The following is a 576716-nucleotide window of genomic DNA, read 5'->3' on the forward strand; positions in this document are numbered from 1 at the left end:
ACAGGCGCTTTCAATTTGGAAGATACTCTGGCGTCCTGAGTGCGGAGCCCACTCTTCTGGGGACCTCAAGTCCCACTGGTTCTTCAAAAACCGACTCGCTTTTGTCAGCTGAGCCGTCAGAAGAAGTAGGGCCTCCAAACTTTGATAGTTGGGGCCAGAGCCAACTCGGGCTGCAGTGTACATTGATCTGATGTTGCAATTCTCCGAAGATGGAGACCCGAGGGACCGGCCCAATCATCCTGAGAAAGAGATGACTCTGTAGATGATGATGTCCTGCTTGCCTCTGAGAGGTTTGGAGGGCTGCAGAGAACACAATCACAGACTGACATCGCATCAGACATCGCCCGAAGGAGCTGAGAACAGAGAGGCCTAACACGCAGCACCTACTGTGTGATCCCCTGAAGAGGTGTCTTTCGTGGTCCTGTGCCAACCCCTGCTGGAAACTGGCGAGTCTGGGGAGTAAGCAGAGTTAATGGCAGAATTGAAACTCTCCTGACATTTGGCTGGATGCGGGATCTGTTGAGAGACGGGAAAGAGTTATTTGACGCCTGTGCTCCTTTGCGAAGCTGAGGAAGAACAAAACTTCTTGGCTCCAGAAACTTCCCCCAGGGAAAGTTCTGGCGTCAGGGAGAGGGGGGCAGAAAGACAGTTACTATACTGCTCGGTCCACAGCGATGATCAGCGCGGCTATGATCCAGACGGCTGGGCTCATCCGCTCCTCAGACCAGTGACGGCGTTCCACCCCTGGCGCCGGCTGTGTGTGGAGGAGGCGCCGCACGGCTCGAGCGGCGGACTTATGCTCTGCCGAGAGACACATACTCTGATGCTGGGCATGTGCAGCGTTGCAGAACCGACCCCCCCGCGGTTGGCAGTGGCCGGGGTTATACGGAGCAGCACACCGAAGGACTGTTGAATCTCCAAAATCTCTCAAGGCAGTGAGAGAGGTTCTGCGATGGATGAGCCCGTCCACGGAGCTCATAAAGAGCGCGATGATGTTCGCAAGCGCTATGAGCTGCTTGCCGCTGGCGGAGACGCCATTACACTGCGCGATAGTCGCTCTGACAGCGCCGGGTGGGAGCTCCTGGGGCGAGCGCATCACGGACTCAACTCACAGGATAAATAGTTTGATCACAATGCATTTAACTGTTGCATTAATTGATTACCACAAAGTGGCGCTAACTGACAAGACTCAAAGAAAATATAAATATTGTTTCAAGTACTCTAGGTTTCGTGTACAAATGATTGGCGATGACAGATTACATATCTTCGAAAATTACTTCAAGCACACGACCGCGGAGTTGATGAATTGATGACAGTTCAGAAAGACTTGGACACAAGTCGTCGTGCATAACTGCAAATCGAGTCGCTTACTGAGGACAGACCGCGGGCACTTGGTGTCCTGCATTTGGCCACTGATCCGGACCAACAGGTCGTCCAACTAGCGGCGGTTCCACCTGAAGTACAGCTCGAAATGACCGTATCCCGGTGACACTGCTGGAGGAGGAAGTTAAATTCACCAGTGTGAGCGGCTCTGACGAATGCTACGAAATGAGACGACATTTTCATTTAATAAGTAGCGATAGTCGAGCACCATCTTCAATCCACCGTCCACAACAACTTGAGACCACGCCCCACAGCGACTGACTACTTTGGCGACGTGTTCGAACTGGGCAGGTGACAACTAATCACTACCTGAGCAAGCTACCTGCTACTGATGACTGGCGCTACCGCGACTAAAAAGTCACGTTCGGTGTGAACGTACCTTTATACCGCCCTCCCTCGAGCTGCACTGGGACTCTCTGACCACTTGATGGTTCATCTTGTTCCCACATACAAGCAGAAGCTGAAGCTTGCAAAGCTTGTTGTGAGGAGGATGGAGATCTGGAGAAGTGAAGCTAAAGAGGAGCTGCAGGCTTGTATAGAGACCACAGACTGGGAGGTGTTTAGGAGAGTCAGGAGAGTCACAATTTCTCTGTCCCTTCTCACGTTGGCTGGTTTACTCATTCATATTGTGGACTCCTTCTGCTTCGTAGGAACCACCATCAAACAACAAGAGCCTCAAATGGGATCTGAACATCAGGTCCCTCATCAGGAAGGCCCAGCAGAGAATGTTCTTCTTGAGGCAGCGATGAAAACTACGACTGCCGATGACGTTGCTGGTGGAGTTCTACACAGCCATCATCCAGTCCATCCTCACCTCCTCTATCCATCACCGTCTGGTACAACAGCGCCACCTCCAGGACAAGAGCAGACTGCAGCACATTGTACGTTCTGCTGAGAAGGTGATCGGTTGCTCGGGATCGGGAGCTTTCTAACACGCGTCCTACTCCATTGGTGGCCAAGCCTGCCGCCCATGCCGGCCGATCTTTGATTTAGAAGCTACTGTAGATGATATACCATTTTGGAAAGAGTGTGTGTTCTTCTAGAGACACCACACCTAGTTTTAGAGAGCAATGCAATGTACTGTTTTCCTTACACCAAGTGTGATTTTTTTTTTCTTCTGGTGAAACACCTTGCCCAATATCAATTCTGATCTCACATATTATGCAAGTACAAATAATGTCCACACAAAGAACCCGAGAACAAACCTTTTGAATTAACTAATATCACAATTCATAGACCCCAGTATTCTAACCCAACCTCCTACATTCAGTTAGATCAATGAAATAGGAGCAGATTTTGCTGGAGTGTGTCGCATTGTTTATGCTGCAGTCTTATGATTATCACTGAATGCATGAGGGTTCCAGCACTCTCCAGGTAGAAGAGGAAGAATAGGAATGGAAATCCATTGGTTGCATGCTGAATAAAAGGTTTGAGGATATGGATATGTATAAGTGCCTACTGTGGAAACTATTGTGATTTCTTGCGCGAGATTAAAGAAAAACAAAGCTCTGTTCATGTCAGCCAATCATGATGCTTTGTTCCGCAGACTGCGGAGAAGAACACAGATATAAAGTTTGTAAACGATTTGATGACAAACATCGTATTTTGTGGAAATAAATGCTACGCATGTGGTAGAAATTGCCTTGAAATCCCTTATTTCAATTTACTCTGGCTCATTAATACATAAAAAAAAGATAGCGTAAATGCCGGATGTGACGTCATCATTCTGCGGCAGGTAGGACACATTTGGTAAGTGGACACATTTGGTACCTACACCGCCATTTAACTCTTACCGAGTCGCGCAATGAGTAAAGGCGCACTATTTGATGGCGGAGGAGGTGCGCACGGTGGGTCATTCAATATTTGTTACATTTCACATTACACTTCTGAAAGAAAAACGGCGAAAATAATTTATATTTTTGAATTAGTGTGTCTGTGTCGCCCGGCTTTTCACATAGCTTCTACCATACATGGCGCCACCATATTGCGAGATGAAACTTCACAGAAGTCAGCCTCACGTTGAAAAATGTCAGGGTGCTTTCAAAATGCACAATAAAGAACTTCTAGTGAAGTTTACGAAGTATTTAGGTGATCTGTACAAGTGATTAAATGTCATTTAAATGATACAAGTAAATATGTACGAAAGCATACTGGCCACGTAATTCATTTAAATGCATTAATAAAATATGTAAACACATGTACATATATTTGAAGAACTGAAAAAAATTACAATGTAGAAATTATGACAGTACATTGAGTAAATTTTACAACACCCAAAAGTTTTTTTCAGTGTCGAGTAAACAACAAGCGAGTTGGCGGGAAGATGTACAGGCGGTCCATGGGCCAGAGAGTCGACAACTAATGGCAGGGTTTTGGACCTGCGACAGACTCGACAGACAGACAGACTCCAGATCCACCTCATGGCAGTGCCTGGTGTTGTTCTCGTCATATTGGTCCCAAGGCTTGGAAGCAGTAGATGTGGAACGGTTTGGCCGCCTATCTGCCAGTCGCAGTTCCCTGCTGGCCCAAACAACAGAAGCATAACTGGTGGAGGTCAAAATCAGGTATGATACTCCCACAGAAATGGCCTCACAGACTGGTGGCTGGAGGTGCAGCAGTTGGTGTACAGGGAGAAGAGCCATGGAGACAGAACACAGCCTTGAGGAGACCCAATGTTGAGGGTCTGAGTGTTGGAGACAGTCGTCCCCAGCCGCACGCACTGACTCCAGCTGGTCAAGGAGTCTGTTATCCACCTGCAGAGGGAGTTAGGCACGTTGAGCTGGCGATGCTTGTCTTCAAGCAGAGCAGGGAGAATTGTGTTCAAAGCAGAGCTGAAGTCCACAAACAGGATCCTGGCATAGGTTCCTGGGGAGTCCAGATGCTCCAGAATGAAATGAAGGGCCTGGTTCAGTGCATCGTCCACAGGTCTGCTGCTCTGTAGGCAAACTACATTGAGTCCAGGAGAGGAACGGTCTGTCTCAGCGCTGTCTCATTGTTCGTGACATTGTTTGTCTTAGATGTGTCACTAAGAGACAGCTTAGTCCTTTGCTGCAAAGTCAAAGAGGAGGCTCACAGAGGTGTTGGGGCAAAATGGCTGCTCGAAGCGACAGTAAAAGTTGTTCAAGTCCTGAGCAAGAGCAAGAGAGTTTGTGACCACCTTGAGCCCTCTCCACACTGCAACCGAGTCATTGGCTGAGAACTGCTGCCTAAGTAAGTCACTGGAAGAAAATGTAAATGTCAAATAATAATTTCAACAGTAACAAGCAATAATGAGAAGTGCAATTCAAAGTTTCACATCCCTCATAGAACCCTGTCATGTTCGAAGCCAAACAGAAACGAATAACAATATGCATAATATGAATAATAATTCATGTTATATTCTTGAATATATATTATTTTCACAATTCTCTCTCCCAATGATTGATGATTTAACAAATTGAATTTGAATGAGAATTGGTTGATGTGAACCCTATTCCAGGATGCAGCAGAGACCTCAGATGATGACACGGATGGCCATCGAATGTCCAATATCCAACTGTTTTCATGGCTGTACATTTGTTCTTTTTGGCCATTTGTTGTACTTCTACTTTTCTTATTTTCACGTTTAATATACCTGCAAGCATGTTGAATTGGTGGGTGTGTTCAAGTAAAATATACATTTCCAACTGATCTGGCCTATTGTGAATCTATAAGGATGAGAGCTATCTTTATACTCTTGGGAGCTCATTTAGAGAAAAAGAGCCTCAAAGGGGCTTCACAATTGGATATTTCTCTGCACTGGATTGAAGTGAAAGCAATGACTGGCCAGGAAACCTCCTGGGAAAACCTTCCTGTCAGCTGAACCTTTGGCTGTGTGCCTGCACTGCGTTGTGGATCTTACTGCCAAGAAGCCAGATTAGATTAACACCCTGGAGTCCAACCATTTCCTCTCTTTGAGAGCACGTCCAGATCCAGAACCTCCCCTACTCCACCCTTTAGCTGGAGCAAAGTGTCTGTTACTTGTGGGATGGCGTCTTTGAAATTGGTTCACCAGCTAATTGAATCAGCAAATAAGTTGTCCATACTGATGGGAGTCCAGAACCATCTCTCTTGTTGGAGAGCCACCATTCTTAGGTCAGGATATCAGAGATGTCCAACTGACAGCAATGATGGCCTTAAGAATGGGCCAAACAATGCTGTCTCAGGGGGCAGATTCAGGAATACTGCTGAATCAACATGGACAGATGTGGTTGGAGTCGACCTCCATCTCTGCTGGTGATATGAAGACACCTTCATTATAACAGCTTTTAGCCCACAGAGCGGTGGCAGTTAAAACAGAAAGCATGTTCATCTCTGGGAAGCCCCTGCTTATTGTTGCAACACCTCTGGGTCTTTCGCTGGGTCAATACTTTGCTCCGCATCCATGGGGTGATGCCATATCCTTAGGCAACGCCAGGGAGGTTGTCACCAGGGCTCCTCTGGGTCTTCTAAGTTAAATGAAGCCAGTGCCAGCTGCTTATACGGCCCCACTCATGGCACAAGGAAGGAGAGAAAGTTTGAGTTTTTCTGTGAACTCGAATAAGAAATGTTGCGCAGTTGGTGAGACTTTTTCTTCTTCTTCTGAGTGGAACTGCATGGAAAGAGTAGGGAGAAAGAGTGACCGTTTGAGTAGGGGAGTTTACAGGGCTAACCAGGAAGCACAGAGTCAAGGTGGGCGCCGGCAATCGAGCACGGCATTGTTAGATCAGCCACCCGTGTGAATGGGGCAGTGGTGTTGTTTATTTCACGGGTGGGTTTGGTGAATGGGTTGGTGGAGGAGGGATCGTGATCAGTGAGGTCCTGGTACAGGTCATGCCACTTGTTACCCGGATCACACTGTCAAACGTCCCCCCATTCATCAGCGATGAATTTCTAGTGTGTGAGTTTTCCAGACATGGAAGAGTTGTCTCTCCCATTAAAAAGAACACGTCTGGATGTAAGTCTTCACTATTGTAGCATGTTGTGTGGAACAGGTGACATGATTTTCAATTAAATGTGTGCAGAAATGTGGTTTTATCTTCTTATGCAGATGATGTTTTAGTGAAAGATCAGCAAGATATAAATGCACATGCCACTTATTCGCACACACCACTTTATCAGTGAACATCTCAACATTGTCTTCTGCTAGAGTGAACTGGGGGAAAAGTGAAGCATTAGGAATCACCGTTTGGAATAACAGTGTCCCGGTTCTACCCCAAAGTCTTGTAAGGAGTAGTGATTGACTGAAATACCTAGATGTTTTCGTTGACAATCAAAATTTCACAAAAAAGAACAGGGAAATTTTTCATGAAAAAATAGAAAACAAGATGAACAAATGGAAGTGGATACACAAACAAATGTCTTGTTGCCTCACTGCTGTGGCACCAACTTGCTGTTTTAGATCCACTCATGGCCTGCTCACGGACAATCAGGCAAAATTGGTTGATGTTGTTAGGAATTGTTTTCATTGGGTCTCATAGTCAGTCCTGTTTTTACCTTGGGGTGAAGGGGGCCAAGGCCGAGTCCAGCTGGCAAGCCGAACGGCCACGTTTAGACTTCAGTTTGTACAGAATTATTTGACAAGTCCCGCAGGCTAGGTGTGGAGAGATGAGACAGGGTGTATCTGAAGCAGTTCTGGTTTTAACTGATTTTAGTCTTCGAAAGTTACACAATTTACCATCTTTTTATCAAGGAGTGTTTAAGTCATGTGCACTTTTCAAGGGTCACCCGGAACACTGTGGCATTTTTTATTGCTGGATAATAAGGTCGTAAAGCCGGAGGGGCTCTCATGGGTTTTGGCATTAACCATTTACAACTCTTGTATCTTTGTGGAAGCAATCGTTACATATGGAAGAACAAAAGAGGAGACGAGAAAGAATTTTGAAACAAATTGAAGACCTACAACTTGAATTAGAAACTTCAACACAGTGAAAAAATGAATCAAGCAACGAGAAATGTCCCTTGCATGGCATTTTATGGCTTACCTAATCTAGAAAATAGCTGGACAAATTGGAGAACCAGGACATAAGAGTTCTCAGGTTAAGTAAGGCAAATAGAACATAGTCTGTCAAGGGGCAAAGAAATGACAGGAGACTCAAACAGAGGAAGTATGAGAGACTAGGCAGTAAAGAGACAAACACAACGTTTAATAAACAAAAATGGCAGAGCCAACACAAATGGGATGTGACCCAAAGTCAATAAGGAGAACAAAAGGAGTCAAGAAAACAAAGTCAGGATTAAACTAAACTAAAAGAGTGCAGCGCCACATCATCTTCTACTCCTTAAGAAGCTGAGGTGCATGAGATATTGAAATGTATGTTTCTCAGAAAAAAAGAAAGGTTGATGTCAAGAACGCACCCCACTAGACCGTCATGCAAGCAAGATTACATTTTTACATGTGAATCGGAATGTTTAAGTGAATGGTTCATTGTCATATTGTGATGACTCTCCCTTGTGTGTTAGAATGGTCATGTTTAGTCTAGTCCCAAAATCTTAAATTGAGATGGGAAAGTTTGACTGATTGTGAGCAAATCCATACATCAGTGAATGTTTTATTGTTGATTAAAACTCTAAGTAGTTTGGATCACATTCCTCAAGCCCAAAGCGGACTTACACTTTCCGCCACTGGACACTGGGAGGGAGCGCAGCTCGGATGACCAAGCAAAAGATCAACAAGCACAGAGGCACTCAATCAAGGAAATGTCCGCCCCGACTTCCGGGCAGGTTGGAAAGGGACTGGTCTCTCTTCTCTATGCTTTTTGTCTTCTCTAAATTCTATACCCTACGCTCTTCAGGACTCTTTGACAGCATCACGCCTCAGTTGTCAAGCCACGTTCTCTTGCAACCTTTTTGCAGACTGGTGCAACTTTGCAGCGTCTGGACGCCGTTTCTTGGTGCTCACTGTTCAGTGATACAAGGAGCCTCTCGCACCCGAGGTTTGCAAAGGACCGTCCTACAAAAAAGGTACGGCAGCCGAGGGCACAAAGCTTGCCGGTATTAGTCCTTCGCTGTGTGAAGCCAGTGACCACCCAGCAAACAGTGAGTGAGTGCACAAGACAGATTCAACAACCTACTGAACGTCATCTGGCAACGGCTCCTCAGGTTGTTACAGACCGGTGACCATCTGAACTGAGTAAACGTACGTTTTCGGTTGGTTACGCCGACTCGTTCAGCAATTGTCACTTCCCGTCTGCAACAAAGGATCTCGGCAGCCCGGCGACACCCCACGGACGCCACATCCACCTGCCAGCGTGTCCTACTTGAGAGCCAGGACATCGCCTCCAAAAGCTGCTCGCCTCCTCATCATCTCCATTTCATCGCATTGCTTGTTTTTTCCTGTTCTATCTGTTCTGCTTTTCTTTAATAAAATCAATGACAATTAAGTAGTGACTTCAGATAAATAGATTGATTACGTTATTTTATTAATTAATTTGCAATAATTATCTTTATAGTTTCCTGAGAACTTTATCTCAGGTGGTGCCCCAAATTTCGAGGGTATATTATTCTTATAATCTCCACGTCACAGACGCCCACAGGCGACCGTGATACGTATTTTCCTATTTACACTACGAAGCTACTTGAAGGGGAAAAAAAAGAATCTGACTTGTATTAACAGCTCACTTCCATGGTCCAAGACATCAAGGAAACACCACAAATTGCTCTCTTGACCCGAGGCAGAAGATACTGTTTGCTTCACAAGAAGCTGAGTTTGGTCTGAAAAATAATTCAGAATTAGAACTGAATATGTTCCTGTATACATTGTTCAGAGGACTACACAATGACAACATAAAGCAAGATCTACAGCCATTCCTTGAACAGGCAGACATCACAACCTCTTCTGCTGACGTCACCGCCCAACCCAACTCGCCACATCCACACCTGCCTCCAATCTCCTGAAGGTATAAATATCGGACCAACCTGCTAGTCTTCGCCTGTTCGTCAACCCTTCATGGTTTGTCTCTTAGCTAGAAGTTCCGCTGTTTGCCTCTGCCTGCTGATTCTATTATCTGAGTTCTTTCAGTAGATCTTTTCTGACCCAGAACTTCAGCCTGCTTGCACGTCCTGCACCCCAACTCCACAGCCTGCACCTCCTGCACTGCCACTGCACAGCCAGCTGGACTCCTGGATCCTCACCAGCCACTTGTCTGGGATCTCCACCACAGCACCAGAAGACTCTTCCTTTTCTGCACAATTAAATATCCATTTCCTGATTCCCAATCTGCGTTTGAGTCTCCTGCCTCAATCAACGTCACAGATGAACAGTTACAGGAGAGAATGAATATTGCAAGTGACTATGAAAAAGAGACAAAAAAGAAAAATGTTAACACAACAATGACCCATAATGGTGGATTCTGCACAAGTTCTCTCTGAAGAAAAAAATAAGAAACCATCAGCTCAATTAAAAGGAAGTAAAATGCACCCGATGGTACTCAGCCAGCTAGAGAAAATGAAATCTGAGTACAAGGACAAAGACATTTTGGCTGTGAACTTTTAAATGACGACAGGTTGTGCGTGAGGGACAGGGAGTGACCAGTTACTCCTCAGGGTCCCAACAATGTGAATATTGCAGTCATCAAGGAGACTGCATTAGACATTAACTTTCTTAATGCAAAACTGTGCATTACTGGTCCAGAGCATGTCTACTAGATGACTGTGTTGCCCACAAAGACAAACGTGAGAGATACGGAAAGAAAAGGAAAATCAACCAAAGTGCCCTCCCTTGTGAGAAGAAAATACCTGATTGAGTTTTTCATCCACACACACACACACACACACACCTCTCCGTGAACGCCGGACAGAAGACGACCGGCGTCAGTTTGTTGCTTTTGCTCGCCCTGGTATGACCCTCCGTGCCCGTACTCATATTGTGCGTGATTCTTCTCCTAACCGTGCACATTTTTCCACACTTCCATGTGCTCCAACATCCAAGAGAAAGACATGCCCCCAAAGGTTTTCACATATGAACCGTTAGGGGAAGAAAAAAACTAAGTGCAGAACAAAATAACTGTACTCCAAAATGTGAATGGAGAAAGAATGATTGTCGTTAGGAAGGTAGTTGAGGCAAAGAATGTGAAAGATTTGTCTGGAAACTCTCCAAACTAGAATCAAATAATGCAAAAGAGATTGTGATGAATTTGAAACAGTTATTTAAAGTAAGTGAGTAAATAAATCACGTGATATTTTGCCATGTTGCCCAACCCATTTTGGAGCTATTTTTAAACAAATACATCTTCTACAATTTGTTTCCTCAAATAGCATGCAAAAAAAAGACAAAAAAGAACTGTCAGTAGCTAAGTTTTTTTTTTTTACATATTAAAAGGAGTTTTTTCTAAAACTTTCGATGAAGCACAATTGCACTTTGGCCAAAGTACCTTGGTGGTGTGCCTCAGGACTTTTTCAATGATGTGTGCTGTAGCTTAAAAAGGTTGAAAAACACAGCATAAAAGAAAAATTGACACTTAAAATGTTCATGTAGTGAAAACCTTTTCTAGAAATCATAGCTAGAACACCCACGGAATGTTAGCCAATGCTTTGGGAATGTGGGATTGCCTCTCAGCCAAAAGGTTCAGGGTTTGAATCAGGTGGCAGAGACACAATACGTATTGCATCTTACTTAAAAACTGAAAAAATCAGACAAATGTAATGAAGCGTCAGCTATTTGTGCGCATTAATAAATCAAAACAGGAATATGATTTTACATTTATTCACATGACTGCCATCATAGAAAGGTCAGTGAATTCCTTGTACCAACTTAAAAATTCGGTTCAAGTATACTTCTGACAACTTTTGAAAACAGGGTTCAGCATTGAGACTACTGAGGCAAACTAACTCAGAGCATTAAGGGTTTTTTTTTTTTTTTTTAACCCTAAAGTGCTCAAATAGCACATTTCACACCGCAAATTAAACGCTTATTTGTAAATGAAACATCTGTTATTTCATTGGTCTGACGTGACGAAGCTCGATCTTGGTGACATAAAGCTGGTTTGCCGGTAAATTTCCTATTTTACTGATCAACCATTCGTTGAGTGGGCTGCACAGCATCATGGGAACTGTTCAGTCAGTCAGAGTGATGGCAACTCTGTTTACAGTTGAAGTCAGTCATGTCAAAAGCACTGAAACATGCAAATCTAACTGGCCTTGCCCCTTTCTTTTACCATTCCTCCCTATAATCTTCCGAGAAAATTTGGGCTTTTGTGGGAGGGTGCTGGATCATTTGCTCGCAGTACTGCTTCTCTTGGCTCACCACAGCTGGCTGTGGGTACATTAATCCCCTACTAGCTTCACTTCTGGGAGATAGACAGTGTTGAAGCCCCTTAGAGCACTGTGACACTGCTGTGATACACCACCCACGAAATGTTCCTTTTGAAAAATGAAACGAAAAATTCGATATTCGAAAAAATTTAAGTTCATATCCCTTGGAAAATGAGAAAAAAAAATCCAACAAAGGAAGTTGCCAGAAATTATCGTGGCGCAGCCAGAAATCCAAAAGAAAAAGGTTCATGCATCCAGTTTCTTGTGTGCAGTACAGATTTGATTATTTAATCCAGCAATCAAATCTTCCAGAGATCAGATATCACATGCCGACCTCAGCTGGCCACAGGTGACATTTTACTCCAGACTGACTCATCATTTAGCCCATTAAAAAAAAAAAAAAAAAAAAAAAAAAAAAAAACGTGCGTATAACTATATAACAATTGGCTTTCCAGATTCAGATAAAATAAACCGAATTGCCTATAACACATTATCTAACGTGTACATGGACCTCAAAGGCTTTGTCACCAAACAGGCACTCAGTGCAGAAGGCACTGGAGGCGAGTACCTCATGGGTGCTGCCACCTGCTCGTTGGTGAGTACACTGCTTGCTATTTATTGTGCACAAAATGTTACATTAGGGTTACATTCGGTAACTCTTGCATGCTCACTCGCATTGCGCCAAGTGGACGTAAAAGGATGGGTTTGTTAAAGTATGCCGAATTGATTTAAGAGGCCTTTGTGTCCAACATTTTTCCTGGAAGTAAGGAAAGTGGACACAAATTAGATGACAAGCAAGTTTTTAAAAAATAAGGCAGAGCCATCAGAAACAGGACACTGCCCGGAGTTCAAACCCGTAAAAAGAAGAGTCTCCAATGGAGAATATGCGATAAGTCCAGTGCAGAAAAATGGCTTTCATGATGACACAAGCACAACCGGGGTCAGAGGTTGATCATCCCCATACAGTCCGGATACTGGTCAGCTGTGTGGAGGTATTTCAGGGAAAGGCAGATAAATAGCAGTATGTAGGTAGTGTATTGCTGAAATTACGAGAGCATGTGTATGTCAAATGAACCAGACTGACCTGAAAACGGATGAGCCGTGAAGAACTCCAATTCATTGCTGTCAATATTATTTGTCTTCATAGATCATTGCCATGTAAAAGGTGTGTCTTCCAATCAACCTCTTAACTATGGCCTCTGATGCTGAACTTCCAATGTTTGTGGAACAGATTACATTATGTTTTGAGATAGTAACCGCTCTTACGTATCCTCACTTTTAATTCAGTTTGTGTTGATGCCGATTGCTATCAGCTATCAGCCGTCCCTTATCACAATGATGAAATGGTTGGTGGAAAGGTGATTCTGCAGGAGCCAATCTGTCATCGTCTGCGGAAAACCTTATCAGTCATCAACTGCGTCTTTTTCCGTTTTTTTTTTTCTTAATTTTGTAGATTTTATGCACATGCGAATGAATAAGCAGCACCCCATACTCCCCTTGCTTATCCTTCCACAAATTATATGAAACATGTTGACGAAACACTCATTTTTCTCTCTTTCATTTTTAAAAACATTGTTCAACACCAAACTGCCATCGTATCACCACAATTTGTTTGAAGAAGTTTGTTTTGCAGTGTAGCAACTGACTTTGTCATTCACATATGTTTAGAAGAATGCCACAAATCACTAGTGGTTAAAAATGAAAGATAAAAATTCAGATTAAGATAACTCATGTCAGATATTACAAGGCTTGCCACATCTCAGGTTGAACACAAAGTCGAAACAACGTAGAGTAGCCCTACAAAGGTAATGACGACAGTGTGTTTTCATGTGTATTTTACGCACAGAAATTAGCAGAGATGCTGCACATACTATATACAGTTCATTTATCCATGTTGCTCTAGCAAGGTGAAGAAAGTGAGTGCAGTTCAGCTGGGCAATGTGATTAGAGGGCATTGTACACATTCGTAGAACCAGGGTTACATCCTGTAACTTTGGGTTTTCGACTTCATTTGTGCTCTGTCCTCTGACATGTGCTGTGGGTAAAACATGTTGATAAATGTAGTCCTGGCTGACTACAGATATGAAGTAATCTTGGGGCGCACAACTTTCACATCGAGCCTTTTCCAGGGTGCCGGTCTGATTAAGTCAAGTGTCTAATGCGGCAAGTGCCAGTGGTCCAGATGTCATGTCAAGGGGAAAAAAAACGACAAAGATCACCATGGACAACCAGCGATCGGCTGCGCAACTCCTTGGCAGAGAGAGCCCTACAGATGCTGCCTTGCTGTGGGTCAAAGTACCACAAAGACCCACTGGAGGGATTTGACCGGAGACAAACATACAAAAAGTCTGTCTGCCAGTATGATCCTGATAAATCTCTTCAAGTTGCAGGTGAGTGCAAGGAGGAGAAGGGCACTGTTGGAGAGGAGGTTAGAGACAGACAAAATGTGACTATTGATACCTCAAGTCCAACAGCAAGGCAATTGGTGATAAGGTTCTAGATGCGGGGCAGGACCCAAGTGCCCAAGACCCAAACTAATCCAGAGCGTCACCAAAACTGGGAAGAGTCCACAATGGAATGAGTCCAAACCAAAGGTGTCACCGAACCGGGAGAAACAATGCAAGAAGAGTCTGTAACAGGAGAGCAAATGAAGCAAACGATCTGGCACACATTGCTGGAGTCCAGGTGTTCTTAAGCTAGGGTGATTAAAGGTTGATTGGCTCCAGCCGTGTGCCACAGGAACAGGAAGACAGGAGGGAGAAAACAAAACAGGACTCACGTGACCAAAATGCAGAATCATGACAATTGGAGCTGATCAAGGGTGTGCACCTCTCACCAACCTGCATGACGCATTATACAGTATGTATAATGGGACCTGCGTAAACAGCTTGAAGTTGCAAGAGCCTTCAGAAACCTTTGGGAGTCTTAATAAGGACCCAACAACCTTTGCAGCAGAGTCTCCATGCTCCATACAATGGGTGAATGACCCAAAACCAAGTAATGCTCTGTCCGAGACTCGACTCATCCCTGTCCGAGCTCAAGCCAAAAACAGGACATCAAACCCTGGAGTGCGCACTCCAGCCTCGGAGGTGTCAAGAGCGAGCACCTCCCCTCTGACACTGGACCACGGTCCAGTGCGGAGACAGGAAAGTTTTCAGTAAATGTAGCTAACGGGACACGTCTGCATACAGAGGCTGCGTTATACACAATAACAAAGCACACCGTGGGTCAGCTGATCGGTCCGTGCGCGTTATGTTTTTTTCCGGCTTATTTCGGGGGTGTTCGAGTTCTGAATTGTCGTTCGAAATCCGAAGCAAAAAAATCTAGAAATTTTTGTTCGAATTCCGAGACGGTCGAAAACCGAGGCACCGCTGTACCATGGGGAAAAGAACCATAAGGGGTTCTTCAGAACGCTGCAATTCTGCACCCATTGTTGCTGGGGTGACGAAAAGAAATCCTTTCACATCTGCAAAGGTCATGTTTGTCATGACTCAGTATGTCCCACGGAGGTCTTAAAACCTGTAACCCGTTCATACTGTCACAGAACTTGTAGATTGCCTTCCTGTCTAGTGAGGCATAAAGAGACAGGAGCTAATGGATCATGTTTCTGCAGTAGAAAAAAATGATCATCCACAGCCGAGGCGCACCAATGCGATTTACAGCCCCTAGCCAGGAAGACGGAACATCCTGATGTGGTGTTTTATGGTAAATGGCAATGGTAAACCTGTTCCTTTTTTAGTGTGTGTGAAAATGCAGATAGGGGGTGAACGGGTGTTTTATGACTGTGTTAAAATGTTTCTACTACACTTCAGGAAGGATCAGTTTAGAGGTTGTGTCTTCGTTGTGCATAATGTGTAGGGGTTTGATAGCGTCATAGTTTTGAGAGCCATGCTTGATGTGGGGCTAATACCTCAGAGGATAATCATGACGGGTAATAAAATACTACGTCTCGAGGACCCTCACAATAAACTGAAAGTAATCGACTCTCCTTCGTTCCTGACCATGCGTCTCAGCTCCCAGCTTAAAGCTCTAGGTTTCAGCGACCAGAGCAAGTGGCATTTTCCTCACAGGTTCAGCTCCAGAGACCGATGTACATAGGGGCCTATCCGCCATCCTCAGATTATGGTGATGATGTCAGACTCTGATCAGAGAGAATTTCACATGGTATGATTCTGAATGTCACGGCACCTTTGATTTCAAGGCAGAGTGTATTATATTCAGAGAATTCTTCAAAGAAACAGGTGTTGATGCACACTCGTCCATAACAATAGCCTCTGCTTGTATGACTGTATGTCAGACCAACTTATCTCCAGACACCCTAGCCATACCATGTCCTAACAATTATAAACAAGGATGCTACAGATTCTCAGAGCCCTCCATTCAGTGTTTATTTGTATGTACCTGCCTTACCTTACAGGAGGCAGAGTGGCAAATTACACTTCCCATTGTGCAGCACCTACTCAAACTGTTATGCTCAACACGGCGAATGTTTGCATGATGATAAACCCAGAGCACTGACAGGGGTGTGGGTTACGGTGGAGTTCAACAAGGCTCTGGACGAAGGATACAGAGTTTCTGGGTACATTCGGACATTTCTAAAGGGTAAACAGGAAGCCTCTAGTTACCCGGCCGGTTATGCGGTCGATCGGGAAAGCCGTGAGAAATACATACAGGATTATCACACTCATTAGGGGATTTTCCTGAGCCCCGACAAGATTCAACACAACCCCGCCAAAAAACAGCTGGCTAAGGTGGCTTAATACTTTCTGGGGAAAAATGAATCGGAACATGTGACACGTTGCCATAGTGTCTGAACTCACAGAGTTCTTCAGTTTCCTTTATCAGGAAAATATGACGTTACCCATTTTAATCTGGTGGAGATCTGGTGGAGGCGTACATGTATAATTCTTCCGGCGGGGTGCTCGAGACACGTCAGCATAACATTGGTAGAGATTGTTTGAGACATTGTTGATGTCCTTTTACAAAGTTCTACACCACAAGGTTGTTTTTTCAGGCATCATTACAGTATAGACGTAGTACTTTTTCAAAAGATAACTCTCTAGAATGATGACAGAGGTAGAAGATGCAATGATGACCGCATACAAATGATAGAGGGTGCTGTAGTTGACCATTGTGGTATTTGATGTCTTGTGATCGTTTCTCAAGAGACTTTAAAATATTTTGAGGGTAATGAGAAAAGTAGGGCCCAATTCCAAATGAGTCACAGAAAGTTGTGCCGTCATCTTCTTCGAGAGTTAAAGCCAACCACTGCTCTCCTGGTTTATTCACAGGACGTGCATTGATGATGAAATATGCAGGCAGTCTAGGGAGTCGCTCCAATTGTGGTAACGTATCTGTCGGCGATACGCCGTAAAATGTATCTCCCAAGAGACCGCTCAGGAGCCTCTGTAACTGAAGACTGTCCATTTCTTTCAATAATAGTCCACCAGCACTTGTCTTTCTGCATCAATCTCCACAATAGAATCATAACACGGGTACACAATCAAGGTTACGGTGTTTGGTAAGGGTCATCTCCAGTCTTAAATTCCCGTTTGAGACAGGGGAGAGAGCGTCGTTGTTGTCGCCAGGATTCAGATTAAATGCGAACAACGAATGACCGGCGTTAAAACCTTCACGGTCAATACTCAGAGGTAGATCCTTCAAATGTCTTCCTCTAGCTAGAATCATATTATAAAACTCTCTGACGGCCATACCATTATTAAACTGAGGTTGAAAAGCTTTAGCGGCAATCTGTCGGCCATCCTGTCAGAGCGCTAGATATTCAGTGTTGTTGTGGTGAAAATTGAACGGGGAGAGATCTCATCTTCCGGTAAAAGTCTTGTGATGCACCATCCCAAAAACCACATATTTTGGGATTGAACATGTTTATTAAGACCGGCGTTGGGTCCGTTCACAGTGACGATTGAGTCAACAGCCCCTGGGCTGTCTTGGTAAAAAGACCCCCACTGTACTGCGTTTTAAGAGTATCGGCCGCAAAGTTGAGAAGTGTTTCAATCATAGCTCGGTACGGGTGGCTGGAACTGGACTGCAAAATCATTGGATCACCCAGAACCACGTCGCACTGATCGAAGATTGTGCTTAGAGGATAATTGATGAGACCGACTGCGGCGTCGTTAGTTAGCGGTGTGCCGTTGGCGGAATTCTCGCACATACGTGTAGTGTAGAATGGTGTCATTTAGGTCTAGATACTTTTCACCGTCTCCTGGTATAAAAAAACTCAATCGGTCCTCCCTTGCTAATAGCGCTATTGATTCATTTTCAGTGTCTTGTGTCTTGTTTGCTTCAGTCAACTGACTTCTTTCTTTTTTGTTTGTATGTCCATTAGATGTGACACGACGTCCAGGAGGACATCTCTTTGTCCTTCGTGATAAAGACTGCTATACCTCCTGACCCTTCCTGTCGCTGTTGATCACTCAGCCCTCTCACGGTCCGAGTGAACCTATCTGAGGCTATGTTACCCACCGCTGATTTGAGATGGGGTTTAGCTATTGCTATACCTCTCTTCAACAGGGGTGATGCAAATCGAAACATTTTTGAGAAGAGGGATACGATGCCCCGTCCATACATCACAGGAGCACCGTAGAAACCCGGTGGATCTCCTCCAACCTGATTTTCACAATATTGTACAAATATTGTACACCCATCGTGTCCATTTATGACAAGATCTGCTGAGTTGGGTTATCTCTCTGGTAGTCGGCGTTGAATGATTTTCCAGATGTTGACACAGGGTTTATATAATCTCTCAAGTAACAGGTCTAAAGTGTAGAGTCACCACCACCTTTCTGAAGGTGAAATTGACCGGCTTGTTCAGATCTGATTTAATCTGTATCTGAATATTTTCAATGTGTTTTTTGGCACAGTAAGCAGGGTTAAAATGCTGTGTGATTATGTCGGCGTCCACTGTCCTTGCTGCGTATGCATCTCCTACTAACTGCGCTCTTACGATGTCACTGTAGCAGCAAAGATGGTAAAATCCTGCTTTTAAATCAACCGGGTGTGGCGCTCTGAACTGACAAAAATCGATCCAATTACCGGGCTCTACTGCTAGTATGTTAGCCAATGGTGTGTTAAAGAGCACTAGGCTCTAATCATCGCTTTGGAGCTCAATTGTTTTCCGCATGCTGTCAAACAGAAAGCGTATATTGGTTTTTTTTTTTTAAAGGTCTGCTCCAATTCGGTGGTAATCTGGTGAATGGAACTGTAATACCCTCCCTTGAACCTTTGTTTGGAAATATCAGTACCAGCGGTTTTAAAGTGTCGGTTGCCTCCTCATGATTCTTTCCAGTAAATGGATGCGTCGTCCTCAGGTATATTATGCCACATGTGCGGATATGTAATCTCGGTCAGGGCTACTTCCCATCTTCCTTCTAAATCGATATGCTGTGCCAAATCGACGCAGAAAGTACAGATCGAGTTATCTTTAAAAACAGGACTCGCATTTGATGGTAAAGTCACGGAGAAGCCAGCGTCCTTCAAACCGTACATGATGATATGGTGTTCGATGTAAAAACGGGGTGCCTTATATATTTTTTAAATCCGAAGCCTTCACCCAGATTTTGAACTTTTCAGGCCAGTTCTTCCACTGAACAAAACCTTGCTTCTCACCGTTAATGATACGATTCTTGAGAATCTTTTCAATGTGAAATATTTTTTCTTTTACGACTTGTACTATTTGTAATTCTTGTTCATAAAACGTTCCGCATATGGGTTCGCCGTCAAAATCCTTCAATTTATACACAGGTGGGTTGCGGGGTACATTTTCTGTTAGTGTAAATATCTCATCTGTAAAACTATGCTCCAACTTTATGTCAAGCACACCACACAGTTTCGATATCCTGACTTGATCTCCTTGCTAAAATTTCGGTCTTTGACTACCTTTCAGAGATTTACTGTGAAGATTGTCTCTATTAACCTCCATTGGAGTCATTTTTATACTACTATGGTAGCTGTGATTATAACTCTTTACAAGATTCTTCTTTCCCGCTATCCGTCTGTAGCTTCACCAGTGTCTGACTCTGACACAGATGTCTCTCCCTGAACACTCTATCATCCGTTTCAGCTACGATGGAATCTGAGACATCTTTGAAGGAGGTCGCAGGTCTGGATCTGGAGGTTATATCGCCATGAGGACAGTCGCACTCGAGATCACCGTCCTCCATAGGAAGCAGAGGAGCCATTGCAGAGTCACTCATTCCGTACTTGGGGTCGCCTATATCGGCACCCAGGAATACGGTGGCAATAGGTCCAGGAATGCCTTTAGCTCTCATGGTGCAGGTTGATGATGGTTCAACTGGCTTGTCTGAAACTACTCTTCTTTATCGAGGCGTTCTTACTGGTGGAATGTCTGAGAGGCGAAGTCTAGAAAGTTAAAGCTCTTTTCACCACTAGGGCATCATTCCACATTCTACTGTGGTAAAAGAGGTCATCTATATTCTGAGAAATGTCCTTTATTTTCTTATTCCAGGCATCCAGAGGTATAAACAGTAGGGTACCGAATACACCACAGTCAGAGTTAAAATACTCTAGGACAAAGTCTTCTTTGTCCACGGTTCCTAACCGGCCGCTGTTCTTCAGATGCCGGAAGATTTCCAGGTCTCGCTGCTCTCAGCACACCCCAGTCGCCATCTCCACCACAGGGCTCAGGATTTCGCCGTCATCCAGTTGATAAAGACATAGTTCGGCAGTATCGTACTTAAACGTGTATCCCTAGCTCCCTCCCCATTTGTAGGACAGAAGAGACCACTCTTCCCGCAGAGATTCCGTTGGTGGTGCCTGTGTATAATATATAATAAATATTGTTACTGGGCACTTCAGGGTCCTACGTAATATCATAGCTGTTCCAAGGACTGCACTCTTCAGGAGTGAGATGTCTGATGTTTCTCCAGGGATCTGTTGGAGCCACTTCGCCAGTGTGGTGTCACTGCCCCTAGTGCTCCGATCACCACAGGCACAACTGTCGACTTCACCTTCCAGGATTTCTCTAGCTCTTTTTTGAGCCTCTGATATTTCTCTAGTTTCACATGCTCATTTTTCTTGATGTTCCCATCGCTCGGGATGGCTACATCTACCACAACGGCTTTCCTCTGCTGTTTATCTATGATTAGAATGTCTGGTTGGTTGGCCATTACCATCTTATCGGTCTGTATCTGGAGGTCCCACAGGATCTTGGCTCGGTCATTCTCCATCACCTTGGGAGGTGTTTCCCATCTTGACCTTGGGGTCTCCAGTTTGTACTTTGCACAGATGTTTCGGTACACTATAACGGTTATATATACCGATACTGGTTATGGCGTTCCATGTACGCTTTTCCTGCCAGCATCTTATACCCTGCTGTGAGGTGCTGGACTGTTTCAGGGCCCTCTTTGCACAGCCTGCAACTGGGATCTTGCCTGGTGTGGTAGATCTGAGCCTCTATTGCTATGGTGCTCAAGGCCGTTCCTGTGCCGCCACGATGAGTGACTGCGTCTCGCTGTCTTCGCTCCTGCCACTGCGAGTCCACCGACTCCCATAGCCACATCTCCATGTCCAGGTACTCCGGTTCCTCATTAGTTGCCCTACTTTTCATGAATTCACGTCTCTCCAGCTCTCTGTTCACCTCTGATGCACTATTATATGTGCCTGTCCCAATGAATCCTCATCCTAGTAAAGGGAGTATGGAAGCAAATACCTCTCTTTTTCAGATTCTTTCGGCGTTGTTATATTCCTTTTTCCTCTGGACGATTTCCAAAGTGTAGTGATGGTCGAACGATAATGATCGGTTCCCAACTTGAATTTTCTTCCTTCGTGCCTTTTGTACAATCCTTTCCTTGACAGGGATGTCCAGGAAATTCACAATGATGGGTCTGGGCTGAACTTCATTTGTGGGTTTCTCAAGTAGTGCTCTATGCGCTCGCTGAATGTTAAATTCAACAGTTTCACCGGGGAAAAGTTGACATTTCAGCAATTTCTCCACAAACTTGGGTATAGATTCGCCTTCGGCTCTGTCCGGTACGCCAAAGATGTGAATGTTGTTCCTTTGTAACCAGGTCCGTGAGTTTGTCTTGTTTCTTTTGCTGTGTCAGCGACATTACGAGCGAGTCATTCGCCACTTGAGCCCAATTCTCCAACATTTCCACCCGGGACTCGTCAGTTCTCTTATTCTGACTTTGCAGCTCGGTGGCTAGGGTTGCTAACCGCTGATGCATATCCTATTTGAACGTGTCCAGTTCTTCCTTCATGTCATTTCTCAGATTTTCTTGACGTACTTTAAGATACTCTTTGTTTTCCATCCTGATGTTTTTAATCTCCCGGCTTATGTTTTGCAAGGCTGAGATGATTTCTTCATTTAGTCGGACGGGTGTTCATCACGTTTGTTGTCAGCAGTATCACAAGTTCCCTCTTTTCCATCATTTTTAGTCGGGTTTCCTCAAGTCTTTGCACCTTTTTGTCTTTTATCCTCATTCACTTCTGCGTTTCGACGCTTCAGCTTGTAAATTTCTGAGTTTTATCAGATTTCCTCTCGGGAGCCCATGTGTTGCACTGTCTATGCCGCCATTACATCCCGGAACTCTTCAATGATGTGTTTCAACCCAACATTGTTTCAATTATTTACAGAGCACCAAAGGAAGCAGAGGGCCCCCTGGATGATGATAGTGAGCTCACACATTTCAATGGACTCCTCACCAAACCCAGCTAAGAAGATGAGACTGTTATCACGGTCCTGGTTCCTATACTGCAGAAATAGTTACAATTATGAGTATAATGAATTAATGATTTCATTGTTGCAAATAGAAAAGGTTTGAGTATAAACACTTGATGTTGTAGATCATGGTTTCAGAGAAAAGGACTGTCAAAGTCTGTTCAAATGAGTGGAACTTAAAAGACTCCCTATAGTTGGATAGCTTCATTGCTATGGTCACTTGCTGCAACTCAGTCCACACCTGGAAGTGGCTTCTGTACGTAGAACGGCATGGTCTCCTCCAATACTCATTTAAAAATGTAAAAAATAAAGTCAAAAACTTCAGCACTGACCTCAAGCATGCCCATAGTTACTGTACGCACAAGGTACAGTAAATAAAAAGTAGCCGGTTGTGTGAGCCATACAAGGTACACTTGGCTGATGCAGAATTTTTCCAGCAACCACTTTCCGATAAGGTCCACAATTCTGTACCCTACCTTTCCATATGATTCTTTGCATTACACTGGAAACACATTTACAAAAAAAGAAATGTACTAACTCTGAAACACATTTACAGACTCCTGAAGCAAACAACTGAGTATTTTTCAAATGCTGTAAATGTGTTTTGCAATTTGATCCAAGAGTTAAATTTGTTTAAACTATTTTCAAACGTGTTTTACATGATCACTGTATCCAGCATTTACGATTTCTGATTTTCGTCAAGCATAGACTCAAAGGCCTTCATCCTCTCGTTGGCTGTATTTCTTTTGAGACAACATTTATGACTGCCAACAAATAATTCGTGTCTTGGTGCAAAGACCATGTTTCTTGCAATCTTCACTGTCCCCTATTCCAAAAAAAAAAACCCTGTGTGAAGAGGATTGTAATATGCCCCTTTAAAGATATGTTTTACTGACGTGAATGGAAAAATGAACAAGTAATAGATAGTTATGGTTATTTTACAATTTTATGACACATCATAAAACAAGTTTTTTATGGCAATATGATCGCTTTACATCGCCCATTGGATTTGGAACATCAACTTCCATACAGCCCTTGCCATTGAGTAATGATGTTGTAGTCCAGGCTGACAGAGTTATTTGTAGGTTGATCTTTTAATGTTTGATGCATAATAATATAATTTTATTTCTTCATTAAATCTTTAACGTATAGCCAACGAATGAAACCCTCAGATATGTCATGGCTTGAAAGAGGTGGTCTGGCTAGCAGTCAGGAAAAGGCTTGAGTTTTGTTTGACTTGTTGTGGTGTTTTAGCACACAACAAATAAAAACTTAGATTCTTTGTTCCAGACTGAGTCTGCTAATTCACACACCATTAGAGCATAGTGAATTGGGCAAAGAAGGAAAAAACAATATACAAAGGAGAAGCAGAAGTTTAAGATTAATAGCCTGTCACTTCAAGTGGAAGCTAATAACATGGGTCACTGAAATCAGACGTTAAAGGGGTTTTGTTTCAATGTGGAATAAATATGTTCAACTGAGCTGAGCAGGCCAAATGATTTGGGACTGTTGCCAATGCAAACTGATGGTTTTAAAGATTTTGTTGAGCGGTAGATTAGAGCGTGATTGTGCATGAGAGTGTGGCTTTTTGGGATGCAGAAAAAAAAACAGGTTGGAACAGCCTAGTTTTCAGGCTGAATCAGGGAAGCACCTCCACACTGTGTGAGTGACTCTGCCAGTGCTTTCGAGTGCAGCGATTTCCCAGCTAAAATAAATGAGGAAATATAGATAATGGGAAAAATAGCTACAAAAGCTGCAACATCGCTGTTATATTATACATTGATCTTCTAGAGTTGAAAAAGGAGAAATGAATCGAAAAGGCTCTCACTAAATGCAACCAAAACAATCTTGACGATTAATCTTGCTGAGCTCAGTGTTCAACACCTCAGCTGATGGTTTGTTCATAACAGTGATAATGATGTGTTTGTTTTCGATGAGGATGAGTATTTGAACTCCACATGAGGCACAAGCAACCACCACTCTGCCAATGAAGCCCAGACCCCATCCAGCAACAGGCAACATCTAAGAAGAAAATGGACTGACGAAAGCCCCTAATTCTGTGTCCCAAATACTGTCAGTAAAAGGAGGGAGAAACCTTTGATAGAGAGTTTATAATCTCTTAAAATGTATAAAAGTGGGCACAAAAAGAAAAAATATAAATGTGATTATATACTGTATAACTACAGGCCTGAGAGATAGAGGTCAAAAAACAACCTGTCATGTCCAGGAGACAATTCACAATAGAACGACTTGTGAAAGAAATAGAATGCCTAACAAAACAATGGAAGAAGGTGTTGGGACAAGGGAAATTAAGCAATTGTGGTGCCACAGATGAACATCTACAGCACCCAGCACCAGTGTACAGGCTCTACAGGAATACCCCAGACATATTGCAGTACCAAAGGAGGCAAACTCCTCGGCCATACACCAATTCCTCCAGATCAACTTGCTTAATGGAGAAGGTAAAGATTTCTTTAATATAGGAGACTAAACACTCAGCCTTCCTGTTGAAGAACCCAGTCCCCTTCCCATGGAGATTTTAATGCATTTCCTTCTCTCTTTCTTTTAGGGACAGATAGAGAGGAGCCGGTCTTCTGGAACCATGAAACCACCAAATGGACACTATGGTGCGATTACTACCCTGCTAGCAGGATTATATGAATGGTGCTGGAGATTTGTCATCCGATGTTCAGAACATTTTCGTGAGCTAACTCCACCCCTCTCTCCCCATATTTACCCCCAGGGGAATGAGGCTCACAGCTGACTTCAAATGAAGTGGGATGGTGATTTGTTGATCGATTCCTAGGGTACTTTGCGAACTACCTCACCTACTGTTTATATATAGCATTCACCCACTGTGATGTTCATCGTGTTATAGGAAAGCAGTCGTGGAGGAGAAAGTTTCTGGTCAGCTGGCTACCAAGAAGTGGGAATTTGAGTCCCTAAGTTATCAACTTGATCATGTTGGCTACATAACCAGTCCAGTCAGACCTCATCAGGCCAGCCAGTATTAGTTGTGTCTTTTAATGGGGCTGAGCCAACACAAATGTTAATGGTAAGTTTAGAGGAGCAAAAATTGAATTGACCAATACATTTTTTCTTAAAATACAGCAGCATATCATAAGGCATATGAAGGTCTCTAAACACAGTTGTGATGTGACCTCAACATTCATTTATGTATTTTTCCTGTCTTACTCAAGGCTATCGTCGAACCACCCACGGGGCAGCCCAGTCCCTCATCATCCATCGCCCCAACCACATCCCCACCGACTGTGTCATCTACGCCAGCAGCCTCGCTGCCAGGTCCTTCTGGTTCTGCCGCACCTGGTGCTCAAACTCCCACCGGCCCATCTCCAAGAATAATGGGCAGGGAAAGTGATTGCTTTTTTAAAGCAACAACCTGCCAAAGAACAAAAAAGGCACGTGGAAACAGACCGAGACAGAGAGGTTCCTCTACCTTTTTGAAAAGCTAGTGGACAAAATGCCATTACGGTGAGCTGTGTTTCTGTTTTTATGTGAGAGTTGGTGAGAAATATCTGTATTTTTTTTTATTTTCTAATTGTTTTGTTGAGTTTTACCTGTTTAGAAATATTGTTTCATATATATATATATATATATATATATATATATATATATATATATATATATATATATATATATATATATATATATATATATATATATATATATATATACTTTCCTATACATTGTTTTTGTTCTGTCAAGTTATTTTTCTTAATACAATATTTAAATCAAAATTCTTGGCTGCTGTTTTTAGACCAAGCATCATACCAATTATTCCAAGGTGTTGAACAATATCTAGAAGTTTAATACAAAGTAGAAATGTGTATCAGAACAATATACAACAACAGTAACTATCAACACATTTATATAAAACATGTCAAATATGTGCACAAACTGAACTGCTTGGCTGAGATAATTTTTTCTATGAATGGCTGTGATATCACATTAGGTCAGCGAGTCTGTCCTTTGTGGCACTCCCTGGAGTTTTATTTGTATCACAGAGTTGCAAAGGCAGTTCTGCATCCTTGTTGTCCTGTGCCACGTCCTGATCAGGTTCCAAAATGTCTCCATTTTCCAGACACACATGATGAAGAAAGGGACAAGATGGTATTACTTGTGGTGCAAATGCTGGTCTGACTTCCAGAGCCTTGAAAAGTGTGGACATCCATCATGTTTCCATCATGCCAAAAGCTCTTTCTATAATTGAACGCCCCTTTGACAGGTGGAAGTTGAACTTGGCTTGCACTCTGCCATTCATTGGTTCTCTGTGGGGAGTGATGAGGCAGACGGGGTCTTCGAAACAGGGGTGTCCTCTATCACCCAGAATGAAGTACCCACTTGGAGAGCTGCACTTTAAAATATGAGTGTCGTGTACAGACCCTGGATAGCCCACAAAAATATCTAGAAACTTTCTGCATGTTGATGCAATAGAAACCTTTGGAGTTTAAGTAGTCCAATATGTGGCGCGATGAGGGTTTTATCCGTATGTGGCAACCTTAAGTCGCACCAACAGCTTTATTGAATATGTGGGACCCAGAAAGCTGTCCATGACCAACAGTGTTGCCGGGTTTGGAAAGGATATTGCTTTGTTCAAATTGTTCCAAATTTACTGTGCTACCTTGTGTACAATTCTATGGACAGTGGACTTGGAACCATTAACAAAACTGTGACTCCACATGGTGGGAGAGTCCATGGGCGAGTCAGTAAACATATATCAGGATTCCATCCATGATCCTGTTCTCTCCTCAGTAGATGCTCCAGGCCATGCATGGACTTCCTCAGCCTGAAGTTCTGAATGAGTTCCAACTCCATGTCAAACCACAAGCGCAGGAAAGGCACTTTCCTGTTTAATGTACAGTAAGTCAGCGAATGGCCAGACTGGAAAACCAACAAATCAGCCTTGAGACGTTAACACACACTGAGATGTGCTGGCTCTGAGAGTGATGGAAACGCTTCGGCCAGGTGGAGGTGGCTTAATAGGAATGTCTTCCGAGGTCTGTCGAGGGTCCTACATTGCAGATGGGAAGTGACTGAACGAGTCAGTGTCATCAACCAAAAATGTAACTTTAGTCAGTTCAGGTGGTCACTGGTCCGAACAACCGGAGGAGCCATCGCCAGATGACGGTCTGTAATCAGCACGTAGTACTAGAACTGTCAAAACGTTTCCATCTGAATATAAGATTCCAAACAAGACTAAACATGACCATTCTAACACACTGGGAAGCATAATGACAATATGACAAGGAACCATTCACTTAAAATTTCAGACTCATGTGAATGGGATCGTGGGTTCTTGGCATCAGCCTTTCTTTGTCAAAGAAATATATATTTAAACACATCCACATACAAATCTGAGGCCTGTGGGAGCATGAGTGAAGGTAAAGCACATGTCAGGCCTGCAAACTTATCTTCTGCAAAGTTCTCCGAACAATTGGGACTTTATGGCGACTCTGGCGACCCCACAAATCTCTGAAGCTGGATAGTGATGTTGTAAAGCCAGATGAGCTGTCATGGATTTTGAGGTTAACCATTCATACAACTTCACTCTTGTATCATTACTTTAGTAACAAGGACTACGCTTCCATTTGTTTACTTTCTCCTTGTGGCACACGTTAGTGACCTATAGAGTCATGTCCGAAAAAATTACTAATGCATTTTTACATGCATAGAACATTAATGTGCATGTTGTTATTTCCTCACTGCAAACAACAGTCAGTTAGCATTCAGGCTAACATTAACGTCAGCATACCTCAGCTGTATCACCACAAAAAATGAGCCCATTTCTCCTCCACTGGTTCATCAAATGAAGTAAGCTCCTCAGCGCCGACGCAAGAGGTAGAAAAAAATGCAAGAGCTCACATTTCCAAAATGTTTCGAACACTTGATGCGCAGTAAAGAAAAAAACACGGTTACGTTGTCTTTATATCAAGTGTGAAGCGTCATGAAGTGCTGTCGCAATTCTTAGGGAACTCAATCACTCACTTTGTTGTTGGAGGGCACTTCATAGTGAAGGGCACTTGAAAGCTAGTGCTAGTGTTTAGGGTGAGAAATGGGACACAGCCCAACACTTTTCTGGTCTCCACCTCTCCACAGTATCCAGGGATAAGCAGAGTAAGGAGACAGTGCCAGTTAGTCCAGTCTCTGTGGCTGCGGAACTGACTGTCTCGAGGTCACCGGGAAGGTGAAGCTTCATGCCTTTTTGGCGTACTTCTCTTGCTAGTGGCGGCTAGCTAGGAGTACATTTTTCCCCTTGCTCTGTTCATTCTTAAACATGCTTAATGTTGTCAAAATTACAGGCGTTTTATTGACAATTAAGTGCTGAAGTGCACTGTTTCTGTCTAAATGTATTCTGACTTCTATTTTCCCACTTCCTTCCTGTGGATGCAGAGCCAGATTGTAGTGACCAACCTCTGTGATTGGTTGGTGATTGGAACTGTTCAAATGGTTCAAGTCACCGAAAGTGAAAAGTTCGGACCAGGCTGACCATGCTTGTCAACTAAACATTGTTGAATGTGAACTATTGCAATGTGCCTGTCATTATTACAGCACTTTCATCTCTGCCATGCCAACACTTACTCACTCCTCATGGCATTATATATTGACGTTCGCAAAGTGGACTTTTGCATCCTATGCTGATGCCTAAGGCAGTCTTGAACCTTGCATATTGACGCATTAGGTTTTCAGTTGAATATGTTCCACCTTCCATAGCATTTCCTGATGCAGCAGCACGTCGCATACAATAAAGACAGAAGTTAGGTTTAGGTAAGCCACGAGACCGTGTGCCCTTTGTTTTACAAGTAGCAACTTGTCAAATGCTGTTTATTAAAGCCCCTCCAACAGCCATGCATTTCTGTCTGGAGGAGAGTCATGTAAGAGATTATTAACAGCAAGTTAAATCCAATGTCAGTCAGTGAAAAAAACTATATTACCCACGTTGACAGGTTTCCTTTCTACTGCCCCTTTTCCCCTTTTCATACCAACTTTTCCCCCTTTAATATAATTTTGAAATCAAATTGATATATTGATATATTGATATCAAGTGATATGAAGTTCTTAAAACAATGTGAATATGAAAATGATAACGAGTGATACCAATTGAAAACAAGACATCATCAAAGTGCATGAGGTCAAGCTGCATGTGCCTGTATGCACTGTGGAGGGGTGTCTTTGTGTGTGTGAGTGTGTGTGTGTTTGTGACGGGGTGCATTAGAACAAGAGTGTTTTTATTAATGAAGACAGAAACATTGAAATAAAATTTTTTTTAAAAACTTCATTGTGGTGTGAGATCAACTGCCGTATGACTTCATGTGAGGCCCTTTTAATATCATGTTGATATCAAGTGGCTATAAAGTTTATGTCAAAAACAGATGAATGACAGGATATGGTTGAGGTCTGGCAGCATGTGTCTGTGTGCACTATGGAGTGGGAGAAATGGTCTGTGTCTTTGTGACGAGGTGCATTAGAACAAGAGTCTTGTTCATGAAGACAGTAACATTGAAATAAAAAAAGTTCATTGTGGTGTGAGGCCATATGTGTAAATCTACACTGTAACGGGCGCCTGTCTTCATAGAAGGACTCCTTATGGAAGAGTCTGCGAGGTTGTGTGTGTAAAAAAGAATCAACAACATTTGATTGTTGAAGACTCACACTTAACAATAGGCAGGATAAGGTAAATCAGGTATCTGAAGGGTAACTGGTTCCTGTCTTCATACGAGAAGACGAGAGTCCTTACGGAAGAGTCTGTGAGGTCTTGTCTATGTCTGCAGGGGTTTGGGCGGTCACAAAAAGGTTAAGTGTCACCAGTAGCAGTACCGGGGAGGATGAAATCACATCTCTACAGGGGATTTCACGTCTCTACAGAGTAATATTTGTCTTGACACATGGACTCAAAAGGTTAGGCATCAGTAGATGCGACGCCAGGCAGCATGAGGTGTAAATCTTGTATCTGTTAGTTGGCAAAACGCCGATATAAGTCAGGGGAATTCTTTGCATCGATCATCATTGGCGCGCACCTACCAGTCACCGTCAATCCGTGTGAACTTTTCCAACAAAAAGCCTGCAACCAGCTCTAGGTCAATGCTTACACTCGGACAGCTCTGAAAGACTGAGGAGCTTTTCCGTCCCGTCGGTGTCCTTCACATGAATGACGTCTAACTGTTGGTCTGCCGCTAGTTCACGTGAAGATGACATTTTATCGGCGGGGGGAGATGACACAGTGTGAGTGTATGCACGCATGTGTGTTGCATGAAACAGCTATTTTTTAATTTTTATTTTTTGTTACAGAAAGATCAGTACACATTTAAGCGCCGAGGCATGGTCTGAACCAGAGAATGATATTTTCCCTTTAAACATGCTCAACAAACCTGCAGACGTTTCAGATGAAACTTCGGAGGCTTCAGATCATAACGAAAATGAACTTTCCTCACTAGTACAACACGGTGCAGGGAGGGTTCAAGAGACCTCTGAGCGTGTAGATGTTGATTTGAAGTTGTACGTCTGAGACGCAAATTCCTCGGCAGCATCAATTACCTGACATGGCTGAACTCCAGAAACATACTGGTACAGCTTCATGACATGGCTGATGAAGTAAGAGAGCTGGCAGGATAGAGATCAAATTTAGATTGTAGCAGGTCATCCGCACTAGTGATGGGTCTTTCTTTGAATGATTCATTCATTTGAACGACTCTTCAAATGAACTGAGAACTACGAGTCATCTCACAGAGTGATTAGTTCACTTTTGCGCATAAACATCATGAAAGCAGCTGTGTTCAACTTACTTGCTCGGTGGCTGAGTTTTAGCTCATTTAGTGAACGACGTCACTGAAGTGGTCTGCCTGGTGCTATCTACATAGATATGTAGATAGATACGATTGTTGCTGAATGGGTCATAAACTTGAACGGTGAACTACAAATATGAACATACAAATCTGTCTTTAAGGCAGGTTGGCATTTACAAAAACAAGTTGGCTGACCCTTGATGGACTCAGCCTGTTCCTCCGGTCAGAGATGATCTGCCCAGTCTTGGAAAAGATTCTCTCTGATGGTACAGATGTGGCCACGATGCACAACCAGGCCTTCAACACCACAGAAAGCCGTTTATAAACTGGGCAACATCTCTTTGACCATGAGGGTGGGTCCAACGTGCGAGGTAGGTGTTCCTCAGCTAAGTAACCCGTCATCTCCATTATGAGGTCTGATGTAGTTGATGTTGTTCCAGGCCTCCTACATTCTCTACATATTCTCATTCTCTCATCAAAGTCCTTCCAAAACATTGCACTTGTGCCGACTGCAGCACCTGATGCCACCTCTGACCTTCGACAGCAGTCCTTGGACCTCCTTCAGTGCAGCCTTTACTAGAGATTCAACTCGTGGGCAAAACAAGGTATATGAATGAGTGCCTGCATTCTTCCCTCAGTGGTAATATTGTGCTGACGTTTTACTTGTTCATATGGTGTCAAACACCAGGCCAACTCTTCAAGATGGTTTAGACTATGCATCATGATTAATATTGTTGTTATGCATAAGTCTAACTCATTAAGGCATCAGAGGCTCTGAGGTTGGACATTTATACCATGCAATGATGTCCAACCACTTCTTCATTCAAGCAGTAAATTGCATACAGTATGACAGCAAACAGAAAAAATTGCAAAATTTGTTAAAAATTGTTTAACAGCATGCCATGTTTGACACTTTGTTCTATTTGTAATATGTTGTTAAGTCAATTAAATTGACGTTTAAATCCAACTGCAATTACAATTAAATCACAGTACTAGTACTTGGTGGTGAAACTAAGAACTGTGAGACTAGAAAAAATATTTGTTCTTTTTACTCAACATTGTGATGGTAGAAATTGAACAGAGATCTGTTTTTCCTGTGAAGGCGTCATGATGCACCATTCCCAAAACCAAATACTTGCAAAATGTTACCCAGAAAGACATTTTCCTGATTACAAATCCTGGAGCACTCTGGGATGGAGTAGGTTTTCACATTAATGCGTGAAAGCCGATAGAGTGCATTTCCTGGCCGAGTCTCACAGCTGGGGAGACAGTGTTTTTTCACAAAGAGAGAAGCATTTGATTGTCACGTCCACGGAATTCAGTAACAATCTCTCGCAGAAAAATATGTCCCCGTGTAGTGGTCTGAGAAGTTCCACTTCTCTCGATTGGGCCGATTAAACCGAGCCCGCTTATTGTGCCCTGTGTTTGGTCTGTTTGTCACATCGATCGAATAAATATTACCGGGTGTGTCCTTGCTGAGAACTGTGATTTGAGTGTGTCTTCTGAGAAATCGAGACGTTGCTCAATCATGGCTCTTTATGGATAAGTTGCGCAGGATTGTGAAATTAATCTTTCACCCAGAACAATGTTGCATTGATCAAAAATGGTGTCGAGAGGGTAGTTGATGAGGCCGACGGGGCGTCGTTGGTCAGTGTTCCGCCGTCAACGTTGGTAATCTTAAACTGCACGTACAGCAGGGACCCAGATACTTTTCAACACCTCCCGGTATGAATTCGATGGGTCCTCCGTCACTGATGGCTGACAGGGGCACGGGTTCTGTGCCCACTTTATCTTTGATAGACCACCGAGTCATTGGTGCGGAGAATATGTCTAATTCTGGTAGAGTGCATTCTGGAGATTTTTGATGTAAGAGGGCCATGTTTTTTTTCTCAAAATATATCAGAAGCTCCTGCAGACTTCCTCTTCCTACTGGCTCTTCCCTTCACTGATTTTTTTCTTTTCACTCTTGCGCGGTTAAGAGTAGAGGAGCTTGTTTCTGGAGGCCGTCCTCTTGCTCTACGAGATAACACCATGATACCCCCCGATCCATCCTGCTTCTGCTGCTGCTCGGTCCAACCTCTCCCGCAGTTTTGAGATGCTGTTTAGCGAATGCCAGCCCTTTCTTTATCATCGGTGATACAAAACAGAAGCGTGCTGAAAAAATGTAGCCTATTCCTCAACCGTACATCACACATGATCCAGCTAGTTTCCCTCCTACTGTCTCATAATATTGAACAAATCTATGAGGGCCCTCTCTAAATTGTTTTAGAGCCATTTTCTGTATTTAACAGTGATGCAACTTGAAGCAAGCTTTGTTGTTTGTAGTATAATTTTTCCCAAATGTATCGAGAGATTGGCAGGTCTCAAATGAAGTGTCACGATAGTTCTGTTCAGTTTGCTCGGGTTTGACTTGATCTGATGTGGATGTTTTCGATGTGATTTTTTTGCCACAGGTAAGTAATGGGCTGGATTAGATCGTTCTGTGACCACGTCTACGTAGTCTCCCTTGATGTCCACCGTTCTTAAAAAAGGAGTGTACGCATCTCCTACTAACTGAGGTCTGATAAAAGAGGTGATAAAAACCGGCTCTCAAATCAACATTATTGGGTATTACTTTCTGGTCAAACTTGATCCATTCATAGGGGGTTAAGCCTAACAGGTACGCCAGACGCCTGTTAAAGAGAGGTTAAGTTTGTCCTCTGGCTTGGAATTCATATTTCCGCAAAACTCCATCATATCAAATGGTGATATCCATGTTATTTTTTTTCTAAATTGTCGGTTGAGCTTGTCTTTGAGCTGAGACACTGCGCTGTAATATCCGGGTTTAATCTTCTGCGCAGCCACTTTACTCTCAATTTTAGTCTCTACGCCAGTGTCAGCAGGTTTAGGCCTCCAATAAAAGAAAGAGTCACTGGGAGGTAAATTGTACCAGGTGAGGAGGTAGGCAATCTCCGTCATGGCGACTTCCCATGATTCTTCTAAATCAATATGTTGAGCCAAGTCTACGCGATAGCCTCCGATTGTGTTGTCTTTGAAAACATTTGCACTTGAGTTTGAGCCATTACCACGCAAACTCCAAACACTGCAACAAACTGCACCAAGGAGATGGTGGGAGACCAGAGAATTAGACACAAACTCCTACTCCAAGTACTGTAATAGCCAAATTACTGAAATTATTCCGGGTCCCGCACGGCTTCCGTAATACATCTTAACTTTAAGTGAGGTCTACTAGGAGAGGGAACAGAGTTAGCTCATAGAACACGCACTGTGATGCTGGAGGGTCCTAATGGGGAGGCCATCCCTCGGTAGAGTCCCAGGATGGCGCCTGTAATGGAGAGTGGAGTGAAAATAGGTGTCACGGTCGCCAACATCTATGATGTGGATATTATAAGAATAATATCTCCTCGAATTCTGAGATAAAGTTCTCAGGAAACTATTAAGATAATGAGTCATAGCAAATTAATTAATAATATAGTGTAAACAGTCTCTGAAGTCACTTCCTAACTGTCGTGATTTAATGTCCTATACCAATACTAGGCTCTAGGATTGATTATAATACATTCCAAAGTGACAGATGTACGACCATGGTAATATTATAAGTTTATTAAAGAAAAGCAGTACAGATATAACAGGGAAGAATAAACATCTTGCTTGTGAGACGTCATCCACTGCTACCGCAGGCGACGTTGTTCCTCTATCTGTGGCCAGCTAGTTTTGAGCCTGTGATTAGCTTTTTTTGTTTCTTCATCGTGCTAAGCATAACCTCCGTTTTACCCCGTCTCTAACAAGTTTCTCACTGACTCCAAACTTTCTCTCTGCTGCTCGATTATTGTTTTCAGATGCAAATTTCACTACATGCAGCTTGTAGTCTGCAGAATATGATTTTCTTTTGGGGAGCATTTCATTCAGTAGGCTATGGATTTTTTTTTTTTTTTTGTTTGTAGCTATTGGTCAGTCACTATTGGTCTGTCATTATTTCTTCAGCCTCTCTGTCTCCTTCTGTTCCAATCTATAAAGGCCTGAAGAGATGACCCCTCTAATTAGACGAATGTTAAAATGTATACGTTTTTAAAGAAAAAAAAAACAAAACAAAAAGAGTAATCAAATGCTAAGGCTGTACCTAAGAGATATGATCCACTCCACTGCTCTGATGTCGTTCACGTTGCTGAATATTTGCTGCCCATGGTTTTCACTCCGATGGCATGTAGCTGGCTTATGTCAGACTTGTAACAAAAACTGTCAGTGTGAGTATAGACTCTGGGGAAGTGGACGAGTGGGTAAGACTAATCCTCGCTTGAGTAAATGCTGCTGTCTCCTTTCATTATATCTGCTCTGTTAACAAGATGAAAGAGTAGCTCAACACTTGCCATATTCAAGAGGTTTGCTCTCACTTCACAGGTTGTACTTGGTATAGGCCAACATGGACCATGATGATACAATGATGCTCAGTCAGATCATCGACAGACTCGTCTTTTGTGATAAGCAGTGCACACTTCTCGCCTCGATTGTTGTCATGCTCTTTTACTTGGTTTAGGACAAGTCACATAGTCCACACTAATAAGACACACACCTGGTAGTCAGATTGGTCGAGTGTATCATTACACTTGCCGACTGTTCCAGTACTACTTAGCTCCGAGTGACTTCGGCAAGTGCGTACATGCAGGGTTCAAACTTTTATGCAGAAAATGCATCAGCTCCAAGACTTATTTGGATAATTGGCTCATATTGTCCAGATCAACACAAAATTCACAAGCACATACCAGGATGGTGAGGGATTGACATCACGAAATATGTGGCCATATTACAGAGTGGTTGAGATGGCATGTTTCGGAAGAGGTATTCACCTAGCTTATTACAGAACAGCATTCAAGGCGGAATTGTCAGAAGATTGCGAAGCCCTCAAAGGAAATTTTGCCACCCAACAGCTGCCTCCGTGCAGAAGAAAAATGGAGGTCAAATCTCTCTCTCTCTCTCTCTTTATATATATATATATATATATATATATATATATATATATATATATATATATATATATATATATATATATATGTGTGTGTGTGTGTGTGTATATACATACACAATATACATGTGTGTGTGTGTATTCCCTGGTTGTGATCTCTGACACTGTTGGATTTTTTTATTCCTATTTCTGGCATTTTGAAACCATATTCTTAATTTTCTGCACTGATGTTTTTTGTCAGCTTGCAGGTTTTAAATAAAGCACAACAACCTCCACACGAACGAGGTCACACGTGAAGAAGCAGTTTCAGATATGGAAATGTATACCAGCGATAATGAATCGCTGAGAAAAGAACAGACACGGAGATTGAGCGAAGCACCTTCTGGGAACAGAAGATAAACTCCGCCCCTGAATTCCGTCTGATATTCAAGAAAGCCACTCAAGATATGAGGAGTTAGCCAGGAGCAGGGATGAGAAGCGCTTAAGAGATATCCTTCATTTTCAAATTTTTCTGAGACATGCCCTTTTGCGATGACAGTTGTGGGCTGCTGCATTTCTCAACTGTGTTAAGAGAGGGGCAATACACATCACAACCATAACTATAACTATAATATATATATATATATATACATATATATATATATATATGTATATATATTTGCTTATATTTGCTTTCCATGAAGAAACAAATCTCACATAGCTCAAAACATCTGCACCATTCCCTGGCTTAGCCTCTGTGTGATGGAGAGAGTCACCGTACTCAAATCTAATTCGCCAACAAATGCCTTGATCTGACTCATTGACTGAGTGATTTAAACCTTGACGTGATGAAGACGAAGTTCACTGCTCGGGTTATAGTGCCCATTACACGTTCCATTTTCATGGATTTGCCGCACAGCGACTGCTGATGTGTGATGCAGTGAAACTGTTAGCTCACCTGTGGAGTTTTCCTCCTGCATCCTCTCACACATCCTCGCCACTGATCCACCCCTGTGCCCGCACATCGCGGGTGAGCCGTCCGTTGTCAATGCCACAAGTTTTTCCCAAGGCAGTAACAACGGACAACTGTGCAGTGTCAGATGTGTCGGTACTCTCATCCACAGGCAGCGAAGAAGTAATCTTTTCCCCGTCCCACAAGCTGTTCTTTTAGGTTTGTGGAAAGCCAATCAACACGTTCTGCAACTGTGTTTCTGCTCAGGTTCACGCTGGGAAACGGGGCACACTGCATCACAAACTTTAAGCATATAGTTTTTGATAAACTCTCCCTCTGTAAATGGTCGGGCGGATTTTGCGATCTCTTGTGTTCTGACTTTTGTGAACACAGCGTGCCGGGAATTAGATTGTTTTAACTCTTTCACTTTCCACCCTTTGTTCTGTCTTTCATATTCTTGTTTTTGTCTTTGTGAGACATTTGATGGTGCCTTCTTAGATTATATTATTTTATGACAGCCAAACCTTCTCCACACAGAAGACACACTGACCAGCTGTTCAGGTGAGCCTTACAGCCTTACATATTTGTAGGATGTGGCTCTTTTCAGAAACACAGTAAAACAATGTGGCTCTTAGCCTCTGACTGGTTGGCAACCCGTGCGATATATCCTTAAAGAGAATGCTACGCTTTGCACAGGACAATCATCCAAAACACACATGCTGCTGGAGCATGCATGGCATCCGAAGCGATGTCAAAAGTCCACAGGGGTCATTCACTGGCTCCTCTAGTAACCTATTCCTGTGACATGGGACTCTTTACTGAGTGGAGGGATGATGTGTGGAGCCCTAATCACACTCTGGAGTTGTCTCAAAACACAACCGAAGTTGGTGTCAGACCAGCTTTCACTAGTCACTCTGGGCTTTGTGTATGAAGAGAAAACAAGCCTTCAGTTCGCACCTTATAGCGCAATGAGTGGGTGGAGTTTACATTATTCAAAGACACTTCCTCAAGAAGAAGGGGGTCTCTCCAGCAGCTGGAGGCGTGCTGGAACTCTGCTGGGAGTTGGCTGGAACTCTGCTGGGTGTCATTTGGAAGTATGCTGGAACTCTGTTGGGAGTCGGCTGGGACTGTCCTGGGAGGGGAACAATTGAACTGCTCCTTCTGTAAATATGGTTATTGATCACAGATGAAATCAAGAGAAAATGATCAGTTCTATTACTTGAATGGGCCCGGGACCCATTTGTTTGGGGAAAGGTGGGCCCAAGATCAAATAGGTTAAGAACCCCAGCTTTAAGTCATGTTTCATGTTGACTTGCCCACATGGACTGCAACTACATTAAATGACATTAACAAACCGTCTTTGTAATTCTGCTTTTAATGTCCATTAGGATTCGGCCTTTCTCTCTGTTAAGCACTTACTGTGACGTTCATCTGGCTTGATCTACATGTCAGAAGATGAATCGGAAAAGACGCCTTGGTGGAAATCAATTAATTATGATGGACGATTGAAGTGGTCCAGGTCATGTCCTCAGTTGCCGACAGATGAGTATGGAAGTTTTCATTCAACATGTAAATTCAACATCTTCTGAGCGTGAGAAGCACTTAATGAGAACTTCCAGACTGACCGCTTCCGTCACTACTCTCGCTGATCATCCAGAGAGTTGTCGACATCGCACAATCTCTGTTCTGCTCAAGTCTCTGTGCTCATCATCAGACAGCCAGAAACCCGGACAGAAGCAGACAAATATATATGTTTTGTGCCCTGAAATCCCTCTTTTGACATTTTTCCTGTGTTCTGGTGCCACATGGCAGCCTGGACACATTCGATTCCATGTGCTTATTTATTCATTGATACATTACATTTTTTCCAGATTGTGAGGGTAGAATTTAAGCAAAATGATGATACTGTCAATGAATCCTGAGCAGAAAAAAAGAGTAAATGGATGACTATTGATCTTGCTGGGAGCTTTTATTGGCATTTCATAAACAATTTTTTTGAAGAAAGCCTTTTTATCTATCTGACGTTTCAAAGTTTTGAAAAGAACTAAATGATTTAAGGCATCACCTTATTAATCGCCTTATTCTCTGCTTTGCATTTTTCATTTAGGTGCTCCATCCCCTAAGAGACAGGCCTTTGTTTGATTGCCTTGCGAAAATCCTCTGATAAAGTGTCTGCTGATCAAGAGATGTCCACTTCGTAATCTCTAAATCCACAGGTAATTATGGTGCAAACCACTGATAATCTAATCTATTATCTCCACCATGTGAGACCCAGTGCTGTGGAAAAGGAGGCGAGAAAAGCTATTTTCAAGCAGGATGGAGAGAGAGAGCGGAGAGATGTCCATCATTCTGTCAAATATTGCCAAACATTGAACATATGGTACAGACGTTAAGTGTCTGACACTTGTATGGCAGGAAAATTGTGGAGTTAAATTATCGCAGACTCCAGTATCTTGTGACAAAGATTACAAAGTAATGTGGCAACAAAAGGAAACCATTAAAGCATTGAGATTAAGTAATAATTAGTTTACAATGCTACTACTACTAATAATAATGCTAATAATAAGAATAATAATAACAATAAATTTGATAATGAAATACCATAAAATATCCATTCATACATTCATTCAACCTACAATCTTCTAGTTGTTAACCACTTAACTTCTATGCACCAAAAGTACAATTTGTACCAAATAATATGCATATGAATGATGAATATACATGTATTTAATATAATAATATTCCACTTTTCCACGTTTCCTAAATTCATCAACTTTCCCCTGCGTTTTCATGAGTTAATATTTTCTCAGCAGTTGCAGCTGTGGAGTACACAAACAGTCCATGGCATGCTTTATTTCTTAAGATTAAATGTACTTCCTTTGTCATTTTCATGCTCCGTTTAGAAAATGTGTAAAACACATCTTGATGATTGTGTAATGAGGAAATACTCGTGGGCTTAAATTTCCATATTAATGAAGGCATCAAGAAGAGCTTTTTACTAAACACGAGTGCACACTTTCCCTCGGCGACTCAGACTAAGCTTGATCTTGTACCTATAAAAGCTGCTTCTCATGTGAAGCCATTTGCTGCTCCTCGCTTGTTCAAATGAGCACCCTGATGATTATCATCAGCGTTCGAGTGATTGAGTCGAGTGAATAGAAGGTGGGGAAACTTTTGTGGCAATATGGAGGGAATGAGGCGAGCAGATTGAAAAGAAATAAAGATGGGACTATAAAAGAGAACATGGATGGAAAGTGTCCTGCTAGTATTACAAGTTGATCGCAATGCTGCCAACAGTATTGGGTCTTCATGTGTTTCTTCCATACATATGGAGCTGAATATTCACTTCCATTTTAAGATTGTGTGAAATAGCAACATGTTTTTAAGTCATTAATCAATAAATTGTAATTTTATTTTATTTATTTGTATCACTGAAGCTCAGATATATTGATTGATTGAGTAATTTATTGTCAAGTGTCTCACGTCTGTAAAATAAAAATAAAAAAAAAATCAAATGTTATCTTAAATGAATGTCAGAAATAAGACGCTGGATCAGTTGATGAATGGATTACCATACTGTCTTTTATTTTGACACCTGAAATGGCAACAATGTAAATTGTGCCAGTGTTGGACAAAACTGACAGAACAGAAGAAGAGAGGCAGAAAATGAAGAGACAATTTGTTCATGTAAAAGTATGGACATTGAATGTAGGGAGCATGAAAGGTACTGCATCTGTAATGACGTGCGAAGGAAACTAAAACCGAAGCCATTCGATCGGTACCTGTTTCAAGGAAAGAATTTCTGCTACTGCTTCACTGTTACGGAATCCATTCATAACTTCATGGCAAGAATAACTTTTACACACTTTTGATAGGGCCTGCCCTTTTATTACTCTTTCGCTTGTTGATGACGTGTAGGTCGGATGAATGTGAAATGGTCATTTATACTGCAGTCGTATCTGATACAATCTGATTGAGGCCTCACAGATTCAACCCATCCTGAGCCTTCAAGGCACCTGTAGATGGGAATAGCACATCCATGCCCCTTGGGATTCTCAGAAGACTTCTTCTGCCAGTTGAGCCAGGACTGGTAACCAGAGAGCATTGGCGCACACTGAAATGACCACTATCTCTAATGCCTCAGCCTCTGAGTCAGACTAAGCAACAAGCACCCCAGAGTGAGAGCTTAGAGGAGACCCTCAGGGCCTGCACCAAAGAGCCATAAATTCCATCCCTAATATGAACATACTTTAGAAGCTCTTCTTGGGCTGGGTAGTCAAGTAGGAGAGGTCCAGATGTTATTCTAACATCGGTCCTTTCTGCTGTGTCAGGAAACAGCTGTGTTTTAAATGACTGTGACATTGTAACTGCACTTAGTGTGTTTACTCTGTCTCCAGAGGTTGTAGAAACAGGTTTAAATACATCTTAAATAAAGTCAAAGGAAAGTGGCCCCATGGCTGTTTCTTCAACATTACGTGATAATTGAACCTGTCAGCTCCATCACTCCATCGCTTTCACTCAGGGCCAAAGTAAAGAGGTTGTGCATAAAACATGATCATGCAAACACAATATCCTCTAAAATCAGGATATGAGCGGTGAGTTGTGTGGACAAAAAAATGCTGAGGTCTGCTGAAATGTTGCGGTGACATTGAGTTGAGGGAAATGTGATTTGAAAGGGCTACGCTGAGTGGAAATGAGCAGTGATGTGGCATCATTCACCAAGCTGAAAAATGCATTTCTATTTGTGATTGAAAACATGGACAAGTACAAGCATTTAAATATTTTAAAATCTGGTGTTGGCATTGTCCACGTGCCCTTCTGAATAGACATGGTCTCTGTCACATCATCGTAAGAGTTGAAGTGAATCAAAGAGATGAAACCGAAAACATTGGTTAAGTTTAGAAGTTTTGAATTTTACTAAATTCGTCTTTCATTCATTTCTAGTAATTTCTTTTTAACTGATCTCTGTATCATTGCTCAAGATGTGAGAAGTACTTAATAGAATTAATAGAAGTCAGTAAGTAATTAAATAATACCCCAACCCAAACCAAAATTCATAAACAAATACATTTTCTATTTTACTCTTTATCCTTCCACCATTTGTTTCTTCCACCCTTTCTCCTTTCTTTCCATTTTTCTTTCCTCTCAATCAGTAAAATCCCTCTTTTTCCTGTCAGCTCCCCAAACTCATGCTCATCACTGATTTGTTCAAATCTTACATTCCCCTCCCACTTCTTCAACTCTTTGGATCCAAATTGTCATCTGGATCAATCCAAACGTCTCCATTACATTTGAGTTATTTTGAAAACAGAAAGACAATCCAATACTGTTGAAAACATAACCCCCTTGGCGAAGGGAACTATAACATTGGTTATAGAGAACATTTGCTGGTGGTCCTTCAAGAGTGGAGGCATTGGCTGGAGGGCTTGGAGGTACTCCATTCACGTTCCAAGCAGGAACCAATTTACCTCAAGCAGACTAGGTAGGTGAACTTGCCCACTGTGTGTTGTTTGTAGGTGGAATCCATTTCTACCTTACATATTGTCCTGGCAGCAAAAATACCAAGCCAGACACTCGGTTAGACTCCTGGTTAAGGTTAGCCATTTGTTTTGGATGGTTAAGATAAGGATGAGAGGCTGGGGAAAGGGTTATGGTAAGGAACTATTGTTTGATACTTTAACTCTTCAATCCACATTTGTGTTTAGTGTTAGCAATTGATTTATCCTCAAATATCGGATGCAGACAAGGGGGCACAATGAGCTCCTCTGCACAGAATGGACTCTTGCTTACTGTTGCATGGCTAGAGTGTGGCCTGGGCGGTCTGGCCAAACTCTCAATTATTTACTGTGCAATTAAAATTTCAAGCAAATATGCAAGAGCCTGTCAGTAAAGCAAGGCATGGCCACAGCAGTGCTGTTCACACAAACCGTCTTCTTGGAGGTTAGGCAGAAAAAGGACAGTATAATTGAGAAATTAAGGTTTGAATAATTGAATATATGTGATTGTGGAGTAATAAAACATTGAAATATAATTCCTTTCCCTCCTCTCTTATATACTTTGGGGCATTGTAGTGGTCCCCTATTCTCCTTGTGGAACCCTGTTGCTGTTGAGTCTTGCCTGCACATCACTTTGCTGATGTTGCTCTATGGTACATTTGCAATTAATTTTAATGGCATCACGATGTTATCTCGACTAAGTGCAGATAATTACAGCTTCACTGGACTAATTCCATTTGGTTTCATTTTGTTTCTAGTCGTCCCTCTGGAGCACTCAGATCTGTTTACCTCCTCTTGTGTACATTAAGCTGCCAGTCTTGATTTCATATTCAATTCAAAGGAACCCCCTCTGCTCAAGTAAAGCCACGAGGTCCATTTGGAATTGGTAAATTAACTGAAATGACCCAGTTTTGCAGGAAAAGCTGTTGCGGAGTATTATTAAGTACTATTCTAGCATTTCTCAGATGACAGTGAAGCATTTCAAACACATCTATTCATTGGTGGTAATCCCATACAATCTTATGTGGCATTTCTTTTCTTTTTGTGCTGTGCCTCTGTCATGTTCTGAATATCATCCAAAAGTGATTTTGCTATTTTACTGTTTTAATATAAAAGAATAAAAATCATCATACCTGAAATGCGCTGTGAATTATGCATATTGAAAGTGCAAGTGGAAAGCTGTCTTTTTTTTGTGTAGTCTAAAGGCCATGCTTACTGGATCTTTCTGTTTCTGTCCATGTAAAAAACAAAACGCATTTGTAAGAAATTATTTAGATCTTTGTCGAATATACGAGTAACCATGCCCCGGTAACGATGGATCCTAGTGGTTTAAATGTTGAGGAGGCAGGGATGTTGCCCCACGGTCGGCAGGCGTCGATGACTGTGTAGGCACTAGTGGAGCAGCCTGCATGTGATTAGTGTTTCACAGAACTGACCTACACACTCTTGCAGTATGCTCAACCCGACCACATCTATTACACACTACCTCTCTGCTCCGAAGTGCTTGACCACAAGGCTGTGATGGTGTTGGAGAGGGCAGAGCAGCAGAGGGCTGTATCTTGGATTCTAATCGGAACATCTTTTCCATCTGCTCTTCCTGATTCAAGGCCACTTTCTTCAGCATCTAAGTTAACTCTGTTAACTATGTGGACTCCTCAGTTCCCTTTACGTGAGCCAGATGTTCTCCAGCCACTTGAACTTGAGAAAACGTCTTTTTCAGACCGTGTCTGGACTGAAACGTTTCAGTCTCTGGACTCAGGGTTCTCAGCTCTTCCTGCAGCTCTCTGAAAGTCATCTATCTGGGCTTCATAGGTGAGATTAGCAAATACACTTCCTCATCCACTAGTCCTATTAGAAACTGTCTGGTCAGCTTGTTGTCTCTATCAGGAAAAGGATGGGCACCTCTTTGTTCCTCTTCAACAGCACACAGTGTAGCCTCAAGACTTATTGCATATGAACATGATGATTTATTTGATACAGATATCAGCCAGTGGATCCAGGGAACTTTGTGCCTCACTGTAGTCGGCCCTCAACTCCTCACAGACACTGGCTGGATTCTGCTCATGCAATGGTAGATTCAAAACCAACTTCCTGGCCTCCCCGCTCAGGTGTCAGGTGTTGGGAAGCGCAAATATGAGGGAAGTTCGATAGCGTCCAGAAGATATTGCATATCTTTGATCCAGTCCTCCAACAGAATCCGACTGTCAGCGTTGCCATTGAGCACTTGCACATTTTTCACCCGATGAGTCTGCAAAAAACCGCCGTATGCAATTTGGGGATTGGCCACCCTGGAGGGCTGTGGTGCAATCGTCTCTGTGTGTCCAGGATGATGCTGGAGGGGAGAATGGCTGAGCTTGAGGCCAGGGAGCAGGATGGTTGTAATCAAGTGATACTAGATGAGTGAGTTGCATCCAGGTGACTGTAGTGTTGCGAGAGGTCTGGACGTTGCAGACTTGACTGCTGAGGAGCCAGTTGAGGAGTGTCCTGAGGCGTTGGGTGGAATTCAGGAATCCTGAGGGGTGGATAATAAGGCCTGGGCCGTACCACTGGCTCTGGATGGGCACTTTGAGTTGGTTTGCTGTTTTCCCTCATCCCCCGTGTTTCTTGTAGGAACAGTTGACCAGGGATGTCCACTACGTATAAGTGTTCTGTTTCCTGATTTCCCCGATGTTATGTGCTATTTTATACGATAAATGTGTTCCCAACATTTTTCAAAAATACTAACCCTTTATCAGTATAACAACCAAATTTACAGTTAAGTTGTCAAAATTTGGCACATCTCACTACTCATCAATGTCAACAACAGATGGAAAAGAGAGAAGTCTTGAAAGTTTGTCTCACAACATCCACCATCAAGGGGTCAACGATGTAGCCCAAACTTCTACGCTGCTCTGCCGAAAGTTCGGAAGTTGTGGATGGATTTCTTATTTCTTTTCAACACACAAAACACGACTGGCGGGTTATTCACCCAAAATCGATCAAGTGCTGCCCCCATGTGGGGGAGCTATGACATACTCTACATTGACATAACATGACAACGCACAAACTGGACACAACCCGCGCATTCTTACTTTAACACCTGATGATGATCACAAGTCAAAGGCTGAGTGGAACAAAGGGAAACAGACAAGGGCGTAGTGTGCGGTATCTACCTGGGCAGAGAGCCAAACAATCAAAGTCACAGGCAGAGTCCATTGCCGCAAGGTGGATTAGCTATTAGCGAAGGCCGTTCGAGTTCAGAGCACATATGTCATAGAAGACTCTGGTCCCTATATATTCAAGTATTACCTTAGGGACAATTAGCAGAGATCTACCTCAAGATCCAAAGGTTGTCGGGGATCAGCTACCACTGGAGTGATGAGATATCATTTACAACTTTGTTTTTGTTCCACAAGTGGATGTGTGCGTGCATAACTGCACAACTGCAGATCATGCTGTCTCTGTGTGAGTCTTAATGTCACAAGGTATTGTTTTCTCTCAATACTCAGACGCTATCTGTCAGAGGGACAGAGAGTCAGGAGGTGACCATTACTATGTGCTTCCTATATGATTAACTGTTTACACATTCATTACATCTATTGAAGATATATTTTGTCAAATACATCACAAATACATAACGTGGCAGGAAATTCCAAACATTTTGGTGTGTGTCTGAGATTGTCGGAGCGCTATTACACAGACTGAAGTTTACAGTGTGGACGAGAAGTCTCTCAGAACTTTGACAGTGGCGGCAAACCGTTATGTCTACTGTGTTACTCTGTGTTACTCTACTATAAATGTGCCGTGAGCAAAAGGTTGAAATACACTGTTGCCTCCACAGGCAGATTTGTCAAACCCTTTGTCATAAACAAATGCACATGGCGGTAGAGTGTTCACCAAACAGCTGGAGAGTGACCGGACTAGCAGGTTTATACACGCTTCAGCATCAACTACAGTCATACTATTTACTGAACATGCTTACCAGAGGGTGCACTTCAGGATGACTCGACTGTAAATGTGTTTTATTTTGCTGTACTTGTACTCATCAAATACTGGTTCATTACAGTGCCCAAGGATTTCTTTTAACAAATGATAATTGTTTCAAACGTTCAAGAAATTGCTTAATAACGGCAGAAGTAGTTTGATGATCTGCAAACTTCGGGTAAAATGATCCACGTATGTGGAGATTACGTTTATGTATTTGGCGCTATTGTGTTTTTTTTTTATTTATTTATTTATTTTTTTTTTTTTTTTGCATTGATCTAATTGCCCCATTTAGGGACACATCTTGTAGTACTACAACAACATTAAAGACATTTCAGTGAAGTTAACTAACTTAGCTCACGCAACACTAGTTCCTGGAAGAAAACAGCTTTGAAAATTATATTTAGATTTTGAGAATGAATTCATTGTCCATACAAGCACAATAAAGTCACCGGCTTAATATCAGAAGAGAGTTAGCATCCAGCGTTTCTCTGGAAGAAGGCCAACAAATCTGCAATAGTGCCGACTGACGGACCTTGACTCAAACAGGCAGTAAAGGTGCACCACTTCACAGAGAAGGCTTAGAAAGTCCTCGGGAGCTTTAAATGGCACAGACAAAATGCTGAAACCAGGTACTGTTGAGTTCATAATATATTGAAATATGCATGCTGTTGGTGAACCCTCCGCGTCATGTTGTGCTTATGTCTACTCTAGAAGCATGTGCCAGTGTCATCTAATATTGTTGTGCAAGTATCAGCCTGACCTTTTTTTTTTTTTCTTTTTTTGCAATTTGGGGTAGGAATTACCCACAAGGAGTAATGACTCAACCTTGTCTAGTAATGAACGTTGTTGTTGCATCTATTGACAGCCCTCCTCAATGTTCATAAGATTTCTACAATAACTAAAATGGGTCAGATTCCCATGTCGTATTGAGCTGGAGACATTATTGTATATATTGTCCGGATTCTTTCTCAGAATCTGAATGGAATTTTCTATACCCTTCTGTTTTCTTTTGGGATTGGTTGCACGAGTCTTGTGTGTTTGTAAGTGCTTAGGTTTTGTTTTTGTTTTTTTATCACTGAAATGGCTTTCTTGTTGCATCACTACAAGATGGTGTGGATAGTGTCCCCAACCGTGACAAGTACTGTAGATAAACATGATGGGAGATGTGTGTATATAATTACTAGAAAGGCACTGATGCAGCACATACCACTAGATAGATTGGTGTGTTGGGGTTCTTATTAATGTGAGGTTGACAGTTAGACTAGAAAGTCACAACTTTCCTGTCAGGTTTACGCACGTCTGAAATAAATTACGTCTCCCACATCGATATTGACGGGATCATCTCCACTTCATATCATTGCTTATTCTTCCCTGTTCTATCTGTTCTGCTTCTGCGTCCATGATACAGTGTTTCCTATTTTCACTCCACCTGTGTCAGGGAATAAATACTATGGATTTTACTTGATAGTCTCTTGGTTTTCCTACTACAAGTAACATGCAGAAACCTCCTAGAGGGTGTTTGTGTCCCCAACAGTTCCTTTTTGGTAGGATCAGACGTGTTCCCACGAAGCTGTGCACATGCGCAATTGCGCACTGCTGATACGTTCTCAGCGCACAAAAATATCTTCACTGTGCAATCCAAATTCATCCTCAAGTGAATATAAATGAGCGCGATTTCTGGACGATGGGGCTTCTTGCCGTCAAGACATAAAGACTTGTGACTTTAGACCAATAAAATGAAGCACTCACTGCGCTGTTTGACCGTGTGTATCCTTCCTGCCGGGCAGTCTCCACCATTTTTGTGGTGCAGCGGTGCTTAAGATCACTGTCCGCCAAGTTACATCGCTACATACACAATGGAACAAACAGCAGCCACAAGAATCGGCTACTTGAAGTGAACTATTGGCTGGCAGATGTTTAAAAGCTGATTTCTCATAAAGTCGCTCGTGGTTGGTCAAAATGTGCATATGCACTGAGCCAATTTGGGCAGCGGAGTTATGCAAAGGAGAGAGAGAAACGAGAGAGAGGATCGTTGCAGTGCAGGTTTCAGAGATTACACGCTAGTTAGGTGAGGAACATTCACTCCGTCTTTATTATTCTACAGCAACGTAAAGGATGATGGAGCACCGCCACTGCTTAAATGAGAGCCAATAAGATGAACATGAAGGTTTTCAGCATGTTTTTCATGGAAGAATCCCGTAAGAAACATCACAAGGACTGATGTCTGTTGCTTGCGAAACTGTAGTGCATTCCATAGTGCATTCCAGCCGGACATGTGAAGGAGACGGACCCTGATGACAGCTGAATCTTACAGATTTATTTCTCATAACTGAAAGATAGAGGTTTGTTGTCACCTAATCAGTAAATGTTCAAACATTTCCCTTTGCTTCATTCTGAAACGTGCAGTTGGAATAAAGTTTTATTGTCTGGGTCCATCAGTCTTGCAGCTGCTTCTGCCTGTTGTTGGATCCTGCCTCTCTTCACTGGCTGTGTGATGGAGTTCCATCTCTGATGTTGAATGACAGATGCTTCTTGAGTTGCCTTTGCAAGTATAAGCTGGACAGTGTTGTCTATATTGTCATCTGTGATGACATTTTTCGCTGTTTCGCCGCAGTCTTTCAAACGTAGAAACAAAGGTGGGATAGAGGCACTCATTTACACCCATTTACCTGTTGCACCACCAAAACCAAATATTCTCATCTTACCCACAGCAGCTTTAAGTCAAACAAATATGTAAAGAATCTATACAATTCAAAGACTTTTATTTCTACATTTTTATTTTTAAATTCCACACATTTCCACTCATTGTGAATCATACGATGGAAAATTCCCATCTCTGTTTTAAACGCTTATAAACTATTACAGCAGTCAACACAACAGACAACGACCAACGACAGTGGTCCAAGTGACCGCTCAGAGAGTTTCTGTGTTTGCTCAGACACATGAAAAATTAGAGGGAACATTACTTGTCAGTCAGTTGGGACCCAAAATGCATGAATGTTGATAAAATTAATAAATGCACAACATACTGAATGCAGACTGGGAATGTTCACTCACTGACAGCCTATTACGGGAAATGTTCTCCCCTATTTCCACTCGACTATATTTAATGTGACAATAGCACTGTACTGAAGATACATACAAATGGTCCCAGGGGAAGTGCAGCTTATCCTCATCTGATGATATGATGTAGAAAAGTCCTGTGCCTTTTTTTTCAGTCATGCACAAACTAGGTCACACAATTTCTGAAGTGCAGATTACCATTTCCACATTCAGTCCCATTAATCAATGCTTCCACCACCGAGTCCCACCAGAGAAAACAATGAAAAAGAGCATGTTGCTTTGGAATTAATCTATTAATCAAGTGGTGCATGAAGAAACTGTCTGTGAAACTGCATCAGCAGTGGGGGAAGAATTCAGGGTTTCACTAATGAGCAAGCTATAGATCCTCCATCTGTCTGAGTCACTGGTGATGCTATACTTTTTAGTGCATAGTTTTTTGTGTATATATATATATATATATATATATATATATATATATATATATATATATATATATATATATATATATATATATATATAGATAGATAGATAGATAGATAGATAGATAGATAGATAGATAGATAGATATATGAGGATATGGCTGCAGCACAATCTCTTCAGAGATGAGGCACTGAACAAGCTTACTCTCGGCTCCTTACCTGACAGGACAGACTTGAGTGCGCAACTAGCTCACTGAAACAGATGTTGTGGGTTGCAGGAAACGAGATGAACCACAAGGTACCAGCGTACATTGGGGACTGGATGTGGAAGCACCAAGGGGCTTCAGCAGCTTGGAAGCATGAGCGGGTGCCGGAGAGGGTTGCACTGGAATTCAGGCAGGAGCAGCAAGAAGGGAGCAAGATGAAGACTTACTTTGCTTGAATCAGCAAGACTCGAAAACCCCATACTTGGTTTTAAACCAACGGGAGGTTATATTGACTTTGGGAACTTTTACTTTGGAGTCCTATACTGGCGACAAAGTCAGCCTTCAGCGTTGTTGACACATTATGCTTTCAATTGAACCACGCAAACCGCCGTCCGTGGCAGCGCGACATGACAGGTTGGTGTGGGAGCGCTCCTTTCATTCTATGTTTAGCGCCTGATGTTGGGGTTAGGTAATGCATGGTATGGTGCTCCTCTCATTCCATGTGTAACAACGTGTGCATTACTATTTCTAGCTGGTCAAATGACTAGTTGAAGTTGAAAAAACAGTGTGCTCTTACTAGAAGTTTCTGGGCCACCATCAGACGTGTTTTACTCAGTGATATGGGGTGAGAAATGTCAATCTAATATGAAGCAGATGGGGTCAATCTGCTCACACATGGCTGTCACCTGCCATTGCTTGACTATGACATTGCTTCATGTGTGTTTCTCTACTCTCTACGCCCCTGCCTGATGTCACTGCCAAAGAAAAGCAGTCAAAAATGCCCTATTGTTAAACCAATTGGAGTTATAATAATAGCCATGGTGAACAGCAGAAATAAAAACTGGGCCCTAATAAAATATAAATGGTAAGATTCTGGCCTCTATGCTACCATTTTTCCTGTGCTCTATCTTTCTTGATTTTTTTTGGCTGAGTGTATTTATTTGCATTTAATTTATTTCTTTGCAAGTGAAAAGCATGTGGCGCCACACTCTCCTATTCTATCTCACCCTATCCTTGGAGGATATGGCTGCAGCACAATCTCTTCAGAGACTTTCAGCCAGGAGTGCAACTGTAATGGGAACGGTCAGACCAGAGACAAGACATGCACACCAGTGAGCGCGCTTGTGTGTGCTCATACTAATCCTGCCATACAGTTGTATAAATATATCTCTCCACAGGGAATGAAAAAATGACTTTGCTCATTTTTGTGAGGAATTGTTCTCTGAGGCGTCCTCAGGCTGCATTCTGAGACATCAAATACTTCCTGAGAAATGTCAAAACAGGCAAGAGCAAGATATTTTGGGAACATTAGCGTAACATTAACACTAATGACATCTGAATGTTGATACTTATAGCCATCAAGCCTCCTTTCCAAATGGTTCCTTGTCTTCTTTTGCAGAGGGCAGCAAGGATATTTCAGTATTCTCCATTGATATCTTATTTCCGCCCAAGAAGCTTCTTCTATCTTCGATCCCACTGGTCTGATTTGAGTGCAGTTAAGTTAAGAAATAATAATAATGATTGAAGTAATTAGAATATTAATGCTGCTGACTCTGATCACTGAATAGTGATCCAATCAACTACTTTTGACAAAAGCGAGTCCAACATAAATTTGTATATAAAATTGACATTTCTGTTCAAGACCGAGCTGCTGCCTTCACGGTGTCACAAACTGAGTGACCACACAACGGCAGATGGAGAAAACTTTAACTTTTTCAGAGTCTAGCTTTTCTTGAGTTTTGATTTTTGAAAACTGGTATAAGAATTGCAGACACCATGATAGGTGAACTTTTTCTTGAATGGAAATTGTTTTTGCAAAGAAGAATGACCTTGTTTTTGTTGAATAATTGTTAACAATGCTGTTATTATGATACTTGTATTTGCTACGTTTAATAAAAATGTAACATTCCCTTATCATGAAACTGGACAATTTACTGTGCGTGTTATATGTACACTGGATTCATTCCGAAAATCTGAATTGTTTTTTTTTTTTATCTTGTTCTGTTTTCTTCTGGGAGTTATTGTACAAGCCTTGTGCGTTTGTATGTGCTTATGTTCCTTCCAACTTTTTTCTCAGGCTATTGTCCACCATTTTCATTAATGCGTTTGTGGAAGACAAAACTTGCGGAAGCAGGGCCCCCTATCACTCGTTTTTGGCCCGAACACTCAGTTTTGCATGTTCACATCTAAGTGTAGTGTGTCTCAATACATTTAAGACCGAGGGCACTCACTGTTCATGGTTTGAAATGATCCTTTCAAACTGAGAGGACTCCTGAGCTAACTTGAAATGAAGTGAGAAGATGAAGTGCGGCAGATTCCCAGGATAACAACGTGTGAATTGAATAGCATTACTTAAAAAAAACAATGGGGGATAGGACAACACGGACAGTTTAGTAACGAGGACTACTCTTCTGTTTGTTTACTTTCTCCTCGTCTCAGAGGTTAGTGACCTAAAAGGTCTACCGTGTACAACATTAATGAATCTGTTGTGTTTAACAAACACTTGGCTAACAATCAGGCCAACGTTAACATTGACATACCACTAACACAGAGGTGCAGCTGGCTCGCAGACAAATAAAAAAAATGTTTTCTTTATACTCTGGCACGAGAAGAACTGGCCAATTCACAATAATTTCAGTGGAAAAGTGATAAATATACATGTCGTTGTGTCTATATCTATTTATCTATCAATCGTTTTTGCTGCACAGATGACGTAGAGACACTTTTCAAGGGGGGTTGCTGTGAAAACAGCGGCCGACGTGTGCATGTGTAATACAGCCCTCACAGCGGCTTGTCGTGAGATCAATTTTAATCGCGTTGTCAGCTAACTATCAATGTGTCTAATATGCACTGATAAAATTACATCTATGAAAAAGTCAAATATAAAGCGGTAATTCAACACATGCCATCCTACATAAAATTAAAAGCATAAAAGACATGCCTCTGTTGGCAAGAACCGATCGTACCATCATGACGTCAAATTAAATTGAGGCAACACAAGTGAAGGACATAAATGTCCTTCACAGTTCAGCGTGAACTGGGATACATTGGTTTTGGTGTGCAATGATGCACATGCTCTGTGCATGGTGGGGAAAGATTCATAGTTCTTCTTGGTCTGCACGAAAAGAGACACATCTTAAGTTTTTTCACTGCATCATACATCAGGAGGCGCTTTACATGATCGCCAGTTTAAAACACTGAAGTTGGCGCAGAAGTCATTTTCCTGGGCTCCTTCTGCACAGTAACTTCTGTTGGTTGTCAAAGGGGAAGGTGCTCAGCCATTTTGCGGCTAGTCTGAGCGAAATTCCGACTCTTTTTGAAATGAAAAATGACGAGCGTTCCAAGTTAGCTGACATTTAGTGGCTGCTGACATTGTACTATCTCATGGATATGACTGAACATCTACTCCAGCTCAATGTGAGAATGCAAGGTGTTGGAAATACAGTCTTATCCCTGCAACAAGCAGTGTTTGTATTTGAAAACAAGCTAGAACTCTTCATTGCCGACATTGAAACTGGTTGTTTACTACATTTTGAAAAACTGGGAGAGTTTAAAGATGCATGCAGACCAAGTGATGCTACTCTAGTGATCTTCAGCGGCAAGCAGACTTCACATCTAATCTCATGCAGTCATTCAAAGTGAAGAGTTTTGTGAGCACGTTCATCCAACCCGAAGACAGCTGATTGTCAAAACTTGGAAACGGGTTACATACCACACACTACAGCGTGTGGGTATTGCTGTACTGACAATGTTTGGCTCTACGTATGCATGTGAGTAGTCTTTCTCACATCTGAAGAACATTAAGATCAACCTACAATCACGTTTAATGTACAGAAGTTTCAATGCCTGCATGAAGCTTGACCTCACCAAGTATCAACCGGACTGCAAAGCCATCAGGAAAACCATGCAATACCAGAAGTCACATTGCTGGTTAGAAATATTCATCATTAATTAGCAGCAGCATAACAATGTTGTTAAAAATAATTCAGAGAGTCATTGTACTTTATTGTACTATGAATCCTGGGAAGCTGTTTGCAGAACAACCGATGCCACAGAAAGAAGTTTGCTTTCCACTGGAAGCGTTTAAGCTGAAAGGAGAAGAAAGCTGAAAGGAAAAAAATCACAAACATTCCAAACAACTCTGTTGATGGAGTCCAACATATTTTGTGTCCACCATGAGCCTCTGTTGCCACCATCCACCAAGAGCTGATAACCTGGATGTTTGACCCACACAGGTTCAGGATGTGTACTTTCAAAGGAGGTCCACTGTAACTGTTTTCCACACAGCCACTTCATCAGTAAGGAATGCCACCTCTCACTCTCTACAGCTGTAAAAGCACAGAAAAAACAGATGTTAGAGTGCTGATCACATCAGACAGGGAAGGGTTCATGCTGTCACGAACATTTCATCTATTACATTGTGCATGGGGGCACGAAAAACGAAAATGTCTTTAACTGTGGCGCGTTCACATGCTAATACACATGCAATTACATTGTACTGCTGCAATTTATTTGAGCTTCTCCAACCCCTGTTACAACATTACAATCACACGAGTCACTAATTTCACCACCTGGGTTTGATTTTGGTTCTTTAATAAGACTCCCGTTCCCGAGTGCTCTCCGCTATTCAATGGATAAGCAACAACACAGACTGGAAAAAAAAACTTCAGCATTTTTGTGCATGGATGTTTCCTGACAACTTCACAGAGCAAAATTAGTGCAGTTACCAACTGTCCTTTTACATCGATGCAACCGCAACATTCCACTTCAGAAAACTATTTAATACTTGATGTGCAGTTATTAATCATGATACAGCACTTGTTAGCCTCTTTCTAATTCTGACCTAGAGTGGTCACCAAAACTCAAAACAGCACCATAATTACAGACAATTGACACTAAATAAACAAATTATGAGTTTATTACTTGTTAATGGTTAATATTTGTGCTACTGCATTAACGTCTGCCAATTTGATATACCAACTGCTTTTGGCATACAACTTGTGTTCCAGAGACTGACGGCACAAATCCATAAAATTGAACTTATTAAGCAACTATTTTAATAGATGAACAAAGAGAGGACCATCAATGCATCCACGTGAAATCTTCAATATTCACAAAACCTGACGGATATTGACAGCTAAACCTCAGTTTGTATGGTAAGTGTAAATGTTAAGCTTGAGTATATACCTATATGACATCTGTATCCTCAGAGATTGTTGCTAACATGCAGCTTTGCGGCTACTATTACGTCCCAATACCTATAATCAAGGACTCTGTGGGAAAGGCAATGAAACAAATCAAAATAAGTCTTTCCAAAGAACCTTGAATCTGCGTGCAACTTCACTGTATTTGACTTTAGCTTTTGAAGAGATTTTCTGTCAAATATATTTTTATTAAAAGACATTTACAATAAATGAAAGGACAGATTGTTTGGCAGCAACATTTTCAGAACAGTCAATAACCGTCATCTTTTTTTTCCCAATACATTTTGCTTCATTAAGCTTTGTAGACTTTTCATCGGGCCCACGAGTCGTTGTCAGTGGCAGTTTTTCAAGCTGATATGCTGAAGGTTAATTACTTTCACTTCAGAGAATGTGATCCTGAAGGTAAATCAACAAGTCCTACAGTAAAGGTTCTATGGGCAAGTGAGGAGATTTGGGACCGGCTCCGATGTGTGGGCTTCTTGGCAGAGTCAAGGTTAGATTTCACAGAACTGTCTCCCCCAGAGAAGACAAGTACCGCTGGAGTTTGTCCAAAGTAGCATCTCTGCCATCTGGTCACAGCCGTCTGACAATGATTATGAACACGCACCAAAAATGAATTCTGCTCCACTGAGGCTCATTTAGAAACCAAAAACAGTGGTAGATTTACAGAGTCACTTTAATCAAACACCTACTGTGGTAATACAATAGTTGTGTTCTTGAAATCAACAACAATCAAACAATAACCATGAAGAAAGGGTCTCTAGCCAGAGATACCAACTAAATACAGTAGCAGACTTGAATGAGTTGAAAACAAATTAATGTGACATTAGTACATGAATTAACCCAAAATACTTAAATAGACCATGAAATTAAAGTTCAACACAATAAAAAGAAACAACATAATCGTACCCAACATGATGTCGCCCATGTGGAAACACTCTGCCAAATACATGAAGAGTTGACTCTCTGGCCATAGTGTACTTGACCAACCACAATGTGGAGTGGATGGGCTGGAAGAAGTGAGTACCCAACCTTGGCGAGTCAAGGGGTCTTTGCCCGAATCCATCCTGTTTCCCATTGATCTCAACAAAGCATACTCCGCCTGAGGAGTGAGACCAGCTGCCAGCAACTCAACTTGCAGATACGATTAGGGCCCGAACCAATAATGTGTAGTTATTGGTCGATCACCTTCCTTTTGAGAAGAAGCATTTGTAATTTCTGCAATTGATGAATGAAGTATCAATATTGATGAATGAAGTACCTCCTTCTTTCTTGAGTAAATGGCCTAAAGACAAACATCAATTACAAAAAAAACATATTGGTTAAAGTGATGAAAATGGTGCTCCAGACAAAGTCTATCAAAAGATAGAAAAAGAAAACAGGCAAATGCAGTATTGTAATATTCATGAATTATTTTGTATGTGGCAGGTATTAAATGTAGACAGCAATACAACATATGTACCTGGAGGTGTATGGTATTTGAATGTTGAAAATTTTGTCTTTTTATTGAAAGAAAAAAAAAAACTAAAAAAGATTATTTCAGAGTTTGGGCCCTCAAACAGTTGAAGAAACTGACAGACTGACCGAAACAATGATAACAAGGCTTCATTTTTATGACATGTTTTAGAACTCCATTTACATACTGTATATTGGAGCTTATAAATAACAACTGACATCAAATGTAATTCACTGAAGAGAGCTTCCGAATGTCTCCTACCTCTCACTTGGTCTCGCTCCCTCCAAGTTTTGGTGTGGCCTCGGTATTGACATTGGCTTTGACTTTAACTTTGGTCTTGGTCTTGTCTCGCTCTCGGGTCAGAGCTGGTCTTGACTACAACTCTAGGTCAAACAGATGGATGACGTTTGAGTGTCATAGTGAGAGCAACAGCCATGTGGAAATGCAACTCAGTGGACAGATTTTGTTAGTGGTAAAAAGTGTGAAGAAGAGACACGACACCTGAGGCACAAAGTATTGACTGAGGACAGACTAATTGCCTGTTTGATTTTAATGAATCATGCGGGTAATCAAAATGGGCTTGATATTTGTTGCTTAAGGCAGACTTTGGTGACAAATGTTAAGTTTTATTGATCGACAACCTTTGCTGATGGAGGCTGGGGGATCGACCTTTCAGTCAAGCTGCCAAATGAATATTGTTTCTCATCTTCTATGGACAAACGCCTACATTTGGCCATGTCAGTCAGGTAAACACATCACATCCTACAATGACAGACGTTGCAGCTTGTTTTGTTCAGTCGGGATGCATGTCGCCATGCTGCACAAGCTGCACAGGCATCAGCTTAAAAGTTGCAACCATGGCAGCTGTAATACAACTGCATAGGTTTGAAGCAGAGATTAACACAAGTGGGGGGGGCAGATTTTCAGATGTTCTATGTTCTAAACCTCCCGCATAGGTTTGAACACACGTAAGGATCAGGTTTGCTGGAATTTCTATTTTTGAAGTATTTAGCCTGAGATGATCGAAATGCTTGTATTGTTTAAAGGATTAATTCTTGACAAACCTTCCTTTCCAGTTGAAGCAATATGCACAGATATACTCATGAACTTAAATAGTTGAACTGAGTTTTTAAGACATTGTTCTGTGTGCGTGATATCCTCTGTACTTCAGTGACACTAAACGTGAGAACGAAAAATCATGATAAACAAACCACAACATGGACTCCATTTCTTTCTCTGTCTGTCGTACCTGACATTAAAATTAGTGAGGTAGTTTCAGAAATGATGATCTCTTGTACCGTGAGATTACAGTAGCTTGTGATCTGTGTGCGTAGTGGTTACAATCTGCAAGACTGACATTGAAGAGAGGAAATTTGTTGATATAGTAAAAAAAAAATGATTTAACAAATATAAGTTTAAATGTTTGTGATCTATTAAAAATATATTTAATCTTGGGTAATCTTCACATGTATGTTAGTATACTGATACTAGAGCATATTGACATGAAACCCAAATTGGATGTCAGAGGACTTGAAGCAGCTTCTATAAATTCATATCCATATCCTCAAAGCTAATGATTCCCTCCTGGGATTTTGACACTTACTTTATGTCCAACTCTGGCCACCATAGTCAAACAGGTGGATCAGTGTGTGCTGAAGACAAAAATAAACAAGGAATATGTTTCTTTAACACATAACCCTGTTGTCCTTTTCTCATGTCTTTCACCTGACCAGTGTGCTGCATGTGACCTGTGAAACCGAGGTGCTATGCTCCGTCACCCTTTCATTTCTCTCGCCTGTGGATGCACCTCGGGCAGCCTTCCCTTCCGATTCCCCTCAACATATTTTAACCAATCACAAATAGTTTTATTTCAGGATGAAGCCACTGTTTTTTTTTTGGTATTATTTAGATTGGTCACATTTCTCTGAGCATTGGTCTCCCCTGCTACATTTTTAAAATGGTTGTGTCGGATCTTTTTTCTGTTTTGTATTGATTCAGCAGGTCTCATTCAGGAACTCTGGCTTTTTATGACCATCTGGTTTGGTGCCATGTTCATGGTTAATGCAAAAAAAAAGTTTACAGTATGAGTATTGAAGTAATATTTACAGAAAAAGTTGCAAAGGTCTGTCATAACTGACAGGTCCATATGATGCTTTTCTCTGCAAGACCAAGTATATTTCTGTGTTGTTGTGTGTTATTTTTATGACTACTAACACCTCCCTATCCTTCTCGAAAACAGCGCTTCTTTGCTTGCTAGACTGTGGCTTCGCCCATGGGATAATCAGGATTTAAAGGCATGGACGTGAGTGCAGCTAAGACAGTGTCATTTAATGGTAATTTCCTCATGTTTGTTAGCTGCGTTTTTAAGTAAATAAGATGCGATGGCTGAAGTAAATGAAAATCCTGGGTTTTTTCAGCCCACTAAATCTGATGTCTAGGTGACTGCTGATGGAGTTTCTTGCTTTTCTCTGTGCTGTACCTCATTTCTTCCCTGCAGCTGTCAGATTTACTTCCAATTAACGTATATCTGTTCCAGTCCAACGGCTCGACACACCACTGCTTCTCCCAACCCCTCAAAGTTTCCACTGTTGCTATGGCATCTGCCTTCTGTCTCTGATGGGCTGAAAGCTTGAATTTACTTTTGCAGCACTTTGTTGGCAAATAAAGTGTGCTTCATTTCCTGAGTTGGATCATTTGGCCTTTTATGAAAAACTTTCCCTGGGTGGAATTAAATGCATTTTTAAATGTTTTTGACTTTGGATTTGTGTACAATTCCACTTAATCAAAATCATTTGTGACATTCCTTCCTTCCCTGCTGCAATTGGGTGACGCTAGACATACATCCATTCCAATATCCTGCCATTAATGTGTAGTCACTACTGATCAACTCGCAGTTCATATTGTTTGATCAATGACTATGCAACACATCGCTGTTTTCCTGTCGGTGGCAGCTGGAAGTCCCATGTTCAACCTGAAGAGCCCTCGCCGATATCTCATATATGCGATTGGCTGTGCCTGTTGTCATTCCATCTGCTTGTGAAAGATACTTGCAATTTGTCAGATTGGCAGGAGGAAATGCATGGTTTTGTTTGTATTTACAATATGAGCTTGTGCTTGGTGTGAGCTTGTCAACCTCACATTCGATGTGTGTTTTGAGGTGTACACCCAGATCTGTTTTGTCTCATTTGGCATGAAAATATCATTATACAAATACATGTTATTATTATTATTATTATTATTATTATTATTATTATTATTATTATTATAGAATTACAGTATGAATGAGATTTTAAAAAAAGAAACAAAAGAAAGTATAATAAATAAAGTTCATAGTGTGCATTTAAGTGAAAAGCTTAAATTGAGAGTAAGTGCTAATGATAATTCTAGCAAAAAGGAAAGCGAGGTTCTCCGGGCAGCATGACAGGCAAGAAACGTTCCAGTCAATGATCCTCTTCACTGCAACGCAGAGAGTTCAGTTCCAGGATGGTGAAGAGGAAATCTACCAAACCCCATGGGAGGCAATCGATGCCAACTGCCACATTTCCAAAGAAAGATAAACAAGAATGAGGGGTAATCGCTGAGAGTTACTTGTTTAGAAACATTCTGAAGTCATTAAATAATGGATAAAAACTTTATTGACAGTCAAAAAGATTGATTCACTCATATTGTAAAAGTGATCAGCATTTGTGCTATTGTTGTATCTAACAACACTTGACTTTACTTCCAGGAATTTGGAAATCAAAATGGACTTCATCAAGTAACTACATGGCTGGAATCTGTCTTGGAAAAGAAAATTACAAAAGGGCAGGTCATTAAACCTCTTTGCACCGTTCCAATGCCTCACATTGAATTGCGATGAGACTGTTGTTGTACATTTAATGGAATGGAATTGGGATTGAAATAAAATGTTTCTAAATACCAATAAATGTCAGTGAAGAGGCTTATTGCACCCATTAGAAAGTCAAGGGATAAATGGAATCATTACGGATAACTAGGTGTTATTTGTTCACATCTTTTTTCTTTTCACAGCTTATTAATCCAAATGTATTTTTGTTTATTTTTGTTAAATCTCTTTTATCTATCTTTTTTCTGGATTTTTGTCAGTAGTATGTATTATTATTATTATTATTTATTTATTTTAATTTTTATTGAATTTTTGGGTTTGTATCACAATCTCATTGGTGGACTTTTGGAAAGCTGCATTCCAAACCTGGTTTGCCACAGTACATTCATTGCCTTTGGTAATAAAAACAGAATGTGCTTGAAAATGTAAATCAAATCTGCTGAACAATCCAATTCTAAGTGACAAACTATTAACTTGAAGTTCAAAATCAATATGAATCTTTGACCTGAGCCAAGTATCTGCCGTAAAACAATATTAGAGGGAGACGTTGGGGCAGGATTTGAAGAATATCTATTTTCCAGGTTCATCATTCTTATACATTCTCCTCGTGGATAGTGTCCAGGGTTTCTACTGTGTGAGGCATTTAGTGGTGTTTGCAATGACAGTTGTATCCAAATTAATATAATGCGACTCCAGTCATTGGATCCGGCTTTGTATAACGTTCTCTGAGACATTCAGTCCAAATTATTATAAATCACCCAATGTGAGACAGTGGACTCTCTCTCTGAGAAGAATCAGAGAGAAGTGTTCATGGTGAGAAAGCTTGCACTGTTTACAAGAACATTTTAATAAAAACACCTTAATAATTGTGGATAGATGTTTCTTGGCATCATGGCTTTTTAGATTCTGCATTCTATTTATGTGGAAACTTAAGTTGTTGCTGATCATTAAAAGAAACTGATCGTATGACAGTGTAAAAATATCTACATCTTATGATATAAGCTAGAACAAATTATTGGCTATATCTCATTGTCAGGTTGACAGCGTTGATATTCAACCACTCACTACAAAAGATGACATGAGAGAAGTTTAAGAGTGTAAGGGTCTTCTGTAAGCTCAATGGCCACGCCTTCTCTTTGTACTTTAGCTGGTTTGGTTCGGAGTTTTACCTTCTATTGGACTACCTCAACACGTATTATCCACATGCCTTTAATTACATGCTGAAGATGGAACAAAATGATCAATGATGTGTAGGAAAAAAACACGTCTCCTCATTCTCCAGTTTCCAGCACAGACTCACCAGGAATCCAATTGAGTTTGAGACCCTGATACACGTTATTACCAAAAGTATTTGCTCACCTGCCTTGACTCACACATGAACTTAAGTGCCATCCCATTCCCAACCCATAGGGTTCAATATGATGTCGGTCCACCTTTTGCAACTATTATAGCTTCACCTCTTCTAGGAAGACTGTCCACAAGGTTGAAGAGTATGTTTATAGGAATTCTTGACCGTTTTTCCAAAAGCGCATTGGTGAGGTCACACGCTGATGTTGGTGAAGAAGGCCTGGCTCTTAGTCTCCGCTCTGATTCATCCCAAAAGTGTTCTGTCGGGTTGAGTCAGAACTCTGTGCAGGCCAGTCAAGTTCATGAACCAGACTGTCATCCATGTCTTTATGGACCTTGTTTTGTGCACTGGTGCACAGTCATGTTGGAAGAGGAAGGGGTCTGCTCCAAACTGTTCCCACAAGATTGGGAGAATGGAATTGTCCAAAAGCTTTTGGTTTCCCGAAGCATTCGTAGTTCCTTTCACTCGAACCAAGGGGCCTAGACCAACTGCTGAAAAACAACCCCCACACCATAATCCTGCTCCCAATTTCAAACTTGGCTAAATGCAATCTGAAATATGCGTTCTCCTGGCAACTTCCAAACCCAGAATCGTCCATCAGATTGCCAGATGAAGCGTGATTCGTCATTCCAGAGAAGGCGTCTCCACTGCTCTATAATCCAGTGGCAGCGTGTTTTACACCACTGCATCCAGCATGTTACATTGCACTTGGTGATGTATGGCTTGAATGCAGCTGCTCGGCCATGGAAACCCATTCCATGAAGCTCTCTGCGTACTGCACCTGGGCTAATCTGAAGGCCACATGAAGTCTGGAGCTCTGTAGCTCTTGACTGTGCAAAAAGTCGGTGATCTCTCAGCACTATGCGCCACCCTGACCATTGACAACTAGATGCTGATGCCGATCTGGAAAAAACAAAGCCTGCATCCAGCTGCTGCTGTGGTTCTTCGTGCTTCTGTTCTCTGCCTACTCTCTTCACACCCCGAGTGTAGAACCTGCTGGCAAGACAACAGAGCGAGGAAATTTCACGACTGGATTTGTTGCACATCCAATGACAGTTCCACTCTGGAATTCACTGAGCTCCTCAGAGCTGCCCATTCTTTCTGTCCCAGGGCAGGTGCAGCTTCAGCCGATCAAACCATTGGTGGCGTTCCCTCATGTGCAGCAGACACAGCAGAACTACTGTGTGGGCTGCTGCATAAACCCCAGGAAGGACATCACGGTGGCTGCTGACGTCCAGCAACCGTGAAGTCATGTGGTGAATGGGCTTGATGCACGCATCTGTCAAGCGTGCACACCTTGTCCTGTAGCTCCCCCAGATACACGGCGGACTGACTGAGACTCACTGAGCTCTTGCTGTGATTCACCGCGAACCACAGTTGGGTCACCTCCTTAAAGATCGGTACATGGAAGTATGCATTGTTCAGGTTTATAGAGGTAATCCAGTCTCCCTGCCTGACTCAGTTTTTTGACGGTCAACATGCAAAATGGACAAGTGATAATTCACTGATTCTGATGACTGGGATCCAGTATGGGCCTCCACCGCCTGGTCTTGGGCACCAGGAAGTAGGGGGAGGATAAACCATTGAGCATCAGTACATTGAACATGCACTTCATTCCATAAGCACCCGCAATGCTCTCCTGACCTCAGCTGTGTCCAACAATGGAAAACGGCGGGGGAACAGACAAACACCAGAGCCCGACCTGAGAATCTCCAGCCATCTTAAATGGGGAATGCGCTGGTTCTTCCAAGCTGCTTGATGAAGAGGACGAGACACCTGCTGACATCCGTAATGTGCACAGGGCCTTACGTGTGACCGGCCAGGGATACGGAAGCAAATCTGATTACTCCATGGTCTACACCGAGTCTTCCATTCTCCCTGCTGTGCAGAACCTCTGGACTGAGGGGTGACCTGCAATGACGTGGAGGAATCGGACCTGACGCATCCTTGGTGCGCCGATCAGTAACATTGGGGCGGGGTCACCGGTGTTCCTGGATGCAAATGCTCTCAGAGTGTCACCAAGGCGTTTTTGACAGCTATGTGCCGTGCAGCCAGTTCCAGCTCCGGGCGAACATTGATTCTCCTGACAGAGAGGTCACCAACACGTACTTCTTATCCACTTCCGGCATTGAAGACAGTGCCAACAATAGATGCTGGTGCCCAACTTGTGTCCTGTACCTGTTCAATTTATGTTCACTCAAAATGAGAAAATCCATCGCCCCGCATAGGAACGCCATGTTGTTCACCAGGGCAATAATCTGGCTGGATCCCAAGTAGGTTATATTAAACAACATGGCTGTCGTCCGGTTGCTCTGCCAAGGGAGCACAACTCGACAACCTGGGCAGAAGTGAATTCCTGGTGTCAAAGTGGCACACATAGCATTGGATGGATGTGGACACCTCGCTCGTTCAACTCTGTCTACCAAACAGTAAGGACTGTAGAGGACTACAGAGGGGCCAATCACGGGGGGATGATTCCCCAACTTGAGGCTCTCTATAAATGAAGCCTGAGGTCCAGGTGAGGGAGGGAGCAGCTCGCCTCATGGGAGATGATGAAAAAATTAACGTAATAATCACTTAAACGTAACGTCAAACAAACTCACAGTCCAGTGGCTGAGAGGACTAAGAGGACGGGGCACAGGTGTGCTCACCTTTTATAGGTAGAGACACACCCCTGCTGGGTGGTTCGCTGGCCAACTATACCATGATTGAAAGTCCTGGTAGAGAGTGGAGCACGCTTTCTCACCACTCTGACGATCTTAAGGTCTCATCTGCTTGTCTTCAGAGGGTGGTGACCCCCGATGAGGCATCTGGTCATTATCTCCACTCCAATTATGTTCATATGACTTGTGGAGAATCCTCGCCGCCGGTCTTGAAATCCAGGAGCTGGTGTAGATAAATTATTTTGTGAAGAACCTGGTATTTCCGCCAACGACTGATGAGGTCTGATGTGTTTATTCATTTTCATATATATTTCATTTCCAGTTATAAAATGGCAGAACCCATCTGTTGCAACTCACCATTTATGTCTTTGTAATAAAACATTTGCTCATGTTGTGCTGTTTCTCTAGTGGTGTCACCGAAAAAGACATACATACACACCTGTGCCCATTACTAAATTAAAAAAAAAGTTATTTATGTTTATGTTTTTATTGAATTATCAGTATGTTTATCTGTTATATCCTGTGTTGTATTTAATGTTCTGACGTTTGCACTATTTTTTTCCCCCTCATTTTTAGTTGATAAAAGACTTTCAAAACATTTGAGCTCTCATTTTGTGTCTAAAAGCATAAATTACAGTCATCACTTGCACTGGATTTAAGTCAACAAACTACTCGCACAAGTTTTCTTTGTTGGCAGCAAGTTCAAGACATTTCAGAGCTTGGAAAAACAAAGAACACTTCTGTGAGTGTATTTTTCTGGGCTTCACTTCACAGCCCGACTCAGCATCTGTGTTTGAGTGGGTGGGACTATCATCCGTGAACTCTCTGCTGTCATGTTGGGATAGAAAATATCATAAGGTAAGATGACAACTTTTTCAGTGATCACAATAACTGGTATTATTTTTCTTCATATATGACTTGAGGACGAATATTCTTCGGAAATAAAAACACTGGAAGGCCACTGCTACTTTTATGCACAGTAAGTTTTTTAAAGGTTTGTCTTCATTTTCACCAGCACCTGACATGTCCACACTTTGTCCGTTCGGTGTTGTTTTCCTCCGTGAATTGTCTCGTGCTTTTATTTTGTTACCCTCGGTTGTTCACATTTTTCTGTTGCCTCCTTCTCTCCAGCTTCACAGGCAACACAGCTGGCGTTCATTTGTGATTAAGCCTCCCATGGATATGAACCGATCAACGCCAGCTCCTGTTGCCAGATGGTTGCCACGCATTCTGCTCCGGTAAACTCTCTCAAGACTCCCGAGCTCTCGTTTTCACTCCCTGACCTTTCTAAATTTCTCTGCGCGCTTGAATCTCTATTCAGCCGCATCCTAAGTTCCTTGTTTTTCCTCGCACCGCTTCTGTTGCTACCCTTCGCTATTCAGCCCGCGTGTGAGCAGTTTTCCAGTCTCACTTTTCATTTTCTCCCGACTTAGTTATTTCCTCGTGTGTATGTGTGTTCTCCACCACGAGCACTTTCTGTTTACTCCGCCTCATGAGCTTAACTCCAAGTGCATTTTGTGTTCTCCCAGTTATCTCAGGCTTGAATTCTAATTTGCCTTTCTTGTGTATCCAGATTCTTCCCCAGTGTTTTTTGTTCACGCTATTTGTTTGTCTGATTCATTGTTTCATTCATCAATTAAACTGTAATTTAATCTCGTCTCCAGTGCCTTCTGTCGACCAGCACTTGGGTCCCTCCTTCCGAAACCATGGCAGCACCACACTCAATCAAAGACTTCAGTGTGTTGTTTTGTTTTTTTTCAAATCATATGCAATGTGAAGTGCTCTTTATAATTGACGTGTGTTCTGGAGTGCCTGCATTAATATGTATCGATCTTAAGCTCAAGTTGTCATATTCGAATTATTTCAAAACTCATTTTGATCAACACGGACAAATGTCTCGCCCAAACTTCATACCACCATCACATTCCTACAGATCTGCCTCTGATGGATGCACCTCGTAACATGCAAACAACATGTGTGCAATCTCTTCACACACTCACACCTGTGCAGGCAGTGCATCACCCTGTCCTTAGAGAATAAAGCCATCGTTGAAGCTCATCTATGATGGATTTCGTTTTAGCTCCACCACAGTGCGCACCAGAGCTGGGACTTTAATATGTAGATTTATCATTCCGCTCTGCTACATGCCTATTAATTAGCTGTCAGAACACCAACTGTAGTAGGAGCACTTCCAAATGTAGGCAAATCATGAACATCTAAAGACATCTGCAGAATTCATGATGCTATAGATGGATACTACAGTATCTTAAGTGATTGCAATGCACTGATTTTTGTCATAGCCATCAATATAATGGTACTAGTTAGTACTAACGTTAGTGCCAATGGCGGGAAAACAAGAAATTATCTTCCTTAATGGAGGGGACACATCTCATGTATCTCTTGTATCTCACCTTGTACTCAGATTGTTTTTCCGGGTTACACCAGCGTTTGAAAAGTACACACATGAAGACACATTATACAGTAAGCCTCTCACACTGGCTGGAGGAGACAAAGACACAAGAACAGTATTTTTAATCCAATGCAAATTTGTCATTAATTTTATTGTCATTCTCTGGTGAAGAGGTTTTACCTGACATCCCAAAGAATAACTGCACTAATGGTTATAGAATAGTGCCATAGTGTGGCCTTTTTTCACTGGACAGAGATGACAGTGTCTGCTGGCAGAACAAAAAAGCCCCCTTATTCCTCCTGTGTGCCTTTAATTGTACACTTTTAATTTTAACATTTTAAGATGTTTTACATTGTCATCAATGTGTGTATGCGTTTATGCTGCATCAGTTTGATTGCAACCCCTTACTTCTGATTTTCTTCAAATCCCCCGTTTGATAGTATCTTAGTTGCATTATGTATCAACCACTGTTCAACCCAACGCGCTTAAAATGGTGGAAGTTGTCATGAGTTTTCTAAATGATTTGTTTTGCCAACATCTGAAAGTCCAAAATAAGAATAAACCCTAACCTTAAATGGGAAGGCACTGGCACAGTGCATTTATCAAAAAAAAAAAAAAAAAAAATTCACATTCGCTTCAGCATCTTGTCCAACTTCACAGTAATGTGACAAATTGTTCTGTGCTTTGTATTGTTAAAGATGTCAGTCTGGTAGTGCAGTATCAACATGTGTGACTGGTCCTTTGAACAGCTGCACCTTTATTATTATTATTATCATTATTATTATTATTATTATTATTATTATTATTATTGTTAAGTCTCCAACTCGGGTGGACAAATCCACAAAGGGTTGAAGTGAACACCAGTCATTTCTTTCAGTCTCTTATCACCTGCCTCACCTGGAACATCATTAATTGTGCGTGCTATATAGATTGGAACAAAAACTTGCACCTCTCCAACCCTTTGAGGATCAGTTGTCCCTATACTGATCTAAATGGTGATGAAAAATACGTCCCATTTGGAATAATCAAAATGAAAATGTTTTATGCATGACAGCGCACAAGATTAAATAAATTAAAGTTAATAAATAAATAAACAAGTTATAATATAAATAAGGGACTGCGGTTTATTAAAATAGTGCAATAGTGAGAATCTTTGGTCGACATAACATGTTGAAAATCCAGTGACAATGAGGAATGAAGCCCCAGTGAGGCTGGGAGACCAGATGTGACACTTATAATAATCTTGCACTTGAGGCATCCAAATCATAATTGACAGCCCGACTGCTGTATTATGTCGCATCTGCCTCTCCTTACACTGAGAATAGGATTTTAATGACAACACAAATACGTCAGGAGTTGGGAACAAACCCACTATCAACTGATCTATTTTGCCCCACTAACAAGGCTGAATACTACCATAAACAAGAATAAGGTATTGAGAAACAAAAGTCAAAACTACGTTGTATCTGTTGCAGATTATGTGCCGCACCCCCAAATTCTCCCCAGTAAGTGGCTGTGAAAACCACTAAAAAGTTAAGCATGGGATGGTACAGGGCCTTAATTCCCATGCAGACCTCTTAGGAAGAGGCTCGTCTTCGCATTGTGACTGTGAGTCAGACCGATGAACACCACCTGGTTCATCATAGCCTGCATCCTCCACCATGTTGTTACTCTCCTCTATTTCTGTTTGATCTGAGCATGCTTCAACATTTAACTGAGGACTCTGTACTGGGTATTCCTGTTCATGTGTCTTGTTGGCCTCCTGTCGTGGCTGAAATTCTGGAGCTTCAATAGTACGGCCATTCTGCTGCTCTGATTGGGATCCCCCTGAGAAAACATTTTTCCAAATACCCAACTGTATGAGCCGGAGACAGTAGCTGTCCAGTTCCCCATCCTCATTCTCATTGTCCCGATCTACGTCCTCAGTAGTGGTGTCTTCTCATGATGAGGTCCTGACACCTTGCTGGTTCCACAGGCAAATCATTGACAAGTAGTAAAAGGTTTTGGTGCAACACAAGAATACTCTGACCCCCTGACTCTGTTGGGGGTACCGTTGTTCACGGTAAACTGGACCCTCACCCATCTTCTCTCTGAGGACAATTTAGCTGTTACTGCTTAACACACCAACACTTGCTTCGATGTCCTCTTGCATAAATGGCCAGAAAAAGCTTTCTCGGGCTAGATGAATGACTTTATCCGCACCCACAATTCCCTTGTCATCGTGCAAGTGCTTCAGAACAGTAGGCCTCAGCGTTTTAGGGACAACTAACTGTTTCCTTTGTCCTGCTTGGCGGCTCTTAGTATGAGTGAACCAGGCAAACATTCAGGTCGGCATGCTAAACTGTGGTAAATAAATTATTATGCAGGTCAAGTAACTTGATGAACACGTGTGTTCATGTGCTAATTTGTCTGGATGGGTGTGTGTATTGTGTGATATGAGGTCATTTACAATTCCAATATTAGCATAAGAATCATGAGGTCACACCAAGTCAGGGGCACGTTTGTTTTGGGTTACCTGAGAGCCCCTTACACATGAACAGATAAAAGTAGATGAGAACAGATAGATGGAGCACGTTCAATGCCGATGTGAGTCGCGGTCCTAAGACTTTAACTGTCATCAGATCCACGATCAACAACATTCACATGACTTAGTTCCACGTTTCACTCCGTCATTCCCTAAACTAAACGTATGGCATGTGTTTCACCTATTATTCATTGTTGATGGTGGTGAAGTCCGAAGATGAGATGCTCCAGTCTGCAGCGTCGCTCACACATAGACCGGGGCCACGTTATTGGTGGCATGAGCTGCGTACAAAATAAAATCTCTCTCTCTCTCTCTCTCTCTCTCTCTCTCTCTCTCTCTCTCTCTCTCTCTCTCTCTATCTATCTATCTATCTATCTATCTATCTATCTATCTATCTATCTATCTATCTATCTATCTATCTATCTATCTATCTATCTATCTATCTATCTATCTATCTATCTATCTATATATATATATATATATATATATCCGTAAGCAATAACACAGAGTTGGTTCCCTTTCTGTTGGTACAGCACAGCATCCAAACCTTTGTTAGATGTGTCGGAAACCCATCGGAACTTTCAATGAGCTGAAACAAGGGTTTAGCTATCCTTGAAAAGTCCTGAATGGAGGTTCGATAGTAACCAAGAAGTGATCTAACCTCACCAACATCCCGGGGCTCCCTGTTCCGCAGCTGCTGCACTGCCTCCAAATCAACGGATCAATCTTGACTCCTTCACTTGTCACATGGCGACCAACATATCGAACCTGCTTCTTGAACAATTCACATTTCTTAGGATGTAATTTAACACCATGCTCTCTTCAGCGACAAAACACATACCTCAAATCATCAACATGTTCTTGAAATGTCTTTGAAAAACGAAGGACATCGTCCAAATAGGGAGAACAACTCTCACCCCGCAAACTATCCTGCTGGGGCATTCATCAAGCTGGAGGGAAGGCGTATCCATTCGTATAAACCCCACTGTGTGCTGAACATTGTCATGTGTCGGGAGCTCTCGTCCACAAACCCCTGATGATGAGCACTTCCTTGCTCAAGAATGGAGAACCAAGAGTAACCTCCCAGACTGTCCAACAAGTCTTGAATGCGTGGTAAGGGGTGACGGTCAGGGACCGTCTTCCTGTTCAAAGCTCGAAAATCAACACAAAGACTTTGGTCTTTTTTTCTGACACAGACTGCAGGGGAAGAATACGATGAAGTGGACTTTCTGATCCAGCCATTATCGAGTAATTTGCAGACCTATGTCTGCACTACTACTATATTAAATGCAAATTACTATTTAAATGTAAATAATCAAATATCAAATTGTTATTAATTATAATAATTAAACTATTAAATAAGTAATGAGATTAAATTATTATTAAACAATATTAAATAGTATATATATATATATATATATATATATATATATATATATATATATATATATATATATATATATATATATATATATATATATATATATATATACATGGGTATGGAGCTGTAAACTGGGGATACAACCAATATCTGAGTCATCTCTCGCAAATACATCCGACTTTTCATACAACATGTCTCGCACCAGCTTCTGTTGCTCCTCTTTCAGATGTGACACATCAACAGGGGAAAGACATTTCCATGTGTCACTGAAAGCAATGGACATGAGCGCACATGTGGCAGTAGATGTGTTTACAGACAAATCTTACTTTCTGTTCCCACATGTTAGTATAAGTTTCTAAACTTCCAAACATGCCCAACACTGACCTCTTTGGGAGGTAAAACGTCTGCTCACATTCTGGACTGGGAGCCGAGAGTGGCTCTATACTATCAGGACACTCTCAGGATTGGGTTGGAATACAATTGTGGCCCCTCTTGGATAGCCTCTAATTGTACACTTAATAACTTTGTCCTGGCATCAGCGGGTGGCCTTGTTCTGGACTTAGAAGTTTACCAAGGTTCAAAGTCAAAGCTGCACAGGTTCCAAGCGCAGAAGGATTGTGGACGGGAGCCCTGGTCCTACTAAGGCTGGAAAAAACAGTGTATCTGGTACAAAGTTGACCCACAAGGGTGACCCACATGCAGCAGGGAAGAGACAGAGACCGAAGGTCGAGTCCAACAATTTAATTACAAAATAAACCTGATCGCTCAACTTCAGCACTGGAAGGAGGCTAGTAAAAAAAAAGAACAAAATCAGATGCATCAATACTGCTAATGCAATTAAATTGGCCGATAAAATGTAAATAATAAAATGACTATAGCAAATTTGTTGGCATTACAGCTCAAGTCACAAGAGGATTCTTCCCAAAAGCTAATCCTTCAAGGATGTGGAAATACAGCCATATCACAACCCATCAAATACCCATTTGACATACCAGAAATATGTTGCAACTCAAATCAATATATGTACTATTTGTCGTTTTTAGATTACTGCGTTGAGCTGTTGCTTTTAGATTCTGCTAAATCTGTTGAGCGGGACCCAAGATCAGAGTAGTAAAATAGTATTTAATCTTCACAAAGAGTCACCGAACCAGGAGAATTAAGCAAACGAAAATGAGTCCAACCAAAATCTGAAAATACAAAAACACGATAATCAGAAAAAAACACGAACACGGTCGTCGAACTCACCAGGGATAAAGACTAAATCAGAGGAAACAGGAAACATGAGAAGATTGGAACAAACTCGGATTAGAAACAACACTAACTCAGGCACCAGGGGAAAAACCAAATGATCACAAAACACAAGAGACGAGCGGACGAGGTGAAAGATAAGCGGAAGCCAATTACCTGAGAAGGAATAGATTGGATCTGGCACACATTGCTGGATCCGAAGTGCTTAAGAAAGAGCGGTGGATGAAGCTCCAACAAAACAGGGATGAGGAAGGAGACAAAAACGGAAGTAATACAAAATAAAAGCAAATCATGACAATTTTGATGTACAGTCATCAGTAGAAGAAGGCAACGATAGGGGTTTTTGATGAGGAGTGAGTTCTGTTCTAGAAATGAATCTACCAACATTTTAAATACAATGTTGAATAATGAGTTGAGCTAGGACTAATGCAGAAGTATAAATATTGTCCATGACTGAAATAGACTTTGGCATGATATTTAAGTGTTAATAAATGAAAATGGTTGTCAACTTCCTCTGGCACATTCATGTCACAGTCAGTCAAGTGTAAATCACACAGCCTTTTCTTATTTTACATTGGCAAGTAGGAAAATGATGCAGCAAGTCATTTCTGTGACAAGGAGCTCAAGATAGAGATAGAGATGGGTGAAGATCTCATTAATCAAGCTATATGAGAATGAATATTTGATTTTACTTAAGATAACCTCAGACGCCCTTGTTAAGGATCAAGTGTCTCTTTCAGGATAAAGCGGGCGCTAATAGTGCATGGCTCAGCTGCCAGAACCAAGGTGAGCAGGAATGACCTTGACAGTGTGAAGTCATTTTCATTCTATAAAAGCACACTCCCTCTTTATCTAACCCTTGGGCCATAAACCCAGTTGAGAGAATGTTGCACTCTATTTGCATACATTTACTCTAATGCTTTTCCCATTAAGACAAAAGTCTCATAGGCATAATAAAATGGCTCTTGTGGGAGGAAGACAGTCACATCACCATCACAGATTGACTAGAATACCAGGACTGACTCTGATTCCCATGAAGAAATGATAGAAGAGATGAGATATTCTCCACATTCCCATAATACAGTTAAAGCATTGAGTCCAGTATGTACTGCCTGTGGACTCACGGCAAAAGCAGAGCCACACTCTGTCATGCTATACGAGATAAATATTCCTCTACAGAATCTCAGTCAGTCAAATATGCTCTCTTGCTCGCTGTTCACTGTATAACAACAGCCTCCCTCGTCTCCTCGACTGTGGGCAGTTTGCGAACTTTATAAACACCACAACTTAGCTAGAAAAAGGACCACAAATGTTGCTTAGATTGAAGTGAAGGGTGTCCACCATCTGCATGTGTAAAGTATTGAGTACCCCAGACTTCACTTTTGCATCTTATCTTCTCGAAATGACGCAAGTTTTGCAACTTTGGTCATTCGCTGATCATTCTCGTGACTCAAGTTGGCCGGGAATACTGGCTGGGTACCTAACATTTACACACAAATCACAGAGTTGCCAGTCCACCTTCACCAAAGAAACTAAAAAGAAATTATTATTAATTAATCAAACACTTAATTTTCTTGCACATAGTTTGTAAGCTTTCTAAGATAATCAAATACAGAGCAATATTAAAAAGACAACAGAAGATAACATGATTATCAACACACTTGCATAGCGCAACAAGCATGTAGTGGTCTTATTCAGACACAGCTGAGCATGGTGAACAAAGGATGAAACAGAAAGTGTGCGGCAGTCGAACTCAAGGATACTATGATAAAAAGTTCAAGAACCAGAAAATGGATCACAATGGGACAATCTGACATACACCTTAGGAAGAGCAGGTGTGTTGACTTTATTTTATTTTATTTTATTTTATTTTATTTTATTTTATTTTATTTTATTTTATTTTATTTTATTTTATTTTATTTATTTTTTGTCAGCACTTTATTCCAAAGCACTTTCCCAGTTGGTGGGATCGCCACTGACCATGGCAATAAATTTGATTTTGATTGTGATTCTATTGTGTCCCATACTGATGACAATGGCAGCCTTCACTGTTGCATGTTGACACATACCGTATGTATAGGCTTCTCATTGGACTAAAACTGGGGTCGGCAACTCAAGATGTTCAAAGAGCCATATTGGACCAAAGAATCCAAAAACAAATCTGTCTGAAGCTGCAAAAAAATGAAAAGCATTATATAAGCCGTATATGAAAGAAACACAGACTGTAAGCGTTTATCAGCTTGCCTTAGAGCTGGGTATCAACCAAAATCAAAATTGATATCCTCACTTCGATACCTTCCTCTCTTTGTTTGATTGTGGAAAATGATGTATACTTTTATTTACTCTTAATAAATAAATCCCAACCTCTGTTTTTTGACCGGGTTTTATGACCGGGTGCCCAGGGATCGGTTGTGGGAGGTGCTTTGGGAGTATGGGGTGAGTGGTTCTCTACTGAGGGCTGCTCCGGGAACCTCTGTATTCCCGGAGCGGGAGTTGTGTTCGTATGCTTGGATTAAAGTCTGATGTATTCCCAGTGAGGGTTGGTCTCCGTCAGGGTGGTGTTTTGTCACCAATCCTGTTCTTGGTCTACATGGACAGTATTTCAAGGCGTAGCTCTGGTGAGGAGGGTTTGCAGTTTGGTGGCCTGAGGATCCAGTCTCTACTCTTTGCAGATGATTTGGTTCTGATGGCTTCATCATCGCGTGACCTACAGCTCATGCTGGATCAGTTTGCGTCTGAGTGTGAAGCGGCTGGGATGAGGATCAGCACCTCTAAGTCCGAGACCATGGTTCTCAACCGGAAACGGATGGATTGCTCTCTCCAGGTTGGGACTGAGATCTTGCCTCAAGTGGAGAAGTTTAAGTCTCTCGGGGTGTTGTTCTCATGTGAGGGGATTAGGGCTTTGGAGAATGGTCGGCGAATTGGGGCAGCAGGGGCGGTATTGCAATCCCTTCGCCGCACTGTTTTCCATAAGAGAGTCTGAGCCAGAAGACAAAGCTCTCTATATACTGATCAATCTTCATCCTGACCCTCACCTACGGTAATGACCTTTGGGTCATGACCGTCATCAGACATCATACATACACAACTATGGCAGAGTTGTCAGAGAACTTCTGAAGGTGGCAAGTCTCCGGCCAATAGCAGATGTCTGTAGTGTAAATGAAGTGGAGGAATGGAGAGAGAACAGTTCCCTGCGGTGCCCCAGTATTACTAAATACTGTGTCCGACACACAGCCCTGCAGGCGCACATACTGTGGTCTACCCGTCAGGTACTCCATAATCCAGGACACAGAGGGGGCATCGACATTACATTACAATAAACATTACATCAAAGAGATGTAATATGTATTAAGATCCACAATCACATTGTGACTGTTGTGGGAACTCGGTATCAACTTTATTGGCTGCCAAGACCGCTTTTGCACGCAGAGTATTACCAGCATGTAATAACGGCAAATAAAATAAATGTTTTGCAGATGCACTCGCTTGTATTTTCATTTGTCTTTCTCAGAAATACCTCCATGCCACAGATCTGTTGGCTGTATCCAGACTACCACACACAGGTGTGATTCATGAAGTGATTCATATGAGTTCCTGGTGCACGGTGATGGGGTGACGTGGCTTCATGAAGCAGTGTCCCTATTTTCAGAGTCCACTAAATAGCACTATAAATAGCGCAACCATTTGAATGAAACTTCCCATAATTTGTAAAACAATAGTGTGATTTACTGATCTCTGAAAATGAGGACACTGTTTCATGAAACTCCATCTGCCTATTGCTTGCCTTGCAGCAGCTTACAGTCAACACAGCAGATTTCAGATCCACACACCTTGCTTCATACCCCAGCATATGGTTGTTTTTAAGCAATGTAAATTACAAGTATTGCCCACTCATGCAGTGGTTGTGTAACGACTTCGTGGACATTTATTTGAGAATTTATTTCTAAAAGGAAAAGATTATCCTTTACAGAGAGAGATCCATCCATAGGCTCAGACTTGTTATTTACTGCAGCACAGCTAACTGGATTATGAGAGAGTGGAAAATGTAGGTTGTTACTAAATGTGTCAGGGATGTTTCTTTTCTTCTGTGGGGCTAAATGAGTGTTCCTGACATCAGTCAGCCTTGAAATTAACAATTCCTCCCTTAAATCATGAAGCTATACTTCAAAATTGCCTCAGAAATCAATGAAAATTAAAACAAAGTATTATTAAAGCTCTGCCAACATCCTTATTTAAGTGGGAGGGCAACTGTAAAATCCCAAATAAATGCTTTCACAGTTTGTGGCTTTGTGGAATGAGCTGGGATCAATTCATCTCAACAGCATGTCTGAAAACTTCTCAACAGCTTCTCAAAAACCAAACATGAACTACTATGAATGTACATCCAGGCAGTGATGTGATTCATCTTAAATTCAGATAACAACACGGGGGATGAAAACAGAAGAAGTATAGTACTAATTCATTCATGTAAAATTCTTTTTTTTTCCCATCACCACTGACCTGCAGAGGACTAGAAGGGAAATTGCTCAGCCAACTGTGACTGGATCCCAGCAACTGTTGTATTATCCTCCTGGGTCAAAGAGGCCTGATTTGTGTATGATAAATGAGGTTCAAATGCCAAACCTCCTCCATATGACTAAGAACCTGTGATATAAGTCAGGTCTTCATCATGCTCTTCTGGAATTAGATGTGGTACTGTAAATTCAGGGCCACTTCTGTTCAATTTTGCAGCTTGATCTGTGTGACATTAGACAAAGAACGGATCAATTTTTGACAAAACGCTACACTTCACAATGTCCGCACCAGGATAGAAGTAAAAGTGTGTGTGTGTGTGTGTGTGTGTGTGTGTGTGTGTGTGTGTGTGTGTGTGTGTGTGTGTGTGTGTGTGTGTGTGTGTGTGTGTGTGTGTGTGTACCTTAAATAACTGTACTTGTGGGGACAAATTTTTGAAAACACACCTTGTAATGGCTTTTTGCCTTTGTGGCCATTCTCCACTAATTCGCGCCTCAATTTGAGGCTGAAGATGTCAGAATACCGGGTCATGTTAACAAAGTTTGAGTTTATATATTGAATTTATATATGTGGTCTTTGAGCTCTGATGACGTTTTACAGAAAGAAAAAAAATTAAAGTAAAAAAAAAGCTCATCTGTCAGCTGTCATGATTTCAGAGCAATGGACCCAAGTGCAGGAAGTGCTGGCCGACAGAAGGCACAGGAGACAAGATTCAATTACAAAGATTTAATCAATGAATAAACAATAAGTAGACAGACAAATAACGATAACTAAAGGCGACGGAACCAAAACGCGGACTGGGAAAAACACGCAGGGACTGGGGAAGAATCTGAAAACAAAGGAGAGGCGAATTAGAATTCAAAGCCAAAAACTGGGAGAACACAAAACACACTCAGAGTTAAGGTCACGAGGGAGCAATTATTATAAACTATGTCGGAGATATAAATGAAAAGTGAGACTGTAAAACAGCTCACGCATGGACTGAATGGCGTAAAGGAGAAACGAAAGCGGAGCAAGGAAGAACTCCAGAGGAACACAGGATACGGCTGAATAGGAATTCAAGCGCACAGGAACAATTTCGAAAAGGTCAAGGAGGAAAACGAGAGCATAGAAGTCTTGTAAGAGTTTACCGTAACAGAATGAGAAGCAACCATCAGGCAACTCGAGCTGGCGTTGATGGGTAGATATCAATGGAAGGATTGATGAGGAGATGAACGCCAGCTGAGTTACTTTTCAAACTGTTTCACAGAGAGTGTAGCTGTCTACTCTCTTGGTTGAGCAAGTCCAAACATTGTTCACTGCTCTCCCTGTAAAGAACCTTGTAAACAGCGATATGAAAAGTGCTATACCTGTATAAATTAAGCTTTATTATTGTTATTTATTCTTGTCTTACAGATGGGATTTTTTTTGTCAAATCCTTGAGAAAAAAAACGTTTTGAAATAATGCAAAGCCAGCATTAGTAACAGCACTTAGAATGATGCATCCAAATGTGTCTGCATGTGGAATGTATTGTGGAATATGAATTCATACCCCACAGTTGCGATCTCTTCTTTTAAACTTCTCAATGAGCTAGTGAAACCTCAACTGAAGGATATGATGGGATTTCTTAACTACATGTCAACAAGACGACATTTGTCAAGCAGGTCTGTTACACTTCCTGGTCTGACCATGAACACATCAGTTTAGACTATTAAGTACTTCAGAAAATACATGTATTCATTCTAAAATGTGTGTCATGAGATTTTCACCCTTATGGAATCTGTCTAGGCTACTTGCTGTTCGAGCAACATATGGGGCATAATTGTGCATTAAGAAGTTGATCCTTGTTTCTGTGGAATGCAAATAAAATTAAGAGACTGTACGTGTGAGACAATCATGATGCATTTCTCTTCTCACCAGGAAGTAGAAAACATCTGCTTGCCACACCTTCTTGACACACGCTGTCTTTTGTAAAAATGCTATCAAATCCTTCATTGGCTATTTCCTTTGCTTGTGAAATAGTTTTGGTTTTTTTTGTCTGGTTTCAGGATGCAACATCATCAATCAAGTGGACACATTTGGCGCCTACACCAGTTCAGTCATTTGAGGAAGCACTGAATGCTCAAGACAGTTAGTTTGTCAACCATGAAAGAAAGGCATGTTCAGAGGTGAGAATGATGGTGGAGTAGGTGGTACTCAAAGGAGACTTGTCACTCTAAGTGACAGATGCTGAGCACTTTCAGGACTCCACAAGGGTCCATGCAATATTAAGGCCATCTTAGTAAGCAACATAAAAAATACAGCTGTAGCCAGGTCCAACAGGCATACGGGTCTCATAAGGAGGTCAGTGCAGGGAGAGACGACGACTTCTGGCAGAGAGTGCAATGTCGGCATTAATGGATTTCCATTATTATTTTATATAAGTAGACTTTTTTTTCCATAAGCCTGACTATTGAGCTGAGATTGAGGTAAATTTAATCAATAATTGTGATGAATCAGAACTTGGAAATTGGGATGAATTAATTCAAGCAAATTCCAGCTGTGTCTGCTGAACAAAGCACAATCCTACAATGATGACAAACAAAACATGACAATGTCTGTCCCATTCATCGATTCTCCTCTTTAAATATATGAGTGACATTGTACACAACATCGAGGTTCACAACAGAAATATCTAGTAAGCTACGTTCAGTGATCTATGACGTTTCAATATGAAATTGATCATCATCGTAAAGATGGAAAACTATTTTTTCCCGTCAAAATGTTATCTTTAATATCTGGGGACTCACGCAAAATAAGTACATAGTGCAAGTGGACTTTTGCATCCAAGAGTGATGCCAAATGCTGCCTTCAGCGTTCCATTTTGACACGATGAGGCTTTCCACCCGGTACAGTATATAAGTGACATTGTGGGCAGAAAGACCATGGTTGGGGTTTGGGCTACATCATGAACCGGCCTTCTACACTTCAAGGTAATTGATGACCATGACCATACACTTTAGTTGCGGTACCAGTCAGCAATCTATACCAGGTAGTGCTGTCACAATATCAGATTTTCTCTAAACATTTATCAGTTATTATTATTAAATAATAATAGTGCAATCATTCAAATGAATCTTGAGCTTCATTTATTTTGTGCATGTTCTCTCAGGTCCTTATTAGTGCCTGTGTGTGTTTATTTATACACGGTCTAGTTCTGGGGTTCTTAACCTTTTTGATCTCGGCGCCCCCTTTTCCTAGAACAAATGGGACCGGGACCATTTCAAGTAATCAAACTGATTCATTACTCTTAATTTAATTTGTGATCAATAACCATTTATTTAATCTACTTACACGTAAGCAAATGAAATGACATGAAACCATGTGATCATTGCAAATATATTTGTCATAGAAAACTCCAACACGGCAGCAGGACCAGGTGCAAGTAAAAAAAAATAAAAAAAAGAAAAATACTCTTGATGCAAACTGTTGAGAAAATTGGAAAAACTGAATAAAATTCTGAATCAAATAAATATAATAAAACCATGACCAAATGAAAGTAACATCATAAAATGTTCTAATTCATTTTGAAAACTGCTTCAACAGGTGCTTACATGACCAGTTTTCACTGTTGCGGGGGTGGCATCACTTTTTTTTAGGAACTTCTCCATTGTTAACAATCACAGATTTGAGGCTGTCAAGTCAATTCAGTGAAGCACTGCAACCATACATGGCTAATGTATTAAAACTGAGCACCTTGCGGTGTAAAACAAACAGGTGTAAAACAAAAATACTTTTAGCGGCCCTCTAGGAGGCACTCGCAGCTCAACCATGGGCCTCAGCCCTATGGTTAAGAATCACTGGTCTAGTTGAAGCACCTTTCTGTAACTGATGCAAACTTTGTGTGGTCTTTGTAGTTCAAGAGGAAGCTTCTCAGAGTTCCTAAGAGAAAAAACATGCAAGGGCCAGACAGTGGTGAGGTATGCAGCAGGAGTGCAGCAGAGGGAAGGTTTCAAGATGACACCGGGAATTATGTGGTGAGAGGAGAAGTTGTGGAAGTACGAGCTGGAAAGGAGAGGAATGAAGCTCCGTAGATGCAGAACAATAAATGTGTGTACATACCATACCATACCATACTAATTTTACATGAGAGAGAGAGAGGCAGGAGGACTGGTGAAGGTGAGGGAGTAGAAGAAGTGAAACATTAAGGTTTTAGAGACCAGTCATAGAGATTGATGGACATATTCAAAGAGGTAAAAAGGAAAGTACAGGCAGGTTGGACCAGGTGATCTGTGATTAAGAGTACTTTTTAGATATTCATTTGCAGCAGTTGGACAGAATCAGAATCAAATTTATTGCCATAGTCAGTGGGGATCCCACCAACTAGGAATGTGTTTTGGAATAAAATAAAATAAAATAAAATAAAATAAAATAAACAACAAAGGCTGTTCACGAATTCAACAGTCTGACAGTCGAGGAGAAGAGATCTGCTGTTTGTCATCCCAGAGTGTAAATCAGGGATTTTCTTATCTGGTCTTTTGAGATAAAATCATGAATTAGAAAATTCAGGAAAAGTCTTATTGAGGGGCAGGAATGATGAGAACTGTTCTTCTCCCTGCTCCTTTTCCATTTCTGAGAAACGTAAGTTTGAAGAAACACTGGCTGAATTGTAAGCAATGTAACGAGAATGAAGCCATGTTATGTAATGGCCTTACAAATTGTCCTGTCAGGCATTTACAATGTGTTGGAGGAGATTGAGATGAACATTCACTCCTTTGAGATTAAATTTCATGAAAACAGACCAAGTTGTTCATTACTAGTTATTACCGCACATCTTTCAGTTTTGTACATCAATAGTGTGCTCATGTATTTTTGTTTCACTCCTCTCGACCGTGTCTTGAATCTGTCTCCCGTCAATCATGTTTCTATGGTTCCACCGTGTTTCGTTCGTGAACCATCTATCCCTATTCCCCCACAGTATACCGGCCAAGTAGGACAATGTTCTCGGTTTCTACTCCAGTGTAATCTTGTGTTTGGCCTACAGCCGCTCTCTTTTTTTCTGGCGGTGTCAAAGTAGCATTGTTATTAACCTCCATTGGGGGAAGGCTAGTGACTGGGCTACCTCGCTTTGGAAGTCGGACTCTTTTAAGACCTTTTCTGACGAGAGGACTCTAGTTTTTGACATGCCATTCCTGGACACTGCCTCTGCCTCGTCCAGTCTGTTGATCCTTTGCCAGGGTGAGCTCTTGGTTTCCCAATTTAGTATTCGTTTTCGGATACTCAGAGTCGCGTTGGAATGAGGCTGCTCTGAGAGCTAGCTCTCCACACAAACCAGAGAACTTGGAAGAGCGAATCAAACTCGCTTTTGAATTGACAACAGGTTTCGTGAACGTCAATGCGAGTCCCAGTTTGGAAGAGGTTTTACCACTAAGAGACTGCTCCACCTCTCTGACCCCGACCCTGACCCAGTTATTCTTAAAGAGCCGGAGGAATAGGTGGGAAGAACATGCCTCTCACGTCTCATGGGTTATGTTTATATTGTAGTGTAGCTGGTCACTTTCTTAGAACCTGGCCTGTACGTTCCAAGAACCCTTGTGACTCGTACCTAGGTTGGATTTACTTCACTCTCTCTGTGCGGTAGACTGTAGTGCATTTCCTCAGGTCACTCACCACACTGCACCGCTCAGACTACAGACATAGTACGATGCTCATTTCAGGTTTGTTTTATATTTACAGCAGGGATTGATAAAGTCCGAGGATGTTACCCACACAGTTATGCTTCTCAATTGTATATAGTCTTATTAGACTGTCTTCACGTCTGAGGAGCTGTTTGTGTACTTCCACTGTGTAGCTGAAGCTCGTGCTGCTGCACATCACGCAGTCTGATCATACTCGAGCTACTCGGCTACATGCCAGCTAAGTTGCGGTTTAGTAAGTCTCTGATGTGCACATGCCAGGATAGCTGATGGACTGATGGACACTTGTGGAAACTGAACATCTGCTTAGACGTATTTCTAAGGCATAGTGCGTTCCCCATTCATTTCACACTTGATACATATGAACTTTGGCATGAAAAATTCTGTACGCCACATCTCTGTGAGTACACTCTTGATTCATGAGGCCCATTGTGTCACGGAAATAAATGGGATGAGTTTGCAGCATAGCTTTAATTTCCTTCTACACTGTGATCGCAGTGAATATTAACAGCAGAGCAGAAAGGTGCGAACATCTATGTTTTGTTTTTCTTTTGAATTCAATTTTTTAAAAACCTTGAATTGATTATATTGGGTTTTCAGTTTGTGGAAAAGCAAATAATCCAGATGGACCCCACAAAAAAAACAGAAAACCAAAAAAGTAAACTGCCAAAATCTTCAATCCAATCCAAAGATTTGTCTAACCATTGATTTGAAAGATGAAACTGTGCGTTTGGCTGTGAGGAAGAAGGACACCTAAGGATCTTTGTCTTTCAAGATGCTGACGACAGCACTATGCAGTTGCGTTTACTGAGTTGACCAGTTTCATTTTCACAGACAAGGCCTTTATTGCAAGTTTTGCAGAAAACCACTCAATGAAGGAGTTTTTTCAAAGACTCTTTCCTGATCCAAACCCTTATGTCCCGTCAGAATCTGTGACCTTTCGCTCAATTGGGAGCTGGTGGTGAAGTGAAGCGAAGACAATGTTTTTGCCACAGACTGACACACACATACACAACTGTATGTAACAAATTAAACTGTGAACTATATGTATATGAACTATATGTTCACAGCAAGATTGAGAACATGGTGTGGAACTATGGAAGGGAGAGTTACAGTGCTTTCAAATCAGTGCCATTTCACGTGGTTTTGTTGCAATAATACTGATATGCAGCAACTAGTGAATGCAAATAAAAAGAGTCACGGGCACGACACATTTATTTTTGTAGTGCCTGTCACTCTTCCAATGAAAAACTGTGTTTTGAAAACTACTGTTTCCAGCAAGGAACCATTTGTGAACTTTGATTAGACATTTTGCAAATCCAATCATTTTAAATTATGTCTTGATTCAAAGCTACTATATCAGTATGAGGGATTGGATTCATGACGCAAAAATTGAAAAAACAGAAGAAAACAGAGAAGATAAAAATGGAGGCAAAAAAATATAGAAAATGTGAAAAAATGTGTGATTTTTTCCTGCTCTCTTATTATGTCAGCCTATTTATTGACAGAATAAATAAATTAAATAAATAAAAAGTACAGGAAACAATGCGGAAGCAGGAGGACTCTGCATCTGCATCCACCTTGTAGATAAAGGTAAGAGGCAGTGACAGGCACGATAACTCTCATAACTTTGATCATGCATTATGAATTCTGGATGTTTTATTCATACGTGCAGAGAAGCACGGCTTGGGGATAAGGCCTTTTTTCATCTCACCTGACTGCTCATTCATGTATTCTTGAGAAGGAAACAGAACCGTCATCTCGATGATGAACCTGCAGCTCCTTGTCTCTGTTTCACCCAACGTAAAGAACTGATGCTGTCTGACGCCATCTCTGTTCAGAGGCTGCGACTCATCACAACCATCTCAACATATCTTGCTTTCTGAGTCAAGAACACACTGTCTAGAGATACCACATTTGATTGGTCTAGACCAAAGGAAAACATTAAATATCTCAACAAATTAGATAATTCTTTAACATTTCCACTGTAGATTAATAGGAACCCCAAACACAACACTCAATCTATGCAAAAGTCCACTCGAGTTCTTGGTGGCAGGAATGAAGGCGTCCTGAAGTCACTCAGCAGGGACCAGATAGAGATGACATCACTGTGAAGGTGCTGGCCTCCTGGCCTGCAAGTTGTCTGGTGCTTACGGGGAGTGATTGTTTTGGCGCAACCGACCCAAGCCAGCCACTGACTCGCTGTGTTGCACAGACTGCACAGGCCCACCTATTCCATCGCATTGCATTTTCTTATTGACGTACAGGGTGTTGAAAGCATGTCATCAGCACTCACATGTTCATATTCCACACAATAACTAGGCCAACAGGACAAAGTTGTGAGTAGCTTTTATTTTCTTTAAACTTAATCATCTACCTCACATTATGAAGTGTGCGCACGGATTTCACAATTAGTGGTGTTGTTTATTTTTTTAATTTTATTTATTTTAATACATATATTGCAATTTAATAACCATTTAAACACAATTGCTTGTCACACAGGTCAAACGTTCTATCATAGTTCGGGCTTGTCCAAATCCAAATCTATAGTGATAGAATAGTTTTGTAATTCAATCTGCGCCATAGAGGTGGAAGTGCACCATGCTCTCTTGGGATTAAAAGTGTGTGTATGCTTGCATGTCCAGCCTGTTGAAATGCCCCACCTGCCTCTTAACACACACTCAATGGTGCAGTTTGGCTTAATTAAAAACAGTTACAAAATGCATTTAATCTTGTACAAAACAAGTTTTTCATAGAAATTGCATTTTCAGAAGGAAATGTGAAGGCTTGCAGTCAAAGAACGAAGCACAGTGAAGTACAAAATCGAACTAGATACGAAGCCTTAAGGAAAAAGAACGTTACAAGTGCACCCAGAGTAGAGTGGGGTGTGGTACTGTGGAAAAACTGTCTGTTGAAATATAAATAAGGAGCCTTATAAATAAAACAATAAATACTTTGAATAAATAGATGATGCATTTGGAGTGATTGGTGTGAATCAGGATAGAGCTTATAACCTCACTTAGCTGTGTAAAAATTTTGTCTGGGGGCGGCTCTGGTCATCAACAGCCCTCCATCCCCAAACCCTGCATTTGTCCTCTTCCACCTCCCCCACCGTTTCCCTCTAGATAAAACGAAATGGAAAAAAATAAATAAGTGTTAGTACTCTACAACACAAATAAATGGTTTTTACTTATTGCCTGATGGATGGTATACAGTATATTCATTATTTATGGTGTTCTTCATAATACGTGATGAAGCAAAACTTCTTGCTGTACAATGAGAGATCAGGTGTGCTCACTGCCGTCTTTGGAGGGGCATTCTATATGAGTCCCAAGTCATTCACAGCTTCTGTGAAGCAAAGACCAGTGAAAGAAAGGTTTCCTTCTGCTTAGCATCTTTTTGGATCTGATGTTGTCTGTGCTCCTCTGAGAGTGCCAATACAGCAACATTTACTAAGTCCAATACTGTATTTCCAAGAGCTTTGTCTCTCAGTCTTGCTGAGGTGGTCAGAGTAATGAGGTAACTTGCTGAAATTTCATCCAAGCTATTTCCACAGGAAATATTGTTGATTTTTTTTTTTATCTCAAGTTCATAGTAAAGAAGTGAGAACAGCATCTGCCACAATGCACATCATCTTTGCCTCAAAACCCAATTTCCACTCCACTTTATTACCATCTACCCCCATCCTGACCATCCTTGTTGTCCCTGCAGGAGCATGGCAGAGAGAGCAACTCCCCTTTCATGCCATGGTCTCTTTTCCAGGCAGTCTTCGGTCGTTGAACGTGTGCATGTTGATAACCTCCTCCGTCTTCACCATGACAGGTGGCTGAGGCTTGTGATTGAGCCGGCGTTGGCACTTGAGTGATACCCTCAGCTCGCCCACCATGGCACTGCAGAAGGACCTCTGCAGACATAGAAGGAGGAAAAGGGTTGTGTGTCAGATCGCCTGCACTGTCGAAAAGCTATGAGTCTATTCCAATTCACCACATATTATCTTCAATACCCACAACATCAGATATCCTCACCAACTTGAAGAGTAGAGTATTCATGCATGTGAGAAGCAAGGGATGGTAATGTTGGTTGGGAAAATGAATGGGAAGGGTGAAGGCTCAGTGAAACATGATCACCAGTGAAAAAAGATAAACCCCTGAACACTAATCCTCATTCAGAATGTAATGGTTAGCTGGCCGAAAGTTTTTTTTTTTTTTTTTTAGGTTACGCAAAAGGACATCCAAACTATAGCCATTATGGTGAAACAATATGAAATGTTATGGCACTAACTCAAAACTTTCAATGACTGGTTTTACCATGACTCAGTTGCAAAGATTCAGTGGTCGACATTTCTGAACCAGCCCGGAGATAATGAACTTTAGCTTAGATCAAAGCCTACAACTACTGGGCAAACTTTGCCAAAGTCTGTTTCCCAAGTCTTGCAAAATGCTTTTCCAAATATTATTCCTTTTAAGAGATATGTGTTGTCGTTTGCCTGACTTTGAAAGACTGGTCCATCTCAAAGGCCATGGAGGCTTCACCCTGGGTTTGGTCAATTCTATTTCCATGACCAAGTTAAATGGTTCATGTATTTCGCCAGCGCATCGTCCTCTTTGACTTCTGGTGCCACAGGAGTTCTGGAGATTCATACATGCCTTGGGTAACAATTTTAAGTTTAGTTCTGACTGTTTCAGTTTGACTTTTAAAGCAGAGTAAGCCTAGAATCTTTTAGAAGCCTTTAAAACCAGGTCTAGTCGGAAATCAACCAGTAAATACTGAATTGACAAAGCCACTTGAACATTGAAAGGTCCTCAAATATACTTGATAGGCTGGTATTCAAAGTAGGATTATGCAAGTGCAATGAGGGGAAAAAGCGCAAATGCAAAAAAACGAATAAAAAACACAAGCACGATTCACAAAAAGTAGATTTATGTGAAAATATTACATTTCCTCGCAGAACTTATTTGTTTCTTTGTTTGTTTTTCTGCTAAACTTACTTGTAACCCTTTTTAATCCATTAAATGAAGTAAAATGAATGTTCTGAATGGGCCTAAAACATTTTAAATGGCACGGTCCAGACTACATTGTGAATATTAAGATGCTGGAACGTCAAGTAATTTGAGATAAGGGAATCGGAGCATTTCACCATGCTCTACTTTAATACTAGCAGTAGGACTTTCAATCCCCTCACTATTCTAACATCTTGCCAGTGCCATCTGGTCAATAGAGGGTGCTGGGTTTCCATTTACGATACGCAAAGTACAAGGTTAAGCTTTTCCCTCATAACTGAAGTATGTTTTTCACCAAGAGCACTATCAAACATGAAAGAGAAGCAGCAGAAAAATGGAAATCCTCCGTCTCAAACGTATTTAAGACTTGTTTCATTAAAGCGCTACCATTTGATAAGTAAGGGCATAGAAAGTAGTAGCTCACCCAATCCCTAACAATGGGCGGTCGCACTGGTACAGAGTACCAAACGATTAACATGTGGAAATCTAGTGTCTAAGGAGCGGTGCTTTGTAGCACCCCTGGTTGGGTTGTCTGTAGATGGGCGCAATATGTCAAACACGACAGGCAGATAGTGGATAAAGAGTATCAGCCCTTCAAAGAGTCAGTAAAACTATTCATCAACATTCATTTGCAAAACTTAAATAACTGGAGAAAAAAAAATCCCAGTGATCATTATCATTATCTTTTCAGAACTATTGTTTGTCCAGCATGTTGGTCATGTTTTATGCATACAAATACCTGCGGTATGGAGCTCTACTATCCTGTGATTGAAGTAAATCTTACTGGACACAAACATACAAATCATATCTATATTGTGTGCATATGTAACCTTTTGTGGTGAGTCAACTTTGCTTATTATGCACTGATCCATCCGGAATGTGGTGTGGATTTAATAATTGGCCCTGCCCGACAAAGGCTTTTTTTTAACCAGTGGGTGTAATGGTATTTGCACTGACAGATCAAGTGCATTCTCAGGAGAAGGTAAAACGTATGGCTTGTACTACTTGAAAGCAAGTTGTTTGAAAGCATGTTTTTGTTTTGGTGCTTTGTTTTAGTGTAAAATAATGGCAATCATAATGTTTGTCTGATTGTTTTTTATTCCTCTGGGTGCAGAGTCACTGCGGCAGTGAGAGCATCCTCAAGCATGCATAGTGAGTGCATTTTGTTTGTGCTGGCAGGATGGAATGGGGTCCTCACACACAGCTGGTGGTCCCTGCCCCCAGCAGCCTGGTTTAGTCTGTGGCAGCCTCAGGAGCAGGCAGGTAGAGGGGCAACAGCAGCAGTAGCAGGAGGAGTGGGAAGAGAAGGAGCGGGAAAATGAAGCAGAGAAAAAGCTGAAAAGGGAAAAGGAAAAGTCCAACCAAAAAGGAGGAAGAGTAAAAGGAGGGAAATTGTCGAAATCTTTTAAGGAGATGGCATACAAATGTTTCTCTGAAAGAATGATGCAACATCATTGGCCAAAATGCAATTACTTCAACCAGGAACAATTTTCCTGTGACCTTTTAAAGGAAATTTAAACATTCTGAGAAGAAATGAGAAAAATAAATAAATGAACAAAAGCTGCTTCTCCCTTCAAGGGTCGCCACAACAGATCATCTTCCTCCATCTCACCCTGTCCTCTGCTTCCTGTTCTTTCAAACCTACAAACTTCATGTCCTCCTTCACCACATCCATAAATCTCTCTTTGGCCTTCCTCTCCAGCTTCTGCCTGGCAGTTCCAAACTCAACATCTTCCTACCAATGTACTGGCTATGTCCAAACTATCTCAATCTGGCCTCTCTGACTTTGTGTCCTAAACACCTGACATGTGCCCTCTGATATATTGGTCCGTCCTGGTCACTCCCAGAGAGAATCTCAGCTCTGCTACCTCCAGCTCTGCCTCCTGGCTTTCCCTCAGTGGCACCGACCACCGTTTTGTACACTTTCCCTTTCATCCTTGCCGTCGCCATCCCACACACTGTCCTTCACCCTGGACAGTCGAGCCTAAGTATGTCCCCCACTGTTATTATCTCTGCATCCTGTAACTTCACCTGTCCTCTTGGGTCTCTCTCATTCACACACATGTATTCCGTCTTACTGCGACTTACTTTCATTCCTCTCCTTTCTAAGGCATACCTCCACCTCTCTAGCTTATCTTCCACTAGCTCCCTGCTCTCACCACAGATCACAATGTCACCTGCTAAAATCATTGTCTTCTTGTCTAACCTCATTTGTCAACTTCCTATCACCATCACAAACAAGAAGGGGCTCAAAAGTGAATAATTTCTTCGTTGTTCCATTTTATATATTTCCCAAACATTTCTTCAAAACCATCATAACTTTTAGATCAAATAATATAATATAATATAATATAATATAATATAATATAATATATTGACTTCTGGGACCACTTTTTTATTTGTATTTTTGTTTGTATTTATTTATTTATATTTATATTCCTGATGGAATATAAAACTGAAGCAGTCCATCAATATCCATAAAATTTATGAAATTTCAGACCAAGAACTGACACTGACATGAAAGAGAAGTAGCAGTTGTGTTGAACTTTCTGTTTCTGTTTACCAGGTAGAGGCAGGAGTAAAATGGGGAAACCTCCATCTCTCATACATTTAAGAATTGTTTCACTAAAATAAAAAATAATAAATTAGTAAAATAAAAAAGATAAGTATGGGCATAGAAAATTGGTCGCAAACGCAAGATGCAATTGAGCAAGCAGTATGTTAATCATGTAAGCATGAAATTACTCATGACATTTTTAATAGGTTTCATGAAGCTTATCTTAAGAGGAAGCAGTTGCCCTTATGCATTTGTAGGTAATCATAAAAAAGGCTTCAGCTCGAAGCTGTTATACAGTTAAAGAGTGATAGAGTTGAAATATCAGGCTCATTCCTTTTCAACAACAAAAAGACTTCTCTCAAACAGAACAGACTGCAGTAATTATTTAAAACAAATGATGAAGTGTTTGCAGTCAGGCATATTAAAAACAACAAAGAGATGTTTTGCGCCATATTTTTCAAGAGAGACACAAAATTTAGACTGCATATTTCCTTCGTGATGAGCGAGATGCATTAATTCTGGATGCTACTCTAATACTGGACCACTTTGTGCTATGAATCGTCGCATGTGACTGAGCAGCAGGTCGTAACCTGACGCTATGACAGGACGCTGAGTGAAGGTGAGCAGCAAGGACTTCGTGGAAACACACACACAGTGTGAGGCAGCATTGTTCTTTCCCCAGATACTTGAGCAGGGGAAAGGGATGCTTGGGAAAAGCACACAATATACATTTCTAAGTTTATTATTTAGGGTGAAAACCCTAGTTAGAGTCAGTCATGAGGTTACTGTCACCTTGTCAACATTGTATTTACTTATCTTGCGTTAATTTAAGTAAGATATATTTTGCTTTTGTAAATGGACTGTACTATTGTATTATTGTTGTTTTTGCCTTTCAATCTTTGTTGCAGCATTCACTAGCATTCACTAGCTATATGGCGATTCACCTTCTGCGGCTTCAGCGCATCATAGATTTTTGCAAGGCTGCCAACTTTCACACAAATGAGGCATATCAAAGGCTTTAATGCCACACTTTGCTTTCCTCATGTGATCAATATATACCACATAGTGACAGTCCTCTGCTCAGTTTCTGGTAGAAATTGAAAGCTCCACGTTACTCTGCCTCCACCCCTCCATCTGCTCAGCGTAGAAATCCAGGGTTATGGTAGTGCTATTTCGCGGATTTCAACTGTCATGTGGCAGTCCCGGAATACAACCCCTGTGATAAACAACGGAACACTGTGCATGTGCATTTATGTTTTTTTCAAGAAGGATAGTCACATTTTAAGAGGATGGAAGGGGTACTTTTTGCAGAGAAGTTTCCTGAGGATAAAGCCAGGTGAGGTGTCTTTCAACCAAGTAAAAAAATGTAAGGACTGGATTTAAGGACTAGACAACTAGAAGTTTTTATGTGACAAGTGCTGTTTAGGAGTTTTTTCTACTTTGAATATCTACTACATAAAGACTCTTTTGAAGAATGTTGAGTCATTTGTGTTCAATAATAAACGTGTGTATTATTTTTATGGATTGAAAGTTTAGGTTTGAGTCGTCAATTTGCTCAAGACCTCAATGTGGAGCATGATGTGTGTTTCTCTTTCTAGTGTGGAAAGTAATGTTACAGTTGTCCATGTCTAAGCGGATTGAAATGTTTCATTTCCCCCAATTTGTTTATTCAATATCACATGTTTCTTGCCTTGGTCATCTTAGTTTCCAGGTCTGTGTCATACTATGGAGCTGAATTACAAATGAAGTGCATGTGCTGAACACATGTAAACCAAGCTCACTCTGAAAATGTACAAAGCAATTTATTAAGACTGCAAGCAGTGGTCTTTCCATCTTTCAATGGTCCAACATGGCATATGTACTGCTGTACTGACTTGACTCCCTCGTGTTTTTTTTTTGGTTGTTGTTTTTTCACTTCATTTGCTTTTAGTCCCTCATCATGATGATGCTCCTTTTTGAATTATTGTTTTGTGAGTTGTTTCCCAATCATGATGAAGGAGCGATCACGAGAGTGAAGTCCATTGTAATGTTACTGTTATGTGCCTCCTTTTTTAGACTGTGCCGTGGCAGAGATGTCACTGCTTTACATTTCGTCAGAGATGTTACGCGTGATTCAAGTTATTAGTTCAGCGTTTCACCGCGTTATGATGCAATGTGCATGTGAACAACACACTCGAATTTATAGTTTATGCCAAGGGAGTCCTACATCACTTTGAAAGACACTCAAATCAGTGTAGAAATTAGTTGTGATAAAAAACAAACAAACAAACAGAAAAGTCTTGCAAATATTCCAAAACACATTGGATACTTTCTCATATGTACCATTCACAAGCATGGTATTTTTAATTCTTGAACGAAACCACTCAACATTGTCACCACTAATATTTGCGACTACGATCTTCCCCATGAGCTGCAGGGTGCATTAGCGTCGTTTAAATGACTACTTCATCCAGCTGCTCATTATTACACCACATTCAGTGGGAATTGAGTCGTACATTTAAACAACTTAACAGCACAACAGGGAGCTCTTATTTATCACCACAGGATTTTCGGGCCCAGTTAAAGTACTGTGCCATAAATATTGTAATTGGTCCAGAATGTGTCTCATCCAGAGGAAGAGCTCCCTCAACTCACCGTCCCATGAGATCTTGTTAGCTTTCATCAGAAGGAGCCAGGACAGAGGGCTTTTCTTTGCTACTGACAGATAATTGCTGATTTGGTAAATGACCTAAATATTTTACCCCACAATTCATACTAACAAGGTTGGTCACTTTAAATGTGAGAAAAACTAATCAAAACCATCATAACTAAGTAGGCAGGCGGAGTGGTAAATTGTCATTGAGTCATTGCTGTGACATTCTTTCTTGTATTTACTGTCACAGAATATAAAAAAAAAAAACAGCTGGGGAAAAAAAGTGGTAAAATCCTATAGGATCAACTGAACAAGATTAACATCTACTATTTTTGTGCGATTATGTGAGGCTTTTTATGGTTATAACACAGGTGTGTCATTTATGTTGTAACTTTTTCAAAATGACTTTGTGTTCTGCATGACAGTGAATTTCTGCTGCAACTGATATCAATGAGCCCGCAAGTCACTTTTGTGCTTTCTTCTAGCATATCTATGAATACCAGTCGTCCTTGTATGAATACAAGGTCCTTGACTGATACCTAAATTGAAAAAAGTGATGCACAGAAATGAGTATCAGATGTTTCCAAATTTTAATAATTAATTAACAACCTTTTTCAATCACGATAATTTAATTTAAGACTTGAATGAAGTATTTAGCATATCAAAGAATGATACTTCATGATTTGATAACTGCCATCATGTTACAAGGTACAAGATTGATCAAAACAGCCAGTGTAAGGGACAGGGAACAGTACATCTGCATGTTGGAAATGCAAGTACTGTAAGCTTTACTATTACCGTACTTTCCGGACTATAAGCCGCGACTTTTTTCTCACTCTTTGAGCCCTGCGGCTTATCCGACGATGCGGTTTATGTATAGATTTTTACGGCGTGCTTCATACGTGCGACTATACGTTTTTGCCTGGTCGCAGCGGACCAATGAAATTACCGAACAGATCACAGTGGACCAATCAAACGTATCAAATTGGCGCGCGATAAATTCTTCCGGTCCGTTATTTTGCGCTTCATGCACATACCCTAATCATGGAGAATCAACGCAGACATGCATACGACGCAGTTTTTAAGTTAAAAGCAGCTGTCGGAGAAGGAAATAGAGCTGCTGCACGTAAGCTTGGCATAAACGAATTGATGGTGAGACGTTGGAGGCGACAGCGCAAAGAACTGACTCAATGCAAAAAGACGACAAAAGCTCTCAGAGGTAATAAATGCAAATGGCCCGAACTTGAAAACATTCTTGAAGACTGGGTACTTTTACAGCGAGCAGACGGCCGAGGCGTTTCCACCGTGCAGATCAGAATGAAAGCTAAAACAATCGCCACTGAAAAGAAGATCGAAGGTTTTAAAGGTGGACCAACGTGGTGTTTCAGATTTATGAGGCGAAAAGGCTTGTCTATCAGGGCACGGACGAGTTTGTGTCAGCAAGTCCCCCCCGACTACGAGGAAAAACTTAGCAACTTCCACAAATTCATTCAAACAAAGATAGCGGAGAATTCCATCGGACCAGGTGACATCATAAATATGGACGAAGTACCTTTGACGTTCGACCTGCCTCTCACTCGGACTGTTAACAAGAAAGGTGAATCATCCGTCACGCTGAAAACAACCGGTCATGAGCGAACGCACTTCACTTGTGTTCTGTGCATCCGGACTAAAGCTTCCACCCATGGTGATTTTTAAGCGGATGACGATGCCAAAAGAAAAACTCGCTGTGAAAGTCAACAAGAAAGGGTGGATTACAGAAAGTCTGATGACGGAATGGCTGACGGAGTGCTACACCAAGCGGCCGGGAGGATTTTTTCACAGAAAAAAAGCAGTGCTCGTTTTGGACAGCATGAGCGGCCATATAACAGATTTTGTTAAAGCGGCCATCAAAAGGACAAACTCAATTCCTGCTGTGATTCCTGGGGGCACAACGAAGTTTTTGCAGCCGCTGGACATTTGTGTGAATCGTGCGAAGAGCAACTTTTGCTGAAGTCTGCCAGTGGATCCTGACAGCATGGAGTAGCGTCAAAAAATCCACGATTACCAATGGGTTTCGAAAGGCTGGACTGCTGCTTGGTGAAGAGGACAACACGAGCACAAGTGCAAATTTGCCTCAAGATGAAAGCGGTGTTGAAAGCGACAGCGAAAGAGAGTCTGACAACGAGTGCGACAAACACATTCTGAGACTGTTCAATTCCGACACAGAAGACGACAACTTCAGCGGATTTAGTGCGCAGGAGGAAGGTGAAGATGATGATCACTGACTTTTAATAAACCACATTACTGCTGTGTTACTGCACTGTGAATGACGCGTTACTGCACTATTACTGTTGCTTATTGCACTGTTTGAAAAGAAAGCATTTATTTAATAAAAAGTTTAGAAAAAATCTGTGTAAATGTCTCTTGTTACAACATGGACACCTGCGGCTTATAGTCGGGTGCGGCTTATATAAGTACAAAACTTTTTTTCTTCTTAAATTTAGTGGGTGCGGCTTGTAGTCAGGTGCGCTCCATAGTCCGGAAATTACGGTACACATTGAGAGGTCCTATTGGCTGATGCAATGATTCAAAACATTGCATTCAGACTCAGACCTTTCACAGTTTTCAAACACTATATTACCAAAAGTATTTGCTCACCTGCCTTGACTCACATATGAACTTACAGATGAAGCGATTCAAAATGTCCTAGCTTTCCATGATGGCTCCATGAAAGGTCCGTGAAAGGTCTGTGACTGGTTCATGACCGCTCCTTCATGGACGCCTGCAGCTTCGCAGCAGTAATTTAATCCTCCTCGATGACATAGTCAGCAGGGAACGTCCTTAAACAGCCCGAGGTGCAATGCTTCGTTTATCCACGAGGGGCAAGTGGATACATTTGGCGATTTCAGTAGTTGAACTGTACCTTTCTGCAGATCGCTTACCAAACAAAATAACGTGCGAGTAGCCATATGGATTTGGCAGACATGCATAGCAAAACTGGCCTCCTCAATGCACGGAGCCTGTGTGCTTTGCACTGCTGAGCCCAAACGGCGCTTGGACAAAACAGCATGGACTCTGGAGCACTGATCAAAGAATGGTGCCACTAATAGCGAGACAACTGTTATAAGCAGCCAAGATACATCACTATTACTTGAACGTCCTGGCACTGACATCAACGCTTCCGTGAATCGCCATTCAAACAAACCAGCGCAGCGAGGCAGGTTTCTTCTTACGTTTATTCTTATGCCGGTCCCGGATAAAGGCAAAGGGTTGTGTCAGGAAGGGCAACCGACGTAAAAACTTGACAAAGTAAAAAATGCGTATCAGACAAATGAATCTCATATCGGATCGGTCGAGGGCCGGTTGAACAACGGCTGCCATCAGTGCTGTTAACCAGCAGGGTGCTGATGGAAATTGGACTACTGTAGGTCGAAGACAGAAAAGCAGAGGGGGGAGGCGTGCCAATAGACAGAGGTAGAAGATGACAGACAAGCGAATAGGATTGAGAGTAGGGACTCTGAATGTGAGAACTATGACAGGGAAAGCTAGAGAGTTGACATGATGCAGAGGAGGAAGGTGGAAATTCTAAGGTAAAAGGTAGCAAGGCTAGAAGCTTAGGAGGTGGTTTTAAATTGTTTTATCAGGGTGTAGATAGGAATAGGAATGGAGTGGGAGTCATCTTGAAAGAAGAAGTTTGTCAGGAATGTTCTAGAAGTAAGAGGATCAGACAGGGTGATCAGGCTCAAGTTAGAAATTCAGGGAGTCATCTTCAATGTAGCTAGTGCTTATGCCCCACAGGTGGGGTGTGACCTTAAGGAGAAGGAGACCTTCTGAAGTGAATTAGATGAACTGCAGGAGAGTATTCCCAGAGGTGAGCGAGTGGCCATTGGGGCAGACTTCAATCGACATGTTGGTGCAGGTGAAAGAGGTGACAAGTTAATAAAAGTAAACCCTTTGGAAAGTTTGGTATCCAGGAAAGGAACACTGAAGGTCAGATAGTTGTAGACTTTGCAAAAAGGATGGGAATGGCTGTGGTCAATACTTTCTTCCAGAAGAGAGATGGTCATAGGGTGACTTACAAAAGTGGAGTCTTCTGTATACGAAGGATTTGGAACAGACTTGAAGGAGATTAGTGATTGTAAAGTAGTAGTGGGTGACAGTGCGGCCAGACAACATAGGATGGTGGAGTGCAGGATGACCATGGTGGTGAGGAAGGTGAAGAGGCCAAAGGCAGAGAAGAAGACAAAGTGGTGGAAGCTGAAAGAGGAAGAGTCTTGTGTTGCTTTCAGGGAGGGATTGAAGCATGCTTTGGGTGGCCAAGAAGGACTTTGAGATGACTGGACAACTATGACTGAGGTGATCAGGGAGACAGGTAGAAGAGTTCTTGGTGTGTCATCTGGAAGAAAAGTGGATAAGGCGACTTGGTGATGGAACAAAGAAGTGCAGGAGTGTGTATAAAGGAAGAGGTTAGCTAAGAAAAAGTGGTATGTTGAGAGAACAGAAGAGACTAAACAGGAGTACAGGAAGGCCCAGCAAAAGACAACGGTAGTGGTGTGAATGGCCAAACAGAACAGCAGGTTAGGGTGATCAAGGATAGAGAGGGAAATGTTTTGACTGATAACCAAAGTGTGAGCCAATATAGAGGGATAAAGTTGATGAGCCATACGTTTAAGCTGTAGGAAAGAGTAGTGTAAAGTAGACTAAGGGCAGAAGTTAGCATATGTGAGCAACAGTTTGGCTTCATGCCAAAAATGAGCACCACAGATGCAGTGTTTGCTTTGAGGATGTTCATGGAGAAGTACAGAGAAGGTCAGAAGGAGCTCCATTGTGTCTTCCTGGACCTGGAGAAAGCATACGACAGAGTGCCAAGAGAAGAGTAGTGGCATTGTATGCGGAAGTCTGGAGTGGCAGAGAAGTATATTGGAGTGGTGCAGGACATGTATGCTAGGTGTAAGGTGGTGGTGAGGTGTGCTGCAGGTGTAACAGAGGAGTTCAAGGTGGGACTGTACCAAGGCTCAGCTCTGAGCCCCTTCTGGTTTGTGATGGTGATGGACAGGTTGACAGATGAGGTTAGACAAGAAGCTCCTTGGACAATGATGTTTGCAGATGACATTGTGATCTGTGGTGAGAGCAGGGAGCAAGTGGCAGATAAGCAAGAGAGGTGGAAGTGTGCCTTAGAAAGGAGAGGAATGAAGGTTAGCTGCAGTAAGACGGAATACATGTGTGTGATTGAGAGGGACCAAGTGGACAGGTGAAGTTACAGGATGCAGAGATAAAGAAGGTGGGGGACTTTAAGTACATGGGCTCAACTGCCCAGGGCAATGGAGAGAGGTGAAGAAGCAGGTACAAGCAGGATGGAATAATTGGAGAAAAGTGTCAGGTGTGATGTGTGACAAAAGGGTGTCGGCAAGGATGAAAGGAAAAGTGCACAAAATGGTGGACAGGCCAGCAATGTTGTATGGTTTGGAAACATTAGCACTGAGGAAAAGACAGCAGGCAGATCTGGAGGTAGCAGAGATGAAGATGCTGAGGTTCTCTCTGGGAGTGAGCAGGATGGATAGGAGCAGGAAGCAGTATATCAGAGGGACAGCACGTGTGGTCAGGTGTTTAGGAGACAAAGTCAGAGAGTCGAGATTGAGATGGTTTGGACATGTACAGAGGAGAGATAGCCAGTACATTGGTAGGAAGATGTTGAGGTTGGAACAGCCAGGCAGACGGTGGAGAGGAAGGCCAAAGAGGAGATGCAGTGTTTTCTTTGGAAGGACATGGTGAAGGACACCATGAGGTTTGAGAGAAGAGGAAGCAGAGGACAGGGTGAGAAGGAGGAATCTGATCCTCTCATATTTCTTCCGGCTTCAGGGAGAAGCCGGACGAAAAAGAAGAAGATTGCGGTGAAATCATTATATCCAGTGGAACATATTCAATATCCTCCAGTCAGACCGCATAAAGCCACATGCACTATTTACCCAAATGGACAATCAACATGTGAATAGAGAGCTTGTTGTGATTGACAACGACAATGAACCATCAATAAAGGAGCCCCCCCTCACCCCTTCCTCCCTTCACACCTGAGACCCAACACCACAACTTTGAGTCAACATTTAACATTTGCTATCTGTATGCGCACTTTGCCTTTTTACCTGCCCATTTTTTAAATAAATAAATAAACAGTATAAAATCAGATGTTAATTTTGCTGCAGAGTCCAAAACACAATGTGTTGTTTAGACAGCACACTTTTGACTGATTCAACAATATAGACTCTTAGACAAAATTCATGAGATTTCCAGGGAGATGTTGGATTTTCATGATGTCAGACTGTACTTTAGTTCCACTGGTCTGTCAGCACTAAGCCACACACACTCACTAATTCTGTTGGATGTGACAGACTCATTGAGACAGTTGTGTGTCAAAATAATTGACTAGCCACAAATTTGCTTGATAAAATCAAAAAGTAATGTTGTATGGTACAAATATGTACCATCTACTTGGATCTGTTCATGAGCAAGGCGCTCTCTGGTAACTCAAAACAAAAGTGTCCTTGACTTGGTGGGACCTCGTGATTCTTATGTTAATATTTTATCCACCCATCCAGACTAATTCGCACACACACAACATACCGGTCCATCAAGTTAACTGACCTGGATCATCGCTCATTTGCACTGCACAAAAACTGCAGTTTTTGCCAGTTTAGCATGCTGACATGGGTGTTTGCCTGGTTCACCCATACCTAGAACCGCCTAGTGTTGGTCACTTTAGCATAAAGGAGGAGTTAGTTACAGTTACAAATGACTTCTCTCTCCATTCACCCTGCACAGAAACACTGCTCCTCACAATCCTGGAATCTCATCAACATCATTCAATGATGAGCATGTGAATAGTGAGCTTGTTGGAACAGACAGCAGTGAAAGGCCTAGAACAAAAGACCTTCCCAAGCCCCGCCTTACGCCTGAGCCTCAAGAAAGACCAGAACATTTCCCATTACACTGTATGGCAACCTGGTAGCACATTATTAAAGGGAGTATAGAGTTATTTTTGATTTTGTTTACTTAAAGCACTCAATAATTAAGGCGCACGCCGTACATAAGAAAACATTTTGGATCAGACCATCGCTTTGTCCAAGACAATGATCCAAAACACACTGCTGCTGGAGCATCCATGGCATCCAAAGGGATCAACTGGGTCAAAACTCCACCAGAGTCACCAGACTTTAATGAGTGGATCTAATAAAATAAAATAAATAAATAAATAAAATTAAATTAAAAAAACAGATACAACGGCAAACCACCATTTTTGAAATTTAAGAATGGGAATAGCATGAGGAAGTCATCTCATGAAAGCTTGCCACTGACAGGCTCCTCAAGTAACCTATTCCTGTGACATGGGACTCTTTACTGAGTGGAGGGATGATGTGTGGAGCCCTAATCACACTCTGGAGTTGTCTCAAAACACAACTGAAGTTGGTGTGAGACCAGCTTTCACTAGTCTCTCTGGGCTTTGTGTATGAAAAACGCCACCTTCAGTTCACACCTCGTAGTGCAATGAGTAGGTGTATTTACGTTATTCGAATTTTTGACAATTTTTCCCAAAGTTCATTGGTGAAGTCATACATTGATGTTGGTCAAGAAGGCCTGGCTCTAATTCATCCCAAAGGTCTTTATCGGGTTGCAGTCAGGACTCTGTGCAGGCCAGTCAAGTTCATCCGCACCAGACTCTGTCATCAATGTCTTTATGGACCTTGCTATGTGCACCAGCGCACAGTCATGCTAGAAGAAGATGCTAGAAGAAATGTATCGTTCTCCTGGCATCCTCCAAACCATCAGATTACCAGATGGAAAAACGGGATTCATCACTCCAGAGAACGTGCCTCCAATGCTTTATAGTCCAGTGGCAGTGTGCTTTACACCACTGCATCCAGCGCTTTGCATTGCAATTGGTGATGCATGTCTTGAATGCAGCTACTCAGTCATGGAAAACCCATTCCATGAAGCTCTTTGCGTACTGTACTTGGACTAATCTGAAGGCCACATGAAGTTTGGAGCTCTGTACCTATTGGCTGTGCAGAAAGTCGGCGACCTCTTCACCTGCTGATCCCTCTCCGTCAGTTTACAAGGCCTACCACTTCATGGCTGAGTTGCTGTTGATCCCAAACTCTTCCATTTGCTAATAATAAAGCTGATACTTGACAGTGGAATATCTAGGAGCGAGGACATTTCATGACTGGAATGGTTGCACAGGTGGCATCCAATGACAGTTCCATGCTGGAATTCACTGAGCTCATGAGAGCGGCCCATTCTTTCACAAATGTTTGTCAAAACAGACTTGATTTTATATACCTGTGTCCAAGCCAAGTGACAGGGACACCTTATTCTCATCATTTGAATGGGTGAGCAAATACTTTGGGTAATATAGTGGAGGTGTACACAGGTTTAAACATTCTCAGACAGACACTGTTGTGTTTCTGACAGATGTGCAAACAAATAGCTGTCAGATCTTCCTATGCACGGACACAGGAAGGGCTGACAAGAACCACGCAATTCGGAAGTATACTTCCGAAGACTTTGACTCGTGTTCATCATAAATATTAACACATTTTAAGTTTGTGCTTCTCCTTGTTCTCCTTGCTTCTCCTTGTTGTTTGTAACTCAATGAAAGGTGCTCAATGCAGGCATATCCAGTTCCCACCACTAACTGCCAAAAAGCTTGCAGTGGTATTGCAGTCTTGTGCAACTTTTTTCCTGAATTATTGCTCAAGCGTTTATCGTGATAATGCACACATGTGAGGTGTTAGGAATGTTTTGGGTGAACATGAGTATGGGGAGGGGGATGAGGGTGGGATTGTTGGAGTTGGTGGAAGTATATGAATCAGTGGACAGTGCAGGCAGTGAGCCATGCAGCAGAGCAAACGTGTATGCGATGAATGATGCTGCCAACACATCTTCACTCCTATGGCGTAATATATTGATGTTGGGAAAGTGGACTTTTGTGTCCTGTACCGACGCAGAAGTCAGCCTTTAATATAGCATATTTGATGCATTTGGCTTTCAATTGAAGCACATGTTCTGCCATCCGCATAGTCTGAGCAGTACATCATGTAAAAAAAAGACTGAGGTTAGGGTTACGATTAGCCGTGAGGTGGTGCCCCTTTAGCTCTGCATGTGGTAATGTATCACAGGGTATACAAAGTGTCACAAACAATGGTGTGTTTCAGTCATGGTGGATATGACGGACTTCGACTTTGTAGTCAGTAAGGGGGAAGTGTCCCTCCCTCAATAACATTGCCTGGGGAAGGATGACGCTTTTACTCCTGACTGTGGTGTCAGCACTCAACACTAAAGTCCAATTTCAAACGTCAACCTCTTACGACATGGAGTGAGAATGGGTTGATACCGCCAACACCCACGCTTTAATAGTATTGTTACCCTCCTCCAAAAATACACAAGACTCAAAACACCCCCAGTGACAGCAACAAACATGCTTTTTAAATGCTTTGGATTGTGTCAGATTATAAAAAGAAATTGTGTCACAAGTGTCTCTTGATGTCATTTGGGACGGTGGTTAAAGTCTAGCTTGGATCCATGGTGACAGCAGAATTCCTCACGTTTCTTATCTCGTTCTCGCCATTGGGCCTAAATGAATAAATGCAAAAAAAAAAAAACCAACCCTTATCTTACTGCAGAGAAAACAGCAGTTACTTTAATTGTGTCACAAATACAAGTAGCATTGAACTGGCGTTAGCTTCTATGTTTTGACATAGTACCAATATGTTTTTGTCATTGCACGTACAGTAAGAAATTCTGCTATCGCTGTTCAAAAATACATTGCCAAAATTAATGCAGATGTCATCTCTTACCTTTTCAAGTTCTGCATTTTGCTTGGACTTGTAGAGAAACTCTCCCATGGCCACAAACACAGAGAGGACAAGTCCTGCAGCCAAGACAATGAAGATCCCGCCAATGTTCTGCACTCCAAGGGCATTAGCTTCTTTGCTCTCCTCCTCTGGACATCCATTTCCTCGCCACCACTTCTCCTTCATCATGTGGAGCTTGCCTTCCTCCTGAAGCTGGAGGATGGCAATGGTTATCTTGTCTCTGTAAGGAGAGCCTGGGCCAGAAATACAAAGGGAATGGAATGAATGAGTGAATGAATCGCGTAAACCTGCTGCAGGTCCACAGTGCAAAGCTTGCTGACGTACTGAATAATAGCGTGGTATGCCGTAAGCACGGCTAAGGACAGAAACCCTCTGAATGGGGTCATAAGGTCAGTACAGAAGGTCATGCTGCCCCCTGCCTTCTCTGGAGGACATTGCAAACTCTCCGGGGTTAAAGATGGCAATGAGCAACTAACCCTGGTCACCCTTCACCCCCTGCCGTAGGAAAGGAAATTTTTGGTTCTTCGGAGCCGAAACAAAATGGCTCAGAGATACGTTTCCCCCTCCGCAATAACATTCTTAAACAAGCAAATTACTATTTTGATATGTATGTATGTGTTTTTACTATGTCTCTATTTTCACATCATTTTTAAAATTATTTGTGTCTCATATTGCACTGTGGGGAGTGACGACAAACTTTCATTGTAACACATTCAGTGACAATAAAGGAAATCAAACTATCGAAATAAACGAATAAAGTCTGTCAGTGAATGGATACAAATGCACTGTGTTTGTTGCAAAGAGCTTACGTTTTGAGGCTGATGCCCATTGGTCGGCAGAAATCCTACCTCAATGACTGTATGTCAGCACTTTATTTATTGCTACTGTATGCCTAATAGTGGCGTGCCGCAAGGCAGCAGCAAGGCCTACCATGACCAGAAATCATGAGCATATTCACTATATGACGAAAGTGAATTTCATTTTTTATGTATTTTCCCCAAATACATTTTATATAGTTTATATAATAATCATATTCATGTCATATTATATCCCAGTGTTGTTTGTCTAGGTTAAAGTTTTTATCCAATCAGAATACAGGTAACTTGTGGTGTCAGGTTGGATCAGGCTTGGCCTTCACAATCAAGAGTGCAGGCACAGGTGCCGTCAAGTTGAAATAATAGGGACATTGAGGCAATCCAGCTGGCCTCATGTTGAACATGACTTGTACGCATCCTGTGATTGAGCACTCGTGTCATTTCCTAACCTGTACTCCTTTCTCGCTCTCGGAAACCTGTGGCTTAAACATATACAGATTTTTTGGGGAAAACTAGTTTCAGAGCCATGAAACCACAGATGTGACATTCCAGCACGTGGCGCAGCTGTGTGCCTCTACTCTGACATGTTTCTTGTGCTGCTGTTGGCAAGCTGTGGCCTTCTTGTTGAAGTCTTTCTGATACGAAACTGAGACTTAACAACTAAGTGTACGACCAGGCTTCCACCACATATGAATGAATCAACAGGGATTGTAAAACAGAATAGCACAAAGACGAGGACAACAATGAATTAATGTTGATGAACTGAAATTTAAGGATTGTTTCATAAAGCAAAAAAAGTTTATCTGCTTTAACCAGCCCCCATTTCCTCAGAGTAACCCTTTTAAAAGAATCCAAGTTACAATATCATGTTGAGAGTGATGGTCATACAACGTGGCAGGATTAAAGATTGTCAGGTTTTCATTGGGAGTGACTGAGGACCAGAATATCAGAGGGGCGTCTCATTGAGAAGTTTGGAAACATAAATGAGATAAAAGAAGCACTTGAAGAGGAGAGGTGTGGCTAGGTGAAGGTGAAAAGCAAAAGCAGAAAAAGAAGTGGGTAACGTATGAAAAAGTCAGGAGCATAAGACTGGAATGTGACGAATGCGTAGGACATGTATGAAGACAGTGAAGCGGTGGCAATGAGATTCACAGTGGGAAAAGGTTTGCATCACTCTTAGCACCTTGTTTTGATGACCATTCTGACAGGATTGGATGAGATTGCCTTGCAGAGGCATTGTATGATGGTCATACAGGCATGTGGATGGGAAACAAACTAATGAGTCTCATCTTGACAGTCTACCTCTATAGAGCGTGATGTTTCTTCTGTGATTTTTCCATGAATAACATGCACGATTTTGAAACCACACCACCATGGAATTAGGACTTGATTTCATTTGTCAATGTTTTTTTTTTTTATTATTATTTTTATTTATACATTAATTAATAAAAAATAAAATAAATTAAATGTCAGGTGGACCAGCACCAACAGAGATAGGTATTGTGGAATGGACATAGTCATTTTACATCCCTTCTGGATGAAGGTGTTGATTAAAACCAAAGCTATTACTAACCACTACGAAGCTGCACTTACAGATCACTTTTGCTTGTTTCAAATGTCATTGAAAGGTGAGACACGGCATCGCAGACAGTAAATCACCCTCACATTGGAGAACAGTGGAGTGATCTCTCTGCGCGCCCTGAGGGCCTCCAAGTCTCACGCATTCAGCGTGTGACACGCATTTTGCCATTTCACAGTGATGAATGCAAGACGGACAATTTCTCACCCATTAAAATATTATTTGGTGCCATTGCAAATGGAGGCTAATGAACAATGGTAACCGACACAAGTACCGTATTTTCCGGACTACAGAGCGCACCGGAATATTAGCCGCACCCACCAAATCTAAGAAGGAAAATGGATTTTTTTCATACATAAGCCGCACCAGTCTATAAGCCGCGGGTGCACCGTTGCTGTCTGCGCCACAGAAAATGCATGAGAATCACTTCTAGCGATCCTCTAATAGTAGTTTTGAATACGGGGTCCAGTGTCGAGACTGACTCATGAAACAATCTTGCCAATGTTCTGAACTCCAGTCATGAACTCCTCACATCTTATTTACATTTAAAGTGTTCAGAAAGCGCTGTTTTCACCCTCCAGTAGATCTAGAATAGATAGGTCTCTGTTAGCAGAGCTGCGGACACGCGGGCGAAAACAGTGCAATTTGAGCGCTTTAAAGGTAAATAAAACGCCCGCGATGTCATCGGTTTGATGTGACGAAGCTCAATATTTTTGCCAGCAAAGAGCACGCTCATTAAACTGTAAAAACTCGGGATGCTCCAAGAGACAGGGAGAGCACTCAGCTGAAGCAGCTGTCTTCAACCTCTTTCATGAAAGTTCTCACTCTGGACGGTTGCAAACGTTTCAGATTCAGGTGGTGGACCGCGAACGCTGCATCTGACACACACAACCGTCTTAAAACCACACCTGAGAAAGGCTGCTCATCTGCCGCGGTGAAATTAATGATTATTTATCGGGAAATATGCTTCGCGTTCTGAACGTCACGCTCAGACCGGCGAGTGTCGCGAGTGACCGCTGGTTCCTGCAGTTTCACTTTCATGAGCACCAGAAAACTCTCTGTGCTCCGTCAAGCACTGGTGTTTTAAATATCGTATTGAATTCATGGCGTTGACGCCTTTTAACGTGCATGTGCTGCAGGACGCAAACTTGACATGACAGACTGAAAAAAGCTTCCGCATTAGACACGCCGTTGCCAAGCGAGTGGCGAGTCAGCAGGGAGGAGCGGACGCATCACAAACCACGGGCGGTGCCTCATCAGAACGGCTGCTGTCACATGTGATCGGATTTTGTGACCGGCAATGACAGGCAGTGGTCGGCATTCACAGATCACAACGAGTTCAGCCTTTCATAATCGGTGGCCGATTGATTGGAATATCCATGTAAAAATCCATATATTAGCCGCATCGTTTTATAAGCCGCAGGGTTCAGACCGCGAGAAAAAAGTAGCGGCTTATAGTCCGGAAATGACGGTACAGGGTGTGCATTCTTTCTTTTTCCTGTAAAAGTTATTCTTGTTTAGTCAAAATGTACATCTACACTGAGCAAAATAGAGAGGGAGGGCTGTCTGATACCCGCGACCAAGGAGGGAAATGAAAGCAGAGATTGCACGCTGGTCAGGTGAAGAACTGTGAAGAAAATGGTTACAGTGTTCCATGTTGGAGCAATGTATTTCTCATTTATTTTAGCCTGATCATCACAAGGAGGAAGCGCAAGTCTGATGCATCAGTGTTCTTAGGCTACAGTGATTCTGTTATAGAGTAGAAGATGGAAAAAGATTACAGTAATATTTAATGTCCTATATAGGACACCAAGTCTGAGGCATTGTTTATTGAGGCATGTTGATGGTAGTTGTTTCAGTCTAAGTCGAGCAAAAATAAAAATGAAACCACAAGTTACATGTGTCAGCGCTACAGTGAGTTGTGCCAGTTATGGTCCTTAGGTGGTCTAGTGTCCACCACATTGTTATTCAGCCTGGTAAAAGTCACCGACAAAGCAATGTAATGGAATTTTGTACTAAGGGAGAACTGGAAACTTGATTCAATGACATCACAAGAGCCAATTCCTGTTAACACATTCATTAGTTGCAGGTAAACACGCTCTTCAAGTGTTGCATCGGGTGACGACTGACTGTTTTCCCTTCCCTAAAAGATCTCTATCTACCAGAAGTCTCAGACTCAATGGATCTGGGGGGCACCTGGGGCAAAGTCTTGGTTAGGCTGTGCTCCAAACCACAGGGAGTGAGGGGTCTTGTGGTTTTTGTAACACATTATACATCATTTGTTTTGTACAAAATCACAGCCATTTAGACAATTAACAGTGAGTGATATATTTATTTATGTTAGAAATGCAGTTATTTGGAAATCAACTTATATGGGAATTCACTGCGCGTTGACTGTTGTCAGACTTTAACTAACACTGCAGTGTCACACCGTTCATCCTCTGACAAGCAACAGTCACTTCTAGTAGTTGAGATGAGTTTGACCCAGTCATGATGAACGTGGTTTTCAGTTGGCGTGCTAAGCCTTGTGATCACACACCAGTGTTTGGTGACTGTACCTGTCTCACTGCATTTCCACTGGGTACTCCAGCTTCAGCAAATAAAACAAAATGTCCAGGAGAGCAATGACCTCTTCCAGTGCCAGTGCAAAAGAAATGCACCGAACATTGGTTCGGTCCAGTCCAGAGGTTCTTTCATCGGACAAAGGACAGCTTCCCTCCACAGGCTGTCAAAAGATGAAATGGTGGAGGGCTAGAAAGAAGTCAACCGTAATGATGTTTTTATTTCTTTCTGTCCGTTCAATTTAACTGGGACTGTCACAGTTTTAATTATAATGTCTGATGATAGTTAATGGGAGGGCCATAAGGGTGAGTGTGTGTACAGAGCTAATATTACAGCTATTAGCCTCTTTTAGTGTTCTCTGAACTGTAGGTCATGCTCTTAAACGTATTTATTTTTTACGAAATTGAATTCTCATTGCAAGTATGTGCATACTGTACATGCTGTATATCAACACTTGCTCCCACTTTACATGAGCTGTACTCAAAGATCGAAGGTGTTTTCTATAAACACAAAAGGCTCAGTCCTCTCAAACAGTGACAGTCAGTGTCCGTACCAGAGAGGACTTTTCTAAGGATGGATGTATGAAGTCTGTAGTGAACTCACTCTTCAGTTAGCAGTTAGGGGATTTGCATTGTAAAAGCTGAACAGCTGTAGGGTATTCTTATATCAACACACCACAACACAGACAGAGACAAAACAATTAGTATAATACAAGCTTTTTTTTCTGAAAGCAAGAATACTGAAATATATTATTTTTCTGAACACAAAGACACTCAAATGTGCTTTCTGTGGTTAATTAGCCTTTTGCTAGTAAGAGGCGAAACTAAGTGATTGAGTAAGAAAGCAATTACAAATATTTATTTAAAAAAAACAACAATTTTTATACTCATAAGAAGTACCAGCGTAACTTATTAATGAGGCACTTTACTGATTTACTCACACAGAAGATGATATTTTGGACAGTAGCAGCGATTAATGACATCAATGCTACGTGAATGTGTCTAATATAATAGCTGTTACAGTCATCAAAGCTACTGAAGCAGAAGTGTGACAGTCCGTCTGATTTGTGTTTATAGTTAAGGTTTGGATGCAACCAAACAAGACTGCTTTAAGAGCAACTAATGATGTGCTGTATCTCCCAGCAGGATAGTATTTTCTCCTGAGGGCATCCCACAGAGAAAGTGGCAGCAGGCTGATGAGGAGATTTGCTTCACAGAACTGATGGATCACAGCAGTTTGAATTCAGATTCAAATTAGAACGGGCTGCTCTGTGTGGTAAATATTTTGTAGGAATATGCAAGAAAAACAAATGTAACAAAGTCCACTGTGAAAGACGCTGAGAACATAGGGATTTAGCAGAGTGACATTTCTGAATGTTGACAACAGCAGTTAGAGTTCTGGCTGCTGCTTCCTCATGTGCTGCAGTTATGGGAAGCTCCATCTCATCCAAGTTAGATCAGATGAATGGCATGATTGACTGAATACGATGGATTCCAAAAATGTATGCCTTCATCTGCTTTTCTATTTTATTGGCTCTCTCATGCTCTCACAGAGTGCACATAGAATGCTTATTGAAGAAAACCATGGCTTGAAAAATCAGTTGCAGGCTGAGTTGAACCACCAAGTTGGCACCGTTGGACCATCAAATGGATTGATGCATTTTATTTGGATAACTATGGGTGATTATAGCTCATATTTACACATTTGCACATGGTACACTTTCAACACACTGCATAATTCATTCCTGCTTTGCATACATACCGTGACCAACGTTTTGTACGCTTTCCCTTTCATCCTTGCCGACAGCCTTTTGTCACACATCACACCTGACAATTCTCCAATTATTCCATCCTGCCTGCACCCGCTTCTTCACCTCTTTATCACACTCTCCATCGCCCTGGACAGTTGAACGTAAGTACTTAAAATCCCCCACCTTCTTTACCTCCGCATCCTGTAACTTCACCTGTCCACTTGGGTCCCTCTCATTCATACACATGTATTCCATCTTACTACGGCTTACTTTCATTCCTCTCCTTTCCTCTCCTCCTTTGCAAACAACAAGGGGCTCAGAGCTGAGCCTTGGTGCACTCCTAACTCCACCTTGAACTCCTGTGTTACACCTGCAGCACACCTCACCACGGTCTTCCACCTGGCATACATGTCCTGCACCACTGGAACATCTGCCACTCCAGACTTCCTCACACAACACCACAACTCTTCTCTTGGCACTCTGTCGTCGTACGCTTTCTCCGGGTCCACAAAAACACAATGGAGCTCCTTCTGACCTTATCTGTACTTCTCCATGAACATCCTCAAAGCAAACATTGCATCTGTGGTGCTCATTTTTGGCATGAAGCCAAACTGTTGCTCACTGTCCAACCTCACATACAAGTCCTTGTAGGCCCTCTGTTTGGACACTGACAACACTACGTTTGTCTTTTGCTGGACCTCTCTGTACTCCTGTCTTCTCTCTTCTGTTCGCACCACTTTTTCTTAGCTAACCTCTTCCTTTGTACACACTCCTGTACCTCTTCATTCCACCAAGTATCCTTATCCACTTTCCTTCCAGATGACGCACCAAGAACTCTTCTACCTGTCTCCCTGATCACCTCAGTCGTAGTTGTCCAGCCATCTCAAAGTCCTTCTTGGCCACCCAAAGCATGCTTCAATCCCTCCCTGAAAGCAACACAAGACTCTTCCTCTTACAGTTTCTTCCACTTTGTCTTGTTCTCTGCCTTTGGCCTCTTCACCTTCCTCACCACCATGGTCATCCTGCACACCACCATCCTATGTTGTCTGGCCACACTGTCACCCACTACTACTTTATAATCACTAATCTCCTTCAAGTGACATCGTATACACAAGATGTAATCCACCTGTGTGCTCCTACCTCCACTTTTGTGAGTCATCCTATGCTCCTCTCTCTTCTGGAAGAAAGTATTGACAATAGCAATTTCCATCCTTTTTGCATAGTCTCCAGTGTTCCTATCCTGGGGACCAAATTTCCCATTACTTCCTCGTCACCTCTGTTTCCTGCATGTCCAATGGAGTCTGCCCCAATGACCACTCTCTCATCTCTGGGAAAACAAGATCGTCAAGATCGTACCCCACCTGTGGGGCATGAGCACCAACTACATTGAAGATGACCCGTTCAATTTCTAACTTGAGACTGATCGCTCTTTTTGATACTCTTTTCACTTCTAGAACATTCCTGACAAACTCCTCCTTCAAGATGACTCCCACTCCATTCCTCTTCCCGTCTACACCACGATAAAACAGTTTGAACCCTGCTCCTAAGCTTCTAGACTCGCTACCTTTCCACTTGGTCTCCTGAACACATAGAACATCCACCTTCCTCCTCTGCATCATCCCAGCCAACTCTCTAGCTTTCCCTGTCACAGTTCCCACATTCAGAGTCCCTACTCTCAATCCTGTTCTCTTGTCTTTCGTCTTCTCTCTCTGTCTATTGACACGCCTCCCGCCTCTCCTCGGATGCCCTTCCTGACACAACCCTCTGCATTTGTCTGCTGCCCTCACGGCTGCATTACAAGTTGTTTCTTAATATTGAGGAGCTACTTTTACAGGTATGTCTAATCACCCTTTGCTTCATGGATAAACAGGCAGGTGTAAATACATTTTGTATGTACATTGCTTAGCCGTGTCTCTCCAGACAAATGGTGAAAGTGCAGGGTTACAGCAGAATGCAGCTTCCGCACATCAGCAGAGTATGACATTGCTGACATTCACCATGAATCGATGAAGTCATTTTGTATTGATGCTTTTAATAATCAGTTTTATTGATTTTTTTGTATCATCTTACCTTGGTGAGATAATCAAAGTGTTCCTAAAAACACTGGAAGGGTTAGACTTGAGGGAACAGTCCTCTTTTTTGCTAAGTATTCTTAGTCAGTGACTTGGGATTCAGATTTGTCCCCAGGGTCTGCAGTGATATGATCAAATAAAATCAGATTGAAAGGTAGGTTGATGCAGAGAGTCATGCCTGTCTGTTGCACTCTTGTTCTTGTCATATTTAAATGGCCGTCCAAAACCAGACAAGACAGATTTTACAACAACAATTGTCATAAAATTAATGTAGTCAACCCTTCTCTGGTGAGCTTTCAATATTTAGGCATCGATGTTTAGGTTCCCAAAGATGAGTGTGTTTAGCTGCAAATCCTGATTACGGCACAGTTGACTGCCTGTATGCTGACTCAGCAAGAGTCATGGCGGTGTCTTAAGGAAGTTGACAGTATGGTCCTCAGTGGCACAGTGATTGGTACAGAATGAGAAGAAGTAAGGTGAGTGCACATGCTGATGGCCAATGAGCTGGATTTGATTTTAACCTACAAGTTTGAGAACAATGAGCTGCAGCTGTTGCTTCAACATTTGCTTTTGCATTTGCATGCGTTTGTTTTTGTCTTTTTAAATGTGTCTTCAATATTGTGGCATTACAAATCTCATGTATTTGAGTGAACAGAAGACGCACACCGCCTCCCACTTCCACACATAAAACCGCTTTGAGTGTGAGCCACCGCATGGTGTGACACCATGCAGAGCTGCTACAAACTGTGACTGCTTTTGGTGTGAATTTTGGGTAAGGTGCTTTTTGCGTCACAGCTTTCCTCCGAAACCAGAAGTGCTGGCACCAGCACCGTCTGGCCACGAGAGGATTGCATGGTACTTACGCTATATTGTGCAAATAATGGATTTATTATAGACTGGTCACTCTATGGGTTTTGTCCATGTGTGATAGCAGGTCTGCGTGTGTGCTAGAGCTGCCAAGAATAGTCGACGCGTGATGTCAACGATAATGTAAAGTTGTTTTTCTCTCCAAACAGGTGCTGCACTGGCAGCTGTCTTTTCTGCCTTCAAAGAACAATTAATGTCTAAATCCAACTTTCTATGTTGATGTCCTCCGCTCCATGATGCAGTAAGTCCCTCATCATGATGATTCTACATTATGAAGTTATTGCTTCATAAAGTTCTCCCCTGTCTGAAATCGGCTATGAGACTCCGCTTGTTTTATTATGCCACAAAAAAAAATCGGCCTGTTCATTTTGATGGACTCTCTATCACAGGATTAGTTCCTCATTGGGTCCTTGTCAAACAAGCACAATGGTGATAATCAGAGTTACTCAGTTACGTATGATTTTTTTCAGTGGCGATGTGACCTCTATGCGATGTCACAGTCACCCGGGCAACTAACACAATTTGATCTTGGAAGGAGATTACATTGATGCAGTGCCATTGTAGTACATTTTTGAGTCACCAGTGCCAGTGTTTTTCCAGATGAATAATGAAGCTGATGCTCCTCAGCGCTGCTGAACGTGTTGTTGCAGATTTACCTCATTGTTTCGCTTGAAGCTGAATACAGTGCAAATAAAGTCTTTTCAAAATTGTAAGTACACGAAGAGAAGAATGATTAATGTGCGTGAGACAGTGTGTGCGAGATAGCAAATCAATGATAAAGATTTGTCGGGAAACTGCACAACACAGAAATAAAATGATGCAGATGAAGGTTAAGTAAAAGTAAAATACTAAAACTAACTAGACAAAGTGAGAGAAAGGAGAGAGGCAGTGCAACTTATAACCCCCCTGGCTGCGATGCAGTCTCCTCAGCTCTACTCCAGTTGTTTCTGGGCTCCGACAGTGTATTCCAGATTGATGAGGACACAGAGCAGTCAATAGAAGTGATTCATATATTTAGTCTGGGAGAAATGGGCTCATTTGCGCTAATTGAAGTGGATCTGCTGTCGTGGCACAGTGCCTCCACTGTCCATGGAAACCAAGGGTGAGCATCTTCCGCATTACATGTTGATGCATCGGTGTTATGTAGTCAAATGTTTCCTGTACCTCACGACATTCAATAGAGGGCATTCAGGTTGGTACACAGAAGATGGGGGTGCCGCTCTACCAACTGTCTTTCTTTTGCGTGAAGCACGACCTATGGCGTCAAGAAGAGGTCAAGTTTCTGTAATATTCTGATGCCATGTTTCCACCAAGCAGTCCGGGTCAAGGTATGTACATTTAAAAAACATCCACAAATACACCTTTGTAATGAAAACCATGGACATCTGGGTAAAATGATAGCATTTATACTTCTCACCAGAGGGGTTTGTTACATTAGCTCGACTCGTGCAATTGTGCGCTCATAATATGAGACGTGTTCCCTCCTCCCATTTTCAGCGGGGCAATGTGGCTTAATGCGGACAGACAGTGGGTCTAATTCATTTGAGAATACATACCACAACTTTACAATTTTACATACCATAACTCTAAGTTAGTTGGAAACTAAAAAGCCTGTGTTTTGATGGATTGTTGCGCTCGACAGATGTTGCGTGCAAAGCTGTATCTGCTGCAAATATCTTGCAGACATTGCTGTGGAAATTTGATATGATGTTGAACCCAATTATGATGCAGCTCTTACATGAGGATCTTCTGTCTTGTCACTTCAGATCCACAGGAGTAGTGTGTGGCTGGATGTGGACAGACTGTTGGATTCATCTAATATATTGGTTAATGAATACAATCTTACAAGGCCTTGTGGTCACTACTCAGAACACATGGAGCCCTGAGTTGCCAACACATGCGTGAGAGAAAAGGGCACACAAAAAATGAAATATATGACGTTGAAACAATAGAAAGTCACCTCTGTTTATTCGCGTCTGGAAAAAAATAGGAAGTAAGGAGAGCACTCCTAAGTATAGGGTAATTTTCCAGTTCCTTCATAAATCCTCAACCTCAGTCCCCAACCTCAGGAAGTTAAGTTGAGGAGCGAGTTGAGCAAAGTATTTTCCTCAATTTTGCGTTTCGCTGGCACTTACCTGAGGATTGAGGAATAACCAGATGTCTTTGCACATTTTCAGCCAATAAAAAAGGCGTCCAAAGCAGTTAAGAAAGTGAACTACAAATGCATTTTCTTTGTTAAAATATTATGAAAACCACTGTATTATCTCAGTTTACACAAAATTCATTGATTATTAACCTCATTGTTGCATAACATTTATTTTTATTTTACAATGTTTTGACAATAGCGACTGGTGCTTGTGTTCATAACTGGTTGTGTTAGTATATCATATAATCAAATGAACAACGCTATGTAACAGAATCTATTTTTAATATACAAAAATGTGCCGCAGAGGTGAAAGGAGCCCTACACTCAACACCACTGACTTCTGCTGTCTGCCCGGTTGGCTGGTGACTGAACGGTACCAGTTCAACACAAATCAAAATTATTTTTTCAACCTATGTCTCACACATTTCATTTTGATCATTTGATAATTTGTATGTTGTCCATGGTCTCTAGTATCAAGCGCAGCCGGCTCCGATGGTCATCATGGCGACTCCTCAGTGCAAAGTGCGATTTACTGAAACCCACTTTTGTACAGTCCAATGCCCACACAGACTGAGGGCATATCAGCTTTTACATGGTGCCTCAATTCTAAGTCACACATAGCCTTCCACACTAGGTTTTGAGGGGTAAAGTTGAGGCCTAAAATGGAGGATTGATCTTGAGGATTGAGGCATTGGAATTCACCCATGGTTTCATTAACATGTGATCTTGTGATTGTCTCCTGCAAACTTGCACATGTCCAGAGTGTGTGTACATTTTGTTGTCCTGCACAGTAATCATTATACACAGGCCACACTGGAATTCCATTAACTCTCCAGTTGAAAGAATTAATGAGACAGAGCAATGTCATCATGACACTGCCCACATCTCTGCCCACTAAAACCTGGTGGCGACACAAAGCTGTCCCGTGGGAAACGCTGTCCCCTGACCTTTTATGCAACATTCTATGGTGTTTGTTCCCTGTGATTGGGCTATATCATTAATGGTGTAGCATGTTGTCAGGTTAGAGTTAGTTTCAGAAACTTAACTTTAAAATCATCACTCATGTCATGTTGTGAATGACAATGAAAACAACAACTGCACTTCTATCTCCTCACTCACTGTTGTTGTGCAGCTCCCAGCAACGTACGGGTGATAACATAGGTCCCTCTCTTCAGTCTGTGTGAATGCATACTCTGTGGAGAGGATGGTTCTTGGAATAAAATAGTTCCAAAGAACTAAAACACTGACTACATTGCAAGGCGCAGCTACATTGATGCAGACAATCTATCCTCCAGCTCTAATGTCCCACTGAACCAGCCAGCTGTATACATTTCATGGCTGTAAGCACTCCATTAGATAGAACATTGGCTAAACAGCAGTGAGGTGAGAGAAGTCACTGCATTACTGACTGAGAAAGGTGCCAAGAGGACCAAGCACTGAGCTATGGTTCTATCAAGGCTCAGGCACTAATTTGGCACAACACCTATTCTGCTCACGTTAATAAGATATATGCTGAATGGCCTAGCTATATAGAAACACTAACCTCTGATGGCTAAAGGGGCTAAAGGGATAGGATTAGCAACTGGAATACTTTGTCCGGACTGCATGTACATGGGCCTCCTGCATTGAATGATGCCAACATAAAGCCACATACTACGCCATTCACTGACAATCTGTGAATGGCGCAGACATCTAGAGGGCCGTAGCATAGATTTATTTCCCTTTCTCATATGCTTCCTACTGAAAAACAAAATGTGATCAGATGTATAAAATGTACAAATGTAGTGAAGTCAACCAAAACCAGCAGTACCAGTACAAAACAGTTCCATTACAGTTCTCCAGCAGAGCATACTGAAACAGCCAATCACCATGTGAGCACTTTTCAAGGTATGCATATCGTTGGTCGAGGTAAGGTTTTTGATTTCAATATCCATTATGAGAGCTTTATAAGCTAGTTTGATTAAAAATATGACAGAGAATTTCAACACAAGGTTGAAACTCAAGGTGTCTCACCTTTATAAAAAGATGATAGGGCAGTGGTCTGTCCATTGTATGGCCCTTCTTATACATATTACCCATTCAGGCCACCAAGTATGTACACCATGCTGTGATCACCTTTTTCTAAGGCACCTCACTGTCTGTCAAAGCTCTAAGCTTGGTCCAAAACTTCATTTAGACAACTAAAGGATTTGGCTTTCATTTGCCAATTATTACATGAAAGACCACGAGATTTTCACAGCCTTTCTGCCTCAGGCTTTTATTTTGCTCAGTCTCTTCTGGGTTCTTTCTCACGCACCTTGACCGTGTTGGACATAGTCAGCATCTGCTGGCAATCCACCGCTGCTTGCCCCCTGCTGCACTGATCAAGGCATCTGAAGCAGAGTGTCACTGCTTGCTTCTATTGGTAATTCTATTTTTTTTCCCAGAAGCCTGTTTCAAGGAGCCGTTTAACCAAAGCCATTGAGAAAATTGGACATGTAAGTTGTCCAACTCAGATCTGCGAAACTTTGTTTTTGGTCTGATGCTTGACTTTAAACACCCAATGCTCAATTTTTGTATCTGGTGCTCAGCCTAATAATGATGTGATGTGATTCAACTTGAGCTTAAGAAGTGAAAAGCTGAGAAATAAATTCCTCATCGACCCAATTTGGGGGAATAGACAAACAACTCAGGTATTGAATAATTTGCCACAGACCATAACAAATCATCTATTTGGATAAGCTGTGACACCTTCTTATATCAACAAAATATTGCTACAGTTTAGAATTCTAGCACCTAGCAAAGATCTTCCTTCATACATGTGTTTCCTGTAGAAAAACGATATCACCTTTTGATTCCTGCAGGTGAGAGATTATTTTACTCATTTTTGGAGACTTATGTGCCCCATTAACATTCCATGATAATAAATTTTTTAAAAAAGTTGCACATTGTGTAAAACAGGACACAACTGAGAATGTTTAACTGTTATGTGTAATGTTCTGGACCATGGAGTTACCAAAAATAAATAAATAAATAAATAGTAAAAGAGTTTGCAGATGACCCAATATAAATGCAGTCACCATTCATGACAGCCTCATACACTCAAGAGAAAAGGGGATTAAAGTAACATAAAAAAAAATAAAGTCATCATAAATCATCATAAATTTATACTAAAAAAAACAAAAATAAACCAAAAATAAATAAAACACCAAAATTGCAGAGGACTGCCCGTACTTCCCAAACATGAAGGCAAGCCCAAACAAATCCCTCATTGAGCAAATCTTTGAAAAATAAGAAACCCAGTAGTCAAATAGCCAGAAAACAGTACTGTCTCACACCACAGATGTGTGCACCGAGCCTACTAACAGCAAAACAAGAGCATATTCATTTCCGATGTCCAACACAAACACACCAGACAATGAGCATTCCATATTTTAAGAACGACAACATAACTCGTGAACTTCCCTTACGACAGTAGGTCCCAGACCCGGCACATTCTCGGTACCTGTCCTCTATGTCAAAAGATCACTTAATAGCGCCATTATTATTTTAGCCAACATTGTGTTACTGATGTTGGTAGAAAAGGCCTGTTTTTTGTTGAGGTTTTACGAGCTTTTGATGACATGTCAGTGGGCCGGTCTATTTTATTTTGAAAAATATGGGTGAGAAAAGACTCATAACACTAACACAATTTAAAAAAGTTCTTATTAAAAAGACTTCTTATTAAAAGTTTTTTAGTACAAATGTTTGTAAGTCACAGTTCAGATGCGCTTTGGACTATTATTATTGAACTCAGGACACAGGTCTCACATTTTCTCGCTCTGGTGTTTCATATTTTGGAGGTGCCCTGTTTGTTTGTTTACGCCTAGGATTTCTGTGAAACCGTTTTTTTTTCTTCATATTCTTTTTATGCCTCCCTGCCAGCTGCTCTTGTCTCATGCCATAATCTGTTCATCAGATACATATCTTGATGTAAAGGTACTGCTCTTTCTTCTTCAGCAACGTATACACAGAAATGGCCCGAACGATCAAGAAGATGCAGCCTTTTTCGGGCTGTGTTGTCATGATTCACTTTTCATTTTTGACTTACAGTCGCGTTTATATGAGTCAGACCAAGCCAAGATTGCTTTTGTGATTAGGGCGGCTGAGTGGGCAGCATCTTTGTAGGAAGACCATTCACAGGTTCATGCCATTCATGATGCTCCGTACAAAAGCGGATCTAGTTCCTCCCATTGCTTGCTGGATCTCCAGCAGAGTTCCAGTCCTGTGTCTGAATTCTCTCCATTTCTGGGTCACTGCTGCTGACAGTGGTTGGAATGAACCTGCTCTTAAGTCCGCTTTTTCTAGAGGTTTGCGTAGCCATATCCAGGACAAGCCTGAGTTGTTCACGGACCTGATCACGTCAGTTATAAAGGTTGACAATCATATTCATGACCGCCTCTGGAAGACACCGCCCAGTCTCCTCATGCTACCCCGGCTCCATCCGCTGGACAAGTCCCTGCGACACACCCAGTTAGATTTGAAGAACCAGAGGAACCCATGCAGGTGGGAAGAACATGCCTCACACCTGAGGAGCCATAGTACCGGTTAGCTCAAGGGTTGTGCTTATACTTTTGTGTCAACATTGGACCCAAATGCCACTAGAAGACAATCAATACACGACTGTGATGGCTTGGAAGTGAGAATGCGACGGTCGTACACAGCTTCTCATTCACTATTGCTTTTACTCCTCTGTCACTCATCACCCATCAGTTGTCCAACATTCATTCATCATCTGTTTTAATAACCCTGTACTTTCTATATCTTCACCTTCTCTGTAGATTGTGGTACTTACCCATTGGAGTTCCGACACCATATGCCCTGGAATCGATCAGACCTCCAATCTGTGTGAGGTTGCAGTTTCGTTGTGTGACAAACTCAATGGTGGTAGACTCCATCAGAAAAGCATAGTCAGATGTTAGCACACGATGAATGCCATCTTCAATGTTTTTCACCATGACTGAGTGGCGGCGACTGCTCATGAATTCCCACATTTTATCGTATGTAGAGATCTTGGTTTTCTGGAAAACAGGAAATACATGTATGTGTGTCAGTAGCGTTAAGAAAAATGGGCAAAATCATCGGGGTGTACATATTTTTCAAGATTTGCATCTGTGGATATGTTTGGAGAAGGAGCCTCTTCCATGCAGCCAGTCATAGAGATTGTTTTACATAGTTGATTCAGAGAGTTCACTGTTCTCTCTCCTAAACATTTCCACATTGTCTTCTGAGAAACCCTCATTTCCACTTAGTTTAAAGTTCTCATATACCTGATCAACCATCCCATCTCTATGCAACCTACTCAGCCTCCCTCATTCATCCATTCATTATTCCCTGCCCAACCCATCAACCAAACTTGCTGCTTATCCATTCCTACTCTCTCTCTCTCTCTCTCTGAAATCCATATTCCGTGCCATCCCCGTGATCCAGTTTGTAATTCTTCAAATTTCCCACCCCTAACAACACTTAGGATAGAACATCCACTGACATTAGTAACATATTCCACAGACTAAACATGTTTAGCATCATGACAAAAAATTGTCGAAGTAACTAAAAGACGTAATAACATGGTAAAGCAATAGAGAAACATGGCATGGAACAACAAAACCTGGGTCAGCAGTCTGATTAAGGTAGTTCAAAGTTTACCAAGATGAAACATCACCTTTGCATGAACGGAATTGTTTCCAAGTAATTTACTGCAATTCTAAAACTAACAATATGGCATCTACACAAAATACTCACCTGTTCTTTTAGCCTACAGATTTCATTAAGTTATTACTCCTGAAGTCACAGTTCACGTAGCCCACATATTGAGGTTGATGATGCAGCACACCATATAAACTGACATACTTCATTTAACCAAGGCAACTATTGGCATGAAAGTTGAAGAAGTGTGTTTTGCGGCTGTAAGCCACAGGGTTGTGTGTTTGCCTTTCTCAAAGAGCCCGCAATAAAGGCTCAGTGGATTTGATTTTTGTTTTGTGTTCTCAACATGTATTTCAGCTACAAATTTTTCACTCTTTCAATGTAACAAACTGGCTGGCTTGCTCATAAAGTTTGTAAACTGTAACTCAATATACAGTAGAATTGACAATACAAATGTAAAGTCACTCGATATGTTATTTCTAAAGAAATATAACTAAATAAACAGGGTATATAAATTGGGTATTTCAAGCATTTTAATAGTCAGCCCCTCGACATAGACCCCCCGAGGAGTTTTGGTTTAATACACAGCACAGCACACAATGCTCATTATTTATCATTCACTTGAAATGACCAGCACGGTCGAAGATAACAATAATAAAAGCATATTTCAATCCCACATCAAAAATACGACTCTTCCATCTCATGGTGATCTTGGGGATCAAAAAGCTGCCAAGAGAAGATTAAATCTTATCCTGTGATTACTGCCACTAGTGTATTCTCCTTTCCCAGACAGACACCAAGTAAGTAAGTGCAAAGGTGCACTTTTATAATATGAGTGGATCATTTGGGATTTCACCATGTCATTCAGCTTCCTTGTGTTCCTGTATGAGTCATTACTTCTCATTCTTGTTCGCCATCCTGGGACTGAATTCTCATCTTTTCAAAGAAGATGTGTGTCTCTGCCTTCAATTCCAGGAATTACTTTGTCATTGCCACTCAGTTCTATTTGTCTCTCAGAAGTGTCTGAGTTTATCAGCTCCCTTGTCTTCTGGCAACTAATACACCATTATTTGCTCTTGCTTTGGCTTCCATGTCGGCGATTCACTTCTCAGAGTGGCCAGATGAGTCTGTTACGTCATCAACAAGAACTTCCATTATTTTGTTGTCTTTTGTTGTCAGTCCTTGAACTTTATAATTCAGTGACAAGATCCCCACTGCGTTTTTTCTTCCATTTTTCCTCCTATATTATTTTTTATTTTATTTTTCTCCCTTTGTTACTTCTTTGACTCTTGACATTGATATGACAGTGCAGCCATCTTTTCCACCTTATTCCCATTTTCCACATCTTCTATTATTTCTGATTCAATCAGCTCATTATGGGACTGAATTAAATTCTACAAACATTTCGTTTTCTCTCAAATAAACATCATTATTAAACTTGACCAAACACCTTCTCACTGACTTACTTCTGGGTGATCAGAACCTTCCAGAGGTGATTAAACATCTAAAGCATCTGACTGCTATAAGGTGAGCACGCCAGCTGTGAAATGCGCCTTAATGGGCATTCTCTCCAACGCTATCAAAAAGAACATCAAGTCCTATTCATATAAAATTCACAGTAAGGGCATGTATTCCCCAAACTGGCCATTGACATAGTGAGAAAAGAAAAAAAAAAATTACGATCTGCAGTCATTTGTAACATAAAATTCCTCAGCTTTTCCTCAGCAACCTGCAAATAATCCTGACAGCAACGATACGAAGCTCACAATGGACTACATGAGTCCCAGGAACTACTTAGTCAGCTCATAAGTTCCTTATACTTTTTGGTAAATCCTCCTCTTTACTTTGGGTTGCACCAGTATTGATGTACTTGTGGGGCATCCCCTTTGGGCACAACACCTGTTCCGAAGTGACATTTCAATCAGGAAGGAAGTGAACCGGCAAATTAGTTCCAGAAACTTTGCCAGCTCTCTCAAGTGCCTATAATCCACTGATGTAGTTAAATTGCAGGAACCAAAGATTAGCTTTCACTTCATTGATCTCACTTTATGAGTGGACTTTTTTTGCACCTTGTAATAAAGATCCTGCAGGAAGAAAATGTTTCAAGCCAAAAAAATTTGGCCAATGGGTGCCTCTTCTGTGCCCGAATACTGCACCACAATGATGGACCTTTTTCCACAGAAATGTTGAATAAAGCTGTTTCAATTTACTGTCGCCACTGAAATATTGCATTGTTGCTTTCCTTATATATATATATATATATATATATATATATATATATATATATATATATATATATATATATATATATATATATATATATATATATATATATATATATATATCACCTTATTTAAACTAAAGCTCTTTTTATGTCTTGAAAATATTTGTATAAGAATTTGAATTTTATAAGAATTTCAAGTACATTCAGAGTAGTGGAAACCCTGGCCATTGTGTAGTGAAAAACATCCCCTTTTTTTTTTTTTTTTTTTTCCATGAGCACACATTGGAAATGACAGTGACTAAACTGTAGATAAGGGTGAGAAAACAATCTAAACAACAATTTATAAGCAGAAAATGAAAACAGAGAAGGACAAAATGCAAAGATGGACGTGTTCAGCGGGAGGTGAGATTTTTTTCCCCAAGGCAACTGAGTGCTAGATGCTAGAAAGAACATAAGCAGCACAACTACGCACAAAACAGTGCAGCAGCGCTCTTCATCAGAAAAACTGTGAAGAGGAAGAAAGACTGATGCTATTGTCAACAAAGTAAATGAAGACTACCAGACATTAAACTTCTGGTTTTATGGTGAATTGATAAAAACGGTTTGTTTTTCTTGAAACACTTCTTCGTAGGTCATCAATCAGCTGTCCAGCCCATAAAGCTAAGTAGAAAAAAAGGACGGTGAATTAGTGGTGAGAGCCTTTACAGCAGGGGCTATCTATGTAGCCCCAAGTCTGTAGTGTGAAAGCCCCATCATAATCGAGTATGTTTGATTGCTTTACAAAAACTAGCTTCAATAATTTAAAAACTGGTAAGAAAATTAATTGGCACTAGAGAGAGTATAATGTTTATTTTTCTTTTGTCTGTTATCTTTACTTCTAGGTGAAACAGTGCTCTGCTGGGTTCCAATATCAATGAAACACGTTCAGCTTGCTTGAGAAAGCAAGGACACAGCTAAATCCCAGTACAATAAGAAGCAAATAGCCGTCTGATGGGTCCAAACTGTCAATTACTCTTACTACACCAACAATTTGCCACGAGTTATAATTTGAATGGGTCAGGGAGTTTGTGGATGTTTCAATGAGTTCAAATCAATAAAGATGAAATGCAAAATTCAGGCAGAATGAAATGTAGTTCTATCAACCTGGGCGGGGGATCTGACACCAAATCAGGTGTCATTGTCATAATGACCTATTGTCACAACATAAAAAGATGATTTTAGTCATTGTGTCACTGTGGACATTTTTTTAAAGTCTACAATTAATTATAGTAGTCTAAGATAATACTGATAGTCTAAGATAATACTCATAGATATTGATCCAGAGATTTTCAGAAAACACAGTTGTTGGGGATTTTCATTGTCTGATTCCATTCTGGTCATCCATTGATGCTACTGACAACAGTCTCATTCAGACTGATCTTACTGGCTCAGATTCACCTCCACTGAGTCATGCCAAGGACAAACCATTAACTACAGGGAATGGACAAAATAATGGAAACACCATCACGCTTTTTTTAGCTTTAAGGTGTTTCCATTATTTTGTCCATTCCCTGTATGTCTGTTGCAAAATGTGTATATGGTCCAATTTTGAAAAACAATGTAGGACATATTTCTGTACATCATCAACAGAACCTCAAAATTGTCAAATAAAATAGTACATATCTAACTTGAGAATATGAGAGCTGCATTTTAGGCCAATAGTCTCGAGGCTGTGTAACTTACCTTGAAGAAGGTCATTGTGGAGCCATCCTCAACGACTCCGTACTCTATTTTGGTCTGCTTTGCCAAGTCGTCAGCTGAGTCGATAGGTGACTCCATCCTCTCCACAGTGAGAAAAGCAGCCAAGTTAGCCGTGTATGAAGATATGATGATGAGGGTAAAAAACCACCAGATTCCGCCTACAATTCTGGTAGACAGAGCTTTTGGCATGAGCTCAGATCCTAGATGAGAGGGACAGAAATATAGTCACAAGACCTGCTACCATACTAGGTGAGAGGACCAAGCAATAAAGGCACCTGCTGCTGGGATCACATATTTGGCAAACATAGACCATGAGACAAAGGCGAGAAATCCCAAATTTGGATTCGAAATACTAACCAGATTATAGGAGGGTCAAGTCTCCAACTCAAATAAACCTTTAGAAGCTGCAATTTGGCAGCAATTTGAAATCAGAGAGCCCAATATCCACAGTCTATGCTGCCCATTAAGATGTAGAGAGAGCAGAGTCATATGCCACTGACATAAAGCAGGGGATCTTTGCCCAATCTCCTACCTTTTTACTGAATAATGCTTCTGTCCCGCTCCCCAATTTTTCAAGAGTGCCAATGCATTTGCATATATTCCAATAAACTCAACTATATAAAGCAAATCAAACATCCAAACATGTATTTATGTTTGTATGTGTGTGTGTGAGACGGTGTCACCTATAGCTGCCAGCAGTCTGCAGAGACCTGGGGCCTGATGCGCCAAGGTTGCGTACGCAACTCACTCTGTCAAGTGCATGGTGGGGGAAAAACCTGGCAACACCTCTTCATGTTTTAAGGAAGTCTACTCAAGCTGCAACACTGGGGTTGGACTTGTTGGTTCCCACTACTACACTATTCTCACCTCAAATTACAATTGTGAGACAATGTTGCTCCATGTGCATTTCCTCATCAAGATCAGGGGAGAACTTACTTATCTCCAAACATTCAAGGGAAAAGTGAGTGAGTGGATCTTCTGAGAGAAGACATGCATAGGAGATAGTTTATCTCAGTTGACCCTTCGGATCTTGAGCAACTCCAGCAGGCTACGCAATAACAGAGAGAATAGTTGATCTCACTCATGGGTTAGTTTATGAACATTTTCAGTGATTCAAAAACTGCTATACTGTCGGTAAATGCACTCTCATTAAACATCACATTGAGAGTGCAGATGAAAACCTATTCGGCAGAGGGCTAAAGGGCATCTCTTGATACAACTGATCCTCACTTCCATGGCGTTGGGAAAGACAGACAGGTGGTTGCTCTGTTAAAGGAATAGGTAATCGAGGAGAGTTGGAGCCCATGGGCTTCGTCAGTTGAGTTGAAAAAAAAAAAGGCACATGATGATCTTGTGTGGACTACCATAGACGAAATGGAGTGAGAATGAAAGAGTCCCTTCCATTACCCAGGATTGATGATACTTTATGAGTCAATGATGCATTGGCGGTCCTCTAATGGTTCAGTACACTGGTATTGTCCCATGGACATTTTTCTTGTTCTCTGCCTTCTTTTCATGAATGATGGAGATAGTTCTCGGCAGACCTCCCTGGCAAGAGCACCGGTTCCTAAACATTTGGCACCTATAGGTGGCTCACAATCCATTAAGACAGTGTTTGTCGCGGCAAACAACCAAAGGAACCTCAGCCAAGCCGCAATTATCAGCATAATTGCGGCTTGGCTGAGGTTCCTTTGGTTGAACGTTTTGTCGAAAATCCCTTTTAATTTGTGAAAATTAACAGACATTCTGCTGTTTTCAGCATAGATCTTAAGTCTGGCTTCATGACCCTGCAGTGGGAAAAATGAAAACTGGTGCCCCATTGGAAAGGGCCTTTTCAGGTGGTAAATGTTTTTGACATTTATGAGGACATGACACACAGCATCAGTGATACTAATGAGCACCAACAGGTGGTGCACTATGACAGACTTTTCTCCCTATGTCTGAGGTGCAGGAGGAGCTCTCCAGCTCTTCTCTTCCTTTTTCCTTTTTCCTGGCTGCTGGCTGAGGAGTATATGGGTGAAGGTGATAGTGTTTTCAGTCCATTGGTGGGTAACAAATCACAGTCATTGGTTTTTAAGGGGTGGTTATTCGTGCGCTGTTCATTTATTGTAGTCTGTCTGTTAAACTTGATGGAAACGTGCTGGTATTAACTGCCACACTTCCCACCATGGCTTTGGAAAAACATTGGTTTGCGATGGTCCCGTTGAATTACTGGAGAAAGAGCCAAGGACTCCGGTCCAGGAAGTAACAGTGATGCGCCATACAGCCTGGATAACAGCAGCAAGACTTGTGTTGCTGTTTTATGAGTAATGCCACTCGCATGGCAGATGACAGTAGAAAACGCGAAAGCCAGTGCAGTTTCATGTACCTCACGGGCAGGTGTCTTACAAGCTGGAGCGTGACTGTGGTACGTCGATGCTAAGATTAGATTCCAAGCGAACAAGCTTGCTGGGATACGCTTGTGAACAGGAAATACAGATTTTAAATTTGAACTAATAATGCTGGATAATCACTGTGTGTTGTAATAAAATATTGATATTCAAGACCACTGTATCGATTATTTATTGCGACAGAGAGCACAACAGTATATTGCAAGATCTTTTTTTTCCCTCCACCAACTATAAAGCTGATATTGCTGGGATCCTGCTTTTGCTGGTGTTTTATTTTGAAAACAGTTGGAAAGGATGTGACAGTCACTCCTCAAATGTGTTACAGTTGGCTGTGGCTGGTAGAAAATGAAGGCATGTGAATGAACAGCTCCTCCTTCTTTTACATAATCCACAGAGATTACCCAGATCGATTACAATATTTACGCTTTGGCAGGGCTGAGTCACGTTATCTCGCACTAGTGATGCATCTTTACGTGTGGGTGAACTATCCCTCTGTAGCACTCACTATTAGATAAACAAGGTCCCTGGTGTGAAGTGGTCCCTCCCCCGTCACAATGCTGAGGCAAGCTACACACAGCTACATGCAGTGGTCATACGAGCAGAGATTGTGCTGGTTAATGGGTGCCATGAAACCTTATATATAGTCTAACCCTACTTACGCACCCTAACCCGAATCTGACCTGAGACGTAAGATCAAAACGTCAGTAGTGATGGGCTGATGAGGCTTTAATGGCGGTATGCGGCGCTCGCGGTTTAAAAATTATTAAGTTTCATTCAAATTGTTGTTGAAATCAAAAGTTTGTAGTACATAGGGCGCTATCCAATAGGCTCTGAAAATAAGGACACTGCTTCAAGCAGCCTCACAACCCATCATTATATGTCAGCTGTTAAGAACTTTGATGCAAATCTGCATCTCAATGTAAGAAGGCTTAAACATGATGAAATTAGCGCACTGTTTAAGAACATGCACTTGACAGAGTGAGTTTTTGATGCTCACAGTTTTTGTATTTTTCTTTCTCATTAAAGGGTCAATATAAACGTCCATCCATCCATCCTCATCCGCTTATCCATTGGCGGGTCGCAAGGGCAGCAGCTTTAGAATGCAGCGCCAAACGTCCTCCTGAGCAACATCTACCAGATCCAACAGGGGGATCCTGAGACGCTCCTAGGCCAGCGTAGAGATATAACCCCTCCACCCAGTCCTGGGTCGACCCCTCTGTCTCCTCCCAGCTGGTCGTGCCTGAAACACCTCTAAATGAAGATGTCCATGTGGCATCCTCATGAGATGCCCAAACCACCTCAATTGACTCTCAACGCAGAAAAGCAGCGGCTCTACTCAGAGTCTCTCCCGAGTGACAGCACTTCTCACCCTATCTCTAAGGGAGACGCCCGCAATCCGTCGAAGAAAACTAATTTCAGCCACTTGTATTCAGCATCTCATTCATGACCCACAGCTCATGAGCATAGGTGAGAGTTGGGATGTAGATTGATCAGTAAAGAGAGAACTTTGCCTTTTGGCTCAGCTCTATCTTACACACAACAGTGCGGTAGAGCGACTGCAATACCGGCCCTGCTGCGCTGATTCACAGAGCAATCTCCGACACCCCCACTCCAGAACAAGACCCCAAGACACTTAAACTTCTCCACTTGAGACAGGGACTCATTCCATCATTTTCCGGTTGAGAACCATGGGCTCTGACGTAGGGGCTTTTCACACAGCGGGTTCTGTCTCGGGTGGCCTGAGTTCGATTCACCCCCTGCTGTGTAGCCTCTGCGCCTCAGATGATGTCCCTTTTTTCCTCCTCAGCTGGCGGCGCTCTGCTCAAAATAGCTGGTTTGTGACCCATGATGAAGCATGTCTAAAAGGAAGTTGTCATGAGCCGTGCAACAACCTATTTACCACCATCGGGTTGACCTCCTTATTTCTGTAAATTCTGAGTAGAACGAGTTGTCCCAACCTCCGATATTGACTGATGACGGATGTGGCGTTTCACAGCCAAAACTAAACATGAAAGAGTTTTGTCATGTTTAATTTACAAGCAGCAAAAACAAGCGGCGTAATACCGAGCGTCTTGATTGATCCACGCTGCTCTCACAACACCTTGAACAAAGTGAGAGAGGTTACTGACGATCAAGAAGGTTTTAATCATTGAAGTACAAATCCAGACGTCGGAAATGATCAATGAAGTCTGGTGATCTTCAGTAACGTGGGAAAAATTAGCCTCCTCCTCCTTGCTGTTCTCCTCATTGAGACAGCTGCACTGCTGCCACATCACTGCAGTGAAAACAGTTACTGTAAAGTGTGGCATTATTCATTTCAGCAAATCTGTCTGTCAATAAAATCAGATGTTTATCAGCCTAATAAAGGCAAAAACATGTGAGTAAACATCCTGTCTCGAGACAGAACCTGCAGCGTAAAAGCGCCCTTAGCAGTGCTGATTGCAGCCACTTCACATGCACACCGATCCAGCAAGAGTTGAAGGTTGCACCGTGATAAAGCCATGAGAACCAAATCATCTGTAAATAGCATTGTCTGGATCCTCAGGCCACCACACCGCAAACCCTCCCCACCAGTGCGGCGCCTTGAAATCATGTCCATGTAAGCCAAAAACAGGATTGGAGACAACGCACAACCCTGATGGAGAGCAACCCCCACCGGAAACACATTGGACTTGCACGAAACAATCCGGACAAAACACCCACTCCCGGAATACAGAGATTTAATGGCCCTCAATAGGCAGCCTCGCACCCCATAATGCCGAAGCACCTCCCACAAATTGTCCCTAGGCACCCGGTCATACGCCTTCTCGAAGTCCACAAGTCCACCTTAGAGGACCTTACCAGGGGGGCTGACAAGAGTGATTCCTCTGTAGTTGGAACACACCTCTTTCCCCCTTTAAATAGGGAAACCACCACCCCAGTCTGCCACTCATTCGGTACTGACCCAGACATCCACGCAATGATGAAGAGTGTCAGTGTCAGCCAAGACGGCTGTTTATCTAAATTTTAGTGATCCTTTTTTCCACATCATGCACTTAGTAGCATTCATCATAACTAAGTTTAATCATGAATTATCTAATCCATGTGATCAGTATTGGCCATCAGCACCAGTGACCACACTTCAGCTTAACAGTATCGGTGATGGGCAAACCTGATCCTGTCCTGTAAAATTACACCTGAGCAGTTTTTTGTTCTTCCCCATAGTTCATAGCGAAACTGGACTTGACACTTTCAACAGTGACACAGATGTCAGCAACAATGGAGCTACACTAGGAGAGAGACGCGTGTGTTCTGAGTGGAAATACAGTCACTATTTTGAGACTGTATCTGCTAAAAATAACCCTTCATGATCCAGAGACACACAGAAATGATAAAAGGCAGCTTTGGACAGTGTCTATTTGTGTTGCGAGCGCTGACTATTGTGATGTTTTAGTTAAAGCTGCAAACAGACAACATGGATGGCAAACAATGATGCACACCTTAAATCCCAGGGCAATTTTCTCCATGTTATTTTTTTCATTATAGTTAAGCAAAATGGCTCTTTAAACAAATTTGAGAATTTCTGCACATTTTGTGACGTTAATCTCTCTCTGAATATCCATCGCTGATCTTTCACAGTCAGACACTTTATCATCATCTGTGCACGGCATAGTTTCCAGAACAACTGTAGCATGAACCTGCACCTTTCGCCCCAAACTAGTCACAATTCGGTCAAATCTTTATTGATATTACACTCAACGTACTCCCCTAAGGTGCACTTAGCCATTCAGACTTTCAGAGTTGGTTCCTCTCATCCCGTCACAAGATGGCACCAGTGTTTGACCCAGCTACAACAAATACCATAACACCTGTCGCGTCACAATTCAATTAACGGTGGTACTTGGAAACGAAATATTTTAGATAGCTTTTCTCCATTTTGTCATTTTACCCATTTGAATAGAATCATCACTGATGATTCGTGTGGAATGGAAATGGTGAACATGTGACTGCACTGGCGAAGCAGATTTGGGTGAATAAAAAAAGATGGAAGGCAGATGGAATGAAGAAGTTTCTTGTCCAGGTCAAACAAATTCTATTCCAGTTTGAACCATCAAAAGCTGGGAACATTCATTGGCAGCAAAAGACAAGATGAGACAGAGCAGGTTAAGGATTCTGTGCCACACTCCCTTTATGAGATACTCAACCTACACTCTGCAGAAAGTTCTCTTCCTTTCTCACAGTGTCAAGTGATCACCACTGGCTGCAGCCATGTGCCCAAGGCTGCAGCAGGGAGTATCACCTGAGTGCAGCAAAACCTGGCACCATCAATGACTCTTCAAATGTTGAAAGTGTTTGGTTGAAAGTGACTCACTAAACTGGCCAACAGTGATCAATGACATTTTTCCATGAAAATGAGGGTGCAATCAATGGCCAAGATGACTGTGACTTTAATGTGGTGGTGCTTGCCGTTATTAACATGCAGTTGGAATCTTTCTCAGCATTGCATACAATACTGAACAGACATGCTGCAGCAATAAAATGAACAGTGAATCAGTCACAGTAACAATCTTTTGGTGCTACAGAGCATGTATTCAGAGGAGTGGGCTGGATTGCTAGGAGTAACCTGCTGCAGTGAAATGCATTCAGTATATATGATTTGAGTTGGAGTGACACAAGAAATCAGGCTCAGTCATGAAAATGATCCTCGCCACCTGTTAATTTATGCTGTGAATGACTCTGTTCTATCTGCATATGATCCAAAGTTTTAAGCAACAGGTGATCCTTCTTACCCTGTTGAAATCCCAACAGAACAAACAGGTATGAACCCAAACAGAACCTGGTTGGGGCTGACTGTCATGTATCCAAGGTAACGTCAGGACCAAGAGTAACACATCCCACATTCTTCAGGGGGTAGGGCCGTCCACCAGATAGAGGGGCCTCTTTACAGTGTAGTACAGCAGTGTGCTGAGCACTATGCTCAGCCATAAGCCACATATTTCAATCTGGTGGCCAGTTTTTCAGCAGGATTTTTTCCTCTTTTTTTATATCCAAATGTCTTAATGTTGTATGAAAAGCTGATGGTCACACGTTTCATCGGGACACGTGCACAATAGTGCACAGTGTGCGTTTGATCTATATGGTTCAGCATTTGGATGTAATTTTCTTGGCTGGACCTATCTAATTTCTAGTGATGTGGGAGACAATTGTATTAAACTCTTACAACACGCAAATATGGATTTGGACTTACTGTGGAGATTTTCACAGACAAGACCATATCATGTCAGCATAGGAAAATAACCACCTCTTAGTCCTGTTCACGGTTGCGGGGAGTGCTGGAGCCTATCCCAGTGGTCACTGGGTGAGAGGCAGGAATACACCACCATCACAGCGCACACACACACACACACACACGCACACCTAAGGGCAATTTTAGAGTGTCCAATTAACCTGTGAGCATGTCTTTGGGAAAAAACGGAGTACCTGGAGAACACCCACACGCACACGGGGAGAACATGCAAACTGCATGCAGAGAAGCCACTGGTCCCACCCGGGAATTGAATCCACGTTCTTGATGTAAGGCGAGTGTACTAACCACAGGCCATCGTGTGGCGCACTAGGAAACTAATGTTTGTAATTTATTTCTTTTCCTGATATTTCTTTAAAGGAAAATGATTAAAGACAAAAGAATAAATACCAATTAAAACAAAACCTATTCTATTGGTTGAATACAACACACACATGCTTCCTGTGTTTTAGCCCTTTGAATGTGCATGTAAAAAGCTGAAGACTACATAAAACCTTCATTGTTTTTCCACAATGACTGAGTTTTTCCTTTATTAGATGCCAACCAGATGAGAAGATGAGGCGTCGAACCAACCTCTATCACTGGCTTTAATTAACTCTGTCCTAGATCTCATGTATTCATAGTGGATGCACTTACCTTGTTGTGGAGGCGAAAGAACATGCATAAACATTCATATACAATATCTGTCAAACTAGTAACCTGCACTTCACTTGTCCTGATGGACAGTGAGGCTTTTCTGCTACATGCACAGAGGCCCCCATGCATGGTCTCGGGCTTGGTTCAAAAGCCAAAATCACCCCCAGCAAAAACGTGGGAGCTGTGCCAGAAAAACAAAAAGAAGGGGACAGGCAGAGGCGTATACCTTGCTGCATGAGAGCTCCAACTCCGAACCAGAAACTATTTAGCAGGGTGAAATTGTTTTCGACCATATCCGATTCAGGATTGCAAGGGTGAGGGTTATACCACTCATAGGGACTAAACCTGTGACAGGTAAAACATAAAACATATATATATTTATTTTAAAACAAGCACACAAATGGAGTTCAAATGAAGCTGACAATTTACAGGACACCCGTGTCTGTTCTGCCTGTGGAGACAGGGGAGAGAAAAATGTTAGATATCATTGGATTCAGAATACAACATTGTGAAAGGTTGATACAGTGTTTGATTAAAGGAGGCCTTTTCTGCTGGATACACCATTTCTAATTGATACTTCCATTTAAATAACAGTCACAGGTTGGCAAACTGCCTTATGCAGAAGTGGCTCCTTGTGTGGGCATGTTCATGTTAAAATCAACCCTGCCAGCTATTAAATTGATGTGCCCTGGAAATAACTTCACTGTCAGTGAGGAGAAAAGCAGCTAACAATCAGTTCCAATTTTGACAAGGATTAATATTCAGCAGACCAAACAGTTCATGGCCACCATGCCCACGCCAGCACCCGAAACCACCCAGCCTTCAGAGCAAGCAGAGAGATTTTTCATTTCATGATAAATAAAAGTGACATTGCATTGAGGTTGATGAAGGTTGATGGGTCCACGATGAAGCATGCTGGCCTGATCCAGAGCCCAAGTGTTGTGTTGAACTGGAGGCTCTGCAGTGTCACAACTTGAGTAATACACGCACACGCACTAATGATATTTCAATGCTTTGTCCAACGCGAATTGAACTATAATTACAAGCCCAAATACAGGCCTTTTCTAGATGTACAAATGGAAAGGGTAACAACACTGAGAATTTAGAACAAAACCCCAGAAAAAAACTGACTTTTGGGGTTTTTTTTTGCGTGATTTGATTCTTCTAACATTGTATGAAGAATGTATGAGACAATATAGGACACGCGTCAATTATGTCAAAGAGTGTCAAACTATCTTAGATAGTATACTCCGCAACACATCCGTAATTTCAGTTCAATTTAAAAATGTAGACACAAGACTGGATAGTGGGGCTCACCGATACAGACAAAATTTCACATCTCTATATAGCATGCCAGATATCTCTATATCGAGTCGATACAGGACTGCCGAGTTCAGCTGACACATGGTTAGACATCGACAAGCAAAAAGTGTAAAGTGCGGATTTAATCCAAGTTTCGTTTTTTTAGTTTTAGAATTTCCGCCGCACCGTCCATTGTCTTATCTGCCTTTCAGTCCTTGACCCACATGCGCAGTACCGGTAATCAAGGTCTGTCACGTCTGATACCGGAGGATCTGACCAGTCTGCAAAGTAGCAGGCGTACGAGCCACCCTCACTAATATAATCTGTCACAAAGGCATTATTTTGTGATTTACATCAGGGACAAGCCAGGGAAGATTTAATATTGTTATTTTTGTGATGTTACTATCATGAATGATAGACATTTTTTTTAACTCAATATAGATACGATAACAATATACCATTCAGCCCAACTGGATAAACTCTGACACCTGATACACAGTAGATGGTTGGAGTCAAGTGTCCTGTTGAAATTAGAATAGTATATATATGCTGTGATGCATACCATTCTAGTATACTCTGAGGTCTTATATTACACTATTTTCACCAACCGTTTTACCATTGGTAGTTCTTTTCACATCTATCACACTGCAGAAGGACAGAGGAGTATGGCTCAAAGACCCCAGAATAGCTCATCCTCAATCCTCAAATCTATGACTTCCCCTCACTTCATTTACTCACATATTTTCTGCCACGTTCATTTGCAACATCTTTTCACTTCAAAGGTGGCACATGATGACCATCATCAGGATCTTGCATCCAACCGTGACACAGAAGTCAGCCTTCTGTGTTGTTAGTTTGGCTTTTAATTGAAATCCATTTTCATTTTTCACACTGCACAGTCTCGCGGAGGGTTGCTAATCCTTTCAGTCCCTTGAAATGCAGTGTCGCGACACGGAAGTCTGACTTCAGCGACGACATTGGACACCAAAGTTTACTCGTCAGTTGTCAGTAGGTGCTACCTTAGGAGTGAGAAGATGTTGCAATTTGCTTCAGTGGCTCTTTTGTTTGAAGACCAGTCAAACATACAAAGGTCGTCTTCAATCTCCTCAAAGAAAGCCAAAGAAGTGTCAGCCAGGGAGTCTGGCAAAGGGTCAGAGATTAAAAATAGTTCAGAGGAGACAACACAATTTAACCAGTCTCACTGCTTGGACAGTCAGTTGGAAACGATTGCACCACCCTCCCATTATCGCAAGTACTTTCAAGATAAAAATCAAAGAAGACCAAATTTGTTGGGAAAATTAGATTTTCAATGGGATTCTACTTTATTTATTTTCTTTTTGGCAAATAAAATGTGTTGATGTGTGATGCTCACCTAACAAAGCATGATGAAGTCATCCAATAATTAAAATCCAAAAATAAAACTGAATAACAGCTGAGCCCTTCCAGCCTGATCAAGACAGCTGCTCTTTTTTCAACTGACAGGCATGGTCTCATATTGAGAGGGTCTGTTTCATCACTGTTACTTATTCACATAGTGTGAATCATTGGATTGAAAATTGGGTTGGGGAAGGAGAACGCTTAATTGCAGGGAAACCACACGTTGCACCAAAAAAACAAGACCGACACAATCTTGAAATTTATGTGTACTTAACCCTTTGGGAGCCATTGTTAAAAAAAATGCTAAGGGTGTATTACTACTTTTAAACAAGCGCCACGCTGGATGTAGCTAGTGTTTTACACAAGCAGATGGCGGACACCTGTGTGTTTCTGTCACAGTTTTGAACCTTGGTGGTGTTGCATAGAAGGTAAATTTGGCGGTCTGAAATTGTGAAGAGAATATTTATCCTCTGATGAAGATTTTCACTCGTGGACCAGATAAACATCCGTAAAAGTTATGTGCAGTAATACACGATGGTTGCCGCAGGTGACATCATAACAGAGAGAATATATTAGACACTATGTCTTCATGTCTAGCCATTTCAAGCTACAACATTTTGAAATAATGATAAATGTGGATAAAAAAAAAAAACAGAAGAAAAAAAACGGCTATTGGTGATCCATACAATACACAGGCTGCGCATCTATGCACAGAGAAATGAACAGCTCAAACATGAATAAAGAACTTCAGTGCACTAAGACTGGAGACTACTTGAATTATCATACACTTCAGTCCATTTTTCTTCTCCACTCAGGAGGAAATGTACTTTAATAACTTCCTGTCTTCCTCCTTTCGAATGCTGGAGCTTTAATCAACAACATGACGTGATCCAATTTATTCAGGTTATGACGTTCTTGAATATACGTTTTTTCCAGATTCTTCTTTCACTTTAACTTCACTGCAGCACTTATACTTGGATATGAGTCTGCCGCTTTTATTACTGAAAATGCCCTTTTAATCCCTTCATCAACTGAAACCCAAACAAACAAAGCGGTAGGAATTTTCAATCAAACGGCGATATCACTGGTGATACAGCTTGAGGACAAAGTCTGTCCCCGAGTCAGAGATTCAAACACCGACCCAGACATGTTCTTAATAAAACATGGATTTGAGTTACATGCATATTCTGAGCCAACTTAGATGACAGTTGCAGTGTCTTCTTAAAACTCTCTTGTAACATCATATTGCCAGTAACACTGTTGAGTTAACTATAAGACTATTGAGACGTGACCAGACCTGTCTCATCCAACAGTTCTAGACTGAGAAGGCTTCTTTCTTTTTACGTCATGTACTTGCTAACCCTATGAAGCATACATTCTGTGTGCCAATATTTTTACTCTGGCTATCATGTGCCATTGTCTTAACAAAACACATTAATTCAAGCCTGTGTCATGGAAGTGTGTGCTCAGTCCTGAGGAAACAAAGCCCCAAAAAAACACCTCAAAAGTTCACAAAATGAACGATTTAATCGTTTGTCTTCTGTCCCCACCTATGTTGTCTGATGTGTAAATGCAGCACGGGGCATAGTTTGTGTCTGTAGATACATCTAGTTGTGAATGACATGCTTTGACTGCTTCAGTATATATGTGCTTCAATTGAAAGCCAAATTTGTTGGCATGGAATAGGAACGACTTCAGCATCATTCTGGGATGCAGAAGTCCACTTGAAAATAGTCAATTTGACACATTGTGAGCAAGAATGAGAACCTTTTACTTTTTTCTCTGTAGAAAAAAATAAAATAATCTTATGACTGGAAAAAAAACCCAAAAAACATTTTTTATCTTATAATCTGACAGAGAAAAACAGCATAGAAGAGAGCAGGAAAGTTTGTAAGACAGTGACGGCTACCTCTGACACAAAGACAGAGCTAGAAGTGGCAGAGTTGAAGATGCTCTTTTTTGAGAATGACTAGCAAGGACAAGATTAGGAACAAATATATCAGAGAGTATGGGAGGCCTGGCATGGAGAGTGGAGGCGGGGAACATTACAGACAAACAATGTTAGAGATAGAGATTAAAGGTGACAGGAGAAGAGGAAGACAACCAGTCAGGATCATGGATGTGTTGGGTTGGCATGGCTGGGGAGGATCTGCAGGATAGGTTTAGGTGGAAATTGACTGCTAATGGAAAATTCTAAAAGATGAGAAAGGATATGATCGTGATGGATTGTTATGTATTGCATTACAATTCCATTGCCACTTTGTGGAACTTTGTGACCAGCGTTTCTAGGTTTCAATTATATGAGTTTTGTCGCAAGATACTGAATGGCAAATTCTGCTTTCCAAGTATGCAATTCTGTTCTGCTGCTTGTATCAGCAACAGTCATTTTAATTCACAGTAGCAAAGTTAGCTTTGCATTCTCATTTCTGACACCCAATTTCTTGCAACTCTTGTGTTGTGCATTATATCAGATGCAGGTCAAAGAAATGAAGACAAGAAAAAAGACACTCAGGACTTGCAGCCTCGACATGTACTACTATGTACGCTACATGCCAGGAGACACACACACACACAGAGACACATGACATGTTTTATGTTTTGAAGTGGCCTTTCATTGACTTTCATGCTTTCCTCTACGTCTCACCCAAAACATAGCCATCCCAAAAAAAATTTGAATCCTCAAATTAATCCACAGGCTTGACCTTGTAAGGACTGGCAAAAAGTCCATAGAGGTGTGTTTCCAAGAATTAGTCCCCTCAGGTGGAGCGATAGAAGTTTGCACATAACACATACACACAAACGTTTGTAATCCTATTTTGTGGGGACCACTCATTAGCTGAATGCTTCCCCAGCCTCTCACCCTAAACATAAGCATTCAAAGCAAATTGTCAACCTTAACAACGACTCCAAATAAAATTTAAACCCAATTAAAATTGAGTCTTGTGGTGACTAGCCTCACAAGTAGGTGTGTTTCCAAGATTTGGTGTCAAAAAAATAGCTATAGAAGGCGTGTGCGCACACACACACACACAGAGACACACACAACCGCCCACACGCACACTTGCAGTTATATCCTTGTGGGGACATTGTGGGGTTTCTCGTTGCCACTACTGGCGTTTTAACCCGTTTGGCAACATGTCCAATTGCACCCACGAACACAACACAACCCTGAAAACAATCACAGCCAGGTGCCACTTAATACAGGAGTCCAGTCGCCTGTAAATTACTTTGCATTGCAAAGTATCCCATGTTGTTATTCAGCAAATACATGATTGGTCACATGGAAAATGTCAGCACAAAATGATAAGCTTTCTGTCATTGAAATCTAGCAAACCCAAGATATATTTTCAGCAATTATAGCGATGAGTGGCTTGCTAACAACGTGGCAAAGCAAATGACTAACTGTGTGTGAAGCATGTTACCTGGCAATGACAAACAGCACACAACTGACACCCAAGTAAGCCAGCAGAATATACATCCAGATATCTGGCGAAAGCGGGTTCAGGAAGGAGAAGACCCCAGGGTTGGTCCCGTTGGGCTTGTGGTAGAGTATACCTATACCCAGCGTCATGAAGGGCTTGGAGAAATCAATAACCTTCTCACGCACGTATGTGATGGCGAGGGGAGCCACTGCCAGATCAGCTCTCTGTCAACATCAAACATAAAGAGGGAGAGAAACAGGCAGTAAGTCACCAGCATAAGATGGATTTAGAGGAAATCAAATTCAGGAATCAGGGTATTTGTGTGTGTATATATATATATATATATATATATATATATATATATATATATATATATATATATATATATATATATATATATATATACATATATATTTATTTATTTTTTCACTTTCCTCATCTTTCATCATGTTTTTCTTTGTTTCAAGTAATTGCTGATAATCGAAATGAGTTAGCTTAATAAGACTGATCATTTCTCTGAGACCAAATGTAAAGTTTTCTTTCATTTCATTTTGTGATAATGCAACATTATCAGGGATTGAATCTGCTGAATTCTCATAACAGACTGAAACAGTTGTTTCTCATCAGTTGTGCTTCCTCCCCCTCATTGGATCAAGCTCATTTCACTAAAAATCTTTGACAAGACACTTTCCACATTACAGCATTTTCCTCAGTGATCTCCGCCGCATCGGCTGAAATATCCATCTGTCTCAGTCCTGCTCTGCCTCTTTGCAAGGAAAATAAACATATCAGTGTAGCTCTGCAACTCTCTTTTTTTTCCTTCTACACTGTGTAAAATCATTAACAAAAAAAATAAATAAAAAAAATGTCAGTCACCGAGCTTGTTCAGTTCAACCCCGTCGGCCAATGTTTTGATTTAAAAAAAAAAAAAAAAACTTTTCATTTTTATTAGCATTCGTCCAGGAAGATCTAAGTTGTTATACTGCCAATCAAAGAGTTTTGAGCTTGTTTCGGTTTCTGCTCAACATCGCAGCGTCTCTAATTCTGGCTTTGATGCAAATTCATTTCATCACAAATGACCTTGGTCAATATCAACCAGATGTCACGAAATGAAAATTAAGTCCTTTGTGCTCAGCTGAATTTAAGGGCCCTGTCACTTCCTGACGGTTTAAGCAGCGTATGCCGATATATGAAAGGTCTCAGATGTCACTGGCATATGCCAAACTTTCAGCATATTGCATGCACTTTTCAATATGCATGTGCTGATATTTACAAAGCTATACAGTGTCTGATTGGATGGTGTGCAAGTGCAGACAGGAGGGAGCGTGCCAAGCTGACAAGTTGAATGCACGTTGCACAAGAGGTGGACTGGCCCTGCTTCTGCTCCAAGCAGTGGGGGGCACTTTGGTAAAAGCCCGAAAAAGTCTGAAAGACATCTCGATGTGGTCATGTGCAACCTGGACTTCAGGCAAGGAGCTCCAAAGATTTCAGGTAAAGTGTGCCTGAGGAAATAATCTCAACATCATTCACTATTTTAAAATCTATTCTACATTTGCAATGTGCACACATCAATTTGTTTCCCGGACTACATGACTGTAATGAGTGGGAAAATGAATAATGGATAAAAAGAGTAATACACTTTGTGTTTTTGCAAGTATGCACACAATATGTGCAGACATAACTCATAAGACAAAACTATTTATACCTTGCTTATACTATAGATGCCTCTTTATCTGCTTATGATGAACCCTTACACTCACATGTTCCATGAGCTCCTTCACCATGCCATTCCACTGGCCTGTGATCTCATCCTGGGCTCCATATTTTCCATCCTCCACAAGACGGACCTCGTAGGTGAAGCCTAGAATGTTGGCGAGCTCTCTAAGCAGGTCTATGCAGTAGCCCTCGAAGCGCTCGTTCCCATACAGGGGTTGGTCAGACTTCTTGGACATCACATATGGCTCCTCCTGTCAGGTGAAATCCAAGAAAGGGGTTGAGATGAGCCAGACTCATCGGCTCGCAGTTAAGTGAAATGAACTGCACTCCTGGTGGTGTGATGGTTTGACGTGACTGTAATACCAGATAATCCTTGTAGCGTATATTGGAGCATCAGTGTCTGTGATGTAGTTGACACATGTTTATGGCATGCTTTGTCTGTCAGAAAAGTGTTGCAAATAGACATGAAAGGAGCTACCAAAGTTGTCAGTTAAACGAAAAAAACACTGTTGGCCCCACAATGAACAATATACTGTAAAAGATTGCTGGTAAGACAAAATACAAACAAACAAAAACTTAGTGAAAGAAATAGAGGCTTTTAAATGTATTTTTTAAATGCAAAAAAGAGGGTTTCTACAACATAGATGCATATGGTCGACAGAAAAACTCACCAAAAAAGGCAAGTAATAAGCAGTATAAGTGATTGATAGTTACACATTCAAAAACATTCTGAAGTCATAAAGAATGGTCATAGAAGTGTAACTACACAGTCGAAAAGATTCATGATTCACGCACATGTTTAAGTGATCAGCTGTTATTACAGCTTGTGTTATTACAGCATCTATCAAGCTACACTCAAGTTTACTTGCAGGACCCTGGAAATCAAAACGGACTGCTATATGAGACTAAACCTGTATAGGAAAAGAAAAAAAAGGAGGAGAAAATTATTAGAACTGTTCTTCTCTCTGCTTTCTTTTGATTCCTGAGCTCAGAATAATTTTTACGTATTTGTTGTTGCATGGATGAAATAAATATTCATTCAAAACAAGGGATGTAAATGAATACTTAATTTAGGTACTTGGCGAGCATTGAAAAGAAGCTCATGTACAGTAACTGAACTGAAAGACTAAAAGAGGAGCATTAATTTGTGAGGATTGTGAGGAACTACATTAAGAAGATGTGTCATTCACTGTGCTGTATTCCCTTTTGTCTCCACAGGCACACACACTCACAGCTGAGGTCCAGTCTATATGTGGCATGAGAAGCTACCTTGATTTATAGGCGCAGGGCACAGGGATGGACTCACATATAAACATCACTGGAACATTTTATTCGTAATTAGGTTTGTTTAATGGACTGATAAAATACACTTTTCATTAATGCTTCATTGTGCCGTGTATTTTCTGAAGTGTTTGAAGTCAATTAAAACAAAGCAACAGGAATATGAAACACCAGGAGGAGCGGGACCAGGTGGAACCATCTGCGTGTTCAGTCCCAGACTTTGGGTCAGATGTTTTTCATTGGTATTCTGTGTCTGAGGTCGGCCAGGCATTACTCCAAAATGAGTATTCTCTTCCTGCTGGATCATGGTGGAGTGATCTCTTGTCGCATTCACTTTTTTGTCATGTTGCCAAAAATTCTTCTGCTTGAATGGCCATCCCTTAAAACGAAAACCAAATATCTTAGTATTTCACGATTTGATTTGCATCTCAGCTCATCTTCATGTTAACTAGTGGGGCAATTGTTCTGCATGGTGTCGGACTCTGAAGTGCTGTTGTCAACCCATTTGCAGCTTTTGACCTCTCACTTCCTGTCATCTGCGAAAGACTAATTATCATAAATAGTCACAGAGCATATTAACAGAGAGCACGCACGTCTCGCTCTAGAAGACTACCCCTCTCAGAAAGGCGTCTGATTGCGATGACTATAGCAAGCCGCTACACAACCAGCAGAGCAATAAAACAATGGGAACCGTCATGCTGTGCCCTGAGGATTCTATGTCATCAAGAAGGTGAATACAACCACTGGATGACACGCAGCAAATGGCCTTAATGGCCTCATGAAAGACAATATGAAAATATTGTTATTATTATTGTTCATTGAAAAAAAAAGTTTTTTTCAAAAAACCACAAGTTGCACTCTTACGTCTCCAAAAAGCTCAGTTTAGTTCTTGACATCATGCTTAAGTTTGATTTAGGCCACCATGAACTTCATTGACAAAACACTGACACTGTACTTTCTTGGCTCAGATGATCTCAGAACATAAAAATGTTAATTGATCACTTTGAATCAACATCTGCAAGCTTCTGCATGAGTGGTCTATATGGTAACGTGTCCAAGGTGTCCCCTGCTATTATTCACCCCCACACGACCCCAGATCATGGGAAAACCAGGAAAATGCAAGCTTATAAAGTAGGTTTTTTACATCCTCTGTTTTAGCTGTTAACATTAACATTAACAGAATGAACGCAGTATATACAGCCAAAGGCATTTCACTCATGCTCTCAAACTGTGAACAGGCTGTCTCTTCAGTGTGGCAGCTTTCTGGGAAAGATTTACAAATGGTAAATGATTTCCTGTTCCCTTTCCATACATTTCCAGCACCCAAGGCTCATTCCACTGAGTTCAACTCACATTCAATGATGGCTCGAGACTCCGGCAGTTGAACCATTCAGAGTTTGGCTTAAACTGACAACAGACATAGTGCACTCACTCCACTGTCAGAAAGATGTTATTTTCCAAAGTTCTAAACTGTTGTTCCCCCAAGATCTTGACTGTTTCAACACATTCTATTTCCATGGCATTGCATGCTGACACACTAGGCTTTCGATTGTTGCACGTTATGCCTTTCCCCAGCAGCGCAACACGTAAAAAAAAAAAAAGATTGGCTATAGGCAAGTGATGGGCTAGCACTCTTTTAATTGCTATGCTAAGCAATGGAGGTTGGAGTCAGGTTGCATGGGATAGTCCTCCATTCATTCTGTGGAACATGTAAGTTGCTATTTAAAGTCGATTAAATGGCAGTGAGAAAATGCACAGGTTTCGATACCATACCTGTCAACCTCTGCCAATTACTCCCCTTCTAAAGCGGTGCAATTCCCCTTATAAATAGCAAAGAAACCTTACAAACACAATCGCGGCACATTTAAATATTTTATTATAGCTATTTACTTCACAGCAAGACAGGCAATGTACTGGAAAATGATAACATAGATAACATATATAAAAGCTCTTGCATTACATTTACCATGTGCAGTATGTTTTAAAATAAATACTTCTTCCATAGTGTCTTTCAATCAAAAAATCATAGAAGTAAGCATGGAAGAATCGGAATCTTCTATGCTTACTTCTATGATTTTTCTCTGAATGATTCCTCTTGCAACACAATTCAAAACAACGGATGTGGGCCAAAGTGCAACGTCCATGCGCACACAACACTCCTATCGTCAAAGCCGAAAGCAACAAGAAAAATAAATGTGGGATTGTGGATAACGTTTGCAAGTATGATGCACCGAGTCGTCAGCTACCAGCGAGACGAGACGATCCGTTTTGGATCCGAAATTGGCGAGTCGATATCGATCTGGCCAGTGACGTGCAGTCAGCCCTGACTGCACGTCTAAATATAGCTATATTTATCCCGATATACACGATGAATGCTTTTTTTTTATTTCACCAGTTTAAGGTTTTTATTCAAAATCGCTGAATTTTCACATTTAGTGTTCAAATACTGAGAAGAGAAGTGTGGTGAGACATCCTCTTGCTGAGCCTCACCATAGATGGCGCAATGACTCGACCTAACCGTGCTGGCATGCAGTGTGAGCGTATTGCTGTCTCTCTGTATGTCGCTATTAAAATGTTCAAACACTTTTGCTGTCATATAGCTGATGGATATCAGCTATACAATAGTGTTAACAACTGTATGTGTGTTACTAGTTTCTTGCTCTGAGCGATCATAAAACAGCCGCGAAAAGCCACAAAGTGAGGCACGCAGTTGTCCTGCCTCATGGTAGAGGCCTCTTGTGATCCCAGGGTGTCATGGCTCCGCTTCCAGGCTCCAAATCCTGGTTTTGGTTTTTTCCCCTCTGTTCCTTTGGCACACGGCTGGAGCCGATTAGCCTCTAATGACTGGTCTTCAAAAACACCTGGGCTCCAGCAACGTGTGCCAGATCGTTGTCTTTGTTTCCTGCCACTTCTCCTAGTCCCTGTGTGTTTCCACGTTCCCTGTGATGATTCCTGTGATTTTGGACTCCTCTCGTTCCCCTGTGGTAACTCCTGGTTCTCGTGTCACTCCCTGTGTTCGGCTTCTTTTGTTCTGTTTGCTAGCTCTTGTAACTCCTGGTTCTCGTGTTCCTTCCTGTGTTCGGCTTTTTGTTCTGTTTTGTTCTGTGTGCTAGTTAGCTCGTTTAACTCCTGGTTCTCGTATCGCTCCCTCTCTGTTCAGCTTTTTGTTTTGTGTGCAGTTAGCTCGTTTAACTCCTGGTTCTCGTGTCTCTCCCTGTGTTCGGCTTCTCCTGTTCTGTTAGCTAGCTTTTTTTGGATTTCTCTGTGTTGAACTGAAGTGCCTGAGTTAGTGTTTTCTTCCTGTTTTTTCCGTGTGCTCCCTGGTTTCTTTTGTAGTTTTCTCCCGGTTCGGTGATGCTTTCTGTTTTGACTTTTTACTCATGTTTGTGCACTTCTCTTAGTTTCGTTACTGTTTTTACATTCTAAGTTTGCTCTGTTTCTTCCCGGTTCGGTGACGCTTTCTGTTCTATTTTAGTTTGTTTAATTATTAAATATTATTTATAATTCCCTCCTGCCTCCTGTGCGTTTCACCACTCGCACTTGGGTCTTGGTCACGTCCACTAAACGTGACCTTCAGTTCCCACGTTCCAAGACGTGGCTTTAGCTCCCTCGTCCCTTCGTCTCCTGACACAGGGATTCTTCTTGTGACAACAGAAAAAATGACAACGACAGCGACATTGATTGAGACCACAGCAGTGAAAACAGTTACTGTAGAGCGCGGCATTATTCATTTTCATTTCCATTCACAGATCTGTCAGTAAAATCAGATGTTTATCAGCCTAACAAAGGCGAAAACACGTGAGTCATCAAACATCCACACAAACATCCTGCCCTGCGCAGCGCTTCGGAGCGCAATTTTCCTGCAGCCCCAGGTGCACACCTCAGTGTTCTGGGAGTTTGAGAAGTTGTTTTTGAACGACGTTGTACGCCCAGACAGCGATCAGACCCTTTACTGCCCAGCATCTATTATGTTTGTGTGGAGTCGCGCTGTACACGTAGTTTCCGACGTCTAGCGTGAAGTCACCTGAGGTGAGAAGCTCACCACCCGCTCACCAAACAGCATAACAGTTAAGAGCATAATAATGTTTTTAGTTTTGTTTTTGTGTCCTTTTTTTGTATACTACAGTTTGTATGTCAAAAAGCTGATATGGAATTTTTAACATGCTGCCAATCAAATGGTGAATAATCCACTCTGTAGTGGATTATTATGTGTTTGTAAATCTGATTGTTATGAAGTCAGTGCCTCACCAGCCATAAACCTCACCACACGTCACCGGGCGTGAAACGTCAGTGGGAATTTTTTTGTTCTATAGTTTATTTTTCCCCAAATAAAAGACGTTATACGGCAAACTTGATTTGAAATTGTAAAAAAAAATATATATATATATAATACGTGAAAAGGTATAAGTTGACAGGTATGCGATACGTCCATACGTCTAACCGTTACTCATGCATCCCCCCAGGCTCCTTTGCTTCATATTCGTCGTCCCTGCCATTAATGCTATACAGGCAGTTAAACTTTTTTTTTTCAGGAGTGAGAATGGCTTGTAAGTTGTATTGTAGACAGTCTCAAGGAAAATGATGTGGCAGTTAATTGAGGTGTACCTCAATTAAATGTAACAAACCAAAATACTGTCAATTCTCTACATCTCTTTGTCACAACTCATTTCTGACACAGCAGTTATATGCTTGGTTTCTGAAAATAACAACAATGATCTCAGTTCCCGGCACACTTTTCAACAGAGCATTATACAATAAATAACCAATTGCCAAAACATTGTGCACCAATTTATTAATTTCCATTCATCTGAGTTAATCTGTCCCTAAATACACTGTGTTCCAAATTATTATGCAAATGGTGTTTTTGTTTGATTTTCCAAAATACTTGATGCAAATAACGATCAACATAATTCAAGTCATTAGCAGTCGAAATTTATTTCAAATGTTATTGAACAAAACTCCTAATGAAAACAGTATTAAAAAAATAAATTTAAACTTAAAACACATTGTTCCAAATTATTATGCACAACATAGTTTCAAGACATTTTCTAGTTTGTAAAGAACTGAAAATGGTAATTTGTTGAATTTACAGCAATATAATGTCATGTTTACTAAAATAAAAAGCTATTATAATCCAAAACATCTTAACAGGTCAAGTTACATGTTAACATAGGACCCCTTGTTTGATAGCAGCTTCACAATTCTTGCATCCATAGAACTTCAAAACAAACGGACTGTTCTGACATCCTGCAAAGACATTCAAGCAGAAACTGTTCATAAACTCACAAGTTCTATGGATGCAAGAACTGTGAAGCTGCTATCAAACAAGGGGTCCTATGTTAACATGTAACTTGACCTGTTAAGATGTTTTGGATTGTACCGTATTTTCCGGACTACAGAGCGCACCGAAATATTAGCTGCACCCACCAAATCTAAGAAGGAAAATTGATCTTTTTCATGCATAAGCCGCACCAGTCTATAAGCCGCGGGTGCACTATTGCTGTCTGTGCCACAGAAAATGCATGAGAATCACTTCTAGCGATCCTCTAGTACTCATTTTGAAAACGGGGTCCAGTGTCGAGACTGACTCATGAAAAAATCTTGCCAATGTTCTGAACTCCAGTCATGAACTCCTCACATCTTATTTACATTTAAAGTGTTCAGAAAGCGCCGTTTTCACCCTCCGGTAGATCGTCTATGTTAGCAGAGCTGCGGACACGCGGGCGAAAACAGCGCAATTTGAGCGCTTTAAAGGTAAATAAAACGCCTGTGATGTCATCGGTTTGATGTGACGAAGCTCAATAATTTTGCCAGCAAAGAGCATGCTCATTAGGCTGTAAAACCTAGGGATGCTCTGAAAGACAGGGAGAGCACTCAGCTGAAGCAGCGGTCTTCAACCTCTTTCATGAAATTTCTCACTCTGGACGGTTGCAAACGTTTCGGATTCAGGTGGTGGACCGCGAACGCTGCATCTGACACACACAAGACAGCAACGGATTCGGCCGCGGTTGATTCCGTCTTAAAACAACACCTGAGAAAGGCTGCTCATCTGGCGCGGTGAAATTAATGATTATTTCTTGGGCAATATGCTTCGCGTTCTGAATGTCACGCTCAGACCGGCGAGTGTCGCGAGTGACCGCTGGTTCCTGCAGTTTCACTTTCATGAGCACCAGAAAACTCACTGTGCTCTGTCAAGTGCTGTTGTTTTAAATATAGTACTGAATTTGTGGCGTTGTCGCCTTTTAACGTGCATGTGCTGAAGGATGCAAACTTGACATGACAGACTGAAAAAAGCTTCCGCATTAGACACGCCGTTACCAAGCGAGTGGCGAGTCGGGAGGGAGGAGCGGACGCATCACAAACCGCGGGCGGCCTCATCAGAACGGCTGCTGTCACATGTGATCGGATTTTGTGACCGGCAATGACAGGCAGTGGTCGGCATTCACAGATCACAACGAGTTCAGCCTTTCATAATCGGTGGCCGATTGATTGGAATATCCCTGTAAAAATCCATATATTAGCCGCATCGTTTTATAAGCCGCAGGGTTCAGACCGCGAGAAAAAAGTAGCGGCTTATAGTCCGGAAAATAAGGTAATAGCTTTTTATTTTAGTAAACATGATCTTATATTGCTGTAAATTCAACAAATTACTATTTTCAGTTCTTTACAAACTAGAAAATGTCTTGAAACTATGTTGTGCATAATAATTTGGAACAGTGCGTTTTAAGTTTTTTATTTATTTTTTAAATACTGTTTTCATTAGGAGTTTTGTTCGATAACATTTGAAATAAATTTTGACAGCTAATGATTTGAAAATTATGTTGATCCTTATTTGCATAAAGTATTTTGGAAAACCAAACAAAAACATCATTTGCATAATAATTTGGAACGCAGTGTATGTGTGTTTATTTCATATTCAATATAATTGTAACATTAAAATAAAAAACGTTTTTTTCATTTCCATTAATGAAAAACAATTTTACTAACAGTTTTACTACAATAATAACTGGATAAAGACACAATAAGTAATTGAAACATATGTAGTAACTGGCGAGTAGATTAAAAATAGGGATGAATGGACGTAAACTAAATTGTAAACTAAACAAAGAAGTTGTGGCCTGTGTTTAGCTTCAAAACACACACAAATATAAATTGTACAGAGAAGATATATATGATGAAAGTGTAAGAGAAAACAAGTTAAATCATCACATTGCCCCTTTCTCTGACATTTTTTTCAGAATTGGTCCCTTGCGCATTGGTAAAACCCACTGTCTATTTAAGATTGTGCCGCTTGAGGGTTCTATAGCTCATTTAAGAGAACTTTGCAGAGAAACTGCTGAAAGGAAAGGGCAGCTCAGGCAAAGCACAAACGGATATATATCAAGTGGAGAAAGCTTAAAAATAATGACATCTTCCAAGGGAGTTTGTTATGGCTGAGAGCTGTTCCAGGCTTCTATAATTGCTCCCACATAAAGCACCATTACAATTCCATTTGGCTATAAAGAGACAGTAAAAGCTGCTGTATTTAATTCACACAGTGTGGGCATGAAATGGCAGAGAAAAGTACCAGCACCCTCCACTCTCACCGAGGAATCTTGGTATTGAGTTTCATTGATGCTGACCAAGTAGGTCAAATATTTCTCGTAAAGGAGCTGATTAGTTATCTGTATAACAATAATAGCAGCAGTGACATAAACATTTCATAAGTCATTGTTAAAACTGTCACAGTTGGCACACACCAGCTTGAACATTTATATATAATTGATTTATTCCACATTGCCCCGCCAAGGCTGTTCTCTGCCACAAGTGATAAAGTGCCAGTGATGAAAAGAAACAAAAACAATAAATGCACAAGGAAGAGACTAATGTGAATTTGCCAATCTCAACTTTGCTTTAACTGCTGTCATAGTCCATTGTTCTTTTTTTTTTTTTATCTACTATCCACATTTCGGGAAACTGCCTGCACCATCTTGATTCGTGATACAACAACATCAGAGCCATTGTAGTGACAAAAAAGCTAGAAGGGATGCAAGCACAAACCAACACACTAGACTCATGCAACAAGTCAGAACAGGATAGAAATGTCATAATGCCAATTGAACAGACCCAAGTGCACCTAGTGATGTTTACAGAGGACACGGACAACAAGATTAAATTAAAGAATTTAATCGAATGAAAAAACAATATAAATATATATACACAAACAAGTAATGAGAACTAAGGGCGCCGGAAGCGAAAAACGCGGACCGGGAAGAACACACAAGGAATGGGTAGAAAATCTGCAAAACAAAAGAGAAGTGGATTAGGAAATCAACAACCTACTCTAAACTGGGAGAAGATAAAAGCACACCCGGAGTTAAGCTCAACGCGGTGGCGACAAACTGAAAGCGCTCGGTGGTGGTGACTACACACACGCACACCAGGGTTAAACTTTACAGATAAACTAAGGAGTGAGATTCCTAAAATATCTCACACGCGGAATGAATGGAGAGAGAGAGAGGAGAGCGAAAGAGAGACTAGGAAGAGCGAGGAGCGAAAGCTACGCTGAATAAGAATTCGAGTGCGCACAGAATTTAGATAATCACAGGGTTTGGAGGGCAAGAGCTTGGAAGTCTTGAGAGAGTTTTTACCTGAAGGAACAAAGCACTACAATCCGGCACACGTATCTGGCATCGGAATTAGTTTAGGAAGGGAATTAGTGGAATGAGCGCCCGCTGCGTATGCCTGTGAAGGTGGAGGAAAGGCAGGAAATGAGAGAGGATAACAAAATAAAAGCACATGAAAAGAACGCGGAGAGAAATACAATATATAACAACAGACAGTCAAGTACAAACATGACAGTACTCACCAGGCAGCTGCAGGTCATGGGTGGAAATGGGTGGAAAGCCACACTCCCCAGGCTGGTAGCTAGGGGCTGGAATTCGGCTGCGGTCGGCGAGCCTCTTGTTGGTCTCGGCAGTGTGGGAGAGAGCCGTCCTGGCACGGGACCACGTCTCCCTGCAGCGGCGAAGGTGCTGGTTGACGGACTGGACTGCCATTTCAACCTCCTGGTTTGGGAACAAAGGAGGTTGATACCCATAAGCCACCATGAAAGGAGACATGCCAGTTGCAGATGAAGTTAAAGTGTTGTGTGCATATTCCACCCATGGCAGATGTGATGACCAGGCAGAAGGGTTCTGAGCAGAGACGCAGCGGACTGCGGATTCCAGGTCCTGATTGGCCCTTTCGGTCTGGCTGTTGGACTGCAGGTGATAGCCTGAGGAGAGGCTAGGAGACCACATTGCTCGGGGGTCGGTGGAGACAGAAGACGTGGTGGACCAGAAGTTCTGCGGTCTCAAGGGCTGAAGGGAGTTTATGCAGTGGAATGAAATGAACCATCTTGGAAAAGCGGTCCACTACCGTCATGATGGTTGTATGTCCAGATGATGGGGGCAGACCAGTGACAAAATTGACAGCGATGTGGGACCAAGGGCGGCCGGGGATGGGAAGAGGCTGTAGGAGTCCGACGGGAGGACTGTGAGATGCCTTGGCCCTGTTGCAGGTTGTGCAGGTCTTGCAGAACTCCTTGATGTTCTTGGTTAGGCCTGGCCACCAGAAACGTTGCTTGATTAGAGACAAGGTGCGGAACGTACAGGGGTGGCAGGCGAGTTTTGAGTAGTGACCCTACTGGAGCGTCTGGTCGACTCTGGAACTAAGAGACGGTTCGGAGGACCGGAACTGGGAGCTGGGTGTTGCTTCTGGTCGTCCAAGACGGCCTTCTCGATGTCCCAGCACGCATCACGAACCACGCCAGAGGCAGGGATGATGGTCTTGGAACTGGAGGCGGAGGAGGCAGGTTCATGGAGCCAGGAGAGATGTCCGGCTTTGTGTTCTGGCTTCCTGGATGGTAGGTAATAGAAAAATTAAAACGACCAAGGAACAGGGCCCAGCGAGCTTGGCAAGAGTTCAGGCGCTTGAAAGGAGTCTCGGTGCCCTCCAACTAATGACGCCACTCCTGGAGAGCAGCCACCATCGCCAGGAGTTTGCGGTTTGCCACGTCGTAATTGCGCTCAGCTGGGGTCAGTCGCCTAGAGAAGAAGGCACAAGGGTGTACCATCTGGTCCACGGGCTCTCTTTGGGAGAGGACGGCTCCCAATCCTGACTCGGAGGCGTCTACCTCGACGATGAACTGGAGTTGGGGGTCAGGGTGAGGCAAGATTGAAGCAGAAGAGAAGAAGCTTTGGAGTTTGGAGAACGCTTGGTCTGCTTCTGGGCCCCAGGAGAATTCCTTCTTGGAAGAAGTGAGAGTAGTAAGAGGAGCAGCGATCTTGCTGCAATTGCGAATGAAGCGTCTGTAGAAATTTGAGAATCCCAGAAACTGTTGGAGCTGTTTACGACTGTCTGGAGTCTTCCAGTTGACCACAGACTCTATTTTAGCAGCTCGGTGGTGGTGACTACACACACGCAAATGAGGGTTAAACTTTACGGACAAACTAAGGAGTGAGACTCCTAAAATATCTCACAAGCGGAATGAATGGAGAGTGAGAGAGGAGAACGAAAGAGAGACTAGGAAGAGCCAAGAGCGAAAGCTACGGCTGAATAAGAATTCGAGCGCGCACGGAATTTAGATAATCACAGGGTTTTGAGAGCAAGAGCATGGAAGTCTCAAGAGAGTTTTTACCTGACGGACCGAAACGCGACAATGCGGCACACGTAACTGGCGTCGGGAAGAATATATCGACAACGAAGGGAATTAGCGGAATGAGTGCCAGCTGCGTATGACTGTAAAGATGGAGGAAAGGCAGGAAACAGAAACGAGAGAGGATAACAAAATAAAAGCACATGAAAAGAACGCAGAGAGAAATACAATATATAAGAACAGACAGACAAGTACAAACATGACAAGAAAATTCCTTTCAGATTTTGAGAATGAATCCTGTGTAAATACAAAATGTACAATAAAGTTTCCAGCGGCATATGACAAGGTGATGTATTTTAGTAATAGTAGCATTATTATTACTCCTTCCAGGTAATTCCTATCACAAATTGCAAGAAGCAAAACTCAAGAAAAGCGCAACAGTCGATTCATGCAACAAAAAACTTGAAAATGCCAAATCTACCCATTTACTGTATAGTCTAGTGGAGCCTTCGCCCCACTTTCTCATGCAGTGGTACATTGACACTTGCAGACCAAGCACGGTTGAGTGGGAAAGAATTGTGATGAAAAACAGAATGCCGTGGATCGATAACATAGGGCCTGACAATCTATCGATATTTTGGAACACCCCAGTACACAGCATGTGAGAAGTGGAGCAGTGTTTTGACGTGAAAACTCAGCACACCATTTGACAGCTAATCATCATCAATGAAAAACAATCACAATTTCCTGGACTTTCACACACTTTCTCAGAAATTCAAGCGCTTGACCAACCTTGAAATTAAATCATCAAAATTCCAGTACTTACAAGGATTTCAATCACCCAAACAAACCCTGTAAAGTATGCTGCCAGACCACAGTCAATCATATTTTTGTTATGTGCCACTGTGGTGTCAAAGCTGGAGACAAGAGGATTGTTCATTTTGGAAATGAGATATTACTAGTAAAGTACCTCAAATGAATTTTCAAAATTGAACACTATTTGATTCTCCTCTGGAAGGAACGCCACCTCTCACTCTCAACATCACATATCACATTAGATAGTGAAGAAGAAAACATGGAGATGGTGTATTGAATTACAGCACAAACCGTGTTGCTCCTCCTCGTCTTTCAGGACCATCATCATGTGTCTTTAAAGTCCATCGAACAAACCTAAATAGGTTTCTTCGCAGGCTAGAGAAAACGGTTCAGTGAATAATTAAGTGAACAATGAGGGGTAAACATTAAACAAAATTTAATATAGTTTGAAAAGTAGATGAAAATGTCACTCACCTACAATGGTCTACGACATTGAATGACGTTGCTTAAATATAATATAATAATATAGAATTCAGCAAAGTTCACTTACCATCTAACAGTCACTACATACGTTCTGCAGCAGCTATAAATGATTAAAACGAAGAACAAAGACTTGCGTGGACGCGAGAAAACAGCTGAAGACGCTGCGCGAGTTCCAAGACTCCACTGACGGAAGATCATCACGGGTTTCTTCAGTAATCCGCTTTCGGCGTTTACACGGTCAACAACGATAACAAAATTAGTTTTGAGATACTGCGCTCACATGGCACTGTCAGACATGTGCCTTACATCAATATCAAAACGAAGAACTGCACGCTACGAGTACGATGGACGTAAAAGTGCTGGTTCAAAATAAAAGTATGCAACCAATGACGTAGTGCTGATTAAACTGCCAAAATGCACTCAATGTGCAATCCTCAAGCATTACTTGCTGCAGCGCCTTTGCAAAAGAATCGCTGTTGGTTGTTGAACTCCGTGGTCCGAGTGACTGAACTCACTGCAGAATTACTGTGGGAATACAATATAGTTGTACTACATATATAGAGGAGTCACACTTTTAAGTGTCTAGTCAATAATTCAGCCAAGTAAAGTGATATTGAACAATATTGATATTGAATGTACACACTCCACCACAACTAGTACTCCCTCAACTAAATAATCTTAAATATCACAATATTAGTAAATATTAGAATATTAGTATTCAGAAGAAGTTTCCAGTTCAACTATATGTTTACAGTTTTTCCATGATTCTTAATGATGAGATGATGATGAGCTTTCGAGTTTATTCAATTTTATTTCATTTTATCTCTCTTTGGAGAGGGCTACATGTGGAGGGGCATATGACAAGGTAACACCCACTGTGGGAGAGTTTTGGGTTGAGTTCAACCCCCTATCTGCAACTCAGCAAATAGAACTGGAATAAACCACTCCCATAAACTCTGGTTAATGCCCCTTTTCATGCAGTGTGTTCTCTGAGATACGCAGGTATACAGAGTATGTCCAGTCGGACAGGGCCGTGATTTGTGAATATTGTCTTTAAAAAAATGAATGAATTGAATTGATGATGAAAGCGTCACCCTTTGCATTAACCCGAATCCCAACCACTTTACTTGAAGCGCTGCCTACGGAATGTGCCACAGGAGGGGAAATATGTAATTAAAGTAAAAGCCTAATGAGTCAACATGCAACGGACGATACTGAGCTCGCTTGTCACTTTGAGAAGCAAACGTCAGAGTGAGAATGAGTTGGTGGGCACATTCTATTCAGGGTGAGTGCATAATCAAAGTAACACTAAATGCACATGATGTGGCTTTTATAGACCAAAAATGTGAGCGGTTCTTTGCAATATATACTGTTGTGTTTTCATCTAATAATCAGATTTTTTGTCCAGTTTGATTATATAAAGCCCACAATGTGTCTGTAAAGTAAATGTTTTCTGTCAAATGTATGCCCTTTTTTGTAGATTCATTAATTCTGTATATAGTATAAATACTTTTTTTATGAGGGCTGTAGGCTTAAGCTTTGAACCACAAAATATGGCATATAATGAAAAAATGGAACAATTACAAAATACCAGTATTGTTGTAATCACAAGGGATCGATTTGACAGAGAGTCTGAGATGTTTGTTGTCCTCCCTCTCTGGTTCTCAGTCATGTTCAGGCCACTTGCAGGGTCCCAAGTTCCAATCTAAGCAAGAAAGAAAATATAGATGGTTATTTGAATTCAAACGTGCATATTAATTCATCTCAGGCACAAATGATTATCGCGGCGTCTACTGAGACAGAGAAAACAAGCAGAAAACATTTCGCTTCATCCTTTTTAACATTAATTCAATGGGCCGAAGTCTCTTGAATTTGAATCTAGGGTCCAATAGTGAACAATGCCGGAGCCCTGAGGACAGGTGTCTAAACCATCATCCACCAGTCCGGGGCTGGTGAAAATCCTTGATGATGTCACACAAACTTCGCATCCTGTTTTCTTATCTACACTCCTATCATTCACCAGCCTGCCTGAAATTCATTGGACTAACAACCAGAGCATCACTTGAGGGACAGCAAACACTCCAAACCACGTCAGCCGCACTCCACCCGGAGCTCTGATCCTAGCCTGGGTGACAGCTCCAGATAGGTTTGTAATTGCAAATCAACTTTTTAATTCAGACTTCATGAGTCTTTAGGGCCTCTGAACGGGGTTTTGTTAATGGAATAAATAATTCATGGAGGTGCAAGCACATACAGTTCAGGGTCAGGAGCTGCAGAGAGGCAGGCTTCACCAATGAAGTGTTTACAGTTTACATGTGTATCAGCTGCTTTAGCATGTCCTCACTCCAGTGATGAGCTCATGAATGTTAAATTGACTGCAGAAACCTGCCGAGACCTGTTTGCGGGAAAATAAGTCACAGAGACACATGCTGAGGCATATGTTGAGATTGGCACGAAAATGTTGTACCTCGTGTTCCAGTATGCATGTGGCCATCAGGCTGATTTTAAAGCAATATGATAACAAATCATGCAGTCTACATAAAGATAACAGATGGAACAGTGGTCTATTGGAAACTGGTTTGAAATTCAATGTTCAGATTCCCTAAAGCTGCTTCACTGAAGATGCTGCGCTGGGCACTGAATGACACATAATGAGGGAGGAACTAACGACAATCTTTGCTGCATGCTATTTATGTATTTAATTTAAAACAGAGGTGGTCAATATTTAAATATTTTTCTTCTTTTTCTTCTGAGGGGAAGTGCGTGGATGGAGCACAGAGAACAAGTGAGCGCTTGAGCGTTTATGTAGTTGTTTTAAGCGTTGGTGTTGTGGCTTTAATTCAGTTTCAGGGCTTGTTTAGTTGTATTTGCCGGTCAACGCTGTGTGGTCGGCAGGTAGTGTCACAATGGTGGTAGCAGGGGAGTTCACAGGGCTAACTAGGAAGCATGGCGTCAAGTTGGACGCCGGCTCCCGGTTAGCAGTGGAGGAGGCTGGTGATGGGTGAAAGAATCGGATGAATCGGGTGAACATGTTGGTGAATGGGGAGAGGAAAAGTCAGGTGAGCAGCACAGTGGGTGAGGAGAGAGAGACAGGAGGGACATAGATGAGTAAGGGAGATGAAGGAGAGGCGGGTGAAACACAGGGGGGTGAGACCGATGAATTGGTGAGGGAGATAGGCGGAGTGAATGAGAAATTGGGGGAGCCGATTGAGAGACAGGTGGGGGAAACAGGTGAAGAAAAGAAAAGTGTGAGTCAGACAGTTGACATGAGTGACTGGGTAAAGGAAGTTGCTGAGGAGAAAAGAGGCGAAGGGAGTGAGGAGGCTAAAGAACGAACAGGTGAAACTGAGGAGGAGGAGATGGATCAGGAGGCGGTCAGAGTCACAAAATTAAAAAGGAGAATCAGGGCAAACCCGACAGCAAAGTATCAGGTGACAAACAGTCTAATAGTAAAAATGAACAAACAGACAAGTGCTCAAAAAACAGAACAGTCAGACAGCACAGGCTGATTTTTCATTTAAAGAAATTTTAAGACATTGATACATAAAGTTAGAACCGAATTGACTTAAAATTATTCAACCCTTAATTGGATTTTAATTAAATTATACTTTTTTTTGCACCGTTTGAAACTTCTTACTTTTTATGCAGGGTTTTAAAGTGGGAAGTTTAAATGTATGAAGGGCGCGAGAAGACAAAAAGAGGGGATTTATCTTTGACACCGCAAGAAAGACACACATTGATGTTCTATTTTTACAAGAAACACAGTGAGACAATGAGACGAATGGGCGAGAGAGAGGGATTTTTTTTGAGTCACGGCACAAATTTTAATTCAGAAGTGCTTTTTATTTTCAAGAGCTTCTACCCCAAACTCACTGAGAAAATCCGGATGCCCCCTGCGCCTCGGGATCCCCCAGGAGGAGCTGGGGGACGTTTGTGCGGACCGGGAAGTTTGGGCTTCCCTGCTCCGAATGCTGCCTCCGCGACCCGACCCCAGATAAGCGGTAGAAGAAGGTGAAGGTGAAGAAGGTGAAAAGCTTCTACCCCAAACTCACTGAGAGTGGAGCATGTCATCCCTGGCCGGTGCTTATTAGCTGGAGCTGCTTTTAATTCCTTCTCTGTTGTTTTTAATAATGTCTGTTATCAATAAAAGATTGAATGATTGTAGCTCCACAGATGACTTATTTTTAGGTGGTGAGTTCAATTGTAATGTTTATGTTTTAGATCGAAACCACACAGAGCCTCACCCAGCTTCCCAGCTGGCTCTGAAACACCCGGTCTCATCCCATAGCCTGGTGCATGTTTGGAGAAGTTGAGCACGGCTTACTGTGGAACGTCATGGGTAAGTTTAGGATCAGCAAGAGTCTCATCGCCAAGATCCAGGTACTGTAGCAATAGAAAATATCTATTCATTTGTGAAAAACTGTAGCTACTGACACTCTGTTGTTATTTTGCCATGCTTTTTGCAGAAACAAATTGCAGAAAATGTATTTGTTTCAAATGTGTCCAGAAAGGGGTGGGCAATATGGCGAATTATATCGTGATTTATTTATTTATTTACTTACTTTCTTTAAATAACTCTTTCAATTTTATCACTTCTCTTTTGCATTGCAGTTTTGAGTTTCCAGACAAATCCTTAGCATTCTTTGCCTAACCTTGCTAGATAAAAACAATGATTCTTTCTCTCTTTACATTTTGGAGCAGATTTATTTTGTTGTGCATTTAGTTTTTCGTCAACTTTTGCACCACAGCAGCGCTGCTTTGACTGACTGACATATCTGCACATCAACACACTGTAGCTCTACAGTATAGTGTATAGAAAGAATGTCAGCAAATCCATGTGATCTCCTCAGTTGGTTCCTCGTCAACATGAACTTGAAGTTGGATCATTTTCCCACGGCACACCTGACAGTCTCTCACAGTACACTAAGTGTTCCGCAGCACCCGGGTTGAAAACGTCAAAACTACTAAAACAAGACAAGTGACAGAATGGCTGACTGATCGAAAGTTGTGTGTGCACTTTGTACGTGGAGTTTTACTGTAGCAGTTCTTCATTAAACTACCATCTGAATGTGACACATCCAACAGAGACAGACACACACAACAGACACACTGACTGTCCGCCAGCAACACTGCACAAATACAGAGGACACACGAATATCAATACATAGGAACTCGGATTATACAATTCACCATGGCAACACGTCAAACAGATTTTTTTTTTTTGAGCGCATCCTACACCCACAAAACAGACCTGCCAGCAAATGAAGCTGATTCATCTTAATTTGATTAGAAAACTATATTAAGGCACTATTAAAGTTCATCCTTTTTCTTTTTCCTTTCGGCTTCTCCCTTCAGAGGTCACCACAGCGGACCATCCAGTCCTTTGCTTCCTCTTCTCTCAAACCTACAAACTTCATGTCCTCCTTCACTTTGGCCTTCCTCTCTACCTTCTGCCTGGCAGTTCCAACCTCAACATCTTCCTACCAACGTACTGGCTATCTGTCCTGTGTACATGTCCAAACCATCTCAATCTAGCCTCTCTGGCTTTGTCTCCTAAACACCTGGCATGTGCTGTCCCTCTGATATACTATCCATCCTTCTCACTCCCAGAGAGAACCTCAGCATCTTCAGCTCTGCTACCTCCAGCTCTGCCTCCTGGCTTTTCCTCAGTGCCACTGTTTCCAAACCATACAACATTGCTGGCCTGACCGCCGTTTTGTTCCCGTTCATCCTTGCTGACACCTTACACATCACACCTGACACTTCTCTCCAATTATTCCATCCTGCCTGCACCCACTTCTTTGCATCTTTGTCACACTACTTAAAATTGTCCACCTTGTTTATCTTTGCATCCTGTAACTTCACCTGTCCACTTAGGTCCCTCCCATTCACACACATGTATTCCATCTTACTGCGGTTAGCCTTCATTCGCTCTCTCTGTCTTCGACCTACAGTAGTCCAATTTCCATCAGCACTCTGCTGGTTAACAGCACTGATGGCGGTCGTTGTTGATCCGGGCCTCGACCGATGCGGTATCAGATACATTTGTCTGATCCGCATCTTTAGCTTAGCAAGGGCCCATGGTTTGGCCGTAAGCTCCCTCTAGCGGACCGCTTAATTTTTTTTTGTTTTACACATCTGGGCCGTGAGGGCCGCAAGACGCTCAGCACTAATACACTTATCACATATGGTGGCAGTAGTGTGTCATTGAATTGACTTGACAGCTGCAAATTTGTGATAGTTACAAACTATGGAGAACTTCTTAAAAAGAAAACACGATAAAGGACGTGATGGCGCCGCAACAGCAAAATCAGTACATGAAAGCATCTGTTGGAGCAGTTCTTAAAATTATTTATTTAGAACATTTTATACTGATACGTTCATTTACACTTTACTAATCTTCTTTACCGTATGAAAAATAAAACATTTTATGATATTTAGTCATTTTATTATATTTCTTTTATTCATGACGTACAGTTTTTCCAATTTTCTCAACAGTTTGCATTTGTTTGATTTGATTGATTTGATGAACGTGACTTGCACCTGGTTCTGGCTAGACTTTTTCCATGACAAATACCTTATTGCTGACCATATGGTTTTTTTATGTCATTTCACAAGGTTTTGGTTTGTTTTCATGTATAGTTCTGGAACACAAATTAAATGAATAAATTCTGAAATCAGTAATCACAGTAATGAATCAGTTCTATTTCTTGAATGGGCCCCGGACCATTTGTTCTGGAAAAGGCGGGCCGCAAGATCAGATGCCAATCGCTATAATGCCGATATAATTTGGATTTATGTGTTTTGATGGATTGGTTGCATCATCTCTGTTTTGTTCATCTCTTAACAGAATTTATTAATTAAAAACTTACAAATCACCTCTGACTGGCAAATTAATTTCTTTGAAAGCAGATAGCTCTCTGAATAGTCTAATACACAGGCTGGTTACTCAGCAACACTTCGTAAACAGATTGAGTCATTCCAAGAAAAAATGTATCTCTTTTTTGTGAGGTTTATTAGTTATTTTTTATTTTTAATCTGTTGACAACTGCAACATAATTATAGCCGTAATTCCAATTTTACTCCATGTGGCTCCTATTTAATCGTTCTAAAAATATGATCTAATGGTCCAATTGTATGTGAATTGTAGAGAAAATTTCATATTATTTTCGATGAGACTTAAAAACATATTGAATGATTTGCAAAAGCTGTACAGCAGTATTCACACCAGCAATGGCTTGGGTCAGTATAACCTGAAAATGAGTGAGCGTATCTAAATGGTGAGCATGCGTCCCCGGCAGTCAATCTGCTTCTCTTATTGCACAGAGGCAGGAATATGTAGCTATAATTCCGATGTTTGTCATTTTATGCTCCTCAATGCCAGCTTGAGCACCCACCTTCTCAAGACCCTCCTCCCTCAGACTGATGACATCCAGATCAAAGTCTGTCCTCAATCCATTCGTGCTGTTGAAAGTGATTCTTCCAGTCAGGCCATCCCAATGAGCCTTCACGATAAAGAAAAGACAAGAGCACCATGGTTAAGTCCAAACTGTAGTCATTTATGACATCAAATAATTCTGAAAGGCTTCATCCTTTCCCCTACTTAGCAAATCAGTCTTTTCTGAATGAGAGCTGTATTTGCAGGCCACAGGTCCATCTTCTCAGGCACTTAGAGGTGTGACAGTATATACTGTGGTAAGAATGTGACTGGCCACTATGACAGAAATTGAGAGTACGATAGGGTGGCTAAACTTGGAGACTATTCTATGTTTTTCATTGTAATTACCAAGTTACATCTACCTTAAGTGAACCAAACTTACATTGAAAGTGTGAGAATGGCTAACGGGCCGCGCATGTGTTTGACACTATTCCTGTTTAAACTGATCAAGGGTTTTAAGCAATCAAAATACAGTAGGGCACCTTTAACATATATACAGGGTTATATACAGCTGTTGAAGCTTATTAAGCTGCAACATTGTCACTGTTGCTAGCGTGACAGATGAATGAAGATTATTTTGACATATTAAATGCATTTGAATGATTATTTTATTTCTCATGTTGTTTTTTACTTTTGTGACACCCATTTCTTTCCTAGATTGACATAAAACAAAAAAAGTTTTCTTTTTGAAACCCAAACAGCCTCTACAAAGCTTATTTATCCACTTCTTTCAAATATCCAGGACACATTTGATCTTTTTAACAATTAGAAATAAATTAATGTGAAACACACAGTGAAGCAGGTGAGGCTTAAATCAGATTTCATCAACATTTCATCAATTTGATCTCAATTCATCTTGCTTATTCCTTTTCAATTTCCAATAGCTTTTGTGATGAGTGAACAATTGAGGGCAGGTTCTCTGTCCTGTAGTAGTGTGTAGGACATGTTGGGAAGGTGATGAGTCTGGGACAGAAATTCTGAGGGACTGAGTGGATGTGATACCTCTGTTGTGAACACAAAAGAGACAGGATACAGAGTAAGAAGAGAAGAGCATACAGGGAGATTACATAATGTAAAGAACAACTGATCTGGAGGATGAGATTAGTGACCAGGAAGTGTTGACAATGAGAAGTTGACAAAGAAACTTTATGGACCAAAATATTAGATGACTATGAAGGTACAGTTGTTGGGGGATACTGCAAGGAAGAGGAAGAGAATAAGTACTGTACATGGTGCACCATGTACATTTCCGGAACATCACAGACAATAAAGAAGGAAAGGACCCGGAGATAGAATGATGAAATTCCTTGGAACACGTTTGGCAGACACTTGAAAGTGAGATGAAGTAAAGCAGAAAGCAGAGCAAAAGCATGTAAGATGTGTCACTCTCACAACTGTCACATATTGCGTTGATTGTTCCAGTGTGCGAACCTAAGTCCCCCATGACTTCCTGGACAACTATGAAAAAAAATTACAATTTTCACAAAAGAATGTGAATTTGGTAAACAGCTTGTAATTATTTGTTGACTGATCTTTGTACTGCCAAACAAACATGTTGGGGTGGGAGAAAATGAGATCAAGCAGAAGCTACCTCTTTGATGAGGGCCATGAATCGGTTCCCGAAGCGCCAGGGCTTGTGTCTGTTGCACTGTAATGAGCTGACGGTGATCTGCTGAGACTGCTGCACAGCCACGGCCACCACGTGCACGGCATCGTACATCAACGCAGCTTCCGTCTGCAAGAGAAAAGACAATAGGATAGAAACTGTGAAATGCCTGAGATCACACTTGTGGCAGAGACCAGCTCAAAAACTAAGAACCACCAACATGAGCCACTGATGGACATTGACACCATTCACGTCATTCATCAGCCCTGCATATGCACACATTAGACTTTCCAACTGGATCGAACTTGGCAGTTGCCATACTTTGGCCCCAGGGGAAAATGTAAAATAAGTGTTTTCTTTGCCAATACCTGTACCCACCCTCAATACCTTGAAATGTGGTACCTCCCATTGTCCCTGACACAACGACGAGGTCAGAGCTGGGTCATTATTGTAATATTATGTTATATTGGTTTGTTCTGCTGAGTTAATTAAAAGAAACTGAAAAAGAAGCGCACTGAACTTTGGATTTATTTATTGGCGTCAATACCTGGACGACCAGGTATTGATGGCAGTTAACATTGTTACCAAACCTGGTATTGAGAGACAATGATACACTCTTTTCAGATGTGTTTTTGGATTGTTGCTTGGTTGAAAACACACTAAATGGCACTGTCATTTAGTTTGATATTTCAAACTGTTTTATGGTAAAATGTGTTAAATACGTAAAAGTAAATGCACAAGAGACATACACCAATCTTTGCCATGAGTCCTGCTTGCCTAACCTTAACTTATTCTAAACTGACGCGTCTGGGTGGCGGTTAAGATGAGGTATCTTAGATATACTTCCCAGGTGATGTTGCTCTTTATGTACTGTATAACACCATAATCCTGATGTGCTGCCATATTTGAGCCATCATGGTTGCGTGAGGTACTATATTTAGCAACCAAAGTGATATCAAATCGTCCTGTGCCATCTGAACCTTAAGGAAAACCATCAAAACCATTCTTTTTAAACATGTACACAGTACAATGAAGTGCTACCTACGGCAGCCGGAAATTCTGGCAGCTGCCCTCAGAGGGAAAAGTCCACTTCACAACTGTCAAAATGTGATGAAAATTGAGAACATGCTGCCCCAGCTGCCTGAAATCCACCAGTAAGAAAAAAATCTGTCAGAATGATTACAGACTTGTGGCTGTCACTTAAACTGTGATGTCGTGCTTCAAAGGGTTTTTGCTGAAGCACCTGCTTTGGCACAAATTTGCATACAGAGCCAAAAGGTCAACGGGTGATTCAATTACCAAATATTTGGACTAACCCGGGACTGATGCTAGGATGATGTTTTTAGTAGACTTCAGTTTTGGTGTTTTTTTTCACATGGTAATTCCAAGTAGATGTACGTCCAGCCAAGTTTGGATGACACTGTTGTGGAGGGTCTGACTCACGACAATCAAACAGTTTACAGGAATGAAACACGTCATCTCAGATACCCAGAATAAGAATCATGAGGCTTTCATGCCAATGTCAGCGAGGATCCCACCAACTGGGAAAGAGCTTTGGTACATTTTGCAAAAATGAACAAAATACACATATAATAATAGTAATGATAAAAAATAACTTTTAAAATAAAATGATGAATGAATAAAAATAAGCAATAATGATTGAAGTTATTAATAAATAAATAAACAACAAACAGCAGGGCTGTTTGAGGCCGAGGGGAAAAAGCTCTCTTGTGACGGAAGGGTCAGGTCTGGCTTGATGATATCCTGCCAGAAAAGAGGAACAAACAAAAACAAAAACAAAGTCCATGACCAGGGTGGGAAGCGTCTGCACTGATCCAACCTGCACGTCTCTGGGTCCTGGAGACGTACAAGTCATGAAGAGGTGGCAGTCTGCAACCGATAACTTTCTCAGCAGAATGCACAATGTGCTGCAATGTGCCCTTGTCCCTGGATTTGTCACTTTTGTATTACACTGTGATTGAGAACTTGAGGGTAGACTGATGATGGCTGCATACAACTGCACCAGCATCTTAGTTGGCAGTTGTGATATCCTCAGCTGCCACAAGAAGAACATTCTCTGCAGAGCCTTCATTTGAGGTCCTTAGTGATGATGGTCCCAGGAAGTGGAAGTACTCCACAATGGAAATGGTTGACTCAGCCATCATGAGGGGGGATGGAGAACAGACACTGTGACTTCATGGATCAGCTACTCTGAAGAGTGCATTCCAATGGGCACTAAGGAGTTATGCAAATGACAAGCCTTCATAGCAAAGCTCAGCCAGATTAAACGGGAGAAGGAAGGCAGCTCGCAAGATTGGGGACAGGAAAAGCTACAAAGAGCTGAAGTATTAGTTTCGGAGGGAGCTGAAGAAAGATAAGACTGTATATTCAGATAAACTTAGGCAACAGTTCTCGACCAATGACTCGACTGCAGTGTGGAGAGGGCTCAAGGTAGTCACAAACTACAGGCCACATGCAACCCCCACTCTGAACAACCTCGCTCTTGCACAGGACTTGAACAGTATCAGTCGTTTTGAGCAGCCCCCCAACACCTGTGTGGACTAGCAAGCCCACGCTGCCACTTTATAGCAAAGGACTGTGATGTCTCTTGACACAACAAAGACAAACACAGTCATTGACGAGCCACCACCTCCTCTCCCCCCTCTTCCTCTTGACATCCTGGAGCAGGCCATGCTCACTCAGTTCAGAAAGCTGAATCTTGGGACAGAATCAATCATCGGGACAGAGTTTCCCCTGCCATCCTGAAGCATCGTGCCACTGAGCTGGCTCCTGTGTTCACGAACATCTTCAATGCATCCTTGAATTCCTGTCATGCTCCAGCCTGCTTTAAATCCTCCACTATTGTTCCTGTCCCAACGAAACCGATGTTCACAGGACTGAATGACTACATGCCGGTGGCACTGACATCTGTGGTCATGAAGTCCTTTGAGAACCTGGTTCTACCTGGTCCTACCTGAAATCTATCACTGCTCCCATCCTGGACTCAATGTACTCTTGTTGCGTACCATAATAAAATATATATATGTCATAATTATTGGGATATTAATATATATGGTTAAATGGTCTTCATACACCATTTATTCATTTATTTATATCTGAAATAACATTGTACAAATGAATGTTACCGTTAATTAAATCTTTCATTAAATCGGCATTCCATCGCAGGGCACTTTCACAAACAGGTGCACTGGGGCAATTTTAGAATGTCCGTTTAATGTACTGAGCCAGAGGAAACCAAAGAAAAGACATGCACACACGGTTAGAGCATGCAAGCTCCATGCAGAAAGGCCACCAGTCCCACATATACCTCAACAGTATATCTTTTCACTGCATTACAAGAGTGGGCCATCCTCTGATATAAACATCACCTCCTAACAATAAACAGCTGACTGGAGCTGAAGCTATCAGCAAAGTGTCAGTCATCCTCGCATCATCAAAGAAGCCTACAATTTAGCAGTTCCTATAATATGATTGAAGAAAAAAATCTAATTAGTGTTTGTCTCGCTTGAGTGAAAAGCAATCACAACAGTTTGGCACGGCAGCTGCATAGAAATCCTGCCCTCGGGCGCTGTGGAAAGCATTGTCCTGCAGGGACACAAGCCACCACCGCTGCAGTGGTTTGTCGTGTTTGATGTTGATGGAGGATTATTGGACATTCTGGCACTGCCTCATTGTGTGGATACTCAAGTCCTCTTGACAGCAAAACACAAAGATTTAAAAGATTTAGTGCAACAAGTTACAATCTGAAAGGACTGTCTATCTGTAAGGAGTAGGAGCACTGGAGAGCATTTCAAAGCATTGTAACCACGTGTATGTATATATATATATATATATATATATATATATATGTGTGTATATACCATCAGAGTTGCAACTTTGTTTTCAGGATATCATTTTAGTGTTGTCAGGATTTCATGTTTTTCTGACTTCACTCTGTGGTTTTACACTGGCCTCTCGTTGCCTTCTCTACTTAATTCACAATCAACAATAACGTAAAAAAAAAAACAGCAAACTCAGCTCTGGTATCAGATTGGAGGCATGTCTATATCAGCCCTCCAAATTCAAGTATCGGAATTGGACTGGAAAGTTACAAATGTGGATTGTGCATTCCTCGCACACACCCTACAATCACTGCTCCCTGCGCCAGCGTGCACATGACTTTCACCCAGGTGAGGACCCAGGGGAAGGCAACGGGTCCAGACAGCATCAGTTCCAGGCTTCAGAAATGGAAGAGATCATGCCTGGTTCTGCTGTCAAAGAACACCCAGACGTAGATTTATACAATTTACTTGTATAATTGATAATTATCGATGTCATGTATTAATTATTAACTACATATTATTCAATTGTTCATTCATTTCATCATGATATACAGGTATGTTTATATATTAATAGTATTTATTCATAAGTCTATTTTTAATACTGATTCTTTATGGATTTTTGCTGTGTATCTTTAATGTGTGTCAGGCATGTGTCAGCATCTTTGTTGTCATAAGGCAGTGTTTTTCAACCTCACCACCAAAGGAACCTTGGCCAAAGTGCACTTGTGCTTTAAGTCCTATAGAAAATATATATATTAATTTGTGAAAAACTGTAGCTACTGACGCTGTTGTTATTTTGCCATGTTATTCGCAGAAACAAATAGCAGAAAATGTATTTGTTTCAAATGTGTCCAGAACGGGGTGGGCAATATGCCGAAATACATCATGTTTTATTTATTTATTTACTCACTTAAAAACACTGTTCCGATTTTATCACTTTTCTTTTGCATGATTTTATTGCAGCTTTGAGTTTCCAGACCAATCCTTAGTATTCTTTGCCTTAACTTGCTTCGTGAAAATTGTTTCACAATTATTCTTTCTCTCTTCTTCTAAACCACAAAGCAAACTTTGACAGTCGATAAGTATCAACAAAGTGAGGCGTCACGTTAGCCTTTAGCTCTGTTACCTCTGTTAGCACTGTGGTGCAGACAGTCTTTGGCGTCGCGGTTCAGTCAAGGATCACTCCCTCCATCGTTCTGTTGTGAAAGCGCGTGGTCAAATGAGTGGCGCATCAGGTTTAAAAACAGCCGGAAGTATTGCATGTGACCGGCTTCTTTGCTGTGTGTGTGAGAAGAGGAGCACTGCGCACCACGGCAGTGCTGCTTTGACTGACTGACATATCCCAGTTGAAAAACGCTGTCGTAATCTCCTGTGACACATAGAATTTCCCCACTGTGGGACAAATAAAGGCCATATATATATATATATATATATATATATATATTTTTTTTTTTCATTACATTACAGCCATGACTCCATAAGACCACGACAGCCAGAGCATACATACATTCAGCTTTTTTGTCAGGGCTTGCCAAGTAAGTTTCTTGCGCATCCTCGTAAGTCAATCCTTCCATTTTAATGTACTCCATTGCAATATCCATGAACATGCACCCCTCTTTTGAACGGAACCTCAATTTATAAAATATAATAAAAACATATATAGAATATGACGATGTGTGGAGAGGGATCAAACAACAGGTTATCATGCTCGCAGCATAAGTTAAGAAACAAATTCTTGAATCAAATGTGCTTTTAATTAAAACAAGCAGTCAAATGTATTTTGCTGGAGGCATGAGCGTATGAAGATGAGCTTGCTGAGAGGAGTTCTGGCAGCAGCGATTTTGTGTGCCTCTCTGCTTCTCCCCAGTGTCATCCTCGCAAGTACCCGTCAGGCAGCCTCACAAATGATTTAGCAACACTGGCACTTCACTCCATAAACATCTCATTAAAATCAATTATGTCACTCCTGAATGAAATTAAAGCTAAACGCTCTAAAAGCTTCTCTCCCTGGTGTCAGCCAGTGGGAACTGACGCCGAGTATTTCTCCACTCAGCTGTCGCCTCCTCTTCCTCCTCTCACTAGTCTACCAGCCAGAGTGAGAGATTTATTAAATCTTTCAAGCGCAGCACGATTTCGACAGTTTTAAGAATGACTTAAATGTTCAGGTTCCACTCAACCCCTTTAGCCTCAGCCATGCCAGCTTATCAACGTCGTCATGGAAACAAAGCTCTAATGGATGCGTCTCCTCTTGACCGGGAAAGACACATTCACTTCAGGAGAATGGAAGAAATTAATGGGGCTGAATTGCGGCACATCTTCTATCTGCAAGTATAAAAGTACTGCTTCAATTTTAATATAAATATTTGTGCGTCTCCGACCATTGTTATAACATCACAGTTACTAATTTCACCACATGGGTTTGATTTTGGCTCTCAGCAACAACACTGACTGGAAAAACAAACTTTGCATTTTTTGCGAGAACGTTTCCTTATAACTTCACAATGCAAAACAAGCGCAGACTAATTCTATGTATATTTTTTTAAAATAATTAAAATAATTTATAATAACATTGGGGCCCCACAACTTACCTGGTTAGAAGTCTGTCCACTCATCTAGGTAATCACCATCGCTGTCTGTCCCAGAAATATTAATATCTGCACTGGGAGTGATCCCATTCTCTCACATATGTGCAGTCCTTCAGTTCTCTTATGTCTTCGATATTGCTGAGGTATTTTTTTTCCAAATCCTATACTGTGCCCACCTCACAGGACCCTAGTTTGGGAGTTGCTTTTTACTCCCTCCCCTCTTTTTCTCATCTTTTCAATGAATGCGCCCCCCCCTATGTTTCGTTGTTGTCTGCGCTCATTTTGCTGTGAAGTTGTCAGCAAACATCCTCACACAAAATTTGTTTCCAGTCTGTCGGTTGGAGAGAATTAGTAACTCGTGTGGTGGTAATGTTGTAACAGGGGCCAGAGAAGCACAAATAAATTGCAGCAGTATGATGTAATTGCATGTGAATGCACTACAATCGGAGCAACATTCATTTTTTTTCATTCTCCCCAGAACGAAAAAAAAGGCGTTTTTCATAACCCCATGCACGATGCAACATATTTGTGTCAGTATGATCAAATTTCCTTGAAGACCAGCTTAAAAAACGTTATATCTTTTTGCAAGTGAAAACAGTTGCACCATGACATTAGGGTTGCAATGGTACTCAGTATAATACAAAAACATTCAGTACACCCAGCATGGGAAAAAACACTCTTTGGAGTTTTGCTTTTGCAATTGACATTGCGCTGGTGCTTCACAGGAGGGAGTGTAAGTGCCAGTCCAGGCCCCAGCAGGTAAGCGCCCAGTCACTGTTATGCTTCAACCCACACAGATCTCTCACCAGAGCCTGTAGAAGCTCACACACAGAGAGAGCGTTGTGCTATGATGACAAATGCCAGTGAGGTTAGGAGAGACGGAAGTTTGAAGCAGCACAGGCGCCAGCTGCAAACCAGTATAACGCTTCAATTACAATGTTAACTGTCTCCATTAGGTGTTTAAACTAAGTTTGCATTCAGACTGCAGGGCCTAATGCTCAATTCATGTTTTCCCAAGAAATCAATTTTTTTTGCAAATTTGTTCACATTTCGTCGACTGAGCGTGAGTCCTGACGCTGCAGACAGCCAGAGAAATGACTAAAAACAGAGCAAACACATGACACATGGGTTGGACAGTTCAGAACCGATCTAATGGACTGCATGAAGAAACGAGGAGAGCACGCTCTTGAGTGTCTAGACACTATCATGTCCACACACAGAAGAAAGACGATCTCACTTCACACCATCAACAATAAAGAAAGGAACTCAGTGCAACTCAGTGCAGCGGCGACTGGTTGTGGGAGCTGGTTGCACACAAGCACACGCAATACGGCAATTCTAATGCTTAAGATCACCATCTGCCGATACACAAAATGAAAAGACCAGCAACTGGAAGAGCTGGTTATATGAAGTGAAGTATTAGAGCTGGCTGATGTTTAAGAGCTGATGGTTATGAATTGCTTGTGTTTGGTCAAAATGTACGTATGCACTGAGCCAATTGGGAGGGAGAGATGATTCATGCAGCCGAGTTCCGTACAGGAGAAACAGAAACGAGAGGGAGAAGAGCAAGGCAGTGAAGGTTTCAGGGACGACACACTATTCAGGTGAAGAAATTGAGAATGAAAGTAACAGTGAATTTTCTTTTTTTAATTTCTATATACTACATTATTATTACGTTCAACAAATATATAATGAGCTATACATATCAAATACAATTGATAGGCTTTTATTTCTACATTTCTACTTTTGAATTATCCATGAACATTTTCCATTCCTCAATGCGAATTATGCAAATTGTTTTTTACAGCAGTCACTACAGCTGACGAAAATCGATTGTACATAGTCCAAAGGACTGCTCAGAGAGCTTGCCTGTTTGCTCAGACACTTGAAAAATTAGAGGGAACATTGTTCCACCATGAACCTATTAGCACCTCAAATAAAGGGAAACTGCTTTTAAATGATAGAAACAAATGCCTACATATGATTTAAGGACACAAAACATTCTGATAGTGTATTTCAGGGGTGGCCAACCAGTCAGAGGCTAAGAGCCACATTGTTTTACTTTGTTGCTGAAAAGAGCCACATCCTACAAATATGTAAGGACAATGAATAACAGGTGAAACACATGCCATACGTTTAGTTTAGGGAATGACAAAGTTTGGTGAAGAGCCGCATGAAACTGGGAAAAGAGCCGCATGTGGCTCGGGAGCCACAGGTAGGCCAGGCCTGGTGTACTTGGTAGATTTTCCATGTGAACATTTGCAAAAAAAAAAAAAAAAGCTTTTGAAAAAGTGATGAACGTGAGCCATTTTTATTCTTATACCTGAAGTATTTTGCAGAACCGGACATAGTCTGGCGCAAGTGGTTTCGTTCTTTTTACGTAGACTGAGGAAAACATAAAAACGGACTTCATATTCATGCATCCATGCAGGAATGCACGAATGTTTATTTCAATATGCAGAAATAGATTGTCATTACATTTCACATTAGAATGGCTTACACTTCCCTGCACTATATAATACGCTCCCAAAACATTATTCATAGTGGACTCTTCTTCTTCTGGTTACTGCATGAAAGACCGTTATTTAATTTATATTATATATAAATTAAATAACGTATTATATTATTGAGTAATGTGCAGCGTGACTTGCGCTTAAAAAGTGTAGTATACACTGAAAGTACACCTATTTCATGATGAGACTACAGCTGCAGTGTTATTTTTATTTTATTTTTATCTCACTAATGTGTGAAACTCAAGAGATGAAAAGCAACCAATTCCGCTGCCACCCTGCTACCACTCGCCCCTTAGTCTCATCCCCTCAAGGAGGGTCCCACCCCCTCAAAGTCTGCGTGTCACTCTATATACAATAATCGGATAAAGCTACTTACACCTGCGAACCTGCGAAATCCTCTGTAAATTTCCCTCAGTAAATGAAAAAATATGTGTTCTTCTGTTAAGTCAGGTTTTGAAAAAACTATTCATTTATTTTCCAAATTCATTTTTAGAACATTGAAATGAATGAATGCTATGCTAGTCCCGTTATGCTCTCTGGTCATATGATTATCTTCTCATTTTAATGTTCACATGCATTAATGAAGTCCTCTTATGGCTGAGCCCAAAATCAACGCAGACAGCGGATAGATAAAAGAGTGGCTCACTTATTCTCTCCATTGGCGTCATTATCATGGGAGGGAGAGGCAGATTTAGACTGCAGCGGCTTGGATTATGATGTGATTTGGCAGGCGTATTTGTTATTTCAGGCGCAGCCATTTTGGCGTCTCAGTTGATACCATGTGAAAATGTGATGATGTGATGCCCCAGCCCTTCAGGGACTCATTCTGCTGTTGCTACCAGCCCCTCTGAGTAGAATCTAGTCTTACCAGCCAAATCTGAAAGCCCTCTAATCCCACCCTCAGTGTGAACCTTTCACTTCCCATCTATGTTTTTACAGAGCGGTGAACTTGACATGTTCACTTCTGACCACAACACAGACTGAATTCCAAACTGAAGCAGTGTGATGCACAATGCCACGATCTATTTCATACCAGATCATGAAGCTCTGAGTTACGGAGAATGCTTAACTTTCCTCATAGCTACTTTAGCTTCAGCCGAAATGGAACATTCCTGAGTCGGCTTGGCAGACATGATTTCAGAAAATTGAGCAATATAATTATTAAATAAGAAAAAAAAACTTTGATTCTTTGAAAAGTGTGATGGTGTCATAACAAACCACATAAAGACACATACAGCTACACAGCCAACAAACAAAAACAAAAACACACCAAATATTACACACAAAAAAGCGTTGCTGATTTTCTGGAAAATCCCTGCTGACCCATTTACCAATGGAGTTCAGCTCAGGGTGCTTTCACACTAGGGGTTCTGTCTCAAGACAAAGCTCTTTCGTCTCTGAAGTCCCAGATGCGAACACAAGCGAGTCGGGTTTTGGTCGCAGACCTGATCCCCGCTGGAGACCTGCACTTTGTCTCGTGAAACTCTCAGCGGGTTGCTTAGTGGGTGGTGAGCTTCACACCTCAGCCGACTCGGCGCTAGATGCCCGAAACTATGTGTACAGCGTGACTCCACACAAACCTGATAAATGCTGGGCAGTAAAGGGTCTGATCGCTGTCTGGGCAGACAACATCATTCAAAAACAACTTCTCAGACTCCCAGAAAACTGAGGTGTGCAGCAGGGAGCTGCAGGAAAATTGCGCTCTGCAGCGCAGTGCAGCAGCCTAGGACTCGATGTGTGCGAGTGTTAGATAAGTTGCGTGTTTTCGCCTTTATTAGGCTGATAAACATCTGATTTTATTGACAGACAGATTTGCTTAAATGAATAATGCCGAGCTCCTCAGAAACTATTTTCAGTGCTCATCTCAACGCAGCGCAGCGGTCTGCATGAGGACAGCGACGAGGCAAGACGCTGATTTTCCCCAAGTTACTGAAGATCACCAGACTATGCACTGATCATTTCTGAAGTCAGGATCTGAACTTGGCCAAGCTCAGGCTCTTTTCTCTTTTCTAGTCGGGCTCTCCTCCACGCACAGCCTGGGCTCTGGAACCCAACTCCTCGAGAAAGGCTGGACCCTCTACTTTTCTGGAGTGGTCCGCGGGGAGAGGCGGCGGGCTGGCGTAGGCTTGCTCATAGCCCCGCAGCTCTGCAGCTTCGTGTTGGGGTTTACCCCGGTGAACGAGAGGGCCGCGTCCCTACGCCTACGGGTTGGGGACAGGTCTCACGGTGGTCGCGGCCTACGGGCCGAACAGCAGTGCAGACTACCCGGCTTTCTTGGAGTCACTGGGAGGGGTACTTGACAGTGCCCCAACTGGGGACTCCATTGTTCTACTGGGAGACTTCAACGCCCACGTAGGCAATGACAGCAAGACTTGGAGAGGCGTGATTGGGAAGAACGGCCTACCCGATCTGAACCTGAGCGGTGTTCTACTACTGGATTTCTGTGCCACCCACAGTTTGTCCATAACGAACACCATGTTTGAGCACAAAGGTGTCCATAAGTGCTCATGGCACCAGGACACCCTTGGCCGGAGGTCTATGATAGACTTTGTGATCGTGTCATCTGACCTTCGGCCACGTGTCTCGGACACTCTGGTGAAAAGAGGGGCAGAGCTGTCAACCGATCACCACCTAGTGGTGAGTGTGATCCGCTGGCAGGGGAGGATGTTCTCCTCCTCCATTGTCAGTGCGGCTGTACGTAGTTGCGGTCGCAAGGTCTCCGGTGCCTGTCGTGGCGGCAATCCCCGAACCTGGTGGTGGACACCGAAAGTAAGGGATGCCGTCAGGCTGAAGAAGGAGTCCTATCGGGTCTTGATGGCCTGTGGGACTCCTGAGGCAGCTGACGTGTACCGGCAGGCCAAGCGTGCGGCTTCCCGTGCAGTCTTGGAGGCAAAAACTTGGGTCTGGGAGGAGTTCGGAGAGGCCATGGAGGAGGACTATTGGTCAGCCTCGAATAAATTGGGAAGGGGGGAAGCAGTGCCTCACCAGTACTGTTTACAGTGCGGGGGAGAGACTGCTGACCTCGACTGGTGATGTTGTCGGGCGGTGGAAAGAATACTTCGGGGTCTCCTCAATCCCGCCGTCACGTCTTCCATTCAGGAAGCGGGGACTGAGGACTCGGACGACTCTCTCATCACCCGGGCCGAAGTCACAAAGGTTGTTCGTAAGCTCCTCGGTGGTAGGGCCCCCCGGGGTGGATGAGATCCGTCCTGAGTATCTGAAATCCCTGGATGTTGTAGGGCTGTCGTGGCTGACACGTCTCTGCAACATCGCGTGGCAGTCGAGGACAGTGCCTCTGGACTGGCAGACCGGGGTGGTGGCCCCCTGTTTAAGAAGGGGGACCGGAGGGTGTGTTCCAACTGCAGGGGGATCACACTTCTCAGCCTCCCTGGAAAGGTCTATTCCAGGGTACGAGAGAGGAGACTTCGGCCAATAGTCGAACCTCGGATCCAGGAGGAACAGTGTGGTTTTCGCCCCTGTCGTGGAACATTGGACCAGCTCTATACCCTGCATCGGGTGCTCGAGGGTTCATGGGAGTTCGCCCAACCAGTCCACATGTGCTTTGTGGATTTGGAGAAGGCGTTCGACTGTGTCCCTCGCAATGTCCTGTGGGGGGTGCTCCGGGAATATGGGGTGCGGGACCCTCTGCTAGGGGCTGTCCGCTCCTTGTATGACCGGAGCAGGAGCATGGTTTGCATTGCCGGCAGTAAATCAGACTTGTTCCCGGTGCATGTCGGTCTCCGCCAGAGCTGTCCTTTGTCACCGGTTCTGTTCATTACTTTTATGGACAGAATTTCTAGCCGTAGCCAGAGGTCGGAGGGGATCCGGTTCGGGAAGCACAGAATTACATCTCTGCTATTTGCGGACGATGTTGTTGTGCTGGCCTCATCGGACCGGGACCTTCAGCATGCGCTGGGGCGGTTTGCAGCCGAGTGTGAAGCAGCCGGGATGAGGATCAGCACCTCCAAGTCTGAGGCCCTGGTTCTCGACCGGCATAAGGTGACTTGCTCTCTCCAGGTGGGTGGAGAGTTCTTGCCCCAAGTGGTGGAGTATCTTGGGGTCTTGTTCTCGAGTGAGGGAAAAGGGGAGCGTGAGATTGATCGATGGGTTGGTGCAGCGGCAGCAGTGATGCGGTCGCTGTATCGGGCCGTCGTGGTGAAGAGGGAGCTGAGTCACAAGACGAAGCTCTCGCTTTACCAATCGATCTACGTTCCCACCCTCACCTATGGTCACGAGCTTTGGGTCATGACGGAAAGGATGAGATCGCGGATACAAGCGGCTGAGATGAGTTTCCTCCGCAGGGTGGCTGGGCGCACCCTTAGAGATAGGGTGAGGAGTTCGGTCATCCGGGAGGAGCTCGGGGTGGAGCCGCTGCTCCTCCACATCGAGAGGAACCAGCTGAGGTGGCTCGGGCATCTGATCCGGATGCCCCCTGGACACCTCCCTGGGGAGGTGTTCCCGGCATGTCCTACCGGGACCCAGGACTCGCTGGAGAGATTATGTCTCCGGTGTGGCCTGGGAACGCCTCGGGATCCCACGGGAGTAGCTGGAGGAGGTTTGTGCGGACCGGGAAGTTTGGGCTTCCCTGCTTCGAATGCTGCCTCTGCGACCCGACCCCGGATAAGCGGAAGAAGAAGGTGAAGGTGAAGGGATCTGAACTTCACTCATTAAAACCTTCTCGATCGTCAGTAATCTCTCTCGCTGTGTTCAACGTGTTGCGAGAGCAGCGTGGATCAATCCGCGGCGCTCCCGTTCCCGAGCGTTTTCCTGCAGCTCCCGGCTGCATGCCGTAGTGTTCTGGGAGTTTGAGAAGTTGCTTTTGAACGATGTTGTCCGCCCAGACAGCGATCAGACCCTTTACTGGCCGGTTTGGATCATGAACTGTGCCGTCGCATTGCTGATGACGCATTCACATGAACAAAGCGTCTTCCGGTATTTGCTGCCCAAATACCGTGTGGGTGAAGTTAGAAGTGAAAAGGCGCAGCAAGGCAGAGGTGTGAAGAATCTCAACCGGGGGTGATTCAGATGCCATCTTGGTTAAAAGTGTATGTAAGGTATGGATTTGCCACTCGACTCTTTCTCTTACAGTAGACATTTGCTGAGTAATTACCATAGGATCAAACAGAATGTAGATATGTTTACGACTAAGACCATTAAAATCCTGGTTTGTTTTAAAACTCCTTGAACATTTAAACACGTTAAAGAAAACAATGCCTTCATCCTGGCGAACCAAGGAAATATCCAGGAGGATGAAAAGCTGCTTGTCAACACATTGGGCAAGAAAATAAAGGTGTGTGAATTACATTTTAGCGACTGCAGTTAAGGCTCGCAAGTGAATCAAGTGAGTTGCCATTGGATGTTCCGTGTACAAAAGTGAACAGGTCAAAAGAAGATAACATCAGTCTGTACGAAGACAAACAATTTTTTTTAAAAGAACAAAATAATTGGCCACAGGGCACAGCCAGAATGTCTGGGGACAGTGAAGTCTGAAATTCTTTCCTGATGATGGTGCAACCTGGCAACGCAGCTGACGGTCAGGAGTTGTGTAGCATCTGGGATTCTAAATCCAGATTTTGCATCTACAAGTGCCTTGACTATCCTCCCGCATTTGAGGTTGATTCTCTCCAGCAAAACCTTAAAATATCACTAACTTGGCAGACCATCAGACACACACATATAAATCGCTCTGAAATGAAGAGGGTAACAAGAAAGTCAGTAGTCAGTAGTTTGCCTTCTGGCATCTGTTTAATCTCCTACCATGCCTTTGGCAAGTATTTTTGATGCATTTGATGATATTCCACAATGGCACAAATACTACATTTGCTTTTTTTTATTTCAAGCACAATAACCTCATAAATTCCTTTAAGCACAGATATGCTGTTTTTCCCAAGTTTGAGGCCACATGAAAGTGAAATGACGTGTGCTGGACGGCTGGAAAGTTACTGTGATGAGGGGAGGAAAACAGACAGAAAGCAGCCACTGTCATAATGCAAATCAAAAGGCAGACGTAAAGTAAAGCATTATATCGGGCCTGTTTTCTGCCACAGATCTTTTGTCATTGCTGTTCTCGCTCTGCCTCTGCTGCACTGCACACTCAGTCAATTTATGAAGGTTTGATAATTAATCATAACCCTAATATTTTAATGGGATCACTAAATACTGTAAAAACATGGTCCTGCATCAATCTAAGCGGCCACAGGCAGAGAAGAGCCACTAATCTGCCCCACCATGCTCACTTAAGTTGTGTGGGAGTCGTTTGATGTGGTTTTCTCACAGCTAGAGAACAAGCAACCTATCATAAAATCATGCTCACACAATACATCACCTCTCACACTCTTTGATTTTCAGGCAAGAAAGTACGAGTCTTTATGCATGGTTGAACACCATCAGGCCAGAGTCCGAGTCATCCGCGCAATTTGACCTGGCCCTCGATGATCCAGCATGTGAGTAATAATGAGCACCAGCTCAGTGGTGACTGATGCTCTTGGTTTAAACATGTGGTTCAAATCCAAAGATTCTGTGTCCCAGACAGTATAGTGGGCTCAGAGATAAAGACACTGTTTCATGACCCTCTTCGGCTCATCATTACTGACCGCCTTCATGGAGGTCCCATATAGGTAACATTGGCTTTCAAGATTACATGCTGAACCATAGAGCACCCTGGCTCTAAAATGGGAGGAGAAAAACCCACCATAGCATGAAGCAACTCGCTAGTAGCACAAGCATTGATATGATCCCATCCCTAATCCCATGACATTATATATTGACGTTGTGAAAGTGGACTTTTGGATCCTATTGTGTCATCTCTTTGTCAGACCCTCGTGAATCAGGGTTGGGTGACCCTGTTCATTGTTGCTCCAATGTAATGGTTTCCTCCAGTTACTTGTCACCTTTCGTTGGTCTGGGAGCCAGAAGATGCTTTGCAGCCTCCATTTTTTTGATGTGGGATCCACAAAAGAGACTTTCATTTTTGAAAGATAGTGTGACAGCGCAGACAATGAGGTGAACCCAAGGACAGGAAGTATAGAAAGGCTGACCCAAGTCCAAAACAAATAACTAAGAGAGACTCCAACAGAGCAAGCTCAACCGAAATCCAGGGAGCAATCAACACACACTGACAACAGGTCGGGCACCAGTGACGAGGAACTAAGAAACAAGAAATCCAGGAAGTAAAAAGATGAAGTAAAGTCCGAAAAGTTCGGGAGTCCAAAAGCATATCACGGTGTGGAAACATTCACGATCTGGCACTGCATCAATCTCCAGCTTCTCCTTAAGAGGTGGAGGTTCATCATTGGACATTGATAACAGGTGCCGATCGCGCCCCACACAGGAGCAAGAAGTATGTAACAAAATAAAAAGCATGGCAGAAGAGCTGAGTATTTTTTCTTTTTCTTTTTTTAACAATGTATGTAAACTTCCTCTTACAACTGTTAACAATACATGCACACTTGCAGATCATAAGCCAGACATGTTACTAAGTTGCACATCTGCAAGTCTCAAGTCCTAAGTTTTTCATGTATTTTTTAGTACTTCATGAGACACGTGTCCACTGTTTGACATCACAGAGGAAGCTATTTCAACCAAATTGGGCAACTGTTATTGTCCCTTCATCTGACATGTTGATATCTGAAATCAGAGGGCTTGTTTAAGGTAAGCAAAGGAGGCACGGTGACTGACTGATTCAATCATGAGCCCATTCTCCCCCCTGGTTTCCATACATTTGCAAGACATTTATTGAATATCAAATCATAGACTATGGAGTCGCTAATATCTGAGTGTCTTCGCAGCTAACATCTGACTGAGGCAAAGCTGCAGTACGGAGCGTGCCATGTTTACTCAAAACTTCGCTGAATTAAAATGACTGGCCCGAGACCATTAGCTGCTTCCGCTCTGTAGAAACCTCTTTAGTTCTAGGAACCATTTCACAGATGAACTCGGATTACGTCTTCGCACAGCTGGAAACGGGATAAAATCAACCATTTTAGTGCCATTTCCAGAGCCAGGTCTTTTTGCTAGTTCTTGTGGACAAATCCCCACACCTGACGCGAAAAAGGAGTCTGGAGGACTTTCCTTCATGTAACTCGCAATAATGACATTAACAGCGACAGGGAGGGGGCAGTGTCAGATTTATGTGATGCAGGTGGTGTGTTGTGGTCCGCAGACCCATTATCAGTTCCATCAAAACAGTTTAAAGATACTTACTTCAGTGTTTTACGTTGTTCTGACCTAAGATAAACGTGTGTCATGTATTATTTCATCACTGATAGCCCACTGTGAAGTTATTTTAATTTTGCGGAATGGAAAGTCAACTGACACTTCAGACCGCAGCATTGCCTCAATAACAACAAACCGCTGCAGACATGTAAATAAAAGTATCATGGGTCCATGGTATTTCACCATAACTCACTATTTATACAATAGTTGTGTGTGTGTCTCTGCGAACTTGGAACGCAGCACCTATCCTCAAGTCCTCCCTCTAAGGTCCGTGCAAACATTAGAAGGGGAGAAGTGGTTTCTCCAAATCATTCGCTGTCCCAACTTATGTCATTATAAAGAGTTCCAAGTATTAAAAACATGTTTAAAACAGTGCTCTTGAATGAAAGTCCGCCAGACTTTGGTGGTGTTGGTGAATGTTTAATATTAATATGTAAGGTTCTAAGGACTCAGAATCTGGATAACAAGAAGTACCAAAACCATTGCCATTGCCCATTGCCAACAAATCTGCCTTGCAAATTTATGGACAGCCTTGAACAGACTGTAGACAAAACTGTAAGCAGAGCATTGCCATGTTGCTTTAGAAGCAGAGTGCGTGAATAAGAAACAGTGTCAGGGGGACGAATAGACTTAACACTCAAGTGAATCCAATGAGTTTTTTTGCAGCAAGCAAATAATGAGGAGGGAATCCACTCATAAGAGGTTTGTGGTGGTGCTTTGAAACTTAACTATGTGAGTAGAATCACAACAGACCCTATTACGCGAAGAGTTTTTTTACGGCAATCCATGAAGGGAAATAAAGTGTACTTCAAGTGAAAAAATATCTATGACCTTTTATGCATCTCTACCATGATTCTGCAATGATGCAGCTATAGACGGCATTCAAGCCATTTAACATGGAAAAAAAGATTTTTATTTTGTGTGTTTTTGTAGTAGTGTGTTTTGTCATTGTTTTCATTTCACACATACAACCCAATCAATTAGAGTTTCATCGCCTACAAATCGACAGGTCTGCAGTCGAAGCAGGTGTGTCATGATCTGACATGCTGGCTCCAGTCAGTCAGGAATCCATAATCGAGTGATAGATGGAGATGTTGATGCCCAGATCTCACCAGAACCACCAGACCACCAGAAGCTTGGTTGTTAACCTGGAGGGCATGACAGTCTTGAATGCTGAGATGAAGTCAACAAAGAATATATGTGCGTATGTCTTATGAGTGCAGTGCCATGGAGAGTTGCATCCTACTATATGTGCTCCTGTTGCTGCGGTGGGTATGAGTGCGTGTCATGGGTGATGGTCTGCAGGGGGTCTAGTGAAGGTCACAGTTTTCTGGTTGCCTCTATCAAACGAGCATGAACATGAAGCTCATTCAGGTACAAGACATCTGTGATTTTGTGGGTGGAGTTGCAGGACTTATAGTCACAGACATTTGGGTTGGCTTTCCACTATAGCATTATAGCAGTGCTTGGCCCCTCTTGAGGTTGGCCCTGAATCAGCTGCAGGCTTGTGCATGACCTGATCTAAATGAGATGCTGTGGGCCCTCAATATGAGTCACACCTCCTTGTTCAGCCATGGTTTCTGTGATGGTAGGGTTAGTATAATCCAGTACACAGGGAGTAGATGTCAATGTATGTGTCAGGGCCACAGGTAAACTTAGCAGCAAAATTACTCCAGTCTGTAGGTTGGAACTTTTCCTGGAGAATAGAGTGTGTTTCCACTGGCCACACACTGATTATCCACACTGTGGGCTTCACATATTGAATGATAAAACATACTTTGATGTGTAGACATAATCCAAGACTGTTTTTCATAATCCAACATCCAACACTGTATTGCAGAACAGACAGTGGGGAGAAGAAGGAGAAGCAGTATTTGATACACTGCTGATTTTTGAAGGTTTTCCACTTACAACACTTAAGTCTGACAAGGTTGTAAGTTTTATCAAAGGTGCTCTTCAGCCAGGCTTACATGTGAGCATGTGAAATGGTCAGAATGCATGTGTCACACGGTCAATACATGAGACATAAGAACCATGTACAGGGGCCTAAACTTCACCATGGCAAACCATGGGTGGGCTAAGCTGGTGCTAAATCGCTTGGTCATATTAATACTTACTTTTTGGGCAATTTGCTTTACCAATGTTGCTAAGTGTTAGAGGCGCTCACAGCCTGCTGCTGAGGAACCAGTGGTCTCTCTTGCATGAGCCCCAAAAATTGTCTGTGCTCCGTCAAACAATGGTGCTTGAAGTAGTATGTTTAATTAGTGGTGTTGAAGCCTTTTAACATGCTTCTGTGCAAAGCATTTTGCATGTGCTGTAGGATGCCAACTCCACATGAGACATAGAAAAAACCTCCACAGCAAACATGCTGCAGCAGAGTGAGCAGCGAGTTGGGATCAAGGGAGGTGCAGATGCATCACAACCCGTGGGGCTTTATCAGATTGCCTACTGTCACACGTGGTCAGTTGTTGTGATTGGCAGTGACAGGTAGTGATTGGCATTCACTGATCACGCTGAAATCAGCCAATCATGATCGGTAGCCGATTGATCGGCACATCCCTACTCTAAACAATAAACTCACTTACGGTGACTATGGACCTCATGCTACCATGATTGAGCCTTGTCACATCCAGCCAACGACATTACAGGTGTATTGACATAGAAGTTTCCAATGTGCTGTTTTCGCCCCAGCCACTCCTCCAGTGGTCCCTCAGTCCAGCACTGACTCCGGTGGAGAAATGAAGTCAACAAAATTGTTTTACGTCTACGTACTTTGTGTCATACAAAACATACAAAAAAAACATACAAAAAATATTTTGTGTAACACCAACTCATAGCATTTTAAATGATATAATCAAATGCACCAAATGGTATTAAAGTGTGTCGCTAATAAGGGCTATAATCTTTTTTTTGGAGTGATAAAATGGAAAGAAAGACACTCACATTTGCATCAGCTCGCACAAGGGATAGACATTGAAATTGAACGTGAATTTGAGGTGCAGCCGAGGAGAGCAGCACTGCTTTGTGTGTGCAGTTCTCCTGATCTCATTTTCTATGAACTCAAGCCCTGGTTGACCATGCTCTGAGTGTGTCACCAGAAGGATAACGCGACTGTTGTTTGTTCGAACTAAATCTAGTTGTGGCGCATGACATCCTCAGGACAGACAGACAGTTATATGAGGAGCAAGTTGTGCTTCTGCAGCTCATTGTCTGGCACAGCTGACGCTCGCCAGGTTCTGGCACACTACACTGCCAGCTGCAGGAATTACATCCCACACAAGCGCTGCATCCAAATTTCTTCCACAGTATGAGGAACACACTGGCGCCATATGTTCAAAAAGAGAGGATTTGATGCACATAAAAGTGGAAATTATTTCCACTGAGACGAGTCTCAATATCAACATCTAATGTCAATGTTAAAGCGAAACTAGAGAACAATAAACTTCTTATAGTTCTTTTAAAATAGTTGAATATAGATATAGATCAATATCAGGTCAATATCAGGCATGACACATTTTGAAAATGATGGATACGACTTAAAAAATGTGTTGGTTGTAAGTGCATTATATCATATATTTGACAGACTGACCAGTAAAAAACATCAAATCACGACATTGATTTCCAGGGTGACAGGCAAAAATCAACCTTCCATGGAGCCAGTTAACACATTAGGATCTTCACGTATTAGGCTCTCTAGGCAGCAGCAGATGGTGAAAAGGCAATGTGGTGGCACTCTCTGTTTCTGAAATGATTTCATATTACTTGCTACATATATTGCATGTGATCGAAGGCTGATCGTGTGCCAGAGTGTTTTAGCCTTGGAAAATCCCTGCAAGAAGTGGGGATGTGGAACCTAACCCAAGATATTCAGATGTGCTCGTTCTGTTTGCCACATTTCCATTATGGTTTCACTCTGCCATCTAACAGGCTCACGGAGGAGATGTTTATCTTCACTGTCTTGTATTCAGGACTGATATAAGGACATAGTCATGAGGTGGGCAAGCATCATTACTGAAGACAATGTGGCTCCAAACTTTGGATCTAAATCAGTGAGTGGTTCTGTTTTCTAAAGCAATACAGTGCTTATTCTCAGAAAACTGAGCAGGGTTAGTCACATACATAAATTTTGGCCTATAGCATCCACTTTGTTTTTTGACTGACATACAATACAAAAACAAGTGGGATGTCAAAATTATAATTGTTTAAGTAAATGCATATAAATTACAAATACATGAATAAATAAAGACATTTCGCATATGTATAAATCCACTTCAAAATCTGGTATTCATTTAGGATTTTATGCCTACATTTATTTGTTTCAGTAATCATCATGTAATTTATTTGTTATTATGTCATTTTTTTGTCACTCATAATATATAACAACTGCATTAAAGACGTCTCAAATTAATGAAACTCACGGTCATGAAGCCGTCCAGTAGACCAGAGTCAGGTTTGGGAGGAGCCTGCAGTCGTTCCATGGACCATTTCTCAATGATAGATGTCACTTGGCTATTCTCTGTGTTGAGGATCCTGAAGCCTGTCATGTTCACACCACTGTACCGGTAAGGCTCCACATCCAGAGCGAACAGATCCTATCAACAGAAAAACAATTGTAACAAATTATAAAGAGACTTGTAGCACCAGCAGTGTAGTAATAGTATGTTCTAAGTAGTGTCCCGTGGTCATGGCTAATTGAGATAATATGATTGTGCTTCCTCAATACACACGTGAGTGAAAGATAGGTCACAGGATACAGCCATGAACATTGACACGTTGACACAAAACAGCTCAGAACAGCTTCTAACCACAGAGCAGAAAAGGTGAGAAATGAAAGTAGAAATAGCAAAGAAGTTGGTTTTAAACCACAGCACAATAAGGCGAGACATTATTATCGTGCGTCGCCATGATGTAGTCCTTGTGAAACTGTCTCATGAAAACAAATTCTGACTCTGCTTGTGAGACAAAATCAGAACTCAAGGTGCACAGAACACAGAGATCAGGGACATTAACTAGTAAATGTGCTCTTACAGTAATAGACACCAAGGTCTATTTTAGGCAGAGCTGCAGACAGGTCGTGCCACATGGAGGCAACTTAACCTCTCATCTGTCTCTTGATTCATGTTCAGAATTATGATTCTGCTTTGCTGGCGTTTGATAGTATTTTCCTGTGCACTGGTGTTGACTGCTGTTCTCCCTCGCTCTCAGCAGACTGTGTGTTCTGACCTCCTCAAGTTTGTTTATTGGTCTTATTTCTTTCCCAGGAATGTGTTCTTCCTCACTACTGTCTCTTCTATTTTATTATATCTTGTATCTTCCGTGCGCTACTATTGGCCACTGTGTGTATTTTGTTCCCAGTTTTTTTCTCCAATGGTTTTCATTGTTGATACATCTCCATGGTAAGTAAAGACCTTGGTTCTTCTTTTTTCTTTTTCTTTTTTTCTTAAAGTGCTAACTGTCAAATTGTTGATTCGACTCTGTTTGCCCACCAGCAAGTCCATAGACCTGGGCTCTGTTTCAGTTGGATTGTTACAGGATGTTTTGTAAATCATACGTCTACAACATCAATTTCATTTCAACAAAAGACTAGCGTCCATTTAGTTTCAAAAGGCATGCATGACAGTGTGCAGCATGGACTACTGCCTCTCTACTTACCAGTGTGGTGAAGATATAGTGATAATACTCAGTCATCATCCCCATTGCCAGAGCCTGGAAGCCAGGGGAAAGAGAGGAGGGATTGAAGGAAGAAGAGAGCAGAAATACATGTCTTCATCTTTTGCAGAGTCCCATGTACTTGGCATCAGCTATAGCATATAATGTGAAGAGGCAGATATTCAGCTGTAGCCATGGGCTTCCAGAAACACACGGCAGAGAAAAAAAAGAACAAATGCCAGCAGCAGAGCTAATCTCTCTATACATTTATTTAGAAGAGGAATGGTGTAAAAATGAGACATCTAGGTCACGACGGCTTATATTTTCTGCTTCAGCATGTGTCACGTTGAGATAGAATATGAAAGTAAACCTGTTTCCATGTCATGACTAGTCGTGGCAATCGCATCCGAGTTCAAGGCCTTGTGTAAGTACTCATTTTTATTCAAGTTAACTATATTTATGATCAAGTAATTGTATTATTCATTTATTTATATTCTTTGTAAAACCTCTCTTCCACAGCTTAATTCATGTTGTACATATTCGCTCATCCCAGATTCTTCCAAAAGACCAGATGAGAGACATCTTTCTGCGTGCCTCTTCTTTAAGATGCCGTTTTGTTTTTTGTTTTTTGTTAGCGCAACTCTCTGAACGCTGATGAGGCTTCAGCTTCTCGTGTTGATAATGTTCTGTTAGAACTACAATAAGAGGTTGCAAATGTGCACTTCAGTAACTACTTAAAGAAAGCATTAATAATAGTAAAGTCCACAACATTCAAGTCACTGCAACTTTGGTTATCAACTTCACCCTCATTTTCAAAGTAAAAAGGTGTTGATCTTGAGAAGACAAAATGGTGGGACATTCTGTGACGCTAAGAAGTTTCATCACAAAAGAGTTGCCAGGCTTGTTTGTGTCGTTTTATTTATTTATCCATGGCATCACTAATGGCCACCTGATTTAAAGCTAGTTTTGTGTTTCACCACTGTCTCCTGTATGAGAAGATAAATCTTACCCCTCTCTAGTCAAAGCTTAACAGTCAATCAATACACACATCTTAAAACCAAAAAAAATGAATTAAAGAGTCGACGGAGACTTCAAACAGGAAGAAAAATAATTTTGAATTTTCAATAGAGAACCTAAATAATTCTTTACAATCAGGAAAACATGTTTATTTTTAATGTGTATTGATTAATTCTGATGTTTCCACATTTTTGACATCAATAATATTCTTCAATATTCTATATTATTCTTCAATAAAAAGGACTGCTACAAAGGACGCAGGCGAAAATGGATCTCCACTCGACATCTCATCGCACATAGTTTTGCATCATACCATTATTTAACTGAACTAATTAATATGTTTGTTACGTACATATGTTTTCTTTAACAGTCTGTTTGTCATGAAATAAAATATTTCGTCAGTATTACTAACCAACTTCACAACGAATTGTTAGTTTAACAAGCAATAGCTATTTTTCATCAGGGTACAGTCCATTGTTTTGGGAACAGTATGTTAGTGGTATAGAAGTGTATTTTCTTTTCTGTATTTTTTTATCCTTCATATTCACAATTATTACTGTGTAGTTTGAATCAGTCAGAATAGTGCCACTCACAAGTTGTCCAATGTAAAAGAAAATGAGTCTTTCACGTGTTTGTATGAGATGAGTATCTACAAGTGGCACAAGACAATATGGAATGTGCAGTCCCTACCTTGGACTGACAAAAGTGTACAGCACAACAGCGCCTTTGTCTGCACCATCTTAGTCCTGCCTCAGCGACCAAAATTGGTTTATCAGTAGTATCAGGGCTGCCAGGATAATTGTTTTATTTATTTAAGCTGTTCACGAGCATAGATGTGATTCACCGAGTCGTCTACTTCAATCACATTCACACACAAACAGAATGCAAATACAGTGGTACCTCGGTTCTCGACCACCATCCGTTCCAGACGGCCGTTCAAGAAGCGATTTGTTCGAAATCTGAATCTATTTTTCCCATTACAATTAATGGAAAAAGAAATAATGTGTGTCCAGCTCTGAATGTGCAGTTCTGTGCAGTTTGGCTGTGACAAAGTAATAAACCAAGTAACACTCTGTCCGGGACTCGCCTCATCCCTGTCCGAGCTCCAGCTGACAACAGGACATCAAACCCTGGAGTGCGCGCTCCAGCCTCGGAGGTGTGGAGAGCGAGCGGAGACAGGAAAGGTTTTACACCACAATATGAAGAAAAAACAGTCAGTAAACGGGACACGTCTGCTTACAGAGGCTGCGTTATACACAATAACAAATTCGTGGGTCAGCTGATCAGTCTGCTCACGTTATGTTTTTTCTGGCTTTTTTCGGGGGCGTTCAAGTTGTGGATTTTCGTTCGAAATCCATCAGAAGCAAAAAAATCTCGAATTTTTGTTCGAACTCCGATTTGCTCGAATTCCAAGATGTTCGAAAACCGAGGTACCACTGTAATACCTTAACCGAGGGTACACTGACACACCCAACTTGTAAACATGCACACCTGCTTCAGTATTCCAGCAGCCATCTCATGGCTACAGTCAAAGATGATGTGGAACTCCTTCCCCCTCTTCATCTCCTTTAGCAATGGTTTGGCATCCTTGGTGTCCACAGGAAGCTGCCGGATCTTTAGACGAATGTTGTACTTTGAAGGGGCTTTGATGAGCTCTTGCAACCGAATCAAACCTGGACACAGCAATAGGACACAAGAAAGGACAATGAATCCATAAAAAGACAACTGTTGCTTTATAGAATATATGCGTTTGCCTTTATGACTAATGCTTTTCTTGGTCCTTGGTCTTGTTCTCTGTACGCACGGGTCTCAAACGCGGTCTTGACAATAGCATTAAATATCACTGTCATTATGCTACTGGAAAAAATGTTATTCAGTCACACTAAAGTGCTTTACCACACCTGAGGGGTAATCCTGTGCTGCACATTATGGTTAGAGTGTGTGGAAGAGGGACTTCCGTTTCCGCTTGACATGAGCTAGAGGCAATTCTCACCTGCTCCTGTACTTTTTTCACTAAAACTCAACATGAAGGAACCAGCCCCACAAAGTTTATGGCAGAATTCATATTCGGGCTATTCGGAGAGAATAACTTCACTCCACCTGTGCTCATCGACAACGCACACCGGGCGCTTGTGCCGAAACTGAGTTCAGGACAACGTCCCCGAGCGATGATTGTGTGCTTTCACTACTATGCTCAATGGGAGAAGATCCTTGGACTTTCCAGAGGGATGGAGTCTCTTAATTTCCAAGGATCATGAGTCCACATTTTACCTGACCTTCCAGTTGATGTGAGTAAACTTAGGTTGTATACAGCTTTAACTACCCGGCCACACTGTCTATCACTTTCAATGGAGTATGCCACACTTTCGACTCTCCTGACACTGCGGAAGATTTCTATCGCACCAACTTACAGCCTACGCAAGGAGAGTGAAGACAAGACGGCCCCGATCTTTTGATCTCTCATGAAAAATTGTCAGATGGGATTTACTGAACGCAAGTGAGGACTGCGTTTACAAGTTGCATACAGTTGTGATTTCTCAGTTTATGTCTATATATATATATATATATATATATATATATATATACATATATATTGTTCTGATACTCTGATAGCTTAACACGTGCAAGTTTAAGTTAAGCTACTTCGGTGTTAAATCACCACGTGTGTCTTTGACTGGGGAGGTTCTGCTCAGCCTATCAGTTCCAGATGGGTGTGAGGGGTGGGGGGAGTTCATTGACATTATAAAACAAAGCTTTTTCTTTCATTGTTTTTTGGTTGTTTGTTTAATATTTTGTATTCAAATAATTATCCTCCCCAAAACCCTGAAGTACAGCTTTTACTGGATGCTAAAAAGGCATTTGATAGGAATGGGATTTTCTGTTTTCCACCATGAAAAGGTTTGGTTTCGGAGAAAAATTCAGAGATACTGTACATGTCCCCTCAAGCCCCATACAGGCCCAATTTGATTTGAAGTATTTTACACTCCACCAGACAGCGCTGTCCACTCTCCCCCCAGTTGTTTGCAATGGCTATTGAACCCTTGGCAATTGCAATACGTTGTTTAAGGAGCTACAGGGGTATTAGGAGGGGAGGAGAAGAAAATAAAGTTTCTCTTGATGCAGACGATTTATTATTGTATAGAGTGCCTATCATAAGTATTCACCCCCTTGGATGTTTTACCCTTTTAGAGCTTTCATAAATCAATTATGGTCAATAAAATTTGGCTTTTTTAACACAAAAATTTATTGGAAAAAACTCTTTAATGTCAAAGTGAAAACAGATTTCTACAAAGTAATGTCAATGAAATAAAAATATTTTAAGACATATAATTGTTTGCATAATTAATCACCCCCTTTTTAAGTTAATGGTCTAATTCAATAGAGGTCCAACAAATTCTTGCCAATAGTCTCACAGTTAGTGAAATGAAGATCACTTGAGTGGTGTGGGTGTGCTTCAAGTGACTGAGGTATAAAACACCTGTGTCCCAATGGTCCAGACTGGTGGATCAGTATTCTTGGCGACAATTACACCATGAAGACAGAAGAACACTCCAAGCAACTCAGGGAAAGGGCGAGTGAGAAGTACAATTCAGGGGATGGATACAAAAAAAATTCCAAAGCATTAAACATCCCCCGGAGTTCAGTGAAATCCATTATCAAGAAATGGAAGGAATATGGCACTCGTGTGAATCTGCCTAGAGCAGGATGCCCCTGTAAACTAAGTGACCGTGCAAGTAGGAGACTAGTGAGAGAGGCAACCAAGACCCCTACGACTACTCTGAAGGCGTTACAAGCTTCAGCTGCTGAGATGGGAGAGACTGTGCATATAGCAACTGCTGGCCGGGTTCTTCACCGGTCATAGCTTTATGGGAGAGTGGCAATGAGAATGCCACTGTTGAAGAAAAGTCATATTCGAGCTCGACGAGAGTTTGCCAAAGAGCACGTGGAAGACTCCATGGTCAAGTGGAAGAAGATTCTTTGGTCTGATGAGACCAAAATCGAGCTTTTTGGCCATCAGACAAGACGTCATGTTTGGTGGACACCAAACACTGCACATCACCAAAAACACACCATCCCCACTGTTAAGCATGATGATGGTAGCATCATGCTGTGGCAATGTTTCTCAGCAGCCGGACCTGGAAGGCTTGTAAAGATAGAGGGCAGAATGAATGCTGCAAAATGCACTGAAATCCTGGTGGACAATCTTATTCAGTCTGCAAGAGAACTACGGTTGGGAGAAGATTTCTTTTCCAGCAAGACAATGATCTGAAGCATACTGCAAAAGCTACACAGGAATGGTTAAAAAAGAACCAGGTAAATGTTCTGGAGTGGCCGAGTCAAAGCCCAGACCTCAATCCTATAGAGAATTTGTGGCTGGACTTACAAAGGGCCGTTCATGCCCGATACCCACGCAACCTGACAGAGCTTGAGCGGTTTTGCAAGGAAGAATGGAGCAAGCTGTACAAGACATATCGAGACTTATCCACACAGACTCACTGCTGTGATTGCATCCAAAGGTGCATCTACAAAATACTGACTGGAAGGGGGTGATTAATTATGAAAACAATTATATTTCTTTATATGTTTTTATTTCATTGACATTACTTTGTAGAAATCTGTTTTCACTTTGACATTAAAGAGTTTTTTCCAATAATTTTTTGTGTTAAAAAGCCACATTTTATTGGCCATGATTGATTTATGAAAGCACTAAAAGGGTAAACATCCAAGGGGTGAATACTTATGATAGGCACTGTATATCAGACCCATGGAAATCATTGTCAAATATTCTGCCATATTCCTCTCTTGGACGAATATGGCAGGGTGTCTGGATACAAATTTAATTTATCTAAAAATGAGTTATACCCCATAAATTCAAGAGCCAATAATTTATCTTTTGCTCATCTACCCTTTAAACTTGTTGATAATTCATTTAAATATTTGGGAATTACTGTTACCCAGCACATTTCGGAATTATTTAAACAGAATTTTAAATTGGTCTAATTTCCCCATGTCATTAGCAGGGAGAATAAACACAGTGAAAATTAACACTTCCCAAATTTTTATTTTTGTTCCAATGTATTCCCATTTATATCAAGAAAACCTTTTTTTAAAGATTTCGATAAAGCAATAACTGGATTTATTTGGAACAAAAAAATGTGAGCATACTAAAGGAATTCTTGCAAAGGAGCAAATCTTTAGCTGGAATTTTAAACTTTATTATTGGGCCTGTAATATCTGTGCTTTGTCCTTTTGGATTCATAATTCTGAATTTGAAAACACTCTATCCTTAAATATGGAGCAAGATTCTTGTAACCCAACCTCATTAGCAGCTTTAGTCTTTTCCCCACTCCCATTGTCATTATACTACTCAAAGCATAATTCTGTTGCAACACAATTGAAAATATGGTCTCGAGTTAGAAAACAATATGGGTGGCACAGAATGTCTTATTTAGCACCGATAAACTCTAATCATTGTTTCCTACCGTCGCTATTAGAGTCTTCATTTGAAATCTGGAGAAACAAAGGCATAAAGAATATAAAATCCTGTTATATAGATTGTATATTTTCTTCCTCTGAACAACTTTGTGGCAGGTTTAATCTTCCCCACAGTCATTTTTTTTCTCAATATCTACAATTCAGACATTTTATTAAGTCAAATTCAGCTTGTTTTCCAAATCTACCAGAGGACTCACCGATGGACTTAATTCTCTCTTCAGATCCATCAGCCAGGAGAGTAATTTCTTCTATGTACACCACTTTGATGACTCAACAGAGAACAGCTCTAGATCATTTAAAGTCTGCCTGGGAGGGTGATTTGGGTCCCTCCCTCACTGACGATGAATGGGAGGAAGCATTAGGAAACATACACCAGACTTCAATATGTGTGAGACATGGACTCATTCAATTCAAAATATAACATCGTCTTCATTATTCAAAAGTGAAACTTGCCTCAATATACCCAAACGTGGATCATCTTTGTGACCGATACAGACAACATCCAGCATCTCTTGGACACATGTTTTGGCTTTGCCCAAATTTATTTAACTTTTGGTCCCAGATTTTTACTACTTTGTCAGAAATGACAGGGCATGTAATCAGACCTGATCCCAAACTCGCCCTATTTGGGATCCACAGCAATAACTGCCCACTTTAAGGTATTAAATACAGAATGACAGTGTTTACTCTGATCATTTCCCCATAGACTCATATTGCTAAACTGTAAAAATTCTTGTCTTCCTAGTTATAAATGGTGGCAATGAGATGTTATTCAACATTTGAAATTGGAAATACCTCGTTTTCTTTTAAAAAGTTCCACTGACAAGTTTGATAAGATGTGGCTCCCCTTTATCACTCTCGCTGCAACCAGACTGTAATCTCCCCTCATATGATATTGTTATGTTTCACAATGTCTTATACAAGACTAGGGTTGTCACGCAGTATAAGTGATTTTTTTGTGTGTGTTTGACTGTTTTTTTTTCTTAATTTATCCATCTATTTTTATAATTTCTTTGGGAATAGAGAAAAGAAGATATTGATCATTGAGATGTATATTTTTGCTGTAATGTGTCAATAAAAATATTGTCAAAAAAAAAAGTGTGTGGAAGAGTCTAACCGGCCAACAATGTTAAAAGAATGGAGGTGGAGTATGGAACATTTCACAACTACTAAATTGGGATGCTTAAAAAAAAAACAAAAAAAAAACATTGTTTTGGTTGAAGACTTCTGCTGGTATCAATGGTGATGATATCCCAATATTGACGTGGTCTATATTTTCAACTGTAATATCTTTAAAAAAAACGGGATATGATAATATCATGTGACTACCACTGCCAAGACGCTGGCAACAGTCATCGCCGTCCACCATGGGGCTGGCAGTACTTAGTAGTATCCATTGGGGTTGCCCTCCATATCCGTAGTTTCTGAGTGCAAAAAGGAGGAAAGGTGACAATAGTGGACTCTATAATTTCCTGCTGGGGAGAGAGTGCCAAGTACGACTCAGAGGTGATGAGATCATGCCTTGAACAGTGTAAACCACTAATCATCCCAGTTAGAGGGAATAGCAAGGACAGTATGTCACTGACTTGTCACAAACAATCACAGCGTACTGAATTTGTACACTTTGCATTTCTTTTCCTTTTATAACCAACGGAAATTTCTCCTTGTAAAGACTGTGATGAAAGGTGTGAGACAAGCTTGTCCAGAATCTGCACACTTGAGTGTAAACGAATTAGTTTTCGCCACATCACCTGACGCCAACAGTGGCTGTCAATGCAACAATTACCTGACATCCATCATCCATCATCGGAAACATTGATTTTTTTTTTTTTGCCATGTATTGATCGGTCCATTCCTGCCAGCTGCTCATTGTGGCAAATACAATATTAGAGGAGTTAGATGAGGAACCTTGCAGAGGAAATTGATTCAGACTCCAGACCCAGCAGAGGTATTTCAATTTGACAGATCAACTTTCACTGAGCTGTTCAATAAGCCCTTATCTTCTGTGTGGTCCATCAGTCATTCCAGTTTGAAAACAACTAAATATGAAGAGAAAACATTTAATAGATCCAATTGAATATAAATACTGCATATAGTGTTTTTGGTTCTTTTCAAGTGTTGGGGAGTGAAAATAGAATTGCAGTGTTCAATAATTGCTCAACGATCTACAACCTTCTGTTTACATGATCAGCTCATAAATAATGAAATTTTTTGTTACATTTTTATCATTATTATTATTATTACCTGAAAATCAGTCTGAAATGTAAAGAAAAAATGCATGTTTTTTGTTTGCGTTATTATTTGTTACATATGTAGTTTGTCTCTACTGTTTCTCTACTGTCTTCACTGCCTCAGTTGCCTCTCCTGACCAAGATCTAAAATTGAATCTTATCAGACATCCCCGACCTTGTTACCAGATATGCACCATATATGACGTAAAGAGTAAACTCACAGTGGGTGGTGAATCTTAACATGTCTTTATAGTATTGCCCTTACTGGTTAACTCTTACTGTCTTTTTTTTGTCTACAAATTATTATTGCCATGCACAACCATGAACAATGTCGGAGGATATGTATAAGGAGGATGCCTGTGGATGAGAGAGAGGATAGTTGGCTGTGTCCCATTTCTTACCCTAACACTCGTTTTTGACTCTGACACTCGGTTTTGCGCGTTCACGTGTAAGTATAGTGTGTCCCAATACTAATCCTAAACCTCTTGATCTAATCTAATCATCTAATGTAACAATTTCTTGAAAGTTATGCCAATATCGGGCATCAGACATCCTGTATAAATACCTGACTTGAGCGTCTGTCAAAGACACTGTCTACGCTAAGGCCTGTTACTCTCTTACAGTATGTGAAGCCGGTTCTGCAGCTGTTAAAGAGTGATTTTCGAGACTACTTGAAGGAAAAATATGGTGACTCAGCATTCCAGGAGTTGTAGAATATGGTGTCTCATTGATAGATGCCAGGTTCAGACGCATGTCCTGAAGGACAATATTTAGAAACTGTCTACCGTTACCACCGAGGTAGATCTATGAACTGTCCACCACTAGTTTTCAATAACACATGTGCACGGCTTCAAATGTCATCTTCATCACTGAAATATGTCTGTAATCAAAGAAGAATGATTTTGTGTTTAATAGTAGGTAAATAGTTCTTCATACCTACAAAGCTTGTGTAATTTTGGAAACAATTTTGCAGATCAACCTGCTTCAGTATGGACAGCAGGAAGAATCAAATAGTCCTCTGAACCTTTCCAGCTCCAAGACTGGAGAAGGGTCTTTACATTAGTTTTTACAGGAACCTTTTTCTCAGGTCCGCCAAATACAAAGCTGTGTAAGCATAAGCAGAACACTGTATAGAGAGATGGCAGGATTATGTCTATTTGTAATGTGTGAATAAACACTAAAACATTAATGTCTAGATAAATCGAAACAATTATTTAAAATAAATAAATCTTCCGCAAATAGCATGCTAAGATCTCCCAAGTGTCAGTCGCTATATTTTCACCTATTAAAAAGGATTTTCTGCAGGACCTTCGACACAAGCACAGTTGCGCAGTTGAAATATATTGGTTTAGATGAAATGAACACTGATTCCCACACACAGGAGAATGATTCCAGTATTGAACAGTACTGCTAACTGTTTGTGTATCAGCGTTTCAATGAATTTCAAAGATGAGGCCACCAATCGACAGCTGGGAGGTTAGTTCTTGGGATGCATGTTTTTTGTTTGCGTTATTATTTGTTACATATGTAGTTTGTCTCTACTCTTGTCTTAGTTGCCTCTCCTGACCAAGATCTACAACGGAATCTTATCAGACATCCCCCACCTTGTTACCAGATATGCACCATATATGACGTACAGAGTGCAAGCTCACAATGGGTGGTGAATCTTAACATGTCTTTATAGTATTGCCCTTACTGGTTAACTCTTACTGTCCTTTTTTGTCTACAAATTATTGTTGCCATGCACAACCATGAATTATGTCGGAGGAGGTGTATAAGGAGGATGCCTGTGGATGAGAGAGAGGATAGTTGGCTGTGTCCCATTTCTTACCCTAACACTCGTTTTTGAGTATGACACTCGGTTTTCCGCGTTCACGTGTAAGTATAGTGTGTCCCAATATTAAGACAGAGGGCACTCGCTGTTCACCACTTAAAATGAACCCTTCAAACCAAGGAAGCTCTGGAGCTGACTTGAACCAAAGTGGGAATATGAAGTGTGGATAGATTTCCAGGATACCACAGTACTTTATTTAAAAACATTGTTGGAAAGGACAGAGGGACATTTTAGTAATGAGGACTACTCCTCCATTTGTTTGCTTTGTCTCTTATCACACGTTAGCAACCAAAATAGTCTATTGTGTTTGAGAACATTAACAATACAACACGTATGTAAAACATTATGTTTTTATTTCTTCTTAACAAACAACAGTCGGCTAGGATCCAGGCTAACATTAACATGTTCGTACTTTTAATAGGTCTATCACCGCAACATAGCAGCAAAGCCGACTTCGGGTGTCCATTTCTTCTGTTGGTTCAACAAACCAAGTGAGATTGTCAGCGCAGATGCAAGAGGTTGCAAAAACGTTGGAGCCGGGATGTCCAAAACGTCTCTAACACTCGATATGCAGAAAAAGAAACACAGCACGACAGTCAATGACACGTTCACTTAGGGACGTCAATCACTTCATTTCGTCGTCGGAGGGCACTTCATAGTGTTGGACACTCAATAACCAAGTGCTAGTGTTAACTGCGAGTGTTAGGGTGAGAAATGGGACGCAGCCTTAGACACTTCATAGTGCACTCTGGAAGTGACTAAAACAAGATGTTTCATAAATGTAGCGATGCAGTGATATAATGTAACCCAACAACTCAATTCAATTCAAGCAGTTATATTACGATCTGCATTCATGTCAACCACTATTCTTTCAATTTGGTTTAATTTCATTAAAGGCACCAGTCACGATTAGCCTTTATGAGACTAGCAAAAATATAAACCTGCTTTAAATTCAGTAAAGGTGACATTTTCTCTCGCTTACTCTTCCCCTTACTGATCCCCCTTTAAGCAAAGAAATTACTCTGTTCATTGAACTCACTAGTGAGATGTGCAGAGGGTGTTGACTTTGCACACTGATACAGACAATATGTTCTCTGTGCAGGTCAGCAGTGATATTGAACACCGCCAGGATGTCTTCCAGACTAATCTGATTTCTGTTTGCCCTCACGGCCCAGCTTTTCTGGGCACACAGTGTCACCTGTGTAAACCATGTGGCAATGCTGTGCTCAGGTCCAAGCATAATCTCATTTCCTATCGGACAGGCAGAAAATCAAGGCACTATTAACCTCTTCCTGAACCAGCGCAACTTAATTGAGAGAGGTGGCAGGATCAGGAGAGATCAATTCCTTCCCAAAGCTCCCTGTGAGACCTTTAGAAATACGAAGTCACAAACGCACAGACACCCACACAAGAACATGCATGCACGAACACACAAACATTGCAGTTGACACAATAGCGAAATTGTGGTTAGATGAAATTTGCAGGTGTATTTGCAGAAAAAAAAATCGACAATTTCATGGATTTCAGATGTTTCCACCCACACAAAGACAAGTGGTCATTTATAACCTGACACTGTGTTCTTCATCTCAGATCAGTGTTCGTCTTTTTCAAGATTTGTAACGACATTTTAAACACTGTTTCTTTTATTACAGTAGTACTTTGTAGTCTGATTGATATTACTTTTATTATTTATTATTCATATTTTAGTATTTTTTCCACAAAAAAAAACACAACCTGAAAGCAAAATCCTGTGCATAAGTTCATGTCTGAGGACAAGGACAGTTCTGATCCCAGTTCTGGAGGATCTAATTAGCATGACACTGCAAAACATGGGAGTTTCGTTGACCTGAATACTAAACACAATGGACACACACACTGCAGCCCTGTAATCCAGGCCAAAGTTGCCACAGTGTGCCTGTTGGAAGAAGCTCCAGGAGGCCTGGCAGCTGTCCCGTGATTGGCACAAACTGTCAGCATATGGTGCATGTACCCAGCCTGTTGCCTTATTTGTTCCACAGTGTCCCAGACTGCAGTAAGATTTGAAACTGAATATTGTTCTCTCTTTAGCTTCAATTACAACTGTCTGATGTCAAACTGTCAAAGCACTGCCGTTCGCTTTTTGCTCATTTGAATAGAAGTGTGAGAGTTTGACCGTTGATCATGTTTTGGGATACAAAAAATAGAAAATATAAAAACATAAGAGACATCTGTAAAACCCAATCCACACCATACAGGGAAATTCCTATCTATCTACCCCTCATTCTTAGTACCCCTCAAAACCAAGTGTTAATCTGGTGACCTAAAAATGGGACACCCTTTCAATGTCAAAAGGGACCAGCTGGCTGCATTAATATTTGGCCAGGGCCAAGAGGGCCCACAGAAATAATTGTTGTCTGTGATCCTGAAAAATGCAAACTACTGTATACAGTTTGCAGTATTTTATGTATGATGTACTGTATATACTGTGGTATAAGTTTTGTATGATACTATTGAAAGCTTTAAATAGTTTTTACTGTTGAAAACATTTAACATGATGGCAGTTTTTAATTTTTAAGTTATGGATACGCAATGTTTGTTATATTTTTTAACATATTCATCAAAATAAATATGTTACATATACATTTTGCAGTATTTTTTTCCAATAGTTTGTTTTGTAACATTGCAACTCACTATGTGAGATAATCTAGTATAATTTCATAAGAACGTTACATATGAATTAGGCAAATTACATGAGAATGAATCACACAGTCTGAATAGTTTTTAATGACAATAGAATATACATTTACAGCAATAGAACACTCTGCAAAAACGGTTGGAGAGTCAAAACATCAAAAGAAAAAAAAAGGAAACCAAATCCAACCTGAACATTTTATCAAGCCTGTTAGCTCTTCCAAACCCCCTGCAGTCCCTGAAATTACACATTATTTTATGATTACTTTTGAATATTTACACCATTAACCCAGCCTATTGAAAAACCTGCACTCATTACGGCCCTTCGCGGAACTAATTGCCCATCCTTGCCATGTCTGATAGTGGACAGCTGATCGCAACCTAAACACAAAGTAGTGCCGATTCTGCTTGAGTTGTTTGTCTTACAGTAGATATTAACTCAAAATCTGCAATACAGCCATTCTTCCATCATAATGAGTCGCAAACAATTGTGAATATAGAAAATGTAATCCATGCAAAAACGAAGTATAATATCTATTACAATTGGCTCCTGATATGCTTTGCTTTCCTCAGATAAAATAATGCAGAATTGAAACTTGATTTGGACTCTTGACCAAAGACCAAAAACCTTGGACTTGTGACTAAAAACTAGAGACCTGACTTGAAAATGTAAAAAATGACTTAGTGTCACTATCTGTGAGCCTCTTCAAGATGAAGACTAAATGTTTATTCTTCTTGCAAACGATATACTGTGACAATAACACAGAATCCAGAACACATATCGTTGAAAATATAATACATTCACAGAGACCGCAAAATGATTTGTCAGTTGTTATTAACGATGATGAGAATTGTGCAACGTTGTTCAGGTGTTGGGCACTCATATGATAAAGGAGGAACCAAGCCTGTTTCGAGACCAATGCCTTTTCATGCCTTCAAACCCCCAACCATAGGTCGCATCCTATTATTCTGCAAAGCCTTGTAATCATACAATTTTCTTACAATTGTGTTGCAAGAGTTGCTTCACAAAATAGGCAATCAAGGAAGAGAGACAGGTTTATAGCAATTGTCAGTTTTTTAAGGGGTCAAAAAGTCAGATCAGGTTAGATGCCATTCGAAACATAGCTTTATAACAGCTTGGATCGCAGTTTGCTATGTCACACAAACTACAAGGACATTTGCAAGACTGTAATTTAGAGTTCGAAGTGCCAAGTGGATTTAACATCAATAAAACAGGAATGTGTTTTATTGATTTTGCATGCTTCCAAAATCAGAAATCAAATAATATAATCCAATAATATAATCCATTTAGATTTTTTATGGACTGGTACATTAAGATTTATTTTTATAAAACGTTCTATTCAACAATTTTTATTTTCCTTGCATAGTTATTTCGAGGATGTGATACATATGCTCCACTCTTTCCTTCAGCAGCATGTCTGCTGTGTTTTTTTTTTTTATCTGTCGTGTAAAGTTTGCATCCTGCAGCATATGCATGGGAAAATGCTCCGCAGGGAAGCGCATTAGAAGGCTTCAACGCCGCAAACTTAATAGGCCATCTAAAGCACCAGCACTTGATGGAGCATGGAGAGTTTTCAGGGCTTAATGAAAGTGAGACCGCCGGTTCCTCAGCAGCAGGCAGTTAGCACAGCAACACCCGCAGGTCCGAGCATGACATTTGGAAAGCTAAACAAATTGCCCCAAAAAGGTGTTGTTTACGTGGAGACAGAAACGACCAAATCTGTCGCTGTTTTGTGTCAGATGCGGAGTTCATTTGCCACCTCAAGCTGAAACTTTTGAAAACGTCTAGTGAGGGAATAAATGCAGCAATGGAAGACGAGTGCTCTCTCTCTCTCTCTGTCTCTCTCTTTCTCTCTGAGCCCGGCTACAAGCGGCCAATATGAAAATATTTCATGGACATAGCAAAGTCAGCTAGTGCTTGACTAAACTGTGTAGTCTCACATTGAATTTAGTGTATTTTTTCAGTTGCCCTTTCGATAGTGTAATTGCTGCATTCTGCAAGGTTTTTGCTTCTGTTTTTTTTCTCCTTGAAGTGGGATATAAAAAATGTGTGTGATAAAATGATTTAATGGGTAACTACATCTTGATTGAAAGTTGATCCTCAATCCATGTGATCAGTATTGGAGATCTCTGGTGTTCTGTTAGTTGAAAAAGAGACACACATTGAGATTCATATTCTAATTCCAATTTTTGTTACCATTATTTTTTTAATTCAGATCCAATTCAGTCACCAGAAATTAGTTACTCATAGTGCAGAGATCCAAAACGATCTGACCACACTAGGCTTTTCTATTGATCTGGAGGCACTGTCCAGGACTTGATCGTGCTGACGGAGTAGGGAGTGGAATGTATCTAGACACGGTCAGCCAGCGGTCAATTTGGCTCAAAATTCAGATCATCGTCACAATCTAACTGAAACCTGTGAGATGTATTTAGTGTATTATTCATTAGTGATTGCGGTGAAATCATTAAATCCAGTGAAACATATTCAATATCCTCCAGTCATAAAACCACACGCACTATTTACCCAAATGGACAATCAACATGTGAATAGAGAGCTTGTTGTGACTGACAACAACAATGAACCAATAAAGGAGCCCCCCCTAACCCCTTCCTCCCTTCACACCTGAGACCCAACACCACAACTTTGAGTCAACATTTTACAGTAGCCATCTGTCTGCACACCTTGCCTTTCTACTTGCCCATTTTAAAGCTAAATAAATAAATAGTATAAAACAAGTTAATAAGTTAAGTTAACTTTCCAGTGGTCATCTTAACATAAAAAAGTAGTTCGTTACAGTTACAAATTACTTCTCTCTCCATTCACCCTGCAACACTGATCCTCACAATTCATTCAGGAATCAGCATGAGAATAGTGAGTTTGTTGGGACAGACAGCAGTGAAAGGCCCAGAAAAAGAGCTCTCCAACCCTTGCTTCACATCTGAGCCTCAAGAAAGACCAGAACTTTTAAGATTACACTGTATGGCAACCTGGTAGCACATTATTAAAGGGAGTATTGGGGTTTTTTTTAACTTAAAGCACGAAATGATTCAGGAGCATGCTGTCTCATACATAAGAAAACATTTTGGATCAGACCATCGCTTTGTTCAAGACAATGATCCAAAACACACAGCTGCTGGAGCATGCATGGCATCCAAATGGATCAACTGGGTGAAAACTCCACAGGGGTCACCAGACTTTAATGAGTGGATCTATTAAAAGAAAATAAAACAACAGCGTGTTAAGCTTTTTAATTCTAATTAAAAGCTACAGATACAACGGCAAACCACCATTTATAAAATGTAAGAATGGGAATAGCATGAAGAACTCATCTCATGAACCCGAGCTTGCCACAGATGACCTCCTCAAGTAACCTATTCCTGAGACATGGTACTCTTTACTAAGTGGAGGGATGATATGTGGAGCGCTAATCACACTCTGGACTTGTCTCAAAACACAACCGAAGTTGGTGTGAGACTAGCTTTCAATAGTCACTCTGGGCTTTGTGTATGGACAGAAAGCGCCACCATCAGTTCAACAAAAGGGGGGGCTGGAACTCTGCTGGAAGTCGGCTGGTACTGTGCTGGGAGGGGAACTTTAGAACTACTCCTACTGTAAGTCCCTGACATTCTAACGTCTCACTGTCCATACTCTGGCACACATAGAGGGGGCAGCATGGGCAGAGAGTTTGGTCTTCCTTCCTGATAGTAGCAGATTGACAAGGCTGTTTGAGGTGTGTGTAGCATCTTGCATTATCCTGATGGCTTCCTGGGTGTCCACACAGTTATGGTGCTGGTCAGGATGCTCTCTATAGCCACTGTGTAGGATGGGCACATGATGGAATCAGGGAACTGGCTCTTCTCAGCTTGCGGAGAAAGTAGAGCATGTTTCCATCATGATCAATGTTTAGCAGATGGACTTCAACAAATGAACAGTGCAGAGAGCCGGCGATGTTGTTGTAAACAAACTTTCCTATAATCCACCGCAGTTATACCGCTATGACGTCACCCTTCCAAGTCCAATTGTTATCTGGGTAAAATTACGTGGACGGCATCTTGGCTTCTGGAAATGTGAAGACTTACATAGCTGTTAGACCTTCTTTGACCTGCACGGCACACGAGAGTTGACTGCAATATATGCACGCAACACTACGTAAGAGAACCATTTTTTGTCATGTTATTAATGTTCATGCACATAACTTGTCCAGCTGTGCATTGCTTATATTTAGATTGGAGGAAGTGAGGCAATATGCAAATGCGTCTTTCTTTGAGTTCTTTGTACATTGTACATTTTTTCTGTTTCAGTCACATATATCGTGATATATTGTTGATGAAATTTCTCGCAATATATCACACATCGCAGATCATATATCATGATATTACCATCACTGTGGGCCAAATACTGGCATGGTATTGAATCGTAAACTATTAAATTTTTTGAGAATGATGAAATTATGGAGCCATTGTACTTATGCACTTATCCACTTCCAAGTAATCTTTGGTTTTCAGAACATCTCCAACAAGCAGTTGTAACTCAGAATGCTGCATGTCGAGTTTCAGTCGAACAGAAACATTGTGTAAATGTTCACTGTAAGAGAGCTGGCTAATTTTACCCGTGAATTGCCGTTAAAGGCTCGCAAGAGAGAGAAGGGCAAATAAGGTCGACATCACAGGCAGAAGTTTCAAAAGCAACATTTTCATCAGTAAATCAGTCAAACGTATAACAAAATAACAGAAACACGATTAACATTTGAACAAGTCAAGAAATTCTATTAACATATGTGAACTTGTGATTGTCGTCGTGTAAATGTTTATTTTTTAATTTTTTTAATCCAAAGCATTCATTTGTATCATTTTTTTCAGAATCTGATCTGAAAAAGAAATGTGTATGTGCCTGTTTGAACAAGAGTCCACTTTTGACCTAAACATTGCCTTCGTCATCTTCAACATAATCAAAGTGAAAGGTAGAGAGATTTTCCAGGGGAGTTTGCAAACTGTCAGAGAAAAATGACAATCTTACCTGTGCTGTCGTCATAAACCACAGTGACTGTCTTCCACTTGAAAAAATTAACCAGGTCCAGGATGGCACGACTGAGGGATGAGAAGTCTGGGTACAGGCTCACATAGAAGGCATCCTTGTTGTCGGACACTTGGTGCTTCCACTTGGTCTGAATGTGTGGTACTCCCAGTGCATTGCAGATGGACTGAACAGCGTTGGCTGAAGAACTGTGAGAGGGTCCAAAGATAGCTGCCACCCCCAAAGATAGCTGGTCGCAGGCTGGAGTGAGAAAAACATTCTGTTATAATGACTGGAGTGACTGCACTTGATATGGTTCACACACTTTCTTTTGTCTCAAATGATCAGATACCGCACAACATGTCGCACAACAACAACATAATATTAAGATGATGATGGAAACATTTATTTAAGTCTTTTTTTTCTGACCAAATCTTACTAAACATGGCCCTTTGATGACAATGACATGACAGTAATGTCGGCGACTTTTTGTTGATGAGACAAGTTTAAAATGTCTGTATATGGTCTGTCAGACAGTCAAAATACATAGAATGTCTGCACATGTAACACATGAAACACCCATGTTCGGACACATCCACAACTCTGGTCTCTGGCACCACATTCATTGATGTTGATATAGTTACTTAAGGGTATGGCGGTGCAATGAATCCATTTATTGTTAAATCTAAATCGGGATTTTTGATTTGTACGATGTGGAAAAAAAAATCAATATTAAAATGAAATGAAATTATTTCACACTTGCCCATAATAAAAGTCCGTATCACTCTAAAGACGTACGATCCCATCACTGAAGGTGAATTATCTTGTGTCCATGCATTATTATCTTATGATCTTTTCTTATCTTATAGAAGCCCTAAAGTATTTTTATTTTATTTTTTCCCAAATGTCACCAGAGGGAATCCGCAGAAAGATATGGTATCAAATATAATTGCTTTATAAAGACCTAGGCTGACTCCTTGCAACTTAGATATTGCAGGGGCTTTGAGGAAATTTTTTTTTTAAGCACAGTTGTCACGATCGACTAATTTATGAATCAAATTCCTTAGTGGGCGATGGAATTTCCCTTTTCCCCATTTTCTGATGTGTTTTCATCAGTATGTAAATTATGAATGGTTCATGAATGTCACATCTAATGCAACAAAATGAACACAGCTAAAATGACCCTGCACGTCACAAGCTCATGGACACATAGGGTACAATACACTATGGATCCAGGTGTATCAGATGTGTAGTGACAATGGCCACTTTGTCAAGTCTCATCTAAATCCCTACTGTTTATTTCTTCTATATTTGCTGTATATATACACTATATTCCCAAAAGTATTTGTTCATCTGCCTTGACTAAGACATATGATGATATGAAGTGCCATCCACTGTTAAAACACTTCTAAAAACACACTTTACTCTTTGGCTTTTATACAGCCGCACAAAAATGTTTTGGTATCCTGAACAGTGTTAGGACTAACGCGTTATTAAGTAATGCGTTATAGGAACTACGTTATCTTTTGTAACAACGAGTGCCATAACGCATTCCTTTGCCAAAGTTACCAACGCGTTTATCATTATTGTGATTTAAACATGCACGTTACTCGTTACTTCACATTCACAACTCTTTAAAAAGAAGTGCCCATAATACGCATTAAAAGCTTCCATGGCGAACGTGAAGCCTGCATTAGTCACGTGACGCAGCGCCGGGCATGTGAAAAAAATAATGGCTGCAATCGATGACGGTCCAGGTGTGGGATTCCCATTGCACATATTTTCTCATTATTTTTCCTTTTTAGGTAGCGGAGGCTCGAAAACACTATGCTTGTGCATCTTCAAGAAAGTGCACGCGTCGACTGACCAAGCTCGTGGGGAAAGAGTCCGACGAAGTCGCTGCAAAGTTTCGCTGGTCTGACGCCACAGGAGAAACCACTGCAGCCAAACAGCAGTAGCTTGACTTCGCAGAGCCTGTTTCACAGCTGTTATCTCAGAAGCAGTTGAACACACTAGTAGCAGCGAGGTGTGTTGTGGAAGTCATGCTACCTATCGCAGCTATGGAGTTGTCACTGCAATTCATGCTTCCAGTTGCTATAGATGTGTTGCTGTTGAGATGATCGTCAGCTTCGGTTTTGCACTATTGTTTGTCCCTGCTACTACTGAGTGTTCTGTAAAAAGAGTTTTTGAACTGCTAAAAGTATAGTTAAATTAAATGATTACAATAAATATGCCCATCATAAGTTTCAATATTGTCATTTGTTCTCTTGCACTCACACTGCCATTGCACCTTTAGGACAGTAAGTGGCGACTTTGTAATAGGATTGCACTTGAAGTGGGTTAGGGCTTATAGATCATCTAAAGCCTTTATTATCTGACTAACAAATTTAGCAGGCCACACAAACAATAGTAATGGGTCCGATTCTGTCCCAATGTTGCTGGTTCCTGACCCAACCTGGTGACCGTGACTGTTCTAAGATGATTATGTTTGAGCTCCACTACAATATACAGTTTATAAAAAGTTACTTTTGCCTCTAACTAGTTACTTTGAAAGTAAAGAGTAACTGGAAGTAACAAAGTCACTTTTCAACGATGTAACTAGTAACTGTAACTAAGTTACTAATTTAAAGTAACTTAAGCATTCAAAGTTCCTTTCACTGGAATGCCCGAAATGTACCATTCATTCTCACTGCAACCCCCAAACCCAGACTCCATCAGATTGAAGGCGTCTCCACGGCTCTATAGTCCAGTGGCAGCGTGCTTTACACCACTGCATCCAGCGCTTTGCATTGCCTTGCATGGCTTGGATGCAGCTGCTCGGCCATGGAAACCCATTCCATGAAGCTCTCTGCATACTGTGCTTGGGCTAATCTGTTGGCAACATGAAGTTTGGAGTCCCCTTGCAGTTGACTGTGCAGAAAGTTGGCGACCTCTTTGCACTCTGCGCCTCAGAATCCGCTGACCCCTATCCGTCACACATTATTATTTTGCTTTACTTTTTTATGAACAGTGACTCCAGCATCTCCATCTTATAAAACAGGTTCTCAATGACTACCAAGAATGAATACCATGAATGAGGTTTTCACAAATTAAAACTGCAATATTGAACCAAAGTCAGTCCGATTTTCTGATAGCATCCCACCATAAGCAGAGGGGAAATACCTTTTCTAGAAGCCTCAAAGCTGTCGTAGATGTTTATCCTTTGGATGTCATAGGTGAGCGTCGTGTTTGGCAGCAAGGTTCTGTTCCTGTTGATGGTGTTCAGGGCAAATTTAAAGGCTAGTTCCTCTGCACCTGATGGACCACTCTCAATGGACTCAAAAATCCCACCTGCCAATGAAAGAGAAACAAGTCATTAGCTCATCGAGTTACACAGCTAACACACAGTTCAAGATATTTTACTGCATTCTGGCTCTTCCTACTCTTATATGTAGATTTCCTAAACTATCCGTAAAAAAATCTGTCTTCTGATAAAGTGGGATTACGATGGAGATGGACCTGTTGAAATCAGACATGCATGTTCCTTAAATTTCAGTACGATGAGTTCAGAGAGGGACATGTGAAGCTTTCCAGTAGAACAGAGAACATTAACAAAACAACATTTTTTTGAGCGACAAAAATAATAAATTGGAACACAAAAACAGGCATACATAAAAACATCCATATTTACTTTCTCAGTACAGAGCATGCTGCAGTATACAGTATGCAGTATATCGGTTTGTACCTGCAAAAGCTTGATAATTCAGATTGCAGGTGGTAAATATATTTATTCTGCATTTCTTTCTCTGTGCAAACATTCAGATGCATGCTAACACCCCAATCTGCATGACCAATCATGCTTTTACAACTTTCAGTAAACGCAAACCAAATAGGCTGGGCATCTTATGTGTCTATGTCGTGAAAAACCTGGTTGGTGTAGGTACAGTCCTCATCTTTGACCTCTCTGAAGTCCTGCAGAAGTGTCTTAAGCTGGTCCATTTGCTCCTAGTCCAAGTCTCTGAGCTCCTCTCAAGAAGATCATTCATGACTCCCTCACTCTACACGACCAGCAGCAGGAGTGTGAGCGGGGTGTTGCTGCCGCCATTGCTGAAGTGGTTGTCGCTGAAGCTTGGCTTGGGGCGTCATAGTCACTGGACTTGTGGAGGACCAAGATGGTCATCCATGGGTTTGACCCAAACGTCCAACACATGGTGCACAGGAGTTGGAGGTTGAAACAGTTCACCTGTCTAGTTTAATGGCAGCAATGATGGCTGGCTCCTTGCTGATGGAGCAGGGCAGGCTGGAGCACGTTGGCCATAGCTGTGCCTCTCAATCTGTCTGGTGGTCTTCAAACACCAATGTAATGTTGTGAATAAGCAGTCATTTATTCAGCCCCTTGAACCAGTTAAACAGAGTGAGAGTCATTTATATCATACGTCCTTTCACTCGTGGTTCAAACATTTACATTGTTGTAACCCTAAATAAACATTCAAATTAACCAACCTACATTAAAACACTAATATTGACACAGGAGTGCCCAACCTTTTGCAACACAATACACCCAGGTCGCTGCAATACAAAATTTTGTAGTCTGAATAAAAGAGAACACTTCCACCTAGAAGCTGTGTGAATGTGTTTAAAAGCGTGGGCCTCGACAGCTAGAAGTCTCCTGTGAATTCTTCTGACAGCCTTCAGATGAATGGAAAACGAGAAAGCCTGAGGACTAGGGAGTACGCGAGGCAGGTTGGCTTTTAAGATCTATGAGGACTGATTGGCCAGTGACTCAGTCAATCAGGTCTTTGGGGAGATGTGGAGAGCAGGCGTGAAAGATTGAAATGTTTTGTTGAGGTGAGACCGGTGGCCTACCCTGCTGGCTTAATGTCAGTCAGACGCTGCCCACACTCTGGAGTGTATTCATTGAAACTAAAAGCTCCTGCCTGTAGACTGCTTGTCAAGACATGATTCATTTACTAAGCTGCAGATCACTCAGATGAAGGCCATGATTTTGATATCATTATTTTACCCCCGGGAGAACAGAATGTGAGAGTTCAGCCATTGTTCTTTGCAAGCTAGTGATGAGTTCCACTCAGACCACTTCAAGAGGACCTATCGTGTTTCATGCCAGGTGGATGAATTAGGATGGATTAGCTCAATAATAAAACATTAGTAAGAATCATATAAATGTTTATTATTAACACTAGCACTTTGAAATGTAGATTTCAAATGATGTACAGCCTATTGAAAGATTGTAAAAAAAAAAAAAGGATCCTCATAAATGTGCATTGAAGCCACATACATTTGAGTTTGATTATTCGAATTGCTACAACAACAGCATTTCAGGTGCAAAAATATTTTCTCTGGAGGCCAAAAACACAAAAACAACTGTTGGAGAATAACTTGATATGTCTCATTAGAAACATGCGCAACAGTGAAAGTATGATCTGTTTCCTAATGCCAATGGAATGTTGAACCATTGTCCATGTTGGACTCGGCCAGTTTGATGATAACAGTCGCTTTTGCAAACTCGGAATGTCCAGCCAAGTTTCCAAACAATCCAGATCTGGTCTCCTTAGAAAGTATACAGGGACATCTTTCGTCTGTAATGTCAGGTCATGATGGCCCGGCCTAGTGTCCTGAATTTGGGGAAAGCATGGAACACTTCCAGTAACCAAACAGCCTACAATATGTAATATGGTCGTGTGTTTGTGCGATATTGTGTATTGGATGGTGTAAAGGGTTCGAGGAATGCCCTTAGTCGAGTCTCTATTTAATGTGTGCTACTTTGTCTACTTTGACGTCTTTGATTCTGACCAATGACAACAATGCTGTAATGCTGATGCTGATCTGGAATAAACTGAAGTCTTCATCCCACTGCTTCTGGACACAACACAACAAAATGCAAAAAATTGTCACATTGGATGTTGACTGTGCATATCAGACATAAAGGGTACAGAGAGAGACCAGTCAAGTGTGCCTTTCTGTGCTACATAGCATAGCCCATTAAAGGGCTTGGCACATAGGAATAGAACAGAAGTTACATTCAGGTAACTATTTATCTGCTTTCATGTGCACTGATCTATTCCTGCATCCAATTAAGGACTTATATTATACTTGTATTATGACACAGACCACGTACAGATGATCTGGATATTTCTCAGTGAAACATGTTTTTGACACAGCTACTGAAGAAGACAACAACTGAATGTTCTCTATTACGACCCACTGTATGCAGCCAAGACTCAATTTTGCGCACACAGTACTGTTAACTTTGGTCACCCGTTTTTCAATTTAGTCATAGACTTATGCCAAAGTTAATTCTTTGTCTTAGTCACATTTAGTCATTCATCTATCATTTTTGTCATGTTTTAGTCCACTAAAAGTGACAACAATTTAGTCTACTTTTAGTCAAAAACCACGTATTTTAAGTTCAAGTTGTAGTTAAAAAAAAAGAAGCATTTTATTCATTTTTTTCAGTCCAGTAATACTTTTTTTTCCAGCTGACTGATCTCGAATTATAAGCATCTTGAACGAACTACTTCGCTGCTAGTGTTTCAATTGTTGACTCAATATGTATTTACAAATGACACACTTGTTTTATGTATATTAGATACACCGGCAAAATGAAAAAAAAAATGTGTTAAACGATATTAACTTCAGAACTAGACTTTGTAGTTTGTAGTATCAATAGTTTTAAACAAAGTACAAACTTAAAATGCAGGGGTTTCCACCCTCCTACAATAAAACTGAAATGGAAAGCAGCTAATCAAGATGTTTCTTGGAAAATACAAGTTTTTAATAATGAAAAGTAAACCTTTCCCCTCTCTTCCAAGGGGAGAGGACACATCAGTTTAGTTCAGTGAGCTGCGGACACATTCCTGTCATTTAGTTGAAATTTCATCTTTAATAAAGGGGTTATCATTATTTCGAAGGCATGGCAGCTGTCATTCCAGATGTGGCGCTACGCCACGATAGTTTCCATGTGGCAGAATCCTTGAAATGGCTGATCTACTACATATGCCAGCATAAACCTGTGATGTTAGGATTTATGTAGAAACAAAGAGAGGAGGGATGGTTTGTTTATTTTCATTTACTTCTTGCAAAACATTTTAGCCTCATTTTAGTTTGCCAACTATATCACACTAGCACACAAGCACACAGGCTTTCAAGTAATAAATGTGAGTAGTCAGTCGAGTACTCAAATTAATCTTTTCAACTGTGGGCGGAAACCAGCGAGCCTATAAGACAACCATACAAGCACACAAATATATACAATACTCTGAGTATGACTAGCTGGATCTTGTGGGTTCCATTCAGCAAGACGCCCTACAAGTTCAAATTCATTTCAATCGGACACACATAATTTCGTTTTGTCAGGCACAAGTACCATACATAGCACACTAATAATTGTTTACCTTAATATTCATATCATGAGAAATTAGAGGGAAAATTGTCACTGTGTATGCTTGAGATTTCAGGATCCACACTGAAGTGTGCCATCTTCTTAAGTCTCTGACAGCTCTGTGTACCATTGCGTGGTGAAACAGTGAAAAATGTAATCACAGATGGCAATATACACAACACTGTCCAGCGTATACTTGCATAGGCAACTCTAGGAGCATCTATCATTCAACATTAGAGATCGACCTGCATCATGCAGCTCGTGATGAGAGGCAGGATCCAGCGAGTGGTAGAAGCAGCTGCAAGACCAACGGACCAAGATGAGAAAATTTTGTTTCAACTGCACGTTTCAGAATGAAGTAAAGGGGAAAGTTTGAACATTTGTTCATTGATTAGGTGACAACAAACAACAAATCTTTTAGTTAGAACAAATAAATCTGTAAGATGCAGCCCTGATCAGGTCTCCTACACATGTCCGGCTGGAATGCATGGAATGCACTACAGTTCCGCGAGCAAAGGACAGTCAGTCATTGTGATGTTTCTGACGGGATTCTTCCATGAAAAACATGTAGAAAACCTTCATGATCATCTCATCGACTCACATTTAAGCCGTGGCGGTGCACGACCATTGTCTACAGCGCTGTCGAATAATAAAGAAGAAGGTGCAGCCATTTTCATTGTTACATCATGACTTTCATGTGTTTCAATATGGAACAGACAAACAGCGATCACAGCATGAGCATCAAAACGTCCGTTCACACTTTTATTTCGAATTGACTGTGGACAAAGACCTCAGAGTTAGAAACTATCTCTCACCAGCTCCGAGCAGGTCTGCAGATCAGAGGACGCAAAGGCAGCAGCTACAGAAAGAACATGAGATATGGCATGTTACACTTGTCCAAACCAAACACCGCTAATGACTATGACTGCATCGACTATTTCTGTCTTGATGAATGCTAGCGGACGTTAGCTGCTAGCGGATAATGTGGGAGCTAATCCGTTTTGCTGGCCATATCACCATACTGTGATAAACACAATACAATGAGTAACAGACACTTACACATTTGTTATCATCTCAAAAATAAGTTCCCCACATTTGATAACACACCAAGACCCGCGGAAAGCACAAATAATGCCTTACAAGTCCTACAGAGAGCTGGAGAGTCTGACTCTGGGATTTTGGACTGTTGAAATCTGTCATCTCAGGAAATATGAAAATAATCTATTTATGTCTCGTTGCTACACATTGTTGATTCAACCTCATTTACATCATTAAATTTATAAGGCAACAACTTTTCGGTTGAAATGAAAAACATCTAGTTTGATGACAGAGCACAATATCAGGTGGAGCTCTGGCAGGGCTAGATCAGTGAACTATGTACATACCGGTAGCACGTAGTAAGGCTCTGAGGCAGCAGTTGGCAGATGCTGCTGTCTTCATATTGAATACGATATTGATGAATGACAGATGTATGCTTCACATCATCAGCAATGGTCTTTGCCGAGTAGATTCCCATGCAATATGATCATACGTTCTCATGTGAGCGGTTTTGGAGGTGGTCAGCTGTTAAAAAATAAATCTTTTTTCCTTAGATTTGGATTTTTTATTACTTTTGGCTGCAACAATTTTCTTCAATAACTGTCTAATGTGCAAGCAGCACATCGCTGGTGCAGAGATGAAATTACAAGATGGAATTCTTTTCATGACGCTGTGGCCAGGATTGTTCAAATTCCTATGACTGATCGTTTAACAACATGGAAAGAAGAATGGTAGGAGGGTGGTAGGAGGCCAGATGGAGGCAGATAACCAAATGAGACAGAGAGATATAAAAGGAAAAGAGCATTTGATTCTGAACAAACTATTGTAATGAAGTTTGAAGCCCCTTCTACAATGTTAACAATTTAATTTTCTTGCCTGGAGAAGCCAGAACCCAAAACAAATATGACTATTTCTCATTGAACAGTTTTTTAGACCCTTTGGTCTAAAAAAAAAATTCTGAAGGTTTCACAGCATTTGAAATGTATTCAATCCGAGACAGACATACGTAGAAAGTGAATGGATACAAGACCCCATAAATCATTTTTAAAAGGTGACAAGTGACGAAGGACAGACATCCAACACACTGCGTTTGCTAATTAAAACTACCAATGCGCTGTTTGTTGACATGCCGCGACGCCTGGTTTAAATGTCTCAACTGACTCATGAATACAGCACATCGCAGAACTGAAGCAAGGGAGTTTTATCTCCGGTGCATTCTGCTTAAATGCTTGCATGCTCAGCCGAAGTCTCAGATCGCACAGTTTGCAGTGAACTGGTAGAGCAGCTGACTTTGAAGAGATTTCAGCTGAAAACATTAAGTTCAGACTGGACTCTTGGTTCAGTCATCATCTTGGCAATTCCCGATCCGTCAAAAACGTAGATATTGGAGCCCAATAACGATACTTGATGGGATCAGTCCCATCCCTAATTTAAAGGCTGTCACCACCTGTGTTCATTGGATCCAATATGGAGCTTTTGGATCACAATGCTTGACGCAAGAGAAGTGGGGCACTGCAAATTCCATCACCATGCAAACAAATATTGCATTGTTCGTTTATGTGCTGATGAGAGTCAGCTAAATTCCACAAAGCAGACATGCTCGGACGAAAACCTTTCATCCCGAGGGCCGCTAACTAAATCCGTGCTGGGTGTGCTCACAAGCTATCGGCGTCCACCAGAGGCAGCAGACTCAAGCATGCAGGTGTACGTACCATTGACTGTATTAGTTCAGAGTCATGGAACACAGGTGCTCAATGATGTCATTATTTTGCCTCAGTGAAGTTCACGGATGAGAGAACAGTCTTTGGTTTGAAAGAGCACCACAAGCAGAAGATTGAAAGTTTGGGCATAGGATTCAGAGACACCTGACTGCAGCATGTTCAGGCAGAACTCTAGCAAAGCAATATATAAAGTCTTCTATTTCATTCCAACTCATGATCAGTGGCTTTCGAAACGAAACACGATTTTACACTTCATTGCTTGACATTTATGAACAAATATTTGTGCACTGTAGAGACACTGGACTGGATTTCCGATTTTGATAAAATGTTGTAATCTGTGCTGTAGCTAAAATGAAATGTGTTATTTAACTTGTCATTATAAGTACATCAGTACCTTCATAAGGCATCATAATGCATTATAAGACGGATGACGTTATGATTGCTCATACTCATGTTACATAAGACAAGCTTAATTACTTATTGCAATTTTAAATACTCAAGAACCTTATTCACACAGTATGATGTTGTACAAATCGCACTATTCTCTCAAATTACCACACTTTATAAACCATTATAATCTGTCATTCATGAATGTCTTGCATTACAATGTCTCATGACTGTACTAAATTAATCACGCATCATAGAGGAGACCTGTATAGCACAACCATAAAGTATTGGTGTTATGCACATCACATACTAAAATAATAATAATAATACAATTTTTAAAAGTCCTGCAACTGACACCTCATCACAGACAAATAAAGAACTCATAAAATACTTGTGCAGTTGTGTCACAATGATAGTCTTAAAGCAGCTATGTCTAACATTTAGACACAAATACATTATTTTGATATTTCAGTATGAACAGTCATAAATCCCAGAGTCAGACTTTCCATCTCTCTTTTAAACCCTCCCTTGGACTATGTAACTTTCTCTGGGCGAGCTGCCTGGGGCGTTCTGAGAGTTGCGTCACAGCCCCAACTCCAGCCCCACCGCAATACTTTACAGCAGAACAGCAGAGTGACCTCAGCAGCGAGTTCCTTTACATCATGGCAGGAGCAAGGGTTCATGGAGAGGAGTCCAAGAACAGAAAGTGTGTTCCAACAGGAACCCTGCCCCTCGCAACAGAGAGGAACTGGTCACGGCCCTGGAGGAGGAGTGGGTCAATATACCCAAGGACAACCTTAGATGGCTTGTGCGCTCCATGAGAAGGCGAGTAACAGCCTGTGTGAACGCTGACGGAGGTCATACTCCGTATTGAACTATACATCTTAATAATGTGAGTTATGCATTTTGTTCTGCAAAACTGAGTTTAATTCTGTTGGTTATTGTGTGCAAAGGGTGCATTTGTTAGATCACGGACTACATGGCTTGAGGAAGGAGAACAAAATTCACATTATTTTTTCAGTCAAGAAAGGCAACACGCAAAACTAAAATCTATCAGCAAGTTGATGACTGATGGTTCACTTGTGGAAGATGATATACAAATCTCCTGTGGTGTTCTGTGGTGATTTTTACTACTTGCTCCAACTTTTGTCCTGCAGCGACAACCAGCCTTTAGAATTCAGTTACTGTGAAACCGCTTCATGAGGCTCAGGTCCAGGCATAAAGCCATTATAAAGCCATCACCTCATATGAAGTATAGAATGCTATTCTAAATCTGAAAAAAAAAAAATCACCTCACAGATGGTCTTACCGCTGAATTTTCTAAAACATTTAGTTCTGAATTGGTCCCATTGTTATTTGAAGTCTTTATTGAAATCTTAGAAAAAGGATGTCTTCTGATGACTATAACTCAAGTTGTGACTACTTTGATTTCAAAGTTGAGAAAAGATACATTATTTATTGATGATTGGCGACCAATCTGTCACTCAATAATGACCATAAAATATTGGTTTTAATATTTGCTAAAAGAATAAAGCCTGTTCTAGATTCAAATATCGATGAGACTCAATCCGGTTTTATGTCGAAGAGACATTACAAACAACATCAGACTAGTTTTGGCTATCATTGATTACCCAGAGCTGGTTGACAGTCACGGTTGTATTTCCTTTCTTGTATTTCCTTCTTTATAACGTGGTTGAGCATCAATTTATTTTTCTCTCAGCAAATTCAGTTTTGGAGGTTACTTATCATCTGTTGTAGAAACACTGTATAAGAATGCAAATAGTTGTATTAAGTTGATGAATGGTACTTCGTCATGCTTTCACTTGTCAAGAAAAATTTGACAGGGTTGTCCAGCATCCCCAAGCCACATAAAAAGCAGTCATATACAATATACGTATTTCAATAAATGGAAAAGAACTGATTATAACTCAACTAGCAGATGATAGTGGCCCGGGGAATCGAACCAACCTTCTTGCTGCAAGGCCAGTGCTTACCACTAGGTCACCGTGTCGCCCCTCTTTCTGAACCGTGCAGTCGAAATAAAGTTGTATTATTTGGGTCGGTCAGTCTTGCAGCTGTTTCAGCCTCTTGCTGGATCCTGGCTCTCCTCACTGGCTGAATCACGGGCTCCTGATGTGGAATGATTTCTAGAGTTCCCTTTGCAAGGGAAAGGGAATTCCCCTTGAATGAACATGAACATGAAGATGTTTTCAGCATGTTTTTTTCACAGAAGAATCCCGCATGAAACATCACAATGACTGAGGTCCATTGCTTGTGGAACTTAAGTTGTGCATTCCAGCCGGACATGTGAAGGAGAAGGACCCGTGATGATGGCTGCATCTTACAGATTTATTTCTAATCACTAAAAGATAGCGGTTTGTTGTCACCAATTCAGTAAATGTCAAAAATGTCCCTGAAACGTGCAGTCGAAATAAAGTTTTATCTGGGTCAGTCTTGCAGCCTCTTCAGCCTCTTGCTCTCTCAAGTTTCCTTTGCAAGTATAAGCTGGACAGTGTATATTGCCATCTGTGATGACATTTTTCACTGTTTCACCACAGTTGCAATTACAATACATGTTTAATACTTGGTATGTTATACTGCATGTAATCCCGATCAAGAGGGGCAGTCCCACATGACAACACACTGCCTGTGGTTTGATCTTGATCATTGATATTATAAACAGTGGTTTTGAACTTGATTTTGGCTATTTTGGCAATGATGCCACATTGAGAATGAGAAATGAAAATATGAAAATAGCAGCTATGACAGGTTGGGGATGCACTCCTCCGGCTGCAGTGCCATTTGACCCCTCACCTCAGCTCTTGCAGAATAGGACTTCATCAGTTCCAGACAGTGGTAGTTTCTTTGCTTTCACTTTTTCATCCCACCACTGACCATTTACATCCAAGTGAGTAACAATAAGTCCAAGAGATGTTTCTCTCTGTAGCCAATTAAAAAAATAAAACTGAGAGTTCTAATCCTTCATCAAATTCAATTCGAGTTCAACAGTCACATCACTTGATACACTGCATTTTTTTTGCAAATTCAAATTATCTCACTAAAATGCAGGGGTGGGGGATTTCATTATTTTCAGGTAGTTTATTTGTTATCCTCCTCTGGTGAAATTGCAGAGACAAGCAATGTGCAATGAGTGAGATGTCTGGTGTGTTTAAAGAGGGTGAGAAATCAGAAAGGTGCTCAAAATCAAACGCACAGAAATGATCCCTTCTTTTCCCCAGGAACAGCTCTGTCAAGTGTGGGCTGAATTATAATGTTTCTAGTGAGAGAGCGCCATGTGCTGTGCTGATAGCACCGCGAGTGAGGGTTTTTAAGCAAGTCTCACAGCTGCATCGTTTATGTGGCGCTCAGGGTCACACAGCAGAGGCATTCAGGAGAGACAGTATGTGTGTGTGAGCCAAACTCAGATCTGTGCGATGCCCTGACCACAGGTGTGTTGTATTCACATACAGTTATGTATGGTGCTTACCACTCTCTTAATGCAGTTCAGTTAGAAAGCCAACTGCCATACTAATGTCTTGGTTTTTAATGGTTTGTGTTCAACCACGTCACTCGGGTCATTCGATAATTAGCTCTCACAAGAAGGTTAGAGGAGGTGACTTGTTGGTTTGAGGACAACATGCAAAACCTCTGAAATTATATTCAGAATTTTTATCTAATCTAGTTTAATCTAGAAGCATGTCAAATGAAGCTGTCTGATCATCATCATCATGATGCTTCTATGGTTCTGGAGCTAGTCATCAATCAGAGTGGTCACTGTATACATACAGAGTCCATTTAAGGTGTCCGTGAACACCGGAGCCAGCTCAGTGGCACAATGCTTCAGGATGTTGGGGCAAAATGGCTGCTTCGAAGCGAAAGTAAAAATTGTTCAAGTCATGTGCAAAAGCGAGGTTGTTCAGAGAGTGGGGGGGCACGTGGCATGTAGTTTGTGACCACCCTCAGTCCTCTCCACACTGCAGCCAAGTCATTAGGACTATGCACTCTTCACAGTAGCTGATCCATGAAGTCACAGTGTCTGTATACTCGTCCAGATTATTGGTAGCAGCCCTGAACACCTCACAGTCTGTGGTCTCCATGCAAGTCTGCAGCATCACTCCTCCAGATCTCCATGCTCCTCACAAGAGGCAAGCTTCAATCTCTGCTTGTATGTTGGAACAAGATGAACCATCAAGTAATGAGAGAGTGCCAGAGGAGCTCAAGAGACTGCGAGGAACGTCAGCGTACCACGTACCTCGGGGGTACGTGCACGGCGAGGTTGCATGACATTAGTGCTGTTACAGAAACATGGAGATAGACTGTGTCCTGGGCCCTATTTTTCTAAGCAGTTAGATCTTGTACGAGCGCTTCCACTCTCAGAGCTGTGGCAGCGGCTGAGCAGGCAGTGCTATCAACATGTGAATTTGTTGAATATGCTCCTCTAACGTTGTTTGTTCCTCATTCTGTAGCTCAATTTTTGCAAGATCATGACGTATATTGCTTGTCATCATCTTGCTGGTTAAGATAATCCACTAATTTGTCGGGACTTCCGAAAGTGAAGTGTTACACTTTGAATCCTGCAACTGTGTTACCACTCATCATGATGAAATCCTCATTGTTGTTTGTCTGAGCTTGAACAAGTGTGTTCACCTTGACCCGACTTGTCAGATTCTCCTCTTTTAAATCAAGACCTTGTGTTTTATGTAGATGATTCTGCTTTCAGAGACCCTTTTTTGGGTCATTCATATTCTGGATTTGCTATTGCACATGACAACTGTGTCATTTACTCAGCTCCTTTGCCTCCCTCATTTTTGGCACAAGCAGCTGAACTTGTTGCCCTTACAGAGGCATTCAAATTAGCTGAGGGTAAATCTGTTAACATTTACACAGATTCTCAGAATGCCTTTGGTGCATGATTTTGGTGAGCTTTGGAAACATAAATCTGATGGTAAACCTATCCTCCATCATGATGAGTTTCTGTTTAACACAATGATGTTGCCATCTATCATGTCAGTTTGCAAATGTGCTTCTCATTCATCTACCTCTGACCCTGTTTCTTGTGGAAATGCTACAGCAGCTGCTAAAGCTGCTGCTTGCCTGCCACTGATCATTTCCTGTGTCCACTCCCCTCCTACCTTACTCACAGACCTCTGCTCACTTTCTACTCCTGCAGAGCAAAAACTTTGGTCTTCTTGTGGTGCTGTGTTTTGTGATGGCATTTGCATGGGTCCTAATGATAAGCCCTGCTTGCTCAGGAGCTTATTTGATTGCTTTGCAAAAGTAACCATCCCTCAAAGGCAGGGATGGTTACTGCAGTCCGGCAAAACTGGTTCACCAAGGTTTTGTAAAAACTGTTTGATTTGTGCACAAAAGGATCCAGGTCGACCAAAACCTTGGAGCAGCCAAGCTGCTCGTCCTTTTCCAATCAGACCATTTGCTCATGTCATGATGGACGTCAGTGAATTAAGTCTGAGTGAAAACAAAGAATAACAAACTGCATCATCTGTGGCAAAAGCTCTACTGACAGTAAGTAATTCCTAGAAGGGGAATTCCAGAGAGAATTCCAGACAATGGCTCACACTTTGTTAACAATGTCATCTTTTAACTTTCTTACAGGATTGGATTCGATATCAAGACTCACTGCAGTTATCATCCACAGTCAGGAAGTGCAGTATTAAGGGAAAACAACACTCCAAAATCAAACCTTATTAAATGTTGATGATACAGGTCTTAACTGGGTGAAATGTCTCATTCTGGTTTTGATGTACATGAGGATGTGTTTAGGTTAGGGTGAGGGTTTTGAAGTACTGTTTGCAGCTCCCACTAATATATGTATAGGACCAGTGAGACCTCCAGTGGACACAACGTGATGAATTATTGTATTGGACAAACAAAACTGTTTACAAACAAAATGAAGCAAGTGTCCACTGGCCTGCCAGTGTCAGCTGATATGCCTCAGGACAGCATCCATCTCTGTAATTTTGCGCTAATAAAAACACTTCACACTGCAAGGTGATCGCATCTGCGAAACCACAAGACGACATCTCTGACATGTTACCACCTCAGGACGGCTCAGCAACCAATCAGAAAGTTCCCACTCCGGACACTTGCAAAAGTTTTGAATGGTTAGGTTTAGGGTAAGAGGCTGGGGGAAGCATTATGTCAATGAGAAACCTCACAATGTCCCCACAGGAATAGCAGTACAAACGTGTATGAGTGCGTGTGCCAGTGTAAAAGTGTCTGGGAACCATGGCTTCCATTATGACTGGCTAATATATTAAGAGACATTTCAAACTGCTAGGTACAGAGCAACTTCAGCTCCGGGCTGGCACAAGCATCTGTTTTGACAACACAACCAGATCTCAGCACTCCCTTGATGAATTAGGAGTCACAGCCGATCTCACACATATCGCTCTCACCACCTCCAAGACGGCTGGTAGCTTTTACTCTTCCAGTTGCTTTTCAGTGATCGTCATCAACCGCATTTTTTTTTTCTTCATACCCACAAGAATTTCTACCACGATCCTGCAAAACAACACATTAGAATGACCACACTAATGTAGTAGTAATGCTCTCATTCGGGAAGTTCAAAACAAGCCCTGGGAGTAAACTGTAGGCTTATCTAAATATGAAACACACAGAGGTGACTATTCAGGCACACCACTTTTAAACGCCCCATCAGACAGAAAGTGTGAAGGGAACTTGGAAAAGCAAGATATCCATCCACTGCTCCTGACAAAGCATCCTAACATGTGAGATTGCAAATGGCAACAGGGACGTCTCGTGAAAATCCATGCAAGCCTTTTAAATGTGTCTTCATTTTGCCCTTCGTGCATAATACAGACTACACACTATCATGGATTTGGAGGAGATTATCCCCACCTTCACGGTTCTTGTATTCCTAACTGCAATCGGAAAGTCTGCTGCCAGGCAAATGAGGTGTGTGTGAGAGTGGTGCTCCAGGTTAACAGATTGGCCAACAAAGGTAGAAAATGTCAAGGCACTTTACAACATTTGCCTGACACAATTCCTGACACTGTTTAAAAGAAAAATATATTTAAAAATATATATATATATGAAGTTTCATCTAAAGTAATTAAAAATCACAGAGTAGCTTCACTTGTGTTGTTATGAATATTTTTAATTACCAGTTGATAACAAGTTCGCTCAAAACACTCCATTTACACTGAACGACCAACCAAGACATGAAACAATTACAAATGTGGGCGATGAACAGTGCCCCTTCCTGCTTCAACTGATCAAAAATGTGAAAAAACATTTAACTCAGCTTAAATAAAGCACCTTCCTTTTTTTTTTTTAATAACAGCAAAACCCAGTCATATCTTATCTTGGCAAGACGGGATTGCTGCATTTCAACACACAAGTTAGAGCAATATAAAGTGAAGTCCATGAGTGGCACTGTTTACAGCATATTCACCATTAGTTAAGGTGACATTTCATCATGCTAACACTGTAGATATCTCTTACTGTAAACACAGTAACGATTGGAAACCCCTCAAAAAAGAAAAACTGACATGTCATTTGGACTGAATTTGTGAAGACAGACAGCCCTTTATAAAAAAAAAAAGTTTTGCAGTCTCAACTTCATTAAACTCAAGTCAACTTGCAATCCGTGATGCTGCTAAAAGATTCTTTCATTTCAATAAAAAGCACTTATTTTTTTCGTTGCTTTTCTTTTTCTTTTTTGTTGATTTTGAGTCTAAGCTGGCAGCACTCTAATTTGAAAAAAAGAAGAGTGCAACACCTATTGCACCGTTTCATAGACCACCAAAACACCTATAACCTTGCATTTCCTCACTTCCTGCTGGAATTTCACCAATATGGGCTGTGGTAACACATTCTTCTCCCACTTTCTCCTTGGTTTCTCTCTGAAGAGCCTGAGATAATCATCTCCTATGCCTTCTGGCACTGAGTAAATCATCATGTTCTTGGAGGGGACTCTCTCCTCTGCCTGATCCAATTCTTCAGCGTTTCAATGGTTTGTTTCTCCGTAACCCTGAACAGGACTAAGCAGAGATTCATTGAAGATAGAGATAATAATAATAACAACAACAACAGCAATAATAATAATAATAATAAAATAATAATAATAACAACAACAATAACAAACAATGATATTTATTTTTATTGTTGTTGTTGTTGTTGTTGTTGTTGTTGTTGTTATTATTATTATGACGGCTGGCCTAGTGGATAGCAGTCTCGCCTTGCAGCAAGAGAGGCCTTTCATACTGTCAAGGGTTTGGTTCTGGAAGCGCTGACGTTCTGTATTCTGAGAACCTTGGCGCTTTCAATCAAATGAGCCTGAATCCATACAAGTTGAAGGACTTGTATGAACTTAAGTGGGAGGGTGCCATAAAAGTGGATGTAAACAACACATGGGTTCAAGGGTTTATGTTCAGGAAACAGAACTCACCTTGAATCCTTCCATCACTCTTCCTACACATATTCCACCGTCCTCTTTTGAGAAAGAAGAGATTGTCTAAAGCTATTCAATTTAGACACACTCAATGCCAAATTGCGACAGACAGCGTTGCAACATTTAGACAAGTCAATCTGCAAATGCCTGACGTAGTCTACTACTATACAAGCAAATGGATGACATTAACTTCAGTCTGCTCACTATCTGTGAGCATCTTCAGTGTTTTGGAGTAAAAAAAGGGACCGCTGTCATATAAGAATATAATAACTATAAGTGTGCATGTTCAGTCACGGAAACACGTCATGTGACACGTGATGAAGGCGTGTGATTGTACGAACACACATGCATCCCAAATAAAGTGGTCAATAACAAGCAAGCCTCCTTTGCCATCATTTACATGGTGTCAGAATTGACCTCAAAAACAAAGATAGAGAAATGGCAAAGTTTAATCCGCCATCGAATTTCCCTTTCGACAAACTGGGTGAGTGGCCGGAATGGAAGCAGCGTTTCATAAGATTCAGAACAAGGAAGATGGCACCGTCCAAGTTAGCAGTTTAATCTACGCCATGGGAAACGAGGCAGAAAACATCAACAGGTCATTTATCTTCGCAGATGAAGGACATGGAAACGATTTTGACCGAATGATCGCCAAGCTTGACAAGTACATTGAAGTTACACTTAAGCACAAGTATCCAAATCGTGACCCACGTAACCCACTCACGGGTTACGTTGTTGGCGGACACACTGTCATTAACTTGCTCAGCAGACCAATGTCGGTGCAAATGAATCTAGTGAAGACAGTGAATGAAGCAGGGCAGAACAGAGGGCACATGGCCATGTACAGCGAACATGGAACACTAAAGACCGGACCAGTCAAAATAGTAGTGAAAGAAAACGCACAGCCTTATGCAGTACACACGCCACGGCGGGTCCCACTCTCCATGCTGCAGAAAGTTAAGAAAAAGCTGTGGAGGATGGAGCTAAATGGCATCATAAAGAAGGTGACGCAGCCGACTGACTGGTGTGCGGTAATGGTTCCCGTGCTAAAGAAACCTTCAGGTAAAGCACGTATATATGTAGCTCTAAAGAGGCTGAATGAGGCTGTGAAAAGAGAGAAGTATATACTCCCGCTGCTCATTCAAGCAGAAACGTTTGACAATTTTGGGACACTTAATAGACAGCTCTGGGTGTTAAACCTGATCCGGGAAAGGTGGAGGCAATACGGCGACTGCCGCCTCCCTCAGACCTGCAGGAGCTGAAAAGGACCATCGGAATGATCACCTACCTTGGGAAGTACATTCCTAATTTATCTACATTCGGACAGCCACTGTACGAACTGTTAAAGATAACGACTGAGTGAACATGAGGTCACACACAACAAAAAGCTTTCGATTTAATCAAGGAACTACTGTCAACAGCGGCCATACTCGCCTACTATGACATCAAGAATCCGACAGCCGATGCGAGCAGTTACGGGCTAGGCATCGTGACATATTGCTCCCGATGACTCAGTGAAGCAGAATCTTGATATGCTCAGATCGAGAAGAAGACCCTGGCAGGGGTGTGGGCCTGGGAGCTGGAGCAGTTCAGGTTATTGACAGACCAGAAACCTTTGGTCCCGCTCATTAACAACCGCAGCCAAGACAACATACCCCTTCGCAGTCAGAGGTTACTCATGAGACTGACGAGGTTCAACCCAGTTGCGGAATATGCTTCAGCGAAGACTCTGTTTGTCGCAGACACCTCGCAGACAAAAAGTCCACCTCTTAACTCAGACACTGATACAGACACATAGAGTGATGTGGCTTGAGACAGGACAACCCTGTAATGGCTCTAATGAGCAACAGGTCTATGTCATGCATCACCACTGGCAGCTGAGCTATTGATGGGATGTAAAATTAGGACCACTCTTCCAACTTTAGGGAAAACCTGAGTCCCAAATGGCTGCATGCAGAAGAAGCATCTGTTAGTGAAAACAGTTCCACACTGAGTCAAGCTACTCAAACGGTGACCAGATCAGGGCGAGTCTGTAAACCAGTGTGAACAAATGGTCTTCGTGGAGGGGTTAAGAGAAGAAAATGGAGAAAGTTGTTTGAAATGTTTCAAATGTCTGATGAGTAAATTGTTCTGTTGTTCAATTAATACAACAAACACTTAGTGACATAGTTGCTGATCCATGTTATATATACGACAGTTCGTTATACTGTCATATAACAATATAACGACTATAAGTGTGCATGTACAGTCATTATGGAAACACGTCATGTGACACGTGATGAAGGCGTGTCATTGTATGAACACAGATGCCACCCGAATAAAGTGGTCAACGACAAGCAAGCCTCCTTCGCCATCATTTCCAGTGGTTTAAGTTTAAGTTACTGAGTTGGAGCAAAACAGAGCAAGAGACTCAATTAGATAGTTCACAATCAGAAGACTAATATTCACGCTCTGACAAAGGTCATACAGTAGGGCAGAAAGTGACGCCAGTGGTCGACTGTGCTAAATGCACAAAGATGAGAGTCATTTAATTATTTATAGAATTATATTTCATTATGTAACAGCAGTAGCATGTTCCTTTCCTTAACAGGAAAGCTCTCATATTGTCATGAACCCCCTCCGTCTGGTCTATTTGTTTTGGACATCTTCCTGCTCCCGTTTTTCTTCCAATCAGTAACTGTGCTACTTGAACACCGGCCAGAAGACAACCAACGTCAGTTTGTTTCTTTTCGTCCTGTTATTACCCTCCGTGCCTGTGACCATTTCGTGAATTGCTCTTTTCCTCACCATGGACGTTTTTACCCATGTGCTCTATTGTGAGTGTGATTGACTGATTATACAGTGTGTCTGTACCTGGCCTTCGTTGTTCCTCTGCCCCAATCCTGTGGATTTATTCTGTGATCTGGACTCTGGTGTCTTCCCTTCCGTTTGTGCTTATGGACGCTTGTTTCTGTTCCTGGACTGTTTAATTTTACACTGTGTTTCCCGCTGGTGTTCAGGTTTAGTATTGTTTGTTTTTCCTGCCTCCTTCTAGTGTAGACGTCGAGTGTAATTCTGTTCATTTATAGTTATTTGGTTCTTTTGTTATCCTGCCTCCTTGTAGTGTAGAAGTTGAGTGTAATTCTGTTAATGTTCTTTATTAGATTAGACTTCATTCTGGTCTTAGTCTCCTTCCTGCTGCACATGGGTTCCCCAGTCTTAAAACTGTCACACATATCTTTATATATCTCCTCTTAGCATGACATCAACAACCCAACCTCAACTTTATATCTTTCTCTCCTTCCTTCTAATCGTGTCTCATGTGACTCCACTGCAAGCCCTCATTTTATCTCCCCTTGTCCTGTGTCTACTCCAGGGGTCTTCAACACAGTCCTTAGAGGGCCGAAGTGGTGCAATATTTTGTTCCAACCAGTCAAGCATCCTAAAGTTAATGAATCAGGTTTCAGCTGAAACATGCAGCACCTGACTAACAGTCAACTGATTACAGCCCTCAGACACCTGATTGGTTTTACTGTGTACCTGCACCACCCTGGCAATTTTAGGAGTATGGTAAATCCCTGGTCTACACCCAATGTACGCAAGTCTTCTGTCATCATCACTACAGATTCACATTTTCATTCACATCCATAACTGTGTTAGAACACGAGCAAGTCATTTTTACTGGCAATCATGTCATTGAAAAACTATTTTCACCATACACTATGTATATATGTCGTCTCAAGAAATCTGAAAATAATCTATGTCTAAATATAACACATTGCTGTTTTAATACATGTTTGTTGATATCCAAATTTCATTTTACACCCAAAAATTGGAAGTCCGATGTGCCAGGTCCGTGTTCTACTTCCAAAAATAAATACTGGTCTATTGGGTTTAAAAAATGTATAAAAATCTAAATCGATAGTTAGATGACAGTCAACATGGCCACAAAGTGAAGACAGAAAGAGAAATTGACGTCTTTTTTCAACAACAATGAGCTCCCATGAGATTGAAGAGGAAATAAGTAGGACAAGACAAAGCTATAAATAACAAAGGCAGATATGATCGACTGAAGAATAGGTGACAGCAATCAGACATCAGTACGGTTTTACTTTTATTGCACGGATTTTCCAGTTCTTCTCTGAAAAAAAGTTATTATTCAACTTGTTATTTAATTTGACCACAATGAAATAAAAATTCACAGATAAAATGGTTTCAACACTTGAAACAAGAGGGGAAGATAGTGTGTAGGGAGAAGATGAAGCGGCAGCTGCAGCAGAACAATGTAAAAGCAGTCTGCAAGGGCCTAAAGACCATCTCAGGCTTCAAAGAGACGAAGGCTGAGGTGGGGTCTTCTTCTGTTTTGACCAGTTCCAGTACCTCCACCACCACAAAGTCCTCCATGCCCCAGCTCCAAGTCCTACAGAGGCCACACCCTCCAGCATCCCTCCTCGCTCTACCAAAGAAAGCAACTCGTCCAGATGGTATCAGCTTCTGAATTCCTCTGCAGACCAGCAGTGGGGAATTGTCCAGCACATGTTCAACCTGTGCTTGAGGCTGGGCATAACTCCACGGCTGTCAAAGACTGCTGTGGAGACTGAGGTACTTTGAGCTGCAGAAAACACTCCTGTGCACCTTCTATGACACTATGGTGGCATCAACCAGTTTGTATGGAGTTGTCTGCTGGTCTAGGAGTATTCGACAGGGGGAGGCTGGGCAGAATGGTTAAGAGGGCCAGATCTGTTCTGGGTTGCACTCTTGTCTCAGTGGAGGAGGACAGGAGGACTGTGGCCAAGCTGTCATCCACGATGGCCAACCTGTCTCAGCCCTCCATGACACTCTAGGACACAGATAACATAGTGAATTCTGGTGGGACTCATTGTTCGTTGCACACATTTATTTACTTCCCAATGTAAGGTGTGGGGCTATATGTTCATTGCACTGCAATATATTGTGGTGAAGATTCTTTTTAGGCTGGATGGTCTGCATCCAAACAGTGTGACGAGGCATGTACTGGTGATGATTCACCCAGACCCAGTTTTACTGTAAATTACCGTCCCTCATCATCACCAAAACATCCCAGTTAAACAGACCAGTGGCATCGTCTGTTACAACTGCGCCCGTCTTATACCTCTAGCATCATATTCCGACTCCTACACACTTTCCTGAACATATAAATTCTTCTTACGTCATAAATTCATCATCTCAGAAAGGTCTGATTTCCTTCCTTATCACTGATACTTGCTAACTCAAGAAGACTCCCCATTCATAGAAGCGACACCACCTGACTTTACTAACATGCATAGACCCAGATTATCGGGTAGGGCAGGTAGTGTACTCCCATCCTCCCACACTCCCTCATCAGGCCCTAGCAAATTACAATCCACCAAACCCGAGGGGGGGGACAACCTGCTGCATTCAAAGCAGGACTCCCTAAATGTCATCTTATTAGTGCCTGTATAATGCCCTACTCGTAGTGTCATCACACTGGTTTCCATGAAAAAAAGAGTTTCTGCATGATAATTTCGCCGAATATGATCAAAATTCACAGATTCTCAATTCTTTTACAGCTGTAGCTTGGCTATTTGTTCTTGCTCTTACACACTTAGAGTCGTGACAGTCGTGGCATGGAAACGCACTGTTATTGATAGGATGTCTGAGGCTGATGACAGGAGGAAACTGCAGATAAGTTCCAAACAATTTTTAACAATTGTTTACAAAACCAATGTATAGATTTTTAAATGTAGGAGGTTTCTTTTGGCACTAAGCCCACTACTCCCACTCCCAAGTAGTTTTTTTGTAAATAGATGTTTACAGTTTATTTTTAACAAAGCAACTTATTATTCCATGAGCAGAACAAACGGAGGGAAAAAGGCACAATTGTCACACAAGTGTCAAGTCCTTCAAACAAACAAGCGGTCCAAATGCATTAAAGCAGAGAAACCCACAACAAACAAATTCTTCTCCTTTCGGTACAAGTTAGCTAAGCCACCGTGCATAGGCTACTACTCTACACAAAAAATAATATAGTTTGGTTGACTCATTGTAAACTGCAATTTTATTCTCACAATCGAAAAAGTTCAACACTATGTGCAGATATTCAATCATACTTTGCACTGAAACTTTGCTGTCACCGCTGAAGTGTTGGATTGCGTTGCCAGGTTTCTACAACGGCACCTCGGAAACTGTGTAGTGGGTTGCCAGAATTTCATCAGCGGTCTCACAGAGCTAGTTTCACTTCTGTGGCACATTTTTGTATTTGAAAAGAGCATTCTATTACGTAGCATTGTCTAGTTGAAGTGAAAATCATTGATCACACTGTCTTGGCACGGAGTTTGATTGTGTGCATCACATGTCACAGAAGCTGAATGCTGTTTTTTTTGCACTACTCATGCGAAAATATTAACTGTCACCATCATTATGACATTGATGACTGGGGTTGACCAGAGCGGTGCAGGAGTCTGGGACACATGCGCATTGGCCACCTGTGCCAGCTCAGGCTTGCCAATTGAATGTGAATGGTAAACATGTAAAGCATGATGTGAAAGTAAAAAAGTTTCAGTTTAGCCATAAAACTGGCCACCAGTGGGAGCAAATTAAAATGCAGTTTGAATGCCTGATTTCTCATTTTATTTACCAGTCAATAAACACAACTTCAATGTGAAAATAAAATGAATTTCTCACAATGCTATATCGTTTTAGAATTTGACAATTCAAATTTACTGCGGTAGCTTTCCTTGTCATATGTGCAACACAATAAACCATTCAAGACATTTAGAAGTATATAACTTGATTTCACTCTTCAGAAAACTGACGATCCTGACAAACTCGTTTCAGTAAGTAGAATCATAAATGGAATTTTGAAAATCTAAATGGTGCCAAAAAAAATGTAATCTATTCTTTTGTTCCTATTGAGACTTGATAAGAGAAGAAGAAGTGGCTTTTCACACTGTGGCCTCCGTCTCGTGACACACAAAAGCGAACCAGGTTTTGGCCACAGACTTGATCCCGCCTGGAGAGCTGCACCTTCTCCCAGGGAGCTCTACGCGGGGTGTGAACTTCTTGCCTCAGGTGACTCAGCACTAGATGCGTCGATGCGAAGCTACGTGCACAACGCGACTCCACGCAAACATGATAAATGCTGAGCAGTACAGCGTCTGACTGCTGTTTGGCCAGACAGCATTGTTCAAAAACAACTTCACAAACTCCCAGAAGACTGAGATCTGCACCCGGCGCAGCAGCAGACAGGTGCTGGGGAACTGGAGCACAGCAGTTTTGCAGTGTGTGCGGGTGTTTGATAACTTTACATAACATTATACAAACTGTCAGTCCTTTGTCTTGTGTGATGAAGAAACCTTTTCACAAATCTCTCTCCTAAATTGTTGTTTTTCACTGCCTTAATGAAGATTTCACTCATACTTTAGTGAAACTACCGTTTTAGAATTTGTTGACAGTCCCTAATTGATGCTGCATGTGAGAGTGTGATCAGTAAACCCTAATCGGGAACGCAGCAGATGTCCATCCAATATCCAAGTATTTCACCACCGTGTTTTGCCGAAGCGCCAGCGCAGCAGGAGACCTGCATGTGTTGATGTGAACCAAGGCAAATACTCAAGGATCAGAAAACCTATTAGGACCACTCAAACATACTCAGTTCTATTGCAACTGCCATGTTTCAAACTTTTTAACAAATGCCCGTGCAACTCACAAGCACTGCAAATCCTGAGTGGACAAAACTCTCCCATTGTGGGGCCCAGATTCCTGTGCCAACACAGCTGAGAGGAGGAAAGGGGGTGGTCCTTGCCAAATATGAGCAAATCAGACGCCAAACAAAGTGAAACAGAAGCAGCTCTCAGACAGCCTTTTTCTGATCACTAATATGACAAATCTGGGGTGTATTTTAAACTGACATTCATGTCTACAGACTAGGACCATGCAAGGTACTCACAAAATGCAGGTCAAAACAGCCATAATAAATTAAATTTAAATTAAATTACCTTACAAACATGTCCATGTCAAAAATACTAGTGCCGTTAATCACTATCGTAAACGTGTTTTTAAATCTTGCCATTTTCCATTGAAAACAAAATGCCAGAAAGACATGATGCTCCATTAAGTCAGGTGAATAAACGCAACACATGCTGGATAGAGACAAACACAAATGATGTTCAATCAATACTGCCATCAATACTCTCCACCTGTCCATGCACCAACTTTGCACCGCACAACACTCTCATTGTATGTGTGTGACAATATTTCAAAGGAAGACCTTAATGGGCTGGCTAGTTGAAGCACTCAATTGATTTCATTTTTGTCAATTTCTCATGTCTGCAGCCAGTTTAATTGGGTCTGCACTCACAGAACGCCAAGATCAGAGAAAAAGCTAACAGCAACATCCAAAACAATGTAGTAAGTAACAGTCTCGAAAATAATTTTCTTGGCATCTAATTTTTGTTTTTGCAAACATTCTCTCAATGATCACGGTTCAAAACTCTACTTTGGGTATGTGGTAAAATATTGAGGGCAGGGATCACATCAAAATCAGTAGCTTCGAGGAAGTCCCCACAAGAAAGGATAATAATACAACCAAGAAGGGAATAATACAGTATCTCTGATGGATATATGATAAGTGAAGAGAAGGACCGGGTGAGGACGACAGCAAACGGGAGTGAGATTAATTTCTCATGATGAAAAACGTCTGTTATTGTTGTCACGAATTCAATAAATGTCAAAATGTTGATTCACTTCCTGATGGGCTGCTCTCCATGTCGGTTTTATTTATTTATTTATGGGGTTTCAATAGATGCTGGTGGAAGCCCTGCATTTTAAGTTGATATTTTCTTTAAACCTATTGATGCCCAACTACAAAAATATATCTTTAAAGTGTATATCACTTAACACCATTTTAAAATTGCATTTTGTTCGTGTTTCTAATAAATATAAAACTGGAAGTGTATCATATCTCAATATTGAGTCAACAAACTAAACACTAACAGCAAAGTTGCATTGAGGATTTCTCCATTCAGTTTATTCAAGATGCTTATTATGAATTTAAAATGATTTTTAGTTAATATTACAACAGTCGAACATAAGTCAACTGGGGGAAAAAAGTATTTCTGGAATGAAAAGAATGACTAAAATGTTTTGACTATAACTTGAGTAAAATACATTGAGTTTTTGTTCAACTAAAGCTAGACTAAACTGTCATGTGAATGACTAAATGTGACAAAAAAAATGCTGGCAAAAGAATAAGACAAGGACTAAATTAACAAATGGGCGACAATTACATTTTTTTGTTATTTTTGTTCAAACCTTTGGACATAATATGCCACAGGGTTTGCAATCAAAGTCCAAAAACTATATACAGTAAATCAGAAAGACTGAACTCAGAGACACAAGAATATGATGAAGAACCAAGCCCCAAAAGCAAAGGCACCATGCACTAAAATAGAGAAGAGACAGCTATTCCAAGACATTCTTTGTTGTTGGTGTGAGTGGTGCTAGAAGGGAACTGAGTCACACTCCGGTCCACACAGCATCTGAACATAATTGGCCAGAACAGACTTAGTAGGGAGACTGTATGAAAACAATGTTCTTCAAGATGAATTCATAATTCTCTGTCCAGTGAGAAGCAGTTAAAATTGAGACCGATTTAGCAACCTATCAGCCATTGCCAGAGGCAGACGCTGACACTGATCCACTTCAGATGTTGAAGAGCCATGAATCCAACTTCTCAAGTTTTACTTCCCTGTACCTGCCCCTGTCTAAACAATCAACAGACAACATTGATGAGCAGTGGAACACACAAACCTGTGCATCAAATGTGTGATGTGGATGTAGCAGAAATTAGGCTTATCTTTACATGGGTGTTTTTGTTCAAAGTGTCCTGGAAAGGTTGATGTGGTCCAAATGGTCTCCATCAAGCTAATTTTGCAACACCGCAAAATTGCAATACTGGATTTAGCAACGCTTTTACTTGATTGTTGTTCAGATAAAAAACAAAAAAAACAATTTGGTGGTCTGTGTGAACTGAATAACACTGGATTTTGCTAAGATGGTGTACGTCAGGGCAGAGATGGGGTCAGCCACAGAAGGATAATGCTGCTCAGACCAGTGTTTTTCAACCTGTGCTTGAGAGAATGTCAGTTGTGCCGTGGGAAATGATCCAGTTTCCCCTCATTTGTCTAGAGATAGAGGTAGGCAATAAGATGTCATTCAATAATAAACAATTCAAACCTGTTGACGAGCAACCAAGGTGAGGAGGTAACACAGATTCAGCCACATTCTTTCTATACACTGTACATCTATGCTGATGCTACTAGTTCATCAATCGCAGCGTGCAGTGTTGCGTGCAAAGCTCCTCTTCCCACACACTCACAGCAAAGAACGCAGTCAAAACCGCAACTTCGAGTTGTTTTTACACCTGATGTGCCTCCAGAGTGATCACATACCTTCACGACAGAATGATGGATTGTTCCTTAGTGAATCCACGACGATTAACACTGCACCACAGAGCCGACACAGCTAGAGCTAACTCCCTTTAATACTTTATTGATACTTATAAACTATCAAAGTTTGCTTCGTGGTTTTAAGATGAGCTAAATACTTGATGCAGAACCAAATAAATCTGCTCCAAAATGGGAGAAAGAATCATTGCTGTAATGAAAGGAGCTATGCCTGGAAATTCCCCAAACTAGAATAAAATCAAAAATCAAAACAATGACATATTGCCCTCCCCTTTCTGGATTTTTTTTTAAACTAATACATTTTCTGCAATTTGTTACTGCAAATAGTATGCAAAATTGCCGAATGTCAGTGTCAGTTGCTACAATTTTACACAAATTAAAGGGGATTTTCTACAGGACTTTCGACGAAGCATGTGCTTTGGCCGAGGATCCTTGTGTGCCACAGGATTTCTTCAATGAGCATGCCGTGGTTTGAAAAAGGTTGAAAAACACTTACCTAAACAACAAACTTCCATGATCTTGGCAAGACAGAGACCAAGAAAAATTGGATTCAAGACACAGATCAGTCGCAAGAACTGCAAGTCTAGCCCAAACTATGTTGGTCTAGCCTCCAAAACAGGTTCACAGGTTTCGCTGTCCCATCTGTAAAAGTTGGTGGCATCATAATGTCGAAAACAGGTGACTGAATTTGGGCTGAACAATTGTTACTGTGTCTTTGTCACGATATGACATGACAGACCTTGATCACTGCTACTACGCATGTGGGTCTAGGATTGAAAGGCAGACAAGACAGCGCACAGTGCGGCGGCAGTTCTCAGAGGAAAACTAAAATTAAAATAAATTAAATCTGTCGTCGACACTTTTGTTTGTCAACGGCATCACCACGTGCCAACTAATCTTGGCGGTCCTATATCGTCTCAATATCAAGATATCTGGCATGCAACATAGAGATGTGAAATTTTGTCCATATCGTTCAGCCCTAGACTGAATCCATCCCAAACTTTGTATATTGAATATGGCAACAACAACACAGACACTGACTGACAACCCAAAACCAAAAAAGAAGATGGAGCTTTTGCATTGTTCCAGGGAGTCCTGTGTGCTGGTAAATTATTGTTATTGTTCAGACTAATGGAAAGTTGACAGGTGAAGGCTACCTCATTGTTTTTTGGTTGTACCATTTCTCCTTGTTTTCAGAACTTGTTTGTTATCTTTAATGGTGTCGTCTATCCCTCCGTCCAATGGATTGAAGTGTATGCTCGCTGAACGTGTCAACTTCATACTGTGAAATACTTGTATTCTCACTCTCCAACAAATTTTCAATAAATATTCATAAATGACAATTTTGAAAGCTTTATTGTAGTCAGAAAAATCCACAACACCTGGGGTGATAAAATTCATCATTAACTACCATATCAGGTCAGCACTAATTCACAACAACTGAGGATATTGTTTGTAGAGTTCTGATTGTACACAATAATGCCAAATATACTGTAGATTTACTGTCGAGACCTGGGATTATCAAGAACAAGACTGTGTCTGCTGTGTCTTTAAAAAAAAGGTCTTCGCAGTGAATACACAAGACTATTTTCTGTTGTAGCACAACTATCTATAGCTCTGTGTGAAGAACAACAAAAGCACACTGATTGTTACCAGATATGAAGTCAAAACAAATGTTGTTTGGTGGCCATTTTGCCCAATCCATTGAAGAGAACGTCGGAAATTCAACCAACTTAATTTAGCAAACTCTTCTCTTCAATGCGAAGAGCACAATCACCTGGTCCACAGGTAAGATTACTTTATTGCAGCAAACGAGCACATTCTCTAAGTCGCATAATGGAATGCAATGGAGGCACCACAGTCTCAACAGTCATAACTTTTGTATGTCACTCCTAGAATGGAGGACATTCCAGCTGTGAAATTAAAAGAAAAATCTGTGTCCCAATGGGCAGCATCACAGCATGTACTCCAGCTGTAAATATGAGGCACCTGTAACTTCAATCTGAACATTTGTGGGCACATTCCTATCTCAGGTTTGGAGTACACTTATATCTCATGGAAGGAATTTTACTGTCTCAGATTCTGAAGAGGTTTATACATGATGGTTTTTATTTAACTACAGTACGACCAAGAGTGATGCTGCTTGTGTAGTGACAGTGCATATGTTAGCCATTTTACATGGAACCTTTGCACAAGGAACTACTTGTAACATATGCATTCAAAAACATAATATTGAACCAAAGTGAACTATAGTCACAATAGGGTTATTGCAGAGTAAAACACTGGGAATATTACAGATACATCATATGTCACACAGTTTAAACATCAGAAAATAAAATGTGACAAATTTAATGGAAGTAATATGTTTGTGAAGTTGACCAGATCGTGGCATGTTCCAGGAATTTCCAGAATGTCACAGCTCCTGGCTTGATAAATCAAACATTCTTATTTCTTCTTTTTGTATGCTTCTAATCACCATGTATTTTCTGTTCATGTGTGTTCCTTTGGTGACGAACTTGGTTCTAACTGTGTTATATTGTGTCTTTCTTGTTTGTCAAAATGGCCTGTTATTCAATGACACTTACTCTGTCTTTGGGTGTAAATCATTGCTGAAGTGCTTACCTCGACAACAAAACACCTCAGGGATGTTTGGTCAACAATAGAAGTGCTCTTATATTACCAAAAGCCCACAGTGACTGTTTCTATAGCAACATATGGGCAGTGACAGACACAACTGTAACAAACATATCTCAGAAATATCCAGTGGGATCCTGTGAAAATATTCCAGTGTATAAATTGTCTTCAGGACTCCAGACTGAGTTTGATGGAACTACAGTACTTCAAAGAACTGGTGACATGATTAGTCATGGAAAAAATCATTCTCATTGAAATCTGTGATATTTTTTCCAAACATGCCTGAATAGCAAAGTGACTGTTATTTATAGACAAAAAATGCAGCATATGGGTGCCAAGAAGCTTGACCCAGAAATGACTAAAATGCCAGATCCGCTGTTTAGGGATGGACGATAATTTATCGTACACGATATACTGCCAAGCACAATCTCCACGATGACAATTTTGCATCTCACGATAAATTCGATAAACACGTGACGCACTCGCTGCATTGGACTTGTACACTTGTACAAGTTTTTTACTTATTTTTAATAAAGGTAACCTTTGATGATGACATTGGTCGACTCTGAGTCTCTGGATCTGTGTTTATCTTGTTAAATGGAGTGGTCCTCATAGGTCCTCATTTGACGCGGTCGTCTGCCCTGGTTCATATCAACACATGCAGGTTTCCCACTACGCTGGCGCCTCTGCGAAATAGTTGGATATTGGACAGAACTCCACTCCTGAATTGGCAGCGGTGTCCTCTTCCGCGTCCCCCTCCCTTCCTTTTCTTTTGTTACTCCCTCTCGTTTCCGTTTCCTCTTTTACTATCCCACTTTAGAGGCAAACGCAGCTGTCATTCATCATCTCATCATTCCTCCCATGGATATATTCCTCCCGACGCCAGCTACGTTTGCCATATGGTAGACTTCGACTCTCCACTCAGGTCCCTCTTCCAAGACTTCCATGATCTTGCTTTAAACGCTTTCTAAATTCCTCCCGCGCTGAATCCCTACTCTGTTGCAGCTCTTTGTTCTCCCGTTCTTCCTCGCTACTGCTTCGTTTGCTTTCCAATCATCTATTCATCCCGCATGTGAGCAGTTTTAGGTCTCTCTTTTTAGTTTAAATAGATTGGCTTAGTTACCCTTCGTGTGTCCGAGTGTGAATAGCCACCGCCACTGAGCGCTTTCACAACTTCGAGTGTGTTTTCTGCTCTCCCAGTTTTATGGCTTGTGAATTCTAATTCGACTTTTTGTGTTCCAGATTCTTCCCAGTTCCCTGTGTGTTCTTACCGGTCCGCCTTTTGGTTCCCGGCACCCTTCATTTCATCGTTACTTGTCTGTGTATTATTTGCTTGTATTAATCGATTAAAATGTGAAATTTAATCTAGTTTCAGTGTCATCTGTCGACCAGTTCCAACTGCACTTGGGTCCATCCTTCCATTAATCATGTCACATTATATCATTATATTTAGACATAACCAAATAATCCACTCCAGTAATAATTCTCATCATGAAATATTTTCAAGAGAGACTGTAGTGTGTACAACACATGGAATAGTGATGGGAATTACGGCGCTTTTTAGAGAACCGGCTCTTTCGGCTCGGCTCACTAAAAAGAGCCGGCTCTCTCGGCTTCTAAACGGCTCTTCAGATTTTTTTATTGCATTAATTGATATATTACCAACAATAATGTAGCATTATGCATAGTGCTGTGCTTAAAAAATCGATTTTCTGATTCCGAATCGATTCGTACATTAATTCCATAAAATCGATTCGTAGGTCCAAAGATCGGATTAATTAATTTACGTTTTAACACATATTCTCCGGGTGAAGTCCAACCCCTTTGACGCAGGCGCGCACATGGGACACCAAAGTCAAAACAACATGCCTCCTCACAGTGGCAACACTAGCAACGTGCCGGGTTTGAAAACACCTGAAACGCTCATAGCAATGGTCTGGCACCATTTTGGGTTCAGACGCGACCAAACCAAGTGCGCTCAACAAAAGCAAAACAATTGGCATGTTATGCCTAATGGAGGTATTGGAAGTGTTGCAGTATTGCGGAAATATGACCCACCTCACGAATCACGTGACGCGACATCACCGAGAGCTCCTTTCCAAGCCATCCACCGGGCCACAATAAATGAAACTCGAGCGAACTTTACCACTACCGGGTAATTCTGCACGCTCTGTCAAAATAACTGAGGCGATTCAGGGTTCATTTGCAAAGATATGCGCTTGTCTTCCGTCGTTGAAAACGAGGGCTTCAGGCGGCTCATGAAAGTAACAGAGCCACACTACACTATGGAGTCACATCTGCGTTCTGTGTCTGGATCTTTATTATCATTTACTATGAATCCTTCATTAATTTCCTGTTGAATGTCAATATGATACTAGTATTAATACGTTGCGTAACTTGTCATGTGATTATGGCAACAGCTCAGAAAATGGTTTAAATTCCAACCTGAATCGAGATTGGATCGAATCGAATCAATTCTTGAAATTAGAATCGATACCCTGCCCTAATTATGCATAAAATGAATTAATAATAAATAAAAAATGTATGCCTTTATTTTTTCACTCTTCAGTGAACTTTTAACTAATGTAAACTTTCTCAGAATCCCTGAAAAACACGACACAACAAAATGTAAATTAAAAATATTTACTTTTCAGTGCAAAAACAAATAAACTATGAAATACAAGAGAATAAACTTTTAGCTTTTTTATACGTAACAAATTTAAAGTGAAACGCAGGATTCCTAAAAAAAAACCACACAAAATATAAATTAAAATAAAAATAAAAACAGATCAACAAAAAATAAATTATAAAATACAAAACTATTTTAGCTTTTTATACACTCAACAAATTTAAAGTCAAACAACAACACAGAATCACTGAAAAAAAGCGAAACAACAAAATATAAATTAAAAATATTAACTCTTCAGTACTATGAATAAACTATAAAATACAAGAACTTTTAACTATTTACAATTCAACTTTTAACCAATTTAGACTTACAGATGACTCACTGGCACCTTCATTAATACCAGGTTCAACTGGACAGTTCTCAGGTGCCTGTGGAGGTTGTTGGTTGAGTCGGCTCTATATGAAATTTTGGTCTTGCAGAAAATGCACTCTGCTTTGGAGCCATCAATATAATTAAAATGAGTCCAAATTCGGCTCCTTTTCCTGCTTTGACTCATTTCTTTTTTACTTACTCTCTTTCTTTTTGTCCTCGTATTGCACTCTCCTCTCTTGAACGTTCCTGTGCTTACTGTGCTCCTGTGTGTGTGTGGACCAGGCTGCCGCACCTCCCCCCTCTGCTCAGCGTACGAAGCAGCGCAGACACAGAAAAGACGCCTCGCATATTGACCAATCACGTGCACCTTCAAGAGAAAAAAAAGCACGATAGAGAAAAAAAGCGTCTCGAAAGGAGCCGGCTCTTTGAAGTGAACGACACATCACTAACATGGAATAGTATGAAAATGGATTTATCATGATAATTATCGTTATCGCAGAAATGACTGCATTTATTGTGATAACTTTTTTTGTCCATATCGCTCAACCCTACCACCAACCCTACTTTGTTGCGATCGTTTCCATCCGCTCTACTCAGCGGACAGCCAAAAGCTGTTTTCTTGTTTGAATGAAAGGTGGGTGGAAGGCGCACCAAGGCCAAGGTAGAGTATGACAGCTACAGAGGCTTATGATGCTCCATCAAGTTTTCCTGTGATTTATTAAACATATTCAGAAAACATGTTTAATTCCATATGAGACTCCTTTATGGTGAGCATGTCAGAATATGAATTTCGAGCGAGACAGTACCATGTTTCGTTTCTCTTGTGCTTCTATTTTGTTATTTCCTGTGTGTCATTTCATATACCTTCCCTCTCTTCAGCTTCACAGCAGCGCAGCTGGATCCCATTCCACTGATCATACTCCACTGATTTCTACACCTGGGTTCCAGTCTGCGCTTCCAGATGGTTGCTTTGCGTCCTTACAGCAAACTCTCTCTCAACCCTCCATTCTCTTGTGTTCCTGTTACATATTTCCAAATTCCGTGCGTGCTTGATCTTCTTTCTGCCGCCTCCTTAGTTTGTTCTCTTCGCTCAGCTTTCTGTATCTCTGTGAGTTCTTTGTATAACTCACCTTTTGTTTTCCTCTCGTCAGTTATTTCCATGTCTGTGTGTAGAACCACCACAGAGCGCTTTAACTTATTTTGGCCGTGAGTTAATTTCCGAGTGCGTTTGCGTTCTCCCCGTTAGTTAGGCCGCCCCTTTTCTGTTTCAGGTTTTTCCACTGCCCTTGAGTGTATTTCCCGTTCCAAGGCGTCAAATGGCATCAACTATGGTGTTGAGACAACAAAAGCAACTGGCTACCAACCAGAGTGTCATGACGGCTGATGGACCCAAGAGCAGGAAGTGTTGGTCGGCAGAAGGCACGGGAGACGAGGTTAAATTAAAGATTTATTCGTTGGAACAAATAAATACAGACAAATGACTAGAAACTAAGGACGCTGGGAACCAAAACGCGGACCGGGAACAACACACAGGGAACGGGGTGAATCTGGAAAACAAGAGAGGCGAAGAAGAATCAACGACCTACAATATAAATGGGAGAGCAGAAAACACACACCCGGAGTTAAGCTCAACGTGGTGGTGGCACTAAACTGAAAACAGTCGGTGGCGGCGGCTAATCACACTCGCACACACGAGGGGTAAACTGACGGATCTATAACTAAAAAGTGAGGCTTAGATAAACAGCTCACACCCGGACTGAATTGAGAGTAGGGAAGTCAACACAGGAGTAGCAAGGAACAAAAAGGAACAAAAGGCGGCAACAGAATAGGAATTCAGCACGGAGGAAAAATCTGGACAAGGTCAGGGAGTAAAGCAAACACACAAGACTCTTGTAAGAGTTTTACCTTGACGAGGCGAGAAACAACAATCTGGCAAACAGGACTGTAAAGTGCAGACATGACACAGAGCCCACATTCACAATGTGATTTGTGTGTCCACAGAGACAATTCTACTGTCATCAATGTTTTTTTATAAAATAGCAACGGACATCATTCAGTGTCTTCCCGTCTCCCTGTGCTTGGGCATTCCTGCACCAAGTTCCGTGCTGCTCGTCTCGTGCATTCGCTCACCTCCGTGTGTTGCTCCTTGTGCTCCACACAGCGAGATCCACATCCGTGGCTGGACATATATGGAAGTAAAGTTTTTTTTTTTCTCTCTCTCACCGCGTGATGCTTCTTGCAGCACTGCACAACACACAATCCACCCGCTCGTTCAGTCCACTGAAACACTTATGCGTGACATTTTATGTTGAAGGCTGCCTTTTTTGTCAGTATAGTCCACAAAAGGCCACTTTCCCAATGTCAATATATTACTCCATGGGAGTGACGCCTTCAAAGAAGATCTATGATGACAGTGAACTTGTTTGACCACCAGGAACGAGGCAAACATCTTCACAAGGTTTAATACTAGCAAAGCCACAGTTTTCTCACCCTGTCACCACGCCCAGAATACAGCCAAAAGGCTGCCAGGTTTGAAATTAACATTTCAATGGTCAAAATGAGCCCCCTTTCATTTGTAAACACAGCCATTACCTGCCAGATTAGCTGTTCAAGCATGCTTGTTAGGGGGAGGAGTGTGCTTGAAAAGACTCTTGTAGGGACCCATTATTTGCTTTCAAATGTGCTGTATTGTTTCAGTCACCACAAATGGCCTATTTGCTCTTGACCATTTCTCACATTTTTATGAGATATTCACATTCCTTTGACCTGGGAACAAAAAAGCAAAATCAAAACTGGTTTCACCACATTTCTGTGAGTAAAAGTACATTTTCATTTGATGATGTTTTATTTTGATATGATTTTATTTGATTTATTTTGAAGTGTTGTAAAACCATACTCTTATGTTTTCATTGATAGAACTATGTTTATTTGTGTGTTGTCACGAACCCCTCCGTCTAGTCTTTTTGTTTTGGACTACTTTCTGTGGAAATCCTGTGGATTTACTCCGTTCCTTGGACTCTGACTGCGCTCATGGACGCTCGTTTTGTTTGTGAACTTTTATTCCGGACTCTGTCTCCCTTTGGTGTTGAGATTTTTTTGGTACTGTTTTGTTTCTCCTGCCTCCTTGTTTGGAAGTTGAGTATGCTGTTATGTATTGTTAGCCTCCTTCTAGTGTTGAAGTACAGTGTAGTTCTGTTATTGTATTGTATTTTAGTCGGCCTCCTAGCTTTGAAGTAGAGTAGCGTATTGCATTTTAGTTTCGTATAGCATTTTGTTCTTTGTTTACTGGCCTCCTTCTTGTGCAGAAGTAGAGTGTATTTTGGTTAGATTTATTATTACATTTGTTGTACTCAACCTATAGTCTCTGTCTCCTCCCTGCTGCATGTGAGTCACCCATCTGAAATCGTTACATGTGTGTTGCATGTATAAGTTTTCAGAACCATGAAACTAATCGTGCAACTGTGATGCAATTTCGCAATGTAAAAGACTTCCTCTGTCACAAGCTCTCCACATGTCTCATGTTTGCTATATCCACTTTCAAAACCAATGGATCACATATTACAACTGTTCATTCACATTCCTCGTAACCAGTGGTATTTACATTCAGCAGAGATATTTTACTTACTTTTAATCCATAATGACTTGAACATTCCAATGATGATTTTTGTTCAAGGGGCCACATTTAAACATTACGTAACAAAAAAAAACACAACACAACTACTGTTAACACTCATTGTACCTTAAACACAGCAAAAATATTTTGGAGTTTGGGTTAACTTAACTGGAATGACAGTATATCATCCTTGAATCTGCCTTGTTTGTTTTGCCAAATGATTGTCTGTCTGTCTGCCCAACCAACTGAGTTGGTGCACCTGGATTGCCACATTACCAAAATGTCTTACATTGTCTGCAGTAATGAATTATAATGACTTTGACGATGAAGCGTACACAAAATACATGACACAAGTTGCGATCATAATAATAGCAAACACTCACGGGGAGACAGCCATAACTGAGAATGGCTCGAGAATGACTCTGTCCCCCAATTTCCACCAGGAGCTACAGTGTACTTTTGATGTACTCTAGGAGTGGAGCGCAGCGGGCCGGGGGTTCTCCACCCGGTCACTGCAGAATTGTCAATCACAGGGTGACTCGCAAATTGAGAGCGGATCCCCTGCCTGTGTGGACTTGGGCAGTTACATGAACTAGTCTGAAAAACATGTCATCAATAAAAACATTCCCAACACACCAGACGCATCCTTTCCGCTTCATCATCAAAACTTGTTGCATGCTTTATATTTATACAGGGCTGCCAACTATTCCAATCTGTGAGACTTCATGTGAATTCATTGTGAGTACCAAGTCTTGACAAGCCACGTTCTTGTGAGGACATTTTGTCCTGTGCTCACTAGGTTTAGAGGGTAAAAATATCAGTAAATGTAATTTATTATGAGTGGGCTTAAGTTTGGTTCAGAGTCCTGGTTAAGGTTAGTGATTTGTTTAGGATGGTTAAGGGTGAGTGGCTAGGGAATGCATTATTTCAATGAGAGGTCCTTGCAAGTATAGTTGGTGACCTATAAGGGGGCTCACTCGCATTGGTGCTGAATCTTCTCACAACACCCTCAGTGTGGTTTTGGCTTTTGTCCACACCGTTGTTTGCTTGTTTCTCCCGAAGCCATTTCACAGCAGTGACAGCTGGAATAACATCCGCTACTATAGCTGTTGATGTGCTGATCTCTTTTGTGAATTTCTCAACTGGTGCAAGCATGGTCAGCACCATCTCCATCAGCTCCCCCTGGTGTGGAGTGAGTGTAGCTGATAACTCATGCTAAAATACATTTATTGTGGTTTGAAATTGAAAATTTTTATTTTTAATAGTGTATCATACAGTATATTAGTATATTAACAACAGCCAAACATTTTAAGCCCCTACAAAAGTAACTTCAACAAGTAAGTTAGTTAAGACAATTAAGTTTTTGTGAACTGCTCCTTCTTGAGAGAGCCACTAAGGACCAAATCCAAATTTCCTGACTGACGCATATGTCTCTTCTGTTGAAGTCCTCCCCTCCAAAATGCAGTAATTCCCTCATCATGACAATGATTGATTTTTATTGCTGTATAAGTTCTCCCTGTCTGAATTCTCAGGGATGCTATGCATGATTCAAGGTAGTAAATTCAGCGTTTCATATTGTTCTTATCTTAATTAACATGTCATGTGTGGGCAACAACACACTCTTCTGTAGGTGAAATGATGTCTGATTTGGAGTCTGTGTCTCTCATCAAGGACAAATGCAGAAGTGTGGGCGTGAGACACAGAATTGGGCCACGTCTCAATTAGGGATGCACCGATCATGATCGGACGATATCAGCATGATCTGTGAATGGCGATCATTTCCTGTCATTGCCGATCACAACTGATCACGTGTGACAGCCAGCACTGCTATGAAGCCCCGCTGGTTGTGATGCGTCTACTCCTCCCTTGAGCTGCAAAACTGCGCTGTATCTAGAGTTTGTATTCTGCAGCTCATGCACGGGAAAATGCTGTGGAGAGAAGCGCCTTCAAATTAAATACGCCATTCAAAGCACCAGCACTTGAGCACAGAGAGTTTTCCAGCCTCATGAAAGTGAGACCGCTGTTTCCTCAGTAGCAGGCTGCGCTTAGCAACACCCATCAGTCCTAGCATGAAATTTGGAACGCCAAGCGAATTGCGCAATAAGTAATTAATTTCACCGAGCTAGATGGCCAGCCTTTCTCAGGTGTCGTTTACGCTGAGACAGAAACGATCAGATCTGTCATCGTTTTGGAGTTAGGTGCAGCGTTCGTCAGCCTGAATCTGAAACAGTTGAAAAAGTCTGGAGTGGAAACTTTCATAAATGCAGTGCTCTCTGTCTCAGAGTCCCGCTACAAGCGGCCAGTATGTAAATATTTCACAGACATACCAGAGTCTCAAGAGATTCACCAAACTGCAACATCTCACATCGAATTAAATGTTTTTCAGTTGTCCTTTTGACAGCAAGGTTTTTCTATAGTTTGCTTGAAAAGGTTTCTCAAAACATGTCTGAATTAAAGTGATTTAAAGTTCATTTTTTCACATCATGTACACAGAAGGTCTCATGATATTGATTACAAATTCATTGACAATCCATGTGATCGGTATGCGTGATCGGTGGTGATCGGCACTCTGGCTGATCGGTATCGGCGATCGACACTAAAAATCCAGATTGGAGCATCCCTAGTCTCAATCAATTAAGCATTATTAAACAATAAATAGGGCAAATAAATAGTGTGCCACAAGTAACACTTTTCTTAAGTCCCTCCACAATTAATCTCAACCTTACGCAAGTTGCAAATGGGGATTCTCAGCTCTTGCGTTTTGACCTTGTAATGGCGCCACACAGACGGCATGTTTGCTGGAGCATGTAGCAGGCGATTGTGGTCATATGCATATGCAAATGCAAGTTGTTGGGCAGCCTGTCAGTCAGTCATCTTTAACGGCTGGACAGAAAGGACAGGATTAGTAGATAGAAGAGGCAAGGCAAATGCCCAGGACAATGCTCTAAGAATGGAAAGACAACACCTGCTCACTCCATCATAAGCACACATATAATTTGGCAAAACACATCAACCAGTACTGGTGTGTTCTCAACAATGGTGGGTTAACATCACAATATTACGCCAGATCTTCCACCAAGTCCTGTCACCCACACTCCAGCCAAAGAGGCGCTTGGATGTGCAATCATCTCATGGATGTGCTCTCCTTCTAATTCAGTGTAGAATACTTTACGAGTTACAATAGTTCCAGTATAGGAATAAAATCGTAGCAGCAGTATCAGCTTGTGATTATTCATTGCGGCTGCTGTTATATTACCCTGCGTTGGCTCTACTCTCTCAGCCTACATGTCAGTGGCCCAGTCGCACTCTGACAGACCCCAGGTAAATTGAGTTTGCATCCATGGCAAACTTTAGAGTTCAACAAAAAAGGGGGCAAATAATTACAAAAATAGCCACCAACGAGTGTAAAAAATGTATTGACCCAAGATTTCTTAGGAACCCAATTAAACAATTGGGTAACAGCTGCCACAATTACATTAATTGTAACATTTCAAGGAACGGCCATATTGCTCATTAGGTTCAACCTTTACTCTCCCCTGTTAAACAACCATCCTTATTAATTTAGTTTTTTTCACTAAATCTTTACATTTTCCATTTGAAGGTAAACAAACCTCCAATAGCTGAAGAACTCAGCTGACCACAACCTTCCACAGTGAACATGTACTTCTTAGAACTTATCAGCAAAATTGGAATGGGTGGTCTTGGCTACAGCAAGAAAACAGACTGCAAAGAAGGATTTTTTTTTGTAATGAACCTCCAGCAGCACTTCCTTATGCCCCGTAAAGAAGTCACCGGAGTGATGTGGAGCCTTTGAAGTGGAGCTGCTGGTGGAGTAGTCACACAGGATAAATGTACAGTAGTTCTGCTGACACAGTCAGCAGCTACGCATTCATGCTGTTTGATCTCAGGAAAAGAGATAAGATCCACATTTAGGACTAGAATTCAGACAAGACTCCAGCAGAAAGCAGATTTGTGATAAATAAAACATTTAAAAAACATGATTAAACATCATGCTTTTTAAGTCCATCACAATGCTTATCACAGGACAATACATTCTAAATGTGAGGGAGATATTTCAGAATTCCGCAGATGGCACATCCCTACTTTATAGTGATGGCAATCTGTCTTCTTCCAAAGACATTATTTTAATAGTAATTGAAGCGTACAGCAGTGGCTGGATAACGTTTTCTATCACTCTTTTTCGGCATACCACTCTGATTTGATGACCACCAAGAGAGTCACTGCAACCTCAAAATTAAATTTGCACAATTAAAGTGTAGGGGAAATCTTTTAATATTTGCTACAATCTTCACAGCATTTTTCTATGTATTATTTAATATAGTGGTACATCGGTTTTCGAACGTTTCGGACTTCGAACAAATTGGAGTTTGAACAAAAATGTCAAGACTTTTTTCCTTCAGATTTCGAACGAAAATCCAGAACTCAAACGCCCCCAAAAAATGCCAGAAAAAACATGCGTGTGCGGAACGATCAGCTGACCCACTACGCGCTTTGTTATTGTGTATAAAGCAGCCTCTGTAAGCAGACGTTTCCCGTTAGCTACATTTACTGACTGTTTTTTCTTCATATTGAGGTGTAAAACCTTTCCTGTCTCCGCACTGGACCGTGGTAGAGTGTCACAGGGGAGGTGCTCGCTCTCCACACCTCCGAGGCTGGAGCGCGCACTCCAGGGTTTGATGTCCTGTTGTCAGCTGGAGCTCAGACAGCGATGAGACGAGTTTCGGACAGAGCGTTACTTGGTTTAGTAGTTTGTCACAGCCAAACTGCACAGAACTGCACATTCAGAGCTGGACATGCACCGGGCACCTCTTCACTTCTCGAGAGACGTCATACACTCGGCAACGCCTCCCACATGCAGCGGCCACACACATAGACGAACAGCGCACCTGCAGCAGACACTACATTCACGCCTACAAAAGCCTATTTTAAGGCTTGGACACGTTATTTCTTTTTCCATTAATTGTAATGGGAAAAATAGATTCACATTTAGAACAAATCGCCTCTCGAACGGCCGTCTGGAACGGATTGTGGTCGAGAACCGAGGTACCATTGTACTCCACTGTACCACTGAATTCTCATGCTACATGCTGAGTGAAGACTGACAGACTGTTGACAGGCATCAGTAGCTGATGCACTGTACTACAATCCTGAGTTACACAGGTGTGAACGCAGGTGTGTGGGAAATTTTGGAATTTAAGTACATATTAAATATAAAATGTTAATAAGTAAATGTTGCTTCTAACTTAATATGGATATAAAACTTCCTCCTAACATGCAAAGCATGGCTGAGATTACCTTAATCTCTCAGTAAAAGAGGAAGGTCTTGTCTGGTCTCATACACAGAACATGCTTATGACAGCCCCACAACAGCTAAAGTAGGAGACAGCAAGACTGCAGAGGCAAGATCAGATGCAGAATAAGTGTGCTACGACAGAAACTGTCAAAATTTGGGAGCATTAGCACCCCCAGCCCCCCGTCCATCAAAACACGTCACACAATGAGGCGGCACATCAGTCGAAGGCATCCAGATTGAAGCCTTGGACTTCAAACAAGGTAAACTTCACAGCGTGTTCAATTTACTTCCCATGTACCTCCCTGACATAACGCTAGTTTTCTGATTAATTCTGTGAAATGTGTAGCTATGTTATTCCGGTGGAGACACACGTTTGTTCTTAATGTAAATGTGTTCAGGAAAAAAACATCACTGCGGTGTTGAGAAAAAAACGTAAAAACATTAGCCAAGCTTTGTTAGCTCAGTTAAGATACACTTGTAGTAGACAACACCGTGCCAAAAAGTGCACAACCAGAACATATCAACAAGCAGATGTTGGACTAAATGGAAAGTGCGTCAATCTAAATTCCAGCTATTGAAAAAACTTTGCTGGTGCTGTGGATATGATTGGCAGATAATCCCTGCGTCTGGGAGTCGAACAATGTCATCCTCATTCATATTTCAAACTTGTGGGGTTGAAATGTCAATATATTTCAGGAAATCGGCTTGATGCCAAATCTGCATTGCCAACTATAGTGAGGAGTAACAGCAATTTATTATCGAACCAGTCTAAATTGTGATCTCTGTGGTGTTACATTTTGATATTGGTTTTACTTTAAGGTTATTTTCCCTGCTCAGGAATATATCTATCTCCATTTGAGTTACTGGCCCTCTGTACATGATCCCCTATCAGATGAGTCCATTTGTGTAAAGTGATACCAAAAAGACGTTTCTTCAATACTACTGAATACTTTCTTAACCAGGTAACAGAATAGATGTGAGTAAGGTGGCTACACAAAATAGGTTAAGCTGGAGGAGGGTTTCCTGCTTTCTCACAGATGGGTTTGAATGGCCCAGTCATGCATCAGGGAGATGAGTGTCAACATCTATGTGCCACTATGAAGGCAGGTCTCAATGGGGTATGAGCTGATTGTCACAAACCTAAATGCTAAAACAACAAATGTGATAATTTGTACATCCATACAAAAAGCTTGAGCAGCACCATGTCATGTTAATGTCACCAAAATTACCCTTGCTAATCAAAGAGCAAGCCAAAAGGATACAGGGGGAGGACAGTGTATGTTGAGAAGTCTAGGCTCGTATTACTGTGAAACTGATACAGAAGTGTTCCGGTCACTCACATCGACTGTGTTAGGAAGGAACAGAGCATCTCCATTAAGTCCAAGTCACCTCTATATAGGTCACAGTCACCACGCTAGGAATTTGCTCCAAATATCATCCTTCCATTGGTAAGAAGCTCCAGCAAGCAGATGCATTATTTTAGGCCCAAGTGGGAGGATTGTACGAGAATCATTTTACATGGTGAATTAGAAATCGTCATGCACGGCAGTATTAGAAAGTGGTGGAACATGGCATCTTGCCTCTCTTATTGCAGCTTATGCGTGCCATATCTGAAACACTCACCCGCTTAGACTTAAAGCCTTGTCATCACTCATCAGCTTGTACTATTTGTTCTCAGTGGATCTAAAATTATATCTGTGTGAACCACTGTCTTAGATTCAATTTCATATGGACTCGCTTTGAGTGTAAGGCGCACATTTTATGCTGCTTAGCAATAAGTTAAATATATTCACCAGCAGTGCATTTGCTGTAGGCTAGAGTACAAAACTGCTGCTCCAGTTCATTTAAGAGAGCCAAGATCATTAAGAGTAGCACCAAGATATTTGCGTCAAATATCTGATGCATACAAGCAGCAAAAGAGAGATGTACCATAAAAGAGGTGACACTATAAAAATGAGGAAATGAGCAAATGAGGGAACGATCCAGTATGTAGGCATTTCTGTCTACAGACCATATATTTGCAATCATCTCTCTTGAACAAAGCAGTCGAAAGTACGTACAGGCCTGACCAACAGGAGGCTCCCGAGCTGCATGCGGATCTTTCCCCAGTTTCACGACCAGCTGTTCAGGTGAGCCTTACGGCTTCTTTGTTGGTACATTGAATTCAACTCAAGTCAATGTGTCACCTTCTTTGTGCAGGGGCAAGACTTTTGCGACCGTCATCCTTTTCGGAAACGTTGGCGCTTGCAGTGAGAGGTTACAGAGGTATGTCAAAGGGTCACAGGTGCAGCATAGCCGTCGCTGTCCTCGGCTGTCGTGTTCTCAAAACTTGATACCAAAATGTCCTCTACACTGCTCCACTTGTGTACATGGATCTGAGGCTCTGACCTCTCCAACACCAGCTTTTCCACTTTATTTTGTGCCTTTACTTTCTTCGTGTAGGTCCAGTGTTCACAAAAAAGTGTTGCATTCCTCCACAATGTTCTGCTTTTTATCTTAGCTGTATCTGGTCACTTTATGTTTTCCAGTATTCTGTTGAGTATCTACCAGGTCTCCTTGATGTTGCTTTCATTCTGCTCTGTAGAATTCCTTCTTTGACTACTAATTTGTGTCCGTCGGTTTGACCCTGTATTTTTTACATACATTTTTCTTTTCTGGCTCTTCAGTGTTTTGTTAACATATTTACATATATTATGTAGGCCTGATCTATGGCTTCTTGTTAAATTTGTTTTTAAGATATACAGTATGTTATTGACAATATATGCCAATAATTGTATCACAAATGTTACACAAATTCATCACCAGTCCTCCTTCTGTGCAGCTTTTCTAAAGTTAACAATTCCTTCTTCTGTTCTAGTCATCTGTTCTCTTGTCTTGTGTTCCTGTTCAGTTGTCATTATTTGATCTGTGGAGCTCATGAATACTGGTAGGTGGACACTAATATCGGTATAAATCAGTCCTCTTTTGATGATTTTGCCTGTCAGATTTATAAAGATGTTATTGCTTAGAACGCCACTGGTTGCAGTTGTTCTTGATCGTTTTGTGATTAACGTGTCCAGGAAGTTGGCCGTCATAAGGTGCGTTGACTCCTCCAACAGTATATATTTTTATTGTCTGTATCCATTATGTCTCCCATTTCTTTTGTAAAAACGTGTATAACTGGAGATCTGTGCACAGTACAGATGTACACAGTATGTTACTTTGGTGTTTTACTTTGTTTCCATTTCAATGGTGAAATGTGGACACTCCACCACCCCCTTTGTATGTTCCATTGTTCTCTTGTGACTGAATGTCCATCATAATACTAGCTTCAATGAATTCACTGACATCAGTCCGTATATTGACATGGTAGGGTTTCCGCCAGGATTTTTTGAAACTCTCATTTCAGTTGTGGCGCTGCACCACATTCGTTTCTATGTAGCATACTTGCACTGTGTAAAGCTCATTCAGACCCTTAGCAGATGACCAGACGAGAGCTCAAAGTAACTAAGGGTTTAATCCAAAAAAGGTTGAACACGAAGAGCAGCAGCAGGGTGAGACAAAAATACTGTTCAATACAAATGCCACAAAAACAGCAAGAAAACTGCTTCATCAAAACTCACTGACAACAATCGTGTAGACTTTACTAGCACTTTACCAACTAGACTTGACTTGGACTAGACGACACGACCACTGACTTTTGACAACAAGACGGTTTGCACTCCCTAGCGACTGACAATTCAAAGTTTCAAAAAATCCTGGCGGGAAGCCAGTTATGTAGAATCATATGAGAACTCAAGTGTATACAGATCAGGCTTTTAGCAAGGAATTTGAAAAAGAGCGGGCATCGTGCCAAAAAACTGCAGAACAGTCCTCCGATTAAAAATCTATGAGTACGTTTTGCAAACAATTGTTTAAAGTTTGAAACTTATCTGCGGTTTTCTCTTGCGAGTGTGGTGACTCATGATATATGGATAACGCAAGATTACGCCGGTAAACAAATATGGCGACCAAACTACAGCTGCAAAAGGGTTGAGAATATTCAGCGATTTACCGGGCGCTTTTTTACATGGAAACCAGTGTGATGACACTATTACCATTACTATTATTAGCATTAATATTAATGGTATTATACCTAATAAGGTTGTAAATGAAACCTTTTTGAGTTATGGAAAGGAAGAGATTTCAAATGCTGTAAGAGAATTTCACAAATCAAAATGGAATGTCCCTCAGAAACTGTTGGTGGTTTCTCAATGACTCACAACTCAACGTTACTTCACCTCAGGTCAACTGAATGTCAACACAACACAATACAGTAGCAGGTTTGGAATGCCTCTCTTGGATTCAATGGGTTAATTGAAGAGCCCTCAAGTAAAGAGGGTAAACAAATGGCCAGGAAATCAGCTTTCCGTTGAAAGAGGGATGTAGGACAAGTGTTGTTTGGAGTGCATTCCGGATAGATTGCCACATTAAAGGGGGGGTCTTTGGAACGTGACATTCATCCTTACTCACACAGATACAAAAAAAAATATCTCACTGCAGACAAAAACAGGTATGCATAACATAGACCTTTATTTTTAAACTGTGAAACCACAAAGCAAGCAAGCATCAAGTACATACTGTACTACATATGATCACATACTGCCTTTGTGTGTACTGTATATACAAATGTTAACAGCAGTCCAGGCTGCAACAGGTCCAGACGAGGGGCTTTATTTAACAAATACATATTGAAATTTGGAATCGAAGTACAACAAAGGCTTTGTTAAGAACACAAGCAGAAAAACGCATGAAGAAATGGAGAAAATGGAGCAACGACATGGATGTCGACATTGGTTTTAGTGCGTTTGTGTGTATTTATATTGTAAAAGATGTGCGTACAGGGTATAAGCCGTATACACAAGCACAAGTAAGTAATCTGTGATGATAAATCCCACCCACTCCAAGACACGCTTCCAATTGACCACTTATGGTCGCAACAAACCCTCTAAGAATGTTTGAATGGAATTTTCTCCCCCATCAAAATCGAAGGATAATCAAAAGGACACCAAGTTGAAATAAAACAGAAAACATTGTTTGAAACATGAAAAGATGGTGTGCCCAACTAAAGGAACAACAGTGCTCATTGCAACCAGTGTTGTTTTTGGCAGTCATTTCAGTTTTAGAATTAGTTCTAGTGTTTTGGAAAAAAAAATACTAATGAGTTTTAGTCACATTTTAGTCATGTCTACTCGTAATAGAGTTTATCTAGTTTTAGTCAATGAAAACTCAAAAAAACATTTTCGTCAATTTTAGTCTGGGAGAAATAAAACAATAAGAAATAATAGAGGGGACACAATTACTGTATTTACCACTGTATACAAATTAATGTAGGTACATCAACTATATTGTGAATAGATTTCAAGTATGTGCACTGGAGTATTATGTATATAACACACACAGACGTTAATGACGTATCGCATCACGTGTTTCAACTAGGGATGGGCGATAACTTATCGTACACAATATACCGCCAAAAACAATCTTGCGTCTCCATGGAATGTCTGTCCCTCTTCCCTCTGTCAGGAGGCTACGGTCAATCAAGACCAGAACCTCCCATCACAGGAACAGCTTTTTTCCCTCAGCCGTCAGATTGATGAATTTGTGATCAGCCCTTCTTGTTTGTGTTGTTTATTTATTAGTTATTTCTATTATTACTTTTTTTCTATTATTTTACTTTTTTTAATTTTATTTTTTGCATCAGAAAGTGTTACTGTGGCAACAGCTACTGAGCTCATCCCTCTTAACATTTCTTCTGTGATTCAGATATTTGTTTTTATAAAAAGTCATTTCTGTACACAAAGATGTTTATAGCTTGTTTTTTACAAAGCAAGTTGTAAAGTCAGTTGTTGACATGTTGTGTCGAGAGGGGAATTTGCTGGGGGTACGTTTATGGGCTAGGGGCTAGGGTCTTTGGATGCCCTCTTTCAAAATCCTAGCTAAAAGCCTGGTTTGATGACACCCTTAATTCAAGTTCCAAATTAAGCAATATGAAAACGAGGACTTGCAGGCATAATGCAACAACTATTTAGCCAATAGGACAACAGAAAAAAAAACATTTAATGTGATGAGCTCCTTCCACCATTGTGAAAGGTGGGTCCTCTAGCTCCTCATAGGAGACAGCTTACTCATTGTCGGCTCCTGACTGTTTTTTTTTCTGCCCTGAGCCCTGAAAATTTGCCATCCTTTGTTGTTCTCTAAATTGCATATTTAATTTGTAGTGTGGAAGAATATTAACATGCTTCCTTTCGAAATATGCGTACACTGCATGTGTTGCAGGATGCAAACTTAACATCAAAGACCGTGTTAAATCCAGTTCAGACATGTTGCCAGTCAGTTAGAATGGCGGCGACACTGCACAACATATGGAGCTTCTACAGACTGCAGGCTGCCACAGGTGATTAGTTTTTATGATCAGCAATGAAAGGCAGCAATTGGCATATACAGATCACTAACTTTTTCCACAGATCCCGGATGGTCAATTGGAGCACCCATTCTATTTACTCTATGGAATGTTGGAATAAAAAAAGAGCACACCCAAACGACTATTTCAAACTTTTGCTTCTTGTTCTAATTAATATATTGTAATATCTGAACAAGCAGTCAGTTTAATTCACTGGTCAACTCTTGGACCAGTGAATTGGACACTATATTGGCATTTGGGTAATTTATAATCCTCCTAAGTGCCTGCGGGTTCAGTCCACTGTCAGTGACCTGAGATAAATGACATGTTGATGTGTTAAATAAGGTAAAACAGTTTCTTTTTTTTCATTCAAAGATCTGTTTTCTCGAAAAGATATTTGCATCCATTGTTTGTTGCTTATCCATTTTTTATCAACATAGTTTTGAGGAACAGTTTGACGTAGCTGAACAAAATAAAATTATCATTAATCATTTGTAAAGAGTGTACAATACAGATCTACCAATGGAATACTCCCCTTCCCTTGCTGCTCTTCTGGGCTGCATCACCATTCGTGTGTACTCACTGTCACCAGCCAGGGGGCGTATGGACAACATCAGGGTTTGTGATACACAAATAACAAATTATGTTCAGCAGTCGCTAGGCACAAACGAGATGTTTGGTATGGTGCTGAGATCTGACGTGAGTGGACTTTGAAATAATAAAAAGTAAGATCCACGTATTTCAACATAGTACTGAGAGAATGTACTTCATCTGCAACAAAAGATCTGGATACTCAGCAGAAAAATAAGTACAACAATCAAGCAACCAATCGAAGCAGATGAATATCAGCCAGAGAAAAGCTAAAATATATATTGACAACAAAACACCTGATCGAAATGTGTAGGATTTCCAAGCACAACAGACTTTGACCCAGACTTCAGTCTATAATATGAAAGCCTTGAAAAGCAAGTGTAATAATGGTTAGATGTCAGCAATAACAAAAGACAAAGACTGAAATGCATATACGCACCCGTGTGTATATCTGGACTCATGAGTTCAGAATTCTATTTCGAATGGATTGGGTTCTTGTTTAAAAGTGCCCCGATAAGTCATTCATCAATCCATTTTTCCAGATCAGCATTTAAATTAATTACTCATAGTCAAGCTCATCGTGATGAAAGTATCATTGTGTGTGTGTGAGTGAGTGTAGTTGTGTGTGTGTGTGTGTAAGGACCAATTCTTGGAAGCACACCTACTGGTGCGCTCCCCATCCCACAAGGTTAAGTCACAATTTGCGTATTAAAACATCAAGAACAGTGTGTGCATGTGGGTTCTAACAGTCACTGTGTATGATCGTACTGTGTACGATTACTTTCCATGAACTATGTCGTGTAACAGATATATGCCAGATTCATGATACCTGAATGAAACATTGCGGAGATGGCATCTGGAAAAATAAACCACTGGGTACTGGGTGGAAATAAAAGTAAAAATCTGGGAACAGACGAAGTCATTTGATCGAAACAAAGTCCTCGTTCCTGACAACACGACAATTGAACTACAAACTTTCTCATCGGCAACAAGTTGGACCCCAGAATCACCAGATTGAACTCGGCTAGTTCGATTTGTATAATCGTTGCAGTCCTGCGAGCAATGCCAACTAACTGTGGTGTCGCAACCTCCCATAGAAATAAAGGTAAAGCTCTTACCGAATCTCAAGACGTGCGGCATCCCGTGACAATATCCCACAAGGTTTATGAGTAAGAGCAGGTGCCCGGCCACGGACCGGAACCTCGCCCGCAAAACCAACAAAAATGTCCTCTTCATGGCACTGGGCTGCTCGTTAATCCCAAAAACTGTATATTCCGGACGCTGTCTCAGTGTGACACTGTGGTACCCCCGGGTAAGATCACGGTGCGACCACCGCCGGCCACATCCATCTGGGTCAGAAACACCGAGCCTGCGCCAGGAAGAAGCACTCCACAAATGAAGATTACGGGGGTGGTGCAGGAGACGCTTCCATGTCAGACTGGGGAGAGTTTGAAGAGATCCATCTGTTGACAGACACACACAGGGCGAGTGAGTGATGCTGATGAGGACGCAACTCGGCGAGTTTTCTCCCGGCGGAGCTCCTCCTGCCGTACCACACCGGCACGCACGGACTGACGTCGCGCTGCTGCGAAACGAATGATCGTGTTGAACGCATTTGTCTTCTTTTTCACCGGAGCATACCGTATCATTTAGCGACAGGCGCCGCGCAGGGACTCTTCCGCCACCTCACTAACATCACAAGCATCACCATAACTCGTGTTTGCGAGGAGAAATACAATGTTGCTGATGGAAAATTAAAGTGGACCATGTTTGTAATTTACTTCAAAATATCACGCGCTGACTTTTTTTATCCGTCAAAAACTTAACTGAAGTACAAAACGCGAAGTAAGGTAAATAAGTAAAGTCAGGCAAATGATTCGCAGTAATAACAAACTGTAAAGCCCGAAAATGAGCATTGAATGAACGAACGAACATTGATGCGGAATATTATTACTACAAAATACATAACAATATAAGAACTCGACGAGCTGTTCCGATAGATTAATCCGACGTATTATTGTCAAACTGCTAAAATGCAGCTCTCTTTTTGCTTGCAGATCTAGTATCAGGGGATCAGGACGTGTTCTTTGTTCATGAACAGGCTCGTGTAGTTTCATCTTTGATAACTTGCATTTATTGAAAATTATGCAGCAGCTCAGTGGGGACAGAGACCGACGGTTTCTGTGAGTCCGTGAAAAGAAAATACATTTACAGCGTTCACATTTCCCAGTGTATGTATGTCCTCTTATTTCTGAAGTCAATGGCGGTGTCCAGTGTAATGTTGTTGTTTTTAAGTTAATTTATCTTTTAATTTTTGAACGTAAGGATAAGTTAACTTGAAATGACTTTAAAACGACCACAGACGGGCAAAACAATATTTCACATCAGCATATCAGTTAAGTCGTGAATCGGAGGAAAACAGGAATCGGAGGAGCCCCAGCAACTCCATCCCTCATCCAATAGAGGTCCTGCATGGACACAGGAGGTCAAGCCTCCTCAGCCATGAAGAGAAGCGGAAACAAATGTGCGTCTTTCAACTTCAAAATTCAGCCGAAAATCAATGTAACTTTAACAAGAGACACAAATGTCGCAGGAGTAAACGAAGTGCTTACCTTCGGAGAAGCAGTGGAAGCGAGCAGTACACTGAGCAGTCTGGGTTCAGGAGGACGAGCTCTTCCCCTGCACTCACATCTGGCTGCGCTGCGTTTGGGACGCGGGGGAGACACGCCTCCTGCCGGACATCAGGGCGCACTGCTCACATTTCACAGCAATTGAAAAGAGCAGAGTGAAGACCATTTAATTTCTTATTATTTCTGCCCCTTATTCTCACTTTTCACGAACAGTGTGTTCAGGAAAATAATGTGTAACCGTGTGGACTCACTAGGTTAAGCCTCACAAGGTTAAGCATTAATTTTCAGTTTCAGTTTGTATCAGAGACCAGGTTAGGATAAGCCATTTCTCTTTTGGGTGGTTAGGTTCAGGGTAAGGCTGGGGAAAGCATTATGGCAATGAAAAACCTCACAGGATATAAACTTATGGCAAAGCATTATGGCAATGAGTGGACAAGAATACAATGTCGTTTGTGTGTGTGTCAGTCCATTACTTATGATCTTAGGAGTTAATTCTCCAGAGAAGTCTTGCAGTTTCTGTGTCAGATCGATTTCCTTGAACACCCTCAATGTTGGTTTACATTTTTAATTTCCTTTGTTTGTGAGTTCTGCATTTTCATGCGCAATATTGCAGTGTATGTTGGTCTCAGTGTGGTTCAATCAAACGGTTGGTAGAAGTTCCCTCTTTTTCTCTGCTCCTCCTCATTAGTAGTTACTTTAAACAGTCTCAGGCAACTTCAGTACTCTTGCTTTAGCAACCAGTTCATTTGTATGTGCTGTGTATGTAACAGAACAAACACAACAACCATGCTAGAAAATGGCTGTGTTGTTTATATTAACTGTTTAAGAAACCTAGAACAATATTTGCATTACTCAAAATGGAAATATATTCAATCAGTCTTCTCAGGTTTACTGATTATTTAATTCTATTTGGAATAATACCGTTTGGATTTTTACCTTTTTGTTACCTCCATTCTGCTTTCGACACTGATCAGTTGCAAGTGTGCTTGGTTGTTGAAGAATAACAGAGATTAATTCTATTAATCTGTGTTATTGTAATGCAGGGTTATAATGTAGTAACCCCGGTACTATGTTTGCACTGAGCAGTCCCTTCCCAGATTGCACACAGATCTCATTAAGTAATTCGATCAGAGAACACAAGAGCGTCCTCATATAACACACAAAAATGAGTCCTCAACAATCAGAAATTACCAGTATGTTTTTTTTAAATATCACTCACTCATAAGATATCAAGGGCATCATTCTCTCTCCATTTATATTCCCATTTATACTTCACGCTAAACTTTAGCACATGTTACCTTGAGCTATTCTGGTGGGTCCACCATCATGAGCTGCATGAAAAAAAACAAAACAAAACAATCATGCTAAATAAATTCTGACAGTAGGCTTAAAATCTGCCACTACTCACCACCAGTGAACAAGGGCAGGGAAATGTGGACTTTAGAGTTTAGTAATCAGATCAACAGAAGACTGGAGTCCTAACATTACATTAGAACAATTGACACGCAGACTCAACTGTGCTTCAGTTGAGCAGACTTTTGCATGGGTTCTACCAATTTGTAATGACCTTTACACTGTTCTTTGAAGTGAGTGGTAGTGGGATGAAGCCTACAGAGACGAATATGGGGAATAAGAAGGTGAAGCATCTTATAATGATCTTTCATGGAGCTACAATCTCGAATCTGTATCTAATATATTATTGTGCATGGCATTAACCTTATCACACCTTGTCACACTTATCACTTATTTCCTTTCATGTGATGCAACCGCTGTTTGAAACTTAAATTTTCTTCCAAGAAAAATTCCATCTTGAACATCTAAGAACCCCAAAATCAACTCAATCACCCCTTATTTGTCTTGATAAAGTCAGCTTGTATGAGTTTCCTTTTCTTTGCCTGGCAGCCCATGACCTATAGACACCAGTGCAGTCAATTAAAATTTGAAAATAATTCACAAGTGGCAGTAGACCTTAAAGAATCATTAGCTAAATAATTTAAAATGTGACACTGAACCAACAATTTTGATAAATAGAGGCATAATAATTTTATTTCTTATGCAGCAAAACAGTTATTTCCTGGTACTGGTTTCTTAGCAGTTGGCTTCCTGGTATGTTGTCTTTGCCGGTGGGAATGTCATTTGCAGCACATTCTCTTAGAATATAGTTTATGGTGGATAAAACATATCTGGGATGACAAGTCAAACATGAGATACTAAGATGAATCAAATTCAAACTGATGCATTCTGCTTTTCACGCCTTGCCCTTCCGTATGCTCTAGGGGATGAGTGCGTGTTTGGTGTGTGTTTGTGTATTACAGAGTGATTCACTCTTCAAATGGTCATGAAGCTCTCCAGCAGAGTAGCTGGTTATCTGTGGCAGAGATTTCATTCTTACCGTGGGGGATTAATGATACTGAAGGTTTAGTGAATGTGGTGAGACGGGTGAGCGAAACACCTGCCAGCCATTACAGTGGGTGATCTGTGCAATGACGCTTACAAAACATGGCAGAGAGTGCTGCTCTGCTTTGTGAGAACGTGATGCATCAACTATCATCAAACAAAGGATCCTGAAGTTAACTTTAGAGTGAATATGCTCATTTCTGTTTGAATGTGTTGTCGTCGTATAAAGTCAGCTGAACCAGACAGTCATGAATTGCCAGAGCCCCTGGTTAAAAGTTGCTAAATCCATAGAAAATGAACATATGACAAAGCTGTTTTTAAAAACAGGAGCAGGCGAGATAGGCTGAAACTCTGAAGTGAAGAAACGGCTGATCAAAGTTCAAAAAGCACATCAACTTCCCAGCTGGACCCTGGAAGAAAGTCTGTTGGAAGAAACTATTTGAGCCAACAATAATGACACTTATGATGCCAATAACAGAGAGATCGGATAAACTGATTGAATGATCAAAACTGATGAAATAAAAAATAAACTGATTTTAACAGAGATGAAGGATCTGAAATGAGAAATGTAAAAAACAATATGACGTGGACGAAAGAAAAGATGGCTACGCTGTGTGAGGAAGTATAAAGTCAGGGAATGGAAGTTGTCAATTTGAGTCATTAAAACTGTAACTGAAACTAAACTAATACTGTAATAAACTTCCAAAATAAAGAAGGAAATAAAATCAGAATCAGAATAGAATTTAAGACCACGGGTGCCAAAATGAAAATGAATGAAAGCATAAAGCGAACCACAGTGACGAATGAGGACGGTTTAGTAAACTGTCTACAAATCTCTCCTCGATCTTCACTGCTGTCACTGAAGTACTATGATTTTCCTCCTCCTCCACTCTAAACAGTAAAACTGTGAACTTCATGTTGCTCACCGTAAGAATCAGGATAAACATGTCAACTGAGGAAGGGAGTGTGACATCTCAAGGACATTTGAGGTTACACTGCCTGGAATACATCTTTCTGAGGTAGTTATATCCAGCAGAATGGATAAAAAAAAAGGGCTCCGACTGCAGCGCATCGTACGTTCTGCTGAGAAGGTGATCAGTTGCAGCCTGCCACCTCTTCAGGACCTGTATGCCTCCAGGACCCAGAGATGTGCAGGTCGGATCAGAGCCGACCCTTCTCATCCTGGACATGGACTTTTGTTTCTCTTCCCTCTGGCAGGAGGCTACGGTCCATCCAGACCAGAACCTCTCGTCACAGGAACAGCTTCTTCCCCTCGGCCGTCAGACTGTTGAATTCGTGAACAGCCTTGTTGTTATTTTATTTTATTTTATTTGGCACCCTGCTTAGCGCCAGCAGCTTTACCCATTATTAGTGTACACATTTCTTTGTGGCAGGGTGGACCAGTGCCTCACTAATGTTGTGGGGTTTCCATGCTGCTTTGGTTGCTTTGGTATTCACACTTTCAGACATCACAGTGACTATTTCATCTAAGACCTTCTCTCTAAAGTTAGTTTCTTGTCATTTCTGGAGCTTAGTTTCACAGGGCTCTCAAGTTTATCAGGAGAGTCATTGGCACTGCAGCCACTCCTCTCTAAACCAGAGGTGACCATGATTGTAACACTAAATCATAAGATTAGATCAGACGAAAAAACTTTCTCCTTCAACATCAGCTTTCTTTGACAGGCATGTGCAACAACAGCAGATACGCTGAGCTCAGTGTACAATTTCAGAGCGAGCGAGTGCAGCCGCCTGACCCCTGCCCCCTTGCTGCCAAGGCTCTTTCGACGTTAGAATGGCAGCGTGACGTCAGAGCCAGTCTGCCTGATGCAGCACACCCCGATTTACCATAATGCATTGCGCATTGGTATGTAACTCGCGAACGCATCAATTGACTCGCTTGCGGTTATTTCAGTGATTCAATGCATTTCCATATATTTTGCTGAATATCAACATATCTATCTTGATAACGTACTGGATCCGTCATGCGTTTTTTACGAGGTTATTCTGGGTAGTGTAGTCTGTCTTGTCACAGATCCGAGCGACTTTTGCTATCAAAAAACTACAAAACCCACAGTTCCTTGTTTGACACGGAACCTGTCTTGATACTTGCCGGCGTGTCTTCAGACTTTTCTACAGGTAATGTCTTCTTTCTCTGTATTTTCTTCATCATTTTAGCTGTTTTACTGCCGATTAAGACGTTTCTTGCATTTATTTAGTACTGTAGTTTCCTTGAGATGACAACTTTTGAGTTTGTTGAGGAGTTGACGGGCGCGCTAGCTAGCTAGCACATTACCCAAACCCTTTCCGAACACTCTCCATAACGTTACTTTTGTTGACACGAACAGGTTGACAACCTTGAATTCACTGTGGCACAGTTTTTTAGCCTGAACGTCATGACAAGACAGGTTATGCTAGTCATCTTACTTGAGCCGTTGTTTGACAGTCTGGTACGATTTGACAACCAGTATTAGTTTGGATTTCGTTATGTCTTTGATAGTAGTTAGGCACTAGCGCGATGTCATTTGGCTTGTTTGTCATTTTTCCAAATTGTGAATACAAGTCAACCTTTTGGGTCGTGCAGGTCGCGGTGGTAAACGTGTAAGTGTATTGAATTTAGGTGAGAAGTTAAATAAAACCAACGAAATTCTAATTCAGTACAAAGAGATACGGTCCAATGTCACGAGTACCAAGTCAAAGTGAAAAAAATGGTTGTAACTACCGTTAATACAGTGTAGAAGTATTTGCTGCCTATCTGTTTTATAGTCTTTCTGACGCTTCTACTTCATACCAGGTGAAGGCACAAAACATTAGTCGATTTCAAGAAGTTGTAATATCAAAAGTCATTGATGTAGGTTTGCAGGACAGTCTCACCGAATTCCCCATGTCTTTTATTTTTTTAAACATTCTAATCATATTTATTACAGCATACTGGCTGGAACATTATTAGGCCATACAACTGTGGCCACTTATGTGTGAGAATACGTTCAACATGTTTTAAATTTCTGTTTGTTCTCGCCCAGAATGAGCAGGTAGTAATTAGGGCCTGGAGTGCACCCATTATTTATATATTTTTAAATTTTATTTACAACTAAATCACACAGAAAATTCTGTTTTTGGTCTTTTAACGCTGCAAATGACAATCATTGCCATTACCATCATATTGTCTGTTGCTCGCACAGGTAGTCAGGTTTGCAGCATCACAAGCAGTGTGATTTATTTATTTATTTATTTTTGCTTGAGTTACAACTAACTGTTTTGTTTTATTTCTACATTGTGATGTAAAATGGTAGTAACATTAGTCATCATGTTCGATTTAAATATCATTTTATTATTAAAAAACAAACAAAACGAACAAAAAACATCTATATTTGTCATTTGATCAGACAACTTTGATGGTGTTATAAATGCCATTACGTACGACCGCCCAATCAAACGGTTCCTAAGTGTGAAGTAAGTTTCTGTGAATAAGTGAACATGTATTTCCATCAGTTTGATGAAAGATAATGGAACCAAAGTCATGACATTGTTTCTTATTTTTACTGCATTTAAATGGTTAGTGATAAAAGTGGAAAAGAGGTCGCAATCAGTTGAGAATCAAATCATTGCCCCAATAAGTGTTACATATTGGGAGGTGCCTGAAGATTCCCAGCCCATGCTTTTTAGGCATTTCATGAAAGCTCAGCGTCTTGTGTACGTAGACTGCTTTCCATCTGCTCACAGCCATAAAGTTATTCCTGCACGACAATGGGAAAAGACAACAGTGGTGAGATCCACAGCTTAATTTTGTGGTGTTTGTGTATCACAAAAGGCTAAAGGTCATACTAAAGTACACTAACGTAAACAGTACTACAGTACAGAATACAGTTTTTCAGAGTGAGTGCTGGGGGAGAGGGATTCACCTCTGCACCTTTGCATTGCTGAATATTATATCCACACAACTCCTTCGGCTTCTATGAATCAAAAGTAAAGCAGAATCATTTTACTCATGTGTTTGTTCCCTTCTTTCCCCAACAGACGCTGACCTACAAAAATGTCTCCTCCACGGCTCACTGGTGCACTGCGCTCCTTTTCTAGTGTCAGTCGGAAGGATGACTTCACTGAGATGCTCTACGATCTGAAGGTGAAATTAGGGGTGCTCCGATCACTCTTTATTTAGCCATGTTTACTTTTGGTAATTATTGGTGTGTATATTCCGAGTTAAACAGTAAAAAAATGTACAAAAGAGAGGCAAGTAATAGAAAAACCTTGCAGCATGCAGCAACAATTCTGTCAAAAGGACAACTGAAAAACATTTAATTCGGCGTGAGACGTCGCACTTTGGTGAATCTCTTGAGACTTCACTATGCCTGTGGAATATTTACATACTGGCCGCTTGTAGTTGGTCCTCTGAGAGAGAGAGACCACTGCATTTATGAAAGTTTCCACTCCAAACATTTTCAAATTTTTCAAATTCAGGTGACTGACAAACGCTGCACCCGACTCCACAATGGCGACGAATTCTGACCTGTGAAATTAATGCTTATTACCTGGGCAATTTGCTTAGTGTTCCAAATGTCACACTTGGACCGGCGTATGTTGCTAAGCGGCAGCTGCGCTAAGCCTGCTGCTGAAGAACCAGTGGTTTCACTGTCACTAGCCCCTAAAACTCTCTGCGCTCTGTCAAGTGCTGATGCTTTAAATGGCGTTTTTAATTTTGACGCGCTTCCCCAGCATTTTCCCATGTATGTGCTGCAGGATGCAAACTTTACATGACAGATTGAAAGAAGCTCCACAGTTAATTGGCTGCACTGTTGCCAGCAATAGTCATTTGTGCAGCGCAGCTCTTGCTCCTGGGCCACATGGCCTAGGGGTTAGCACTCTCGCCCTACAGCAAGAAGGTTGCACCTTCGATCATTGGGTCGGCCGGCTTCGTGGGGACCACTTCTTGACAAAACACTGTCCTCATGGGCACCTTTTGCCAGTCCCCACATGTCCAAACTTCATTTTGAGGATGAAGACTACAAAATAACGAGGTGATTATAAAATTGGGTTTCAGTTTGGTTCAGAGTCCTGGTTAAGGTTAGCCATGTGTTTTGGAGGGTTAAGTTAAGGGTGATAGGCTTGGGAAAGCATTACGGCAATGAGAAACCTCACAATGTCCCCACAGGGATAGCAATACGAACTTGTGTCTGTCTGTGTGTGTCCGTGTGTATTCCCGCCTCTCGCACTACTGAGATGAGCTCCAGCATTCCCCGCAATCCAGAACAGGACTAAGCGATACATGTATTGACTTTTGCTCCTTTGGAGTCAATACCACTTTGCACTTACTGACTTCTGTTTTCTAATGTAGTGAAGGGTTCTTTGGGGAGCACTCCGGTCATCATTCCTTCCATTTCATGCCCTTTTTGAGCCCTTTCGGAGCCAGGCCTATGTCATAGCCTTCACAGTTTTTCCTTCCGCTTTTCGTCTAATTTCAATAAACATCTACATCCTTCAATGTGTAACAGTACCACCTTCACTGATAATGGCAATGCTGGGATCTCACTTGCCCTACATGGTATGTATGGTAAGAGAGAACAAAACACTTAAACAAGATGATCCATGTCCACAAACCATGATGCTCCTTTTTGAAATTTCCTAACATTTGTTAAAACTCTCTACATGACTGGAGTGAAATCCCTACTTGTGGAATGAGCTTTGCAATACCTAATTTACCCTGCCTTTTGGAAGCAGGATTGCCTTCACGACAAGCTTTGGTGAGAGAAAAGCAAGCCAAATTTAAATACATTTGTGTCAAGTGCCTCGTCAAATTTGTGGTGTTGAAGTATTCTGGTGGTTTACCTTGGTGGTTGACTCTGTGCAAATAGCAGTTAAATTTCCATTTTCCTTGGCGGAGAAGTACAGGTATTGCAAATTGCCTGACTGGCTCACTGTCTGTGGCTGCCGCAGAAAGGGAAGTCTTCAGCATCAGCAGCAACAAGTAGTTATTATCCGGGGAAATGCCAGTGACTGTTTTGTTTTGCGATTGTTACACCATGATGTGCAATTTAAAGGAGTAAGAAGATAACTCACCATATATGAATATAAATAGCATGTTATGAACAAATAAAATCTGTGTATATTTGTCTTTTGTTTGGACGTTAATAACTACATAATAATTAGACATATTTCCGGGATAAATCGGCCGATCGCTCAGTGCAGCCCTTTGCATTTCATCATAAACAACACCAGGTGCGCTATGACATATTATAATGATAGTTGTGCATGCAAGCATTTTTTTAAAAATCCCATCAACCTGTACAAGATGTAAAATGTTGAAATGAGGTGGTTGGGAGGGCACTTAATTCTAGGAAATGCCAACATACACTGAGACAAGTCCTGCTTCTAGCACATTGTACCGTTGCATCCCGGATATACCTACTAAAATGTCATTAATACTGCCTTGTGCAGTCACATTTTTATAACAGTTATATTGTTTTTGATTTGACTGATTATTTTTTTCTTTTTCTTGCTAACAGACTAAACGTCTGAAGAGGCAGGAGCTTTTTGTGAAACAGGACTTGACCTGGCAGAAGATTGTTGGATTTTGCACTGACACTCAGGATCGTGTCAAGCATCATACTGCAAGTCAGGAGCTGAAGAGCCTTCTTCACGCAGCCAAACGGATAGGTAATGTATTTATTTATTTATTTATTTACAGTGCCTATAATGAGTATTCACCCCTTGGATCTTTTACCCTTTCAGAGCTTTCATAAATCAATCATGGTCAATAAAATTTGGCTTTTTTAACACAAAAAATTATTGGAAAAAACTCTTAAATGTCAAAGTGAAAACAGATTTCTACAATGTGTCATGTGTAATGTCAATGAAATAGAGATATATATATACCGTATTTTCCGGACTACAGAGCGCACCGGAATATTAGCCGCACCCACCAAATCTACGAAGGAAAATGGATTTTGTTCATACATAAGCCGCACCAGTCTATAAGCCGCGGGGGCACCGTTGCTGTCTGCGCCACAGAAAATGCATGAGGATCACTTCTAGCGATCCTCTCGTACTAGTTTTGAAAACGGGGTCCAGTGTCGAGACTGACTCATGAAGCAATCTTGCCAATGTTCTGAACTCCAGTCATGAACTCCTCACATCTTATTTACATTTAAAGTGCTCAGAAAGCGCTGTTTTCACCCTCCAGTAGATCGTCTCTGTCAGCAGAGCTGCGGACACGCGGGCGACAACAGCGCAATTTGAGCGCTTTAAAGGTAAATAAAACGCCTGTGATGTCATCGGTTTGATGTGACGAAGCTCAATATTTTTGCCAGCAAAGAGCATGCTCATTAGACTGTAAAAACTCGGGATGCTCCGAGAGACAGGGAGAGCACTCAGCTGAAGTAGCTGTCTTCAACTTCTTTCATGAAAGTTCTCACTCTGGACGGTTGCAAACGTTTCAGATTCACCGCGAACGCTGCATCTGACACACACAAGACTGCAGCGGATTCGGCCCCGGTTGATTCCGTCTTAAAACGACACCTGAGAAAGGCTGCTCATCTGGCGCGGTGAAATTAATGATTATTTCTCGGGCAATATGCTTCGCGTTCTGAACGTCACGCTCAGACCGGCGAGTGTCGCGAGTGACCGCTGGTTCCTGTAGTTTCACTTTCATGAGCACCAGAAAACTCTCTGTGCTCCGTCAAGTGCTGGTGTTTTAAATATCATATTGAATTCGTGGCGTTGACGCCCTTTAACGTGCATGTCCTGCAGGATGCAAACTTGACATGACAGACTGAAAAAAGCTTCCGCATTAGACACGCCGTTACCAAGCGAGTGGCGAGTCGGGAGGGAGGAGCGGACGCATCACAAACCGCGGGCGGTGCCTGATCAGAACGGCTGCTGACACATGTGCTCGGATTTTGTGACCGGCAATGACAGGCAGTGGTCGTTATTCACAGATCACAACGAGTTCAGCCTTTCATAATTGGTGGCCGATTGATTGAAATATCCCTGTAAAAATCAATATATTAGCCGCATCGTTTTATAAGCCGCAGGGTTCAGACCGCGAGAAAAAAGTAGCGGCTTATAGTCCGGAAATTACGGTAAAGAAATATAATTGTTTGCATAATCACCCCCTTTTTAAGTTAATGGTCTAATTCTATAGAAGTCCGTCAAATTCTTGCCAATAGTCTCACAATTAGTGAAATGAAGATCGCATAAGTGGTGTGGGTGTGCTTCAAGTGACTGAGGTATAAAACACCTGTGTCCCAATGGTACAGACTAGTGAATCAGTATTCTTGGTGACAATTACACCATGAAGACAGAAGAACACTCCAAGCAACTCAGGGAAAGGGCGAGTGAGAAGTATAATTCAGGGGATGGATACCAAAAAAATTCAAAGGCATTGAGCATCCCCCGGAGTTCAGTGAAATCCATTATCAAGAAATGGAAGGAATATGGCACTTGTGTGAATCTGCCTAAATCAGGCCGCCCTCGAAAACTAAGTGACCGTGCAAGTAGGAGACTAGTGAGAGAAGCAACCAAGACCCCTATGACGACTCTGAAGGCGTTACAAGCTTCAGCTGCTGAGATGGGAGAGACTGTGCATATAGCAACTGCTGCCCGGGTTCTTCACGACCCAAAGCTTTATGGGAGAGTGGCAATGAGAAAGCCACTGTTGAAGAAAAGTCATATTAGAGCTTGACTAGAGTTTGCCAAAAAGCATGTGGAAGATATATATATATATATATATATATATATATATATATATATATATATATATATATATATATATATATATATATATATATCATCACCGATACAATCACATGGATTGACAATGAATTTATAATCAAAATGATGAGACCTTCTGTGTACATGATGTGAAAACATACCTTTTTATATACCTCTTTAAGAAGACAAAAAATAGGAAAAAAACAACTATTCATCAAAAGGACAACTGAAATACATTTAATTTGTGAAACGTTGCACTTAGGTGAGTCTCTTGAGTCTCTTGAGTCTCTTTTGCTATGTCCATGAAATATTTACATGCTGGCCGCTTGTAGCAGGACAGTGAGCACTGCATTTATAAAACTTTCCACTCCAGACGTTTTTTAAAAATTTCAGATTCAGGTGGCCTAAGGTCTCTCTTGAAACTGTTTTATGATGATGCTTATTCGTGGAGTTTGTCTCGAACATCCTTATTTGTTTATGTTTAAATATAATAGTTAACTAAGTGTAGAGATGAGGAATTCAATGTTTCACGTCTCTGGTAGAACCTGGTCGTGTCCGACAGACTGCTCTACCGGCTTTAGCTTTCCACCCCCAACACAAAAAAGTAGGAGGAACACTGAAGTTTCTTGTGTTAAAAGTACCTGTAAAACTGTGCATCAGGGTATAGTAATCCATTTTTCTAAAGGCTTTATCTCCTGTCTTCCAGTGGGAGATGAACATGGCAAAGAAGCAATCGAGCATGCCGCAGTCTTTTTGTTTGAGACCTTCCACAACAAAGATCATGTGGGCACCGAAGAGACTCGAACCATCAAGCAGATGTTTGGCCCTTTTCCTTCTTCTGCCGCCGAAGACGTGTGCAATTGTGTTGCACGGTTGATTGCCTTACTTGGAGACACTCAAGTTGAAGACTTTATGCAGTCACAGAGCTCATCTCATAACTCTCAACAAGGACCCACATTTGGTCACTGCCTTCCATTCTCTCATGACAGCTACACACTGGATCCTCTGGAGGAGCTGTCTGACACCCGCGATGAAACTTTGAACTTGGACCTCATAGACCTCCTTAATAATATACAAAGGGGTACTAAAGCTGCCAGTGGGGAGGTTTACAGCTCAGGGACATATGCTGACGGAGCCATTCTAAGAGCAGAGGTGGAGAAGTATCTGGAGAGTGGCAACATGATTTCTTCAAGCCCAGAAGAGTTATGCACGTCCTTGTTTGAGATGCTCTGCTCCCACAAGACCAACGATGAGCTGCAGAATGAGGTTTGTCATTCATTTTTGTTCAAATGCACAGGCCCCTACATGTCATAAGCAATATATGATCTGTCTGCCCACTCCGCCCACTCATTACCATATTTGGCCGCGTGACGTGCCACCCATTTTGCTCATTACCATATTTGGTCCCATGACGCTCCGCCCACTTTGTTCATTATCGTATTTGGTCGCATGACGTGCCGCCCACTTTGCTCATTACCATATTTGGTCCCGTGATGTGTCGCCCTCTTTCTTCATTACCATATTTGGTCGTGTGGCGCTCCGCCCACTTTGCTCATTACCATATTTGGTCGCGTGATGTGCCGCCCTCTTTGTTTATTACTGTATTTGGTCCCATGAAGCTCCGCCCACTTTGCTTCCCACTTTGCTCATTACCATATTTGGTCGCATGACGTGCCGCCCACTTCGCGCATGACCATATTTGGTGCCGTGACGCTCCGCCCACTTTGCTCATTACCATACTTGGTCGCGTGACGTGCCGCCCACTTTGCTTCCCTTTTTGCCGACCACTTTGCTCATTACCATTTTTGGTCGCATGACGCTCCACCCACTTTGTTCATTACCGTGTTTGGTTGCGTGACGTGCCGCCCACTTTGCACATGACCATTTTTGGTCGCGTGACGTGCCGCCCACTTTGCACATGACCATTGTTGGTCGCGTGACATGCTGCCCACTTTGCTAATTACCATATTTGGTCGTGTGACGCTCCGCCCACTTTGCTCATTACCAAATTTAGTCGCGTCATGTGCCGCACACTTTGTTCATGACCATTTTTGGTCGCGTGACGTGCCGCCCACTTTGCTAATTACCATATTTGGTCGTGTGACGCTCCGCTCACTTTGCTCATTACCAAATTTGGTCGCGTCATGTGCCGCACACTTTGTTCATTACCATATTTGGTGCCGTGACGCTCCGCCCACTTTGTTCATTATCATATTTGGTCACGTGATGTGCCGCCCACTTTGTTCATTACCGTATTTGGTTGCGTGATGCGCCGCCCACTTTTCGCATTACCATATTTGGTTCCGTGACGCTCCGCCCACTTTGCTCATTACCATATTTGGTGCCGTGACGCTCCGCCCTCTTTGCTCATTACCATATTTTGTCTTGTGATGTGCCGCCCACTTTGTTCATTACCGTATTTTGTTGCGTGACGTGCCGCACACTTTGCTCATTACCATGTCTGGTCCCGTGACGCTCTGCCCACTTTTCCTCCCACTATGTTCATTACCGTATTTGGTTGCGTGACGTGCCGCCCACTTTTCCTCATTACCATTTTTGGTCCCGTGATGCTCCGCCCACTTTGTTCATTATAGTATTTGGTTGCGTGACGCTCCGCCCACTTTGCACATTACCATATTTGGTCGCGTGACGCTCCGCCCACTTTGCCGCCCACTTTGTTCATTGCCGTATTTGGTCGCGTGATGCTCCGCCCACTTTGTTCAATATCGTATTTGGTCGCGTGACGCTCCGCCCACTTTGCCGCCCACTTTGCCGCCCACTTTGCCGCCCACTTTGTTCATTACCATTTTTGGTCGCGTGACGTGCTGCGCCGCCCAGTTTGCTCATGATGGTATTTGGTCCCGTGACTTTCCACCCACTTTGTTCATTACCGTATTTGGTCGCGTGACCCCGACTTTGCCCATGACCATATTTGGTGACGTGACGCGAAGCCTACATTTCTCATTACCATTTTTGGTCCCGTGACGTTCCACCCACCGTATTTGGTTGTGTGAGGCTCCGCCCACTTTGCATTTCCGTATTTGGTCGCGTGACGCGCCGCCCACTTTTCTCATTACCATATTTGGTGCCGTGACGCTCCGCCCACTTTGCTCATTACCATATTTGGTGCCGTGACGCTCCGCCCACTTTGCTCATTACCATATTTGGTGCCGTGACGCTCCGCCCACTTTGCTCATTACTGTATTTGGTCCCGTGACGCTCCGCCCACTTTGCCGCCCACTTTGCCGCCCACTTTGCCGCCCACTTTGTTCATTACCGTATTTGGTCGCGTGACGTGCCGCCCACTTTTCTCATTACCATATTTGGTCGCGTGACGCTCTGCCCACTGTGTTCATTATCGTGTTTGGTCGTGTGATGTGCCGCCCTCTTTGCTCATCACCATATTTGGTCGCGTGACGTGCCGCCCACTTTGCGCATCACCATATTTGTTCACGTGACGCGCCGCCCACTTTGGTCATTACCATATTTGGTGCCGTGAAGCTCTGCCCACTTTGCTCATTACCGTATTTGGTCGCGTGACGCTCCGCCCACTTTGCCGCCCACTTTGTTCATTACCATTTTTGGTCGCGTGACGTGCCGCCCACTTTGCTCATGACGGTATTTGGTCCCGTGACGTTCCACCCACTTTGTTCATTACTGTATTTGGTCGCGTGACCCCGACTTTGCCCATGACCATATTTGGTGACGTGACGCGAAGCCTACATTTCTCATTACGGTATTTGGTCCCGTGACGTTCCACCCACTTTACCTCCCACTATGTTCATTACCATATTTGGTCCCGTGATGTGCCGCCCACTTTGTGTATGACCATATTTGGTGCCGCGACGCTCCGCCCACTTTGTTCATTATCGTATTTGGTCGCGTGATGTGCCGCCCACTTTGTTCATTACCGTGTTTGGTTGTGTGAGACTCCGCCCACTTTGCGCATTTCCGTATTTGGTCGCGTGACGCGCCGCCCACTTTGTTCATTACCGTATTTGGTTGTGTGACGCTCCGCCCACTTTGTTCATTATTGCATATGGTTGCGTGACGTGCCGCCCACTTTATTACCATATTTGGTCGCCTGATGTGCCGCCCACTTTGTTTATTGCCGTATTTGGTCCCGTGGTGCTCCGCCCACTTTGCACATTACCATGTCTGGTCCCGTGACGCTCTGCCCACTTTTCCTCCCACTATGTTCATTTCCATATTTGGTCGCGTGACGTGCCGCCCACTTTTCCTCATTACCATTTTTGGTCCCATGACGCTGCGTCCATATTGCCCATTACCATATTTGGTCGCGTGACGCCCACTTTGCTCATCACCATATTTGGTGCCGTGACGCTCCGCCCACTTTGCTCATTACCGTATTTGGTCCCGTGATGCTCCGCCCACTTTGTTCATTATCGTATTTGGTTGTGTGACGCTCCGCCCACTTTGCTCATTACCATATTTGGTCGCGTGACGCTCCGCCCACTTTGCCGCCCACTTTGTTCATTACCGTATTTGGTCGCGTGACGTGCCGCCCACTTTGTTCATTACCATATTTGGTCCCCTGACGCTCTACCCACTGTGTTCATTATCGTATTTGGTCGTGTGATGTGCCGCCCACTTTGTTCATTACCCTATTTGGTCGTGTGATGTGCCGCCCTCTTTGCTCATTACCATATTTGGTCGCGTGACGTGCCGCCCACTTTGCTCATTACCCTATTTGGTCGCCTGACGTGCCGCCCACTTTGCGCATGACCATATTTGGTCACGTGACGCGCCGCCCGCTTTCCTCATTACTATATTTGGTGCCGTGACGCTCCGCCCACTTTGCTCATTACCATATTTGGTCCCGTGACATTCCGCCCACTTTGTTCATTATCGTATATGGTCGCGTGACGTGCCGCCCACTTTGCTTATTACCATATTTGGTCGCCTGATGTGCCGCCCACTTTGTTTATTACCGTATTTGGTCGATACACCATGTTTTGCTCAGTAACAATAGTGTCTGCTGAGACTCTGAGCCGGAGTTGGTTTGTTTGGTTTGATCAAATCCTGCTGGTGATTTAATGTTAGTTAGTTCAGCGTTTCATATTGCTATGATCTAAAAATAGAACATTGCAGTGAAGACATTTTGTTCAGCAGTGCTGAGAGTCGCAATATCCAGTGTTTCAGTCCTCAACGTTCTGTTGCCTCAACACAATTCCATTTATGGTACTATGCATTGAAAACTGTTTTGTAACAATTGTCAGTTTTTACAGAGTCAAATCATAATAAAAGAGGGTGTTTTTAACTTCTAGATCAGTTTACTTTGTTGCACAAATGCCAAGAGAACTTGAGTAACTGACATTTTGAGTTCATAAAGCTCTGTGGATTTAGCATCGAAGAATGAATTTCTAGAACAGGACATCTAAAATGATGTGTTCAATGTAGCTCCTGACTTTGGTTCTGGTTATTATCATTCCAGAGGAGACATACTGGGGACACATGTAAAACAAGCACGGTAGTAGTGCAAATCAGACGTGTGTGACATTGTGTTGAATGTTGACCAGTTGCTGCAATGTTAAAAGAGAGAATGTGATCGATCTACCAATGTCATCTAGACCAGTGATTCTTAACCATAGGGCCGGCGCCCATGTTTGGGCCGCGAGCACCTCCTTGAGGGCTGCTAAAAGTTTTTTTGTTTTACACCTTTGGGGTGCAAGCAGCTCAGTTTTAATACATTAGCTACGTATGGTGGCAGTTGTGTGTTACTTAATTGATTTGACAGCTGCAAATCTGTGATAGTTAACAATTATGGAGATGTTCTTAAAAAGACATAAAGAAAGTGATGCCGCCCTCCCAACAGTAAAAACTGAAGCAGTTTTGAAAATTAATTGAGCATTTTATTTGGAGTTCAAATAAAATACATTGTTTTTATGTAATGATATTTAGACATGGTTTTATTATATTTATTTTATTCTGAATTTGATTCAGTTCAATTTTCTCATCAGTTTCCATCGTCTATTTTTTCTTTTATTCTTGAGTAAATTTGATGAGTATGACCTGCACCTGGTTCTACTGCTAGTTGGCCTTTTCGATGACAAATAAATATCTTTGCGATGATCACATGGTTTCATGTCATTTCACAAGGTTTTGATTTGTTTACATGTAAGTAGATTGAATGTGGTTATTGATCACAAATGAAATCAAGAGGAATGAATCAGTTCTGTTACTTGAATGGGCCCCAAGCCCATTTGTTTTGGGAAAGGTGGGCCACTGGATCAAAATGGTTAAGAACCCCTGATCTAGACCCTATTATTTTTATTATTATATGTCTTGTGTCATTTCACCCGTTACCACAAAAATATACCAAAAAGTTCATGCTCAGGATTTTTTTTCCTCCTTCTGAAGCCCTGCTTGTGTAACAATTTGCTGTCAACTCAAAATGACTCAACACAAATTGCTTTTTTTTTCTCTCCATCCAGCTGTTTGAGCTTCTTGGGCCCGAGGGTCTGGAGATGATTTTTAACCTCCTTCAACAACGAAAGGCAATCGTTGAGGCGCTCTTGTCCATGGCATCTGACATTGTTAACCAACCATCCGGTAGGACATTTTGGCTCCACTAAGCAGATTGAATTGTTCCTTGTACACAAGTTACATTAATGTGATTAACAAACATTTACAGTCTTCATGTCGATGTGAAAATGGCAAAATGGCAAAAGATACCAAGTTTTTAAGTGTTAACATTTTTTTTGACAGTCCTTGTACGGACATTGGTATGCCCTTAGTGCTGACTTTCTTTTGTTTTGTTTTTCCTCCCAGCTCACTGACAGGTGAGCACAGAAGGTCAGAAAATAATGATGATAATTTGTTCTGAAAAGGTGTTATTTATATTGGAACAGTTTCATATCCTCAGTTTATTTGGGACAGCTGAAAATGGGTGAAGTCCAATCTCAAATGTCAGAGGGCTCAGAAAAGTGAAATATTACGTTAGTCCGGCTAAGTTCGGACTTTTAAAATACGTGTAAACAGCTTAGATCATATGGCTAAAAGCTTGACGAAGCCTGCATGTAACTCAGTGGCTCGACTGACTGATGTGCGACATGAGACTGCATGTGCTCTGCAAACTCAGCACCTGTGGGAACACCTTCATGCTGCTGTATCATTGTAGGAGAAAACACTGTGTTTGGAAGACTCAAGTGGAATTTTCTTCTTTAATTGGGAATACACCCTATAGCTTAGGGATGGGAACAATCTGATCCAGTGTCGGTATCAGACTTCAGTCGCAAGCTTTCTCATAGATTGGCAATTGCAGATCCAACCAGCAGATAGTCATGACCTCATCACCTCAGATCCATGAGCTGAGGCCCTATTTAGACTTCACCAGATATTTCACACCACTTCTATGTAAATTATATGTAAGCACATTTTGTAAAATAAAAGTATTTATGTCTGACAAAAACAGGAAGTAGAGCAAATGCAAATAATCAAGCAACAGCTACCCAGAACAGCATATTTTCTCATAATTTGTTTTACTCTATGTATGAATGACAGCTGATGGAAGTATGCCTCCTACTTTTTCACCTTTTTGAGACATGACAACCAGCAACTGGGAAAAACAATCAAAGTTGAGTGCAAAAGACAGAGCAATTGTGATGCATGCGGGTGAAAGAGGTGAGGGGTCTGAAATTGTGGATTGATAGGTGTGACTGTGTGAGTGACAGGGAAAGTGGAGTTGCTTTTTATCAGGTAGAGCTGCTGGATGAGAAAGAAGAAATCATTCAGTCAATCACCCGGGACCACTGTGCAATCATCAAATCTCATCTGCTTTCAGGAACAATTATGGCCTTTATTGAGCTGTTGTACCTTGAATTGTGAAACTGAAACGTGAAGTATTATCCCCACTTGAACCAGACCATGAAGGGCCTCAGCAGGACTGCAAACATCTGAATTTATATCCGACAGATTTCTGTGTAAATGAGAATACATGATTGTTCACACCCATTCAATTTTGCTTAGACAGCCGTAAATGTGACTGACAGATTGACACTGTAAATGGTGGTAAGAAATTATACAATTTCATTTGTCCACTTCTTGAAATGTGACGTTTGCAAGCAAATTCAGTATTTTGAATGTCTCTTTTTAGCGCACGATAAGAACGAATTTATTTGTCCAAGCCATTCTAATGTGCTTTGCTGGTGACACATGCACCTACATGTGCTCTGCGAACTCTGCACCTGTGTAATCACCTTTATGCTGCTGTTTCATCAAAGGAAGGAGAGAACAGTGTGTCTCGAAGACTCAAGTAGCATGGACAGAAAAGAAAAACAAAGACTCAAAATTGACTTGTCTTTCTTTATTGGCTATACAGCCTGCAACTTAGGGATGTCATATATATAGTTTATCAGCCTGATATACTATCTACAGTTAGTGCTATATATATAGCACTATATATCAGCCTTCATCTCTTCTACGTTTTCAGACGTTGGATTACTGTCAGTTGAGGGTCATACTTGGGTGTTGACCAGTGGTGGAATAAGTTGGGTTCAGTTGGATATTTTAATCCAGCTCCAACTGCATCTTCTGCTGTGTCATCTGAGCAGATGTCACTTAATTAATTTTTAGCTTGGAATGAGAAAGAACTATATTTATGCATTATTCTTGAAAATGCATACCTAAATGTTCATTTCCCCCATTTATCACATCTATGACATCTATAGTACCAATCATTTTCCTGGAACTCACACAATGGATGATGGTATGAATGATGTGCAATCCTGAATTAAAACTTCAATCATATAATGTTTTATTTTTCTTTGTATTGCCCTAATCTTTTGTGTAGTCTTGACTGGTGTCTATTGGGAAAAAAAAAAAAAAAACTTTTCCAAGTTGTAACACTTACAGTGTCATATTTATATTTTGTTCTCTTAAGATGGTGGCCGGAAAGTTGGTGAAATGTCCAAACCAGCCTTCGGGTGCCAGGTGACCATTCTTTCCGAGCAGGAGAAGCAGTTGCTGAAAATGTACCGCAGGGAGGAGAAGAGGGAAAAGAAGAAAGGGAAAGGAGCTGACGAGATCGATGCTGCCGAGGGTCTTCTGGTCTTTGACCCGAGAGAGATGAGAACTCAGCGGTATACCAACTTTCCCCATTGTCTTTCTTGTTTGTTTTCTCTTGCACATTTCATGTCTTTGTCTCTATGTGTAAAGAAAAAATCAGGACAGCTCAAGCTTAGATCAGTTGAGCTGCTACTCTGTTCTCGGTGGCTCACTTTCTTGTCATGGATTGTGGGAGTTATAATTGATCTGCAGATATTAGAAAACCAAGTCCATATAATTATATATGCAAGCTTGGCCTAATGTCAACAGTTCATAGAAGCAAATTATACAATACAATAATGTCAAACAATACTGTTCTCTTTAGCAAATGAGTGAGTAGGAACCATTTTTATGAAAGAATGTGTATAACCTTTAATTATTGTGCACTACATGTAAACATTAGTATTCACGGAAACTAAATTCAATCAAAATAAAATCCCTGAAATCAAGTCTCGGTTCTTCTTCACTCTGAAATGTGTTCATCCTGCTCTTCAATTGCTTTTTGTTTTATAGAGAGCAAGCCCTGCTGACAGCACGTCAAGAACCTGTGCTGACCAGGGAGCGGGTGTACAAACAGATTCGGTATCCCAATGTCTTTGACTCTTACTCTGAGGCTGCCAAATCACCTGCGTTTGTTGGAGGAGCCAGAGTAAGTCCGAAACCCACCTAAAGATGCTGCTGTACATAATCTGTTGCTAGACCATATACTCATGAAGGTGTGCAAAAGTTTACCCCAACATCATGGACTTTTCTTGATTTTCTTGCAGCAGATAATCTAAATGGCTTACAAAGATGCTATCCTGAATTATGTTGTCAAAAGTTATGAGGACCAAAGAGACAGTCATTCACTTTTTGGTGTGTGGTTTTTTTTTGCCCCACAGATGATGTTGCCTGAGGGGATTGGCAGGGAGAACAATAAAATCTATGAAGAGGTGGTGATCCCGCCGAACGAGCCAATGCCCATTGGCTTTCAAGAGAAACCAGTCTACATCTCTGACCTTGACGAGGTAGGAAAAGTTTTTTGTGTAATAATTAAAAAAAATGTTACGAAACTAAAGTTTGGATCTGATTAATCTTTTGTTTGCATCGATTGAATTAACCAATAATAATCTTCTACACATCACAGCATCATTTTAATTCTATTGTTTAATTACTTACAAATTACTTTATTTTCACACTTGCATTCGTAAGAGCTAACTTTGGGTCTACTTCTTATGTGACTACAACATCAACGTTACATGCATTTGCTGAGTTGAAACATATATGAATGTGAATTGATGCTAGAAAGGTAGTACATTTTCACATCAAGGTTTTCGCCTGCTGGTGCTGCAGCAGTACCCGAGCAAATGTGGCAGCCAGTCACTGATGTCCATTTGTAATGAAAGTGTTGCAACACATAGCTGACTGTCAGTAAAGACAAAGACCAATCACTCTTCCCAACACCTTAACTGACAGAGCCGCTTGTGTGTGCAAACTCCTCTGGATCATGCTCCCTCTCCAGTTGACCACACTGGAGATTAGCATTTTGTTGAAAGAAAGAGTCTTCACGTGGTCCCCTGGAAGCTGTTGTATGGAGATCATGACTAATGCTAATGGATGTTATAGTAATGACTTGTGACTGTGTTGGTATGACTTTGATTTGATTTGTGCCTTTACGGGGTTGATGAGTTTATTTTAGGTTGGCTTTATTCTCCCCAGTGTAATGACCCTGACTACATGGGGGTCTCCCTATACTGTATATCGCAGTCTATTTACTCATAATCAGTCGGCTTACTCACTCAACAACACTTTTCATCATTTTAATTGAAGAACTTGTTGTTTTTGCTCCTTTTTTGTGGTTTTCCTTTTCCGAGACAGATGTGTCCAACTTTATTGATGGCATCTCAAAGTCTCTTGATAGTTGACAACTCTGTGATAGATGGTTATGTGGATGAGTACAAGCACTTTACTATAAATACATTTGTGAATGAATGACCAAATGTGATTCATGTTGTGTGTCATGGACAAGTGTCTTGCTGATTTGGTTAGAGAAATCTGAGGTGGAGCCATTCAATACCTGTACTTGGGTGGGTCGTTGCGCATGTTTGCAGATCGCACTTTTACCCTTTCATGTGATTTATACGATTTTACTTGGCTTGTGGTCGGGATTGTCCCACTATTTTCTGTGCAGTGAGAAAGTTGCTTAACTCAAAAACGCAGTGATGAATCTTGCACTTGTAAACTGAGGCACGAAGGACCCAAAACACCAGCAAAACACTACACAGTCCCGTCTGTGTATCTATTGTAGAAACAACTGCTTGAGTTTTAGTTGTTCCATTGATTTGAGAAATAGTTCATATGAAAGCTAAAACCTACCCACATTAGGTTGAATATCCCCCAAATAAATTTGGCAAAGAAAGTCTTACATGTCTCCCAGAGTTCATCAGCCTTCTTTGTTTAGTCTTCCATGCTTCCCCTTTCATTCTACCCCAGACATGCTCAATGATGTTCATGTCTGGTGACGGAGCTGGCCAGTCCTGGTGCACCTTGTTCTTCTTCGCCTGGAGGAACTTTGATATAGCGCAGAATTCTGGATTACTCCGCAGCTACACTATCCTCGTCTGATTGGTCCTCAGCTGTTGACGTTGTATAATAAATGCACACTTCCCATTAGATCCAAAATCGTGGTGTTGCCAAACTGATGCAAGATAAACAATATTTTGTTGTTTAAATGTATGTATGGGTCCTTCATTTGAATCAGTAATATACCCAATTCATTCAAATGGAAAAATATGGCTTCTTGTGGCAAATGTTCTTATACCATTAAACTGCGATTAATTGAGATTAATTAATCACAAATTCAAATTGTGTTTACAGTACACGAAAAAAACAAAAAAAAAAGACAATCAAGGCTCATAGTTAGGGTTAGACAGTTTCCAAAAAGAGTGAAGACTGATCCCCTCCTCAGCTGTATTCGTGGTGGTAACTTGTTTAAACTTGTTTAATTCTTGAATCCATTGTCGACTGTCAGGTGGTTCAGGCTTCAACCAAAATATTATCATTTTTCCCGCAGTCATAAGAATATCAAATTATTGGTCCTGAGAGAGACCGTCACGAATGTCCAGTAAAAATAGCAATGGGTCCCATATGGAGGTTCATTTTAACTAAATTCTCCTGTATTTCTTTTACCTCAGTCCAAATGTTTTTTTAAAGAGGTCAGTCACAGAATATGTGTGTCTGATCACCAGTAAGACCACAATTTCTCCAACACTTGTGGCTAACACAGTTCTTGAACGGAAAATATTTTGAAGAAGTTATCTGATCTTGACTTCCCAGTCAAATTTCTTTCAAAGTTCACAGCCCACCCCCATGTCACAACCTGAAAATTTCTCCATGAATCATTAGCCAATGTCACATTTAATTTCATTTCCCCATTGTTGTTTTATGTGCTGAGTATTAGCTGATAAATCCACCCACAGCTTCTGATATATCAAGGGCATTTTTGTTTTTTCTTAACCCCATAATTTTCTATCAAATTAATAAAATGTTTTTCTTTGTTTACATGTTCTCTGTTGATCTTTGATCTTTTGATGTTTTTTTAATGTAATCTTATATTTGTAAGTACCTGTAATGGTCCCCTGATGATCAGTTAAATTTGTTTTAGTAGTTGGGCAATGGTGATATATGTATTATTTATATTAACAGCTGGCAGTGATTAGTTTCATCTCAGCCGGCCTAACAAAGCCTCCGTCCGCCAGAGATGGAAGGAACTTAATAATTCCACTGATTGACAAAGCTCCACTGAGATCTGCCTTTCCTTAGAAAAGTTTTTGGACCTGGGTCTAGATTTTTGATGTTTCTCCCATAAATTTGTAATCCACAGTATATATTTTTCTGAGATTGCAAACTACGAAACGGGAGGCATGAGAGGAAGATCCCCGGCAATGACTCTAAAAAATTCAGAGCAGTGACCATTAACCCTCACTCGTGACCTGGGGTTTTTATAAGAAGTTTGGATCAATTGATAAAAGTGTCATTAAAGCCCATTTATTTGTGAGTTTGTTGTAGAAAGGCCCAGTCTGCCCGACCAAAAGCCCTCTCAGCATCCAGGCTGAGAAGGCTTTTGAGGCTTTACTAATTTCTTCATATGTTTTTGAATTCTATTTGCAATAAATGCTGTTCAGGTTTGTTTCAGATCCACACACAGAAAGCTGATGGGGTGATAAGACATACAAAGAGTTGGATCTGTTCCATCTTTGTGTGTGACACTAATAATTGCTTCAGACCATGACTGAGGAGGATCACCTTCAGAGAGTGTGTAATTATAAACTGTACGCAAAATCAGTGTAAACTATTGTTGACACCGCTTACGCACAGTTCATGCCCTGTCCTCAACTAAATCAACATAGAAAATCTTTTACTAATCCTTTGTCTGGAGTCGCGGGCCTTCTCCTCACTTTCCCTTGCACGCTGCTTCATACAGTACGTCCTGGGACAGTTCCATTTCCAGACACTTTCTTTCATTCACTTGCACTGCACAGCAATCTCCTTGAGTGCAGGGAGGGTGGGTAGATTCTAGCCATTTTAGTGGAAATGTCTGAGCTGTGCAGGGAAAATACACTCCTCTGATATTCCTTATTTTCAACTGCTTCACTGCATCGCGCACTATCTTCCTGCACTTCAGGAGAAAAGTCATGGTCAAAGTATATCTGCTCGTCATAGGTGACTCTTTTCTGCTCCCATGCTTTTCACAGAATAATCCAGAAACTTGATTGCACAGGGCAGAATGAGGGTTCCTGGACGTCATAGTGAGGGCTCTGTGCTCTCTCTTATTGTTGATGTTGAGGTCAGGTCGAAGAAAGAGGTCAAGTTGAAGAACAGATTTTAACAGTTCTTGAACAAAAACTTTAATATCTCTTCCTTCGCTCTCCTCCGGCATTCAATAAGTCCTCATGTTGTTTCTCCAAAGTCTATTTTGCATGTCCAGGCACTGCGCTGTTTAGTGCATTTCCCTGTGCTGCAGATACTTGAGGGCCTGCTCATGGCGCAACGCAGTGTCTTCATTAGTGCTTACCCGGCTCTCTGCCTGTGTGGGTCTGTCATCTCTCAGTCTAGTTAAAGATAGTAGGTTTTGCATGTGGCCCTTTTGGTGGTCTTTTCTCTGTTTCTTGAGCTTGTCTAGTATCTTAGATTCACTCAAGTCAAGCATGCTAACATCTGCCGTCGCAGGTACATACAGGGGTTGTTTCAAAGTTAGCTGCCTCAGATTGTTGCCCTTTTCTTTGGAATGGTCTTGCTTGTTCAAGCCCTTGCCTTTCAGGGATGGGGCCATGTTGTTTTGCTGTGATTCTGCTAAGTATTTTTACATATAATGTATATTTATATTATGTGCCTGCTATGATCAACGGAAGTTTCATGTATGCATGTTCACCTGATTTTTATTCATATGCGATGGTTTCCTTTGAAATCCAACTTCCTTAGTTTATTTGTTGGTATCAACAAGGCAGTGCCAGGATCTAGTTATTATTATTATTATTATTAAGATTCAAAAGACTGCAAGTTGTAGCTCACCTTGAAAAACTTTTGCTCATAATTTCCTATCGTATCTTCTTTTCCAGGTAATTTGAGTACTTCTCAGGATATCCCATTGCTCTGCACATTGAGAGATGCTATGTTTTAGTCCCTGTATTTGATGCTGATAATAGTGCTTTTTCTTTCCATAAACTCATGCTGACTTACCTGAAATCCCTCAGCTCCGCCTTCTTGAACTCATCCAAGCGCTGACGTGTATCCTCAGCCTCAATGTTTTTCAGTTCATTCTCTTTGGAGATCTTACAGTTCTCCATGAAAGCCTTGAACTCGTGCTCCTTCACCTGCTGTCCAACATCCTTTGTGAAATTACGCATTTTCTCTCGATATGTTTCTTTATCCTCCTTCGCTTTTCTCCTTGCTTCCTCTTGTATTCTATGTGGAGAAAGATGGTAGAAAAATTAAGGTAAAAACAAGCTTTTAAGAAATGTTTTTCAGTATCTTACTTTAGAAGCCTTTCAAACTCTGTTTTTTTGTCATTCAATTCCATGCAACGCTGGTGATCTTTGTTCAGAATCTGCTCCTCGCGTGCAATCTGTAAATCCAGCACAGCCTGCTTCCTCTTGGCTGCCAGCATCTTCTCCTTCCTCTCCCATTCTTCAAACTCCTTTTCTTGAATTCGTCGGGCACGTTGCTCGTCCTTTTTAGAATTTAAATTAATTTTTTAAGTTTACATACAGTATTTATATATACAGATGATGCAGCTCAATTGTTCCCAGCTTCCCATGGTACTTTAGTGAGAGACCCATGAAAGGTGGGTGATTGGTTCATGACATCTCCTATCATGGACCCCTGCTGCTACGCAGGGTATTTTAATGCCCCGCGATGAGATAGTCAATGGGGAACGCCCCTGAGCAGCCGGAGCTGCAATGCCTCGTTTATCCACGTGGAGGCGCGTGGATACATTTGGCCCTCAGCGATTTTAATAGTGGGACTGTACCTTACTACTTAATGATGGCTTACCAAACACAATACCACGAGACTGAACCCATATGGACTTGACAGTCATGCGTGGCAATATGGCTCCTCAATGCTCTAAGCACCACTAGGCACAGAAGCCGCTCGGACAAAACCGTATGAACTTCGGATATATTAGCTAGACAATTGTTGAAAGCGGTCTTGATACCTCACTGATACCTCACTTTCACCATTGAACGTCCTGGCACTGACATAAGTGTTGTGTGTGTCGTGTTCTGATTTTTGCTTCCGTGAATCACCATTTAAACAAACCAGCAGTTAAAACACATCCCTGTGTCTCACAAGGTTGCTGGTTCACGTCCGGCATATGTCTCTTGTGCATGTATTTTTAAAATTCATACATTTTACCGTGATCCTCCTCGTAATATGAAGCAGCGTAGATAGAAATGTGTGCGCCATTTATTTTACTATATATATATATATATACGTGTGTGTGTGCGTGTTTTACTTATCAATTACCTGTTGAGCTTGTTTATCTTTAGCTGCTTGATGTTGTGCCAGTTCCTTGGCAGATTGTATTGCTTTCTCTCTCCGCATTCGCTTCTGCTCTTCCTCATAGGCTGCCTCCTCTACCTGTGGGGTAACTGAATGTTAGGATTTTTCATTATTATGCGATTAAGTATGAACACATGAATTTTATATGGAATACACCCAACCAAAGTCTATTCAGTCATATGCCTTAATTTCCAATTTATTTCTCATTGCCACTTCTTTCTTCCTGTCTTTATAGACCTTCTGTGAGTAATCATGGTCGAATGTTATCCTTGAAGTGGTGTTTCTTGCCTGCCATGCTCCCCTGAGAACCTCAAATTTCAGTCCGACAGGTCAAGGTCATGCACCCACATCAGACTTCGGACTTGTCCAGTGGGCTGAATAAATAATTACTGTATTCCATGTTGCTCCCTTGATTTGGTTCCCTTTCAAAAATCTGCTCTCCTCAGTCTCAACTAATACTTTTCTGCATTTTATCTGCATTATAGTTGGTTGTGGTCACCAGCCCATTAACAACTTCCTTCACATTGTTTACCTCTTGTTCCTGTTCTAGTATATCATCTTCCAGTGGTAAGATTTCGACTTGGATAATATGCCATGTTTTAGTGTTTTTCCTTCTTTCTTTTGGTATTTTTTTAACTGACTGATAATTATCTTCCATTGACATCAAAGTCCCTCGCACAGTATAGCCGTTTTCCCCTTCATAACTGTCAAATGCTCCTTATTTTTGCATTTCTTGTGAGCATTCGTCAATCAATGTCAGTTTCCTTGACAGTGAACCTGCAGTTAAAAGCGAGCTGACAGCGTCCTATAATGCGGCAGTGCCAGATAAACGAAGGCTTCTGATCAACCCTATAGTCTCTGTTGTTCACAGGAACTTAAATATGTGATTTTGATATCTTTGTAAATTCCCATTAATGAATTATATAAAATTCTCATTAGATTTGTTACATTATACGTCATAAGATGGTGACATTTGGGTCTATGTGTTGTGTTGTTGTAACTCTCTCCTCAGTGGCATCAACAAGAAATCTCTATCACACCGCCTACTGAACAAAATGAAGGTTTTGGAGTGGCCAAGTCAATGTCTGGATTTAAATACTATTGGAATACTGTGGTGTCACCTCAGACAGGCAGTTCATGCTAGAAAATCCTTCAAAATGGTGGAGTTGAAACAATTCTGCAACGAAGAGTGGGCCAAGATTCCTCCAGAGTCGGATGAAAGACGCGTCACCAATTATCCCAAACGCTTGATTTCAGTTATTGCTATCAAGGGTGGCCCGACCCATTATTAGGTTCGGAGGCAATTACTTTTTCACAAAGTCAGATAGATTTTCACATTAGATTAGGGAACATTTGATACGCTAAATAAAGTACTACACATATGTATTTGCTGCATATCATCATAAATTGATTAATAATAACTATTAATTAGTGTCTTGCTCACACTGACCCAGGAATCGTCAATGAAAGTATTCACCATAAATAAACAAGTAATTTGTTGATCCCCCATGTGTTACCATTAGGCACTGGGGTTACAGTACAACAAAAATCTTGCCTCATGCACAGGTGACTGTGCTGAGATTTCACCTCTTTGCTGAAAATTCCCCAGCTTTAGGAGGGTTTTCTGTCCTTTTTGTCAGCTGTTCTCCCTCCCATGGTCTTCATTTTTTGTCTTCAAAATATATACATTCCAATATATACAAGCACATTTCTTTTAGGTGTGAAAAGCAATCTTAGGGTATTTCTGCTACTTACCAGTTTCTGCTTAATCCATTCTCTTTCCTCTAGTTCAGCTTGCTTTCTTTCCTGTTCTTTCTTCTCCCTGGCTTGTACTATCGTGTTGTTGTAGCTCACCATCTCTAAACAAAGCAGGCGTTCATCCTCCTTTTTTTTCTCCTGTGCCTGAAGAGGTGAGGGCAGAAAAAGCCAAACCACTCGCTGTTGCTGAATGAACATTTTATATTAAGTGTATATCTTGTGCTTACCTTACGAGCCTCCTCAGCTTTCCTTTCATAGGTTTCTTGGATGTACCATTTTTCTTTCTTGGTTAAGTACCGTTCCATTGTCTTCTGCTGTTGGCGTTCCTCGATCTGTTCATGTATTTGCTCCATTTCCCTGCATTACATGGATTGTTCTTCAGTGTCACTCAGATGGAGAATAAATGTAGTATATGAACTTTCAATCTATTACCTAAACCTATATCGTTTATGGCGCTGTGCTCTCTGCATCATGTCATTGTATGCTTTACGGTCCAGTTCAACCATCGCAGTTTCCAGAGCTTTATCCCTTTTTTTCATGTTGGCCATGCTTTTTTCTTTCTCTCGGACCTGATTGTCTCGAAGCGCTTGTGACTTGGCACCAAGAATCATCTAAGAAAGAGAGGACGTGTTTTTTTGAGGAAAAAAAAAGTTATTATATATATATATATATATATATATATATATATAAATACAATATACAATACAATATAAAATCAGTTTCTAATTTTACTTTGATATGGTTCATCTATTTTTTCTTTCACCTATGATTTCTTAGTGTTATCCTGGAATATCTGGAAACCTGTGTGCATTCAGAATACCCCAAATTGTGTACTTATTCAGTATTAAGGCGACTGAGTGTACAATATTTATACAGGCAGAATTGTTGTCAGAGTTGGGACTGCAAGGTTTCTGCTCCACCACAGTTTCAATTCTATTCTATTTTCAATTCTAACAAATGTTACTTGTAATCTGACAACAATTCAGCTTGACTGTAAAGTTCAGCTGTTAACCATTTTATGTGGAGTAGCATGGTCCTATCACTCTCAACAATAAACTCATTTATGGTGACTTGTACCTAGACAGTGCCTGTGCTTTTGGGGCCTGTTCATAACAAAGAGCCATTCAAAAGACTGGCTCATTTGTATTTTTATTCACTTTTAAGAAACCAGCATCATAATTAGGGATTCTCCAATCAGAATTTTTGCTGCAGATCACCAATACCGCTCACATGGATTGACAATGAATTTGTATCAAAATGATGACACCTTTTGTGTCCATGATGTGAAAAATTGAACTTTAAATCATTTAAATTCAGACACGTTTTATATTCCACTCCAAGGTGGCAAAAAATAGAAAACCCTTGCTGAATGCAGCAATTATTCTGTCAAAAGGACAACTGAAAAACATTTAATTAGATCTGAGACGTCGCAGGTGAATCTCTAGAGACTGTGCTATGTCCGTGAAATATTTACATACTGTAGCAGGACTCTGGATGTTTTTAAAAGTTTCAGATTCAGGTGGCTGACGAACGCTTCACCTCCAAAGCGGTGAGGATTCCGGTCGTTTCTGTTTCTGTCTCTCTCATAAACGACACCTGAGAATGGCTGCTCATCTGGACGCATCACAACCAGTGGGGCTTCATCAGAGCGCTGGCTGTCAAATGTGATCAGTTGTTGTGATCGGCAGTGACAGGTAGTGATCGGCATTCACAGATCACAATCGGTGGCCGATTGATCGGAGCATACCTAATCATAATACTTTTGAACTCAGATTTCACACCAGTATTTGAGTTAACATTTTTCTGAAATATTGATTTGACAATTTTAAAATATGATCCCGATTCAGCTGTTGCTATAGCTGTGGCTTGAGTCACTGTGGCATTAGCACAGTGACATCTGTCTGATGGCGGCAAAAGTTCTGGTGCTCGCAATTTCATCCTCGGAGTTCGGCTCTCTGCTGACCTAGGATATTAATAGTGGGGCGTTGAGTTTTTTAATGCATGTGCTCATTGTTAGAGCCCGCCTTAAATTAATGTGTCTTTTGGCAAATATTAAACTTTGCCTAACTGCGTGCCTCAAGCACTCTCTTAGATATTAGCGAGCCCGCAGTCTGTGATTGCAAATAAAAAGTATTGTGGGTCTTGGCTAAATCCGAATTGTTGTAGTAATTCTCCCTGGATTGATCAGACCGCTCATGTCTCAAACTTGGATCTCAGCGGCCTCTGCCATAATTTAACCAGGATCAAACAAAAAATCACTTTTTGATTTGAGGCACATTATAATATTGTAGATATAAATACTGCTCTGTCATCGCTCACCATGTATAGATTAGTTGTGTCTGTGTGTCAGTGACTTTGTAATGCAGCGGTGACAACACCTTTCCCCCGTCCTTCCTCTAATAACTGCGCTAATGTGCACTCAAAGGAGAGAATGGTTCTTAGCAGCTACCGACTGAGTTTTGAAACTTATGCGACATTTGAATATGAAATGAGCCCGCCGCCACATGTACCCTCCACAAAGAACTGCTACCCTATCAAATGCAACCCGGTTCCCATCACTGAGCTGTAAAAAAAGATTTGGCCTGTTCATAAGCGTTAAGACTTTCCTACTATTCGTATTCATGTAATGCTATTAGCAGCTAAACTTAATGGACAACTTTGTCGGAAGCAAGAAAAACTGTGATCAGTCATAACGATAAGTCCATGCAAAGAGCTAGATGTAGCCAAGCTCGCAAGCTATAGGTCTGGTAATACTGCTTTATTGTTGGGGATGTATTTCCTCTGAATAGGGTTAGTTCTATAGTACCATAAAAAATTCTTGAGATAGAGTTCTGATTTCATCAGTGGATTCCAACACTTTGAAGTCAAACAGTGAATCAACTCTGTCATCAGTGTTTGTGTAGACATTAGACTCTGCCTTACGGTTTTCAAGTCCTTAACCTCATCTTCTTGGTCCCTTCTGTACCTCCATCTATCCTCCTTGACAACATTAGCTTTAGTTGGAACCTGCCGCTCAAGTTTTATGATTGACATGCCTTGCTGGTCTTTAATATCGCTTTCCAACATTTGTTGCCTCATTTCATCTCCACTTGGTCTCTGCAAGAAAAGCCAAGGGATCAATGTTTTAGTCAGATTCAACTTGATATCTTAGGCCAAGTGTGTAATACTCTTGGTTCTGTCCCCTCCTCTCCTTGCTTCGATCTTACGATGATCTGCTCCAGTGAATTTGACTTTAGAGTGGTTGATCTTTCAAAGTGATTCCTGAAATAAATTACATTTCAATTGAGGCTATGCAAGCATTGTTCATATCAAACATATTTCTGTTTTGAGAGAGTCACCTTGAGTGAGGGCCCATTTTAGAAGATGTCAATGCTGTGTTCTGTTTCCTGGCCTTCATGTTTGAGTTCTTGGATTTCTCAGCTTGTAAGGGCTTCTGAAAAATGGCATTATGCTATCACAAATTGTGCATCATACTTAATTTTTAGAACATATTTCCACTCAGTTTTTGACACTTTTAAAATGCCCCCAAAAATGCAGATTCTCTTTCCCTGCTGTGATGCTGCTTCGCTGCCTCCCCACTGCCTTCTGAAGCCATTGAAAAATAAAGAAAGATAAAGAAGGTACTGTAATAATATGTCCCTGTACCTGAGAAGTGCACATTTTTTTGAGAGGGACTTTTGACAGAGGCGGTACCTGGCTACTCGACCATGTGCCTGCGGCAGCAACAGCAACAAAGAAATAATAAAGTTGTTAATTCCAAGTAATGAATTGGGCCATTGATGCGTTGTGCTGCCCGATTACTATGCTCCTCTGTCAGTCACAGAACTCAACAAATACATCAGGTTCTGCATGGAGTGGTGGTAGAGAAAAAGACGGTCAGACACATGTTGCTTTGAAATCGTAGCTTGGCTGTCAATAAAAAGTGAAAATTCTCCTACGTGCACTTTGATCATGTTGTTAATCTGTACACTTTGAGTCGTGACAGAAGCGACATGAGACGATCGCCAATTACACGTATTTTACATCTTTTTTCTTTCACGTCTCACTTATTTAATGTCACGTGCATTTGATAATCTAAAACTTCCGCTGTGATGTCGCTGCGCTGTCGATGTAACTGCCGTTGATTGTGACACCAACAGACAGTAAATTCTGTGATTTCTCATTTGAAGAATTTGTAATATTTTTTCTCTACAGGAAATCAGCCTTTTAATTGTGTCAACTTCAGTACTCTTTCTGCAATGTCCTATAAGTTTTGTGCTGCGTTGTAAATAATGGAGAAGGTGTCGATTGGAGAAGATGTCATTGCACTTTTATTTTCACGCGTGTGAACCTATGACACTGGCGGTGTGTTTGTGTGACAGAGTTGAGGGTGAATACCTCAAACAGCAAACCTCATTGATAGTGTTTCAATTGACTCACGAGTCATGAAACAATGAAAGATTTAAAAGGCTGCAAGTCAGAACTAGCCATGTACTTAAACGGTAGGGAATTCTAGATCTGACCAGTTAGATGATACAGCTGAAACTCTCTCTCGATCTGAATGTGTGTTTTTCACGAATGAAGCAAACGTACATGTCTTTTCTATTAATTTAGTTGTTATTTCAAGCTAATAGTTTTTGCATTCAGTTAAGTTTTAGTAAAAGGTTGGAAGTTAATGCTCAAAAAGTGTTCTATGATTCATTAATTAATCGAGAAAAAGGGTAAATAAATCAACAGATTAACTGAATATTAAAGTAATCAGTAGTTGCGCTCCTACATGGTAGGTCCTCATTCTTCTTGGCTGGGTGTTATATTGCGTACACAATTTTCTGGGTCTCACATTTAGCCACAGATTGAACCTTCAAAACGGGTCCTTGGTTGTTATCGGTGCTGTGGTCCTTGGCTTTGCAAGTACACCGTACAACTAAATCACTGGTTTAATGGCATGTGTGAACGTTTTCAGGAGTGTGCTGGGTTACCAATATGCAGCAGATTCTGTATCTTTCACAGCAGCTGTGAAAGATACTGTACATAGAGCCCCCTAGGTAGTGACATCACATTTCCATAGAGCTCATGAAAATGGTTTGAAAGTTTTAACACAATACTGTTCAACATCTCTAAAACACACTGGTTTCTTATTTAGCGATGGCAGGTGGCCACTTTTTCACATCAGGTACTGCAGGCTTGAGGATCAGTATAGACACTGGCCCGAAAGTAGTTGTTAATGACTTTGTGGATGTAAACTGCTTAATACTGCCAAGTATATACACCAAACATGAGCTCACGGCATAAACAGCATATAGAAACGCAAAAAAAAAAAAGAAGCAACAATGCTTTACACCATGTTTGAGGCACCATCGCAAAAAAGACATTACGCCGTGTCACACAAACATTGAGTCTTACTACTGTGCTCTTGACACTGCAGAAATTCGCTGTTCACCCAACTGAGGAATAAAGCAAGTTATGATAATCATTTAACTTCTTAAACAAGCTAAGCTACATCTGTCTATGAATGGGTGCTTGTGAAGCAAAACAGGAGCATGATGTATATAGTCCGTTGCATGCAAACCCATTGGCCAGAACAAAGACATTTAATAGTAAAAAAAGACCTTTGATGTTGCACTCCTTTTGTCTTGCCTTCCAAAATAATTCAGTCAAGTAATAATTCAGTCAAATAAAGGCAGTCAAATAAAACAACCAAACACACACTGACACAAATCACTCATAAGTGCATTTGTTGTGTAAGTTTTGAGCCTTACAAAGAGTATGACATTTGGATTTATACTGCTTTATTTTCCAAATAGTCCCCTTCCAACACCACATACTTGTGCCACCTAACCTTACCAGTCATTAACCAGTCATGTCATCGCTATCTCATAATCCTGTCCACCTGACCAACTAGCTAGGGTTTTAAAACAAGCCGTCCACAGCCCATTCCTATCCTGACATGGCATTTCATGAACTGACATAACTTGATTAGAATATGTAAACATATATTTGTAAATAACTGAGTCAAAAAACAATAACAGAGATGAACTCAGTAGCTGTTTCTTTCAGATACAGGGGTCTCTTGGGCAGTTGTTTTACTTGGCTGACCTTGATAAAGTAAAAAACTAAGTAAATAAAAGTTTTTTAAAAATTTCCCTCACTACTGTACAAGCTGTCGTGTCTACAGTTTTGTTAATCTTCTTTCATATATTTATGCAAGATAAGCATATATATATATATATATATATATATATATATATATATATATATATATATATATATATATACACACACACACACACATACATACACACATATACACACACACACACACACACACTATAAAGGCCTACCGCTTGATTTAATAAGTAGAACCACATGATTTCTGATCCCCCTTTGAGCTATTTCTTTCATTCTGCAAGAGCTGTGTGAAATTTGAAACTTGCCTGCAGTTTCCTCCTGTCATCAGACATCCCATCAATAACAGCGTGCTTCCTTGACACAAGTGTTGAGTATAACAAGATGTTGATATGCACATAAAAAATTTGATTATATTGTTAATAATTGAAATGTGGGTCATATCAATCATCATCAATTTGCCAAAGGCACAACATGGGAGCTTTCTTTCATTGTCCCATGACATATTTATCAATAACCTCTTTAACAATAGCAATATGTACAAAACACAAAGTAAGTCAACTAAGGTCTGTTGTTCGTGATGTGTTCACTGCATTACATCATGTATTTTATTTTTTTGTTGTCAGTCACTGTTTGTGATTGCTTATCATCTTACGGTATTTCAATAAAGTTGTTCTTTAAAGTTGTAAAGAACCTTAGTGTTGTCAACGAACCCTCATCACTCCCACGTATGCGCCGAACCGATACTGTAGCTTTCCAGGACCCTGTACTCACAACACCCTTTTCATGGAAGTATGATGACAGTATGAGTAGGCATCCATAGATGACTCCCAGTATTTAATGAATCATAGAACACTTATCCCAAGTGCTTCATAACCATGCAGTTATTTTGAACACAGACTAACAATTGCCGTCTGAAACACCAGCTCCTTGGTGGAGAATATGAATGTTGAATTAGAATACTTACTAACAATCTTTTTGTGTCTAGATTGGACAGTTGGTTTTCAGTGGTATGAAGCGCCTGAACCGGATCCAGTCCATTGTGTTCGAGACAGCTTACAACACCAATGAAAATCTTCTCATCTGCGCCCCAACTGGAGCTGGCAAAACCAACATAGCTATGCTGACTGTCCTTCATGAGATCCGACAACATCTCCAACCTGGTGGTATGATAAAAAAAGATGAGTTCAAGGTGTGTGTTCCTGTGTGTGTGTTTTCTTCGCTTGATTGTGAACATGTGTGACAAAAAGGTCATAAGAATCAGCGTGCCATTTTTGTGTTGTTGGCTGCCCATTTGTTTGCCTTTTATAGAAATTCAAATGTGGCAAATAGATATGATAGGCAAGGATAACTCAGAGTAACTGCTGATCTAGTTTCATTCTCATACAATATGTGTTTACTTGGCAGCATAGACAGTGAAAGTGCTTTACGTCCAGAGGTCATCAACCTTTTTATGAAAAGTAAACTACACACTGGCAAAATGGTAAATTGCAACTCCAATCTACTGAAAAGTGTTGCATTACTGAGATGATTTGTTTTTATCCCACAACCTACCATGCAAAGGCTTTTCATGCTGAAGAGACATCAAAGAGGCTTGATCCAAACTTCTGAAATGACTGAAGATTACCATTGGCAACATAATATTACGACTGATGGATGGTTAAAATTTGAAACCTCATGTTTTATGTTCTGCTGCCATTATTGGACAAGATTTAAAACAGTAACATTAATTAAAATGAAAAGATATTTAAGCAGACCTACAAACAAGGCTGGCCTACCAAAATGGTGACCCCTAATTTAGCCTCTGATCATGAAGGACTGCAATTTCCTTTTCTTTTCATTGGACATAAAATAGCCTAGGTCGGTTAGACTGGCTGCAATTGTGTGTCTACTGGAGTACGTTGGTTGTCAGGTATGTACTGTAAAGCAGTCAGCATTGTCATGGCATGGAAAATGCAGCTCGTCTCTGAATCTGCTTCTCTGAATTCACACAGTTGTTTAATGTGTACAGTACTGTTATAAAAAGGTACTGAGCAATGTTTTTTTTTCTCTAGATTGTCTATGTTGCCCCAATGAAAGCACTTGCAGCTGAGATGACTCATTACTTTAGCAAGCGACTGGAACCTCTGGGCATGACTGTCAAAGAACTGACTGGGGACATGCAGCTGACCAAGGGAGAAATCTTAAGAACACAGGTATGCACACCGTATGAAAACACTGCTGGTCTTCTGGCTTCATTGACCACACTTTCATGCAAAGACGTCTGACTAAGGCAATAATTTAATATTTAATTTCAATATGTATTCACTAGTGGTGGGACTTTAACAAGTTAACCACGATTATTTTTTTATTGCATGGTCATTAACGAATTACGATAATTAATCGTAATTAATACATGAATATATTTTAATCACATTTAATCATTTTAATTTAATTTAATTTCATTTAACAGTTTGCTCTCCAGACAACACGGAACCCTTGTACGTGCACGAGTTCCTGGTCCACTGATCACACTGATGCACATGTCGCAGCTAGGATGATAACAACAACAACAAACATGGAGGAATCCCTGAACAAAAGCAAACAAAAGCATCTGTTTGCTTTTAGACATTAAAAGAGCTTTAGTTTAAAAAAGGTTATAAAAAATATGAATATAGCCACCATCGTTATTTATTGTGCCATTGTCAAACTGATGCAAAGTAAACAATATTTTGTTGTTTAAATGTATGTATGGGTTTCACTAATATACCAAATTCATTCAAATTGAAAAATGTGGCTTTTTCTGGCAAATATTCTTATACAATTAAACTGTGATTGAGATTAATTCATCACAAATTCTCTATATTCACTTAATAATATTAGTTCTGACTTTTTCAGGCAGTGTGATGATCAAGTCCGTTTCACGGTTATTTAAAATGGACATTGTGATCACAATGGTGATTTTACTCCCTAGTGGCAAGAATGACTGTAAATATAGTTACTGCTCCACAATGGGCAAATGTTGGTCTCAAGTTGACCAATGCTTGACACACAGAATGACTGGGACACTGGCAAACTGGGGTTTTAATAAAGTCTGAGCCACAGCTTGATCTGGTTTTAATATAAATATTCACAAAACAGTTATGCATGAGCCAAAGGTATCTAGTATCTAGCAATTAGCCTCTACTTGCTGAATGTTCGACCAAGGTAACACGTGGTGGATAATGTTTCTATGTGTGAGAAATGGCCCATCTTGGTTTCGTCATGTGAAATGGTTTAAATGTGTGTCTCATGCTGAATGCATGTGATTTATGAACTTTGAACAGTTTCCTTCAGTTAGCATTTATATCTAAAATCAAGCCTAAGCCATCTCACCTGCTGACTTAAAAAATGGATACATGGATTCATATACTCGCTCTAGAACAACAGCAATCTTCTATCTTTACTGGCATCAACGTTAAATCTCTATTTTATAGATTAAAATTATATTATTATTATTTACAAGCTTCACCAAATAATATTGACGTCTTTGAAGCTCTAAAAACCATGTGTGGATCCACAACATTGATTTTCGTTTCTGTGTGATCAATTGATGAGTAGATTAAATACCAACTTTCTGACAAACAATGGCATCAGTTCTGTGGTCTTCCTTTTGTCTGTTTGTGAAGCAATTAAGAAACCACTTCAGTTTATGCATCGTTTGCCAGACCCTCCATTTAGATTAACCAGTAGCTCTAATTAGGCAGAAGGCGCTTCATTTTGCTCTCAGCCTTTCAGTCTCTAATGGCTTAGGCGATTGATTCAAATGCAAACTAGGGAGGATTTAATGAACTGCTTTTACAGGAGCACTCTAATGGGAATTTCACACCCACTGACACTTTGCCAAACAGTTCACCTATTCATTCCAGAGAGCAGTAAATTTTCACTTGAAAATACAAATATTATTGGACAAATGACAAAGGTGAATTTGAGGCAGTTGTGCCCTTTTCATGTTTTCTGTGTGTTTTATTTCCATCATTTGATGTGCTCTCTAGAATTGTGGTTGTCCTCATTTGAGCATGGATAGGAATGTTTTGCTTACGACAGAAACTGCTTTCAAGGTTTTTTTTCCCTCCCCATTGCAAGTTGTTGTATACTCACGCAACACAGTTGTGCTAGAAGCTTCGGAGCAGGGTTCAAACTGTTTTATCATGGTATAGATGGGAAGAGGAATGGAGTGGGAGTCGCCTTGAAGGCGAAGCTTATTAGGAATGTTCCAGGAGTGAAAAGAGTATCAGACAGAGTAATCAGTCTCAAGTTAATAATTGAAGGGGTATTCCCAGTGATGAGAGAGTGGGCATTGGGGCAGACTTCATTGGACATGTTGGTGCAGGAAACAGAGATGACAAAGAAGTGATGGGAAAGTTTGGTATCCAGGATCGGAACACTGAAAGTCAGATGGTTGTAGACTTTGCAAAAAGATGGAAAGGGCTGTGGTCAATACTTTCTTCCAAAAGAGAGAGGGGCATCGGGTGACTTACAAAAGTGGAGGTAGGAGCACACAGATGGATTACATATTGTGTAGATGTCACTTGATGATAGAGACAACATAGGATGGTGGTGTGCAGGATGACCGTGGTGGTGAGGAGGGTGAAGAGGGCAACGGCAGAGAGGAAGACAAAGTGGTGGAAGCTGAAAGAGGAAGAGTCTTGTGTTGCTTTCAGGGAGGGATTGAAGCAGGCTTTGGGTGGCGAAGAGGGACTTCTAGATGACTGGACAACTATGACTGAGGTGATCAGGGAGACAGGTAAAAGAGCTCTTGGTGTGTCATCTGGAAGAAAAGTGGATTAGGCGACTTGGTGGTGGAGCAGTGTGTACAAAGGAAGAGGTTAGCTAAAAAAGTGGTACTTTGAGAGAACAGAAGAGAGTAGACAGGAGACAGAGAGGCCCAGCAAAAGACAGAGGTAGTGGTGTCAGTGTCCAAACAGAGGGCCTCTGAGGACTTGTATGTGAGGTGGGACAGTAAGGAGGGTGAGAGAGATTTGTACAGGATTGTAAGGTAGAGAGATAGAGATGGGAAGGACGTGCAGCAAGTTAGGGTGATCAAGGATAGAGAGAGGAATATTTTGACTGATAACAGAAGTGTGTTGGGAAGAAGAGTACTTTGAAGAGCTTATGAGGGAAAATGGGAAAGAACAAAGAGTAGAAGGAGTGGCCATTGTAGATCAGGACGTAGCAAAGATGAGTAAGGCTGAAGTGAGAAGAACATTGAAGAGGATGAAGAGTGGAAAGGCAGAGGGCCCTGATGATATACCTGTGGAGGTGTAGAAGTGTTTAGAAGAGGTGGCAGTAGCCTTCTTGGCTAGAACATTTCAATAGTGGGACTGTACCTTTCTGTGTCTGTGTCAGAGTTCGCTTACCGAACACATGCATAGCAAAACCAGGCTGAGCACCGCTTGGCGCAGAAGCTCCTCGGACAAAACAGTATGTCTCGCAATTCTGATCTTTGTTTCTGTGAATCACCATTTAAACAAACTAGCGCGGTGAGGCGACCACTCGCAACATTCATTCATTAATATCTGAGAACTATTGATGGTCTCTAGACGTTAGTTACACAAAGAGCGGAGATCTCAAATGGTCCGAGCACAAACAAGGCTTTTCTATTGATCTGGAGTCACTGTCCAGAACTTGATCATGGTGACAGGGGAGCTAGTGGTGTGTACCAAGACACAGTCACGCCGTGGATGGTTTGACTCAAAATTCAGGTCATCGTCACAATCTAAGCCAGGGGTGGCCAACCAGTCAGAGGGTAAGAGCCACATTGTTGTACTGTGTTGCTGAAAAGAGCCACCTCCTACAAATATATAAGACTGTAAGGCTCACCTGAACAGCTGGTCACGTGACTTAGCGACAGTATAGCGGTTAAAGCACATCCCTGTGTGTAACAAGGTTGCTGGTTCGTGCCCAGCGTATATCTCTTGTTCATGTATTTTTAAAATTCATACATTTTACCGTGACCCTCCACGATAAATTCAGAGGGTTAGAGGTACGACTGTATTGGTAGATCGCTGTGTGAGAGTGAGATGCTGCGATAATGTGCTGCTGTAACTGTTGTACGCGATGCTGACTGGCTTCCATACACGTCCATTGTCATACCCGTTGCCGGGCTTCTATGTGCTGCGGTGCTAGACACTGAATTAAAAAAAAAGCATCTGCTGGCTGTGGTCATTACGGGTGACGTAATTCGACCAGGTCGATGTTATACTGTCATTCCCAAAACTAAATGTATGGCATGTGTTACACCTATTATTCATTGTTGATTGTCGTGAAGTCCGTTTAAGATGAGAAGTGAAGATGAGACGCTCCAGTCAGCAGTGTTGCTCACATACACTGACCGGGGCCCTCGTTATTGGTGGCATGAGGCACGTAAAAAATAAATGCCGCACACATTTCTATCTACACCGCTTGATATTTCGAGGAGGATCACGGCAAAATGTATGAATTTAAAAGATACATGCACAAGAGGCGTACGCAGGACGCAAACCAGCAACCTTGTGACACACAGGGATGTGCTTTAACTGCGAGACTGCCACGAAGTCACACCAGCTGTTCAGGTGGTTCCATTCATTTAAATTGAAAAATGTGGCTTCTTGTGGCAAATATTCTTATACCATTAAACCTTAAGAGGAGTGGGGTCACTCCAGCAGCTGGAACTGAGCTGGAACTCTGCTGGAAGTCAGCTGGAAGTCTGCTGGGAGTCGGCTGGAACTGAATCAGAATCAGAATCAGAATCAGAATCAGAATCAAATTTATTGCCATGGTCAGTGGGGAGCCCACTGACTAGGAAAGTGCCTTGGAATAAAGTGCAACAAAAAACAAATAAAATAAAATAAATAGAATAACATAACAACAAGGCGGTTAACAAATTTAACAGTCTGACGGCCGAGGGAAAGAAGCTGTTCCTGTGACGGGAGGTTCTGGTCTGGATGGACCGTAGCCTCCTGCCAGAGGGAAGAGGAACAAACAGTCTATGTCCAGGGTGAGAAGGGTCGGCTCTGATCCGACCTGCACGTCTCTGGGTCCTAGAGGCATATAGGTCCTGAAGAGGTGGCAGGCTGCAACCGATCACCTTCTCAGCAGAACGTACGATGCGCTGCAGTCTGCTCTTGTCCCTGGAGGTGGCACTGTTGTACCAGACAGTGATAGAGGAGGTGAGGATGGACTGGATGATGGCCGTGTAGAACTCCACCAGCAACTTCGTCGGCAGTCGTAGTTTTCGTAGCTGCCTCAGAAAGAACATTCTCTGCTGGGCCTTCCTGATGAGGGACCTGATGGTTGGCTCCCATTTGAGGTCCTCAGTGATGGTGGTTCCCAGGAAGCAGAAGGAGTCCACAATAGGAATGGATAAACCAGTCAACATGAGAGGGGACAGAGGAGCTGTTACTCTCCTGAAGTCTATGACCATCTCCACTGTCTTCTGAGCGTTGAGCTCCAGGTTGTTGTGGCTGCACCAGGACACCAGCCGCTCCACCTCCCTCCTGTAAGCCGACTCATCTCTATGAGATGAGCCCGATGATGGTGGTGTCGTCCGCAAACTTGATCAGCTTCACGGACTCGTGGCTGGAGGTGCAGCAGTTAGTGTACAGAGAGAAGAGCCATGGAGAGAGAACACAGCCCTGAGGAGACCCAATGTTGAGGGTCCGAGTGTCAGAGACAGTCGTCCCCAGCCGCACACGCTGACTTCGGCTGGTCAGGAAGTCTGTAATCCATCTGCAGAGGGAGTCAGGCACGTCCAGCTGGCGAAGCTTGTCTTCAAGCAGAGCTGGAAGAATTGTATTAAAGGCAGAGCTGAAGTCCACAAACAGGATCCTGGCATAGGTTCCTGGGCAGTCCAGATGCTCCAGAACGAAATGAAGGGCCTGGTTCACTGCATCGTCCACAGATCTGTTGGCTCTGTAGGCAAACTGCAATGAGTCCAGGTGAGAAGCAGTGATGGACTTCAGGTGAGAGAGAACCAGGCGCTCAAAGGACTTCATGACCACAGACGTCAGTGCCACCGGTCTGTAGTCATTCAGTCCTGTAATCCTGGCCTTCTTGGGAACAGGGATGATAGTGGAGGATTTAAAGCAGGCAGGAACATGACAGGACACCAAGGAAGCATTGAAGATGTCCGTGAACACTGGAGCCAGCTCAGTAGCACAATGCTTCAGGATGGCAGGGGAAACTCTGTCCGGACCCGCAGCCTTCCGAAGGTTCAGCCTCCTGAACTGAGTGCGCACGTCTTGCCCATGATGTCAAGAGAAAGAGGGGGGAGGTGAGGGGGTGGCTCATCAAAAGTGACTGTGATCTTTGCTGTCTCAGTGACATCGTTGGTCTTAGTTGTGTCACTAAGAGACAGCACAGTGGAACATGGGGCTGGAGAGACCACAGAGGTGTTGGTGCAAAATGGCTGCTCAAAGCGACAATAGAAGTTGTTAAGGTCCTGTGCAAGAGTGAGGTTGTTCAGACTGTGGGGGGCACGTGGCTTGTAGTTTGTGAGCACCTTGAGCCCTCTCCACACCGCAGCCGAGTCATTGGCTGAGAACTGCTGCGTTTGTCAGAGTATGCGGCCTTAGCTTTCTTCAGCTCCCTCTGAAACCCATACTTCAGCTCTTTGTAGCAGTTCCTGTCCCCACTCTTGCGCGCTGCCTCCTTCTCCCGTCTAATCTGGCTGAGTTTAGCTGTGAACCAAGGTTTGTCATTTGCATAACTCACCTTGGTGCGCATTGGAACTATGCACTCTTCACAGTAGCTGATCCATGAAGTCACAGTGTCTGTATATTCATCCAGATTATTGGTCGCAGCCCTGAACACCTCCCGGTCTGTGGTCTCCATACAAGCCTGCAGCTCCTCTTTAGCTTCACTTGTCCAGATCCTCATGCTCCTCACAACAGGCTTTGCCAGCTTCAGCTTCTGCTTGTATGTGGGAACAAGATGAACCATCAAGTGGTCAGAGAGTCCCAGCGCAGCTGGAGGGAGGGCGGTATAAGAGTTGCGGAGCGATGAGTAACAGTGATCCAGCACGCTCTGCTCTCTGGTGGGACATTTTACAACCTGCCTGTACCTGGGAAGCTCCTCACTCAGATTTGCCTTGTTGAAGTCACCAAGCACAATCACTAATAATAATAACTAATAATAAAATAAATAATAAATAATAATAATAACTGTGCTGGGAGGGAAACAATTGAACTGCTCCTATTTTATGTTCGAGTGGTGCAACACTTGTATGGCAGGTGTAAGACAGTGGTGAGGTGTGCTGCAGGTGTAACAGAGGAGTTCAAGGTGGAGGTGGGACTGCACCAAGGCTCAGCTCTGAGCTCCTTCTTCTTTGCGATGGTGATGAACAGGTTGACAGATGAGGTTAGACAAAGAACCCCCTGGATGATGATGTTTGCAGATGACATTGTGATCTGTGGTGAGAGCAGGGAGCTAGTGGAAGATATGCTAGAGAGGTGGAGGTATGCCTTAGAAAGGAAAGGAATGAAGGTTAGCTGCAGTAAGACGGAATACATGTGTGTGAATGAGAGGAACTCAAGCAGTGGACAGGGTGAGATGGAGGAAGATGATCTGCTGTGGCGACTCCTTAAGGGAGAAGCGGAAACTGAGTGTCACTGAGAAGATAACTGAATGTGGAGTCTGATAGGGCCCGCAGTATCTCTCTCTCACTCAACACAGGTCAGTGGGCCACCCGGAGAAAATGCACATTCACATGGGGAGAACATGCAAACCCCATGCTGAAAGCCCACCCGTCCGACTGGGTACGAGTTCTTGCTGCAATTCGAGAGTGCTAATTACTAGGCTGCCATGTGGGCGCATTCAACTTTGCTAGAAAAAAATGCTGCCCTGAATCCCAGCCTGTCTTTGTAGAGGTTTACATTAACCAACCCGATTTAATATAAATGGACGTGTTAATGTTGAATTTTGTTTGTCTATTGTTGTCTTAAATATTGTTAAAAGTTAATATTGAAGCTATGTATTTACTGCATGCATTCTGTTTTGCAGATGCTTGTGACAACTCCGGAGAAGTGGGATGTTGTGACCAGGAAAAGTGTAGGAGATGTCGCTCTGTCTCAGATTGTGCGTCTTCTAATTCTCGATGAAGTTCACCTTCTTCATGAAGATCGTGGTCCAGTTTTGGAGAGTCTGGTGGCCAGGACTATTAGACAGGTACATCAAGCATTTTTACATCTTATTTAAATGGCAATGAAGTATGAGGCGTAAATAATTACATGACTGTACTAAGAGTGAAATAATTTCCAGATGTGGTGTAGTCATAAATATCCTCCTCAATGTTGCTTTATCTACATCCTCTGGGGGCCACATTCTGACCCAGCCTGTTGTAGAAGAAATCTCAACAATCTCAACGAATATTTTATATATGTATATATGTGTTTTGATAGGTGGAGTCCACACAGAGCATGATCAGAATTTTGGGCCTTTCAGCAACATTGCCAAACTACTTGGATGTGGCATCCTTCTTGCATGTTAACCCCTACATTGGCCTGTTCTACTTTGATGGACGCTTCAGACCTGTACCCCTGGGACAAACCTTTGTCGGAATTAAAACCACCAACAAGGTGAAGATATATGTGTGTGTGATCTATATTTAGAAATACGATGTAAATGTGATTTATTTTTTCCTCTACGGTCTAACTTAGATCCAGCAACTTCATGACATGGAGGAAGTCTGCTATAATAAGGTTTTGGAGCAGGTCAAGGCTGGTCACCAGGTGAGTCCAAGCATTACAAAGTATTTAATTTAAGAGGGAAAAAAAGAGGAAGATTTGAAAGCACATTTATTTCTAACTCTATATGTATATATAGTTGATGATTGATGAGGCCTTTGCTGTTGCGACTTGTGTAAAACTCTTCGTGTTGTCTCATCTGGATATTTATCACAGTTGGATATGTTTGTTCAAAAAGTCAGTATTTTGGCTCTTAAAAAAAAAAAAAAAAGAAGAAGACGGTCCCTGACCCCACTGCTCTCAATTACATCTTTAGATACGACTATACGTATTGTTTCTATATTTAGAAGTGCACTTTTCTGAGCCAACTCATGGTCATTGCCGTGATATATTGACGTTGGGAAAGTGGACTTATGTGTCCTATACTGACAACACAGGGTGAATGGAAAGAGATGTAATTTGTAACTGTAACTAATTACCTTTTTATGCCAAGATGACCAACATTTGGTGGCTCTTAGTATGGGTGAACCAGCCAAACATTCAGGTCGGCATGCCAAACTGAGGCAAATAAATTATTATCCAGGTCAGTTGACTTGATGGACAGGTGTGTTCATGTGCTAATTTGTCTGAAAGGCTGTATGTATTGTGTGATATGAGGTCATTTATAATTCCAAAAGGGTTGTGTGCTGTTCAGCCTCCCTCTGATAAATATTAGCATCAGAATCATGAGGTCACACCAAGTCAGGGACACTTTTGTTTTGGGTTACCTGAGAGCCCCTTACTCATGAGCAGATAAAAGTAGATGAGAACAGCAGATTACATATTTTAGAAATGTAGACTTGACAAAGTTAACTGAAATGTGCGTGGCCCCAAATGTATTCTTTTGAGTGAATGTTTGAATGGGGCAATTCACAATTTTGCTCTTCGTATCTCGTTTAAACAGTAGCGGAGAGAAAAATAAAGTACTTGTGTTTGTAACACAGTTGAGCCTCATTATTTAAAAGCATTGTGAATCGTATCTTATCGACTCAGAGCCTGATCATTCTAAATCAAATTGATTTAGGAAATTGGCCATCCAAGTGGTGGCTGTTTGGTAAATGCATTGCATTGGCTGCTTATTCCTCCCGTAACAAGTCTCAGTGGCATGAAAATAATTGCCTCTTTTTCAATTTCCGTCCATCTTGGAGTATGCTGCTACTGCTTAAAACAATTCTGAGAAGAATATGTACATTTTCTCAAATCGGGATAAAGAATTCAAAGCAGAGCGTGTGAACCAGAGGTCCAGCCCTGTGGTGTGCCGCTGTGGTCTCAAGCCGTGGAGGCCAGCATCTAAACTAACTCTGACAGAAACTGATCAAAAGGATCATGGAATTACGTAATATGGTGTCAAGCATCTTCACTTTTCAAATGTGTGCTCGTGGGTGGCTTGCTAGTTACTCAAGACCATATAACCTGTACATTCGCCCACACTCTTTAAAATGTTTCTTAAACCCCTAAACACGACCTTGTGCTCTGATACAGTTTCTTCTAGCCCTAGATATTGTGGGTAACCTATATTATTTTAACCTAGAGCACTTGTATCACATGTGACGCGTTCACTTGGGTACCACTGTGTCTGGGACACTCCATCACCATCATAAATCACTTCAATCTGATCGTATCATGAACGAGCCACTATTAGAACTGTCAGTCCCATGTGCCTAAAATATCAATCTTGAATGAGATGCCAAATTGTCTAATTCATTACGGTCCCTCTTCTTTGCAGGTGATGGTATTTGTCCATGCTCGAAATTCCACAGTGAGAACTGCCATGAGCCTAATTGAGATGGCCAAGAACCATGGTGACTCTTGCTTCTTTCAACCAGAGCAAGGTGCCGACTATGGCCAGTGTGAGAAGCAGGTACTTACTTGTATTATTATCTATTCTTTCACTATTATTTCACCTCCTTTAGCAAAAAAAAGTTAATTATAAATGAATGAATGAATTTGTCCTATTGGCTATATCACGTATCTACTTTCACAACATTTGTAGTTCTTAAAATGATTTGTAGGAAACATTTCGATCTTAAATCCATTCTCCCCTCAGAGAATGTATCCTAAAGGACTGAAGCGGGTGTTCTGGTGACTTCTTAAACTACATCACCAGTCCGCTGAGACGCAACAAACTCGTTGCTAGTGAATGAGGAGGCAGCAGTACTTATGCTCTCTGCATTGCTGAAATCAGTAGAGCATGGTTTTGAGTTTGTGAATGTTGGTTAAATAAATGTGGACATCGCTTGGTTCTATGTGAAATTTAAATTGTGGTGCCAACAGACATACTTCTCTGAAGTATATCAGGGAATACTTTTTAACTACATATATTTTGACTTACAACTGACTCACAATACTATAAGATTATTTGTATTTAATCACTAGTTTTTCGAAAAAGTGAGAGTGTGTGTTGAGGTGAATATGTTTTCTCTCTCTCAGAATCAGAATAGAATTTATTGCCATGATCAGTGGGGGTCTCACCAACTGGGAAAGTGCTTTGAAATAAAGTGCTGTTAATAAATTAAATTAAATAAAATAAAGGCTGATCACAAATTTAACAGTCAGATGGCTGAGGGGGAAGAAGCTGTTCCTGTGATGGGAGGTTCTGGTCTGGATCGACCGTAGCCTCCTGCCAGAGGCTATATATATATATATATAAAATTGGTGGGCACATGATTGTTGGCACATTTTTTTTTTGTTTGTACTTTCACTCCTATATGTGCCGCCCACGCAATACATGTGTGTGGCCGTGGTGAAAGGCTGATTCCACCCAAAACCCGCATAGAAATAATGCTCAGTTTATGGGCCTTACATTGATATTCATGCAGGTTTTAATCTGAAATATGCATATGGATTAATGACTGTATCTTTGAGGTCAGTAGTGTTGTTTTGAGTCTGTTGTCATATCTAATTCTTGCATTTCATTTTTCTCTTGATGTGTTTTTTAATTGGCTTGCGAAAGCTGCTGTCAATCAGACGTTGATTTCCCAATGCATGTCACTACTTTTGTGTAAATGTATTGCTGCTCGTAGATTTTGGTTGTTATTATGATAAAGTGACTCACCAGTCTGTCAATAACAGCCATTTCCCGTGTGAGACCAAACCCAAAATTGAAAATTTAACTTGGCTCATGATACTCCTATTTTATCTTTATCTCAGTAAATATCAGAGTTTGTGAGTAGGGAGTCACTTGTCAGAGAAACAAGACAAATTGTTTCTTAGTTTATCCTTATTTTTTACATTTTTGCCCAGCACTGTTCAGTCCAGGTGACTTTGTTCTCCACATTGATTTGTCTTTGGTCTATAGTACTTTGCCCCGGGGTCTGTATGGGCAATAAGAATAATCATGTAAAACCCATCTTATTATGTTTGATTTTGTGGTTCTTTTTTTGATACACCATTAGTAATTATTGTGAAAACTCACCAAAGAGACACCTATTTGAGAGAAATATCATTTGTAGTCTAATGGCTAATCATAGTCTATTGTGATTTCAGTAGTGTGGAGTAGCTTGTGGTTGCTTAAAGATTGTCACAGTGATGGCGCTATAGAGGAAAAGAGACCTCTTGTGGTACCCCGGGTTCATCGCATTCCTCCAACCTGCTCAACAGAGCAAATGTTAAACTTTAACACGACCTTTTCTTCAAATCAAAATCAACTCTTGTTTATAAATTCAATTATTGGAATTTCAAGACAATGAAGATAGCTTTGTGATGCACACTTTGCTGCTCCACCTTAAATCCCTAGTAATTATTCATTTACTGTCTTTAAGATGCACAGCTGTCATGTCACTGTGTTTGACAATACGCAGATGCTGTCGATTGCCCGATCGTGTGGAACTCCAGAGTACTGCAGGGGAGGGTTCATTAACATCTGTGGTCGTTCTCATTTGATGCTACCACTTTCATTGTGTCATATACATGACAGCCAGTCACAAAGCCCGAGCAGTTTCCTCATCAACAAAAAGGCATAGCTCAAAGCCTTGCATCACAAAAGTAACGTGGTGCATTCAAACACAGGCATAACGCTTCGTAATGGGACACCACAGGGAACAGTGCATTCATTTTCATTTTACACATATATAGTCTGAAATATTTACATCAGAAAATGTTATGGCCCGCCCATAAAAAATGCGTGTTTTGGCGGGGAACCACTCCCACAACAACCTACCACATCTGCCATACCTCCCTTTTGAAAACCTGTCAGGAACAGCATCAACAGAAGGGGGTGATGGTGATGTCACTGCATTGAATCACAGACACACAACTAACTTGTGAGTGAGGGGCCTCTAGTGTTAATGTCACTGTATCCAAAACCAACAAAACTTTGATATCACCCAAAACATGCTTTGTATTGACATGTTATTCAGCTTCACTTAGTTATGATTAATCATCAGCATGTGGTAAACGTATTTCTGTGAGTCTGATGTGGTGTGAAGCTGTGCTGCAGGTGCTGTCAACTTGTGATATCTGATACTGAGGAAATGCTCAGCAACTAGGGTGCATGGTCTTTATCAAGCAGTTTCATTGACCTGCTTGTTAGCTTTTGCCGCTGCACTTGGGGACTCATTTTGGAGACTGACTGACTGACTGACCGACCTAATGATAAGCTTGTCTGCAGTCGACTTAGTTCTTGCTAGTATGAATTCTAGCGTCTATGAAATACCATTTTCATATGTGTACCAATCCTATGTCCAATGACCCAATGCCGTTTAAGAGGCAAGAATTTCCAGCCCGCTTTAAATCCTCCACTAGTCTTCCTGTTCCAAAGAAAGCTAGGATCACAGGACTGAATGACTACAGTGGCCCTGACGTCTGTGGTTATGAAGTCCTTCGAGCATCTGGTTTTATCCCGCCTGAATTCCATCCCTGCTCCCCTCCTGGACTCAATGCAGTTTGTCTACAGAGACAACAGATCTGTACTGTAGGTGATGCAGTAAACCAGGTTCTTCATGTTGTTCTGGATCATCTGGACTCCCCAGGAACCAATGACAAGCTTTGTCAGGTCAACGTGCCTGACTCCCTCTACAGGTGCATTACAGACTTCCTGACCAGCCGGAGTCAGGGTGTGCGGCTGGGGACAACTGTCTCCTCAAGGCTGTGTTGTGTTCTTCTCCCTGTACACCAAATGCTGCAACTCCAGCCACCAGTCTGTGAAGCTGGTCAGGTTTGCGGATGACACCACCATCATTGGGCTCATCTCAGATGGAGATGAGTTGGCTTTCAGGAGGAAGGTGGAGCGGCTAATGTCCTGGTGCAGCCACAACAACCTGGAGCTGAACACCCAAAAGACAGTGGAGGTGATCATGGACTTCAGGAGAGTCACAGTTCCTCCAGTCCTCCTCGTAATGGCTGAATCGTCCATTTGCATTGTGGACTCCTTCTGCTTCCTGGGAACCACCATTCCCAAGGACCTCAAATGGGAGCCGACCATTAGGTCCCTCATCAAGAAGGCTCAGCAGAGAATGATCTTCTTGTGGCAGCTAAGGACTGCGGACGAAGTTGCTGCTGGAGGTCTACATGGCCATCGTCATGTCCATCCTCACCTCCTCTATCACTGTGTGGTACAGCAGTGCCACCTCCAGGGACAAGGGAAGACTGCAGCGCATTGTGCATTGTTCTATTGAGAAGGTGATAGGTTGCAAACTGCCGCACCCTGGTCATGGACTGTTTGTTTCTCTTCCCACTGGCAGAAGGCTGCGGTCAATCCAGACCAAAACCTCCCGTCACAAGAACAGCTTCTTCCCCTCGGCCGTCAGATAGACAAATGTGTGACTTCTACTAATATTATTATTATTATTATGTTTTGTTCATTATTGCACTATAATCCAAAGCACTTTCCTAGTTGGCAGGTGGGATCCTCACAGACCTTGGCAATGAAGCTGATTCTGATTCTGATTATCATTGTATCAGTGATTCACAAAATTGCTCTGTGAACACATGCCCTGCAATATTATTTTAGTTGATGTAATGGTTGCTTTTTTCTTCATTTGATTCTTGACTTTTATCCCTTTTTGCAAACTGGAAACAACTGTTTGCTAATAACAGTTTCACCTGACTGGGCAGCAGACACATGACGACGTATCCTGCATTGATAGCAGTATATACTGAGTTCACTAGTGGACAACTGCTTCTGCTGGTTGAAATGTTTGCGCAAGTAAGAGTGCATTGGTGCTTGACAAAATTAGAACAATTATCCCTGGACAACACCCAAAATCTAATTGTAATTGTCTTGTAGTGTTGATTTCTAGTTTGTTCCTGTTCAATGTTCCTCAGATAGATAAATAAAGAACACCATCACTCGGTTTTACACTGAAGAGCGAAGACAAGCATACTAAATCTTTGCACGTGTTTTTGTGTGATTGACCTACAGTTGTTGTGGAAGACAGATCATCGATTGAACTGCATACCAGAAAAGGATGCATTAGTAATCTATGGCCACTGTCTCATCAGCGGTCCCCATTAGGGGATGTTTAAACTACTCTTCCCAATTTAAAATGTTATGGTACTTGGATTTGGAATGTGGTGTATTTTTACAATTAACTCTTTGAATGCTCTACTTTTGATGAAGATAATTTGAGTCTTTTATTTTTTCAGATTCATCGCTCCAGAAACAAACAAATGAGAGAGATGTTTCCAGAAGGTTTTGGCATCCACCATGCTGGGATGCTGCGCTCAGATAGAAACCTGATGGAGAACATGTTTTCCAAAGGCTATCTGAAAGTTCTGGTGTGCACCGCCACACTGGCTTGGGGAGTCAACCTGCCTGCTCATGCTGTGATCATCAAGGTGTTTACTCACAGTTCCCAGCAATGTCAAATGTACAGTATGATCTGTGAAACAGTTTTCATGTGTAGTGAGGGGCTAATCATCAGTGAATCAACATCACTGGGTTCTGCTTGCAAGCCATGCACCTGATTAATCCAAGCCAATACTGTATCAATGTTGTCTATATGATATTTACCCATCGCTTATATCTACACATTGGCAAATTTAGGTGCATACTTTTAGTAAGCTAATTTTTTATTGCAAATCTCTGTTCTGTCAATATTCAAGGATTTAAAAGGTTATATTTTTCATAGCAATAATGACCTTTAACTGCAAAAATTACTAAACGAAAAATGGTTTTCTCCAGTGTTCAAGAGTGTTCAGGATGGTGCAATAAAATGAAACAATCAAGAGTTCATTCCCTTCCTCTCATGTATCTCATATTGAATGTTTCTCTCTTCCTGTGGCCAAGCTACCACCTTTCTTTCTGAGCTGGACATTCTGTTGTTTCCAGGGCACACAAATATATGACGCCAAGCGTGGAGCTTTGGTGGATCTCGGGATCCTGGATGTGATGCAGATCTTTGGCCGTGCCGGTCGTCCACAGTTTGATAAATTTGGTGAAGGCACCATTATCACTACCCATGACAAGTTGAGTCACTACTTGACTCTATTGACCCAGCAGAACCCCATAGAGAGCCAGTTCCTAGACAGCCTGGCTGACAACCTCAATGCTGAGGTCAGTGTAAACTTGAATGCATGTGGGTTGAACTGATGTGACAGTTGTGGTGGGAAAGACTTTATAGATGGAGTAAGCCAGTTTTACTGATGCATGATTTTGTTAAGCATATATTTTTGTATATATGTATATATTTATATAAATTAATTAGCATTTTCTTGTTCGCTTTTTGCTTTTGTCCAGTATTTTGTTCAGCAGCTCCTGCAAACTTGGAGTGTAGTATCAGCAAATGCCCTCTAGATGGAAGCAGAAATCAACTGAATGATTCTCGTTACAGATTGCCCTTGGAACAGTCACTAATGTGGATGAGGCAGTCAAGTGGCTCAGTTATACTTACCTCTACGTTCGCATGAGAGCCAACCCTCTTGCGTACGGAATCAACCAAAAGGTGTACCAGGTCAGTTACTGATATTGCTTAGTCAAAAGGGGTTTAGGATCATTGTTCTTTAATGCTTTTTGTCAACATACCTTTTTTTTTATTTTTGGATTAGAACATGTATGCTTCTTGTTGTGAAGACCTAAGTCATACCTAGTCACCCCCATGCCCTAACAGGTTGTGGAATAATGTACTTGACAGTGTTATATTTATTTATTTATTTATTTTTTTTAATGATCCATTAGGACTTATCTATTCAGTGCATTTGTGTGCTTTTTAAGAAGAGCTCTGTGTTTTATTTCAACATTGTGGTACATCTACAAATGTGATGAACTGCATTATACTACATTATATTTTTGAAATTCTTTTGTGTAGCAAAGTTGAATTTATTATTTTTTTATGAATATGTATTTTCTTGTTCATTTCTTGTCAAACTATTTGTTCAGGATATCCTGAAAACCAGGAGTGTATTGTCGGCATTTACATGGAAGCAAAGATCCGAAGAACTGAATGAGTCTCATTACAGATTACAGACTGCCCTTGCGGTTTATATCTGTACTTAAGAATCAGAGCCATAACATGACACAATATATCAGAAGTTGAATTTGATCAATGACTTAAAGTAAAGTAGTGTCCTTATTTTGAGAGCCCTCCAGATGGTGTCTTTGCTGAAACCTCACGTAATTTTTAAACAGAAGGCGCCACATACTGATCTCTGAAAATGAGGACACTGTTTCATGAAGACTCATCAGCCAATCTCTACTGTTTTGGTCATGTAATACGGTTTCCCATTTCTGCCTCTCATTCACATTAATTCTATTTACTGTAGTTTTTGTATCCAACCTGGCTACAACTGGAGCTTAAATATACATTTTGTCTGTCGTTTTGTCTCAAGAGCAGTGTGGAAGAAATGTTTTTTCATTTATATATTATTTTAGAAAATTATTAATGTGGATCTGATCTGCAGGAAATACTTGTCTATGTCTAAACTGCTGTTTTTGTAGTGGATTTCAAAATGAGAATTTCAAGTTATTTGTGGAGAAAACTACATGAAAAGATGTTTTTACAGCATATTTTTGCAGTCTTTATGTACATAAATATCTGCTTTAAAAATATTTAGGCAATGTTGTGACTTTTCTGCTGCTTAAGTCCTGAGAATTCTAATATGTGGCAATATTCCAATCGTGACTTTTTCCAAAGTGCTGTTTACCGGCAGTGGTTGTATATAATGTTTGTTTATTTATGGTCATTATACAATACAAACACATTTTTAATTTTCAATCAATAGAATGATCATCTAATATATATATATATATATATATATATATATATATATATATATATATATATATATTCATATTCATTCCACATTCTTGTTCTGCAATAACATTCATGTGAAATGCAACAGATGGATCCATCTATGGCGCTCTATCGAAGGGAGCTGGTCCTGGAGTCGGGTAGGAAGCTGGACAAGGCAAGAATGATCCGCTTTGAGGAGCGCACCGGCTACTTTGCCTCAACTGACTTGGGAAGAACTTCCAGCCACTTCTATATTAGATACAACACTATCGAGGTAATGTAGGGAAATTCTTTTGTGAATAATCAATTTAATGTGTGGTCTTTTTTCCCTAGAAGAATGGGTGTGCTTTCTTTATATAGCACTTGTCAGAACACTGTCAACTCGGTGGATTTAGACAATGACATGCCAAGAATAGAGTGTCTATACTTGCTCCCATATGAACATGCACAGCGATATGAAAGCGGTTGGTTAATGTCTCAGCAAAACTGAAGTTTATAAGATATTTCATGAATGCAAGCCTACACATAAGAGTTTTTAAGAGAATTTTAAAGGTGGAAGTACATGTTGAGCTTCTGATCTCCTCTGGCAGACAGATCTGGGGTCAAAGAGCTTTGACTGAAAGACCCTCCGGACAGCATGTCCACGACGTCGTCAAGGCCACGTCAAGACAAGCTTAAAAACTTAATAAAATCTTAAAGTGGATTCTAAAGTGGACAGACACAGCACAAAGCACAGTCGCCAATGCTGGAGTCACTGTCATAAGCCTCGCTGCTGTATTGTGAACCAGCTGGATGCATGAGAGTTACAGTAGTTCAGGCAGGAGAATATGGACACATGAATATGTCAGCATGAGTTTAATTTTAGTGTTCTAGTGTTTTTTGGACAAGGGGCAGAGAATGCTTAATTGTCATTTGTTTTTGTTTTTTTTTTTAAGAAAAAGTATTGAAGACCCATCTCTTTGGAGTCATCTATTGCATTAAGTTAGTGTGACTGTTTTCCGTGCTGGTCTTCTGCCTTTTTTAATAATTATGGCTCACCTTTTGCTCTTCTCATAGACTTTCAATGAGCTTTTCAACTCTCAGCGCACAGAAGCGGACATCCTTAGCATTGTCTGCAAGGCAGAGGAATTTGAACAGTTGAAAGTAAGTTTGTGAAGTTCTTTCTGTCAAATTAGTTACCTGTTTTAATTTAAAATGATCCACTCATTTAACCAACAGGCCTCTCATTCAGAACAAGTAGAAGTGCATAATTTGAATTAATTACTAATTGCAGTATTTATTTGACTGTAGCTTTAACATTTGTTTAGAATGTGATCACTCATTTATTCCTGGTTTTGTGCTATATTTGTTACATGGTAAAGAGACTTTATGAACACCCCTTCATTATTGTGGCTGTTCACTACCATTAGCCTTTTGGTCACATAACTTTTGAGAAGTGAAAACAGGCTGACCATCTGTGTGTGAATGTGAATGCTCAAAAAGGGATTGACGGATTTCAATAAAATAAGAATGTAAATAAAGGGTTCCTCACACTGTAGAGAGACCTGCACTGCAGAGCTGCTTACTTACTTACTTGTTTAGTGTGTGGGACTGAGCTCTGGAAGCTCCTTCCCTCACCTGAATAAAATTATAGACAGGTTTTTCAAAGAAAGTAAATGTTTGCTGAATAGTCTCACATTTTCAAATATTCCGCTACCCTTTGCTATAAAGACATTTTTTCTATTTATTTTTTAAATTTTTAAAACCTTTTTAAAAGCTGAAGTGCATTAAAGCAGACAGACCCCTTTTTGCACACGTCTCCTTAGCCACGGTAGATAGGCTAATAATGTGAACAAAAGGTTCACGTTTGGATGACTGCATTTCCACTTCAGCTGTTCAACAGTCAACAGCTCCACAATGACAACATTTTACTTCAGGCACCAGGTTTCATTGCAATTCAGCATGCATTTTATTTTGGGAGATTTGTTCAATAAACACTAGCAATAAATCATTCTATGGTGTGACCAAAAGAAATCTGATAAAGACAGCGTATAAACACTTCTTCCCTGTAAGCCAGGCCTATAGATTATAATGAAAAAAAGACAAATTGATGCATACATTGACTACAATGGATCACTCTGGCAGGGAGTCAGTAGTTGGAAAGCAAAGTGGATCTGGTAAAATTTCAAAGTTCTACTCTGTGTACAGACTTGCACAGAAATACACTGAAATACACTTTACACTGTAGCATCACCATGACAGCAGAGACGGCTGTGCTTAACAAGACACCGCAGAGTACCAAGTAATCAAATAAAGGGCAAGCAAGACGGTCCAAATCATCTTTGACTGCTTTTGAGCTGCACCTGCTCAGTCACCACCAGACCAAACGATGATCAGGGCACACTCTTGCACCACTGAAGTGGTGGTGTGACTTGTCCGGATTTTCTGCATAGAGCCTTCCTGCATGATTGCCAAATTTTGTCTTATGCGGCTGCGCAGCACACTCACATGCCTACTGCACAATATTTTCCTACCAAATTGTCATCCTTAAATTTGATAGATAAAAATCACATTATTTATTTTATTATTACCAATAGGTCGGATGATTCTGTTTTTGTTATTGCTTTCTTTGATTTTTATTGTGACTAGTAGTCTTCATTTTAGCACATCTTACTGGTAAGTTAGTTGCAAGCACTAGAAATCCATATTCTTTTGCTCTGTAGCATCTCGAAAAAAACATTCATATCCATGTTGTCAGATTCGAGATGAAGAAATCGAGGAGCTGGAAGACCTGCTCTGTAACTACTGCAAGCTGCCTGTGGCAGGAGGTGTGGAGAACGGCTACGGCAAAGTCAACATTCTGCTCCAAACATACATTGGTCGAGGGGAGGTGGACAGCTTCTCACTCATATCTGATCTCTCATACGTGGCGCAGGTTGGTAATGGTTTGTAGCAGTAAACGGGTTGTATGAAATATAATAGGATGTTTGTTCCACTCCTCTGAAACATGCTAACGTGTTTACAGGATTCACCTCACTATAAATGAACGGTTGTCTTGCATTCTGGTGAAATATGTGTCCATTGAAGATTTCCATGCCAATGGCTCGAGCTGACACCTGTGTCATCATCTGTGTGGTCTCTCTGTACACCTGGTACACTGATTTATTTACACTGTGCTGGAAGTGACCATACTACTCCAACTTCTTAATTGTAGAGGATCTGACTGCCTGATTGTTGAGGTAGCAGCATTGAGTAACATCCTCTCTGCAGATTTGTGGTAATTCATAACCAGCTGTTTTAAGGTTATCGCAGGAGTGGCCCGAATGTGTCTCATGAAGGTGCTCGGTGGTAACTGATTTGAGGAATCTGAGGACCACGTGGTTAGAGATTGATGTTGAAAAGTGAAGTCCTGTCTAAGGTCTTTTTGTCTGCTGCTTTGAGTGGACACTCAACAGTGTCCAGCTGTTGTAACGTCTCCTCCCCATATATCCATTTTGCAGAATGCTGCTCGGATTCTCCGCGCTCTTTTTGAGATTGCTCTGAGGAAGCGATGGCCTGCTATGACATGCAGGCTGCTCACCCTCTGTAAGGTGGTAGACAAGCGGTTGTGGAGTTTTGCCCACCCTCTTCGACAGTTCCCGAACCTGAGCCACATTGTGCTGAACCGTTTGGAGGAAAAGAAGATGACAGTGGACAAACTGAAGGAAATGAGAAAAGATGAGATTGGTAATTATCTATTTAGTAAATTATAATTTTCATTTTCACTTTGTGCCCCAAGCCAGTTGTTTTGTGTTAAATCTTCAAAGATTTGATGAATTAAATGTCCTCAACAACTTTCATTGTCATTTGGTTCTGCCTCCAGGACATATGCTGCACCATGTCAATGTTGGGCTGTCGGTTAAACAGTGTGTTCACCAGATTCCATTTATCTCCATGGAGGCCAGCATCCAGCCAATCACACGCACCGTCTTACGTGTTCGTCTGGTTGTTACACCAGAGTTTCGCTGGAATGACCAGGTAATTGTTAAAGTGGAGAGGTGGTGAGGGCTATAATTACTGCGCAAATCATTGTTAAGTTTGACAGAACAATATCCATCTGCTTGCATTGTCAGATTATCTTGCTTGAAATGCTTACTTGGATTCAAAACTTTCTTTAACTTCTGAGTGTAGCATGGGCAAATAGGATGTGCTGTGTTTCCGCTATTCTGCAGAAACCCTTAATTTTACTTATGGGTTGTGGAACGTGTTTTAAAACACATGCAGTTCAAGTCATGGTGTGCATGTGACGACCATTTTTTTTCGTGCACACCTGGGAGCTCTGGGTATGGTCCCAGTGATCCCAGTGTGATCCCAGTCGGTCACTCTCAGTGTGGAAACTCTCGGTCGTGACACTGGTGCCGGACAGTCCGGGCACAAGGTGGTTCTGGACCTGTCCAGACCAGGTGGGATCTTCATGGACAATCCGAGCACATGTGTGCTGATCCAAGAGTGTGTTAAGCGGGTCCTTGGGACTTCCTCCCAAAGTTTCGATGTTCTAAGGTTGAAATTGCTTGGCATGGGATTGTTGGATACAGTTGTTTCAGTGGTGCAGTGCACTCCTGCTCCAGCCACTAGGTGGTCCATCTTTGTGAACCGGTGTGAATCTAAGGGTCTCACGCCAGGTAGTTGCTCTCTCTCTGACGTTCTTTCCTATCTCCAGGAGCAGCTGGGTTAAGCAGATTCTTCACTGTACACTACCATATATTCTTATGCAACATGTATGTGCCCACAGGATAATGACCTCGTCTAAGTCACGCTGCGAGTTGTGCGTGTGTAAGCAGTTAATTGAGTAGAGCCGTGATTGACTGGCGTGAAAAGACGAAGAAGCGCTGCGGCAACACCAGCAACTACAAGAAGTAATCAGAATCGTATCAAAGTTTGGCATTGCCCATCACTACTGAGCATCGGAAGATATGGTTGCAACAGGTAGTGGCTGGTGCCTACTTGGTCGGAGAGCCAATCAATCGAAGTCTCAGGCCTGGCCAGTGCCTCGATGTGGATTGACCAATAGCGAAGCGCATTAGGGGGCTACACACATATTTATAGAACTACTAAGGAAACAGATTTCCGCGAGCTGTGGACGTCATTTCGTTATTTTTCCTTTGGAATTTTTCCGTCAAATGCCTGCTGAAAATGCATTAAATGTTTTCTGCTTTTTTCAACATTTCCGCTTCATTTTAATACGTTCCATCAATTGAGATTACATCTTTAATTTAGGGATCGTTAACTAGAAGGGATTTAAGGTGCGGCGCTGCACCATGATTGTTTCCATCTCGCCGAAACCCTGAAATGGCAGTCCTGTCTCCAGCTTTTGCGGTAATTCTCCTGCACGCAGTTTTATTTGAAGCCACAGGGGTACAGCAAAAGGGCACGCAATTGGAGGATAAACGCGTTAGCTTATCGTCTTGTGTGGTATATGAAAACTAGTTTTTATTTGTTTTTGGCAAAACATTTTTGTCTCTTTTTATTTGTCAAATATAACACTGATTCTCACAGTTTTCATCAGCATTATAACGTTGGTGCCATCTCGTCTTGGTCTTGTCTTCGTCATGGGAAAAAGGGCCGCTGACGAACATATTTAGTCTGGTATCGCCTGATGAAATTGACACTGATGACCATGCCCTTAAGTGCCATTTAACCAGTTAACCACTGTTTTATGTATGTAGTGTTCGTTTACACGGCAACAATGTGGTCGCCTCCTCCCGAGTCTGGCACCATAGGAAATAGGAGTGGGAACTGTCCCATATTTTTCAATTTCTAGCAAAATATGTGCTCCAGTGAACTGCGAGTCTGACACGGTGAATGTCAGCCAGTCACGATTCATCTGTCGTTCGACCCAAGTTTGGCAAAAGTTTCATCATATTGTCTTGTGTAATACATGATTCATGTGCGGTAGGTACCACTACCAAATCCTTTGATGGAAGTTTCATGAAGTCATTAAAATGCTTTGAAAAATGTGTTCGTGACTGCTGGGTGTGACCTCACTGCCAGGATAATGAATAATACATTCAGTAATAACAAAGTGACATTTGCAGGTCTTTTGTAATTTTGAATTGTGATCTGCCTCCTTTACGACTACTCAGGTCCATGGCTCAGTGGGCGAGCCCTGGTGGTTGTGGGTGGAGGATCCCATCAATGATCACATCTACCACTCTGAGTACCTACTGCTGCAGAAGAAACAGGTTGGTGTGCAGCCACCGTGAATGATGGAAGATGTTATCGAATTAAGTTATAAATGTGCTGTAGCAAAATATATAATCTGCTTCTGAACTTGCATGTTTGACCTCAAACATTTATGGTTATCTATTCCACTTTACACAAGCAGTCAATTCACAAAAAATGTTTTCATTGTTTGTGTAATTTCACACCATGCCTTTTTTTGAGTGAGACAAGAACATGATCAGTTGTAGTAATTGTAAGTTGTTGAGTGCATACATCAAGGTTTCTACCAGGATTTTTGATATTGTAGCGGAGAAAAAAACCTTCTCTATAAAATTGTAAAATTAGAAAGCACCCTGAATAACACCAAAGAGCTGTAAAAAGTTCAAGATTGTGGAGCTGCACAAGGTTGGAATGCGTAGTTCCATCAGCAAAATGGCTGCAGAGAATCTAGCTCTTTGGCATCAAATCGATCTCCTTTGGGTGATGATATTGTGGTGCAAACAATACACCTACTGTATAGCATAGAGATGAAGGGTGAAGGGCAACTTTGGAATGGAAGTCTTGTATAAAAAACCCCGTTGTGAGAGCATTTTTAACCCATATTGTGTTCATTGCAACTGCAAATATTCAATGTTTTCTTAGGAAGATTCCCAGGGAGATCATAAATATTTACACCACTGGATCAGACTTGACTGTTAATGTCATGTTACAGAGATTTTAGTTTTTAGAGACATTTCAGGTACTGTCCCCTCAAGATGAAGAAATCTAGAAGTGTCTTCAAGATGAGCTTGCACTGAAGCATGTTTCAACATACTGTACATATGTGTGCAGGTAGTTACAGGTGAAGCGCAGCACATTGTGTTCACCATCCCCATCTTTGAGCCGCTGCCTTCTCAGTACTACATTAAGGCTGTGTCTGACCGCTGGCTAGGTGCTGAAGCCATCTGCATCATCAACTTTCAAAATCTGATCCTACCTGAGAGACACCCACCACACACAGGTGCACATTTTTGTTTTGACATGAAAACTAATTTCTAAAAGTTTGTGATGTTATTCTATTAGGAAAATGAAACTGCACAGAACCTCATTTTGGATCTTTTGAACTATTGTTAAGAATTAACATGAATGTTATAGTTAAAATGTATCATTAAATATAGCATTGTATAAATTAGATTCATATTGTTTTATTGGCGATCTTGTGAACTAAATTATCTTTGCATACGCTATATCAAACATTGAAAAAAAACATTGAGGATAATGTTTAATTATTATAGACGAGACAAAATCCCTAATCCCATGTTTATCTCCCTTCTCAGAACTGCTGGACCTGCAGCCGCTGCCAGTAACAGCATTGCAGAACCAAGAGTACGAGAGTCTGTACAAGTTCACTCACTTCAACCCCATCCAGACCCAGATCTTTCACACACTGTATCACACTGATGCCAGCGTTCTACTGGGAGCACCCACGGGCTCAGGGAAAACCATAGCAGCAGAGATTGCCATGTTCCGAGTCTTTAACCACTATCCAACATCCAAGGTGAGATGTCGTTTGTTGTTAGTAATATATACTTTGTCAGTTAACCACCACTTAATCCTGTTCAGGGTTGCGGGGAGTGCTGGAGCTTGTCCCAGCGGTCAGTAGGAAAAAGTTTCGAGCTTCACAAATTTTCAAATTTTTCCAGCCGCTTAGTACCTGATGTTTAAATGTCTAAGATATTGATTCCACATGGGATCATATTGGTGGTTACAATTACTTAGTCACATAACCTAACAACACACCAGTCCACCCCAGCTGAGTTTGTGATGGAAGTTTCTCTACTACCTGCGCTGACCTGTGTCAGAATGTAGTCTGTATTGCTGCTATTTTGCCTATGGATTCACTGAAAATTTGGCCGCCAAAAACATGCATTTTCATTTTTTGCATGAAAGACAACCAAATCAACACGGCCATAATAGGATCTTGTCAGTTCTGTGTTACTGTTAGTCGGTTGTGATATAATGATTTGATTATGCAAAAGCGGGTCTTGGTGTCACGTCATAACAGTGGGTCATAATGAAGATAATTATCTCTCTTCTTCTCCCCTTTGACCAACTAATTACAGAGACCAGCTCCTGTTATGCATCTGCAGCAGACCTTATGCCTTGAATTTTTTTTAGAGCTGTTTGTTTCTACATGCTGGTGTACAGCCTACATTCTATTTTATTCTATTCTATATTGCTGTAGGTCTTTCAGTGTTTCGGTCTTCGTCCTCGGCTTCCTTGACCTCAGTTCACCAAGGATTTTCATTCCTGTGCATCCCGAATGTTTCATTTCTCGGCTCTGCCCTAACTCTACTTAGCTTCTCGTTCTGCTCAGAACTTTTAAGGACAGACATTCTTGGCACAGCCAGGATGGAGTAGGTCCTCAGTTTGTCTCAGTGTACCATAAATACCGGACTATAGAGCTCACTAGCTTTACCCACTAAATTTAAGAAAGAAAATAGATGTTGTTCATACGTAAACTGCACCGGTCTATAAACCGCGGGTCCAGTGGTGCTGTCTGCACCATGGAAAGGTCAATGTTGCTTAAAAATGCATGAGGATCGCATCTTAACTAGTAACAGTGTTTTGGCAGCATGAAGCTCTTTAGCCTATAAAAATCCATGTATTATATATTGTATAAGCCACAAGGTTCAGACCGCATGAAAAATGTTGCATTTTGTAGTCTGAAAATTACGGTATTTGCTTTTTGAAAATTATATGTGCTCTTCCTGGAAAGACTTAAATTTTTATAAATATCTCCTGTGTTTCTCAGTCACTGGACATGAGATATTGCATCAGTCGATCTGAGATTAGTTGCTGATTCTGAATGAATTCTTCTTCTTACAGTATAGTTTAACGCATGCTCAGATCTTTATGGGCAATAAAATTTCAATGTAGCTGTACATATTTTTTTCCTGTATTTTTTAAAATCAAATTCAATGGCATATTTTAATTCAACAATTCTGACTTCTTTCCAACAAAAATATGTATTTTGCTGAAATACAGGTGGTGTACATTGCTCCTCTGAAAGCCCTTGTCAGAGAGAGAATTGAAGATTGGAAGGTCAGAATTGAAGAGGGACTCGGAAAAAAGTGAGTCAGACCCTGTAATGTTGAAATGTATCATGTCTGCTTTGGTTTTAACTGATACTCAGAGCTAAAAATGTGCTTCAATTTCTGACCTCTGCCATAGAGGAGTGCTGTTGACTAATGTGAGACTGGGATCTTATTTTGAAAAAGTCCCTTTTCAAATGCAGGTTTCATGAAAGTTTCATGAGTTTTGAAGTATCTGAAATCTTGATTGTCTTTAGAGTGGTGGAGCTGACCGGTGACGTGACCCCGGACATGCGGGCGATAATGCAGGCTGACCTCATTGTGACCACCCCAGAGAAATGGGACGGTGTTAGCAGAAATTGGCAGAACCGAAGTTATGTGCAGAAAGTGGCAATCCTGATCATCGATGAGATCCACCTCCTTGGTCAGTTTTGCCAAATTTGTGGCTTAGTGGCTATCAAATTATTTCCAGTTGCCATTCTCTCATTTCCTTAAACATTTACTTAATTTTTTCACACTCTTGATAAAACTCAAGGCCACTTAAATCCAACCATAACTATTGACTTTACAGACACTATAAAAGATGTTCATACAATTTTGTTCAACAAAAAATACTTTAAATCATATTGCAAATGTGTGGTTATAATGTTGTTTGTGTCATTCTAGGGGAGGACAGGGGACCTGTACTCGAGGTGATAGTCTCTAGGACTAACTTCATCTCTTCCCACACTTCCAAGAGTGTCCGTGTCGTAGGTTTGTCCACTGCCTTGGCCAATGCTCGAGACCTCGCCGACTGGTTGGAAATTGGACAGGTCAGACTATAAGCAGTGTATTCACTCTGATTCGTGGTCAACTTATCCTATATAATGCGTGCATTATTGCACTCTCTTTTAGTTTTTCCAATTATCTTGTTGCATCATCTTTATCTTACTTTGCATACTTTTACGTAAAAATGGATATATGTGGTGGATACTTTTTTGCAACACAACAACAAACAGTTGAAGCCTTGAATTTATGAGAAGTTACCAGTCATTATTTGACTTTATTAAAATATTACAGGCAGCATGATCAAATGTCACCTGCTTTTAAAAATAGCAAATATGATGGCTAAATAAAATTCTCTATTTCACAGATTCCTTTTGCCACTAGCCCTCATTCCCACTACATCAATAGTCGTGATGTCACAAAAGCTTGTCCATGTAGTTGTGTAACTGCTATTTTCTCATGAAAGCCTTCAATGCACTGTGCATCACATGCACAAGGCCGTTGCACTGCAGTTTGATATGTAGTTCATCCATTAGTGCAGTCACATTCACAGCGAATCTGAGTTCTGCCACCCAGTCTTTATCTGAAAGTTTTGGGACGTCATGACCTTTCTTAACACAGAAATCCTGAATCTTGTCTATCAGGTCCCAGACACTTTTCAGTACCTTGCCAAGGCTGGGCCACCTAACAGTGCAGTGATAGCTTATGTTGTTTGTTTCGCTCTGATGAAGTTAACTGTTTTAGTTACAGCATCATCAACATTGTTCCATTTTAACACAACACTTCCTGAATGCAAAAATGTCAATTTCTGCACAGGATTAATTTCTGTCATTTTGTCCTGCATTCTCTTTAAAAGTCCAACATTTTTCGCCGTTAGATTTGGACAACCATCTGTTGTCACACCTGAAAGCTTGTCCCATTTCAGTCCTAACATGTCGTAGAATGCATTAACCTCTAAGAACAAGTCATTACCAGTGGTTGTCCCTTTCATTGACTGCATTGCTGCCAAATCCTCCGTGATTTGAAATCTGCAGTTATCCTGGGCGGTGTCACGTACATCGCAGCTCTCATCCAAAGCCAGATAAAAAGCCAGTCAAAGTCGGATGCTCTGTTCTTCAGCTGAAGCATTAAGTTTCCCACAATGTCCACAATCCACCTTGTTACAGTGTGTCCGAAGAGTGAAACGCTCTCAAATGCGTCCTATTTCTGTGGGCACGTCAGCGCAGCAGAGTCCAATAAACAGTCCTTAATAAAGTCTCTAATAAACTCAGAAAACCCCTTCATGAAAAATGACAAAACTTGTCCTGACAGCTGCTTCTCTGGCGGTGTGAAGTTTGGTAAAATGTCCTTGTTGTGTTTGCAGTATTGCAAGCAATGCATCAGAATCCCTTGCACGCTCTTCATCAGCCAGATTTCTGTATTTATCTTCATCAACAGCCGGATGTGGCCCGCAGGCCGTAGTTTGCCCAGGTCTGCTCTACTCTGTCAGTACATGATTAAAAAAAGACACAATCAGCCCCCTTTTTGTTGAGCTGGTGTTTTAACAGCTTCTTCTAGGACTCAGAAATTATTAACAATGGCTCGATTAACCACAGTCAAACTCAAAATGTGTGCTCTTATCTTTGCCTGAGTGCCTTGTTGCCACCTGCGATATGTAATCTCTCCCTTTTGTCTTCTACCCTCAGGTTGGTTTGTTTAACTTCCGACCCTCTGTTCGCCCTGTACCACTTGAAGTTCACATCCATGGTTTTCCTGGTCAACATTACTGCCCCCGAATGGCCACCATGAACAAACCCACCTTTCAAGGTACAGCCTTCCTGCCTCTGCATCGTCATTCTTTCAAAATTTCAGATATTCTAGATCATGGGTCTCAAACTGATTGACAAAGGGGCTGCTGTGGTGCAGGTTTTGGTTCCTACCAAACATGCAGCACTCAGGATTTTGACTGGCAGCAAAAGTTACCTTAGGTTTTGTGTGATATGGAGTTTCAAACTACAATGCTCTTGCAAACAAGATTATGTCACAGTCAAGCTCTGACTGAAGCCAGCAGAAAGAATGGCTGTGGATTTGTTGAGTTTCACTTTATATAGTTAGTCATAATGCTGACTGCAAAAGATAAATGAGAAACTTATTATTAATAGTTATTTTTTGTCTTTTAGACTTTAATGTCTGGGCCTGAAGGAAATGGATGATTAAAGTATATTTTCTGTTATTTTAATCTGTCATTCACATTTCTATGCTTTGAAATTAACCTTTGTTATACATAGATTACATACATGCAGTTAACCACCGCTTAGTCCTGTTTGGGGTTGCAGGGAATGTTGGGGCCTTTACCTCTCATATGATATCTGATCTCCTTTCAAGTCTCACTCTTGAACTTGAAAGAGTGATTATCAGTGTAGTTAAAGTGGGTATTGATTTGAATAGGGTTTCAAGTTGTTTTTAGCAATGTGAAAACTGTAGTGCATTTTTCCACAGCAATCCGCAGCCATTCTCCAGCTAAGCCGGTTCTAATCTTCGTTTCATCACGACGGCAAACTCGACTTACTGCACTCGACCTCATTGCTTACCTGGCCACTGAAGACAATCCCAAACAGTGGCTTCACCAGGACGAGAGAGAGGCAAGATCACACGCTTGCAACTGGACACTCACAGATTGATATTGTTCTGTAAACATAGTTTCCTTTCCTCTACATGAACTGTGTTTGGTTTTTCACAAGGTTTGATTATAGGTCCCATTTTCTCACTTGCACGTCTCCTCATTTTGAAACCTGTCAACGGCATAATGTTGCTTGACAGAAGTAGTTATGACCATAGGAGCACAACGTAATTCTACCTTGCTTTACTTTCTCACTTTGAGTGAAGGTGGAGATGTACAGTATGAACCGCCATTAAGTTGTCTATGTTCTGGTGAGTGGTAAATTGGCTGACACAGACTGTCTATGTTGGAGAGCAGTTTATTTAGTTGTTTTATCTCCACCAGAGTCAGTATAGCACTGATTTTATAGCAAGAATACCAATATGCATATTAGCGAGAATACCGATTTGCATTAGGTGAGTTTGTGTTTCAAACTCTGTCTTAATTTTGGCTCCCTCTATCAAACATATCTACATGCATCACATTGAATAAAATATGTGTAGAAAACAGACTGATAGCTTTGAGAGCGTTCACATTCTTTCCCTCATCTGAGTTTCCGGCACGTGTGCTTTGTTTGCAGATCGAGGACATCATTGCAACTGTGAGAGACTCCAATCTCAAGCTCACGCTGGCCTTTGGCATTGGTATGCATCATGCTGGACTGCATGATCGAGACAGGAAGACAGTGGAAGAACTTTTTGTGAACTGCAAGATCCAGGTGTGAATTAGGTTCCACTGTGCGCTGTGTGAGCAGTGTTACCACACAACAAACATCATGTGCATCTTATATATTGAATTTTGTAGGTCTTGATTGCTACAAGTACTCTGGCTTGGGGGGTGAACTTCCCTGCTCACTTGGTGGTTGTCAAGGGCACTGAATATTTCAATGGCAAATCCAGGAGATACGTGGACTACCCAATTACAGGTAGCTCAATGTTTCTGTCTTTCCACTTTTATTTTTGTGACAAGATTTCCTTTTCAAATATTGAAAACTAGACCAATCTGTGTACCTATGAATGTCATGTGGCTCTGCAGGACAAATAAACACACACAGTTGGTTAACCATTAAGTAATCTGATCTCCCAAGGCAGTAGGCGAAATCACAAGACACTGGAGGTGTATGAAGTGCTGTTCAATCTATCTTTACTAAAAGTATAAATAAACAGACAAAAACTTGAGCCTTTATACTTGAGTAAAAGTTTAAAGAACATCTCATCACATGTATTATTAGCATCTACAAAATGCTTTTGAGTGGTGGTTAATGCTCGACCAGTGTTGCTGAGGTCTGACACCACTGCTCAGGCAATTAATCGAAAAGGAAATTTCATGATAAATAAAGTCGGAAAGTCACTGAAAATGTTATTCTCTGCAAACAAGGACTGTTTGTAATTAGCAGAATAAAACTCATTTTAATTTAACTTTGGCAGAAATATCAAACGATGCAATGACAAATCAGCTGATATGACGTATATATCATGTCTGACTAAAACTGTGATAAATGATTGATAGCTGAAAGCTGAAACTATTTGTATTACATATAACAGTCTCAAGAAGCTCAAGATGGTCTCCAAAATAAACACTGAGCTGGGAACATGGGTCAGATTTCATACATAACAACCCATGTCACAAACAAGGAATTAAATACAAAATCGCTTGCATTTCATGTTGATCATCATCCCAACATGACCCAAATGCATTGTTGATGCCAACACAGTTTTCTCTCCATGTTTCCCCTCCAGATTTACAGAAATCACCTTTCAGTCCCTATTTTTTTGCTCACTTCATTAAATGTAAGCATGCATGTTGCTCTCTCTAATATTATGTTGTGTGTGTAGATGTTCTGCAGATGATGGGGCGTGCAGGCCGCCCTCAGTTTGATAACCAGGGCAAAGCTGTCATTCTGGTCCATGACATCAAGAAGGACTTCTATAAGAAGTTTCTGTATGAGCCTTTTCCTGTTGAATCGAGGTAAAACAAAAATGTTATGTTGAACCTGGAATGATAGAATGTGTCTTTAGTGCTCCCTATACTGTACTGTAACAATGTCCATATCACAGACCAGGGTTGCATGCAGTGAGTAGCTTGACGAAGGAAATAGCTTGATTAAGGTGTCATGGCAGGGAGAGATTAACTACTGTAATGACTTCTTCTTGACAAAGGGTGGCGCCCTGAGCCCTTTAGTCCTTCCATTTGAATTGTCATTGGAGGAAGAAAAAGCAAAGCTGATAGTTAGCAAGGAGCCATTTCAAACTGGTAAATTGTGACTGTGCTGACTGATCAACTAATTTATCAACTAATTCATCAACTAATGATCCGGAATCAGTGCTCCACCATGATGGTTTAATGCCGTCCCCATCGAGCCATCATCATCAACACGCTTCCTTCTGTAGGTTTGGATAAAATGAAACATTTAGGAGAATCTGTACTGAGTCGTGCTTCAGATCATCACCGTGAGCTCTGACGAACTTAGCTACCGTGCAACATGGAGGTAATGTGTCCATAACCCGGCAAATCAAGTCCTCGGATCTTAGAGAGAGAGATTAAAGAAACCTGTCTAATGTTTGACAAATCTGCAAAACTGCAGAACAGTGTGGTCACAAGTGACAACACAGCTGGGATCAGGTTTGTTAGGAATTCACCGCAGACATCGACAAGGACCGACGAAATTACATGCACAGTCACATTTCTTAATTGTATATTATATTACTAAGTGGTCGTCGCATCAGAGAAAAAGTTTGTTGACTTGGTTGCATTGCTGAGGCTTGCGCACATCACCCATTCCGTTTACAGTTGAGCTACAGGGCTTACATGCTGGCCATTAACCACATTTCTCTTCCATCGTTGGGCTAAGCTGTTTACATGCACCTCAAAATCAATCCCGAGGTCAGACCTCATTCATGGAAGTAACAGTCGTTGGACCTTGCACATGATCACTCAATATTTAAGAAAAAAAATAAATGAAACTTACAGATAATACAGGGTAATTTGTTCCTTTGCTTTTGATGTACAGCTTCTTGTTGTAGCAAATACCTATTTGCGGTGTACTTCAACAATGAACTGCACTGTCATTACTTGTTTTCTACAGCCTCCTCACTGTGCTGTCGGACCATCTGAATGCTGAGATTGCTGCAGGCACAATTGCCTCCAAGCAGGACGCCATGGATTACATCACCTGGACTTATTTCTTCAGACGACTTGTGATGAATCCCAGGTGAGAAATGCAAACATGACATTTCTCTTTTCTTATTATTACTTTTTATTGTTATTTCAAAAATGAGCAGCCAAAATGGCTGAAAGGTGCGTTTTCTGTTTTTGACATACTGCATTGATCACAAGTTCCCAGCAACAGTCTTGTCACAGCAGTGAGTCTTAATAGTTAACATTATCTCTCTTCTTGCACCCTTTGAGCTACAAACTACAGAGAACACCACCAGTGGTGCATCTGTCACATACGTTATTCCTAAAACTGCTGCACCGAAGCCTCTTCTGAACAAAGAGGTTAAAACAGACCATGGACTGAAAACAGTGTAGAGTAAACGCCAATGGTCTGTCAACACATGTTTCCCTGACATCTGTCTGGATCCGTCTGGTACTTCTTCCATAAATGCAAGTTTAAAAAAGAATCATGCATGTGGTGAATTAGTTATCTGATTGTTACTTCAGTTCTATAAATACTGTACATGCCAAGCCCTCTACTGAGCTTCGCTACAGAGAAGGAGCTCATAGCTCTGAATATATGACTTGACTCCTTTAGCTACACCCTCATTTTCTGATACTGTATGCACAATTCACATATGGGCTATAGCATTGTTTGTGTGATAGAGTTTCCGCTACATTGAGGGTGGGTTGGAGAGGTATATCATGGTTTTAAAAAATATCCTGCCTGAATCCCTGTGCAGATGTTATCTGCCTACATTAGATAACGTTTATTAGTCCCACAGTCGGGAAATTCAAGATCATCATCATCATAGAAACATACAATAAAAATAGTGTTATATCTTTCTGCAGTTGGACTTCACATATCCCATAAATATCATAATAAAAGAAATCTCATAATAAACTTATGTGTGGATGTTATTCACATTTTACTGTGAAAGAGCAACCAGAACATTACTACTTGGGCTGCAGCACAGCACTGTATGGAACCCACCAAAGCCGAGCGTGCTAAAGGTCATGACAGTAGTTTTAATTGTACTTTTAATACAAAACACTGTTGATTTAATTAGATCCTATTGTGCATCTGCCCCGATTAGAATGCAGACTTTGAATGTCTTTGATCTGATGATTATGGACCCGCCCCAGCTGCTACTGCTGCATTTCAATGTATTTAATTCAAGAACATAACCAATAATGACACAGAGAGTCTGATTTTATTTGATGATCTATGCAACCGTACACTAATCCGGGGTTACATCGTGGTCCTACTACTTCTTTCCATTACGGCGCTTCATGTGGTCTCGGAACATATCCGTTTTGATAAAAGAGGAAACCCTGTATGTAAACTTGTTAACAGTACAAGGAGCTTATATATTATACTGAGAAATACGAGCATGACCTTTTACCTAAATTCTTACAATGGCCAGATTGGCCAGAAAAGCCACAAATGAGGCGTGCTGATGATCAATTGTTTCTTAGGCACCACATTTTAGCATCTTCTCTTCAAGTTTTAGATAATGTTTGTGTGCTCTGCTTCCCCCTATTCTTGGCCTTTACACAAGAAGCACTAATATTAGCTGGCAAATTATCGCTGATTACACCCCTGTGGACCCTCATGTGGTAACTTTTACTTAGATGGAGCATGGAAACAATTTTTTTCAGGCATTTCCAGCATTTTTTTTCTTTTAATATTTTCTGGTGGAAAGACTTTAATCTGGAAGTAATTATCTTGATTTTTTTCCCTGCTGTCTGTCCTCCCTAACATGCTTGGATATATTTTGTATTTATTTCATAAAAACAAACTTTCTGTTTAGAATTTGGCTGCAATGCATTATTCTGGACACTTGGACCATTAGGCATTTTGGTATGGCTTTTTCAATAAAACAAATGGTCTAAGTGTCTCTCTGCATGTTTGCATTAATTTTTCATTCTTGTATGGACCAATCTTTGACAAGAACTCTGATCTTGTGAGGACATTTTGGCTGGTCGTCATGAGGTTTTGTGGGTTAAAACGTCAAAATTAATAGGCCATTATAATTAGGTTCAGTTTGGTTGTAAGTCCTGGTTAAGTTTAGCCATTTGTTTTGGATGCTTAGGTTTAGGGTGAGAGGCTGGGGAAAGAACCAAGGCAATGAGAGACTGCTCGAAACAAGGATACAAATCTGAAGTTTTTCGAAGTTGTTAGGGTGGGGATCCACAGAATAATTCTGCCGAGTAGAGGAATCAGAATCAGCTTTATTGCCAAGGTCAGTGAGGATCCCACCAACTAGGAAAGTGTTTTGGACGTGCAATAATGAACAAGAACATAACAATAATAAAATAAAATAACATGACCAGGGTGAGAAAGGTCGGCTCTGATCCGACCTGCACGTTTCTGGGTCCTGGAGACATACAGGTCATGAAGAGGTCGCAGTCTGCAAGCGATCACTTAGTCAACCACGAAAACGCAGGTTCACGCAGCATTGATATCTGTAACCCACAGTGAGAATTTAGTTTTTTGTTTTGTTTTTCCTTTGTTAGACCCAATTTGTATAGCTAGTCCTCACTCTTAAGTAGCTTAAGATTAAGAACACTTGAAATCCAAATAATGTGAAGTATGAAATCATTCATTAGTTTAGGCAGGTAAACTCTAAGCTTCAGTATCAGAGAAGAGATGGCAGCTGGGTGTTCTGTTCGTGCCAACCTACATTTAAAGGCCCAGTTATGCTTTCAATGACGTTACCACTGATCACATACTTCTATGTGTTCTCTATGTTGTTGTTCACCAATATATCAACCAAGGGTACTTCCCAGAGTCAAACTTTATGACAACATACCCCAAACCAACATGCAACTGTGGAAGAAGTGTTGAAAACCTACCTCTTACTCATTATTATTTTTTTTTTCTGCAGCTATTACAGCTTGGAAGACATCAGCCATGAGTCTATAAACAAATACCTCTCCAACCTTGTGGAAAGAAGCTTGAGAGACTTGGAATGCTCATACTGCATTGACATTAATGAGGTATATGCTGATTCAAATTTAACTTAAATATTTTAAAGGGTTTCAGTTTTTTTATTGTTGTTGTTGCAGGACCACAGCATTGAGCCTCAGACCAATGGCCGCATTGCGTCTTACTACTACTTGAAGCACCAGACCGTTCGCATGTTTAAAGAGCAACTGAGAGCTGAACTTTCCGTCAGCGACCTCTTATCCATTCTGACTGTGAGTTTCAAAGCAATGAAGGATTTCTTTTGTTTTTAGAAGAGGCTCTAAATGATTTTATTTGGTTGAAATCTGTCTTTTTAAACTGGTCTCTGTTGTTGTTATTAAGTTGATAATTAATTTGCGCTGTAATCTAAAGCTTTCAGTTCTGATTTACTCACAAGCTGCCTTGAATTCCATCTCAGATTCACATAATTTTATGTTAAAGCAGCAATGTGTATTGAAATTGAATATTTATCTGTGTGGCAAAATCGTGATTTATGTCATCACAGGTGGCAAAGCAACACCATATACAGTACATTTTGAGGGAATTCCATAAACATTGTCTCTGTTCAATTTCCCCACTCTGGGACAAATAAAGGGTATATAATCTAATGTATTGTTCAACAACAGCAATATTAGCAAGTGAGCAAAACCTGGAAACAGCGATAGGCTGAAGAATCTGAAAGAAGACAGAGTGACCCAGATAATCCAACTTTATTTGTACAGCTCATTTCAGAACGGTATTTACAAATTGCTTTATTGACAAGCTAACATGACGAACAACGTTGAAGGTGCTGCTTTTCTTCAACTATTATGTCATGCACTCAGTGTGATCGACAATTCATCTTTTGGCGATCACTCCAAAAACTGGTCTTCTTTGAGCGTTCTAGAACGACAGCCAGGGATGCTGTCTGATATGTTTTCTGAAATGTATGCCTGACATAATAAACAATAACAAGCAATGAAGGTTTTCATACGTTAGTAGTAGAAGTCCAAAATGGTTTCATTTGGTTAAAATCATTTCTGACATCATTGCTTGTGAATGCATTTATATATTTGTAATACAAAATTGAAAGTGATGGCGAGTAACAGTATAACGATTTCTCATATCATAATAATATCATATATGATACATTATTATCATTATGTAAGGATAAGGATCAGTCCAGTTCTGAAGAAGACAACAATGGGGTTGGGGTTGCTTGTGTCTCTTGTCTTTTTTGCAGGTTAGAACTATAGGTGTTACTCATTCAAATATTCTTCATTAACTCCTTTAACTCTGACTTTAAGGACTCTGAGGAATACGCTGAGCTTCCTGTCAGACACAATGAGGACCAGCTGAACAGCCAGCTTGCTCAACAACTCCCCCTGCAGGTCAATCCAAATTCATATGACAGCGCCCACACGAAGACCCATTTGCTACTCCAAGCCCACTTCAGCCACGCCCCACTACCATGCAGTGATTATGGCACGGACACGAAGACCGTCCTGGACAATGCCATCAGAATCTGCCAGGTGAGGTTCCCCCGAGTCAGACACCCTGAATTGTTGAGAAATTAACAAATCAGACTTATTATTTCTCTATCAATAGTATGCTACTTCATATTCATGGTAATATTGATGTCAATACTGAATCTTAATTGAGGCTGTCCTGCCTCTGGCTGAATGTAGGCAATGTAGCTCTCAAGAAAGTATTTATTAAATAGATCCAACTAAGTAAGGCAATTCACATGAGGTATAATCATGAAATCGCATTCATCAAGTCGTACAAAAAGGTTTACATTTTAGGAATCAATATCAATCGATATCAACGAATGCTGAAGCAATGTTCTCTAATTTAAGAAATGCTAAAATGATCTGACAGAATCTCAGTTCATGTTGCGCTCAAAATCAACCATCTAAAAGTGATTAGTCAAGGTTCAACTGCAATGACCACCAGACGTCTTTCTATGAAGTAAAGGAATGAGTGAAGCATTCACCTTTGAAGCGAGTTCCCTGTGGAATTACAGACTCCAAAAAATAAAAGTATTAAAGATTTCAGCTGATTTATGATGCAGCTTTCTGATGTCTCATCAATAATGCTGCATTCAGTAGTGAGTGCTACTGCCAGACATGCCACTATGTTTCTACATGTCTGGCTGCCTTAGCAGCTCTCTGTTAACTTGTAAAGTTTAGATACCTAGTAGTATTGATGGCACATCAAAGTACGTGTGTATATAATTTAACTGTTAAACATGTCCTTTTCTTTTTTTGGGTATTTAAACTTTGGAGAATATTAAAACCCTGTGAGCTCTTGGCCTCAGCTTACTATGAGTGTCTCAACACATTAACATATGTTTGTGATTTTCCTTGCTGAGTGTCTGGAAGTGAAATATTTGTCGGGTTTGGTTATATTTTAAACAACTATTTTGAAGGGAATAACCTTTTTGTTGGTGGAACATTTCTGACTGTTAAATTGTTCGCATTTAATTTCAAAATAATGCCACCAATTGGTGGGACCACGACAGACTTTTTTTTCCCGGTTTGGTGTTTGTTTGCTATGTTGAACAGATCACTTTTTGTCATGTCCATTTTCTTTTTAGAGTTTTCTAGTTTGTGTTGACTTAAAAGTGAACATTTTAGACTTCAGACATCCATTGCTACTTTCAACATAGTTTTTTGTCAACGAAATCTGATGGCATGCTAGTCTAGTCTTTGAAAGAGAAACACAATATGGTGAGGGAACACTAATGAAAAGCTTGAGAGAAATTAAAAATGTAGAATGATAGTTCCTCTCTGACCTTTTGTTTTATCTCATTTCAATTCACAAGTGTCACTGCAATGTTTTTTGTGTGTTGAGGCGGAACGCAATGAAGAAAAACGGTCATCCTGGATCGTCATTACTTTTTAGTAGCGTTCACTTTTTGGCACAACATTGGCAATTACTTAGGTATAGTTTGATAAATGCATGTCATGAACCCAAGATCTTAAAAAGAAAAGGAAAACAAACATTCCGTAAACTCCGAATTCATCCCAGATGAGTGTAGAGAATTAATCTTTCTTTTTTCGATTCACGACTTGATTAAAGCGTTTCATGAACTTGAGATGTCAACAGGGTTGTTTTCGCAAACGTTGACAAAAATAGTTTGTTTAGCACTCTTCTTTTCATCATGACAACATGATGGTGACTATATATGGCTGCTTGTTCTCTCCTTATGTGACGTCTCAGACAAAAAAGAAAATCTCATTGCAGTGTCTGCATTTTTTTTAACAAAAATCTAAACACAAATCAATATATTTGTGTCATGTTGATGCGGAAAGTGGAGGGGTATACATTTCATCAGAAATTAATATACAGTGCAAGGGCTATGTTCATATTTTCATTTGAAAACCAAATAACTAAAATGATGAAGGAATTTCTATGGCACTTTCAGTGATGTTTGGAACATGGCTTGCTTAGCGATTTGAGTTTAGTCATGTTCAGCAGCTTTAGGGTTTATGGACATTCATTTCTGTTTCTTCCTGTGTGCTGCTGGCCACATACAGTATCTGGCTGTGGTTATTAAACAAGAGTAAGGTGATTGACTGCCACCCATAAAACGCAACATACAATCAAGTCACTGAAATAAATCCACTTTCTTGTGGTAATGGTGACAAAATACAGATACAAATTAATACAGATTTAAGGTCATTTTCAGGTTTTGCTATTCTATCCTTGTGCCCTCCGATGCTGCTGACAGTGTGTGTCTCATACAGTGTTGCCAACTCCTCAGTGAGGGAAGTCGATGTTGGTGGCCCTAGAAGTCCCTCATGACTTCATCACGTAATTTGCATAATAACTTTGCACACGTCCAACCCATTTACTGCACAAAGGTGAATCAGTGTGGTATTCACCAATTTCTGACTGTCAAAATATCAACAACAAAAATCGCTAAATTTGTCACTACTTTAGTAGCTTTGCAAAAGATGCCGAGATCACCGCTTTGTATACTTTACCTTTCATCCTAGCCGACACCCTTGTGTCACACATCACACCTGACACTTTTCTCCAATTATTCCTGCCTGCACCTACCTCTTCACCTCTTTCTCACACTCTATTGCCCTAGACAGTTGAGCCTAAGTACTTAAAATCCCCCCACCTTCTTTATTTCTGCATCCTGTAACTTCAATGGCACATTTTAGATTATTAATTATATTGTTAAATAATAATATTATTAAACTCCTTTCCTATTTGAGAAATGGCTACAAATTTTCAGGCTTCTTTTTTATTTGCAATTGAGACAAGTCTGCCTGTTTGTAGAATTTTGCATCCATTTTTCACCAGGGAGTTGCAAATACGGATAATCATTAATAAACAAATTTGCTGCATTTGAAATTCAAAAACTTTGTGATCCTGAATCTTTGAACTAAATGTTTGCTGCAGTCCTGACTTCTTAAATTTACTACTGCCTTCTGTTTCATCTCAGGCCATGTTGGACGTCGTAGCCAATGAGGGCTGGCTGGTCTCTGCCCTTAATATCTGCAATCTGGTGCAGATGATTGTTCAGGGCCGTTGGCTGCATGACTCCTCGTTGTTGACACTCCCACATGTGGAGCAGCAGGACCTCCATCTGTTTAGGTAAAACTCTCTTCCTGCATGTCTGGATTGTCATCCATCTAAGTTTAATGTCCACATGGACAATAAATACATAGATAAAGGACATTGCTCTGAGAGGGTCTCGATTTAGCAGAAGACATGCCTGACTTAAAAATTGAGCAAGACCACGTCCGCTGGCTTAACCTATCGTTGTCAAGTTTCTGTGCTTCACATCAAAAGAGACGATACTCCACGATTCATGGCATTGAAAGGGATTCATCTCGAAATCAAGCCATATACTGTAAATGTAGATCATGAGTACCTTCTCACCATTCTTAAAAAACGGCGTGAGTTTGCAGAGACTCACAAGGTTTAGAAGGAAAATCAAGTTCTGTTTCAAACCGTCTTTCTGGCTCGTCTGCGTGTGAGATACAAAGAAGGAACTGAAATCTGTGGTTCTGTTGAAGAAGTGACAGAAGACAGCGTTGAACGTATCAGACGTCCGGCGACGCCTGTGGAGCAGCTGCAGCGACTGACGTGGTCTAAAGGAGGCAGGAGTCGAGCTACTAGGATTACACTAGACCAGGACAGGACTCTGGGCCTTTAGAAGATCTTCACCAGCTCTGTCCAACAACTGATTGTCCACGGCCTGCAAAGTGATGGAAATTGTGGCACAGATTTAATTATACTGACACTAAAAGGATGATCAGAGAACGTTAAATAGTAAGATAATGGTTCTTTCGGGGAGGTTGTTTTGGTCATGTTCCATTTGCAGGTGAGGGCCCCTCCCTCCAGATACAGGAAAGGGGGCTTCCCCTTCCAGTCACCTTATGTGACTCATCAGGGTTAGGTTTTGAGACCCCTCCCTTGGGAGTCAAGTTTGTTTGTTTGCCTGTTGTCGTTGGTTTACTTATTATGGGTTTCTGCAAGGAGTGGGGAGCAGATTATGTTGGACAAACGGTTTTCAGGGGTTAATGCTAATGGCTAATACATTTCTGAAGGTGTCTTTCTTTAATACAAATGGGGTACTCAATCCAATTAAGAGTGCAGTTCAGGGAGAAGGAAAGGAGTGGCAATTCTCTGGTGTGGTGGGTTATCAACTTATATCAGAATTTGTAGATTAGTAGATTCATTACGATCACAGGTAAAATTCAACATAATTATGTGAACTTTCTTAACGTGTATGTGCCTCCTGAAAGTGATTGGTCCTTGTGCAAACGCACGTTTGAAATAATGACCACAAAGAGCCAAGGGACTTTGCTAGGTGGTGGAGACGGCAAACCATACTCCAAAAATATCAACAAAACGATGTCATGCAGGAAGTGGGGATAGTGGATGCGCTCAGAGGGATGAATCCAACAAGTTGTCAAACACACATTACTCAGCAGCTCACAATGTCTATTCTCACATTGAAAAAGTAGAATACTTTGATATAGGCCCCAGCGGCATTTCAGATCATGGACAGGTCTGTGTGTCAGTCCACTTAGGTGAAACAAGTAGATCTACATAATGGCTATTAAACACAAACATTTTATATAACCCAGTTATCAATGATAAACTAAGAGCAGATGTGGAAACCTATTTGGAACTTAATGATAATCAGGAGGTGTCTCCACCCATATTAATGGATTCACTCAAGGCTGAGATAAGGGGCAAAATAATAGCAATTTCCTCAAATGAAAAGAAGATGTAACAACAAAAATGTACTGAAATGGAAGACAAATTGACAAAAATCAAACAGAATTCACATTCACAATCTTTAAAGGAGGACACCATTTTAAAAGTATTTAAACTTAAAAATGAAATCGATGAAGTTAATTTACTTGAAATACAAAAAAATGTAATATTCACAAAGCAACATTATTATTAGGCTGGTGGAAAATCATTGAAATTACTGTCGTACAAGTTAAGAAAACTACAAGCTGACACGACTACATATTAAATCAGAAACCCCACAACTAACATAGTAAAAACTAACCAAAAAAATTCAATATTTCCTAAAATATTGTGAAAAGCTGTATTCTCAACCTCAAACAGATAGTGACCATCAGATTGATGCCTTCTTATCACAGGTACAACTACCAAAGGTCACCAATGAACAGAATGAGAAATTGATATCCAACATTGCAGGGGGTACTTCGATCAGCGATTGGGAGACTGAAAGGAGGGAAATCGCTAGGAACAGATGGATTTACCTCAGAGTGGTACAAAATAATGCAGGATGGATTAATTCCAACACTTTAAGAATGTGTAACAGGGTTTTAGAAAAGAAAAGCATACCTTCCTCATGTAGAGATGCATTCATCTCTGTTATTCCTAAGGAAGGAAATGACAACATGGGGTGTGGGAATTTCCGACTTGTAAGTGTTTTATTTATTTGCAGACGATTTACTAATGACCATAACACAGCCTACTCAGACAAAAGTAATGAACATGCTAAAAGAATATGGTATATTATCAGGGTTCAAAATTAATATTGATAAAAACCCAAGCATTGACACTAAATTAGGGCCCTCTGACTATGACTGGAAATGGAATGCAGATTTCATTAATTATTGAGAGGTGTTGAGAGGAGATTTTTCAGAACTTTTTGACATTAATCATGGACCATTGAATATAAGAATTAAATCAGATGTGCAAAGATGGGGAATCTTACCTTATTTAAGTCTACACTCAAGAATAGACTCAGGATCAGGTTGAATGTTCTTCCACGAATATTATTATTGTTATCTTTTTCAGTGTCTCCCTGTCAAAATTCCACCAAAACAATTCATAGAGTGGGAGAGACTAATATCAAGATTGGTATGGGAGGGGGGAAAAGGCCCGAGTGAAATATAAGACGATGCATTTGAGCAAAGAAAAGGGCGACTTGGCCTGCCCTGCCTCAAAAACTATTTCAATGCAGCTCAAATGCGTCCGTTAATTTGTCTTTTCTCTCAGTCATACACTGCTGGTGTGAAAGGGACTCTGACAGATGCTCTCATTGAAGATGTTATGTTATAATATTTACTCACGATTACAGATGAAAATGTATAGAAGGAATCACTCAACTCATGGCAGCAATTGATCAGGACATGTCAATTGTGAGATTGTCAGAGGATTTTGAGGTGGTGTACCTACGATACAGATTTTTGCACCGAACAAAAATGATGGAAGATGTAAAATTTGGAGTTAAAAGGGCTTAACCACATGTCACTCATTCTTACAAAAGGATTACAGAAGAGTTTTTAGAGTTTTGAGAACTCTCAGATAAAGCATCATCTAGAAAAAAGATGACCTTTATACATATTTACAAGTCAGAAATAATTTTAACCAAAATTTGAAGATTCAAACAAAATGTAAAACTGGATTTTTTTTTTGCTAAGTATTTTGCTACTCAAAGCCAAAGAAGATGTAAAGTTATCTCCAAATTGTACGAAGGGATACAACAATCAAAACAAGAAAGCACAGAATATATTCCCTCCATAAAAGAGATGGATGGAAGAAGAGGCATGTTGCTGGCAAAGCCAATCTGGGAGAGAATCTGTCGGTCATAGTAGAATTCTTGTTCTTGAGTTTTTTTGTTTCACCGATCCAAAAAAGGCACCTTGAAACTGGTGATTCATTGTGGAGGCAGTGCGGGACAGAAGAATGCCTGGATGTTATTTATAATATCTACCTCATGGCGTATGCTCTCAGAATAGAAAGAGAAATATGATATGGTCAAAATGGACCGAATATGTCTAACCTATGAGAAGCTGAAGGAAGATGTAAAGCAAACCTGTTATTAATTCAGTTATTTATTTGAAAATGTACACTCTCTTGCTCTGTCGTGAAAACGTTAAAAACAAAAAACGACATGGCAATGTTGATGGCGATAGCCACACTCATGGTCTATGGATGCAAACCCTTCAAGTGTAAGCTATATGCAAAATCCAAGAGCCTGGGAACCGTACTAGAAGTGTTTATCACAAAGTGGTATTCTGTGCCTTTATTTGATAAAAAGACAATAAAAATAAAAAAGAGAGAAAATTAATTCATTTTCCTGTTTGATCTTTCCTCAGGAAATGGACAGGGATGAAACATATCGAAGGTGGCAACAAGCCAATTGAGGGACTTCCTGAGCTCATTGCTGCTTGCAATGGTAAAGAAAACATCTTTGCATCCATCACCGGAACAGTGTTTTCCTCAAGTCATATCAGCCAGGTAAAATCACAATCTGTTGTCATCTTCTGACATCTCTGTCATCTTCTGTAAGCCCAGCTGTTTCCTTAAGCTTGATATAAACATGCACATTAAATATTCATTGATTTTAGTGTGCCTTTTTGAATATATTTTTTAAACCTTCAGTTTCAGAGTTGTCTGAAACTGTAGGCAGAATTTACACATGATTTGACTTTACCCCCCGTTTCCCCCCCGAATGGCAAGCCATCAGCACCCCTTTAAAACCACCATTATATTGCGAGTATATATTATTATAACTAGTGTCTACTGTGTGTGTTTTGACCCTGCTGCTTTCGCTGACTAGGCCTGGTCCTTCCTGAGTCACCTTCCAGTGATTGAGGTGCAGATGAGTGTGAAGGGCTGGTGGGAGGATCAGCTGGAGCAGACTCAGCGCCTGGTGCCTGAAGCTGGTCTCGGCATGAGAGAGGACAGCAGCTGGCTGGACCTTCATGCGGACCAGGAGTATGTCCTGCAGGTGTCCTTGACACGTGTCCATCAAGGCCAGCAAAGGGTCTGTTGATGAACTCTTTGCACACACACACACACAACGTTTCATGAGTACTTTTGACAATTTTTCTTCTGTTTGTCTCATTTCAGAGGAAGCAGGACAGTAAGGCACAGGCTCCCCGGTTCCCCAAAGTAAAGGACGAAGGCTGGTTCCTGATCCTTGGTGAAGTGGACCGCAGAGAGCTACTGGCAGTCAAGCGAGTGGGATTTGTGCGAAACCACACCATTTTGCCTGTTTCTTTCTATACACCACAGCGACCTGGAAAGTATGATTTATTTTATTTTTTAACCACAAGTGATCATTTTAACAAAATGTGACCTGCAGGTTTTGCTGCTAACCTGAACTAGTAAGCCCCTGAAGACTGTTAGTGACCCTAATGTTCTGCATCAGTGTCAACTGAAGGTTTATTATGATCGATTTAAACACAAACACTCTGGACACTGTAATCGCTAGACCTGGAAGTTTTAGGAATCTAAAATTACTTGTCTGATGGTCATAATGTTAAGGCTGATTAATGTCAATTAATTAATGCTATGTAGCAAAACAATGTTTTTCAGTTTGTCTGGAATCATGAACACATTCCCTGTCATATATAGTGTATGTGAAGGCCAAGGGACTTATGTACAGACCTGGAACGGCCGACGCTCAAATCCATTAAATAGTTCAACACTAAATGACATGCTGAAGCATGATGATCTTTCCAGGTGCCTTATCTGGCTCTGCGTTCAGTTAAGCTACAATAGACGGAGCACCATCCGATACCTTAAATTATTATTAGTTTTTAATGCCGCAATTCCGTCTTGCCAGCCTGTTGACCTGTTCCAACCATAGTGGTACTTTGACTGGTTCCATGTTGAAGCACCTCACAATGTGGGTTAATTGTGTTAAGGCATTTTCCATATTTTCATATTGATCAAATGAAGACATTTGCCGTCGTGACTTGCATGTTTTGATGTTGGTACTGTACAGGTTGTGTGTTACACAGCTCATCAGTGTTGTTTGTTGTGGTTTTGGATGCGCTGCTGTACTATTTCACTTTTGGGAACACAAACACAGTGTTGTGGAACACAGCCATCTCGATTTGAAATACAAACGTTAAGCTCTTGAATAATAGTAAACCAATGTTCGTGTATCTCTGCACATCCTGGGATCAGCTCCAAGTGTCACCTGTTGGCCCAACACCTGTAGAAACTTTGTAGGGCAGCTTTGAAGTTGCCGTGGAGCTATGCACATTTTCCACGCACTTCTCACTGTGCATGCATATGCACCCTTCGTTCATGAGGCCCCTGGTTTTCTTTTACAAACAAATTTGTTCAACATTATCACGTAGGAAACTGTCTCCTAACCAAGGTTTTTTTCTTTCAGGTACATCTATACTCTGTACCTGATGAGTGACAGCTACTTGGGTCTGGACCAGCAGTACGATCTTCACTTAAATGTAACGCCTGCCAGCATCACCGCTCAGGTCAATACTGAGGTGACTGACTCGGCTGAGCTCCACTCATCAAGACACTGATCCTTTCACCATTTACCTATGTGCAGTTGTTACATGGATTTTTTTTTTTCCAAGATTTTCTGTGCTTTCTTCTTGAACTTGCACACGGGTTTGTATCTGCAGGTAGTTGAGTAACATTTTTCAAAATTGCAACAGAAGTTGTCCTTACCAAGTGGGTCTCGTAAGAAGGGTTTGTATTTCTATGCCAACTGAGGGACTCCTACTGGTCAGTTTCTTGCCTTTGCAGAAAAGATTTATGGAGGTGCAGACTTGCAGGATTTTTTTCATTTCCTGCACTGCCTAACACACTGTGCTTGATAGAGTTGAAGAGGGTTTCCATTATACATGACCAGGGCTTCTATGCTTTAGTTATGTTAACGCCAGTCTAAGCATTGATGCAAAAGGAGGCTTTCCCCATATTAAACAGTCTTTTGAAAAGTTTGCCATTTCTGTTTAAAACAGCCAAACATTTTACTGGTTTCATGTTTTTTCAGCAAGCTTGTAAAAAACGAGAGTTTGAGTTTCTATTTACGGTGAGTTCTAGTCATTTATTACAAACACAATAAATGAATGCTTGAAATTGTTTATTCTATGTGGTGTGGATTTCCCTTTTAACGGTTCCTTAGCATGGACTTGAACAGGGCATTAATTTTAGCTTAGTTTATTGATCATAGTGATCAGAAAATAGACATGTGACATCAGCTTCTGATTCACTTTTTTGTATCAGTTATGCCCATATTTGGCTAATAATGGCCCCTTTCCCCTGGCTGGCAGCCTGTGTTAGTTGCCAACTGGGCCTCCTTCCTACCTACTAGTTAGGTGGGAAGATTAGTTTCTGTCTCTTTCTCTTGCATTTTCTGATCCCAGACGTTTTTGGTTGAACTGATCGCTAAATTCAGGGATGAAGCTTTGATGTCCTATGACGTGAAATGTAGCTTGATGAAAAGCTGATGGTGATGGGATATGCTGCCTTCGGGTCAGAATGCAGCAGAAGGTGTGGATGCCAGGGTGTCATCACTGTCTCCCTAGCTCTTTGAACCACCAACCATGTTTCCATCTACAACCATAAGAGTGGGTATGTTTCTTTTGTTGCTGGGTACTTTGTATTGTGAATTGTTTGTTGTCAAAAATCTGAAGGAACGATACATGACTTAATGAATACGGTCCTTTATTGTCCGAAGGTTTATTTACAATGTTGTTTCATTATAAAAAAATTCACTCATTAACATATTGATTTGTTTGGTTTGTATGAATATGGGATGGTATAACAGCCACCAAAGAATTTTAGATACATGCATGTTCACCAAATTTTGTTGTGTTAATTACATTTGATCTTTTATGTAAGCACTTAAAAACTTCCTCTGGGATGTTTTCTTCCACCTTGGCAGCAAATCGAACACTGTCAGCACAGTTAGAGTACCTCTTTCCGATACTCGCTGCACTAAAAAAAGTTGGGGTAGGCAGTGCATCATCGCTGGGTGCCAACATGGTGACATGGTATTTTTGCATGGGTGATTCTGTCAGAAGTTCTTGGAGAGAACGCCCTGCAGTTCTCTCTGATAACTGAAATAGAAAGTGAGAAAAATGACTCACATTTAATTATTTAACACAAAAAAGAACAGGTGGGGGAAAAAACAACAAACATATCACAGTTGTTGCCTATATTCCTGTATTTCACGACATGGGGAATACTTGATACTTGATTCAGGAAGTCACCAGAAAAGACGTCGAAGTCTTAAAGTTGTCGCCTTAAGAAGCTCTACCATGTTCTTCATCATGATCTTGATTTAAATATTTCTGGGGAATTTCAATTCCCATTTTAATTATTTATATATAATTATTTAAGTATTTAATATACTATTATTTTACTTACTCTGTAATTACATGTGATGAGATTATATGTGCAATATTTAGACTAACTCATATAACGTTTTATAATCGTCAAGAGAATGTTTAGCTCATCGGAAAGTTAGATTGTAAAAGTTCTGACTTTTCACTGATGTCTTTGGAATTGAGTATTGTATTAAAATTGGTTATTTTTCAAACTATTTTTGCAAGTATGTATTGGTGTTTATAATCACTCTATATCGAGGTCCTGGCGATTCGGTCGTCCTGTAGAACGAGCGAGTGGACCAGTCCCGCGCCAGCAGCGAAAGCCTTCTCTCCTGTTGACTCTCCGTGACTGCAGCTGTGATTTGAACTTGTGGCGCCGCACGTCGCCCGTCGGCTGGAGTCGAGCGTGTCAAGTTCTCAGTCCAATTTAATTCCGTGGCCTCTTTAAGATTCAAATCCGAAAATTGACTTGTATGAAAAAGTATGTTCAATTTTGATTATTCGTTGTGAAACATATTGACAATCTGTGAATCGTCATAAATAAAATGTCTGTTCTGAGCGCACGCACACACACACACACTTCTCACACTTGCGTGTTTTCCCCCAGTCGGTGAAAGATGAATAAGAAGATCGCGTCACTCACGGTTCCTCAAAATTCACCAGTGATCCGCAGGTTAAGTCGTACCTCTGCAAAGTGGTCAATAATGTCGCCAAACTATTATGGGCGAGAAGAATGTAAATAGCTTCTTTATTTGAATTTACCGACGTCATTTCTGTATCAGTTATGCTTTAACGTTGATCTTGAAGACAAAGGCACAAAAACGGTGGAATATGTTCCTTCCAGGATTGTTCGAGGTACAAATATTTAGAATGTGCGATTTCCGAGTCGCTTGTTTTCCCTGTTTAGCTCGCTGCTGAGAAACACTTGACTTGAGGCCAGTGGTGAATATTTTCCAATCTGTCGGCGTTCATCGATAGACGGAATCTGTGTCTGGCGAACAGCGGCGCAAGCGCTGTTGGTCCCTGCCCAATGAAGAGAAGTGATCCGGGAGTGGGCGTGTGCGCGAGGCCACTCCACGGTGGATGAGTCTGTTGGAGAGTGCGGATCGAGTGGTCAACTTTCAAACGCAAGTGTTCCCGCTGAGGTGAGAGTCACACACAAGTTTGAAATATTGATAAACATTCAGGGAATAATCAACAGGCGTTGTTTTTTCACACACTCTATCGTCTATGGTTTGAGATATTTTTTTGTGTTCTAAATAAAACAGGAGCATTTACAATCGCCGACCCGGACCCACTCCCGCAGGAATGTTTCAGCCCATGATCCTACTCACAAGCGAAAAGTAGCGGAGCGTAAGTCTGTGGCGAAGTGCTGAAGGCCGAGGAACGAACTTCCACTTGGAGTCATTGTGGCGGTATTGCGGGGATGGCGCAGCCCAAGTTCGATTGAGCGCAATCGCGGTACTGGAAAGCATGAAAGAGAAATCCAAAAACGCTGCCCGTACTCGTCGGGAAAAGGAAAACTGCGAGTTTTATGAGCTGGCCAAGCTGCTGCCGCTGCCCTCTGCCATCACATCCCAGCTGGACAAGGCGTCGATCATCCGACTCACTACCAGTTACCTGAAGATGAGAGTCGTCTTCCCCGAAGGTAACACTTTGATTTAAAAAAAAATGGATGTGTTACCATTTATTTCAAAGCTGTGATGGGGTCATATTTTCACGGGATCGTAAAACGACGAATTTAGAACAGTTGAATTTATTGAGTTGATTTTGCACAATGATCATTTTTATGCGGCACAAAAGTCACATTTCGCTCGGAAGCGATCAAATCTGTTTAAAATATTCCTTTATGTTTATATGCTCCTGAGTTGTTTTTTTTTTTTTTTTATTAACTCACAATTTTCATAATAAACTGCGACTTTTTCTACCAAAGCTAATGCGATATAATAATAATTCGGAGAGGAAAACCTTTCACGAGGCTTCCCGGTTAGATTATTATTATAATAATTGTAATTATAATTATTATTAAAAACAACTTTTCTTGTGTAGTAGGTATTTATATTTAAAAAGCGATTTTTGACAAATAAACAAAAGGACAGCTGAACTCTCAGGTGTGCCGATGAAGGCCCCTTGCCCTCTGGGCAGCGGATATTAGGACGCAGGCGCCAATCATGTGACACTGCTGCAAAGCAGTGACATGAGCATGGAGTTCACGTCTGATCCTTGGACATATGGAGCTGCTGGAAACAGCGGAGGGAGGAGGCTGTAATAGAACGTGTGCTGTGTGAAGCAACGTGGCTGCAATATGTCGCTGTTGAAACAAAAAAAAAACAAAAAAAAAACGACATTTGGTTGGAAAGTCATAATCATTCATCATTTTATATTGAAATTTAATATAATCTTAGACAAAATGTTTTCTTCAGAAAAAAACAGATCAGCGTTCATTATTGAAGTGAGAAAATGATTACGCTATAATACGTAATGTTTCTCAGCGACCAGGACAGACATCAAGTCATTTTAGTATTTTAAATCATGGTATTTGATGGATTTTTGGCACTTGATGAGACATTTTTGTGCCAATGACAAATCGCCTCATTTACCATAGAGAAATGTAATCGCTCATAGTTTGTGCCCATTTGGTTCGCAGGTTTGGGGGAGTCCTGCGGTAAAGTGGGCCACAGCTCTGCGGACGGGGTCACTCAGGAATTGGGATCTCACCTTTTACAGGTACTGTCGAAGTGTGTTCCTTATTTGTTCCGATTATTGATTGAATTTTTGTTCTTTTCTGTTGACGACCAATTCTGGATTAAAAAAAAAAAACACTTCCTCGTGATGACATATGGCTTATTTAGGACCAGCAGTTCCAAAAAAAGATTACGCCTAATTTTGAGGCTTAAAATTGAAAAAATAAACTAGGTCATTTCATTGCGGTTTGAGTTTGGTCTGGTCAAGGTTGTTTTGGATGGTTAGGTGGGTAGGTTGGGGAGAGAAAATGTGGGAAGCATGGGTAATCTCACAATGCCGAAAGAGGACAGAATTACTAATAACTAATGTTAACTAATGTTAATGTTAGCCATTTGTTTTGGACGGTTAAGTGAAGGATGAGAGAGAGGTTAGTGAAAGCATTATGGCCAATGATACAAAGTTTGTGCGTGTGTGTGTGGGCACGTTTTGCCACCTTCTTGTGAAGAAATATTGGTCAGTCCTCACAAGGTTTAAAACGTCAGTAAAAGTAATGTATTAAAAGTTCTGGTTAAGGTTATCCATGTGTTTTGGATGGTTAAGTTAAGGGTTATGGCCATCAGTGGTCCTCACAAAAATAGCGAAACAAACGTTTGTGTGTGTGTGTGTGTGTGTGTGTGTGCGTGTAAAAGTGTGTCCTCGAGCGTGCTGCCATCTGGCCCATGGTGAATTCAACCTCGTGCTTGAAGAGGGAAACGAACTGAACGCATTCGTGGTCACGCACAGAGCCACGACGTGTTCTGTGTCTTAACGGCTAATGACGAATAATATGTTCAATGGATTGCTCCACATCCGCTGTTTCAACTCTCGAAAAAGAGAAAGGGAAAAAAAAATAGATTATGATAATTATGATTGAAAGAACGAAATTGTTTCTCTCTCTCTCTCTCTCTCTCTCTCTCTCTCTCTCTCTCTCTCTCTCTCTATATATATATATATATATATATATATATATATATATATATATATATATATATATATATAGTTAAATATTTCATTTTGGTCTCTATGGTAACATAAAATGCGAATTTACTTTCTGCTGTGTGTTAAGTTGAATGTGGAATGAATCTTCTTTGGAAGGTTTGAATAGTATCACGGTGAAAGGTAGAAAGTGGAGTAAAGGCGGTGGGACTTCGAATGACGCCACACACAGTGTCTGCCATACATTTGTTACTCACTGGTGTTGCATACGTGTTCAGCCAAAACATGTGATTTGTTGAAGTAGCTAATGGCCACAACGAATAAAGCGTGGGCCGAGTAAACAGAGCAACTCACATTCAGTGGCTCTCAGACAGACTGTGCACACTGTTACTAGGCAAGTTATGTTTTTCAGGCTTGACTTGTTGTATAACTACATTGCTCTTGGTCAATCTAAAAATGTCTACAAACCTGAACACTTAGGTAGTGAAAGTGAAGTTTTGGCTTTCTTAAACCAGTATCTATGTGTACCTAATTATTAGGTAACAACTAGTCAGAATTATATTGCAACTTAATAAAAAACAAAGATTTTCCCATCTCACTTGTTTTGTTTCCACCAAAGAACATACTGTAATACAACCTCTATCATAAATAAATAACTAAATCTCACTGACCTATATAGCAACCTTTTTTTCCGATAACAGTCACAAGCCTTACATTCCCGAAGTCAGTCAGTTTCTTGATCTGCTGCCGTAACCACAACCTCTCAGACACTGTGCAGAGGTGTACTATTTATCTTCACTGTAACTTTCCTGCATAAGAAGGCCCCAAACGCTAAAAATCGGACACACTTTCTCGCCTCTTTCTAGCAGCTGTCCATGGAGTGGGCTTGCAGTCTGTGACGGGCCTCATCCCCTGCCACAGGCTCACAGTTGGTCCACAGTCAATAAAATGCTGTGCAGTCTTCCTTGACTGCCACTTAGCCTCTCTGACACCGTGTATGAATGTCTCCCAGTCTGTGGTGAAGCAGTCTTGCAGTGCCTCTGACAACTCTGCCAGACATCGATCTGCTTCCGCGTTGGCTTGGTACCGGTAATTGTTTTGACAATTGGCCTGCACGCCGGTATTAACGTAGTAATGGTGTGGTGTCAGAGGCGCCAAGATTAGGAAGGGGGAAGGTTTTCTAGCCTCCTCTCTGGGTTTTGTAGACTTTATCCAGGCAGTTGTTTGCCCTTGTAGGATAGTTGATGTGTTTGAGTAATTTGGGGAAACACAGCCTTTGGGTCTGTTCCGGCAGGTGAACTGTTTGATGCTTAGGCCGGGGTGAAGCCTCCGCGGGTGCAGATTTTGGTGGCAGTAACTAATATTCAAAGGCTTTGAAGGCCAATGTGGAGAAGCATGCCATCGGGCTGAACTGTTTTGGCCAGCTGGTTGAGCGGCGTATGCTGTTGTGTGGTGGTGGGATGGCTGTTACCTGAACACTTGCTCCTCTTTTGTTTCCACTTGCACCGCCTGTGGTTATTTCCCTGCTGACAAGATCCGAAAAAGAGGTTCAATGATGCCGTCTGAGCAGGCCGCTGTTCCTTGGGGTATTGCGTCGCCCTTCCACGTATTGGTGTATTAGTGTTGTTCCCAACTGCATGTGTGTCTTTGGGGAGGCTTGCATGACGAGGTCATAGACGAATAAAAACAAACCACAAAACACATGAAGCTGTTAAATAATTCTCACAGTTGCTGTGACCACTATGCCGCAAGTCATATAAAATCAAAAAATAGTACATCCATAACACATTTTGTCACATCATTGTTGATTAGTTCGGTGATAAACCCTGTAAACAACAATATATATATTTTTGCTACTATGTTACTCTTCGTCCTCCATCTCTAAATATGTGCTGTCGCACTACATAGTTTGACGTGCTACCTTAAAATACTTTTTGTAGCTGAATTGGACACGTTTCTTCCTTAAAGAGAAGTAATCATTGATGCATCTCTATGGGCCATCTCGTTCCATGTGTGTCATAACGCATTGATGCATCTATGTCATTGGCCCATCACAACATATTGCGTGTTTATGAATAATTCCACAGCCATGTTGGTGACAACTTAAAGATGGAACAGAGCTGTATTAACAGGGCACATAAAATGATTCAGGGTCAGGATCTTCAAAGGACAAAAAACTGTGAATAAAACGTGGTAAAAGAAGGCAACCTGAACATATGATGCAAGGATTGTGGGAGATATGCGAGATATTAAATAGTAAATTGACAAATTCAAATAATTGGAGGGAGTTCTGCTGGGAAACATCAACTACTGTAGACATTTTATTTCGCCGCATCTCCTTTGGTTTGCCATTTTAAATGTGACACTGGTGTTGTCATGTCAATGCCACGTGTGGTTAAGAAGGTTCAGTGGATAATTTGAATGACTTTAACATGAACCATGTATCTCTTCATTCTGTCTTTCAGACTTTAGATGGCTTCATCTTTGTAGTCGCTCCTGACGGGAAGATCATGTACATCTCAGAGACAGCTTCAGTGCACCTGGGCCTGTCACAGGTCAGCAGCATCACAAGTGCCTCTGCCATCTGAGCCCTGAAACTACCATTCACTTTTACAGGTTGAGCTGACAGGAAACAGTATCTATGAATACATCCACCCAGCAGACCATGATGAGATGACAGCTGTCCTGACCCCACACCAGCCGTATCACTCACACCTTGTTCAAGGTAACAACCATCACATAATCACAATGATATATTTGCTAATGGCACGGAATGGAACACACTTTCTTGTTTTGACAGAGTATGAAATGGAACGCTCGTTCTTTCTCAGGATGAAATGCGTCCTGGCGAAAAGAAATGCTGGTCTTACCTGTGGAGGATACAAGGTTAGTTGTTACTCAAAATAATAAGAATAAATCTGATGAAAAAATCTGAACCACAGGTCAATTAATTGAATACATTCAATAAAATCTCGATTATATTTAATAACAATGTTTGCGAGAGAGCTCAGTTATGCGGGACATCATGCAGTAAAGGTCTGAATCAAGGCTACTGGACTGGTAATTGTCAAAGAAAGGCTTTGTCAGTTCTGGTGAGTTGGAGTTCAGGCCTATATCAGACAAGCTGAGTGGGTGAGGATGGTAATGACCGAGCTCACCAGAACTGACGGAGCCTTCTGGATAGAAGCCAAATGTTTTCTATGACTATTACCAGTCCGGTTGCCTTGATTCAAACTAGACTTCTTTAGTTCCACAGAGGGGAAATAGAGAGAACATGTAAATAAATAAAACCTCACAGTCCTCACAGGCAAACTCCACCACAGCTCTTTTTATTTTCGAAGCTCCACGGCATCACGCCCTCAGCATCACACTGGTTTAGTTGGCTGTAACTCCTTACAGTAGGTTTACTTCCAGGATAACTTCTCTGCTTCAGTCTACTCCTTTAATAGAAGAAAACATGAAGGTGGCCCGTTGCTAATATCAAAACAATCTACATTTATTGAACAACAAGCTAAGTGCAGACAACAGTAGCATCCAGCAAAGTTAATGATGAAGCCATGCACCAACCTTCATGCGAGCCACTGGACACACTAACTACTACTACTGATCAGTTGAATACAGCAAGGTAAATGGCGAGCTTTACTAACCAGGCGGACGTCACCATGAAGACCGTGACCGTGGCGATTCTATGCAGCTGAGCTGTGTGCGCACACGACGTTTGACCATCAATACTTTACAGAGTTTCGATAGTTTTGACAACATTAGCTGCAGGCCCTCCGAATTATAGTAAAAGAAGTAATTCAAGTAGTTAATGACAATTTACGAGAGGAAATTAAAGATGATAGATTTCCAATCAAAAATCAAATGAATTGAAGCTTACACTTCAGCACCATGATGAAGAACGATTTGGATGCACGGCTAGAGTTAGTGTTAGAATTGGAATATCCTTATCTTAGCATAGACTGGAAAAAAACTCCAAGCAAATGTTGACCTGGAAATTAGGATCATCCAAGGGAGGAAGGCGAAGCTACAGGGAGTAGTGAAAGTATTCGGAGTCAGTCATATAGAGTGATGGACAGACAGAGGAGAGTGCATGCAGGTTGGATCAGGTGGAGACAATGTTCAGGGGTGTCATATGACAGAAGACTGGCAGCTATAGGAAATGGATAGCTTTATTGCGCAGCAGTGAGGCCTGCCATGATGTGTGGGTTCAAGACAGACACAAGACTGAAAGCAGAGTTACAAGTGGTGGAGTTGAAGATGCTCAGGTTTTCATTGAGAGAGACTAGGAAGAAGAAAAGATTAGAAACCAGTATATCAAAGGGACAGTTTGTGAGAAGGGAATTGAATATGCTTCTCAACATTTTTACCTATCAAAGCTCAAGAAATTGTTCCTGCGAGTCACCACCTATCATGTGCTGTGTCCCCATGCATTTCTGAGTCAATGCCAAATGTGTACATGTGTACATGCCACAGTTTCTCTTCTTGCTTTTTAGTACATACAGTATTGTGTGTGTTACACCAAGGACCTACCTGAGGACTGACTTCACTGGCATTTGAATTCATGACTCCTGGTGGTAGAAATGGTTGGCTAGTCATCATATCTCTCATCTCTGCCATGAACAGCAGTGAATGTTTATTATTTTTACTTCAAGCTTGATTTTTGTCTTTTGTTCACCAGGTCATTCACTACAGCGGCTACCTGAAGATTCGTCAGTACAGTCTAGACAGGTCGCCATTTGATGGCTGCTATCAAAATGTTGGACTGGTGGCTGTTGGTCACTCACTGCCCCCTAGTGTCATCACTGAGGTCAAACTGCACAGTAACATGTTCATGTTCAGAGCCACTCTTGATATGAAGCTGATCTTCCTCGATTCACAGTGGGTATCAATCTTGTTCCTCAATCGACAACCAGTGTGGAGCTCATTGCTATAGTGCTTGTGTGTCACAGGGTGGCAGAACTGACTGGCTACGAGCCTCAAGATCTCATTGAAAAGACTCTTTATCATCATGTCCACACCTGTGACTCTTTCCACCTGCGTTGTGCTCATCACTTATGTGAGTTAGCATATTTTCCCTTTCACACTGACCCCACGCACAGTGTTTCAGAAAAAAATACTCGTGAACATCATGATTCATTTTACAAGAATACATTTATAATTAACAGCTAAACGACTAACCTGTTTGCTGCTGCACTGGGTCAAGTCAACGATTCAATGGCGGTATGGCGCTACAAAGTTTGTTTTTTGAAACTACTCGCTCTTCCTCTCCATTGTAGTCCACAACGGATTGTAATCAGTTGCGGGCCGTGCATTTCACACCTTCACACCTTCAGTGATGTCCTACCCAGCCCCCAAAAAATACCTCTCAGCACAGCTGTAGAAATAGTATGTATTTACGCACTACTGGTCATAGTGACCAAAACATTTTCCAGTGCATTTAAAAATCAATGAACCTGCATCAGCATTTAAAACATGTCTTTTCGTGGTACCGTCGAAACTTGATGATGATCTGCCCAAAAAGTTTGAAGAAGTCCACAAAGAATAGACAAGCTTTACACTCAAATGCAAAATCACAGTTTGATATCAGAAAGACACAAACAAGTCTTTGCATACTGTCACACAGCTATATATATATATATATATATATAAACTGTATATAAAATGTTTGCACTCACAAAGGGGTTACTTGCTTGAATGGAAGTGGTGGACAAGACATTTCCTGGCCTGGGTCAGCTAGCACGTCCCACTGCGGAGCATCGAAATATGTGTGGCAGGAGGTGCTGGGGAAAGACACTTGCGAAAACAGCAGTGTAAGTGCTGTGATGTCATATAAGCTGTATGTCAATAAACAATAACCTCAAAGCTACACTGGTGGGAGAATAAGGACTGTGTGACAATCCATCCTCATTCCCATGTCATAATATATTGTTTGGACAGTGGACCTTGGTTTCCTATACTGACGAAAACGGCCAGCAGAGAAGGCCTTGTAGTCCCTGACGGTCCGTCACTGATTGTCATTTGTGTCAATGTAAGGCTGTTCTCTACATTCAAAACTGTCTCCCTTGATCTTTCAGTGCTGGTTAAAGGCCAAGTGATCACCAAGTACTACCGTTTCCTTGCCAAACGCGGGGGCTGGGTTTGGGTCCAAAGCTATGCTACCATCGTACACAACAGCCGGTCATCTCGGCCACACTGCATTGTCAGTGTCAACTATGTTCTCACGTGAGTGTGACCCTTCTTTCATGTTCATCTGTCATTTATTTATAGAGGACAGATCCAAGGACTCAGACGATGAAACGTTGCATAGGTCCTCTAGCACATTGTTCAACATGGTCAAATAGGACAAAAATTCAGGAACCCTTTACTTGATTGGTCAACAACATTGTATATGATTTCATTTGGCATCACAACTGCAGCTACAGATCCAACTTTTCAGAAAAAACTTTGCTTCTGGACTAGTATTTATCTAATATTTATTTATGTTTGGACATATAGTTTTGTTTTTGGAAACCGGAGGCCTCAGACCGAAATTTTGTTGCCATAATATAGTGATATGTTTTTGTGCAATGACAATAAAGAAAGTCTGAGTCTAAGTCTATACATGCAAGGTTATACTTGATATGCTGTCTATTGTTCATAACATCTGGATGAGTCTGCTCACATTAGTTTTGAGAAATGCGTTCAGTGAATTGTTCATGTGTTTTGCACTTCAGGGCCACCAGCTGTGACTAACCGTAATGGCAAAACGACACGCTGTTCTGATAATAATAATAATAATAATGAGAAAATGATACTACCATGCTGATTTCAGGTGTAATTCTCCCAATTATTGGGAAGCACAAAATGGAGGGACGTTGTAGAAAGAGGAGGAAGTGAAAAAATGTTGTTTCAGTTATAGAAGGGTACAGAAAGAACATGTGTGACTAATTACATGGAGAGGCATGGCAGCTGCTGCAGCAGTCTGGGACATTAGGATAGATTTGAGAAGGTGGAACTTTTAAGCAATGAACCCAACTCATTGTTGTGAGAAACAAGTTTGAGTCACAAGCACCCACAAGTCAACGCTTCCCACCAATTGTCTTTAACATCAGCGGAAATTCATCACCTTGACTGAATTTGCATATTGATGTGCTGTATGACCAGAGTGGGTGATGTAGAGGTTCACACAGACAAATCTTTGTACAATTTTACCAATTCAGATTTACATAATTCACTCTGGTGTGCTAACATTACAAGGTTGTCTTGTCATTCTGGTTCTGATTGATTATGAAATGTATTCTCCAAAATGTTGTCTGATAATGACAAGTAGTTGATCTGGCTGTAAAAGAAGCATAAAGGATGAGGAAAGACACCACGGTCCAGTTATAAGGAAGGAAAGAAACTGTGTCTTTATTGTACAGGGTTTGTTGTTTGTTAATAATCAAATTACGGAAGTCCTGAACTCCCATGGTAAGTTATTTTTATTCCTGTAATATCTCGTTCATATGAGATAATTATTACATTAATACGAGACCAGGGTCCGCCGAGCTGATGCTCCGACACCACCGGCTTCTCAATGGATTGAACTTTTAAATCCCAGACTGTCCGGCCAACGGGCCAAATCGCATGAAATGAATTAATTGACATGCGTTTCAGATTGTCTGCTTACTTTGTTGTCCTGGAGCTTCTTAATATGGTCCTGTGACAGCCCGTGGCTTCTCAAGAAGCTGTGCCTTGTACCATCGTGTCCGTCCACTGAGAAGCAGGTGCTATTGAAGCATCAGCTCGGGGGTCTCCGGTCATCCCACATCCGACGTACGAACGTGTTTTTCCTCGTACGAACGTAATAATAACAATAATAATAATAATATCTTGTATGAACGAGATAATACATAAATAAAAATCACTTACCATGCCAGTTCAGAGCCTCTGTATTAAATACACAGCATTATATTTTTGGCGAAATTTCAAACAGCAGCCATTAAAATATGTGATGGATTTTTTTTAAATAAAATGGGACCTGGTATTTATTACCCAGCATGCCTATTTAACTAAGTAGCTACACTGTATTTGCTTGATTCAAATGTGTGTGTGTGTGTAGGTTTGTGTACATGAACCTGCAGTCAGACATCATTCTTCATATTGTACTGTGAGTGATTACACCCAGCCCTACTGTGCTCTGTTTGGGCCTTGGGTCAACCCTCATGATAAAGCAAGTATCCTAGCAGCCACTACTACACCATTCCCTCCCAATTCCATGATTGCAAACACCCGGCACCCAATTAGTCTTGTTAGACATGTTTTTGTGCATCTAAAGACTCAAACATTCTTTGTATAGGGAGGCAGAGCATAAAGGGCTCCAGCTGTCTGTGGACCAGGTCATATCAAAGCCGGTCTTTCCCTCCAGCAACAGCTCGGCCAGCAGCCTTGCAGAAACCAGCAGGGCCTCCAAAAGCAGACTGAACCGATCTAAGCACAAATCCAGATTGTCACCATACACGCAGGTGAGATTTGATCTTTCATCTGGGCGCTGTTCTGTCTGTTCTCACTTAATAAGGGTTCCATCCATTTTTTTCAGCATTTTTTAAAATCAATATCAATATAAACATGACCATTTGGTTTTCCTTTTAGAACAGGTGCTTGCTGCTAGTTCATTCAGCCGTGAGTGAAAGTCCCTCTGAGTGGAGCTCAGTCCTTGTCAGTTTTGAACATCTACTAGTGTGGCTCTTTTCTCATTGTGTCGAGACTCTTCAACAGAGACCATTCACAGCATTGTTTGAAGAGATAGGGCAATGTATAATCCCCAATGCCAATCAGGCTGTAAGCATAACAAGTGAGAAGGTCGATCAGTAATTAGAAGCATATTTTCTGCAAGACACGATAACATTCAAACAGGTGCTCATCGGGGAATGATATAATATCCCATTATGGTCCATTCTGTAATTGTACCCTACTACATTTTTATTTCCTTTTGTGTCTGCTAGGTGCCTCTCAAACATCGAATTTAAGATATCTTTCCTGCATGCACAGTCATCAATATTTCCATCTCCACTGGGGAGGGCTTTTTCTCTCCTCATGCGTGGGCATCACCATGGGAAACTTTGACTCACAGTGCTATGACATACAGTACCTATTGCTCTCTATTGCTCTGTCTCTGCACAGATGTCGAGTGTCCACAAAGGGAAATGCCATTGTTCATGCTCATTGTTCATATTAGTGAGTGACATCGTGAAAAATCACGTTGAAAGAAAAACTCTTGTTCTTGTTACAGTATGGCTGTTTTCACAGATTTATCATAGTACAAACAAATTAAAATTTTCTCTAAATGCATCTCAATCTCTTTCATCTGTTCTGCAGTATTCAACTTTCCAGGCAGAGCGGTCTGAGTCACATCAGGACAGCCCCTGGGGAGACAGGCTGCTGACTGACTCCTACTCTCCTCATGTGCTGGAGCATAGTGAGGGCCTGGAAGCTTTGCGTGTGTTCGGACAGCTGACCGATCCACTCAAACTCTACAGTATGCCAGAGGAACCTCACCACAGAGACATACGCTTTCATGGTCCTGCTCATAGCTGTGAGCACGATGCACGATGTGAGGCAGGGCGCTATTTCCTCGGAGCCCTTTCAACCAGCAGGGACTCGTGGTGGGGATCAACCCACTCCATCCTGCCTATGGGCAAGTTTTCCCTGGATACTGATGAGGAGAGTGACAGCAGCATGCTGCAGATCACCACTGTCCACAGTACTCATGGTAAGGCTGGACAGTTGACACACACCAATTTGTGTGCTATTGTGCCAAACGATGCTTGTAAATATGGTGTAATTATACTGAATTTCAATGAAAACAAACCACGTTAACTTGATACATCAAATCTAATAAGATGCAATACTAACAGCGGAAATCACACCTGTAGTCGCACCAATGAAATGGGATTCCGTTCTTTTTTTGCAGCTCATGTTGCTCAAGTTGCACCTAGTTTATGCTGCAGGAAATCAATTGATAAAAGTAATGTGGAGCTGGCACCACAGGCACCAAGCTGTCAGTTGTGTTGTCTGCATGACATATACGTCCACGGTGTATAACCATTGGTGTTCAAACCATTTTAACAAGCTTTGAAAACAGGTTCAAAAAAGGGCAGGGCACCTACATGCCTGATTAAAAACATTTTAACAGGGCAAGGTCATTGGATCCAAAACAAGCTAGTCACATATGTCTAGTCTAGTTACCTTTTACAAGGACAAGTGTTCTCTCTCAATATGTCACCAACCTCACAGTGTTTCAATTCTTACGCAACTGAGTGAACTGATGACTCGTACCGCCTCATCACACCAGAAAAAAACAACTCTTCCTGGTGTTTGTGAAATCTTAAGTTAGATTTGGGCAAGGTTAGAGTGAGATTTGGGCAAGGTTATTGTGTCGATGGGATAAGTGGAATTGTGCATTGTGGTGTTCAGCCAACACCTCTTAGTTTGCCCACAGATTAGTAATTTATATTTTGCATTCAAGAGTGGAATCACATGATATTATTTAGAGACTTATTAATTGGGGAGATTTTGTATGGCTTTTATTGCTTCTAATGGTTATAATCCATGCCACTAATTTTCCGTTTAGACTGCTTTTTTTTTTCATGGACAATTTTGCTCATTCTTCACAGGTTTGGTGGATTCTTTTTGAGTCTACATTAACGAGAGAAATGTACAGTGACAGAATTTCACTGTTATACTTGCACTGTTGTAGTCCACACTTTTACAGATGGAGCATTTTAAATGCGTTAAGTATATTGTTTATATTATGGTGATTAGGGATGCTCCGATCAATGGTCACCGATCACGATCGAGTTCAGCATGAACGGTGAATGCCGATTGCTACCTGTCACTGCCGATCACAACAACTGATCACGTGTGAGAGCCGCAGCTCTGATGAAGCCCCGCTGGTTGTGATGTGTCCGCTCCTCCCTACACGCTGCTCACGAAGCAGCGGCATGTCTGCTGCGGACGTTCTCTCAGTCTGTCGTGTAAAGTTTGCATCCTGCAGCACATGGAAAAATGCTGTGCAGGGAATCGCCTTCAAATTCGTCATTCGTCATTTAAAGCGCCAGCACTTGACGGAGCACAGAGAGTTTTCCAGGCTCATGAAAGTGAGGCCACTGGTTCCTCAGCAGCAGGCTGTTATAAGAGAAATGCAGAGGCTTGTGTCAGGAAGGGCATCCAAAGTAAAAACTTAAAAGATGTGGATCAGACAAATGTATCTCATACCAGATCGGTCGAAGCCTGGGTTACAACTGCCACGGTGCTGTTAACCCGCAGGTTCCTGATGGAAATTGTACTACTGTAGGTCAAAGACAGAGAAGGAGAGGGGGGAGGCGTGCCAATAGACAGAGGAAGAAGAGGAAAGACAAGACAAGACAATAGGATTGAGAGTAGGGACTCTGAATGTGGGAACTTCGATGGGGAAAGCTAGAGAGTTGGCTGACATGATGCAGAGGAGGAAGGTGGATATTCTATGTGTTCAGGAGACCAAGTGGAAAGGTAGCAAGGCTAGAAGCTTAGGAGCAGGTTTTAAACTGTTTTATCATCGTGTAGATGGGAAGAGGAATAGAGTGGGAGTCATCTTGAAGGAGGAGTTTGTCAGAAATGTTCTAGAAGAGACGAGTATCGGACAGAGTGATCAGTCTCAAGTTAGAAATTGAAGGGGTCATCTTCAATGTAGTTAGTGCTTATGCCCAACAGGTGGGGTGTGACCTTGAGAGGAAGGAGACCTTCTGGAGTGAATTAGATGAACTGCATGAGAGTATTCCCAGGGGTGAGAGAGTGGTCATTGGGGCAGACTTCAATGGACACATTGGTGCAGGAAACAGAGGTGACAAGGAAGTAATGGGAAAGTTTTGTATCCAGGATAAGAACATAGAAGGTCAGGTTGTAGACTTTGCAAAAGGATGGAAATGGCTGTGGTCAATAAGAGAGAAGATCATAGGGTGACTAACGAAAGTAGAGGTAGGAGCACACAGGTGGATTACATCTTGTGTTTAAGATGTCACTTGAAGGAGATTAGTGATTGTAAAGTAGTAGTGGGTGACAGTGTGGCCAGACAACATAGGATGGTGGTGTGCAGGTGACCATGGTGGTGAGGAAGGTGAAGAGGCCAAAGGCAGAGAAAAAGACAAAGTGGGGGAAGCTGAAACAGGAGTCTTGTGTTGCAGTCAGGGAGGGATTGAAGCACGCTTTGGGTGGCCAAGAAGGACTTCCTGATGACTGGACAACTGTGGCACTGGTGATTAGGGACACAGGTAGAAATGTTTTTGGTGTGCCATCTGGAAGAAAAGTGGATAAGGATACATGGTGGTGGAACAAAGAATTGCAGGAGTGTGTACAAAGAGAGAGGTTAGATAAGAAAAAGTGGTATATGAGAGAACAGAAGCGAGTAGACAGGAGTACAGGGAGGCCCAGCAAAAGACAAAGGTGTTGGACAGTAAGGAGTGGGAGAGAGATTTGTACAGGATTGCAAGGCAGAGATAGAGATGGGAAGAACATGCAGCAAGTTAGGGTGATCAAGGATAGAAAGGGGAATGTTTTGACTGGTAACAGAAGTGTGTTGGGAAGATGGAAAGAGTACTATGAAGAGCTAATGAATGAGGAAAATCATAAGGAAGCCTCTTGCAGATCATTCTGTAATAATCAGTGCACTCTTCTTCAGAATGGATCTGAAAGGGATATGAGGACTGCAGACCAAGAGGCTTAACAAACTGGCTTCGTGACTCTAAGGAAACAGGACTGATTGGAGGACCTCGTGATGAGATGGAGCAGTGACAATGGGAGCATCATGACCAGTCCTCTAAAAGTCATTGATGAATTATGGTAGATGGAAAGCACCTTTAGTCAGGGACACTGCCCCTGAATCAGGATCGAACACTTCCGATACACCTTTGTCTTAATGGCTATAAAACTTTATGCTCAGAGAGTCTGTGTATTGCTCCGTGAACGTCACTTATATCACTGAAGCCATTCTTACGCTGCGCTTGTCCATGTAGTACTTCCTCCTCTATTGCTGAACGCAACAGTGAGCAACCGTACAGTTCATCTTTATAGTTTATAGTAACATCTGTTAGTCTTTGTTGAACTGCCAAATCCTTTGTGTCACTTTCCTAATGCCATCTTCTGTCACAGCTGAACTTGAACTGAATTGAACTGCTGTCGTTTGGTTTTGTCTTGTGATAATTATAAAAAAAAATCTATGTGAGTGGTTCGCTGTTATTAACATGAACTCTACATTGTTGGTGGGTTCTGCAGGCAGCTGCCACTGGGAAGAGGACAGTGTGGTCAGCTCACCAGATGCCAGCTCAGCCAGTGACTCGGGGGATCGATGCCGAGGCAAGCAGGTCTTAGTCAGCCCAGCAGATCATCGCAAAAGCGAGGCGCTCATTCCAGCCACCCAGCATGTTGGCAAGGAGGATTGTCGACTCCATTTACAGAGGGCTACTACAGACTCACTGGCTTCCACCAATATGCTACCCAAGGCTTCTGGCTTGATTTGCTCCACACAGTACTCTTGTGGATCTATCCAGACTGTTATGTGTAAAGGTTTCAGTAAAGTGATCAGTCCTTCTCCAAGTCTGACTCCCTCATCCAGACTCGGAAGTCCAGACTCTAAACCAAGAGACTATGTACATGCAGAGCTGTCATCTTTGTCTTTGCCATTACACCACCCATTTGGTCCAGCTGGCTCCAACATAGGTTCTCCCCTCTACCACTCACACTCTCGACCGTACTTGGACAAACATGCAGCATACTCCTTAACGGGCTACAATCTCAAGAACCTGTACAACCCAGAGAACCTCCGTAGCTATTGTGCTAGCACAGATCCCACCCACTATGAGGTGACCCATCACCTCCACATACCACCAGAGCAGACCCCTGGACACAAAGGCACTTCTGTCATTATCGCTAAAGGCAGCTAACACTTACTTGACACCTTGAACAAGAGTCACTGCGCCTGAGCTTGTTAGATATGTCACCTCTGTCCTCATGATTCCTCATGATAACACGAAGCCCCAAATAAAGATGTGGCACTTTTTAAAAAAACAAGTTATCTTGAAATGTGCCGATGATCTCAAAAACCTTGACATTTTATGATACATTTTCAAACACACACACTCATATTTTTTGTATTTTGTGGGGCCATTTCATTGACTTTCCTGCTCTCCTCCCTCTCACCGTAAACCTAACCATCCAAAAAAAACCTTAACCAGGACTCTGAACTAAACTTACATTCAATTATAATTTTATTTTGAAGTTTCAATGCTCAAATTGACAAAAGGTTCCCCACAAATAGCAAAATGTCCCCACCACACACACACACACACACACACATTTATATATATACACAGAGTCTGATGTGGACAATTGACACAGCTGTTGGCACAATCGCTGAAAGTTCCCACTCAGGACCCGGAAGCAGGCGGCAACAGTGTGTAATTTAGTATTGCATCTGACACTGAACTGCAATGGATTTTATCATTTCTGCCTGTGTAATATGGTGTTGGTCCATACTCCGCCAGCAAAATAGACATTCTGCTTGCTAATTGTAAATCAACCTCATGTTATGTGCTCAAACAACAAGCAATAAAATTCTACTGAACTACTGTAACAGAGTATTTTCCTTTTTCCTGTCTTTTGCTTTTCTTTTTCTTTCCTTTCCTTTCATTCATTCGGGGTTTCATATATTCATATTTGACAACATGACTAAACATGACTTGCAGTTGAATAAAGAGTGAGGAGCGTATGGAAACTCAGGTTGCTGGAACTGTACCTAAATGCAAGTCCTGCATGCATGCATGATAAGGTAGCTTGTCAGCTCAAGCTAACTTATCAGCTCTAATTTAAATGTTTCTATGTTTACCTTTTTCATGTACAGTACAAACCAAAGGTTTGCACGCGCCTTCTAATTCAGCGTTTTTTTTTCTTTAGTTCTACTCTCTGCATTGTAGATCATAGTGAAGACATCAAATATATGACGCCGGATATTTGGAATTATGTAATAATTCAGTGAAAATCTCCAATGTAAATAGTAGTAGAAATTAAGAAAACGTATTGAATGAGAGGTGTGTCCAAAGCTTTGGCCTGCACTGTATATTACCATCTAGTGTTTAGGAGACGATCAATGTCCACATCTGATCCTTCACCATCAGACCATTCATGCAATGGAAAATCAGACTCATCGCTTCGAGAATCATCAAATACTGTAAATAGGGCAGCAGTCTTTCATTCATCTATGCAGGTTCTGCTTAGAATTTCCACTGCCTCAGAGTGCTGGAGCCTATTCCAGCGGTCATTGACCAAGAGTACAGGTCAGCAGTCCATTGCTGAGCTGTATGAACATGAATACATGAATTGTTTATAACCTGGTGAAGCCATAAACATACGCAACCCCTTTGAAAAGTGGAACATAGCGGCTGTCTAATTCTCTAATTCAGTCTCATGAATCCTTCTGTTCACAATTTCATGGACAGCTTAGACTGCAGTGTTACTTTCACAACACTTGACCACTAATTCTGATAGATCCTGAAACAAAATACCTTCACCCCCCCTCATTTCCCTCGACAACAGATCTATCTGCCATTCCTCTCATCAAAGGCCCACAAAGGAATGAAAAGCCCATCCGGGATGTTGGTCTGGCCTCCAGTGGACAGACTGTGTTCAGGACATGCTTGTATGCAGGGCTTCACCATTTTAGCGACCGCAGACTTGGGAGGTTTGTTTACCATGAAAGCAAGACGAGACAATTCAGGCTGTGTGCAAGTTAGACACACAGAGCTTGATTTTCTCAGCTTTTCATGGGACGACACTGAAGAAATGACACTTTGAAGCCATACTAAGTGACCAGTGTACAGCTTGTAGAAGAATGTCAGTAAACGGACCCTGCAAATAAGCATTGATGTATAAAGATGAGGACACCGCTAAGTGAAAATGTCCGAATTGGGACATCATTTAGCCATTTTCCCTTCCAGGTGTCATGTGACTCTCAAGTATGACAAGTTCTCATGTGTGAGAAGGCTACATCCACACAGAAATGCTGTATTAGTTAAGAACAGTGATGTGGCGTTCATGAATGTGGCTTAAATTTAGTTTAGCGAGTCTACAAGCATGGAGTCCTGGAGTAAGATAAGTGACACCAAATGGGAACACATGGGCTCAAATAGAAAACAGGATTAGTGGCGTGAATCAAACAATAGCCAAACAATGGCAGTGGCTAAAAGATGGAGTTCATAAAAGTTTAGTGAGTAAAAACATGCTTGTAAAAAAAACCTGTCGAGCCATCCAGAAATTGGAAGTGAAAACCACACTGCTGCTACCGAACAAAATAAAAAGAGCGCTTGGGCTCCAATTTGCAGCCAGTTTCGTGCAAGTAAAAAGGTAACCGCAAGGAAATCATCAAAATTACAAGTATTTCATGTTGCTCTGTGGAAGAACCTTATACCAGGCAAAAAAAGAAGGACAATAGGAATGAGAACAGAGCGATGTCACTGATGGTGAATCTCCAGAAAAACCCATATATGACTAGCTGTCTGGATAGTTCAGATAAAGACCGGAGCACAAATGGGAAATAGAGTACATTCCACTTTTGTCATTCTTACAGTGTTCTTTGTTTCAGAAGAACATGAAGAGATGAATATCAACATGAAGAGTCAGTGCACAATGAGTGTGCACCCTCCACATCTGCTGTACCATCCATGTAGGGAGATGAATTGGAAGTGAAGTTGGAGGACAGAGTTATGATGCAAAAAAGATCCAGTCATGAGAAAGTTGTGGATACTGGCCACAATAGACGACATGACTTGTAATAGCATAAATGTTCCATTATTATCACATAACTAATAAGGCATAACTAATGCTGCTCACAGTGCAGTTCATGAGCAACGGCACTGAAGCCAGTGATATCAAGCGATATAGAACATATTTAGGCATCAAAAAGTATGCTGAAAAAACAAAAGAGAGAGTGAGGCTTTGCACTGGGACGAGGCCTATGGCCAATGTATATAACAGATATCATTATATGAAGACTAATGCTAACTTCATCATGTTACAGACCAAAAGAAATTGAAGTCGCATATCTATTCTCTCCTTCTCCTTCTCCTTCTCCTTCTAATTCTCCTTCTCCTTCTCCTTCTCCTTTGAGGCTCTGAGGAATCATTTGTTCAGCTGCTTCAGCTTACATCCGCCAATTGCCCCACGTACCTACCCTATAGGCCAGAAGGTTGTGGAAGTCCAGAAGGTGTTTAAGAGGCTACATGGCGAAAATGGCCTCTGAACAGGAAAAGGGGTCAACTGTGAGACAGCCTGTCTGTATTTTGAAAGAGCGCTGAGGAACTAGGACACATTGTGGCTCAGTGCACTCGCATGCAACAATAACCGATCACATCTGACTGTTTTTGATACACCAATGGAAAGATAACAAACATACAAGAATGAGTGAACAGTGACGCTGGTTTATCCATTACATTTTTAGTGCTCAAAACTTTTATCATACTGATTGTGTGCCTTTGACTTGTCAAATGCTGCAATGAGCAGTGTGTGCCAACAAAAATGTTAGACTGATATGACTTACTCCTTGAGCTTGGTCGAATTTTTTTATTTTTTTTTAACCAGCTAAATGCATCAGTGACATTCACACCCTGCTGCTTTGCTCCGTCTGGCCTGTCGCCTCACTGTTGTCTGCCTAAAGTAATCAACGATAGTCTTAACACACACACACATATATATATATATATATATATATATATATATATATATATATATATATATATATATATTTTTTTTTTTTTAATACAACTGCTTCTGTATAAAGAGACACAAGCAGTTGAGGGGTGTATGTACATAGCGTGACCAGAGAAACAGAGGCAGAAACTGTGGAGAGTGTGAGGTCACGAGTGAGAGGATAGAAATAAAGCAGCAGCACGAAGAAAGTCAAGCATTGAAGGTTATTTGAAAAAATAGTCACAGCATGTGAGAAGTTGTATACAGAAATGTATACAGATGTACTATGCATTTTGTTTGAAATTGTTTTTCTGCTGACATAATGAAAGTGAAATGTGTGTATTTATGTGTGTTATGTACAAGAACACCTTCTGCCAAAGTTCATAATATATATTAATGATATATGTGAGGCACCAGAACAAATGAATCATGTATTGTTTGCAAATGACACACGTTTTATCAACAGTGAAGATGATCTAAGAACATTAATAGAGAACATTGAAATGGAAATAAAGAAAATTAAGAAATGGCTCGGTAGAAATAGACTTTCCTTGTGAATGAAGAAACAACAACATTCATCGACTTTTCTAATCGCAGTGTGGACAGTAACATGTCCTAGACAATTCATGGAAACAGTGGAATGAACATATCCAGACAGCTGTATATAATAAACAAATGCAAATTCTATTTGACTGAGAGAGCCTTGACAACAGTGCATTGTACTCTGACACTCCCACTCCTACTCTATGGAGTCAAGGTGTCGGGGAACACCAGCAAAAGTAGACCAGCTCCTCTGCTGCAGAAGACGGCTGTTAGAATAATGTATAAGACAGATTGCAGAGCTCATACCAATGAATTCTTTGCTGAATCAGCATTAATGAAGTTATCTGAGCTAGGAGATAGACAAACACTGTTATCAGAGACGAAGACGAACTCCTGTAGAACTTCCACCAACCCCACTGAGACAAATGTACACTGCAGTAGTGGGAGTGAAAATGTGAAAGTCACTGAAAAAGGAAATTAAAAACCTAAACAAAAATTGGGTTGATTTTCAAGACTATGTATCTGACTCAGAAACTGCTGGATTGCTCTGAAGAAGAGACTTCTAAGATCAAACACGCACACGAACACACAGGTTTGTCACTATATTTTTGGGTTCTGCTCATTGCCATTATGAATTAACATAATTCCCCAGACTCTCATACTTACTGTAACCTAAGCATCCAAAACAAAAGGCTAATCTTAACTTGGACTCTGAAACAAACTAAAGCGCAATCATAATGACCTCTTTATTTTGATGTTTTAACCCTCAAAATGAGGCATAACAAAGTGAGGACCACCCATCACTCACTGATTTCAGTGAGATAAGCACACAGTCAGTCCCAAAATGGAATGGAATGGCACATTCGGTGTTTTGAGTTCAAGTTGATTAACTCTCTTTTGACTCTAGCCACTTCACTACACCACAAATATATGTGCAGTATCCCTGGAATTATTGAAGCTTGTTGATATGTAAGTGAAGGACAGAGACAGGATTAAGGTTTGGAGAAGAATGCTCAACTGATGGTTGAGTTCACTGTTATATATAATACTTTAAGCCGGGCCAAGATACTTGACAACGCTGAAGACTTGGGAGAAAAAGTGAAAAAACACTGGTTTCACTGTTTGAGATTGATCTCCTTGAAACCTTGAAGTCATACAACATATCAGTCTGTACACAACATTAGGCACATTTGATCAAGTCTGTCTTGTCGTGAATAATTTACAGCAGGTTGAAATCATAATCATAAACGCATTAAATAATGAAATAGCACACTTCTGGATGTTATGTTATTGAAAGGCGAACATCTCAATTTGTTCAAAAGAAGACCCCCTCATTACAAGTGCTCATCAAATGCTGGATAGAGTGGTTCAAGGAATACTCAAGGAGTTTGCCTGTTACAATCTTATGATTGATAGAAAATCTGTTCCACGGCTTACAGGGACTCTAAATGAAGAGTCCATTTATTTTTGTCTCACATACATACAGACAAACAACAGCTACCAATCTGTGGAGCTTTTATTTGGATTTGGTTTCCACGGTGCTGTTGCCTTATTCTATTCTGGTAAATGGAAATAATTACTTGTTAAATGATATGAGAACAGAGCACATCAGAGCGTGATCCCCCCCGTAGTCAGGATGGCTCTGGAAATACAGATAATGTTCTCAACTCCCTGTCGTCAGGCCGACATGGCAGGAGTGGTGGTGTGACTTCTCAGTGAGCTCACAGACGTCCTGGGTGGGCAAGGATTAACTGTGTGATATCCAAGACTGGCTCTGGTCTTTATTCCCTTTCAAAATGGTACCCAAGGGGAAGACATCAGTTTTCAGGGTCCAGTCAAGATCTTCAGTTTATGGATTTTTCTGAAATTTTTGTCAGTGTCAGGTAAACTTTTTACTGCGGCTCACAGTGACTTGTATACACAGACAAATGTAAGTTAGACGATGAATCATGTCTTCTAATGAATAACAAATAGCAGAAGCCAGTTGAAAAGTGTGTGGCTGAAAAAAAATCATTTGGGAAAAGAAGTGGATGGAGGAAATCAAGCTTTGAAATATTTTTACAAAGAAAACAATTCCAAAAGAACATGTCAAAGTCCTTCATGGATGTGCAGAAGTTAATGCTGAGGAGATCCCTAATGAATAAAGCAGGATATTTCATGTAGAGAAATTTGAGATCAGACAGTTCACAGACCTAGCCGAATCACAATAGATGCGATTCCGTCAAACCAGAGCCCAATCCTTAAATTATACAATTTTCATTTTCTGTTAGAAATTGTTTTTCAAAATGCTCTGCGCAGAGTCAAAAGTTTCAGCAAGAACAATGCAACATTTAATGCAACAAGTGCCCAAGATTATTCAGGCAGAAAATGATTAGGATATTTTCTAACTGTTGTGATGATCCATATTTGAATATTGCATCTCAAAAATGACTGCCAAGATTAAATATCAGTAAAAAAATAAAAAAAATATTATATTGACAACAGAGGAAAATGGTCACACATTTCCTGCACTTCATATTTCCTCTGTAAATAAAGCCCTGTGCCTACAGTCAATATTAAAATTGATATTCCCTGCTTTCCTCCCAATATCAAAGAGAACCCCACATTCAAGAGGACATCAAAACAAGGGTGTAATTATTATTGCATAGTTCTGATGGCAAAAAAAAACTGTCCTATTGTGAATAATTTCCCCTTATCATAGTTATTTGGATCTCCGTCTTATGGTATGTTATTTTCCTTGGGAACCCGGGAGCCTCCAGCAGTGACACATCATCAACAAACCACCTTACCGTGATGCTGCCAGATGGAACCCATAAACACAAACTAAATGTAAGGGATACACTTTGACCTCTGATCTGTGACCCTCACAGTCTGACCTCCGTTGTGAGCTTTCCCAATTGTTCACTTGTTCCTTGCTGCACGTGAACCCATGTACATGTGTTTATATATGCTGATGTAAACACAATCCGTGGGGGCAGCTGGGAACAGGCTAACTTCATTTCACTGTGACACACAAGCTAATGCCGGAACCAGCAGTCAGTGGATTAAAACAAAGCCTGTATAGGATTGTCTTTTATTGCTCTGATCATGACAGAGCTCAGGCAGGTGGGTTCAACAATAGTCGCTTTCTGATGCATGGGCACTGTACACGCATGTGTGGTCGGGTGTCAGAAGGAAACGTGCTGCATGACCAAGTCATGATGCAAACAAAATTTGACTTTCACGCGATATTTTGACATGACACTTCTCTTCAGAGTAAGGAAAGGGTATCCACGAGGACAGCTGGAATCTATCAGCACAGGGCAATCATATTAAAACAAGTGACATTTTGGGACAAAAAAGGTAGTTTCATTGTGAAATAACTGAACAGTTTATTTATTTATTTTTTACATCAATGTTGTTACACTGTTTTCTTTTACATGAGAGTAAGAGTAATTTTCTTCATGTTCTCTTAACTGCTCTTTCTGTGTGATTACACATTCATAAAACCCTTTGTGTATGATAGATTTATTTATGATAGATTTGCACGATTAAGATTTCTTTGCATTATGTAATGATTGTTATTGATGTTGGCTGAAAGTGGAAATGGCTCATTAGTTTTTGCTGTTAAATGCTTGGTGGGATTGGATTCATTTGAAGGAAGTGGACAAACACAAAGAATGTGTACAGGAATACTTACATCTGTCAATTTTTTTAGTTGTACAAGAAATATGTATCCTTTTGTTTGAGGACACTTGATCGATGGCATCAAGAAATCCCTCATAAAATAATAGAAAGAAATCTTAAAACTTTTTCAACAGTGATAGTTAACTGTAGGTCTGTCATGGGGTGGGTACAGCCAGTCAACACTTGTAACTCAAGATGACTTCAGGGTCCACAAACAAAATCTGACAAACAACCAGCGGATCACAGTGAGTCACCGTACACTGAAATTGCTCTATGTATCAGGCACTTTGGTAGGCTGTTGATCATATCAAGGGCAAAGTTGGTGTACAAATATGAGAATTAGCGTACATTTGGCAACACTTCGTCGAAGAGTCGCGAGAAGAATCCACAGTTTGCTGAATACACGCAGGGGATGAGGCAGGGTAGCATGTGCTTCACTACACAGCCTCCTTCTTGTGCTGAGATTTCAGACAGTTGCAAAGTAGTTACAAAGTTACAGATATGGATGAGGCACTCACCTGATCACACGCTGCTAGGTGACGGCATCATGAACAGCATAAAGTCTATTGTTCAGGCTTAAAATGATCGTTTTAATCACCCAAAAGAGACACCATATTCACATTTATGTCCCTCCACCTTGGAATGACTCATTAGTCAGACGTCAGATCACGACGATAAAAAGTTACTCACCAAAAATTCAGTGATGCTCTTCTATACATCTTCTACACATCGACTGGCTTTTGACCTTTAGTCTGTCTGGTCACATTGCATTGATACACAACCCACTATATGATAATCATAGAATTACATACATTTGGCTCAAAAACAAAAACACTGTCACGGCAATATCGACATAAGTCATCAATGCACACTTTCCCCCCTCTTATTTAAATCAATGTCACAAAGAGCCAGCAACAAAGAAAGAAAGTTCAGTTGCCAACAATCAAACCATTTGAAAGAAACCACAATGTGTGGCTTGCTTGAGCCAGTCAATCTATTAAAGCCACTTGAGATGATGCTATTGAACAGCCCCAAGACTAAACTGGTTCCTATGTCTGCTCACAAATCAGTAGCAGGCTCTGTGATCAGATTAGCCTGACAATCAATACAGCCCACTTACAGATGACATACGCATTAACATGGCAATTATAGCACTCTGAAAAACCTGTCTCCGCTCTCACAACTACCATCCCCTGAACATTACTGCACCATGGTTCTTGCTGCAATACACTGTCAGCAACATCTCACATGAGGAAGTGCAAATCACATTTGAAGCTGGTCTCCAGTTCACAGACTGTATGTCTTTCTCTCGAGAGTCCACACGCAGCCCACAGTGGAAAACTTTCTCACAGAGGGTGACAGGGTACGGGAAGAAAAGGCAACTATGTGTTCTACATTGTTGAATGCAATTGTGAAAGAACTGCACCTGAGCCATAATATGATGCATCTGCAGAAATTAACTTACAGTATAGGCAAGGGAGTAGATTACAAATACAGATGATTGTTATTAAGAATAACCTGCTTTTCATTTTCAGAAAGCTGAGTGTGTGGTAATGCGTGGAACATTTTAGGGCATATGAACTGAGACCTTCAATGAAGTCGGAAGTAGTTGGATCCGCACCCATTGGCTGACTACACAGTTCAGTTTCAAAGTGGAACTAGGGTTGAACTAATTTTGAAAATCATCTAATTTCTTTTTGGTCAATATTACGATTGCCAATTTAATATGAGGTCATTATTTTCAAGGGCCTGTTAATGAATTGGATTTACAACAACTGAACAGGACTATCTATCGTGACGATTAATTAAGAACAGCACAAATGAATTATGTGTGAGATGGAGCAGGAAAGAATATCCTAGTGCATTGTATGTAATGTCACCTGAAGTTATTTTTGAAAATATTCAAAAGCAACTCAGTCATATTTCACTCTTTACCTCTCTCACACAGGGCACCATGACAGGAAATACACGCGTTCGATTGCTGGTTGTCCTGAGTGAAGACAACAGCGAGAGAATGGAGCTACACAATGGAATTCCCAATTCAATGGAGGAGTTAATCGATGAGGTCAAGAATACATGGGGGGATTGATAAGGCTGCAGTACAAGGACACAGAATTTGGGAATACATTTGTGAATCTGACCTCTACAGATGTCATTAAGGATGTTACAGTTCTCAAAGTAATCCAGTTAGACCCTGGTCCAACTGTTGTCATTTACGTAGTTGATCCCCCATTGAGTTGCATCCCTATGGTTGGGCAGGACAATGATGACTCCTCAGTGTCTGTGCATACAGAGGACACAATAAAGCTTAGGAGAATTTTTTATTTTCAAGTGGGGAAATGTGTGATTCTAAATACGAGCAACATTTCTTAATTGTATTTGAAAAGGTGTTTCCTTGGTATGTCGTATCAAAATACCCTCATGGAAATTCAAATTATGCTTCAAACTTTATCAGTCCTAAACTTAAATCATATGTCAGTTGTCAGAAGTAATTATTACCTAAACTTGGTTAGCAGCAAGGAATTTAATTTAAAAAGCCATGGGACTGTTGCCATACTGAAACAAGTGTTTGTTAGGAAAGGATCTAAATTACGAAAATATGATTTTAGTGGATGCTGATTGATTTTCTATATTTATCCAAGATGGGGCATGTAAAAAGCAATTGCCGGCAGTAGAATAGGCATGGCCTGAGACCCATGGTATTTGTCACTTCTCCTGCATAACTCAGGAGTGGCAGATATGAACAGGCAGTACTTGAAATGCAATATTTGCTTGAAATTTGCTTATAATGATGGTGACAACTACAGTCGGGGTGGTGGGAAACAATGCAGGTCCTGTAACCACGTGAACATTTTCAGCAGCTCTTGGACTCAGTTATTTCAACCACTTTTAATACTAAATGTGACCTTTCTATCTCCAAGTCAATAATCAGCATGTTCAGTGTTCTGCTAATGTCACACTGAAATAGTGGTTGGGAGTGTGAGATAATGCTAATTTAGCCTGGTGAGGTGAGGAATGTTATTATTACCTGTTGGTTTGTCCTTTAATTATCTGGATGTGAATGAAGAGTATTCAGTATCAATTTCAGCCGATGGAATTTTTTTTTCATTTTTTGACTTTTTACTGAGCATATTACTATGTCACAAACACACACACACACACACACACACACACGCACCACCAGACAAAGATTTAATCACTTCTGCTCAGCGATCATACATTTTAAACTCCTCCACCACTGCTGTTAGCTTCAGGGATGGAATCTGTAGCCTCAGATGAGTTGGGCACCGTAGTTTTAATCGACTTGCTAAGCTATATGCAGTGGCTCCTTTTAAAAACAGATGCCTGAGGCAAACTTCACAACCCACTTTGTTGACTAAGGTTGCTATAATCAAGTACCTCCTCCGTCAAAACTTATCAACCTCCAGTAGTGCCCCTAGACTCCATTCCTCCTCGCCTGTCTAAGGAGATTTTTAACATCAATGGACCCTCTGTTCTGGCTATTATAAACAGTAGTCTATAATCTGCAGTTGTTTTTAAACATGCATTTGTACGGCTGCCTATCAAAAACCTGGGCTTGAACCCTGGGTGCTCTGTCAGGGCGGTTTCACACTGCAGATTCTGACTTGGGTGGCTTGAGTCCGATTCGCAGCCTCGCACCTCTACGCTTTAGGCAATGTCCCTTTTTTCTCTTCAGCTGGTGGCACTCTGCGCAAAATAACTGGTTTTGTGACCCATAATGTAGCATGTCTCCAGGAAGTCGTCACCAGCTGGGCAACAACATGTTTAGGACCATAGGCTTGACTGCCTTCTGTGTCATCACTACAAGTCATTGTCAGATATTAACTGATGACAGACCTCCGCAACGGCTGTAACAGAAAGAGTGTTGTCATGTTTATTTTACAATGAAATCGTGGAAACAAGCAGTGTAATACGGAGCATCTTGATTTATCCATACTACTCTCACAACCTGTTGAACAAAATGAGAGAGATTAATCCCGGCTGGATTAATCCCGGATTGTTCCCGGCTGGAGAGGTGCAGCCGGGATCAAGTCCGCAGCCAAAACCTGACTCGCTTGTGTTCACATGCCAGACTTTTGAGCCAAAGGCAGTGTGAAACCACCCCAAGCTACATTTTCTCTACAAAATTACAAAAAGAGTAATTCTAAAACAATTGGTTACTTTCCTGGAAATAAAAGACTGTGTCCTCAAAGTCTTCCATTCAGGTTTTAAAGCCTTGCACCGCCATGAAATAGATCCTTTGACGGTCTCTAATGACATGCGTGGAAACTGAAGTCAAGTCCTTGAATGGTTCATATCATACCTCACTGACTTTCTTATGTATTGAGAACTCCACCTCATATGTATACACTGCCACAAGGGTCTATTCTGGGACCATTACTATATTTGTTATACTTGCCTCCCCTCTGACACATTCTTAGAAAACATGGAATGACATTCCATTTTTATGACCTAAAATTTTATTTTATAGAATTATTTATTGTAAGAAGTCACATGTGCTTTTATCACTTCACCATTGGACTTTAGCTACACATTTTAATGGGATTAGCCAGATTTCTAAGCCAAACTTGTGCCAGCATTTTTCAACCAGTGAGAGATTGTCAAGTCCGCCCCAACACCTCTGTGGACTCTCCAGCCCCCCCTTGCACGTCGCGGCAAAGAACTGCGGTGTCTTTCTCGTGACAAAACAAAGAAGAACATAGTCACTGATGAGCCACCTTCTCCCCTCCTTCTCTTGGGTCTGGACAGTTTTCCCTGCCATCCTGAAGCATTGTGCCACTGAGCTGGCTCACAGACATCATCAATGTATCCTTGGAATCCTGTTATGTTCCAGCCTGCTTTAAATCCTCCACTAATGTTCCTATACCAAAGAAACCAAGGATCACGGGACTGAATGACTACAGACCGGTGGCACTGACGTCTGTGGTTATGAAGTCCTTTGAGCGCCTGGGTCATTATCATTATCCCACCTGGAATCCATCACTGCTCCCCTCCTGGACTCATTACAGTTTGCAGACAGAGCAAACAGATATGTAGATGATGCAGTAAACCAGGCCCTTCACTTCGCTCTGAAGCACCTGGACTCCACAGGACTGAACAGGACTTCAGCTCTCCTTCAAGACAAGCTTTGCCAGCTCAACGTGCCTGACTCCCTCTGCAGGTGGATTACAGAGTTCCTCAGAAACCGGATTCAGTGTGTGCAGCTGGGGACGTCCGTCTTAGACACTCTGACCCTCAACATCGGGTCTCCTCAGGGCTGCGTTCTCTCTCCATGGCTCTTCTCCCTGTACACCAACTACTGCACCTCCAGCCACCAGTCCGTGATGCTGATCAAGTTTGCGGATGACACCACCATCAACGGGCTCATCTCAGATGGAGATGAGTCGGCTTACAGGAGGGAGGTGGAGCGGCTGGCCACCATCACTAAGGACCTCAAGTAGGAGCCGACCATCAAGTCCCTCATCAAGAAGGCTCAGCAGAGAATGTTTCTTTCTTCTAGCGGCAGTTGAAGAAAATACAACTGCTGACTCAGATGTTCACCATCATCAGTTTATCCTCACCTCCTCTATCACCGTCTGGTACAACAGCGCCACCTCCAGGGACAAGGGCAGACTACAGTGCATTGCGCGTTCTGCTGAGACGGTGATCGGTTGCAGACTGACATCTCGTCATGAATGTCTGTTCCTGTATGTCTCCAGGACCCAGAGACAGGCAGGTTGGATCAGAGCCGACCCTTCTCACCCTGGTCATGGACTGTTTGTCCCTCTTCCCTCTGACAGGAGGCTACGGTCAATCCTGACCTGAACCTGAGTTTTTTTCCCCAAGGCTGTCAGACTTATCAATTTGTTAACAGTCCTTGTTGTTTGTTGTTAATTTATTTCACAACTACGTTTTTTTTTAAATTGTACAATGTACTGAAGCACTTTCCCAGTTGGTGGCATCCTTACTGACATTGGCAATAAAGATTTTTCTCTCTGTTCTCAATCTGATGCCTTGAAAATGTGAATTATGTTCTTTTTTTTCTTTAAATGACCGTGCTGGATTGATCAGCTTTATTACAAAGTGCTCCTCTGTGTAAATACAGGTTAAATGGCAAATGCAGAGTAAACGGTGAATAAAAGGTCAGAGGAAATTCAAAGTAGAGGCAGGCTCAGATTTCGGTGTTGCAGATCTCTGACATTTCTAACCTCCTGAATTGCGAATAAGAAGTTTCGGTTTTTTTCATTTTTTATTTATCACAACTAGTTAGTCGTTGCTGGTTTGATACAGATGCTATTTCCATTTCCTTTTGGGGTTGTTGCTATTTCTCCCCTCAATTTACACCATTTTGTTTTAGCACGCACGCACGCAAGAAAAATAATTGTTGGCCTCGATTGCCATCTACTGGTCAAATGAGGGAACGGTTTGACCTGTTGGATTTTTGAACCAGAGCAAGATAATAAAAAGTCATTGAATTGAATGACATTATTTTCGATCCAAAATGTTAAATGAACTGATTCTGAGTCGTATATCAATAAATATATCAATCATTCGAGCATTGGTCAGACAAGACCAAAGTAACAAGAAAATGTTCAAAAGCTACAGTCAGATTAAAATCATACTAATGATGCAGGAGGGGAAAAGTACGGCTTTAATCGGTGCGTTCTATTTTTTGTTTTTGTTTTGTTTGTTAATGATGGTTCTCTTATTTTGAAAGCAGAAGACTCATGGAGAGTAATCCTCTTAGCAGCCTAATCATCAGAAAGCAAGATGGTGAATGTGCGAGTCTATAGGACGAGAGTTCAATATACTCCATAACAATATACATCTGGATGCTGAAGCCTCAATGATGACCGATGACAACAGTGACGACAATGAAGAGGAGTTCGACGATGACTGTGAGAATGAATCAGACACATCACTTAGCAGCATGATCACTGGTACGTTGTTAAAATGTCAATACATTATTTAAAAAATGTACGTGTTTTCATTAAATGCACACCTTCGATGTTTATATATATATATGTAGTGTCGCTGCTCATCCGTTTCTGTCGCACATGTTTACGTCACCCGCGCGAGGGAGGGTTTAAATGGAACTGTCGACGGATTTTGACGTCATGTGTTGCTTGTTCAGTTCCTCAAAATAATGTTGTAGATTTCCTGGTTTACCGATGAAAATATGAGGTCTGCGGTTTTATCTGATTCCTAAAAGTCTTCATAGCGTCATTCACAGCAACGTCCTTTGACATTCACTGCTAATAGCGAGTCCCGGGAGTTTGCACGGCTCGAGCCAATGTGTCACAAAGGCGACAACAGTTTTCATCATCGCCTTTCTGGATAGGTTTGCTCGTACGCTGCGGCTGTTTGAAAATAACTGCGAATATGCTGAACATCCCGTCCCAGTCGTTTCCAGCGGCGAGTTCCCAGCAACGAGTGTCTCCGTCTGGCCAGTCCGGAAGAAACAAGGTACCGCACCAACACGACACCACATGAGTAGATTTTCATTATTTTCCGGTTGTGAAAATACGCTTGATTCTCGTGTTTCAATATTGTGGCGGTTAATGACACATAGGAGGCTCATGTTAACTGTTAAATCCTGGTACGAGTGCGATCCTTGGTCTGGTGTTGCAATGCATGTCTCTAACGGCTGCCTCAGATGTCAAAAAGGACATTCCTCTCAATGACATGTCACGTCTATATCTGGGATTAACAGGTAGCCTTGAAGCCCGGCCACAGCCTGATTGACTGGATTCGCTTCACCAAGAGTGGGAAGGATCTGACTGGTCTTCGCGGACGCCTGATTGAAGTTACTCAAGAGGAGCTTCAGAAACATAACACTAGAAATGACTGCTGGACATGTATACGAGGTGAGGACACACATCAACAGTTGTAATTGAACACGTGTAGTCATTTTCCCCAAAGATACAATACAGAATAAATCAATTAAAAGTATTTTCAGGTAAAGTACATGTATGACCATAATTACAATCAGTGGAGAAAACTTTGCTGTCCATAATGATGTGATTCACATAGTGAATGTGCTCATAACAGAACAAAAAGGCATGGCCTACCTATTTGAATTTTGTATATAGCATCGCAGCCTTTCTTTTAAAAATATGAACGTTGCATTCTGTTCCAGTGCAGTGTTGATTTGAATCGAAATGATCGTTCAAGCTTACCATATGATCAACTCAGTATGAAAAAAGGAAGTGGGTGTGGGTGTTCATTGTCAATAGTATTGGTCTTGAAAAGAATACTAGATGCTACACTGTAGCTTTGGTTCAAAGGGAGTGAAACCCTGAGCTTACTACATCTTGAACCATGTTTATACAGTAATTTTATTAGTTTTATTTTAAGATATTATTTAACATAATAGAAAAAGAAGAAAAAACATTCCAAAAAGGTAAACAATAAAATGGTTAAAAAAAAAGGCTGCCAAGGTAAGTCTACGTGTCGTGGTGACATTGACAATCAAAATATTGTATTTATTTATTTTTTGTTACCCAAACCTGCCACTGCACCGTCTTGACACACACACACACACGCACACACACACAACAATGAGTTATCCGTCATTAATTCACCCAGAATTTAAAGACAAATGTGTTCCTTTATTGTTTTGAGATTACAGCAATGCAGGACTATCATTATTATTATTTTAATTTTTTTGTGGGTGTGGTGGCGCTCCAGAAATGTTTCAGTGAAGTCACCAGCGTTGCTCTGTCCATGTAAACACTCGTTGACATGCGCTCCTCTCTCTTATTCCACCGAAATCATGAAGACAGTTCAATTTTGTCCTCAGAAGTATGTAAACGTCTTTTAAAGTTGAACAATTATCATCTTAATTGTCTTTGTTTTGCCTGACCACATAATCATTTGTGACAGCCCTAATGGTGAACTCATGTTCAACATGTGTAGCTACCACATCATGTTCTTTTTTTAAAGGGGCCTATTGTCAATTCTTTTCTTCAATAATAAAATCTCACATACTAATGGAGCAGCGTCATATCAAGATCCAATTTTAAATGTTTGTAATTTCAAAGTTGTATCTTGTTAAAGTTTATAAAATGGCCACCTCTCTCGAAATGCTGTTTTGTACTTTGACTGAGTGGTGAGAACAAAATGTGACTCATCCTCATTTCAACTGATCTAAAATGTCTGTCACCGAAGCATTTACAGCAGCATCATATTTGAAAATTGCAATTTTGCAAAGTTGGTGTAACATTGATGTGATGTTGAAACAACATGATGTCACGCTCCCAACTGAGATGCTTCACAGTTTTATTCATTCCAAAATAAATGTATTGGTCTTTAAGTATACAGAACAAATCACACTATTCACACACAAATCACACAAATCACAGATAACCGCTGAACATGTAATGTCAGTATTCAATCCTTGTGTTTAAACTTGCTCCACTGCTGTTCATCACGGACCAGGCAGTATTTGATGCTTTGATGCAATGTTGTGCAATTGCATATACAAGTAACATCCAACTTACGACCTTGTTCGGTTCCGACCAACCAGTCGCAAGTCCGATTGGACCTAAGTCGAATGCCATTAAATACAGCTAACGCTAGGGCTTTAGGTACTATTGTAGTGGGAGATCGCTGTGTGAGAGTGAGGTGCTGGGATACTGTGCTGCCGTAACTGTGGTATGCGTTACAAGAGTAAGTTAAATAATGTTACATTCATCTGTACCAGGGATGGTTTACAATGTCACTCCGTACATGGACTACCACCCTGGTGGAGAGCAGGAGCTGATGTTGGCCGCAGGCGTTGATGGAACTGACCTCTTTGACCAGGTAAGTCGTGTCAGAGCTATTCAACTGTCATTATCTTACTACTATTTTGTGAAGAAAGAGCAATTATGAGAGCATATGCTACAGGTCCATCGCTGGGTCAACTATGAGTCCATGTTAAAAGAATGTCTTGTGGGAAGAATGGCTGTGAAAACCACTGCAGCGACAAAAGGTGAGCATATTCAAGAACAAAAAAAACCAAAAACAGTTTTTTTCAATTGCATTAAAACAGTGTTGCCAGGATCAATAAAAGAATTTGCAAAACAATGAAAAAAAATCTGTGTAATTCAAACCTGGGATAATTGAGGGGTTACTGTACTTGTGTTTTGCACCCACATCAGGACCAGAGGGATTGAATCATATTTTAGGGTGTGAGTGGGGATAGGCATAAAAAACTGTGAGTTGTTTCAAAATATAATAACAGGTGGAATTGCAAACACTTGACACCGAACTTTTCCAAAAATTAACTGTTGGGCTTAGATATGTATCCCTGCTACTACATTGACTTGTTGGTGTGCCTAGTTGATTTATGTAGACCTGGGGTCACCAACTTTGATGAATTTAAAGTGTGCTGAATGAGGGGCTCTTTCGGTTGTGCCCATTCTTTCTGGTGGACCAGAGGGTGGCATCTCTGCTGCTCAGGCTTAAGGGAGACAAAACTCTGATGGTTGTTTTTGCATATGCGCTAAACAGTAGCTCGGAGTATTCAGACTTCTTGGTGGCTTTTGGTGGGGTCTTGTGTGGGGCCCCACCGGGGAATTCCATTGTTTTCTTGGCAAACTTCAACGCAGATGTGGGATATGATGGAGGAACTTGGAGAGGCTTGATTGGGAAGAACGGTCTGCGTGATCTGAACCTGAATGGCTGTTTGTTGCTGGACTACTGTGCTAGTCATGGTTTGTCCGTCACGAACACCATGTTTGAACATCGGGAAGCTCAAAAGTGTACTTGGTCCCAGAGATCTCTAGGTTGTAGGTCAATGATTGATTTTGTAATTGTATCATCTGACTTGCGGCCGTATGTTATGGACACTCGGTTGAAGAATGGTCTGCGTGATCTGAACCTGAATGGCTGTTTGTTGCTGGACTACTGTGCTAGTCATGGTTTGTCCATCACGAACACCATGTTTGAACATCGGGAAGCTCAAAAGTGTACTTGGTACCAGAGATCTCTAGGTTGTAGGTCAATGATTGATTTTGTAATTGTATCATCTGACTTGCGGCCGTATGTTATGGACACTCGGTTGAAGAATGGGGCAGAACTGTCAGCTGATCACCATCTGGTGGTGAGTTGGCTCCAATGGCAGGGGATGTCTGGGTCAGTTCCTGGACGAGTGGCAGAGTGGTGTGGTAATTCCTCTATTTAAAAAGGGGGACCAGAGGCTGTTTTCCAACTACAGAGGAATCACAATCCTCAGCTTCCCTGGTAATGTTTACTACTAAGGTGCCGGAGAGGAGGGTCCGATCGATTGTTGAACCTCGGATTCAAGAGGACCAATGCAGGTTCTGTCCTGGCGGTGGAACTATGGACCATCTGTTTACTCTTTCAACAGTTCTCAAGGGTGCCTGGGAGTATGACCTGCCAGTCTGCATGTGCGTGGTGGACTTGGAGAAGGTACATGACCGGGTGCCAGGGACAAGTTGTGGGAGGTGCTTCAGGAGAATAGGGTGCGAGACTGCCTATTAAGGGCCGTTCAATCTCTGTATTCCAGGAGTGGGAGTTGTGTCTGATGTGTTTCCGGTGGTGGTTGGTCTCCTCCAGGGTTGTGCTTTGTCTCCAATCTTGTTTTTGGTTTAAATAGACTGGATTTCGAGGCATAGCTCTGGTAGGGAGCGTTTGCTTTTTGGTGGCCTGAGGATCCAGTCACTGCTATTTGCAAATGAATCATCATATCATCACAGTGCAACCTTCAACTCCTGCTGGATCGGTTTGCATTTGAGTGTGAAACGGCTGGGATGAGGATCAGCATCTCTAAGTCTGAAGCCGTGGTTCTCAACCGGAAAAGGATGGATTGCTCTCTCCGGGTGAGGAATGAGTTCCTGCCTGAAGTGGAGAAGTTCAAGTATCTTGGGGTCTTGTTCTTGAGTGGCTGGTGTAGCTATAAACACCTTTAATGTATCTTGACTACCAAAAACCAACAACTTAAAATCAAAAAGAATTTATTCCCTGACAGAGGAGTCTAATTAACCTAACAGAGCTCTGGGTCCACAACTATGCCTGACTTAGCCTTAGCTCCAGTGGTGTAGAGTGACAAAGACTATCTCTGGCCCTGACCCTTTTATGACACATTTCAGTTCATCTTGCATCCACGCATCTTTCCCACACTATCCTCATCAAACACACACCTCTCTTACTGGATCAAATTGAGGTTACCTTACCCATTATCACTGCGTCTGTTGGATTCAATCTTTCATTAGACAAAGCATTATAAAACAATTTATTCAATAGCAGATACTTGATGAATATGATCATAAGTAAACTATCATGATTCCTACAGGGGGTAAAGGAGTTGGAGTTTGGTTGGCTGTTGTGTGTTAGAGAGAGCTGAGCCAAAAGGCAAAGCTCTCTATTTACCGATCTGTCTTTATTGCGACCCTCACCTGTGGTCATGTGCTGTGGGTCATGACCGTAAGAGTGAGATTCCGGATACAAGCGGCTGAAACGTGTGGCGGGGGTCTCCCTTGGCGATAGGGAGAGAAGTTCTGTCACTCAGGAGAGAATCGGAGTAGAGCCACTGCTTCTCTGTGTTGGGAGGAGTCAGTTGAAGTGTTTTGGGCAGGCATCTCATGAGGACGCCCCCTGGATGTCTTCCTTTAGAGGTGTTTCAGACACTGCCAGTTTGTAGGAGACTGTGGGGTCGACCCTCTAGCCTGGGAGCATCTCAGGATCCCCCAGTTGGAGCTAGTTGATGTTGCCTGGAAGAAGGGTGTTTGGCATGGCCCCTGCGACCAGGCAACGGATAAGCAGGTGAGGAGGGGCAACTACTAGTTTTATATGCATGTGATACGATGTCATGAACTTTGATATGGTACATTAAATTTGCATACACAGTAAATAACCTGCATCACATCCTGAGTACACACAAACTGGATCCTACATAAATCTGTTCTCCTGTGTTATAAACAGCTACACTCCCACCACCTTCCCCTACTGGCCTTACCAGGGGCACGTCTGTAGGTCCTCCACCCAACAAAGACTCCCACCCCAGGTAAGCCTGTCACGATAATGGACCACTTATTTATGCACACAATCATTGATTTGTTCATTTTCTTCACAGGTATGACTGGTTTCAGTCTGATGTCAGTGTTCATCTGGTTGTATATGCGAAAAGGAAGGTAATTACAAGCTCACTTATTTGTCATCAGTGAAGGGAACACATTAACTAAGGGCTTCCGTTACATGTTAATGATAAATAAAAGCCACCATGCCTTCAGAAAAATGATCTCTTTGTTGAAGATGACCTCTCATGTGATCAAATGTGGTACATCTTAGTGGATGAGTGATTAGGATTTGCACATTCATGTCCGCATCCCAGACTTGATCACTGGACTGTATATTTCTTCTTAGCTGTACACCAAAAAAAAAGTTATCTGTGGGATCCTTAACTGAAATAGATTAGATCAAGATAATGAAAACAACAAACAGCAATAACTTGAGCTAGCAGAGACACATACACTGCTGAACATATCTTGAGCCAGGAATTGACCAACTCCAAAGTTTTAAAAAATGTGCAGTGCAAGAGTGGAGGCGAAAATAATGATTAAAAAAAACTCACTGACAACGGACGTGAAAAACAACTTTGAGCACTTTCAAGAAAATGGTTCTGAGACAGAAACTGCTAGATTACTCTATATGCACCAAGGTGAAAGGTGAAGGTGAAGGATTGATACTCAGCTTTGGATTTGTCCTCATTGCAGATTCCTCGCTCAGGGTGTACAGTGGTCGATCTTCAGGATGGTCTATTACGTCTGGAGGTCCTGCTCGGAAAGATGTCTTACATGATACATCTGCGTGAGTAATTGTTTTTTTTTTTTACATTCAAATACTTTGAAGATCTTAGTATATATCAGTGGCGGGTACTTAGGGCCGACCTTCTCCGCTGGCCTAACATAACCAGAAATTATGAGCATATTTGTGACAAAAGTGAATTTCATTTTTTTGTGTTTTCCCAAAATATATATAGTATGTATAATATTATATTCATGTCGTAGTATATCCCAGTGTTGTTTTTCCTGGTTAGAGTTTTCATCCAATCAGAATTCAACTAGCTTGTATCGTCATGTCCAAGGCCTTCAGCAGCAGCAATGGTGCAGGTGCCCTCAGAGTGAACAGACACATATAGTTGATGGATAGTTGCGATAGCCAATGAGATCACGAGTTGGGGACAGCAAGGCCTTCTAGCTGGCCTCACGTTGAACGTGACTTGTACGTGTCCTGTGATTGGATACTCATCCTGTCATTTCAGGACTATGCTACTCGTTTCTCACTCTTAGAAGCCCTGGCTTAACATATGAGGATATTTATGGGCAAACTAGCTTCAGAGCAATGAAACCAAAGATGTTTGGTGATATTCCAGTGCGCATCGCGCTGTTCTCTGCCCCTGCATCTACACTGCCGAGATAACCAGGCTTTACACTCTATACTCTAAATTGTTTTACACTCGTAAGACAGTGTGTTCCTGATGAAATCCGTGCTGTCCCTCCATGGTTCAGATAATTAATTTTATTTCTTAAATGAACACATTTTGAACTCTTCCAAAAAAAAATCCTAGTCTCTTTCAAATTAATTAAAAAAGCTGAACTTAAATTATCCATCTTGCAAACAAAAATGCCGTGAGTCGTCACATTTGGGCTTTCCAAGCGTGTAGCAGAGCCTTGACCTGAATTTAAAAATACAATGGAAAAAAGGGCACTATTTCAATGAAAAAGAAGTATTTTCTTGTAAAACACTCTTTTATGTTCACTTTTGGCTGTGAAACACCACATTCTGTTCCAGCCATGGCGGAGGTCCGTCATCAGTTAATATCTGAGGTGACTGGTCATGTTAAGGAGTGACAGAGAAATAAGGTGGTCAAGCCAATAGTAATCAGGTTTGGGCTCGCAACCCTAGTGTTGCCCGGCTAATGATGACTTCCTTGCGATTACATAAAGTATGGCACATAGCCACAGAAAAGTGGTGGGGCTGTGTATTAAATATGAGCGTCTCGCGGCCCTCATGGCCCACACCTGTGAAACAAAAATCTTTTAGCGGCCCTCCAGGAGGCCCTATGGTTAAGAATCACTGCCTTAGTGGATGTGTGACACACTAATTTGCTGTATCTGCTCTGAGAATTAACCAAGAAAGGGAAACTACATACTTATACTGCTGTTTTTTAATATTGTTAACCATTAAAATAATCCATATACTGTATATACTGTACAAGGACAATAAAGGCTATTCTTCTATTCTATTCTACTCTTCTAAACCAATGACACACACTTTTTACATGTGAAGAGCTCCATCAGGTCAACGTACGTTGTCTGGGTTCAGAAATGGAACCCTGATTGAACCCTGAATCGAACCACTTGACTTTTCAGTGTAGTGCTTGAAACAATTTGTAGCCCTACTTTACACAACATGTACTTAAATGCAACACTGGAAGGCAAGGCCATGCACAGCAATCACACACGGCTAAATTAAACGATGCACAATGCTAAAACACAACTCTTGTTATTTTGTAGGGCCAATGACCCCCAAGGATACTTTAGAACATCTCTCGTCCATCGGGGAATGAATCAAGGCTGTTAAAGAAAGACAAAGCAACTACAATGACAGTAAAGCAACAATAAGGTGCTAAAACAAACACACCCTGACTATTAGTTTGTTTTCACGCATTGCACCTAAGGTGACAGGCTTTCAGGCTTTTCACTGCTATTGAAAACACTGTTGAGAAGCAACTTATCATATATATATATAATGATCTGTTTGCTAATTCAAGATGACTGAAGTTACCTGAGCTAGTAGAGAGATGAACACTGCTGGTCATGTTTAGGTTAAAAACCCTAACACAGACACAAGGTTACACACAGTTACAGACAACCACTGTTTGTAAAAGTAGGAAAAGGTCAGAATAACGGGCTGTTCACACAGCAATACAATGTGTACAATACAATACATACAATTCAATGTGTAATTACATAATTGTCATTTGATTTGTCATGTAAGACATTTACTGTGTATTTTAGGAGATTCAAACAACCGTTCATTCATTCATTCATTCACTGTTTAAGTCATTAAGCAGTGGCAATTCTTGCAATTCCTTTATTAATGAATTTGGTTCGTGGATAGTAAGCGAATTTTCTGGCCTTGTCAGGTACACCAAACATTTACTGTGTATTTTATGAGATTCTTTTCATTCATTGTTTAATGTTATTAAACAGTGGTAATTCTTGCAATTCCTTGATTAATAAATGCAGTTTATTTATTTATGCGTCTCTATAACTTTACATTGTGATTTTCAGAGTTTGTTTCTTTGGTAGAAGCAGAAATGTCACCCAAACTCAATGAAAGAACAGGGTATTCGACTGCCCTGTGTTGGGAAAACTAAATTAAAAAAACAACCGCTTCTCACCCTCAATCCATGGCATAGTGAGTTCCTGCTGCGTGTCCGTGTGACCCCCAAATATCCCACCCCATGCAGATGACACTGAGACAAAAAGCTGCAGCTATACACAGTATTGACCAACTTTGGCTTTCTGCTTTTGCAGGTTTAGCTGAAGAAGTTAAGGAAACTGTCTCTGGTAAGATATATTGAATCATACATCATTTATATTCACATCAAGGTGTCATGGTCTTGTGTTTCTTTATAACAGTTCACACAGCCTTTGCAGTTGGGAAGATCCAGGTCAGCATGATCAAACAGGCCGGAGGACACTGGTCCAGCCTTGGTCAACCGCTGGAGGGTCACAACACATTTGTGCACAAAACAGTCACAGGTGAGAGGATAAAAAAAATGTTTTCACTGTAGTATCTTTCAGCCTTTAAAAGAAAATTAATCATTTCTTGATTTAAAGTCAAGAAAATGGTGCATCAGAACATGCGTTTTTAAAAGACACATGCACAAACATGCAGACCCTTTATAGTTACAGTATGCATGCACACCTGTTGCCGTTGTTGTGAAGTGACTTTGTAAATGTTTTATCGGCAGGGCGTAGCCAGGCACCTCATGGATCAAATATGTGTACACATAAAGATGTGGCACAGGCTTTTTCTTAATTTATGTTATAAGGTTCAAATGTATACATTTTACCTTACACACAAAATATCTTTAAATCTTTGAGTATTATCAAGCAATTTTAGCAATAAAAAAAAGATAAGATGTGAAAGAAGGGAGAAAGGCTACAGGGGTTTGCCCCCCCAAAAAAAACTTCAGTACAATTGTTCTATTAAATACAGTCAGTTTTCATAGTATATAAACAAAGGAAGTTTCTTATGGGTTTTATGTATTGCATCCTGTGTGGCCATTAAATACAGTCAGTTTTCATTGTATTTAAACAAAGGAAGTTTCTTATGGGTTTCATATATTGCATCCTGTGTGGCCATTTACTTCTTTTAACATACTGCGTATGTTGAAAGTAACACATTGTCACTTGTGTTTGAAGTGTGCGTTTGCTAAAGTTTTCCAGCGAACTCCGTCCAAACATTTGAACTTGTGGTTGTCTATTGGGACTCACACATCTCCCATTCCTCCAGAGTTCCCCTTGTTGTCCCATCTTTGTTTTACAGTCAAGGGGTTGTTTTTTTTGCTAGCTAGACGGCTTTTATATAGTCTTGATTTGATTTTTTTTTCTTGATTTTTGATTTTAGTAATTCACATATGCTTATGAATATATTTAAGATGGCACTACTACATTAGTCTTTTCTTTTCAGCGGTTGCTCAAATCTATAGAAATGTATCGAGATCATTGTTAATCAACTTATTTTTCATCTTGAGTTATTCAAATGTGTCTTGGCACTGCCCTGATGAACAAATATATAATAGGCAGTCAGACCCAATGTTGCCCACTTTCTAAATCTTCCATCCGTTTTGTTTGGCGTTAATTCTGAATCATGACAACACCATCATAGATTTTTTACTCTTACCTTAAGGTCTTTCTGTGTCAAACTTTATTCCATACCTTAAATGAGAGGGTAGTTCATGAGTTATCTGTCTTGCTGAATGTGTCTCATGAAAGACTTTCCCCTATCAAGTCAAATTTGGAGTGGTGGGATCCCGCTCGTTATGTCAGATGAGGTTAAGACCACATCATCATTTGCACCCCATAAGCTGCCTTGCGGTCCCACAATAGGAGGAAAGACTGTGGCAAAACAGCAAATAGCATGTTACACTTGTCCAAACCAGACGAAGCATTAATATGGAATTCCAGGAGGGCCAGAATTAAATGATAAATAAGGGATTGGAAATGGAGACATGAACTGCAAACAAAGTGGAAACATATTTCGAAATACGTAAATGACATAAATATAGTCATCTATTAGCCTATAAGGACATAAATACACACAGAAATAAGAACATATACAAGGAAATGCATATATCCGATTTATTTTTATTTTTCTATTCGCATTCCCTACAATTCTTTTACCGACTCCTATTTTTCCTCCTCACGTGTTTCCAACAAACCTATTCCCACCGCCTTTTTTTCCTCCTGTCAATTACTCAACTGGGAGATGTGGGGATAGGGCGTATATAAAACCCCGCCCCATGGCTGAACGCTCTAACCAATAATTTTGATAGAGGGGCGGGCGCTTCTTGCAACAGAATGTAAGCTCATATAGTTCACCGAGCATGTGTGAAAGCATACGTGTTGAAAATCGTAGAAGGTGATGACCTGCTCACTTGTTGGGACAATATTCAACAAAATATTCCTAAGCTCGCCCAACAAGCCGATGACGGAATTAGATGGATTTGAGGAGAGTGTTGGTCAGTTGTCGCCTTTGCTCAATATGGACGTATATGAAGATGTGGTACGTCTCGTCGAACGGGTAAGTAAGTTTGACGTTGATACACGTGGATGTACTCGCCGATCAAAGAATAAGTCATGATGACTTTGTTAAGACGTATTAACTAAGGCGTTCCAGAGATTCACTTTGACCTCATTGCTATCGTATGTCTGCATGTGTGTACGACTTATGATCAAGAAAAACGCTTACAAATAAAGTTCAGATCAAATTACAGTGAAAAACCAGAACATTTATTATAATGTCCCACATATAGGATGGGTTCTTCTCTGTTCTCTGTAATACAACTGGAGTATCTTGAAATTAAGGTCAATGTTGCGTCAACAGGTCTGTTGAGCAATTCATGTTGACATACGGCTTCATACATGGTAGTCTGCAACAGGTGGATTAGTTAATTGTATACTTTTCTTTCAAGGGTATCGTGTGCAGAATTCACTGCGGAGAGTAGATCCTCAGTCTTCACTTACTAGACATTGTCAATGCATGTGTTAAGGCGAAGGCAGTACAACGTCCCTGCTCCAAATAGTATGTGGCATATTGACGGCAATCACAAGCTCATAATGTATGCTCATCATTTTCATCTGTGATCAAGTCATCATTGCATTTTTCCCTAAATGAACGCCCCTTTGCAACACTACAATGTCTATTCATATCAATAAAATCGATTGGTGTACAAATACCGGCCTAGTCTTTGTGAAGATCTGATCTGTTTATAGTGTGGGGTTATGATATAACAAGCTAGGATTTTCAGGGTTAAGTAGTGATCAATACTGATGCTGATTTCAATTTTGGTTTAGTAATGCTATTTGCGGGAATAGTTATCTCAGGTATAATTCTCTTTTTATTTCATTTAATTATGATTTTATTGATGTCTACTACAATAATCATTCAATTAACACGATTTACTAGTTTACTAGGGGCTACGGTCTGCACTGCTGACTCTCAGCAAGAAGGTTCATGGTTTGAATCCAGCTCTGGGCCTCTCTGGGTGGAGTTTGCAGGCTCCTTGTGCCTGTCTGGGTTTTCTCTAGGTGCTCCAGTTTCCTCCCATAGTCCATAAAAATGCTCACCAGGTTTATTGGACAAAATTTCCAATTTTACCATACAATAAATCCATTTTTCTACTGTAGATATGCATTAAACTTTGCCCATAATAGTAGAAGACTTGCTGGACATGAATATGGACACTGTTTTTTGTCAACTATTAAGGATCTTAATAGAAATTAAAATATGTTGCCTAACACCTTTAATGAATAAAATGCATTACACTTACTGTACAATAAGTCCATATTTCTTCATTAAAATGTATGAAACTTTGCTTTTTTTATACTACTTGACTTGCTGAACATGGATATGCAATCGTAATTCTGTCAACTATGAAGGATTTTTTTATGAATTAAAATATGCATCATAACACATGACAGGGATCCACTGCACTTACTGCACATTCAATCCACAGCAGGTGCAGTAAAAGTGTATGAAACTTTGCTTACTTAATGTGCTTGATCTGCTGAAGAATATGGACTCCGTTTCTGTCAACTATTAAAGGATCTTTTTTTAGAAATTAAAATATCTGTGGAAGCCCTGCTTGTCACTTTCTGCTCCATTAGTTTGCAGTCTACCTTAAACACTGGAGTATTCACGCAACAGCGTTTCAGAGGGGCTAAATCGAGCGACTGGGAGCTGGATCATTGCGAGGACTAATGTTGTCCAGTCGGTCTGCTGCTTCTCGCAGTAATTTTGCTAAAATGACAAACGGACACTTGCATGTTTGGTGGTGTCTTAAAAATAAAGATAAGGTCTCCAAATTTGATAACACACCCAAGACCTGCAGTAAACACAATGACTTACAAGTCCTGTACAAACACTGTTTTTCGCTGTAATATATTGACTAACATGACTATTATTTAATGTTCCTAAATGTAACCCCCAAAGTGTATCTCTGTCTTCTATTTAGATTGATATTCAAATAGTACGATGATCTGATACATCAGATATACTACAATACTACAATCTTCAACAAGATCCAGATTTTCTTTCTGATAGAGAAACAGTCGATTCTTGAGTAGACCTTATATGTTGCTGGGTAGTGGGTGAAGTCCTGCTTTGGGTGCAGTTCTTTCAGCACATCAGAAAAGCCTATTTCATTTTTCCCTTTTCCCAAGTGTGTTTAATTGGCTTTGCTACAGTATTTTTGTGTCTTTTCCTACTGGTTGTAACTGTATTTTGGTTTAAGATTACATTGAGGTCACCTCCACAAACACTGCACATACACCCTCAGCTTCCTCAAATTAGCTTTGCTGCAGCATGGATGGAATATACATCATTTGGCAATGTACATGCTCATTGCCGCTGGAAGGGAATTAATATTTGGAATCACACAAAAAATCTTTAAAAAGTCTTTACAGCATCATCAGTAGACAGTGGTTGAACTTATTGACTTGCCGTATTTTTTGCTGTCTAACCACTGCCTAAATTCTTTCTGACAACCCCTGATCAACTCAGTCACTACTGTACTCTTGTTAGTAACCTTGTGTGTAAAACACATTTTCATCAAGCTCACCTCTTTACAGTATGTGATCCATGTAGACAGTGTACAAATGATAAATTTTGAGCTTCAAAAATGTGACTTACAATCAGATAATATATTATATTATATATTGTATTATATTATATATTGTATTATGTTTGTATTCCATGATGGCGGATGTTTTTGTCCAATAATACAAATTAATCTTTTTTCTTCTCTTCTTCTGATGGACATGATGGGGCGAGAACTGACTCCTTTTCGATCAGCTATGAGTAATTCTGATCCCTGATGTTTGTCTACTTTACATATTTTGTGGCAGGTTATATTCATCCTGGAACCTCTTAGACTTTTATTTTAAACCATTAATAAATAAATAAATAAACTACACATTCCAGAACTACAAAAATTGAGTACTGGACCTGATCACTATAAGCTGCACTGGTTACTGAACACAATTTAGAACCAGCCACTGTGTTCAGACGGGGAAAAGAAATGGTGTAGAACTAAGTTGATTCATGGCAGGAATCGGCAAACGTTGGTTTGTGTACTGTGATGTCATCGGTGGGTGTTTTTTGTGACCTCCCACTTTTTACTTAATCTTTTATGAACACTGGCTGGTTTGGCAGAAAGCACTGAGGTTCTGAGAATTCCAAATGGCAGTGGTTCAGAACCAGAACTGTGGTTGGTGCATTAGGTAGCATATGACATGTGCCATGGTTTGTCTTTGTATCTCTTTCAATGAGGGCATGCAGTTTTCCACTTGAACATGCTTTCTTTTATTTCTACAGATCTTTTCTACCGGACTTGTCTGTTAGTGTCAAAGAGTGAAGTTAACTACAACACAATATTGCTCCAGCTTAAACTTCCTGGAGGGTCTGTGATGCATGTGCCTGTTGGCAAACATGTTTACCTCAAGAGTCTGACCCAAGGTACTGATTTCTGCACATTAATATTGAGAATGAATATGATGAATAAGATGTAATATATTGGTTTGCAGATATTGAGGTGGTCAGACCATACACTCCCATTGACTCGGAGCTGGTTGCAGTTTCTGATCTCTCCTCACAGGAATCGTACCTCTACCTCATGATCAAAATTTACCCAGATGGAGTCTTCACACAGCTTCTGGAAAAACTGCGCATTGGTAAGTTTAATACAAATATAAGGAAAATTAAAGACTGTTCAGTGATAAGTTGACTCTACCCACATGCAATTTTACCATGTAGAATGAAAGGTGTTTGATGTCAAGAGTCATTTGCATCAGTGAAGTCATTGGTTAGTACCTACACCTTGAGAAGAAGAGAGTATTGATAGGAGCAAATTTAAAGGGCCCTGTAGTGGAAGGGATCAAGTTCGATGGGAGTGTTGAATTCAATAAGCAAAACTATTGGAGATGGACCAAATATCTTGAAATTGGGTGAAATTGCTTGTTTTTTGTGCCATGCTATTGGATTAAGCCGAAATTTTGCTTTTTTTTGCAAAATTTGCTAGAATTCTCAAAAGCATATAAAAGAAAACCTTTAGTGATCAAAAAGTGCCTTAAAACTATAGGAAAGAAAGCTATGAATTTGATTTGAAAGTTTGCTCATCACAAGCATAATGAAGCTGTTTTTTTTTAAAGAATACCTCACTGACATCGTCAGTCCTGTTTTTTGATCTCAAGAATGTTTTACACAAACAAACAAAACACTTGTATTAAAAAAATACAATCTTTTTTTTCTTGATTCAGAATGTTTGACATCAAAAATGCTGTACTCTGGTATATCTGCAATAGTGGCTTAGGGGCACATACCCACTAGTAACTGGATTTGTAGATCTGATACTTGGTTCTCGATAGCAACTCCCCCCAAAAAATACAACGGAATATAAGTGTCTAAACAAACACTTTGATAAACCAGGTAGTCGTATTCAAACATGTTCAAAAGCCAAAATGCTAACCATAAGAAAATCCAGTTATGAGTGTGTTAGGGACTGTCATCTGTTCTGCCCTATTTCCTTAACCCATCTTCAAAATGACAACACATTTAACCTTATTTCTCGTATTTCTTTTTCCTCTTTAACATTGTTAGAGGTTTTACTCATTTGAGGTGATGTGGCATTGAAGTACAGTGTTTCTTCCTAAAGCCCTTTTATTAGAACAGTTTTCTGCTTTATACAGGTGCAGAACAAGTTAATACTTGACAGTAGGGATGCTCTGATCAGGATTTTTGCTACTGATACCAATCAACCAGAGTGCTGATCACCAATACTGATCACATGTATTGACCATGAAAGTGTAATCAAAATGGTGAGACCTTCTGTGTGTATGATGTGGGAACCAAAGTAAAACATTTAATTTGATGTGAGACATAGCAGTTAGGTGAATCCCTTGAGACTTTGCAATTTCTGTGAAATATTTACGTACCGGCTGCTTGTAGCGGAACTCCTATATACGGAGCGCTGCATTTATGAAAGTTTACACTCAGAACGTTTTCAGCAGTTTCACATTCAGGTGGCCAATGAACACTGCACCATACTCCAAAACGGCAACGAATTTGGTCGTTTCCGTCCCCCATAACCGATGAGGCGAAAGTAGAAGCTGATGGATATTTACAATATGTACATGCCTAAAGTCTCTGTGCAAACTCCTAATGCCGAAGCAGCACGACCCTTGTCCGATATTTCTTGCAAAAAAACTCCCCGGCCAGGGAACATGACGTAGCATTCTAAACCTTCTTCCTGCATCAAATTTCAAAGACCTGCCACCTGGTGGCATAAGCTCTGATCTCTTATCCGCTGCAGCAGCACCACCATCAAACGTAGCGGAGGGAAAGCAAACAGCAGTCCCTTGGGCCACTAAGGATGTGCCAGAGCATCCACCCCCTGACGCTCTCATTGAAAACCAAAGGGGACATGTCACATCTCCTTTTGTAGCACACAGATCTGCAACCGGTAATCCAAACCGGCTCCAAACAAACATCATAATCTGGGGAGACAGCTTCCATTCCTCTACAAGGGCGCCCCCTCTCGACATCCTGTTGACCCCTACATTGAGAGCCCCTGGGACGTGAAGTGCTCTCAATGACAGAGGTTGCCTGTCTGACCGAATCTGAATACAGGCTGCCATCCCTATGGGAGAGCTCACGCCACCCTGTCTGTTGTCTGTAGAATAGTCCTACCTGATCATCACGTAGTGAGGAAGCACCAGTTCCACTGTCATCAACTCATTTACTGTATGTGACGTGGTGGACCCGACCAGGACCCGCCCATCATCCCGCCGCAGCCCAACAGGGAGGCGAATGTGATCACATTGGGATAGCATGGTTCACATCCCAACGTCCAACGCACCTGAGAATCCCAAAAATTGAAGTCTAGGTGCACCTTACTGCACAACACAAACCAATGGTGCTTGTCTCTCACCGGATCCAGTCTAAATCAACCAAACCATCCACCAAATTCCAGCCCAGTAAAAACATGACCTCAAGAACCTTCATCATGCACTTGTCTGACAAGTACGCCGACAACCGTGGGAGTCTCGGCAGATCCTGAGATATTGGATCTGATTGCTGAGGAGCAACATGCTCTTCTGTGCATTCACTGCTAGACCCTCCTGTTTGATGTGGTGTAAAACTCTGTCTGTGTGGAATCTAGCTTCTGTGGACGCTAAGAGGAGCCAGTCATCGAGATATGTCAAGACCGTGATCCACTCTCTCCTCAGAGGTCCCAGAGCCACATCCACAATCTTGCTCCTTGGTACTACAGAGTAATTGAATGGTAATCGATTGAACTGAAAACAATCTGCCTCTCACCACAAAGCGTAGATACACTTTGTGACGTGGCAAGATGGGAATGTGGAAATAAGGATTTGTTAGGTTAATTAATGTCATCCAGACCCCTGCTCTGATGGATTCTAACACTGTCAGCTTTCTGAAGGGTCGAGGAGCAATGTAGTGATTCAGGATCCGGAAGTCCAGAATGTGTTTCTAACTTCTGGATTTCTTCGGAACCAGGAAACAAGTGCAGTAAAACCACTGTCTCACCGAGCCACCACAGACCCCTCATGAATAAAGTCGGGTCCTCCCCCATGCCGTGCTTCCCGCAATGGAGGCACAAAATGGCCACCACTCCTGCACCATTCACTACTTGCCGAAAGAGAGAGTCCAATATGGCTGCTTACACGTGACACTCGAGTTGGAAAATTTGCCTGTCCCGGTGGTGGCGTCAAGAACTGGGACGCCGCTGGGAACTGGAACTGGAACTGGGGCCTGACTTACACAGTCGGAGAGTCCCAACAATGGCACCATATTGTTCCAACACAATAAAATATCACACAACGCCTAATATGGTTGTAAATCATCAGACCAAGCATACTTTCTCAATTATTTGTTGAATTTTAATCATCACCTTTTGGCACCCCCTATGGCTTAAATGTTGAGCTGGGTCCACTGTAGCTACTGCTGAATCTCCCTGCATCAATGCTGCTGCTGCTGCTGCTGCTGCCGCCGCCGCCGCGTGGCATCTCACGTCCCCGGTGCACCGGCCTGTCATCTCGTGCCCCGTGATGACCCTCCCAAGAGCTCTGCATAGAGCTGTGCCTCTGGAAAAGTCGAGGGCCCTGATTTTTCTAGTTGGGGTTTACTGTATACTGTACTGTATGTTTGAACCAGAGCCCCACAGGCAGGCAGGGAGCAGGGGAACACATTCTGCTTTAGGATTGTAACTTGTTAATGTTCATTCATTTGCTCATGTATTAATTTCATTCATACTTGCAGAATATAAGCTGTGCATTGCCCCGTTCTGTGATAGAAAAATCAGTTTCACTAGATGATGTAGTTATTTTGTCGATGTTCTAACATGGCACTGACATTGATTTCTTTTGCTGATGGAGTAAAAGAACTCAATGGGCTGCAGTCAAAGGGGTAGTCATGATTGCACCCGAGTAATAAACTTTTAGTCTTTTGGGAAATGTCCACATATGTAATCTACGGAGTACCCTGCACTTCGTCCCTCACTTATGGAAATCGTGTGCATCCACTGTGGAGGCTTCCAGTGGGCCTCAGCCAAGAAAGACCCATGTTGCTAGCCATAAACATCTATTTGGGAGAATAGACTAATGTGTCACAGAAAGTGGAAAAAATACAATGTACTCATCATTTGCATCATTGACAATGCTGTTATGGGTTTACTTGTGATATTTCTTGATCAAGATGAACAATAATCAAAGTGAAACATTTTATGAGCGTTACAGTCACAGGCTTTACATGAACTGTAACTTAAGAAACATGAAATTCCATGCTGGTCAACAGGTTATATTTTCAAAATTGTTGTTTGGCAACATGTTTCATCAGGTGACAGCGTATCCGTCAGCAATCCACAGGGAAACTTCAGTATCCGACCTCTTCGCAATATCACGCATCTCTTCCTTCTTGCTGCGGGCACAGGCTTGTCGCCAATGGTTCGCCTCATTAAACACGCCCTTCAAGACATTGACACGCTCAGGTAAACATTTTCAAGTTAACGTTCAGTGTTTCCTTTGATGTGTTTTACAATGACGAGTGAATTTATGACTGAATCCTTTTGATACTTCAAGAGAAGTATGCTTAATGATGTGTCTGTGCTTGCAGGATGATCAAGCTGCTGTTCTTCAACAGACAGGAAAAAGACATTCTCTGGAGACATCAGCTGGACCATTTAGAAGCTCAAGAAGAAAGGTAACACTTGTTCATCTATTTGACTGCTGCACTACTAAATAAGACTACTAACCGCTGCCTCCTCCGATGCTGCCTTTATTTTTGTCTTTTGTGCAAGAGGTTCATTATGAATGCTTCTGTTATTGTAGTGTTAGGGAAAACCATCTTCATCCATTTTCAATGTGAGCTGCCAAGAATCGTTGGCTTTCTGACACACCACACAAGGATGAAATATGTTTTTGACTTTGAGGGAGGGATGTTTCAGCCTTTCCATTAGACCCTGTACAAACTGTCAGTCCTATGTCTTGTGTGATGAAAAACCTTTTCACAATTCTCTAACCTAAAATGCTTGTTTTAATTGCCAATGGAAGATTTCACAAATACTTTGACCACTTTAGAATTTGTTGATGCTCCCTAACTGATGCCGATGTGTAGCATTACCACTGTTTGTGAGAGTGTGTCCGCGATCAGTGAATCCTAATCGGGGATGCAGAAGAGGACGCTGCCGCCAACACCGGAGCAGATGTCCGTCTAATCTCCAACTATGTGCAACTATTTCTTGAGGGAGTGTCTTTGAATAATGCAACCTACTCATTGCGATACGAGGTGTGAACTGAAGGTGGCGTTTTTCATACGCAAAGCTCAAAGAGACTAGTGAAAGCTGGTCTCACACCAACTTCAGTTGTGTTTTGAGACAACTCCAGAGTGTGATTAGGGCTCCGCACATCATCCCTCCAGTCAGTAAAGAATTCCATGTCTCAGAAATAGCTTACTTGAGGAGCCTGTCTGTGACAATCTTGGGTTCATGAGATGACTTCTTCATGCTATTTCCATTCTTACATTTTGTATGTGCCATACTTTTAGTTTAGGGAATGACAGAGTGAAACGTGGAACTAAGTAATGTGAATCGTGTTGATCGTGGATCTGATGACGGTCCAAGTCTTAGGACCGCAACTCACAAAGTGCTCCAAGCCCCCTCCCCCGGCTTGGAGTTTGTTCAAGTTTCTCAACAGCAACTTGACCGAAATCCCAGTCAGTTCGGCGGCTCATCCGGTGAAGAGCCGCATGAAAGTGGGGCTCGGGCCGCAGGTTGGCTGTCTGTTCTCATCTACTTTTATCTGTTTTTGAGCAAGGGGCTGTCATAGCTCTCAGGTAACCCAAAACAAATGTGTCTCTGACTTGTGTCTCTGACGTCGTTATTCTTATGCTAATATTTGTCAAGACGGAGGCAGAGCAGCACATAACCCTTTTGGAATTGTAAATGACCTCATATCACGCAATACACACAGCCTTCCGGACAAATTAGCACATGAACATACCTGTCCATCAAGTCAACTGACCTGGATCATCATTTATTTACACTGCACAAAGACGGCCATGTGCCGCAGTTTAGCATGCCGGCCTGGATGTTTGCCTGGTTCATCCATACTAAGACCCATCCAGTGTTGGTCATCTTCGCATAAAAAGTAGTTAGTTACAATTACAAATTACATCTCTCTCAGGCTCAGGCTGATATTGGGCCAGTTGAATGGGCAAAGGTGTTAATGGACAGGAGCAGAACCAATCCAGTGTGATGGGTGACAAAGGGACAAAAGTGAAGTGTTTACGGGTCCCTGCCCATTGGGGATGGGTATTGATGGGCCATTAATGCAAGTGCTGAATAGACTTAGACTTAGACTAGACTTTATTGATCCCTTTAGGATGACTCCCTCTAAGATATTTACATTTCCAGCAGCAATAGAGGCAAGAAAGGGCATGCAGTCAGGAAGAGCATCACACAGAGAATGAAAAAAAAAAAGACATAATAAAATAATAATACTAATAACCTAAAAATAAAAATACAATTGAAAATAAAATAAAAAAGTTAAACTCAGACTAGATTAAAATAGGTTATTGCACCATAGAATGTAGCCCAGGTGGCAATTGGGGCTGTTCAGATGTTTATGCCACACCGTACAGGTGTGAGGGACCTGTCCATGCCTAGATCAATGGCTTAATCTGCCAAGGGAGGGTGTTTAGGACAGCATTGAATGAGGATGAAAGATGGTGTCTCAGTCCTCCACCTCTGTTCAGAGAGGGTTTTTTGCCACTTCGACAAAAATGGCCTCCTTTACTCCTCTTTCAAACCGTCTGTCTTCTTTTGCTAAAATGTGGACATTGCTGTCTTCAAAAGAGTGTCTCTTGTCCTCGAGATGTAAATGGACTGTTGAGTCTTGTCCAGAGGAGTTGGCTCTTCTGTGTTGGGCCATTCGTTTGTGGAGAGGTTGTTTAGTTTCTCCAATGTAAAGATCTGGGCACTCTTGGCTGCACTGGACTGCATAAACCACATTACTCTTTTTGAGGTGAGGCGTTTTGTCCTTGGGATGGACGAGTTTCTGTCTTAAGGTGTTGCGTGGTTTGAACTGAACCTGAACCTTTGCTAAAGATTCATCGGAGTTTCTCAGAGATCCCTCCACGTAGTGAATAACTATGCCGTTGCGACAGTGAACATTGTTTTCTTTGTCCCTTGTGTTCCCTTTAGATGTTTTGATAAAAGTAAAAAATAGCCACATTTTTGAAGGGCATTCCTTATGTGATGCTGCTCCTTCTCTCTCCCCCTACATGAGCTGGGGATGTTTTGGGCTCGATGCCTCAATGTTCTGATCACTCCAAGTTTTTAGTGGGTCGTGTGAGTCAAACTGGAGGTATTGGTCGGTGTGTGCTGTGTGTTCCTGCTCAAACAGTCAGAAACAGACTCCATGAGGGTCGTATGAGGGCCTGACATCCACAGGTGGGAGTTGTGCTTACAGCCCAACACCGTGCAGGATGTTTGGCATTTGTCAAAGAACAACATTGGCAAATTCGCCACTGGTGCCCTGTGCTCTTCACAGATGAAAGCAGGGTCACACTGAGCACATGTGACAGACTTGACAGAGTCTGGAGACGCTGTGGAGAACGTTCTGCTGCCTGCAACATCCTTCAGCATGACCGGTTTGGCACTGGGTCAGAAATGGTGTGGGGTGGCATTTCTTTGGAGAGCAGCACAGCCCTCCATGTGCTCGCCAGAGTCTGACTGCCCGTAGGTACCGAGATGAGACCCTAAGACCCCTTGTGAGACCACCGTGGTACGGTTGGCCCTGGGTTCCTCCTAGTGCAAGACCATGCTAGACTTCATGTGGCTGAAGTGTGTCAGCAGTTCCTGCAACACGAAGGCATAGATGTTATGGGCTGGCCCGCCTGTTCCCCAGACCTGAATCCAATTGAGCACATCTGGTACATCATGTCACACTCCATCCACCAACGGCAAGTTGTCCAGGAGTTGGCGGATGCTTTAATCCAGGTCTGGGAGGAGGACCCTCAAGAGAACATCCTCCGCCTCATCAGGAGCATGCCCAGGCATTGTAGGTAGGTCATACAGGCACGCAGAGGCCATTTACACTACTGAGCCTCATTTTGACTTGTTTAAAGAACATTACATCTAAGTTGGATCAGCCTGTAGGTGTTTTCCTACCTTAATTTTGAGTATAACTCCTAATCCAGACCTTCATGGGTTGATACATTTGATTTTCATTGATCATTTTTGTGTGATTTTGTTGTCCGCACATTCAACTATGGAAATAACAAAGTATTTCATAAAAATATTTCATTCATTCAGATACAACGTGTTTCTTTAGTGTTCCCTTTATTTTTTTGAGCAGTGTGTGTGAGCACGGTAAATGCCGATGTGAGTGGTGGTCCACCAAGACTTGGACCGTCATCAGATACACAATCAACATGATTTACATGACTTAGTTCCACGTTTCACTTTATCAGTCCCTGAACTAAACGTATGGCATGTGTTTCACCTATTATTCATTGTTGATCGTTGTGAAGTCTGTTTAATTCAGTGGAGTGAAGATGACTACGGCAACATTGTTGGAGGCATGAGCCATGGAAAAAAAAATACATAAGTAAAATAAATGGCGCACACATTTCTATGTACGCTGCTTGATATTTTGAGGAGGGTCACAGTTAAATGTATGAATTTCAAAAAATACATGCACAAGAGACATACGCCGGACATGAATCAGCAACTTTGTGGCACCCAGGCACAGGCACACACAACACAGTAAAACAACGTGACTCTTAGCCTTGGACTGGTTGGCCTGGCTTAGATTGTGACAATGATCTGAATTTTGAGTCAAACCGTCCACGGTGTAACCGTGTCTCAGTGCATACCACTCCCCCTCCTCCTCAGCGTGATCAAGTTCTGGACAATGACTCCAGATCAATAGAAAAGCCTTGTTTGTGCTCGGATCGTTTGGGATTTCTGCACTTTGACTAATGTCTGGTGACCATCAATAGTTCTTTCACAGATTCATGGAAGCAAAAATCAGTACACTGCACACACAACACTAATGTCAGTGCCAGGATGTTCAATTGTGAAAGTGAGGTATCAAGACCGCTTCCAACAATTGTCTAGCTAACATCTCAGTCATTCATTGATCATCGTTCCGGAGTTCATACAGTTTTGTCCAAGCGGCTTCTGTGCTTTGCGCACGCTCTGTGCATTGAGGAGGCTGGTTTTGCTACGCATGGCTGTCAAGTCTCATGTTATTGTGTTTGGTAAATAGTCCCTGACACATTAAGCAGAAAGGTACTGTCACACTATTGAAACACGCCTCCCCATGGATAAACGAGGCATTGCAGCTCCCGCTGTTCAGGGGCGTTCCCCTCTGACTAAGTCATCACGGGGGATTAAATTATCGCTGCAGTGCAGCAGGGGTCCGTAAAGGGAACCATTCACAAACCTTTCACTGAGGCACCATGGAACCTGGGAACTTTTGAGCTGCTTCATCTGTATACTAATTACATGGTATCGATTCTAATGTGTACGGGTCTGTCATGTGCAGATTGATGTGGAGAGAAGTCAACCTGCAACTTAGGAAAGTGCAGCCAACTCTTCCAATGTTATTTGAGAAATGACCTAAACCTGCTATACCTTAAGCGTTGATAGTAAATATTGCTATGGCACTGACACTACTGAATTGAGATTTGTGTGTCAATGCCCTATTGAAGTCAGATGTGCAGATCCACCAAATAATGTGAGATTAAAACTACACACTGCAAAAACTTTGTCTAGTCAACATTTCTCATCGCATTTGATTTAAGATAAATTCACTTATGCCATTTTAGAAGTATAGAGGAACTTCAATGCAATGCAATCTTAAATATGTTGTTTTTTCACTTGTTCTATTGGCATTTTTTTAAAACTTATTTCAAGGAGATATGATTTTGAGCTTTTACAGATGCTGCCCGGTTTCATGAACTACAGTCATCCACACTGGATTGACTAGGTGTCAGGTTTCACACCGGCCAGAGCTACAGCCCATGCTGTCATTTTCTTGTTGCTGTCACAGAAAACGCAAATAACATCTACACAGCAGTTGGAGAGTGTCTCCAACTGCTGCTCTAGCTTCACAAGAATAGAATCGTCGCTGAATAGTAGCTATGCAGTTGCGGTGCAGTTGTGTAGCTTCGATAAGCTTCACTTCCAGACAAAATTGACAGATTGAAAACAATTATTTCCAGAAAAATTACATTACCTTCCTCCATTTCGTCTATTGCTGCCACCTCCATTCCACTTAGACCCACTACTGACCGCTGTCATTGGTAAAGAAGCACGGTGAAATGCATTAAGCAAAGCCTCACAGGAGGAAGGCACTGATCTTTTTTAAAAACTGTATTAGGATCTGGCAAACTTATTGTTGTTATTAATAAACCATTGAACGTGCAAATTTGCCCAGCCCTTTTGCAAGCTACATTTTAAAACATTGATATCAAAGTTGAGTATTACGATACAAAACCTCTAGGGTTAAGGTTTAAAGGTTAAATGTGTACAATACGTGCAGCATCTAGTTAACACACAGAGCCACACAAGCATTCACTCTGGCTGTTGTTTTTTTGTCTTCAGGAATTGCATTGTCTAGTTAAATGTTTCCAAATTTGAGCAAAAGTGGTATGAAGTCACTGCTATATTCCTTACTTCCTTGCTTCCTTGATTTTTTCCCCTGCTCATAGTTGTACTTTGGCTGTTTTAATCATGAATGTGTGTGGTTTTTAGGTTCCAGGTGGAGTATGTACTCTCAGAAGCATGTGAAAACTGGACCAGTAGGAAAGGTCGGATTGAGGAGTCCATGCTGAAGGACTTCCTTCACAGAGCAAGCGATTCAAAATGCTTTGTCTGTGTATGTGGTCCTACTGCCTTCACAGATCTCGCCGTCAGGTATGTGGGATATCTTTTTCTTTCATCACGGGCACCGTGATGTCATAGACAAAAATAGAATTACTGCGTAAATTCCACACCGCGATGGAACCTGAAGACGTTCAGACGTTGTGGCACATCACAGCGTTTCTGCTCTCAGTAGAAACCAGTGGTCAGTAAACCAATGCCTATTTTGTCATCCTCAAACCACAGTGGTTTGACTTCATGCCAAATATCTCTTCTTCATTTTCATCAAAAATTTGAACTTAACCCAGTATTCTCTTAAGACCCTTTCATGTTGCATGCAAATACGCAGTTGTCCTTGCAAGCAAGCAGATTGCACTGGGATCGAACAACCTTGCATTTGACCCTGGTGATGATGTTGCTATGTGAAGTTAATTTTCTTAAGGATGTTAAGCAAAGCTGTCCGTCGATGTTGGGACAAAATGTATGGGCTTGCAAAAAATGTCTTAGCTGCTACCGATCGATGACAATCTAGTTAGCAGTCATTCATTTAATTAATTCCAGGTTTTTAGAAAACCTAGTGCATTATTCCGGAAACTGTCCACACATCATATTTGTGTATCTTGGTTGTTCAGATATGTTCCATCTGTCGTTCTAGGTTAGTGAAGCAGCAGGGCTTCAATGAGGAGGAGCTCCATGCTTTTCAAGGCTGAATGCCTCTACTCCCCCAGCTGAGAGCACTTGGTTGTACAAGAAAGAGAAGCGATTTGCTATGTATGTCTTAAACACACAAACTACATCAATGTATGGCGAAAGGCAGGAAGGAAGTTAAATTAAAAAGAAATATTATTTTCTTTTATAGTGAAAAAAATATGTTCAAAATTAAGACAAAAAAACTTCAATGAAACTAAATAATGAATGCAGAATTAACCATATGCAAATCCTTTACTGCTTTTCTCATAATTCTGGTGTTTTACCATGGTTGTTTTTTGGACAGATTTTCAGAAATGGGTATTATTGTGTATCGGGTATTATTGTAGACACATGCCAATCGTTTTTCGTGTCTCCAGCAAGTCATTCATGGACCACCCAGCTCTCTTCTTGACATGCAAAAGGATCTTTTTTTGACAAGCACTGCCTCTCTACAGCTTTGTCACGTGATACGGTTCATTTTGGTCATTTAGTAGTACGAATAAATGTGTGTGAAGTGTAAGAGAGAAAAATAACCTGTGCTATGCAAATTTCTGTTTCCTGTTTTAATGGAACATGAGAGCCTGCCACGGATCCCATTTGTCACTTTTAATACATTTTTTTTCTTCTTTTCTGATTGCTGACAGTAATAAACCAAGCTGTTCGTCTGCTCTCACTGACCCTGTTGTTTTTTTGCATCCTAGCTGGAAATCACTGAATTTGCAGTCATGGTCCACATTCATTGGTTTGCCACTCATGTTGATTTCTATTACCAGAAACCAAAATATTAATGTGGTCTTTCCCAACCTGATCACAATTTTGTTTTCATTTTAAAGTGATTCCCAAGTAACCCAAGCAATATGTGTCACCCACCTCAGACCTGGATTAAACCCATGACATTTTCTCTTATAGAACATTACTCCCTTAAAAAAAGGCACAATTTATTAGCTTCTATTGTGAAGAAAAGTCTGGTGTGAAAACACAGTTTCCTGATACCAGCATAACCCAAGAATGTGTTCACGTTACATTTATTTATACACTACGCTTATTATTACTTATCGCTTATTTATACTATACGCTTTATACACTATTTCTTCTTCTCCCAATCATCCAATGGTGCATGGTCAAAGTGACACATTTGCCCATGAATACAGATTTTGTACATGACGGAGAAGACTATCTCACATCGTCTGAAATGTTTTTGCTAATTAAATCCAGGACTGCATTTTGGAAATTAAAATCAAATAAGTTAGAGCATACCTTGAATCCTTCCTCCACCACAGACAGCAGTACCAGAAGTGCTTCACGATCTCTTGAAACCATCCAGCTATTTTGGACACGCCTCTGACTGCGCTCGTCTAGTTCTACATGTTACGCAAACATTTATTTATATATAAATACACTTCTAAAATAAAGAAAGTTGGAGAAACCCAATTATACAAATGCATACAGTACCTATAATAACTATAGTAACAATAATTTTACACACAAACACTAATTTCCCATACCGAGCAAAGCAGTAATCTGTGGATTTTGTTAGTTTCCCTTTTGTCCACTGTAACAATACGCACAATGGCTCTTGACTCATACTGAATGGTTGTATGAGTGCAACACTGTGCACTGAAAGCTGACAATTTAAAAAGGACGAAACTACATGCATGCACCGTTATCTATTGACCTACCTGTACAATCCATCCGGCCATCTCCTGTTGGGGGTGGATCAGTATGAATTGTCATTAATATACACTAAACTCTGTTAAAAATGAAATACACATGTTCAGAAGAGAAGAACATGATAAAAACCTCACTCCTCACGTTGGTCCAAATATCTTCAATTGGCTCAAACTGTCCTGGATCTTGAAGAAGCTTGTAGGACTAACCACACGTATGTTCATGAACTGGAACAGCAAGGCCACTTTTTGGTGGCTTCCAGAGAGAAGTATACGAGCAGCCAGAATGAAATCAACAACCTTCATTCCAAACTTCAAAACCGGGAGTGAATTCCTCTTGTCCTAAATGGCAAATCTGTAAAGCAAAATTTCCAGATTTAAAGATGCACAAGTGATAAGTGAAGTCTACAGGAGCTTAATAATCGAGATCATCACACATGACATATTTAATCAGGCAAAACGTACCAAGGTTTGTCTCAGAAAACATGCATGAGCTTATTCACATGTAGTTGGTACACTAGCAACTAGCTCACAGCAACAAGTGGCTGCATTCCACCAGCTCATTGTCAATAAGCTGCAATGACACGCATCTCAGTCAGGTTGACCAGCTATATTTTCACTCGACTCTTGGTCTGCGCATTTTGATCCGCCAAAAATGAGATCTTGGGGAAAAAAAGCTGCGGTATTAGTTCAATGATGAACTAGTATGATCGAGCTGCTTTTGTATTCTAGACTAAATAATCATAAGTGTAAGTAGCTACAATATTATCTCTGCTTTAAACATTTAGAAGATATTTCATATCTTATGAAACATGTTTTTTCTTTTTTCAAACATGTCTAAAAAGATAAAACAAGAGAAAAATACTTTTAGTTTTCAGTCTTAGTTCAAATGAGTGACTCGGCTATTCCTAGTCATAGGAGTTGTGTTGAATCAGTCTGCGTTTTCTTTTAAACGATGTGTGAGTTGGAAACAGATCATTTTTTACTTTACTTACTTAAGGAAATGCTTTCAGAAAATGTTGTGAAACAGTTTATTATATTATACCATCAGTCATGATACCAGACTCTGTTCCAAGCACTGACCTGCATCCACAGGGTCCTAATGCATGGATTTTTATGGGGCTTCTTGCCATGATGTCTTGTCATGCCTCATAAATGAACCTAACCTGGGAGGCGGAGGTGGGGGTGTTGTCGCAGAAGTCTCCAACCTGGCGTAGGGACCATGACGGCTTGCACTCTCTCCGCTGTCATCTGCCTCAGCTCAGGCCTGAACAGAGAGCACCCAGGAGGATCTGTTTATGCTCCGCCTCGAGCGGCGCACGCTGTAACCACATACTCCAGTGCTGCACATGTGCAGCGTTGTGAAACTGACCCCCAGGATGGCTATGGAATGGGTCATACGCAGCACCATGCCAACACATTGTTTGGATCTCCAAAATCTCTGGTGGAGTGAGAGAGGTTCTGCAATGGACGAGCCTGTCCATTGCAGATGGAGCTGGCTGTGGAGGGAGCTCAACTTCCATACAGCGAGCGCCAGATGCCATGAGATCTAGCAGGCACCTGCTTGACTCAGCCCACTCAGCCAACAATAGGCAGATTCATGAGGATAAATGGCTGTAAAAGTTTCATATCTAGCGCCTTCAATGGTGTAACGTGACTTCGATGTCAAGAGTTAATTTACTTACTGTAGAAGATTCTAGATACTTATATTTATAATTATTTTGTATAACTATATATATTTAATTATAATATATTACATGATATATCAATATTCAGTTTAGCAAATATCTAATAATCTATGATTCAAATACAATACAAAGACAATTGAAAGGCCTTTATTTATACTTTTTCTTTATTTTAAAATTTCAATTTTCCATTCCTCCATGTGATCCCATGTGAGTCTGCAACATCTATGGAGGTCATCCAGTCTCCCACTCTGACACACACACCAGGAGTCTCCTGGTAGTCAACATCCGAAATCACTGTCTGATCATGAATCTGTTCAGGAAACTGACGTCCAGAATAGGCCTCCCCTCTTCTGTCTTCTTGGGTAACAGAAAGTTCCTGGAGTAAAATCTTGTTTCGGACGATTGCTTTGGCACGAGCTCGATTGCTTCCGTTGACAGGAGAGCGCGGACCTCCTCTATCAGACATGACCGCTGGTTCTCTGAGTTCACACGGATCCACATGATGCCGCGGAACCTGGGAGGTTGACTGTGAAACTGTCTGGGGACCTCAAGTCCCGCTCACTCTTCCAAAACAGCCAACAACAACCAGTTGTGCACAGTGGTCCAAGGGACTAGGGCACGAAAAATTTGAGGGCGCATTTTATTTCTGCCTTCAGGGAGCATTTGTTTCATGGTAAATTTTGGCATTTTTGAATGGTCGTTTTCTAAAAATGTTATACATTGTCACTGTTAATGTAACGCATCCCAGGTGTGGTGACCACGTGAACAAAAATGATGCAACTGAGAAATGATTAATGAATGTCAGCGGAGAAAAGATGATGTTCCAGTTGGCTTATATTTAGAAAAGAAAAAGATATTTACAGCAAGTGTTCTTACATTATATATAAAAATTTAAATCTTTAAATCAAATTTGTGCAATAGATGCAATTTACTCAAAATACTACTTGTACTGTCAAAACTATTACACTACCCCATTCTCATTCCTGAGTCTAATATTCAGTCATTAATATACAGAACAAAAACACTTAAAATAAGACACGGCACTAAATGTACATAAATCACTCTGTTCTTAAACCATAAACACAAAAATACTGTCTGTTAATTGAGCCCAAAATAAAAACAAACCTGTTGAGAACGAACAACCGCGGCAACAGTCAAACCTCAACCACTTTTGTGCAGCACATGCCTTGACATGATGCTCCTCTGCGTGGACCATTATTAATAAACTTGTTCTTGCATATAAAGATCATGCGAGCAAAATAACACATAAAACTTTCAATTCCAACCATATTCACCCAGCAGTGATGTTCGATTCCACAGATTTCTTTTCCAATCCGATACTGAGTAATATTCAGGCTAGTATCGGCGATACCGATACCTACATGTGTGGCTAATTGCTTCCTTGAATACAAGGATGAGTAACTTGTTATTTATTTATTTACTCTGGAAAAATAAAACATACATTTTTTAAAATCTCTTTAATTATTAACAACCACTATAAATGTAATTCAACATGAACATGTTAACATGAACAAACTGAATATGTGGACACAGCATCCAACATTATCACTTTTCCCTCACTCACAGGTTTTAAATTGCCAGTAACGTAACATTAAACAAATAATTCCACAATAATTGCACTGTTAAATTAATATAAATTATTAATTCACATAATATATATTTACAGTTAATTTAACATTTCAAGTTTGATTGAAAATACTAATCCAATATTTGGTAGCTAAACTTGTGTTTTATTCATCTTTTCTAGTACATCTTTCTTTAAATGGTGAACTACCTGGGAATCCTTACATGAATTAATCTAGGCTAAAATTAGGATGGGTGAGATTATTTCAGCGATACACATGCTATTACTTTATCATTAATATTTATTATATTATTATTTATCACTTGACTTTACCTGCATATTGCCTGCCTGCTGCATGGAGTGACTCCACCAGAGACGTCTGTCTCGCCCTGGCAGCGAGGTGAACAGTCCTTTTCTCTCTACCTCATGTATGTGTATGTGTCATATAGAACTGCGTGATTTTGACTTCAGTGTTTCACCATGTTTGTTGTGTTGTCTTATTGTTTTTCGACAGATATCACACACAGCATCTTAGTTGTTTGTGGCGCTGACGTACCTCCACACATGGCTCCGCTTACGGTCGGCCATTCAGCTGTACTGAGAGCGATCGAGTGTTGACTGTGACTGCCGTGGAACAGCGTGCCGTGCTTATACATAACGGGCAGAAGAAAAGTAGTTCCCACCAACCGTGTGTCCAGACAGGATCGCAATAGTTAAGTTACTTTTCTTCCAGTTCCTGTTAAAGATATACATTACCTCACAATATTTAAGTATCGAAACCATCGATAAGATCCGGTATCTGAGGTATCGATATTTCAGGATCAATCCGCACATCAGTATCACCCAGAACACTGACCTGAGAAATGATAAATGAATGTCAGCGGTGAAAAGATGATGCACATGCTTCAAGACTTATGACGGGAAGCCCGGATGTTCTTCCTCCGATGACAACCTGGAAACCTTGACAGCATCTCCTCCACTGCACTCATTTCACTTCAAATAATTTCAAAATCATGTATAAAATATGAAAATATATATTTATACAAAATGGCTTGTAAAATAATTTGTATTTTAAGTTTTGTTTCACCACTTGAATTTCCACTAATGTGGGTTAACCACAATTTCCAAAACAACAAATAGCGCCTCTGGACACGTAGTCTCACATTTCAAACCCATAGCAGACGTTTTCTTTTTTTTTTTTTTTTTTAAGTCTCTGGAATGTTCCTTCTTCTCAGACACCATCATCATACTTGTCCAGCTTAATAGGAGGGAAATGCATAAGAGGTGGGTTAATAAGAGTTGCGGGATAGAGGAGAGGGGTAAAAAGAATGTTAATATAGAAAAGACACCGGTTGGACATCCACCATGTTGACTGCAGGACGGGTCTCATAAGCAGGCTGTCCCAAGGTCGGGTACATGTAGATAACTTTGGGTCGCCTCGGTCAAATCGATTGTCTCTGATGCGGCGGTCACTATGGGGTTGTTTCACGGTCAGGCTTTAAGTCAGGCACTGACTCTGGTAGCAAGTCTGCGTCCTGAACATTCTCAAGTGCTTGCTTCTCTTCCGCAGATTTGACCGTTAGTGGCTCGGGTTGGAGGTGAATATGTTCTTCCCCTGGTGTCTGGTGTGATATACTCTGTGTTTGTCTTTGAACTTGCTCAACTGCACTTTGGTTGTTTGGAATGTACTTAGGCGCTCGAAGCCAATAGAAGACCGCTTTCAGAGTCACTTGAATTTCTTTCGTCGTTTTGGGTGTATGTGTGATCTTCTGGGTTCTCTTCTGTGGTTGGATGGATTTATCCTGGATAATGTTTACAGGCAAGTCATTCACTTGTAATAACAGGTTTCTGTGTAATGTCTGGGTGGGACGGCCCCGGATCTCTGGACTAACTTTATAGACTGAAATGTCGCTGACCTGTTCTCTGACAATGTAGATGGTTTGTTACCAATAAGACCTTAAGTACTCTGTCTCCTGTCTGTAGTCTTTTGTCATAGCCTGTCTTACCATTGGGACTTGGTTGTCGACTGTTGCCGTTTGCAATGCTTCTTCCATTTTCCCTTTCCATTTCCCTACAAATCCTTGTGTTTTCTGTGAGTCATCATCTGTCAAAGAGAAAGTCTACTGGGAGGCGGGGATGTCTGCCAAACAACATTTCCAGTTTTGTTTCTCTTTCTCTCCTAACGTGCGCAGCATCTGAAGAAGGTTACGATTTAATCTTTCAACAGGGTTACCCTGAGGGTGATAGGGGAAGTTCTTGAATGACCAACACCTGCAAGTTCTCTGAGAGACTTAAACAGCTCATTCTCAAATTCTCTACCCTGGTCGTGGTGGAGCTTGGAGGGGTATCCAAATTTGGGAACGAAATGATTGAAAAGTCAGTCTGCTGCTGTTTTGGCTGCCTTGAGCTTAGTTGGGTAGGTTTGTGCGAACCTGGTGAAGTGGTCCACTACAACAAGTATGTATTCCAACCCACCTTTGCAAGACTCCAGGTGAAGGAAGTCAATGCAAACAAGATCAAGTGGAGACTTCAAAGTTAAACTGCCCATGGGTGCTCGGTCAGGTCTGGCTGGCTTCTTTTGCTTTGTACACTGTCACTTAGCAGTGACATTCTCTTCAATTGCTCTCTTCATGAAAGGCCAGTAAAACGGCTCTCGAGCCAGGCTCAGGGTTTTCTCAACACAGACATGGTTCATGTTGTCATGGAGATGTGTAAGGGCGATCCGTTTATAAACAGCAGGCAGGACTACTTGCTTTCTTTCTGCCGTCTTCCTATATTTCTCATCAGTCTTTTTGTCTTTGTGTCAACTTTGTCAACACCTGTGTAATGCCATCTTCTTTCATTTAACTTTTCCAGTGGCTGAACTGGCTCGTTGTTCTTGAACAAGTTTGTCGTGACTGATGGACTGCGGTGGTTCCTTGATGGAACCATTTTGCGTGACAAGATTAAGGGCTGCAATCCAGCGTCTTTAGCTCTTCTGCTCCCTTCCCATACTGCACCTCTGACAGTTCCTCTGAGCACTCCTTCATGATGGTGTCGACATCTAGTGGACAGCGGGAACGTACATCAGCGTAAACATTGATTTGTCCTGAATGGTAATTTATATCGAAATGGAAGTCTGCCAATTATCCCACCCAAGGATGACCGACGGTATTGAGCTTTGCGATGCTGTGGACATATGTTAAGTGGTTGTTGTCTGTGAAAACGGTGAAGTGTGGTGCATAGTAAAGATTTAGGTGTTTGAACTTATCACACACTGCCCAGGGCCAGAAAATCTAGTTTGCCGCTGTGTAAGTGATAGTTTTGCCTTGCAGGTGTGAAAGTGCGTGAGCCGTACCCAATAACTCTCATCTTGTTTTCCTGGTTTTGATAAAGTACGGCACCAAAACCTTGCTGGGATGTGTCCGTATGGAAGACGGCTGACATACCGAACCTATTAGCGGAACAGTTCACACTTCTCAGGCTTCAACTTCACTCCATGATGTTTCACCCGTTCGTAAAGGGCCCAAGGAGTTGTGAAGGCTGTTAGGTATCGTGAACCTTCGGCGATAAACCCCTGATGGTACGCTTTACCTTGGTCCAGGATCAAGAACCAATTATATCCTCCAAGGGAGTCGTTGAGATCCAGAATACAGGAAGGGGGTGTTGGTCCGGCACAGTTTTGTTGTTAAGAAGACAGTAATCCATACACAGGCATAAAGATCCATCTTTCTTTCTGCATTGGGCGACTGTACTTCACTATCCATTTTTCGACAATCAGATTTTGGATATACTCCTTTACTGGTTTAGGAATGGAGGCATAAGACCTCTGGGCAGGCACATGATCTTTGAGTCTGATTTCCATCTCAAGTGAACGTATACAACCTATGTCAGCACTGTCATGTGAGAACGCTTCGCTCACTTCCATTAGCACTTTCTCAACTGCTTTCTGTTGGTCTGGGCTTAAATTGACAGGTGGTAACCAACTGTCACAAGGTACACCATGAGGAGTGGATGGTTGTGTGACCTCAACTGCAGTGACTGTGGTTTGGGTAAGTGGTGTTGGTTCTGGCATCTCATTTTGCAAGTCTTGTTCAATGACTTTGACAACATTCTGGATGGTGCCAAGAGAGGTTCTCTTCAGTAAGATCATCTCATGCTCTGAATGGTCGGAGACTGGGCTCTTCACAAAAGGTTTTTGTGGGTTGCTAATTTCCAAGAGCCCCTCTCCTACACTCAGCTGTATTAAAGCAATGTTTTCCTCAGGTTCACACAACACAAGTGGGTCAGTGGAGTCAAGATTTTGGGGCACCCTGCACCATATTTGGACTGTCTTACCAGCTGGAATAGTCTCAATCTCTCACCCACTCTCACAGCGACTGGATCACAAGCAGTCCCATGCGGCACTTGCATAAGGTTGACCATGGCCATCACTTGATCTTCATCCATTCCGAAAACTTGACATAAGAGGTTATACATCATGGTAATAGTTGTTTCATCTGGCTCTTGCCTTTGAATGACTGCCCCAAGCACATTTACTCCTACAAGAGGCTGAGGGAGGGATATTTCGCTGACTAAGAATGGCGCTTGCACAGTGAGATTAGGGGTTTCATGACCAGATAACCTGACTGTGAGCTCAACCCAGCCACCTTAAGGTATTGCATGGCCATTGACCGCATGAACCTCAAGTTCACCGCCTAACAGCTCTAGGAGTGGTCTCACCTGATAGCTAGGGATGTATCTTTTGGCCCACTCTCTGTCGATTATACTCCCTTGTGAGTCAAATAATACTGTCACAGGATTGCTACCAATCAAACATTTGAGAAGACATTTCTTGCCAACGAGGGGAACTTTGCTGCTTGCGGAACAACTTTTGCATGTTACACTCTGTTTTTGCAGAACTTATTTTGACTATTTTCTTGCCTGGCCACATTAATCTCTGGTGCGTTGGAATCAGGGTACTACTGAGCTAAGTTTTATTGGCTGGAACTGTGGCTCTGTACCGATCTCTGGCTGTCCTTGACAGAGGCTGACTCCAGTTTCCCTGAATCTTGGGGCGTTTAGGCATCCAACTGCTCGGTTTCCTGTCACACCACACACAGTGCAATGGCTATAATGCTGTAGGTTCTGTTCAGTACATTTTGGACAGAGAAATGCTTTCTTTTGAGCCAGTTTTTTTATGACTAGCTGGGGGTTGAAAAGTCAAGTGGGTTGGCTGTTGTGAGGACGGATTGTAGGTTGTTGCTGACTTCTGTTCTACTAAACTACGGAAACGTGACCATCTTGGTTAGAGTGTCCACTTGATCAGCAAGTTGTTTCATTGTTGTAGTTGGTTGCTCTTTGGTGATTTGGCAATTGCTTTCTATCACAGCACTTTGAACGTGTAAAGCCTTTGGTCGAGTCACTTGACCTAGTCTCCTCTGGCGCTCGTTTTCATTTTTGTGACCTCACTCGGAATCTCTTTATCAGTGACGGTGTTACTTGAGGTGCGTGATCTCAGTCTTCGTCGCAGGTCAGCATATTTGACGCCCAGACCTTGATAGATTGTATAGAGGAATACCTCATGAACTGTTCTTGGGTCATAGGAAATGTCTTGGTTGGTCTGTTTTGACTGAAAGATTCAGTTATTCTTTGAGAGCAACCATCCTACATAAAAACTGCTGAGGTGACTTATGTTCTGTTTGTCTGGCACAGATTTGCTCCTGGAACATTTCTGTTGTGGCTTTTTCTCCCAAATGGGACCGGAGGAAGCCCTGAAGTTCAGGAAGTGACAAGTCATCCTTGAGCATGAGCATGTCCCTGAAGTTGCCAGGTTTCACAATCCTCAGTACAACTCTGACTATTTCAGTTTCAGCAAATTCTCCTCTGACTCCTTCATTGATTGCTTTACGAGACTGTTATAACTGATTTCTGAGCTATTGTCTCCAATCTGTCCACCAAACACTTGGAATTCTTGGCGTGGGAAGTAGGAAAAGTCTTTGAGAAAGGTCTCTCGAAGATATTTTGCTCCCAGGTATTGGATTGTGGGTGACTCTGTGAGTGAGGTATCTCTGTTGGCTGGGAGTCTGCAGCACCACACGGTCTAAGTCTCTCACCGAGGGCGTGATATGATAAATAAATGAATAAATGATAAATGAATGTCAGTCGACAAAAGATGATGCACACGCTTCAAGTTCCAGTTGACTTCCATTAAAAAAAAGATATTTACAGCAAGTGCTCATGCGTTATATATAAATATAAATGATCTGCAAAACACACAAAAAAATGAGTCCTGAGTCTGATATTCAGTAATCAATATACAGTACAAAAACACTTACATACATTGTACTAAATGTAAATAAATCACTCTGTTCAAAAACATTAATCCATTAATTGAGCCCAAAATAAAAACAAACCTGTTGAGAGCAAACAACCGCGACAACAGTCAAACCTCAACCACTTTTGTGCCGCACATGTCTCAAAATGATGCTCCTCTGCGTGGACCATTACAGCCACTTAATAAATTCTTTTCTTGTGTATAAACATTGCGTGCGCAAAATAACACATAAAACTTTAAATTCCAACCATATTCACCCTGAGAAATGATAAATGAATGTCAGCGGAGCAAAAATGATGCACACACAAGTTTCACATGTTGTTTCACAACTTGAATTTTCATTAATATGGGTTTTCCACATTAATAATATTATTATCATGATTAACAGAAGAACGTGAAAAAGATCAGGCGAGTTCATATCAGTATTGGATTGGTGTTAGTCGACACTGAAGTCCGTCACATCCTTTTTGGACAAAAAATAAACCTAGTTGAGCTTGATGCATTTGATTTAGTAATTTTAATGCCCAGCCATGACCTACAGCCTGCGAGACAAGTGCCCTTGTGTCAATCACTCAATCAACCACACAACACCCATTGAAATGTATACAGCAGAGATTAACTGCAACTGATGCGCTGAACTTCAATAAATAAAAGAAAAAGGCTTTGGAAAGGTGTTGATGCGAACATCTTGGTGGGGCGGGCAAATCAAATTTGCATTATTTTTTGTTTTCTTGTGTGATGTGTGGGGTTGTGTGCGTATGCAAACCATGTCATTGTTGCAGTCTGATGTGTCACACTCCCTGTCTGACACATTCTTGGGGAATGAATCCTCCACTTAGATCTGTATTTATATTAGACACGGAATCCAATTAAAATACTAAATTACTACATGAAATATTAAACAAGGCTTTACATATTTAATGGAAGCCCTTTACCACAGGCTTCATATTCATTACCATGCAGTGTGCTTCGTTTTAATGGCTAGTTTCCCAGGAGAGGTAGAGAGAAGGAGAGAGCGAGTGACCAAGGAGGTGGAGGGGGGGTGGGGGAGGCGGTTGGGGATGTGGGCATGGGTGTATGCGTGCATATCAGAGAATGTAGTCCTACTTAATGGCAGCAGGGGACACTGTTGTTCTGCACCTGAGGCTGTCATTTCCATAAACGTTTGAAAAAAAAAAAAAAAAAAAAAAAACAAGTCCAGAAAACGTGTCAGCAGGAGGACTTGATTGAAAAAAAGGCGTCAACATGGCGTTCATTTCTTGCTTTGCATCAGAATTCTCTCATATTTTGGACTGAAATGTCCTTTACACTGACTTTTATTGTGTTACGTGTCTGGACCATTGTGGGATTATCATTGCACTCAGTGAACAAGTAACTAAAGATGAGATCGCATTCATCTACTGACTTATTCCTCATTGTTGTGTTCACGTTTTGCCCACTGGAAGACAGTCTGGATCCACTCTTCTGTTACTGCTGCAGTGTTGCCTTTTATTTATGTCTTTTCAGATGCTTTGTCATCCCTGTGCAGCACGTGCATAAAATAGATTATCTTCCAGTCAATTGCAGCAAATGGTCGCAGAAATTGGCTCTACAGAGCAACTGGGTGTGGGCAGCAACAGAAGAGGAAGGTGGGTGAATGTGCTCGGGCACGCAGCCCTTCTGAAGATAGGCGGTGTGGGGGGGAGATTAATCACAGGGAGACAGCTGTTCATTCTGCTGCTTTATTATTCTGTCAAAGAGCTCGTCCCTGCTGCTTAAACCCCCCTCCCCATCCTACCCCACCGCCTGCATCTGCACCCTCAGCGTCCAATCAGATAAACCTGTCTTTTGTCAAATGGAGAGAACCCAACCTCAATTAAGTCCTATTATAAAAGGTACATGCATTTTATGTGCTGCTCAGAATAAACCCCCATAAATCCACATGGCACTGAATAAATACACAATTTACATTTACAGCATCTTCGCATCCTGCTATCTAAATTAGCATATTGATAATGTCATGTAAATTGAGACTCATCGGACATGGCAATGTTAAGTCTATTTTTTTGCGCATGTTTGAGTTATTGCTATCACCTATTCGTAACGGACTGAATTGGCATTGCTTTGGTTTTCTGCTGCTGTTTCCCATTTGCTTCATTCAGCAGGGATGTTAATAAATGACACAAATTATTGATCAAACCTTGGCACCTACTAGTGCCTTTAGATCATCTCGAATCAATCTGCCCATTCTCCACTGACCTCTGATATCAACAAGGCATTTTCTTCTTAACATTTTGGTACTCTGACCCATCTGACAGCTATATGTCCAACGTCACTCACATCTACTTTCTTCCCCGTTCTACTGCTCAGTTTGAACTTCAGCATGTCATCTTCTTAAATTTTTAAAGTGAATTGCTGCCACATGCCTGGGTGACTGAACAGAGCTACCGAAAGGATGTAGCTCCTAAAGTGCACATATCTGTCAATTAAAAAAAAGAAAAAGAAAAGAAAATATTGTTTATGTTGTGTATATTAATGCGTACAGTGCAGAGACAAAACATGACGGTCCCAGCTTGAGGCTTTGTGGAGGTGGAGGGAGGTGTGAGAGCTTGCAAAACCTTTAGTCTGTGTGAGGGCGTTTGCGCAACTGCAGGGGTGAGATGCATTTTCTCAGGGAGGAAGCTGTCCCTCAATCTTGGTGTGCAGGATCTAATTTTATACCGTCGTCTGGAAGGATGATTCCTCCGGACCCAGTTAACATATATCGAGTCCAGGTCTGGGGGACACTATCCTTTTTTTGCTTTCACAACCTGTGCCATTTTTTTTTCTCTGAGATCATGCTATTCACAGCTGCTGGATGTCCTCTCTCTCTAGTTGGTGTCATTCTTGTCTCATTCTTATCACATCGCCACTGATGTGTCATCAACCAACAGTCGTGTGAACAGAGTGAAGAGAGTCAAACTGAGCGCTTAACCCTTCTGAGCACTGGTGCGCAGGACCTGTGGGGGAATGGTGTCTTGAAGCCTATCTTTACTGCATGATGCCTTTTGGTGATTCAATCTCTGGTCCAGGAGAACGGTCAGCAGCAAGCAAGTTCCATTGTCAAACCGTTGGACAGGCTTTTATTCAGTGGAACAGAGAAAACATCTCTTTTGAATTGAGACATACCTGTATATCTGAGGCTGAATGCCAGTTAAATGTCATTTAAAATGTTGGGTAAAAAAAAACGGAACATATCACAGGAGAACACTTTGCCACATAGGTTTAATCAAAAACACACAAAACCACAGACATGTTTTTGTTATATTAGCAAATATTCATGTATTATACTATACTGTTACTCACAATAATACAATGAACACAATGCAATGATTAGAAGGCACAAAAGAGTATTACTAGCATAGGATGCACAAATCTTTGAATTTAATTAATGTGTGGCTTTTTCTGCACCTCTGTATGTAAGAAGAATCATCCCACCCACAGAGAATGTGTTTGATTTTGATTAGGGTTCAAATATAAATCACACGCTTCATGTTTTGAAGATGAGCCACAAGATTCGGACTGATTACATACGTCTCATTGGCCTTGTAATGAGCTGATGTGTATACACCACAAATGCGGTGATTGATTTTGTTGTATCTAACCAAAACTCTGTCCATGTTACTCGTTGGGTCACTATGGTTGTAGTATCTCCTGATATCAAAAGGAAGCTCATCGGCATGTGGGGAATTCAGGTTTCCAATGGTGTAGTACGCAAAAAGATTTTTGTCTTTTATCACTGGAAGCAGCTTTTTTGGCCATTGGTTCTTGAATTCATGAAATCCAAACACTCCTTTGGCAGGATCACACGCAGCCACCATGCTTTTGTCTATGCATGTTGGAACATACCACACCAGCAACTTTAAGCCATGGCGAGGTGCTGGGGTACCGAAGTGGCTTCTCTGGAGGTCCTGCACCGAGTCCAAGGTTTCCAGAGCCGACAGAATGACTGCTGGTGCCAACAATGCCAGAAGGAACACACTACCATCACAAGTCATCTTGGGGTACTCTCTGTAACATCATAAGGATTTTATCCAAAATAGCAGATGCAAAATAATTCAATGATAATCTGAAAAGAAAACATACCTTCAATGGTCTGGCTGAAAGAATTGTTGGAGTCAGAACTATGTCCAACTGACTCGCACGGTGTCAAAGCTACTCTTTATATTTGGTTTCTGCACGTCATGAAAGAGGAAATGATCTTCTGGTAATACCAGCTGCTGAAAGGGGTTCAATTTAGAAAATGTTACTGTGTAACTATGTCAGAAACCATCTCTGGGTCAACATTTCTTAACAATGCATAGTGAAAGCACCATTTTCATTAAAAAAAAAAAAAAACCTTGTGCAATTTTTGCAAACTTTTTGCAAGGGTACCCTCACTTTTCCCACTCTTATTTATTATTCCTGTTTCTTTTTCATTCAATCTTTAGGACTGCCTTTTTTGTTGGTATAGTTCGCAAAAATCCACTTTCCCAATGTCAATATTTGACACCATGTAAGTAAGGATGGGTTGAAGTATTGTATAAACATAGAATAGCAGAAAATACCAGCTTTTAAGAAGAGATTACCTAAAGTGTAACTTTACACAGCATTTAAATAAGTGACACTAAAAATAAGTGTAAAAAGAAATCACATGCAGAATGGTCAACATTTATTTGACACAGTATTTTGCAGCAGTGACTCGGGGTTGCTCTTTCAATCAACTTAACAAGAAATGCGTGCCTACGGAATTTGTTTTCCAGCCGCAAACAGAAAAAAGACAAAAAACAAATCCACCCTCTCAGTGATTTCTCAATGAACGTCTAGCCTGGAATATGGGTGAGTAAATGAAAGAAATTACAGTAATTCACAAAAAATCTGACAATTTAATTAGCTTGCAAAATGAACAAAACACAAACGTATGTTGAATGCATGTTTGTGGTATTGCTACTTGTGGTATGGCGGCTGGCATGCTTTAAATAAGAGTAATAATGAATACTTTGAATTAAGCCGCATGACTTTATTACTAATTATTACTAATTATTTAAGTTACTGAATGTTACTGAGCACGCGTTCTATGAAGCGTGCAATGATGAATGTGACTCACCGGTCACTCTTGTGAGCCAGGATTGACAGTTTTCACCGCTCCTCATTCCTATCTCTCTGTGTGGTCCGTGGCTCCTGTGGTCTGAGTGTGGCTTAGTGCAGGGGGTCCCATGCCTCTCTCTGTGGCTGAAGCCCGGGTGTAGCAGAATATAGGAGAGCATAGAGTTGAGCCAACCGGGGCACCACCTGAGAGTCTAGGCTACCTAACAGGTCATCTTGACCGAGAGGAGAGAGCTTTGCCTCACCTCATGGCCTAACCAGCAGAACCATGGAGTGTGAACCATGGCCGCCCTGACATCTGAGTGGACTTGTTTGCCAATGGGTTTAGCGGCCGTCAAAAGGAGATGCGCCTTTTTGCTGCACTTACCCGCTTGCAAACAGATGCCGGGGCCACAGATGGAGTGCGAAACAGGGCAGCACTACTGCATCCAGACCCCGCGTCTGACTGCTGGAAACCTTACTGCTGTCGTGTTAGCGCTGATTTTAATAAAATAATCACTCGAACCATAATATTTGCAGTTTTTATTTGCAGAGAAATCCGCCTCAGAAACCTTTTCGGGCCTGGTCGGCCTGCTGGCGTCTCTTCCACTTCGGCCTGGCCCACCCTCTTGGCTCGTGGTCCTGGTCTTGCTGGCGTTGGTGGCCCATGGCCCTGACATCTTTGGCTCGTTCACCAAATGGCACCGGGGTGACTCGTATATCAGCGAATCTTCTCTCCTGCATGGTTCCCCGCATTCCAGGCTGGATGTGGGATCTGAGGCCTTTGGCGGCCTTGTCAACGGTCTCCTGATGGGCTACAAATTCCTCGAGTTCCAGTCAAAAGAGAGAATCGGTCAACAGGGCTTCGAGGATGGTCTTTTGTCCCTCTCTTACAACTTAGGGCAAACCTGTGGACAAAACTTTGCCTTTTTGTGTTGAGCAGGCGCCCCATAGTCACCCCAGCTGTAAAGGCGGTCGGTCTGCAGGGTTCCTGTCCCTGCATCTCCACTCCCATAATCCCAGCGGCGCTGGCAAACACAGAAGGCAGAATACTGGAGCATCAGTTCCATGGGTATACCTCCTCCACGTAGACTTCTGCGTCACTGTGGTCCTACGGATTAGACTGACCGAGATCACCCCATGTTCTGCATCCAGATGGTGCGGTGCATGACCGGGGTGCGGCCACAGCAAATGCCGCCCGGCGAGCTTTCTCAGCGTCAGGCGGTTGCAGGCTGCGCAGGATCTCATGACATGCCGAGCTCCCAGGCACATGAAGCACTGGTCATGCGAATCCGCAGCCAAGATGGAAACACCAGCAAAACAGGGTGTCGATTTCCATGATTCCTTATTTCACTCACAAAAAACTCACTAATGTGTGTTGGCTTCCTTGAGAGGAAAAAGAAGGGTGATTTCTGGTGCAGATACTCTCTTATAATGGAGGGGCGGAGCCCTCTACTGCCAGATTGGGCATCGAGTTGATTCTTTTTACTCACTGGCTGAACAGAGGTTTACCAATAGCGAAACCCAGTCAGAGGGCTAAGCACGCTGAAATAGAATGGGAGTTAGGTGTAGGGTGAAGGTGGAGTGTACTTTTTCTTTTTTCTAAACCTATTAATTTATTTGTTCCAAATCTTTGTAATGTTGGTTGTGGGAGAGTAAGTTAGTGACGGAAACTTCTTGTTGTCCTCCCGCATAAATAAATCAGACGGTTTTCATGAAGGGCATCTGTGTTTTCACTAAGTAGTGAAAAAAGGTCTCATGATGAATTACATACTGGACGTGTATGGTATCACTTTGTGTCAGTTGTTGAAAGAAAAAGAGGACACTGAGTTGACAGGTAGAAATTAGTTTCAGGGACTGCTATTTTGAACTCGTGTTGACTGAACTACTAGTTTCACTTCCAGGTCGAGAATCGAAGCGATGGTTCACCATTGTCACCATCCTGAAGGCGTCAGTATAGTTAACGTGGCAGTTTCTGGATTAGACCGGCAAGTTTCTGAATAACATGAAATATTCAGAGGAGTCATTCTTTTCTTTGTATAGCAAGAGTGATAGATGTGGAGGAAAAGCAAAGAGTCCCACTTTAGATCATTGATGTATAGATGAGCCCTGACTAGCTTAGCAACCATGCTAACAGTGGCCAATGGTGTGGTCATGTATTCTTAAACCACCAAATATCTGATCAGCATCTGCAGATCCACATCATTGCAAGCTGACATCAGGTTTGTTATGTGTTCACCGCTGACAAAGGCCGAGGACGTCACAAACATGGTTACACTTCTCGATCATATAAATAATGTTATTAGACTTTTATCATATCAGAAGAGTTGTTTCTCAAATTCATTTTGCACCCATTTTTACCACTGCAGGGATGGCGACTGGATTTGTACACTTGCAAACAATAAATAAATAAATAAATAAATTTAGAACTTGTGGCTTTTGTTTTTTAATTTGCAGGAAAGAAATAGTCAGGTATGTAAAAATAAAATTCTTCAAATTCATGAGTTACTCATATTCAAATTCATGGGCACTTTCCTCTGTGACCCTACTTTGCTTTTGTCTAGGCATATTCTCAAATCCGTTTTACACCCAATTTACCTTGGTAGTGAATATTCTGAATACAAATACATAGGTTGAATGAGTTGTCACAAGTGACAGCCAGCTTGGTCATGGCAGTGATAGGACTCATATCTGCAGCTCATCCCGTGGTGCGTCTGCTGTATATGCGGCAGCATCACAGGTGATACAGCTGCCTCCGTCTTTTGCCAGTTCATCACAGGTGACGCCTTAATGTCACTGTGTGAGTTCTGGGACTTCTGGGCCAGCGGGTTACGTTTCATGTTGTGTCCATGTTTTCAGGGAGATGGGCACGGGGCAGCTTGTTGGAGAGCCCACCTGTTTACTGCTTACCGTAATTGATCACTCCGACTGTGTGTGTGTGTCGGAGGATGGCACGCACATATGATGCACGACAGTGTGCAGTTTCAGACGAGGAGGACTGAGGACTTAGTGTTGCAATGTCTTCATGATTCAACCAACCAACCAGCCAACCAATATTGTCACTAATTTTTAAAAAGCAAACGAAACGAGTGTGTTTGCTTTTGTTCAGGGATGTTTTTTGATACTCAATGACCAGGGTTTCCACTACTCTGAATGTACTTGAAATTCTTATGAAATTGAAATTCTGATACAAATATTTTTAAGAAAGTTAAAGTGCTTTAGTTTGAATAAGGTTATATAAAAACTTGAATATAGCCCCCATCGTGATTTATTGTGCTATTGTCAAACTGATACAAAATAAACAATATTTTGTTGTTTAAATGTATGTATTGATCCATCATTTGATTCACTAGTATGCCAAATTCATTCAAATGGAAAAATGGAAGATGGAAGAATTAAATATGTTAAAATACTACATGACATCAAATTGAAGTCACTAATTGAAGTTACTGCGTAACAAGGTGATTTTGGTAAGAAAATGAGCTTTGCTAATGAGATAAGCAGCTGAAGCAGTATGTCTGATAGATAATAATAATAATAATAATAATAATAAGCAGATTAATAATGAGCAGATTAATAGATGTGATACACCAAAGGCACTGCAACGTGTGGTAGCCTGTTTCAGCAGCTCATGTGTTCTATGCGTTTTTTGTGCTTTTGCTAGTATTTGTCTGAGTATCAGTTTTTTAATTATTATAACATACTGGATTTAGCTATAAACCACAATACTTTTGAGTCCGAAGACCCTGTTCGCTGCTGTGGTCCCGTTGTGTGCACTCAGGATGAGCTGTTAGCATTCTGTGCTAACACTGTGTTGGAGACGGGGATGTCACAGGGGGGCTACGCGCTGCCCTAGGAGGAGAAGCCACAGACCCGCTGTACCGTTCATTAATATGGGAAATGTCCAGTAGCTTTCAACAACAAGGTGGATGACTGTCGTGTTCGACCTCTGGAATCTGTCCTGTCCGCCCACAAACAGCAGTAAGCGCAAGAGAGGGGACTTAGCTGTGTTTGTGAACCAGAGATGATGTAACTCTGGGCACATCACAAACAGCTTTGTACTGAGGACAATGAGCTATTTGCCATTTGCATGAGGCCCGATCACATCATGAGGGAGTTTTCTCATGTTGTTGAAGTGGTTGGTGTGGTTGTACGTCACCTGCAAACCAGAGACAATAAAACCCTGGACAAGCCGGCATAATTTATCATCTCCTTGACTAGCCAACTATGACCTGCACAGTGAAGAGATGGTGAGTAGAGGCTGAAGAAGGTCTTCAGGGCTGCTCTGACACTACTGTGTGGGAAGTCTTACGAATTCCATAAGACTGAAGTGAGAAGGGCATTGAAGAGGATGAAGAGTGGAAAGACAGTGGGGCCCTGATGATATAGCTGTGGAGGTGTGGAAGTAAGGCGGCAGTACACTTTTTGGCTAGAACATTTAACGAGGTCTTTGAAAGTGAGAGGATTCTTGAGGAATGGAGGAGAAGTGTGCTGGTGCCCATCTTCAAGAACAAGGGAGATGTCCAGTGTTGAGGCAACTATAGAGGGATAAAGTAGATGAGCCATATGATGAAGTTGAGGGAAAGAGTAGTGGAAAGTTGACTAAGGGCAGAAGTTTGCATATGTGAGCAACAGTTTGGCTTCATGCCAAAAGAGAGCACCACAGATGTAGTCTTTGCTTTTAAGATGTTCATGGAGAAGTACAGAGAAGGTCAGAAGGAGCTCCATTGTGTCTTTGTGCACCTGGAGAAAGTGCCAAGAGAAGAGTTGTGGTATTGTATGAGGAAGTCTGGAGTGACAGATAAGTATGTTTGAGTGGTGTAGGACATTTATGACTGGCATAAGACAGTGGTGAGGTGTGTTGCAGGTGTCACAGAGGAGTTCAAGGTGGAGGTGGGACTGCGATGGTTTGGACATGTTCAGAGGAGAGATAGTGAGTGCATTGGTAGGAAGATGTTGAGGTTAGAACTGCCAGGCAGAAGGTGGAGAGGAAGGTCAAAGAGGAGATTTATGGATGTGGTCAAGGAGGACATGAAGTTTGTGGGTTTAAGAGAAGAGGAAGCAGAGGACAGGGTGCGATGGAAGAAGATGATCCGCTGTGGCAACCCCTGAAGCAAGAAGCTGAAAGAAAAAGAAGAAGAAGAAGATCAATTGCATGCCTGCAACCCCACTCAGTCCTCCATGCGGCAGCCTCCACTGTATGTCCCACCAAGCCCACACCATCCAACATCCCTCCTCCCTGTACCACCAAGCACCTGACTCTCACCCTGGTAAGGACCCAGCTCAAGAAGATCAAGACGAAGAAAGCAACAGGTACGGATGGCATCAGTTCCTGACTTCTGAAATCCTGTGCGGACCAGCTGCGTGAAATTGTTCAGCATATGTTCAGCCTGAGTTTGAGGCTGAGCATCGTCCCTCAGCTATGAAAGACATCATAACTGGTTCTGGTCCCATGGACCCCCGCCACCTGATGGGGCTAAACTGCTGCAGGCCCGTGGTGCTGACATCTCATCCGATGAGGATTTGGGAGAGACTCATCTTTGCTCACCTGCGCCCACTGGTGAGCTCCTCGATGGAACTGCCGCAGTTCACCTACCAGCCTGACATCATGAGGAGGACACTATCATCGACCTCCTCCACACATCCCTCTCTCACCTGGAGTAGGCTGGGAGCACAATGAGGATTATGTTCTTGGATTTCTCCAGTACTTTCAATACCATCCAGCCCACTCTGCTGGGAGACAAGCTGAGTCATGCTGGTGTGGACCACCTCCTCTCAAGCTGAATATTGGACTACCTGAACAATACACCCAAGTATATGAGGACTGGGGATTGTGTGTGTCAGACATGCTACTTCACCAGACAGACTGGTGAAGAGGGCCAGCTCAGTTCCTGGGCAGCTCTCTAGACTTGGTGGAGGAGGTTGGAGACAGGAGGACTGTGGTCAAGCTGTCATCCATGATGGCCAGCCAGTCTCACCCCCTCCAGGACACCCTGATGGCACTGGCCAGCACCTTCAGTGGCAGGCTGATCCACCCTCGCTGCACGACGGAGTGATTTCGACGCTCCTGTCTGCCCAGTGCTGTCAGCAGTAAAATCTGATATGCCGATTGACATTGTATATTGTCGATCATTTGTTTATCTATCAATTTATGCAATTTATTATCTAGAGAATATATCATTATGTATATAATATCTATTTACTTATCTTTCCGTATATTTTATTCACTTTGCCATGATATATATTAATTTATTTATTTTATTTATGATTATTGCGCTTCCTGGAAACCACCATCACCTTGTTCCAAATCAGAGCTCATTTCATTGGAGAGTGTGTTGTCCAAGCATCTGTTAGTTAAGATTATAATACCAAGAAGCACTGAACGAAGTAACTTGAATCGTTGCATCTCTGATTTGATGCAAAGCAGACACATCTCAACCACGAATTGGTCCAATAAGGCACTGGGAGTGTTTAGAGCTGAGCTGGAATGAAGCCAACTGTGATGTAAATGTCGGCTTTACCCCGTAACCACTCGTACGCCGGAGATAACTTTATAAAGCGATAATTGCAAAACTGAGCATCAACATGATGTGGGACTGACTGCATCATGGAGAAACGACTTCAGCATTTCAAACATATGCATCAGTCAAGAGAATTGGATTTAGAAATGAAGAACCTAAAGCTGACAAACTGTCTAGGAAAAGGAAAAGCCATTAAAATGGGTATAAATTACTCTCTGGTCCTTTTGAATCCCTAGCACCATATCAAAAGTCGTATGCTTCATGTATCTCTTATAAAGTACCAGAGCTATATGCTGTATACTGACAGCCAGATGTTTTTCTTCTTCCACCTGTTTCACAGCCAAATATTTTGTGGCCTCTCTGTTCTACGCAATTCCTGTACAGACAATGTGAACTCTTGACTGCATTTTTACTTGAATTTGTACTTTCCTCTTTGGGAGCTGTCGTTTCATTTTTTATTAAAAGTTGTTATCATTATTACTTTACCTTGCTTAGAGTTTTCTGCATTTGGCTCCCAGTCTGTGTCACACATCACGGGAGTGGAAGTGATAGAGTGTGATGTGATGAGAAAGTGTCAGTTTCTCAGGGTATGAGGCCAAGCAATTCATGGTTCTTTGAGAATGATGCTGTAAATAGGTTTATAATAATGCTCAGCATGTGTGTGTGTGTTTGTACTTCTATCTTTGTTTGAACCTGTATGAGTTTTTAATCAACAGAGTGAGGGCATTTTTGTCAAGACTCAGTTTGAGGGTTAAAACTACAAAATGGCCTGGTTATTATCTATGTATATATATATATGGGTTGCGTGCACAATTGCACACAACTGACACAAAACTATCTACACTGTGCAAGTTTTGCCATTTGTTTTATGATGGTTAGGTTTATTATCATTATCATTATGTCAATGACGGTCCTCACTAAGATAGAAAGACAAAGATGTGTGTGTGTACTGTGTTTATCCTATTTTGTGGGGATGGCTTCTTGACAAAACAGGAGGACTGTATGACATTGTGGGGACATTTGGCTCCAGGTTAAGCTTCAATTTGAGGATTAAAACTTCAGAATAACTGGGGTTTTATTATTGAATTTAAGATTGGTTTAGTTCCTGGTTAAGGTTAAGCCATTTGTTTTGGATGGTAATTTTAGGGTGAGAGGCTGGGAAAGCATTATATCAATGAAATATCGCCACAAAACACAAGAACATGTCTATGTTAGCCATACTTCACAAGCCACCTTCAAAAATAGTGAAACAAATGTGTGTGTGTGTGTGTATAAGTGGGAGACAGAAACAGTGACACAGCAGACCTCTGTCAATTTTGTCTAGTGGCTACTCTATTTCTTATCTCACAATGTTTTCCTGTGTACACACACATGCGTAGATGAGTGCTACCTTCCATTTGTCTGGATGATCAGTAGTGCATTAAGAACACCATTTGCAGGGGGCACATATTTTGACCTCAGCCTGTTTTCACAGATTGGCATGCCACATCTCATTTGTTAAGAACGCCTGGTGGAGCTCTTTTCGGCTGGCTCTCCTCAGGCCTGGAAAACACAAACGATTCCATCTTTCAAACAAATCAAGTCATAATGAATGAGTGTTGGGAGCAAGCAGGAGGCAGGGGAAATGACAAACATTTGATCCGTGAATCAAGTGTATTAAGGCCTTAGGCATGATTAAAAAAAAAATACTACACAGTCTATTTCTTTTTTTTCCCTGCACATTTCACCTTTCATCAGCCATGGTGATCCAAAACAATTTAGTCACCGCACTTCAGTTCTGTTTAGTCAAAGTCATCTCACATGCAAAATGGTGACTTTCGGTGAGCGTGCACACGCATCTGCAGATAACAGCCTTGATTTAGTGGCTCTGAATAAAAAGAATTTGTAAGTAAAAACTGATGTACATGCCATTTTGGTGAATGTGCACGGCTTGTGGAAGCTTGCCCACTAATGGATGAATGGATTAGACACACACTCTTCGATTCCCTCTGAATTGTGTTCTTATACGTAAAACACTACTGTGTATTATTGCAGCTCTTGTTGTGTGCTCACTTGCAACCAAGCCACAGTCTCGGCTGCAGCTGATCGATCACACATCGCTAGTCACAGTTAACCAGGTGACTGTCCAAGTCTGTTTTCTTTCTTAAGAATGATATTTTGTGGAACAAAAAACAAACAACATCGACGTTTATGTCCAAAAATGAAAAACATAACATAAATATATTTTATGTTATGTACCACAATGGCAATTCTAATACGCAAATAATCAAAACAGGGCTCTTCTATTCTATAACTACATTCTATAAGCTAGATGTAAAAGATGTTTATTTCGTTTTTTTTCATAAATATCAATGTCATGGCTGCTCAAGGAATCAGACCCAGTCGCTGAACCGTTTAACTGTGGTTTACAGAAGACTCGAACGGGATTAGGTTTAATAGTTTTGAATACAAGTAGCAATAAGCAAAGGGAGTAACAGGAATAAGGAACCAATGGAGTGGAGTGTTGCTAAGGAAGCTGGAAAGGAATCTGGAAATGGAAACACACACAAGACCAGAAATGACAAAATAAAAGCACAATAACACGAACATAACAATGAGCACATTTTCTGACTTTGTAAACTGTTTAAACATGTTAATAACAATACAATGCTTGGAAGATGGGGCCTCCTAGAGGGCTGCTAAAATTGTTTTTGTTCCCATTGTTATCCGACATTCTGGAAAACTCCCTTCAGGTGAATATCAGTGAGTCAGTCTCTCAGCACTTCCCACAGGTAGCAAGAAAATTTGATGGTTATTTTCCTAAGGATCCTAGAGATGGGCACATGTGATCCATTTGGATCCATTTTCTGTGGACCCTACTGGACATGGTGTTGCTTTGCCCTCACATCTGGAGTCCCAGCTTCTGGGTGTTTCTACTGACAGCACTTTGAAGTTGTAGTGGGACAATTTGGATCTAGGTGCCTTCTGGATTGCTGGATTGCTGCCTATGTTTTGCACAAAGAGCTTTGAAATTCCTCCTCCCATTCACAACGACATATTTGTGTGAATCAGGATCAGGACAATTGTGGCCGCAGTGAAGAAAAAAGCCAGAAACAGTGTCAGTGCAACACTGGAGGCAACTCTGAGAGTTTGCCTTTCCTCCATTCCACCCACACTGGATGTGATCATGTCTGAGAAGCAAGCTCAAGTGTCTCATTAGGTGATCCTACAAGTCAAGATATAGTTTGTTGAAGTCACTTGTGATTGTTTCTATTGTCTTCTTGCTCTGTGTTGCACAAGAAAGACCTGTTGACAAACTAAACTAATTGACAAACTAATTTGAAAATGTGATGATACTTTCATTTGCACTTGTGCCATGCATTGAGAATGTGACATGCATTTTAGTCATAGCCTACTGAGTTACGCCTCCATACATGCAGCTCTGCTTGTTGTGGTAAGAGGCACTGATAAATATACTGATAATCATTTTTCATGTGTGAATGGTTCAAAAGCATGTCTACAGCATCTTGTCTTTCTTCAAGTCTTTCTTCGCTGTCTCAGCCACGTTATTGAGTCAATAGTCATAATCATAAGTCATAAATGCAAGCAAGGGCAAGCTTGATTGTACATTTGTGAACTTTGGTGGTGAAACTAGAGGTGAAACATCTCCTTCTACACGAAATTGACTTTGAGACTCATAAGCACATTTGTGCTTAGAGCCATTGTTTTGTTGCGGACATGACATAGTCTGCACTCTTTTACTTTCCACTTGACAGATGATGGCCAGTTCCAGGCTGGCATGGCGGTGATCAGTGAGAGCTTGCCAGACCGGTCGGCCGCTGCATGGGGCAGTTCTAAGATGATGGCGAAGTGGGCAGACACTCTAGCAAATCTTGTGTTGTGGCAACTTCTGAGTCTGACACTCAGAAATCCTGCATTCTGAAGTCCTGCTGGGACTGAAGAACGTAAAATGTCTGATTGTTGTTGAATTGCAGAGCCAATACGGTGGCTATCCACTCCATCCCAGCATGCACTGGTAACCAGGTGGACATCAGACGGGCACAGTGGCTCAGAATCAACTGCAAGGCTTAACGTGGGTTTGAAAGAGTAAATACAAAAATTGATAGACATGTTTGGAAGCAAACAAAATAAAGACCTTGCTTTTGTCTAAAAAGAATTGGGCAGTGTGAATTGGGCAGGTATTACATTGTACTTCACACAGAAAAAATTGCATTCACTTTGATGGAATTATTGCAAGGACCTACGACTTCTCCCAGCTGTTGAACCGCTCACATTAACATGCATGCCCTTGCTCCATTAAATGGGAACTAGTGAGGAGGCTTCATGAAACAGAGACCTCATTTTCAGAGATCAGTAGGTGTCACTCCCAAAATAGAATATCAGATAAAATATACAATTTACAAATGAAAATGTTAAATGTTGTCCACTGTATTACTACTACCCTCTACTACGACTACTACTACTAATAATAATAAAAATAGTAAACTCATTCACAAACTGCGATACAAGCGATATAACCTTGAGCGCATGTGCTTACCAGTTGGTAGAACTCATGCATGTCACCAAGTTCTGGTTCCAGTTCCGGAATTTCTGTACCAGATCAGCCAGTGACAATGGCTACTGAATCTAATCTAGTTGACATGCGTGAACTCATTGGAGCCAGCACTAGTCCCTGTTGCAGTGTTTATGTGGCGCTCCAGCATGAAATATCCATAATCTGTCTCTAAGATCAAGGGAAGAAAAATGCTTACGTGTTCAAACACTAAATAGATTTGATGGCCAGATTGCTCACTTTTCTCTCTCTCTCGAGTGAACCAAAAAAGTAAGTAAAGGAGGAGGCGACATGGAATAAAATAGATAATTAAAATTTGATTCACAAAGAATGGAAAATAGAGCCCAGAGTAAAACAGGAAATAATGCAGCTCACACACAGAAGTTTCACTGCCACAAAGGACCAAAAGAGTCCACAAAGTCCAAAAAACTGAATGACGCAGGTCAGTTCTGATTGGGGGAAACATAAAACATGAAATCACAGGAGAAGAGCAAAGCATGTACAGACGACTTGTTGGTTAGTGCAGACAACCATGATAAATTAATACCAAAAATACTGGGGAACAAGGTGTGATACAGGAATGAAGTGAGACCATGTGGAAATGAATTTTACAGCTGACTGCCCATATTGTTTTTAGAACGTGTCCTAGTGTCGCATTTGGCTGTGTTCAGATGGCCACATAATGGTCCAGTCTGACTGGTTGCTGTGGCAACTACGCTTGAGCGGAGGAGTCATCTAGTGATCTCATAATTGCAACAGCGACAGCAACGGCGACAACAAGATGGAAGCAGTTCTCCTGCGTTTATTTCCCTGTATTCGACAACTCACGTGCACCTAAACTGGTGTTCTTCCCCGGTGCTTTACCCAAATGTCCATATGTTTCACAAATCAGCAATTTCATGAAATTTCAGAGATTCCATTCAAATATATTCCTAGTTTGACAGGTCTGAAGGTAACACAAGTGGTTTAGCTGCTGGTCACACGATCGGAAAGAAAAAATAAACGATCATTATGGCTGACAATCAATTAAAAAAACAATTACGATTAAGCACAATAGCCATGTGATTAATTCAATGTATTCTATCTGTTTAAACAGATAAGGTGCAATAAGGGGAGATCAGGTGCAGCTGAGGTCTCCAGCAACATGTGCAGCAGCATGTGCGAAGCTCACACAGACGAAGCAGGAAGCAGAGAAAAAATAAAACCGGGGCGGCTGCTCATCCTGCAATAAAATAGCAAAATTAAACACAAAATGTCACAATAATTGAAATGCATATTTATTTATTTATGTTTATTTACTTCACAGTTTATGTTGATGTGAAAAAAACTGCAACTACTCAAATTGCAATTCATTTAAATTGAAAGCAACTGCAGCTGAAGCAAGAAATGTGTGGTTTGATAAAAACAAAATTGCAGGGTAGCCTTTGATGGTTGGTGAAGGAAAGATTCTGGCTCAAGATACATTCAAACATCGGCTTTCATTTCCCAGAAGCTGATAAAAATAACAATGCACTCATCTCCACACTGATTTCATGGAGGCCTGCTTATATATCTTTTTTTTATTAGGCACACACACCCTCAGATATGGGTCAGGAGGGAGTGCATCCTTCTGTCTTTTTATTGCACTGCAGTGTGGAATATGTCACTTACAAGCCATAGAGGTGAATTGTGGTGGTATAAAGAAGTGAAACAAAGCCATAACCACGGGGTGAGCTGTTGAGTGCGACATTGTCCTTCTACCAGATAATGTATGTCGTAATGGTCTTGTGGCATGTAAATCTGGAAGAGCGACTAATTCACTGATCTAACTGCTGTTTAAAAATTATATTAGACACCTATTGGGCACATCAGTATGTGTCTGTATGCAAAAAACTCTTCATGATTTGAAATACTCACATGAGAAAATGTGCATAAGCACTGCTAATTGAATATGCTTCCAATTGGTGGCGTGGGACTAACTTGAACTAACTTTCTCAACTAACACACTAACTCACACATTAAATGAAGTGCACCATGACGTAATAATGTGCTTAACCCTCTAATCTCGATTTCAGGCAGGAGAGACCATAGGGACATGGTAGTAAACAAAGAGGACATTTGTATCGACTCAGGAACAAGACCAAAGGTCATCAAAATTACAGCAAGAATTGAAGAAATTCAAGTTTTCAAGGCAGTATGGCTGGCTAGAAATGTCAATATTCAGACCAGGAATACTTTCGACCACGATTACAGGTCTATAAAGACGGAACAAAGCGAGTGGCAATAAGGAAGACATTTCTGGAAATGAAGGCAAAGGCACACACACTTCCCTGTGAAGCTGAGTGTTGAGTTCCAAGATGGTCGAAATTTGCCAAAATGCTGATGCAGCATTTAGTTACAAAAACATAAACTATTCAGACCTGCATTCTACACCTTTACACCCCCTAATATCACAGACCCTGCTGCCCCTCTTTCGTTTACACATACTCAGTTCATATGAGCTTAATTTCGTCTTCACTCCAGGTTGTTGCTCCTCGACTCAGCTTTTCCTCCAACTCATCTTTACGCTCAGTACAACTCACAATACCATCAGAAACCTCTGTGACAATTGGTGGCATTGTGAGCTCCTCAGTCTCCCTTGTGAATGCCAGAAGAACCACTGAACCATTGAACTACTAATCAAAACGACCTGAATAAAGCTTGCTTCAGATAAATCTACATCTTGTGTGAGGGTCACTCACATGCTCCCATGCCACACTTGCCATGTCTCAACCATTCGTAGCCTAGCGACTAGATGTGATAAATATATTCTGCGATGTACAGCAGGGAGCGCAGCACATCCTCGATTGACCAGTGTTCTTCAATTACAAGCTTTTTAGGAAACCACTTAGTGTTCCCCAGAGCCCCCAAATTTAGTGTCACACCCTTGAAATCTGACACACTGAAGGCCAATGAAGGCAGGTCTCCAGAAGCCCACATCAAGAAACAAGGACTGTTAACATGTGGTGAGAATAAGTGTTTCAGAACCCCTGAAACGCAATGAACTCTAGGCAGTCCAGTTAGTTCATCATATTAACAGTGGTGAGACAGGTCACGATTTGATTTGAATTTTTGCTCTATCTCTGTGTCTGTGCATTTGCTTCTGAATCTCTGAAATGCTCCAGTCGTCTGTTTGAACATTCTTAAAAATGACCAGGGCTTGCTCTTGCTTTCACAATTCTATGAGGAAAAAATCTAATCTACAATCGCGAATGATCATACATACATCTTGAGTTAACCACCGCTTCCAGGGAGTGCTGGAGCCTGTGCTCATTGGACGAGAGGCAGTAATACAGACTGGTCAGGTCGCTAGTCCATCGGGCAATTTTTGAGTGTCCAACTAGCAATGCAGGCTGTGGGAGGAAACTGGAGTACCTGGAGAAAACCCACACAGGCACAGGGAGAACATGCAAACTCCACCCAGAAAGGTTTCAAACCCTGAACCTTCTTGTTGAGGGGCAGCAGTCCAAACCATTGCTCCGCTGTGCCACCCAATGATCATACAGTAAACAAATGAAAAAAAAATAGGTGCATGTGGGTTTTAAAACTCAACTGTGATTAGCGTGAAATTAAGTGAGGTAATAATTAACCCACAGCTTGAGAAGAAGCTATTCACACAGGCTTTCTGTTTTTGAAAGGAGTAAATAAACATGCAGAATTATAGCAGCTGTTCCACAGGAGGAGAAACTTGCTGTTTCCAACAGACAAAGAGCTGTTGCTTAAAATAGACATTTGGTATTTAGACATCATAACTACAAACTCATAGTAATGCTGCAGAGAAATCATTGTTTTCTTTATTAATTAATTGTCCAACTAATGGCTCCAGAGATTTATATCAAGAATTTGTCTGAGAATGTGATGTGATAAATCTACAATTTGCTGTTTGGAATAAGCTTTATAATTCAGCGGCTTTGCTTGAAGCCTCACTGCACCGTTTCCAAGCCAATTCACATTCAATTTCATCCTCTGCCCTTTCTTCTGCAAGCTGTACTTCTTAAGTGTTCCACTCAAACTACAGCATGTTCATCACAGAACAATGTTGATGTAATTTTTTATGTTTTTGGTCTTAAAATCTGTCTGCGCAGAGATCCAGTGTGCAGGCAGAAGTGATGGAAAGACGAACAGCTTGGAATCAGAAAGCCCTTGTTTATAGTTAGGTGACATAATGTACCTTAAATTCCACCTCCACTTTTCCAGCTTTCACGTGGCCTTTTATCCAGTTCTTTGAGGCTTTCTGTGCTGATTAAAAGGCACTCTGGGGGGAACAGTCAAGTGGCTGCTTTGCCGCCATGTCTCCCCCTGGACTCTCACTTATTCTGTTTCATTGGTGGTCTTTGCTGTACAATTCTTAATTCAACTTCAAATAATTTTAATTTAAAGAATATTTGTCTGATCAACAGGCACTCTGAAGGGACCAGTCAGACAGCTCACCCCCACATCTCTACTTCAATGAGCGAATGAGGGCGTCAGTATGTGATTCACCCTTTCGGAGGCAGCTCTGGTTTCTTTCCACGACATGTTGGAGCTGACTAATCCATACTTCCATATTCCAATAACCCAAGATCTTCAGGTTCATTCACACGGCAGTGTTTCAGTACTGAGTTTCCACCCACCATTCGGGAACTCTGTGCCACAAAGTCAGTGGCAACCGGGACTTGCAACAAAATTGTACCATAATCGTCTTTCCAAAAAAGTGCTGGACAAAAGTACAGCAGTGATAAAATGGTGACATGGCAACGTACACGAGTAATGATCCAACATAATACATCAGACTTACATTTCTGCAATCAATTCAGCCATCATTACCAATGAAATCGCAGATTCATTTTATGGCTTCATTCTTAAATTTTTGGACTATACAGTTGCTTCACTGGGCACGTTCCAACAGTAGCATAATTCAACTGTGTCTCAGAATTAAGTAATAGCTACATTTTGCCAGAGCTGAGACATGCCATTTTACTCCTGAAAATACCCTGTAATTGTGAAATAACAGAGACGCTTTCTAAGATGCTTTCTGCGGGCATACTTTAGATCACTTGACAGGCTTCTCCCTAGCCAAAACAAAAAACATGATGGCCGTCCAACCCGACCTCATGTCCATTTTTGTGGAAATAGCTATGTTTTAAGATTTTCTGCAACAATGTGTTTTTCCTGAAGTTGAATAGCAAAGTACAGTTTTTCCAGTTGACAGCAGTTTGAATATGGATCAAAAAGGTCATCTTCTGAAAAATTTATTTGGCCACCTTTGGTTCTCATAATGCATCTGTGGGGTGTTTAAGTATAAGATTTATCACTTCCCTTGCATATGCACCTGCGCTTTAACAGTTGTTCAGGAACTGAAAGTCAAATCTAGTTTATTAATAAGTTATCACCCAGAAATGTTAGAACCTGAAACTGTCCTTAATTGTGTTTTATCATTAATTTATCTGGTAAAAAATAAAAGTACTCAATACTTCACTGGTGCTCTTGATGTTTTAATAGATGTGCCTCCACTTTAGATGAACCCATTACAGCTTCTTTGTGGAATTAGTAGCAGTTCAAGGAGTTCACTTATACCTGACACTTGAATCTGAATCGTGTCATTGAACGTCATGCTAGATTTCATAAGGGACAGAATGACAAAACAAATGTGTTTTTCCTTTCTGTGGCTTTGTCTGTTTGTTTTTGCTGTTTCTCAAATTCAGAACAGCTTTTATACAACTGATTTCAAAAGTATGCCATTCTGAGACACAAACCGAGCTGGGATTGATTATAACTCTGACCTTGGGAAAATATTGCCCAGTCACAATTGTATGTTTTTGCAGACACACATAAATCTAATCTTCATTTGACCATTAATTTCTCATGAATCAGTTTAAAGTTACATTTGGTTTTATTAGAAAGGGCAAAAGATGTACTTGCCTTAAGTGGCACAGCCAGATTTTAAATGACTGAGGCAAATGTATGGCAGTGTCCCATTTGTCACCCTAACACTTAACACTAGCACTTGGTTTTGAGTGTCCTCCACTATGAAGTGCCCTCCGACGACGAAATGAAGTGACTGACATCCCTAAGAATTGGAAAACTACATGACGTCACGCACAAAGACTACATGTCACTGGTTGCCGTGCTGTGTTTCGTTTCCTGCATATCGAGTGTTGGAGACGTTTAGGAAATGCCAGCTCCAACGTTTTGGCAACCTCTCGCATCTGTGCTCATAGTCTCACTTGGTTTGGTGAACCTTCGCAGAACAAATGGGCGGATCCGAAGCGTGTTAGATGTATGACAATGTTAGCGTTAGCCTGGATGCTAGCCGACTGTCAAGAAGAAATAAAAACATACTGTTGTACATGCATGTTATATTGTTCATGTTGTCGGTCACAGTAGACCATTTGGATCGCTAATGTGTGATACGAGAGAAAGTAAACAAACGAAAAAGTAGTCTAAAATGTCCCTGTTGTCCTGTCCAACATTGTTTTCAAATAAAGTACTTTGGTATCCTGGAAATCTACCCACACTTCATTCACATGAAGCAGCTCAATTGTTGCCAGCTTCCCATTGTGCCTCTGTGAAAGACCCCTTGAAGGTCTGTGACCGCTCCTTTCACGGACATGTCTTCGGTAATGTAATCCCCCGCGATGACGTAGTCAGTGGGGAACGCCCCTGAGCAGCCGGAGCTGCAATGCCTCATTTATCCACTGGGAGGCGAGTGGCTACATTTGGCCATCAGCGATTTCAATAGTGGGACTGTACCTTTCTGCTTAATGTGTCAGAGATTACTTACCAAACACAATAACATGACACTGGACCCATATGGACTTGAGAGCCACGCGTGGCCACGAGTGTGCACTAAGCACCGCTCTGCCCAGAAGTTGCTAGGACAAAACAGTATGAACTCCCGAGCGATGATGAAAGAATGATTGAGATATTAGCTAGACAACTGTGCGGTCGTGATACTTCACTTTCACCATTGAACACCCCGGTACTGACATCAGTATTGTGTGTGTCGTCTTCTGACTGTTGCTTCCGTGAATCACCATTTAAACAAAACAATGTAGCGAGGCGACCAGTTACTCAAAGTGCAGAGATCTCAAACGATCTGAGCACAAACGACACTTTTTTATTGATCTAGAGTCGTTGTCCAGAATTCGATAGACGGAGCACGTTCAATGCCGATGTGAGTCGCGGTCCTATGACTTGGACCATCATCAGATGCACAATCAACATGATTTACATGACTTAGTTCCACGTTTCGCTTTATCATTCCCTGAACTAAACATATGGCAAATGTTTCAGCTATTGTTCATTGTTGATCGTTGTGAAGTCTGTTTAATTCAGGGTAGTGAAGATGAGACACTCCAGTCTGCAGCGTCGCTCACACACAGACCGGGGTGATGTTATTGGTGGCATGAGCCACATAAAAAAAAAAAAAAAAACACAGGCATGTGATTGTGACACACAGGGATGTGCTTTAACCAGTATACTGCTGCTCAGTCACGTGACCAGCTGTTCAGGTGAGCCTTACAGCCTTACATATTTGCAGGATGTGGCTCTTTTCAGCAACACAGTAAAACAATGTGGCTCTTAGCTCCTCAACATTTTGGTTTCCACATGCATATGCTGTGTTCCTCATGTAATGAAACTGAATGTACTGTATGTTTTGCTCAGCTGCTGCTGATCTTCAAGTCTTACTCTCTTCTAAGTGATGTTTTTGTGCCTGATCCAAAAGACTGCTGTATCTCACAGGATTGCCCATGAAAAAAAAGTTAAAAAGTATCATTTCATATTTTTGCCTCTATTATTTTAGACTTTGATGCTTTCTTGTTTGTCAAAGATCATTTCTTGGATTGACGAAATTCTTTCACACACTGATTTGTAATTTTACATCCAATTGTATTATTTACAATCAATTCACTGTTCTTGACTTGGCGTGCATCTAGTTATTTGCTTCAGCAACCCTAAAACAATGTCAGGTAAACTATGCATTTTTGCCAAAACATATTTTCTGAATTTGAAGAACGCTGATGCTTACTGAAGAATGTTTAATTTACTTAAAGCATCATTTGGTGGCATTTACTTTATATTTACAAATGGGGGATTAATGGGGATTCAATTTTCATGTTTCTGGTGTGTGTGACTATTGTTCTCAGAAGTGTGTGAAGCACTCTAATGGGACTTCACTATTGGATTTTTCCTGGAACCCCGTTCCAACACTGAAGGGAAACTCATAAACTTGCCATGCAGCAGGGGGCAGAATAGCATCCTGTAAAAGGAGGGCCACTTTAGTGAACATGTCTTCGGCAATGAGTGCGAAAGAAGGGAGACCGAGGCTAGAGGGCTTTGCACTTGAAATAATGGTTATAATAGGTAAACTTCCGTTCACCTTCATTGTGTATTCAGCTATTGATTGAGGCTTCTCTAGTGGGTTTAACCGAAAGCAAAGCAAGGTAAAGTAATATACTCCCAGCTTTCTGCCAACTAGTAAGTTAGGTATGCCCCCTAGTGGTGGGCCAATAAACACATTTACCAACCCTGTGGCAGCAGAAGGATTAGACCAGCCGACAGAACACACTCTCCTTATACTGCTTCTCACTCATAACTTATGGAGTGATGGAAGACCAAAAAGAGTTCATCCAAAACACCTATTCCTACTGTACGCCCGGGAACCTGCAACAGCCTAGAATTGAACAGGCACCCGGAGATTCCCGCTCCCTTGTTATTATTATTATTTTCTCTCACATCCTGCTATAAAATAAAGCACACTGTCCCTTCTGATGCGTGAGTTAAAATTTTCATCAGAGGATGGATATTGATTTTATATATATATATATATATATATATATATATATATATATATATATATATATATATATATATATATATATATATATATATATATAGAAATAACAGGACCCAGTTAGCCAAAGTCGTTTCTTGCGATCTGCGATCTAAGCAAATGCCTAGGGTCCCGAAGCCACCATGGGGGACTCAAAGCTCCATGTATAGCCGCTTATGAGGCGAACTGAAATGACCGTTCTCATCTGTGGTTATGAGTTTATTACACCTCTTAAATGCAATAATGTTATCAAAATGCAGTTACCTCAGCGGTGCAGAACAACAGAAGAAGAAGACAACTGATGGAGAAAAACAAGATAAAGGATAAAGGTAATGTGTAGGTGATGTGGACTGGAAATTTTCCCAAATGTGTTCATTTGTCCTGCTAGCAGCTAACCAACTGGGGAGCGTGGGATAATTTTTTGCTAACTGAATAATATTTCATGACGGACAATGTCATGAACTCAGCTGTTTTTTTTTGTTTTTTGTTTCATGGATGTTAGCCTGTTCTGCCCAACATGGGAATGACTCCAGACCAGACCCGTTCATTCAGATTCTGACAGAAAGGCAGGGCATGTTATTGTTGTCAGTGGTCTGTCATGGATCAGTGGGAGTTGTCTCTCACGTACTTCACACTTATGTTATGTACATTATTTAAGCCTCACTTAATCTTAATTTACTAAGCACAGCGGAGTATTTATAGTGCCCTCACTAAAAATGTACAGCTGTTAATAATCATCATAGAATTAAAATGTATAGTTTATATAAATATTTTATTATATTGTTGACTATTGTGGCAGTGGATCATTCTTAAAAGTGACAATTCTGTAATTGGGTAAAACACTGCTGGAAAGACATTGGCTGAGGAGGTCAAAAACTTGACAGCTCTTGAGCTCACTTTTGCCTCACAAAACATTTTTGCTGATGCTTCCAAATCTGTGGATTGCTGTAAGAGTTCCCTGCACTCTGCTGTGATTGTGGCCTCAGCAGAGAGAAGCATCTCAAAGCTGAAGCTCATCAGGACCTACCTTAGGTCATCCATGGGACAGGATCGCCTCACTGGTTTTGTAGTAATCAGTATTAATGGATTATCATGGACTTATGTTGACAATGCTGGATACTTTTTAGTTGCAGTAGCGCCAGTCGTCACTAGCTGGTTGCTTGCTCAAGTTATGATTAGTTATCACCTGCCCTGCTCGAACATGTCGCCAAAGTAGGTCAATCTCTGGGGGGCATGGTCCCAAGTGGTTGTGCCTCAAACTATCACTACTTATTAAATAAAAAAATAAAAAAGAGACGCCTCTCATAGCATTCTCCAGAGGCACTCAGAGTGGTGAATTGAACCACCACCCCAGTCTGCCACACGTCCGGTACTGACCCAGACATCCACGCAATGTTAAACAGGCGTGTCAGCCAAGACAGCCCCTCAACACCCAGGGCCTTCAGCATTTCTGTACGAATCTCATCAACACCCAGAGCCTTGCCAATGTGGAGCTTTTTCACTACCACAGAGACCCGAGATATTGACAAAGACTGCCCATCATCCTTCAGCTATGTCCCCCTTACAAATGGTGGAATGTCCGTATTAAAGAGTTCCCGAAAGTGCTCTTTCCAACAGCCTATTACATTCTCAGTTAAAGTCAATAATGTTCCATCCTTACTGCAAACAGCTTGGATATTATGTTGTCTCCCCCTTCTGAGATGCTTGACCGTTTTCCAGAAGCGCCTTGGTGCCCACCGAAAGTCTTCCACCATGGATTCTCCAAACTCCTCCCACACCCGCTGTTTAGCCTGGACCCAGGACCCAGAACTGAGTCCTGACTCATGGTTGGATGGATCCCAGACCTAAAGTTCAGCTGTGGTGCCTTCTCACAGTAATTTGAACCTCTTTCAAATGGCATTTCATTATTCAAAAAAGACAATTGGCAGCTTCAATGCAAACAAAATTTGTCCTTATTTGTCCTTGTCCAGTAATTTGGCATTCAAAAGAATACAAGTTCTTCATCTTATCAAATCTCAACCGAGAGTTTCTTGTGTCAAAAGTACAATCAAAACCATGATTATGGACCACAGTCGTCCACACTCAAATGGCCAGGTGCCGTGCTTTCTTCATACAGCCGTTTTGGCTTCATACAGCGCAGAGCTGCAGCCCATGCTGGGATTTCCCATTTACTGTCACAGTAAAATGCAAATAATGTCAACACATAGTGTTTTATTAATTTTCCCCGATTAATGTCACTTTTCACAGGTTCTCTTTTCAGTTTGTTCCTCTCCACTCCTGCGCGTAGCTCCGCAAGAAATAGAATCTTTGTTGATTTGAAGCGGTGCAGCAGCGGCGAAGTAGCGCAAGCAACATTTGTTTAACATGTTGTTTCAACAGTTTGTAATTCCATAAGAGGACATTTTTAGAGCACTGAAAACAAGGACAAATGGTACAACCAAAAACAGTGAGGCAGCCTTCACCTGTAACTTTTCATTAGTCTGAACCATAACAATAACTTTCCATCACAGGTGTCCCTTTTCACTTGCCTCGAGATTGGCATAAACACCCTGCAACTCCTCAATGGGAGGAAGTGGTTTCAGTCAATTTCCAACCTACGAATGTTAAACAGCTCTAAATTGCCTGCAAGGTTGAGTCAAAGTTAACTGTCACATTCGCTTTCTGAAAATATCTTTTCAGCCTTCAACTCCACGCAATCGATGGTCTAAATGAGAAACAAAGACCTTGCTTTAAGTGAGGATGCAGGACCATGTCTCGGCAAGAGCAGCATCAGGGGGACATCTTCACCAGTAACCAGATAATTCCAGAAGCTGCTTAAAAGATTAGTTTGAATAATAATGAATAATTTTAAGGAAGCAGCTTAAATGATAATTGTTGACTAAATTACTTTCTCTTATGTGTTTTTTTTTTCAGGAGTGGTGGCGCTTCCAGCTTTAAAAGAAACAAAAATCCTCATCTACTAAGGTCGTGATGCTTTAAACTGTATGCACCAGCCAGCGCCCGACATGAAAAACAAATATATTTTACTTTTACATAAAATGTTAAAATGTGTCTCCCGTCAACGAGGGCAATGCGATACTATGTTAAGGTAAACTCCTCCAGTTATTGACTGCTGGAGTTTAACTCACTGTTGGACAAACATTTCTGCTTTCTAAACACAGCAAGCCCTGCATTAGTGGGACACTGTAGCGTTGTGTGGGCTCCTGAAACTCGCCTGTAGGTACAGAGTCTGCCATCGCTGAAGTGTGAAAGCTGAGCTTTGAAAGCACAGGAATGGAATTTTCTTTGGCTCGTTTACAAAGGCTGCCACCGACTACAGGATTATATTAGCTACAGGCTGGGTTTGTAATGGTTTGATGAAATAAAAACAACATGACTGGCTAGAGGCAACAAACCAACATGGCTGCTCCAACTAACCAGAGAAACACCTTTCTTTTTCATGCATGCATTTCAGTGCAAATATTATCTCTACACAGTGACAAATCAGAAATGACCCAGGAACAGCATCCATTAATCAAAATGAGATACAGACAGGTAGATTCATTGTACAGCGCACTGACACTAGTCTTCTTAAAACTTTCTAGCTTTCTAGCGCATGATTCCTTCTATACAATTTGATGACAGTGAACAATGGAGCTCAATGAGGACAAAAATGTAATTAAAAAAATAAGTTAAAAAATGCATGAAACGATCACAGTTAAGTTTTCCATTGAAAAGAACAGGGAATCCAAACAAAAGTTCTTTGGACAACAATGTCAGTAATGACATTGGATCCAATTCTGGACCACAAAGCACTGATTGGGGCCGAACTGATCTGCGCCCATGTAATGGAATATTATTGTTATCGTTCAGACTAAGAAGTTACTGGTGAAGGCTGCCTCATTGTTTTTAGTTTGTACCATTTCTCCTTGTTTTCAGAACTCTTACAGATGCTCAAGGTTGTTGCTACATTTTTGTTTGTTATTATATCAGTGATTAAAGTGTATGCTTGCTGAGAATTCCTCAGTGAGAGTGTCAACTTCATACTGTGAACTTGTATGTTGACTCTCTTTGCAAAGATTTTTCAGTAAATATTTGTAAAAGACAACTCTCTCGAAAAGGTCCACAACAAACTAAGTGTCAAATGTGGGATCCCAGGACGATCACTAGACGACCGCTAGACCAGTCGGGGTTAGACCCCAGGATTACAAAGACATCCTTCCTCTTACCCAAATCAGTGAAGGACGAGAGGAACGACTGCTTCTGGACCAGCTCTCGCCTCAAGATCTGACGAACAACACAAATGCTGAATTACGGTAAAGCACAAATTTTGTATGCATTGAACCCGAGAGTTGTTTTTTTAATAATGAAATGTAATTTGAAAGAGGTTCAAAATACTATGAGAAGGTACCGCAGCTGAACTTTGGGTCGGGGATTGATCGTTAGAACGGGATGGGGGATCTTGGTTGTGCAGTTAACAAAAAGTGACAGAGCTCTTATCTGAGTCTGGGACTGTGAAATTGTGGATTTCATATCCGTGAGTGAAAGAAGTGCTTATATGTGTCGCAGATTCAGAGTAAAGATAAGGTCAAATATGGGGATGATTGTTTTGAGTGTGTGACTGACTGTGACTGGGTGAATCATCTTGGCTTTCTGATGACCGGTACGTTGAGTGTGAATGAATGAGTGACTGTTGATGAGATGAGATGAGAAAGCAAAAGAAATTGAAATGGAGTGTGAAGTGGTTTGTTAATGAAGTTTGAAGAACATGTTTTAAGCTGTAGTCAGGATTGAAAATATTAGCTTTTGGCGGCGCCACAGGTAAATAAGTGTAATTGCAGGCTGTCATAAAGCTGGGTCTCCGGTCCCGCCCCCCATCGCACGTTTGTTTATGAGCCGTGACGAAACAGCGAAAAATATAATCACAGAAAGTAATATACACAACACTGTCCAGCTTATACTTGCAAAGGCAACTTCTAGAAGCATCTATCATTCAACATCAGAGATGGAACTCCGTCATGCAGCCAGTGAGGAGAGGCAGGATCCAGCGAAAGGCGGCAGCAGCTGCAAGACAGACGGACCCAGATTATAAAACTTTATTTTGACTGCACGTTTCTGTATCTTTTAGTTATGAGTGTTGTAGGAATGAATGTTGAGTGTCTACTGCAGGTGTGCTGTTCGTGTATGAGTCTATGTGTGTGGCCGCTGCATGTGGGAGGGGTCGCCGGGGGAGTGAGACATCTCTCTCGGAAGAAGAAGTGAAGAAGCGCCCGGTGCGTGTCCAGCTCTGAATGTGCGGTTCTGTGCAGTTTGGTAGTGACAAATAAACCGAGTAACACTCTGTCCGAGACTCGCCTCATACCTGTCCATCGCTTCTCACAGCAGCTCCGAGCACATCTGCAGATCAGAGGACTCAAAGGCAACAGCTACAGATAGAACATGAGATATAACATGTTACGCTTACTGACCAAGTTTAACCTCCATTGCACTGGAAATATGAACTGGGGTCAAGTTGAACTGTTGAGATGTCAGTGTCTGAGGCAGACACTGTTATGTTTGAGCCTGTTTGGACTCTTCCAGGGTACCATTAGTGTCTGGGGCCGTCATCATTCATCATTTGGATTAGAACCATTGATCAGGTCAGAACCATTGAAGCATTGGTTTGTGTTGATTTTTGGCCCAGAGATTTGTGATGGTTGTGAGTTGTCACAGATCCACAGAAGCAGGAACACGATTGTGACTGCCACCACGGTTTGGCATATCACGGTCATACTGGAACCACATAATCTGCACATAATCCACATAATTCACGAGGATTAGGTGGCGGTGTCTTTCGTCGTCCATGTTGGAACGTTGTCAGCTGCTTCTGGCCAGAAGGTGGCATGCACTTCTTCATTCAGAAGAATGACCTATTTCCTATTTTATGACTTGGGTAAATCTTAGTCCCCATGCAGCTAACAGTTTCTAACAGTGTTATCCGTTGGGAGAGTGGGTGTGTGTGGGTGTCTCTCCTTGAAGCTTTTGTCGTTCGCTGTCGTCAGGTGGAATGTTGTCATCAGGTGGGACGTTGTCTTTGGGAGGGACGTTGTTTAGAGGAGGTTTTGGAGTGTCCCTCAGTTGGCACTGATCGCTGTCGTCAGGTGGAGGTGTTGGAGTGTCCCTCAGTTGACACTCGTTTGGCGTTGGCAGGACCTTGCAGTGGGATTCGTGCACCCAAGTGGCCCTTTCTGGAACTTTGACCGCTGTATGTGTGACGAGCAGGACTTGGAAGGGCCCCAACCAGCGCTGATGTCGCCAAGACTTGCGCCGGAAATTCCTGATCAGCACGAAGTCACCAGGTTTGATGCGGCCTTGGAGGCCCCATTCCAATGTCGGTGGTGTTGTAAATAAGATAAAGGTTAAAACACATGCGCAATCTCATCCTCATGTACACAAGCACAAGAGGGAGACTAACAATAATAAAGACTCGAGAAGAAGGAAGTCTGCCCTGTGCGGTCAGAGTGCGACCCGAGCCTGTTTGCACTGAGACAGTGTACCCGAGAGGTGAAAGGAAGACAGTACACTTTCAACTGTGCAGAGAAGACAAGAGAAGGATCATCATGGGCAGGTTCACAGTCAGACACCTGCATACACATTTTAACAAAAGGACCCAAAGTCTTCCAAGATTCAGACTTTGGTCTGGAGATGGACACACACACAAGATACAGCATACAGGTATGTGAATAAAGTTGTCCAGAGGTCAACATCGCTGCTGCAGCGCACCTGTGTTTGTCAAGGAAGAGGTCAGTCAAACAAATGATGTCATTGAGATGCTTGTAAAAGTCAGTCTCATACTGTCTGTCAAGTCCAGAAGTTAAATATGCAGTACAGTGCAGTCAGTCATCATATCTAGGTCGCAACCCAGATATGGCTGTGCTGTTTTCAGAATGTGGGCGGCCATTTTGTTATTAACCATCAGTTGTACCCATAAGCCAGAGGTGTACATTGAAACTGAAGACAATTTAGATGCCCATCTGAATTTTGGCAAGTTACTGATAACCCACTTGGCGTTGATGTTATAACTATCCCACATTTTATCATCGAATCTCTTCCCGACCAAGACATCAAAAACAAATGTTTTAAAGAAAAATTTCCCTCACAGATTCCCAAATGAACCTCAGCGTTGCAGAGAACGTCTCTAACTATAATTACTTTTGTGGTAGAACGTATTGTGTAAGTTGGACGCCTGCTTGGTTTTATTTTTTGTATGTCCTAATCACAGAATAAGTACTGCTGGAGTTGACCATGAAATTGATATTCACACCGCTGACCTTGCAGGTTATCATTGGCAGTTGCAGAAAAGCGTGTGATTCAACAAGAGAATAAGTGTCATCAGGTGTTGTGTAGACATTTGTAATTCCCTGATCGTTCCTTCTGCTAAAGCAGGCAGTGAATCAGTTGCAAGCAGCTCTTCAATGCATTGAGCATTTTCATTGGTGTTGGATACAAGTGTGTTGTGTTTTGGTTCTCTTATCTGGTCTTGGGTAGTTCTGGGGTGTTTTGATCCTCTTATCTGGTTATGGGCAGCACTGCTCTCCTTAGAGTATCAGTCTGAGAGAGGGTGTGGTGACTGAGGATTGTTGTCATCATGGCGCCATCCTCTGGATGGATTTCCATATCCATGTCCATGACCCTTTCGTTTATCACAGTCTCTGTCCCAGTGTCCCACCTCACCGCAGTTGAGCACACATCATCATCCTGGAATGTTGGCCCAGTTCCAGATCTTCTTCCATGGTTGCGACCACCACGTCCACGTTGCTGAGCATACCAGTGACCACGCCCATGGCCCCTTGGAGTGGAGAAGCATGCTTGGCTTGTCTCAGGATATGTGGGATGGAGCTGTTCACTGTGTCATCTACAAACTTCAGGAGTTTGACAGCTTGGTATTCAAAGGTATAGTCATTGGTGTTGAGGGAGAAGAGCAGTGGTGACAGTACACATCCCGGGGGGGGGCAATCCGGATAGTGGAGGTGACATCTCCCAGTCTCACCTGCTGTCTCCTGTCTGTTGGGCCGCTGGTGAACCTCTGACAGATGTGTCCAGACACGTATGGAAGACTTTGGAGGAGTGGATTTCAGGGACTATGGTGTTGAAGGCTGAACTGAAATCCACAAACAAGATCCTTGACATAGTTCCCTGAGCTGTCCAGATGCTGCAAGATATGGTGAAGATGATGTTGACTGCATCATCCGCAGACCTATTGGCTCCATATGCAAACTGCAGAGGGTCCAGCAGGGGTCCAGTAAAGGTCATCAGATGGCTCAACACTAGTCTTTTGAATGACTTCCTGATTACAGATGTTCAGTTCAGTGGCCGTTACAATGTTGACACACCACCGATTCCTAAGCTGGGCTGCCCACGATGGTCATTCTCGTCAGGAGGATCTTCAGAAAAAGCGGAAAAGCAGTGTTAGAGAAGTTTGCTGCACCGCTGTGGTTGTTACACGTCAACGCTTATGTCACACCTTGTCTCCGTCTACCCGAATTCCTGTAAGTGATTGTACCTAGTGTGTTGCTTTGTTCCCCTTAACTGCCCGTCTGTTTCTTGTTCTTGTTGTCAGGTCTCCGTCATGTCATGTCAAAGTCTAGTCAAGTCATATCAAACCAGTAAGTTGTTTCCGCCCGAGTGAAGTGCCTTTTGTTGGGTTAATGTGGATTTAAGTTGGACTAAGTTTGTTTGTCGTATTACTTCCCCACTTTCTGTCAGAAGAAATCCATGATCATCGGGTGTCATGATTTATGACCGCAAGGTGTATGCTATGACCCCACACCCCCTTCTTTTGTAACAGGTCAGAGATCATCAATATTGGTTTATGACTGGAAGGTGTGCACTATGACCTCACACCCCTTCTTTTAAAACAGGAAGGAGATCAGAAATATTGATCAACAGGCAACCCTTGTACCGTCTGTGTAGCATCAAGGAGTGGGGTGGAGGGTCAGTGGGTCTCTGCGGGGTCTCTGCAGGGTCAGCTGTATCTCCAGCATCAGCCTCAAAATATAGGCATGGACAGGGGTGGAGCCAAACCAGTGTGATAGGTGACAACGGGTCAGCATACCCTACATCATCGGAAAATCACCCCCGGACCATTTCGCCATCCCCCTCCATAGCAGCACCGGATCACCCCCACAACCCTCCACAGCCAATATCCATTCACCCCCAAACCCAGCCAACAACAGCTGAGACCCACCCTGGGTCGAACCTGCACCTGCAGCTCGAAGTGCTGGATGAAAATCTACAAGAACACATTAATGTTGTCGTTGATAATGACGGCGGGTATATCTACCCTTATAGTACTTTGAGAATGTCCTGAACACTGTACAATCTGACAGAGTCATCGCTACAGGTGTGAGGATCGAATTAATTAATTGTTGTGATGCTAACACTAAACTTATTTCATCGTGGTAAATATAGCCATACTATTAGTTTGAATAGCAATTACTTTCTATTGTTTAAGAATCCTCAAAATATGATGCAGATAAAAGATCTGGCTCATCAGTTTTACCCTTCTCATGAAGCCTGAATGTTTTGAAGATGCAAGTTTTGAAGACGCAACAGCCGATGCCCATGGGTACTTAATCTGACACCCTCCTACCCAGAACACTACAGACTAAGGACCGGAATACTTCCCCATCAACGTCACACTGTGTACATACCGAAAACGCCCGCTTGAGATATGTCTGTGTGTATAAAAAGAAACCTTGGCTTACTCTGGGCTCTATACCGTGCATCGCTGAAGAAACGGAAAGACATCTTGATGTACAGTTTGCAGGATTTTATTCGAGCCCTCAGCGAGATCGCCTTGAATGTTTTGAAAGAGAATGTGCCGTTGTCACAGGCTCTGTTCAAAAACCTGAAAAAGCAGAAGAAAAACATCAGACGCTTGGCTAATAAGAAGGTGTGTATGAAATATAAACAACAGATTCTTAAAAAGCAATTGGGCAGATTTCTGTTGCCGTTGCTAGGGGCTGCTGTCTTGATCGGAAATCCAATAGGCGGACTTATAAAAAAGTAAACGCTATGAAGACGGCCCAGAAAATGTATCTCCTCTCTCCCCAACAGATTAAACAGTTATCAGGTCCTACTTCTGACATCTGTGAAACTGCTGCACATGAATTGAATGAGAAGATGAGATCTGTACTAAATGATTTTCAGTTAAACTCAAATGAGAAGATTAAAAAGTATGACTCTCTAGTGGAGATATATTTGACCTTTGCTGAAGAGAACCAGAGAGACCAAAGGAGAGTAACTCTGACTTTACAGCGAGATGGAGTCAATGAGCGACGCACACTCAAGTTCAAAGTGTTCTATAAACCCCGTCTGTAACAGATGACACAAGAAAATTCTAGATAGCCTCCTGTCGAAGAAATGCTGAATACATTATCCAGCAGTTATCCAAAACTGTGATGGTTGAAATATGAATGGTGAATTTATGTATGAAGGAAAAGCCGTAAAAGGGTCTCATGTGATCGATATATTCAAGTACCTTTCCCTCCCGTATAAGAAAATGAGTTCTTCATTACCTGAAGGTTGGTCTCTCTCATCACATTATGAAAGCTAAAGATCCCTCTTACACTGCTGTCCAATCCAGAAGCAAGAGCTCAATATCAGAGACTTAAATTGGATGCCATCTCACGAAAGAAAAGCATAGCGGAGAGAGGGTATCCCGCCTCAAAGGGTCTTAAAGTAAAATCCCAGCAACATGTGTCCTGTGTAGTGTCCAAAGGGGGGAAATTGTCTCTTACACCTTGTTGGGTTTCATAAATGATTGTCTTGTACACAATTTTTGTCTTTTCATCAATAAAATGTTTTATTTAATTACTATGAGATTACAGATTTTTTTTAAATACACAGACACAATAAGATCAGCCACACATGGAAGGAAGGGAAGAAGGGAAGAAGGGAACAGTTTTGTTGTTTCCACCAGCAGTTCGCACATCTTTTGAGACATTGTTGATGTGTTTTCACGTAGTTGTACACCATGGGTTCGGTTTTTAAGGCATGATTACTGTATCGACCTTACTTCTTCAAACGATAACCCTCTAGCGCGATGAGGTAGAAGACGCAGTGATGACTGCATACAAATGATAGATTGTGCTGTAGTTGACCATTGTGATACTTGATGTCTTGTGATTGTTTCTCAAGAAACTTTAAAATATTTTGAGGGTAATGAGAAAAGTAGGGTCCAATTCCAAATGAATCAAAGAATGTTGTGCCGTCATCTTCTTCGATAGTTAAAGCCAACCACTGCTCTCCTGGTTTATGCGTAGGATGTATATTGGTGATGAAATATGCAGGCAGTCTGGGGAGTCGCTCCAATTGTGGTAACTTATCTGACGGCAATACGCCGTAAATTGTATCTCCTAAGAGACCGCTCAGGAGCCTCTGTAACTGAAGACTGTCCATTTCTTTCAATAATAGTCCACCAGCACTTGTCTTTTCGCATCAATCTCCAGAATAAAATTATAACAAGTGTACACAATCAGGGTTACGGCGTTTGGTGAATCTCATGTCTTAAGTTCCTGTTTGAGACAGGGGAGAGAGCGTCGTTGTCTCTCTGACGGCCATACCATTATTATACTGAGGTTGAAACACGTCAGTGGGAATCTGTCGGCCATCCTGACAGAGTGCTAGATATCCAGTGCTATAGTGGTGAAAACTGAACGGGGAGAGATCTCGTCTTCCGGTAAAAGCCTTGTGATACACCATCTCTAAAACCACCCATTTAGGTATTCAAACCACATATTCTGGAGTTCTCTGGCATACGTTTTCACATTGACTCGTGCGAGCGGGGTTAAAAGCATTTCCTTTTAACAGACCCACTGCAAGACCTATTCTCACAGCTGGTGAAACAGTGACTTTCGTCCCAAACAGTATGCACCAAGAATTTTCAGTTGATCATTATCCCTGGTAAGTTTAGTTCTTAAATCAACCAAGTTCAATAACAGTTTCTCGCAGAAAAATATGTCGCTGTGGAGAGGACTGAGAAGATGTACTGCTCTGGATCTGCATGTGAACCCTGCACATTTATTAAGACCGGCGACAGCCCCTGGGGTGTCTTGGTAAAAAAGACCTGCGCTGAACTGCATTTTAAGAGTGTTGGCTGAAAAGTTGAGAAGTGTTTCAATCATAGCTCTGTACGGGTGGGTGGAACTGGACTGCAAAATCACGTTGCACTGATCGAAGATTGCGTTTAGAGGATAATTGATGAGCCAGACTGTGGCGTCATTAGCTAGCGGTGTGCCGTCAGCGTTTGTAATTCTTACATGTACGTGTAGAACGGTGTCATTTAGGTCTAGATACTTTTCACCGTTTCATGGTATAAAAAATTCATTTGGTCCTCTCTCACTAATAGCGGCTGCTGGTGCGATTTCAGTGTAAATTTTGTCCGCGATGGAACGCTGTGTCATTGGCGGTGTGAATAAATCCGATTCTGCTGATGTGCATTCTGATGTAGGAGAGCCATGTTGCCCTATTAAGGTATTAAAATATATCAGAGCTCCCCCTGGACTTCTTCTTGACTTGTTTGCTTCTGTCAACTGACTTCTTTCTTTTTTTGTTTGTGCGTTTATTAGATGTTACACGTTGTTCAGGAGGACGTCTCTTTGTCCTTCGTGATAAGACTGCTATACCTCCTGACCTTTCCTGTCGCTGGTGATCGCTCAAACCTCTCACGGTATGAGTGGACATATCTGACGCTATGTTAGCCGGTGGATCTCCTCCTACCTGTTTTTCATAATATTGTACAAATATATGCGGATCATCTCTCCACCCAGCAAGTGCCATCGTGTCCATTTATGATAAGATCTGCTGAGTTGGGTTATCTCTCTCGTCGTTGACGTTGAATGATTTCCAGACGTTAATACAGGGTTTATATAATCTCCTCTAAAGTAACAGGTCTAAAGTGTAGAGTCACCACCACCTTTCTGAAGGTGAAATTGACAAGCTTGTTCAGATCTGATTTAATCTGTATCTGAATATTTTCAATGTGGTTTTTGGCAACTGGTAAACAGTAAGCAGGGTTAAAATGTTGTGCGATTATGTCGGCGTAGACTCCCTTGATCTCCACCGTCCTTAAAAGCGGTGTGTATGCATCCGCTACTAACTGCACACTTACAATGTCGCTGTAGCAATAAAGATGATAAAATCCTGCTTTTAAATCAACCGGGTGTGGCGCTCTGAACTGACAACAAAACGATCCACTTACCGGGCTCTCCTGCTATCATGTTAGCCATTGGTGTGTTAAAGAGCACTAGGCTCTGACCATCTCCTTGGAGCTCAATGTTTTCCGCGTGCCATCAAACAGAAAGCATATATCGTTATTGTTTTTTTTAAAGGTCTGCTCCAACTCCATGGTAATCTTGTGAATGAACTGTAACACCCTCCCTTGAACCTCAGTTAGGAAATATCTGTAACCGTGCTTTTAAAGTGTCGGACGCCTCCTTGTGATTAATCTTTTTTCCTCTGAGTAGAGGTGCTGGCACCTGGATCCTGACCCCTAAATCTTGCCATGGCTCTATGAAATTCATCTTTATGTCTTTGCATTGTGTTAGCATCTGTCCCTCTAGATGCTGCTGTGGTTGTGTTAGAATCTGGACCTCTGGATTTTGGTTTCCAGTAAAAGGATGCGTCGTCCTCAGGTATATTATGCCACGTGTGCAGATAAGCAATCTCAGTCAGGGCTACTTCCCATCTTCCTTCTAAATCAATATGCTGTGCCAAATCAATGCGTAAAGTACCAATCCAATTATCTTTAACAATCTTGGCACTCACATTTTCTTGTATCCCACTACTTCTGTGGTTCCTTCTGTTCCCGGCTCCACGAGAAGTGCATAACCCGCTGGCAGTTAATGCTCTTTTCACCACTAGGGCATCATTCCATATTCGACTGTGGTAAAAGAGGTAATCTATTTTCGGAGAAATCTCTCATATTTTCTTATTCCAGGCATCTAGAGGTATAGTCAGCAGAGTACGGAATACAGCACAGTCAAAGTTAAAATACTCTAGAACAAAGTCTTCTTTATCCACGGTTCCTGGCGTCACTTTATGGGTGGCTTGGAAAGACCACTGCGCTGATCCTGAGATTTTAACCAGCCATATAGCCGTGAACGGTGCTTTCCTCCCTAAACGGTCAGGGGTGTCTGATCCAGCTCTGGTATCCTCAGCTCCCTCCCCGTCCATAGGACAGTGGAGACCACTATTCCTGCAGAGATTCCGTTGGCGGTGCCTGTGTTCGCCGGAGGTATAATACAGATTTACGGGGTGCTCCTCTCCCCAACTGATTTGAGAAAGGCTATCTGGCACACTGGAAATGAGGATTGGGGATTCACTGTTCCCAAGGACATGTCAGGGTATAACAGAGCAAATTCATATCGGTGAGATCTCCTTACGTGATGCTAAGATTTTGTTTTCTATCAAAAAGCCACAGGTTTCTTATTCGACTGATTATTCCATCTGTGCTTATATTTCTGGTACTGACCCCTGTGGTTACTGTGATGAGACATGATGTTACCTCTTCTGGTCACATGACCGACGACATTAGGGATCAGAATGTCAAATATCTGTCAAATAACAGTTAGCCAATTTCGCCAAATTGTCTGATTGTTATGCTTGTACACTTTCCGCACACACCACTGTTGGCTCTCTACCAATCAAACCTTACCGCCTGACTGACGTTGAATGGTACTGTACTTTGTTGTTTCTGACAAATTCCGCTGACAGTGCAAAATGCTTAGTCTGTTTCCTGGTCGCTTCCTCCACCATGCACAGAATATTGTAATTCTTATGTCAGAGATAATTCCTTCAGTGCCTTTGGAACCAAATGTGAAAATCTCTATGAACCTGTTGCAGTAATCCACCCGACACACATGACTTCACTCCAACACATGCTCTGCCTTCACCGAGCCCAGCAACGTAATCGACTGTTTTTAGTTGAGAATGCCATTTGCAACAAACTCGTCAATCCCACATGTGGTGAATTCCCATACAACTCTTCTGCTTGCGTCATAGGAGGTGATGTCAAATGAGTTACTGCTAATTTTTTGTTCTGCGATGGCCAATTGACGCTGGATTTGAGTCACCCCATGATACTCTTTGGATCTGCGGGAGTATCTTATGTCAGGTTCTTCCCCACAGATGGAGTGGCATCTGCTCACTGGTAAGTTTATGTCTGTGTGGCACGTTGGACCAATGAGGGTAATCCCCTTGGTAACCAATGGGAGTTGCCAGAGGACGCTTTATTAAGGTAGGGAATCACGCGTCCTCTTGATTTTCATTTGGCGTTGGCAGCCAGGTAGCAGCATCAGCTCCTGGCATTTGGCTGTGATCAGGCGTTTGTTTATAGCCCTGATCGGCCTGTGCATCTAACTACAGCGGCGCTTGGGTAGGTAGTGTCGCTGCCGAACATCACTTTGTGGATATCAGCCATTCATTGATCGCTGTTTACATTTTAGCATTTTAGCGCTGGCGGGGATCGTTGCTCCGCTCTCCGGTGTGAGTTGATCCTTCTGCTGTTATGTGTGCATGTGTGCGCGCGTTCGGGTCGTGATCGGGTGTGCCGTGTACGCCAAGTGACTTTTTATTTCTTTTGTTCAGGCTGGTGGGCTGACTCGATTGTGGACCATGGGGCACTGCTGGTACTCTACATTCCCCTTCTCCCTGCAGTTTAGGTGTTCCAGGATTGGTGGCGTGTTCACTACCGGTGATTAGTGTAGGGCCTCCTTCCCCCTTTTCCCAGCAGCTGCTGCGGTCCGGTAAGCCAAATTGTACTCCAGTCTGTCGTAGTTTTAATGGTTTTCTTATAATGTGAAAAGATTTTAATTTTGTTTGGAATAAATAAATTGTAATTTTGGGGTAACCACGTATGTCCAGTGATCTACGTGTCCTTTTATTCCTGGGGTGAGATTCCTCAGGTGGCGTTGTTGAGACTTATAAATCCACCTTTTCTAATTTTGCTAGGCAGCAGCGCCCACGCCACATTTTGCGCCCGACCCCCCGCCACATCTGTCTTTAACTGTTTCGTCTGACCGAGTACACACTACTCTTCATGATCCACGCTCGGACGACATCCTCAGACTAATGTTTTCACATTCCGAACCGACTCATGACTTTCGCAGAAACCACTTCTTCCATACTTCCACATACATTCTTGTCAAATTAACAACACTCAACATTTTATAAGCTGCATATCAGACTTTATCTTTACAGAATCTATCTGCTTTAGTGACTGTGGGTTCTTTTGCTATGACTCCTTTCATGTTAGGTTCCTGGAACATGCTAATTCAATATCGAGTGGCACTTGACCTTTTATTTGCCTCTCCGGGAGGTTTATGTCACATGATCGATGATTCCTGTTGGACTGTCATTCCTGATATTTCTGCTAATATTGTACACATTATTGATCAATTGAATTCACTGCTTATGAATACGAAAGAAGATGATGTCGCTGCCTCGTCCAGCTGCCTCATCCATGGTGGACCCAGCTCACAAATGGAGGATGGATGAGATTAGTGTCCTAATTGGCATAGCTCTTTTGATACTACTTATCCTTGCCTGCTGTGTAGTTACTCCGTAGGTATGATCATTGATTTCTTGGATGATAAGTTCAACTATGGCCAGACATGTTGCTCAACCTCTTGATGTCTCTTTGCTAATCGATCTCCGCTCAATATTCCCCAGGAGGTTGAACTCAGTATTTTTCAAATTTGGTTTAAGTATTATTATATTGACATTCTCTTGTATGATGATTTGCAGTACCTTAAACCCTAATGGGCATAGTTTTTCGTGTGTTATTCTGAGAAGTTTTTCTTTTAGATTTACTTGCATTTATCCATATATTCATATTTACTTTTATATTTTACTTACATTTATTCTTACCATTTAATCACATATATTGTCATACATTTTATCTCATTTAATCTCATAATCAGTTGTGTTCATATAACCGCAGCACTATATATTTTTGTATTATTTTAAATTGATTTTATTAATTTGTAATAAAAAGGAGTAATTGTGATGGAAAAATATTGTGATTGTACAGACCAGTCCTGGGCGATGGAGAGTGTGACAAAGAGGTGAAGAAGCATGTGCAGGCAGGATGGAATAATTGGAGAAAAGTGTCAGACGTGATGTGTGACAAAAGCTTGTCGACAAGGATGAAAGGGAAGGTGTCCAAAAGGGTGGTCAGGCCAGCAATGTTGTATGGTTTGGAAACAGTGGCACTGAGGAAAAGAGAGGAGGCAGAGCTTGAGATAGCAGAGATGAAGATGCTGAGCTTCTCTCTGGCAGTGACCAGGATGGATAGGATCAGGAAGCAGTATATCAGAGGGACAGCACATGTGGTCAGGTGTTTAGGAGACAAAGTCAGAGAGGCTAGATTGAGATGGTTTGGACATGTATAGATGAGAGACAGCCAGTACATTGGTAGGAAGATGTTGAGGTTGGAACTGCCAGGCAAAAGGTCGAGAGGAAGGCCAAAGAGGAGATTTATGGAGGTGGTGAAGGAGGACATGAGGTTTGTCGGTTTGAGAGTAGAGGAAGCAGAGGACAGGGTGAGATGGAGGATGATGATCCGCTGTGAGGACCCCTGAAGGGAGAAGCCGAAAGGAAAAGAAGAAGACAGACCAATGGAAGGTCGAGTCATTGTTTTTGGTACCATTTCACCTTGTTTTCAGAATGCAGACTGAGTATCTCACAGATGCTTAAGGTTGTTGCTACATTCTTGTTTGTCATGTTCAATGTTGTTGTCGGGCCCTGCATTCCAGCGGTTAAATTGTACATTCACTTCGAACATTGTCAACTTCAAACTGTGAACTTGTATTCTCACTGCAAAGATTTTTTTCATAATATTCTTAAAAGACAATTATCTCTTCAAGGTCTTTATTGTAGTCAGAATGGAAAATCCACAACAGTCCAGCTGGGTGATCTTGAACACACCCCACATTTTCTAAAACCTGGTCAGGGCTGTCATGCCAAACTCCAGGTCTTGGCCAAAGTGTTTTGTGAATGGTCTTTGAGGTATTAGTTCTAATCTGAAATTAACAAAATATGAGAAGAAAAAAATAACAGATGAGGCCCAAACAAAAACGGGAGTGTGACAGTGAAAACAGAGTACTGTCTGTGGGCACAGCAAAGCAGAGTGTTTCGCTGGTGCCAGGAATCCCTGGGGCAGTGCGTCTGCTGTTGGGAAGTGTCTCTTGCATCCACTGGTGCGAAGCTGCGGTTCTCAACACCAATTTTTCTGGTTGGGCTTGATTTTGGGCCTGACAGTGGTAATGCGCAGTACATAGAAACATCTTCAAATAAAACAATAATCTGACACACACACAGCATTTGTAATGCCAGAAAGAGCAATTTGAGGAGGACCGATAGTGACAAAGAAATGGAGGCAGGTGGCGGACTCTTATGTGGAAGTTTTCATTTTAAATCCCTTCCAGGTGATGGTGTTGATAAAACCAAAGTACACTACAAAGCTGCACTCACTGATCACCGTTGTACTTCTTGTCTCAAATATCTACTGAAGGCAATACATGGCATCACAGCCAGCAAATCATCCACAGTCGTACAGTGGAGCGCATTTAACCATTTGACATTGTTGCACGCAAGATGGGCTGTGTCTCACACATTCAAAGATTATCTACCACACAGTGCCACCACGGTGGAATGGTGGAAAGCAGGTAGGGGCCAATGAATGCTAGTGGGTTTCTTTCTTTTTCCACTTCAGCTATTCTTCCATGGCAATGAGCAGCCAAGAATCGTGAACACGGACGTGAAATTGTTTGCGCCATCCATGAATTTCAAGGTAAACATGAAATCCATTAAAATGTTGAGTATAACTCAATATATCTTTCTGTGAATTAAACCTCTCTGTGTAATTTCTTTCATCATCTTAATTATTCGGCTCAACTCCTGATGGGCATGTCATGCAATTGTATGAGTCTCTCCAAACAATATTTTTTCAGTACAAAAGATTATTCACATCTTTGTTAGGTGATGAAAAAAATAAAATTAAAAAAATGAAAACCTGTTTCATATTTCGTATCATTTCATGAGGTTAATTTCGTTGTACACCTACTATACATGTGCCAGTTCTGACTGCTGCTGTGTTCTTTTCAGCCACATGTGAGTTGGACCACCACATGCCTGTTTGTTTTCTCAGATTTTTTGTCATATTAGCACACAACCTTCCGTTTTGTTTGCTATACGGTTCCTCGCATTGCATATATATATACATATATATATATCCCGATAATTACTGTAACAAACCAAAAAGACTCTTTCTTCTTATTTATTTCATTTATTTATTAACTTCCCAATGTTCCTCTTCTACGAGGCCTACGTCATAGTGGGATTATCCAGAAAACAAAACAAAAAAAAAAAAAAAACAGGAAACAGGTAAGAAGAAAAAAAAAACAGCCCAGAGTTTTCTGCCCATCACATTTATTAAGATGTGAACTGCTCCACTGCAGTACATGTACAGCTCTAGGCCTTATCTGAAATTAAAAAAAGCCTTCCTCTCTGCTGCTTTGAAGTATTTTCTGAGCTATTCAAACACTTCTATTCAGAGTGGGAACAAGCTGAAGGAGACTTTGATATTTGCAGTCGGCTTTGCCTGTCAATTTGTGTTACATGCTGACTGATCTAAAGGTTAAAATGGAGCGACGGTGACACACTGTCAGCCTTTACCAGCCCTCTATTTGTTCCTCTGATGCCACAATTATTGGCTGTTGCACTGCACAAATAGAAGGCTTGGATAAAAAATAACAATATATCCCATCTCAGAGGATGCGTTGTGCCTTAAACAACTCCTAGTGTGAATTTGTTTGGACTGCTTTGGGGAACGACTGTAGTGTATGATAAAATATGCAGCCAGTGGATTGGATTACAACTTCTCCAATGGTTAAGTGCATTTTCCAATGATTCAAATCAAATTTTTGATCAGAAAAGATGCCATTTTTGGGCATGTGGGATTTTTTGTTGTTGTATAATTTCATTGTTTCTTCATATTCAATGCTGCAGATGCCTTGAATCTGACCTCTTCAAAACTAGAAAATATAAAACAAGAATCTAAAACTAATTCAATTAATGACAATTGAAAAAGTGTGATGAGATTTAAATAAACACAAGGTCTCCTGACAAAAAAATGGAAAGAGAAGAGAATCGAGTCTGAATGAAAAAGAGAATATACACACTAACCTATAATGAAATAAATACAAACTGTCAGAACATGTTTTTGTCAAACATTTTTCAAGTACAAGTTCCACATTTTATAAGAGATAAAAAAAAATATAGAGAAATAAATCGTGCACGGGGTAATGGAAAGTGCCTTTTTTACGTTCTGAGGAACACGCAAAAAAAAAAGAATGGTGCTCCAATTGCAGCTCATTCACATGCTATAACGTGATACTGCTGTAATTTATTTGAGCTTACAGCCACACGAGTCCCGAGTTTTCAAAGTTTGACTTTGATTTTGGCTCTTATTCACACTCCCGTTCCCGATCCTGAGGGCACACACCGTTTCCGACAAATTTAGAGACAAACACGAGTACAGTCTCATAATATGAACATGCATTTTATTGGTTTAAATTCTCATTTTTAAACAGGCAATGTTATCTGCTACTGTGCTTCAAGGGAGACAGACTAGCGGACCTAGTTCTAAACTGGTAGGTTGTGTGGCCCCGATGTTCATATAAATGATTTTACTGCTCCAGTATGGCTGTCGAACTTTGTCTTTGCATTGTGTTTTTTTTTTTTTTTTTAGCCCGGTCCTCACTTCTTCAACCCTCATTTTGGCAATAAATTTACTACTATATTACTATATTATTGCACATGTCTTTCAGTTTTGTGCATAAATAGTGTGCTCATGTATTTTTGTTTCACTCTGAATAAAGCACTTCAAGCTTCCCTGGATGTGTTACTGAATGTAATAACTAGTCATGAACAACCTGGTCTCTTTTCAAGAATTTTCATCACAAATGAATGAATGTTCATCTCAAGGTCCTCTAATACATTTGTAAATGCCTTACACTACAAATTGTAAGACCATTACGTAACTTGGCTTCATTCTCATTACATTACTTACAATTCACCCAGTATTTATTTGATCTTATCCTTTCGCGGCCTCACGAACACTCTTCTACAGGTAAGGAACCAGACACTGCGTATTCGTTCCTGAGCCCACTCGACCTCAGGTCCTTTAGTCGGGGCACTCCTCCAAGCTTCCTTGCCATCCTGGCATGTTCCGCACTCTAACTCTCATCCAGCAATGCTTCTGGTGGCCTGGTATGTCTGGAGACATCAAGAACTTTAGCAAATCTTGCGCCACGTGCAACAGATCCAAGTCCTCCCACCATCCTCCCGCTGGACTTCTGCAACCGCTGCCACTTCTCAGCCACCCTTCTCCGCCGTATCCCCGTCAACGTGGTCTCTGATCGAGGACCTCTCGTTCCAGGTTTGGCAGGCAGCCCTTTTTCCAGCCCAAGAGGTGGAGGTTACAGTTCCATCTGTGAGTCAACACTTACCGCGCTGCCGAGAGATGTGGTCCCTCACCCAAGCTGCCCTGTCACGTACCGCAGAGCGCTATAAGTGACTGGCTGACCGGCGCAGGGTCCCGGCTCATTCATACCAGGCAGGAGACAAGGTGTGGTTGTCTACCTGGGCCCTGCTGATCCCTGGTGAGTCCCGCAAGCTAACGCCCAGATTCATTGGTTTCTTTAAAGTGGAGAAGCGCATCAATGACTCAGCGGTCAGATTTAAGCTGCCTGACTCTCTGCGCATCCATCTCACCTTCCACGTTTCACTTCTCAAACCTGTCTGTAAATCTCCCTTCAACCCAGCTTCTGAAGCACCTCCTCCTCCCCTCATCATCAACAACTATCCTGCTTCCTCTGTCCATCAGATTATGGACAGCAGACGTCGGGGTCGGGGATCCAATACCTAGCGGACTGGGAGAGATATGGCCCAGAGGAATGTTCCTGAATCCCCCGCTCCCTCATTCTAGTCTCTGACTTCCATGCTAGACATCCAGAGAAACCAGGCAGAGTGCCTAGAAGCCCTCCTTTAAGGGGGGTACTGTTGTGTTTTTGTTCTTGGATGCATTTATTTTGTTATTTCCAGTTTTCCTGTCTGTTGTTTAAGTTTCCTTTGTTCCCTCCACCTTTACAGTAGCGCAACATTGACCCCATCCGCTGATCAAGCTCCACTGATTTCTACACCTAGGTTCTAGTCTGCGCTGCTCGATGGTTGCTCTGCGTCCACTGGTAAAGATCCCCTTGAGACTTTCTATCGAGTTCTTTGTAAACTTTCGATTGACCTTCTCTGTACCTTGCTATTAACATCCTGAGTGTAAACACCACAAGCCAATGTTCTAGGTGTCCTGAGGTCATCTTGGAAGACCTGTCCCTCTCCACACAAAGTTTAAGAAAGTATAAAAGTATAGAAAGGTGCTTCAACTAGACCATGAATAAATAACAAACACAATCACATACACACACACGGACACGTTCACATTAGTCTTTCTATCTTTATGAGGACCGTCAATGACACAACACTTAACCAAAACTAACGTTAACCTTAATCTTGCGAAAATCGTATTACAATAATCTAGTTCTTTTAAAATGATTTCCCTTCAAAATGAGGGTTGAAGAAGTGAGAACAAAAAAAAAACCCCAAAAAAAACAAACTCATAATTCTTAACTTTCACTAGATGAAACTGAAATCAGAGTTAGACAACGTAAATACAACGTTTGACAACTGTACTGGAGCACTAAAATAATTTATATTAACATTGTGGCCGCACAACTTACCTGTTCAGAAGTAGGTCTGCTTGTCTGTCAGTCCCTAGGGTTCTTAAATCACAGTTGCTGATGACAATGCCTGTGTAAAAATTAGTTGACCATGCATATTATGAGTCTCCACTCGTTTTTCTCTCTGAATTTGTCGGGAAACAGCAGAGCTCACTCAGGATCGTGAGTGTGAATAAGAACCAAAATCAAAGTCAAACTGGTAAAATTAGTGACTCATGTGGCTGTAATGTTGTAACAGGGGACGGAGAAGCTCAAATAAATTGCAGCAGTACAATGTATGTGAATGAGCTGCAATTGGAGCCCCATGCATTTTTTTCGTGTTCCTCGGAACGTATAAAAGGCGTTTTTCTTGACCCTATGCATGATTCAATAGATTAAATATTCATGACAACATGAACGAATTGCATTGAGACCGGGTTGCCTGTGACTGGTGGTTCTGGTCTGGATTGACCGCAGCATCCTGCCAGAGGGAAGAGGGACAAACAGTCCATGACCAGGGTGATAAGGGTTGGCTCTGCTCGACTCTGGGTCCTTCCTTTCCAGGAAGCGGAAGGAGTCCACAATGGGAATGGGCGAACCAGCCAACAGGAGAGGGGACGGAGGAGCTGTCATTCTCCTGAAGTCCATGATCCTCTCCACTGTCTTCTGGGCCTTCAGCTCCAGGTTGTTGTGGCTGCACCAGGACACCAGCCGGTCCACCTCCCTCCTGTAAGCCAACTCATCTCCATCTGAGATGAGCTTGATGATGGTGGTGTCATCCGCAAACTTGATCAGTTTCACGGACTGGTGGCTGGAGGTGCTGCAGTTGGTGTACAGGGAGGAAAGTCATGTGGAGAGTACATAGCTCTGAGGAGACCCGATGAGTGTCGAAGACAGTCGTCCTCAGCCGCACGAAATGACTCCTGCTGGTCAGGAAGTCCATAATCCACATGCAGAGGGAGTCAGGCATGTTGAGCTGGTGAAGCTTGTCTTCAAGCAGATGTCCAGTATGTCATTAGATTATGTTACACTTGCTAATGAAAAAAAAAATCATAAAACCACAACATTGACAGGGTTCAATACATCTGACTTTAGGACCTTTTAAAAGGACATTTTACCCCAATAGAGCGCTATAGTAAGATTCGGGATGCCTGCTGCAACAGCTCCACAGAAGCTACTTTTATTATTCTTGATATTCATTGACAAGAAAATGGCCCTGACGGAAGAGGCAAAGGTTGCACATAACCATAAATACAAGATTTGTGCTGGTTTATAAAATGCACATATGTGTAACTGCATTATTGTGCACGATTTGCTCACTAACTTGATCTGCAATTGTGTCAAAATGGAAACGTTCCGAATGCTCATAGAACATGATTGATGACAGTTGTGGGCCTCATTCAGGACAAAACCGAACTGGCAATGCTGGGAGGAAGTGCAGCATCTAGTGGACTGGTGCAAGATGACCAACCTAGTCCTGAATGTCAACAAAACTAAAGAGATCATCGTGGACTTCAGGAGATGGAGACCGAGCTGCACACCTCTCCACATCAACGACACAGTCTTGGAGGTTGTGAGTGCAAGAAAGTATTTGGGAGTTCACATCACCGACAACCTCAGCTGGTCACTCCACACCTTTCCGGCGAAGAAGGCACAGCAGCGCATGCACTTCCTGTGACGGATGAGAAGAGCCTTTCTCCCTCCTCCCATCCTAACCACCTTCTACAGAGGGAGCATCCAGAGCCTGCTGACCAGCTGCATCTCCATTTGGCCAGGAAACTGCATGGCCCCAAATTGGAAGTCTCTGTAAAGAGTCAAGGACAGCGGAGAAGATCATTGGGACCACGTTCACCAGCATCCGGGTCCTGGCAGATAGCCGCTGCCTATCCAGAGCCCACCGTATCCTCTCGGACCCCACCCACCCGCAGCATGGACTGTTCTCCTGTCTGCCATCTGGCAGAAGGTTCCGCAGTAGCCGCTGCGGCACAACCAGATTCAAAAACAGCTGTATCCCCCTGCCCATCAGACTGTTGAGTACAAAACGCATTTAACTACCTCATATTCATGCTATAACCTCCGCTGCTGCCATAATGTTTGTTTTTTCATTGCCAAGGTCTCACTACTGTTTTTTCTATGTGCATTGACAATTAAAGGAAGTCTAGTCTAGTCTAGTCTAGTCTATTCTAGTCTATGATGCACAAAGAAGACATCTCAGCAATGAGCTGAATTAATGCACAATGGCTTGTTTAACAGCTTTGCTCTGAGCTCTTTGATTCTTGGCTCTTTTGATGCTTTCATCTGTGGCACCTACATCGATATTGTACAGTGTTGTCTGCAAAAATGTGTAAAGACTGGACAGAGCATCATCGTATTTGAGACTGAAGACAGAGAGGGATTTGAAAAGCGCATCAAATGCACCCAGTTATGTACTTGATTGGCATAGAAGAGGCTTTCATCCAGGAGGATGTAAAAGGTGAAAACCTGTGCCCTTGAAGATCCTCTGGCTAAGAGATATGGCTGAGGGTTTTGCTTATCAGTGACGTTATCCTCCAGGCTACGACACGCCTAAGACAGATTAAGAGCCATCTCAGTTTAAGCAAATATAAATACAAATAATGTAGCAAAGTGTTGGAAAAGATTATGTAGATTTTACAAACCTTCTGAAATACGACCAAAATGATCTGCAGCGTTTTCTGCCGCTTAAGTCCAGCTGGCTGCAGAATGAGCAGATGCAGCAACATCAGAAGGGAGGCTGCTCTCTGCCCAATCTGCTGACAGAAATCGTGTATATTTTATCTTAGAATATCTGACTTTTCATGTTTACTTTGAATACGACATAATTTGAATAGTCCATTTTAACTGGTGAGGTAAGCTGTGCTTTTCTGTATTTGATCTACCACTCACTGTTGTACAGAAAAAAAGAATCGGGTGTGAAGTCTTAAAACAGATAATCTGCCATCTGTCTCTGAATAGAATTCAAATGTTGTCAGAGGTAGTGACTTTGTCATATTTGGTATATGGTAATGTGGTAGTAGAGTACTACAATACCTGGCTCATCTTTGGCAGTCTTTGAAGTAGGAGCTCCTTTTATCCAGGAACCTGGATGGTGTTTGTTCTCAAAACATAGGAGAGCCCTGCAATATGTAACATAACACTCTACCATTAAATTCTAACTATTAACATAAAAGATGAGGATCTCTTTTCCGCATGAAAGATACACTCCTGCTGGAGTATGTGTGGTGTCTGAGGGGATCAATTGGGTGAAAACACGATTGGAGTCAAACTTGTTTGGCCCTCCATGAAGGACTTCATTAGCAAAACCAGACTCTTCTTTGTGCTGTCGAAAGTTTAGCCATATGTCTCACAATAGATAGTTACGATGGACAAGCAGCTCTGTCTTTAGTTATGTCATCTTCTTTGGGCAAGATGGGCATCCCTTCTACTGTTTCCTCTATACAACACCAGATCCTGTTAAGCAAGCTGGTAAGGAGTTTTCCAAATTCTGACTTGCCTGTTTATGGCAGAAATGCCTTTGAGCCAGGTGCCCTCACTTACGCTCATCCTTTATTGTGTTCTTATGGGATGTCGTACTGAATTGTCCTTTGCCTGTCCGCTTACATCTGTTTTCATTTCTTTCCGTGAACATGATTGTGATGTGAACATGTGAATTTCCAAATGAGAGTTCCGAATTCTCTTAGCAGCCGTCCAAAAATAAAAAGAAATACATCTTCTAACTGAGCTTCTTACTGTTTCATCTCCCTCCAAGTGAGCTGGGGTGGCAGCTTTCCACCATGACCTCTACAACCATGTCAGTAGTGGATTTAAATCATAATTGACAGAATATTGGCTTCATGAGGTTTTGGAGATGTGTCATTTTTTTTAGATAAGCTGTATTTCTGGCAGTCTATCTATTGCCAGACAGACTAGATTCATGGGCAGGAAAGATAAGTACACGCATCAACAGTAAACATAATTCGTAATGCCATATTAGCTATAACTGTACGCTAATTTGTCTAATTTCATGGAAGTCTTCTGAGAGCAGCAGAGGAGCATAATCAGAGAGGATCCTCCATAATTTTCTGCAACAAATCACGTCTGACATCTGTCAGTCACACAATGTCGAGCTGAGCCAAATGTAGCAACAGCTGGAGAGTGCCTGCACCAGTGTGCAGGTAATGACTGCAGCAAATGAAAATGATGTAACCTTTACTCCTCTGAGGTGCTACAAAACTCACTCAGATGGCTCAGAAGAATCAGTAGTGACCACACTTCCTTTCAGTGAGTAATCGGACCATATTTGTCATAAAAGCCCAGAAGTCACAATGCTGCTATTATCTATGGTATATTTATATGCATCAAAATGTGCAATGTCTTGAGTGGGTGGAGTCTCTCATTATTCATTCAATAATTTTCAGCTACTGTGCTATAACAAGGTATATACAAAGCATTAATCAGCCAATCACATAATGGTGCAAGTGTGGAAAAAGTGAAAGAAAAACACAAATGGCCAGCTTATGCTAGTTTCAATTGTCCTGTGATGTTAAACAGTCACTGCTGTGCCGCAAGTAAGTGATGAAAAAAAAATGATTTTTTTTTTCAATGATGAAAGTTTATTATTTTGACTTATTGTCATTTCATATGTAACAAAAGTGTGGTCTTACCTTTTCTGAGAAAACCTTCAATTTCTGTGAACGTCCCTGTTTTAAATACTAGCTCTTGGTCACTGAGCTGTTACTTTACTGCCAACACAAGCCGGTGAACCAAAAACTGTTTTCCAACGTTGATCTGTAAAACTCAGAGGATTTGGTTTTAAAGTAGGGGTTAACAATTAGTTCAGTCAGTCAGTTGATTTACGTCCACTCCGTGCATGAGGACATCAAAAGCTCTCATCAATAGAACACAGAATACATAGCATTTTTTCACCACCCAACTTCTCCTCAGTGGAGATCATGTGGAGAATCACTTACGTTACGTTTATGAAGAAAGTGAACACATTGAAGAAATAATAATGAGATATACAGTATGTGACATTCATTGTGTATCCTCTATTTGTATGTATGTTACTGCATTTGTGTTGCGATGTAAACCTTTAGTCATCAACTATTTTACATACAATGCTGACCTCAAGCTAAACTTTTATCCATCATAAATCTAGGTCAGGATGAGGTCACTTCCGACACCAGGAAGTCATAGACCTTTATTAAAGGCCATTTAGAGGCCTTTATATTTTCATTACTTTTAAAAACAAATACTCTGCCTTGATGGCAATTGTGAACTATGTAGTGACATCAAGTAATAATTATTACTTAAGAGGGTTAAATTATTATTGAAGGTTACCTGTTCCAACCTACACCTGGAAGTCATAAACTTTAATTTAGGGGTCATTTACCTGCTTTATATTTACTTTCTTCAAAACATGCTCTGTTGTTGTAACTATGTTGTGATGGCGACCATTCACGTTTAAGGGTCAAGCTAAAGTTAACAAAAGGTAATTTCCCAAACCTGTTCCGCCTGCATCTGGATAAAACACAGACAAAAATATATTTCTTCCTCTTTCGAGGGAATATTTATCAGTAGTTAAAAAGTTGGTTGTGAAGCAAAGCATCATCAATCCCATGATTCTTTTTGAGTTACATTGACTCGCTCTGTGACATCCAGAGGGTTGATGTAGGGATAATATTATGTTTGTGTTTTCTGTGCTCATATTTTGCCGTTCCCGCTCGTGTGTGCTTCCGCTAACTGTTTTCTTCCCTCCAGCTTCTTAGCAACGTAGCTGGTTGCTATCATCTATTCAGCCTCACAGATATCAACACCTTGGTTACAGACTGTGTTACCAGATGGTTACTTCGCGTTCCTATAGTAATACTCTCCCTTTTGTAGCTCCACTCTCTCATGCTCTTTAATAGTCGAACGTTGCATGCATGTCTATTTTCAACCGCTTTCTTAGTTGTTCTCCTCGCACGTGTGAGTGTTTTTATTACTCACCTCATGTTTTCTCTCATTAAATTTATTCCTTGTGTGTTTGTGTGTGTGTAATTCCACTGCTTTATGTTCTTTGGGCCTTGTGAGTTTATTCTGAATGCATTTACGTTGTCCCCATCATTAAGGCTTGAGTTTTGATTCACCTGTTTTCTGTTTTCAGGTTTTTCTCCTTTCCCAGTGTATTGTCTCCTCGACTTCCTTGATTCCTCGTTCCTCTTCGTGCTTTTTATTATTGTGTACTTGTTAACTTTTACTCCTGTTGTTCGGAGTCTTCTGTAAACAGTTCAGCACTTGGGTCTGACTCCTTGAACAGCCATTACAGAAAATTTCATGCAGACATATTTGTAGAACCAAATCACTCAGAAATTGCTGACCATGGTTCAATAACACATACACCATTTGTTAATGTAATAACATTTAGTTTAAGGACATTTGCTTTTGCCGGTGCCGCTGGTAAATGAGTGTAATTGCAAGCTCAAGCACATAGAGACAGCAGTGAACGCAAAATTGACTTACAAGTCGAGTAGAAACATCACCACTTCAGGATCAGAAGAAAAGCCTTTCGGAGCTCTTAGACCAGACTCTCAGACCTCGCCTCCGGGCGGCTTGCTCAGAGAGGTGGCTAGCCCAAGGAAGCGTTTAACAGAGAGCTGGAATGTCTGACTCTGGGATTTCTGACTGTTCAAACTGAAACCTGTCATCCCAGGAAATATGAAAATATTCTATATGTGTCTAAATGTTATGCATTGTTGCTTTAAGGTGATGTCATTGTACACTGTCGATAATTCTTTAACAGTGGGTAGCCACTAGGGATGGGTGATATGGACAAAAGTCACGGTAAATGTTGTAATTTCTGCAATCATGATAATTCTCAGGATAAATACATTTTCATTCTATTCCATGTGTTGGACACACGACAGTCTCTCTTAAAACTGTTTGATGATGAAACTTATTAGTGGAGTTTGTCTCCTACATCATTATTTGTTTGTGTTTATAATAGTTAACTAAGTGAAGCGATGATAAATTCAATGTTTCAGGTCTCTGGTAAAACCTGATTGTGTCTGACAAACTGCTCTGCCAGTTTTATTTAGGGGTTACAGACTGGCTGTCTGTCTGCTGTATCTCATGTCTCTTAACAGTCTACTTTAACTATGGACCAGTCTGGACACATTTCCCAGACGCTATTGAAGAAATATTAAAAATATGTGAATAAATGATCATATAGTCATATTCTATTCTTGAAATCATTATACAAACTGTCAGTCCTTTGTTTAGTCTGATGAAAAACCTTTTCAGAATTCTCTCTCCTAAAATGTTTTTTTAAATTGCCTAATTGAAGATTTCACTACAAACAGGGATCCAAAGACTCAGAGTTTACCACTAATATCATTATCAAAGGTTTCCTGTATTTAAAATATGTTTAAAACTACGATCTTGAACCAAAGTCCACCACACTCTCCATAACTGTCACACGCCAGTGTTGCCTGTCAAACGCCACGGAGCTGGAAGGCACGGCGCGCAGTCTCGGTCTCGTCATGTTGTGTATGCAAGTCCATTGCAGCGAGTGTGCCGTGTGTGGAATTTATGGAATTTATCATGAGATGTAGAATTGTCATTGTGGAGATTGTGTCTGGGGGTATATTGTGTACTATAAGTTATTGCCTATCCCTAGTAGCCATTCGTGGTCACCTTTATGAGTTGCTGTTTACCATTCTACACTTTTATCACATGGCTCTCCATACTCAGCACTGAAATGACAAGCAGGTTTCCCGCTGAAAGGTTTTGCATCATTTTCTTCCAAAGCTGCATCTGGTAAACACTGCTTAAACAGTGCAATGCTCTGAAAGCAGATCTTGGTGTCACTAGCGATTTCTCATCTCATTCATCAGACTCGGTCTCCATGACCTTCTCTCAGAGGACACAAGTTTGTCTGTAATTTAGTATGACTTCACATACTTACACGAGCATTTGGCTGAGATTACAACTAATGAGTTTTTGTGACAAAGAGATGAGAAACAATTAGACTTATCTTGTGGCCATGCAGTGCACATTTCGTCTGGCACCAAAACAACAGGGCAACATCTTTTTTTCCATCCTCAAGATAGTCTGTTTTATCTCCATTGAGAGCTCCTTGGACGGCTTCTTGAGCATCCAAATGGGACTCCTGACCTTGATTGGTGTCAAGTTTACAGAGAAAGAGCTCATGGAGCCTTGTGTTTTCGTTTTTGCGGCCCCCTGAGTCAATTGTCCAATTACTTTCGATCCCATGAAAAAGAGGTGGCCACGTGTTAAGGATCTTAATTTCCTAAACATTTGCTCCAATTTGGATGTGGATATTTTCAAATTACAGCGGAGAGTTTGTGCTTTAAGCCCAAATTGATTAAACAATGGCATCCTGAATATGTTAAACACAGCGATAGTTACAAAGGATGTGTCCTGTCCGTATATATCTGGCCTAACAATAGCAGCTTTTCGGAATGCTATCACAATACATTGTGGATTTGATTATTGACTAGTGATAATATAATGTAATAATGTACTCTTTTTCAAAACATTATTCCTTCTCATTTATCAACTGAAGATGTAATGGCTGTCTGAGGATGGACCCAGGTGCAAATGACTGCAGGGTTACAAAAGGCAAATTTAATAAACAACGATGAGTTACACACCGGCCAACAGTAATGAAGGACGAAAGGTGCACGAACCGAGGACTACACGTAGGGATTTGGGACGAATCTGAAACAAAGGAGAGGCAAATTAGTATCAAGCCTATTTAACGTGGAGAACACAAACACGCTCGGAGATAAGCTGAGTCCAATAAATGAAAAGTGCTCGGTGGTGGAAATCACACACTCACGCAAGGATAAAACTACTTCAATGATAAATGAAAAGTTAGACTAGTAAAACGCTCACATGTGGGTAGAATTTTGCAAAGGAGAGGAAGCAAACAGAAGCAAAGCGAGGAAGAACGGGAAACAAAGGAAGCGTCTGAAAAAAAGTTAAAGCACGCAGAGGTATTTGGAATATTCAGAGGAACAATGAGAGAGAGAAGTCTTGGGAGAGGTAACGGAACACGATGTGACCATCTGGCCCCGCAAGCTGGAAAACGGTGGAGGTTGATCATCTGAAGAGTTCCAGCTGCTCGGCCATTAAGCTGTGGGCAGATCAGGAAATGGAAATGACAGACAATAACAAAATAAAAGCACGAGAGAAGACGTGGAACAGAGAACGGACAAACAAGACGTACATGACAGAAGATCTGGAATGGAATTCCCTTAATTGAACATGCCGTCAGCACAACAAGAAACAAAAAAGTGGTTGGGGTCCATATAAAACTTTATGTCACTTGGTATGTTGTGCTTGATGACTTACACAAACAGGTCACAATAGCACTCAATGTGATTTCCTGTTTTTATGGTGGCATCAAAAGCCCCTACACCAGGGTCAGCGTCTCCAGCTCTTCAGCGCCCTTCTGCACATAGGAGCTCTATTATTATTATAATTAGTATTATTGTTATTACTGTGTAAGTGTGATGATTTTTGTTCATAATTGCATATTCAACCATGTTTATGAAGCTTAAATGGTGAGAATGATTCATATTGTTGTGGCCGTGAAGTGGGGTGGGCCAGTTTCTTCTTACGCCGGTCCCAAGCCTGGATAAATGCAGAAGGTTGTATCAGGAAGGGCATCCGATTAACAACGACTGCCATCGGTGTTGTTAACCTGCAGGGTCCTGATGGAAATTGGACTACTTTAGGTCAAAGACAGAAAAGGAGAGGGGGGAGGTGTGCCAATAGACAGAGGGAGAAGAGGAAAGACTAGACAATAGGATTGACAGACTTTGAATGTGGGAACTATGAGATGGAAAGCTACAGAGTTGGCTGACATGATGCAGAGGAGGAAGGTGGATATTCTATGTGTTCAGGGGAACAAGTTGAAAGGTAGCAAGGCTAGAAGCTTAGGTTCAGGGTTAAAACTATTTTATCATAGTGTAGATGGCAAGAGGAATGGAGTGGGAGTCATCTTGAAGGAGGAGTTTGTCAGGAATGTTCTAGAAGTGAAAAGAGAATCGGATAGAGTGATCAGTCTCAAGTTAGAAATTGAAGGGGTCATCCTCAATGTAGTTAGGGCTTATGGGGTGTGAACTTGAGGAGGAGACCTTATGGAGTGAATTAGATGAACTGCAGGAGAGTATTCCCAGAGATGAGAGAGTGGTCATTGGGGCAGACTTCATTGGACATGTTGGTTCAGGAAAGAGCGGTGACGAGGAAGTAATGGGAAAGTTTGGTATCCAGGATAGGAACACTGAATGTAAGATGGTTGTAGACTTTGAAAAAAGGATTGAAATGGCTGTGGTCAATACTTTCTTCCAGAAGAGAGAGGAGCATAGGGTGACTTACAGAAGGGGATTACATCTTGTGTAGATGATGTGACTTGAAGGATATTAGTGATTGTTGTTGATTGTGGTGGTGTTCAGGATGACCATGGTGGTGAGGAGGGCGAAGAGGGCAACGGCAGAGAAGAAGACAAAGTGGTGGAAGCTGAAAGAGGAAGAGTCTTGTGTTGCTTTCAGGGAGGGATTGAATCAGGCTTTGGGTGGTCAAGAAGGACTTCCAAATGACTGGACAACTATGACTGAGGTGATCAGGGAGACAGGTAGAAGAGTGTGTCATCTGGAAGAAAAGTGGATGAGGAGACTTGGTGGTGGAACAAAGAAGTGCAGCAGTGTGAACAAAGGAAGAGGTTAGCTAAGAAAAAGCTGACAGAGTTGACAGAACTGACAAGAGTAAACAGGAGTTCAGGGAGGCCCAGCAAAAGAGGTAGTGGTGTCAGTGTCCAAACAGAGGGCCTACGAGGACTTGTATGTGAGGTTGGACAGTAAGGTGGGTGAGAAAGATTTGTACAGGATTGCAAGGCAGAGAGCTAAAGATGGGAAGGATGTGCAGCAAGTTAGGGTGACCAAGGATAGAGAGAGGAATATTTTGACTGATAACAGAAGTGTGTCAGGAAGATGAAAAGAGTACTATGAAGAGCTGATGAATAAGGAAAATGAGAGCGAACAAAGAGTAGAAGGAGTGGCCATTGTAGATCAGGACGTTGCAAAGATGAGTAAGGCTGAAGTGAGAAGAACATTGAAGAGGATGAAGGGTGGAAAGGCAGTGGGCCCTGATGATATACCTGTGGAGGTGTGGAAGTGTTTAGGAGAGGTGGCAGGATACTTTTTGGCTAGAACATTTAACAATCTCTTTGAGTGAGAGAATTCCTGAAGAATGGAGAAGAAGTTTGCTGGATGCCAGTCCCTATTTATCCCTTACATGATTCATCTCCTTGGTGGTTGTAGTGTATGTCGCTGTGACTTAAATACATGGTCATTTGATAGGCATTTTCTTCAGAACAGGATGCAAAAGGGAACTTTCCCAATGTCAATATATGACGCCATGGGAGCGAGGATGCGTTGCATATTCATTGTAGGTCTCTGGGTCCTTAGAGGTAGACAAGGTCTCACTGCACTTTTTTTAATGAATGTATTTATTTTTTATTTAAACCTTGGTAAAGCATATGAAGGATGAGATTGCTGTCGTAATATATTGAAGTTTGGAAAAGGGACTTTTGCGTACTGTGCTGACGCCAAAGGCAGCCTGCAGCGCTGCATGTAGACAGGTTAGGTTTTCAATTGAAGCTCATGTCCCACCTTACATGGCATATCCAGATGCGTCATGTAAAAAAAATGATGGAGGTTGGTTACAGGTAACACATGGGATATTGCTCCTTTAGTTCCACCTATGACAATGTGCAATTACAGTTCTATAAAAGCCCTTCAAACAGACGTGTGTTGTAACTGAACTTCTGCACCGTCAATAAGGAGGAAAGTCATGTCAGGGGTGATGTGACACGGGAAGGACAAGCAATGCGGTTGGCTACTTTTGTTGTCAGTGTAGGACAAAAAATGTCTATTGTCCCAATGTCAATGTACAGTATATTGTGCCATGGGAGTGAGTCCAATTAGTACATTTTTGCAACAGCACAGGAGGAAGGACTGGCACAATTAAATTGGACACCAGGACGCTGTTGCTGTTGCTGAGCTGGACCAGCAATGTAATGCTCTCGCGCCACGATGGTGATTCCGATCCTCAGTCAATGTGAATTTGCAGACGTCTCTTTGCTGATACTGTCAAGCTGGCTGGAGTAGTTGTCTCTTCCACCTACATTACATTTCTTCTTCTGTACATTTTTTCTTCGTTGTAATGCAAGTTACCGAATAGCTTCCACTATAAGTCCAACCAAACCACAGGCTTGCTGATGATGATGACGACTTTTCTAGGTGTGTACGTAGAAGTTGCCATCATAGGTGGTTCTGGGGAGATTGCGTTAGTGTGGCTAAATTCAGGCTTTTAAAATGCAAACAACTTTGTCCAACGACTGGAAAGTAATTTCACTTTCACGTAGACTACCCAACCTGGATAGTGCAGTTAATAGCTAGACTAAGTTAGCAAGTAGCTGAGAAGCTATGACGGGACTGGGTGATGTGCTGCTGCGCCAGCTTCAGCGACGGCTCCGACGCTGCTCTACGCGGATTAACCTGATGTGCCTGCAGTGATACAGAGAAAAAGACAAGGCCGCAGAGGTGGACCAAAGAAGGAAAGAGGTCTTACATTCCATCTCTCATCATGGGAAATGTCTGCTCTCTCGTCAACAAGATCGAGGAGTTGGCTGCACTGACCCAGCAGTAGAAGGAATACTGGGGACTGTTGTCTCTTGTGTTCTTCAGAGATGTGGCTCAATGAACATATAGCCGACCCTGTGGTTGGAATGAATGGATTCACACTTGCACGCAGACGAGAGCGCAGCGGGTTGCAGGTAGCCAAAAGGAACATGGGCTGGCGGATCGTCAGCGCGCGGCCATTTTATCTACTGAGGAAATTTTCTCATGTTTGCGTTGTGCATGTACATTACCCCCTCGGTGGACACAGCCGCTGCATGTGAGCAACCTCATAGCGTCGTCACCCTCTCCTGACAGTCACGCTGTATGTCACACCAGGGAGAATAAGACACCGGACCTGCTGTATGCAAATGTGAAGGACGCTCACACCTCTGCCTCCTTCCCCCACTCGGACGCATGGATCACAACCTGGTCTACCAGCTCCCCCACTTGGCACCCAAGGTGTGAAGACAACCTGAGCAGAAGAGGACTGTGAAAGTGTGGACTGAGGAAGCCAATGAGAGACTGAGAGACTATTGTTCTCTGTCTCTTTTGACGATTACATTGATTCTGCGTGGACAGCATTGTGCCAACCCGGAGGTTACGTGCTTCTCTAATAACCACCTGATGTGCCACCGCTGAGCTTAAAGTCTTCCAGAACCAGAAGAAGAGGACTTTCATGTCAGGTGACATAGAGGAGCGGAGGAGTTCAGCGCGAGCTCCAGTGGAGGATATGGAGGGCTAAGAATGACTATGGGTGGATGCTTGAAGAGAAGCTGGCAAAGAGATATGCACGAGATGTGTGGAGAGGACTCAAGGCCATCTCCAGATTTGGACAGAGTAGCAGAGAGACAAGAGGAGACTCAAGTCCTTCGGCATGTGCAGACCTCTGCTCAGAACCTTTTATGACTCAGCTTTCTTCTATGCGCCAGCTCTGTCCAGGAGGTGAGTGAGAGGAGGATGTTGGCTAAGATCACCCCCATCATGGACAACAGCTATCACCCACTGCACCAGATCGTAGAGGATCTGAGGAGCTCCTTCAGTGGATGACTGAGGCACCCTCAGTGCAGGAAAGAGCGCTACCGCAGGTCCTTCATCTTCATTGCCGTCAGACTGCACAACTCTACTGTGTAGTTAACACTGTGTAGTTACCAGTCAGCCATAATCATATATACACCCCGTCTGATATTGTGTAATGTACATTACACCCCACCCCACCCCACGTTGCGCCACAATATTGTATATTTGTAAATATGTTATGATGACTACCAGGGATGCTCCGATGACAATTTTTGCTGCAGATCACACACCGGTCAGACAGAGTGCCGATCACTGATACTGATCACATGGATTGACAATCAATTTGTAATTAAAATGATGAGATGTGAAAAAATGAACTAGACATGTTTTTATATATCTCTTCAAGGTGACAAAAATAGAAAAACCTTTCTGAATGCAAGATTGAAAAACTGAAAAACATTTAGTTTGATGTGAGACGTCACAGGTGAATCTCTAGAGACTGTGCTATGTCTGAAATATTTACATACTGCAGCGGGACTCTGAGACAGAGAGCACTGCATTTATGAAAGTTTCCACTCCGGATGTTTTTAAAAGTTTCAGATTCAGGGGGCTAACGAACGCTGCACCAGACTCCAAAACGGCGAGGAAGCCAGTCGTTTCCGTTTCCATCTCAACGTAAACAACACCTGAAGAAGGCTGGTCATCTAGCTCGGTGAAATTAATAAATATTTCTTATCATTCCAAATGTCACGCTCGGACCGGCGGGTGGTGCTAAATGTCAGTTGCGCTAACAGCGTTCTCACTTTCATGAGCCCAGAAAACTGTCCGTGCCCCGTCAAGTGCTACCGCTTAAAATGACTTGTTTAATTTGGAGGCGCTTCCCTGCGCAGCATTTTCCTGTGCAAATTGACAGACAGACAAGACAGATTGAAAGAAGCTTCTCAGCAGACAGTGGTAGGGAGGAGCGGACACGTCACATCAAGTGGGGCACACGTGATCAGTTGTTGTGATCTGCAATGACAAGTAGCAGTAGTAACAGCTTCTTAGTACCTGTCAACTTTGATTCCTGTCCTTCCTCTACAGTCATAGGAACCAGAAGGACTGAAGAGCTCCCAGCACCACCCCTTGCTACGGCAGTGAACTACTCAATGGTTAGATTTTCTATGGTTTGCATCTAAACCGGGTCAACATGATGCAATCGGACTTACTGGCTGAATTGAGCTTTTGTCTTAGTCAAGCTACTCTCTGCATCTCATCGCAGTCAACCAGAGTTAATTTCTTAATTAAAATAAAAAGCAGCTGTAGGTAAGATGAGAATATTTGCTTTTGGCGGCGCCACAGGTAAATTAGTGTAATTGCAAGCTGTCGTAAAGCTGGGTCTCCAGTCCCACCCCCCATCCCACATTTGTTTATGAGGAAAGACTGTGGCGAAATGGTGAAAAATGTAATCACAGATGGCAGTATACACAACACTGTCCAGCTTATACTTGCAAAGGCAACTTCGAGAAGCATCTATCATTCGACATCAGAGATGGCACTCCGTCATGCAGCCGGTGAGGAGAGGCAGGATCCAGCGAAAGGCGGAAGCAGCTGCAAGACAGACGGACCCAGATTAGAAAACTTTATTTCCACAGCACGTTTCAGAATGAAGCAAAGGGGAAAGTTTGAACATTTACTGATTAGGCGACAACAAACCGGTATCTTTTATTTATGAGAAATAAATCTGTAAGATGCAGGTGTCATCAGGGGTCCGTCTCCTTCACATGTCCGGCTGGAATGCACTATGGCATGCACGACAGTTCCACGAACAACGGACATCAATCATTGTGATGTTTCTTACAGAATTCTTCCGGGCTGAAAACCTTCATGTTCATCTCATCGGCTCTCATCTAAGCCTTGGAGGTGCGCCACCATCGTTTACAGCACTAGAATAACAAAGACAAAAGAACAGTTTTTTTCTCTCTCTCTCGCTTTATTACATCATGACTGTCATTAAGGAGGAGATAAACAGTTCACACGTTTATTTCGAGTTGACTGTGGACACAGGCATCCGAGTTAGAAACTATTCTTCTTCAGTCAGTTCCAGAACAATCGCCAGGGATGATGAAATGTGACACTGGTCGCGTCTCTCACCAGCTCCGAGCAGGTCTGCAAATCAGAGGACTCAATGGCAGCAGCTAGAGATAGAGTATGTCACACATGTCCAAACCAGATGGACCATAAACACTACAAATGACAGTGAATCAACTATTTTTCTGTCTGATAAATTCTTGCAGACAATAGCCGCTAGTGGCTAATGTCGGAGCTAATCTGTTTTGCTGGCTATATCTACACTATACAAACTGTGTATAAACGCAATAAAATCAGTAACAGACAATTACACGTTTGTTATCATATCCTGTTTCAGCATTTAACATATATACACTACACTTATATACAAACTGCAAACATTTGTTTAATGATTTGGTAACGCAACAGTGACAGCAGTGAACACAAAATTGACAAGTCGAGCAGAAACATCGCCACTTCAGGATTAGATGAAAAGCCTTTTGGAGCTCTCAGTTATTGCCAGGCTGTAAATGCATCTCCTGTATTGGCACTTCCATTCTTCTGACACGATGTAAACAAAGGAACTCAGCTCGCTGCCAAGATCGCTCTGCCCTTCATAAAGTGTTGCAGTGGGGGTGGAGTTGGGGCAGTGATGCCACTCACAGAACACACTTCCGGGTGACTCGCCCATAGAAAGTTACACACAGTCCAATGGAGCATTTAACACAGAGCTGGAGAGTCTGACTCTGGGATTTTGGACTGTTCAAAATGAAACCTGTCATCTCAGGAAATATGGAAATAATCTATTCATGTCAAAATGTTACGCATTTTTGCTTTAATTCTTAATGTTTGAATATATGTACAGCTGTACTTGTGAGAAAAGTCTTTGTGTGGCTCAAGGTTCCTTTTAGATTTTTTTTTTATTGTCAAAAATATATATCTGTAATAATGTATTTCTAATGTGTTAATGGTGAATTCAAATAAATATATATATATAAAAAAAACTACGATTTAGTACATTGACATAGACACTTCAAACAACTCATTTCCATTCTATGATACTTTAAGTGCCCATTAAATACATTTTCGTATCTATTTAAAATATATTCAGAGTCTAGTGCATTATGATTCTAATTACTTAAAATAGTTAAATTACTTAAAGATGTGCTGTTTTAGCATGACTAAGTATGCTAAAATATGTTCCAAATGGCCTAAAGTTGAACATAAATACTTTCAAAATAACACATTTAATGTGTAATAATATCAATATTATTATTATTATCATTATACTCATCCCAGGATTGTTTTTCCAGCAATCCAGCACAAAATAGATATTTTTTATTGTTTTTTTTTTTTTCGCAAATAACTAACATGGGGATAACAGGACAGCAACAACATTTAATTAATACAGATCACTCACCAGAATGAAAAACATGGCATGGTGTAGCTGTTTCCAGAACACTGACTTTACACACTCCACTGCTACGACTGCTGCAGTCATGACATGACCTCAAGGTTACTCAAGTGAAGGCCAGTGATTGAAAATATTGACCATATCATCCAATTGTCGTATAATGTCATCATTGCACTGCAATCATCGAGCGACAGCACTGTGGCAGCTTAATCATCCAGAACAAAAGTGCATCAAGAGGAAAATCCAAAGGCATCTATTTTGCCAAACAAGCATTCAGCTTTCCGCATCTACATTGATTCACAATTGGTGATCAATATGTTTGTCATGTTGAACTTCCTCCCTGATGCTCATCGTGCATCATTTTAACCCTGCCCCTTTTGTAAAAGTGTATCTGCTGATGGGGAATGCAGCAATTTGCTTCCATCATGGCAAAGTAATTTCATGCATTGATGATCCTCTCTTGTGTAAGCATAAAAAAGCTGGTTGGACGATCCAAAGGGGTTTACCGCCTTAATTCAGAGTGTCCCAATTATTTCCATTCTGTTATCACTCAAAACAGCCAATGTGTTCCACGAATGAATCCATCAATATCTTCAGTATACCACAACCAACATTGGACCTTTTAGAGTATGACTACGTAAAGATGATCAGGTAAAGAAATAAATAAATAATGGCTTACTTGAGAAGATAAAGGTAAGTTGAGGTGACAGTATTACATCTCATTGTTTGTTTCTAGTGCTTATGTATTGATATGGACTATTTTTGAATTATTGTTTCGATTCAATGTGCTGATCAGTTGACAACTGTCATCATTAAAAAAATAAATGAATAAAAATTCACTGTCTTTTTTTTAAATAAATATACATAACAAACAGGATAATAACCCAACGCTGTAAATTGAGTGGTGACTTGAGTGGAGTCTACCTGGTTAGCACAACTAGCTTCATTGTGAAATCAGTGCGCTCCTGACTGAGACTGACAATTCGAAAATTACAATTGTATTTGCACACATAAGTATTTAATAAGTATGCTCTGATCAGGATGTTTGCTGGCGATCACTGATACCGATCAGCCAGAGTGCCGATCACCACCCACCACTGATACGGATCAATTGAATTTGTAATCACAATTATGAGATCTTCTATGCATAAGTCAAAAAAATGAACCACTAACTAATTTTAATTCAGACATGTTTTCATACACCTCTTCCAGGAGGCAAATATAGAAAACCGTTCCAGACTGCAGCAACTATTCTGTCAAAAGGACGACTGAAAAACATTTAATTCGATGTGAGACGTCACAGGTGAATCTCTTGAGGCTTTGCCATGTCTGTTTGGCCGCTTGTAGTGGGACTCTGAGTAGACAACACCTGAGAAAAGCTGCTCATCAAGTTCAGGGAAATTAATGATTATTTCTCTGGAAATTTCCCTAACATTCCGAATGTCGCGCTAGGACTGGTAAGTGTTGCTCACCCTGCTGCCGAGGAACCAGTGGTCTCACTTTGGGCAGCCGAAAAACCCTCCGTGCTCCGTCAAATGGCTTATTTAATTTTAACCTCCCGGTGCATGTGCTGCAGGATGCAAACTTTACACAACAGATTGAAAGAACCTCCACAGCAGGCATGCCGCTGCCGAGTGAGTAGGGAGGAGTGGACGCATCACAACCAGGGATTTATTTGAGAAAACCTGTAGCGTTGAATAGTGAAGCTTCAGGTCTGTCTGGTAGAAAAAAAAGAATTTTGGCAGGAACAACAAGGAATTTAGACTGGGAAAAAAATTCATGATGTGGTAGAAAAACACAATGTTGTTCTAGCCTCATTGAGCTGTCAGTTCCTGTTCCTGTGTATTTTGTTTTTGTTCTTTCTTGACAGCGTCGGGTGCGAACGCAATCAATTTCCATTGATGAACCTCCACCTCTTAAGAAGAAGCTGGATGTTGATTCAGCACCGGATCGTGAATGTTTCTATACTGTGGTATGGTTTTGGACTCCCGTTCAGAAAATTTTGGACTTTTTAGTTCCTCGTATTTTTACTTCCTGGTTTGCCCTGTTTTTTGCCTTTGCGCCTGACAATTTTTTAACAGTTTATCCTAATTTATGTTTTCTGGTTTCTTAGTTCCTTGTCATTCGTGCCCGACCTTGTCCGTGTGTTTCTGGACTCTTTTGATTGCTCCCTTTCGGTTGAGCTTGCTCCGTTGACGTTATTTACTTAGTTATTTGTTTTGGACTTGGGCCATGTCCCATTTGTATTGGCTCTGCAATTTTTGTAATAAACTCTGTTTCGGGATATATTTGTGTCAGCCTTTCTATACTTCCTGCTCTTTGATTCTCCTCATTGTCTGAGCCGTCACATACTTGTGGGGACCCATGAGATTAAACCTTAATTTGAGGAGTAAAACTTCAAAATAATTGGGTCATTATAATTGAATTTAAGTTTGGTTTAGATCCTGGTTAAGGTTAGCCATTCATTTTGGATGGTTAGGTGAAGGGTGAATGGCTGGGTAAAGCATGAAAGTCAATGAAAAGTGTGTGTGTGTGTGTGTGTGTGTGTGTGTGTGTGTGTGTGTGTGTGTGTGTGTGTGTGTGTGTGTGTGTGTGTGTGTGTCACACATGCACACAGTGTTTCTCCTGGCATCTGGAATAAAGACAGTACAAGAAAACATAAAAAGCTAAAACAGAAGAACATGCATGAAAGACGGTGATGCAGGAAAATAAATCATGTCAGATTGGCTGATTAAATTCATTCTCATGCGACCACACATTGGATATCCATGCCTGAGGCCAAGAGAGTACCCATTTTGCATATAATTTAACTTTCGATGAGCCTGAGCCAATGCTTGTACAAGGTGCAAACAAGCTGCTCATTACAGACATTACAGGACATGACCTCTGGCACACTGTCAGAGCAATCGGCCATGTACCATCATAAATCAAGGCCAATGAGTCCCCATCTTCAGTCCATGAGTACAAGAGCAGACAAGGTCTGGATTCTTCAACTATTGTGATCATCGGAGATGGTTCACTGATGGAGGCGAGAGTGGACTTGACTTGAGCTTGGAGGTAATTGTCTTGCTATGCATCACCCTGTTTATATCTCTGCTCTCTCTAAATTGGCCTGAATTTGACTTCAACTCAGCAATGTTAAGGATGGATAGCTTTGTCCATTATTTTAACTATGTAGAGCCACAGGGCTAAAGAAATAGGCCAAGCAGCTCTTTGCACTCTGTGTGTCAAATTGAATTGAAATGCATGTCTGAAGTGGTGAAGGGAAGGCTGAGCACAATACATCACTACTCAGTTGTACTGTATATTAATAACAGTTGCTGTTTACCGCAAGCATTTCACATCAAGTGGAAATCACTTTTTTTTTTTTTTTTTTTTTTTTTTTTTTAGAGGTGTGGAGTCAGAAACGTGTGACTGATATGTGTTTTAATTATCTGCTCATTCATTTTCTTCTCCAAATCAAAAGGACCACTAACTATGCTTCCCAGAGGACATAGTAACTATCTCATGAAACTATGTGCATCACTGGGCTTCAGCCGTGCAGGTGTCAGGCTGCCCATCAGAGAGTGCCTCTATTCACGGCACAGCAGAATCAGTTCATCTGCTGCAAACTGACATCCTGCAAGTGCACACGATCTCTCTGAATAAATTGTCATTACCCTCCAATGAGCTCCATTCAAACTCTTTCATAGAGCCATTTTCCGTGCGTTGACTTCAAAACAACATCAATTGAAGGCGGCACAGTGGGAAAAGACATCAGCTTAGATGGTAGGTCATCAATCTAAATGCGGCCATCCAAAAGAGGGCAATAGGAAACTGAAGAAAATCATGTATTGTCATAATACTCAAATTCAGATTTAAACGAGGGAATTTCACCACATACCCGTTTCATGTGGTGCAGGCAGATACAATGTGAATATCTACTTTGAAATACCTACATTAAATACTTTTCACTCTTGTTCCATGAACAAACATGTTTCCGCAACCCTCATGTTCCTGCAGAGATTAAGATCAGACTGTAGCACAAGAAGTGTAGAGGGTTTAAAATACAATAAGGTGGAAGTGATACTGAAAATTAAACGCACCAATAACAAGAAGCTAGTAAAGGTAAAAAATGCCCATTGCATTTTGCATTTGGGTAAAATGTATCTGTTGTATTTTTCGCCACAAATTGTTTCATTGTCACATTATATCTGATGAGGACAATACACCTTCAGAAGTTAATAAAACAAGTTAACAGACATTTATTATAAGAAGTACTCTAGGCATGGAATATACATACATGTGCATTTGTGTGTATATTGTATATATATGTATATATTTCTTTTTCTTACAGTCAGTGTTTATGGATTATCTTACATCACTTGGAACTTGATTCGAGTTCAGAGCTCATTGCAAATACTGCACAAAAACAAATATGTTATATAAAATGAGGCTTCTTAATTAATTAATTAATTAATTAATTAATTAATTATTATTATTATTATTAGCGCTGGTGTGTCCTGTGTATCTCGGCATCAACTTTTGTTAAACGACTGCTGATCGGCCTGGGATTTGGGTATTCTTGTGCTCAGGTCCAGGTAGCAGTCTCAAGCTGGACTGAACTTTTTCAGAATGAAGCAACCGGGCAAGTTTTGACATTAACTGCAGCTATCCTCACTGGTCCGTATCTTCGTACGTCCGGCCAGAATGCGCAAATTGAGTTCCGCAAGCAATGGACCACAGTCAGCGTGATCTTTCTTTTGAAATTCATCCATGACAAACTGCCAAGTTCATCTCCACTTCCATTATGCTTCATCACAATTGCGCGTGCGTGCAGCTTCGAGGGAGCATTGCAGACAACATCAGCTGGACCGACTCCAGTGTTTTAACAGGGCATCCACAAAGGCCCTTCAACATCACCTGACAGCTCCAGCATGGAAAGATTCCTGACCAGAGCCTGGGAACACACTGGGAAAATGCATCTACTCATTCAACAGTTCATGTCCCTGCAGCATACTTCCAAGACCAGCTCAAGTTATCAGCTCTTTTGAGAAACATTGAAGATTGCTCTAAAACGTCAGGTACCCAAGCTTTCTGGCTCTACTTCTCTACTCTCTCACTTGGTGCAGAAACGACAATAATATCCATAATTGCAGAAAAGTATACAGCAACTGTTGGGGCCAAGTAGATGTGTTAGACTGAAAAGTACTCATTGCTCAGTAGAAGTCATCTGCAAACTCCCAAAAAAATATTGCCATCTACCAATGAAATTCATCTCACACCAATGAGAGCATACACTGAGTAGCACAGAGATGCAAGCACACACACTGTATCACACTGTATTCGGTGAACATTGGGTCGCAAGGTCATGTGTCTGAGTCCCCCATTTCCACTGTGGAGTCCTTTTGCTTCCTGAGAATCACCATTATCAAAGACCTCAAATGGGAACCAACCATCAGTTCCCTCATCAAAAAGGCCCAGCAGTGAATGTTCTTCTTGGAAACTACGACTGTCGATGAAGATGCTGGTGGAGTTCTACATGGCCATCATTGAGTCCATCCTCACCTTCTCTATCACTGTGTGTTACAGCAGCAGGGACAAGGGCAGACAACAGCGCATTGTGCATTCTGCTGAGAAGGTGATCGGTTGCAGACTGCCATCTCTTCATGACCCATATGTCTCCAGGGCCCAGAGATGTGCAGGTCCTTCTCACCCTGGTTATGGACTGTTTGTTCCTCTTCCCTCTGGCAGGAGGCTGCGGTGAATCCAGAGCAGAACCTCCCATCATAGGAACAGCTTTTTTTCCTCAGTCAGATTGATGAATTTGTGTACAGCCCTTGTTGTTTGTGGGTTATTTATTTATTAGTAACTTCTTTTATTTTAGTTTATTTTAATTCAGTTTTATTTATCCTTGTTAAATTCAAACAGGAAGTCAGGAAATTCAAGGCAGAATGGCTGGCTAGAAACGTGACTGTAAACGATCAGAACAAGAAAGCATTCGACCACGTTTATGCACAAAAGGTTAATAATGGCAGGAAGAAGCAAGTGGCAATGAGAAAGACATTCCTGGAATTGAAGACTGCAGGTATGCATTCTCTGTGTTAAGTTCAAAGAGACCGAAAGAGTAGCTTAACTTCTAAAGGCGCAAGCAAGCATTTGTTGAGTAGGAAAAATGTTAAGGCCGAGGAGGAGCATCAGGAACACGTCCGCCTAGATCTTCAGAGGCTGCTGGAGAACAAACTGCGGAGAAGAGCGAATTTCATGTCAAGCAGGTCAGCTTTTTAGGGTTCATCCTGGCCGAGGGACGTCTCATCCCTGACCCTGCAAAAATCGACACGGTGGTAAATTGGAGGACTCCGGAGAGCCGCAAGCAGCTACAACAGTTTCTGGGTTTCCAACTTCTACCGGCGGTTCATCAGGAACTACAGTAAGTTGGCCACTCCATTAACTGCTCTCACTTCCTCAGAGAAGGAGCTCACCTGGGGTCCAGAAGCTGATCAAGCCTTCTCCAAGCATCGAAGCCTGTTTTCCTCAGCTCCAGTCCTGCGTCACCCCGACCCCCGACTCCAGTTCATTGCCGAGGTAGAGGCCTCCGTGTCAGGATTGGGAGCCTTCCTCTCCCACAGAGACCCCGTGGACCAGAAGGAACACCCATGTGCCTTTTTCTCAAGGCGACTCACCCCAGCTGAAAGTAACTACAACGTGGGAAACCGCGAACTGCTGGCGATGGTGGCTGCTCTCCAAGAGTGGCGTCATTGATTGGAGGACACCGAGGCTCCTTTCATGGTGCTCACCGACCATAAAAACTTCACCTACCTGCAGACTGCTAAGTAGCTAAACTCACGCCAAGCTCGCTGGGCCCTTCTCCTGGTCCGCTTTAATTTCTCAATTACCTTCCGCCCAGGGAGCCAGAACACGAAGCCCGACATCCTCTCTCACCTGCACGAACCAGCCACTTCCATGGACAGGCCTGAGACCATCATCCCTGCCTCCTGCGTAATTCGTGCAGCAACCTGGGACATTGAGAAGGCCTTTTTGGAGGACCAAAAGCGCTCTCCAGCTCCCAGCCCCGGGCCTCCAAATCGCATTCCGGAACTGACCAGTCCACAAGTTCTTCAGTGGGGCCACTCCTCGAAGCTCGGAGAGGAGAGGAATGAAGCTCCGTGGATGCAGAACAATAAATGTGTGTACATGAGAAAGAGAGGCAGGAGGATTGGTGAAGGTGAGGCAGCAGAAGAAGTGAAAAGTTAAGGTTTTAGAGACCAGTCATAGAGATTGATGGACAGATTCAAAGAGGTGAATAGGAAAGTGCAGGCAGGTTGGACCAGGTGAGGACGGTTGATGCAGCGATCTGTGATGAAGAGTAGCAGCAGTTCATCATTTTTAAATATTCTATCATGATTTTTTTTCTCTTTATTTGACAGGTGGATGCAGCAGTTGGTGAAACAGATCATCGGTCCAAGAAAATCTCTGAGGTGATATCACATGTCAAGTTCTGGAGAGATCTGCTGTTTGTCATCCCAGAGTGTAAATCTAGGATTTTCTTTTCTGGTCTTTTATGATAAAATCATGAATTACAATATTATATGAAGTGGTATTGAGGGGCAGGAATGATGAAGACTGTTCTTCTCCCTGCTGCTTTCAATCTCTCTGCAATCTCTGGGAAAAGCAAGTTTGAAGAAACACTGGATGAATTGTAAGTAATGTATCGAGGATGAAGCCATGTTATGTAATGGTCTTATTTGTCCTGTAAGGCATTTACAATGTGTTAGAGGAGATTGAGATGAACATCCATTGGTTTATGATGAAATTTCATGAAAACAGTTGTTCATTACTCGTAATTACTGCACATGACTTTCAGTGTTGTACATCAACATTATATCCACGGCCTCCTGCTGTCCATCACACTGCAGCCGTCGGGATTCCACCCAGGTGTGAGTGTGTTTGGTCTGCCAGCTGATCTGGACCTGGACACCAGCAACATTGTCGTCCAAGCCACTACAACTGTCACGTTACTTGTCACTGCCCTTTCACTGTCTGTCAGGTCTGGGTGTGGACTGCAAGGTTGACTTCACCTTCAAGGACATCCTCAACAACACTGCTCTACCATCAACAATGCATGCCCAACTGTATAAACCACGTGTCGCGTTTCACAGTAGCCTGCGCACAAAAGAAGTGTCCATGTTGAGGAAAATGTGTTTTGAAGGATTGCAAACATGGCGGCCATGCTGATACATGAAAGATCAGCCCTTGAAAGTGAAGCCCATGTCACGGGTCAAGGACGTGGAGCGGGACCCAAGTGCAGTGGTGAAAGTTACAAGGAGGCAGGACTGAGTTAGAAATACTATATTTTAATAATTAACAAACAGAAACACAACAGAAAGCGTCACCGAACCGGGAGAAAACTGACTTAAATCACAGGGAACTCGAGGAGACGAAAACACAATGAACCGAGAGTCAATCACAAAAGAAACCAAGAAACGCACAGAAACAGGAAGAAACACAACACTAACTCAACACACCAGGGTTCAAGACAGTAATCAAAATGAACACACTGGAGCACAGCGAGAGAACAAACAAGGAGAGCCACAAGAAACGAGGAGTTACCACAGGGAACAAAGGAGAGCATCACCGAACTGGGACAAACAAACGAACTTGAATCACAGGAAAACAATGAGAGACGATCCGGCAAACGTTTCTGGAGTCCAGGTGATTTTGTACTACACACAAACAGGAAGGGAGGCGGGTGAAACCAAACATGACTCAAGGGACAAAATATAAGCAGAATAATGACAGTACCCCACTCCCTAAAGAACACGTCCAGGTGTTTTACCCAGTCATGGATGGACGGTCGTCAAAGACGAGAGGAGGAGGAGGCTTGTTGGAGGGACTGGAAGAGCTTGGCTGCAGTGACTTGGAAGCCACGCTGGGGTCTTCGGGAGGCCGCGGCTGCTGGAAAGCCGCGCTGGGGTCTTCGGGAGGCGGCGGCTTGGAAAGCCACGCAGGGGTCTTCGGGAGGCGGCGGCATGGAAAGCCACGCTGGAGTCCTCGGGAGTCGGCGGCTGGAAAGCCACGCTGGAGTCCTTGGGAGGCGGCGGCTGGAAAGCCACGCAGGAGTTTTCGGGAGGCGAATACGGGGAAACACAAGAGTCTTGGAAAAAAAAATTTCAAGACAGTAATCGAAATTAACACACTGGAGCCCAGCGAGAGAACAAACAAGGAGAGCCAGAACAAACGATGAGTTACCACAGGGAACAAAGGAGAGCGTCACCGAACCGGGAGAAACAAACGAACTTGAATCACAGGAAAACAATGAGAGACGGCAAACGTTTCTGGAGTCCAGGTGATTTTGTACTACACACAAACAGGAAGGGAGGCGGGAGAAACCAAACATGACTCAAGGGACAAAATAAAAGCAGAATCATGACAGCCCACAGGATAGAATCAGAAAACGTTATTAATCCCAAGGGAAATTGTGTTCGTACCATGCTCTGCACACAACATATCACAATAAGTTAAAAAGAAATAATATTATAAAGAGCAAAAAAGCGATACAAAAGAGCTTAAAAAATAATGTGCAAGAAAATGCAGTTCAAGAACAGAAAAACGTGCCAAAGAATCCTTCATTGTAATTTTTTCAGGGATGAATTGTACAGTTTTATTGCCACAGGAAGAAAGGACCTCCTGTGGCGCTCAGTCTTTGAGTTGTGTAGTCTCAGTCTGTTGGTCCATGTGCTACTGTATTGGACCAGGAGCTGATGGAGGGGGTGGGTGATGTTGTCCAGAATGTTCCTTAGTTTCAGGAGCATCGTTCTCTCCATAACCGTCTCCATGGAGTCCAGTTTCACCCCTACCACATCAGTCTGTTAGTGTCCACCACCGTTAATCGGCTGCCCTAGCAAACCACAGCGAACAGAATTGCACTGGACACCACTGACTCATAAAACATCCTCAGCATTGTCTCGCAGATGTTGAAGGACTTGAGCCTCCTTAAGAAGAGGAGACGACTCTTTTTTTTTTTACATTTTTTTGTAAAGGGCCTCAGTGTCACAAGCTCAGTCCAGATTATTGTCTACGTGGACCCCAAGATATTTAAAGTCCTCAACCATATCCACATTGGCCCCACAGATGGAAATGGAGGTCACAGGAGACTTGGTCCTCCTCAGGTCCACCACCATTTCCTTGGACTTTGCCATATTGAGCTGCAGATGGTTCAGCTTACACCAAGCAGCAGTCCTCCACCACAGCCCCGTACTCAGCCTCCTCACCCTTGCTGATACATCCAACTATGGCAAAGTTGTCAGAGAAACCCTCTGAAATCTCACGGGGCATGTAAAAAGGGCGCAGACCAACGGCTAGGAGTTCAAGGTCAGGGCCACATATCAGTTTTTTTGACCGTGACTACACCAATTGTTCCCACCTCCTTTCCGCTTGCAGCACGCATTGATGTCCCAGTCCGCCCGTATAGTCTCGAACCCTGTAGGGACATTTTGTTGTCTGGAACATCTCGATCAAGCCATGTTTCCGTAAAGCACATGACACTGCACTCGCAATACTCCCGTTGGCTCCTGGATAGCGCCGTTAGCTCGTCCATCTTATTCCTCAGCAACCTCACATTTCCCATGATGATAGAGGGGAGACACAGTCGATATCGCCTCCTCTCGAGCAGCACCTCAAATGCCATGCTAGCGGGCATTAGCGAGGTTAGCTGATCACTGGAGTATACAAGGCGTCCATGCAAACAGCGCATCATTCATACATTGCACACACACACCTTATCAGAGACATTCCATCTCGCAAGACTGCAAACTTTGACCAGCAATTTCAACATCTGATATACCCTCACTTGCAAACAAAACATCAAGAGTTGCTTTGGAGAAACATTTAAAGGAAGCATTGACAGCTGCTTTCAGTCTTCACAGAATGTACACCTGGAATTGTGTTGTGATCTTGATTTGACAAATGCTAACTTCATCACAGAGATAATATCAATGCATTGTTTGAAAGGTCTCGTCATGCTCATTGACCTCTGTAAGTATGAAGGTCAAATCTGAATCCCCGACAGAAGGAGTGACCTTTGAACCTCGATTAATGTCCACTTTTGAAGGCCCGCAGTAAGTCAATACTTTGGTTTGGACATTAGACCAGTTTTGAAAATCAATTACAACATTCTATGGCAATACTTTCATTTACACCTTACTTATTTCTTGTTTGAAGTTTCAATAAAATGTATTATTTTTATTTTATGACATTCAGACATGGTTTTATTATATTTATTTTATTCAGAATATTATTTTGATTTGCATCAAGCCCTTTTTTTCAGTCTTTTCTTGAGTAAATTCGATGAACTTGCACCTGGTTCTGCTGCCGTGCTGGACTTTTCTATGACAAATATATTTGCAATGATCACATGGTTTCATGTCATGTCATGTCATGTCATGTTTGTTTACGTGTAAGTAAATATGGTTGTTGATCACAAATGAAATCAAGAGTAATGAATCAGTTCTGTTACTTGAATGGTCTGCGGTCCCATTTGTTCTGGGTAAAGTGGGGCCCAGATTAAAAAGGTTAAAAACCCCTCAACTAGACCATGTATAAACACACGCACGTACATACGCGTTACTGTACGTACAGACCAAACGCGACTTCCGCGAGCGACACGACTGATTTGCATAGAAAGTCAATGGGGTTGGGCGACTGACGGCGACCAGCGGCGACCAACATGGCAGCGACACGACTGGGGTGTGCAACGCTACAAGATTTGAGCTACATACGGCGACTCCGGCTACTCAAGACGACACAACTGGGGTACAGCGACAGTCGCAGAAGTTCACCACCTGCGGAGGAGAAGCAAATCGCTGCGGTTGTTTACAAGCAGACTTTCCGCCGTCCTGAGAGTGGCTCAAATCGTGCATTTTTTAATTTCCACCGGAACATAAATAGGAAGAATCTTGTCCGGAGGGAAAGTTTGCCACAACGGTGGCGTTCCTGGTGAGTTGAGACCTTTATTTACGTAAGTTTACTAAAGTTATGTTCGCCTAAACGCAATGTCCACCGAGTTTACGAGGCGAATGCACCGCTGCGACGGTAGAAACTACGTATGTATGGTGACGAGATAAATAAGTACTGTTTCTGATTTAATTAAATTCAGATGAGACGTCCTGAAGGGTCTGTTTATATGAGGGTTGGACGGTGACCGAGGAGCGGAGTGGTCAGCGGCATCTACTGTAGTGCCGTGAAGTGAGCGTTCTTCGCCGTCCTCTCTCTTCTGGAGCCCTTCATCTCCAAGAGAGACCTCAGCCAACATGACTGGAGATGCAGCAGCAGCTGCAGCAGCAAGGTAGTAGGTAGGTTTGCACGTTCATTTAGTGGGGACATTCTGAATACTAGATTAATATATAAATATAAAAATGTATGTAGCTTTCTGTATAGCTTTTTTCTGTATAGCTACTACAATAATGTAATCACGCTATGCTGCCATTAAGGAGAGGAGGAGGATGGATCCACTCATGATGTTGGTGATGATGAGGAGGAGGAGGATGGACCTTCCTCCTGCCTGTATGTATGTATGTAGAAATAGCATTTTCTAGCATTATTCTATTTTTTTAATTAAATGTTATTGTTCTACATCATTCAAGCACTGTCATAGTGACATGACTTGCTTTAGGTTAACTATTGCTGTCCTATACAGATTTTATTTATTCGTACTTATCACTATGGCATGTAATTGGACTCAACTTTCATTATGTGCAGGACACCGATGGAAGAGACCTACAGAGGAAGGGGTCCCCCGATGCTGAAGCTGAGCTCAAACATCTACTCATGTACTCCCTCCACAAACCCAGCTCAGAAGAAGGGACAGTTTTCAAGGTCCTCGTTCCTTCCAGGTTCCACATAAATTTAAAATGTACATGTTACTTTACCAAGCAAAACAACAGCTGACTGAAACCATTTGGACCCTTCATTTATTTTCTTTGTAGCCACAGTTTCATTAAAGAACCGGATGCCGCCCCACTTCCTCCGCCTCTCTTGACCCTCGTCCCTCTGAGGAAGATCCTTCAAAACACACCTACGTAGTTCACTTCAAGTTTGACTGTGATTCTGTGTGTATTGAATGAGTATAAATGAATGGGGTTACTTTATTTTTGCAAATAAAGTGTTTGACAATGAACATTTCTTTTTGTGAAAAATGGATTCACAGAAAAAAATAAAATCAAAAGCACTTTGCAAAATATCAACAAATTGAGTTGAACACAGCTTTGTTTTATTGCAGAGATGAAATATATATGCAAGAACCTATGCTTTGTTAAAATAGGTGGCTGACTCTTGAATGAGCAATTGTGTTGCACTGATAACTGTTTTTTTCCAAAAAGGAGAAGCCTCATCTTCAACAAAAACATATGTGGTCGGTGGCCGTGGTCCTCTGGTCAGCTCCTGGAAGTAGACCGTCACACCAACACAGAAGCAGTTGGTGATGAGTCTACTGTTACCGAAGATCTGCAAAATATAAACCATACATGGATATGTAAACATATATATGTTGGTGATAATTTAACAAAGTATATATCAACCATACAACAGTGCATCTAGGATAAATTGTTTCATCACAATGCATTTAACTGTTGCATTCATTGATTACCACAAAGTGGCGCTCACTGAAAAGACTTTAGTGTACAAATTATTGACGATGACAGATTATATATCTCCGAAAATTACTTCAAGCATACAGCAGATACGACCGCGGAGTTCATGAACTGATGACAGTTCAGAAAGACTTGGACACAAGTCGCCGTACATAACTACACATCGAGTTGCTTACCGAAGTCAGACGTTCGCCAGAGGACAGACCGCTGCACTTGGTGTCCTGTATTCGGCCACTGATCCGGACCAACAGGTCGTCCAACTCGCGGCGGTTCCGCCTGAAGTACCGCACGAAGCGGCCGTATCCCGGTGACGCTGCTGGAGCAGGAAGTTAAATTCACCAGTGTGAGCGGCTCTGGCGAATGCTACGAAACGAGAGACGTCTCTTTTTCCATGTTTTCAAATAATAAGTAGCGATAGTTTGAGCACCGGCTCCGCCATCTTCAATCCACCGTCCACAACAACTTGAGACCACGCCCTCCGGCGACTGACCTACTTTCGATCCGGACAGGTGGCGACTAATGACGACTTGAGCAAGCTACCTGCTGCTGACGACTGGCGCTACAGCGACAGAAATGTCGCGTTCGGTGTGTACGTACCTTTAGTCTTTCTACCTCAGTGCGGACCGTCAACGACATAACGCTCTGCCCAGCCTCCAATCCTTTACTTAATCATACAAAACAAATGGTTAACCTTAATCTTGCTGAAATCGTATAACAATAACCTCGTTCTTTTGAAGTTATTTCCTTTCGAGAGTTGAAATGATAATTAAAGAAGTGAGGACTGGATGACGAGAACAAAAAAAAGCGCTTCACTGTCACTGGATGAAACTGAAACCAGAGTTACACGACACAAATACTAAGTTCGACAACCGTACTGGAGCACTAAAATAATTTATATTAACATCATGCACAACTGATCAGAAGTAGATCCGCTGGATTGTCTGTCCCTGGAGTCCTTGAAGACGCCGCAGCACTTCAGTAGCCGATGACAATGCCTGTTTAAAATTTTGTTGACTGTGCGTGCGTGCGATTGCATGCACGGTGAATAGCTTCATTTATTTCCACGAGAATGTGGCGCATTCACTGAACTGATTCAGACGAATTGAAACCAATAAAATGCATGTACATATTATGAGTCTGCGCTTGTTTTTTTCTGTGAATTTGTAATAAAAAGGAACGGGAGAGTGAATAAGAATCAAAAACAAAGTCAAACTGGTGAAATTAGTGACTTGTGTGACTGCAATGTTGTAACAGGGGTCGGAGAAGCTCAAATAAATTCCAGCAGTACGCATTATAGCGTAAGAATGAGCCGCAATTGGAGCCCGATTCATTGTTTTCGTGGTACTCTGAACGTAAAAAAGGCGTTTTTCGTGTCATCTACAACATCTACAATTCAATTGATTAAATCTTTGTGACCACATGAACGAATTGCCTTGAGACTGGGTTGTAACATCAGGTGAACTGCACTCCAGGTCCTAAGGGTTCCTAAGAGAGATACAATGCGTGTTCACTTCATTGTTTCGCAATATTCTGTTGAGTATGTTCCAGGTTTCGTTGATATTGTTCTTATGCTGCTGCAAATGTCATGATTCACACTTTGTGTTCTGTCTGTTCCACGTCTTTCTCTGTGCTTTTATTTTCTTAACCCCTGTAGTTTCCGTTTCCTTCTCCACATCTAGCTTAATGGCAGCGCAGCTGGAACTCATCCCGTCATCAGCGTCTCTGTGGATATCTTCTTGTGGGTTCCAGACTGCAAGCGGCTAGATGGTCACTTCGTGTCATTCGGTAACTCTGCCACGACTTACATTCCTTGTAGATCTTCTGAATTTTCCTGCGTCTTATTGCGTGCTTGAATTCCTCTTCAGCTGCTTTCTTAGTTTTGTTTTCTCCCCCTCGCTCAGTTTCTATTCTCGTCTCCTAAATTCTATAATCAATCCACGTGTGAGTCTTATTTAGCTCACCTTTTCATTTAACGATTGTTATAGTCTCCGTTCTCTCCACCCGAAGTGCCTCTCCAGTCCGAATCTTTTGCTGACCTTCCAGAACCTATGCAGGTGGGGAGAACGAGACTAACACCACAGGAGCGTCAACTTCGGTTGTCTCGCGGCCTATGTCTGTACTGTGGCCAACCGTGCCACACCATCTGTGTGGATGTCCTCGTGTCCCCTCTTGCTACCATGACCTTGGGCAAGCCTTTTGTAAAGATCAAGCATTATCTCTGCCACCTCACCGCCCTTATGATTGTGCCATCGACTTACTTCCCGGTGCTCCACTTCCCTCGAGTAGACTTTACGTCTCTGGGCCCGAAAGGGAAGGTCTCCAAAAAAATATTAACGAGTCGTTGGCGGCTGGCTGGATTCGACCCTCTTCCTCTCTTCTAGGGGCAGGCTTCTTCTTTGTAAGCAAGAAGGACAGGTCTCTACGTCCCTGCATTGACTATCGCGGTCTCAATCAGGTTACGGTGCGCAACCATTGTCCTCTCCCTCTGATTGATCCAGCTTTTGAACCCCTAAATCAAGCCACAATTTTTTCAAAACTTGATTTAAGAAATGCATACCACTTAGTCCACATCCGGGAAGGTGACAAGTGGAAGACCGCTGTTAAGACGCCCCTGGGACACTTCGAGTACGGGGTCATGCCTTTTGGTCTCACTAATGTCCCTGCAGTTTTCCAGGCATTAGTGAACAATGTGCTTCGTGACATGATCAATCATTTTGTGTACGTGTACCTCGATGACATCTTAATCTTCACGAGAGGGGAGGAGGAACACAAGGAGCACGTCCGCTTAGTCCTTCAGAGGCTGCTGGAAAACAAACTGTATTACAAAGCTGAAAAATTCGAGTTCCATGTGAAACAGGTCAGCTTTCTGGGTTTCATCCTGGGGGAAGGATGTCTCATACCCGACCCAGCCAAGATCGACGCTGTCGTCAACTGGAAAACCCCCGCCAGCCGCAAACAGCTCCAGCAGCTCCTGGGTTTTGCAAACTTCTACAAACTACTTCTTCATCAGAGACTGCAGTAAGTTTTTCATTTCTCTAACCACCCTTACCTCTATCAAGAAAACCTTCTGCTGGACCCAAGAGGCCGAACAAGCTTTCCAGCGACTGAAGACCCTGTTCTCCTACGCACCCATCCTCCGACACCCCGACCCAAGACGTCAGTTGATCGTTGAGGTGGAAGCTTCGGATTCTGGGGTGGGCGCCATTCTCTCACAGCGAGATCCAGACGACCTCAAAGTACATCCTTGCGCTTTCTTTTCTCAGAAGCGTACTCCCGCCGAACTGAACTATGACACTGGTAATGACCTCTAGCTACGGTCGCTGCCGTCCAGGGATGGAGACATTTGCTTGAGGGCACTGAGACCCCTTTTCTGGTCCTGACCGACCACAAAAACCTCATCTACCTGCAGACAGCTAAGCACCGCAACTTACGTCAGGCCCGCTGGGCAGTATTTCTCAGACGTTTTAACTTTTCAATTACCTATCGCCCTGGCAGCCGCAACACCAAGCCCGACGCCCTCTCACGCCTCCACAACCCTCCCACACCTACTGAGAGGACCGAGACCATCATCTCCTGCGTCCTCGAACACATCCAGCGTCATCGGGCTCCCAGCTCCGGTCTTCCCAACCGCCTGTTCGTCCCGGAACCCCTGAGACCACAGATCCTGCAGTGGGGACACTCCTCCAAACTGGCTTGTCACCCCGGTATGTTCCGCACTCGAAACCTGATTGGTCAACGCTTCTGGTGGCCAGGTATGACACGTGACATAAATGCCTTCTGCAAAGCCTGTACCACATGCAACAGGTCCAAATCCTCCCACCGTCCCAGAGAGACTGCTGACCTGCTACTCTCCACGTCTTCCGTCTCCACGGAATCCCCAATGACAGAGGACCCCAATTCTCTTCACAAGTCTGGCTCGCCTTCCTCAAGGCCTTGGGAGCATCACCCAGCCTCTCCTCCGGTCACCACCCTCAAACAAACGGTTGAACCGAGAGGACCAACCAGGATTTCAAGTCCGCCCGTCGCTGCATCTCCTCTCAAGAGCCCTCCTCCCGGTCCTCTCATCTCCACTGGGCCCATAACACCCTCATCTCTTCTGCAACCGGAATGTCTCCCTTTATGGCTGCATATGGCTACCAAACACCTATAACCATTAACCCGACGGCCGTAAGACTCAGGCTCCCCGCCTCCCTCAACATCCATCCCACGTTTCATGTCTCTTTGCTTAAGCCTGTCTCCTCTCCATGCAGCCTTTGAAGCCCCTCTTCCCCCGCTCACCATCAACAACCACCTTGCATACAGGGTCCACAAGATCCTGGACAGCAGGCGACATGGCCGAGGGGTGCAATATGTGGTGGATTGGGAGGGCTATGGTCCAGAGGAACGGTCATGGATCCCTCGGTCACTCATCCTGGACCCCGCGTTGATCTCTGAGTTACACGTGTCACACCCTGATAGACCCAGTAGAGTGCCGAGAGGCCCTCCTTAAAGGGGGGGTTATGTCATGATTCGCACTTTGTGTTCTGTCTGTTCCACGTCTTTCTCCGTGCTCTTCGGTAACTCTCCCACGACTTATATTCATTGTAGGTCTTCTGAATTTTCCCGAGTATTATTGCGTGCTTGAATTCCTCTTCAGCCGCTTTATTGGTTTCGTTTTCTCCTCCTCGCTCCGTTTCTGTTGTCCTCTCCTAAATTCTATAATCAATCCACGTGTGAGTCTTATTTAGCTCGCCTTTTCATTTAACGATTGTTATAGCCTTTTTTCCTTTGTGAGTTTGAGTCTTCCCCTCCACGTAGCGCTTTTTGTCCAATTGGACCTCGCGAGTTTGTATCCGAGCGTGTTTGGGTTCTCCCCGTTTATGAAGGTTGAAACTAATTCACCTTTTTGTTACAGATTTTTCCCAGTCCCTTTTGTGTATCTCCCGGTTCGTGTCTTGGCTTTCGTCTTCAGTTGCTGTCTTTGTCTTCTGTGTATCTAGTAATTTGTCTATTCAATGTATTAATTTAATGCCATTGTCCGTGCCTTCTGTAAGTCTGCAATTAACTCCACCTGGGTCCATCCTTTTTTGTTTTTTTTTCTTTCCCTTTTTCCTTAAATGCATTCTGTAACACAATGCTCTGGGTGAAATGTTAAATTATTATTATTATTATTAAATAATGAAGTTAAATAAAGAATAATGAATATTTTGGTCACTTTTTGCTTAGAATTGGTCTCAAAATGTAACATAATTGGAAGAAATATTGTCAATTGAAGACGTGAACAAGAGCGTAGATGGTATACCGTTGTGGAAAGGTTCTTCAGTTGATCGCCGGACTGATCAAATGTCAAAGACTGACATTCAAAGGTCTCCTCAGGAAGACGGCAAACTTAGGGATGATTAACCTACAAAGTCTTTTGTTGATGTGGGCTGACTTGCAGTCAGTGAGTGCTTCAGTCTTGCCTGTAACACAAATGATGAAAATGTGAATGAATTTTGCAGGGCAAGTATGTACAAAATGCACACACTGGCCAATTATTTTCATTTATTTTGGTTGACTCATTGATATAATACTTTTCAAGTAATTAGTACTCATTTCTTCATGTATCTGATATTCTTCTTTGGAATACAAAATTGAGCAGGGAAAAGAAAATTCATTAAAAATGGGCAAAATGAGTAAATAAAAGATGTTTTTCACTCTGCTCCTACTCAACACCATGAACATGTCTGAAGAACTGTGTACTAGAACCAATGTAAGATAACACAGTGTAACAGTAACATCAAATGTCATGTTGATGGGTTAGAGGAGAGTGAAATATTCATTCATTCTGTCCTATTGAGAAAGTTAATAAAAAGTAAATATGGGCAAACAAACCTTAATTAAACAGGATGCAAAGAAGAGAAAGAGGCTAAGCGTGCTCAACCCAAACCAAAAGCAGTTGTGGACGTGGCCGCGCCTGCTAGCCTCTACGGCAAACAACATGGTGGTCCACTCCCTTTTGCCACCAGCTGAACTAAAGCAAGCTGAAGATATGACAGCTCCTCTCATTTGAAGTGGATACCAGAAGCTCCAGAGTTATTCACCTCTTACTTAAACTGGCAATCCCAGATCCATCCATCCATCCATCGTCACCCACTTATCCGTTGCCGGCCCGTGACCGTAGGTGAGTGTCGGGACGAAGATTGATCGGTATATAGAGAGCTTTGCCTTCTGGCTCAGCTCTTTCTTATGGACAACAGTGCGGCAAAGTGATTGCAATACAGCCCCTTCTGACCCAATTCACCTACCAATCTCCATATCCCTAATCCCCTCACTGGAGAACAACACCCCAAGATACTTAAACTTCTCCACTTGAGGCAAGATCTCAGTCCCAACCTGGAGAGAGCAATCCATCCGTTCCCGGTTGAGAACCATGGTCTCGGACTTACAGGTGCTGATCCTTATCCCAGCTGCTTCACACTCAGACGCAAACCGAGCAATCCCATATCCAATGAAGGCATTTGTTCAGTTTGTTGATGAAAAGTGTGAATGTATGACATCTATTCTGTTGCAGAAACACAGTGACTTGTTGTTACCTGTGGGTTTCTTCTCGCGATTACTTCACCCCGTCACAAGAGTTCTTCCTCTGTGCTTCTCTGATGTGGATGCTAGTGAGCTCCTACTGCTGGATGCATGTGAGTTTGTTGGCTAATTGTTGGCTTTAATCTAATGGATCGTGCATGGGGGTATAAAAAATGCCTTTTTTTCGTTCCAAGGAGAATAGAAGAAATATATACACATATATGTGGCTCCAATTCCGGCTTATCTCATTCCTGCAAGAAAAAGAAAAAAATGGTGTTCCAATTGCGGCACATTCACACGCTATTACATTGTACTGCTGCAATTTATTTGTGCTTCTCCATCCCCTGTTACATTACAGCCACATGAGTCACTAATTTCACCACCTGGGTTTGATTTGGGATCTTTATTCACAGACTCAGTCCTGAGTGCTCTCCGCTCTCCAATGGATCAGCAACAACACAGACTGGAAACAAACGTCGCATTTTGCGTGTGGGTGTTTGCTGGCAACTTCACAGAGCCAAACGAGTGCAGACTCTTGAATGATATACTTGTTGTGGCTGTTGTGGAGTGTTGCTGTAGTGGAGCAAAGGCACAACAGACACACAGCATATCGCCAGTTCCTGCTCTGGCAGCATGGCTTCCTGGGAGTTGGAAACCAAGGTGTCATTCCAAGTTGTTGCATTGGGAAAATACAGGACACTTTTCCAGACCCAAGGGGACAGTACATTGGTGTCCAAGTCCCACAAATCCAAACTACATTTTCATTTTCGTCTTCATAAACACTTTGTCTGTATCAAAATTCAAATTCAAAATAAAAAGACATTTGAGATTTCATTTTCAAATACCGGGCCAGCAAATAGTGAAAATTCAAAATTCAGTAAAATTCAATCTGAAATGTAAAAATTGAAAATTAAAACGCATTACCAGAAATGCGTTTTAATTTTGAAATTGAACCTGCATTTTTGGCTCATAAATAAAATTAAAAACCAATACTCAGAATTGAATTTTCACTTACTTCCTCATGACAGCTCATTCTGTAACATTATTCAATTTAAAAAGACAATGAGATTTCATTTTCAAAAGCTGCCGCAGTCAAAATATACCAAAATTTAGTTTAAATTGTTGAATTTGAAAATGAAAAAGCAATACCAGAAATGCTTTTTTGTTTTTGAAATGACACTGCATATGTTGACTCATAAATAAAACCAATACACAATTGTCCAAACTGCATTTTCGTTTTCTTCCTTTGGTCGCACATTTTGTGACAAAACTCAAGAGGCAACGAGCAGGACGATTGCTTTTTCATTTTCACTCCCCACCCGCAAGCATGGTCCATAATTCAATTTCATTTGGCAATTCCCAAATCTGTCATCTACCCTGTTATCAGCTACAGTAACACCACTCGCTCCTGAGGGCCATAATGCCAGAGGTACGATTTTAGGCTAGCATTCTCCCATGCATATGCTTGCAATTACAGTTTTACGACTGCATTTATCTTTCTTTCTCGTATTTTTTGTAAATTATGTAATCACTGGCACACTTTATGCGTTCTGTATTTCGGGGGTCTTTAAAGGGCCAATTGTTGTGCAGCAGCTCGCTTTCTCCATTTTTTCGCTCTGGTTATGACCGACGGTTCATCGCGAATAGCTTGAACTGGACTGTCCATTCCATGTCTTACATGGTTGCTCTCTACTTAATAATTTTTCGTGTTGTCTGCAGTGAGAAATTTTCATCTCGATTTTATTGATGCGTTTTGTCGAGACACTACAAAAAAGAAGGTCAAAGTCGGAAAAAAATTAACGTGCGCAGACCGATCAGCTGACCCACGACGTGCTTTGTTATTGTGTATAATGCAGCCTCTGACTGTTTTTTCTTCATATTGAGGTGTAAAACCTTTCCTGTGAGTGTCACAGGGCAGGTGCTCGCTCTCGACATCTCCAAGGCTGGACCACGCACTCTAGGGTATAAAACCCTAGAGTGCGTCTTGTTGTTGGCTTGAGCTTGGACAGGGATGAGGAGAGTCTCGGACAGAGCATTACTCCCAACTTGACCATCAATTCTCAGCATACTGGGCCAATGGTGGAATGTATGTACTGTACAGAGGTTTTTCAGTTCTCTGAGATTGAAGACTACATCGACTCTTGGAATCGTGAGGCATATTTCTTGTCATGTTGTGAATTCATTAAGTCTCAAACACATTTTATGGTCCTAAAATATTACTTGAATTATTGTGATTATTAATATGCTATATATATTATTATGGCTTATATTTTAGATTTCCTTTTGTATATAGTTTTTTTCCCTGTTTACATTCCAAGAAAAAAAAAAAAAAAAAAAAAAAAAAAAAAGATTCAAATGCTAGAGAAAGCTCTGCGAACACCTCAGGAACAAACCAAGATGGAACCTCTACCAATGATAGCTCATCAAGCAGCCAAAGTCCACGTGAAGAAAAAAGTAGTAGCTATGACAGTGCGACTGTCTCATAGTATACAACTATATACAGTTAATGCATGAAGTACTGGTATTTGTGCTGTCATTAGAAAATGCGATTTTCAAGTTCTGTAATGGAAAGACTTAAATAGACTATAGACTATAGATATTTATATTTTTTGTTGATTGTTCACTCTTGACTTTATTTTCATAGAGTGGACAGCAGAGTCTGATTTTCACAAGGCAGCCAACATGTTTCGATGCCACTTGCTTAAAAATGCTGAACTCAAGCCAGAGTTGGTTGCAAGGCTTGATCTCAGATCTACTGAGGAGGATTGCGAAAGAGAGATATTAAGTTTCTACAAAAAGGATGGAGTTGACTGGGCCAGTCCATTTTCAGTTATTCTGGCTGATAGGTGTCCTTATTTAGTGCATTTAATATAAGAATTTGAAATAAAAGCAGTGACAGGAACTGAAAAGGGAAGTTTATTATTCTATCAAAACAGAGTTGGGTTGCGCCACATCCAATCTTTGAATAGACTTGATACCAAGCTTTACACTTATTCTGGACAGTGGGTCATTTTTATTGCATAGAGTTCACAAAATAATTGCAAAAAAACATTTGCTTTGCCAATGATGGACATCATATTGAAGATGACGTTTGAAGTTCTATTCTTACCCAGTAGTTGAGCTGGCAAAAGAAAAACAAAATCACATAAAATATATTGTGTAACCGATTGTATTTCAGGTGATGCAGCTGTTGGGGATGGGATCACACGCCATTTTCTCACCATGGTAATGGAAAGAATTCAGTTTGGATTTGACCTCAACCTTGGTGAGTTATTTTGCATAGTTTAGTGAATTAGTAGAAAATGTAGTAAATTTAGTGAAGTTGGACTAACAGCAAGTTTTTTCAACTTTTTACGTCTAGTGCTGTTCTATTGTTTTTATCTTTGTTTACATGGTTTGACAGATAAGAATAGACTGTAAAAGGGATGTAACTTTGCTTTATATTTATACCTTGATAGTCAGAAGGAACTGACTTCACAGGAACAATGTGCTGTGAACAACCTGGCCTTCAGCTGGGATCTTCCTCCTGTTAATGATGAAAACCTGAGGTGGTTGGCAGAGAAAGTCCTACATCTATGTAGTATGAATAATTCAAACTAAAATAAAATTTGCAAAAAATAATGTATATTTAGTATTAAAATAAATTGTTTTGCTAGTCCAATTTCAATTAGACAAAGGGCTATTCTATTCCATTTTCAACAACTACATATGTATATGACAATATATATATGATATAGAAATTATACTTTGATGTTTTGTAGGTCACTGGACGCGATGAACACAAATAAAACAACTAAGAAAGGGCTTGAAAGAAAGTGGGGTCCTCGACATGATCAAAGAGCGTCCTGCCCTTGCTGCAGCGCTATTTCCAAGATCTGCAGAGCAAGAAATGGACTCGCAGGTAATTGGCTTACCTCGCTCACCTAAAATATACCATTTCTATTTATTGTCTTTCTTGTCTTTGTTTCTTCTAGACTATCTTGGGAAGGATCATCTGGCCAATGCCTGATAGTGAGGATGAGGATGACCACAGCTGCGTTGAGGAGAAATGTCTTGTCACAGAGTTTTTGAGAACCTACATTGAAAATGGTCAGATTTTAAATATTACCTAAGTAAAACACAGTTCTGAATTATTATTTCCCAGAAATGTTGCTTTTTATTTAAGCTGCATTTTACTAAGAATCCCCTTAGGGTGAAGTAATGATGTTTTGGTTAACTTATGAGGTACAGTATCTTATTGACAGGTTTTTCTTTGTAGGGTCCTCATGAGAACTAAAGGAAGTCCTGAAAGTTTGGACAGGTTGGAATATACCACTACAGCACCTGTATGTTGAGGTTTCTCCTGACATCGCAATGCCTGTAGCCGCAACCTGCATGACAACTTTAAAACTGCCCTTGAAATGTCCGAGTAATCAGTAATTCAAAGACAACATCGAAGCATCTGTTAGAAGTACAAAGTTCGGATTTGGAATGACATAGGTGAAAAAGGTATAAGAAGTTTGTGTTTTGTTTTTACAGTTCCAAATCTCGGAAATGTTCTTATTCGTGTTAAGGAATTTCCACATTACCCAGATGTGAAATTTGTCATTTGAGGTAATATTGTCTGGGTCTGTTGGGTCTGTTATGGTTACAGAGGAAAAGGTGACTTTAAATACATTTAAATGATGTTTTATTAATAAATGCTGATGTATACAATGTGTGCTGTGAAATGAAAACAAATGTCAGTGGTCCAGCCCAGTGTACAATTACAGAAATTGTTTGCCCTCTCTCATCATTGTTATCACAGTGTCAACTGCTGCAATGTGCTGTTGTAGATGTCCAGTGCATCCAGATAGAGAACGTTGGGGTCAGGTAACCTAGCCATGTTTTCTTCAGTCAAGTGTTCCAGTTGCAACTGAGCAACTTCAACTGTTGACGCTTGATCTCGCAAGTCATCAAAACGGCAAGGTCCATCCCATCAATACCATAGTCTATCTCCACCTGAGACAGTCAGAATTTAGAACGATTCATTTTGTGAAGTCATATCAAGTCAGTACTCCTACAATGTATATTAAGTAATATAGCCATATAATTTTAGGCCGTTTTAACACACAACTTAAATTATGGCTCCTGATGTTATGTACGGATGCTTGACGTGTTTTATCAAGAATCATATATATTTGACATACCTGATCAGCATCATCACGTCGTCTGAATGATGTCCAAAGTTGGAAGGGAGACTAACTACTTGCTGTTCTAAGGCTATGGTGGTTCAATGCATCCATGAAGAAGGCAAGTTGCCTTTGCAGTTGAGGCAGATAAGCCCAGTGGAGAGAAAAAAGATGACTCTCATCATCAGGATTCAAATGGGCCTCTCAGTCCAGGTTGCAGAAATGAACCTGGAATGGATCTCGGTACACGTCTCTCCATAAACTTTCTATCCTGAAAGAACAAGGGTAAGAAGGGAACAATTTGGAAGTTGGAGTTTTTGCTCTCCCATAGTAATATTGTTCTCAGAATACATTGCTAATAAAAGCTTACCGTTGGTTATGGACACTCCTTCAATAAGATGCGAGTTATGGTTCTCTCCTCTGTGTTACTCCATGAAATGGGCAACCTCAATATTCTCACCACCCTTATCAGAGCGAACATGTGATGGCAAACCAAATTGGCTTGTGGCACCAATAAAGCTATCCAACACAGTGGAAGCTCGATTGTTTGTTGCAGCCGACAGATAAACAATTAAACGGCTGAAGCCATCTATTCCAGTGTGAACAACAAATCTCTATCTATTGGTGAAAAAAATATAAAATTGAGGTTTCTACACGGTTCATATGACAGTAAGGGTCGGTGAAAGAACTCTATATAAGTTAAAGACAGTAGAAACAAATGAAACCAATACTGTATTAATTTGTGGTTTCCATTAATGTGCCACATAGCATTGGGTGCAGAAACGTATGTATGCCATGTATGCGGTTCTAACTGATGACTCCCAGGTCAAATGTCTTCTATGCAATTAATGTCGCACACTTCATCGTCTGTGTGTTTGGGAATAGGAATATCAAGCACAGTGTCATCCACATATTTTTTGAAGCTGTTTGATGTTTTCTGGAGCTGATGCAACACTGCAGAACAAAAGAGAAAAATATCACACATTTGCTGACCAATAAAACCATATGAGATGGTGAACAAGATTCATACAACATACCGCAGTTGCAGAAAAGGAAGGTAATCCTCATTTGAGCTGTCTCCATCTTCACAGAATCTCTGGTCTGTCCAGTCCCCATTTCTATACTGTACATAAGCATCTAAATCCATAAGCAGGAAAATGCAATCCAATTCATCAGAATGACATACTTGCTGTTCCTTGGAGCATTGACTGCATCCTCATCCAGAGAGTCATGCTGCTCCTCCTCCTCCACAACACTCAGAGAATGCCTGCTGCTGATAGAGCAAACTGTTAGTAGACTATAGTCAAAATAAAAATATATGCATTTAGTCAACATTTGTTCCAGCAATAGACATTCAGTCACAGCAAAAACGAAAACTATGATGCACATTGCACTGTCCTGTGCACTGTCCATGTGAGCTAAGAGCAGGGGATCCTTTGTGAATGCAGCAACACATCACATCAATGTTGCGAAAGAGTAGGCAAAGATTTCCGGACTGATGACCAGGTCACACACCATCAAGCAAGGTACTACAGCTTTGATTGACAGAAACACTCTTGGCCTCTAACACACCAATATATTCTGCCTCAACACCTTCCTCCACCGTTTGGACAGCCTTTGTTGGTTCTCCCCTGAATCAAAACAGAAAAGAGATAATTTTGGGAATTACTAAACACTGCCCAAAACAAGCCCTAGGAAACACTAAGTACCCATTATGGTCCTATCCTTCCGCAAAGCTGGAAACTATTGGCTGCAGTGGTTGCAGGTGTTGCTTGTGCCACATAGAAGTTATATGCTTCTGCTGAGAGCTGTAGAAAGAAAGCGAATTAGCAATGAATAGTGATCGAGACCAATGCAAGCGAAACACTAACAAATACACAGTGGAAATAGAGGCACAATATAAACATCACACAACTAACTGAAACTGTTAGTGTCAGACCTCCAAATTCAGTTGCTTGATGCTAATGAACTGCATGACAAACAGACCCTTCCAGACTGACTAAACGTCACATGACAAATTTTAAACAGCTCCACTCAGCACAAGGTGGTATTGATAAGCAGGACCATGAAACGTCACATTACACACTAGTATAGTACTGCTTATTCAGAGCAAGAAACGTGTTTCACTTATGAGCAATCACTGCAGTCAAATCAATCAAACACAACAAAGTATCCTGTTTTCAAGGGAACAAAGGGAAAATCACAGGAAACTAGTGTCATGTAACCTCCAAACTAACACAATAATAATAGTGTGTTTCAGTATGACTGAATCACACACTTTATACCCTACTTTAGTTAGTTGCATGGCTACTCACTTGTCCAGCAGGAACAACGCCAAAGCAGCATCGGTAGGAAAACCTTCCTCTTCTCTGAACTTTTTGGAAAATGCCCACAGATACTTTGTGGGCTATGCTTGTATGGGAGGCCTGCTAACAGTTAACGGTTAGCACTGATACGTTCTCAGTGTAAAAACACCCTCTGGGTTGTGTCTGCTGAAAATTCACACAATTGTGGCTGTATAAGGCATAAAAAAACAAACGGAAAAAAAAGCCAGAGACAGACCAAACAAAAGTTAGATCGCTGATGGTGATTGGTTGGGGTTGTCCAACCAGCAGCTTGGTCACCTCTCAGGGTGTAGACTTAGGAGCAGAAAAATATAGCATTGACATCAAGTTGGACGGACACATTTAATAGTGGATTGAAATCAATCCTCGTACCAGATACACAGTATCACACACAAAAATGTCCATTTAAGTCCAGTTTCAGGAAACATTACATGAGGCTTTTTCCCCAAACTCTAGTCTTATCAGGTTACAGTGACCTGATAGACACTTATTATTGCTAGATGTCCAGGGGAAACCATCTGGAAATTAACTGCCTTGCATGTTTTAAAGAATGCTTGGAAGAGATTAGTGTTTTATCTTGCTTCATATCATTTAACCAATTATTCTCCAACAGCAATGCAAATAGTCAATATGTTGCGAAAGTCTGATATGACACAAATATGTCTTTAACTCATTTCACGTGCATACTGAGCCACCACCAAGCCAATCACTTGCACTCGCACATAATATGAAACCTAAATGTGGCTGGGAAGCTGAAAATGTGTGGGTACCCCTGTCTGAGACGTTATTATACAGCTTCAGTTGAAGCAATGTTTTTATATTGAACACATCTTTACTACAGGCGTCTCAATATACATTATTCTGCATCTGTTTTTATTGATATCGGAAATGAAACGTTTGGACACTATTGGGATATCGGCAAAATGCCATTATCAAACATGCCTAATGATCACCCATTAGCTTACACGAGGCATGTTTCAGTTTTGAATCTCCTCAGATGCACTTTTTACACCATATAACCAGTCAATCTCTCAATCCCATGGCCTGAATACTTCACAAGATGCTGAGAGCGGCTAAATAGATTACGTCTGCAAGCAGCAGTGCAAGCATATTCTCGACCGCCTATACCAAAAGCAAGTCGAGCTTTTCCCAGCTCGACTTATCAGGGATTACACAGTCACAAAATATAACCAGCTCAGCAAAACATGGGGAGACGGGGAGAAAAAAAAGTGAGCTCTGAACGCCTTAGTGAGAAGTCGTGAAGTGTTTGAATGCTCCCATCATTTTTGTGACTTATCACTTGGTGGTATTCAAAATCCACACAAAATGAGTTTTCCTATTTGCCCAATGGACTAAAATATGAAAATGATTATGAATGTATGAATGTGGAGAAAGAAAATCCCACCTTAAACGATCTATAAAATGCATTAGCCTATAAATGTAGAAACATTACAGATTTCTTTGGGTTTGGCTGTGTAATATTGCGTCGAGGTTCAGTTGAAGAAAGTATGCTGAGACAGTTTTCTGATTCACATGTGGTCCTGACGATCGCCTCCCAGTCAGACCAGTAGGAGCAGATTTAGGCACCCTCATCTTCTGGTGCTGACCATATTTGTAAGAAGGGGAAGTATTTACACTGTATATAAAGATACCAAATAAGAACAAGGCAGATAATTCACATAATCACACAACTATCCTAACTATCTGTTTTTTACACCTCAAGCCTACTCGCAAAATACTTTGGTCCAGAGGCAGTCTAGATTGCTACAATGTAAAATGTAGATACAATATGTGAGTATTTTTAAGTTATTTGCCTCAATTTCAGATTCCCTCTCTATTGAAGACAAAAAAGAGAACATTATGTTTGATTTCAGAGTTCCAGAAATAAGAAATTCTTGCTTTAAATAAGATACATGATCTTACACTTACTTCTAAATCTACTTTTCTTGGAACTACATAATTTGCAGTTTATGCACAATTCACATGGTTGACACCATCTGTCCCAAATACGTTTATCCTGGTCGAATCAGACCGTAGGACATGGATCCAGTTATTGATGTCCATAATGAGCATCTTTCTTGTGCACAATCTTTGCCACCCTTCCTGAAAGTACTCTTTATAGAGAGGGTTAAAAAAAAACATGGATAAGAACTATGAATGATGATAAGCGAATGCAGTCATGGGTATCGGCTTCATGCCATCGTGAGTACCATGCTGCTTCATCAAGCTTTCAGGCAGTCATGATCACGTAATTCCAAGTGAGTAGGTTTGACTTTGACATTGGTTGCAAGTTTTCCTTGGGCAGCACTCCGAAAAGTGGTCAATGATAATAATAACAATAATAATTGCATGTGACATATAACTTAGAAAATGTCTACAGAAAGGAGTGGGCAATATGAAAAAATATTCCATTTATTTATTTCTTTTGAATAATTAATGTCACATATATTTTTGAGACTAACTAGTCCGTGTAAGTCCTATCTGAAAAAGAAAAAAAATTGGACATTTCCGGACAAATCTTTTGCAAATCAATAATGAGGGTGGTATAATGTAGAGTGCCCCAAGCATCTGAGGCTTCATAAAACATATCAGATGGCGCTCTTGGTTTTTAAATGATGTGCGGTTTCATTGAAATGGTTGAAATTGTTGTTCAAATCCCAAGATAGCAGAGGAGTGCCCACTAGCAGGTTCTGAAAGGACACGGTTTCATGAAGCCTCACCAGCCCATCACTACTGTGAGGTATCAGAACAAATGAATGTATTGTTCAAATGCCAAGAAAAAAACTAAACTAAGATTACTGAAGCCACAAGAGACTACTGCTGGTCATGCTTAAAGCCAGAAATGGACTGCTACTGGATCACCTACAAAGCGTAGCAGAGCCCAAATGCTTTGACTTGATACCCACAAGGAGACAACAAGATAGATGAGCAGGTAAATATTTTATTTTGACAGTTGTACAATAATAATAATAATAAAATAATCTAAAAGTGTCCAAACCGAAAGCATCATCGAACCGGGAGGTCAACAAACTTAATTCTGAAAATAGAAACACAAACACAATAGTTGCACAACAAAATCACGAACGCAAAAAAAAAACAAAAAACATGAAACACAGAGATCAGCACAAAAGCACCCCAGTACGAAAATAATAACTCGAGCACATGGGAAAACCAAGGGATCAGGAAACAAGGAAGTGAGCAACTGAATGAACGAACGGACAAGGAAAGCCAAATTACCGAAGTGAAAATGGAGTCGATCTTCACAGCAGTGGTCCCCAACCGGAGCCAGGGACCGGTACTGGTCTGTGGAGCAATTGGTACTGGCGTTGCACAAAAATTATTATTTGGGTTTTGTGTATTATCTCAGTCTGAAGGATCTTTTATTTTGAAAAAAACTTTTATTTGGAAAAATGCCCAGGTTATCTAGGTTAAGCCTCGGTCACACAGCCAAAATTTAACCCACAAGCATGCAAAATGAGTAGGAAACAGCCGTTTCTTTGCGAAGGGGAAAAGGCTCAGTGAAGAGCCAGGAGAATAGCCTACGACTTCCAAGAAGAAAGTTTTCAACAAACAGTATCAGGTGTCATTCTTGAAATATAGATGTATCGCAGCCTTCTACCGTCACTCCAAGTTGAGACTGTCTCGTTGCAAAGAAACAAGCTCAGGGCTCCCATTGATTGAATGATGGTGATTTCATATTTTCATGCACTTTATATTGGTTTTTGTGACGTAACTGTATGCTATTTTGAAGGCATATCTAAACATTACCATAGCGAACAGAGTCAGAGAGCACTGGTCAAGAGGAGGAGAATTTTTGAGTCCTTATCTGACGGTTCAAAGTGGCAACTTCATACCCCACGGACCACGATCCAATTAGCGAGCGTTGAGCAGTCCGTGGTGATAAAAAGGTTGGGGACCACTGCTTAAGAGAGTTCCACCGATGATTTGTAACTCCTAATGAGGAGGAGCAAAGGAAAAGAAGGAACTTCTATCACCCATATGACAGAACCACACTGAGACAAATGTACACTGCAATAGTGGGAGTGAAAATGTGGAACTCTCAGACAGAGGAAATGAAAAACCTGCACAACATGAGGGTTTTCAAGAAAATGACGATTAGCAACATGCAAATGACAAATCACACGCACACTCACATAGTTGTGTTTTTAGGTTTTGTGGAGACATTTCATTGACTTTCATGCTTTCTCTAGCCAAAACCTAACCATGCAAAAGACATGGCGAACCTTGACCAGGACCTAAAGCAGACATAAATTCAATTAAAATCACCATGGTATTTTGAAGTTTAAATGCAAGTGGTCCCTACATGTAAGTGTGTTTCCAAAAATTTGTCCCCACAAGTATAGCTATAGAGGTATACCCTTATGGCAAACTGATACAGGTTTACACACAGCTACATACAAACACTTAGCTACAAAATAAGGAAAGAGGGACAAAGGGGCGGAAATTATGAGATGTTTTTCACTCTCCTCCTTTTCATTTTCGGCCTCACATAAGTAGCAATATTGACTGAGTTGGTAGATCGTCAACATGTTCATTTGTTCCTGATTTAATGCCTTCATATCGCCGACCTCTATCTCAGGGCAAATTGGGTCAAATTGGATCATTTCTCACAGAGCACCTGACAGTCACTGACACCGAGTGGAAAAAAAAGAACTAAATGCAACAGACAGTGGTTAAATTTAAAGAACAATACATTAGTAGCTGGATTCTACGCCCCTGTGTCACACCCTAACAGAAGATAACTGGGACCTGAGGGGAGATTCCATTTTAGGATGCAACACTTCATCTCAGAACTAGGAAGAGAAGGTGCTTTTACAGACTTGAAACCGACATTGATATTGGATATTGGTCTCTGATATAAGCTTTACTTTGTCTGTGCTGCAGCACCAGATCCGGTTTGCAGGGACCATGTGATCACAAAAGCAGACTGAATGAAGGCGCTGACATGGTATCGAGGAGAAAGAGATGTCGTGCAGCAGCTTTCACTGAAATGAAAAGGTTGTTGCAGAGGGGGCCAAAACTTTCCATGCACAAGTTTCCGGTTGTGGGATAGAACCAGTTAAGGTCTATATGAAACCCTCATGACAACAATCATCCAACGACCCCATCTCGGGAGAGCCCCCCAGATTTGTAATAAGTGGTTGGTGTCATATTTATCTTTCTTCCGGCGCTTTTCGTTCTTTGTTCCTGTTCGTCTGCGTATAACCTTGTCCTTGTTCATTAAACCATTAATTTAATCTCGTCTTCATGCCTTCTGTCGACCAGAACACATTTCACCTGGGTCTAAGATCAGACAGCCACGACAGTATCGATATACAGCAGGGTTGATTAGCTGAATTGGGGCCAGCTGTGTTGCTAAGGAAGCTGGAGAGTGACAAACAGGAAATGGAAACACAGAAAAACCAGACATACACTCGCTGGGAAAATGACAGAATAAGGGCACAGAAAATGAACATAACACACTCATCTAAGCATAAGTACACCTCAGCATAAGTATCCTTTGCATATACGCGCATGCACACATTAACTTAGAAAGTTAGTTGTGTGTAACAACAATCATGACATTATCTTAATCAAAAAAAGGGGCATAGCTTTGTATACAGAGTGGCGACTTGATCACTCCAACAAGGACATGCCGTTTATCCACATCATCCAGAAATTGCATTAGAATCCTTTGTTGAAAAGCAAATGTCCAGAGCTGTCTTTCACTTGATTGAATAGAAAACAACATACAGGCAGTTTTGGAGGTAGGACCTGAAAATATTATTCTGCATGTGCAGAACACATAATTTAAGGACATTCAGGGTTTGTTTGTGTGTACTCATGATTCAGTCTGTTTCTGTGTGAATTTCTAATTCAATATGTAGTGTTTTCCGGAAAAGCAGGAATAAACAAGGGTAAAATCCTGAGGTTGCCCACGGGGAGGCTTCTCCTTTCATTTCTGTCATTTCAACTTCCAGATTAAGCTCTAATAAATCCGGTGCCTAGGTAGCAGATGATGAAGCAGTGCTTAAACATAACCGGAGAAAAAAATCCAAACAGTGTTCATATAGGGAATACAAAATTACCTCAGTCATTGTCAGGCGGCAGCAGACGACTCATGCCATTGTAGAGCTGTTATTCTTCCTGACTTCTTGTGAATCTGTTATTCTTTGTGCATACTTGATGTTGATTGAATCTTAGATGCACTCTCAACAAGAATGGAAACTTGAGCAGAACCGATCAATCTGATGATTTAAAGCAAAGGATTCCGATGCCAAGATGGAGTCAAAAACTAGATAATCCGAAACATGACCTTGGCTTACCAACTATCAATTACCCCTGAACTAATAGAAGAATATGTCTAATAAACTTTTGGTGACTAATACAGAATTGTGCAGGATGTTCAGATTGATTTCATGCATCTATTAATTGACTGACTGAATAATGCGAACCTGCTTACAAACAAAAGCATGATACTTACCAACCACAGCAGCGTACCAATACGAATTACATACAGTAAACCAATTCATCTCTCACTGATTAAATGCATCACAAATGGAATGTTGAACTGTGGTCCACCCATGCTGGACTCGGTCAGTTTAACAATTACAGTTACTTTTGCACAAACAGAATGTTCAGCCAAGTTTCCAAAAATGTCAGACCTGGTCTCCTTAGGAAGAAAACAGGGACATCTATCATGTTTAATATCAGGTCATGATGGCCCAGCCAAGCATCCTGGATTTGGAGAAATCATGTAACACTTACATATAAAAGTTTAGGACAATACTTTCATTTTGACTTAAGTTACATCTTCCTTAGCGTTTATTTTGAAAATAATTTGGTTTGCTTACATGTAAGTGGATTAAATATGGTTATTGAACACAAATGAAAAAGAAATCAAAAGTAATGAATCTGTTCTATTACTTGAAAGTTCTGGAAAAGGTGGGGCCGAGATCAAAAAGGTTAAGAATGACAACTGCTCATACATCACATTTAATAGGAGTTGCAAAAATGCATTTGCGCAAAGCTGTTGAAAGTTGGCTGCCACAGAAAGCCACAGAATGAGCCATCTATAGGTCAAGGTGCGTTTGTGGATCGTGCGGTGCAGCACACGCGGCGCTGTATGCGCGAGCACAGGGAGCATTGCAGGGAGACACTGAGAGAGACTGAATGTCAGTTGATATTTATAACTCCTTACGTAGCTGTCCTCCGTAGTGACAGTACAACTAAAACACACAGCCTTTAAATAGCAATCTGGCACATATTAAACACAGAATGAATGGAGCACCATTTCCAACCTGGATGCCTGTGCTCTGGGTGGGGAACAATCCACTCTCATTCCTAAGAAGTGACATATAGATGAGCGTCAAGTGGATTTTTGAATCCCAAGGGAACAGACTATCCAACACATAAAAAGTTGTAATTCGAGTTGGGTCGCAGCTTTTTAGAAGATTTTGGTACTAAAGAGTTTTTCAGTGATTGAACCAGTTTTTCGTATTTATTAAATTGTATCCAATATTGGAATAATCAATACAGCTTTATGATTTGAAGCAACCATTCCAGTGGTGAGTGAAGTATAAATGATGGTAGTGATAGGAGTGCAAAGAGGAGACACAGGATTTGGCCAATGCAGTGGGGGGAGGATTGAGCCAACCCCAATTGAGCTTCTCTGCATATGAGGGAGTGGAATTGATGGAGCATGAGACAGAGGATCTGTATACGCTTGTAGATGGATTTATTCATTAAACAACTTCATAAGTGAGTCATTGAGCTGTCATTTGAGCAGAGGTGAGGGAGCAGACGAAGGAGGCCAGTTTTGTTGCCACTAAGTTCGATGCACTGCCTTATTAGATCATCGGGGTGGAGAGTAATAACAGAAGCCTAATGTTGTCTATGATAGAGCTCAAATCAATGTTAATGTCATTGATATTCCGTAGCGAGATAAATCATGGTGGCTTCATTACAGAGGGAAAAAGTTTTGGCATTAAAGGAGAGCATGAAGTGGTTTATGAAGGAAGTTCATCAGCAGTGATAAACCACTTCATGTTCCCCTTTAGGAGCACCATTATTCTTTTCTGTGACTTCCTGTGTTTGTAAGATAAAATGTTTACCCATGTGTCCTATGCTGTTCTTGTTGTATGCAACAATGCGTTAAATATTAATTCTCTCTGGATAGCAGCTGCATGATGCCCAAATATAATCACTCAACACATGATGGTGTCTTCAAGCCATTTTAGACTGGAACATTTGAAGAAAAAACGATCTGAATGAAAGCATGTATGCTGCTGTTTCATAAGTTAATGGATAAGCTAATGGATTTAGAGCGAGTTCACATCAATTGAATAGTTGGTTTTTGAACCGGAAGGGAACCGCACAATGAGCAGAACGTTCCAATGGTGAAAATGGAGCGGTTATTGTTGTTCCGAGAAAGCAGGCGCGTCACAGTTAGCGGAGACATGACCACCAACTACCGTCGGTTATTTTTTAAGTTGGTTAGGTTGACACACGTAACACGTACATCAATGATGACAACAACATGGCAATATTTCCTGACGACCGAGGCAACTTTGACATCGCCTAGTTAACAATGAGGGGGCATTTTGAGGTTCAAATGACCCATCCTGATAGTATTCTCGTTTTTGTTATTCTGTTTTCAGCACAAAATCCACTACACGAAAAATGACTTGTTTTTGTTTTGTATAATTTGTTTATAAACGAATATTTAAAAAAAACAAAAAAACGAGCCATTATTTTGTTTTATTTGGATCATTTTAATTTTCGTTTCACAATGAAAATTGAATGAACAAATCATACAAGGACCCAAAACCATTCAGGTTAACCTTGACTCTGAATGGAGCATTCCAATGTGAGTCAGACAAAATGTTTTCAAAATGGTTGAAATTTGGCTGTTTGTATGTCAATGAGTCAGGAGAGATGCGTGCAGGAGAAGAAAAGTCTGAGGTAGCAGACTGAGGCTGGATTACTGTCAGGGGAAGGAGTACCACTGCGAAATGTCCTCCCCCTTGATAGTTTCCTTGCCGTCGACTCTTTTGTCTTAGTCCCACTGAGGTGTCAACAACCTGATCTCCCCTCTTGTCTGGGCAGTCTGACTGATCTGAATAATTTTGTGACACATCAAGATGATTTCCAGCTGCGTGCTTGGAGACAGTTGTTGGACATTTACATGACATGAATCCTGGTAAAAAGCACTTGTAGCAGCTCTTGTAATTTTTGTTTCTATCTGCGCCTGGTATGTAGTTTGAATGTGTTGTGCTGGCACTGAGCGGGGAATAAAGTTTGTGAGCTCTCATGATTTTATCAATCAATGAGGTAACCCAAGGGATGCTCTGTATGTGCTAGTGGACTGAAGCCACTATTCCGGCTAGATCTTACCATCAACCAAAAGGAAAGCCATCAACCAATTTCTTGAGGCAATTCTTGGGCAAAAGAAGCCAAAAAGCTTCATGGTTGAATCAACAGGCCACAGGTCGTCTCCTGTTGGTCCAGCAAGAGAAGATGAAGTCGCTGTACCTGATGTCAGCGATACAAAGACACTCCGTGTGGAACAGTTACAAAACTTTTTAGTTTAAGCCGTAGGTGCAGTCGAATTGTCGTCGAATTGTTTGGGCGCCATTGTAATGACTCATCAAAAGAAATAAAGACAGGTCTTGGTAGGAGTGGTGGCTTTCAGTTTAATATGAAAAAAGCAATCAAAGTAATCCTTCCCTACACACGAGAGGGTCCGAGCATTAGATTACATATGTTTGAAGGCGAGAGTTCTGCTCATGATAACAGCAGCACGAAATAATGAACAGCGCCCACTAGTGGCGAAATACCATTGGCCACTCAGGTCCTTTCGTCATTTTTATTCTCTAACGGATTCCCCGGTGCAAAACGCATGCATCGGTTTTGGTCACACCCAAGCAAAGACGCAAGCCTGCAACAGAGTTTTTGGGGATTTATTATGGACGAGCTGGTCACTATGTTTGATATCAGTTCAATATTGGATGGATAATTGGTATATATATATATATATATATATATATATATATATATATATATATATGGTTGACTTTTGTTTGTTTAACTCATTTATCACTGGGACTAGATTGATGAAAAAAAATAATAATCCCGGGGTCTAGCTGTTTTCATTGTCCATTATTCCTTCTCATTTCTCATAAGTGCCGGGTACGGTGTAGCAAGTTTTTCACGTGACAGCAGAAAAAATGAAAGGCGCAGGAATTTCATGTCCACAATGTATTTCAGGATGACGCGTGACTGTAGAGTGTCTACCCCAGTTCATGCATATGCAAATACAGTATAACATACCACGCTAACAGTGTTATTGCTGTTTACACAGTTTCTCAAATGCTTTTGTTTGCTGTAAGTAAGTAAGTAAAACAAGTATTATGTTGGATTGCAACAAAAAGAAAGCCATTATCTTTCCCAAGACTGCACATGCTAAATGGCTACCGTATTTTCCGGACTATAAGCCGCTACTTCTTTCTCGCGGTCTGAACCCTGCGGCTTATAAAACGATGCGGCTAATATATGGATTTTTACAGGGATATTCCAATCAATCGGCCACCGATTATGAAAGGCTGAACTCGTTGTGATCTGTGAATGCCGACCACTGCCTGTCATTGCCGGTCACAAAATCCGATCACATGTGACAGCAGCCGTTCTGATGAGGCACCGCCCGCAGTTTGTGATGCGTCCGCTCCTCCCTCCCGACTCGCCACTCGCTTGGCAACGGCGTGTCTAATGCGGAAGCTTTTTTCAGTCTGTCATGTCAAGTTTGCATCCTGCAGCACATGCACGTTAAAAGGCGACAACGCCACAAATTCAATACGATATTTAAAACACCAGCACTTGATGGAGCACAGAGAGTTTTCTGGTGCTCATGAAAGTGAAACTGCAGGAACCAGCGGTCACTCGCGACACTCGCCGGTCTGAGCGTGACATTCAGAACGCGAAGCATATTGCCCGAGAAATAATCATTAATTTCACCGCGCCAGATGAGCAGCCTTTCTCAGGTGTGGTTTTAAGACGGAATCAGTCTTGTATGTGTCAGATGCAGCATTCGCGGTCCACCACCTGAATCTGAAACTTTTGCAACTGTCCAGAGTGAGAACTTTCATGAAAGAGGTTGAAGACAGCTGCTTCAGCTGAGTGCTCTCCCTGTCTCTCGGAGCATCCCGAGTTTTTACAGTCTAATGAGCATGCTCTTTGCAGGCAAAAATATTGAGCTTCGTCACATCAAACCAATGACATCACGGGCGTTTTATTTACCTTTAAAGCGCTCAAATTGCGCTGTTTTCGCCCGCGTGTCCGCAGCTCTGCTAACAGAGACGATCCACTGGAGGGTGAAAACAGCGCTTTCTGAACACTTTAAATGTAAATAAGATGTGAGGAGTTCATGACTGGAGTTCAGAACATTGGCAAGATTGTTTCATGAGTCAGTCTCGACACTGGACCCCGTTTTCAAAACTAGTACTAGAGGATCCCTAGAAGTGATTCTCATGCATTTTCTGTGGCGCAGACAGCAACGGTGCACCCGCGGCTTATAGACTGGTGCGGCTTATGTATGAACAAAATCAATTTTCCTTCTTAAATTTGGTGGGTGCGGCTAATATTCCGGTGCGCTTTGTAGTCCGAAAAATACGGTACATGTTTTGAGCTGAAATCTCTTCCCAGCCAGCTGCTCCGCAAGATCACTGCTATGGATTTTCTAACTGAGGCATGTTGCATGCCTCTCATCAATGTACAGGAAATCTATGTTTTAGCCACTTGTAGCCCTGAGAACAATGCACTTTTAAGCAAAGCATAAAATTGTAAAAGAATTGCAAGACATATCAGATGCTTCAAAAATGTGATTCTCTCTCTTTCACAGAAACACCAATAGTATATTGCACATCATTTGCATTCAAGCAGCTCACCAAACCCCCATTTTGAGTAACAGATGTTGCCACCGTTCACAATAATGTTCCTGACAAGGACATCTGAAATGCACTGCGGCACAAGACACGTGTGGGATAATCAGCATCGAAATAGTGATACTGGCTGTTAGCGCAGCTGATGCTTAGCAACACCCGCCGGTCTGAGCGTGACATTTGGAATGGTAAGAAATAATCATTAATTTCACTGAGCTGGATGACCAGCCTTTCTCAGGTGCCATTTATGAGGAGATGGAAGGGACCGGATCCGGAGTTGGGTGCAGCGTTCGTCAGCCACGTTAATCTGAAATTTGTAGAAACTTTTAATCTGAAACCTTTGCAAACTTTCAGAAATGCAATGCTCTCTGTCCCAGTACAAGCGGCCAGTGTGTAAATATTTCTCAGACATAGTCATGTCTGACTCTCATGTAATAACATGATAACATAATATATATTGAACATATATAGTATAATATTCATGTGGGATAATAATCAAAACAAATTTCAAGTGAATTATCAATACTGCTACATTATGGCATCATTCAACACTCAACAACGACTCAACAACTCAAAAAGTACTATTCAAGGTTCAAATAATAACAGAATAATGAAAATACAATACGTAGCACTGATATCAATGTATGTGCAATATGAAATTAATTGAAATTAAAAAAAAATCATTTTTTGTCAAACTTTACTCATGAATGATGTACAGGCTAAATAATCAGTCGCACAGTGTAAAATCAAACATGTCTTCTCATAAGCATTTTTTGTCACCTGTGTTTTAGGTTTAGTACACCAAAATCCCAACGAGATTGCCGTGAACTTAATGCTGCTTGCAAATGTTTTCACGTCATAAAGAAATAACGTTTGCCGAAGACACAGAGGGGCTAGTCTCTGTAGTTATATTGCATATTGGTCACTGGAGCACGCTATGTGCACTACAAGTAGTGAGACATTGTGTCACTAAAGGCTTCATCCGGTCCATTACAGTATCCACTTGGGTTTTCTCAAGCAATCTTATTGACAGAATGGTGGAGCTCTCAGTTTCATGAGAGCACCATCCATATGTCCTGTGAGTATGAATCACCTTAACAATGTTTCTTTTCGTTGGTTTGGCATTACCTACACAAGCTCGAAGATAAATTGAGAGACAGCGATAGCGAGTAGCGTTGGCTAATCATTGTACCACCTCAGTTTTGCAGCTAACATACGCTCCTGCAGTGTTAACTCAGCCAATGTCAACAAAGCTCTTTGGTAACTGCAACCAAAAAATGTAAAATGACTGAATTACTCACTAATTTCTGTCTTCAGCTTCAGATGGACTGGACATGACTCTTCGCAGTACATGTGTTGATCTGGCACAGGGAGGCCAAATCAGCCAATCAGCACAAGGCTGACGAAAAAGTGGAAGGTCACACGGGTTCAACTTAGCGTTCCTCATGAACTTGTAGTCCACTGGTTTTAAATTTATATTAGTGGCGGGACTTTAACAAGTTAGTCATGATGAATTAGCTAATCCTAATTTACAAGTTAAATATTTTAATTACATTTCATCGTTTTAATTTAACAATTTAATTTAACAGTTTGCTCTACAGACAACAGAGAACGTTTGTAAGTACACAATTTCCTGGTCCAGTGATCACATTGATGCACAAGACACGTGGCAGCTAGGATGATAACAACAACAACAAACATGGAGGAATCCCTGAACAAAAGCAAACACAAGCTTCTGTTTGCTTTTGTCCAGGGATGTTTTTCTCTACACAGTGGCCAAGGATTCCACTACAATGAATGTACTTGAAATTCTTATAAAATTGAAATTCTTATACAAATATTTTCAAGACATTAGAAGAGCTTTAGTTTAAATAAGGTGACATAAAACTTGAATACAGACGTGATTCATTGTGCCATTGTCAAACTGATGCAAAATAAACACCATTCATTGAGCACCATTCAATGGCTTACCTTAACCCCAAACTGTCTTTTTTTTTTCCACGTCGCACTGCCAATCCGTCAACATTTGATGTTGAAGCCTGCCTTTTTTGTGAATAAGTGTCATGTAAGTTGATGTCAGGGGGAGTGGAGACATCTACAAATACCAGCTGCTGCAGCCTGCTCACTCTCTCCTCCAACCACTCCCAAGCCAGCAGACGGTGTTGTTTCTGTGGTCCCCGTGCTTATTCTTTTGTGTTGGTTTGTTGCTCCTCCGTCCTTTTTGTCTTTGACTTTTGTTTGTTAATAAATCCCTCAATTTAAGTTCAAACAAACATTCTGAGTTTAGTAGTATGTGTTCTGGAATGTTTTTAACGAATCAGACTAGTCCCCAAACAGAGTTTTATTTAAGGCAGTGCTGGGTCTTCACAGAGTAGCACACAAAATGTGACAAAAAAAAAGACACTGAATGGTCAGAGGAAATTGAGTTATTGAGTTCATTAATGAATATAGTGAAGCGCGAAAGTCCAACTTAAGACTGCCTTGAAGAAGAACCCTTGAATACTCATTTACCGCATACTGTTTCACAATAAATTGCCTTGTGTTTCAAACAGTAATTTTCCACCTCACATGTGGAGAACTTCTGTTTGCTCTTTGTAATGTAACACTGTCATCTTTGTATCCGTTAAGTTTTCACTTACAGTTTTGTTTAAGAAACCATGCTGTTTGTCATTTGAGAGGGAGGTGACATATAATTCATTTGTGGGCTCTCTATTTTACTTTTGTTTTGTGTTAAATTGAAATGGTTGCTCTATGTCAGCATTGAGTTAAATTTCCCCTTCTCAAAATTGGGAATGCTTGAAGAATAGAGACAATCATGTTGAGTCCACCTTCTCCCTCAACTGGGGACATAACATGATTTGGGGGCTCGTCTGCAAGCTATGTCATTGATATTTAAGCGTCGACTTTGGTGGATATTTAACTTTTTTCTACTTGTCTTGCTGGCAGTTTTTTTTTAAGGCGGAGGAGAAACAGAGTTTGATTTAGACGAGTTTTCTGTGAACCCCACAAGAGAGAAATTAAGTAAATGTTGGAATGCAGAACTAATTAAAACAGCAGATGTTTTTGGAATTCTGTTACCTCTAAATGCAAAGAAAGAAGAAATAAAAAAGATCATTTGTGCCACATTCAATGAGAAGGGTTTGTTTGGTGAGTCACAAGATGACTTTGCTGGCATCTCTGCCCCACTCCCTGAGCAGCCTCTTGAGGCTACCACCCTGACGGAGAATCATAAACTTACGCTCCAAATAAGGGTGGTTGAGCTCAGAAATAGGGAGTTGGTGAAAGCCATGCATCTTAGGGTGAGGGACTTGGAATTGGAGCAGTGAGCCACTGCTACCAGGCTATCAACACCGCAAACACCAACATCTAGCCCTCAAGAAAGCTTTGATGTCAGTCTGCACATTGCTTTAGTACCACATTTCAGAAAGTCTGAAGTTACTCCTACTTCAGTGTTTTTGAACGCAGTGCTGCCACCCTGCACTGGCCTGAAAGTGCGTGACCTCTGTTACTGCAGTGCAAATTAATTGAGAGGGCCCAGGAAGTAAGTAATTCTTTATCAAAGAAAGCTTAAATTGTGATATTATTAAAACTACCGTTATAAGGGCCTATGAATTGGTGCCTGAGGCATACAGGCAGAAATTCAGGAAATGTGAAAAAACTGCCAACCAGACTTTTGTGGAATTTGGTCGGGAGAAAGCCGCCCTTTTTGATAAATGGTTTCAAGCCAGTGACAAGGTTTGAGCAGTTACGTGAATTAGTGTTGCTTGAACAGTTTAAGAATCACTCCTTAATAAAGTTGTGACTTATCTCAATGAGCAAAAGGTCACATCGCTAGCTGATGCAGCCGTGCTAGCTGATGAATTTGCTCCGACCCATAAACGTGTTTGTTTCGGCTGTCAGTCATGATCAAATTTTTGACAAGAAAAATAAAATCTCCAGTCCCCGGTCATCGTAGCAGAGCATAATTTCTTTCCAAAACTCAAGTGGATGAGGATTTCAAGTCCTTCATTTCACAGGGGTTTGTCACCTCAGGAGAGTCAGCAGAGAGGGTCCCCATTACTATCCTGCGGGATAGTGGCGCAAAACAGTGCATCATTCATGGTGATGTGTTGTGTTTTTTTGACCATTCTTTCTGTGGATCAGACATTCTAGTTTGGGGTGTGGAAATAAGTATAGTCAAGCGTGTTCAGAGTGACCAAGGATCCAATTTTATGTCCAAAATCTTCTCTGAGGTCATGGCAGAGTTAAATATCAAACACCATACATTCAGTGCTTACCATCCTGAAAGACTGGGGGCTTTGGAACATCTTCACCTGACGTTAAAAAGTGTGCTATGTAAATTCTGTTCTGAGTCAAACCGTGAATGGGATGAGGGTTTACCTCTGCTATTATTGATGGTGAGAGAGACTCCGCAAGAGTCTTTAGGATTCAGCCCTGCTGAATGTGTTTCTGGCCACACTTTATGCGGCCCTGTACGTTTATTGAGAGAACAGTTGCTCTCACTCAGGTCCTAATGAAAATGTGGACTATACAAGTTCCTTTAGGAAAAGATTGCACAAAGCATGTGATATGGCTCAGAAATCTCTCTCTGTGCCTCAGTCTAAAATGAAGACTAATTATGACCAAAAAAATCTGTTGTTCGATCATTTCAGGCTGGTGACCGTGTGCTGGTTCTCATGCCTAGTGCTGGCTTGAGTCCGCTGGTGGTTTGAACACACCATGACTACATTACCCACAAGACAATGGTTGCAGCCACCTCCCAACAGCGCAGCTATCAGGTTTTGGCTTCATTATTCATGAGCATTCTGAGTGGGTGTCTATTTTCAGCGACAGCTACCCCTCCCGAAAAATGGCTAAACAGAAGGTGGATGCAGAGAACACGGGGTTTCAAGCCAAGTGGGAAGCATAGTACATGTCTGTAACGGAGTCAAAATTTGATTCTTTTATTTCAATATGTTTTATTTATTTTGTTTATAAATGTGTATTTTTGTTGTTTATGTAGTTTGGGAATGTTTATCTCAATGAGTTATTTTTATTTCAGGTAAAAGGCAAACCAGTCTTCTGTGTGGAGAAAGTTAGGCTGTCATGAAAGAATATAAGCTAAGAAGGCACCATGAAACATTTCACAAAGACGAGAATATGAACACAGAAGAAAGGGTGCGGAAGGTGGAAGAATTAAAACAAGCTCTTATGTCCCAGCAGGTTCTGTTCACAAAAGTCAGAACACAAAGTGAAGCTGCTGTCAAGGCTAGTTTTAATGCGGCGCAAGAGATCGCAAAATTCGCCCGACCATTTACAGGGGGTGAGTTTATCAAGAACTGTATGCTTAAAGTTTGTGATGCAGTGTGCCCCGAAACAGAGTTTGATTTAGACGAGTTTTCTGTGAACCCCACAAGAGAGAAATTAAGTAAATGTTGGAATGCAGAACTAATTAAAACAGCAGATGTTTTTGGAATTCTGTTACCTCTAAATGCAAAGAAAGAAGAAATAACATAAGGCAACTGTTTGCAAGATTTGTCTCTTCATGGTAAGCAAAGGGAAAGACAGAACCGATGAAAGGTTTCAGTGTGAAATGCCATTTTTGTGTGACGTCAAGAGCCATTTGACTGTGGGCGTGTCATCTCCGATACGTACTATACAGTGAAGGTGTTCAAAACCAAGATAAGTTTGTGGGAGACGCAGATGTGGAAAAAAAAAAAAAAAAGAGCCACTTTCCCTGTTGCCACACAATAAAGGAGATGCTCTCTACCACTGTTTTCCCAAGTGCACAGTTTGCCGATAAACTCAACATACTTGCCGCTGACACCTGCTTAGTAATCCTTTTGCAGTTGCCATGGAAAGCGCACCACCAAACCTACCAATGGAGTTGATTGAGCTCCAGTGCAATTACACGCTGAAGGAAAAACATGCCAGATTGGGTGCTGCTGAGTTTGTGCGTTTCATCCTGGTCACATTGCCCCAGCTGTGCATCCAAGCTGCTCAGGCGCTCTCTATGTTTGGCAGCACGTACATGTGTGAACAACTGTTCTCGTTGATGAAGCTAAACAAAATATCACTCAGGAGCTGTCTCACTGATGAACACCTTCACTCAATCTTAAGGATTTCCTCAGCACAGAGCCTGACTCCAAACATTGATGAACTTGGACAAAAGACGGGCCACCCCCAAGTCTCAGGCTCGACCTCACATAAGTGAGCATGACGGAGCATTAATGTATGTATATTTTTATGATGTGTTTTATTGACATATATTCGTTTCTGAATTAAGTTACATTTTTACATTTGTTTCTACTGTTCAATTAATAATGCATAGTTTAATTTGTGCATGTATCTTGATATTAATCAAGATGTGTTTTTGAAGGACATTTACCTTTTTGCCATTTGCCGGGTGAAAATCTTATCACTAGAAATTATTGACAGAGCCATGAGAAAATATTGCTTTATTCAAATTATTGTTAAATAAAATACACTGTTAAGTTTTGGTTCAATGTATTATGTGCAATTATTTTAATATGTTTTAATAAATGTTAGTTCAGCCCTTAACTGGTGGCAAATTTGTTTATTTTTTTGGCCCTCGGTAATATTTGACTATGACACCCCTGATATAGACCGAGATAATTCTTTACCTCTTGTTACCGCTGTTGCTTCAGTCACAGTCACTCAGCCTCCTTACTCTCCTTACTCTGATGGGCTAGATGAAGCACAGCCTCCTGTGCCCATCTTAAGAATTCTGAAATCCTTCGAAATTTAGCTTTATACTTGTCCCATTTGCCTGATGAAACTCGTTCTGATATTAGTCACTTCCGTTCCAAGCAAATGTGTTAAGCCATGACATAGATGGAGGTGAACATAAGCCAATAAAACAACATGCTTATTGGGTTCATCCAAATAAAAGGGCCTTGAAAATTGAAAATGGATTTGTTGTATCCGGCAATAGCGCCTGGAGTTCACCCTCATTTTTAATTCTAAAACCTGACTGTACACAATGTTTCTGTAATGACTATCGAAAAGTGAATGCCATTACAAAACCAGATTATTTTCCCCTTCCACGGATCGAAGCCCTTCTTGATCATGTGGGTTCATCTCAGTTTGTAACCAAGCTGGACCTTTTAAAAGGTTTTTGGCAAGCCCCTCACTCAGCGTGCCTCTGAAATTACTTTCTCCACCCCTAATCATTTTTTGCAATACTCTGTTATGCCATGTGGGCTAAGAAATGCACCTGCCACTTTTCAATGACTGAGAATGATTTTGAGAGGAATTAGTAACCGTGATGATATTGTAGTTTATTCATGTACACGGGCAAAACATTTGGAATCACTCTCTGAAATCTTTGCACATTTGAGGCCGTCTTCCATAACATTGAACTTTGCAAAATGTGAATTTGGGAAGGCTGTAATTACGTATTTGGGTAAGAGGGTTGGCCAGGGACACGTCAGCCCTGTGGCTGCAAACGTGCAGGCCATCCTTGATTTTCCTGCTCCCCAAATGTATTGTGAGCACCGTCGTTTTCTGGGAATTGTTGGTTAAAACCGGGTGTTCTCCAAAAAAATTTCAGACATCGTATCACCATTGTCCAGCTTAGTAAGTCCAAAAATCCCCAAAATGATTAGAAAGGTGTCGGTTGGCTTTTGAAGCAGCCACAGCCGTCCTCTGTAGTTCCCTTGTGCTTACAACTCTAGATTTTGCACAGCCATTTAAAACAGGTGTAGACGCAAGTGGTACCGGTGCTGGTGCTGTTCTTCTGCAGGAAGATGTCCAGGGTGTTGATCATCCCGTTTGTTATTTCTCTGAGAAATTCCAACAGCACCAACTAAGCTATAGCACAATTGAGCGGAAGGTCTTTCGAGCACTTTAGTAAATCAAACATTTTTAGGGGAAATGTTTGATTTTATTTCGGGGGGTATAACTTGTCTGACCTCTTACCTTTATTTTTGGTGTCATTTTCGGAGTTAGTCCAAAAGGAGTCTGAGGATGAGAGGGAAACTTGCCGACTTAAGGTACGTTCACGCCAAACGCGACTTCCGCGAGCGACACAACTGATTTGCATACAAAGTCAATGGAGTTGGGCGATTGACGGCGATCAGCGGCGACCAACATGGCCGTGACACAACTGGAGTGTGCGACGCTACGCGATTTCAGCTACATACGGCGATTCCGGCTACTCAAGACGACACGACTGGACTACTGCGACAGTCGTGACCAGTCGCAGTGCCTTGACCAATCAGAGACCAGATCGGCGAGTGACGTGTCCCGGCGGAGGAGAAGCTAATCGCTGCGGTTGTTCACATGCAGACTTTTCGCCATCCTCTCGAGAGTGGCACAAATTGTGCATTTTTAAATTTCCACCGGAACATAAATAGGAAGAATCTTGTCCGGAGGGAAAGTTTGCCACAACGATGGCGTTCCTGGTGAGTTGAGACCTTTATTTACCTAAGTTTACTTAAGTTATATTCGCCGAAACACAATGTCCACCGAGTTTACGAGGCGAATGTACTGCTGCGACTGTAGAAACTACGCATGTATGGTGACGGGATAAATAAGTACTGTTTCTGATTTAATTCAGATGAGACGTCCTGAAGGGTCTGTTTATATGAGGGGAGGACGGTGACCGAAGAGCGGAGTGGTCAGCGGCATCTACTGTGGTGCCGTGAAGTGAGCGTTCTTCGCCGTCCTCTCTCTTCTGGAGCCCTTCATCTCCAAGAGCGACCTGGGCCAACATGACTGGAGATGCACCTGCAGCAGCAGCAAGGTAGCAGGTAGGTTTGCACGTTCATTTAGTGGTGACATTCTGAATACTAGCTATATATATATATATATATATATATATATATATATATATATAAATGTATGTAGCTTTCTGTATTGCATTTTTCTGTATAGCTTGTACAATAATGTAATCACACTATGCTGTCATTAATGAGAGGAGGAGGACGGATCCACTCATGATGTTGGCGATGATGAGGAGGATGGACCTTTCTCGTGCTTCACCTGGTGCTGCTGCTGCTGCATCTCCTCCACCTGCCACTGGCCCCTCCTCATCCACTGCTGCTCCTGATGTATGTAGAAATAGCATTTTCTAGCATTATTCCATTTTTTTATTAAATGTTATTGTTCTACATCATTCAAGCACTGTCATAGTGACATGACTTGCTTTAGGTTAACCATTGCTGTCCTATACAGATTTTATTTATTGGTACTCATCACTATGGCATGTAATTGAACTCAACTTTCATTATGTGCAGGACACCGATGGAAGAGACCTACAGAGGAAGGTGTCCACTGATGCTGAAGCTGAGCTCAAGCATCTACTAAGGTACTCCCTCCACAAACCCAGCTCAGAAGACGGGATAGTTTTCAAGGTCCTCGTTCCTTCCAGGTTCCACATAAATTTAAAATGTACATGTTACTTTACCAAGCAAAACAACAGCTGACTGAAATTTGGATCATTTGGACCCGTCATTTATTTTCTTTGTAGACAGAGGTTCATTGAAGAACTGGATGCCGCCCCACGTCCTCCGCCTCTCTTGGCCCTTGTCCCTCTGGGGAAGATCCTTCAAAACACACCTACGTAGTTCACTTCAAGTTTGACTGTGATTCTGTGTGTATTGAATGAGTATAAATGAATGAGTTACTTTATTTTTGCAAATAAAGAGTTTGACAATGAACATTTCTTTTTGTGGAAAAATGGCTTCACAGAAAAAAATAAAATCAAAAGCACTTTGCAAAATGTCAACAAATTGAGTTGAACGCAGCTTTGTTTTATTGCAGAGATGAAATATATATGCAAGGACCTATGCTTTGTTAAAATAGGTGGCTGACTCTTGAATGAGCAGTTGTGGTGCACTGATAACTGTTTTTTCCACAAAGGAGAAGCCTCATTTGCGGTCTGTGGCTGCGGTCGGTGGCCGTGGTCCTCTGGTCAGCTCCTGGAAGTGGACACCAACACTGAAGCAGTTGGTGATGAGGCTCCTGTTACCGAAGACCTGCAAAATATAAAACATACGATATGTAAACATACAGTATATATGTTGGTGATAATTTAACAAAGTATATATAAACCATACAACAGTATATCATCTCACAGGACAAAACGTTTCACAATGCATTTAACTGTTGCATTAATTGATTACCACAAAGTGACACTGACAAGACTCAAAGAAAATATAAATATTGTTTCAAATACTCTAGTTTTCATGTACAAATTATTGACGATGAAAGATTCCGTATCTCCGAAAATTACTTTAAGCACACAGCAGATACGACCGCGGAGTTCATGAATTGATAACAGTTCAGAAAGACTTGGACACAAGTCGGCGTACATAGCAACACATCGAGTTGCTTACCGAGGACAGACCGCGGGCACTTGGTGTCCTGTATTCGGCCACTGATCCGGACCAACAGGTCGTCCAACTAGCGGCGGTTCCGCCTGAAGTACCGCTCGAAGCGGTCGTAACCCCGTGACACTGCTGGAGGAGGAGGTTAAATGCACCAGTGTGAGCGGCTCTGGCGAATGCTACGAAACAGGAGACGTCTCTTTTTCTATGTTTTCGTTTAATGAGTAGCGAGCACCGGCTCCGCCATCTTATATCCACCGTCCACAACAACTTGAGACCACGCCCCCCGGCGACTGACTACTTTGGCGACGTGTTCGAACCGGACAGGTGGCAACTAATGATGACCTGAGCAAGCCCCCTGCTACTGACGACTGGCGCTACCGCGACTGAAAAGTTGCGTTCGGTGTGAACGTACCTTTACTCATTCGCCTCCGTCGTACAGGATCGCACACACACATTCCTGGGATAATCCTCCCCCGCATCCCTTTGAGAAGATGGATGAACTGTCGCTGATGAGAAGAAACAATGACTTTTCCTCCTCATGTTTTGTGTTTCATGGAGATGTAGATCAGCGAACTCATTCTAGCGAACTCATTCCAATGTGCTTCATTCTGACCTCATCGGCATAACCAAAGGTAGAGTGTGTTCCGTCATCAAAGATCGCTGACGTACGATGCGTCGGACGTGTCAGTGACTTTTCAACACTGCTCTCCCTCCCCCTTTGGACTATCTTTACACTGCCGTGTACGTTCCGTTGAGCGCAGACGTAAAGGTGTTAAGGTTCAAGAAGCGGGGCGGCACCCAAGTGCAGTGTTGAAAAAAAATCACAGGAGGGAGGAGCGAGTCAATACAATACTTTAATGACAAGATACAAAAATATATAACAAAAGGCGTCACCGAACCAAGAGAAGAAAACAGAAAACAAATCCAGAGTGTCACCAAAACTGGGAAGAGTCCAAACGAAAAGCATCAATGAACCGGGAGAAAGAATGCAAGAAGAGTCTGTAATAAGAGAGCAAACACACAATGAGCAATAAAACAAAGTAAACTATCGAGGTCGTCAAAACCAATGCATGAGTAGGGATTAACAGATACAGAGAGAAAACCAAGAAGCCACACGGAGCAGGGAGAACAAAGGGAGTCAAAATACAAAAACTCAGAACACCAGGGTTTAGCAATAACTGAACAGAAGATAGGGCAGAGATTACCACGCAGATTACCAGTAGGTGCAAATGAAGCAAACGATCTGACACACGTTGCTGGAGTCCAGGTGTTCTTAAGCTTCGGTGATTAGAGGTTGACTGGCTCCAGCCGTGTGCCACAGGAACTGGATGACTGGAGGGAGAAAACAAAACAGTACTCACGTGACCAAAATAAAAGCAGAATCATGACATAAGAACCCCAGGCGTACTGTTTGAGTGACAGACAACAATGGTGATTACCTGGATGAGTGGACGTACATATGTTACTATACATTATTTTACTACTCCAGTACAATTGTCAAACTTTGTATTTGTATTGTGTAGTTTTAAGTTGTGATAAAATATGGTTAAAGTTTCATCTAATGCCAGTTAAGCATTATGAACTTTTTTTTTTTTAACCAATTCTGAGGACCTTTTGCAAAGTGAGGACATTTTGGTCAGTCCTCACTTCTTCAACCCTCATTTTGAAAGGAAATAACTTAAAAAGAACTAGATTATTATAATGCTATTATAGCAAGATTATGGTTAACCATTTCTTTTGGATGGTTAGGTAAAGGATGACATATTGGGGAAAGCGTTATGTCATTGACGGTCCTCACTAAGACAGAAGGACTAACGTGTGTGTGTTTATAAATGGTCTAGTTGAAGCCCCTTTCTGTAAATGATGCAAACTGTGTGTGCAATAAAGGTGAGGCCTTCCAACGCTCCTCGGGACATGTAGGCCTGGAACATTGGCCTCTTGAATGTCATTGAGAAAAGCAATCACAGAAGTGCTGACATGAGTGACGGTGTGGTGGAAGACATTCAGGTGTTCCTGCACCACAGATGTGGTGTTTACCCTGTGGATATTTATAGCAAAGTGCAGAGAAGGTCAGGAGTTACGCTGGTCTTTGCAGTTCAAGAGGAAGCTTCGCGGAAGTGTGGTTAATAGATAAGAATAATAAGAACAATAAGAAGCATGTGAGGGCCACTATGAGGACAAAATAGACAGAAAGTGTAGATGTGTGCAGCAGGAGTTAGGAAAGGTTTCAAGTGGAGCCTTAGATTACACCGAGAATGACTTAGTGAGAGGATTAGCTGCGATGTATGAGGTGGACAAGAAAGGAATGAAGCCCCGTAGACATTCAACAACAAATGTGTGTTCATGAGTGAGAGAGGTGAATAGGAGAGTGACTTTTATGCATCACAGACACATTATTGTTCATCAGTTTAGATATTCGCTCCTTATGATTTCTTTTCTCTTTAATTCAGAGGTGCCGCAGCAGTTGGTGCAACTGATCTTCTATGCAAGAAAACCTCTGAGGTTGTATCACGTGACTAATGGAGAGTTCCGCTGTTTGTCATCCCAGTCACATGGACAAAAAAAGTGTTGAGTGTGTTCATGTAAACACAATTACTGGTTCAATATTAATAATCATCATTATTTTTATTATCTTTTTTATCAAATGGGTGCGCCATTAATCTTGTACAGAGACACTGTTCATTACATTCATGGAATCTCAGCACCCTGAATTTATAGAAATTTTCAGAATTTAAGAATGGGAGTAGCATGATTAAGCCATCTCATGAACACAAGCTTGCCACAAACATGCTCCTCAAGTCACCTATTCCTGAAACATGGGACTCTTTACTGAGTGGTGGGATGATGTGTGGAACCCTAAACACACTCTGGAGTTTTCTCAAAACACAACACAGTGCACACTTCGTATCACAATGAGTAGGTGTGGTTTACATTATTCATGGACAGGCCCTCAAGAAGAGGGAGGCCACTCCACACTGGAAGTGTGCTGGAAATTGTCTGGAACTGTGCTGGGAGGGAAACTGTTGAATGGCTTCAAGTATAGTGGTTTGAATTCTGACATACTCCTGTGTGCTCTGATAGAAATTTGCCCATCAGGTATACACTGAATATACAATACATTACAACAGCATTGTGTTGAATTAAAGTTATCTTGATTCTCTCTGACAAGGTAGAAATTCTAATTTGACGACAGTTGTTAAACCACAAAGACAGACTTGTATTTGAAAAGGCTTTGATCCTGTCAGTACTTTATGAAGTAGAGTCATAAATAACTTTAGGCCATCTGTTTCAGCACTGCAGATGTGCCAAATCACCTCTTAACCAAACACAGAAAACTTTCTGTTCTCATCTGTTTTTAATTTCACAGTAGTGAAGTGACTAATTCATTAATGCATGATCTATTAACATTTTCTGGTTAGACAGAAAGCAATGTTTTGTTTTAATTATTTTATTTATTTTGACAGCAATGATTCCTCTTTGGTGTCCTCCTATGAACTCCATTGTTGTTTAATGTTTTACTCGTTGTAGATTTGTCAACAGTTATGCTGGCATGTGCCAGAGATTTCCATGAGTCTATAGCTGACACTCTAGGATACATCTCCACCTCAATGAGCAGTCTGCGCTGTGCTCTCAGTCATCTTTACAGGGCGACCACACCTGGGCAGAGTAGAACCAGTGCTGAACTCTCTCCAGTGCTCTTTTGTGCGAGGCGTCGTTGGATTTCCACACCTTGGGACTAAAAAATGTCATTAATCTAATCAGGCAAAGCAGGCATCTGATCTCTTCACATTGACTGGGGTGGGGGCAACCTATTTACGACCTTCGGCTTGACCACCTAATTTCTGTCACTTGTTAGCTCTACAAGTCATAATCGCCAACTCAGATATTACCTAATGACGGACCTCCGCAACGGCTGTAACAGAAATTAACGTTTCACAGCCAATATGCAACAAAGTGTTGTTACTTTGTACTAACACTAGTTTGTAACAACCACTTTGTATCAACATGAAAGGGTGTTACAAATGGAATCACGCTAATACGTACCATGTTGATTTATCCACATTGTTCTCTCAACATGCTGAACAAAAGTGAGAGAGATTACTGACGATCAAGAAGATTTTTACCAGTGAAGTACAGATCCAGATTTCAAAACTGATCAACGAATAGTCTGGTAATCTTCAGTGACTTCGCTGTTCTCATCATGAAGAGAGTTGTTCAGCTGCGGGATCACAGCAATGAAAAGACTTTGCGCCCAACATTATGAATTTAAATAAATCAGTCTGTCAATATCATCAGATCTGCCTCATGAAGGCATCAACACGTGAGTTATCAAACATCCACACCCATTGTGAGTCCCTGACCAGTGCGCTGTGCTTCTGTTCCCCAGCACCAGTCGCATGCTGCTGCGGGTGTACACCTCAGTGTTGTGGGAGTTTGCAAAGTTGTTTTTGACAGCGATCAGAAACCTTTACTGCTCCGCATTTATCATATTTCTATGGAGTCGCACTGTACATGTATGTATTGTCTACCATGTATGTACTGTCTACAATGTATTTCAGCTAACATGTCACGAACCCCTCTGCATCTCTTAATTCGGTTTGGACTGCTTCCTGCTCCCGCCTTTTTCTCCACCTCTCTTCCAGGATCGGGGGTCTTTTTCCTGCCACAGACACACACCCACACACTTGAGTCTGATCCTGCAATCATCCCCTTTTAACATTTAAACGCCGGTCAGAAGTCAATCGGCGTCAGTTCGTCACATGTGTTCTCCCTGGTATGGCCCTCCGTGTTCATCTTGACAACCTGAATGATTCATCTCTGGACATTTTGGACATTTTGCCATGAACTTTCATTTCGTGAGTTTTTACTGATTGATCTCCTTTTGTTTTCCAGTGTGTCTGTGCCTTTTGACCTGGTTCCACTTCCCCCAAAGACTCGTTTTGCTTTCCTGGACTTGCTTCCATTCGACTGTTTCTGTTCAAGGTTTTTGGACTCTGTCGCCATCTCGTGTTGTGTTTTTACATAAGTTAGTTATTTATAGTAGAGTGTTCTTGTTTCTGTATTTCTTAGATCCTCCTTTAAGATTAGAAGTCAAGAGTATTTAGTTTTGTATTCAATGTGTTGGACCTTACCCTGTGCCTCAGTCTTCTCCCTGCTGCACTTGGGTCTCTCAGCTACGTTCCTCACAACTTTCACAACAATTAGCAAGGTGCAAAGAATAAGCACCAGAACAAGCAATCAAAAATGAATAATGAAAAAGCGGTATTTCATGTCGTGGTTTGTCAAAATAAGATATTAATTGCCGCTGTTTTTTTTTTTCTCACCAGAATTTTGCTTCTCAAATGTAGCTTTGTCATTGCTGCCACTTTGACAGAATGCCAGTGACAGCTGCAGAGCCGAGCACAAATTGAATGACACCCGGACTCAGGGGCAGTGGGAGACACTGCACATGCGAATACGTTCCACTGGATTAAATGATTTCGTCAATGCCCATTGATGATGAATATCGATAATGAATGAAATACATAGGTCCCTATACGTCCCTATATATAAATACGTAGCCCTAGGTCTCGCTTAGAACGTTACAGTGATCAGATTTTTTTTTTTTAAATTAAAACGGTAGAAATAAAAGCCTATATCTAGAATTTCTGAATACTATAAGTAAACTAACTTTTGTCATTGAAGTTACACCATTAAAGGTGCTCGATGTCAAAGAAGTTGAAACAACTATTACAAATATTGTCCTTTCTCAAAGTGATTAGGCTCATGAATCTGTCTATTGCGAGACTTAATTTTGTCCACTTTGAAGCCACCACATTCTCTGACGGCTGGTTATGGAATCGTGAGGCTGCGAGGCATAGGCATTTTTCACATACTACAAGCGCGTAGTCTCTGAAATCTGCACTGCAACAATCCTCTGACTTTCGTTTCTCTCTCTCCTGAGCGGCACTCCGCTGCATGTATCAGCCCTCCTTCCCAGTTAGTTCAGTGTATACGCACATTTTGCAGGATGGATTTTTGGTGCAGCTTAGATTTTTTTTTTTTTTGCGCCAAGACCATATTAGCAGTGCACAATTGCGCATGCGCACAGGTTAGAGGGAACATGGTTGGTCACCTTACTTCCTCTTGTTCTTTTTGTTTTGTTTTGTCCAAGTGCCGTTTGTGCCACCCGGTGGTTAGAGCACAAGCTTTGTTTATTGTGGAGCTTGGTTTTGCGCTGTATGGCTCTCAAATCCTTGTGGGTTCAGTAATGCATTACTTTGATTGGTAAGAGATCTTTGACATGTAAAGCACACATTGATATTGTGACCACTGAAATCGTTGAGGGTCAAATATGTCCTTGCTCCCAGATGAAAAGGTCTGTGGAAGTTATTTTGATGTCTTTCAAATTTCATGCATGTTTTGTTGTTTTTGTATTACAAATATAGAATCTATTCAAAGGGGAGTGAAAAACGTATTCAAGTAAAATATAATCTTAATAGGAAACAAAGATCTTTGTGATAGACCATTTGATAGGCATCTAGTTACATTGGTTACTTACACAATTACATGTCAAACGTATTTATTCTTAAACATGGAATGATACAAAAGTGAGAAAATCTGCAATCTGTAAATAAAGTCTTGGCCCTCAATTAAATCTAAAATAAGAAATAGATTGTAGTTCCCAAAATGAATTGACATTATTCAAAAATAAATAAAGAAATATCAAAACTGTATCACTCCAGATCTAAGATACGATATAAACGATATAAAGGTGCAACAACCTTCACTTCAGCACTTTCCTAGTTGGTGGGATCCTCACTGAATCATTCTGAATCTGAATCTGAGCTCAGTGTCTTGAACACTTGAGGTAAGAAATAAGGGTGCAGCAATGAAGAAAGAAACTAAGTAACTGTCACACAATGTTACTTTGTACAGTAAAAATGTTTTCTTTAGCTGTCATGAATAAGTGCTTTATGCAAAGACTAACCAAAAAGTAAATCAAATGCTGGTTGACTATGACTGAAAATGGGAATCTGAAAATTTTTGTCATGTTCCAACAGGCACCTTTTTGTGGTAACAATATCACCTGCAGTGTGGAAAAGTTTTGGATGCCAGACTGATGTCTATTGTGTTGTTTCTTTGAAGTTTTGTGCTGTGGTGGGTGTCTTTTTATCATCCAGGGACGCTGTGTTAAAAGTGTCGACATCGTGCCCGGTTCCGGCCCCCACCTGGTGGAGCTAAACCGCTACAGACAGGTGGTGTTGACATCTCATCTGATGAAGACTCTGGAGGGACTCGTCTTAGCCCACCTACTTCGGAGCTCCTCAATGGACCTACAGCAGTTTGCCTACCAGCCTGGCATTGGTGTGGAGGATCAATAGATCCCAGAGTGTGAGGACTGGGGATTTTGTGTCGGAGACACCGCTTTGCAGCATGGACTGTTGATCTGAGGGTGGTTTCTCAGGCACCAGTACACAAATTTGTTAATCATGATGATCTTGAATATTTTAGCAATAACAATTACTCTTGTTTTGAATACAAACCAGTGCGCTCATTCCTCGATTTGTGCAGTGACAGTGCCCACACTGCCGGTGGGTCTACAATAACATCCTGATAGATGTATGTTATTTGTTGTTTTAGTTTCTTTCCATGCCATTTTGTACACTACTACTGCTTGTCACCAGCTGCCTCACAGGGGATGGTGAATATATATAAGAGCAGTGATGATGATTCTGCCTCTACACTGAATCACCACCACTCTTTTAATCCAGTTACAGGTCTTCCTTAGCTGTCATGGTCCTCAGCGGGATTGGCAGTTTAATTAACTTCATATCTCCTTGTGCTGCTGCTGCTACTTCTTATTGACCTGGGGCGCATATATATATATATATATATATATATATATATATATATATAGCCTGTGTGTGTGTGTGGCGCGAGTGGCGGGAGCATGTGAAGTACTTGTGATGTTATTGGTCTTTGGTATTGGTTGGGGGAGTAAAACTGACCTCTATTAAGCTCATATTACAATGCTGCCTGTCCCATTTAAGAACAGCAGATTGTGGGATGAGCTCACGACCAGATGGGTTGGCCCAGTAAACAAAGTGTGAACTGCAACCTTTGTCTGAAGGGGACATAGGTCACATGACCACAATCCTCAGCGTAACAAAGAAGAGAGACATCTGAGGCTGGAAAGTACATCTCTTCTATTTGTTCATGCTGTCTGGTGGCCAGCCACATCAAGTGATGGTGGTCTGCAAAGAGTCAATATATGTTCAATGTGCCTAAAGTTGCAGGGAAGAACTGTGTCTACAGCACATAGTGGCTGCATCCTCATCCTTATGAGGGCAATATTTCAGCTGAACACAACAGAGTGAAATGCCAGTTAATAACGTTGCTATATCCATTGCAATTATAAATTACTCAAGCTCAAATTAATGATGAAATGTGAAATATGATTATGATGATGAAATATTAAGTAACTAAAGGGAAAAGAAATCAATTCGAAAAAATAGTTAATAGTAATAGTTTTGCAATGGTCAAATAACTAACTGCAGTCTAATGCAGATAAACTTTATGCAATTGGCTGGACCATTTTACAAATCGACCATGACTAAAATAAATGTATTATTATTATTATTATTGATTATTATTGATAATAATAATAATAATAATAATAATAATAATAATAGACTGCTCAAGATACATGTCGTTTGCTGTTAGCCAGTACATTTCTCCACAGTGTTTCAATAAATAAGTCCAGTTATGTTAAATTATTCATAATCATTCTTTATGGAATGCCGATGCAGCCATGCACACCATTAAATTGAGGCAGATATCGTCTGCGAAAATGGCACTTTGGTGCATTTGGAATTTCCAATGTGGGAATATTTGTCATGATTCCACTTTTATTTTGGTCCCTTGAGTCCTGTTTTGCTTTCTCCCTACTTTCTTCCTGTTCCTGTGGCACACGGCTGGAGCCAGTCAACCCCTGATCATCTGTGTATAAAGACACCTGGACTCCAGCAACGTGTGCCAGATCCACACCTATTGTTCCCTGTAGTAAATTGACTCTCCTCATTCGTTCTCCCTTTCTGTGCGCTAGCTAGCTTATTTTGATTACTTTGTCTGAAACCCTGGTGCCTGAGTTAGTGTTTTGTTTCTTCCTGTTTCTGTGTGTTTCCTGGTTTCTTTTGTGATTGACTATCTCTGTTCATTGTACTTTGTACTACGCTTTCTGTTGGACTCTTATTCTCGTTTATCGACTGAGGCCAGTTTGGTGACTCTGTTTGGACATTGTGACTTTGCTTTGATTCTCCCGGTTCGGTGGCGCTTTCTGTTGTGGTTTTGTTGTTGTTGAAGATTAAAAGTGTATTTGACTCGCTCCTGCCTCCTGTGACTTTCACCACTGCACTTGGGTCCCACTCCACATCTTGACTCATAACAATAATAATCGTATCTCTTCTATCATGTCTTAAACAATATGTTGATTGAAGCTGTTCTTCCTTTGATTCTGCGTTGGTGTCGTGGGTTGGAAAGTAAAGAATCAGATCAATTATTCAATCTTCAGAGTTTTGTTTTTTTTGTTTTCTTTACTTTGATGTAATGATGTAATGTTGTAATAAGTAGTACTGACAGCACCTCTGTCAATAATAAGCCCAAAATGAATACTAGCTCATTAGTTATTTAAAAAAGGTAATCAACCCCTTAATCTGAAGTCACTACTTCATAATCATGATGTTCTTCACTGATCAGAGGCTCTTAAATTGATTATAATGCACACCAAAGCAATGCACTTACGACAGAGGTATCAATATGTTCAGACAACTGGTATAGAATTTATTAAAGAAAAGCGCATAAAGACAGAAATAGAAAGCCTAATGATATAAAATGCACACTATCCCATCAATCACAAAATACAATTCTGAGTGAAAGTACTGATTATATTTACATGTTTATATACTGATTCTTCTGTCTCATCTGTGCTAAATTACTAATCTCTCAGATCAGGATACCCTAAGCATTAATCTGTGATATAAGTAACGTGAATAGTGTCTCACAACATCATCTGGAGGTGGATGAGAGGAAAGTGCAGGACCATGCAGAAATGACCATGAACCAGGAAGCTGAAGTCACACTGAGGTGAAGAATGCCCGGACGACGGACTTTGGTCCCAAATAAGACTGAAGCAGTTTCTCCAAGAACTGGGACGAGTGAATGTATGATGGCGCACGTACAAGGCTTTTGGTTCTGTCCTTTGACGAAGGTGCTCAACAAATCAACAAAACAAACCAGCTGGTCAGGACGTCTTAGAGTTCAGCCAGGTGGATCCGGAAGGAATTCGGTTGAGTTGTGGAAAGTGGCGGGAGAACGTTTTGTCTGAGTTCAGACAAGGTTCCAATCTTGAAGTGCACGGTGGAAGTCACCATCTCACCATTCGTTTTCTCTCCCACTTTCAATTCAGTCCCCGCTGTGAGCTGTCGTTTAAAGTCTCACTTTTTAGTTATATATCTCCGTCCAGTTTAACCCTCGAGTGTGTGTGTGTGTAAACCACCACCGAGCGCTTTCAGTTTGTCTCCACCGCGTTGAACTCCGGGTGTGTTTTCTATTCTCCCAGTTATGGGCTTGAATTTTAATTCGCCTCTGTTGTTTTCAGATTCTTCCCCAGTCCCTGCGTGTTGTTCCCGGTCCGCGTTTTGGTTCCTAGCGCCTTTAGTTATTATTTGTCTGTCTGTATGATTTTGACGATTAAATCTTTGTAATTTAATCCCATCTCTCGTGCCTTCTGTCGGCCAACACTCCCTGCACTTGGGTCCATCATCTGGAAACATGTCAGTATATCCTGTAACTTCAGTAATGTGGCAAAATCGCATGGGCAACAGCAAGCACACACACATACACATATTTTCATCGACTTAGTGAAATATGATATCGGTAAAACTCAGTGGACGACATACAAGGTCAAATGGACACTTCCAGGCTTCTCGCACTTGAGGCCCGTGGACCAATGACGGACTGCAGTTCCGTGGCGCGCTACTTGGTGTCCAGCTATCCAATAAGTGAGGGGATCAAGGGGTTGACCCAGGATTCGGTGGAAGGATTATATTTGTACACTGTCCTTGGAGCGTCTCGGGATCCCCCAGTTGGAGCTGGTGGATGTTGCCTCGGCGAACAGCGTTTGCTGCGGCCCTCTGAAGCTGCTGCCCCACGACCCAGCAATGGATAAGCGGATGAGGATGGATGGACTGTGGGTTATCTATATGTTAATGTGTGTACTAACTTTAGGTAACACATTTTTTTTATTTGTTTTATACATATTTTTTATACCTGTGTTTACTGTAAACAGGGAATTAAAAACAAGCAATCCAAATGGCTGCATGAGTTTATTAGAAATATCAGTTGAATATTGAATCGCTGTCGCTTCTGCTAACCAAGCATTCAGTCACCCACAATGATAGATGCAGTAGCAAGGTGTCTTGTGGAAAAGGTAATCCATTGACACCCGCTTTTGAGGACTAAGTGGTAAATAGTCTTCATTTACCTCTCAATGTTTGAAGTTGTGCAGTCTTCGTCTGTCATTCAGTATATATATCGAGTATTTCCTGTGAGGTGGCTAAATTAAAAATTTGACTTGTAAAGACTTTGAAATGATAAATATTTAAAATCAGTACATGCGATTTCATTACTCAAGGACATGTGGTTCCCTTTAAAAAAGTAAGAAATGAAGAATGAGAAATGGGACCGAATATGTGACCAATTCAACCTTTAATCTGTTACTCCAGATAAAACAAAACATTTATTTGGCACACAGGTCAGCCAATAGACATTCACTGCAAACATACAAACGTTGCTCGACAAGCGCTACATGCACTTCAGAAATAATATAGATTTGTGTCAAACATCAGTCCTCTCCCCTGCACATAGCCCACCAGTGGTAGCTGCTGCAATGCTCATCATTAGCACAATACCTGTCCAGACACTTGGCTGGTCGTGAAAGCATGAGTGTGTCTGAGTCTTTCTTTTGAGATTCGCAGGGGTTCTTCAGTCACTGCTCTACTTCGGAAATCCCAATAGGTTACGTCTGACGAGCTGACTCATAATTGATTTTCTCCTCCCCCCTGTTGGTTTTGTTAAACGCTCCCCCCTTCCTTCCCTGCTGTCAAAGATGGACTCAATAGCTGAGCACAAAGGTCTTTAATTCTTGAACACATCCCTTTTCTGCATTTTGTAAGCCAGGTGTGTGGACAGGAGAATATGGACGTGCTCTGCAGTCAGTAGTTAAATAAGATCTGTTTTATGGGTCCAATTACATTCACACATGGATGCATTACCCTTTAGTACCCTTTAGGTCAAAAATGATCCCAATAATAATGAGTGTGTTTTATTCAGATAACTGAAATAAATGTTTTGCATTTCGGTTAAATACAATGTTTTGGATTATGTTTTGTTCAACGAAAGAATAATTTCTTTTTTGTTTGTTTGTTTGTTTTGCTCCGGTTGCCTTTCAGTTTCATGAAGCCCTTCATATATGGGGCTAGAACAAGGTCAGTTTACTTTGGAATTGAAAAAAAGTTATATTGACTGAAAAACAGAATATGGGCATTGAAAAAAAAGAATACTGGCTCAAAAAAATAAATATAGAAATATGATCTTAATTTTGATTTTAATACCATTCTAGTTTTCTACCTCAATACAAAAATGTTCCAGCCAATATTCAGTTTTCAATTCTCTTTTCAATTATTCATATTCTTTTTTTCTGCCAGTATTTTTTTTCAATGCCTATATTCTTTTTTTCAGCCAATATTTTTTTTCAATGCCTATATTCTTTTTTTCAGCCAATACGTATATTTTTTTCAATGCCAATGTTTGTCTTTCGAGTTCTCTTCAAGGTGGCACTGTTTTAGCATGCAGGGCACGGGGGGATCACCGAGGACTGGGAAGTGACAGGGTTTGCGCGGTGTTAGCCATTGTCATTTGCATGTTGGTGTAACATTCAGTGTTCGACCATGTTCGGTGAAGCTCATGTGTACAGAGCCCCAGACTTGACATAGCAAAAATAAATTAAATCATGTCCACAAAATAAGCAAAAAGTGCACTTCGAGGGAACATAGTACTAAATTGTTGCCAAGTACGCGTTAATCGAGAACACCTACTCTCGCTCCGGCGCATTTATTTTATCTATGACAAACCAAATAACAGGGCCATTTACTGTTCCACAGTTCCACATTCCAGTTCGCGGGTCAGTGTGTACATTTTACACATTTTGTGGGCACACTTTAATTTTTATTTCTACCATGTCAGACCTGGGGCGCTGCGCCATGTCGAAGATGTTGAATTCCAAACCTTCCAAAAATCATTCCAAAAAAGGTAAGTCATTTATTTCTTCCGTTGATTCACGTGTATGCAACACTAAAGTGTTAGAGATACAACGGACGTGACGTCACGACTTAAACTACTTCATATTGGTTTGATTGGCGATCTGCAGATGCCGTTTAGAAAACCAATCCTATCGATCCTAACTGCCTTCTCCAGCCTGCATATTGTAGCTGTGCAGGAACCAGAAAAAACAGAGCCAGCAAGTTAGTTAGCAGGCATTGCCCACCAGAACTGGCATGTGTCCTCCAAAAACTTGTCTCTAACACTGCAGTGTTGCATACACGAGAATCAACAGAAGGAAAAATGACTTGCACATGGGCTTCACCGAACACTGTCAAGCACTGACAGTTTCACCAATATGCAAATGACACAGCACAAACTCCACCCATTCCCGGTCCCCGATCATTACCTTGGCCCCCCTCTCCATCCTCTACGCTAAAACAGCGCTATCTTGAAGAAAACTTGAAAGACGAACATTGCATTGAAAAAAAAAATGACTGAAAAAAGAATATAGGAATAAAAAAAACGGAGTATTGGCTGAAAAATGTTTCAGCCATTTTTTTTTTCAGTGCCAATGCCTGTACTAGCCCCATATCCAAAGACTTCACTATTCCATATCCCACTGAGCGAAGCTGGGAAAGAATGTATTCCCAATAAGACAGGGAAGTTCTTCCCCAAAGTGAACCTCAAAGAGGTCACTGTTGCCACGGGAGCCGGCGGATCAGCTAACACGCTTTGCTTCTCACTGGATACGGTGAAGAAGTGGGGTTAGAAACCCCACTGACTCTTTCTTGGAGGACCTGTAACACCCATCAAATTACTAGTAATCAGTTTTCATATGTGGTCCGTCCTCTAACAGCCTTCGCTATTGGTTAAACCACCTCAGGACCCACGACCCAGGAAGGCACCTCCCACCATGTATAAGACACCCCCACTCCCGCCGCTCTGCTCCTTTTTCAATGAGACTGACAACCACAACACCTGTGTCGCCTGCTTACGCATCTGGGCAGGCATTGAGAGACTCACCCCTAGTGAGTTTTCTGTAAACCCCTATTGGTTTTGCTGCATTCCAATGTCAAAAGTTCCTTTACTCTGTCCCTCCTATCTGCATCTCTCAGCCATCTGACAACTGACAGCAGCGAGGAGGGCGTCACATCACCGAACCTGGTCTGGATTGCCTAGAAATATAATTCCTCTGATAAAGCCAATGCCATTTGCCATTAAACTACTTGCAGAACATGACTAAAGTGGAATCATTATTATGGATTTATTATTGCTATTTATACACCCATGTTTCTATGACACTGATACTGAAATTAGCATGAAAAGAGTCATGATATAAACACTGACTAGCTTAAGGACAGTACATACCAGCACTATGGCACCTGGAAGGCCAGCAGTTGTTCTGGAGAGGGAATCTTCTGCATCTTCTGCCAAGGTCTTCTGCATCAAAACTTCAAGTGTTGGTAATAAAGTCCCATAAGGACAGTCACCTTGTAAGATGTCGAGTACATCTTATCTTTAAAGCATTTGACTCCCAGCTTGGTGGACAGTGTATTCAGTTCACTCATGGGAATGTCTGTAATTCTCCTAACGGCTTCAAAAAAGAAGTTCCACCTTGTGGATGTAGGAACAAGGAGTTTTCTTTGACCGCCACTGTTTCAGATACAAGTGATGACCTGCTTGCGTTGGTCACTTTGCTATGCTGATGCTATACACAGCCCGGACGTCTGGGTGAGAAGTCAAAAATTTTTCTCCATCAGAAGTGGAAATGATGTTGATTGTATGGGAAGCACACCTGTGGTGTGGTGGGAGAGACAGCTGGCCATCACTATCATTCTCATCTGAGAGGATATTTGACATCTAAAAAAGTGACATCATCATCATCGTCTGTGGGAGTGGACTCCACGTCATCCATTTCATCTTCAGATGCAGTGACAGGCTGATAAACTTTAAACGCCTTTTCAAAGTTGGATCCATTGTCAGTGACTGTCGCAACTACTTTGTTGAGCAGTCCATATGCAGAATGAATGTTTTCAATTTCAGCTCCAATAATGTCATATGTATGCCGACCGTGAATTCTCCTGCACACCAATGCAGCCTTACTGTGCTCCAGTGAGGATGTACCGATCCAGTGGAGTGTCACTTCCATATAGCTTCTGTTATTCGCAGTCCAAATATAAACAGCAGTTGACGCACAGTTGACCTCATCCATTGCAATCTTGATATTTATGTTCCATTTCAGTAAACTCCTTTTCCAGGTATGACGAAAACAATGTTCTGTGCGGAAGGCATTAACAGTAGCGGGGATCTTCTGTACAATTGCCCGAAAGGACGGTGCGTCGACTGTGGTCAGCGGCAGCATTTCCTCCATAATGTACTGCTACAACCCAGCACTTGCACTCAATACCTGGGGATCCTCCTCGACTCTCGCTCTATGACCGCTCGGCTGTCAGACGAGGGATTATTAAATTTGCAGCACGTGGTTGCAGCAGCAAGGAGCTCTCCGAAGATGAGAGCTAGCGAGATGATGACCTTGTTAGGGCTCACGTCTTCAGCGTTGGTTCGCTCGTCTCAGTCTCGACCCGGTCAGAGACAGATCGATCAGACGGATCTGATTTATTGGGACTCCAGGAGTCGTCTTTTGGAAGGCATCCGTATGGGCTGTGTCCAGCAATACGTGTACGTATTCACGGATGCATCCCTGAAGGGCTGGGAAGGCGCTCTAGGAGAGGATCCCAGATCCCATGCCGCACATAAATTAGTTGGAACTGATGGCAGTGGAAAAAGTGGCGGTGGAGAAAGTGTTGGCATTTTGCGCCAACACGTGATGGTCAGGTTGGACAACTCCATGATGGATGCTTATAAGCTTATAAGCGAGAGCTCCTTCTCTGCACATGGTGGCATCACGCATATTAACATGGGCGTCCTCCCATCTGCTGTCTCTGAAAGCGTGTCTCCTTGAGGGCGTCGGACAACCCTACCCTTGGGGTAGACGCTCTAGCTCATGCAGCACTTTATGCATGTCCAAAGGTGCATGTCGTTTGGAGAGGATCTGACATCTGTGACACTTCATCTGAAGAGTTTAGACGAAAGGTCATTACTGCCTCCTATCAGTCGCAAGTACTGATGCTGTGGGCGTTCTATTCCCCACCTCATCAGAGTGACGATGAAGCTAGGATGAACCTGTTAAGCCCGGTGCGGGCTCTAACTTTGTTACATCGATAGGACGAGAAGTTTCCGTCTGACTGACTGACTGTCTGTTATGCAGTCTGTTATGTTAAGGGCAGAGCTGTGTCGTTACAGCGTCTTGCCCATTGGATTTGTATGGACATTTCTACAGTTTATGAAGCAGAGGGCTCGGTAGCCCCGGAGGACCTCAGAGCTCACTCGACGAGGGCCATCTCCTCATCTGCCGCACTTTATGGTAGTGCTTCTACATGACATCTGCCAAGCAGCTTCTTGGTCATCTGCTTCGACCTTTGCTAGTTATTTGAGGGACATGATGGACACTTCGGTAGCCCACACCGCCTTGTCCAAAGGTGATTTTTCAGCGATAGACCATCTGGCCGATGATTTGGTTTCTGTAGTTTGGTCTTCTGCCAGGTCATGCTGGGAGGAAACTAATCACAACGGCCTTCGCCGTGGTTTTTTAACAAATAGCGAAGGCCATAAGAGGGCGGAGCACATATGAAATGGAAATGCTGGTTACTCACATAACCTAGGTTCTATGAATATGTGCGTAGCTGTTCAAAAACAACTTCTCAAACTCCCAGCACACTGAGGTGCTCTGCTGGGAGCTGCAGGAAAATTGTGCTCGGGAACGGGTGAGTAAGCAGTGGTCCTGGACTCGTGATGTGTGCTTTGTTCAATGTGTTGTGAGAGCACCGTGGATCAATCGAGACAGTTGTATTACGCAGCTTGTTTCCACTATTTTCTTGTAAAATAAACATGACAACAGTCATTCATGTTTAGTTTTAGCTGTGAAACACGGAGGTTGCCTGAGGCACAGCGGTGCAAGGCTGCACAGCAGGGGGCGAATCAAACTCAAGCCACCCGAGAATGGACCCGCAGTGTGAAAAGCCCCCTATAAACATCTAGTGTAAACGCATCTGTGGTGCTCTGTCATGAAACCATACTGCTGCTCACCGATGGTGACCTCACCTTTTAGCAAATATTCAGGAACACCTGAATGTCTTCACCTCACCGTAACTCATGTCTGCATTTCTGTGGTTGCTTCTGTCATTCAAGAGGCCAATGTTCACGGCATGCCGTGAGGTTGTCTTGGAAGGCCTCTTCTTTTATTGCGCACAAAGTTTGCATCAGTTATAGAAAGGTGCTCCAACTAGACCATTTATAAATACACACGTTAGTCTTTCTATGTTAGTGAGCACTGACATAATGCTTTCCCCAGCCTCTCTTCCTTTACTTAACCATCCAAACCAAATGGCTGACCTTAATCTTGTGAAAATTTTATGATAATAACATAGTTCTCTTTAAGTTATTTCCCTTCAAACTGAAAAAGAAATGAAGAAGTGAGTACCGGCCAACATGAATAAAAATTAACGCTTAATTGGCATTAGACTAAACTTAAACCAGCGTTCATCACACCTTAAAACTACATTATACATACATAAAGCTCGACAATCGTACGGGAGTAGAAAACCATTCATGTGAACATCAGGGTTGCCCAGCTTACCTGGTTAGAAGTATGTCCACTGGTTTCTCTGTCCCTTCAATACTACGCCTGGGGTCCTTGATGTCACGGGACGAAGGGATGAGGGAGCTAGAGCCACGTATAGAGGACGTGGTGTAGGACCCAAGTGCAAGTGGTTATAGGCACAGGAGGCAGGAGGGAATTATAAATAATATTTAATAATTAAACAAACTAAAATAGAACAGAAAGCGTCACCGAACCGGGAAGAAACAGAGCAAACGCAGAGTGTAAAAACAGTAACGAAACTAACAGAAGTGCACAAACATGAGTAAAAAGTCAAAACAGAAAGCGTCACCGAACCGGGAGTTAAATGAACATAAATCACCAATGAAACCGAGAATAAACTACAAAAGAAACCAAGAAACACACGGCAAACAGCAAGAAACCAAAAACACTAACTCAGGAGCCACAGTTTAACAGAGAAATCCAAAAAGCTAGCTCACAGAACGAGAGACACGAGAACCAGGAGTTACCACCAGAGCTAGCAAACAGAACAAAAAAAAAACGAACACAGGGAGAGACACGAGAACCGTAGAAGGCGAACACAGGGAGAGACGCGAGAACCAGGAGTTAAACGAGCTAGCTAGCACACAGAACAAGAGGAGCCGAACACAGGGAGAGATACGAGTACCAGGAGTTAAACGAGCTAGCTGCACACGAAACAAAAAGCTGAACAGAGAGGGAGTGACACGAGAACCAGGAGTTACCACAGGGGAACGAGAGGAGTCCAAAATCACAGGAATCATCACAGGGAACGTGGAAACACACAGGGACTAGGAGAAGTGGCAGGAAACAAAGACAACGATCTGGCACACGTTGCTGGAGCCCAGGTGTTCTTGAAGACAGTAATCAGGGGGTAATCGGCTCCAGCCGTGTGCCAAAGGAACAGAGGGAGAGAAGCAAAACCAGGACTCGGAGCCTGGAAGCGGAGCCATGACACTTGAAGTGGAGCGTAAAACTTGCCAAAAATGAATAACTTTGATCGATTTGCCCGATGCGCAAAAAACATCACAATACAAGTAACATCGGACATACGACTGGTTGGTTGGAATTGATCCCGGTCGTCAGTCGGATTGGACATAAGTCGAATGCCATTCAAAATAGCCTATTTCATCGAGAGCATTCCCCTCAAATGGCTACGTTGTGTACAGTGGACAAACATCATTATTGCACATTTTCAGTGAGACTGGTTTGCCAGCGAAGGGTGAGCGCGCAAGACAGACTCGACAACCTGCTGATCACGGATCGTCATCTGGCGACAGCTCCTCAGGTTGTTCAGACTGGTACCCAATTTTCGGTTTGTGATGCCGAATCATTCAGCAATGGTCACTTCCCGTCTGCAACGAAGGACCCTTGACAGGCCCCGGAAGACGCTCCTAGAACACCACCTCCACCTGGACGCAGCAATTCCATCCCTGTCAATGGGTCTCACTTCAGAGTCAAGACACCTCCACCCCAATAGCTGCTCGCCTCCTCCCACGTCTCCAGCCAGTTCATTGACTCATCTCACCCCTCATCAATTCATCTCATCATTCCCCCTCATCCTTCCATCCATCGCCACAAAGTAAAACGCTGTTTGTCACTGTGCACAGATTGGTGTGTTGGGGTTCTTATTCGTTTGAGGTTGACAGTTAAACTAGAAAGTCACAACTTTCCCATCTGATTTACGCACAGGTCTGTATGAATGTATGGAATGTATGGTAATCAATCAAAGATCCTCTGATCGGTAAAGTAAAAAGTTACTAATTTATTAATTAATTTGCTATGGTTAATTTAAAGTGTTAATCAAGATATCTTAATAGTTTCCTGAGAACTTTATTAACAGGTGGTGCCCCAAATCTCAAGGTGATATTATTTTTATAATATCCACGTCACAGACGCTGGTGTCCGTGATACAGTATTTCTTGATCTTCACTACCCACCCTTGAGCATCTGTGAGACTCTCAGTCTTGAAAACAAGAAGGAAGGGTACAACCAAAAACAACGAGGCAGTCTTCACCAGTGACTTTCCATTAGTCTGAACAATACCAGTATCATTCCATGCAGTCTGAACATAATATGTTTCCATCACAGGAGCACACTCACATCCAAGGGAGCCTTGTTTAGTCCATACCCTAAACTTTCCACACGTCCTTGGTACAGCCCAGGAGAGTAGAGATCTTAGGAGCCCCATTTTATTTTACTTTATTTTGTTTTTTCTGTCAGCACTTTATTCCAAAACACTTTCCTAGTTGGTGGGCTCCCCACTGACCATGGCAATAAATTAAATTTTGATTCTGATTCTGATTCAGTGTGGACCTGGTGAGAATAGGGCCAAGTACGTCAGAATCTGAAGATCCTGCCTCCTTAGTGGTTTGAGCCCCACCTCCACGCTCTTGCGGATGGTGCGGGGCACTCGAGAGCACCCAAATGGTACTGAAATACTTGCACCTCCAGTCCAAAGTGGATGAATTTCCTGTGTCTCAGCCGAATCAGGATATGGAAGTAGGTGTTTGCCTGATCAATAGAGGTCATCCAATGTAACACTGCTACTGCCATTAGCTGTCCAATTGAGCGCTCATTGCACTTGGAATGTTTAACAATGAATAAAAATGTGTAGGCCAATGATTTTAGGTTCATAAATAATGGAAAAAAGAGAAGAAAAACACTTAATCATGCAGAAATGTATTTCATCGGATCACATTTCAAATACATAACTCTCTGTGACAACAACACTGATGAGATATGTAGTCCTCAGGATACGATTACCACTCTATGTGTCTACCTTAACTTCACTGGCCTCAAATGAAGCGCTCCACACCCAATGCACGTCCTGTTTAGTTCACATGAATCAAACCATCTTAAAGTTTAATTGGTAATTTTATGACTCCCCCAGGTGACAGGGGACATATTATTCTCCTTCCAACACCTGTCGACTGCAAGGTCATTCTCAGCACTGCCTGGCACCAGGAGCAGCATTCACCCTGATCTGAATGCATAATAGAGACCTCATATGGGAGGCCAATGACAATGAAAGAGTTATTAGATAATGAGTTTCAGATGCAGTTTTCGAAAAAAAAAATGGAAAAAGATATATATATATATATATATATATATAGATTGAATTTAAAAAATATAAAAACAAAAATGAACAAATTCAAGACAGAGAAATGCTTGGCAATCCCCACCTCCTAAAACTAGAGATATGGCCCAATAAATTGTTCAGCTCCAGAGATAACAACTAATTTGTTAAGGTTTTTCATTACATCTTAGTTCCTGTAACATGGCCCTCTATGTAAATTAAATCTTGCAGCATAACAGTGTAGTGTAACCACAGGGTTTGCATGTAAAGTTGCACCCTGTCAGTAGTTCTTTTAAGATTAATAAAAGAAGGCCACAGCAGCTTGTAGAAAGGTCTGGATGCCTGATTGTGTCTAACTTTACAACCATTGCACCCATGTCAATGCTTCTCACTCCAGAATGCACGCAGTCTTTGGAAAGGCAGATTCTCAAGCTTCATGGGTTTGATAGATGGGTAGAGGGGTAATGACAGATGAACTCCAATGCCACACAAGATAGCTTTTATTGCGTAAAATCCAGGGATTAAACTCACCTGTATTAATTATTATTGTATTATTATTAAGCTTTAATCTGAGCAACATGCATGGTGTTGTGTCTGAATGTTAAACAAGCACAGCTTGTTGGAATGTGTCTACATGTGTCTACAGACACAGTGGAAGTTGGAGAAAATGCATTGCAAATAGCTGTGGAGCAATGGAGTTCAACTTCTCCTGTGTATTTGTTTTCCATTTTTGTTTTTTTACATTTCAACAAGTTACCACACGTTTGACCACGGCTCCACCAAGTCCTGCACCACCAGCGAAACAATACATCGGAACCAGAAACATGCTGTTCGCTGCCACAAGGCACGGTCACCCTGATTATGTCCATCCATCATCATTGTTGTTGCAACAGAAAAGTTGACACAAAGGAACCTGTTAACAAAGATACTGCGCAATTTAGCCACCAGACGTCAAGTGAGCTCATACTAGCGCTTTCTTGGATGAAATTAACATTTGTGTAAATCACAATTTTTCAATGAAATCTGGACACATCAGAATTAGAATCAGAAAAACTTTATTAATCCCAATGGAATTTGTGTTCGTAAAATGCTCTGTACTCAACATATCACAATAAAACATATCATTATAAAAAGAAATAATATTATAAAGTGCAAAAAGCTAATCTAAAGATCTTAGAAACCATGTAATCTGAATCAGAATCAGAATCAAATGTATTGCCATGGTCAGTGGGGAGCCCAATAACTAGGAAAGTGTTTTGGAATAACGTGCAGTCAAAAAGTAAATAAATAATAAAATAAAATAACAACAAGGCTGTTCACGAATTCAACAGTCTGACGGCCGAGGGGAAGAAGCTGTTCCTGTGACGGGAGGTTTGGGTCTGGGTGGACCGTAGCCTTTGTGATGACACCAAACTAAATACATGCTTCTACCTTTGGAAAATCTGCTGGTCTTGTCACGTCATCAATATTTAGTCAAGTTCCCTTTTGAAAAACTGTAAAGTATTTTTAGACCATAGTGCTTCTCAAAATATCTAATTCAATCAAGTTTGATGCTGGTTTCAAAATTTCCTATAGATCTTTAACGATATTGACATCTGGGGACTGGGAAGGCCATCCCTGAACATTGACTTCGTTCATCTGAATGAACACACTGTTTTGGGTTGTGATCTTGTTGAAATATCAAGCCCAGTTGTAACTTCAACTTCATGATGGATTCTTGTACATTATTCTCCAAACTTTGCTGTTATTGAGTGCAAGGGTGGTATACCACCACCCTTAAAGGGTTTGTCTGAAAACCACCTCAGTACCTCAATACAGTGCTTTATTGAAAATTAATGGCATGGAATCTTGAGCTTTTCCTGTGAAGATAAAGTAAATTATTTTGCCGCCTCAGTGGGGATTGTGAACAACAATAAAGGACACGGACACAAGATAGTGGGTTTGAGGGCAATATGCACAAAATTGAGGGATACTGCTGATGAGTTAACTTATATGATCGATTATGGGCCAGCAAAGACAAATCCAAGACACAGTCTATTGATGTCATGAACAGCAGGCAATATCAAAATGCAAAATTGCATCTCTTTTTAGACCAGAGATTTATATAAACGCATATGGTAACACCTCGAGCGGTGAAACTCAAAAATAATTGCTCAAACTTGGAAAACAAGAGGATGCAGTTTCAGGAACACACCAAACACCTGTCACCTGTGAACACAAACACTGAAAGTCCTTCCTGTTCCTTCCTTTAAGACATGACTGACAAGACCTTGAGGTCTCTACCAAGCAGAGCCATCCTATGATAAGGTGACGTCTTCTCACTGAAATTGCTATTGTTTTCCAGATCCTCCAGTCTAAAAGGCCAACCGGTTCTTCGAGAAACTTTTGGTCGAAAGGATTATTAAAAGCAACAAAGAATTACTTTCCACATCTTAATTAATCAAAAATAAGAAACATAAGTGAAGTTATAAATCTGTATCTGTACTTTACTGATCTCAATCTTCAGTGATCTCTCCCACGCGGTGTGAATAAATCAAGATGGTTCGAATTACGCAACCTGTTTCCGCTATTTTAGTTTTTATTTTTTTGTAAGAACAGCCAGGGCCACAAAATGCATGTCACACGTCCTCTCTTATTATTTTGTGGAACTCTTTTTTTATGCACTTCTGTGATGTGACGTTGGAGAGGAATATCCCAGGAATGGGTGTGCACGATCCTCTTCGGCAAAGGCGAACGAGTGAATCAGCACGTTTCCTCCTCAGTCTCTTTCGCTCTGCAATAAAATGGACTAACTCTAAAAACTGACACCAAAAATGCAGGTTATAAGTCAGATGGAGTGATAGCCCTGATATTCATCAACTCATCTCTGGTGTAAGAACACGCAGATGCACCGTCAAAACATAAAAGCAAGCAAAATAAGACACACAATAATGTCAGCCTTACTCTGTGCCATCTTGGAAATGCTACATCAAGTTATATTATGCTTGTTGGAAAATATTGTAGATGATAAATCAGTAAACAAATTAATTTGAAAGAAGCAACAAGGTCAGACATCTACAATTTAGCAGTACGACTAACAGTGGTTGCCATCACACTACAAGTAATGCAGGATCTTGGTGTTCTCAGAGGGCCACATCTGAGGTGCTGGCCTTCTGTAGCCCACCACTGCCACAGAACATCGAAACACTCTGGGCTTTGTGTAAAAAGAGAGAGCACCATCCACACAATGTTCCTCCAAAAGTCTTGAGAATCATCAAGATGGGTTTTGGAAAAAGTGAAATGAGCCACTGTGTTCTTCACTGACAGGGTTAACTGAGGCCATCAAGGTTCTTTTGAGATTGTCCACAGTTCTTCTTGGAGTTATTTTACTCCGTGAACCACTCCTGGGAAGATTTGCCAGTTTTCCCAGTTTTCTCCATTTGTGGATCATAGCTCTGACAGTGGTTGGAGCTCCAAAGCCTTGGAAATGGCTTTGTAACCTTTTCTAGACTCATGGAAAAGGTTATAAAGCCATTTCAATGCTTTTTTTTTCTCATTTCTTCTTGAATTTCTTTGGATTGTGGAATGATGCATTGGCTCTCGAGGTCTTGTAGCCTACTTCACTTTCTCTGACAGATTCTGTTTCATATATATATATATATATATATATATATATACACACACACACCTGTATATAGGTGTGTTTTCATCCTGGTTTGCCCTGTGCCTGAGTGTTTTTGTAAGTTTTGCCTGACTTGTTCTCTCCTTTTTAATTCTTGTTCATCCTTGTGCCTGATATACCTTGTGAACTTCTTTGTTTTGGACTTTGGACTATTCACCTTAGTCGTCATTTATTCTCCGTCGGAGACTCCTTTTGTTCTCATTACTGACTTTGGGCTGCATCTCATTTGTGTTGGCTCTGCTGTTATTGTGTATTAAAGGTTGGATTCGTCCATTTACCGCCTCGCCACTCTTACTCCCTTTTTGTGAGGAGCTCTCATTGACCAAATGCTTTCCACAGCATCTCACCCTTGACTAAACAATCCAAAACAAATGGACTCTGAACTTGAGCCCAATTACAATAAATTGCTTTTAATGAATTGCTCCCGGCCACAATGTCCTCATAAAGCAAAGTGCCTTCGCATGAAGGTGGCTTCCAAGTCCTAAGGAACCCTCCCCCAATCAATCTCTGTATCATGCAAGATGAAGAAATATTGACAGATTTGCAGATTTGCAAGGTATGAATTAAAAAGTCAAGTGATTAAACAGTTACAAAATACTGACATAACATGTCAAGTAAGCATGCTAGTATTGTACATAATGTTTGTCTTGTATCAGAGTACTGAATTATACTGTACATTCATTCATTCATTTATTCATTCATGCATTCTGTGTGATTTCTAACCCCAGACAAAAGGTATTACAATGGTGTCTACTTTCTTTAATAAAGAAGCATTTAGCTATATATGGGTTGTGAATGAGATATACAAACCTTGGTGAACTCACCATTTTGATTGAGTTCACAGGACAAGTCATGGTGAGGGGTAGTGTCCTCCAGAATTCTATGTTCGAACAGATGCAACGGTTGATGTAATCATAGCAACATGACATTTTTCGTGTTAAAATAGTATCACTACTATTTCATTTTATGTAAGGAAAAAAAGTTGATGCCCCCTGGCACTGTTGTGTAGAAGAAAGTGAGAAATGGTTATTGAGATGTAGTGCCAGGAATTAAATCCATTTGAGCCAATTCAATGTGACATTTATTTTTCCATCTCTATCCCTGTACCTCTCAAAGAGCAAGTCAGAGTCATGACCTTTTTGAGTTTCCTTGAGGCAGTCATCAAGCAAAATGCCCTTTGATATTTTGCTGCATCTAATCTAATTGAATCCAAAAGTGTGTGTGAACCCAGAGCTGTGTAAATGAGGGGAGGTTTGTATATGGATGGAAAGGTGGGGAATCCAACTGTCTGCCTTCAGAGGGCCTTAAGTGCCAAGAGACCTAGATGGTGCAAAGGGGTGTTGATACTATTGATGCCGCTGTTTGGAATGGAGTTTAAAAATAAAATTTGAGTCAAGTAGCAATGCCATTGGAAAAAGATTTCCCCAAAACAAGAAAAAAAATATTCAAGTATATATTCAAAATATTTTTACCTTGAAACAAGTGAAAACACCTAAAGAATAATTTATATAATCCGATATTTAAGATGCATCATATTAAAACGAGTCCTTCCATTTTGCAGAACTGTATATCGTAAGGTGATTTTTTCTTAAATCAACCATGAGCGCCAGTAGCGGGCAATGCATTTCACAGTTAGGCCTTCAGTGCAACAGCGACACTGAAAAAAAAGTCTCTGTACTTCCGCTACGACACTGAGATAGTGTCCCACATTATTTTATTTTAGAACAGCAGGATTTTTTTTCCATTTTTTTATTGTCTGTCATATTATTTTGTTTCCTTAATTTGATATGAATGAAATAAAATTACAGAAACATGAAAAAATTAAAAAAAAAAAATAACAAATGATTCCACTCGCCAGTGCAAGCATGTTTTAGCTCCAACAACAAATTATTTTCTGGCTGGGATCTTTGCTCCGCTCACAGGTGTTAGTCAATCCTTAAGCTGAGGTGGGCCAATTGCCGTTGTCTGCTTTACCGAAACCTGTGCTAGTGATTAAACTAAAGAATAGGTTATTGTTTCAGCTATCAGCTGTCAGCCGCGCTGTAGCGGTGCGCGTCGGCTGATCGCATCCTCTCCTTGCTTCCCTTATAGGAGGGCCAAGTGGCTGCATTGCGGTTGGATGGCAGCTCCACTCAATCCAGTCCGCTGCTGTTTTGTCTCCAGAGTTTTAAGTGCCGGTGCCAGCTTCTTATCCCCACGCTACACTCAACATTAGCGGAACCAGTATTTTGGAGCTGCACGTCAACGTGTTGTTGGTCTGTGACCATCTTTCTATTTGTTTCACTTAATTTACTGATTTTGTTTATTTTGTTTTGTTTGCAGTGTGGTTCTTTTACGCACATTTGTCCCATTTCTGTTGAGTGAATTTGTTCAGAGCTACTTGTTTTACGTTGGCGTGTGGCTTTGTGTGTGTATGTGTGTGTGAGTGTGTGTGTGTGTAGGTGTGAGTGTGTGGGGGAGCGAGTGGTGGATGGCCGTGTGTGTGTGTGCGTGTGTGCGCGTACGTTCGGGTCGTGATCGGGTGTGGCGGTTTACGCCAAGTCACTTTTGGTTTCCTTTGTTCAGGCTGGTAGGCTGTATCGATTGTGGACTACGGGGCACTGTTGGTACTTGTCCCTCCCCCTCTCCCTGCAGTTCAGGTGTTCCAGGATTGGTGGTGGGTTCACTATCAGTGGTTAGTGTCGGGCCTCCTTTAGCCCTTTCTATTAGGCTGAAAAAGGCTGTTTGTGGAAACTTTGTCCTGTACGTATGAAAGTGCTGGAGATCTAGAAGGGAGAAAAACAATAGTTTTTCATGGTCTTGAAAGGGATTCTGCATCTGATAAAGAATGTTGTCCAGAATGCTGCGGAGTTGTTGGTAAAGTGTGCCGAAGGTCACCCTGGTTGAATCTGCCCTAATAAATCTGCACAAAACACAGCGTCCTCATCATACTCATGATGGTGTTCCAGTATGTGCGCACAACAACTCCTTTAGTGCAACCCTCTTCTCATAGAATGCATTAACCAGTCTTGATGCATATTGCCACCACATTGGCGCAACACGAACAAGAGGCAACTTGCATATTTCAAGTCAAAGAGTGCGCTTTGGGGATCTGGAATATAATACAGCAAGCCCACTGAAATTGACTCTTCCCGGTTTCTGCGACGCTCTGGATTTATTTTCTGTCTTCTTCTCCCGGTTCGGTGACGCTTTTTGTTATATAGTTCTTTATTATTTTTTAATTGTTGCATTTGAATCGCTCCAGTCTCCGGTGCCTCTTTCATCACTGCAATTACGTTCCACCCCAGCGCTCCGAACATAACATGATGCCCCTTGAGACAGCACTAAATTGATGATGTGCATACTAGTAAATGAGTTAAGTCATAGGTGCCCTCTCCTTAACTAATCCAAATGCCATTACTATCCATCAACTATATGTGCCCGTTCACTCAAGAGTGCACCTGAGCCTGCGCCGTCAATTTTGGAGGTATTGGACTGATTTCAAACAACCTGACACCTCTAGCTAACTGAATTCTGGAAAACGAAAAACCTGGAAAAACAACACTGGGATTTACTATGACATGAATATGATTATTATGTATACTATATGCTATATTATATGTATATTTATATACTGATTTTTGGTTACATGAGGCCAGCAGAGAAGGCTTTGATGGCCCTGATGGGGATTTAGTAGTGAGACTTCTACTTAAAAAACCAAGACCTTGTGATGGTTTATGATGGGAGACCCAAGTGCAGCAGGAAGGAGATTGAGACCGAAATCAAGTCCAATAAATTTAAGACAAAACAAACAGAATCACTCGCAACTTCTACTCTAAAAGGAGACAGGAACAACAAAAGAACCTAAAAACAACAAACAAACAGAATTAGATTCGACTTCTACACTAGGAGGCTCGATGGAGAGGCTGAGAGTGCTCGGATGGGAAGCTTGGCTGCCGTGCCATCCGGTTCAGGGCAGGTGCCAGTTTGGAAGGCAGTCTCTGTGGCAGTGGCTTGGACTGGGAGATGGGGTTCTGAGGCTTGGATGGGAATCAGGGCAGGTTTGGCTTGGACACTGGAGAGCATCTCAATAGCCTGACTGGAAATAACTCTGGACTCTGAGTTTCAAGGGTCCCATATATATGCCTTGGTCTGGAGGAAGCGTCTGGTTTCGTGTCACAATCGCACCAAGAGAGCGAAGTGAATCCAACCTGGGTAAAAGTCACAAGGAGAGAACGAGGGGTCTTCCGACATACAGGACAGGCCGAACCGGAGCTAACTAGTATTGACGCTCTTTAGGTAAGAGACATGTTCTTCTCACCTGCATGGGTTCCTCAAGTTCTGGTGAGTGACCTGAGGAAATGCACTTCTGTCTATTGTACCGAGAAAGCGAGGTGAATCCAACCTGGGTATATAAAAGGAAACCAGCTGAGGTCCACCAGCTGTGGTGTAGAATTATGTCACGGGAACACACCTCTTTATTGGAACAATGAAAGACAAGTGCTACCACAGAAGTGTGAGAGTCCTATGAAAAAGAAACCTCTGCTCTGCACAACTGTCACAAATAAACACAAGTTCATGTCAACTGATACTTGTTCCCATGGGCAGAAAATATATGGCAAATATAAGAATCACCACTTAATGACTGATGAGTCACTTCAATTAAGCATGTAGTTTGGATGTTTGAAAACACGGTTAGATGCTCGCAACACGGTCATGTAATTAACTTCTGCAGGCCGTAGTCAGTACGTTTATCCCTGATCGAATATAGAGTATGTATCCACTCTAAATGACACGTCTTGTCTTTCACTGAGAATTTAGGTGATATACTAGAATTAGCACTTTAAGTTGCATACTGCGTGAATGCAGAGCATGTGTGTGTGGGGGCTTGTTTATACTACTTTGTGGACTCCAGTTGTTGACCAAACACATCCTTGTGAGGACCATATGGCTTTGTGGGGATATTTGGCTGTAGCCCACCGGGTTAAACCTCAATTTGAGGATCAAGACTTCAAGCCAAGTGGGTCATTTTAATTGGGTGTAAGTTTGGTTCAGAGTCCTGGTTAAGGTTAGCCAGTTGGATGGTTAGTTTGAGGGTGAGAGGCTGGGGAAACCATTGTGACAATGATAAACCTAACAATGTCCCCATACAGATAGAAATACAAGTGTGGGTGAGTGCGACGGATTGAGTGAACAGGAAAGAAAGAGGTTTTCTCATTTTTAACGCACTTTATTTAGTGTGTAATACACCTTTTATATCAAACCATGATAAAATTGAATCTGTTTAAAAGTTAAAAAGCCAGCTCCAATAGTTCACTACAAATAGCAAATAGCTGCCTCTTCTACGTACTGTTTGTTCCATTGTGTATGTGACAGTGTCACAGGGCAGATATTAATCCTAAGCTTTAGAAATACAGCATTGCGCGTGTGCGCGTGTTCACCCCTTTTCTACAACAGGTCTCATGACAGCTGGACCAGAGGAGTGGTGGAAAATGGCGGCCAGGAATACACAGTTGGACAGCTTAGTAGGCACTTAATATGTGGTCTGATGAGGCGTAATGTCTTGATGGCAAGAAACCCCATAGTCCAGGGATATATTGCAGTATTTTATATTCATTTCAGGATGGATTTTTAGTGCAAAGCATATCTTTTTTTGTGTGTGGAGACCATTTCAGCAGCTTAGCGGGAACATTGCTCCTGACCATCGTTCTTCTCAACCTTGTTTGTTTTTCTACTATTACAAATTTAGCAATTGCAATTTTTCTTTTTCTTTCTTGCTATACACCACTCCCGTGAAAAAAAAATCCCTGAGAGAAGTCTCCGTTAAAGAGACTAAAAACATGTTTTAGAAGATAAAAGAAACTACTCAGTGACTATTGAATGACAGTTCAGAATACCGAATTACTGCATTAGTCTTGTAAAATTTGGACACCTAAAATGTGTGTAAACAGACTTGTTGGATGACTGGGGAGAAATTACAATTTCTCTTAGTCAGACTTTACGACTTGGATAATACAGTTAACAGCTCGACTAAGCTAGCATGTAGCCAAGTAGCTTGACTATGACCACACTGGGTGATGTGCGGCCGCCCAGGCTTCAGCTACGCGGTGGAAGTAAACAAACTCCTAGACTAATCACGGTATAATAACCTTCTATATAATCAAGAAGTCGTGCGTGTAACCTGATGCAAATTTATTTTCCTTGGTCTGCGCCGCTGTCTGCGGTGAACACGTAACAAACCTGATATCAGCGGTGTCTAAGCCATGGTTGTCATTGGTTTTAGTCGAGTGGCCTTACCACCACGTTGGTTACTGAGTCGAGGCTCACAACGATAATCAAAAGCGCCACTCGCCACGCAACGCCTATCTTTCTTGTCATACATAGACAACGCAATCTCTGGAATATTACATTTTATTCAGAACCTTGCAAGTTTAATCCCAAAACCTGCCAAAGGAAGCATGGTCCGAGATATTGACAGCGTTGAACCATCGCTCTGACTCGCTGATTCTGGACCACTGAAGTTAAACTAGCTAACCAGTCAGCAAGATCACTGTCACAGAGGTCAATATAACAGTCTGAAATGGCTTTTCACTACCTGTCAACTTCAATTGTTCTTCCTCTACAGTCATAAAAACCGGAAGGACTGAGGAGCTCACCACTCGTTACAGGGGTGAACTACTCAATAGCTGGATTGTCTGCACTGCATGTAAACCAGGAGAACATGACGCAATTGGACTCGGTGGCTTAATCGAGCTTTTGCCTTATTCTGGCTACACTCCTCCTGTAACTGCAGTCACACTCCATAAAACATGATGAACAGTTTCTCATTTGCGGCAAAAAGGGCAAACACTGAAAGCAGAAGTATTGTAAGATTCTACACTAGACATCACCTGCGCCTTTCTTTTTCAGGAGTTTGTTTAGTGACTGACCTCTACTGTGTGCTGCATCCATATCCCAATTTCTTGGACCACACAATGAAGGCTCTTTTGTTGGAAAGGTGTCTGTTGGGTCTGGTGCTTTTCTTCCTTTTGTTATTGTAGTAGTTCTTCAGGAGGTGTCTTTCCTATGCTGTGATCTTCCTGGCATAGCGCTCCAAAATTCTCAGGTTCGCCCATGTGGTCTGCATCCTCAACAAGGAGCCCACAGCCTGGACATTCCACTGCCTCCACCAAATGTTTCACGGGGATGAGCACCAGACTAGATTAGCACCACCATCAGACCAGGGATGGTGTCATTACAAATGTCCAGTCTGGCCCGGTTGTAACGCCTTTTCTGATAAAAGACATTCCAAGATTTTGGTAAAAAGGAGGTAGCCCATATCAACGTAACCATTTGGAACCAGTTAAACAGAACACCATCCAACCCCAGGTAATTGGCACATGTCGGGATGCAGCTGGTCACAGTCTTCATTGCTAAAATCATGGTTTCTTGGATAAAAAGTACATCAGTCTTCTCATGTGGCCACTGAAGATTGTAAAACTGGTCTGTAGAATTACTCAGGAATGTGTTTAATGGCAGCCAGGTCAAGAATTTGGTCAGCTTTTAAACATTCATGTAGTTGTCTCTTTGTGACGATTTGAAGTAAAATCTGACTCCACATGAAAGAACAAATTTGTAGGGAGGAATTGCTAAAAACCTGGAAAATACAGAGGACGAGAGAGAACCCTATCTTTTTTTGTTTTCCATTTAACATGCCCATTTCAAAACAAAAGTAGAGAATGAGAAAAGAGACATAACTGCGAAGATTGCTTCTGTGGGAGATTCTGTGTTCTTTTGACAAAGCAAGTGCTTTCAGCTAAATATATCCTAACCACAAAAGCAAGTTAGATACCTGAAAAAAATGAGTCTATGATTAATACATGCATTTATTATGTCCACCCTCTGTATAACACAATATTACACAGCCATGCACTTCAACTTATCAATGATTCATTGCTTTTACAAAACCAGAGTGCAAAATGAGAAGAAGAGAATGAGGTTCTAAACAGAAGAGCTTCTGTCTTGCTGCAGAAAAAAAAATAAAAATAAAATAAATAAATGATCCAGTCCAAGCATACAAATGGCACAATGTTTCCATTTCCCTACTTCTTAGGAAATGTAGGGACCAACAGGAATATTTGCCTTCTTATACATATATATGTATATATCTATCCTCAATCACAACATTTCGTTAAAATTGTCCTCACAATTGCAGTTTGTCCGTTTTTGGGGGATTTGTTTAGTTAGACCTTTGCGCCAAGAGCGCAATGAAATCAACTTTTGTGCAACTTGCAAAACAGGAACGTCACAGGAAACCGGAAATGACTGCACAACCCGATAACTCGCTAAGCAAACAGAGGGTTTATATTTCCGGTTTCATCACTGCTTATGGTGGACTGAGCCACATTTTCGCACCTTCATGTGTGGGAGAAGTATCCCAGAGTCCTCTGTATCACTCACAAACTTCAATACTTGAGACAGACCTCTGATTTGATTTAGTTTGCAATCATTTGAGGATTATATATGAAAAAAGTGGTGTCCTAATTTCCTGACTAGTTCTATCATTTGACTTGATGCTTGCGGAGGATTTTATTTTAGTATGGGTATTGTTCTTTATGTTCGTCATAGCTTCTAATAAATAAATACAACAAACGATGCCACAAAACAGGAGCTCTTTATTCTGCCCAATGGAAAATGTCAGTATTTTTCTCACGAAACACAGGGTGAAAAGGAAACCAAATGGAGGCAGCTGCAATATTGTCGGCATTAAAAACAGAACAAACACTGACACAGTATAGTGGAAAAAAAGATCTCTGTCCATAGCCAGCAAAATGCAAATTTGCCCATAAAACACCACAAAACAAACTGACAAACCTAGTCAGACCACATGTGAAAATGGCCACACTGAAATGATCTATAAATTGTCCTCCTTTCTCATAACTACCTCACAAATGACCAATGACTGTTATCACAAGGTCAATAATTGCATGACCAAATTGTTTTTCAGTCTTAGTATCTTTGTTGGAAGGTTTCAAGCATCCACAAAACCCTTTTGAAACACCCCAAAAATGGCCTTGTTAATTGGCCCCAGAAAGTGGCAGCAGGCTCTGCTGATATCCCCTCGATAATGAAGTGGAACCTTCAACGACAGTGCCCATGTGCACCATGGACCAGGTACACAGCAATCACCTGTGCTTGTCAGCTCTTTTTCCACATTGACAGGTGAATCGTCACCTCATTGTACGGTAATTTGTGAAAGCATGCAGGCAGATTGAATAATTAGACTAATTTAACCTCAATTTCTGTGTGCATTATCATTATTTGTGTGGCCTAGATAGTCAGGTAATAACGGCTATCGATCCATCTATAAGCCCTAACCCAGTGCGATCCTATAACAAAGTGACCTAAAGGTGCAATGGCAGGGTGAGTGCAAGTGAATGAATGACAATATTGGAACTTTTGATGGACATATTTATTGTAATCTACTCTACTATACTTTCAGCAGTGCAAAGCAGTTTCAACTGCTTCTGAGATGCTGTGCAACATGCGTTCCGAAGTCAAGCTTCTGCTGTTTGGCTGCAGTGGCTACTCCTGAGGCGTCAGATGAGCGTCTGCTTTGGGCTCATTTTCCACGAGCTTGGTCGACGCTTTCTGAAGATGTATTGCCAGATTGGAATTGATCGTTTTGGACGTGCACAGTTTTCGAGCCTCCACATACACTAGCTTGCATTCCACTACAATATTTCTGTATTCTCTTACAGCTAAAAAGTAAAAATGAGAAAATGTCCACACCTGGACCATTGTTTTTTTTTCACAAGCGCACCATGTCACGTGACTAATGTGTGCTTCACGTCCACCACGGAAGCTTTTAATGCATATTATGGACACTGCTGTTTAAACTTTTTAAAGAGTTGTGAATGTGAAGTAACGAGCATATTTAAATCACAGTAATGACAAAGACATTGATCATTTTTGCAAAGGAACATGTTATGGAACTCGTTATTGGAAAAGATAACGTAGTTCCGCGTGACTTAACGCGTTAGTCCCAACACTGGTAATGAGAATGAAGCCATGTTATGTAACGGTCTTACAATTTGTCCTGTAAGGCAGTTACGATGTGTTAGAGGAGGTTGAGATGAACATTCTTTCGTTTGTGATGATACTTCATGAAAACAGACCAAGCTGTTCATTACAAGTAATTACTGCACGACTTTCAGGTTTGTACATCAATGCCCAACTGAATAAACCCCATGTGTCGTGTTTCACAGCAGCCTGCACACAAAAGATGGGTCTATGTTGAGAAAAATGTGTTTTTGAACGATTGCAAACATGGCGGCCATGCTGATGCTACGTATGATGATGGTTCGAGCAAATTCTCTTAATTCAAAGGTAAACAAACACTAACGAACTAACGAATATTTAAAGTATTGTGTCATTTGATCAGGTATGATTCCTAATTCTACATGAAAGAGCAGCCATGTGTTGAAGGTGAAGCCCTCAGGACAGTGGACTCTCAGAACATCTGAGAGCACTTGGTGTCATGTCTAATATCACCGCATTGTTTTCAAAAGTCATGCCCATTGACCTCTGTAAGTATGAAGGTCAAATGTGAATCCCTGACAGAAGGAGTGACCTTTGAACCTTGATTAATGTCCACTTTTGAACACCGACAGTTGGTCAACACTTGGGTGTTTGGACATGAGACCAAGTGTTCTAGGATGCTCTGAGAGTCCACTGTCCTGTGGGCTTCACTTTCAACACAGGGCTGCTCTTTCATGTAGAATTATGAATCATACCTGATCAAATGACACAATACTTTAAATATTCGTTAGTTCGTTAGTGTTTGTTTACCTTTGAATTAAGAGAATTTGCTCGAACCATCATCATACGTAGCATCAGCATGGCCGCCATGTTTGCAATCGTTCAAAAACACATTTTCCTCAACATAGACCCTTCTTTTGTGTGCAGGCTGCTGTGAAATACGACACATGTGGTTTATTCAGTTGGGAATGCCTTGTTGATGGCAGAGCGGTGTTGTTATGGATGTCCTTGAAGGTGAAGACAACCTTGTAGTCCACACCCAGACCTGACAGACAGTGGAGGGGCAGTGACGAGAAGTAACGTGGCAGTGGCCTGGACGACAGTGATGCTAGTGTCCAGATCCACGGAGAGAGAACACAGCCCTGAGGAGACCCAATATTGAGGGTCTGAGTGTCGGAGACAGTCGTCCCCAGCCGGCTGGTCAGGAATTCTGTAATCCACCTGCAGAGGGAGTCAGGCACGTTAAGCTGGCAAAGCTTGTCTTCAAGCAGAGCTGGAAGAATTTTTGTCAAGAGAAGGAGGGGGGAGGGGACCATCACGTCAGTACACCAGCGATCGTTGATGTAGAAACACCCTCCTCCACCTTTGGTTTTGACGGTGAACCGCAGAACCCGGTGAAGCTGGAATCCCTCCAGATGAAGCGCAGTGTCCGGGATGAGAACGTTCAACCTCAGTGAAACACAAAACACAAGAAGAGGAAAACTCCCTCAAAAAGTGCTAGCTAACTCCGAAACTGACGCAAAAAATACTAGTCGTAAGTCAGAGTCATTGCCCCGATATTCATCAACAGATCCTGTGTGTAAGAACGCACGGATTCTCCATCAAAACACAAAAATAAGGAAAATGGCACACATGCTAATTCCAGGGCAGCCATCTTGAATCGAAATCAGAATATTCATAGTGAAACAAAAATACATGAGCACACTATTGATGTACAAAACTGAAAGATGTGCAGTAATTACTGGTAATGAACAGCTTATTCTGTTTTTATGAAATTTCATCACAAACGAATGTTCATCTCAAGCTCCTCTATTACATTGTAAATGCCTCACAGGACAAATTGTAAGACCATTACATAACATGGCTCCATTCTCGTTACTGTACTTATATTTCAGCCACAGTTTCTTCGATCTTACGTTTCTCAGAGATCGAAAAGGAGCAGGGAGAAAAGTACTCATCATTCCTGCCCCTCAATAACACTTTTCCTGAATTTTCTAATTTTTGATACTATCATAAAAGACCAGAAAAGAAAATCCCTTCTTAACACTCTGGGATGACCAACAGCAGATCTCTCCAGAAGTCGCATGTTGTTACGAGTCAAGAAGTGCAGTGATGAAAGTCAGAGGAGGCAGGAGCGAGTTAAATACAATTATTTATTCACAACAACAAAAACACAACAGAAAGTGTGACCAAACCGGGAGAAACAAAGCCAAGTCAGAATGTCCAAAATCAAAGAGTCGCCAAACCGACAGAAGTCCATAAACATGAATAAGAGTCCAACAGAAAGCGTCACCGAACCAGGAGAATCAAACAAACTTAAATCTGGAAACAGAGACAAAGGCACAATGAACAGAGATAGTCAATCACAAAAGAAACCAGGAAACACACGGAAACAGGGAGAAACAAAACATTAACTCACTTTCAGACAAAGTAATCAAAATAAGCTAGCTAGCGCACAGAAAGAGAGAACGAATGAGGAGAGTCAGTTTACCACAGGAACAAGAGGAGTGGATCTGGCACACGTTGCTGGAGTCCAGGTGCTCTTATACTCAGGTGATCGGGGTTGATTGGCTCCAGCCGTGTGCCACAGGAACAGGAAGAAAGTAGGGAGAAAGCAAAACAGGAATCATGACACATGTGATATCATCAGCTGCTGCATCCACCTGTGAAATAACGAGAAAACAATCATAAGTGAATATTTAAAAATGACGAACTACTTCCACTCGTCATCACAGAACACTGCATCAACCGTCCTCACCTGGTCCAACCTGCCTGCACTTTCCTATTCGCCTCTTTGAATGTGTCCGTCTATCTCTATGACTGGTCTCTAAAACCTTAACTCACTTGTTTTCACTTCTTCTGTTCCCTCACCTTCACCAGTCCTCCTGCCTCTCTCTCTCTCGTGTACATGCATTTATTGTTCTGCATCTTCGGAGCTTCATTCCTCTGCTTTCCACCTCATATTTCCTCAGCTTCTCTACTCACCATGTCATTCCCGGAGAAATCTTAGGGTGCATTTGAAACCTTCACTAACTCCTGCTGCATACCTCACCACTTTCAGTCTTCATTGTGGCCCTCGCATGCTTTTTCATTAAGGCACTCTGGGAAACTTCCTCTTGAACTACAAAGACCAGTGTAACTCCTGACCTCTGTACCTTGCTATAAACATCCACAGTGTAAAGGTCAGAGGTCAATATGCTAGGCATGTCCTGAGGTTGTAACGAATACTGAAGCAGGAGACTCAAATGCAGGTTTGGGGATCAGAAGATTGTTATTTAATCGTGCTGAGTAGGAAGGTTCTTCTGATTCTGTGGAGGAGATCCTGGACTAGTGGTTGTTGAGGATCCAGGAATCCGGCTGGCCGTGCGGTGATGGTGCAGGAGGTGCAGGCAGTGGAGTAGGGGTTCAGGAGGTGCAGGCAGGCAGAATCTCTGAGGCAGAAGAGTCAAACTGAAAAGACTCTGACGATGCGTTGTGCAGGCAGAGATAAATTGCTAACTATCCCTCTCGAGAACCAACCATGAAGGGTTGACGAACAGGCGAGGACTGGCAGGTTGGTCCGGTCTTTATGCCGTCAGAAGATTGGAGGCAGGTGTGAATGTGACGAGGTGGGTTGGGCGGTGACGTCAGCGGAAGAGGTTGTGACAGAGGTAGTCTTGGAAGACCTGTTCCTCTCCACACAAAGTTTGCATCAGTTATAGAAAGGTGCTTCAACTAGACCAGTGATTCTTAACCATAGGGCCAGGGCCCATGGTTGGGCCGGGTGCCTCCAAGAGGGCTGCTAAAAGTTTTTTTATGGTGGCAGTAGTATGTCACTGAATTGCCTTGACTTGAACTTCTCCATAGTTATGATAGTCAGCAACTATGGAGAAGTTCTGAAAAATATGAAAAAGTGATGCTACCTCTTGCAACAGTAAAAACTGTTCATGCAACCACCTCTTGAAGCAGTTTTGAAAATCAATTAGAACATTTTATGATGATAATTTAATTTACATTTTACTTTTATCTTTGGAGTTTCAATACAATATATTATATTTATTTTATTCAGAATTCTATTCAGTTTTTCCAATTTTCCCAACAGTTTGCATCAAGTATATGTTTTTCTTTTCTTTTTTTTCAGTAAATTTGACTTGCACCTGGTTCTGCTGCTGTTTGGACTTTTCTATCTCAAACGTTTTTGCAATGATCACATGGTTTCATGTCATTTCACAAGGTTTTGGTTTGTTTACGTGTAAGTAGATTAAATAAATGGTTATTGATCACAAATGAAATTAAGAGTAATGAATCTGATCTGATCTGTTACTTGAATGGGTCCCGGTCCCATTTGTTATAGGGAAAGGAGGTGCCGAGATCAAAAAGGCTAAGAACCCCTGAACTAGACCATGTATCAATAAGTACACACATGCATGCACATACACGCTAGTCTTCCTATCTCAGTGAGGACTGTCAATGACATAACGCTTTCCCCAGCCACCAATCCTTTACTTAACCATCCAAAACAAATGCTTAACCTTAATCTTGCTATCACAATAACCTAGTTCTTTTAAAGTTATTTAAGGAGTGAGGACCGGCCACAGCCAAAAAACAAAAAACTCACAATGCTTAACTGGCACATGAGGAAACTGAAATCAAAGTTACACAACACAAATACAAAGGTCGACACCCATACTGGAGCACTGACATCATTTATATTAACATTCGGGCAGCACAACTTACCTGTTCAGAAGGAGGTCCGCTGGTTTGTCTGTCCGTGGGGTCCTTGAAGCGGCACGCAGTGCCTTAGTAGCAGATGACAATGCCTGTTTAAAAATGAATTGACCGTACATGCGTGCACGTGCATGCATGGACGCCAAATAGGTTTCATTGATTTCCATGAAAATGAGACGCATTCACTAAACTGATTCGGACAAATATAAACCAATGAAATCCACATACATATAATGAGTCTGCGCTCGTTTTTCCCCGTGAATTTGTCGGGAGACGGAGCAGAGCACTCAGGAACGGGAGTCTGAATAAGAACCAAAATCGAAGTCAAACTGGTGAAATTAGTGACTCGTGTGGCTGTAATGTTGTAACAGGGGTCGGAGAAGCTCAAATAAATTGCAGCAATTTGTGGTCCTCAGAACATAAAACAAGTGTTTTTCGTGACCCCATGCATGATTCATCGATTAAATATTCATGACCACATGAAGAAATTGCGTTGAAACCGGGTTGCTACACTATACTGTGATACACTCAATAAAATGAGAAACGGTCACTTACATGTTTGGTGGCATCTCAAAAATAGGTTCCCCACATTTGATAGCACACCCAAGACCCGTGGTAAGCACAAAATGCAGAGGGTTGTGTCAGGAAGGGCATCCGATGTAAAAAATAGCCAAACTAAAGATGTGGATCAAACAAATGTATCTCATACCGTAGGTCAAAGACAGAGAAGGCGAGGGGGGAGGCGTGCCAATAGACAGAGGGAGAAGAGGAAAGACAAGAGAATAGGTTTGAGAGTAGGGACTTTGAATATGTGAACTATGACAGGGAAAGCTAGAGAGTTGGATGGCATGATGCAGAGGAGGAAGGTGGATATTTGATGTGTTCACCAAACCAAGTGGAAAGGTAGGAAGACTAAAAGCTTAGGAGCAGGAGTGGGAGTCATCTTGAAGGAGGAGTTTGCCAGGAATGTTCTAGAAGTGAAACGAGTATCAGACAGAGTGATTGATCTCAAGTTAGAAATTGAAGGGGTCATCTACAATGGAGTTAGTGGTTATGGTATGCTTGGTGTGTCATCTGGAAGAAAAGTTGATAAGGAGACTTGGTGGTTAAATAAAGAAGTGCAGGAGTGTGTACAAAGGAAGACGTTAGCACAGAAAAAGTGGTATGTTGAGAGAACAGAAGAGAATCGACAGGAGTACAGGGAGACCCAGCATAAGACAAAGGTAGTGGTGTCAATGTCCAAACGGAGGGCCTACGAAGACTTGTATGCGAGGTTGGACAGTAAGGAGTGGGAGAGAGATTTGTACAAGATTGCAAGGCAGAGAGATAGAGATGGGAAGGACGTGCAGCAGGTTAGGGTGACCAAGGATAGAGAGGGAAATGTTTTGACTGATAACAGAAGTGTGTTGCTGAGATGGAAAGAGTCCTTTGAAGAGCTGATGAATGAGGAAACTGTCTGCCTATATATTGGCATTATTAATGCAACAAAAAATACATGCAGTATTTAAATACAACACACAACTTAGTCCATTTCTGAGGTGTTTCATCATAATATCTAAAACATTTCATGTAGAGTGGAAAGACCAGATTGCCTGCGAAAATCAATGGACCGAGAGAGGTGGTCATCAGGTGACCCCACGTTATTGACAGTCAACTCGATGATCCGGGACCTGAACAATGTGACGCAACTACGGCCTGTAACGCCAGCTCATTTCTTTCAGTCACTCCAGTCACAGAGGTATGACAGACCTGGATGTCACTGGCACCTGAAGCTGTCATCTGCTCTGGGTACTTGCTGAGAGAAGCCCTATCCTTCGTCTCCTCGAATCTCGCGTCCTGGTCTTGCTCTCTGGTCATCCTCCTTGTCATTATTTTAGGTTTTCCTTTCATAAATCTGAAAAATATATGTCAGTTGTTTCTACATAATTTTGATTGTATTATTATCGCTTTATGATCAATACAGGAACCTACAATCATACATAGTAACTAAAGACAGGGAGACTAATCAAACTAATTTAAATAATTAGCACTTAAATTCCACTTCTAACTCTGCTTCCTGTCCTTGTGTGAGAGCTACTGTCTCTAAGGCCGTTTTCACACTACGGGTTCTGACTCGAGACAAAGCTCTTTTGGCTCAGAAGTCCGAGATGTCAACACAAGCGAGTCGGGTTTTGGCCACGGACCTGATCCCCGCTGGAGAGCTGCACCTCGTCTCGGGAAACTCTCATCGGGTGGTGAGCTTCACACCTCAGGTGATTAGGCGCTAGACGCCGGAAACTACATATACAGCGTGATTCCACACAAACATGATAAATGCCGGGCAGGAATGGGTCTGATCGCTGTCTGGGCGGACAACATCGTTCAAAAACAACTTCTCTCCCAACTTTCAACTCCCAGAACACTGAGGTGTGCAGCCGGGAGCTACAGGAAAATTGCGCTCCGGAGCGCAGCGCAGGGCAGCAGTCCGGGCAGCAGTCCGGGACTCGTGATGTGTGTGGATGTTTGATAACTCACGTCTCACATCTCATTTTATTGACAGACATATTTGCTTAAATGAATAATGCCACGCTGTACAGTAACTATTTCCACTGCTGTGGTCTCGCTGCAGCGCAGCTGTCTGCATGAGGACAGCGAAGAGGAAAGACGCTGATCAAGTTGGTGAAGATCACCAGACTATTTATTGATCATATCTGATGTCTGGATGTGCGCCTAAATGACTGAAACCTTCTCTATCGTCAAGAATCTCTCTCACTGCGTTCAGCGTGTCGTGAGAGCAGCGTGGATCAATCAAGACGTTTCGTATTACACAGCTTGTTTCCGCTATTTAAGACTCTTTCATGTTTTGTTTTGGCTCTGAAACGCCACATTCTGTTACAGCCGTGGCGGAAGTCCGTCATCACTGCATATCTGAGGTGAGGACGACTCGTAATGTTAAGAAGTGACAGAGAAATAAGGAGGTTAAGCCGATGGGTTGTCACAAGGCTGATCACAACTTCCTTGAGACGTGCTTCATCATGGGTCACAAAACCAGCTGGCCGGGTCCAGGCGCTCCCTGGGGCCGAGAGAGGGTCACCGAGGGTCACTCAGGCCCTCTCAGAAGGCCTCAGAAGGAATGACAGTCAGAACTGTGTATGGATGTGTTGAAATGTATGTTTCTCTAAAAATAAAGAAAGGCTGATGTCAAGAACCCATCCCACGAGAATGGTTCATTGTCATATTGTGATTAATCTTCCATGTGTGTTAGCATGGTCATGCTTAGTTGAAGTTAGTTTGAACTTAGTTTGAAAATCTTAAATTGAAAAGGGAAAGTTTTGACAGATCGTGAGCAAATCCACAGCTCAGAGAATGTTTTATTGTCAAATAAAACTCTAGGTAGTTTGCATCACATTCCTCAAGCCCAAAACGGACTTCTGCTTCCTGCCAGTGGACACTGGGAGGGGAGCAGCTCGGATGACCCAGAAAAAGAACAACAAGCACAGTGGCACTCGTCCACCAATCAAGGAGACTTTTTCCTCTCTAAATTCTACACTCTACGCTCTTCAGGGCTCCTTCCCATGTCTACTTCATGCCACAGTTGTCTTGCAACTTTATTCAAGACTCGTGCAGCTTTGCTTGCACTGTCAGGACCTTTGCAGCGTCTCAACACTACATCTTGCTGCTCAACGTTCAGCGCTACATGGAACCTCCCTCACCCAAAATTTGCATTGGACCATCCTGCCAAAAAGTATGGCAGTCTACAACACAAAGCTTGTCAGCATTAGTGCTTCACTGTGTGACCGAAAACCGGTGACCACCACTTCATCCAGTCAAACACTGGACAAAGTTTGGAGACATACTACTGTATATTTTGGGAGAAACCCGTTTCATTGTGTAATTCAGCTAAACAGTATCATGAATTTCGACCGCCAATTACTAAAAAGTTTGCAAACCTCTGTCAAAAACAACGTCATATCCGGACAGAAGAAGGTAGTGTCCATCACATTTAAAGTTTGGAGACATTCTACTGTAACCCCAGTTTCATTGTATTATTCATGAAAACAAAGGACATTCTCTAAACTTTGATGACAATTACAAAAAAAAGAGCTCATCCTGCAGTTATTGAATTAAGGTATTTCTGTTACCCTGTTGGATTGTGCGATGAACTCCATCTTCGTGTTGATACCAAGAAAGCACCAGATTATTTCCCAAACTGGTACCTTTTTCCTGGGACAGCTTTATAGAAACACAGGTAAGCTGTAAGGTAGGATTATTTTTCTTCTTGTTATTTCTCACTGACCTTTACATTTACATTTCAGCAACATTGTTCCATTCTTGGGGTAAAAGCAACTAGATCCTCTTCACATTTATTAAACAGTTTTCCGACACAACCGACTTGCATCTATCCTAAAAGGCAAAAGAAGTTTGGCAGTTTAAAATATGAATCTGTTATTGGCTCCTGTCATAATGATAGCCCTTCAAACACACACTGGATTTCTTGGGGTATTTTCATTGCGTCACCTAGTCCACACGCATTCAGCCAATTGAGATTGAAGTCCCTCATTCTTGAATGACCAAAATTACCTTATTAAACCATTATCTCTTATAAATATGGCAATAAGCATTACACCGCCACACTCGTTAATTTTGGAAAGGGCAAATAAAAAAAGAGTCGAGTATGTCCAGGAGGGATGGACGAGCCACCCCGATGCAGAGTATTAATTGTCCCTCATGCTAATAGTACTATTTGAAGTCAGGGTGAAGTTCAATCTTTTTTATCTTATTTTGTAGAAGTAATAATAAACAAAATAAACAAATAACTACCTGCTGCTACTGCCTCACTACCACTACTGCTACAAAAAATGAATAAATAAATAATAATAATAATAATAATTGTATCAGAACTATTTGAGGCCAGGATGACGATCCATCATCTGATTATGGGTAAAAAAAACAAAAAAAAGAATAATACAAACATTTCAGCGCCCCCAGGTAATTTAGCTAACTTTACTGACAGCTAAGACAAAAAAACTATGAGGGCACAATCAACGAACAACAACAAAAATGAGTGGTCGAACTGAAGGGTATAATCACTTTCTATTAAATGCAGGTGAGAAAATCATCCCCAAAGTAGTTGATAATGGAGAAAAATATTTTCTAAATCTTAATACAGCAAGCAAAACAACAATGCCTTGGCAAAAATATGACCCAATCTTTCAATATGACATTGAGGGTTGATGCGATTTTTAAGGAAATATGATATCAGGCGTTGTTCATGGGATAATAAAATGCAACTAACAATAATAGTATGCTGCTATCACTTAAAAAGTGTGATAATTTTTTACATGTGGTTTGTATTTTTTCCACTGAGTTCATGTAGTTTGCAGTATTTGGCAAGGTAAGCTTTCCTCAGAAATATATACCATAATAGTAGGCAATTGTAAATCATGCAGGCACGAAAGGAGACAAAAACCTTTGAAGAGATAGCTATGACCATTGCAACTCTTCCAGTCCTGAAATAAAAATGGTTGACCCATCTCCTTACTGTGCAGACAGTGCAGACTCACTGTTTAAAAATTATAATGCATTTTGTCAACATTGTCAACATTACATTTATATATTATTTTATATTTTATTTTTTTGGGAAACAGATTTAATCATTCAAATTTTACCCAGAAACTTGATGGGAAACTAATGGAAATCATTTCAGACAAAGTATTTGTAAACATATATTGTAATTATTTTTGCATATATTTTCATTAAAAAGGGAACTAACGCTTATTTCATAAAACACATTCTGAATAATAAAAAAAAAAGATTTTTTGTTTTTTGTTTAGGGTGATCTTTCTAGTGCTACACTATCATGTAGCACTCATTTGTTGGTCATTATTCAGATTCGAAAAAAAAAAAAAAAAAAAAAACGTGATTCATCCATATTAGGGGATCTTGGCAGACATCGACAAGGACCTGCATATCATGCATTCTCCAAGGCCTTTCAACGTGTTGCACAAAAGGACTCTCAGGTAAACTTAGATGTTAACTTAAACAATTTATGAGCACAGTGCAGTTGGTATTATGAATTAGCATCCTTTGTTCTACATTACAGTTACACTGCATCACCGAGATAGATCTGGCCTGTTACTATCTGTCCATTCAGCACCCAGAATTGGATGGATTTCAATCATTCCTCCTTCCAAGCTATTGGGAATGGTGGTGTCGTTGAAGTATCAATTTGTTCAGATCTTTCACATGGATGGAAATCACTGGGATACAGCAAGCAACTTGTTCTGTGGACCAAATGAGCTGGCCATTTATAACAGCCAGATTGTGAAGGACTGCAGCTCAACAACCGAACAAGTGCTGTCATGGCTGTTTCGACCAACTCATGGTCATTTCATCGTAAAGAGACCAGCAGTTCAGCAACAACAGGTCAGAGTACCTGTGGACTCTGCGCTGCCCTTTGTGCCGCAATCTGCAGAGAATTAGGCCAGATACCTGTCTTTAAAGAAAAGGGCATGAGAGCGAGTTTATTTTCTGACACTGAAGCCACTGCCCAGTTCATGTGTTCTGTGTGTGCTGGACGGCGATATATATATATATATATTTTTTTATTTTTTATTTATTTATTTATTTTTTTTTCATTTTTCACAATATTTGCTAGAGAGCTATGTTTTCCACTGGGGACAAATGAAAATATAGTATATATAAGTAGTATATATAGTTTCGTTTTGAGTTAACATCTCTCATCATCTCTCAATCTCATTGCTTATTTTTCTTTCTGCGCTGACCATTTAATAAAGACATATTGATCTTTCTTCCACTGGACCTGTAATTCATTCATTGTGTGCACAATGGGTCAATGTGTTTTGATGTCAACTAGCTATTTTATTGTTTTTAGAAAAGTAGAGAGTTGATATACAGAAGTGGAAAGGAATGGCATTAGCCCATGCATTCTACTGTGCACTAATGGCAGTACTACTGGATATTAATTTGCTGATGTGAAGGTTTATTTGTTTTTTGTTTACGTGTCTTGTATAATTCAGCCACACATTTTGAAACACAAAATATTGTTCCATGATGATATTTGGGATCGTGTCAAATTTTAAGGATGTACAAAAACTACTTTGCCTCTCCTGCTAATCAAACCTCTCACTTTTGTAGTAGAAGAATCCATTACTCCCTTTTCACATCATGGTCCTTTTATTCGTATAATTTCTGAGTGTTCCATTGGGCCCCGCCCATTGCTTCCATGTGATGTAGTTTTGCCTCCCATCTGTCCCATAAGTTTAAACACAGCTGCTTCCTCCTCTCTTGGGTTTCTCAAGATGCAGATATTGGTGTCATCCACCTTCATTACAAGTTTGACAGGGAAGAGCTTGTAGTTTTTTTCCATGAGTGACAGGAGTTTCTTACACTTTACATAGACAGAAGAAGTTGTCCATGAAGATTCTGGTGCTAGCCATTGAGCACTGCCACCTCCTTGGCTTTTTTGACCACCTTCATTTAATTCCATCCTCCTCGAATTTCATGATAAGCAGTTGCAGTTTTCGCAGATCACGACTGACATCTTCAACACCTCGCTGAGCCAAGCTGTTGTTCCAACATGCCAAAAAGCAGGATCCATCATTCCAGTCCCGAAGAAGTCGTCTCCCACCTACCATAATGACTACCGCCCAGTGGCACTCACTCCGACCAGTGTTTCGAGTGGCTGGCCATGCATCCCATCAAGACCTCCCTTCCTCCTGCTCTGGATCCATACTAGTTTGCATATCGGTCCAATCGCTCGAATGATGATGCCATCTCCAGAAGAAGATCATCGGGGTGCCTCGTCCGTGCCTCCTGGACATCTACAAGACTCGCCTCACTCGGAGAGCCCTGAGGATCGCAGGAGAACCCACCCATCCATCGCACAGCCTCTTCACCTTGCTGCCATCAGGCAAAGTTTCCGGAGTCACCGTGCACGAACTAGCATAATGAAAGACAGCTTCGTCCACCAGGCTGTCATGATGAACTTCCCGCACAGCCCCCTGGTCTGCACCACACACTTACGGCTCCATCCATTGCACGTCTGCCCGTCCTGGGTGGGGGACCCCTCCTCTGACGCTCACCCTGAGGTTTCTCTGTTTTCCTCCCGATAGGGTTTTTTTTTCCTTAGCCGAGGGTTTAGGGTAGAGGATGTTGCCATGCTGCTCATGGTGTCATGAGCTTGGTGCTCCCCCCCGATGGCTGATGGATTGATGTGATGATGTTTTTGTTGCCATGTGTCCTGCTGTGTCTATTTATCATTTATTTATTACTTGTTCCTGTCTGTCGTTTGTCAGATGTCATGCTGTCCGGGTCTGAGACAACAGATATTTCATCCAT

The 576716-nt window shown here is 41.5% G+C and overlaps 5 protein-coding genes across 14 annotated transcripts; 3 read left to right on the forward strand and 2 right to left on the reverse strand.

The window, feature by feature from the left end:
• Positions 1-84779: 84779 nt before the first annotated feature.
• grik2 (glutamate receptor, ionotropic, kainate 2) lies at positions 84780-256982 on the reverse strand. Of its 6 annotated transcripts, XM_053882152.1 has the most exons (18): positions 256923-256982; positions 255429-255773; positions 206496-206663; positions 203337-203594; positions 187556-187737; positions 185051-185104; positions 183817-183990; positions 162230-162373; positions 160598-160705; positions 154792-154905; positions 140047-140253; positions 138287-138510; positions 132412-132530; positions 123858-124075; positions 119061-119286; positions 102439-102689; positions 102187-102214; positions 84780-86320 (listed from the first exon to the last, which is right to left on the reverse strand). In XM_053882152.1, exons 2-18 carry the CDS (start codon positions 255544-255546, stop codon positions 86085-86087), a joined length of 2829 nt encoding a protein of 942 aa, XP_053738127.1. In that variant the 5' UTR covers positions 255547-255773; positions 256923-256982; the 3' UTR covers positions 84780-86084. The 6 variants fall into 6 exon arrangements, 5 of the variants coding, with proteins under 5 accessions (XP_053738127.1, XP_053738126.1, XP_053738128.1 ...); XM_053882151.1 differs by lacking the exon at positions 256923-256982 and having other exon boundaries at positions 255429-255869; XM_053882154.1 differs by lacking the exon at positions 256923-256982 and having other exon boundaries at positions 86194-86320; positions 102113-102214; positions 255429-255871.
• Positions 256983-261366: 4384 nt separating this feature from the next.
• Positions 261367-343440, forward strand: ascc3 (activating signal cointegrator 1 complex subunit 3). Of its 2 annotated transcripts, XM_053880155.1 has the most exons (42): positions 261367-261473; positions 263352-263457; positions 265835-265985; positions 268747-269306; positions 274496-274613; positions 276943-277141; positions 277620-277755; positions 277988-278113; positions 292999-293202; positions 294065-294205; positions 302010-302174; positions 302408-302584; positions 302666-302737; positions 304458-304592; positions 309317-309508; positions 310002-310226; positions 310504-310623; positions 312011-312175; positions 312958-313044; positions 314639-314815; positions 315381-315606; positions 315743-315897; positions 318003-318101; positions 318913-319081; positions 319398-319618; positions 321109-321194; positions 321413-321579; positions 321822-321967; positions 323606-323726; positions 324399-324541; positions 325139-325276; positions 325363-325483; positions 326394-326526; positions 327644-327769; positions 330606-330717; positions 330787-330918; positions 331972-332196; positions 335127-335278; positions 339280-339421; positions 339744-339950; positions 340037-340212; positions 341313-343439. In XM_053880155.1, exons 2-42 carry the CDS (start codon positions 263368-263370, stop codon positions 341461-341463), a joined length of 6588 nt encoding a protein of 2195 aa, XP_053736130.1. In that variant the 5' UTR covers positions 261367-261473; positions 263352-263367; the 3' UTR covers positions 341464-343439. The 2 variants fall into 2 exon arrangements, with proteins under 2 accessions (XP_053736130.1, XP_053736131.1); XM_053880156.1 differs by lacking the exons at positions 261367-261473; positions 263352-263457; positions 265835-265985; positions 274496-274613 and having other exon boundaries at positions 269204-269306; positions 341313-343440.
• On the reverse strand, positions 262976-291436 carry LOC128767860 (cilia- and flagella-associated protein 45-like). Of its 3 annotated transcripts, none has more exons than XM_053880159.1 (12): positions 291288-291436; positions 289244-289338; positions 289073-289166; positions 288828-289001; positions 286338-286516; positions 286133-286262; positions 285903-286049; positions 284112-284225; positions 283121-283314; positions 282825-283049; positions 282657-282737; positions 262976-263071 (listed from the first exon to the last, which is right to left on the reverse strand). In XM_053880159.1, exons 2-11 carry the CDS (start codon positions 289300-289302, stop codon positions 282683-282685), a joined length of 1371 nt encoding a protein of 456 aa, XP_053736134.1. In that variant the 5' UTR covers positions 289303-289338; positions 291288-291436; the 3' UTR covers positions 262976-263071; positions 282657-282682. The 3 variants fall into 3 exon arrangements, with proteins under 3 accessions (XP_053736134.1, XP_053736133.1, XP_053736132.1); XM_053880158.1 differs by lacking the exon at positions 262976-263071 and adding an exon at positions 276474-279721; XM_053880157.1 differs by lacking the exon at positions 262976-263071 and having other exon boundaries at positions 276474-282737.
• Positions 343441-344748: 1308 nt separating the features above from the next.
• sim1a (SIM bHLH transcription factor 1a) lies at positions 344749-360872 on the forward strand. The gene is made up of 11 exons (XM_053881361.1): positions 344749-344923; positions 345923-346002; positions 349401-349490; positions 349552-349660; positions 349736-349821; positions 351617-351816; positions 351888-351994; positions 353013-353160; positions 355256-355421; positions 356275-356668; positions 360205-360872. The coding sequence occupies exons 1-11, from the start codon at positions 344749-344751 to the stop codon at positions 360870-360872; spliced, it is 2223 nt and encodes a 740-aa protein (XP_053737336.1).
• Positions 360873-375576: 14704 nt separating this feature from the next.
• On the forward strand, positions 375577-403424 carry LOC128768287 (cytochrome b5 reductase 4). Of its 2 annotated transcripts, none has more exons than XM_053881060.1 (16): positions 375577-375818; positions 376220-376344; positions 376592-376745; positions 378584-378684; positions 378769-378853; positions 381808-381889; positions 381959-382016; positions 382599-382692; positions 385428-385460; positions 385533-385655; positions 390997-391137; positions 391206-391352; positions 395536-395686; positions 395812-395898; positions 401960-402121; positions 402723-403424. In XM_053881060.1, the coding sequence occupies exons 1-16, from the start codon at positions 375656-375658 to the stop codon at positions 402775-402777; spliced, it is 1761 nt and encodes a 586-aa protein (XP_053737035.1). In that variant the 5' UTR covers positions 375577-375655; the 3' UTR covers positions 402778-403424. The 2 variants fall into 2 exon arrangements, with proteins under 2 accessions (XP_053737035.1, XP_053737036.1); XM_053881061.1 differs by having other exon boundaries at positions 375577-375776.
• Positions 403425-576716: the final 173292 nt, after the last annotated feature.

This window comes from Synchiropus splendidus, chromosome 12 (assembly GCF_027744825.2).
Source record: "Synchiropus splendidus isolate RoL2022-P1 chromosome 12, RoL_Sspl_1.0, whole genome shotgun sequence".
Classification (NCBI taxonomy): Eukaryota; Metazoa; Chordata; class Actinopteri; order Syngnathiformes; family Callionymidae; genus Synchiropus; species Synchiropus splendidus.

What these genes read in the sequence shown, in the direction of transcription:
- LOC128767860 (XM_053880159.1), bottom strand. Translation starts at nt 289,302, where the DNA reads ATGAAGGCCAGGAAACAGAACACAGCATTGACATCTTCTAAAATGGGC. An exon ending in AAAATGGGCCCTCACTCAAG is followed by an intron (nt 289,167 to 289,243) that starts GTGACTCTCTCA and finishes AATTTATTTCAG; the next exon opens with GAATCACTTTGAAAGATCAA. An exon ending in AGGTTAAGGACTTGAAAACC is followed by an intron (nt 286,517 to 288,827) that starts GTAAGGCAGAGT and finishes TCTCTTTCTTAG; the next exon opens with ATGATTCTTGGTGCCAAGTC.
- ascc3 (XM_053880155.1), top strand. Translation starts at nt 263,368, where the DNA reads ATGTCTCCTCCACGGCTCACTGGTGCACTGCGCTCCTTTTCTAGTGTC. An exon ending in AGGAATTTGAACAGTTGAAA is followed by an intron (nt 313,045 to 314,638) that starts GTAAGTTTGTGA and finishes CCATGTTGTCAG; the next exon opens with ATTCGAGATGAAGAAATCGA. An exon ending in GAACAAACCCACCTTTCAAG is followed by an intron (nt 323,727 to 324,398) that starts GTACAGCCTTCC and finishes ATTTTTCCACAG; the next exon opens with CAATCCGCAGCCATTCTCCA.
- sim1a (XM_053881361.1), top strand. Translation starts at nt 344,749, where the DNA reads ATGAAAGAGAAATCCAAAAACGCTGCCCGTACTCGTCGGGAAAAGGAA. An exon ending in TGCACCTGGGCCTGTCACAG is followed by an intron (nt 349,491 to 349,551) that starts GTCAGCAGCATC and finishes TCACTTTTACAG; the next exon opens with GTTGAGCTGACAGGAAACAG. An exon ending in GATTGTCACCATACACGCAG is followed by an intron (nt 355,422 to 356,274) that starts GTGAGATTTGAT and finishes TCTGTTCTGCAG; the next exon opens with TATTCAACTTTCCAGGCAGA.
- grik2 (XM_053882152.1), bottom strand. Translation starts at nt 255,546, where the DNA reads ATGAAGAGGACATTTTTGTTGGTTTTGCGGGCGAGGTTCCGGTCCGTG. An exon ending in GCCGCACGTCTTGAGATTCG is followed by an intron (nt 206,664 to 255,428) that starts GTAAGAGCTTTA and finishes TTTCATTGGCAG; the next exon opens with GTGGGATTTTTGAGTCCATT. An exon ending in TTGTGATTACAACAATACTG is followed by an intron (nt 140,254 to 154,791) that starts GTATTTTGTAAT and finishes TTCACCTGACAG; the next exon opens with GAGGAGCCATATGTGATGTC.
- LOC128768287 (XM_053881060.1), top strand. Translation starts at nt 375,656, where the DNA reads ATGTGCGAGTCTATAGGACGAGAGTTCAATATACTCCATAACAATATA. An exon ending in CTGCTGGACATGTATACGAG is followed by an intron (nt 376,746 to 378,583) that starts GTGAGGACACAC and finishes CATCTGTACCAG; the next exon opens with GGATGGTTTACAATGTCACT. An exon ending in TGTGCACAAAACAGTCACAG is followed by an intron (nt 385,656 to 390,996) that starts GTGAGAGGATAA and finishes TTATTTCTACAG; the next exon opens with ATCTTTTCTACCGGACTTGT.